This window comes from Pyrenophora tritici-repentis, chromosome 9, assembly GCF_003171515.1.
Source record: "Pyrenophora tritici-repentis strain M4 chromosome 9, whole genome shotgun sequence".
In the NCBI taxonomy this organism is placed as follows: Eukaryota; Fungi; Ascomycota; class Dothideomycetes; order Pleosporales; family Pleosporaceae; genus Pyrenophora; species Pyrenophora tritici-repentis.
Window position 1 is genome coordinate 1 of NC_089398.1, and position 413,061 is coordinate 413,061.

The 413,061-nt window shown below is 49.7% G+C and overlaps 159 protein-coding genes across 159 annotated transcripts; 72 read left to right on the forward strand and 87 right to left on the reverse strand.

Annotated features, from left to right (window-relative positions):
- Window positions 1-6,773: 6,773 nt before the first annotated feature.
- On the forward strand, window positions 6,774-8,070 carry PtrM4_143710 (ComEC, membrane metal-binding protein; the record flags this gene model as incomplete). The annotated part of the gene is made up of 2 exons (XM_066109686.1): window positions 6,774-7,100; window positions 7,210-8,070. 2 exons carry the CDS (start codon window positions 6,774-6,776, stop codon window positions 8,068-8,070), a joined length of 1,188 nt encoding a protein of 395 aa, XP_065959669.1.
- Window positions 8,071-8,664: 594 nt separating this feature from the next.
- On the forward strand, window positions 8,665-13,218 carry PtrM4_143720 (UBN2 multi-domain protein; the record flags this gene model as incomplete). Its single annotated transcript, XM_066109687.1, has 1 exon — window positions 8,665-13,218. One exon carries the CDS (start codon window positions 8,665-8,667, stop codon window positions 13,216-13,218), a length of 4,554 nt encoding a protein of 1,517 aa, XP_065959670.1.
- A 977-nt stretch (window positions 13,219-14,195) lies between these two features.
- On the forward strand, window positions 14,196-14,960 carry PtrM4_143730 (uncharacterized protein; the record flags this gene model as incomplete). Its single annotated transcript, XM_066109688.1, has 1 exon — window positions 14,196-14,960. One exon carries the CDS (start codon window positions 14,196-14,198, stop codon window positions 14,958-14,960), a length of 765 nt encoding a protein of 254 aa, XP_065959671.1.
- Window positions 14,961-15,827: 867 nt separating this feature from the next.
- PtrM4_143740 (uncharacterized protein) lies at window positions 15,828-18,612 on the reverse strand (the record flags this gene model as incomplete). The annotated part of the gene is given in 4 exon segments (XM_066109689.1): window positions 15,828-15,833; window positions 15,853-17,578; window positions 17,751-18,529; window positions 18,604-18,612. 4 exon segments carry the CDS (start codon window positions 18,610-18,612, stop codon window positions 15,828-15,830), a joined length of 2,520 nt encoding a protein of 839 aa, XP_065959672.1.
- A 186-nt stretch (window positions 18,613-18,798) lies between these two features.
- PtrM4_143750 (uncharacterized protein) lies at window positions 18,799-22,997 on the reverse strand (the record flags this gene model as incomplete). Its single annotated transcript, XM_066109690.1, has 3 exons — window positions 18,799-19,697; window positions 19,755-20,223; window positions 20,898-22,997. 3 exons carry the CDS (start codon window positions 22,995-22,997, stop codon window positions 18,799-18,801), a joined length of 3,468 nt encoding a protein of 1,155 aa, XP_065959673.1.
- Window positions 22,998-23,496: 499 nt separating this feature from the next.
- PtrM4_143760 (uncharacterized protein) lies at window positions 23,497-27,386 on the reverse strand (the record flags this gene model as incomplete). Its single annotated transcript, XM_066109691.1, has 2 exons — window positions 23,497-26,120; window positions 26,186-27,386. 2 exons carry the CDS (start codon window positions 27,384-27,386, stop codon window positions 23,497-23,499), a joined length of 3,825 nt encoding a protein of 1,274 aa, XP_065959674.1.
- A 540-nt stretch (window positions 27,387-27,926) lies between these two features.
- PtrM4_143770 (uncharacterized protein) lies at window positions 27,927-32,689 on the reverse strand (the record flags this gene model as incomplete). Its single annotated transcript, XM_066109692.1, has 2 exons — window positions 27,927-29,828; window positions 29,885-32,689. 2 exons carry the CDS (start codon window positions 32,687-32,689, stop codon window positions 27,927-27,929), a joined length of 4,707 nt encoding a protein of 1,568 aa, XP_065959675.1.
- Window positions 32,690-33,015: 326 nt separating this feature from the next.
- PtrM4_143780 (uncharacterized protein) lies at window positions 33,016-34,026 on the reverse strand (the record flags this gene model as incomplete). Its single annotated transcript, XM_066109693.1, has 1 exon — window positions 33,016-34,026. One exon carries the CDS (start codon window positions 34,024-34,026, stop codon window positions 33,016-33,018), a length of 1,011 nt encoding a protein of 336 aa, XP_065959676.1.
- Window positions 34,027-35,145: 1,119 nt separating this feature from the next.
- PtrM4_143790 (ComEC, membrane metal-binding protein) lies at window positions 35,146-36,562 on the forward strand (the record flags this gene model as incomplete). Its single annotated transcript, XM_066109694.1, has 2 exons — window positions 35,146-35,472; window positions 35,582-36,562. The coding sequence occupies 2 exons, from the start codon at window positions 35,146-35,148 to the stop codon at window positions 36,560-36,562; spliced, it is 1,308 nt and encodes a 435-aa protein (XP_065959677.1).
- A 369-nt stretch (window positions 36,563-36,931) lies between these two features.
- On the reverse strand, window positions 36,932-40,012 carry PtrM4_143800 (uncharacterized protein; the record flags this gene model as incomplete). Its single annotated transcript, XM_066109695.1, has 6 exons — window positions 36,932-36,934; window positions 36,990-37,343; window positions 37,402-37,610; window positions 37,702-37,931; window positions 38,907-39,622; window positions 39,722-40,012. 6 exons carry the CDS (start codon window positions 40,010-40,012, stop codon window positions 36,932-36,934), a joined length of 1,803 nt encoding a protein of 600 aa, XP_065959678.1.
- Window positions 40,013-40,457: 445 nt separating this feature from the next.
- PtrM4_143810 (uncharacterized protein) lies at window positions 40,458-41,120 on the forward strand (the record flags this gene model as incomplete). The annotated part of the gene is made up of 2 exons (XM_066109696.1): window positions 40,458-40,769; window positions 40,806-41,120. The coding sequence occupies 2 exons, from the start codon at window positions 40,458-40,460 to the stop codon at window positions 41,118-41,120; spliced, it is 627 nt and encodes a 208-aa protein (XP_065959679.1).
- Window positions 41,121-41,363: 243 nt separating this feature from the next.
- On the forward strand, window positions 41,364-42,532 carry PtrM4_143820 (uncharacterized protein; the record flags this gene model as incomplete). Its single annotated transcript, XM_066109697.1, has 3 exons — window positions 41,364-41,822; window positions 41,853-42,001; window positions 42,232-42,532. The coding sequence occupies 3 exons, from the start codon at window positions 41,364-41,366 to the stop codon at window positions 42,530-42,532; spliced, it is 909 nt and encodes a 302-aa protein (XP_065959680.1).
- A 256-nt stretch (window positions 42,533-42,788) lies between these two features.
- On the forward strand, window positions 42,789-45,086 carry PtrM4_143830 (uncharacterized protein; the record flags this gene model as incomplete). Its single annotated transcript, XM_066109698.1, has 1 exon — window positions 42,789-45,086. One exon carries the CDS (start codon window positions 42,789-42,791, stop codon window positions 45,084-45,086), a length of 2,298 nt encoding a protein of 765 aa, XP_065959681.1.
- A 165-nt stretch (window positions 45,087-45,251) lies between these two features.
- On the reverse strand, window positions 45,252-45,944 carry PtrM4_143840 (uncharacterized protein; the record flags this gene model as incomplete). Its single annotated transcript, XM_066109699.1, has 1 exon — window positions 45,252-45,944. The coding sequence occupies one exon, from the start codon at window positions 45,942-45,944 to the stop codon at window positions 45,252-45,254; it is 693 nt and encodes a 230-aa protein (XP_065959682.1).
- Window positions 45,945-46,348: 404 nt separating this feature from the next.
- On the reverse strand, window positions 46,349-46,963 carry PtrM4_143850 (uncharacterized protein; the record flags this gene model as incomplete). The annotated part of the gene is made up of 1 exon (XM_066109700.1): window positions 46,349-46,963. The coding sequence occupies one exon, from the start codon at window positions 46,961-46,963 to the stop codon at window positions 46,349-46,351; it is 615 nt and encodes a 204-aa protein (XP_065959683.1).
- Window positions 46,964-47,010: 47 nt separating this feature from the next.
- Window positions 47,011-48,660, reverse strand: PtrM4_143860 (uncharacterized protein; the record flags this gene model as incomplete). Its single annotated transcript, XM_066109701.1, has 1 exon — window positions 47,011-48,660. The coding sequence occupies one exon, from the start codon at window positions 48,658-48,660 to the stop codon at window positions 47,011-47,013; it is 1,650 nt and encodes a 549-aa protein (XP_065959684.1).
- Window positions 48,661-49,478: 818 nt separating this feature from the next.
- On the forward strand, window positions 49,479-50,621 carry PtrM4_143870 (uncharacterized protein; the record flags this gene model as incomplete). Its single annotated transcript, XM_066109702.1, has 1 exon — window positions 49,479-50,621. One exon carries the CDS (start codon window positions 49,479-49,481, stop codon window positions 50,619-50,621), a length of 1,143 nt encoding a protein of 380 aa, XP_065959685.1.
- A 665-nt stretch (window positions 50,622-51,286) lies between these two features.
- Window positions 51,287-54,259, forward strand: PtrM4_143880 (uncharacterized protein; the record flags this gene model as incomplete). Its single annotated transcript, XM_066109703.1, has 1 exon — window positions 51,287-54,259. The coding sequence occupies one exon, from the start codon at window positions 51,287-51,289 to the stop codon at window positions 54,257-54,259; it is 2,973 nt and encodes a 990-aa protein (XP_065959686.1).
- A 3,137-nt stretch (window positions 54,260-57,396) lies between these two features.
- On the forward strand, window positions 57,397-60,096 carry PtrM4_143890 (uncharacterized protein; the record flags this gene model as incomplete). The annotated part of the gene is made up of 4 exons (XM_066109704.1): window positions 57,397-57,419; window positions 59,037-59,529; window positions 59,578-59,733; window positions 59,902-60,096. The coding sequence occupies 4 exons, from the start codon at window positions 57,397-57,399 to the stop codon at window positions 60,094-60,096; spliced, it is 867 nt and encodes a 288-aa protein (XP_065959687.1).
- A 58-nt stretch (window positions 60,097-60,154) lies between these two features.
- On the reverse strand, window positions 60,155-60,268 carry PtrM4_143900 (uncharacterized protein; the record flags this gene model as incomplete). Its single annotated transcript, XM_066109705.1, has 1 exon — window positions 60,155-60,268. One exon carries the CDS (start codon window positions 60,266-60,268, stop codon window positions 60,155-60,157), a length of 114 nt encoding a protein of 37 aa, XP_065959688.1.
- Window positions 60,269-61,720: 1,452 nt separating this feature from the next.
- On the reverse strand, window positions 61,721-61,885 carry PtrM4_143910 (uncharacterized protein; the record flags this gene model as incomplete). The annotated part of the gene is made up of 2 exons (XM_066109706.1): window positions 61,721-61,781; window positions 61,833-61,885. 2 exons carry the CDS (start codon window positions 61,883-61,885, stop codon window positions 61,721-61,723), a joined length of 114 nt encoding a protein of 37 aa, XP_065959689.1.
- Window positions 61,886-64,226: 2,341 nt separating this feature from the next.
- On the forward strand, window positions 64,227-64,489 carry PtrM4_143920 (uncharacterized protein; the record flags this gene model as incomplete). Its single annotated transcript, XM_066109707.1, has 2 exons — window positions 64,227-64,421; window positions 64,478-64,489. The coding sequence occupies 2 exons, from the start codon at window positions 64,227-64,229 to the stop codon at window positions 64,487-64,489; spliced, it is 207 nt and encodes a 68-aa protein (XP_065959690.1).
- A 630-nt stretch (window positions 64,490-65,119) lies between these two features.
- PtrM4_143930 (uncharacterized protein) lies at window positions 65,120-66,106 on the reverse strand (the record flags this gene model as incomplete). The annotated part of the gene is made up of 1 exon (XM_001942433.2): window positions 65,120-66,106. One exon carries the CDS (start codon window positions 66,104-66,106, stop codon window positions 65,120-65,122), a length of 987 nt encoding a protein of 328 aa, XP_001942468.2.
- A 221-nt stretch (window positions 66,107-66,327) lies between these two features.
- PtrM4_143940 (uncharacterized protein) lies at window positions 66,328-66,576 on the reverse strand (the record flags this gene model as incomplete). Its single annotated transcript, XM_001942455.2, has 1 exon — window positions 66,328-66,576. The coding sequence occupies one exon, from the start codon at window positions 66,574-66,576 to the stop codon at window positions 66,328-66,330; it is 249 nt and encodes an 82-aa protein (XP_001942490.2).
- A 1,338-nt stretch (window positions 66,577-67,914) lies between these two features.
- On the reverse strand, window positions 67,915-70,682 carry PtrM4_143950 (Dimer-Tnp-hAT domain containing protein; the record flags this gene model as incomplete). The annotated part of the gene is made up of 3 exons (XM_066109708.1): window positions 67,915-67,952; window positions 68,065-69,316; window positions 69,363-70,682. The coding sequence occupies 3 exons, from the start codon at window positions 70,680-70,682 to the stop codon at window positions 67,915-67,917; spliced, it is 2,610 nt and encodes an 869-aa protein (XP_065959691.1).
- Window positions 70,683-71,160: 478 nt separating this feature from the next.
- PtrM4_143960 (uncharacterized protein) lies at window positions 71,161-71,505 on the reverse strand (the record flags this gene model as incomplete). Its single annotated transcript, XM_066109709.1, has 1 exon — window positions 71,161-71,505. One exon carries the CDS (start codon window positions 71,503-71,505, stop codon window positions 71,161-71,163), a length of 345 nt encoding a protein of 114 aa, XP_065959692.1.
- A 61-nt stretch (window positions 71,506-71,566) lies between these two features.
- PtrM4_143970 (uncharacterized protein) lies at window positions 71,567-72,349 on the reverse strand (the record flags this gene model as incomplete). The annotated part of the gene is made up of 1 exon (XM_066109710.1): window positions 71,567-72,349. The coding sequence occupies one exon, from the start codon at window positions 72,347-72,349 to the stop codon at window positions 71,567-71,569; it is 783 nt and encodes a 260-aa protein (XP_065959693.1).
- Window positions 72,350-72,665: 316 nt separating this feature from the next.
- Window positions 72,666-74,532, reverse strand: PtrM4_143980 (Med15 multi-domain protein; the record flags this gene model as incomplete). The annotated part of the gene is made up of 2 exons (XM_066109711.1): window positions 72,666-72,971; window positions 73,036-74,532. The coding sequence occupies 2 exons, from the start codon at window positions 74,530-74,532 to the stop codon at window positions 72,666-72,668; spliced, it is 1,803 nt and encodes a 600-aa protein (XP_065959694.1).
- Window positions 74,533-76,273: 1,741 nt separating this feature from the next.
- PtrM4_143990 (Dimer-Tnp-hAT domain containing protein) lies at window positions 76,274-78,571 on the reverse strand (the record flags this gene model as incomplete). Its single annotated transcript, XM_066109712.1, has 1 exon — window positions 76,274-78,571. The coding sequence occupies one exon, from the start codon at window positions 78,569-78,571 to the stop codon at window positions 76,274-76,276; it is 2,298 nt and encodes a 765-aa protein (XP_065959695.1).
- A 1,904-nt stretch (window positions 78,572-80,475) lies between these two features.
- Window positions 80,476-81,332, forward strand: PtrM4_144000 (uncharacterized protein; the record flags this gene model as incomplete). Its single annotated transcript, XM_001942195.2, has 3 exons — window positions 80,476-80,970; window positions 81,019-81,210; window positions 81,255-81,332. 3 exons carry the CDS (start codon window positions 80,476-80,478, stop codon window positions 81,330-81,332), a joined length of 765 nt encoding a protein of 254 aa, XP_001942230.2.
- Window positions 81,333-83,152: 1,820 nt separating this feature from the next.
- Window positions 83,153-83,587, reverse strand: PtrM4_144010 (uncharacterized protein; the record flags this gene model as incomplete). Its single annotated transcript, XM_066109713.1, has 3 exons — window positions 83,153-83,381; window positions 83,437-83,499; window positions 83,565-83,587. 3 exons carry the CDS (start codon window positions 83,585-83,587, stop codon window positions 83,153-83,155), a joined length of 315 nt encoding a protein of 104 aa, XP_065959696.1.
- Window positions 83,588-87,021: 3,434 nt separating this feature from the next.
- PtrM4_144020 (CDC6, Cdc6-related protein, AAA superfamily ATPase) lies at window positions 87,022-89,610 on the forward strand (the record flags this gene model as incomplete). The annotated part of the gene is made up of 1 exon (XM_066109714.1): window positions 87,022-89,610. One exon carries the CDS (start codon window positions 87,022-87,024, stop codon window positions 89,608-89,610), a length of 2,589 nt encoding a protein of 862 aa, XP_065959697.1.
- A 58-nt stretch (window positions 89,611-89,668) lies between these two features.
- On the reverse strand, window positions 89,669-91,362 carry PtrM4_144030 (uncharacterized protein; the record flags this gene model as incomplete). The annotated part of the gene is made up of 5 exons (XM_066109715.1): window positions 89,669-89,981; window positions 90,143-90,246; window positions 90,294-90,559; window positions 90,782-90,851; window positions 90,934-91,362. The coding sequence occupies 5 exons, from the start codon at window positions 91,360-91,362 to the stop codon at window positions 89,669-89,671; spliced, it is 1,182 nt and encodes a 393-aa protein (XP_065959698.1).
- A 1,549-nt stretch (window positions 91,363-92,911) lies between these two features.
- PtrM4_144040 (uncharacterized protein) lies at window positions 92,912-94,804 on the forward strand (the record flags this gene model as incomplete). The annotated part of the gene is made up of 1 exon (XM_066109716.1): window positions 92,912-94,804. One exon carries the CDS (start codon window positions 92,912-92,914, stop codon window positions 94,802-94,804), a length of 1,893 nt encoding a protein of 630 aa, XP_065959699.1.
- A 1,895-nt stretch (window positions 94,805-96,699) lies between these two features.
- On the reverse strand, window positions 96,700-97,788 carry PtrM4_144050 (uncharacterized protein; the record flags this gene model as incomplete). The annotated part of the gene is made up of 1 exon (XM_066109717.1): window positions 96,700-97,788. The coding sequence occupies one exon, from the start codon at window positions 97,786-97,788 to the stop codon at window positions 96,700-96,702; it is 1,089 nt and encodes a 362-aa protein (XP_065959700.1).
- Window positions 97,789-98,223: 435 nt separating this feature from the next.
- Window positions 98,224-99,245, reverse strand: PtrM4_144060 (uncharacterized protein; the record flags this gene model as incomplete). Its single annotated transcript, XM_001942358.2, has 3 exons — window positions 98,224-98,716; window positions 98,765-98,863; window positions 98,911-99,245. The coding sequence occupies 3 exons, from the start codon at window positions 99,243-99,245 to the stop codon at window positions 98,224-98,226; spliced, it is 927 nt and encodes a 308-aa protein (XP_001942393.2).
- A 2,121-nt stretch (window positions 99,246-101,366) lies between these two features.
- On the reverse strand, window positions 101,367-102,082 carry PtrM4_144070 (uncharacterized protein; the record flags this gene model as incomplete). The annotated part of the gene is made up of 4 exons (XM_066109718.1): window positions 101,367-101,373; window positions 101,489-101,732; window positions 101,787-102,006; window positions 102,053-102,082. The coding sequence occupies 4 exons, from the start codon at window positions 102,080-102,082 to the stop codon at window positions 101,367-101,369; spliced, it is 501 nt and encodes a 166-aa protein (XP_065959701.1).
- Window positions 102,083-103,557: 1,475 nt separating this feature from the next.
- Window positions 103,558-104,538, forward strand: PtrM4_144080 (uncharacterized protein; the record flags this gene model as incomplete). Its single annotated transcript, XM_001942356.2, has 1 exon — window positions 103,558-104,538. One exon carries the CDS (start codon window positions 103,558-103,560, stop codon window positions 104,536-104,538), a length of 981 nt encoding a protein of 326 aa, XP_001942391.2.
- A 492-nt stretch (window positions 104,539-105,030) lies between these two features.
- Window positions 105,031-107,481, reverse strand: PtrM4_144090 (uncharacterized protein; the record flags this gene model as incomplete). Its single annotated transcript, XM_066109719.1, has 3 exons — window positions 105,031-105,033; window positions 105,061-107,318; window positions 107,439-107,481. 3 exons carry the CDS (start codon window positions 107,479-107,481, stop codon window positions 105,031-105,033), a joined length of 2,304 nt encoding a protein of 767 aa, XP_065959702.1.
- Window positions 107,482-108,926: 1,445 nt separating this feature from the next.
- Window positions 108,927-109,433, reverse strand: PtrM4_144100 (uncharacterized protein; the record flags this gene model as incomplete). The annotated part of the gene is made up of 2 exons (XM_066109720.1): window positions 108,927-109,223; window positions 109,269-109,433. 2 exons carry the CDS (start codon window positions 109,431-109,433, stop codon window positions 108,927-108,929), a joined length of 462 nt encoding a protein of 153 aa, XP_065959703.1.
- Window positions 109,434-109,616: 183 nt separating this feature from the next.
- PtrM4_144110 (uncharacterized protein) lies at window positions 109,617-109,871 on the reverse strand (the record flags this gene model as incomplete). The annotated part of the gene is made up of 1 exon (XM_066109721.1): window positions 109,617-109,871. One exon carries the CDS (start codon window positions 109,869-109,871, stop codon window positions 109,617-109,619), a length of 255 nt encoding a protein of 84 aa, XP_065959704.1.
- Window positions 109,872-112,304: 2,433 nt separating this feature from the next.
- On the reverse strand, window positions 112,305-113,390 carry PtrM4_144120 (uncharacterized protein; the record flags this gene model as incomplete). The annotated part of the gene is made up of 2 exons (XM_066109722.1): window positions 112,305-112,891; window positions 112,937-113,390. The coding sequence occupies 2 exons, from the start codon at window positions 113,388-113,390 to the stop codon at window positions 112,305-112,307; spliced, it is 1,041 nt and encodes a 346-aa protein (XP_065959705.1).
- A 1,202-nt stretch (window positions 113,391-114,592) lies between these two features.
- On the forward strand, window positions 114,593-114,844 carry PtrM4_144130 (uncharacterized protein; the record flags this gene model as incomplete). The annotated part of the gene is made up of 1 exon (XM_066109723.1): window positions 114,593-114,844. One exon carries the CDS (start codon window positions 114,593-114,595, stop codon window positions 114,842-114,844), a length of 252 nt encoding a protein of 83 aa, XP_065959706.1.
- A 361-nt stretch (window positions 114,845-115,205) lies between these two features.
- On the reverse strand, window positions 115,206-116,625 carry PtrM4_144140 (uncharacterized protein; the record flags this gene model as incomplete). Its single annotated transcript, XM_066109724.1, has 2 exons — window positions 115,206-115,583; window positions 115,639-116,625. 2 exons carry the CDS (start codon window positions 116,623-116,625, stop codon window positions 115,206-115,208), a joined length of 1,365 nt encoding a protein of 454 aa, XP_065959707.1.
- Window positions 116,626-117,387: 762 nt separating this feature from the next.
- On the forward strand, window positions 117,388-118,112 carry PtrM4_144150 (uncharacterized protein; the record flags this gene model as incomplete). Its single annotated transcript, XM_066109725.1, has 2 exons — window positions 117,388-117,532; window positions 117,580-118,112. The coding sequence occupies 2 exons, from the start codon at window positions 117,388-117,390 to the stop codon at window positions 118,110-118,112; spliced, it is 678 nt and encodes a 225-aa protein (XP_065959708.1).
- A 338-nt stretch (window positions 118,113-118,450) lies between these two features.
- PtrM4_144160 (uncharacterized protein) lies at window positions 118,451-119,788 on the forward strand (the record flags this gene model as incomplete). Its single annotated transcript, XM_001942350.2, has 1 exon — window positions 118,451-119,788. One exon carries the CDS (start codon window positions 118,451-118,453, stop codon window positions 119,786-119,788), a length of 1,338 nt encoding a protein of 445 aa, XP_001942385.2.
- A 460-nt stretch (window positions 119,789-120,248) lies between these two features.
- Window positions 120,249-121,379, reverse strand: PtrM4_144170 (Methyltransf-18 multi-domain protein; the record flags this gene model as incomplete). Its single annotated transcript, XM_001942205.2, has 1 exon — window positions 120,249-121,379. One exon carries the CDS (start codon window positions 121,377-121,379, stop codon window positions 120,249-120,251), a length of 1,131 nt encoding a protein of 376 aa, XP_001942240.2.
- A 1,374-nt stretch (window positions 121,380-122,753) lies between these two features.
- PtrM4_144180 (uncharacterized protein) lies at window positions 122,754-125,318 on the forward strand (the record flags this gene model as incomplete). The annotated part of the gene is made up of 1 exon (XM_066109726.1): window positions 122,754-125,318. One exon carries the CDS (start codon window positions 122,754-122,756, stop codon window positions 125,316-125,318), a length of 2,565 nt encoding a protein of 854 aa, XP_065959709.1.
- A 617-nt stretch (window positions 125,319-125,935) lies between these two features.
- PtrM4_144190 (uncharacterized protein) lies at window positions 125,936-126,175 on the forward strand (the record flags this gene model as incomplete). Its single annotated transcript, XM_066109727.1, has 2 exons — window positions 125,936-126,067; window positions 126,125-126,175. The coding sequence occupies 2 exons, from the start codon at window positions 125,936-125,938 to the stop codon at window positions 126,173-126,175; spliced, it is 183 nt and encodes a 60-aa protein (XP_065959710.1).
- Window positions 126,176-127,210: 1,035 nt separating this feature from the next.
- Window positions 127,211-127,757, reverse strand: PtrM4_144200 (uncharacterized protein; the record flags this gene model as incomplete). Its single annotated transcript, XM_066109728.1, has 2 exons — window positions 127,211-127,215; window positions 127,283-127,757. The coding sequence occupies 2 exons, from the start codon at window positions 127,755-127,757 to the stop codon at window positions 127,211-127,213; spliced, it is 480 nt and encodes a 159-aa protein (XP_065959711.1).
- A 639-nt stretch (window positions 127,758-128,396) lies between these two features.
- Window positions 128,397-131,000, forward strand: PtrM4_144210 (Cwf-Cwc-15 domain containing protein; the record flags this gene model as incomplete). The annotated part of the gene is made up of 1 exon (XM_001942218.2): window positions 128,397-131,000. One exon carries the CDS (start codon window positions 128,397-128,399, stop codon window positions 130,998-131,000), a length of 2,604 nt encoding a protein of 867 aa, XP_001942253.2.
- Window positions 131,001-131,127: 127 nt separating this feature from the next.
- PtrM4_144220 (uncharacterized protein) lies at window positions 131,128-131,483 on the reverse strand (the record flags this gene model as incomplete). Its single annotated transcript, XM_001942346.1, has 2 exons — window positions 131,128-131,184; window positions 131,241-131,483. The coding sequence occupies 2 exons, from the start codon at window positions 131,481-131,483 to the stop codon at window positions 131,128-131,130; spliced, it is 300 nt and encodes a 99-aa protein (XP_001942381.1).
- A 3,222-nt stretch (window positions 131,484-134,705) lies between these two features.
- Window positions 134,706-135,131, reverse strand: PtrM4_144230 (uncharacterized protein; the record flags this gene model as incomplete). Its single annotated transcript, XM_066109729.1, has 2 exons — window positions 134,706-134,917; window positions 135,068-135,131. The coding sequence occupies 2 exons, from the start codon at window positions 135,129-135,131 to the stop codon at window positions 134,706-134,708; spliced, it is 276 nt and encodes a 91-aa protein (XP_065959712.1).
- Window positions 135,132-137,038: 1,907 nt separating this feature from the next.
- PtrM4_144240 (uncharacterized protein) lies at window positions 137,039-137,188 on the reverse strand (the record flags this gene model as incomplete). The annotated part of the gene is made up of 1 exon (XM_066109730.1): window positions 137,039-137,188. The coding sequence occupies one exon, from the start codon at window positions 137,186-137,188 to the stop codon at window positions 137,039-137,041; it is 150 nt and encodes a 49-aa protein (XP_065959713.1).
- Window positions 137,189-137,601: 413 nt separating this feature from the next.
- PtrM4_144250 (uncharacterized protein) lies at window positions 137,602-138,426 on the reverse strand (the record flags this gene model as incomplete). Its single annotated transcript, XM_066109731.1, has 1 exon — window positions 137,602-138,426. One exon carries the CDS (start codon window positions 138,424-138,426, stop codon window positions 137,602-137,604), a length of 825 nt encoding a protein of 274 aa, XP_065959714.1.
- A 2,148-nt stretch (window positions 138,427-140,574) lies between these two features.
- PtrM4_144260 (uncharacterized protein) lies at window positions 140,575-141,159 on the forward strand (the record flags this gene model as incomplete). Its single annotated transcript, XM_066109732.1, has 1 exon — window positions 140,575-141,159. The coding sequence occupies one exon, from the start codon at window positions 140,575-140,577 to the stop codon at window positions 141,157-141,159; it is 585 nt and encodes a 194-aa protein (XP_065959715.1).
- A 96-nt stretch (window positions 141,160-141,255) lies between these two features.
- On the forward strand, window positions 141,256-145,173 carry PtrM4_144270 (uncharacterized protein; the record flags this gene model as incomplete). Its single annotated transcript, XM_066109733.1, has 1 exon — window positions 141,256-145,173. The coding sequence occupies one exon, from the start codon at window positions 141,256-141,258 to the stop codon at window positions 145,171-145,173; it is 3,918 nt and encodes a 1,305-aa protein (XP_065959716.1).
- An 862-nt stretch (window positions 145,174-146,035) lies between these two features.
- Window positions 146,036-149,902, forward strand: PtrM4_144280 (uncharacterized protein; the record flags this gene model as incomplete). The annotated part of the gene is made up of 1 exon (XM_066109734.1): window positions 146,036-149,902. One exon carries the CDS (start codon window positions 146,036-146,038, stop codon window positions 149,900-149,902), a length of 3,867 nt encoding a protein of 1,288 aa, XP_065959717.1.
- Window positions 149,903-150,730: 828 nt separating this feature from the next.
- PtrM4_144290 (uncharacterized protein) lies at window positions 150,731-153,504 on the reverse strand (the record flags this gene model as incomplete). The annotated part of the gene is made up of 3 exons (XM_066109735.1): window positions 150,731-150,733; window positions 151,167-151,627; window positions 151,713-153,504. The coding sequence occupies 3 exons, from the start codon at window positions 153,502-153,504 to the stop codon at window positions 150,731-150,733; spliced, it is 2,256 nt and encodes a 751-aa protein (XP_065959718.1).
- Window positions 153,505-153,903: 399 nt separating this feature from the next.
- On the reverse strand, window positions 153,904-157,617 carry PtrM4_144300 (uncharacterized protein; the record flags this gene model as incomplete). The annotated part of the gene is made up of 3 exons (XM_066109736.1): window positions 153,904-156,241; window positions 156,263-156,296; window positions 156,462-157,617. 3 exons carry the CDS (start codon window positions 157,615-157,617, stop codon window positions 153,904-153,906), a joined length of 3,528 nt encoding a protein of 1,175 aa, XP_065959719.1.
- A 3,131-nt stretch (window positions 157,618-160,748) lies between these two features.
- On the forward strand, window positions 160,749-161,761 carry PtrM4_144310 (uncharacterized protein; the record flags this gene model as incomplete). Its single annotated transcript, XM_066109737.1, has 2 exons — window positions 160,749-160,979; window positions 161,033-161,761. 2 exons carry the CDS (start codon window positions 160,749-160,751, stop codon window positions 161,759-161,761), a joined length of 960 nt encoding a protein of 319 aa, XP_065959720.1.
- Window positions 161,762-162,775: 1,014 nt separating this feature from the next.
- On the forward strand, window positions 162,776-164,530 carry PtrM4_144320 (uncharacterized protein; the record flags this gene model as incomplete). Its single annotated transcript, XM_066109738.1, has 1 exon — window positions 162,776-164,530. One exon carries the CDS (start codon window positions 162,776-162,778, stop codon window positions 164,528-164,530), a length of 1,755 nt encoding a protein of 584 aa, XP_065959721.1.
- Window positions 164,531-164,639: 109 nt separating this feature from the next.
- Window positions 164,640-167,204, reverse strand: PtrM4_144330 (uncharacterized protein; the record flags this gene model as incomplete). Its single annotated transcript, XM_066109739.1, has 2 exons — window positions 164,640-167,041; window positions 167,162-167,204. 2 exons carry the CDS (start codon window positions 167,202-167,204, stop codon window positions 164,640-164,642), a joined length of 2,445 nt encoding a protein of 814 aa, XP_065959722.1.
- Window positions 167,205-167,679: 475 nt separating this feature from the next.
- On the forward strand, window positions 167,680-168,264 carry PtrM4_144340 (uncharacterized protein; the record flags this gene model as incomplete). The annotated part of the gene is made up of 1 exon (XM_066109740.1): window positions 167,680-168,264. The coding sequence occupies one exon, from the start codon at window positions 167,680-167,682 to the stop codon at window positions 168,262-168,264; it is 585 nt and encodes a 194-aa protein (XP_065959723.1).
- Window positions 168,265-168,398: 134 nt separating this feature from the next.
- Window positions 168,399-172,376, forward strand: PtrM4_144350 (uncharacterized protein; the record flags this gene model as incomplete). The annotated part of the gene is made up of 1 exon (XM_066109741.1): window positions 168,399-172,376. The coding sequence occupies one exon, from the start codon at window positions 168,399-168,401 to the stop codon at window positions 172,374-172,376; it is 3,978 nt and encodes a 1,325-aa protein (XP_065959724.1).
- An 866-nt stretch (window positions 172,377-173,242) lies between these two features.
- PtrM4_144360 (uncharacterized protein) lies at window positions 173,243-173,863 on the reverse strand (the record flags this gene model as incomplete). The annotated part of the gene is made up of 1 exon (XM_001942189.1): window positions 173,243-173,863. One exon carries the CDS (start codon window positions 173,861-173,863, stop codon window positions 173,243-173,245), a length of 621 nt encoding a protein of 206 aa, XP_001942224.1.
- Window positions 173,864-174,249: 386 nt separating this feature from the next.
- On the forward strand, window positions 174,250-175,270 carry PtrM4_144370 (Ifi-6-16 multi-domain protein; the record flags this gene model as incomplete). Its single annotated transcript, XM_001942188.1, has 2 exons — window positions 174,250-174,838; window positions 174,891-175,270. 2 exons carry the CDS (start codon window positions 174,250-174,252, stop codon window positions 175,268-175,270), a joined length of 969 nt encoding a protein of 322 aa, XP_001942223.1.
- Window positions 175,271-176,493: 1,223 nt separating this feature from the next.
- Window positions 176,494-177,408, forward strand: PtrM4_144380 (uncharacterized protein; the record flags this gene model as incomplete). Its single annotated transcript, XM_066109742.1, has 1 exon — window positions 176,494-177,408. One exon carries the CDS (start codon window positions 176,494-176,496, stop codon window positions 177,406-177,408), a length of 915 nt encoding a protein of 304 aa, XP_065959725.1.
- Window positions 177,409-177,816: 408 nt separating this feature from the next.
- On the forward strand, window positions 177,817-180,163 carry PtrM4_144390 (Dimer-Tnp-hAT domain containing protein; the record flags this gene model as incomplete). The annotated part of the gene is made up of 3 exons (XM_066109743.1): window positions 177,817-178,640; window positions 179,126-179,508; window positions 179,619-180,163. The coding sequence occupies 3 exons, from the start codon at window positions 177,817-177,819 to the stop codon at window positions 180,161-180,163; spliced, it is 1,752 nt and encodes a 583-aa protein (XP_065959726.1).
- Window positions 180,164-180,288: 125 nt separating this feature from the next.
- Window positions 180,289-181,503, reverse strand: PtrM4_144400 (interferon-induced GTP-binding protein Mx; the record flags this gene model as incomplete). The annotated part of the gene is made up of 1 exon (XM_001942186.2): window positions 180,289-181,503. The coding sequence occupies one exon, from the start codon at window positions 181,501-181,503 to the stop codon at window positions 180,289-180,291; it is 1,215 nt and encodes a 404-aa protein (XP_001942221.2).
- Window positions 181,504-182,529: 1,026 nt separating this feature from the next.
- Window positions 182,530-188,140, reverse strand: PtrM4_144410 (uncharacterized protein; the record flags this gene model as incomplete). Its single annotated transcript, XM_066109744.1, has 3 exons — window positions 182,530-183,870; window positions 185,223-187,368; window positions 187,476-188,140. The coding sequence occupies 3 exons, from the start codon at window positions 188,138-188,140 to the stop codon at window positions 182,530-182,532; spliced, it is 4,152 nt and encodes a 1,383-aa protein (XP_065959727.1).
- A 174-nt stretch (window positions 188,141-188,314) lies between these two features.
- PtrM4_144420 (uncharacterized protein) lies at window positions 188,315-188,986 on the reverse strand (the record flags this gene model as incomplete). The annotated part of the gene is made up of 1 exon (XM_066109745.1): window positions 188,315-188,986. One exon carries the CDS (start codon window positions 188,984-188,986, stop codon window positions 188,315-188,317), a length of 672 nt encoding a protein of 223 aa, XP_065959728.1.
- Window positions 188,987-189,513: 527 nt separating this feature from the next.
- PtrM4_144430 (uncharacterized protein) lies at window positions 189,514-190,601 on the forward strand (the record flags this gene model as incomplete). The annotated part of the gene is made up of 2 exons (XM_066109746.1): window positions 189,514-189,920; window positions 189,968-190,601. The coding sequence occupies 2 exons, from the start codon at window positions 189,514-189,516 to the stop codon at window positions 190,599-190,601; spliced, it is 1,041 nt and encodes a 346-aa protein (XP_065959729.1).
- Window positions 190,602-190,731: 130 nt separating this feature from the next.
- On the forward strand, window positions 190,732-191,976 carry PtrM4_144440 (uncharacterized protein; the record flags this gene model as incomplete). The annotated part of the gene is made up of 1 exon (XM_066109747.1): window positions 190,732-191,976. The coding sequence occupies one exon, from the start codon at window positions 190,732-190,734 to the stop codon at window positions 191,974-191,976; it is 1,245 nt and encodes a 414-aa protein (XP_065959730.1).
- Window positions 191,977-192,375: 399 nt separating this feature from the next.
- Window positions 192,376-194,852, forward strand: PtrM4_144450 (uncharacterized protein; the record flags this gene model as incomplete). Its single annotated transcript, XM_066109748.1, has 3 exons — window positions 192,376-194,167; window positions 194,253-194,713; window positions 194,841-194,852. The coding sequence occupies 3 exons, from the start codon at window positions 192,376-192,378 to the stop codon at window positions 194,850-194,852; spliced, it is 2,265 nt and encodes a 754-aa protein (XP_065959731.1).
- Window positions 194,853-200,706: 5,854 nt separating this feature from the next.
- Window positions 200,707-204,483, reverse strand: PtrM4_144460 (uncharacterized protein; the record flags this gene model as incomplete). Its single annotated transcript, XM_066109749.1, has 1 exon — window positions 200,707-204,483. One exon carries the CDS (start codon window positions 204,481-204,483, stop codon window positions 200,707-200,709), a length of 3,777 nt encoding a protein of 1,258 aa, XP_065959732.1.
- Window positions 204,484-204,992: 509 nt separating this feature from the next.
- On the forward strand, window positions 204,993-206,081 carry PtrM4_144470 (uncharacterized protein; the record flags this gene model as incomplete). Its single annotated transcript, XM_066109750.1, has 1 exon — window positions 204,993-206,081. The coding sequence occupies one exon, from the start codon at window positions 204,993-204,995 to the stop codon at window positions 206,079-206,081; it is 1,089 nt and encodes a 362-aa protein (XP_065959733.1).
- A 130-nt stretch (window positions 206,082-206,211) lies between these two features.
- PtrM4_144480 (uncharacterized protein) lies at window positions 206,212-207,456 on the forward strand (the record flags this gene model as incomplete). The annotated part of the gene is made up of 1 exon (XM_066109751.1): window positions 206,212-207,456. One exon carries the CDS (start codon window positions 206,212-206,214, stop codon window positions 207,454-207,456), a length of 1,245 nt encoding a protein of 414 aa, XP_065959734.1.
- Window positions 207,457-207,592: 136 nt separating this feature from the next.
- On the reverse strand, window positions 207,593-208,666 carry PtrM4_144490 (uncharacterized protein; the record flags this gene model as incomplete). The annotated part of the gene is made up of 1 exon (XM_066109752.1): window positions 207,593-208,666. One exon carries the CDS (start codon window positions 208,664-208,666, stop codon window positions 207,593-207,595), a length of 1,074 nt encoding a protein of 357 aa, XP_065959735.1.
- Window positions 208,667-209,627: 961 nt separating this feature from the next.
- PtrM4_144500 (uncharacterized protein) lies at window positions 209,628-210,126 on the reverse strand (the record flags this gene model as incomplete). Its single annotated transcript, XM_066109753.1, has 2 exons — window positions 209,628-209,937; window positions 209,999-210,126. 2 exons carry the CDS (start codon window positions 210,124-210,126, stop codon window positions 209,628-209,630), a joined length of 438 nt encoding a protein of 145 aa, XP_065959736.1.
- A 1,030-nt stretch (window positions 210,127-211,156) lies between these two features.
- Window positions 211,157-211,509, reverse strand: PtrM4_144510 (uncharacterized protein; the record flags this gene model as incomplete). The annotated part of the gene is made up of 3 exons (XM_001942184.2): window positions 211,157-211,213; window positions 211,263-211,358; window positions 211,405-211,509. 3 exons carry the CDS (start codon window positions 211,507-211,509, stop codon window positions 211,157-211,159), a joined length of 258 nt encoding a protein of 85 aa, XP_001942219.1.
- Window positions 211,510-216,296: 4,787 nt separating this feature from the next.
- Window positions 216,297-217,385, reverse strand: PtrM4_144520 (uncharacterized protein; the record flags this gene model as incomplete). The annotated part of the gene is made up of 1 exon (XM_001942183.2): window positions 216,297-217,385. The coding sequence occupies one exon, from the start codon at window positions 217,383-217,385 to the stop codon at window positions 216,297-216,299; it is 1,089 nt and encodes a 362-aa protein (XP_001942218.1).
- Window positions 217,386-217,525: 140 nt separating this feature from the next.
- Window positions 217,526-218,467, forward strand: PtrM4_144530 (uncharacterized protein; the record flags this gene model as incomplete). Its single annotated transcript, XM_066109754.1, has 2 exons — window positions 217,526-217,626; window positions 217,777-218,467. The coding sequence occupies 2 exons, from the start codon at window positions 217,526-217,528 to the stop codon at window positions 218,465-218,467; spliced, it is 792 nt and encodes a 263-aa protein (XP_065959737.1).
- Window positions 218,468-218,576: 109 nt separating this feature from the next.
- Window positions 218,577-221,141, reverse strand: PtrM4_144540 (uncharacterized protein; the record flags this gene model as incomplete). Its single annotated transcript, XM_066109755.1, has 2 exons — window positions 218,577-220,978; window positions 221,099-221,141. The coding sequence occupies 2 exons, from the start codon at window positions 221,139-221,141 to the stop codon at window positions 218,577-218,579; spliced, it is 2,445 nt and encodes an 814-aa protein (XP_065959738.1).
- A 642-nt stretch (window positions 221,142-221,783) lies between these two features.
- Window positions 221,784-222,810, forward strand: PtrM4_144550 (uncharacterized protein; the record flags this gene model as incomplete). The annotated part of the gene is made up of 2 exons (XM_066109756.1): window positions 221,784-221,805; window positions 221,831-222,810. The coding sequence occupies 2 exons, from the start codon at window positions 221,784-221,786 to the stop codon at window positions 222,808-222,810; spliced, it is 1,002 nt and encodes a 333-aa protein (XP_065959739.1).
- A 742-nt stretch (window positions 222,811-223,552) lies between these two features.
- PtrM4_144560 (Dimer-Tnp-hAT domain containing protein) lies at window positions 223,553-226,089 on the reverse strand (the record flags this gene model as incomplete). Its single annotated transcript, XM_066109757.1, has 6 exons — window positions 223,553-224,065; window positions 224,132-224,216; window positions 224,289-224,541; window positions 224,611-224,713; window positions 224,795-224,970; window positions 226,059-226,089. The coding sequence occupies 6 exons, from the start codon at window positions 226,087-226,089 to the stop codon at window positions 223,553-223,555; spliced, it is 1,161 nt and encodes a 386-aa protein (XP_065959740.1).
- Window positions 226,090-226,593: 504 nt separating this feature from the next.
- Window positions 226,594-228,636, reverse strand: PtrM4_144570 (uncharacterized protein; the record flags this gene model as incomplete). Its single annotated transcript, XM_066109758.1, has 1 exon — window positions 226,594-228,636. The coding sequence occupies one exon, from the start codon at window positions 228,634-228,636 to the stop codon at window positions 226,594-226,596; it is 2,043 nt and encodes a 680-aa protein (XP_065959741.1).
- A 29-nt stretch (window positions 228,637-228,665) lies between these two features.
- Window positions 228,666-231,743, reverse strand: PtrM4_144580 (uncharacterized protein; the record flags this gene model as incomplete). Its single annotated transcript, XM_066109759.1, has 1 exon — window positions 228,666-231,743. The coding sequence occupies one exon, from the start codon at window positions 231,741-231,743 to the stop codon at window positions 228,666-228,668; it is 3,078 nt and encodes a 1,025-aa protein (XP_065959742.1).
- A 2,017-nt stretch (window positions 231,744-233,760) lies between these two features.
- Window positions 233,761-234,168, reverse strand: PtrM4_144590 (uncharacterized protein; the record flags this gene model as incomplete). Its single annotated transcript, XM_001942182.1, has 1 exon — window positions 233,761-234,168. The coding sequence occupies one exon, from the start codon at window positions 234,166-234,168 to the stop codon at window positions 233,761-233,763; it is 408 nt and encodes a 135-aa protein (XP_001942217.1).
- A 1,342-nt stretch (window positions 234,169-235,510) lies between these two features.
- Window positions 235,511-236,053, forward strand: PtrM4_144600 (uncharacterized protein; the record flags this gene model as incomplete). The annotated part of the gene is made up of 2 exons (XM_066109760.1): window positions 235,511-235,534; window positions 235,811-236,053. The coding sequence occupies 2 exons, from the start codon at window positions 235,511-235,513 to the stop codon at window positions 236,051-236,053; spliced, it is 267 nt and encodes an 88-aa protein (XP_065959743.1).
- A 1,199-nt stretch (window positions 236,054-237,252) lies between these two features.
- PtrM4_144610 (uncharacterized protein) lies at window positions 237,253-238,092 on the forward strand (the record flags this gene model as incomplete). The annotated part of the gene is made up of 1 exon (XM_066109761.1): window positions 237,253-238,092. One exon carries the CDS (start codon window positions 237,253-237,255, stop codon window positions 238,090-238,092), a length of 840 nt encoding a protein of 279 aa, XP_065959744.1.
- Window positions 238,093-238,374: 282 nt separating this feature from the next.
- On the forward strand, window positions 238,375-239,292 carry PtrM4_144620 (uncharacterized protein; the record flags this gene model as incomplete). The annotated part of the gene is made up of 1 exon (XM_066109762.1): window positions 238,375-239,292. The coding sequence occupies one exon, from the start codon at window positions 238,375-238,377 to the stop codon at window positions 239,290-239,292; it is 918 nt and encodes a 305-aa protein (XP_065959745.1).
- A 1,152-nt stretch (window positions 239,293-240,444) lies between these two features.
- On the forward strand, window positions 240,445-242,337 carry PtrM4_144630 (uncharacterized protein; the record flags this gene model as incomplete). Its single annotated transcript, XM_066109763.1, has 1 exon — window positions 240,445-242,337. One exon carries the CDS (start codon window positions 240,445-240,447, stop codon window positions 242,335-242,337), a length of 1,893 nt encoding a protein of 630 aa, XP_065959746.1.
- A 509-nt stretch (window positions 242,338-242,846) lies between these two features.
- On the forward strand, window positions 242,847-243,227 carry PtrM4_144640 (uncharacterized protein; the record flags this gene model as incomplete). The annotated part of the gene is made up of 1 exon (XM_066109764.1): window positions 242,847-243,227. The coding sequence occupies one exon, from the start codon at window positions 242,847-242,849 to the stop codon at window positions 243,225-243,227; it is 381 nt and encodes a 126-aa protein (XP_065959747.1).
- A 2,195-nt stretch (window positions 243,228-245,422) lies between these two features.
- Window positions 245,423-246,771, reverse strand: PtrM4_144650 (uncharacterized protein; the record flags this gene model as incomplete). Its single annotated transcript, XM_066109765.1, has 2 exons — window positions 245,423-246,005; window positions 246,077-246,771. 2 exons carry the CDS (start codon window positions 246,769-246,771, stop codon window positions 245,423-245,425), a joined length of 1,278 nt encoding a protein of 425 aa, XP_065959748.1.
- Window positions 246,772-247,488: 717 nt separating this feature from the next.
- On the reverse strand, window positions 247,489-247,749 carry PtrM4_144660 (uncharacterized protein; the record flags this gene model as incomplete). The annotated part of the gene is made up of 1 exon (XM_066109766.1): window positions 247,489-247,749. One exon carries the CDS (start codon window positions 247,747-247,749, stop codon window positions 247,489-247,491), a length of 261 nt encoding a protein of 86 aa, XP_065959749.1.
- Window positions 247,750-247,985: 236 nt separating this feature from the next.
- PtrM4_144670 (Myosin-tail-1 multi-domain protein) lies at window positions 247,986-249,645 on the reverse strand (the record flags this gene model as incomplete). Its single annotated transcript, XM_066109767.1, has 2 exons — window positions 247,986-248,018; window positions 248,080-249,645. The coding sequence occupies 2 exons, from the start codon at window positions 249,643-249,645 to the stop codon at window positions 247,986-247,988; spliced, it is 1,599 nt and encodes a 532-aa protein (XP_065959750.1).
- A 3,475-nt stretch (window positions 249,646-253,120) lies between these two features.
- Window positions 253,121-254,095, forward strand: PtrM4_144680 (DDE-3 multi-domain protein; the record flags this gene model as incomplete). The annotated part of the gene is made up of 1 exon (XM_066109768.1): window positions 253,121-254,095. One exon carries the CDS (start codon window positions 253,121-253,123, stop codon window positions 254,093-254,095), a length of 975 nt encoding a protein of 324 aa, XP_065959751.1.
- A 304-nt stretch (window positions 254,096-254,399) lies between these two features.
- Window positions 254,400-256,094, reverse strand: PtrM4_144690 (uncharacterized protein; the record flags this gene model as incomplete). The annotated part of the gene is made up of 2 exons (XM_066109769.1): window positions 254,400-255,776; window positions 255,855-256,094. The coding sequence occupies 2 exons, from the start codon at window positions 256,092-256,094 to the stop codon at window positions 254,400-254,402; spliced, it is 1,617 nt and encodes a 538-aa protein (XP_065959752.1).
- Window positions 256,095-256,989: 895 nt separating this feature from the next.
- PtrM4_144700 (CypX, Cytochrome P450) lies at window positions 256,990-258,866 on the forward strand (the record flags this gene model as incomplete). Its single annotated transcript, XM_001942178.1, has 6 exons — window positions 256,990-257,265; window positions 257,316-257,352; window positions 257,406-257,497; window positions 257,551-257,635; window positions 257,691-258,362; window positions 258,442-258,866. The coding sequence occupies 6 exons, from the start codon at window positions 256,990-256,992 to the stop codon at window positions 258,864-258,866; spliced, it is 1,587 nt and encodes a 528-aa protein (XP_001942213.1).
- Window positions 258,867-259,768: 902 nt separating this feature from the next.
- On the reverse strand, window positions 259,769-261,661 carry PtrM4_144710 (uncharacterized protein; the record flags this gene model as incomplete). The annotated part of the gene is made up of 1 exon (XM_066109770.1): window positions 259,769-261,661. The coding sequence occupies one exon, from the start codon at window positions 261,659-261,661 to the stop codon at window positions 259,769-259,771; it is 1,893 nt and encodes a 630-aa protein (XP_065959753.1).
- A 1,704-nt stretch (window positions 261,662-263,365) lies between these two features.
- Window positions 263,366-263,704, reverse strand: PtrM4_144720 (uncharacterized protein; the record flags this gene model as incomplete). Its single annotated transcript, XM_066109771.1, has 1 exon — window positions 263,366-263,704. The coding sequence occupies one exon, from the start codon at window positions 263,702-263,704 to the stop codon at window positions 263,366-263,368; it is 339 nt and encodes a 112-aa protein (XP_065959754.1).
- A 448-nt stretch (window positions 263,705-264,152) lies between these two features.
- Window positions 264,153-264,476, forward strand: PtrM4_144730 (uncharacterized protein; the record flags this gene model as incomplete). Its single annotated transcript, XM_066109772.1, has 1 exon — window positions 264,153-264,476. The coding sequence occupies one exon, from the start codon at window positions 264,153-264,155 to the stop codon at window positions 264,474-264,476; it is 324 nt and encodes a 107-aa protein (XP_065959755.1).
- A 956-nt stretch (window positions 264,477-265,432) lies between these two features.
- PtrM4_144740 (Retrotrans-gag domain containing protein) lies at window positions 265,433-266,605 on the forward strand (the record flags this gene model as incomplete). Its single annotated transcript, XM_066109773.1, has 1 exon — window positions 265,433-266,605. The coding sequence occupies one exon, from the start codon at window positions 265,433-265,435 to the stop codon at window positions 266,603-266,605; it is 1,173 nt and encodes a 390-aa protein (XP_065959756.1).
- Window positions 266,606-266,653: 48 nt separating this feature from the next.
- PtrM4_144750 (uncharacterized protein) lies at window positions 266,654-270,289 on the forward strand (the record flags this gene model as incomplete). Its single annotated transcript, XM_066109774.1, has 1 exon — window positions 266,654-270,289. The coding sequence occupies one exon, from the start codon at window positions 266,654-266,656 to the stop codon at window positions 270,287-270,289; it is 3,636 nt and encodes a 1,211-aa protein (XP_065959757.1).
- Window positions 270,290-270,399: 110 nt separating this feature from the next.
- Window positions 270,400-273,768, reverse strand: PtrM4_144760 (uncharacterized protein; the record flags this gene model as incomplete). The annotated part of the gene is made up of 1 exon (XM_066109775.1): window positions 270,400-273,768. The coding sequence occupies one exon, from the start codon at window positions 273,766-273,768 to the stop codon at window positions 270,400-270,402; it is 3,369 nt and encodes a 1,122-aa protein (XP_065959758.1).
- Window positions 273,769-276,979: 3,211 nt separating this feature from the next.
- Window positions 276,980-280,234, forward strand: PtrM4_144770 (RING finger domain containing protein; the record flags this gene model as incomplete). Its single annotated transcript, XM_066109776.1, has 5 exons — window positions 276,980-278,494; window positions 279,112-279,491; window positions 279,544-279,607; window positions 279,806-280,059; window positions 280,117-280,234. 5 exons carry the CDS (start codon window positions 276,980-276,982, stop codon window positions 280,232-280,234), a joined length of 2,331 nt encoding a protein of 776 aa, XP_065959759.1.
- Window positions 280,235-281,137: 903 nt separating this feature from the next.
- PtrM4_144780 (uncharacterized protein) lies at window positions 281,138-282,583 on the reverse strand (the record flags this gene model as incomplete). Its single annotated transcript, XM_066109777.1, has 5 exons — window positions 281,138-281,705; window positions 281,755-281,891; window positions 281,943-282,179; window positions 282,231-282,298; window positions 282,355-282,583. The coding sequence occupies 5 exons, from the start codon at window positions 282,581-282,583 to the stop codon at window positions 281,138-281,140; spliced, it is 1,239 nt and encodes a 412-aa protein (XP_065959760.1).
- An 821-nt stretch (window positions 282,584-283,404) lies between these two features.
- PtrM4_144790 (CN-hydrolase domain containing protein) lies at window positions 283,405-284,522 on the forward strand (the record flags this gene model as incomplete). The annotated part of the gene is made up of 2 exons (XM_001942174.1): window positions 283,405-283,569; window positions 283,641-284,522. 2 exons carry the CDS (start codon window positions 283,405-283,407, stop codon window positions 284,520-284,522), a joined length of 1,047 nt encoding a protein of 348 aa, XP_001942209.1.
- Window positions 284,523-284,742: 220 nt separating this feature from the next.
- On the reverse strand, window positions 284,743-286,395 carry PtrM4_144800 (uncharacterized protein; the record flags this gene model as incomplete). Its single annotated transcript, XM_066109778.1, has 1 exon — window positions 284,743-286,395. One exon carries the CDS (start codon window positions 286,393-286,395, stop codon window positions 284,743-284,745), a length of 1,653 nt encoding a protein of 550 aa, XP_065959761.1.
- A 1,181-nt stretch (window positions 286,396-287,576) lies between these two features.
- Window positions 287,577-288,518, reverse strand: PtrM4_144810 (ARA1, Aldo-keto reductase, related to diketogulonate reductase; the record flags this gene model as incomplete). Its single annotated transcript, XM_066109779.1, has 3 exons — window positions 287,577-287,918; window positions 287,955-288,151; window positions 288,191-288,518. The coding sequence occupies 3 exons, from the start codon at window positions 288,516-288,518 to the stop codon at window positions 287,577-287,579; spliced, it is 867 nt and encodes a 288-aa protein (XP_065959762.1).
- A 5,584-nt stretch (window positions 288,519-294,102) lies between these two features.
- Window positions 294,103-294,408, reverse strand: PtrM4_144820 (SBP domain containing protein; the record flags this gene model as incomplete). The annotated part of the gene is made up of 2 exons (XM_001942172.2): window positions 294,103-294,174; window positions 294,271-294,408. 2 exons carry the CDS (start codon window positions 294,406-294,408, stop codon window positions 294,103-294,105), a joined length of 210 nt encoding a protein of 69 aa, XP_001942207.1.
- Window positions 294,409-296,815: 2,407 nt separating this feature from the next.
- On the reverse strand, window positions 296,816-299,023 carry PtrM4_144830 (Atrophin-1 multi-domain protein; the record flags this gene model as incomplete). Its single annotated transcript, XM_001942171.2, has 1 exon — window positions 296,816-299,023. The coding sequence occupies one exon, from the start codon at window positions 299,021-299,023 to the stop codon at window positions 296,816-296,818; it is 2,208 nt and encodes a 735-aa protein (XP_001942206.2).
- A 1,671-nt stretch (window positions 299,024-300,694) lies between these two features.
- PtrM4_144840 (DUF383 multi-domain protein) lies at window positions 300,695-301,537 on the forward strand (the record flags this gene model as incomplete). Its single annotated transcript, XM_001942170.2, has 1 exon — window positions 300,695-301,537. One exon carries the CDS (start codon window positions 300,695-300,697, stop codon window positions 301,535-301,537), a length of 843 nt encoding a protein of 280 aa, XP_001942205.2.
- A 343-nt stretch (window positions 301,538-301,880) lies between these two features.
- PtrM4_144850 (uncharacterized protein) lies at window positions 301,881-302,569 on the forward strand (the record flags this gene model as incomplete). The annotated part of the gene is made up of 2 exons (XM_066109780.1): window positions 301,881-302,136; window positions 302,271-302,569. The coding sequence occupies 2 exons, from the start codon at window positions 301,881-301,883 to the stop codon at window positions 302,567-302,569; spliced, it is 555 nt and encodes a 184-aa protein (XP_065959763.1).
- A 1,367-nt stretch (window positions 302,570-303,936) lies between these two features.
- On the reverse strand, window positions 303,937-306,042 carry PtrM4_144860 (transcription factor TFIIF complex alpha subunit Tfg1; the record flags this gene model as incomplete). Its single annotated transcript, XM_001942168.1, has 1 exon — window positions 303,937-306,042. One exon carries the CDS (start codon window positions 306,040-306,042, stop codon window positions 303,937-303,939), a length of 2,106 nt encoding a protein of 701 aa, XP_001942203.1.
- Window positions 306,043-306,561: 519 nt separating this feature from the next.
- PtrM4_144870 (TRF4, DNA polymerase sigma) lies at window positions 306,562-308,472 on the forward strand (the record flags this gene model as incomplete). Its single annotated transcript, XM_001942167.1, has 1 exon — window positions 306,562-308,472. The coding sequence occupies one exon, from the start codon at window positions 306,562-306,564 to the stop codon at window positions 308,470-308,472; it is 1,911 nt and encodes a 636-aa protein (XP_001942202.1).
- Window positions 308,473-309,282: 810 nt separating this feature from the next.
- Window positions 309,283-309,722, reverse strand: PtrM4_144880 (uncharacterized protein; the record flags this gene model as incomplete). Its single annotated transcript, XM_001942166.2, has 2 exons — window positions 309,283-309,300; window positions 309,369-309,722. The coding sequence occupies 2 exons, from the start codon at window positions 309,720-309,722 to the stop codon at window positions 309,283-309,285; spliced, it is 372 nt and encodes a 123-aa protein (XP_001942201.2).
- A 705-nt stretch (window positions 309,723-310,427) lies between these two features.
- Window positions 310,428-311,441, forward strand: PtrM4_144890 (NRDE multi-domain protein; the record flags this gene model as incomplete). Its single annotated transcript, XM_001942165.2, has 2 exons — window positions 310,428-310,493; window positions 310,548-311,441. The coding sequence occupies 2 exons, from the start codon at window positions 310,428-310,430 to the stop codon at window positions 311,439-311,441; spliced, it is 960 nt and encodes a 319-aa protein (XP_001942200.1).
- Window positions 311,442-311,975: 534 nt separating this feature from the next.
- On the forward strand, window positions 311,976-313,181 carry PtrM4_144900 (TT-ORF1 domain containing protein; the record flags this gene model as incomplete). The annotated part of the gene is made up of 1 exon (XM_066109781.1): window positions 311,976-313,181. The coding sequence occupies one exon, from the start codon at window positions 311,976-311,978 to the stop codon at window positions 313,179-313,181; it is 1,206 nt and encodes a 401-aa protein (XP_065959764.1).
- Window positions 313,182-313,888: 707 nt separating this feature from the next.
- PtrM4_144910 (uncharacterized protein) lies at window positions 313,889-314,293 on the forward strand (the record flags this gene model as incomplete). Its single annotated transcript, XM_001942164.2, has 2 exons — window positions 313,889-313,972; window positions 314,093-314,293. 2 exons carry the CDS (start codon window positions 313,889-313,891, stop codon window positions 314,291-314,293), a joined length of 285 nt encoding a protein of 94 aa, XP_001942199.2.
- Window positions 314,294-315,328: 1,035 nt separating this feature from the next.
- On the forward strand, window positions 315,329-315,741 carry PtrM4_144920 (uncharacterized protein; the record flags this gene model as incomplete). Its single annotated transcript, XM_066109782.1, has 2 exons — window positions 315,329-315,440; window positions 315,608-315,741. The coding sequence occupies 2 exons, from the start codon at window positions 315,329-315,331 to the stop codon at window positions 315,739-315,741; spliced, it is 246 nt and encodes an 81-aa protein (XP_065959765.1).
- A 1,148-nt stretch (window positions 315,742-316,889) lies between these two features.
- PtrM4_144930 (uncharacterized protein) lies at window positions 316,890-319,176 on the reverse strand (the record flags this gene model as incomplete). The annotated part of the gene is made up of 2 exons (XM_066109783.1): window positions 316,890-316,895; window positions 317,068-319,176. The coding sequence occupies 2 exons, from the start codon at window positions 319,174-319,176 to the stop codon at window positions 316,890-316,892; spliced, it is 2,115 nt and encodes a 704-aa protein (XP_065959766.1).
- Window positions 319,177-319,352: 176 nt separating this feature from the next.
- On the reverse strand, window positions 319,353-319,805 carry PtrM4_144940 (uncharacterized protein; the record flags this gene model as incomplete). Its single annotated transcript, XM_001942162.2, has 1 exon — window positions 319,353-319,805. The coding sequence occupies one exon, from the start codon at window positions 319,803-319,805 to the stop codon at window positions 319,353-319,355; it is 453 nt and encodes a 150-aa protein (XP_001942197.2).
- A 5,510-nt stretch (window positions 319,806-325,315) lies between these two features.
- PtrM4_144950 (uncharacterized protein) lies at window positions 325,316-327,074 on the reverse strand (the record flags this gene model as incomplete). Its single annotated transcript, XM_066109784.1, has 3 exons — window positions 325,316-325,793; window positions 326,193-326,962; window positions 327,012-327,074. 3 exons carry the CDS (start codon window positions 327,072-327,074, stop codon window positions 325,316-325,318), a joined length of 1,311 nt encoding a protein of 436 aa, XP_065959767.1.
- A 428-nt stretch (window positions 327,075-327,502) lies between these two features.
- On the reverse strand, window positions 327,503-328,441 carry PtrM4_144960 (MhpC, hydrolase or acyltransferase (alpha-beta hydrolase superfamily); the record flags this gene model as incomplete). The annotated part of the gene is made up of 1 exon (XM_001942160.1): window positions 327,503-328,441. The coding sequence occupies one exon, from the start codon at window positions 328,439-328,441 to the stop codon at window positions 327,503-327,505; it is 939 nt and encodes a 312-aa protein (XP_001942195.1).
- A 467-nt stretch (window positions 328,442-328,908) lies between these two features.
- PtrM4_144970 (uncharacterized protein) lies at window positions 328,909-329,662 on the reverse strand (the record flags this gene model as incomplete). Its single annotated transcript, XM_001942159.2, has 3 exons — window positions 328,909-329,325; window positions 329,377-329,472; window positions 329,519-329,662. 3 exons carry the CDS (start codon window positions 329,660-329,662, stop codon window positions 328,909-328,911), a joined length of 657 nt encoding a protein of 218 aa, XP_001942194.2.
- A 579-nt stretch (window positions 329,663-330,241) lies between these two features.
- PtrM4_144980 (uncharacterized protein) lies at window positions 330,242-330,650 on the reverse strand (the record flags this gene model as incomplete). Its single annotated transcript, XM_066109785.1, has 3 exons — window positions 330,242-330,247; window positions 330,280-330,548; window positions 330,620-330,650. The coding sequence occupies 3 exons, from the start codon at window positions 330,648-330,650 to the stop codon at window positions 330,242-330,244; spliced, it is 306 nt and encodes a 101-aa protein (XP_065959768.1).
- A 742-nt stretch (window positions 330,651-331,392) lies between these two features.
- On the reverse strand, window positions 331,393-334,449 carry PtrM4_144990 (MIP-T3 multi-domain protein; the record flags this gene model as incomplete). Its single annotated transcript, XM_066109786.1, has 5 exons — window positions 331,393-331,593; window positions 331,643-332,406; window positions 333,200-333,308; window positions 333,413-334,086; window positions 334,263-334,449. 5 exons carry the CDS (start codon window positions 334,447-334,449, stop codon window positions 331,393-331,395), a joined length of 1,935 nt encoding a protein of 644 aa, XP_065959769.1.
- A 744-nt stretch (window positions 334,450-335,193) lies between these two features.
- PtrM4_145000 (uncharacterized protein) lies at window positions 335,194-336,098 on the reverse strand (the record flags this gene model as incomplete). The annotated part of the gene is made up of 3 exons (XM_066109787.1): window positions 335,194-335,220; window positions 335,270-336,011; window positions 336,061-336,098. 3 exons carry the CDS (start codon window positions 336,096-336,098, stop codon window positions 335,194-335,196), a joined length of 807 nt encoding a protein of 268 aa, XP_065959770.1.
- A 435-nt stretch (window positions 336,099-336,533) lies between these two features.
- Window positions 336,534-336,929, reverse strand: PtrM4_145010 (uncharacterized protein; the record flags this gene model as incomplete). The annotated part of the gene is made up of 1 exon (XM_066109788.1): window positions 336,534-336,929. One exon carries the CDS (start codon window positions 336,927-336,929, stop codon window positions 336,534-336,536), a length of 396 nt encoding a protein of 131 aa, XP_065959771.1.
- Window positions 336,930-337,082: 153 nt separating this feature from the next.
- On the reverse strand, window positions 337,083-338,171 carry PtrM4_145020 (uncharacterized protein; the record flags this gene model as incomplete). Its single annotated transcript, XM_066109789.1, has 1 exon — window positions 337,083-338,171. One exon carries the CDS (start codon window positions 338,169-338,171, stop codon window positions 337,083-337,085), a length of 1,089 nt encoding a protein of 362 aa, XP_065959772.1.
- Window positions 338,172-338,450: 279 nt separating this feature from the next.
- Window positions 338,451-342,086, reverse strand: PtrM4_145030 (uncharacterized protein; the record flags this gene model as incomplete). The annotated part of the gene is made up of 3 exons (XM_066109790.1): window positions 338,451-338,918; window positions 340,506-341,323; window positions 341,519-342,086. 3 exons carry the CDS (start codon window positions 342,084-342,086, stop codon window positions 338,451-338,453), a joined length of 1,854 nt encoding a protein of 617 aa, XP_065959773.1.
- Window positions 342,087-343,554: 1,468 nt separating this feature from the next.
- PtrM4_145040 (electron transfer flavoprotein-ubiquinone oxidoreductase) lies at window positions 343,555-345,497 on the forward strand (the record flags this gene model as incomplete). Its single annotated transcript, XM_001942153.2, has 2 exons — window positions 343,555-345,350; window positions 345,398-345,497. The coding sequence occupies 2 exons, from the start codon at window positions 343,555-343,557 to the stop codon at window positions 345,495-345,497; spliced, it is 1,896 nt and encodes a 631-aa protein (XP_001942188.1).
- An 844-nt stretch (window positions 345,498-346,341) lies between these two features.
- On the forward strand, window positions 346,342-347,653 carry PtrM4_145050 (RNA-binding protein (RRM domain); the record flags this gene model as incomplete). Its single annotated transcript, XM_066109791.1, has 5 exons — window positions 346,342-346,522; window positions 346,572-346,577; window positions 346,628-346,788; window positions 346,924-347,000; window positions 347,050-347,653. The coding sequence occupies 5 exons, from the start codon at window positions 346,342-346,344 to the stop codon at window positions 347,651-347,653; spliced, it is 1,029 nt and encodes a 342-aa protein (XP_065959774.1).
- Window positions 347,654-349,343: 1,690 nt separating this feature from the next.
- Window positions 349,344-350,533, reverse strand: PtrM4_145060 (uncharacterized protein; the record flags this gene model as incomplete). The annotated part of the gene is made up of 2 exons (XM_001942151.1): window positions 349,344-349,852; window positions 349,903-350,533. The coding sequence occupies 2 exons, from the start codon at window positions 350,531-350,533 to the stop codon at window positions 349,344-349,346; spliced, it is 1,140 nt and encodes a 379-aa protein (XP_001942186.1).
- Window positions 350,534-352,498: 1,965 nt separating this feature from the next.
- Window positions 352,499-352,905, forward strand: PtrM4_145070 (DUF1014 domain containing protein; the record flags this gene model as incomplete). Its single annotated transcript, XM_001942149.2, has 3 exons — window positions 352,499-352,634; window positions 352,749-352,816; window positions 352,867-352,905. The coding sequence occupies 3 exons, from the start codon at window positions 352,499-352,501 to the stop codon at window positions 352,903-352,905; spliced, it is 243 nt and encodes an 80-aa protein (XP_001942184.1).
- Window positions 352,906-353,890: 985 nt separating this feature from the next.
- On the forward strand, window positions 353,891-355,011 carry PtrM4_145080 (PcaH, Protocatechuate 3,4-dioxygenase beta subunit; the record flags this gene model as incomplete). The annotated part of the gene is made up of 3 exons (XM_001942148.1): window positions 353,891-354,139; window positions 354,199-354,683; window positions 354,738-355,011. 3 exons carry the CDS (start codon window positions 353,891-353,893, stop codon window positions 355,009-355,011), a joined length of 1,008 nt encoding a protein of 335 aa, XP_001942183.1.
- Window positions 355,012-358,442: 3,431 nt separating this feature from the next.
- Window positions 358,443-358,787, reverse strand: PtrM4_145090 (uncharacterized protein; the record flags this gene model as incomplete). The annotated part of the gene is made up of 3 exons (XM_066109792.1): window positions 358,443-358,453; window positions 358,512-358,724; window positions 358,781-358,787. 3 exons carry the CDS (start codon window positions 358,785-358,787, stop codon window positions 358,443-358,445), a joined length of 231 nt encoding a protein of 76 aa, XP_065959775.1.
- Window positions 358,788-362,455: 3,668 nt separating this feature from the next.
- Window positions 362,456-363,670, forward strand: PtrM4_145100 (Secreted and surface protein containing fasciclin repeat; the record flags this gene model as incomplete). The annotated part of the gene is made up of 3 exons (XM_066109793.1): window positions 362,456-362,908; window positions 362,957-363,508; window positions 363,593-363,670. The coding sequence occupies 3 exons, from the start codon at window positions 362,456-362,458 to the stop codon at window positions 363,668-363,670; spliced, it is 1,083 nt and encodes a 360-aa protein (XP_065959776.1).
- Window positions 363,671-364,925: 1,255 nt separating this feature from the next.
- Window positions 364,926-367,223, reverse strand: PtrM4_145110 (uncharacterized protein; the record flags this gene model as incomplete). Its single annotated transcript, XM_066109794.1, has 1 exon — window positions 364,926-367,223. The coding sequence occupies one exon, from the start codon at window positions 367,221-367,223 to the stop codon at window positions 364,926-364,928; it is 2,298 nt and encodes a 765-aa protein (XP_065959777.1).
- Window positions 367,224-367,811: 588 nt separating this feature from the next.
- Window positions 367,812-368,036, forward strand: PtrM4_145120 (uncharacterized protein; the record flags this gene model as incomplete). Its single annotated transcript, XM_001942145.2, has 1 exon — window positions 367,812-368,036. The coding sequence occupies one exon, from the start codon at window positions 367,812-367,814 to the stop codon at window positions 368,034-368,036; it is 225 nt and encodes a 74-aa protein (XP_001942180.2).
- A 3,802-nt stretch (window positions 368,037-371,838) lies between these two features.
- PtrM4_145130 (uncharacterized protein) lies at window positions 371,839-372,851 on the forward strand (the record flags this gene model as incomplete). The annotated part of the gene is made up of 2 exons (XM_066109795.1): window positions 371,839-372,069; window positions 372,123-372,851. 2 exons carry the CDS (start codon window positions 371,839-371,841, stop codon window positions 372,849-372,851), a joined length of 960 nt encoding a protein of 319 aa, XP_065959778.1.
- Window positions 372,852-373,188: 337 nt separating this feature from the next.
- On the reverse strand, window positions 373,189-378,338 carry PtrM4_145140 (uncharacterized protein; the record flags this gene model as incomplete). The annotated part of the gene is made up of 2 exons (XM_066109796.1): window positions 373,189-376,445; window positions 376,511-378,338. The coding sequence occupies 2 exons, from the start codon at window positions 378,336-378,338 to the stop codon at window positions 373,189-373,191; spliced, it is 5,085 nt and encodes a 1,694-aa protein (XP_065959779.1).
- Window positions 378,339-379,959: 1,621 nt separating this feature from the next.
- Window positions 379,960-380,768, forward strand: PtrM4_145150 (uncharacterized protein; the record flags this gene model as incomplete). The annotated part of the gene is made up of 2 exons (XM_066109797.1): window positions 379,960-380,654; window positions 380,711-380,768. The coding sequence occupies 2 exons, from the start codon at window positions 379,960-379,962 to the stop codon at window positions 380,766-380,768; spliced, it is 753 nt and encodes a 250-aa protein (XP_065959780.1).
- A 936-nt stretch (window positions 380,769-381,704) lies between these two features.
- Window positions 381,705-382,019, reverse strand: PtrM4_145160 (TT-ORF1 multi-domain protein; the record flags this gene model as incomplete). The annotated part of the gene is made up of 1 exon (XM_066109798.1): window positions 381,705-382,019. One exon carries the CDS (start codon window positions 382,017-382,019, stop codon window positions 381,705-381,707), a length of 315 nt encoding a protein of 104 aa, XP_065959781.1.
- Window positions 382,020-383,711: 1,692 nt separating this feature from the next.
- PtrM4_145170 (uncharacterized protein) lies at window positions 383,712-384,503 on the reverse strand (the record flags this gene model as incomplete). Its single annotated transcript, XM_066109799.1, has 2 exons — window positions 383,712-383,882; window positions 383,931-384,503. 2 exons carry the CDS (start codon window positions 384,501-384,503, stop codon window positions 383,712-383,714), a joined length of 744 nt encoding a protein of 247 aa, XP_065959782.1.
- A 297-nt stretch (window positions 384,504-384,800) lies between these two features.
- PtrM4_145180 (uncharacterized protein) lies at window positions 384,801-386,600 on the reverse strand (the record flags this gene model as incomplete). Its single annotated transcript, XM_066109800.1, has 2 exons — window positions 384,801-386,444; window positions 386,487-386,600. The coding sequence occupies 2 exons, from the start codon at window positions 386,598-386,600 to the stop codon at window positions 384,801-384,803; spliced, it is 1,758 nt and encodes a 585-aa protein (XP_065959783.1).
- Window positions 386,601-387,196: 596 nt separating this feature from the next.
- On the reverse strand, window positions 387,197-387,544 carry PtrM4_145190 (uncharacterized protein; the record flags this gene model as incomplete). The annotated part of the gene is made up of 1 exon (XM_066109801.1): window positions 387,197-387,544. The coding sequence occupies one exon, from the start codon at window positions 387,542-387,544 to the stop codon at window positions 387,197-387,199; it is 348 nt and encodes a 115-aa protein (XP_065959784.1).
- A 197-nt stretch (window positions 387,545-387,741) lies between these two features.
- Window positions 387,742-387,979, reverse strand: PtrM4_145200 (3-oxoacyl-acyl-carrier-protein; the record flags this gene model as incomplete). The annotated part of the gene is made up of 2 exons (XM_066109802.1): window positions 387,742-387,746; window positions 387,799-387,979. 2 exons carry the CDS (start codon window positions 387,977-387,979, stop codon window positions 387,742-387,744), a joined length of 186 nt encoding a protein of 61 aa, XP_065959785.1.
- A 2,384-nt stretch (window positions 387,980-390,363) lies between these two features.
- Window positions 390,364-391,017, reverse strand: PtrM4_145210 (Fe-S-biosyn domain containing protein; the record flags this gene model as incomplete). Its single annotated transcript, XM_066109803.1, has 1 exon — window positions 390,364-391,017. The coding sequence occupies one exon, from the start codon at window positions 391,015-391,017 to the stop codon at window positions 390,364-390,366; it is 654 nt and encodes a 217-aa protein (XP_065959786.1).
- Window positions 391,018-391,361: 344 nt separating this feature from the next.
- On the forward strand, window positions 391,362-392,968 carry PtrM4_145220 (Kynureninase; the record flags this gene model as incomplete). Its single annotated transcript, XM_001938985.1, has 2 exons — window positions 391,362-391,886; window positions 391,940-392,968. The coding sequence occupies 2 exons, from the start codon at window positions 391,362-391,364 to the stop codon at window positions 392,966-392,968; spliced, it is 1,554 nt and encodes a 517-aa protein (XP_001939020.1).
- A 379-nt stretch (window positions 392,969-393,347) lies between these two features.
- PtrM4_145230 (PolB, DNA polymerase elongation subunit (family B)) lies at window positions 393,348-397,914 on the reverse strand (the record flags this gene model as incomplete). Its single annotated transcript, XM_001938984.1, has 4 exons — window positions 393,348-394,500; window positions 394,548-397,402; window positions 397,452-397,555; window positions 397,608-397,914. 4 exons carry the CDS (start codon window positions 397,912-397,914, stop codon window positions 393,348-393,350), a joined length of 4,419 nt encoding a protein of 1,472 aa, XP_001939019.1.
- Window positions 397,915-398,157: 243 nt separating this feature from the next.
- On the forward strand, window positions 398,158-398,794 carry PtrM4_145240 (Orn, Oligoribonuclease (3'-to-5' exoribonuclease); the record flags this gene model as incomplete). Its single annotated transcript, XM_001938983.2, has 2 exons — window positions 398,158-398,202; window positions 398,249-398,794. The coding sequence occupies 2 exons, from the start codon at window positions 398,158-398,160 to the stop codon at window positions 398,792-398,794; spliced, it is 591 nt and encodes a 196-aa protein (XP_001939018.1).
- A 1,354-nt stretch (window positions 398,795-400,148) lies between these two features.
- Window positions 400,149-401,548, forward strand: PtrM4_145250 (oryzin precursor; the record flags this gene model as incomplete). The annotated part of the gene is made up of 4 exons (XM_001938982.1): window positions 400,149-400,475; window positions 400,537-400,696; window positions 400,756-400,858; window positions 400,912-401,548. The coding sequence occupies 4 exons, from the start codon at window positions 400,149-400,151 to the stop codon at window positions 401,546-401,548; spliced, it is 1,227 nt and encodes a 408-aa protein (XP_001939017.1).
- Window positions 401,549-402,284: 736 nt separating this feature from the next.
- PtrM4_145260 (Dimer-Tnp-hAT domain containing protein) lies at window positions 402,285-404,815 on the forward strand (the record flags this gene model as incomplete). The annotated part of the gene is made up of 2 exons (XM_066109804.1): window positions 402,285-404,350; window positions 404,401-404,815. The coding sequence occupies 2 exons, from the start codon at window positions 402,285-402,287 to the stop codon at window positions 404,813-404,815; spliced, it is 2,481 nt and encodes an 826-aa protein (XP_065959787.1).
- A 1,562-nt stretch (window positions 404,816-406,377) lies between these two features.
- PtrM4_145270 (uncharacterized protein) lies at window positions 406,378-406,999 on the forward strand (the record flags this gene model as incomplete). Its single annotated transcript, XM_001938981.2, has 2 exons — window positions 406,378-406,444; window positions 406,554-406,999. The coding sequence occupies 2 exons, from the start codon at window positions 406,378-406,380 to the stop codon at window positions 406,997-406,999; spliced, it is 513 nt and encodes a 170-aa protein (XP_001939016.1).
- Window positions 407,000-407,323: 324 nt separating this feature from the next.
- On the forward strand, window positions 407,324-407,857 carry PtrM4_145280 (Herpes-BLLF1 multi-domain protein; the record flags this gene model as incomplete). The annotated part of the gene is made up of 1 exon (XM_066109805.1): window positions 407,324-407,857. The coding sequence occupies one exon, from the start codon at window positions 407,324-407,326 to the stop codon at window positions 407,855-407,857; it is 534 nt and encodes a 177-aa protein (XP_065959788.1).
- A 388-nt stretch (window positions 407,858-408,245) lies between these two features.
- PtrM4_145290 (vacuolar protein sorting-associated protein 35) lies at window positions 408,246-411,174 on the forward strand (the record flags this gene model as incomplete). The annotated part of the gene is made up of 7 exons (XM_066109806.1): window positions 408,246-408,379; window positions 408,450-409,084; window positions 409,129-409,648; window positions 409,693-410,167; window positions 410,215-410,760; window positions 410,807-410,953; window positions 411,013-411,174. The coding sequence occupies 7 exons, from the start codon at window positions 408,246-408,248 to the stop codon at window positions 411,172-411,174; spliced, it is 2,619 nt and encodes an 872-aa protein (XP_065959789.1).
- Between the last annotated feature and the right edge of the window lie 1,887 nt (window positions 411,175-413,061).

Consider the following 413,061-nt stretch of genomic DNA (forward strand, 5'->3'; position numbering starts at 1 on the left):
TAACCCTAACCTAACCCTAACCCTAACCCTAACCCTAACCCTAACCCTAACCCTAACCCTAACCCTAACCCTAACCCTAACCCTAACCCTAACCCTCCTCTCTCTTAACTTCTAACTCTCCTCTAACTTCCCTCTTTCTTCTACTCTCCAATTCTACTCTCTATACCTCCTATTCTTATTTTCTTTACTTTCTACTTCTTCTCTCCTACCTTTTCATTTTAATTCCCTACTCTTCTTCTTCTATCCCTTCACTCTTTACTTTCTTTACTTCTTCTCTTTTACTCTATAAACTCTTCTTTTCTACTCTTCTACCCTTTCACTCTCTACTTTCCCTTTATTCTCTTTATTTCTTCTCTTCTCTTTTCTCCCCTCTTCTCTTTCACTTTCTCTCCTCTCTCTTTCACTTATCTTCTTCTCCCTCTCTTACCCCTCTATCTTTTCTTCTCCTAATTTTCTTCTCCTCTTCTCTACTTTATCTCTACTTCATACCATCTTCTTTTATACTCTTCTTATTTCCTCTTCCTTAACTCTGTTCTTTTTTACTCTCCCCTACTCTTATATTTCTTCTCCCTTTTATCTTCTACTTATTAAACTTCTTCTCTCTACTCTTCTACCTATTTCTCTCTTTTCTTTTCTACTATTATCTTCTTTCTACTTTCTACCTATTACCTCTTCCTATTCTTTTCTCTACTGTCCCTTTCTTACTCTTCTTTATCTTCTTTACTCTACTTTCCTCTTTCTACCTTTTTCTCTTTTACCTTTCTTTCCTCTAATCTTTTTCTCTACTATCTTCTCCTTAATTTATTCTTTATACATACTGCACTTCTACTCCTTCTCCTTACTCTCTAATCACTACTTTTCTATTCTTACTTTCTACTTTCTAACTCTCTTTTCTCTTCTTTCTACTTTTTACATTTCTCCCTTTGTCTTTATTTTCTTCTTCTTTTCTTACCGCTTTATAATACTTTTTTTATTTTTCTCTTCTATTTCTCCCTCCTTATCACCGTTACTCTTATTCTTATTATTCCCTTTACTCTTACACTCACTAATACTATTATTACTACCTTTACTCCTACTCGTACTCTTACTCTCTTTCTCTTTCCTCTTACTTTTACGCTTACTTCTACTCTTACCTTCTTCTTTCTCTTTTAATAATCTACTTTTCTTTCCTCTCTTTTCTCTTTATCCTTTCTTCTTCTAATATACCTCTTTCCTTATCTACTTCGTCTTAATTTCTAACTATCTTCTTTTATACTCTTCTTATTTATTTTCTCTTTTCGTTTACCTCCTTCTTTTCTTTCTATCCTCCTATACTTCTTCGATTCTCTTCTTCTTCTTTACTTCTCTCTACTTTTATATTTCTTCTTTCTTTTATCTTATACTTGTTAAACTTCTTCTCTCTACTCTACCCTCTCCTCTACCCTTTTTGTGATACCTTACAGCTTACTCTTACTCTCTCTCTCTTCTTTCTCTACTCTCTACTCTTACAATTTACCCTCTGCGCCCCCTTAATCTATCTTACCTTGATAAAACTCCTCTTCTTACTCTCTTTCTTTGCCTTTACCTCGATCTCTCTTGTATTTTCTTTCTCTACTATTATTTTGCGTCTACAACTCCGCGCCCTCTCTTATCTATCTACCTCTAAAATATAATATTCTCTTATATTCTTTTCTACTACTCTCGCTTTTGTATTATTATTACCGCAACGGCCGGCTTCTTGAAACTTAACCTCTTTTCCTCTGCCCTACCCTCTCCCTTCGCCCTTCCGCCTACTCTCAATCCCCTCTTTCTTGCTTTCTATTAAACTCTCTTGTATTTCCTCCTCCCTAAAATCCCTTACCCTCACTCTCTCCCTTACCCTCAATCTCTCCCTTACCCTCAATCTCTCCTTACCCTCAATCTCTCCCTTACCCTCTCCCTCTACTACTACACCTCCCCTCTTTTCCTCTCTCAACTTCTTTTACTCCTCTAACTTCCCTTTCCTCTCTCTTGATCTACTTTACTTTCCCTATTTCCTCTTCTTTCTACCTCTTTCTCTCCTACTTACCTCACTCCCTACTCCTTCCTTTTTCTCTCCTTCTACTAACCCTTTCGAATTTTTACTTTTAACTCTACTCTCTAACCTTTCTCTTCCTACTCCTTACTCATTACCTCTTCTCACCCTTTTTCTCTTTCTTCTCCGACTTTCTTTACTCACTCTACTTCTCTTTTTCTACTACCTACTACTCCTCTTTACTTCCTTTCTATACTTCTTTCTTCTACTACTACCTACTTTACTCTCTCTTACCGCTTTCACTACTTCTACTTCTACTCTTACCCTTTTCTTTACTCTTGCTCTCTTTCTTGCTCTCTTTCTTCTTCACTTCTACTTCTCATTTTCCTTTTTCTCTCTCTTCCTTTCCTTTACTTCTGCTCTTACTCTTACTCTTTATTACTATTCTATTCTCTTATATCTATTTTCTTACTTTTCTATATTATATTAACTATCATCTCTCTCTTCTTCACTCTTTCTCTCTTCTTATATCTCTTCTCTTTTTTCTCTTTTACTATCTCTTCTATCCTCTTCTATTATCCCTACTCCCTTACCCTTCTTACTCTCCCTAACCCTGTAACCTTTCTTTATTTCTCTACTTCTCTTCTTCTACTACCTACTACTTCTCTTTACTTACCTACTTTCTTTACTTTTCCTTCTGCGTTTTACTCTCTCTTACCGTTTTTATTACCTACTCCCTCTCTTCCTTTACCACTTCTACTCCTTCTTAACTTCCTACACTCTCTACTATCTACTCTTTACTCTACTCTTTACTCTACTCTTTACACGCTACTATCTACCCTTATAACACATACTCCTCTTCTTTATAATACCTTACTTATCTCTTCCTAACACTCCCTTTCTCTTTATATCCTACTTACCTATGAAACCCTCTCTTCGCCCTACCTACTTGTGAAACCTCCTCTTCCCCCTTACTACTTGTTTCGCCTCCTTGTCTGTCCTATCTGCCCCGTCTGACTTGCTGTACTGCGCCCCCGGAACTCACTCCACCGCCTGCGTTCCTATAACCTAATTAATCCTACAATAACTACTCTTACTCCACCCTTTTTGTAACACCTTACGGGTCCACCCACCACCCCCTCTACTCTCTCCTCTACTCTTACTCTACCCTCTTTGTGACACCTTACGGCTTACTCTTACTCTCCCTCTTCTTTTCCTACTTCTCCCTTTCTCCTCCTAAATACTTCTTAACCCTAAAAACGGGGTGTTACTACTTATACGCCCTATCTAACTTCTTTTAACTCCTTACTCTCTACTCTTACACCCTACCCTCTACTTCGCTCTACAACTCTGCGTCCTCTAAACCTACCTTATCTTATAAAAATTCTATTCTAACTCTCTTTCTAACCCTTTACCTCTACCTCTCTTGTATTTTCTTTCTCTACCCTCCTTTTGCGCCCCTAAATCCCCGCCCCCTCTTACCTATTTACCCCTAACATATAATCCTCTCTTATATTCTCTTCTACTACTCTCGCCTTTGCATCTTCCTTACCGCAACCGGCGGCCTTCTTTAAACTCTACCTCTTTTCCTCTTTTCCTCTGCCCTATGCTCTTGCTTTACGCTTCTGCCTACTCTGAAACCCCTCTTTCTTATTTTCTAGTAAACTCTCTTATATTTCCTCCTCTCTAAAACCCCCTATATATTATTTACTATCCACTTTATTATTCTTAACTCTTTTTACTTACTTTCTCTAGTTATCTTCTTATACTATAATACCTAACCCTCTTTACCCTCCCTGATCCTCTCTACCCTCCCTGATCCTCTCTACCCTCCCTGATCCTCTCTACCCTCCCTGATCCTCTCTACCCTCCCTGACCCTTCCTCTCCCTGACCCTTCCTCTCTCTACCCCTAACCCTTTAACCGCGCCCTCCACTACTCTCTTACCTCCCTCTACCCTACCTCTTCCTCTATTAACCCCCCTATTAATACTCTGTTACACTATCAATTTGCGTCTCGTACTATCCAATACTGCCCCGAACAATTCCTCTCCTACCCCTTACATTTCTCCTGCCTAACTCCCTACTAAATACATAACGAATAACCCTTATACAAATCTACTCTAACACAATCTTAACTGCTTCTTTTGTATTTCTCCTCCCCGTCACTAACATCTCCCTATTTTGTCCTCGCTTTGCTTATCACCCGCCCTTCGCATATTCCCTATCTATTCCCCTACTATCCTAATTGCCTGTCTTACTACTCTACCTGCCTAAACTCCTGTTATCACTGCCGTATTAAACTCTACTACCCGCCTTGTCGCTCCTGCTCCTACTGCTCTACCCTCCTCTCTACTATATCTCCTCTTTATTACTGCTCTTTGCTGCTGTCTATCTCCTTGTCCGCTTGTCTACACACTAAAAATCTCTCCTCCTCTTCTTTATATCTCTCTTCGCCTCCTTGCCCCTCCAAATACTTTTCTAATACTCGCCTTCTATATCTTATTACCCACTCTTTCCCCTCTACATACTACCTAACGAATTGCTCTTCTACCTTATTTTGCCTGTAATCTAATCCTCCTTTATCTCCTTATGAATATTTTTATTCTTCTATTCATTTCTTACCTATCCCTCTCTTTATTCTGTAACCCTAACCCTTTCTTCCTTCTATACCCTAACCCTGTCTTATCTACTATAAATCCTCTTCTCCCCTTTAACCCCGCCCCCTAACGCTTTCCTACCTCCCTCTACCTAAACGCTGCCCTAATAAACCCCCCGTGAATACTCCTTTATACTGTTAATTTGCATCTCTTACCTTCTAATACCGCCCCTAACAATTCCTTTCCTACTCTACCTCCCACCAAAAACGCCCCTAATAACCCTTAAACTGAATCGGCTCTAAAACAATCGTAATCGCTTCTTTTACACTTCCCCCCTCCCCTCACCAACATCTCCCTATATTTTCCTCGCTTCGCCCATTATCCGCCCCTTTGCATATTCCCTATCCATTCCCCTACCATCCTAATTCCCTACCTCACTACTCTACCTCCCTAAACTCCTGTTGCCGCTGCTGTATTCACCTCCGCCACCCGCCTTGTCGCTCCTGCTCCTGCTCCTGCTGCTCCAACCCTCCCTGCCCCTCCTCATCTCTCCTCTCCACCACATCCATCCTTCCCCTCTCTCTCTTCTGTTCCTCTCTCTTCTTTCCTTTCCTCTTCATCTATTTCTATCTCTCCTTATTTTTAATCTAATTTACTCGCTTTTATCACTTAATCTATATAACATCTACTAAATACCCTAACTCGGAAACTTTTCCTATTGCCACTATATCTTCTCTCTTCTTCCCTTTACCTCGGCCTATACCCTTCTCTGCAATAACCTCTGTTGTTTATTGTTCTCCTCTATTATAAACGGCTGACTCTAATAAAACTCTCTTATTAACCTATTCGTTTCTGTACACCCTAACCCCTACTTGCTCTAAAACTGTCTTACGAATCCCTCTATTAAATTTACTTTAACTCTCTGTTCTACTAACCTCCTATCTATCCCTATGCTACTCTATTCTTGCTTCCCTATACTAATCCTAACAACCTTGCTATAAATACCCTCGAAACTAACAATCTTTTATATCTGCTGTCTAATCTCCTCCGTATCTATTATCTTCTTATTGCTTGTATACACACGTTATACCATTCGCTATACTAAACACAACCTAAATACTTCTTCAACTATCTCCTTTGCCTACTACCTCTTAGTTCTCTAATACTGTTGTATATTGTGTCGGCTCTGTCCTTCGCCTACCGCCGTCTATATACCGCATCGCATTATCTACTACCCTATATACCTCTATCACTATTCTGCGTCGGTAAACTTAAACTCTACCTACTGTATGCACGTCCAACACGGCCTGCCTCGTCTTACTACTGTTGCTTAAATACCCACTATGCATTATTGTACTGTACCTTAACTCTATCCTTATCCTTATTACTACTGCTGTTCTTGCTACTCTCTCTTTACTTGCTCTATATTTTTCTTTACTTCTCTTTCTATTTTCTTTACTTCTCCTTCTTTCTCTTTATCTTTTGCTTCTCATGTCCTTCTCTATAAACTTCCTTATCTTTCTCTCTCTTTCTTCTTCTACCTATCTTCTATTCCCTTTACTATACTCCTCTTAAATTATATCGGGTTTCTTTTATTCTTCTTTCTTTTCTAACATCTCTTTTTAATATTATTGAAACATAATCTCTTATATCTTTTTTATTTATATCTTCTTCTTATGACTCTACTTTTATATAAACTTAATCTTTTCTTCTATCTTCTTATTAATGTATTCCTAATAACTTGCTCTGTCTTCTACTACAATCCTAATCCTTAAATCCTACTTAATTCTATGCTTGATTTCTTTCTTAAACACTATCTAATATATACTACAAACTATACCTGTTTTACCTACCTCATCTATCGATTATGAATCTCACCAACTTTATACTCTCTCTTTTCGAATCTTTCTTTTCTTTGCTTTATACCTGCATACTTATTTTTAACATAAATAACTCTTCTTTAAACTTTTGCTCTTACTATACCCTTACTGTGCTTATTACTCTTACTACTGTTACTATCTTTGCCTCTATTATAATTACTCTTGCTTCTACCACGGCTACGGCTGCTATTCTTGTAACTTTTCCTTCTATCGCGACTATCACTCTTACTGTCTATTCAATTACGGTTACGGGTTCTACTATTGCAACTCCCGCTGTTCCTGCCGTCCTTGCTGCTTTTAACATGCTCGTTATTACTCCTACGGCTACTACTACACCTGTGTTTACTGCCGCTTCTACAAATATCGCCACTGCGGCCCCTACGCTTCCTATTCTTGCTATCCACTCCGTCCTTGCTGCTCTCGCCATTCCAGCTGCTCCTGCTGTCCTCGCTGCTCCTGCTCTCGCTAATTACGCTCCTACTATTTCCGCCCTTACTGCTCTTACTCCTGCAGCTTTTACTCTTAATGCGCCTACTCCTACGGTTACTGCTCTTATTGCTGCTACTCTTAATGCTCTAGCTCTCACTGCTATTGCTCTCGCTACTCTCGCTATTCTTGCTACTACTACTGTCCCTGCTGTCGCCAACCTCGCTTCTATCGCTATCCTTACTGCGACCACTCTCCCTGCTCCTATTATTTTCGCTGCTTGTAACACCCTCGTTGCTGCCGCCTTTAAAGCTCCTACCCTTGCTACTCCTGCTATTCTTACTGCTCCTGCTCCTACGGCTCTTACTTCTACGTCCTGCTCTTGCTACTCTTACTCCTACCGCTCTTACTCCTCCGCATTCCGCAATCCTCCCTATTACTGCTTCTGCTCTCGCCACTTCCTCTATCTCTACTATCCCCGTCCTTCTTGCTGCTCTCGCTTTCCCCGCTGTTCCCGCTGTCTCTACTGCTCTCTTCTGCCCCTTACCTCCTACGCCTCCTCCACCTGCGGTAACTGCGGTTTCGGCGGCCGCTACCGCTCCTCTTGTCGCTGCTCTTACTACCCTCGCTACTTTCGCTTTCCTTGCTGCTCTTAATATCTTCGCTATCAATCCTACGGCTTCTGTTCTCGCTGCTCCTGATACTCTTACTATCTCTACTGTCCTTACTTTGTCCCTTGTCCTTGTAACTTGCACTGCTCTTAATATTCTTATTACTACTCCTACTACCCCTGCACCTGTTGCCGCTTCTGCCCCTGCTATCCTTGCTGCTTATAATATCCTTACTTCTACCTCTTACCTCTTACAGCTTATATACACCTCCGGCTACTGCTATTGCTACTGCTACTCTCCTACTTTCGCTATCCTCGCTACTCTTACTGTCCTTACTATCCTCGCTGTTCTTACTATCCTCGCTGTCCTCATTATCCTCGCTGCTTCCGCTGTCCTTACAATCCTCGCTGTCCTCGTTGTCCTCGCTGCTTCCGCTGTCCTTACAATCCTCGCTGTCCTCGTTGTCCTCGCTGCTTCCGCTGTCCTTTCTACCCTTACTGCCCTTACTATCCTCGCTGTTCCCGCTGTCCTTGCAATCGCTACAATTAACTTAATATGTTAAGAATATGTTAGGTTCAGTCCAGGTCGGCGAGGTGAGGTTCGTGGAGTAAGCCCGAGCAGAAGGACCGACGCGGAATGATGATCTGTCATGTACGTCCTAAGATCATCATAACAACAAGTAGATAGAACAATAGCTCTTAGTGAAGTTCAATCCAATACAGGGTTACCTTTCGTACCTCTACTCGGTCGCCTATGGTAGTCATACCACCAGAGGAGACCTTGTTCTAACAGGTTATGAGCCCGGTTGCCTAACCCAACGTTATTGTTTTCAAACACCTACCCGAGTCACGAAGGACTCAGATTCAAGAAGGAATCAAAACATCCACCCAAGTCACGAAGGACTTAGATTCAAGAAGGAATCAGAAAAGAAAAGAAAAGAAGTCGTGTACAACGCGGTTAACACGCAATCACACTTAAATACACCGTCTCTACACCCGAGAACCGATAACGACTGCACCGCCCGCAGAATATCACCCGGATCGCCCGCATCGCCCGCATCGCCTGTATCGCCCGCATCGCCCGCATCACCTACACTCTTAGCATCATACCACGTACCTTGCTCGCATAATAGTCTCACCAACTCAAAACACACAAGATGGCTGTAGAGAAGGAAGAATGGAAGATTCCCCAACTTACAGCTGAAAACCACGATACTTGGTTCCGCCGAAACAAGGTCAAGCTTAAGGGGAAGAAAGTCTTCTATGTCTGCGAGAAAAACCTGGTACAGCACTGCCAAATAGCAATAGCCGGTGAACTAACGGAGGCTATGGAAGAGTTGGAAATTGCTGAAGCAGACAAGCATACTAAGATCCGCGTCAACATTGAAAAAAGAGACAAGTACCTAGAAGATGAAGCCACTGCAATCGATCTCTTGTTTCGGTCGCTTACTGAAGATGACCAAGCCCTTATTGACGAATACGACACTGCCTTCCAGTTCTGGGCCTACCTACAAAAGAAGTACACCCAAACTGACGCCACAACCGCCAACATTTACATGACCAGAATTCAAACGTTCACATTCAATCCTGGGAACACAATTGTTGGATCATGGGAAAAGCTAAAGGAATACCGACGCAAACTCGTAGCAGCAGACGCTGACACCAACGGAGCTTACAAGGACTCTGCACTACTACTCGTTCTTATTAGATCACTCCCGAAAGAATTTAAGACTACGATTGACACCTTAAACGCCCAACTTAACCTTACGGTTGAACAGAAACTTAAGTTTCTGGAAGAGAAGGAGGTTCGAGACCAGCAAGACGCCGACGAAAAAGCTCTCCCAGCATTCCGGAAGACGGAGAAGTATGTTCCGCCTTACAAGCGCCGAAATCACAAGAGCTCACCACTATCGTCTGACTCCGAATCTGGTACTAAGTTTATGGTCCAATGCTTCCTTTGTGACGGAGCCCATGGCGTACGAGACTGTCCAAGACGTGAGAGAGCTCGAAAGCTCCTTAAGGAATACGACGCTAAGAAATCATCTAAGCCGCCTATTAAGACACTCAAGCAAAGGAATTCTCACAAAAAGACTGGCAAAGCATATGGAGCCGAAGAAGTCAATTCAGAGTCAGATGAATTATCCGAGACCTCAGACTCTGAACCCGAGGAAATTGAGACATGCCGTCTCTCAAAAGACATTGTCGGTAAGGCCTCTCCATCTACTTGGGCTGCCGACACTGGCGCCTCCTCCCACATGTCTGACCAACCCTCATTGTTTAGACGAATGATCAAGATCAAGCGAAGACTAGTTCGGGTTGGAGGGGGAGAATTATATGCAGACTGGAAAGGAGAAGCTCAAGTGGTGTGTAAAGACGGATCGTCGACATGGTTGTCAGAAGTACTGCTTGTACCTAACCTTGGAGTCAATTTGTTATCAGGGAGAAGAATTTGCGCAGCAGGCCTGAAGGGTCGTTTCAATTCACACGTACTATGCTTCAAACTAGGAAAGGAGATCATTATTAAAGCAACTATGGACGACGGCCTCTACGTAGTGTCACACATTGCCGATGGATACCACGAGACAGCATTCCTAGGCACGGAACCCCATACACCAGTTAAGAGCGAGCTTAAGGTTAATGAAAAGGAGAGATACCTGCTGTATCACAGACGTTTCGCACACCTAGGACCTACAAAGATTGCCAAACTCCACGAAGTTACAACTCTCCAGAAGAAGATTCAAGTTCCAGAGAAGATTGAAATCTGCGAAGTGTGTTCCCTGACAAAGATGAAGAACAGCATCCCTAAGCAGCTAAGAGAGCACAAGGCCACGAAGCTAGCCTTAGTACAGTTTGACATTGCTGGACCCTTTCCAACATCTCTACGAGGAAACAGGTGGTTCCTCCAAATTATTGATAGCTACACGCGGAAAAACTGGGTTATCCCGCTGAAGAAAAAGGGAGACGCACAACGGGAACTCCGAATCTGGAAGACCTTTGTAGAACATCAAACTGGCGAGAAAGTCAAAGCTGCTGGAACCGACAATGCACCAGAACTTCTACAGCAAGCTGAGGAATGGAGAGTTACACAAGGCGTGGAAATTCAGCCTACAACAATTGCTTCCTCACACCAGAATGGACCAGCCGAGCGAAACATCCAAACTGCTGAAGCTGATATGAGAGCAATGTTGAAAGACGCTGGTTTACCAATTGAGTTTTGGGATGAAGCTGTCGAAGCAGACGCATACCTACGCAACCGTACAAACACAGGACCTATGATCAATGGAAAGCAAGTCAGTCCTGAAGAGGCATTCACAGGAACGAAACCATCCATTGACCACATCCGTGTATGGGGGAGCAAATGCTATTCGTACATCAACCCTAAAACGATTCCAGCAGACCAACGACATGACAAGCTCGTGGACCGTGGCAGAATTGGAGTATTTATGGGATATTCTGAGACAACAAATAAGCAGTTCAAGTTCTATTCGCCAGAGCTTGGATACACCTCAAGGACAAGCCGATTGTCAGTGGACGAATACACCCCTGGAGGGAAAGTTGAACTACGACTGCGAAACATACCAGCTGGACCACAAGGAACGCAGAATACGATGCCAGACCGAAAACCAAGAGGAAGACCTAGGAAGGATCTAGAATTATCTCCTGCCGAACGAATGGAACCAACTCCTACCGAACGAATGGAACCATCTCCTGCAGAACCAATGGAACCATCTCCTACCGAACCAATGGAACCATCTCCTGCAGAACCAATAGAACCAGTTTCCGAGAACCTAATGGAACCATCTTCGGCAGAGCTAACTCATGAACCAGTGAAGCGTCACAGAGGAAGACCAAGGAGGCTAACTACTATTCCTCCTACTGCACCATCTGATGAGCGGGTTCCTAATCTTGTGAACGAAGAGGGGCCCGAAGAACCGTGTACCCAGTCTGTACGAGAAAAGGAGATTCCACGATACTTCACTAGACAAGCCAAACGGAAGAGGTCTAACGAAGAGATTGTTGAGGACGAGAGATTTAGCAAGATCGTTAAAGCTATGCTAGCCCAAGTTGGCCTTACAGAAGAGCAAACACGACTATCTGAGAAGGCTTTCGCAGCAACCGAGATCGCAGGAATCCAGATCCCCCAGACACACGAGCAAGCTATCAACGACCCAAAGTATGGAAAGCAATGGAAAGCAGCAATACTTGAAGAGATAATCGCGTTAATAGAGAATCGAACCTGGGAGGAAGTTCCAAAGCCAAAAGACGCGAACATGGTTGATTCAAAGTGGGTTTTTACAGTCAAAACGAATCTCGACGGGACTGTTGAGAGGTTTAAGGCACGCCTTGTGGCAAGAGGTTTTACGCAAGCACACGGAACAGACTACAACGAGACTTTTGCCCCGACAGTCCGCATGGACACCTTACGTCTGTTTATGGCCACTGTCGCAGCGGAAAACCTGGAATGTTTCCACTTTGACATTAAGAATGCATTCACAGAGTCGCACTTGAAGGAAGAGATCTTTCTTAAGCAACCCCAAGGAGTAGAAGTCAAAAAAGGATACGTCCTTAGAGTTCTCCGCAGCTTATACGGACTCAAACAGGCTGCTCGCGACTGGAACTTGTTGATAAAGAAAGAACTTCTGGCATGGGGATTCGTACAAAGCCTCGCAGACCCGTGCATGTTTATCCACAAAGAAAAACAACTCCGTATCCTCGTCTACGTTGATGACATTGCTGCTGCTGCAAAAGATCGAGCTCAAATTGATTGGTTCTACGAGAAGCTTTCTGGAAGATTCAACACCAAGAACCTGGGGGAGATTCATAAGATCCTTGGAGTACGAGTTACGCGAGACAGAAAGCGCCGCACAATCTACCTCGATCAAGAGCAGTACCTACACGCAGTACTTGACAAGTTTGGAATGTCTAGCAAACAACACAGAGACAAGAAGATTCCATCTGCAGATTACACTTCATTTAGGCCAGCCACTGACAACGACACCCGAATCGACATCACTGAATACCAGCAAGTGATAGGGAGCCTTATGTTTGCTATGGTTCTTACACGTCCAGACATTGCATTCACCCTCGGAAAGCTAAGCCAATACATGAGCGATCCAGCAGAACACCATGGCCATGCGTTGAAGAACCTGCTACGATATCTAAGGTCGACAGTGACATTGAAGCTACGCTACGGACCAGGGGGAGTACACTCGCAATTTGTCATCTACTCTGATGCTGACTGGGCAAGCGACATGGTAGACCGAAAGAGCGTTTCAGGGAGCACTGCAATGTTCTACGGAGGTCCAATATCATGGTCTAGCAAGAAGCAACGGTCTGTTGCAACGTCAAGCTGCGAATCTGAATACATCGCACTATCAACATGCTGCAAGCAAGGCCAGTGGATTGCTCAAATGTTTAGAGATCTTGGGTTCCCAAAGTACATTGGAAAAGACACCAACAAGGTCCAGATGCTAGGAGACAACCAGGGTGCCATTGCACTTACAAAGAACCCTCACCTTCACGAAAGATCAAAGCACATCGACGTCTGTTATCATTTTATCCGAGACCTAGCAGAACAAGGCAAACTCGATGTGGCCTACGTTCCAACTGCAGACATGGTGGCTGATGGAATGACAAAGCCATTGCAGCGAGTCGCATTCGAGAGATTCAAGAACCAATTAGGAGTTGTCCTTGGACCGGACCTGCCCTGAGGGGGAGTGTTAAGAATATGTTAGGTTCAGTCCAGGTCGGCGAGGTGAGGTTCGTGGAGTAAGCCCGAGCAGAAGGACCGACGCGGAATGATGATCTGTCATGTACGTCCTAAGATCATCATAACAACAAGTAGATAGAACAATAGCTCTTAGTGAAGTTCAATCCAATACAGGGTTACCTTTCGTACCTCTACTCGGTCGCCTATGGTAGTCATACCACCAGAGGAGACCTTGTTCTAACATAATAGTTAATTCCCTTGCCGTTCGCCCCTTTCTTGCGCTGCCCTTGTTGCTCTTACTGTCCTCGCAATCATCGCAATCACCTTAATTACCTTAATTGCCTCTATCCTCGCGGCTACACATCCTGCTCTTACTGCTCTTGCTACTCTTACTTCTATCGCGCCTGCGGCTCCTGCTTTCCTACTCTCGCTATCCTCGCTTCTCTCACAGCTGATCCCGCTATCCCTACTATCCCCGCCGTCCTCGCTGCTCTCGCTGCTATCGATATCCTCGCTTCTGCTCCTCACTCCCCACCGCTCCTACTACGCCTGCGGCCGCTATAACTACTTCTGCCCCTGCTCTTGCTTTCCCTACTGCTCTCGCTGTCCCTGCTGTCCCCCCACTGCTCGCGCTACTCTCGCTGCTTCTCACTTCCTACCGCTGCTACGGCTTCTACAACTCCTTTCGCCGCTGCGGCTCCTGCTCTCGCTGTCCTTACCGTCGTCGCTGCTCTCGCTACTCGCTCTGTTCTCGTTACTCTCGCTATATGCGCGGCTCTCGATGCTCCACAGTCCGCAACAATCAATTAAGTGGGTCCTAGAAGGTTCAGATTGGATTGATTGATTACCGCTTTAAGCCTAGTAGTTACCTATAGGAGTTTAAGCCCTACCTAGATAGGTAAGTGGGTCTAGGAGAGTGACCGGATTGAATTGATTGTTGCGGAGTCTACGATGCTCTCGCTGCCAACGGTACCTATCATGTCGCTGCTCTTATTTCTCTCGCCTCTCTCGCTCCCTACGCTCTCGCTACTTGCCATCTCGTTGCTCTCGCCTGCCTCGCCTGCCTCGCTCTCGCTACTTGCCATCTCGTTGCTCTCGCCTGCCTCGCCTGCCTCGCTCTCGTTGCTCTTGCCGCTCTTGCTGCTCTCGCTCTTGCTGCTCTCGCTATCGGAGCTACTCTCGCCGTCGTCACGACCCTCGCTTTTCCTCCCTGCTCAAGCTGCTATTACTGCTTTCGCTACCTGCCATCAAGTTGCCCTCGCTGTCCTCGCCATCCTCGCCATCCTCGCCATCCTCGCCGTCGTCGCTGCCCTCGCTATCGCCACTATCGCCACTGTTGCAGCTATTGCTCTCGCTACCAACGCTGCCTGCGCTCTTACTGCTCTCGCCGCTCTCGTTACCTTCTCTGCCCTCGTCTTTGTCGTTGCTCTCATTGCTCTCGCTGTTGCCGCTGCTTTCGCTACCTCTAATATCTTTACTACCCTCGCCTTCGTCACTACTCTCGCTGCTCTCGCCTTGATCACTGCTCTCGCTGCCCTCGCCTTCGTCGCTACTCTTACTGCTGCTACTATCGTCACTGTTGCTGCTATCTCTCTTGCTGCTAACCCTGCCTACGCTCTCGCTGATCTTGCTGCTCTTGCCTTTATCGCTGCTTACACTATCCGACCTACTCGAGCTGTTGGAGCTACCCTCGTCAACGTTACAACTCTCTATATTTCCTCTACTCGCCTATTAATCTTGTAATCCAACAAAACTCTCCTGCTAAGTTATTGCTCTCAACCGTCTCTAACAATCGCTTTTTTCCTAAAAACTCAAACAACGTCGGCCCTGCTCCTGAATTACTAACCCCGAACTCCTCTAACCGCGCCGTCCATCGGTTTCCTACCTCGCTCCGCCCTAATGCTATACTTAATAACCCGCCTATTAATACCCCTCTATACTGGCAATCCCCGTCTTGGACTCTCTGATATCGCCCAAAACTATTCCTTTCCCACCGATTGCATATCTCCTGCGGCACTCCACACCAAAAACAGCCCGAATAACGCTCAAACTTAATTGTCTCTTCCATCCTCTTAATCGACTCCTTGATCCGCTGGCTCTCCTGTCGCCAACATTGCCGTACGTCGTGTGCGCTCGATCCTTGCCCTACCGCCTCGCATAACCCACACCGGTTTATCCATTGCGCCAGCTGCCTACGCAGCCACTCGACGTCGGCGAACTCCTGCTGCCGCTGCTGTATCAATCTCTGTCGCGGGCCGCCTTGCTCTCGTTGCTGCTGATTAAACGCCTGCCGCGCCTCTTCTTGCTCCCTCTCCAATGTCTCCGCCTCTTCTTCGTTGCTGCTGCCGCCCTCGGCCACCTCCACCACCTCCATCTCCTCCACCTCCTCCACCTCCTCCACCTCCTCCATCTCTTCCATCTCCTCCTCCATCTCCTCCTCCATCTCCTCCTCCATCTCCTCCTCCTCCATCTCCTCCTCCTCCATCTCCTCCCCGTCGGCTCTCATGCATACGTCACACCTCTCCTCTCCCTCCTCGCACCGAGCTCGCTCGGCCTCGCGCCTGTCTAAATACCCGTCCAACATTACCCGTCTACATGTCGCCGCCTCGTCTATGCCTTCGACGTATGCTCGCACCAACCGCTGCTCCGCCTCCCCCTGCTTGTCATCCGCCGCTCGCTGCTCGCCGTCCTGCACCATCATGATGGCCTCGCTCCGCTCCCCGTCTCGCCCGGCTCGCCCGCTCTCCTGCGCGTAATCCAACACGCTAAACGGCCAATCCATGTGGACAATGCACCGGATATCGGGCACGTCCACTCCCATGCCCAACGCGCTGGTTGCCACAATCACCCGCTGCTTGCCGCCCATGAACTCCTCCAACATGCTTGCCTTGCCAACCGCGTGGTGATGATACGCATGGCACTTGAGCTTCTCGGCTAACCCCTTGACCTTTGGCACTGAGTTGCCGTACACTACAATCTTGCCGCTCTTATACTTTCGGACCTTCTGCTGTACCATCGCCAACACCGTTGCCTCTACCTCCTGTCTCTTCCTCTCCTTCTCTACCCTTACCACCCGGTACGCTATGTTGCTCCGTGCTGTTGGTGCCCTAAACATTCTTACCTGCCCACGCTCAAAATGCATTCGCCGGAATAACTCGTCCTCCTCGCTGGGTGGCAACGTTGCTGTTAACATGACCATCTGCGTCTCTACAGCCACTAGCTTACCTAGCTGCTGCATCTGCTTGCGGAACGTGTACTGCCGGTTTAACACGATATGGCACTCGTCGATAATAATCCGATCTAGCTGCCGCGTCGCTCGTAGCCGGTTTAAAAACGTTGCAAATTCCTCTCCAACTGCCGACTCGGGCGTCACTAACACCACCGCTGCTGCGTCTGGCGGACGCCGACTCTGCCACTCTACGCACGATATCCCTAGCTTCTTGCACCGCTGTGCCATGTCGCCACGCAACGCGATCAACGGCACTACCACCACCGTCGTGCCGCCCTGCTCTGCCCACGCCGGCAACATGAACAACAAGCTCTTGCCTGCCCCCGTCGGCATCACCGCTACTACGGGACTCTCGCCTGCTGTGATGGCTTTGATCGCTGCCTCCTGCACCCCCCGGAACTTGGCCTCCTCGCCCATCATGCGCTTCAGCTGCGCTCTCGCGTCCATCTTCCTCAGCCGCTGCCACCGATCCACCCTTGCCTCGTCTGCCTCGCTCTCAAACGGCGCTCTCTTCCGCTTGCTGCTTCTTCTCTGGTCGTCCAAGCCTGCCTGGAAGCCCAAAAATCTATGCCAATCCGTGCTCGATGCCCGGAACTGCTGCCGCCTATCCGCCACGGCCCCTGACTGCTCCATGATCCCTCGCGCGTATACCAGTCCCGCCACGTGCGACGTATGGCCCGCCTGCTCGTCGGCAATCGAATCTCCTGCCTGCTCCTCAGCCCACTCCTTATTCTCCTCGCCCTCATCTGCCTGGAACGCTGTCGATCCACGCAAAAACCGCCGGCTGATGCCAATCGCCATCTCCCGGTACCCGGCAAACGTCCACTCCTGGCCCATCGCGATCCGGCTCTCGCGCTTCAACGCCTCCCGCAGCCGATCGGTCGTCCACTTGCGGCCGCTGGGGTCTGCTGGCCACATATGCGACGAAACTGCCTCCTTCTCCCACACCAACGCCTCGAGCCGCTGCTGGAACGGCAACACCAGCCACATATACCACACTACCAGCTCGCCCACCTCGCGCGGCAAATATCGATGGATAATCTTGACGTCGCCGCTGACTTTGTATCCCTTGTGGTACCGTGTCACAAACACCACCATGCCGTCCTCGATGAATATATTGCGATCAGAGTTGCTATCAGTCAGTTCAGTCAGTCCGGAGCTCTCTGGACTGACTGAACTGACGTCCTGAGGTCACTGAACTGGACTGGACTGACTGCCAAGACTTTTCAATTAAACTAAAACTGACTGACTGAACTGACGTCGCCGCGGCCTGCGGACTGACTGGACTGACTGAACTGAGTTACCTGACGTCGAACTGAGATAAATGCTCCTGTACTTTTGAGATTTCTTCCTCTGATAGTGTGCGCGCTAGCCCAGAAGCTGAGGTAGTTGTTGGCTGTATACCAAGCCTCTTCCAGCTCTTCAAGCTCTGCAAAGCTGAAATAAGCTCTGGCTTCATATGGAGTCTCCGGGTGCCTAACATGTCGCCAAGCTCGCTGAAAGTCCGCTCACAGTCTGCCGCTGCTGCTGGTATTGTTAGGACGTCAATAGCGAACTTTGAGAGTATAGGGAACTGCCCAGCAACTGACTCCCAGTATAGAAGCGGATTAAGAGACAGCCAATCCTCCTCAGCTAACGCTGGTTGCCGCTTCCATATCTCATACTCATCCTCAGCAAGGCTTGCCTCTAACTGCCGTGTGCTTTGCTCAATTGACGACTGTAGAAAAGCTGATCGCGACGTTGAAATCCCTAGCCGGGGCTTCTTACGCGGCGGCGTTACAGTGTGAGCTGAAGTGGCTGCAGAGTCCTTCCGCCCCTGCCACATACGCAGGAATGCCCGGTGGTTATTGTCAAGCCAGCCGTCGCGATAGTGGACACCGTCACGGGCAGTGACATGGGTGTCAGGCACCTTCCAGAGCGCTGAGAGGTGGTGTTTGTAGTGCGGGTGTAGTATTGTAGCAGTGTAGTAGACAGGCGCGTTATCGAATTTTGCGTAGTACTTAGCAAGCTTACAATGTGCAAGGTTAACGTTTGTAATAAGATGATCTTCAGGCGCATCTAGATCTTCGTAATATTCACCACACTGCTCTTTAGCACCCGCGCCAATGGAAGACTAGCTCTGAAATTGGAGTACGCAAAACACCACCCAAATTGTACAAGACCCATAGAAACTCCACAACGACCATCATACATAGAACGGCTTAGCCAAAGTCCTACATAGTCACCGACTGATACAGGACTCTAATGGAAATATAATAATAATAATAATAGATCTTCGTAATTTACATCCTTAAGGCGGTCTTTGAGAGCCTTAAGCTGGTTAAGAAGCTACTCAAACGTTACTAGAACTTCCTATATAGCGCCGTGTCGGCCGTGTCGGCCGCGACCTTTAAGTAGCCGTGTAGCTTCGGCAAATGGCTCAAGGAGTCGAATGTATTCTGTTATTGTCGCCCAGTCCTTGCCGCTTAGACCCCCTTCGCGTATATATAACCGTGGCTGGGCAGCAGGGAGCTGCTCACGATTCTTCCGGCGTCGTGAGGTTGCTGTTGCAGCACTATGCTCCTCAAGTTTACACTCAATATAGCCATCGATAGGGCCGTGTAGCTCAGCTGCACGGACAAACGTGTTGAAATAGCTATTCCAGCGTGTCTTAACAGGCTTCACAAGCTGCCGGATGTGGGGTGTAACACCTAGAGACTCTGCCTCCTCGCACTGTAGGCGCTCTAGTAGTTGTCGAGTTTGAGGCGTACAGATAGACGCAATCACGTCAAAGAGGACGCCAACAGGACCGTATTTGCGCCACTCATCCATGTACTTCTCCTCTTCCTCAAGGTGTGCGGCTTCATTCTCGTACGCGCTACGGTCTTTGCCCCAAATTACTAATTGTGCGCTTAGGTTGAGTATATGGCAGCAGCACCGCAGCCGCCGCTCGCTTGCGATAAAGCCAAACTCCTCTGCTAAGGACTCAACTGCAGTATCATTGTTACTTGCGTTGTCAAGCACAAAGTACCCAACCCTCGCGTTGTCAACGCCAAATAGCCGAAGTATTGTTGTTGCTGCAGCGGCAATATTATTGCCAGTGTGCGCCCCGTGTAGCTCAGGCAACCCAAGCAGGTGGTCAACTAGCTTGCCCTCGCTGTTAAGGTAATGTACGCAGAGGCCAGTAAAAGCATACTGCCCACCAGTTGAAGTCCAGTTGTCGAATGACACGTGTATAAGCGACCGGGCTTCGCGAAGGTAGTTGGCAACAGCTAGTATGTATGTATTGTACTCAGTAATAATATGATCGTGGAGCGTTTAGTGGCTACGCCAAAGGAGAGCTTCGGCTAGCGGGCTCACGGCCGCAATCATGGCTCGAAACTGCGGCGTTTCTATTACGCGAAGGCTCTGGTTGTCCGCGACTACCCAGTCCTTCAGCGCGTCCTGAAATCGAGAGGTTGAAAAGCTTGCTGCTATCTCGTTTGCTACCTCTTGCGATACTTCTATCCCTTTAGACCTCATAATATATACTTGGGACTTTGCGAGCGCGCCCATAATATTGCCCTCCCGGCTAGCAATTGGTACAGGTCCGTTAGGTCCGTGTGAGTGTCCAGGCTTGTTGCTTGAGAGGTGTCGGCCGGCGTTTGTAGTGCTGTCAGCCTCGTAGCAAGCCTCCTGCTTCCGTCGTTGATGGCAGTACCGGCAAAGCCAGTAGTTTTTCTTGTACTTGCGGTGCCAGACGGCCCAGCCGTGGCGGTAGATCCAGCTTTTTGGCCCACCGCGACTATTACGCTCAACCTGGCGCCGCTCAAGATACGGCACACGCTTAAAATCAAGCCCGTCGTAATTGTCGTCGTCGTCGTCGTCGTCGCCGTCGTTGGGGAAGTCCGCCTGTACTGCCAAGGGCTCATCAGCCTGGGCCTCGCTCGCAGTATCGCCAACAGTAGGCGCGTTTGATAGCGATGGTAGAGGAGAATTGCGCTTGTCGCATTCTACAAGGCGGCGAAGGCCTGAATTAGAGGGAGTAGACATGAAGTACACCAAGAAGTATTATGGCAACAGTAGTCTAGCGTCGTGTGTATAGCAGACGCGACGCGACGCGACGCGAAAGGCTTACTAGGTGCGCACCGGGTAGCGCATTTCCGCAAACTCTAATTAGCTTAAAGCTAGATGCTTTAACTTATATAGGATTAGTGTCTTTATATCTAGGACTAGCGCGGCTTCGAAGCCGCACTAAATGTGGCTTTCACAACTCTAAAATACTGCTTTAAAAACAGCTAACGTCAGTCTAACGTCAGTCAGTTCAGTCAGTCTGGAGGCTTCTGAACTGACTGGACTGACGTCCAGCTGCCTCAAGAACTGACTGACTGAACTGAGTCTTGGCAGTCAGTTCAGTCAGTTCGAACTGAGTTACCTGACTGATAGCAAGTCTGATTGCGATGCCCCCCTTGCACTGTGTTGCTATGCCGTACGCTCAGTAGCTCTGGCCCTCGCGCTGGCTGCCCACCCGTTATATGCATTAACACCGCCAGCTTCTCGCGAAATTCTACCACCCGGTCCATGTATCGCTCTATTGCCTGTCGGTCTACCCCTGACTGCGTCCCGGGCTTCATGAACCGACTCCGGATGCTGGCGCTCTCGCCTACCCGCTCAAATAACCACCTCTCGCCGTTGACGGGCATGTTTGTGCGATGATCCTTCAAAAAGTTCCATCCTGGCCGCTCGTCGGTTGGGTTGTCACGTATGCTCTCCCATGGCACTGCCGGCACCGGCGCTGCCTTGCTGCTAAACATTAACTCCTCTGTTAATAATCGCCGGCTCTCGCTAGCCAGCCCATGTACCATGCCGCGGAACTGCGCCATGCTAAAATGCAGCTCTTTGTACAGCAGCTCGTCGCCGTTCGTCCACTCTACATGCCCGCGGGTTGTAGTGTTGTAATGGATCTTCAATCCATACGTCCGCAAATCCAACATCCACTGCATGGGGCTATGGCTGCCGCGCACCATGAACCGGTCCATCATCTTCTGCACTAACTGCAAACACCCCTTGGGACGCCGTCGCTGGCTTGGCCCGCTCTCGTACGCGCTGTCATCTAAGTCGTCGTCTGTCTCATCGCCGCTATCCTCCTCGGGCCCTGACATTTCTAGTCCCTTCTGCACGACCATAAACCGAGCGATCTTGATCACCGCCGATAATATCGGCGGGTACTGCTCCGGCCCCTTCCATCCGTCCTCCTTGACGCCCAGCACCGCCAACGCGCACACCAGCGGGCTGTCATACTCTCTACGGGTGATGCGGTGGTTAAGTAATGCAATGCAAAACTCCAAACACGCTTTCTGTATCTTAGACAACTTCTTAGGCTCGGGGCCTTCTCCCTGACCTGGCTCTTCCTCAGCTACCTCTATCGCCTCGTCTATGTCGTCCATCATCTCCTCGTCCAGCTCTTCTCTCTCTTCGTCCATATCCTCGGCTTCATCTTCTTCGTCTCCCTCTATGCTCCGCTTTGCCTGTTCGATTAACACCTCCCATGCCTCTCGCTGCCGGCGCGTAAACCGATACTTGGGGCTCTTCCACCCGTGCTCTTTCTGTGTGCGTGCAAAAAACATTAACATCTGCTGCCACGGTCGTGTGTGCTTGACAATGGCGTTCTTGTCCATATACGGCTGTAACGGCTGGAACCGGGTTTGGTGCATCTCTGTGCGAATTGCCTCCAACCGTATAAACACGCCAATCCGGTCAATAATGGATGCCTGGCTGAACCGCGCCAATCCATCCATGGCTGCCCAAATCGCTGCTTCCACCGGCTCGGCCTGCTGCTCCTGCCTGGCATCTGGCTCTGCCACGGGCTCCTCGATGCACGCTAACAAATCCGGCCTCTCCATGCCCACTAGGTACGGCAACCACTGCGTCCGCTCCAGCCATGGGTTCACCTCGTCGCGCTCGCCCTCCTGGATCGTCGTCTGCGCCCGCTTCTCGATGTCTGCCCACGCCTTGGCCATCTGCTCGCCCACTCGCGCCCATGCTGCTGCCCCGTCTACGGGCACGATTTCGGGGCCTTCTCCATCCTGGCTGGGTGCCTGGACCTCAAAGTACTGCGATCCATGCCGGCTGCTGAATAATCGCTGGCAATGGACCAGCCGGTACCCCTTATCCATATGTGCCTGCACGCTCTTCTGCCTGGTTCGACTTGGCCGCCCTCGCTTCTTCCCTGCTGACCATCCTTGATGGTCCTTACGCCAATGCTTTCGTATAGCCTCCTTACTTCTTGCTACATAATAGCAGCAGCTGGAGTCAAATTGGCATAACATCCCGTCTGTATACACTGGCAATTGCCGCACAGGCTTTGGAGCACCAGTCGGCACCTCGAGCTCACTAGGGTACTGGACTAACCCAGCCCAGCTGCGAACCTGCTGTCCAACTGCCTCAGCCTCCTTGTAACTAACCTTATGCTGCTTCTGTAGATGGCCCTCAATCTGATCTGGCCATACTGCATATCTGCACTCTCTGCATGCCGCTACGCTGTGCTCAGGCACATGCTCGAAATACTGGCACTCGATGCTAGGTTTAGACATGTTGAAATATCGACGCCTACCTGTTCTACTCGGCTTCTTATATACACGCGCTGTTGATCGCTCTCTCGGTGCTTACTCCGGCGGCGCGCGCGCGGCGGGGTGCCGAGCCTCGCGACCTCCTGACCCCCCAGACGCGTAACCCTAACCAAGAACACCAAACCCTAAGCTCCTGAACCACATAGTCTGCTGCGCTGTAAATTCGTCAGATTGTGCGTCTACGTATGCTGAGTTATATGTCTAAATTTTGAGTAATTTCGACTATAGACTAAAAATGGGATGTACTCCTGAAGTTTAATGGGATAAACCCCTGGTTCTAGTATATACCCGCCATACGCGTACTTCTCAGCACTAACAAAAAAATGGTATATTATAACGTACCATTGAGCGCCCTGGGTTAGCTTGTATCTGTTTGTTGCCAGGTGCTAAAGAGCAGTTTGATAAGTAGAAAGAGATGTATCAGCGGGCTCTTGTGGCAAAGGAGAGGGTTGTGGTTTTAGTTTTATACAGTGTCTCTCTGTAGGTCTTCTGGTGGCTGTCCTAGGTACCATTTTCTTGTTCCTATTCTGGTGCTAGTGATAAAAGCTAGGGTTGCTTCTATACCTATACTAGTGTGGAGTAGTAGTGGTAGTGTGACTGGGCGATGTTTGATTGTTTGTAGGAGCGTTTTTCGATGGTCTTTGTATAGATGACAGTACAGTAGTAGGTGTTCTGGCGTTTGGATGTTTTGGCAGGTGCAGCGATTAGAGTCTCGTTTCTTAAATCTCTTTAGGTAGGAGTTGAAGTATCCGTGTCCTAGCTTAAGAGAGTAGAAGGCGCTAGAGGTTACTCTTTTCGTGTTCTGTGGCATTTGGATGGTTTTGCTGATTTTAAGAGGGTATTTGGCTGAGTAGGTAGCTTTGTTTAGAGCGGTTGCTCTTGCTTTGTATTTCTCATACTCTTGGCGTTGTTCCGTTTGTTGTATCCTTTTGATTGTCGTGCCTAGGTAGGCAATGCTCTTTGTTGTTGATCTGGGGTCCTCTTTGGTTGCTTCTTTTGCTAGGTAGTCTGCTCTTTCGTTTCCAACTATATCTGTGTGTCCAGGTGCCCAGAGTAGGTGGATGTTTGCTTGTTTTCGTCGGATCGTATTTGCCGCTTTTAGACATCGGAGTTGCCAATGCTGTCCTGGGTTATCTGATAGGTTTTTAAGCCTGTAGATTGCTGCTTGGTTATCTGCGTAGACCTCAAATTCCTGGTCGGTTGTAGCGTTCTTTGCTGCGTATTCGAATGCTCGTGTGATCCCTTCTAGTTCGCCGTTGTAGACTAGCTGGTATTGTCCGATATTAACTGTTTCTGAGTAGATTTCTTGCTGAGTTGAGTTGTAGACTGCTATCCCAACTCCTATTCCTTTTCCTTCTTGTGTTTGCGAGGCGTCTGAGTATATTGTCGTGTAATTGTCTAGCCTTGTTTTAATGTAGGCTTGGTGCGCATTTGCCTCCTCTTCTTTGGATTTTTGAGAGACTGTTACGGTATAGTTTAGAGTATCCCATGGCCTAAACCGGTATGGGATAGTCTGCTCTGTGTCTCTTTTGTTGTTTTTAGGAATTGCGTTAGTAATAGTTTGTAGCTGTCTGTGCTGGTTTGGTTTCTTTGAGCGTTGGAGATTAGTTGATTGGATCCGAGTTATTGCCTTTGCAATTGGATGGGTGTTGGCTAGCAGGTTTGCTCTGCTTGCGTAGTTCCGGATAGTTGAGTTAAGTCTGATTGCTGGTGGTAGTAGGCTCGCTTCGAGGCTTGTAGGGACTGTTGGTGCTGTTCTAAACACTCCTAGAGTTTTTCGACAAGCCAGGTTGTGTAGTGACTGTAGTTTCTTTGTAGCGTAGGGTTGGTTTTGCCAGTATATTTGTGCTCCGTAGTCTGACACGCTAGTTACACATGCTAAGTATAGTTGTCTAATAGCGTGTGTTGATAGGCCGAGTTCAATGTTCGCTAGTCTTCCTAGCCTGTAGAAAGCTTGTCTGGCTTGGCTTACACGTATAGACACATGTGATTTGAATGATAGTCGGTTGTCTAGATAGATACCTAGCCACTTGACAGTGTCTTTGTGTTCTATCCGGTCGTTGTTTGGGAGTATGAGGGCTCTTTCTATCCTCTCCTTCTTAGCGGTGAAGTGGATTAGCTCTGTTTTGGATGTGTCGAAGATAATGTCTAGCTGCTCTCCCTTGGCAAAGAGTGTAGCTATCTCTTTTTGCAGTGCTCTTATGTTTTTCTTTAGAGAGGTTGATGAGGTAGTAAGAGATAGGTCGTCGATATACGATAGTTGAAAGCTTTGTAAGGCTGGGAATAGGTCTCGGATATAGATAAGAAAGAAGATTGGTGATACTGGGCTGCCCTGTGGAATGCCTGCTCTAATCTTGCTAAATTCTTCAATCTTATTATCGAATGCCAGTCTTAGGGTCCTGTTGGAGAGAAAGGATTTCGCCCAGCAAATTAAGCTAATTGGGAGTCCAAGTTTCTTAAGTCGGTCTAGAAATCGGTTGTGTATGACGTGGTCAAAAGCTCCTTTGACGTCCACGAACACTGTGGAAGTAATTTGGCCTTGCTGTTTTTTGTGTTGAATCTGGTCTACTAGGAGGAGAGCGGCGTCTATTGCAGATTTCTTGTTTCTACCTCCAATTTGTGAGGAGTGTAGGAGGTTTGTGGTTTCTGCTAGACTAGCTAGTCTTTTGGCGATAATTCTCTCTAGTACCTTCCCTAGGCTGTTTAAGAGAGTAATTACTCTATAAGCTTTCGGGAGAGAGTAGTCTAGTTTGGATGGTTTTTTGAGAATTGCTCCTGTAGCTGCTTTCCAGCACCGAGGGTGGTATCCGTAATTAAACAAGATTGAGTAGGCGATGAAGAGGATCTCTGGGTTGAACTTAAATGCAGCGGTTATAATATCTTGAGTAATAGCGTCAGGCCCTGGTGTACTACTTTTAACTTTACTAGAACAGGCTTGTTCTAGTTCAGAAATTGATAGTTGCGGCCAGTCCCAAATGCTCTCTTGATAGTTTAGAAAGCTTGGTAGTTCTGCTGTTGGAGGAGGAGGGAAAAGTGCTTTTCTAAAGGCCTTGCACTTTCCTTTGAATGTTTTCTCTAGTATCTCTCCTTGGATAGGTGGAATCTTTTCGACCTTTTGATCCTTTGTGTATGCCATAGCTTTGTAGATAGACTGTGGGTTTCTTGTTCTAGAAAGCTATTCCAATGTCTCTTCTTGGCATCCTTGATTGCTCTTGCGTAGGTGTTCCGCGCTATTAAGAAGTCTTTCTTGAATAGATATGCCTCTTGGATGGACAACTGTTGCAATTGTTGTGTGTAGACTCTTTGGCAGTGAGTAAGCTCTCTTCTTAGCTTAGTAAGCTCCTGGTTCCACCAGGGTTTTGGTTTAGGACCTAGTTTGACTTTTGGGATTGCTTTGTCAGCTGCTAGTTGGATAACTTGCGTAATTGCTTCCCCTATCTCCTCTAGTTTGCTTTGAAGCTCCTGGTCCTCTTCTAGAATTAGATTCTTGCAATCTTGTTTCCTAGGGTCGTTTATCTCGCTTATGTGCTGTAGCGTGATGTTGTTTTGAATAGCCTCGTTTAGGGTTTTTTGAAAAAGTGGCCAATCCGCCTTTTTTGTGTTAAACTTGCGTTGGTTTATTGGATTGTCTACTTGGTCGGTGTCTGATCGAATTGAGAAGAGTAGGCCGTAGTGGTCAGATCCAGTCTCTGTAGTGACTTGCCAGTCAATAGCTTTGTCAGCTAGGTCTGGGGTAACTAGGGATAGGTCTAAAACTGATTCTCTTGATAGGTGTGGCCTAAAGAAAGTGCCCGTTCCTGGTGTGTTTAGAAGGCTAAGGTTTTGGCTTTCTATCCATTCTACAAATGGGGGTGCTCCTGGGCTCGTCGATGTGCATAGTGGGTCCCACCACGGGTGGTGCTCATTTGCGTCTAGGAGTAGAATAGATGACTCTGGTAGTCTTGTGTTTGTGTTTAGAAGAACTCTTGGGATAGTCTTTATATCTCCTATACCTCTCTCGTTGTATAGGTTGAAGATATTAAACTTATGGTTTCCTTTCTGTACTACTAGTGCTATAGCGTCTGGATCTGACGTAAAACCTTCTAGTAGGTGGGTTTCTGCTAATAGCGTTCTAGAGATATAGAATAGCACTCTAGGGCGGAGTTTTGGTTCGGATTGTGGGAGAATTTGGAGGTATGCTGCGTGGCTAGTGGACCTAGTATCAGCGTAGTCGTTGTTTCTTGTTGGTGTGAGCCAAGGCTCTTGGACTGCAATTATATCAACCCTTAGTTCGACAGCTAGTTGAAGAGTAGACTCTGTAGCCTGGATACTCTTATTCAGATTCGCTTGGAGAATCTTAATGCTGTCTAACATTCTGTTGTATATTGGTTCTCCTTGTTTGTTATAGCTGCGAGGACTTCACAGTCTCTGCTATTAGCAAAGTGAGGTTCTTTGCAGTTTGAGCATTTTGGGAGTGTATGGATACAGGGCTTCCCACTTGTCGTGCAGGTGGAGCATTTATGCTGCGATGTAGGGTGGGTCCCCGCACATAGCTGGCATGCTGTTTGGTTCCGGCATTTAAGCTTTGTATGGCCAAAGCCTTGGCAGTTGTCGCATTGGGTAGTAGCTGGAATACTTCTATACTTTTCAGTACGGAGGCTCTCTCCAAGGATAATGATCCTTGTTGGATCAGAGGAGAGATGAGAGAGAAGGTTGTTCTATTGAGAGAGTTGCAGAGAGCGACTATATACATGAAGTAGAGTATCTGGAGCATTCCAGATCAGCAGTGTGTTACGTAGCTGTGACGATAGTAGAACATTCTAGTTGACACACCCCCTGAGGGCTGACACACCCCCTGAGGTTTCCATATTAGATGGATACCTCAAAAACAAATTGAAAGAGATGCAGACTAAACTATGGATGAGGCACAGGACATGGCACGTCCTTGACGATGAGATGACGGATGTCCTTCATGCCCAGCTGTCTGACAAAGTTCTCGTGTTTCTGACGAGGAAGTAGCTTAGTGAAGCCGTCAGCAGGCATCTCAGCAGTAGGTTTCCACTCAACAGTGATCCTTTCAGCTTCCACCTCTTGGCGGAGCCACATTTGATGAATGTCGACGTGACGAAGCTTGGTTTGAATTCGATCAGAATCGCCTTGTACGAGGCGTACAGTCTGAGCGTTGTCACACCAGAGAGCCTTCTTGGTGTGAAGCGTGAAGCCAATGTTGCGGCAGAAGCGATCCCAGTATTGCGATTCAACGCCAGCAGCAGAGAGAGCGTAGAGCTCTGCTTCAGTAGTAGAGCGGGTTACTGATCGAAGTACGGTAGCCTTCCAGTCAACAGGCATGCCGTACAGCATAAAAACGTATCCAGCAGATGATCGACGAGTCTCTACATCGTCTCCGAATGAGGCATCAGCAGCACCGAAGAACGTAGGCAGTGTTGAGTTGATCTTTGTTGCAAACGTCTGGGTAGGCTCACCCCCTCGAGCACTGATGGCCAGATACCTAGTACCGTACAGGTATTGCCACACGTGCTTGATCTCCGAGAGGTGAACTGGTCCTGGATTGATCAGGAACCGTGAAAGGATTGAGTGAGCGTGAGCGACGTCAGGACGCGTCATGATCTCAATGTACGCTAGGTTGCCAACAAGGCGTTGATAGGTTTTCGTAAGCAAAGGATCAGACACTCCATCGTAGGGTAATAGCCTCGACGTAGAGGAGAGAGGCGTGGAAGGGTATCTTCCATCAGAGCGGATAAGGTCAAACTCAGTGCAGACCTTGTTGATGAACGCATCCTGGACTAGGTAGAGCTGGCGGCTAGCAAGAACTCGCTCAACTCGAATACCGAGGAACCATTTAACGTTGCCCATTTGGCGCAGGCTATATAGCTTAATAAGCTGTCGTTCGAGCTTCTCGAAATCTTCTTGGTAGTCGGGGTGATAGAGGATGATGATATCGTCCACGTAGAAGAACAGGATTATCCGATCGTTCATCCAAAGGCATGGGAACCCTTGAACAGGGTGTAGCCCAAGCTTTCGCAGTGAAGCTTGGAGGTGTATAGCCCACAAGCGTGGAGCTTCCTTCAGGCCATACAGGGCGCGCAGAAGTCGAAGAATCTGGCCGTATCTATCCTGGAATCCATCCGGAGTTCGTACATGTAGAGGACGATTAAGTGTAGCGTTAAGGAACGCGTTTGGCACATCGTATTGCATTGCGTTAAGGTTGAAAGCACATGCAAGAGCCATAAGAGCTCGGAAGAGGCGAGCAGCAAGAGTAGCTGCGTACGTATCGCCGTACTGATCCTGCAGATCTCCTCGGACGACAATTCGAGCCTTGTATTTGAGAAGATATCCATCTTCATCAAATTTGTAGGTGAATACCCACATCAAGGGTACAGCATCTGTTGTGTCTGCTGTGATGTCTGGTTTGGCAAAGGTGCCTTTCTTCCAGCAGCTGTTGAATTCTGCGTAAGCAGCAGCTTCAAATTGCTTTCCATGAGCGTGACGTTTCAGTTCTTTCCAGTGACGTGGTGGAGGCGGAAGATCATCGCGATGAATGCGAGTAGGATCAGATCGCGTTGGTTGTGATGCAGCTGAGATAGCATCATTTGCTTGCGCAATCGTAGCAGAAAAAGCAAAGTACTTAGAAAGGTCAGGGGCTGCCTCGATGTAGTGCGCTTGGCGACGTCGTCTGCCAGTGATGATGTTGTCCTGTGAGAGATTCGGGTCTCGTCGTTGCGGAGCATTGTTCTGATGTCGATCTGGTATGTAGATCTCAGCGTCGTCGTCGTAGTTGTTCCACCCCCAGGTGTCCTGTGTGGAGATGAGTCCATCAAAGCAGAGGACTCCTGCAGTAGTTGTTGTTCAACTGGATCAGGAGAAGGACTTCGATCTTGTCCTTCGAAAGCGGGTGTAGGAGATGGAGAGAGGAGTTGGCGAACAGGCTTCTGATACACTGCAATAGTGTCACTATCATACTCCTTTTCAGATACATGATCTAGTGGTAGGACAGGCGTAGTGATTGCTTCCTGTCGTTGTCGTACAGGCTGCGCCACGACAATGGTATCTCCATCGTATTCCTCCTCAGGAATGTGGACCGTCTCGATAATGCGAGGCTCCACGGGTGTTGTTGATGGCTTCTCCTTGTAAAGCTCATCAATGAAGCGTACATCTCGTACACGGATAACTCGATTCGTGGTAGGTATCCAGACTCGATAGATGTTCGAAGCGTCGTATCCAATAAGGAATCCTTCAAAGGTGCGCTTCTCCAGTTTATCCCCTCTTAGGAGATGCTTGTCAAGTATGAATCCACGGCTTCCAATGATATGGAGTCGTGATAGATCTGGTCGAATGCCAGTGACCATCTCTTGTGGCGTACGCCATTCAAGAGCCTTTGTCGGAGTGACGTTGAGGAGTCTTACCGCAGTACAGACTAGCTCATTAGCTAGTGCCTTAGGTAGACCAGCATGGATACGGATGACTCTGGCGACTGTAACAATCACGGCTCCAGCTCTCTCCGCACCCCCCAGCTGTGCTGGAGTATCAGGTGATCTCATTTCTACCTTAATACCTGCTGATGATAGCTCTTCTTGAGCAGAGGAACCGAGGTGTGCCTCAGCTCTGCCATACCCAACGTCTCCATCCATGAAGACTATAGCTACCTGGTAGCCGTATACTCTTTCAATCTTGTTGATGAGTCGAATAATAGCAGGAACAACAGTAGCTTTGTGTCGACTCCTGAGAGTACAGATCTCATGAAATTTCGTGTACTCACACACTGCATGCAATGCCCATACGTCACCGTTGTAACATACTGCGCCATGTTCCTGAAGTTGGATAATGTCGATTGAAATGCGATAGAAAGGTCGACAGGCTTTATCAGCGCGAGGACGGCGACTGATGTCTTCCTTCATCTTGCCTTGAATACACGATACACAATCGTCTGTCCATGGATCTCCTTTTCCGTTTGTGCCTATCTTGAGGCCAGTAGTTGCATCTTGAAGGTGTTCAAGTGCCTGATAGCTTGGGTGTCCGAGCAGTTGATGCGCTCGCATCGCAGTGACAGTTTGAGGAGCCTTCTCCTGGCTCGATCTTGCAGCCATGCTGAGAAGCTCATGGCGAGGAGGGCGATCAGCCTCCTTCGCATCGAGCAGCCAGTGGCCATGACTGTATTCAAGGTTGGCTACAACATTGGAGATCCTCTCTTTGTAGAGGATGTTGCGCCCTGAATCGAAGTGGATGCCTGAGCGTCGGCAGCGTCCAAGGGCGAAGAGGTTCGTGAGAAAACCTGGTACGTACGCGACATGCGTCAGGAGTATATCCTTCTTCTGATTGCCTCGATTAACATTGATGATCACCTCCCCCCAGGCAGCAACCTGATAGCTAGTTGCGCCTGCGAAGATAACGTCGGTTGATTTGGCATTTGACGTCGTACGCCAGTTGAAATAGGTCGAGTTGCAGATATGGACGTTGGAACCAGGATCAACGATCCATCTGTCGAGCAGAGTATCACCTTTTGGTGTTGTAATCTGAGCCAAGTGAAACGCATTGTTTGCGTAATAGTCTCCGTTCGAGTCATTGTCGTCGATTCGATCAGCGTAAGGTCGTCGGCCTCTGGATGCTGAAGTGGGTCTATCGGTCTTATTCTCGGTCTTATTCTCGGTCTTCTTCTCAGATCGATCGGAGTTTTGTGCTGTATCGAACGTCCATCGGACGTTGTTATCCTTGTAGAGCTTCTTGATCTTCTTCAAGAGCTCGCGATCCTTAAAAGCAGTACGAACTGTGCTGAGTCTTGTTCGATTTGGTCTAAAACCTTCTGGACGGCCTTCTGCCGTTTCGTTTAGAGTGTAGCACTCTAAGATATTGTGATAGAGGCCACAGACGCATTGCGGACGGTTGTTTGGCCTTGTGTCGGTGATAGCTAGAGTAGCCTGGGTGGCCTGGGTGCTGTCCTTGGCTGCAAAGCTGCCAAGAGTCTTCGTGTGGGTACGCTTCGTCGCGATCCATCGTCGGTATCGGTTAATCAAAGCTTCAAGTGTTGGAGGGTCCTTTTTGTCCTCCTCACAGCCAATCATTAGAGTGAAATGCTGGTTAGACCAGTCAGCATCTCCTTGGGCTTCAACAGCCTGTATGAAGGCCCACTGTGGACGTGTCCCTTTCATCTCAGCCATATCTTCTGATTGGCAGAGAGACGCAATTCGAGAATATTCGTTTAGCCACGTATCAACGTTCTGGTTCCTCCGCTTCTGCTGAATAGCAGCATATTGCGAAGAAAGCTCTAGAATTTGCTGTTGATTAGTGATCCGAAAGTGATCCTGAAGTGTTCTAAGACGTAATCGTACGTCCAGATCTAGGTTGGTAATAAGATGCAGCTTTGATCGAGCTACCGTCCGTGTGATTTCAAGGTTAACCTCTCCTATAGCCTTGAGGGTAGCCTTCTGAGCATTCGTCTTGATCTCCCACCTCCTCCACGCACTGTCTGAAGCAGTGTCTGATGGCTCGTCATCGACAGTTGGAGGTAGCTTGTTTGTGGAAGGATCGCAGTATTCCCACACACCTTTGACGGTGGCGAACTCCTTCTTCAAGGAGTACCAGAGCTTCCAATCGCTCTGGTTCTCGAGGATAACTGATGCGCGACTGACAACTTGATCGTCCCGAGCGCTCGAGGATGCCATGATGGCCAAAAGAGCTGCCTTGCTAAGCGGCAGAGAAGCTTCGAGAAGTGATCTCAAAGGACGTGAGAATAGATCTCAAAAAGAGAGCGTGAGACACCTTGTTTCAACGCTACAACAAGACACAAGAACAGCGTATACAACAGCGTGAACTGTGTGAATGGAGTGAACAATCTCGTTTGAATATCGCAGCTTATTGCGGGGATACCGGGCTCATAACTGTTGGATCAGAGGAGAGATGAGAGAGAAGGTTGTTCTATTGAGAGAGTTGCAGAGAGCGACTATATACATGAAGTAGAGTATCTGGAGCATTCCAGATCAGCAGTGTGTTACGTAGCTGTGACGATAGTAGAACATTCTAGTTGACACACCCCCTGAGGGCTGACAATCCTCGCTCCTAGTTTCTTTGCTTCAGCTTCTGTTTTAAAAGCAATAACAATAGAGCTGTTTTGCTTGTTCTTCCAGTCTTTTGTAAGCCAGTAGGAGTTACCAACTATTTGTAGTCCTTTGTTGTATGTAGGGATTTCAGTTTGAAGGATTTCTAGCGTGTCTGCTCCTTCAAAGGTTGTAGGGACGTTGTGGACTATGACTTTTGTCCAAGATTCTAGTGGTTGAGCGTGTTTGATGTTAAAGAGATCCATCCAGATGTTGGATTGCTGGAGAAGGAATTCTCCAGAGTATCCGCTTGTAGTAGTAAGTATGAGATTGTTTCTCTTACTAAGAGCTGCTAGTTGGATAACAGGTCCTGCAATGCCAGCTTTTTGGAATGCCTCGTTGATTTTGTTTCGTGCTTGGAGCGGGTTGATGGTTTGGTTTTCCTCTAGTGTTGCAACTATTTGGTAGTGCGTAATTAGTTTCTTAGGCGTTGGCTTTTTCTTTGGGGCTACAGTCGTCCAAGTGGCGTTCTTTGATGGTTGAGCTGCAATTGTTGCGTATGATTGGGGAGCATTTGTGTTTGTTGTCGTTGTTGCTACTGCTACTGTTTGGTTGTTTTGACCAGCTACTGTGGCTGTTGCCTTCTTTAATGTCTTTGCTGCTTTTTCTGAAGCGTTTGCTAGAGTAGCTGAGTGGAAGGCGAGCTTGGCAGATAGTTTGTCCGAGATCTGGTTTGTAACTCTCCCTTTTTCCGTGTAGTCTCTAAATACGTCTAGTAGTTCGAGTAGCTTGTTTTGCTCTTCATATGAGTTGGTCATAATAGAGGCTTGGAGGATCAGGTTTCTAGCCCATTGGATTGCCTGTTCTGGATCTTTTGCGGTTGGTTTATCAGAGTCATTCTTTTGGAATGGATTTCTTCCAGTTCTGTCGTATACAGGAGAGAAGAGGGCTGGTCGTTTGTTCATGATTGGGACTAGTCGTTCGGGTGGGTTAGGTTGAGTTTGGGTTGGGGTCGCTGGTGTCTGGTCCTCTTCTATACCCATTTGGATATCATTTTCGAGATAGATTGCGGTATTAGTGCTGTTTCCGCTTGCCTCTGGGATCTGCACTATGATATTGTCGCTGTCTGGCGGCATTTTTGTTCTGTTGTTGCTACTTTACACTAGAAGGATACCTAGTTCTTCTAGCCGTACCGGTGTGAAAGTAGTGAAAGCCTTGCTATTTTACTCTTCTTACTCTCTTTTCTCTATCTTACTGATCTATCGAGTAGATCTCTAGGATAGGAATAGATTTGGGAGACTAGAAAACAGCGAAAGAGTCAATTGTTGGTGTTTTTGGTTATCTTATCGATAAGGACTGGTCTGTGCGTTTTTGTTTTGGAAGATTGAACGCGTCTGAAGAATCTCGTTCTACTGGCTCTAGCTTTACAACCAGCTGGCTGCAGAGGCTTAGAGTAGCTGGAATGTTTTTCTTCTGATGGTTTCGACTATATTCCGATGAAAAACGACGCGTTTTGATCAGTTTTTGTCGTGAACTATGTAGACTTCGTTTTGCTTTTTTTATTTATATCTTCTTCTTATGACTCTACTTTTATATAAACTTAATCTTTTCTTCTATCTTCTTATTAATGTATTCCTAATAACTTGCTCTGTCTTCTACTACAATCCTAATCCTTAAATCCTACTTAATTCTATGCTTGATTTCTTTCTTAAACACTATCTAATATATACTACAAACTATACCTGTTTTACCTACCTCATCTATCGATTATGAATCTCACCAACTTTATACTCTCTCTTTTCGAATCTTTCTTTTCTTTGCTTTATACCTGCATACTTATTTTTAACATAAATAACTCTTCTTTAAACTTTTGCTCTTACTATACCCTTACTGTGCTTATTACTCTTACTACTGTTACTATCTTTGCCTCTATTATAATTACTCTTGCTTCTACCACGGCTACGGCTGCTATTCTTGTAACTTTTCCTTCTATCGCGACTATCACTCTTACTGTCTATTCAATTACGGTTACGGGTTCTACTATTGCAACTCCCGCTGTTCCTGCCGTCCTTGCTGCTTTTAACATGCTCGTTATTACTCCTACGGCTACTACTACACCTGTGTTTACTGCCGCTTCTACAAATATCGCCACTGCGGCCCCTACGCTTCCTATTCTTGCTATCCACTCCGTCCTTGCTGCTCTCGCCATTCCAGCTGCTCCTGCTGTCCTCGCTGCTCCTGCTCTCGCTAATTACGCTCCTACTATTTCCGCCCTTACTGCTCTTACTCCTGCAGCTTTTACTCTTAATGCGCCTACTCCTACGGTTACTGCTCTTATTGCTGCTACTCTTAATGCTCTAGCTCTCACTGCTATTGCTCTCGCTACTCTCGCTATTCTTGCTACTACTACTGTCCCTGCTGTCGCCAACCTCGCTTCTATCGCTATCCTTACTGCGACCACTCTCCCTGCTCCTATTATTTTCGCTGCTTGTAACACCCTCGTTGCTGCCGCCTTTAAAGCTCCTACCCTTGCTACTCCTGCTATTCTTACTGCTCCTGCTCCTACGGCTCTTACTTCTACGTCCTGCTCTTGCTACTCTTACTCCTACCGCTCTTACTCCTCCGCATTCCGCAATCCTCCCTATTACTGCTTCTGCTCTCGCCACTTCCTCTATCTCTACTATCCCCGTCCTTCTTGCTGCTCTCGCTTTCCCCGCTGTTCCCGCTGTCTCTACTGCTCTCTTCTGCCCCTTACCTCCTACGCCTCCTCCACCTGCGGTAACTGCGGTTTCGGCGGCCGCTACCGCTCCTCTTGTCGCTGCTCTTACTACCCTCGCTACTTTCGCTTTCCTTGCTGCTCTTAATATCTTCGCTATCAATCCTACGGCTTCTGTTCTCGCTGCTCCTGATACTCTTACTATCTCTACTGTCCTTACTTTGTCCCTTGTCCTTGTAACTTGCACTGCTCTTAATATTCTTATTACTACTCCTACTACCCCTGCACCTGTTGCCGCTTCTGCCCCTGCTATCCTTGCTGCTTATAATATCCTTACTTCTACCTCTTACCTCTTACAGCTTATATACACCTCCGGCTACTGCTATTGCTACTGCTACTCTCCTACTTTCGCTATCCTCGCTACTCTTACTGTCCTTACTATCCTCGCTGTTCTTACTATCCTCGCTGTCCTCATTATCCTCGCTGCTTCCGCTGTCCTTACAATCCTCGCTGTCCTCGTTGTCCTCGCTGCTTCCGCTGTCCTTACAATCCTCGCTGTCCTCGTTGTCCTCGCTGCTTCCGCTGTCCTTACAATCCTCGCTGTCCTCGTTGTCCTCGCTGCTTCCGCTGTCCTTTCTACCCTTACTGCCCTTACTATCCTCGCTGTTCCCGCTGTCCTTGCAATCGCTACAATTAACTTAATAGTTAATTCCCTTGCCGTTCGCCCCTTTCTTGCGCTGCCCTTGTTGCTCTTACTGTCCTCGCAATCATCGCAATCACCTTAATTACCTTAATTGCCTCTATCCTCGCGGCTACACATCCTGCTCTTACTGCTCTTGCTACTCTTACTTCTATCGCGCCTGCGGCTCCTGCTTTCCTACTCTCGCTATCCTCGCTTCTCTCACAGCTGATCCCGCTATCCCTACTATCCCGCCGTCCTCGCTGCTCTCGCTGCTATCGATATCCTCGCTTCTGCTCCTCACTCCCCACCGCTCCTACTACGCCTGCGGCCGCTATAACTACTTCTGCCCCTGCTCTTGCTTTCCCTACTGCTCTCGCTGTCCCTGCTGTCCCCCGCTGCTCGTGCTACTCTCGCTGCTTCTCACTTCCTACCGCTGCTACGGCTTCTACAACTCCTTTCGCCGCTGCGGCTCCTACTCTCGCTGTCCCTACTGCTTGCGCTGCTCTTAATATCCTCCCTATTTCTCCTACCCTCCTATTGCTCCCACGCCTCCTGTTCTTAATATCCTCGCTGTCCTCGCCTTCGTCGCTGTCCTTACCGTCGTCGCTGCTCCCGCTACTCGCTCTGTTCTCGTTACTCTCGCTATATGCGCGGCTCTCGATGCTCTCGCTGCCGACGCTACCTATCATGTCGCTGCTCTTATTTCTCTCGCCTCTCTCGCTCCCTACGCTCTCGCTACTTGCCATCTCGTTGCTCTCGCCTGCCTCGCCTGCCTCGCTCTCCTTGCTCTTGCCGCTCTTGCTGCTCTCGCTCTTGCTGCTCTCGCTCTTGCTGCTCTCGCTCTTGCTGCTCTCGCTCTTGCTGCTCTCGCTATTGGAGCTACTCTCGCCGTCGTCACGACCCTCGCTTTTCCTCCCTGCTCAAGCTGCTATTACTGCTTACGCTGCCTGCCATCAAGTTGCTCTCGCTGTTCTCGCTATCCTCGCTGCCCTCGCTGCCCTCGCTACTCTCGCTACTCTCGCTGTCGCCACTATCGCCACTGTTGCAGCTATTGCTCTCGCTACCAACGCTGCCTGCGCTCTTACTGCTCTCGCCGCTCTCATTACCTTCTCCAGACTCCGCAACAATCAATCGATTGACATGATTGATTCCTATATAGGTTAAAGAATTACTTCATTAGGCAGCCTTTAACCTAGATAGGAATCAATCATGCCGATCCGATTGATTGTTGCGGAGTCTGACCTTCTCTGCCCTCGTCTTTGTCGTTGCTCTCATTGCTCTCGCTGTTGCCGCTGCTTTCGCTACCTCTAATATCTTTACTACCCTCGCCTTCGTCGCTACTCTTACTGCTGCTACTATCGTCACTGTTGCTGCTATCTCTCTTGCTGCTAACCCTGCCTACGCTCTCGCTAATCTTGCTGCTCTTGCCTTTATCGCTGCTTACACTATCCGAGCTACTCGAGCTGTTGGAGCTACCCTCGTCAACGTTACAACTCTCTATATTTCCTCTACTCGCCTATTAATCTTGTAATCCAACAAAACTCTCCTGCTAAGTTATTGCTCTCAACCGTCTCTAACAATCGCTTTTTTCCTAAAAACTCAAACAACGTCGGCCCTGCTCCTGAATTACTAACCCCGAACTCCTCTAACCGCGCCGTCCATCGGTTTCCTACCTCGCTCCGCCCTAATGCTATACTTAATAACCCGCCTATTAATACCCCTCTATACTGGCAATCCCCGTCTTGGACTCTCTGATATCGCCCAAAACTATTCCTTTCCCACCGCTTGCATATCTCCTGCGGCACTCCACACCAAAAACAACCCGAATAACGCTCAAACTTAATTGTCTCTTCCATCCTCTTAATCGACTGCTTGATCTGCTGGCTCTCTTGTCGCCAACATTGCCGTACATCGTGTGTGCTCGATCCTTGGCCTACTGCCTCACATAACCCACACCGGTTTATCCATTGCGCCAGCTGCCTACGCAGCCACTCGACGTCGGCGAACTCCTGCTGCCGCTGCTGTATCAATAGACTCCGCAACAATCAATTCAATCCGGTCACTCTCCTAGACCCACTTACCTATCTAGGTAGGGCTTAAACTCCTATAGGTAACTACTAGGCTTAAAGCGGTAATCAATCAATCCAATCTGAACCTTCTAGGACCCACTTAATTGATTGTTGCGGACTGTGTGTATCAATCTCTGTCGCGGGCCGCCTTGTTCTCGTTGCTGCTGATTAAACGTCTGCCGCGCCTCTTCTTGCTCCCTCTCCAATGTCTCCGCCTCTTCTTCGTTGCTGCTGCCGCCCTCCTCCATATCCTCCTCCATCTCCTCCTCCATCTCCTCCTCCATCTCCTCCACCTCCTTCATCTCTTCCATCTCCTCCTCCATCTCCTCCCCGTCGGCTCTCATGCATACGTCACACCTCTCCTCTCCCTCCTCGCACCGAGCTCGCTCGGCCTCGCGCCTGTCCAAATACCCGTCCAACACTACCCGTCTACATGTCGCCGCCTCGTCTATGCCTTCGACGTATGCTCGCACCAACCGCTGCTCCGCCTCCCCCTGCTTGTCATCCGCCGCTCGCTGCTCGCCGTCCTGCACCATCATGATCGCCTCGCTCCGCTCCCCGTCTCGCCCGGCTCGCCCGCTCTCCTGCGCGTAATCCAACACGCTAAACGGCCAATCCATGTGGACAATGCACCGGATATCGGGCACGTCCACTCCCATGCCCAACGCGCTGGTTGCCACAATCACCCGCTGCTTGCCGCCCATGAACTCCCCCAACATGCTTGCCTTGCCAACCGCGTGGTGATGATACGCATGGCACTTGAGCTTCTCGGCTAACCCCTTGACCTTTGGCACTGAGTTGCCGTACACTACAATCTTGCCGCTCTTATACTTTCGGACCTTCTGCTGTACCATCGCCAACACCGTTGCCTCTACCTCCTGTCTCTTCCTCTCCTTCTCTACCCTTACCACCCGGTACGCTATGTTGCTCCGTGCTGTCGGTGCCCTAAACATTCTTACCTGCCCACGCTCAAAATGCATTCGCCGGAATAACTCGTCCTCCTCGCTGGGTGGCAACGTTGCTGTCAACATGACCATCTGCGTCTCTACAGCCACCAGCTTGCCTAGCTGCTGCATCTGCTTGCGGAACGTGTACTACCGGTTTAACACGATATGGCACTCGTCGATAATAATCCGATCTAGCTGCCGCGTCGCTCGTAGCCGGTTCAAAAACGTTGCAAATTCCTCTCCAACTGCCGACTCGGGCGTCACTAACACCACCGCTGCTGCGTCTGGCGGACGCCGACTCTGCCACTCTACGCACGATATCCCTAGCTTCTTGCACCGCTGTGCCATGTCGCCACGCAACGCGATCAACGGCACTACCACCACCGTCGTGCCGCCCTGCTCTGCCCACGCCGGCAACATGAACAACAAGCTCTTGCCTGCCCCCGTCGGCATCACCGCTACTACGGGACTCTCGCCTGCTGTGATGGCTTTGATCGCTGCCTCCTGAACGCCCCGGAACTCGGCCTTTTCGCCCATCATGCGCTTCAGCTGCCATACTTGTCAACGAGCGAGCCGGCTCGCTCAGCTCGCTCGGCTTGGACGTTTTGACCAAGCCGAATGAGCTGAGCGCGCAGTGCGCGCTTGCAAGCCGAGCGAGCTTAGGGATAGGCGCTCGCTCAGTCAGCTTGCTTAGCTTGGTTGGATGGAGCGGTTGGAAACTTGGGGCTGAAGGACTTGGTGGAGGGGCAATCTCACGATGATTTTTAGGTGTAGTGCGTAAGTTCGAAACCTAGTTATAACCTAAAATACACTCTTTTTTGCTATATTTCTAGCAAATAAGCTACTAAACTTCCGGCTAACGGCCTGGCAACAATATTCTCCTTCTGCGACACTTCACTTACTACTTATCACCCACCACACTCACCTATACTCCACCAACGCGTCTCTATTTGCAGCTATTATCTACCTCGCCGTTGCTATAATGCCAGCAAAAAGAACATGCGTTAATGCTCTAGAAATCGCGACAACTTCGAAGCGCCCTAGAGTCGCAGCGCGTCATCGCGGGACTGCCAGCCAACCTGTGCTAGTCGATACTCAGCCATTCTCACCATCTCCACCTCCTCCACCGCTGTCGCCGCGTCAAGCTCTCGTTGCCGCGCCACAAGCACCAAATTTTGAAGCGACCCTCCGAGAGTCGCGCGCCGAAGAGACGATCATCCCACCACCTAAGGGCAGCGAGCATGCCACTGTTGCAGCTTCAGGAGCAGCTAGCGAGGCTGTCGACAAGGGTTTCGTATAGGTAGAGGACAAATACGACGGCTTTAATTAGAGTCGCTACCCAAAGCACTGCAAGCCGCCCACATCACTTTCGAACCGAGCAAGCTGGGTATACAGCCATGGCTATCGCATCGCCTTGCGCAGCAACGTCGCAAAAGTTACGTGGATCTGCCACTATTGCTATAAGCACAAGTTCACTACTGTTGGCCGTGGCATACATAACGTCTCGCAGTCTCCATCAGCGCCAGCACGTCATCTCGGAGAAGACAAGAAAGTTCATGGCTTGAAGCCTCCAAGTAAGCGCACTACCGTCGCTCCTCGGAAAGAAACTCTCCTCGAACGCGCCCTTCAGAAGGGCTGCTCTTAGGCTGTTGCCAACGAGCTTACCAACTTCAATATACAAGAGTTTAGGCTTGCGGCCGTTACCTAGCTCGTCGAAAACAACCTCCCACTCTCACAATTCGAATCATCGTCTTTTCGCAATATGATATAATTAGCTAGCGTAGAGGCAGAACGAGCCTTGTGGGCATCTTATAACAGCGTCTCACGATACGTTATACGCCTGTACAACTACCTGTTACTAAAGGTTATCGCAAGCCTTTCAGAATCAATGAGCAAAGTCTATGTAAGCTTTGACGGATGGACGACAAAAGGTGGCAAGCGCGGTTACTTAGGTATCGTCGCCCACTACGTTGATAGCTCTGGCGAGCTCAGGGACTTGCCTATTGCGCTCCCACAACTGACAGGTGCCTACACCGGCGAGGCTATGGCTGAGGTCGTGATGGCAATATTCAAGCAGTTCGAAATCACTGTGGGCAAGCTCGGTTACTTCGTCCTCGACAACGCACATAACAACAACACCACGATTAACACTCTCGCCTTGCAGATAGGCTTTAGCGCTACTGAGCGTCGCCTTCGCTGCGGTCCTTATACGCTTAATCTCATTGGCCAGATGCTACTCTGGGGTGAGGAGAAAGAGTCCTACGACAACGAGGAGACTGAGCGCGTGAACGAAGCTGAGAATATGGCTACTTGGCGAGGCGATGGACCATTAGGAGTGCTTGTCGCGGTTATTAACTACATCAAAACACCATAACAGTACGCTCTTTTTGAGAAGTATCAGAAGCTCGCTATTAGGGACCAGCCTGTCAACGCGCCAACAGAACAGCACAAAATCAAGGAGCCCGTTAAGCTAGTTGTTACTCGCTATAACTCTTACGTTTCGTGTTTTAAGCGCGCTGTTGAGTTGTAATTAGCGGTTAATAGGTACGCCAACTACCATATTTAGAAGATTGAAACTGAAGACGAGTACGCCCGAAGCACAGTCCGCAACAATCAATTAAGTGGGTCCTAGAAGGTTCAGATTGGATTGATTGATTACCGCTTTAAGCCTAGTAGTTACCTATAGGAGTTTAAGCCCTACCTAGATAGGTAAGTGGGTCTAGGAGAGTGACCGGATTGAATTGATTGTTGCGGAGTCTAGCCCGAAGTCGTAACAACAAGCTGCCTGCAGCGCCGGATTGGATGAGGTCTGATGGGATCAATGCCCATGACTGGCAGGTGATTGCTGAGTATATTGATGTGCTTAGGCCACTAAAACAAGCTACAAAACGGCTTGAAGGCCGCGGCAAAAGCGGTGCTTTTGGAGCAATCGCTGAGGTTATTCTAGTATTTGAATACTTACTTGGAGTCTATGAGGACCGCTTGCAAAGCTATGAAGACGTCATTTATGATGAGCATACAGAGTCACCCGAAGACCACCTTGCTATCAACCAGTGATCGGAATGGTCTGGTCTGACTTGGTCTTGGTCTGGTCTAGACCGCCAAGACTTGGTCTGGTCTGGCGATTTTTTGAGACCGTGGTCGGACCGGTCTAGATGATCGGACCGGTCCGGCTATAAATAGGTCCACGTGACTAGATCTTAGACTAATCTAGCCAGAAAATTTAGCACAATATGAGTCATTAAGATCAAGGTAAGTCTTCTACTTACATAGAACAATCAAGTCCTTAACAACCTACTTATATACTATTGTTATGGAGCCTTCAACACCAACCTCACCGTCCCCATCGAATATTATAAGACTAGATTTAACGTCTCTTACTCCATCTCCTATCCCCACGTCATCACCCACCCCTATACTATCACCCACTCCTATTCAATATCACGAATCTCCAGATGAGTTCGTGCAGGGCGGTATCACGTACGTGAAACGTGCAATAATTGCAAGGAAGGATTTCCGTCAAGGTACATCACACATCTGGAAGTACGGACTCCAATACATTCGAGATAGCGATAAGAAAGAGGTGTATTACTGCCATGAGTGCAGGGTTGGGAAGAGCAAGCAAGAGTTGTTTGTCATCAATGGCACTTCTAGGATCCGGAATCACCTGGAACAGAAGCACCAGATTGATCCCCAGAGTAGCATCAAGCGAAAGGGTTCTGTACGGAAGTCTATAATCGACCAGCAAAAGGATGGGGCTGCTTCCAGCATCTTTTTCTGGAAGGAGTCAGTAGAGAAGTTTAAAGAGCTTCTAATTCGTTGGATTGTGTACTGCCATATCGCCTTCTTTCAATTAGAGAACCAGTACTTTCGTGAACTACTCCTCTTTTTAAATCCGGCACTACTCAACCACCTCCCGAAGGCTGCGAAGACTATCCGAAGCTGGGTAATGAATGCATTCATATCGAAGAAGCAACAGCTTAGGGAGGACCTACACCATTCACGGAGTAGGATCTCTATCTCCTTTGATCTCTGGACTTCACCAAACCCTTACGCTATCCTAGGCGTCGTCGCTATGTGGATTGATACTACCGGCATGCGACGTGTTACCGCTTTAGGTATGCGACGTATATACGGCGAACATACTGGAGAGAATCTTGGATCGGTGGTCCTTGAATTGCTGGAAGAATACGACATTAGCGGAGATCAGATTGGATACTTTATGCTGGATAATGCCTCGGCAAATGATACCGCTGTTGAGTTTATACTCAAGGATCTCTGCCCATGGATGAAGTCAAAACAACGTCGTCATCGCCGGCTGCGTTGCTTGGGCCATGTCATCAACCTCTGTTGCCAGGCGTTCCTTATGGGGCGAAACTGTGAGAAGTATCTTGCGAAGCTGGAGAAGCATCATCAACGTGGCGACTATACGAAGGTGGAAGAGCTCTGGAAGAAGTTCGGATGTTTGGGTCGTCTTCACAACCTGGTGCGATACATCAGGCTTACTCCACAACGGCGTGAGGAGTTTGCTACAATTATTATCGGCGGAGATCTTTCGCAATTCGACGGGCTTGAGCTTATCCAGAACAACTCGACCCGCTGGAACTCATGGTTTTATTCGATTACACGTGCATTAAATGTTCGAGAACGTTTAGAGCTCTTCTCGGCTCGTCATGTACCTGGAAAGGGCTCCGTAGGGATCGCGAACTTTAAGCTTGATGGACAGCACTGGTTTGAGCTTGAAAAGATTGAACTCGCTCTCAAAGACTTCTATGCTGCAACTTTGCTTTCTGAAGGTAAGAAGACGTCACTTGCGGACTGGTTTTCAACTTTGGACTGCCTTCTCCGGGAGATAAGCGAGACGAAGGATCACTACCACGACATCCACACTGAGGACGATAACAACTTTACATGGAAGTACCTTCAAGGCTGCGCTGATGCTGCTTGGTTAAAGTGCGTTGAGTACTATAACAATCAGCAGCTGAATTGGCAAAATCGATTCCCTGAAGATACTGACCTTCCACCGGCATATTATGCGGCTCAAATCCTTGATCCATATCGCAAGTGGGGATGGTTCAGGCAAGAGTGGGTTTTTCATGGCGACGAAGAGAAGAAGAGGTGGTTTGAAAACGCACAATTAGCGGTGAAGCATCTCTGGGAGACAGAGTATAAGGGAAGGTACCCTGTCGAGATGCTGCCACCACCAGCCAGGAAGGAGAGAGATCCTGACCCAGCATTTGATCGCCAGCGGGAACATAAGCGCATTCGAATAGACGCTCCAGTTTCTACAACTGATTTGTATGAACAATACATCTCTACTGACCGGCTTCATAACGAAGAGGCAGGTTGCAATGAGGCTATTGCGTACTGGCTATCTCGCTACGACTCCCAACGAGATCTCGCTCGCTTCGCTCTAGACATGTTTGCGATCTCGCCTATGTCGGATGAATGCGAACGTCTTTTTAGTAGCGCGAAGCTTACTATCGTCGATCGCCGTGGTAGGCTGAAGGCAGATATTATAGAAGCGTGCGAGTGTCTCCGGGCCTGGTATGGAAAGCCCCAAGCTGAGGGGAACAGCGATATCGAGGATAGTGAGAACGAAGACGACTAGATTGACAGTCAGTAGTAAAACACATTTCCTCGGCTTCCTTCTTTGCTTCAGCCTCATTCTTGGCGGTCTTGTTGGTCGGACCGGTCTGGTCGGACCGGTCCTTATGTAAGCACCTGGTCTGGTCTGGTCTGTACCCTCAGACCAGACCAGACCAGACCATTCCGATCACTGGTACAAGGGATGAAGGACCTTAGGTAATCGCTTGAGGATTTCTTGTCTCGTCATGTGCGGACGTTCCATCTTGTCGCGGAACTTCTCGTAATCCTCTGGGAGCACTTTGGCTCCTGCAGCACGTAGGTGCTGAGTGTCCTCCCATTCCTTGTCGGATAGCTCGGCGATGCGGCCGATTTCATCGTAAGAGGTGATACAAATGTCCTGGTCGTGACAGACGGCTGCCGCGGCTACGCGGCTAGAGATGAAAGCTACATCAATTGGTGGGGGTGCTTTGGGGTGACGAGCAACCTTCCGGCAAGGGTCAGGGACCTGGGGGAGAGGTTGCTTGTGGTGCCGGCTGCTCTGAGTGTGACAGGGTCGGTGGTCGTGGATACAGTTAATTAGACAGTGCTCCGAGTCAAAACTTAGAGACATGTCTTTCCAGTTAACTCGGGGTTCATGGGTTTGGAACCAGGGCGTTCCTAGGATCATTTGGACACCAGAGAGTTTGGTGACATAGGCTAGGACATCTTCGGTGTGGGTGCCAAATGTGACAGTTACCCGGGCCATATGGGTAACGCCTGCCACTAGAGAGCCATCAGCGAGTTCTAGAGTAGCAGGCTGGGAGAGAGAGATAAGGTCGTATTTATGTGCGCGGGCATGAGAAGAATCAATGAAGAGAGAAGCACAACCAGTGTCACCCATGATTTCGACGTGTTGAGGAGAGGAGCGATGAGAAGAAATGATTCCTTTAAAGACTAATTGCTGGCCTACTAGAGGCTGATACTTATCACCGCGTATAGCGGCGGCAGCAATGGCCGAGACGGTGATCCGGGATCCAGTCTGGCTCTGTTGTTTTAGAGCCTTGACACGGTTCGCAATTGCCTGGAGTGTTGGATCCGGGTCGGACTCATCGTCAGAGCTGACTTCTACGGTAGGGGAAAGGGCTAGGGTCAAAGAATCGTCGACAAAGCGGTTAGGATGTAACTCCTCTTCTTCTTCGCTGTCTTCGACAGAAGGGGCAGGGGGAATTAGGGGATGTGCTGGTGGTTGTACTGGGGGTGGCTTCTCATGCCGGGGAGGTCCCTGGGGGCGACTGTCGCCAGGGACTAAGCATTTTCCGAAGGTTGGGGAGAGGTGGAGGTGACGCTAGCTGCGGCGCCCTTGACCTTAGGGCGGGCTGGCTCTCCGACGGGTACGCCATTGTTAGCAATAGCCTTCTCAAGAGCGTCCTGAACTTCGGGGTACGAGTCAAAAGAGGCGACCGGCTCCTTAGAGCAGTAACCTCCTGTAGCCTTAAAGGTGTGATTCTTCTTAAGACAGTTGAAACAACGATTTAAGTGACGGAGGACCTTGACCTGGATGTCAGAGCGGCCACGGGGGCCAGATCCCGAGCTGGATCCACCGTTCCGGGGTCCGTTAGAGGGAGTGGACTTATTGCCGCCTGCTCCGCCGCCCCCGCCACCTTCTAAACTCTGATTTCCTCTACGGTTGCCAGTTGTAGTGGCTCGTTGTGGGTTGGACTGTTCGAGGAGACGAAGGGTTTGACAGAAGTCAAGGTAGGTGAGGCTAGACTCTAAGACTTTCATGGCGGTCATGTCGCGCCACCATACAGGCAGCCGGTTGCGCATGAACTGGATCTTGAGGGTGTCGGGCCAACGAAGGGCCGAGGTGCCGACGTTAAAGCGGGCGATGTACTCACCCATAGACTCTGTGGGCTTCATAGTGGAATTCAAGCTCTCATACCAGGACTGAGCTTCGATGCTAGTGTTCAGCGACTTATAGACAGAGTCAAGGATAGACCAAGCCTCGTTACTGTGCGCGAACTCAGCTCCAGGTTCGAGGTACCCATGCTGGAGGCATCCGAAAGCCTTGTCCTTGGTCTTCTGGCGGATGTAGCTAAGCTTCTTGGTTTCTGAGGCGAACTCGTAGGGATAATCAGCAAACCAATCGGTGACGTCCATCTTCCACTTAAGATAGTCGGCGGAAGTGGTGCCATTACCGGAGAATGCCTCAGGTTCAGGTTTCTTTGGGCGGGGGTGGCGACGGTGATCGTACTCTTCGTCATCGGAGTATCGATTTTTCGTAGACTGAGTGCCGCGCTGACCTTGGCGAGAGAGGGCTGGTAGAGGACTGTTGGCATCGTCGCCTTCAGAGTCCGATGAGTCTGGGGGGAAGGGCCTGTGTGGCCGCGCCTGGCTGACCTAGAAACCTTGGCTGTAGCCTGTTTTAGCTTAGCCTGGAGTTTCTTCATATTCTCTAATGTGGCTCGGTGGGCGTCGTGCTCCTGTCGGTATTTGTCCTTGTAGGCCGATTTGCGGGCGGCGAGGTTCTCTGCCTGGTTCTGGGCCTGCTGGTAGTCTTCGTGAGCGCTTCCGCGCGCGTCGCGGAGCTCCTCGGTTAGGCGTGCAACTGTAGCGACGGAAGACTGAAGTTGGTCCTGGCAGTTCTTAAGGACAGCCTGTGTGTCAGCGACGTCGCCCTTGTAACCCTCAAGGATATCTTGGGTTTCTTGATCCTTGCTGTGGAGGTTTTCGATGACCTTGTCTCTTGCGAGAAGCTGTTCGCCTAACTGATCGCTGTGTTTGCGCTCGTTGCCGAGGTCTCTCCACATATCGCGGATTTGATCATATAGTCTGTTCAACGCCTTAGACTGGTCATTATTCGTATGTCCGATAGGCGTAGTGTGGAGAGAATCTTTGCGTTGGGGGTTGCCTTGCGCATCGTTCTCCCAGAGGTCGAAGGTGGTCACGTTATCCTCGCGAGGAATGACGTAGGACGTAGAGGGCTGTCGCTCGAATTGCGCACGCTCGTAGGCGTGTTCAACTAGGGGTTCTAAGGACGCGGCGGGTCCAGGTGAGAGCCACGCTTCAGAAAAATAATCAGTGTCGACTTCGGCCTGAGACTGGCGCGAGTAGCGGCGTTGCTCGCTCATTAATGGGTAGCGTATGCCCAATGGGCTGCTCAAGTCGGCGCGATGGTCTATGAAGGCCACGCCCTTCTTGCGCGTAGTGATTGTGGTCGGAAGCTCGTCGTCAGAGTCGTCGGAAATGTCCAGTGGCTGCTGTACACTATCGGTGTGGCCGAGGGAGGGGTAGCGTCCTGGAATGCGTACGTCCCTGTCGAAGAGGTTGTTCTTGCCGTGTGCTCGGGGGAGGCCGCTGGCGCGACGCTCTAGGGTTTCTTTGGTCTGGGAGGTGGGCGCCGTCGCACGCGAAGGCTGTTCGGGGGCTGAGTTCTCGTGGCTCTCGTCCATACGGGAGCGGTTCATGGTTGCGGCCGTCTCTCGCATGAAACGAGGGACGCCGAGGGCAGGATTTCGGTGTTCTGTAGTGCTGGGGCGAGTATCGCGCGATGTCTCCTCAGTGAGGAGTTCCACGATCTCGGGGTGAGGGGAGTCACGAGCCCCCAGAGGGTTCATGACTTGTTCGACGGGGCGCTTCTCGTGAGGCGCACCGTTGGGCCAGTGTTCGGTGACTGCAATTACGTGTAAGGGTCTCACATAGGTCAGGTATTTGAAACTGTGTTGAATTACAAAGTAATTGCAGTGCAGAGCTTGTAAGAAGCTCTGCGCGGAATATATCTAAGTGGGGGTGTGCATGGGCCACCAAACAGGTGGCTCGTGCGCGAACATCAAAACAACGCTAAGGCATCTGGCAGGTGGCCTGTGCGGGGCAACGGCCCAAAACCATCACAGTATAGGTCTATTATTGTTAGGTTATAATAGATTCCTGTATACAGACGCCTACACCAAAACGCCCAAAACATCGACTAGGTAATAGCTGTATAGATCTATTCTGTCTTGTAGATCCCTATATACAGACGCCTACACCAAATACCCTCTCTACCGAACGCCCTAAACCGACTCGATATACCGACCCCATATACCGAACCGCTCTAGCACCTGCTTTCACTAGCACACGCACGAGCAAAACATCGACCAGGCAATAGCTGTATAGATCTATTCTCTCTCTTGTAGATCCCTATTGTCAGATAATAGCACTGTTGAAGATGAGAGCGTACAGACGCTGGGTTAGACTAGCGCGACCCGGCATCTGAGAGAGCCAATCGGATCACAGGAAGGCTTGGCACCCCCCAGGTGTGCCCACAACCGTAGACAGAACCAAAAACACAATCAATAATCAATATCATCACGATCATTACCCATTTCATCAGTATTCCAGATAAGAGTGAATATCTGACAATTAAGAGTCTCACTACCTTTACCTACTTACCAAAATGACCACATTTACCACCCGCGACGCGACCGTGACTTTACGCGACCAGTCAGACTACACCGGATGGATGCTGCAACTACAAGCGCGTTGCGTAGCGCACAATATTTGGGATAAGATTAACCCAAAATCTACCACTCAGCCCCTACGGGAGCCAAAAGACATTAGAATCCCAGTATTCGCTAACTACCAAGCAGCTGCTGGCATTGGAGAACCAGAGCGCCTAAGCGAGCTGTCTAGCAGCGGGCAAAAGGCATTCAAAGAAGATCTTGAGTACTATCGTATGTCGATGGAGCAGTACAAGAGCGACCGACACCGGTACGAAAAGGAGCAATCGAGCTTCCAACATATCATGACCTTGATTCAATCAAGCGTGTCACCACACCTACTACGCACATGCTGTCTCCCAGACAAGACATTACGCGAGTGGATTGCCAACCTACAACTGACCGTTGGGGTTGATGACGAGACTGAGAAAGACCGAGCACGCGAGCGCTATCTTGCGGCCCTACGGCCCATGAGAAGCGCGGCGCAATGGGACACGTGGCTGGCTGAGTATGACCAAGCCGCAACCCACGCGGAGACGTACAATGTCCCCGAGCTATCCCAGCTTAGCACAACAACAAAAGACTTCCTGGCAGCCGTCAATAAAACTGCACCCATATGGGCCACCAATTTTCAGGATAATGGTCGTGGGGCAGTAGGCATGAGCCGGAAGGAGATGATGAAACGGTTCCGAGAGCATATGATGATAAACCATCCCCTTAGATCAGGGAAGCACAAAGCAGCTATGGCAGCTTACGATGGACCATATGGATCAACTCTTGCTGGCGGTGAATACGACCAGGAGCTATCAGGGACGCCTCATAGTTCGAAATCCGCGCCATCGACAAAAATGAAACCGGGGCAGACCCCGCTAACAACGTACCGGGGACGTCCTCGTAAACAACGCCGAACTGGGGCAGACCCCAATACCAACGTACAAGCTGGAAGCACAAAGTCCACGCTTAAGAGATCTTCAGAACAAGACTCTTTCACCACTGCTGGAGTACAATGCCAAGCATGTGGACAACATCATAGCATCAGAACATGCTTTTATCTCTACCCAGAGACTGCCCAGAATGGTGGCAACCTAATGAGACAATAAGCGAGCTCATTAAGTTCAGACGCATACATGATTCATCGTTTCAAGGGCTAATCCGCGGACAAAGCAGACCCCGTACTCGCACACCAGTGCTGAAGCAATCACATACACCGACCCCAGATCTCTCTCAGTCACCAATCGAATGACTAGAAGGCCGAAAGATTACGGACGTAGACGCCGCGCTCACTACCATCGCACGGAGTGGGACAGCCGAGCACACGTACCCTCTCGCACGATCATTCATTCTCGATTCAGGAGCGACGTGCCACATCACAAACAATCCAGATCGGATATACAACTACCGCCCGTCATCATTAGGAGACTACATATGGGCTGGTAGTATAAAGATTTGGATACGGGGATACGGGACCACAGACATCACGCTGCAACATCAGCATGGGACAACAAAGCTAGTGCTGCGAGATGTGGCAATCTGCCCAGAGATCGTATGCAATCTAGTGTCCTTCCGACTGCTACGGCAGAGAGGAATCTGGTGGGATACCAAATCAAACCCAACTAACCTACGAGGACCAGACGATCAAGTTATTGGCAACCTCTCAGAAACCTTTGGCCAGTGGGTATTAGAGTACAGTCCTCTACCCCAGGCATTTGTCCATACAAGAGCCATCACAACACGCACGCAGAGAGGACCAAAGAAGGCTTCAGCGATGCTATGGCACAAGAGACTCGGCCACCCAGGACCAGCAGCAATCGAGCATCTCGTGCAGCAGTCTGAGGGGGTGCGAGTTCAAGGGGTGACGACAGTACAATGCGACTCCTGCGGAAGAGCCAAGTCCAAGAGACAGATACGACGCCTACCACGAACAAACGACGAAGGCCCAGGAGAGCGACTTGCTATCGACTTCCATACATACGAAGTCCAGGCGATCACAAAAGAGAAGAGCCAAATGCTCATTACCGATCGTTTCTCAGGCCTCCAATGGGACCTATACTTTACCGACAACCGGACAGCCAAGTCCATTATCCGGCTGCTCACAACTTTCTTCTTATTTATGAAGAACCATTACAACATATCCGTTAAGACCATAGAGTCTGACAACGAGATCACAACTGTTAAGCCAGATGTCGAGCGATGGCTGGCAACACAGGGCATCAGAGTCGAGCCCTCAGCCCCAGACACACAGGCACAAAACGGTGGAGCCGAGCGCTCAGGGGGTGTAAACAAGGAGAAGGCACGCGCAATGCGACTTGACGCCAATCTCTCTTGGGAACTGTGGCCAGAAATCACTCGAGCCGCAGTCTATCTCTACAACAGAACCCCAAACTACAACAATCACTGGAAGACACCATACGAAGTCTTCTTCACACGAGTAGCTTTCAGCAACGGAATAGTCACATCTCTCCGAAAACCAAACCTCACTCACCTTAAGGCATATGGCTGCAAAGCTTTCGCCATGACAGACGACACCCACAGAGGGAAGTCGCGCCTACAACGCCTCGACCCAAAGGCATGGATCGGATACCTAGTCGGATACCGGTCATCAAACATCTACCGAATCTGGATACCGTCACTCGCCAAAGTGATGAGCACTAGAGACGTCGTCTTCGACGAACAGTCAATTTTCGATGGCAAAACCGAAGACCTAATGGACAACCTCATGCACAATACGCTAGAAGAAATCGCGACACACGTGAGGACCATTGAGCTGCCAACACCAGCGCAGCAACCAGAGACGGAGTCCTTCTATGAGGACAGTCCACCGGAGGAGTCACTCGCTCAGGACAGCGAGGGCGACCAGCCAGGATACTATCAAGGGAGAAAAATCCGGGACAGCTACCCGACACCTCCGGCGACACCGCCACCCGCAGCGTTGCTCGCGCGGCTAATGGCAGGAGCATCGCTAGATGAGAAGGATCGACAAGGAACCCCTAAGACTGCCCCATGGGCAGCAGCGTTCATGGCGGGTACCCAGGCCGGAAAGGTTGGAGAATACAGAGGAGTAGCTATGGACAAGGCTGCGATTGTGAGAATGCTCGCCAAAGGCTTGAAGCCCCATCGCAGCCAGCTACCACCTCTGCCAACATGCCGAACTAAGCTTGAGGACCACCCAATGGGAGAACTATTCAAAGAAGCAGAACAGTCCCATCTAGCAAGCCACTATCAAATGAACTCATGGACAGAGTTCCCCATAAAGAAAATCAAGCAAACAGGACAACAAATCCTGGGCTGCATGTGGGTATACACCTACAAACTTGACAAGCATCACCGACTACTCAAGTGCAAGGCACGACTAGTCGTCCGCGGTGATCAGCAGCGAAACATCACATCGCAAGACACCTACGCGGCAACACTCGCAAGCCGGTCGTTCCGAATGCTAACCGCAATTGCGGCAAAGTACGACCTAGAGCTCAAACAGTACGACGTGGCAAACGCCTTCGTGCATGCGACAATAGACCGAGAAGTATTCATGAGAATGCCACGCGGCCATCAGAAGCCAGGCACTATACTTAAGCTCAACAAGGCATTGTATGGACTGCGCATATCCCCGCTCCTCTGGCAGAAAGAGTTCACAGGCACTCTCAAAGAACTCGGGTTCCAGGAAGTACCGCACGAACCCTGCTGTCTCATCAAAGACGGCATCATTATCTTCTTCTACGTGGACGACATCATACTCGCATACCACAAAGACATGGAGCAATCCGCCCAGCAGGCAATTGCCCGCCTCCAGGACAGATACCTCTTTACTGGGGGAAACGACTTACAATGGTTCCTCGGCGTCGAGATTATCCGAGACCGAAAGGCGCGGACGATCCAGCTATCGCAGGCGGCCTACGCAGACAAGATCAGCAGACTGGCCGACCGTACCGACATTAGACACGACACGCCGATGGCGACTGCCGAACTACTACCAAGAGACGGCCTCGCCTCCCCATCAGAGATCAACAAATACCAGCGCAAGATAGGCTCGCTCCTCTTCGCAGCCGTGACCACTAGACCAGACATCGCCTTTGCGACGTCGCGGCTCGCCCGCTTTCTCTCCAACCCAGGACCGGAGCACCATGACGCTGCCGACCGAGTCCTCCAATATCTACTAGCGACAAAGCACCTCGCGCTACAACTCGGAGGAGGCGCTGGACTACAGATAGCCAGCGATGCTTCCTTTGCCGACAATACCCTAGACAGGAAGAGCTCACAGGGCTACGCGATCAAGCTCTTCAATGGACTCATCGCATGGAAAGCTAACAAACAAGACACTGTCACAACATCAACGACAGAAGCCGAGCTCCTCGCTCTATCTCAAGTAGCCAAGGAAGCTCTATTCCTGTCCCGTCTCCTCAAGGAGCTGAATATCCAGCTTGACACCCCTAGTATCACTATTCAATGCGACAACAAACAGACTATTCGCCTAGTCACCGAGGAGGTCTCAAAGCTTCAAACCAAACTCAGACATGTCGACATACACAATCACTGGATCAGACAGGAGGTGTCGACAGGCCGGATCTCCGTAGAGTACATACCTACCGCGGATATGATCGCCGACGGTCTCACCAAATCATTGCCACCAAACAAATGGCCAGAATTCCTAGAACAACTAGGACTAGTCCCGCTAAGGAAATCCTGGCGAGAAACTCGGCACCGCTCGAAGAAATTCAAGAGAAACTTGAAAATCTCGTGGTAAGCCTTGAGTAGGACTAAGTGCCCAGCTTGCAAGCGTGAAGAGCGTCCAAGCTGAAGGGGTGTGTCAGATAATAGCACTGTTGAAGATGAGAGCGTACAGACGCTGGGTTAGACTAGCGCGACCCGGCATCTGAGAGAGCCAATCGGATCACAGGAAGGCTTGGCACCCCCCAGGTGTGCCCACAACCGTAGACAGAACCAAAAACACAATCAATAATCAATATCATCACGATCATTACCCATTTCATCAGTATTCCAGATAAGAGTGAATATCTGACACCTATATACAGACGCCTACACCAAATACCCTCTCCACCGAACGCCCTAAACCGACTCGATATACCGACCCCATATACCGAACCGCTCTAGCACCTGCTGTCACCAGCACACTCACGAGCAAAACATTGACTAGGCAAGATGTATAGATCTATTAGTGGTTGTAATAGATCCCTATATGCAGACGCCTACACTAAACACCAATATTTTCTTTCCAAAAAGAGCTCGCTGTTACATCTCTTTCTATTTTATCACACTGCTCTTTAGCATCCGCGCCAATGGAAGACTAACTCTGAAATTGGACTACGCAACTATCCTCCAAATTGTACAAGACCTATAGAAACTCCATATTGAACAACATACATAGAACGGCTTAGCCAAAGTCCTACATAGTCACCGACTGATACAGGACTCTAATTATTATTATTATTATTGTTGAGAATACAGTCCGTAAGTGACTTGGTGGTATCAAGCGGAGGAGTAGTCACATGATTGGTGACACGTGCAGGTGGGTCCTAGCGGGGAGCTTGGACGCAGCTGCACGCAACACGGATCTACGAACGTGTGAATAGCTCCTTAGTCAATACAATACGAGTCGTACCACCACTACCGTTGTGCCTTAGAGAGCGCTCTATTAGGTAGTCATACTACTACTAATAGTGCCAGCTTCTCAATAATTATTATATTTCCATTAGAGTCCTGTATCAGTCGGTGACTATGTAGGACTTTGGCTAAGCCGTTCTATGTATGTTGTTCAATATGGAGTTTCTATAGGTCTTGTACAATTTGGAGGATAGTTGCGTAGTCCAATTTCAGAGTTAGTCTTCCATTGGCGCGGATGCTAAAGAGCAGTGTGATAAAATAGAAAGAGATGTAACAGCGAGCTCTTTTTGGAAAGAAAATATTGGTGTTTAGTGTAGGCGTCTGCATATAGGGATCTATTACAACCACTAATAGATCTATACATCTTGCCTAGTCAATGTTTTGCTCGTGAGTGTGCTGGTGACAGCAGGTGCTAGAGCGGTTCGGTATATGGGGTCGGTATATCGAGTCGGTTTAGGGCGTTCGGTGGAGAGGGTATTTGGTGTAGGCGTCTGTATATAGGGATCTACAAGAGAGAGAATAGATCTATACAGCTATTGCCTGGTCGATGTTTTGCTCGTGCGTGTGCTAGTGAAAGCAGGTGCTAGAGCGGTTCGGTATATGGGGTCGGTATATCGAGTCGGTTTAGGGCGTTCGGTGGTGTAACAGGCTGAGCCTATTACATGCGCTACGCTGTGTGCGTAGCTGTCGTCATGCGATTCCTTCGAGATACATCTATAGGTTTCTGTCATCATCCATCTAATTCTACTTCGGCCCATCTTCGGTCCGCTCCTGTATTTATGTACAGCTAGCATCCTTTTGTAGCTCTTTGTCAAATCCACTCTGTTACAAGGCATCTCTTGATCAGTCATCTGTGTATCGTCATCGATACAGCCGCTGGGGTCTAGCCCCTTACAGGTGGAGAGGGTATTTGGTGTAGGCGTCTGTATATAGGGATCTACAAGAGAGGTAATAGATCTATACATCTAGTGCCTGGTCGGTGTTTTGCTCGTGAGTGTGCTGGTGAAAGCAGGTGCTAGAGCGGTTCGGTATATGGGGTCGGTATATCGAGTTGGTTTAGGGCGTTCGGGTATAGGTAGCATCTAGATATATAGGCCTATTACTTTGCAGCAATAGAGCTATATACCTAAGGAAGAGCCGTTGCTCTGTCGGTTTCGTAGAGGGTGCCTTCGATCGAACATCTAAAATCAGTTGGCGCACGGGCCACTTGCAGAGATTTCTCTCAACTAAGGCCAGGTAACAACTCTGTCAAAGTTGCAGCGGCCAGCGCGCCCGCCACAACGCCTGCACGCAAGAGCAGACGTTGGAAACTGATTCTAGGAAGGCATTTCAATGGAATTGAGATGAAAAAAGGGTAATCCAGGACCTTTTTGTCATCTCGAAAAGTTGGTGTTCGTTGCGCGCGGGGTTATAGGATCTGTCTCTTCTAACCTAACTGTCTGTGACTGCCATGCAATCACTGATCAGTGTTGGTAGGCCTTGTACGATCGTACGGGTGAATAACAACAACGAGGTTCTTCTGGTGACTGGTATTGGTATTGATCTTCTACGAACATAGCTGCTACGAAGGTACACCTAAGCTCTGCGCAAGGTGGGCCGAAGTCGGGCCGAAGTGTCAAGCAGCCGACGTCTCTACCGATACTCACGATCCGACACAACAAGCATAATAACTTAGCAAATTATCACGAGGCAAGGGCTTAGGCATAGAGTGGTGGCGGTACTAGTTAATTATTTGTTAGATGTAGGAGGACCACGCAGATATAAGGAAGAAAGTTGTTGTATTAAGTGATTTAACAGAGAGCGATTATATACATAAGTAGCGAGCTAAGTAAGCACGCACTAGTGGGTTATGTGAGTACATCATTCATAGTGTACTTAGTGCACAAGGTGCTAGGTCTGACATTATTATGCGGCTAAAGTTGATTCCTTTTGCAAAGGAGTGCATGAAAGAGAGGCCTAGTACTGTGATTCAAGAGGATAAAGCACCTGCTTACAGCTATTACGTTTAAAGCCGGGTGTACAGTTAAGAGCACGTAGCACAGTTGCTTTAGTGCGGTAATTCACCTAACTTGAATGCTATTAAGCCTTGCTAGTTTTAGATGAAGAGATTCACAACAAAGAAAGGAGCTCCTAAGAGTAGAGCTCAAGCTATTCGTGCGTAGGAACAGTGCTGGGATGAGCTGCCTCAAGAGAAGATACAGGCCTAGATTGAGCGTATTCTAATCTATATCAAACAGATTATTGACTTAGAGGGAGGAAATGAGTACAAGGAGGGCAGAAATGTACGTAGGACTGATTGAAATCAATTGTATCGGGCCAAATCACCCCTGTACTTGCTCCGTGCGCTGACTAGGGGGGGTGGGAAAAGACTTTTTAAATGCACCTCCGTACAAGCTATCTCGTGCTGAAGGTTATTCGGAGAGCGCCTCGGAATAACCTTCTGCCTATAGACTGTGCGGATGGTCTAAGCGTCGTTCGGACCGAGATATCATCGAGGATTCACCAACTAGGCTCCAGCCCATTACAGCCCTAGCCCTAACCCGAACCACAGAAACAGCCTAGGGAAGGAACGACGCCCTGAAGTTCAACTGTGTTAGTAGTCGAAGATGCAAGATTATTAGCTAGTAACTTACGGGTTGGCAGTCTCCAGGATGGCAGTTATTGGGCTGTCCCAGACTTGCTATCAGTCAGTCTACTCAGTTCAGACTGACTGAACTGACTGAATCTTGGCAGTCAGTTCAGTTAGTCTTCGTTCCGTCCGGATATCAGTTCAGTCAGTCCAGAGACCTCTGGACTGACTGAACTGACTGAATTAGACTAAATTGGACTGAATCTAGCTCTTTGAAGCCGTGTTTTGCAGTCACGATAGCAACTTCTAGTGTTGCTTAGAACACGACTTGTCGCTGCAACTAAGACAGACGCTAGTCTTGAATAGGAAAACGCTTGTCTCGTTTGGGTTAGAGATAATACCCGAGCCAATTAGACTCTGCTAATTACGCTAGGGCCATATGGCAGCCTTGACGCGTCGCGCCTACTCTAGCAAACTAATGCTACAACACTCTAGCCACAAACAATTTAGTGTACTTTATGTCTACTCCTTCGAGCTTAAGCCTCCGCCGCCTTGTCGAACGCGATAAGTGCAGTTCTCCTCTACCGTCGCTATCGAACGCGCCCACTGTTGGGGATACTGCGAGCGAGGCTTAGCCTAACAAGCCCGTGGCTATACATGCAGACTTACCTAACGACGATAACTATTACGTTGGGTTTGATTTTAAGCGCGTACTGTACCTCGAGCGACGCCAAGCAGAGCGTAGTCGCGGCGCAGTAAGGAGCTAGATCTACCGCCACGGCTAGGGCGTATAGCACCGCAAGCACAAGAAGAATTACTAGCTTTGCTAGATCTGCCACAAGCAACAGCGGTAACAGGAGGCCTACTACGAGGCTGATAGCACTACAAACGCCGGTCGACACCTCTTAAGCAACAGGCCTAGGCACTCACTTGGACCTAACGGACCTATACTAATTGCTAGCCGGGAGGGCAACATTATAGGCGCGCTCGCAAAATCACAAGTCTACATAATAAGGTCTAGAGGTGTAGAGGTCTCCTAGGAGGTTGCTAATGAGATAGCGGCAAGCTTTTTATCCTCTTAGTTTCAAGACGCGCTAAAGGACTAGGTAATTGCTAACAACTAGAGCCTACGCGTAATAGAGACGCCGCAGTTTCGAAATATGATCGCGGCCGCAAGTCCCCTAGCGGAAGCTCTCCTTTAGCGTAGCCACTAGACGCTCCGCGATTATATTATTGCTGAGTACAACGCGTACGTACCAGCCGTTGCCGCCTACCTTCGCGAAGCCTAGTCGCTTATACACGTTTCCTTTAACAACTGGACCTTAACTAGCGGACGGTACGCTTTCACCGGCCTCTGCGTACACTACCTTAACGGCGAGGGCAAGCTAGTTGACCACTTGCTCGGGTTACCTAAGCTCCACGGGGCGCACACTGGCAATAATATTGCCTTAGTAGCGGCGACAATACTACAGCTATTTAGTGTTGACGACATAAGCGTTAGATACTTTGTGCTTAACAACGTAAGCAACAACGATACTGCGGTTAAGTCTTTAGCAGAGGAGTTCAACTTTACTGCAAGCGAGCGGCGGCTGCGCTGCTGCTGCCACATCCTTAACCTAGGCGCGCAGTTAGTAATTTGGGGTAAAGATCGTAGCGCGTACGAGAACGACGCCGCTCACCTTAACGACGAGGAAAAGTACATAGATAAGTGGCGCAAGTACGGCCCTATTAGGGTCCTTTTTGACGTAATCGCGTCTATCTGCACGCCGCAAACTCGACAGCTATTAGAGCGCCTACAGCGTGACGAGGCAGAGGCGATAGGCGTTACAGCTAATATCTAGCAACTTGTTAAGCCTGTTAAGACGCGCTAGAATAGCTATTTCGACACTTTTGTGCGCGCAGCTGAGCTACATAGTCCTATCGACAGCTATATTAAGTTCAAACTCAAGGAGCACAGTGCCGCAACAGCACCATCACGACGCCGGAAGAACCGCGAGCTGCTGCCTGCTGCGCAGCCGCGACTATATGTACGCGAGGGTGGCCTAAGCGGCAAGGACTAGGCGACGATTACGGAGTATATCCAACTCCTCGAGCCATTTGCGGAAGCTACACGGCTGCTTGAAGGCCGCGGCCGACACGGCCGGCACGGCGCTATATAGGAGGTTTTAGTAACGTTTGAATAGCTTCTTAACTAGCTTGAGGCTCTCAAAGACCGCCTTAAGGACATTAATTACGAAGATCCTAACGCGCCCGAAGACCATCTTGTTACGCACGTTAACCTTGCGCATAGTAAGCTTGCCGAGTACTACGAAAAATTCGATAACGCGCCTGTTTACTATGCCGCTACGATCCTCCACCCGCACTACAAAAACCACCTTGCGGCGCTCTAGAAGGTGCCTAACACCTATATCACCGCCCGCGACGGCGTCCACTATCGCGATGGCTGGCTTAATAATAACCATCGGGCGTTCTTGCGAATGTGGCAGGAGCGGAGCAACGCTGCGGTCGACGTAGCCGACGCAGTAACGCCGCCGCAAAAGAAGCCCCGGCTGGGGTTGTCATCGTCGCGATCAGCCTTTCTGCAGTCGTCGATTGAGACCAATCTGCGGCAGGTAGAGGCAGGTCTAAGGGAGGATAAATATAAGATCTAGAGGCGGCAACCGGCGTTAGCTAAAGAGGATCGGCTATCGCTTAACCCGCTGCTCTACTAGGAGTCAGTTACTGGACAATTTCCATTACTCTCTAAGTTTGCTATTAACATACTCACAATACCGGCGGCAGCAGCAGACTGCGAGCGGACATTCAGCGAGCTTGGCGACATGTTAGGCACGCGGAGACTCCATATAAAGCCAAAGCTTGTCGCAGCTTTACAGAGTTTAAAGAGCTAGAAGAGGCTTGGTATACAGCCAGCAACCATGTCTACTTATGGGCCAGCAGGTGTACTATCAGAGGAAGAAATTTCAAAAATACAAGAGCAGCTATCCCAGTTTGATATTAGTTAATTTAGATTAGATCAGTCCAGGTCAGTTTAGATCAGTCCAGGTCAGTTTAGATCAGTCCAGGTCAGTTCAGTCAGTCCACAGCAGCAGCAACGTCAGTTCAGTTCAGTCAGTCCACAGCAGCGGCAACGTCAGTTCAGTCCAGTCCAGTTCAGTGACCTTCAAACATCAGTTCAGTCAGTCCGGAGGTCTCCGGACTGACTGAACTGACTGATAGCAAGTCTGGGCTGTCCAGCCTTGGTTGAGCGTTGGGGATCGCGCGCCATATATTGCGAGGACGGTGCAGCTAACGCCACACTAAATAGCACGAAGGATACGAGTATAAACTTCATCTTGGTTGTTGGTTGCGAGGAAGTCGAAGTAAGGTGTAATTGAGTTTGACACTTATTGTCTCGTGGCATTCATTCCTTATAAACTTCAATGTCACTGCGATGAGTAATCAACAGCTATCTATACTATCCGAAGTAATACCGATGTTAAGTATTTTGAGAATTTTCAGCGGGAAAAGGACCGTCTTCTTGTAGCCCATGATCGCTCTATCTGACTCGTAAAGGCCCGACATAATATATGCGCTATGCCTAGATAGAGATTATGGAAGTTACTGCAGAATGTCTCCGACCTTGTGCTTTCCATGTGAAGGCTAGTTTGTTCATGCTGGCGCTCTTTGCGAGATGTACGCTGCAGCCTGCACGATAGCGAGCGGCATGTACTCAAGCGCCACTGCGAGTTCGGCTACATCACCGCTGTCTCCCTACACTCCTAGCTTCTTCTTGAACAGCGTGAGCGCCTGCGCCTCGTCTATTAGGTCTTGACCCGGTCGGCCATGTCGCGGTAGCTAGAGTCCGCAACAAGCAAGCGATAGGCAGATTGGTTACCAGATTAGGACTGTCACGGACCAGATAGTGATCTTTCAAGGCCTAATCCAGTAATCAATCTGCCTATCGCTTGCTTGTTGCGGACTCTAGCGGTAGTTCTGCTCGAACCGGGCCGCGTTGCTAGCGTGTACCCAGAACACCTACGTCTCCGGCGACTGCTCGCGCGTGCGGTAGGCATGCTCGATGGCAAGCTGCGACTTGCTACTCTGCAGTTAGCGTGTGCTGTCGTCGATAGGGTTGTGAACTACTAACCTGACGCCGCCTAGACCGACAAGCGCGCTACACGCGAGCCTATCGCAGCGCATCTTTGGCGGACCTAGTTAAGTGTCGTCCCCCGCTCGACGAAGTCGGCGTCGCGGGCAAAGGGTATGAGGGTCGATAGCGGTGGTGGAGTCTCGCGTCGCTCTTGAGGCGGGGCTTATTAGCACTTGCTCGGGCCCTACACTTCTAGGGCAGTCCCGCAACTCACCGGGGGGCAGGTAGAACGCAGCGCTCACCGGGCCGTTAATAGTGCCGGCCTAGATACCATCGTTCCTATCGCCGAAGGATACCGTTGATGCCATGATACCGCAGACCACCCCGTCCGCCTAAACCCAATACGTTTGTCACACCGAGACTCATCTACATACACGAGGTAATAGGAATAAAAGGAGGACAGATTGTGCAGGTAGTAGTCGCGGAGGTCTGTGTTGCGTCCGCTAGCCACTCGACAGCAGGCTTTCTTCGACCAGCCAGCAGACTTCAACGTGCGGCTAATAGTAGAAGTTGGCACGAGTGTCCCAAACTCGTCCAATAGAAAGACAGCCATTTCGTCAAGGTATTGATCGGGCTTTTCATAAAGGTGCTCGCGGAGAGCTTCGAGTATCGTCGGAGTTACAGATCAAGGGCATCCACCGCCGTTCCATAGCGCTTCGACGGATCCAAAGGCGCACAGGTTAGAGCGAATGTACGTAACGGCGCGAATACTACAGCCAGCTGCGTCAGCCATCTAAGCAGCCGTAAGCTCGTTACTTAGTATCATGTCACGAATCATCCTGCGCTGTGAAACCGCCATCTTTTCCAAACGATAGTTCTAGAGCAATAGGTGGCGGTAATGTCGGAGTAGCGAGGAAGGTAAGGCGACCGAGAAGCCTGCAAGCCAACGGTGCAAACCAGGCTGAAGCACAGCTAAGCGCCCACAGAAGGCAACAATCAAATAAGTGGGGCTTAGAATTCAATATTCGGTTTGTTTGATTTCCGCTTTAGGTTTAACGGCTTCCTATATAGGCTTAACTCTAACCCTGTTGGGTTAGCGCCTAGATTTGAGCTATTATTTGATTTGATTGTTGCCTTCTGTGATGGCCGGCCTGGTGGAGTGTGTGTACCATGAGCCTCTGGTCTCTGGTCAGGTGCTTTCTGTGCTTTGGGGTACTTGGCTCATCCATATTGCCTGTGAGTAGAGAGAAAAGCCCCAAAAACAGAGTGGTGAGGAGGCAAAAAGTGGCTTGCAGATCACTAAGAAAGAAGAGGCTTGGTATCATCCGAAGTGGCGCCGAACTAGTGCCCCACTGTACAAAACTTATGCCTGATACCACGGTAGTTCCTTCTGGTTCGTGTTAGCATGCACGTCCCTGCATATGGCACGTGAGGTGGGTCAATCCGTCGATCGGAATGATTGTTGCGGAGTCTGCTCAAGCCGAGCTAAGCTCAACCTCGAAAATCAAGCGCTTGGCAAGCTAAGCTTCCTAAAACGTCCTTTCACTATGGGGCGAGCTAAGGTAGAGCAGGCGGCTTGGCTTGGCTTGCTTGTTGACAAGTGTAACTGTGCTTGTCGGCGAGATGATTTGCGACAGCATTCGGAGAATCGCGAAGAGAAAATTTGCAAGAACAGCAGATGATAGCTGGCTCCGGCCAGAGTTGTCAACAATCAAGCCAATCTGCAATCAAGCCAAATGTGGCCCCTGCTCACTAGCCTTGTCGATCAGCCACGGGCCTATAAGAGAGACGTGCCAACCCTCTATTTAGGTATAGCTGTACCTGTATTTTCTAGGCCGCTAGTAAGCAGGGGCCACATTTGGCTTGATTGCAGATTGGCTTGATTGTTGACAACTCTGGCTCCGGCTCGTTCACGAAAAGGCTATGTCTCGTGAGATGTTCTCTAAGACTTTCGGGGCGATAATTCCTGTCAAGCATCGTTCTAAGGACAGTCTTGCAACAACAACAGGGCCACGAAAAGAAAAGCACAAGAGACAAACTGGCACTACAGACTAAACAACACTAATTACTAAATAGGAGCGGTGGGAAGTATGGACATGCAACAATAGGAAGAACGTAGTGGTCTTTGAGGGGTTGTCTCAAGCGGCGATCGCAATTTTCCGAAAGCGTTTAGTTTTGGAATAGGGGGCTGTTCCGTGTCGGCATACCTGAGTAGGCTTTTCGCCTGGGTTGAAGTCCCAGCTGGAGCAGCTTTGGAGCAGCTGGCTCGCCCGGAGTCAGCCCGGAGCCTATGCGGAGCTCGCCTTAGAGCACACACATATAAAAACCTATCTCCGGACGAAGTCAGATCGATAGTCAATTCATCCTGATTATTCACGGCATTAGTCTCTTGATCAGCCCGTTACACTTATACCCTGCACTTTTCCTCTACAAAACCAATCTATTGCCACTATGCGCTTCTTTACTGTCCTCTCTATCCTATCTATTGGCCTTGTGGCCGCGACGCCTCTCGCTGGCCCAGAGGCCGCCGCTATAGCTCAACCCGACAGCGCTGGGCAGTCTTGTGGATCCTGCTGCCTTGGGGGGGAAGCAATTAAGAATTGTTGTACGGGAACGGGATGCAACTACTGTGCAGGTACAGGAGGTGTATGTTATTATATATACTAGTACGCTATGCGGTCAGACTGCTAATTGTTGAATAGGAAATTTGCTAGAGAGCTACACTTATAAACCTTAAAAGGAAACTTGTCGGATTCTCATGCTCTGATCCAGAATATGGACTCGACGAGATCGTGGGTGGTTTTGGTGGTGCCCGAAGGGCCTTCCGGACCCTAAGGCAGAATATAGGGTAGCTAAGCGTACTCTAGGCAGAGTAAATGCAAAATAGGATATATTCACAATAGAGCCGTTGTGCTGTGTACAGAATGGATTGATTGTTATGATTGATGTGCTACGGTGTCAATTTTGAGGTGGGAGGATTGACCCTTGCGCTCCGGGCCGATTCGCCTCTTGGCTTCAAGTTCAAATCAACTCAACCTTATCTCAACCGGATTTATTATTATTATTATTGTTGGAAGGTCTATAGCACTAGTGCTGAAAGGAAATAACGATAACTAGGAATGCATTCTGTTCGGTGATGGTGATTGATTGTCTACGAACATAGCTGCTACGAAGGTATACCTAAGCTCTGCGCAAGGTGGGCCGAAGTCGGGCCGAAGTGTCCAGCAGCCGACGTCTCTACCGATACTCACGATCCGACACTGGAAGTCTTTTCTTTCTGGGTAGCTAGTAACTCTGCTTGTATCGGTAGTGACAGTATGTGTTGATGGTAACTGTGTGTAGCATCAACCATCAAAGCTTGTCGGCCTCTGCACCCATCCCTCTACTCGGACTGTCAGCTTATTGCCGTCAATAAAGCGTTCAAGAGCGCGGTTTGGCGATGCCTTGGTGAAGGCGTCTGCAGGATTGTCTTCACCATTGATCCAGCGGATCTCCGTGATCTCGCGACGCTCATATGATTGGCGCAGCGCCATGATGTCAATCATGAGACGCTTTTCCTTCGTCGTCCCAAGCTTTACTAGGCACTCGTACAAGGAGTACGAGTCTGTACAGATAACCAAGGGAATTGCAGGTAGTCTAAGTCGTTCTGTAACTATCCTCAGCGTGGTTGCAACTGCAATGCCTATGTCAAAGCCGTTGACCATGCCGTAGATCTCTGAGGCCAGTACGCTCCGTGTGATGCGCTTGCATTTTGTAGAGCTGTAGTGGATCACGTTGCCCTGTATTGTGAAGGTGTTGACGTCAATAGACTCGTTGACGAGCATAAGGACAAAGCCTAGCTGTGAGCTGAGGTCCTTGTTGTTGGCAAAGGAGCCATCCACAAAGACCATCAACTTGGCCTCCATAAGATTGACAGTGACGTAGTGCAGGCCACGATCGAGATTCTCCATCTGCCATTTCAGGCGTTTGTTGAGTGCCTTGATGTCCTCGTCTGATGGTTGCTGAGCTTGAGCAGCGACGGACAGGTCAAATGACGCCTCTGGTTGGCATGTTGATGCGATGTACGCTCCGCGGGCGCGCTGCTCGGTGTACTGTTGCGCGCGGTCGGGTGCCCTGATATCCACAAGCCTGATCCTTCCTCCTTGTCCTTTCTGCCTAAGGGTCAAGACTCTGCTGGCGTCCATCGTGAGTGTACATCCATTGAAGTCTAACTGCACTTCTGGTGTCAGCCTTGCTTTTGGCTTTGACCTGAACTCTGCCTTCTGGATCTTCTTCTCTTCACGTGACGAGAACGCTGGTGTCCCGAGCATGAGAGTGTCGTCTGTCTGCATGCCAACGATGCCGAAGATGCCTGCGTCGTCGCTGTTCGTGATCAATAGGCATGGGTCGTACGCACAGTCCGCAACAATCAATTAAGTGGGTCCTAGAAGGTTCAGATTGGATTGATTGATTACCGCTTTAAGCCTAGTAGTTACCTATAGGAGTTTAAGCCCTACCTAGATAGGTAAGTGGGTCTAGGAGAGTGACCGGATTGAATTGATTGTTGCGGAGTCTAGTCGTACGTCGATGTTGCCATGTCCAGTTCCTTGCAATGGTGTCCGTGATACGTTGTCCACCAGTGGACTCCTGCCTCAGCGATTCCATACAGCGGCTTGATCACATGGAGTAGCGTGCCTTCTGGATATCGATGGACTAGCTCAGTAGGAAGATGTGCGAGTATCGTCCTCTTCAGGGTTGTCTGCGCCTGGGGATACGCCTGCGTAATGTCACGGAGCTCGATGTTCATTCCGCGTTGTACCATCTCGGGCGCCAGCGACATAATCAGGCGCTGGCTACATCGCTGTATGGTTGGAGATTGCGTCAGAATAGTCTCCTTGCCGTGGTCCTGGTAGCCTTGGATAACTAGGCGGGATTTCTCATAGGGCTTGGTTGTCTTTCCCTTGACCTCACGTACTAGGCGTGACTTGAAGATCCGGATCTTGCTGTGTAGCCTCTCGTCGTATTGCTCAAATTTAAAGACTCCACGACCTACGAGGTCGCTGATCTCTTGGTCATCAGACGCTTCAAAGGGGGCGCCTGAGGTTGTGATCACTCCATCGTTACGTAGCTTGATAGCTAGCTCAAGATCGTCCTGCTCCTTCTTGGTGATGTACGCGTGCGCCTTCCGCTTGTTCTTTGACCCTGGAGGGCGGCCTCTCCTGCGTGGTTGCACTGCCGGTGGTACTGCTACCGGCTCATGCGGCTCATTCGGCGCGTGTGGCGCATCGGGGTCGCTCCAAAGGTGGTCTGGTCTGTAGTATGTAGACTCCGCAACAATCAATTCAATCCGGTCACTCTCCTAGACCCACTTACCTATCTAGGTAGGGCTTAAACTCCTATAGGTAACTACTAGGCTTAAAGCGGTAATCAATCAATCCAATCTGAACCTTCTAGGACCCACTTAATTGATTGTTGCGGACTGTGGTAGTATGGCTTGACGACAGTGGATCTGAATGTCGTTGGACCATTGACCATGTCAACAGTGACGTTGTGGCCATCACAGTCCGCAACAATCAATTAAGTGGGTCCTAGAAGGCAGAGATGCCAACAATCAAATCAATCAAGCTTCAGGCCCTATACTTGCTTTGATTGACGTTTTCTTGGTGTTGAGCTTGCTTTGATGGGCTTGATAGGTCGATCAGTGAGGCTTGATTGGTGAGCTTGATGGGCTTGATCGCTAGGTAGCCTTAGGAAGCTCCGAAGAGTGAAAAAGGCGGTTTCTGGAGCCAAAAAAAGGCAAAACGAGAAGTTAGTATAGAGTTTCGAACACAAAGCAAAAAAGGCCGCAACTATCTGCTCTAGAGAGAGGTCCTTCTAGGAGCGCGTTTGAGGGAGAATAGCAGTGTTGCGTAGTATATAACCTGAAGTCTTATTGCGCGCGAGTAATCAAGAAAAGATAAGATTGTATCGCTATCGCCGTTGAAACCCAGCTACTCGGGAGTCTCTACGTTGAGCAGAGTGCTCACAAGCTATCCTCATCGTTCACTAGCAGTATATGCCCCCAACAGCAGTATACAGCAGGGACAGTAACCTCTCTAAGGCCTTTGGATAGGATATATCGAAGCTTAAGACTCATTAATCGACGCGGAGGCAGGCGGTATTATTCAGTGGATGGGCGTTGTAAGGTAGGCGAGACGTCTATTTTAAGAAGTAGTCAGCTACGCTCTGCTAGGTATATTGAAGCTGTAAGAAGCAGCTATCCTGATGACCCTAGAGGTCGTAGACGAGGATGGAGATGGGCTGTACTTACCGGAATCGCTAGGTTGCTCCCACGCTGTGAGGTTGTACAACTGCTCAAGGTCGTGATCTGAGAGTTGGCTTGTAGCTGACGTCGGCAGCTTTATGCCAGCGGCATTCCAAGCCCGTACACATTGAAGCGCGGCGAGTAGTTGTGACCCAATCTTGCGCCGTCGCGGAGCAAGTAGATCTCCTAGTTCACTAAACATGCGCTCGCACTCGCAACTGCTCGCTGGAATACTCAACACGTCAATCGCAAAGCGTGAGAGGTCGGGATACTTAGACTGAAGCTGTACCCAGTACTTGATAGGGTTGCCGTCAACGTTAGGGCTGTTGTGCTGCTTACTCGTCCACTTTGGCTCCAATTTGCGCCACCTGTCGTACTCATCTGTGAGCTCATCATCGTCCTCGCTATCGCTTATGATGTACGAGATAGCCTCGTCAATAGCGCCGTTATCACGCTCTTTTGAGGGCTTTGTTGGAGGAGTAGAGGTCGTATACTCTGCCCAAAGAGCACGAAAGTCAGCCATACAGGCGACGAGCCACTCAGGCTTATCACGCCACGCCTTCTCGCAATAGCGTCGATAGTACGGGTGAAGAGCGCAGGCCGCAAAGTACGCGGGTGAGTCGTCGAGTTTACTGTAGTAGTCGTTGAGCTTCTCCCACGCTGCGCGAAAGTTGATAGAGATGTGATCTTCAGGCGCCTCGCGCTGCTCAAAATCAACCCTCTCGTACTGCCGGAGACGCTGCTCAAAGCGCCCCATAAGGAACTCAAACACTGGTATAACCTCGTATATCGCACCGAAACGGCCACATTTGCCTCTGCCTTCAAGGCGCTTTGTAGCATCTTTCAGCGGCTTCAGCACCTCAATATACTCAGTTATAACAGCCCAATCAGCAGCTGTGAGGCCCTTAGATCTCATCCAAGCAGGCGCCTGGGGCTTCTTGTTGTTCTTCGTTCGGGCGTGTGAGTCGGCAACGCGCTGCTGTTCCACGTAGAAACAAACGTAGGAGTTGAACGCGGGTTGTAGTAATACAGCTCTCTCAAACGCTGAACAAAAGGAGTTCCAGCGCGTAACGCAAGGCTTTACAGGCTCGAGTATTTGGAATTTAGCGTCGTCGTCGGCCGGTAAGTCCTGCCTCGCGAGGCGCTGAAAGTTCGCGAACATGTCGTACTGTTGTGGCGTTTTGATGTAGCTAATAACGTCTATAAGCGTGCCTAATGGGCCCTGCTTACGCCACTCGTTGAGGTATTTCTCTTCCTCCTGTACAGCGTTAGAAAGCTTCATTGAAAAGAACAGGTAGACTTACAGCCAAGTTCTCGTCGTTGTTAAAGGCGTCCTTGTTTGAGCCAAATATAATCGACTGGCCAACTAAGTTGATTGTATGAGCGCTACAACGTAGCCGGCGATGCTTAGACTTAAAGCCAAACTTCGCTCCAAGGGTCGCGATAGCAGTGTCGTTATTGAACGCGTTGTCGAGCATAAAGTAGCCAACGTTCTGCGCAGTTATATTAAACTTCTGCAGAGTTTCAGCGACACAATCAGCTATCCTGTCGCCAGTATGGGCACCTGAGAGCTGCGGCAGGTCAATAGCAACGTCCCTAAGGTCGCCCTCAGCCGTGGCAAAGTGAGCGACAATACCGAAGAAGCCACGCTTGCCACCTTTAACGGTCCACCCATCAAAGCTTATATGTATCTTGCTCGCCGCGCAACGCAGCTCATCGACGACCTGAGGCTGCATGAAGTTGTACAGCCTCATCACAAACTGCGCAACGCTTGTGCGACTACTCCAGAGCGCCTGCTCAGCTTCAGGATTCGCGAAATGTATCATCCTGCGGAAAGCTGGATCTTCGAACTGGCAGAGGGCGAGGTTGTTGTCAACAAGCCAGCTAACAGCTGCTATTCGAAAGGACTGTACGTCGAAGTTTCCTATCTCGTTCGCAACCCTTTGGCTAACGCCGAAGCCGCCCTTCAGCATCATTTCTAGCGATTTCTGGCCTCCAAGAAGCTGCTGAGGCGGTTGCTCGCCAGCGTTTGTTATTCCATGATCCCTATTTAGGTGCCTCGCAGCAGTACTAGTTGCCTCCGTCGTCTCCGCAAAGCCAGCAGTCGCTGCTTTACGCTTGTGACAGATGTGGCACAGCCAGAATATCCTGTTGGTATTACTGCGGAGAGTAAGCCGATAACCGTAGTTGTATACCCAGCTTTTCTTCTGCTTCTGTGTCCGAAGAGGCTTCATATACCGTGGCAGGCGACTCCAGTTAATGCCATCAAAGTTATCGGCCATACGCGGGTCGAAGTCAGGCTCTGGCTCGCCTTCATCTACCGCTTCAGACGCCGCTGCAGCTACCTCAGAGGCTTCAACAGGCGCGACAATCGCATCTTCGGGTATAGAGTCGCGCAACTGCATCTCGAAATCAACGCCTTGGCTCGCGGCCAGTATAGCTCGACGCGGCGACGTTGGCGGAGTCTCGCGCTGTGTATCCTCGTCGATAACGAAAGGGTGAGATGGCTGCGAAGCTTCGATAGTTATAGGCTGTGATTTACTGCCTTTCTGGCGTTTTGAGCGACCAGCGGCGGCAACAGGAGCGGCAGCAGGGCGTTTACGAGGATGCCTAGGGTCTGGCATAATAGCAACGGGTAGCACTAGGAATAGAACATGTAGAGAATTGTGTTAATCATTGTGCTACGGGAACTAAGATCTATATCTCCGCCGGCTAACGTTGTGGGCGCTATGCCCTGTACGTACTAGCCTTTAAGTGAGAGAAGATGGGATGGAACCTAGGTTATACCAAAATCTACGACTTCACGTTCTACGATATAGCCAGGATCAAGCCTATCAAGCTCACCAATCAAGCCTGCTTGATGGGCTTGATTTGCTTGTACTTTTGAGCAGTCTGGGCTTGATTTGGCTTGATTGTATTCACTCAATCAAATCAATCAAGCCCATCAAGCAGGCTTGATTGTTGGCATCTCTGCTAGAAGGTTCAGATTGGATTGATTGATTACCGCTTTAAGCCTAGTAGTTACCTATAGGAGTTTAAGCCCTACCTAGATAGGTAAGTGGGTCTAGGAGAGTGACCGGATTGAATTGATTGTTGCGGAGTCTAGTGGCCATCTGTACTGGCGATCTTGTACGGGCCATTCCAGCCATCACTCTCTCTCCATACTAAGACTTCGCTCTGGAGTGGGAGCGCGAGCATGTCTGCAGTGGCTGGTCCATTGCGGGTGTTCAAGGCGTCTGCAACTTGGTGCTCTGCCGTGATCTTGCGTAGGGCTTTCGTCGCCTTTTGAATAGCCTCGCTGCGCTTGACCATTGACGGGGATGGCGGTGACTCTGCAGTCATTCGTGGGTACGCTCCAAAGACCAGTAGCGTCGGGACTAGTCCATCGGGGCCAGCAGTATCGTTGACAGCCTTCACAGCCATCTGGAGAATCGCGTCGTCGGACATAGTGTCAGTGAGTTCTGCATAGAGTATGTCCCATGCGCGGCGTAGAGGTGCATGGTACCTCTCAGTTTTGCCGATAGACCAGTGCGCCTCCGTAGGTACTTGCTTGCATGTGACTCCCATGATCTTTTGCTTCTGCGCGGAACTCTGTGCTTGCAAAGTTAGTGCCTGCGTCATGCGTGATAATGTCTGGTGGTCCTTGATACGTGTCGATCCATAGTATCCGCAGTGCTTGCCATGTTTCTTTAGCTGAGATAGCGCTAAGGAACCTCGCGCCTTGAAACGCTGTTGAGGAATCGACCACATGCAGTACAGGTTTGTTGCTCAGGTACATCACATCCACCAGGATCTCATAGTTGAAGTGGTGATCATCCTTGAGAGTGAATTTGAATCGGCGCGGTGCGGAGCTGTGGAGCTGGCAGTGGTGGCAGAACTTAGTGACTTCTTCTAGGGTTCTTTCTTCGAAGTCGTTATGGCCAGCATCCTTTAAGAGCTTAACAAGTCGCGTGACAGCTGGGTGTCCAAATCGTCGATGGAGCCGTCGCAACTCTGTCTCTGTCAGGAACACAGTTGCTCTCTCTCTTTTGTTCAGATGGAACCAAGGATGTCCCCATTTGCGAATTACAGGGATGTGTACGTCACCCTGGACTAGCTCATCTGTGGTGTTGTTAAAGTAGACCTTTAACCTGTCCATGTCTGCAAGGCACAATAAGAATGGTGTAGGTGCGTCAAGCACCTCAAAGTTGATCGTCCCAATGTCTGTAGAGACCTGTGCAGTGCCAATAGATGATGTAGCCTCGCCCTTGCCGAATTTGATAGATGCCTTTCCTGCTGTAGACGTATCCATCCTAACTGTAGGATCTTCCCTTGTGAGTGCAAGGTACTGCTCCTTGCCAACTGTGGATACGTTGGCAGCGCCTGTATCCGGTAGGATCCCTTGGTACACAGATCTTGTGTAGCGGTCTTCAAGCAGGAACTGTGACGCTGGCGCTGATGGCGCGTCTTGGCGGTATACGTCGTCGCCAGAGATGTGGTGCAAGAACGCCTGATCTGCAAGGCATTGCTCCGTGAAAAACTGCTGTTCAAGGTATGCTTCCGCGACGTCGTCATCGTCGTCATCCTCGCAGTCTTCCTCCTCTCTCCAGCCTCTCTGATTGTACTGGCTAGTGTGCTCGATCCCTTCGTATTCTGCAAGATGTACGGAGAAGTCCTTGGGGGCTGTGTACCTGTAAAGTATAGCGTAGAGAAGAACTGTGTACGGGCAGCCTTGCGCTCTTCGTCTGTGTGGTTGGTAGACCAGCATCCTTCCTTCTGGCAAACAAAGCATTTCTTCCTCCAGCGAGGCTTAAATCCTCGTCCGTTGTCGTCGCGCTGCTCGCCTCCTCGATATGCTCCTCTAGATCCGCCTCTGAATCCTCCTCCACCTCGAGATCCACCTCGGATTCTTCCATTGCCGTTGTATCGGCGATCTAAGTAGTATTGGTCCTCTGTGACCATCTGGGTAGTGTGTTGCCGTGCAAGGTGTGTCTCAACTGCAGAACGTAGGTCTGAGAAGAGTCCTTCACAGATTGTGGCTGGTTTGAACAGTGCCATCTCAAGCTCTGGTACTCCTCGGCAGGCATTGATGACAGTGGTACGTAGGGCATCCTCGCCCTCAAAGTTCTTGCCAAGGGCACGCTGGCATAGCTGCAGCTTGTCAAGCAGGATCTGCAGAACCTCGTGTAGTCCCTTGTCGGGGTTCTCTGTGCGGGTGCGAGCGAAGGTTGTAGTCGTCCAGTCTGTGTAGTAGTGCTGGTGATGGACGTCATGGTCGAAGTGGTTTTTGATTGCCATGTACGCATCAGCAAAGCTGTCATCTCTCTCTACAACCTGTATGTAGAATGTCTCTGCACGTCCGGTAAGGATACGGGGAAACACTGCGTGAAACTGCTCTTCTTGGATATCTACCTGCCAGCAGATGCTGAAGAAGATCTTGATCTTATCGTCTAGGAGATCGTACGCATTCCCTGTATACTTGTTGCTATTGTCCCATAGCTTAGAGAACTGCGTGATCGTATTAGCGTCGAGTCGATCGTTGCGGGACCATCGCGGCGGTAGCGTCTTGTACGGGTCGTATGGTAGTTCGGGTGGTCTGTTAGGGACGCGGTTCGTTGGCTGTTGCGGAAATGGCGTGACTTCGCGATATGCAGTCGCTGGCGGCCGTGTCTGTAGTTGCGCACGCCCTTGTTGCGGCTGCGCGGCCTGCTCCCACAGTTGTCGATGCTGAGGCCCTTCCAGCGTACCGCTCATGTGTAGCGGCTGTTGTGGCTCTATTGTTTGGGAACGGCTCTGGACGCCTTGTCTCACTCTATACTGCTCTTGTTGCTCGCCCTGCGACGGTCGTTGTAATTGCGACGGCTGTGGTACTTGCGGTGGCTGTTGTAATTGCGGCGGTTGTTGTACTTGCGGTGGTTGTTGTACAGCTGGATAGACTGTGTGCTGAGTGTCCTGTTGGCGTTTATTGCTCTGCTGGCGCTGGTACGCTTCGGACTGTTGGTCGAATTTCATGGCTCGAAACTCTGCTGGTTCCCATTCAAGAGTATTCTCTATACCTAGAATGTTGTAGAGAGAGTCCGCCACCCTGGCGTGATTGTTGCCAGTGTATACTCCCCGGTGTCGTAGCACACTCTTAAGAGACCTTAGTGTACCACGCTCAACCTTGCTAAATAGCTCCTTCGTCCATCCTTCAAAGTCCCATTTGTAGTCAATGAAGAGGTCATCGTCCCAGGCCATTGACACATTGTAGTCGTGGATAGCCTTAGCGACCCACGTTGTTGCGTGTGTCTCATTTGCGTCCGCCGGTGCGGGTACACCCCAGAGAGCTGTATTGATGACCTTGAGTGCAACTGTGTATGGACAGTTTTCCATAAGTTGTTCCGCGGTAAATTTGGCCCATGGTGAGTCTGAGAGGTGTTCTGATTGCTCATTCTGTAGTTGATTCTGAGCTTCAGCAGAGTCTGCAGAGCTTATTTCGCTTTGGTTATCCGCCATCTTGCTAGCGGGTGTTGACGCGTTGTCGGTGTTGTTGTCTCGCTGGTTGGTCGTGCCAGCGCTTGTTGTTGTACGTGATCGGATCGTCCGGAGACGCTCGTACGGTTGAGTTGTGTTGCGTTGCTGACGCGCTCTGTGTTCGCGGATTAGGCTAAACCAGCAGCTGTAGAGGGAGGTTAAGAGTGCTTCGTGTTATCTCTGCCTCGCTCTGTTCTTAGCACAGAATCTTCTCCCGGGAGTATAACGTCGTGCGTCAGGGAGTTCGTCGAAGATGCGGTCTGTCTCTTCTACCTTGCTGTCTGTGATCGCCTTAAGCAATCACTGATCAGTGTTGGAAGGTCTATAGCACTAGTGCTGAAAGGAAATAACGATAACTAGGAATGCATTCTGTTCGGTGATGGTGATTGATTGTCTACGAACATAGCTGCTACGAAGGTATACCTAAGCTCTGCGCAAGGTGGGCCGAAGTCGGGCCGAAGTGTCCAGCAGCCGACGTCTCTACCGATACTCACGATCCGACAATTATTGAAACAAGGTCCCTCTAGTAGTATGACTACCATGGATAACCGAGTGGGAGGAGGGACAAGGCGGGGTGGCTGCAACGTATTGTATTGACTATCGTGTTGAGTGTCACAGACTTTTGGCTGTTGTGGTGGGTGCTATTGCCCACCGGGCAGTGCCTGCCACACCAGCATATCATGTGACTCTCAAGCACCTTCTACCCTGGACTGAACCCAGATATTCTCAACAATTATTATATTTCCATTAGAGTCCTGTATCAGTCGGTGACTATGTAGGACTTTGGCTAAGCCGTTCTATATAGGTTGTTCAGTGGGGAGTTTCTTTGGGTCTTGTTGTCAGATTTTATGGATGGGATTAAGTGTGTATTGTCTGTCTCTGTCTACGGCTCTGTCTGTGGGAGGTGGCCTCCCCTCGGGCTTGGCAGTGCTAAGTCCCGGCGCTAGCCCTGGTTTGGGGGTCTCATGTCCTTCCCCAACCACCATCGGCTCGATCATGGAGCAAAACCTTGCCTCAATCTGACACTTGTACAATTTGGGTGACAGTTTGCGTACTCCAATTTCAGAGCTAGTCTTCCTGTCAGATAATAGCACTGTTGAAGATAAGAGCGTACAGACGTTGGGTTAGACTAGCGCGACCCGGCATCTGTGAGCGCCAATCAGATCACAGGAAGGCTTGACACCCCCTAGGTGTGCCCACAACCGTAGACAGAACCACAACACATTCAATCATCAATATTATCACCATCATTACCTATTTTATCAGTATTCCAGATGAGAGTGAATATCTGACATGTCACGGTAATCACCCTGATTCCCTGACACCTGAACGGCCATAGACGCTAGGTGCTCCCGTAAGCACCTGGCATCTGTTGATTAGCTAAGAGCAGCTAAGACCCCGCGCTAAGCGCACAGGCCCCGCTTATATCTGCTCACCGCAACTTGAACCTGTTCTGTTTCCTTACGCAACGTCTTGTATCTACACTAGATAGTATTATTATTATTATTATTATATTTCCATTAGAGTCCTGTATCAGTCGGTGACTATGTAGCAGTGATCGGAATGGTCTGGTCTGGTCTGGTCTGAGGGTACAGACCAGACCAGACCAGGTGCTTACATAAGGACCGGTCCGACCAGACCGGTCCGACCAACAAGACCGCCAAGAATGAGGCTGAAGCAAAGAAGGAAGCCGAGGAAATGTGTTTTACTACTGACTGTCAATCTAGTCGTCTTCGTTCTCACTATCCTCGATATCGCTGTTCCCCTCAGCTTGGGGCTTTCCATACCAGGCCCGGAGACACTCGCACGCTTCTATAATATCTGCCTTCAGCCTACCACGGCGATCGACGATAGTAAGCTTCGCGCTACTAAAAAGACGTTCGCATTCATCCGACATAGGCGAGATCGCAAACATGTCTAGAGCGAAGCGAGCGAGATCTCGTTGGGAGTCGTAGCGAGATAGCCAGTACGCAATAGCCTCATTGCAACCTGCCTCTTCGTTATGAAGCCGGTCAGTAGAGATGTATTGTTCATACAAATCAGTTGTAGAAACTGGAGCGTCTATTCGAATGCGCTTATGTTCCCGCTGGCGATCAAATGCTGGGTCAGGATCTCTCTCCTTCCTGGCTGGTGGTGGCAGCATCTCGACAGGGTACCTTCCCTTATACTCTGTCTCCCAGAGATGCTTCACCGCTAATTGTGCGTTTTCAAACCACCTCTTCTTCTCTTCGTCGCCATGAAGAACCCACTCTTGCCTGAACCATCCACACTTGCGATATGGATCAAGGATTTGAGCCGCATAATATGCCGGTGGAAGGTCAGTATCTTCAGGGAATCGATTTTGCCAATTCAGCTGCTGATTGTTATAGTACTCAACGCACTTTAACCAAGCAGCATCAGCGCAGCCTTGAAGGTACTTCCATGTAAAGTTGTTATCGTCCTCAGTGTGGATGTCGTGGTAGTGATCCTTCGTCTCGCTTATCTCCCGGAGAAGGCAGTCCAAAGTTGAAAACCAGTCCGCAAGTGACGTCTTCTTACCTTCAGAAAGCAAAGTTGCAGCATAGAAGTCTTTGAGAGCGAGTTCAATCTTTCCAAGCTCAAACCAGTGCTGTCCATCAAGCTTAAAGTTCGCGATCCCTACGGAGCCCTTTCCAGGTACATGACGAGCCGAGAAGAGCTCTAAACGTTCTCGAACATTTAATGCACGTGTAATCGAATAAAACCATGAGTTCCAGCGGGTCGAGTTGTTCTGGATAAGCTCAAGCCCGTCGAATTGCGAAAGATCTCCGCCGATAATAATTGTAGCAAACTCCTCACGCCGTTGTGGAGTAAGCCTGATGTATCGCACCAGGTTGTGAAGACGACCCAAACATCCGAACTTCTTCCAGAGCTCTTCCACCTTCGTATAGTCGCCACGTTGATGATGCTTCTCCAGCTTCGCAAGATACTTCTCACAGTTTCGCCCCATAAGGAACGCCTGGCAACAGAGGTTGATGACATGGCCCAAGCAACGCAGCCGGCGATGACGACGTTGTTTTGACTTCATCCATGGGCAGAGATCCTTGAGTATAAACTCAACAGCGGTATCATTTGCCGAGGCATTATCCAGCATAAAGTATCCAATCTGATCTCCGCTAATGTCGTATTCTTCCAGCAATTCAAGGACCACCGATCCAAGATTCTCTCCAGTATGTTCGCCGTATATACGTCGCATACCTAAAGCGGTAACACGTCGCATGCCGGTAGTATCAATCCACATAGCGACGACGCCTAGGATAGCGTAAGGGTTTGGTGAAGTCCAGAGATCAAAGGAGATAGAGATCCTACTCCGTGAATGGTGTAGGTCCTCCCTAAGCTGTTGCTTCTTCGATATGAATGCATTCATTACCCAGCTTCGGATAGTCTTCGCAGCCTTCGGGAGGTGGTTGAGTAGTGCCGGATTTAAAAAGAGGAGTAGTTCACGAAAGTACTGGTTCTCTAATTGAAAGAAGGCGATATGGCAGTACACAATCCAACGAATTAGAAGCTCTTTAAACTTCTCTACTGACTCCTTCCAGAAAAAGATGCTGGAAGCAGCCCCATCCTTTTGCTGGTCGATTATAGACTTCCGTACAGAACCCTTTCGCTTGATGCCACTCTGGGGATCAATCTGGTGCTTCTGTTCCAGGTGATTCCGGATCCTAGAAGTGCCATTGATGACAAACAACTCTTGCTTGCTCTTCCCAACCCTGCACTCATGGCAGTAATACACCTCTTTCTTATCGCTATCTCGAATGTATTGGAGTCCGTACTTCCAGATGTGTGATGTACCTTGACGGAAATCCTTCCTTGCAATTATTGCACGTTTCACGTACGTGATACCGCCCTGCACGAACTCATCTGGAGATTCGTGATATTGAATAGGAGTGGGTGATAGTATAGGGGTGGGTGATGACGTGGGGATAGGAGATGGAGTAAGAGACGTTAAATCTAGTCTTATAATATTCGATGGGGACGGTGAGGTTGGTGTTGAAGGCTCCATAACAATAGTATATAAGTAGGTTGTTAAGGACTTGATTGTTCTATGTAAGTAGAAGACTTACCTTGATCTTAATGACTCATATTGTGCTAAATTTTCTGGCTAGATTAGTCTAAGATCTAGTCACGTGGACCTATTTATAGCCGGACCGGTCCGATCATCTAGACCGGTCCGACCACGGTCTCAAAAAATCGCCAGACCAGACCAAGTCTTGGCGGTCTAGACCAGACCAAGACCAAGTCAGACCAGACCATTCCGATCACTGCTATGTAGGACTTTGGCTAAGCCGTTCTATGTATGTTGTTCAATATGGAGTTTCTATAGGTCTTGTACAATTTGGAGGATAGTTGCGTAGTCCAATTTCCGAGCTAGTCTTCCGTTGGCGCGGGTGCTAAAGAGCAGTGTGGTGAACAGAAAGAGATGTAACAGCGAGCTCTTTGCGAAAAGAAATATTGTTTGTAGTTTTATACAGTGTCTGTCTGTTGTTTTGTGTAGGCGTCTGTATATAGGGATCTACAAGAGAGAGAATAGATCTATACAGCTATTGCCTGGTCGATGTTTTGCTCGTGCGTGTGCTAGTGAAAGCAGGTGCTGGAGCGGTTCGGTATATGGGGTCGGTATATCGAGTCGGTTTAGGGCGTTCGGTAGAGAGGGTATTTGGTGTAGGCGTCTGTATATAGGGATCTACAAGACAGAATAGATCTATACAGCTATTACCTAGTCGATGTTTTGGGCGTTTTGGTGTAGGCGTCTGTATACAGGAATCTATTATAACCTAACAATAATAGACCTATACAGCTATTGCCTAGTCGATGTTTTGCTCGTGCGTGTGCTAGTGAAAGCAGGTGCTAGAGCGGTTCGGTATATGGGGTCGGTATATCGAGTCGGTTTAGGGCGTTCGGTGGAGAGGGTATTTGGTGTAGGCGTCTGTATATAGGGATCTACAAGAGAGAGAATAGATCTATACATCTAGTGCCTGGTCGGTGTTTTGCTCGTGCGTGTGCTAGTGAAAGCAGGTGCTAGAGCGGTTCGGTATATGGGGTCGGTATATCGAGTCGGTTTAGGGCGTTCGGTGGAGAGGGTATTTGGTGTAGGCGTCTGTATATAGGGATCTACAAGAGAGAGAATAGATCTATACATCTAGTGCCTGGTCGGTGTTTTGCTCGTGCGTGTGCTAGTGAAAGCAGGTGCTAGAGCGGTTCGGTATATGGGGTCGGTATATCGAGTCGGTTTAGGTCGTTCGGTGGAGAGGGCTTTTGGTGTAGGCGTCTGTATATAGGGATCTACAAGAGAGATAATAGATCTATACATCTAGTGCCTGGTCGGTGTTTTGCTCGTGAGTGTGCTGGTGACAGCAGGTGCTGGAGCGGTTCGGTATATGGGGTCGGTATATCGAGTTGGTTTAGGGCGTTCGGGTATAGGTAGCATCTAGATATATAGGCCTATTACTTTGCAGCAATAGAGATATATACCTAAGGAAGAGCCGTTGCTCTGTCGGTTTCGTAGAGGGTGCCTTCGATCGAACATCTAAAATCAGTTGGCGCACGGGCCATTTGCAGAGATTTCTCTCAACTAAGGCCAGGTAACAACTCTGTCAAAGTTGCAGCGGCCAGCGCGCCCGCCACAACGCCTGCACGCAAAAGCAGACGTTGGAAACTGATTCTAGGAAGGCATTTCAATGGAATTGAGATGAAAAAAGGGTAATCCAGGACCTTTTTGTCATCTCGAAAAGTTGGTGTTCGATGTGGCGGTACCACTACTTCGGTAGGTATGTATACTGGCAACGGTTTACAGAATACAGGATCGTGCAACACAATCCAGTAGCTGTAGTCAATGCATAAATAGCATCGTATCGCGAACATGAATATCCTAAGTTTGTTAATTAAAAACATCTACACACTCGTAGCATGGGTTCGCCTAAGGAATCCGAGTGGTCTGAGCGTCGCCTCGCCAAGCTTAGGAGGCGCATGAACCGTTCCCCAACACCATTCCCCTTACCCGTGCTATCGCGGTCTCCTTCTCCACTAGCCTTGCCACCTCCGCTTCATACAGAACAACAAGCACAGTCTGACGCCCATCCCGAGCTATTGCATCCGCAACCTCGTCTTAAATACGACCCCTCTAAGTCCCCCCGATTTTCCGACCTAAGCCAGCAACTCCCCGAGCCAGACAAACAAGCCCACCGAGGCTTCCTCGAATCACAACTCCACGATATCCTCGCAGAGCTCGACAAAACTCCGTCTACAACATTGTCTCTTCGCCAACGACTTGAGTCGCAAGCGCACGAAATCCTTAGATTGCTAAACGGTCTTCCGCCTGAACCATGTACTTGTCCACAACACCCAGATACGGCCAAAGACCTAGGCGAGGCTAGAGCGGATAACAGCAAGGACATGCACTTTGTACTAGAACCTTCCTCTAGTTCTTGACAAAGCTGATTTTGTTTACAGATCCCCGCGAAAGTACCCAAAGCATACCTGCCAGCTCCGAATAATCAATGCCGATTCAACACCCTACTCCGCAAAGCAAGTCAACTCTGCCAGAAAGCAGAAGCCGAAGTGTATATGAAGATTCGGATTGATGGTCGATTCTATGTGTACAACTCGGTCGACCCGGCTTCTCGATTAGCATTCGAGCCTAGTGTATGCTTCTAGCACCTCTGCAAGATCATAGCTAACCGGCCTAGGCTCACGAGAAAGTCATAAACGTGGCAATTACCAGCGGCGAGCCGGCATATAATGGTTCAGATGTTTCAGGAAAGTGAAAGAAGGACATGATGTATTGAAGCGAGCATATATGATGGTAGATGGTTTCATTTGTCTTCTACATCGTACATCTCTAGATACCTATATCTATATCTCTGTTAGCCTGTTTTATCCCTTAATATCTACGGGCATTGTACCTCGATAATCCCAAGAATCAGTGCTTGACAGCGTGTTGTATCTTCGCATTGTACTCCTCCGAAAAAGCTTATCGCAAAGCTTCCGTTGAGTCGACGCGGTCACGCGAATGATTCGACGATAGGCTAGTACAATAGTCATGATGGTTTGAATGTAAAATTTTGTAGCAACGTTGGTTTGAGAATGTATCTATATGATTATAGCACGCTGTTGCAAGAAGCTGTATTATAGACGGCTGTTCGGTAACCACATGTTCCTTGTCCTGGCTATGTCCAAAGTGCTATCCAACACTGAGTCTGCCGCTTTTGTCGCCTCTACACGATCCCGTAGTGCCAGAACGAAGGGACTGGCGGACATAATTAGAGCCAACGCGTTCAAAAAAATTCAGCCCACAATTTCCAGATGCGGTAACCTATCACACCAGATTTAAGCGCGCGCAAAACGTCAGGTTTCCGTTTGCGGAGACCTAACACCTGGACTAAGGTTGGGCACTAGCACAGCCCCATCAGTGTGCATACAGATCTCCACAGCACCAACAGGAAACAGTATGCCAGTAATCTGTATCTTGCTAACTAACGTCCATCCCTACGTGCCGGGACGCACGGTATAACGGGACGCATTTTCATCCGGACCTTCGACATCAAGCCAGCGCGACTGCACCAAGTCAAGCTCGACGCACATCGATTCGGCTACTGCAGCTCTCCCGCCACAGTAGCATCGGATCAGGAAGGGCGTAGTGTTGGGCGTGCTGACGGCCAATCGATCACTACCATCAATCAACCTTCTGTAAGTACTCCTATTACGGTATAGAATGCAGTGAAAACAAAGTGCATTGTATTGTCTGTTCTGTTGTGCTGTCGTGGCCACCTTATATATGGCCATAATCAGGGTCTATTTACATGACGTATCTCTGATGCTGGTAATGGGAGAAGGAGCTCATGGAGGTGAGGGAGGGACGCCAGGACAACACACGTGACACGCGCAATGCCCTTACCCCATAAACCGTAACAACTCCCCTGTCCACTCATGACAATAGGTGTTTGTTAAGTATTCGGAGTACTAGAAGGGAAGTGTAGATGTTAAAGATCAGGATCGCTAGTTGTAAAGGTTAGCTTTAGGTGAGGAGCGCGCCTTCCGGCAGTTTCTCCGCGTAGACCGCAAGATCGCCAAAATGCGTCCCTAAGGACGTGCGCTATTAGTGACACTTAGTATGCAGGTAGTCTGTAGTAGCGTGCTAAGATATTGCTGTATGCTATCATAACGAACTCGACGCCTTTCTTATAACAGTTAGCTACTAAGAATAACTATAGCGCATACCCGCAGATGCTTATTATAACGTGGCCTTGGCCGCTATTGCCGTTTATGCTACCTAAAGATGCCGATTCCGTCGCTATAGAAATAACACAGCGGTTGTATCCCCTCATCGGCCCTCCTCCGGCTTATAGTTATTTATAGTTTTCTTTCTAGTGAATGTCGCTCCACCGCCAACGTTTGTCCCTCCGCGACGAATACTAGGTGAGTCAGCATTAAACATAATCACGGTATACCCCGGCGATAGCTCCTTTTCCAAACGAGCTGGGGCGCGCTTACACCAAATTCAATTGTACGCGTAGGTGTGGGGTTGTGTTTTGAGCACAATCATATGTATAGTTTCTGCTATCTACCATCTTTATTTATCTGTATCTTATAGCTGCTTTTTCTTGGTGTTGTAGCGTGAAGAGCTATAATCTGAGCAGTTTTCGCAGACTTTGTCTAAAGACGCCAGATGCACCAGGAGCACCGAGCAGGTCCTTGGCGCTCTTCTTGCAGCCAGCGCCGTGACAGCTACTCTCCTATCAGGTACATTAAGCACAGTAACAATCACAACCGCCGTTAGGGTTTGACCATCCTGACTGAAACGTCTTGCCAGGGCACTTCTCTTATGTTAGTCACCCTTATGGTAAAATTTAGAATAGCTATTTAACTTACATATCCACAAGGGCCGCCGCTTCGACACCAGGCAAGATCTTGTGGATTGCAATTTCCTGGAGTCTGTAGCCTGCGTTAGTATTGTCTATATTAGGTGAGGTTTACGATGCTATAGTAAAAATACATACTCCCCATTTGGGGTCAGCTGCATGACAAATTTGGGTATTTATCCAAGCAGATGCTAAGCCCATGAAAGAAGGTATGAGAAGTACGTTTAAAATGTGCATTGTGTCTATAGAGGAGGTACTGTAGAGAAAACAATAACTAAATGGAAGTAAAGGCAACGTTTTAGAGATATGTATTGGGAGGGGATTCATAGCATCTTATATAGGGAGGCCTTGGGAGGATTATGTAATGGGCTGGGGCCAGAGTTGTCAACAATCAAGCCAATCTGCAATCAAGCCAAATGTGGCCCCTGCTTACTAGCGGCCTAGAATATACAGGTACAGCTATACCGAAATAGAGGGGTGGCACGTCTCTCTTGTAGGCCCGTGGCTGATCGACAAGGCTAGTGAGCAGGGGCCACATTTGGCTTGATTGCAGATTGGCTTGATTGTTGACAAGTCTGCCTCTTAGTAAGATCCTGTTACGACCGCGTACGGAAAAGGTCCGGCGATGGTCGTACGCGCTTTGAAGGATCGCGCAGTGCAGTCATTGCGACGAAGGGACAACGACCACGCCGCAGTCACGTGACTGCTCGTCGACGAGCGGCCACGCCAAGAGCCAATCAGCTCACGCTCGTCCACGAGCGCCGCACAACCAACCACACCTCTACGCACCCCACAAGTAATGTATCGCTCGTCAACGAGTACCCACACGCTCGTCAACGAGCAGGACACTCTTTAGTATATAGTCACAGGCAATGAGCCCCTATGGCTCATTGTGTTCAACTTCGATTAGTATTTCCAATACTAGCTTTGATTCTCAACCACCGTATATTACATCGATCTACCAATCGTGCTATACAACCCCCTGTGTCCATCGCACTCACTCTTCTCTCGAGAACCAACCCTAGATCAGTTAGCCTTCTAAGGAAAGCTTTCAGTTCTTCACAGATCCTCGGTGAGACCTTCGGAGCCTTTACCTAGCCCCCTTGTTCCCCGTCAAGGAGAGAATCCTACTTGCTAACATCCATCCAAGCGTGCCAGGACGCACGGTGTAACGGGTCACCTTCTCTTCTAGACCCTCGGCACCGTACAAGACACACTACGCGCTAACCAGTAGCACAAATCCTAGGTACGTTAGTGCTAACAAAGTCTTTCGGAGACATTATCGGCAACTAAGTCGGATATTACTATATTGCCGGTGAAGCCGAACCCCTGATCCTAGGCGATGGAGTTGCGGGCCATCTAATCACAGTCCGCAACAATCAATTAAGTGGGTCCTAGAAGGTTCAGATTGGATTGATTGATTACCGCTTTAAGCCTAGTAGTTACCTATAGGAGTTTAAGCCCTACCTAGATAGGTAAGTGGGTCTAGGAGAGTGACCGGATTGAATTGATTGTTGCGGAGTCTACATCTAATATTCGTCACGGAAAGTGTAAAGGGGCTACGCTCGAGGAGCTATTGCACAGGTATACAGGTGATTATATTCGATAGAGAGCTAGAATATAGGACCTAGAAGCTATCAAATATACACAACTCGGAATAACTCTCAGCCAAACTTAAGAGGTTTGGTCTGAGCGACGTTCGGGCGCGTATAGTCGCGCACCGTGCGTTTGCGCATGTGACCGAGATATCATCGAGGATTCACCAACTGGGCTCCAGCCCATCACAGAAAGATATAACGTCCATCCTTGCGTAGCGGGACACCCTATGTGCCGGGACCTGCCAATCAACTTGCAGATTTTGGGCAGAAGTTCGTGATTTAAGCGAGCTGATTGGCCGGTTCCGGCACACAGGGTGTCCCGCTACGCGAGGATGGACGTTACGTCAGTACCGGTAGCGGAGCAACACTAACTACGCTCAAGGAGCAATCGCACAGGTATACTGTAGTTGTATTGACAGAGAGCTAAGCTCTAGGCTACGTAGCTATCTATATATATGTCAGATTCGATGAGATATTGCAAAGAATTGATGGTTGTTCATTGTTCATTGTCTTGTGTTTCTTTTCATGGTGCTGTCGCGATGTATGTGTTCTCGTGCACGTAAGGCCGAAATAGGATCGAGGCGGATCAGCGAACATGGCTGCAACCTGGACCCCGATACTAAACTGCCTGCTGGATAGCCTTCTATCCCGCAGTAACACGTGCTATCTGACAATATACCTAAGAGTTTGGGATGGAGAAACAATATTGCGATCGTCTGATCCGCAATCGGGCCGGGAGTGGAGAAACCGAGGTTATCAACGAGGATCAGAGGGGGAAGGGGCTCTAGCCCATCACAATAGTCCGAGGGTCCGGAAGAGAAAGTGTCCCGTTACACCGTGCGTCCCGGCACGTAGGGATAGACGTTAGGTGGACTCATGCGCACGACAACAAAATTTTATTCGCGAACAAGTACCTTGACCCGAAGCGCTTTAATACAAAGGGTAGACCCTTAGTTGTAATCAGACTTTTCTACATAGATATTCCATATCTATATAACACTTATTACTTTAGGCGCTTTATCCAGTGAGGTAGACTACGCATCTTGCTCTAAAGCAAGCCGGGATAGTAAAGATTAAGACTGCAGATTTAAAATGTCGATTCAAAGTAGAGAATGCGCATCCCGGCAGTTTCTCCGCATAAACAGCAGGATGGTCAAATCGTGTCCAGCCGGCTGTGCGTCTTTAGCAGCTCTTAGTACGCGGCAGCTTGTAGTAGCGTGCTAAGATATCTGTGTCCGCCCTACACAACTCTTATTCCCGATTTTGTAGGCATCTGTTGATCCAGACGTGTACGCGTGCGTTTCAGACAGCCGCGCTTCATACTCCTTCCACTAATTTCCTCGCAAAGCAGCTTATTTGTCGTAGAAATTGCTGTTAAAGGGCACTTAGCTTAGGCACGCACTACTTTCGCTATAAAAGAGTAATCGACTTTTCGTCGAACGTCTGCGAAATAGTGCGCAAAGTGATGAACTGTAGTGAGAAAATGGGCGAACTGTGTGATAGATTTCGAGCTACGGAAGGAAGAAGAGGGAGCAGAAATGGCGCTAAGCCTATCTGAGAGGAGCTAAGCCGTACGGGCCTTGGCACCCGCGAACACAAAGTGTGTACAACGAGACAGTATCCCTACGCCTACACAACTTACATCGCTGCGCACCCTTCCTCGATAATATGAGTCTCGCGAGATGCCACGACGGCAGTCTAAGTAGGACTGTTCTATCCGCTGGCACTCTGCCCACGTGCGCAGTAGTCTGACGTGTGTTCACGTAGCGAACACTGTCCAGCGCAAGTTGTGAGGCCAGGCGGCGCAGGATGCTCCATGTGCCCAGCATCCGCTCAGCCTGGTCGCATGTACTGCCTCGACAGGCAGCCTTCACAGTAACCCAGCGTAAGCTTCCTCTGCCTACTTCGCTCTGTCGCTCCCTTGCCTTTCTACTCTCAACACCATTAAAGTCGTTCGCGCCTCGCCTTTCCTAGACTAAGCTAAAACTGCAAATGCCATGCGGCTTCTCCACTATGACGCGCTAGGAAGGCTTGTCTTGACAGATTTCCGCGGCAAAACAACCCCGCGCTACGCCATTCTGTCGCACAGATGGAGCGACTCGGAGGCCCTTATCGAAGACATATCAAGTGGAACTTACAAGGAGAAGGAAGAAGGCTATCGAAAGCTTAGGTTCTGTGCCAATCAAGCCGTGCAGGATGGGCTGCAGTACTTCTGGATCGACACATGCTGTATCGACATGTGGAATAACAACGAGCGCTCCAAGGCGATCAACTCGATGTTCCAGTGGTACAAGAACGCGGCACGGTGCTACGTCTTCTTGTCAGACGTTTCGGTGTCGACTGCTACAGAGCCAGTCCAACCCAGCGACTGGGAGGCGTCGTTCCGTGCAAGTGCATGGTTTACTCGGGGGTGGACGCTCCAAGAGCTGATTGCGCCAGTGTCAGTCGAGTTCTTCTCGCGTGAAAGAAGGCGCATAGGCGACAAAAATTCGCTCGACCAGCTCATACACGACATTACCAACATTCCGCTCGCAGCACTACGCAACCGTCCTTTGCACGAGTTTAATACATCTGAGCGAAGACGATGGGTCGAAAACCGCAGAACAAAAGAAGAAGAAGACATTGTGTACTGCCTACTTGGAATTCTTGGCGTCTCTATGCCCACCGCGTACGGCGAAGGACAGGAAAGTGCACGAAGCAGACTGCAAGCTGAACTAGAGGAAACTAATAACGCACCGTCGATCATCCAGTTCTCACAAAACCCCCGCTTCGTAGGCCGAGAGTCGCAGCTTGCCGAGCTAGAAGCTAAGCTCTTCAGCAACGAGCACACCACTACTACACTAGCCATAGTTGGGCCGGGCGGAACTGGCAAGACGCAGCTCGCGCTCGAGGTTGCACACAGAACAAGGCAGAAGAACAAGAACTGCTCGGTCCTCTGGATGGATGCGAGCGATAAAGTCAGTCTCTACCAGTCGTATGCAAGTGTTGCGCAGAAGCTCAATATTGCAGGCTGGGACGATGATCAGGCCGACATAAAGCAGCTTGTAAAACGCTGTGTAGTAGAGATTGGTGCACGGCACTGCTTACTAATCTTCGACAACACAGAGCACATCACCCTGCGATCTAGCGGCTCGTCCACGACAGAAGCCGCAGACTTAGCCAATTGTCTGCCGCAGTCTAAGCTATGTTCTGTCATTTTCACAACAACCAACACCAACACAGCTCAAGCGCTCGCTCCACAGAACATCATATCGCTGCGAGAGCTGACACTAGATGCGGCGCTGAAGATGCTGCAAGTCCGCTTAGCGAGGTCACTCGCGAACACTGAGCAGCAGGAAGCCGAGCACTTGCTAAGAGCGCTATCGTATCTTCCTCTAGCAGTCATGCAAGCAGCGGCCTGTATAAAGGCTAGCGGTATGACGGTGCAGGAGTATCGATCACGAATGGACGATCATAAAGAACTTGCTATCGAACACAGCGGCGACCTATCTGAGGGTAAGCTACAAGGTGTTGGCGTGAAAGACCCTGTAGCTGCTACGCTGTTTCTCTCTATATATGAGATCAGGCATGATAATGCGCTTGCTGCAGACTATCTGTTTCTTGCTGCATGCGTAGAACGAAAAGATATCTCTCTCGATCTTCTAGAGGCAGCCTCGCCGCAAGCAAGAGAAGACGCTATTAGGGTACTAGACAAGTATGCGCTCGTCACCAGGCGACCTGCTGAGTCTGCACTCGATGTTCATCGACTAGTCCATCGAGCTCTACGCAAGCAGCTGCAAGCGCAGGGACTTAGACAGTGGACCCAGCGCACTATGACACAGCTACTTCGTGTGTTCCCGGACAATAATCATAGTAACAGAAGCAAGTGGAGACGACTCCTCCCACATGCCCAATACGCTCTTTCGCACAGCCAGATGAACGAAGATGATAATGAAAGATTATATCTCGCATCGAAATGTGCTATGACTCTATATAGTGACGGACGGTATAAGGAAGCCGAAGAGTTATTCGTGCAAGTGATGGAGACTCGCAAGACGAAGCTGGGAGCGGACCATCCAGACACGCTGACCAGCATGGCCAACCTAGCGTCGACATACAGGAACCAAGGTCGATGGGACGACGCCGAGGAGCTGGAGGTGCAAGTGATGGAGACGAGCAAGACGAAGCTGGGAGCGGACCATCCCGACACGCTGACCAGCATGGCCAACCTAGCGTCGACATACAGGAACCAAGGCCGATGGGACGACGCCAAGAAGCTGTTTATGCAAGTGATGGAGACGAGTAGGACGAAGCTGGGAGCGGACCATCCGGACACGCTGAACAGCATGGCCAACCTAGCGTCGACATACAGGGACCAAGGTCGATGGGACGACGCCGAGGAGCTGTTTATGCAAGTGATGGAGACGAGTAGGACGAAGCTGGGAGCGGACCATCCGGACACGCTGAACAGCATGGCCAACCTAGCGTCGACATACAGGGACCAAGGTCGATGGGACGACGCCGAGGAGCTGGAGGTTAGACTCCGCAACAATCAATTCAATCCGGTCACTCTCCTAGACCCACTTACCTATCTAGGTAGGGCTTAAACTCCTATAGGTAACTACTAGGCTTAAAGCGGTAATCAATCAATCCAATCTGAACCTTCTAGGACCCACTTAATTGATTGTTGCGGACTGTGGGTAGCGCATCATCGAACTGATCTTGCGGTATCGTTGGTTCGAGATAGTAATTTGGCTGTGGGAGATAGTTTGTAGGGAGGAATAGAGGTTGTTCAGAGAAGATATCCAAGTTGACATCGAAATCATTATGTTCGGTCGTGAGATGAGGTAAGAACGGGCTTGTCGTTGGGTCAAAGTTGAAAATTTCATCCCAAGCCTGATCTTGAGCAATTGGTTCGGAGGATTGTGTGTTTGCCATGATATGATGCGTAATCTGGTGTTGAATTCGATTGAGTTTACTGTGAGCTAGGAACGATATGTGGTGCATGCACTCTTAGATATAGATTTTCACTAGAAGGCGGAGCAAGTATTTAAGCGCTGAAAGAGATTTAATTAGACAAGGGTTAGCGAACTAGTGTTGCATATTTCCGAGCAGACACGAGGAACTGTGCCACCTTACGACTTAACCGCCGCGGCGTGCCAGAGGGCGAAGCACTCAAGCGACACTAACTCTAGAAACGGCAATAGGATGCCATAATTCGGCTCGCTCTCAATGAATCGATGCTATGATCATAAGCATAATAGACAAAGTATCAGAAGCAGATACTTACAGGCTTCTCAAGTTTAGCACTTGCGGGTACATTCGCGTTAAACATATTATCGAGAAAGTCGACAAGCAATTTATAGCCACTCCACTTCCCTCCATTGTCTAGACCAAATGTCTTATTAGATTCTCGCAGACGACGTATCTCTACCAGATCCCGTAGTTCTTTCTTTGGTGTACCGTTCATACATTGGAGCACTACTATCCCTAGACACTCTAGGTCGCGGTTAGGCGTGCTCTCAGTTGTCACCTGTATGCACTCTTCAAAGTTGGCTAATAAAGTCAGATGAGATACTCTTGAGGGCAATAATAATTTAGCTTTCTCACATAGCAGTGGTCTTCCCGTAGAACAAAACCTTATCGTAGCTGTTGAGATAAGATTGTGTATGATTCCGAATTTAGCTATGTGCTTTATGGCAAGAAATACCTATTCAACTTAGCTAAATGTTGCGGAGCACATATATCTAGTCATATTTACCGAGCTTGCGATCATACGAATATGCGGCTCTTCGAGGCGTGTGTGAACGTTGAGAACTTCTTCAAGTGTGTATCGAGAATACTCTAACTGGCAGAGATGTCAACAAGCAAGTCAAGCTGGCTTGATTCTTATCGATTGCAGATCACAGACAATATAGAGGCTCGTGCACAGTGGCACGTCCCAGAGAATGGTCTGTGATCTGCAATCGATAAGAATCAAGCCAGCTTGACTTGCTTGTTGACATCTCTGCTAACTGGAGGAACAACGAGGACTCGGTTTCGAAAGCCTGTCTGATAGTTGAAACATGGGGATGGTCTGACAGTTTCTTCATCTTCTCGAGCTCGTCTCGACCGGCCTGAATGGTCATCTCCTTCACCAGAACCAACTGGCTCTTGTAAACGCAGATAGACCACACGTACTTCCCTTGCACTAAGTTTCCTTGTCGTACTAACGTTTTCCATGGGCTGTCGCGAATTTCTCGGTGAGTTGTAGAGATTGGCTGACTCTTTTCGAGAGCTTTTTGCAGTAGTGCTGCTTTTGTTGGTACTTGGGGCCTTGGGTGCCGTTGAAACGCTTCTTCAATAGCCTTCGTTGCCATGATTGTTGCTTCGTCCTTCAGCATCCATAGGCACTGTTATGCTACGGTGTAGCTCTGCCATACAAGAAAGCAGTTCCCCGTTAAACTGCAATATGTTCCGGAAAACGGGGACTGGGGACGGACTACCGAAAGTGGGTCTCCCGTCGTGGCTGTGTTCCCTAGTAACAGTTTTCGAGCAATACCTGCACTGGATTTTGGTAAAGCCTGCAACAGATGCACATAAAAGCACTTATCTGGCACTATCAATTGTCCATCAAACCCTTCATTCTAACCCCCACTACTACCGGTTCCACCATCCGAGCATACAACATGGACGCGGTAGAAGTTACTTAGCCTACACTACTTGCGGCTCGTCAGCAAAGTGATGCAGTTAATCAGCTTTCCAACAACGTGCACACACCTGCGCCACTTGAAGCCAGACTCCGCAACAATCAATCCAGATTGGTCAGATTGATTGATTTGATTGGTCATTTGGAGTTTTTACCAACTCAATCAACTCAATCTAAGCTTTTCAAAATAGCTAATCAAATCAACTTGCGAAGGTCAGATTGATTGATTTGATTAGTTAGATTGATTTATTATTAACGAGTTGTAAGGCGAGTAGTGTCGTATTAAGAGAAGGTTTTTGGTGTTGAAGATAGTTATCTTGGACCCCTATCTCGCTTAGCTTGTGATCCCTGTCGGCCGGGCAAGCCAGTCTCTATGCATTCACTTCTCACCAGCTAGCTCTCCTCTTATAGGACTAGCTCCTTCTGCTTAGGGGCTAGCCTCTTCTAGGCTTCACCCCGCACCTATATAGCTAGTCCTTCGCTGTTCTTAATACAACAACGATTTCGCTCACTCAGTTCCCTAATAATCCCTTACACACAACACTAGTTGCCTAGCTACCTATACAGACATTTTTCTTTAGTGTTTAGTATCGCCCACGATGGCCAAACGCTCTCGAGTTCCCACCAATACTGCTGCCGCCGCCGCCGCCGCCAAACGGGCGCGCCTATCAAGGCCCTCTGTCCTATCTCAGCGATCGCTGTCGCCTCAGGAAACCCTTGGCGCCGCCGTAAGCCAGGCCACAACGTTTGAGTCGCAATTTTTCGAGTCGCAAACAGAGGAGGAGGGTGCGGCTGAGGGCAGCCAGGCTGGTACAGCAGCAACAACAGAGGCTAGTGTTGATACAGAGCCTGATAATGGCGATAACTTTGACGGCATTAACTGGGATCGCCTCCCTCGGTTCATGAAGCCTCTTACAACTGGGCGGCGCGTCAAGAGTTGGATCTTTCAACATGGATATCGCGTTGTTGAGCTCTACGATCAGAATCGAGTGTGGTTTGTATGCAAATACTGCCACATCCACAAGGTCATTGACACTGGCGGCAGTGGAGTTTTTGACGTATCAAAGGCCACCTCCTCAGCTGCAGCTCATCTTGGCCTTCAGAAACGAGGCCATGGCTTTACAAAAGACGGCCTGAAGCCTCGAAGAACAGGGCAGCAACTCTCTCTACGACAGACGCTGGAGACTGGTGTTGCAGTCTCTCAAGAGGCTGCCAACGCGATGGGCAACTTCAACATCCAGCAGTTTCGTGAAGTTGCAGTGTTCTGCCTTCTTGATAACAACTTGCCAATGGAGCTACTTGCAAGGCCGTCCTTTCGCGAGATGATTAGCCTTGCAAACCCAGAGGCAGAGGCAGCTTTGTGGGTAAGTCCTCGCAGTGTAGCTACCTACGCAATGCGCCTCTTCCAATATATGCAGCCACAGATTGTCTGCGCTCTGTCAGAAGCTGCAAGCAAGATCCACATAAGCTTTGATGGTTGGACGACAAAGGGTGGCAAGCGTGGATTCTTTGGAGTCGTTGCACACTTTGCTAACGCCTCTGGAGTGATACAAGATCTCCCCATCGCCCTCCCACATCTCGCAGGCTCTCATACTGGTGATGCTATCGCTGATACAATTAAAAAGACGCTCCAAGAATACAGTATTGGGAGTGATAAACTCGGCTACTTCGTCCTCGACAATGCTGCAAACAACGATACTGCAGTCTCCTCGCTCGCCCACGCGTACGACTTCAACGCTGCTCACCGACGCCTCCGCTGCGGCCCTCACACGCTTAACCTTATTGGCCAGGCAATTATCTTTGGCAGCAATCAAGAGGCGTACAACAACAACAACGACGAGCAGCTCCAAACAGAGGAGGTGTACATGCAGGAGTGGCGTCAAGAAGGGCCCTTAGGTGTACTTATCGACGTTATCAACCATATAAAAACGCCTCAACAACACGAAATTTTCCGAAGCTTCCAAACCGCCGCCAACGCCGAGTTGCCAGCTAGAGAGCGCCTCCACGTACTTGAGCCTGTGAAGCCTGTTGTTACACGCTGGAACTCTTACTACGCTGCCTTCAAACGCGCAACTCAACTCCAGGCAGCATACAACTCTTACGCTGAGCACTACATTAACGCACTCTCCCTTGAAGATCGCCGCGCTTGTCAACGTGGCAATAAACTCCCTGAAGCACCTAGTTGGATGAGATCAACAGGACTTACAGCTGCTGATTGGGCGGTGATAACAGAGTATCAGGACTGCCTAGAGCCGCTTAAGCTTGCTACGGAGAAGCTTGAGGGTCGCGGAAAGGCAGGCAAATACGGCGCTATATATGAGACTATTCCTGTATTTGAATACGTACTTGGCGCGCTCGAAGCCCGTACGCGCTCGTACGAGCAAGTTGACTTCAACCCACCTGATGCGCCTGAAGATCACCTCTTTGTTAACCTCCGCGCCGCCTGGAGTAAGGCCAACGATTACTACAACAAGCTCGATCGATCGCCAGCATACTACGCTGCTACCTGCCTCCATCCATACTACAAATACTACTGCGAGAACAGCTGGGTGGATAAGCCAGAATGGCTAACATCAGCCAACGCTGGCTTCCTGCAGCTCTGGCAGTCGTATAAGCCTCAACGTACACGTCCTCTATCTCAAACAACTGCAAAACCAAGGCATAGAGGAATAGATGATGTGATTGGCGCCCTCGTACGGCGCAACAAGGCTCAGGTAGAGGCTGCCCACGACGATGAGTACGAGCGCTGGAGAACTCAAGAGCCAGAGTGGACAAGCGAACAGTATCTTAGCGATGGCCACCCAGTCAAGTACTGGATTCAATTACGCTCAAAATACCCGTGTTTGAGCCAGTTTGCGATTGATATACTCACGATACCAGCATCTAGTTGCGACTGCGAGAGGCTCTTTAGCGAGCTTGGCGATTTACTTGAGCCGCGCCGGCGAGCTCTTGGCAGCGAGTTACTTGCTGCCCTTCAGCTTGTACGTTCGTGGAGACGAGCTGGCTTTGACGGCTTGTACAACAACGGTGATGATGAAGATAAGTGGAGTGACGTCAAAGATGAGGAGATTGTACAACAGTACGATATAGAAGGCTGGAGTACAACACCATAACCCCCTGTATACTACTTCTTAGCATCAATCAGCCAATCAACCAATCAATCGCAATCAATCTGCTCAAAAACCCTAACAATCAATCCGCAATCAATCAGCAGCGTCGCCGCAAGCTAATCAAACCAATCGACAACCTTAAGATTGATTGATTTGATTGTTGCGGAGTCTGATGATATCTCTGTTAAGAAGCCGCTACAGCAATGGGCTATTGAATCGGGGTGTTGCGAGAGGGGAGTTCTTATTCAGTACAGAAGGATAGCACAAGTATTAGCAGAACTGCACACAATATGCACGTATGTGGAGATGTTGAGGCAGTCTAAATGCCTGCAGCATTGAACAAACAAGGTATACCTTGACGCGACAAGCGGTAAACAGGGATTTCAAGCCGTCAGGGTCAATAAATTGCTACTGATTACTTGTTCGGCGACTGTAGTACAGGCCACTTGAAGCAGGTCGACGAACTTAGGGTAACCCCCCTGCTCGAAAGTGCTTTGTGCTGACGGCATGCGCGTTGGTCCCACGGGAGAGGCCTGCATACGCGAATTCTTCGGATTTGGACGAAGCCATCGAGCCCGTATGCTGAGCCAGCTTAGAGTCGGATGCTTCAATGCCAAACAATTCTAGACCTCCCATGTTGATTCGCACTGGGGTATCGGCGAGTAGTGTTATAGGATGCCAAGCAGTGATATTCTTTTCCAGTGACTAGCTACTAAGATTCGCATCGAGCTACATGAAACAGGTGCTCTTTGGCGGATTATAGTGTTGTCTCTATCGATGGTTTCTAGCTACCAAACCCCTAGTCTCTTCATTGGAGCCGAACACAACTCACCACTCGAGGAGCATCACATCGCGAGATTATTTCTCTTGTAAGTAATTGCTGACTATATAAGGCAGACTAATATATGCATGATAAATCTGGAGAGCTACGGTTTGAGTGATCATCTCTGGTATTCGACCACTCTAATACTACCCAAAAGCCATTCCCGGATGATGTCCTTCAGCAATCCCTCACCCTAGAGTGGGGAGAGGCTGTGTGGAAATTTACAGGGTAAGTTATGTTGCCTTGGACGGTGCAACTCTTCATAAGAGGCCAAATCGGACGACCGGACAGTAGAGAATACAACGCGATGTCTATACGAGCTCGTTGACCTTTTGCAGTTTCTGAAGCCTTCAGCTCTTGACATACAGCACCATGTTTTGTAGTACCATGTCCTTATCTCAGAGAATTTCTTCTGAATTGTAAGACCGCTGGATTACTGAAACTTGAGATGATTTCTTCAAAGACTACTTACACCAGTCATTATACTAGCTAGTTCCAACAAAGCGACTGAATCTCCTTTTTGCTTAAGCATACCCAATATCTTGAGATCCCGAGTCAAGAGCGGAGACTTTGGCCAAAACCCGGATAACCGATCGATCGTGCGGACGCGAAGTGCATTCAGACTCGTCTCTGTGAGCTCCGTCTGAGCGGATAACAACGGGTAGATCGCAGAGAAATGAACAGCGTGAAGGATAAGCACATTCTCAAATTCTCTGGGCAGAGTTAGTCTAAGAGGCAGCACGTAAGCGGAGGAGTAACTTACGCATGGAGTGTCTTCACAGGATTACTTAACACTATTGGAATTTTGTTGGTGCTTCGATATTCCTCGTACGCACCGTCAGAAACCGCACCTATACGGTCAAAGGCGATGATACTTGAGAGAGCACCATGTATCCAACTCTCGACGTGTTGGAGTGGGTGAACCGTACGCATAGGGAAGAAGTTGAGGATTGACTGAGGTTGTATTGTACAAGCTATGGAAAGTTTATGTAGGTGAGTGACCATAAACAGCGCTAGTCTCAGATAGGCATCATCCCATCACCAAACCGTGACACACCCCCCAGTTGTCACCAAGTCAGTGAGTTGGTGATAACTGACCTGTATCCAGCAGATGAACCACGAATGATGTACCACCACTAGGTGGTTGGCCGTCATCTACCTGAATCTTGTCTCTATACTGTTGACGTGAAGCCCATTCATTTAGGGCGTCCTTTATTTGCTTCGAAATCTTAGGATCCTTTTGAGCTTGTTCAACCTTGCGGACTCCAATAGGTGCTGGTGTCCAGTCTTTTGGTCGACCTGGGTGAAGTGGATTGAGTATCCAGCAGTCGGGTAAAGCGTGTGACAACCCACAAACACAAGGTAGGTTTGCAATCCCAAGCTTAGCAGCTGAGGTAGATAGCACACTTGACTCAGTGGCAGTGGTCTGGGCAGCTCGGCGGATGTACTTCGTCATCTTTTCGACGTAGGCGGGCAAGCTGAGTAGATTTGTACCGTTTATCTCGTGTTCGTATATCTGATCGAGGCAGGTAGTAGCGTAGTTTGGATAGTGAGCTTGGCAGGCAATCAAGAAATCCTCCTGAGGCCTGTAGCTAGTTGTCTCTGGTAGGTTGATCGATTGGCATTGAGAAGTGATGTGTATCCAGTCAGCCATCCATTCATCGAGTTTCTTTAGGTTGCGTGGAGCGGTCTTCAGATTGGTGTATCTTGCTATTAAGTCGCGACTCCGATCGGCTGTAGAAGGACAGAATTGCTTCTTGAGAGCGACAAGTCGATCGTACACAGTAGGGAGATCCTGTATTAGGTAGAGATGACGCGTGGCGATAGACCTAGTGATCTCTGTATTTAGCTGCACCAGAGCTCTCTCTTGTTTCTGCAGCGTGATCTCGTCGAGTCTCCATTGTTCAACCTCCCATCGGTAGGAATCACGATCCTCAGTGGATAGATCAGAGAGCTTAGAAGCTCTAGCCTTATAGTCGGTGAGCTGAGGCTTAGGATTGGCAGCCTCTAGGTCAGGCAGGCTCTCCTTTGGTGTATCTGGATTGACGTATTGCCAGATCTTGTGATCCTTCGCGAAGTCTCTGCAGAGAAAGATCCAGTTGAACCAGTCATCTGGTGTATTAAGGATAACAGTAACTCGAGTTACTGCTGATCCTGTAGCCATTGTGTGCGTAGAACAGACGTAGCAATCGTGCGTTATAGTGGACGCGGGGTAATCGAGCGCTGTGGTGGACGCGGGGTAATCGTGCGGCTATGAGGGGCCTAGTAATCGTGCGCTATGAGGGACGCGGTAATCGTGCGGCTATGAGGGCCTAGTAATCGTGCGCTATGAGGGACGCGGTAATCGTGCGGCTATGAGGGGCCTAGTAATCGTGCGCTATGAGGGACGCGGTAATCGTGCGGCTATGAGGGGCCTAGTAATCGTGCGCTATGAGGGACGCGGTAATCGGGAAATGAGTACAATCAGGATGCAGCCGGGCTCATAACTGTTGGAGTGGGTGAACCGTACGCATAGGGAAGAAGTTGAGGATTGACTGAGGTTGTATTGTACAAGCTATGGAAAGTTTATGTAGGTGAGTGACCATAAACAGCGCTAGTCTCAGATAGGCATCATCCCATCACCAAACCGTGACACGACGACTCCGATAAGCCCTCGCTGACCTGCAGATAGCTTGTTCAATGTCACAGCGAAACGCTCGCACTTTCGTATAATTTCCAGGTACGGCCGCAACAGCTTGGCTATGCCGTCATAAAACTCTGCTTGCAACGAAGCCATGAGAGGGTCGATTGACGGGGGCTTTCTGTCTTCCCAGGCTAAGCTTGAGTGAAGCCCTGATCTCCAGATTTTCAAATATCCAAGTTGACTGTTCGCGACGTTCGTAAGGTACATCAGGTCTTCTTCATCCATTGTCGTATTTTCAGCAAAACCCGTGGGCGTAAGCTTTTGCACCACCTCTAGTAGTGTCTGGAGCAATGCCCTATTTGCGCAAAACATCTCAGGACCTTCTTCCGGGCTCTCTACTGGTAATATATTGCTCCCGGAGATGGGAATAAGGTCTGACGAGACGATGTTGAGAAGAGCGTCGATACCACTACAAAGATTGTCAGATAAACAAACAGGTTTACTTATAGCAACTCACCGTTCCAGCTCTCGACATATCCAGGATCCCCTCTTTGTTTCCTCTGAGATGGGGTTGTTCTGACTTCGAACGGTCGAGACATCGTTAGGAACGCTTCTGCTACGTACGGTTAGCCTAAAATACTACAGAATGATGGATTGTCTTACTAGTAGCCATGCTGCTTGTATAAGCCGTAAGCACAACTAATATGCAACCAACTCTCTTGAAGGTTTCCGATTTGGTTGGTGTATAGTGCAGCCAAAGTCATGGCTTGTGCAAGGGAGGTACTGTATTTCTCACGCTTGTGCGCGAGAATATCTTGGGCACGAAAGTAATATGCCATGCCTGGAATGATGCTAGAAGGCTTTGGACTGTCGCTGAATGATTTGCAACTGCCAAGTGCGAAAAAGAGGAGGACTATGGCATTATGCAGAGAAGGTATAATCGAATCTCTGCGTGCCGTTGCGGTATCGCTGTACTCTTTGATGAATGTTTCGCACATCTCCCGAGGTTTATCGAAGATCGGGTGTAGGACATGCACATTTCCCATGTATGAATCGGATAGCTCGCACAGTTTTTGAGACGAGAAGAATTCTGGACAATTATCTTGGCTGATTGCAAGCGACTTGCAATGCAACGGGCCAGTGGAACGAGGTTCGTTGGGAGGGTTCAGCAGTGCAGTGAGAGCGCGCACTTCTTTAAGAGTGGTTTCTGTGGTCTTGGATATAAGCCTCAAGCTTTCATCATTTCTAAAAGCGTTAATGACAACCCATGAGTTCGCTGATCGCTACGTACGTTTTGGTTTTGATCTTCACATACACGCAGCTTTGGCCAGTCTCCTTACATGCCTGGCATGGATCTAGTCCGTTGCATCTCTGCTTGCGATCCCGACATTGCTTACAAGCCTGCAGAACTCGAGGTGTCCGTGGTTTGTTTGCTTCCTCGTCGGATGGACGTAGGCGGTCAGGTAGCGCGTTGGGATTAAGTGTAGGGTCCATCTGTCGAAGACCAGGTGGTTACGATAGAGTCAAACGATGAAAGCCCTGAAGTATGACCTTATGATGAGCGTCAAATCAAGGTCCAGACAGCGATATGTTCAAGTATGAGCAAAGACATAAGATACCAATAGCGCTATCTTAAGAGCAGGTTGTGGCATAGAGCGGGGCTTCGTCGGGGTGACCAAGATGATTGAAATTCGGGATTAGCGAAGGCAGTATTGATCAAGGCATATGGTTTAGTGGGCACGAAGAGATTACTGCATCACTAGCCAAGCCATTCACTAAAGCCCGCAGTTGGCGTGCAGTTACACAACCAGGGGTAACCCTCCTTATGCAGCAACCTTGTACAACAATCACATAATGATAACCACCTGACAAATGCAATCGCGGCTGAATTTGAGTTTATTACCACTACTAGCAAGGCTGTGTCATTGCTACTAGGTGCTGAGAGCTTATGGTCACGATGCGTTCTTAAAGAAAGAAGCTACTCGGTACATTAGAATTCGAGCCATTAGCTCTGGCATGATCATACACCAGGAGAACTTGTGCTACAGAGGAACATGCGACCATGTCTGTTCATAGGTCGTCACATTTTCATCTCTTTTCCTCAGATGCTGAAATTAGAACCTCTTCATCCCAAAAACTACAAGCCCAGTGGTAAAGAAACAAAGAAAAAGGTACAATAGCCATCTTCCGTCAGGATATGAAAAAAATCCCCAAACCATCAACATTGTACTGATGAACAAAGCAAATCGACAGGTGTTGTTGTTTGGGTTGTGGAAGTAGCAGAAAACCATAGTGCTGAAGTAAAGACTTGATATCGCGGCGATCGAATCATGGTCTATCACAGACGCTTGTCAGAAACATACTTGACATCTCAAGAGAGCTTACCTATCATGGATATCTTCATATCGGTGACTACCGTGAGGTGTATGGTTTAAGCGCAGGTGTGGTTAGAGGTTAAGAGAGAGGAAGGAGTTGGCGGAGACTCAGAAAGTGTCGAAACCTGTGATAGGAGATAGGTGGTGAAGATGGTTTGGCAGACATCAAGACATGCCATTCCTAACAGCGCTTTATAGTCTTGTTCCGCCAATACCTACCTAGGAAGGAGCTGAAGTCCCGTACCCGATCACCCGTACGAAAACCCAACAATGCAGTGATCGGCTACCTAGAATGAGCTCTTTCGAACAATGGACCAGCGTCTAAACAGGGATTGTGCAGAGAGATCAGTTCGTCCCCGAAAGACACCTTGCGGCACGACTACCCGCATTTGTGCGCATTTGAACCTTGCAAAGCTCACGGATTCCTGCATATACATGCATTAATCGCTCTTTATGGAGGGATCGATGGGGGTTGTCGGTGTAAAAGTATGGACAATATCACCGTGCATACAAATAACATGGATATAACGCCTGCGTTAGAGAGCGGCACAATGGTAGAATATTATTAATAGCAATAGAAAAACTGCCGCTTTGTCCCATGCAAAAGAAATATTTCTATCTTGCTCCAGCAATCGCATCATGCGGGAAACATTTAGATTTCGCGGGCAGCAAACGTATCTCCAGGTAGCAGACAGATAAACAACTGTACTAACTTTATTTACAAACACTATGATGAGAACCCGTTTAGAAACTCCTCTAGTGCAACTGAAGCATTGTTTAGTTTGTGAAATTCTGCCAGCCTGTACAATTGCGGCCATTGCTTGGTCATCCCCTGCTCCTCCAATTGGACAAATGCGTCAACATACCCGTCAGCCTTGCAGCTAAGGATGCTGAGCACTCTCAGTTTCTCCGTAACATTTGCATCTGAAGTAGTGGGCGTTGCTGCGTCTTGCTTTGGATTTGCGGGGTTTCTTGATCCCTCATCTTGCCTCGTAGCCGTATAGCCGCATCTTCCTTTGTGGTCTTTCTCGACGTGCCAGTCGATCAGGGCTGGAGCAGTGCGGGCCTCTTTACAGCCTTTATGGTAGCAATAATACGTCGGGCTCGAGCCTATATAATGTCAACTCCTTCATACAAGCACAGCGGACAAGTAAAGCTACGTACAAGATACATCAGATGTGCTGCTGTCGATGACAGATTCTTTTGTACTCCCGACTGTGGACCCAGAGGCGCCACAATATCCAAGGCTGGATTGGTCCGACAGATTAGGTCTGGTCTCAAGTGTATCTTGACTGGATTTCTTCCAACCGATGCATTCCCAAAACCATCCAAAGCAACCGTTCTCGTCTCCTGTTTCTTGTGTCCACGATGCAATACCCTGTGTCTATATTGGTGTTAGATCGATGCGTAACAGAGGTGGCGCCACATACTATCGCCTTGCAGGTGGGAGATAGAGCCATGGTAAGGAACGGGACGTGCAGGAAGGCAACCGGTGAAGGACGCAAGAGCGGTGAGACGATGAATGCAGGACGTCTCAGCCTCGCAGGAAGGATGCATGATATATGAGTATCTTCCAACTGGCGCCAGGTCATCCTGCTAGCAAAGCTTTAGACACAAAGACGCCACTGGTGTCTAGGAGGTGGCTCGAGTCATGCCCTTGGACAAACGATATGCACGCGAACGTAGGCATGAGGCAACCCTCACGGCACGCCTCCGTTATTCCGAATGGGCTTCAAGCGCCATCAGTCTAAGCTAGAGAGATCCTACCCGTGCACAAGTGGATCGCATTATGGGGACACTTTGTTGACAGACCGCGTCCCGAGATTGGCACCGTATACCTAGTGAGAGTGGGCCTGGATTCATTGGACACTACGTCGATCAAATCCACGTTGGGTGGTACCGCAGATCGGGTATGGTGACGGAGCGATCAGCACATGTGGGAAGGTCGCTCAGTCAGGCAGTTGATGCAGCAGAAGGGAGGTTACGCGGCCCGAGCCTCTAGGAACAACGTTGTGAACACTCGTGCGGTGGGTAGAGGAGACTCTGTGCATTTGATAAGGTCGAAGTCAAGTGCAAGTAGCAGCAGTCTATTGAACACTGCATAGACAGGACGCTACGTGAACTTGTCTCATAAAATAGAAGCGACGGCAACAACATGCATTATCTTATGCTCTAATAAGGATATCCAGAAGGATACACTTGTTCCAAACTTCCATTCCAAAACGACAGTGACATAGGGTTAATCCAGTCTTGCCGCACCTCTGGAAACATGCCATTCCCGCACTGCGCATCCGCCGAAGATTCGACCCCCAAGCTGAGATCCATCCATAGATTTGCCATTTGGTTATGTGAGCCATGAGAGCGACGCGAGTGCCCACAACCACATAAAACGATAGGTACCAACAAAAGACCGATGAAAAAGGATAAGTCTCCTATTGGTAAAGACGCCAACGGGGGTTAATGTTAGGGCAGAACTTAGGGAAAACGTGCAGGAAGGCAACTGGTGAGGGGTTGAAACAGCGGTAGGGCAAGAATTAAGGGATGTCACATCTGAGTCTTGTTGAAAGTGCATGATATACCATGGATATCAACTCTGCTAGCTTCAAAAAAGGAAGGTCTCGGTTACGCAAATAATGATATATAGCAATCAATAGCGAGGGCAAACGCGCGGCACCTATCTCCCTTACCGATAGCGACGTTAGAGCCACTGTGATCTGAGGCGCCAGCGGCCCGCATATCTAACGTCCAAGCGTGCTATGTGATATGCCATGACAAGGATCTGTGAGGACTGGGTGGTGGGCGCGCTAACACTAGCGTGTTGGTGGACGGCCAAGACAATTTCGGACATGATGTCCAAAATTTTCTTGGCACTAACAGCGTGTGACAACTATACTACGACAAGTCCAATCCGTCTTCCTTGCTTTGCTGACTCAAAATGAACGTTTCTGGTATACCAGATGTTGCGGAAATCGAGTGTACCGTCAGCGCTGGCCCGGGAATTCAGTGCAGCGCATCTCGAAGTGGTTTCATCACGATACAGACGAAGACCGAATCGATCACCATCTTACTGCAGCAAATCATCAACAAGAAGAGAGTTACGGCCAAGCCTGTTGGCCAACAGCCTGTTCAATCAGTGGCATCTTCTTCTGGAAGCAATACTAGTCAAGTAAAATTTTGGTTTGCAGGAAACAACGGCCCAGAAGATATGCGACACGACGAGGGCAACGACGGATCAGAAGATCTTCTCAGCAGCAATGACAGGAGAGCACCAAGATCGGTAGGGGAAGTTGCCAAAAAATCAAACAATGGCACAGATAATGAATTTAGGGGGAAGAGTCCTGCCTGTCTTGGTGATGATGACAAGGAAGACGATATCGATGCGAGCAACAGCGATGGTTTCAATAGAAACTCCAGGCAAAAGAAGCCAGAACCCCCAATTTCAGACGAAGAATTGACGGCAATTTGTCGGAAACTCGCGTCGAAGACCTTGAAGAAATGGAAGTTAAAGCAACAACAAGAGAAGAAGAGTTTAGAAGCATTTCTTTCCGATTGGCCCAATTTTTTCGGCTACACTAGACATGCATCCCTTGAACAATGGTCGTACCGAGCTCTCGACACTTCAGAAAAATTTGGGGGCCTCCAGCAACCTTTCCACAAAGTGAGCCTTGCTAACTGGTGGAATGGATGCTTAAAACGGAGAACTTCGGAAAACACTACCACCCGTGTTAAGGCACTGATGGTTTCAGCCTTAGAGCCAGGCTTTGAAAAGCTTGAATCCAAGGAGAAGAATTCAAAGCGAAAACAGATCGACAGATATGTACTCCAGGGCGAAGTTATCACCCTAATGCTCACCCGAGCCCCTGGTTTAGTTATCACGGTCTCTGACCTTATTACAACACCCGAGTATGCGCCCTAGTCTTCATTTGTTCTTCAACACTAACGTCATCAGGTACCGTACTTTGTGGAGCAATAGACATCGGTCTCCTGTTTCTGGGCTCAATTGGATAAATGAGAAATTGATCCAAGACTCAGAGCTATACTCGGAGACAGTACAGAGTATCTTCAGTCTCATGCATCAGCATTTTAGTGGGTCAATCCCTGGTCTTGTAATGCTCGGGCCAGACTTTCCAACAAGCAAGTAAAGCAAGTCACCGCTCTAAACTTGACTTGCTTGGTTCAAACATAGGCTTTACTTGACTTGCTTGGGGTGATTTTTTTACTTGCTTGTCTTGCTTGTATTACTTGCAAGTACTTGGATTACTTGACTACTACAAAGAGATTAAGCTACATACAAATTACCAAAACTCAGTGTTCCACTCTAGTATGTTGTAATCTCCTACAAGCTGCTCATCTGAAAGCTTAGCCTCGCTACAGTTGTACGGTTTATAACCAGCTCGCACCCATGACCTTACTAATTGAAGAGCTGCGAGTAGCTCACTGCCCAGAGCACGTCGTTTAGGTTCAAGAAGGTCGCAAGCTCACTGAAGAGGCGCTCACAGTCGCTGCTTGATGCTGGGATAGTCATGATATCGATTGCAAACTGCGCTAAATGCGGGTATTTCGGCAGTAGTTGTATCCAGTATTGGACAGGATTTCCATCTGCGTTGTACTGCTCCTGCGTCCACTGCGGCTCTTGTGTTTTCCAGCGCTCAAACTCGTCAAGTGGAGCCTCTCGGTCATTGTTGCGGCTAAGTATAGCAATAATTGCCTCGTCTATGTTGTTGCTACTCGGCGCAGTTGTATACCGCTGGCGTGCTCGTTGAGGTTTGTATGCCGCCCAAAGCTGTTGGAACGACGCGTTGGCACTAGTAAGCCAATCAGCTTTGTCTGCCCACGCCACATCGCAGTAGTTCTTGTAGTACGGGTGTAGGCAAACAGCGGCGTAGTAAGCGGGCGAGTCGTCGAGCTTGTTGTAGTAGTCGTTGGCTTTGCTCCACGCGGCGCGGAGGTTGACGTTGAGGTGATCCTCTGGAGCCTCGGCATGAGCGTTGAAGTCGACGTGCTCGAACGGGCGCGCCCGGGCCTCAAGCTTGCTGAGTACGTACTCAAAAACGGGTATAACCTCATAGATTGCGCCGTATTTGCCATCCTTAGAGCGTCCCTCGAGGCGTTTTGTGGCGTACTTGAGCGGCTCTAAGCAGTCCTGGTACTCTGCAATCACCGCCCAGTCAGCAGCTCGGAGCCCAGTTGATCTCATCCAGTTTGGGGCGTCGGGCCGCTTATTATTCCGCTGCGCAGCGTGCGCATCTTCAAGGATAACCCTATTGATATGATGCTCAGCGTACAAGTTATACGCGGCTTGAAGCTTGGTAGCGCGCTCAAAAGCAGCATAGTATGAGTTCCAGCGAGTGACGACAGGCTTGACTGGCTCGAGTACTTTGAGACGCCCTTCAGCAGGCAGGTTGTTGTTGGCAAGGCGCTGGTAGCCACGAAAAAGCTCGTACTGTTGCGGCGTTTTGATATAGTTGATGACGTCAACTAGCACTCCAATAGGGCCATCTTTCCGCCACTCTCGCATATACTGCTCCTCGGTATTGTACTGCTCTTGAGTGTTGCCGTAGGCGTCTTTGTTGGTGCCAAATATAATAGCCTGGCCGATGAGGTTAAGCGTGTGACAACTGCAGCGGAGGCGCCGGTGAGCGGACTCAAATTCGTACTCGCGCGCGAGCGCGGCGATCGCAGTGTCGTTGTTGGTAGCGTTGTCGAGTACAAAATAGCCTAATCGGTCGCTTGTTATTCCGTATGCTGAGAGCGTCGTCGAGATAGCTTTGGCAATAGCCTCACCGGTGTGGGCGCCAGCGAGCTCAGGCAGATCGATTGGTAAGTCTCGTATTATTCCAGCTGCGTCGGCAAAGTGAGCGACTACTCCAAAGAAGCCACGTTTACCACCCTTTGTTGTCCAGCCATCAAAGCTTACGTGTATTTTGCTTACTGAGCCTGACAGGGTGTCGATAACTTGCGGTCGTATAGACCGGAACAACCTCATCACAAAGGTAGAAACGCTGGTATTACTTACCCACAACGCTGCCTCTGCCTCTGGGTTGGCAAATCTCATCATCTCTCTAAAATCAGGCGTCGTAAGTTCGCTGAGCGGGTGGTTTCGGTTAACAAGCCACATGACAGTGGCTGTTCGAAAGCCCTCTACGTCGAAGTTTCCAAACGCGTTAGCAGTGTTTTGTTGTACGTCTAAACCAGCGTCAAAAGCTTGCCGCAACGACAGCTGGCCTCGAGCTCTCTGCGCTAACTTTGGGCCATCTTTCGTAAGGTTGTGGCCAGGCTTTGGTTGGCTGAGATGGGTGGCTGCTGAGGTTGTAGCCTGAGTAATGTTAAACAAACCACCACGGCCAGCGTCGATAGTTTTGTGTACATGGCAGTACTTGCACACAAACCAGATTCGAGATGTAGCATGGCGCTCAACAACGCGGTAGCCATACTGAAAGATCCAACTTTTTGGGCGCTTAGAACGCGCCAATGGCTTGATAAAATCAGGTAAACGTGCCCAGTCAATGCCGTCAAAGTTCTCAACTAGTGCGCTGTTTGTCTCATCCTGACCACCCTCTCCAGCCTCAGTTGTAGCCACCGTGCCAGCTCGGCTGCCCTCGGTGGGCGCGACAATCTCAGCCTCCGCCTGCGACTCTAAGAACTGCAACTCGAAGGTAGGTATTGGCGGCGAGGCGTTAGCCTGGCTTGCGGCAGCTAGGGTTTTGCGAGGTGATCGACGCTGAGGTCTAGGCTTAGATGCAGGCTTAGATGCAGGCTCAGGTGAAGCCTCAGGAGTTGAGGCGACGTTGTTGGTGGCAGCGGCTACTTTCGTACGTTTGCTCCGAGCAGAAGTTTGTGGTAGGCGACGTTTGGCCATATTGGGGTATCAGGGCAGTATAAATCACTGGAAAACGCGTTGCTATAGGGGATACTGCATTGCGATAGGCTTCTAGACAGGCGTACGTCGAGATTGGAGCAATGCGCTAGACTAAGGCTAACGTTATTTGATAGCCGCTTAGCCTGTTTGGGACTCAACCGAGGCAACTGCAACACTTCAAAACCATCGCGACATCTACCGTACAGCAGTTTTAGCACCCTCATCACAGTAACGCTAAAACAACCAAGTAAACCAAGTAAGCCAAGCAAGCAAAGTATCTTGACTTGACTTGCTTGCTTAGCTGCCCAGCTCTTACTTGACTTGCTTGCTTGGTTTAAACCAAGCAAGTCAAGCAAGTAATCCAAGTCAACTTGCTTTTTGGAAAGTCTGGCTCGGGCTATCACTCATTTTCGTAGCGTTCATCCAACATCTGATCCCGGACCGAAAAGCTAGTTTTACTCTTTCACGGTCGCCAATAGAACCCGAATCTGGAACGAATGTCGCATCATCCTGCCATCAAGTGACGCCTAGCTCAAAAGAAATCATACCCTCCTACCAAATCTCTCTATGCGATCAACAGTCGTTCGTCAAGTCTATCGGACCAAGTGCAAACGCCACCAAACGAAGGAAGACAAGACATGCCACACCCCAGGCTCAAGCGCAACTATACATGATTCAAAACGATAATCAGGATACCTCTGCACCCAGTTTGGAGGCTTCCCTTATCAATATTCATGGAGAAAACCAAGCCCTCGATGTTACAATTGCCGCAAACGTTCTTCAGTCACTCCAACATGGCAACCAAGGCTATACGGGGGTTGCTGCAGCCGAGTTGCCGCTTGGAGATCAACAGCAACCCTTACCGCCCGCCTCGGGTATCTTAGAGCAATGCAGTGTGACAGAGTATGGTAGTTAGACTCCGCAACAATCAATTCAATCCGGTCACTCTCCTAGACCCACTTACCTATCTAGGTAGGGCTTAAACTCCTATAGGTAACTACTAGGCTTAAAGCGGTAATCAATCAATCCAATCTGAACCTTCTAGGACCCACTTAATTGATTGTTGCGGACTGTGATGGTAGTGCCCTTGAGGAAGCAAGCAATGCGTCAACAGAAGACCGCCAGGTTTCGTGTGATGGCAGCGCAGGATCCGTTATGCAATCATGCCATCTCTCAACGAGTGATCTCGATCGCTCGGAGCCTGACCAACAGTACTTTCCTGGTCATCTAGGTGTTTTTCTAGACGGACAGGCGGACGGCTTTACTTCAGATGGACTAGCTCTGGTCAACCGAATTTCGGGTCTTGATGAGCTCGAATCTCAGCAATTGCCTGTCGCGGATGGATTATTTTTGAGCAACTTCATGCAAGAATATCGAGATATCATGTAATTAAAGACATCGATGATCATCAAATTTATGAGCTATGTACGGCGTGGTTTCTTATGTTAATGCTCATACTTGAATGGCAGCACATAGAAATCAACAAATTCTGACACCGAGAAGGAGACATTCGCAAGCACTAGGTGTATTCCCTTCTCTAGCAGCCCCGCTACCTTTTTCGCCTTGTTCTCCCAAATATAGATGGTGGCCTGCTGGGGGGTCTTGGGATCAGAAATAGCAGGTACAATAGCGAATATCTCGTCCGGTTTGGTGGTGATGCATCCAGATATGTTACGCATGATCTCTGGTTGCCTAGACGGACGGCTAAGTTGCTTTCCTACGGCATTGCTGATGTCTTTCAACTATGTATCATTAGCAATGCCATTGAATTTTCCACTAATGCATACCCTTGACTGGAGAATCTCATTAGTTACAGCTCTATGGGTTTCGTGATATTTGTAACGAAGGACAGCAAAGTTCGCAGTATTGAGCGTTGTGTGGTCCCCAAGAATCACCTCCGCAACCCGTTCGTCGAGTTTTGAGTGGGAAGGCAAGTAAATGTGTGATGACATGATGAGAAACAGGTGGTCTTAGATTTATTAATGCAAAGTTGATGTATTTATATGACACGTTGAAGCCTTGTTAACATTAGGCCGAACACGCTGGCGGACTGGACTTGGTTCACTAGCGTCATGCCACGTGCCGACGCCACCGAATGCCAAGACCCAAGCCGAAAACTCCGTAAGACGCGCCAGCTAAGACTGTCGGCGGCTTCCGCCTGATCCTGAAGTGACACCGTTCGTGCTCCTCTGCTGCTCATCGTCGGTATTAGGTGACATAAAATCGCTCAAGTAAGTTGGGCTGTTTGCAGCACGAGCACCATTGTCCTCGGTACGACCATCGCAGCCATGATTGGGCCCGTTACCAGCCATACCACTTGCGGTCTGTTCGGCGTTGTGATTGGGAGGATTAGAAGCTGAGGACTCCGTGTTGCTGTCAGAGTGAGGCATGGTGATTGAGGTGGTAACTCCTATAACCCAGAAGAAGTTCGTTACGTCAGAATTTTTTTCTCGTGAAAGGCAGAGCTACTTTCATCAGTGGAGAAGGAAATGTGATTGAATCGGCCTACCTTTAGCGATTATGGTTATCCTTGCACACTTGCAGATGACTATACAACGAGCGAGCCGATCTTGGACTGCCAGGCTGGACAGAGGGATGGATGAGGTTCAAAGATCGCTGCACTCGGGTATCTCCCCTTGCTAACGCGGGATATCGGAGACGCCCCTAAGGATGAGAGGCTCGTTAGCATGCACTTCTATTGACCCTTTCGAAATCGAGAATGCATTTGGAGAAGAAGGCTGACCTACAACAAATACCACGAGAACACGAGACACAGGGGGTATCAGCGGACGTTTTAGTGCTACCAAAAGAGACGGCAAAGCAGAGGATGTCGAAGGTATTGAAGGTTATGAAGAAGAAACACGCTGAGCAAACAGAACGTGTTAAACAAGACGAGGGATGATGGCTCTGAGACGTTGAAGAAACAGAGATTTAATGAGGTCCTTTATACTGATACTTACGATCCTACACACGCTTAATTCTCCTTCTATCGCCTACAACCACGCCTCCTTTCCACGTTATTACGAACAGCCATTTACAGAAGCGGCAAGCGAGCGCCATATCCTTGGATCACACCAAGACCCGCGTTCTCTACCATCGCATCTTCAAATCTACATATGCTTGCAAGAAAGAGGGGGCTTGGAGACTGAATCGGGCCTCGGCGTGAACTAAGGCCGCGAACATGCCAGAATACATTGGCTATTAGTGCATTAGTCTACTCCTCAGAATGCACGTTCCTAATCGCTTCTGACGATTGTTGTTAGAGTATGTCTCGGGATGTGTGTACAGCTTAGAGACATAATGAGGCAGGAATGCAAGAGTGAAAGAGACATGTGATATTTTGTTTCTGCATTAGTATATTTCGTTCTCAATGGCATCAACGACACTTACATACTGGGCAGCTCTCATTTCTGAGGGAATGTACTGTTAGTGCTGCTACTGATAGTACACGATGGTGGCAGTATGCAAGTAAGAGCGAAGAGAAGCAGAGCGAAGAGAAGCAGAGCGAAGAGACGCAGAGCAGATTACCGTGCGTGACGGCCCAACAACCCCGACGGCCCAACGACCCACCCACCACAACCAGACCTTAACTTCAACACGCGATAACTCCACCAATATGACTGCTCGTAGGGCTGCACAATAACTTCAACGAGCTCTTAACCACCCCCCAAAAGGGTAAGAAAGGCAGTCTTGAAGCTTATATAAGGCCTACTATAGAAGGATAGAGTTGTGGGTAAATCGTGGTGGCCGTGATCAGTCATCTGATCGCTCAACAGGCCTACCACCTGCGCGATCGCGACGTGGCCGTGATATCAAGCTACCAGCCAAATACAAGTAGATAGATATTATAATACTGCGTCTAGATCACTACTCGTAGAAATCTTAAAAAACTAGCTATTGTGTGTGTCTCTACAGCCTCAATTTTAGTTGCTGTTTTGGTGTTCAGGTGGATCGTTGGGCCGTCGGGGTCGTTGGGCCGTCACACACGGTAAGCGGCTTGGTGCCGAGGGGCAAAATCAAATGACTCGCCCGCTCATTCCCAGGTCATGCATCTAGGTGCTGCACGTGATCTTACGCATTCGGAAGGTGGGGCTGTCATAGCGTAGAGGGGCTGTCGCCGCCTGAGAAACTCTCATATGATCTGTTAGGCACCAACACAAATGCGTATATGCACATATGTTCTCTTACATAGCTGCCCATCAATCTATACAGCTACCCCCAGCGTGGTCTTGTAACCGTTGTATGAGGTAAGTGATCCTGATTGTACTTTAGACTATGCTGACCTCTTATTGCGCATCTCATAGCTATCGTTTCTGACGGATTGGATCCCCACCGCTCGAACCTTCGAAACATCTGCTTCGTTCCTTCTTGTGTCTACCAGAAGACCTACTTTGTCGCGGACTGTACGACGATCATCCTACAATTTAGCCGGTTCTCGCTTTGACACACGCTAGAAACATCCGTCCACTGAAGCATTGGGCGTTGGAAGATCTCAGAATCAAGCAGATTGTGTGATTCGCACCTTTTCGCTAATGCCCGAGGTAGGGTCAACTTCTCAGCGCGCTTCCCAACGTCTACCTAATGGACTTTTCGCTAGAAAGACCAAACCACAAACGGAGATTACGAATATATCCACTATCATACATTCGAAGCAGTCGATCATGACAGATCTATGTCTTGGGAAGCTGGTGATGGCATGGTACATGTTGGTGTGAAGGTCATGAAACCGCAGAAGACCGATATAGATGCACGCGACGTTACTCTTCTTGAAGGGCAAAGTGTGATCGTTTACGAGATGAAGTTCAGATTGGCCAAAAAGGCTGCTACTTAGGAAACGCTCTCGACCATATTTCAGTACCCTTTTCGAAACTGATCAATATTGCCAGTCTGCTATCGTGATCAAGGTCCTTGCCATTAGGAAATGAGATCCTAGCGGCGCTGGTGCGTGATATGCTCTTGTCCTCTTCCGACTTCCTAAATCTGCTTTCTAGCATCGCCCTATACAGGTAGTTCCCTAGTATGATCTTCCAATCTTCGATTGACCTCATGTCTTTTACTTGTTGTGCAATTGATTCCCCGACTGATAAATGAAGCCAGATTTCCAACCCAAAGTCCTCATGTTGTTCTGATGGAGGTAGCAAGCGCACGGTATCAGTGAGCCTTAGACCCTTCTGTTCTTCTGCTTTTCTCATGCAACTTTCTTGTATGCCGTTTGTAAGATAGGCTCCAAGATAACTGCCAAGCTGGATCAGGTCAGACCACTGTACTGTTCTAGTGAAGGCATCCCAAGGGTTAACCTCAGAACGGCTTAACAGCCTCAGCAGACGGGTATGAGCGGCAGCAGAGGTAAGCCAATCTTCTCGATCCTGCGGATTTGGAATGCTCTGGGCCGCAAGCGTGAATGCTTTCTCTACCGAACTTTAGTTTTAGAACAAGACAAGAAAGATAAACGTACCAAGTGCATCTGCCGGGTGTTGTTCGGTAGTAGCCGCTTCGACCGGAAGATTTTGACGAACACTGGTTTCACTCGGAGGATATCCCACAATCAATACACTGGCGGCTTTAGTAAGTGATGAAGGATGCGAGGCCGTAGTCCACCATTCGTTAAGTTTGTGTATGAGGCTGCTTTCTTGACTCAGTGCTGCCATCTTCGCGAGGGACTTTGCTACTAAGACAACTAATAGCAGTACTTCAGGGCCTAGCTCCTTACGAATCTCTATGGCAAGTTTACGCGCACGAGTTCGGATGCTCCGGCTCGCAGAAGACCTGCTGCTCAAGGACGATGCATCTTCCTGTAGAAGGTTGTTGAATCGTTTAATTATATCGGTCGGAGGCTTCCAGTGCGTAAGTCTTTCGAAGGTGAGTCTCGTGTTCTCTACTTCTGTGTATAACCAATCGTTTTCCGACATTCCGAGAGCGTTAAATCATAAATAAAAGCGAAGAGGAGAGCAAAGAGGAGAGCGAAGAGGAGGAGAGCGAAGAGGAGGAGAGCGAAGAGGAGGAGAGCGAAGAGGAGGAGAGCGAAGAGGAGGAGAGCGAAGAGAAAGGAAGAGAAGCGAAACGCACAGAAGGAGCCGATTCGTGGGACCAGTGCTGATAGGCCCTGGTCCTTTGGAGCGATGCGGGGCAAGCCACACCCTCATGTTTTCTTCTTCGCGCGTCGCAATCCTTTCCAGCTCGAGCGGATGGTATCGCGGAACAACACACCGTGCCGAGGCATGATTAACCCGATCCATTCCTAGCCCTTCTCAAGTGCGTAACGCCGCTTTGAAGGAGCGCTCATGCATGCCAACGAAAGACAACCAAGGCATAGGTCGGTCAACCAACCAATATCTACACCCTTGCTCACAAGCAATATATCCGCTGAAAATGATGCTAATCCATGGGCTGGACGAGGATTCGTTACGACCGGATTGAGCACATAGCTTATGCATAATGTAGCTACGAGATCCATTCCGTTCTATTCTATTCCAATACTTACCCTAGGCCGGACGTGCGTATGCTCATATTTACGTTACCTAGCTACGGTTAGTCAGTACAATCCAAGTAAGAAATATATATATGAGAGAATAGTCCCTTGAGCTGAGTATCTTTCTTCCCCAGGTTCCACTCAATACGACTTCACATCGATTTGTTCTACAAGTCCGCTCTGATTCTATCAACAAACTAGCGAGGATGTCAGAGTCGTTAGTAAATCTTACAATGCGTCTAGAAACATTCTAATCATGCATAGGGCCGCCACCTGGAAACATACTCTTACGCAATGGATGCACAGTCCGCAACAATCAATTAAGTGGGTCCTAGAAGGTTCAGATTGGATTGATTGATTACCGCTTTAAGCCTAGTAGTTACCTATAGGAGTTTAAGCCCTACCTAGATAGGTAAGTGGGTCTAGGAGAGTGACCGGATTGAATTGATTGTTGCGGAGTCTAAATGGATGGATGCTCAGAATTCCCAAACTGAGTACTTCTTTGTTACCCACGAGTCAACTGAGGGAAGTGCCAGGTACTGGCTCTTTTATATCGAACGCCAGACCTGGGACAATGATGCACGCGCATGGGGTCCACGTCGAAAATGTTTGGTGGTATCCATCAGACCTCAAGCTTCTACTATGGACTGGCTCGATTTCTCAGAGCGCGCTGCACAAGATGCTTCCAACATCGCTCGCAACACTCCAAACGTATCGTACTTGGTCGGAGATGTAGCCCACTTCCACGGTTATAAAGTGGTTATCGAGCAGCGCCAGCTCGCATTCGAAAAACTCACTGGTTATCAGAACATTCCTTCTGGCGCAAATTTGGGCCAGTACCTGAAGGCTTTGGCACACCACAATGATGAGTACATGAAAACCTGTGGAGACTAAAAATGCGGCTTCTGCGGAGGGCAACTGGACATTCTCACACACCTGTTGCCAGCCCGACTTACTCTACCCTTGTCTACTCCAAGTCACACATGTATATATAGCTCCCCTCCTTTATAGCTATTAAATCAACTCGGCCCTTTATAACCGCCTTCTACTACATGTAACAACAACTCTACACACCAATCATTGCCTGTTCGTATCTCTACTGAACAACACCAATTTGAATACAATCTTGTCCCATGTTTCCCCACCATACTCCTCGAACGCCCTGATAAGTTTCCTCTCTTTTCACCGTGTACTCATTTGGCAGAGCAGGCATGAAACCAAAGCAAGTATAAATCTAGCCTTGTTACTAAAGGTCTTAGAAGCAAAGGTATCTGCTTACCTGCAAAAAGACAATTCCTTGGAAAGGAAGTGCTGTCATTTCAAGGTACATTAACCTTACTGTACGCTCTAAGCTCAGATCGATCTTATAGCACTGCTTCTGTGCCTCAGTGTTAGGCTGTGGCTGGGTGTAGATACCACAAAAGTTTGAGATATAGCGGGCAACAACCACGTATACAGATTGACAAGTGGAGATATCAGTGAACGTAGGTTCAAAGTATCCTTCGAGTTGGAGATAGCGAGTCCTCTCAGATTGCAGAGATTGCGAAGTCCAAAATCCAGTGTTCCACGGTAGCAGCGGACGTGGATGGGGACTATCGTAGTTCAGAACGTCTACCATGCGCCACTTTAGTGGCTAGTAGTAAAGTTAGGTTAAACATCTTAGTATACAAGAGACGGGAGATACTTACATCAGATACAACCATTATAGCTGTGAATGCATCTTTTGATCTGTGTACAAATATCCTCTGTACGTCGCTAGTTTCCCTGATCCATCTTGGTCTCCCGTGTATGTCCGCAGCAAAGGCAATGTTGGTAATCCCCAGATCGTGAACCTGAAGAAAAAGTATTTGTGGAATCGCAATGGTAAAGTTGATTTCTTCTGCACACAGATGCTCAGGGTGAGGTGCCTGCTTGCCACAAATGTCGTATAAGTACTTGACCCCACCACGTTCCACGAAGGTCGCTCTCATCTGAGGTAATAGCTCTACACGCCTTTGGGTAAAGGTCTGCCGAAGTGTCTCTCGAGGAAGAATGTGTAGGGCATGAATTGCTGTGGCGATGCGATGTCTTGGGGCGTCTCCCTTAAGAATTGTTGAAGCCGTGGGCCCAAGGGCATAGTCGCGCTCAAGCGCATCCTCTGAAGCTTTGAAATGAAATATTGCATCGTATTTGAGTGCGAATGGAAGAGCTTTATTGGCCGGGCATAATGATAGGATCATGTCGAAGAGTTCAGCCGGAAGGTCGAAAAGTTTTCCGAAAGTATAGGTCGAAAGTGGACGGCGGTCCTTATGGAACATATTGAGCATAGTAAATTCATCAAGGGAGGAAAGCGTAAGAAGATCGGCATTCTCCTGGGTGGAATTCGGTGTTACAATAGCGATTAGAGCTGGAGATAGAGTCGTTTCTGTAACAAGAGTTTTACAGCAATAGTGGACCAGGTGAACTCTTCTCCGTGTTCCTATGCGGCGAGTTGTTGATACAGTTAACTTTCCAATTTGAATCTTGCGTACGGAACCTCCTTCATAGGTTGGATTGATGCCCTCAATATCCTCGTCTAGTATTGTTGACACAGCGCGGTAAGATGATGGGTCTTCGTAATCCACCTTAGTCCCACAAAGCGCGCATGTAGGCGTGTACCAGTTGCCAACGGGTAGTTCATATAGTTTTTCGGACATTTTGGGGTGAAAGATAACGAAGAATTAGACTACAATAAATAGTTCGGCAGGATCCAAAGACGTTACAATAGCACTTCGGTCACGTGATACACCTTAATCAACCGGCCCAATAGAATTGATGATTAGTGTGGGTCGCTTCGCTCACATGATCAAAAACACATAGGACCTAGGGTAACACGCGGGTGACATAACGCCGACGCTGGAAGAGCTAGTCATGTAGAGTAGCGCAACTTGACGGTAATCTGCTGTGGACACTCAACAATACGTAACGCCTAAAAGGGCAACTGCGGCAGTAAAGGCGCATGAGTAGTTTATGCCATCTACCGGTAGGCGCGCAGCACAGGACATGAGCGAAGCGCAACATCACCTCACGACTAGGTTTCTCATCCAGGATGCCTCTCGTATTGCATCAAGCACCATATAGCATCAAAAAGCAAGCGTTTGACAAACTACTCCTATTGCTTCGCATTGAAGAAGGAATCCAGCTACGGCTGAAACGGCTCGAGGGAGAGACCGGAGATAATTAGTAAGCGTTGCAACCGTGCTATTAACGCACAGACCAACCAGCCTCTTAGGGTGCCGACGTTGCGCCGAGCCAGCCCTTGGCCTCCACATTGTCGCGCGTTCGCTGCGACACCCTTCAACTGCCACTTATTACTTTGCGTGTCTCTTTCGACGGCTCTTCCCATCCTCTTTGAAACACGCAGGTCGCGGCCGACCGCACGCGCAAATTTGCCGCAACTCATTGGCGAATGTCTTAGAATGCCTACACCATCACGATTAGAGATCATCCAGTCTAAACCAATAGCTGGAGGGTTAGATCCCTTTCGCGCCTTTTTCAATTCTACATATGAAGATGTAGACATTCCCGAAACCTCCCAGGTGCTGGGACCGGTAGGAAATGAAGGTATTGTGGACATATCATTTTGAAGCCCTCCTCTAATGTTTACATAGAGACCCAGGATTGTCTAGTCGCCCTCGTATCCGCTCTTCAAACCCTTCCAGCCTCTCGTCACCTGCCCTCGACCCGTGGTGGCAAGAATCTGCTCGAAGATCTGTCAAGGCTTATGACCGCTGTCAATACCGATGAGTTCGATATCGACCGAATACTTCCTCTTTTACAAGCAACCCTTCGCGAAGAATCTGACGACGTAATTTGGAACGCAGTCTACGACGCCGTCACCGAATCGACGCCTCCACCTCGGCTTACCTCGTCCTTCCAACAAACACCCCTGTCCATCAACACAGGCAGCTTCGCGAACTCGACCGAACACCGCAAACACGTAGACGATGTACTAACGGAGGAGTTAGGACATCTATACGTTGGCATACCAGGTTTCTTCGATGCGTTCTTCGGAGATGTACCAGGCCTGAGACCGGCGGCACAGGCTGTGTTCAACAAGTGCAAGGAAGAAGATAGCCCACTCTTCTGGGTAGAGAGCGGCTGGCAGGGCTGGCCTGAAGGGGCAAAGAAAAGGATGTTCTGAGCTGGTTTGCCTCGCTTACAGACCGGCTGTTGGACCTTGCAGAAGGGCATCGGCCGGTGTCTGGAATACGCCGGCGACCACTAGCCCAGCCGCACCAGCCCCTGCTAGGCTCCACTGCTGATCGCAAGCTGGACATTGGCTTTGTGGACGATCCGAACGCCGGCGTGAACTCGAAGTGTCGATGGTCACAGATCCTCATACCCGGAGAGCTTAAGAGCAACCCGTTAGCCGATAAAGCGTCTAAGGCGTGGCTCGACCTTGGCCGATACGCGAGGGAGGTGCTCGCCGCCCAAGACAGCCGCCGCTTTGTTCTTGGCTTTACTCTTTGTGGATCCCTTATGCGGCTATGGATATTCGGTCGACTCGGGGGCATCGCCTCTGAGCAATTTAATATTAATGAGGATGGGCTGCAGTTCGTGTCTGCAGTGCTTGGGTTTCTCTGGATGAACGAGGAACAGCTAGGGTTTGACCCGACGATTATTACAGTTGGAGACAAGCGGTACATTGAGATTAAGCGTGAAAATAGGAAAGAGCGCCTCGTCATTGACAGCTTGATAAAGCGGGTGCCTTGCGTCGCTGGTCGAGCAACAACTTGCTGGAAAGCTTATAAAGAAGAAAATCTCGACACGCCGCTCGTTATTAAGGATTCATGGCAGTATCCGGAGCGCGAAGAGGAGGGCGAGCTGCTGCGCGAGGCGACCGAGAAGCAGGTGAGGAACGTTGCGAGGTACTTCCATCATGAGACGGTCCGCGTAGGCGGTCAAGATGATGACATCCGCTCAAACGTACGGAAAGGCCTGGACATAACGAAGGCAACGAACTATAAGCCAGAGAAGCCGATGTCGCCACCAAGCACGACCGGACGCCGGGCCTCGCGGAGAGACGGAAGCAGTAGCGTCCACGGACAGAAGCGATCATCGAGCTGTACAGGAATACCACTGCCACCTAGCAAGCGCACTTGCTCGAGCTCTCCAATAAAAAGTCCTGTTGCGAATCGGGTACATCGCCGTGTCATCGTCCGGGACTATGGGAAGGCTATCTACAAAGCAAGCTCTCAAACCAGTCTGCTTGCTGCATTGGAACAATGCATCGAAGGGTATGAGTCGTTACATACACAAGCGGGCATGCTTCAACGCGACATATCGCTGAACAATCTCATGGTGAACGAAGATGACAGAAATCCCTCCTGGCGCGCGTTCTTGATCGATCTCGACCTTGCCATCAAAGAACAGCGCGAGAAGTCTTCGGGAGCTCGGGGTAAGACTGGTACCAGAGCATTTATGGCAATTGGAGTGCTTTTAGATGACGAACAACACTCCTACATGCACGATCTCGAATCGTTTTTCTGGGTGTTATTCTGGATATGCATTCATTGCGAGGGTCCGAAGCACGAAAGGGTCGTTCCACGGTTTGATAAATGGAACTACCTCGATACCGAAGAGTTGGTTGGGTCAAAGAAAGGCATCGTGGATGATGAACGCGACTTCCTTAAAACAGCCCAGAGAAACTTTACGCCGTTTTACCAGCCATTGATCCCATACGTTAATAGGCTTCGGAGGATCGTATTCCCCAATGGCGAGAGATGGAGGGTCCCCAATGCTCAGCTGTATCATGATATGAAGCAGATCCTCCAGGTAGCTCAGAATGAGCTGAAGGAAACGAACAGATATGCCTAACGCAAGAAACTAAGCGAAGGCAGGATCACAGGCTTCACAATAGCTACAGGTGGGCTGTCAACGTCAACCTTCGCACGGTTACTCTTAGCTCGTGGTACAATAACCCGTCTTTTGAAAAAGAAACATGTTGTTAGAAAGGTATCTATACCAATCAACGCAGTGGCAAAGAGTGTTCACTTTTTGTCTCAACACATGTAAAGTAATTAACTTATTTTTGTTGTCAGTTATTTCAAACGATTCGTTGTCACTTTTTGATTAGACTAATAACGTAAACCGTGATAAGCATCACTAAGGTTAGGGCAGAAACAGTAAGGTGTACACTCGAGCGGAGCACGCATCAAAGTTCAGAAGACCAGCATTATGTGTACAGCATCTTGAGGTACAGCTACTAGAGCTGCCGAAGTCATAGTATACAAGAACAGCAGAATCAATGCCTAGTCTCACCTGCGGTCATGTGTCGTCAGCCCTTGCGCAGAACCACCATAGTGCCAAGCTGCACATGCTCTGCCAACTCCGCCAGCACGCCGCCTGGCAAATCCCTGTTGCCTTCCACAACCCTCGCTGCAAAGTGAGCAGCTCTCGCCTGCATATTCATCACCATGGCGTAGTCCTGCTGATGCGACGACATGGACGACCAGTTAGGGATGATGCGCCTAAGCGCGGTCTCGTTGGCGCGACCAATGCACGCGTACCCATGCTGCACGGCGTCCTGCAGTTGTGCGTAAATCTCCTCGTTGGACATACGGTTAAGCACAGCCTGGGGAGGCGAGCGGCCAAGAACAGGTAGGCCAAAGCAATCGCCTTTGCCTACAGGGCGGGAAGTGTCGACCAGAAAGCCTGCAGCTATCGCCGCGTCGCGCGCTTGTTGAGCGGCCGTCACCCAGAATCGATCGGGAGCCATCTGTATAGCGAATTGTACCTGCCTGAGCGGAAGAGGAGGACCTTGGGGGACAGGGACGCGAGGCATATCGGTGACCTGTATGAGAAGGATGGAGCCGGGAGCTTCGGTGTGACCGGTGGACCTGAATTGCACAGGAACGGTCGTCTCAGCAGGCGTGGGCGCGATGTCGGTGAAGCGGGCGGACATGGTGATGATAAGGCGTCCAGTAGGCTTGAGCAGTTTGCGTAAGTTGCGAAGCAGTTGAAGACGTTGGTCGGCCGGAATCGTCTTGAGTAGGTGAAGAGCGAAGATACAATCGAAGGTCTCGGGCGCCCCAGGCAGCGCGGCGATACGATTTTTTAGAGCGCCATCGGTGACGTTTGCGCACAGAAGATGGACTTGCTGTTGGGGAGCTCCTTGAGGAGGCACAGTGAGGCCCGCGTGGTTGAGCTGCCAAGGGATATCGATGGTAAGAAAGCCCTGCACAGCATCCACGGCGACGCAGAACCCAGCGCCAACCGCCCGCTTCGCATCGGCGATCAATCGGCCACTACCGGCACCAATTTCGAGGACGCTCTGTCCAGGCTGTAGGGAGGCTAGCTCCAGAGCGCGCTGTCCGTCTGGGCGATGGGAAGGATCCAAGTAGTCGTGAAGGCCAACCATGCGCTGGAAGGCGTTGTCAATCTCGGGAATTGTGCGATAGTACACCATGGCGACGGGGGGAATCGGGCCAAGTGCGGATGGTGAGGTTGAGCTGAGAGAGAATCGGGAGGCTCGAATGTTGCGAGTATAGGAAGTTAGTGTCGCAGAAGTAGAGAGTATATATTTGTGAAACAATGTTAAGGTGGATGGTGAGAGCTGATGTTAAAGGGAGCAGGGACATAGATCCTGTGTTGATATTGAAGAGTGCGGTGACATGTGAGGTGAAAGTTGACTTCACATTGGCTTGTGGTAAATGAAATCGTGTATGAGTGGTAAAGGTAAGATTAACCCTGAAGAACTTCGGCAGCTAATTGAGCTTGAAGGTGAAGTTGGAGTGGCAAAATGCTGAAGTTCAAACCTAACTACAACTGACTAAAGTACAGTACAGTACATTCCTCAGTTGTGCCTGCGCAAAGATTACGCAACCACCAAAGCGCAATTAGAATAGCTAGCAAAACATGTCGCTGTGATTGTGCTCTGCTCAATTCTCTCCACGATCGAAAAAGCTCTAACGTTAGACAAAAATTATAGTTAGATGTGTCACGAAATCCGAGCCTACCCAAGGCGAAGCTGGTATAGACTTACAGCGATTGTTAGAGTGTAGGAAGAAAGTGGAGTGTTATAGATCAAAGTACCCCTCATTGTCTCAACACGGTGGGTGTCCCAGCACTTAAAGACGGACGTTAGTTTTGTCTCACTTATTATTGATATATCTCAACATAATTAGGCTAGAAACAGGAATATATACATTATTACTAATCTATCCATGCAGTATCAAATTCGATAGTACATCGCAAGCAGGATTTGACTAGTCATGAGAAGCTATTCAAATGAATCCTTGTTTCACCCGCATTCGTTTTGAGCTGTACTTATGCTCATAGGGTTCAGAAACGCTTGGACGTTTCAAAGGGATTGCAGGCAGTGGCTTTTCGCACGTCATGTGGTCTATAGTGCCGAAGGGTCGCTCAAGATTCTGATCATTGATTAATTTCCAGACTTTCCAAAAAGCAAGTTGACTTGGATTACTTGCTTGACTTGCTTGGTTTAAACCAAGCAAGCAAGTCAAGTAAGAGCTGGGCAGCTAAGCAAGCAAGTCAAGTCAAGATACTTTGCTTGCTTGGCTTACTTGGTTTACTTGGTTGTTTTAGCGTTACTGTGATGAGGGTGCTAAAACTGCTGTACGGTAGATGTCGCGATGGTTTTGAAGTGTTGCAGTTGCCTCGGTTGAGTCCCAAACAGGCTAAGCGGCTATCAAATAACGTTAGCCTTAGTCTAGCGCATTGCTCCAATCTCGACGTACGCCTGTCTAGAAGCCTATCGCAATGCAGTATCCCCTATAGCAACGCGTTTTCCAGTGATTTATACTGCCCTGATACCCCCAATATGGCCAAACGTCGCCTACCACAAACTTCTGCTCGGAGCAAACGTACGAAAGTAGCCGCTGCCACCAACAACGTCGCCTCAACTCCTGAGGCTTCACCTGAGCCTGCATCTAAGCCTGCATCTAAGCCTAGACCTCAGCGTCGATCACCTCGCAAAACCCTAGCTGCCGCAAGCCAGGCTAACGCCTCGCCGCCAATACCTACCTTCGAGTTGCAGTTCTTAGAGTCGCAGGCGGAGGCTGAGATTGTCGCGCCCACCGAGGGCAGCCGAGCTGGCACGGTGGCTACAACTGAGGCTGGAGAGGGTGGTCAGGATGAGACAAACAGCGCACTAGTTGAGAACTTTGACGGCATTGACTGGGCACGTTTACCTGATTTTATCAAGCCATTGGCGCGTTCTAAGCGCCCAAAAAGTTGGATCTTTCAGTATGGCTACCGCGTTGTTGAGCGCCATGCTACATCTCGAATCTGGTTTGTGTGCAAGTACTGCCATGTACACAAAACTATCGACGCTGGCCGTGGTGGTTTGTTTAACATTACTCAGGCTACAACCTCAGCAGCCACCCATCTCAGCCAACCAAAGCCTGGCCACAACCTTACGAAAGATGGCCCAAAGTTAGCGCAGAGAGCTCGAGGCCAGCTGTCGTTGCGGCAAGCTTTTGACGCTGGTTTAGACGTACAACAAAACACTGCTAACGCGTTTGGAAACTTCGACGTAGAGGGCTTTCGAACAGCCACTGTCATGTGGCTTGTTAACCGAAACCACCCGCTCAGCGAACTTACGACGCCTGATTTTAGAGAGATGATGAGATTTGCCAACCCAGAGGCAGAGGCAGCGTTGTGGGTAAGTAATACCAGCGTTTCTACCTTTGTGATGAGGTTGTTCCGGTCTATACGACCGCAAGTTATCGACACCCTGTCAGGCTCAGTAAGCAAAATACACGTAAGCTTTGATGGCTGGACAACAAAGGGTGGTAAACGTGGCTTCTTTGGAGTAGTCGCTCACTTTGCCGACGCAGCTGGAATAATACGAGACTTACCAATCGATCTGCCTGAGCTCGCTGGCGCCCACACCGGTGAGGCTATTGCCAAAGCTATCTCGACGACGCTCTCAGCATACGGAATAACAAGCGACCGATTAGGCTATTTTGTACTCGACAACGCTACCAACAACGACACTGCGATCGCCGCGCTCGCGCGCGAGTACGAATTTGAGTCCGCTCACCGGCGCCTCCGCTGCAGTTGTCACACGCTTAACCTCATCGGCCAGGCTATTATATTTGGCACCAACAAAGACGCCTACGGCAACACTCAAGAGCAGTACAATACCGAGGAGCAGTATATGCGAGAGTGGCGGAAAGATGGCCCTATTGGAGTGCTAGTTGACGTCATCAACTATATCAAAACGCCGCAACAGTACGAGCTTTTTCGTGGCTACCAGCGCCTTGCCAACAACAACCTGCCTGCTGAAGGGCGTCTCAAAGTACTCGAGCCAGTCAAGCCTGTCGTCACTCGCTGGAACTCATACTATGCTGCTTTTGAGCGCGCTACCAAGCTTCAAGCCGCGTATAACTTGTACGCTGAGCATCATATCAATAGGGTTATCCTTGAAGATGCGCACGCTGCGCAGCGGAATAATAAGCGGCCCGACGCCCCAAACTGGATGAGATCAACTGGGCTCCGAGCTGCTGACTGGGCGGTGATTGCAGAGTACCAGGACTGCTTAGAGCCGCTCAAGTACGCCACAAAACGCCTCGAGGGACGCTCTAAGGATGGCAAATACGGCGCAATCTATGAGGTTATACCCGTTTTTGAGTACGTACTCAGCAAGCTTGAGGCCCGGGCGCGCCCGTTCGAGCACGTCGACTTCAACGCTCATGCCGAGGCTCCAGAGGATCACCTCAACGTCAACCTCCGCGCCGCGTGGAGCAAAGCCAACGACTACTACAACAAGCTCGACGACTCGCCCGCTTACTACGCCGCTGTTTGCCTACACCCGTACTACAAGAACTACTGCGATGTGGCGTGGGCAGACAAAGCTGATTGGCTTACTAGTGCCAACGCGTCGTTCCAACAGCTTTGGGCGGCATACAAACCTCAACGAGCACGCCAGCGGTATACAACTGCGCCGAGTAGCAACAACATAGACGAGGCAATTATTGCTATACTTAGCCGCAACAATGACCGAGAGGCTCCACTTGACGAGTTTGAGCGCTGGAAAACACAAGAGCCGCAGTGGACGCAGGAGCAGTACAACGCAGATGGAAATCCTGTCCAATACTGGATACAACTACTGCCGAAATACCCGCATTTAGCGCAGTTTGCAATCGATATCATGACTATCCCAGCATCAAGCAGCGACTGTGAGCGCCTCTTCAGTGAGCTTGGCGACCTTCTTGAACCTAAACGACGTGCTCTGGGCAGTGAGCTACTCGCAGCTCTTCAATTAGTAAGGTCATGGGTGCGAGCTGGTTATAAACCGTACAACTGTAGCGAGGCTAAGCTTTCAGATGAGCAGCTTGTAGGAGATTACAACATACTAGAGTGGAACACTGAGTTTTGGTAATTTGTATGTAGCTTAATCTCTTTGTAGTAGTCAAGTAATCCAAGTACTTGCAAGTAATACAAGCAAGTCAAGCAAGTAAAAAAATCACCCCAAGCAAGTCAAGTAAAGCCTATGTTTGAACCAAGCAAGTCAAGTTTAGAGCGGTGACTTGCTTTACTTGCTTGTTGGAAAGTCTGTAAGTTCCACATTAATTCCATCATCTAGATAAGTAGGTACATGCGCTCTTCTTGAGATAGTTATTAAATTCAATCCATTATCTTACTCTACGAGAATGAAAACTGAGATTGAGGCTCAAACAGCATCTCGCTATTATGGTTGGCAATGGCAGCCACAGTCCGCAACAATCAATTAAGTGGGTCCTAGAAGGTTCAGATTGGATTGATTGATTACCGCTTTAAGCCTAGTAGTTACCTATAGGAGTTTAAGCCCTACCTAGATAGGTAAGTGGGTCTAGGAGAGTGACCGGATTGAATTGATTGTTGCGGAGTCTAATGGCAGCGATTTCTGGTTCGTAGGTTTCATCGCTCTTAAGGCAGAGACTAACTTAACGATCGAAGCTGTTCACCCGACAACAAACGGTACATGTATCGCAGCAATGGATGCAAGCTCCAGACAATATGCAGAGTGAGATTATTGAACGTGTGAACGCGGCATTGGCGTATGAGAAGATTCCTAAGGTCCCAAACGGGGTCATCCATTGGCGTATGGAGACACTCCTAAACCGCCGTACTCGTACAAGCCATAATGAAGTCAGCTAGATCTCATCCGCATGCACTCTGGGTTGTATCTGCTAACGATGATAATAGAGTGGATACGGTAGAGACCAAGAGGAGGATCAAACCACGGCCAGCAGTTAAGGGTGACAAAGACTTGCTAGGTTCTTTCATGTATTCGCTGCTGCACCTAGCTTGAACTGCCATTGTTGATTTTGATCTCTTTTCCATTTATCTGGATTGCTTGCTGGTCTCCGTGATCTTTAGCTGCCCTCCGTGTATAGATACTAGCAAACGTTCCGAAGTTTGGTGGTTAGGGCAGGGATGGAAATGGAGCACACATACCCCAGATCACCGCGAAAAAAAGTTCCAGCGGGCTTAACCATCTTGCCAAGCCTTCATATAGCCGAACGCCGTAAGGCCTCTACTGTAGCTATGATAATCTTCATGAACACTATCACTATCGTTCGTGACAGAAAGCTGATTTCTACTGGCGAGCACGCACTCGCACTGCTAAATTACTGCGCTTAATTACAGCCTCTGTGCCTCACACGCGCACCCACCCTGGTTGCCACGGCGCCTATCTACCGCAAGTGCGCGAGTGCACTTCTACCCTCTGCTAACTTACCATTCACGACAGTTTACAACGCCGGTCCTCCTCAAGTGCGCGCGCACACATCTGCCCTCTGCTACCGTTTACAGTGCCCGTCTACCGTTTACAGTGCCCGTCTACCGTTTACAGTGCCCGTCTACCGTTTACAGTGCCCGTCTACCGTTTACAGTGCCCGTCTACCGTTTACAGTGCCCGTCTACCGTTTACAGTACCTGTCTACCGTTTACAGTGCCCGTCTACCGCAGATTCGCCCGCTTGTAGCAAGCACACTGACCCTACCTACAACGGTTTACAGCGCCGGTCTTCCGTAAGTGCGCATGTCCTCCTGACTACGCTCGTCCATCGCAAGCACACCTTCCCCAACGACTACGATGTGACGCACCCGTACATTATTAACACGATATTTGTGCACTATGCCCTACTATCCTTGATATTCTCGTTACAAGAGGCTATACAAATGGACACAGTGAAACGTGTTGGCAGGGTATATCATTGGCTATTTGACTACTATATGGCTATCTACAGAAGGGCAAGGGCTATCAAGTATCCTACCTGCCACATTGCCTTTACACTCGCTGAATTGACTATTGGCGGGGAGACTGCTACGGAACTGGTACTGGAATTTGCGGACAACGTACCAGTAGCGACATGTGTAATTGTGTGACTGGGGGTGAGGTCTACACTCGGTAGTTCGCATGCGTTAGATGGCTGGGCTTCAATACCTGCCAAAGCATTGTGAAGAAATTGAGCATGCGATCCATGGGGGTTCAGACTAACGACCATGCCCGCTTGACAATGAGACCGCTTGACCGTCTGAGCGCAGAAGAACCACTTAGGATCTTGATCGACAACCTTGAACTCCACCACAAACTTCCCGCTCGTGTTTTTTGGATTAAACTGGTGAAACCCAGAGTCAAATAATTGGTTACTTCGGCATGGATCCCAGAGTTCACTCTGGGTCAAGGTATGGTTAAGCCCAAGGAAGTTGAAAGCAATGACAGAGCCAATGGTAGCATTCAGGGACGATGGTGAGAAGACAAGCTTTCCTGCTTCGCCAACAGTGACAGTGGTCGTAGGATAGGGCACCGATGCGGTTCCTGTAGGATAAGACATGGCTGTGGTTCCTGTAGGCTCTAAGGTATGTGTGGTATTCCAACCCCATAGTGAGTTTGGATTCCATGGCAGATGTGATGTAGGATTGGCGATCTCGGCAGTTGTATGCGATGTGTGTGTTAACGAAGTGCTGAAGGATGTATGCAAAGATGAACTGTTGCTCCATGCCCGCATGGATATCTTATGGGGTCTTCGGTAAATCTGTGGTCTTTGGTATGCTGGAGTGGAAGCCAGCACAACGGTGCTAACACAGTACCACCAAATGAGTTGAAAGGTAGCCATTGTCTCTACACCCAGCAATCACAGTCTAGGTTTACTGTTAAGTAGTGCATTAGCTATGCAGATGTCGGAATACTGTAGGTCACTTAGCACTTGAACACGATATTCGGTTTCCTGCTCCTGTAATGGCATTGCCAAGGCGCCCAATCCGGGTTCTGGTCTGCCGTATTCCAGAGAACGATAGTTATACCACTGGGTACGGGAGACAGGCTCTGGTAGCGCTCTATAAAGGCATCCACTTGTCAGTCATCTTTTTCGCAGAAGCATCATCCATCCACACAATTAAGCAGGACTTAATATCTTTAACTCAGTACATTACACTCATACAAACTTAGACACCACCATTCTATAACCACCATCATGGCCACCCAAATTGCCCATCCCTCTCTCCCTTTCGACCAAGACGCTGGGTTCCAGAAAAACACTCAGCCAGCTTGGAAAGGAAAAGAAAAGGCTAAGGCTAAACAGCTACATGCAACAGCAGAAGACGATTCCGACGGGCAGAATGGCCCTGGATTGAGCAGCAGTAGCAACAAAAAGGAACTCATCGCCAATGGAGAAGACGGCGGTGGCGAGATTGAGGAAGTGCAGCGCAGTGACGAGGAACTTGATACAGAGACGGAAGAAGAAGATGATGATCCCTTCGCTTCCTCTGGATCTTCTGATTCGGAAGCTCCTCCCGATGAAGATGAAGCAATTGTTGCAGCTCGCAAACAGGCAAAGCGTGATCGGAAGAAGGGTGAGACAGATGAGCAACGAAACGCGCGAAGACAGGCGACCAAGGCACGCCGAGCATTACAGGACGGGCGCCAAGTTGCAGAGACTGCTAACGCAGGAATGGTTGGTTACATGGAAGCACGCAAAGAGAGAAAGCCGCCATCTGAACGTCCACAAAAAGTTGAAAAAATATGGCGCGGCCTATATCCCATGGTGAAGACTTGGTGGAAGGAGGGTGGGAAAGAAATACCTCAGGCGCATATGCGTTCTATCAACGCCGCGCAGTCCAAGATTAGAAAGTACTGCGAAACGCTAATCAATACGCCTGAGCAAGTTGAGGCTACCCACCGTTACCATCGCGAGTGGCCCCTTAAAGCAAAGAAGATTCGATCTACTCATATTGGAGTCTCAGATACGCAGCTGGAGCCTATCTTGACGGAAGCAGAGAGGGATTTTCGGCAAAAAATCGGTATGAAGGATTATAGCAAAGATGGCGAGGAAACTTTAGCCGACCTTCAACATAAATATGGATTTCCATATGAGTTACTTCATGGTCAAATTCATGCTATGGGAAAAGAACTCGAGATTCTCAAAGACCTCCCAAAGGATAACTCCCACAAGACTAGAGTAGAGCGCCTTGAGAAAGATGTACAAAATGAGGCTCCCGGGAAGCAAAAGCAAAGACTTGAGAGGAGACTGGAGAAGGCGAAGGGAGCGAGGGTAGAAAATGACAAAAAGACCACTGCGTTCCTACGCGGGGTATTGTTGTTCATGGAGAGTTTGTCTGATCTTGGTATTGCCCCAGCATCAGTCATATCGGGCACAGCAATGACGGAATTTCACACCTTCCTCAAGTCTTCAGACCAACACCAGGAGCTTTATCAAAAGCTATCTCAAGAACTAGAAAGGCCAACCCTCGAGCAGGTAGAGTCCTGGGAGTTAGTAGCTAACCCAGTATACGAACTTGTAGAAACAATGCGCGATCGAAACGGGATGGTTACAGACAAGCAGATAGAGACTGTGAAGGAGCAAATGGAGGTGGTCACCACGTACAACAAGAAGTTACAGCTTGCGAACAAGGAGAATGGCCTCGAAGCAAATATGAACTCGGTGCCTGTCTCAATACTGACCGAGATGATGAATGAGTGGCAAGCCGGTCACTCAGATATCGTGGATACCAACCTGGAAAGGCTACTGGACCAACTCCGTACTGAAGAGCCTGCTAAGGATGTTTTGAAGTCTTTAGAAACTCGTATCGCTCCTGCCAGTTCTGCGCGTCTCGAAGCTCCCGCCAATCCTAAGCGCTCTGAAGCTATTTTGCACCCTAAAACTCCCATCGCTTCTGGTGTTCCTAAAATACCAGAGATGGCCGGATCGGGTAACTCTACGCGCTCAGTATCAACACCACCTACCCCTAGCAGGAATGTATTGGAGAAAGACCTACTTGATATGGATATCGATTCAATGTCGCTAGATAACGACCGTATTAAATCCTTTACATACGATAATGGAGAGACTGAGTTTGGCACGCTGGTAGCAACTCGCGCTTCTCTATCAGAAAATCCACGCTTCCATCGGTTCATTGTCAACGCTGGCGTAGGAGAAGAGAAATGGGAATTCTTCCAGGTTATTAGGGGAAGCGATTTGGGCCCAGGAGGCGCTGAAAGCATGCCCGAAGACAAAGAGATGAAGTTTGATTTGAGAGACAGGAAGAAAAACCTCAAAGCTCACCCTCTATGTGAGGTCGGCCCTTGTGTAGTTATGTCCCGTGCGGAGGGATATGTCTGCCGTGCTCGTACCAAGCCACATCAACCGGACACATACATCAGAGTGACCTATACGGGGCTTGATACTGCAGATTGGTTGAGCAAGACTGAATTTATCCAGCTTGCTGGGAAAAGATATGCGGAGCGGAAGCTAGCCAGTTTGGTTCCAGCTTACTACCAAAGGGAGAAATACTTTGCAGCCTGCAAAGCTCAGAAGCGGCATCCCAAGACGAAGATGCCTCTGACAGCCGAGGATCTGGAGAATTCTCCATGGCTATTCCCAGAAGAAGACAGACTTTCGTACAGTTACGGGGAAGTCGACGAAGAAGTCGACGAAGAAGAGGAGACAGCAAGCAGCCCTCTCGCTACGAATTTTGGAAATGCTTCAATCTCTGAAGCATTTAGCAAGGCTAGAGAGCCCTTACCCGGTTATAATACACATAAAAATGAGTTGGACAAGGAAACTGATGAAGAGTTGTAGCCATGGGCGGAAAGTATAGGGCCTTAAAGTGACAAGAAGAGTTAGTTATAGGTGACATTGGTAGTATATATTTCGTAGGACAATCAAATATCTAAAGTACTTAGTTAAGGCTAAGCTACCTCTTAACTTAGTTGACTGCGAGGAAGTGACTTTCATTTCTATGTAGAGCCCAGTTGAAATTTAACTAAAATTAAGTAAGATTAGCAAAAGCCGACAGTTTTGTGATATTGTCAAACTTACCGTAAGAGAGAATCGCAACTCAGCATTCCATATGACACCTCGCCTAGCAATTTCCGCCGTAATGGCTTCTCTCCTCGATATCTCTAGCGCATTGTTTTCGAATATGAACTTGACGAGTTCGTTGTCTGTTGTAACAGCTTGCAGTATGCAAAGAGCCTGCCACTCATCGACATTGCGGGAAAAGACCTCAACGAGCTTTTGCATACTAATTGCATCAGGTATGTGATCTTTGTACACAAACATCGTGTACAGTGCTTTGTATCCACTTTCCGTATCGTTTGTTGTCGTCCCACGCTCAATATTTTGGGGCGCCAGATCGATATGAGTTCCAGCATGTAGGCTAGCGCGCGGGCTATTATCCGTCCGAAGCCCTTCCAGGGGCATGGGGCTTTCTGTACCATTTGTTGTCGTCCCATGCTCAATATCTCGGGGCACCGGATCGATATGAGTTCCAGCATGTAGGCTAGCGCGTGGGCTATCATCTGTCCTTCGCGCCCATACATACGCCAGATGAAGCCCTTCTAACGAGATCAGGGATTGTACGATGCATAATACCTTGTAAAAGTTAGCAGTGCTTACATCTATGTAGTCCAGTTATACATACCGCAAGAAGAAGCTGATAAGGGGTTGTCTCTTTCGAGAAGTAAATGCAAATCGCTAACACAGCCAAGAAGTAACCAAAACTTGTAGCCCAATAGCTCCAGATACCACGGACAATGGCGATCCATATATAGACGAGAAAAATAGTAGTTATCGAGACGATCTGAAGGCATCGGGAAAGCAACAAGCTGGATAGCCATCAGTCCTAGGTCCATATAACGGATTGCAGATATATACTTGGTATTCCAGATGGTTACGACCACAAGAAAAACAGTTAGACCACATGTGAGTACATGGAGAATCTTCTGCCACCGGTGGGCTGGCCAGTTAAAGACCCCGATCTGTCTTCATTAACATATGTCATCTGGAATAATCGTGGCCACTTACCCAGTCCATATATGCCAGGAGATATAGTACTAAGAGCAACGTAGCGAGTGTGTAGTTGAGTGTAGCCTGAAGCAAGCATTCGAGTATACCCACTCCACATAGAGCGGACACAACGATTTGCAGAGTCACAACAGCTCGATCTAAAGGCTCGCATAGATCTCTTACTCGGAGATAAAAGTAAATTAGTAGATTGACGAGTCGAAAGAAGAGTACAAGCGAGAGGCCTAGTGTGGAGACAGTATTGGAAACGCTCATCATGATAATGGAGAAGGCTGATAAGTAAAAGTAACTTAGAAGACAGAGGAGAAAAGGGTTCTTAATATATCCTGAGCGCTTCGTAGTGGTCTTGGCTAACATCGCTAACCCCTAGTTAGATCGTGGGCCTCCGTCTAGGTGGCCTCGGTTTTATGCACAGGAAGTATCACGCGTATTAAAACGTTATGTACCTAATTATCGGATCACTTCCTATTTTTCTTGATGATGTCTCTCCTCTACTTCCGCTCTACCGAAAGTACCTACTGACATACTCACCGCAATTAGTAGGACGAGGTGAAGAAAAGCTATTGTAGGATTGCGGAAACCGCCCCCACTTAACGGACCGCAAGAGCCATCGGACGTGCCGGAGAAGGTGCTTGCATGTGGCCACGCCTTATGCGATCCATGTATTAGGATATTCGGAACTGACTCCCGCTCTAAGAGAAATACATACAAGTTCACAGAATGTATGTTGGGTGGAGTTAACTACAAGAGTTCTGTATTTTCTTTTGTACCTCCAACAGCGGGTATACGCATGCTGAGTATTCGACGGGGGTGGCATCAGAGGTGTGATACCTTTAACCTTTCTCCAACAACTTAACCCTGCACTTGCTCCGCTTAACTGTGTGATTAAGGGTCATTTCGATTTCGTATGCGGAATATTAGCTGGTAAGAATCTCAAAGTATTCTAGAGATATAACTAACCATTGCAAGGTATGCTTACGTTACTACAGGACATCGATATGCCGGGACTGCTTGAGGACCTGGTTAGCTACTAAACATGACATGACCATTGCTGAAATGGACAACAACACACTTATGGTCATTTGTTATGTGTGTGAGGCATACAAGAGTCTGGTGATCTACTGACTTTGCCCTCGCTCGAACACAAGCCGAGCAGCAAACGCATGTCGGCTTGGAGCGTCAGTCTGGGGGAAGGGGGAGAGGAGGAGGAGGTGTAGCCAGATAATCCTTGATTCTTTGTCGTGTAGTAATGCACAAGAGAAGACTAAGTACAGTTCCTACGGTGTCGGAGTTAGGTTTGCTACACGATGTCTTGCTTCCGTAGTATGCCAAAATCTCTGTTAAAAGCCTGCATCATCAAGGCTCCAATGACGGCGACTAAACCTGAAAAGGGAAGGGAAGGGAACGTAGATGACGGCAACTGAGGCGGAGGAGCCTCAACAACGTCGCCATGACTAGTATCGATGCGATGCTAAAATTGTATTGACGCGGCGATGGAAATGTATATGGAGGAGAATTGCCAAGTTACATAACATAAACGAAAGGGGCGGTTTTCAAGCGAAGGAAGGGGTTTTGCTTTCTCTTCGCAATGCCTACTACTTACAGCTAGACAACTACCTTGTTACATTACTCTGGAAACCCCTATCACGTCTTTCATACAATCGGAGATCGAATAGGGCCCTTCCACATGCTAGACAGCGACAAGACGGCGAACGGCAATTACATCCTACAGCTTGTGACATCACGGAAACGCCATGAAACGTTGTATTTCGAATAGGCCCTGACGCAGTGTATTCACGAAGATATCCATCAGAAAGTCGATATTAGGAATATGGTTCAGGACAAGAGTGGCTGTGTAAGCTGATTGGTTGGATTCGCAAGAGTTATGGGGCCGTTGCCAATGAAACGACAGCGAGGCGGTGAGGCTGGTGCCACAAGGCTGAAGAACTCTCGCGAGCCGGTTACAGTATGCCAAGTTTTGCGTGGCTCACCTACCGCCCGGATCAACCAGCTGCTCTTGCCACGTCACGCTCAAGAAGTTCCACGGTCGTCGCATCACGTATCGCCGCAACAACGGGAATTCAAATCGCAATGCAATCCCGCAGTAACGCACACGTCTCAAAACTTCAATTGTCGAGCGACCTTGAAAAACTAGTGTCGGTTTTGCGCGATGACACATTACGTACTTACGCGCGTGGGGTTACAATTGCAACATCACAAGCCGCATTCAACATCGATCGGCATACGGGCATTCGAATCCGCATTGAGCAGATGTATACAGTACGTTCACAATAATAGCATGTACACTGTTATACTAACGTCTTAGAACGAAAAGCTGTCTCACTCCTTCGGTGCTGTCCTAGGGACAGGAACAACCGTGTTTTCCGGACCGTATTCCTACGCCATAGTCTTCATAGACCAGCTTGATAAACCCGAATTTCTAGTGAATGGAGAGATTCTAGAAAACAACCAGCTCGTTCACTGCCATGACCCAATTTCCGTCTCGGTCAACTCTGGAAGGTTGGTAGTATTTGCGTTCGCATTCCACAAAGCCTGATCATGATCGAAGGGCTGATCAAAGGACTGATCTAAGGACTGATCGAAGGGCATACTAGAACATCCCCAGGGATCAAACTCGGGGTGTAGGTTCGTTTTGTATATAAAGTAGCTCGTTGTATCATGCGGGTGACCTGAGCAATCATAAGTAGGATATGAGTGATGAGGCAGTGTATGCTCAGATCGGACCCCTGGTAACGAGCTGGTGGTTGTCGCTTCATGTTCAATGCTCGCTTACCGTAGTCAGCATGATATGCAGTTAATGCACGGTACTAGCAACTTACGTGCTGGTGTCGAGAACACTCTTTTCAGGAACTTGTCCTTGGTGAGGTATTCATCTAGAAGCATTCTGGCGTTTGTGCAGCTGCTTATCAACCAGGAAAACCTTCGTTGTAGGAGCCTGAATTTTTCCTGAGGCATCGGCGGTACTTTTGCATATGCTAATAGCAAAAGAAAATCGCGTCCCTGCTGATCCAGATACGCGATGTCAAATGTCGTACTGGCGAGCCTTAGATAGGACCTTTGACGCGCCGACAATTCGCGTTTTTTGTATGACTTAGAATTCCCAGCTATGTCCCAGCTGATTAAAGTCGTTCTAACCTTCTCCCACAAACACCTTACTTGGTTTGCGTCTTCTTTAGCTTTGCAAATGGCATTGACGAACTCATTACCTATCTCCGTTGACAGGGTAGTATTGTGACCGTCAGATACGGGTTTCGGATGAGGCCGGGGCTTGCTGAACTTTTCTTGGAGTTTCGCAAGCGCTCGTGTACTGAATTCGGCGTTTGGTGTGGCTAAGATGATTTTGATCGCCGAAGCCAACTCTTTGCTTGGTCTAGGCATCGCGGAGGCGGTCACTGGGCGATGAAAGCAACGGGCGGGGTTGGGTGAACAGGTGCGTAGATGCGAAGATTGCGTCGTTGCAAGGGTGGACGTGTACTGTAGAAGATGTGCGCCAGGTATGGCGTTGCAAGAACAGTCGCTGTGCTGTAAAAGACGGTCGCCTTGGTGTGACGTTAAGAGTAGGTGCTATGCTTTAAAGAATGGCGGCCACACTGTAAAGGATGGCGGCCACACTGTAAAGGATGGCGGCCACACTGAAAAGGATGGCCGCCACACTGCGAAAGATGGCCGCCATGTAATGAGGGCGGGTGGCCGGCCTTTATACCCCAAAGAAAGCTAACGGGTTGAGCCGAGTCCATTGTCTATTAAGTACTGACCTTCCTCCATAGCAAAGGTAAGGTAACTTTTTCTTGTACTATCCTCTTTAGTCTTTGACAATGGTACCAGACGCTACAAAGCTCTCGGCTGGCCTGCTTTCTGGTTTTGTTCTTATTGTACGAGCTCTGCACGCCGTGGCGGTGATGTTGGCTGTTTGGCGAGTGCTCTCCTATCTTCGGTCATGTGGCATCAATGTCTATGCATGGTCCAATGGCCACCGTCTTCTACTGGTAATTCTCTGCCAAAGCTTGCCGCTACTACCCTGCATCTGCGCTATTACAGTGGCACTTACCGGTCCGCCTTCTCGCGCGCTTCAACTCCATTTGATAACGCTTGGAACTATCGACGTCGCCAATGTGGTGGGTAAACACTATCATTTCAAATGCTATGGCTAACTTGCACAGCTAAACTCACGAAAGTGGCTTCGACCTGAAAACGACGCTTCGCGGCGACGTTGGTCTTTTCGGTCTTTTATGGCGCTCCTCTGGCTTGCCGTTATTGCAGGTGTGATATACATTGACGAGACATTCCCCAATGCCTACGGTAATACTGCTGTTCTAGGCAGCAGTTGCTTGATCTTAGCATACTTGTGGTACCAAGCAAGATCTAAAGTGGCAATGGGCCGGATAGAGACCTGGCGTTACACACTTCGCGAGATGTGGGAGATTCTTATCAGCATCGCGCTGCTTATATTAGCCATTCTGATAACTGTTGTCACTGTCACCAAAACCGAGCGTTATAAAACCGCCTTTCGATATCTACCAGGAGTTAGTATTCACTACTCCTGCCCTATACCACAGATGCTAACAAATAGTTGTCAGATATAATGAGATATTGCACAAAAGTGATGGATGTTGATGATTGTCTGTATTGTGTTCTGTCTATCGTGTGTCCGCGCTTGTGGCCCTCTTGAGGGGCGCACTGACCCTCTCTACGCTGATTGGTTGCTGCCAACGTCGAGTAACCCTGCTATCTGACACACCCCCTCAGCTTGGAAGCCCTGATTGCAAGCTGCATAAACTGGTTAATCGATCCTACATATAGAGGCCTTCCAGATGCTCCTGCAACTTCTCAAGCTCAGCTTCTTTCAACGGGGATTCTTTGCGTTTAACAAGTCCCAACTGATCAAGGAAACTGGCCCATTTATTGGCTGGCAGTGACTTGGTGAATCCGTCTGCGATCATGTTGTCAGACGGAACATATTCTACCTTGATCGTCTTTCGGGTAACTTCTTGTCGTAGCCAATGATTGTGTATGTCAACGTGCCGAAGCTTTGTTTGCAGAGATGTCAACAAGCAAGTCAAGCTGGCTTGATTCTTATCGATTGCAGATCACAGACCATTCTCTGGGACGTGCCACTGTGCACGAGCCTCTATATTGTCTGTGATCTGCAATCGATAAGAATCAAGCCAGCTTGACTTGCTTGTTGACATCTCTGTTTGTTTGCAATTTGGCAACGTCTTCATTTACTAGACGGATTGTCTGGGTATTGTCGCACTTGATTGTGATAATTGGATTGCTTAGGTTTACCTGAAGCTCCTTCAACAACCGCGACGTAAAGATTGCCTCCTTAGCAACAGAGATGTCAACAAGCAAGTCAAGCTGGCTTGATTCTTATCGATTGCAGATCACAGACAATATAGAGGCTCGTGCACAGTGGCACGTCCCAGAGAATGGTCTGTGATCTGCAATCGATAAGAATCAAGCCAGCTTGACTTGCTTGTTGACATCTCTGCTTAGCAACTTGTGATAGGGCAAGCAGCTCTGCTTCTGTTGTTGATGTTGTCACAGTATCTTGCTTACTTGCTCTCCAAGCGATGAGTCCTCCGAACAGCTTAATTGCGTATCCTTGCGAGCTTTTCCTGTCTAGTGTGTTGTCTGCAAATGATGCGTCACTTGCTACCTCAAGGCCATCGCCTCTACCGAGTTCGAGGGCTAGGGATTCTGTTTTCTTGAGGTACAGGAGCACACGGTCTGCAGCGTCCTGGTGTTCTGTACTTGGATTGACTAGGAAGCGAGCAAGTCGTGATGTTGCAAAGGCTATGTCGGGTCTTGTTGTGACTGCAGCGAATAGAAGCGAGCCAATCTTGCGCTGGTAGCGGTTGATCTCGGACGGCTCTGCTAGGTCACTCCTGGGTCTGAGTTCCATGCCTGACATCGGCGTGTCATGTCTGATGTCTTGTCGGCTTGCTAGTTGGCTGATTTTGTCTGCGTATGCGGCTTGAGATAGCTGTATGGTCTTCTGCTTGCGATCACGAATGACCTCTACGCCGAGAAACCACTGTAAGTTGTCTCCTCCCGTACAAGCGTATTTTTCTTGGATCTGGTTGATGGCCTTCATTGCCTCTGATTCTTGCTTTGAATGGTACGCAACGATGATGTCGTCCACATAGAAGAAGATGATAACTCCGTCTTTGATCATGCAGCATGGCTCCTGTGGTATTTGTTGAAACCCTATCGAAGCAAGAGTTGCAGTGAATTCTTTCTGCCACAGTAATGGTGAGATCCGGAGCCCATATAGTGCCTTTTGCACTTTAAGTAGAGTGCCAGGCTCATCCCACACACAACTTCGAGTTTTTTCCGAACACGTGAAACTCCATCAGAAACCAACTATATCCATCGAAAGAAATAGATTCCGACTACTCCCAAGCCGTGCAGCCGCGTGGTTGTGGAGATACAAGGAGTCTAGTACCCCAAACGCGACGCGTCCGAACTTTCAGAAGCAAACGCACAGACCAAGCCAAGAAACAACAACAACAAGACAACAGAGAGGCTAAAATGGCCCCAGATAGCGACACTATCGTAGTCCAGCTACCAGAAGACCTCCGGACCTCAAGCACACTGGACGACGAAATGGAGACCGACGAAAGGCACCAAGACAACCCAACAACACCCATCGAGCAGACCACCCAAGAAACACCAAGGTTAATTATTCAGCCACCACTAAATAAAAGACCAGCGGCATTCTCCCCAGAGATAACTACAAGAGAGAGAAACCCATTCCAGAACAGCCAAGAAAAGAAACCAAGAGCAAAGGACTCAACCCAAGCAATCTTCTGGGCAAGGGACCTAATTCTACAAGCATCTACTATGGCCGAATCCCATCTATCCCAAAACAAACTACTACAACTACTGGACGTCTTTAGAGACTTTACGGAACTAGGCAGGGTTACGCAGCAAATGACTGAGAAGTTTACAGCACAGCTTGCGTACCAGACTGCAACGCTTACAAGCGCCTCCCAACAAGCTACAAAGACACTAAAGAAAGCTGTTAATGCCGCAACTGGACCACAAAACCCAAACAACCAAGAAAAACCAAACAACCAGAACACCCAGAACATCCAAAACACCCAAAACACCCAAAACACCCAACAAAACAAGACATCATACGCTAGCGTAGCCGCCCAGAACAACGGAAACACATGGACTACAGTGTCTACAAAAAAGAAGACAAACAAAAAGCCAGCAAGCTACTACCAAGCAGTCCTTACGCTTACCCAGCCTACGTCTCACACACCACTCCAGATTAGAGACCTAATCAACGAAGAGTTCACAAAGGGCGGCATCAAAGACCCAGTAGTGAAGGAAGTAACAACAAGTAGAAAGAACAATATTATTCTAACAACCTGTCAGATTGAGGCGAGGTTTTGCTCCATGATCGAGCCGATGGTGGTTGGGGAAGGACATGAGACCCCCAAACCAGGGCTAGCGCCGGGACTTAGCACTGCCAAGCCCGAGGCGAGGCCACCTCCCACAGACAGAGCCGTAGACAGACACAGAGAATACACACTTGATCCCATCCATAAAAATCTGACAATTAAGAGTCTCACTGCCTGTACCGAGTACAGAAGAGTCAATCAAAGTTACTTTATACTACAAATACCGTCATTACGACGATCCCCACGCTACAACACGTAAGCGCCGAACCGAAGAGTCATCAAAACTCATCGACAAGATGTCTGTACCATCAAACAGAGATCCAACAGTGATCCTAACGGATTATACCAATTGGGCTAAATAGTACCAACAACTACAAGCGGAATGCGCCGCATACCAAGTGTGGGAAAAGGTAGATCCAAAGCAACGCGGGATCCCTCTAATAGAACCACAACCACCACTAGCTCCACTTATCGGAAGCTATCAGCCATCAACTGCAGCGACGAATCTGCACGTTACCCAATATCGCCAAGCGATCGGCGACGATAGCGCCGAAGCGCCAGCCTACGTACCGGTACGACCCTCGGACCTCGCGACGAACGCGAAGACGTCCTATAAAGAAGATATCGATTATTACCGAATACAACTAGAAGAGTTTAAAATACTTAACCAGAGATATCAACAAGAGCGGACCGGACTCGGAAAGCTCACCGAGCACATAAGGAAGACTGTGTCACAACACCTCTTCTACAACTGCTGCAAGGCAGGTCTTTCCCATCGGCAGTGGATCGAAAACTTAGCCGCAAATGTTGGGATTGACACGAAGGAGGAACTCAAACGTGCGAGAGAACGTTACCTCGCGGCCCAAAAACCGATGAGGTTGTTAGCACAGTGGGAGACCTGGCTAACTGAGATGGACCATGCAATCACGGAAGGCAAGGCCCTTGGCATACCTGAATGCCAAGACGAAGAGTTTATCAAGGAGGACTTTGTCAAAGCAGTTCTCAAACCATCACCAGAATGGACTACCGCGTTCATGGCCGGTGGAAATAAAGACCCACGTGTCACTGTACGGATGATGATTAAACAGTTCCGAGAGTACGCCTCACTGTTGCATCCGATCAAACACAAGGTCCCGAAGGCCGCCTTTGTAGCAAGTAGACCTCAACTGAACGGCGAAGACGCAGATAACGCCGCCGAGAAGGCCCCAGGAAAGCGAGGTCGCGGCAAAAGCCGAAGGACTCCCGGACCGGGCAAGGATAGGAAACAATGCAAGGTATGCGACCAACAGCACGAACTAAAGAATTGTTGGTACGCGTTTCCGCACAACGCACCTGTTTGGTGGAAGCCACGTGAAACACTGAAGACGATGGCTCAGCACCGAATTGATAGCGACACTGATCTCGAACAAGAGATAAGGGGAGCCAAGAGAGCTAAATTAGGGACACCCCAGATTAAGAAGTCACAGAGCACTCCGGTAGAGGATACTGTCGAGTGACCAGAAGGCCGGAACATAGGCCAGATTAACCTTATGATATTTGCCTCATCATTTATGGCAAAGGAATCTAAGTACCCACTTCAACGTTCTTACATAATGGACTCCGGAACCACTATACACGTCGGCAACGACCTCGGACGATTCACGGATATTCGACCGCCTATGACAGGAGACTTCCTCTGGGCAGGCAATACAAGGGTGTGGATTAAGGCATACGGTTCAGTTACTCTGAGAGTGGATAGCGCAGACGGTCACCGTCTCCTCTACCTCGAGAACGTCGCCTACTGCCCTGACCTACACTGCAGTCTTGTCTCCTTCCGGATACTCCGCCGGCAAGGTCTTTGGTGGGACACCAAATCCGACCCAACAATCCTCCGACGGTCCGACGATAGCGAACTGGCAGTACTACACGAGAAGTACGGACAATGGATACTGGAACTCAATGACGCTGAGGCGCGAGCAGCGTTTTCAACGCAGCAGCCAACGCGCAGGACAGCCGTACGAAAACGAGCTGAGGCTATAGTCTGGCACAAGAGACTTGGCCACCCTGGATCCGACGCCCTAGAACACCTAGTGAACCAATCTGAGGGGGTGAAGATCGTCGGGGTCCCCACAGTGAAATGCGATGCCTGTGGGATATCAAAGTCGAAGCGAATGATACGACGGACGCCCCGGACTATTTTGGAAGGTCCGGGAGAGCGAGTTGCGATCGACTTTCACGACTACGAAGCAGAAAGTACGACCAAGGAGAAGAGTCAGATGCTTATTAACTGCCGCGTTACGGGATACATATGGGATTTCTATCTTAGTGACAACCGAACGGCAAGAGTCATCCTTAAAAGCCTTAAGATGTTCGTCACCTTTATGATGAATCAATTTGGTATAACGGTAAAGGTTATTGAGACGGACAACGAGATATTTTCCGTGAAGCCAGAGGTCGCCAGATGGTGCAGAACAAGAGGTATAGTACTCGAGCCTTCCGCCCCCGATACGCAAGCGCAAAACGGAGGAGCCGAACGCTCAGGGGGTGTGGTAAAAGAAAAGGGTCGAGCAATGCGACTCGATGCACATCTGCCGTGGGACCAATGGCCGGAAATCGCCCGGACCGCCGTCTACCTACACAACAGGACGCCGAAATATCAGAACCGCTGGAGATCTCCATACGAGATGTTCTTCACGGCAATCGCTTTCCAGAATGGAGTTGTTACATCACCACGCAAGCCCAACCTGTCGCATTTACGAGCGTACGGCTGTAAGGCATTTGCGATGACGGATGACACGAAGCGAGGAAAAGGACGTCTACAGAGATTTGACCCGAAAGCCTGGATAGGGTACTTAGTTGGTTACCGTTCGACGAACATATTCCGAATTTGGGTACCATCTATAGGCAAGGTCATTAGCACTCGCGACGTTGTATTCGACGAGGAAGTCGTATATAGTGGAGAGCATAAAGAGGTTATGGACAATCTTATGCATAGCACTACAGAGGAGATAGCAGCATGGATTCGAACTATTGAACTGCCCCCTGGACCAAATCCCACACGGGAAGAACTTGGAACTTTCTACGAAGATGAGACCATTGCTAGAGCGCCGGAAAATGGGCGGCTCGAGTATGATGAGGCGGGAAGGAAGGTAGTACCTTATCCGACGCCACCACATACGCCCCCACCGGCAGCACTGCTTGCTCAAATGCTAACTAATGTGGAACACCCCTTCAGGGACGATGATACCGGAGGCTACGGCCTACAATCCGAAGAGACTGCCTACGGGAAACAAGGTCTTGACACTAGCTACGGCGAACATGGTGTACAGACTGGCGCACAGCGCGAACATGGTCTATCCGCAGGCGTTCCACGCGAACAATGCGATGCCGGAGGCTACGGCCTACAATCCGAAGAGACTGCCTACGGGAAACAAGGTCTTGACACTAGCTACGGCGAACATGGTGTACAGACTGGCGCACAGCGCGAACATGGTCTATCCGCAGGCGTTCCACGCGAACAATGCGATGCCGGAGGCTACGGCCTACAATCCGAAGAGACTGCCTACGGGAAACAAGGTCTTGACACTAGCTACGGCGAACATGGTGTACAGACTGGCGCACAGCGCGAACATGGTCTATCCGCAGGCGTTCCACGCGAACAATGCGATGCCGGAGGCTACGGCCTACAATCCGAAGAGACTGCCTACGGGAAACAAGGTCTTGACACTAGCTACGGCAAACAAGGTCTCGCGAGTGGTATCCTCCATCCGGAACACAGGATGTTGAAGGAGCCATGGGCAGCCGCCTTTATGGCAGGCACCAAGGCAGGAAACGTTCAAAACTTGGCAGGAGAGCGACTGGACAAGGCAAAGCTTGAGCGTATGATGCGAAACGGCAAGAAGCCTCATCGCAGCCAGCTGCCACCGCCTCCCCAAGCGAACGGCCTGCGAGAGGATCACGAGTTGTTCTATTTTTTCAAAGAGGCTGAGATTACACATCTCCATAGCCACAAGGAAACCAGATCCTGGTCAGAGGTCCCGGCGAAGACGGCTCGGAAGACCGACCAGCAGGTACTGGACTCAATGTGGGTATACACCTACAAATTTGACAAGCACCATCGATTCCAGAAGTGTAAGGCGCGATTGGTAGTGCGTGGAGACCAGCAACGAAATGTCACCGCACAAGAAACCTACGCTGCTACACTGGCCGGAAGATCGTTTCGGATGCTAGTGTCGATTGCGGCCCGGTTTGACCTAGAGCTGAAGCAATACGACGTATCGAACGCCTTCGTCAACGCAGATATTGATCGAACAGTGTACATGCGGATGCCCCCAGGATACAGGAAGCAGGGAACAATACTGCAACTAAACAAAGCGCTGTACGGCCTACGGATCTCGCCATTGCTCTGGCAAAGACACTTCACTGCCTTCCTTCTAGAAATCGGGTTCTCGCCAGTTCCCCACGAACCTTGCTGCATGATCCGAGACGGAGTGTTCATCTTCTTTTATGTTGATGACATTATCCTTGCCTCTTCGAAACGGCACGCGGAAGTAGCTCGGAAAGTGGAAGAGGAACTGAAACAGCGATACAACCTGACCGGAGGAAAGGATTTGCAGTGGTTTTTAGGAGTAGAAGTTATACGGGACCGAGAGAAGCGAAAGATCTGGCTGTCACAGAAAGCTTATGTTGAGAAGATTGCACGGCTGGCAACGAACAAGGACCAACGACACAACACACCAATGGCTAGAGTCGAACTAGTTGCACGTGAGGGTTTGGCGACTCCTGGAGAGATTAACTTGTATCAACGCAAGATTGGATCGTTACTCTTCGCCGCCGTCAACACCCGACCCGATGTCGCATTCCCAGTATCACGACTCGCCCGGTTCCTCACAAACCCTGGTCCACTACATCAAGAAGCCGCTGACCGAGTGCTGTTGTACCTGGAGTCAACCAAGCTTCTATCCTTATCATTCGGAGGAGACGACCAATTGGTAGTAGCTAGCGATGCATCCTTTGCGGACAACACCGCGGATCGCAAGAGCTCCCAAGGGTACGTTATCAAGCTATTTGGAGGACTGATCGCATGGAGGGCGAACAAACAAGATACCATCACGACATCTACGACCGAAGCAGAACTCCTCGCGCTATCGCAAGTGGCTAAGGAGTCCATGTTTGTGCGGATGCTGCTAGAGGAGCTTCGGGTAGAGTTGACGGAGAAGACAATTACGATACAGTGCGATAATACGCAGACGATCCGGCTGATCAACGAGGAGATCTCTCAGCTGACGACGAAACTCCGTCACGTGGACATCCACAATCACTGGCTGAGGCAAGAGGCAAAGCGAAAGTCTATCAGAGTCGTGTATGTACCGTCTGGCGAAATGCTCGCCGATGGTTTCACGAAGACCCTGCCTGCCAACAACTGGCCCCAGTTCTTGACGCAGGTCGGACTGGTTGAAGTGAAGGAACGAGACGTAGAGGAAGCAGATCCAGAGGAAATTCTAGAGAAGATGGAAAGTCTTGTTATATAGTCCGGTATGAATGTCGCAAAGACCACTCCAGCTCAGGCTGCCGAGGAGCGCCGAGCTGAGGGGGTGTGTCAGATTGAGGCGAGGTTTTGCTCCATGATCGAGCCGATGGTGGTTGGGGAAGGACATGAGACCCCCAAACCAGGGCTAGCGCCGGGACTTAGCACTGCCAAGCCCGAGGCGAGGCCACCTCCCACAGACAGAGCCGTAGACAGACACAGAGAATACACACTTGATCCCATCCATAAAAATCTGACACAACCACTCCAACCTACTCAGGAGAATACCTAGTCCAACACAAGCATATATGGCATCAAAAGTTTGAGCTAAAGAATGTACAACTACTAGAATCATGGACGAAAGTAGTAGTACATAATGTGCCAACAGAATGGGAGGGAGCAGAGACACTAGAGATACTCCACACAGAAATCCCAGCATACAACAACGGACTACAAATTACTGGCAACCCATACTGGATATCAAGAGAATGGCAAAACAAGAAGAACAGCTCTATTGTAATAGCATTCAAAACAGCCGAAGACGCAGCCAGACTTGGTGGTAGAATTACAATCCTTGGACAAACTCTCTTCACCGAAAAGTTTAAGCCTATAGCAGCATCTACCCAATGCCTAAACTGCCAACAATTTGGCCACCCAGCCACTAGATGCCGAAACCAACCAGCATGCAATTTGTGCGGAGAAGAACATGCAACTACAACACACAAATGCTCAGTGTGTAATACAAAAGGAAAACCCTGCAACCATACACTCCCCCACTGTAGTAACTGCAAAGAGCCCCACTTTGCAAACAGCAAAGAGTGCGAACTCTACCAAGCAGTAACAAAGAGCATCCCCGCAGGATTTTAATGTTGAACAACATTAGGATCCTCCAAGTCAATCTCAACAAGAGCATTACAGCGACTGAGTCTACACTGCAACTTGCAGTTGAACTTAAAGCTGATATAATTGCAATTCAAGAGCCATGGCTAACTACCAACGACAACTACGCAACAGCAAGATCCATAAATCACACTGCGTTTATCCAGATCTTACCAGTAACAAACCTACCCGTCCGCCCTAGGGTTCTATTTTATATATCTAGAACACTAGAAGCAGAGACATTCACCCAAAACGACTTCAAAATAGACCCAGACGCAAAGGCTATTACAATAAAAGGTTCTAATTTCCAATTTAACCTATTTAACGTATACAACCAAACAAACGCCGAAGGGGAAAAAACACTGCCCAGAGCTATACTTAACACTAAGCTTCCGCCAAGTTCTATTTTAGTACTAGATAGCAACGAGCACCATCCATTGTGGGACCCGCTATGCCCAACGACGAGCCAAGGAGCACAGCCATTTATTGACTGGATTGAAGAACAAGATCTAGAGCTCCTAAACACACCAGGAGTAGGCACATTCTTCAGACCACACCTATCTAGAGAAACAGTCCTAGACCTCTCACTTGTCACTCCAGACTTGGCTAGCAAAGCTACGGACTGGCAGACTATACCTGAAACTGGATCAGATCACTACGGCCTCCTATTCTCCATCCAAACAAACGCAGACCTTGTAGAAAACCCGACAAACCAACCCAGATTTAATACTGCAAAGGCTAACTGGGACACCTTCAACAAAGAACTAGAAACGGCAATCCAAAACAGTCAAACCTTGCAAGATATGGACCAGATCAGTGATCCAAGAAAGGCAGACTTAATGGACCTCCTCCTCGGCAACAATACAGAGCTAGAGCAACAGCTAGAAGAGATTGGTAAAGCAATAACTCAAGCAATCCAAACTGCAGCAAACAAAGCTATCCCTATCACTAGACTTGGTCCAAAACCAAAAGCTTGGTGGAACAAAGAGCTGACAAAGCTACGACAAGACACTTCCCACTATAGAAGGATTTTTAAAGAAAAGCTCGAAACTACTGCGATACACGACGCCTACCTAGAGAAAAGAGACTTCCTACGTGCACGAAACACCTACAACAAGGCAATCAAAGACGCTAAAAGGAAACACTGGAATGAATTCCTAGAGAAGGAAGACCCGCAGTCAATCTACAAAGCCATGGCATATACAAAGGATAACAAAGTCGAAAGAATTCCACCTATACAAGGAGAAACATCATTCGACAAGAAATGCCAAGCGTTCCGCAACACGCTATTCCCACCACCGCCCATAACCGAAGCGCCCACATTCACCAACTACCAGGAAAAGAGATGGGATTGGCCAGCACTATCCACGACTGAACTAGAACGAGCATGCTCAAGTCAAGTCAAAAGTAGCACCCCAGGACCAGATGCAATAACACAAGACATAATCACAGCCGCGTACAAAGCTCAACCGCAAACAATGTTTAGAGCTTTCTCACTCCTATTCAACTATGGATACCACCCAAAATGCTGGAAACAAGCTACAGGAGCTGTTCTTAAAAAGGCATCAAAACCAGACTATTCAATCCCAAAAGCCTACAGAGTTATCACTCTATTAAGCTGTTTAGGAAAGATTAACGAGAGGATCACCGCAAGTAGGCTGAGCAATCTAGCAGAAATCACAGAGCTACTACACCCAACCCAAATTGGGGGTAGACTCAAGAAATCTGCAATAGATGCAGCTATGCTACTCATCGACCAAATTCAGCACCAGAAACAGAAAGGCCAAATAACATCAACTATCTTCCTAGACGTAAAGGGAGCATTTGACCACGTCTCACACAATCAATTCCTGCGAACGCTTAAGAAGCTAGGCCTTCCAATTAGTCTTATCGCTTGGACAAAATCCTTCTTCTCAAACAGATCGCTAAGACTCTCCTTCGACAATAAGACACAAGAATTCTCCGAGATAATAGCTGGGATACCTCAAGGCAGCCCAGTGTCTCCAATCTTCTTTCTTATCTACACCAGAGACCTCTTCCCAGGACTACAAAGCTTCAACCTATCCTATATTGACGACCTATCTCTATCGACATCCTCAACATCGCTAAAGAAAAATGTCAAAATACTAGAACAGCAAGTCCGCCTACTATCTCACCGAGGGAAAAACTTAGCGATTATGTTCGATATAGCTAAGACAGAGCTCATCCACTTTACCGCCAAGAAAGAGAGAAAAGAGAGAAGCCTACAGCTTCCAGACAACACCATTGTAGAACCGAAAGACACAATCAAATGGCTAGGTATCCACATAGACAATAGACTGTCCTTCAAGGAACATATTGCTACACGCGTAAGCCAAGCAAGGAAAGCATTCTATAGACTAGGGAGACTAGCCAACATCGAAAGAGGACTCTCCCCAAAAGCAGTACGACAACTATACCTAGCATGCGTCACAAGCGTTGCAGACTACGGATCACAAATATACTGGAAGAACCAAAGCTACGCCACTAGCCTCCTACAATCACTGCACAACCTGGCGTGTAGAAAGATAATTGGAGTGTTTAGAACGTCACCATCCCTACCAACAAGCATTGAATCCGGACTTACGTCACCTGCAATTAGACTCAACACCAACAACCGAAAGTATGCGTCTAGAGCACACCAGCTATCCAGCAACCACCCAATCCAGAAAGCAATTACAAGGATCACAAATACAGACAAAGCTAGCTACAAAAAGCCAAACCAGCATAGACAACTATACACTATTGTTAAGTCAATCCCAGAGAGAGACAACAATAGCGTAGAAAAGATAATCCCATATAGGTTCAGACCATGGGAAAGTCTTAACTACAAGGTTACTGTATCAAAAAAGAGCAAAGAGGAAGAGGCAATTGCACACACGGATTATATCCTATCAAGGAGCGGAGATAACTTCACCGCAATCTACTCAGATGCCTCACAACACGACAAGGGAATAGGGATCGGCGTAGGTGTAGTAGCGTACAGCTCCACCCACGAAGAAACCTTTTCTCAAAAGACAAACATTGGATGCTCCCAACTAGTCTACAACGGTGAACTAGAGGGGATAGCACAGGCATTTGAACACGCGGCTACAGTGGCACAAGAAGGCCAAGAGATCTACGTATACGCAGACAACCAAGCAGCAATCCATAGGCTTAACAACCTATCGGACAACCCGGGACAACAGTGGCTACTAAGATGCATCAGAGCTGCAAAGAGAATAACGACAAAGAAAGCATCGATCCACCTGCAGTGGGCCCCAGGACATAACGACGTCAAGGGCAACGAAAAAGCCGACACGCTAGCAAAGGAAGCAGCTAAAGAGAGACCAACAACATCGACCACAGCGAGCCTAGCCTACTTAGGCACAGAAATCAACAAAATACAAAAAACAGAACAACTGATGGAGTACAAGAGGTATACCGACAGGCCCACCAAAAACAGAAGCTCCTACTCAAGGATCTTCAAGCTCAACACACATACAACAATCAAAGTCCCGAAGGGAACACCAAGAGAAATCTCGAGCGCGTTCTACTCACTCAAGCTAGGACATGGATACTTCAACTCCTACCTTAAGAGATTCAACAAGAGAGACTGCAATCTATGTATATGCTACAAACCACAAACACCACAGCATCTACTTCTAGATTGCAAACAGTACAAAACACATCGAAATACACTCAAAGAAGCAATACCACACAGACCCATCACCCTCCCACTCCTCCTCCAAACAAAGACAGGCATCAAAGCTACTCTAGCCTTTATTGCAAGTACTAGGATTGGCACGAGAAAATGGCACCTTGGGCAAACCACCGAACAGACAGACACTGTATAAAACTACAAAAACAATATTTCCTTATCTAAAAGAGCCCGCTGCTACATCTCTTTCTATTCACCACACTGCTCTTTAGCACCCGCGCCAATGGAAGACTAGCTCTGAAATTGGAGTACGCAAAACACCACCCAAATTGTACAAGACCCATAGAAACTCCACAACGACCATCATACATAGAACGGCTTAGCCAAAGTCCTACATAGTCACCGACTGATACAGGACTCTAATGGAAATATAATAATAATAATAATAGAGTGCCAGGCTCATCGAACACCAACTTTTCGAGATGACAAAAAGGTCCTGGATTACCCTTTTTTCATCTCAATTCCATTGAAATGCCTTCCTAGAATCAGTTTCCAACGTCTGCTTTTGCGTGCAGGCGTTGTGGCGGGCGCGCTGGCCGCTGCAACTTTGACAGAGTTGTTACCTGGCCTTAGTTGAGAGAAATCTCTGCAAATGGCCCGTGCGCCAACTGATTTTAGATGTTCGATCGAAGGCACCCTCTACGAAACCGACAGAGCAACGGCTCTTCCTTAGGTATATATCTCTATTGCTGCAAAGTAATAGGCCTATATATCTAGATGCTACCTATACCCGAACGCCCTAAACCAACTCGATATACCGACCCCATATACCGAACCGCTCCAGCACCTGCTGTCACCAGCACACTCACGAGCAAAACACCGACCAGGCACTAGATGTATAGATCTATTATCTCTCTTGTAGATCCCTATATACAGACGCCTACACCAAAAGCCCTCTCCACCGAACGACCTAAACCGACTCGATATACCGACCCCATATACCGAACCGCTCTAGCACCTGCTTTCACTAGCACACGCACGAGCAAAACACCGACCAGGCACTAGATGTATAGATCTACTATCTCTCTTGTAGATCCCTATATACAGACGCCTACACAAAACAACAGACAGACACTGTATAAAACTACAAACAATATTTCTTTTCGCAAAGAGCTCGCTGTTACATCTCTTTCTGTTCACCACACTGCTCTTTAGCACCCGCGCCAATGGAAGACTAGCTCGGAAATTGGACTACGCAACTATCCTCCAAATTGTACAAGACCTATAGAAACTCCATATTGAACAACATACATAGAACGGCTTAGCCAAAGTCCTACATAGTCACCGACTGATACAGGACTCTAATGGAAATATAATAATAATAATAATAATAGAGTGCCAGGCTTCTGATATCCTTTTGGCATCCTCATGTATATTTCTCTGTCGATTGTAGCATGCACAAAAGCATTAGTGACGTCGTATTGCTTTAGCTCAAGATCGTATTTGGCGGCGATTGCCATGAGCATTCTGAATGAGCGTCCTGCCAATGTTGCTGCGTATGTGTCTTGGGAGGTGATGTTGCGTTGTTGGTCTCCCCTTACCACCAATCTTGCCTTGCATTTGATGAGGCGGTGATGCTTGTCGAGTTTGTAGGTGTATACCCACATACAGTCTAGGATCTGGTGCCCTGCTCGTTTGACTGGTGATGCTTGGACCTCAGTCCATGACTTCATTTGTTGGTGACTCCGAAGGTGTGTCTTTTCTGCTTCCTTGAACATGTCGTATAGTGGATGGTCTTCCAGCTTTGAGTATGCTGTTGGGAGTGGCGGTAGCTGGTTACGATAGGGCTTGATTCCCTTAGATAGCAGTCTCTTCACCTGAGCCTTGTCGATTGGCTTTCCTTCGTGTTGACCAATGTGTCCTGATCAGACTCCGCAACAATCAATCGATCGACATGATTGATTCCTATATAGGTTAAAGAGTTACTTTATTAGGCAGCCTTTAACCTAGATAGGAATCAATCATGCCGATCCGATTGATTGTTGCGGAGTCTGGTCCTGATTCGGTGCCGGCCATGAATGCGGCTGCCCATGGACTGGTCATTGATGTTGATTGGTTGGACATGTTCGTCATATCCTCGTTGTTCACCTCTCCTTGAACTAGCAAGGCCACAGGTGGAGGAGTTGGTGGCGGGGTTAGATATGCCTCTACCACCTTCCTTCCTTGGTGGTATCTGGTTTTCTGAGTGCGCGGGCTCTCTTCCTGCGTCGTATCGTCCTCGTAGAACGTCTCGGTTTCTGGTTGTTGGCTCTGAGTACCTGGGAGTTCGACTGTTCTCACCCAAGTTGCGATTTCCTCTAGGGTGTTGTGCATGAGATTGTCCATCAGGTCCTCAGTCTTGCCGTTGAAGATTGTTTCTTCGTTAAACACTACGTCGCGAGTGCTGATTACCTTTGCCATGGATGGGATCCAGATGCGGTAGATGTTTGTTGACTGATATCCCACAAGATACCCAATCCAGGCTTTTGGGTCCAGCCGTTGCAGCCTTGACTTTCCTTGGTGGGTATCGTCTGTCATTGCAAAGGCTTTGCACCCATATGCTCTTAGATGAGCTTGGTTTGGTCTTCGGGGTCCGGTGACTATGCCATTTGTGGCAGCTGCGCGCGTGAAGAATATTTCGTAAGGCGATTTCCACTTGTTTGGATAATTTGGCGTTCGATTGTATAGGTATACCGCCGCTCTGGTTATCTCTGGCCAGAGTTCCCATGGAAGATTCGCATCTAGTCGAATTGCGCGTGCCTTTTCTTTTATCACACCCCCTGAGCGTTCGGCTCCTCCGTTCTGCGCTTGTGTGTCTGGAGCGGAAGGCTCGAGTCTGATTGATAGGGACGTGCACCATTTCTCGACTTCTTGCTTAACTGTGATGATCTCGTTGTCTGTTTCAATGACCTTGACCGTAATGTTGAACTGTTTCTTCATAAATTGGATAAAGAGGGCTAATAGGCGAATAATAGAGCGTGCTGGCCTATTGTCTTTGAAGTAGAAATCCCAAACGTATCGGGAGTTTCGGCAAGTTATTAGCATCTGACTCTTTTCCTTAGTGAAGCTGTCTGCCTCGTACTCATAGAAGTCGATTGCAATTCTTTCTCCAGGACCTTCATCATTTAGTCTTAGCGCCCTTCTTATTTGGCGCTTCGACTTTGATCTGCCGCAAGCGTCACATTGTACTGTGGTGATTCCTTTGATCCTCACCCCCTCAGATTGCTGTATGAGGTGTTCAATAGCGGATGGCCCTGGATGTCCTAGTCGTTTATGCCATAGCATAGCTGTCGCCCTTTGTGGTGATCGCTTGGTTCGATTCATACGCACATGGAAGGCTGAGTCGAATAGAGTGGTGTCTTCGATAATCCATTGCCCATGGCGTTCCGATAGGATAGCAATGATTGTTCCATCCCATCGTCGCAGGCTTGTTGGATCTTCCCGATTGTCCCACCATATTCCTTGTCGTCGGAGTAGCCTGAATGATACTAGGCTGCAGAGGAAGTCTGGACACCACGCAACGTTGACTATGTACAGGGCTTGTTTGTCCTGAGATCCCTCTGTTGTCAATGTGACAGCTCCGTATCCTCGTATCCAGACTTTGGAACTGCCGGCCCAGATGTAGTCCCCTGGCGTCGACGGGCGTACGTCTTCAATTCTTGAGAGGTCGTTGCAGATGTGCGTAGTCGAGCCGGAATCCAGGATGAAGGCATCCTTTAATGGATATCCTTGTTGGCTTGCGCTGAATGCCGCTTTCATCGTGCCCTCATCAATTCTTGAGATTTCGCGTCCATCTAGTCATTCAATGACTGCGTCCGGTGTTTGTGATGTCTTGATATGAGGTGTAATCGATCGTGACGTTGTCGAGAATCGAGGTCGTTTAGTCTCTAGGGACATTTCCTGCATCGTTCTCTGTAAGTTGGTGTCATTTTCAAGTTTGTACTGTACTAATCTTGCGATGCCTCGATTTGGCTTGAACCATTCAGGCAGTGATCGGAATGGTCTGGTCTGGTCTGGTCTGAGGGTACAGACCAGACCAGACCAGGTGCTTACATAAGGACCGGTCCGACCAGACCGGTCCGACCAACAAGACCGCCAAGAATGAGGCTGAAGCAAAGAAGGAAGCCGAGGAAATGTGTTTTACTACTGACTGTCAATCTAGTCGTCTTCGTTCTCACTATCCTCGATATCGCTGTTCCCCTCAGCTTGGGGCTTTCCATACCAGGCCCGGAGACACTCGCACGCTTCTATAATATCTGCCTTCAGCCTACCACGGCGATCGACGATAGTAAGCTTCGCGCTACTAAAAAGACGTTCGCATTCATCCGACATAGGCGAGATCGCAAACATGTCTAGAGCGAAGCGAGCGAGATCTCGTTGGGAGTCGTAGCGAGATAGCCAGTACGCAATAGCCTCATTGCAACCTGCCTCTTCGTTATGAAGCCGGTCAGTAGAGATGTATTGTTCATACAAATCAGTTGTAGAAACTGGAGCGTCTATTCGAATGCGCTTATGTTCCCGCTGGCGATCAAATGCTGGGTCAGGATCTCTCTCCTTCCTGGCTGGTGGTGGCAGCATCTCGACAGGGTACCTTCCCTTATACTCTGTCTCCCAGAGATGCTTCACCGCTAATTGTGCGTTTTCAAACCACCTCTTCTTCTCTTCGTCGCCATGAAGAACCCACTCTTGCCTGAACCATCCCCACTTGCGATATGGATCAAGGATTTGAGCCGCATAATATGCCGGTGGAAGGTCAGTATCTTCAGGGAATCGATTTTGCCAATTCAGCTGCTGATTGTTATAGTACTCAACGCACTTTAACCAAGCAGCATCAGCGCAGCCTTGAAGGTACTTCCATGTAAAGTTGTTATCGTCCTCAGTGTGGATGTCGTGGTAGTGATCCTTCGTCTCGCTTATCTCCCGGAGAAGGCAGTCCAAAGTTGAAAACCAGTCCGCAAGTGACGTCTTCTTACCTTCAGAAAGCAAAGTTGCAGCATAGAAGTCTTTGAGAGCGAGTTCAATCTTTTCAAGCTCAAACCAGTGCTGTCCATCAAGCTTAAAGTTCGCGATCCCTACGGAGCCCTTTCCAGGTACATGACGAGCCGAGAAGAGCTCTAAACGTTCTCGAACATTTAATGCACGTGTAATCGAATAAAACCATGAGTTCCAGCGGGTCGAGTTGTTCTGGATAAGCTCAAGCCCGTCGAATTGCGAAAGATCTCCGCCGATAATAATTGTAGCAAACTCCTCACGCCGTTGTGGAGTAAGCCTGATGTATCGCACCAGGTTGTGAAGACGACCCAAACATCCGAACTTCTTCCAGAGCTCTTCCACCTTCGTATAGTCGCCACGTTGATGATGCTTCTCCAGCTTCGCAAGATACTTCTCACAGTTTCGCCCCATAAGGAACGCCTGGCAACAGAGGTTGATGACATGGCCCAAGCAACGCAGCCGGCGATGACGACGTTGTTTTGACTTCATCCATGGGCAGAGATCCTTGAGTATAAACTCAACAGCGGTATCATTTGCCGAGGCATTATCCAGCATAAAGTATCCAATCTGATCTCCGCTAATGTCGTATTCTTCCAGCAATTCAAGGACCACCGATCCAAGATTCTCTCCAGTATGTTCGCCGTATATACGTCGCATACCTAAAGCGGTAACACGTCGCATGCCGGTAGTATCAATCCACATAGCGACGACGCCTAGGATAGCGTAAGGGTTTGGTGAAGTCCAGAGATCAAAGGAGATAGAGATCCTACTCCGTGAATGGTGTAGGTCCTCCCTAAGCTGTTGCTTCTTCGATATGAATGCATTCATTACCCAGCTTCGGATAGTCTTCGCAGCCTTCGGGAGGTGGTTGAGTAGTGCCGGATTTAAAAAGAGGAGTAGTTCACGAAAGTACTGGTTCTCTAATTGAAAGAAGGCGATATGGCAGTACACAATCCAACGAATTAGAAGCTCTTTAAACTTCTCTACTGACTCCTTCCAGAAAAAGATGCTGGAAGCAGCCCCATCCTTTTGCTGGTCGATTATAGACTTCCGTACAGAACCCTTTCGCTTGATGCCACTCTGGGGATCAATCTGGTGCTTCTGTTCCAGGTGATTCCGGATCCTAGAAGTGCCATTGATGACAAACAACTCTTGCTTGCTCTTCCCAACCCTGCACTCATGGCAGTAATACACCTCTTTCTTATCGCTATCTCGAATGTATTGGAGTCCGTACTTCCAGATGTGTGATGTACCTTGACGGAAATCCTTCCTTGCAATTATTGCACGTTTCACGTACGTGATACCGCCCTGCACGAACTCATCTGGAGATTCGTGATATTGAATAGGAGTGGGTGATAGTATAGGGGTGGGTGATGACGTGGGGATAGGAGATGGAGTAAGAGACGTTAAATCTAGTCTTATAATATTCGATGGGGACGGTGAGGTTGGTGTTGAAGGCTCCATAACAATAGTATATAAGTAGGTTGTTAAGGACTTGATTGTTCTATGTAAGTAGAAGACTTACCTTGATCTTAATGACTCATATTGTGCTAAATTTTCTGGCTAGATTAGTCTAAGATCTAGTCACGTGGACCTATTTATAGCCGGACCGGTCCGATCATCTAGACCGGTCCGACCACGGTCTCAAAAAATCGCCAGACCAGACCAAGTCTTGGCGGTCTAGACCAGACCAAGACCAAGTCAGACCAGACCATTCCGATCACTGCATTCAGGTGCCTTGGCTTTGTTCACATAGTAGCAGTCAGATATCTCATGACGCTGTTCACAGGCAGGACATATGTCTCCAGCTTTCGCTGAATTCCTCTCCGGGATCTGCTTGGTTCTGGTACTTTGACCATCCATCTTGCGTTTGTTTGATTGCCTAGGGTTTCCCCGGCCTTGGTTGGATGGCGCTCTTAATTCCACACTAGAGGCGTCCCTCAGTGTGTCCGAGTCGGGTTCACCGCTCGCCGCGTATAAGTCTCCTACCGCGAAGGCGCTCTTTGGCTTCCCTCTTGATGGATATTGAAGACTCATATATTCACGGAAGAGTTTCATCATCCTTTTCCTATTCATGGCTTTCTTATCGTACCCTGGCCCTTGGAACCCTGCGGTCCAGGTTGATGCCATTTTAGATACGGAGCCTAGGAAGTCGTCTATTACGGCTTGTGTTTGCATAACCTCGGCCACCTCAAGGGTTTCAGCTCGAGTTGCAGCCTGATCGTATTCATTTAGCCACGTCTCCCAGTTTGTGGTTGAACGCATTGGCTTGAGTGCGGCTTGGTATCTCTCTCGTGCTCGCGCTCTCTCCTCGTCTTCATCCACTCCAACTGTGTCTTGGAGGGCGGTTATCCAGTCGCGCGGCGTGCCGTTCTCGGCGCAACAGCTAAGTTGTAAATGGGGTGTTACGGTTGTAAGGATGTGTTCGACCATCTTTGAGATTTTGTTGCTTTCTTCTTGATAGTCCCTCTCCCGTATTTTGTATGACTCAAGGCGCAGCTTGTAGTCGTCGCGATCCTCCTTATACGCTTCTTGTCCTTTCTCTGAGAGTTCTGACACTCGCGTTGGTATAGTGGGGATTCGTGAGGTTGTTGTCGACATTTCTGTAGTGTCTTGTGCTGATCCTCGCGTGTTGCCTCTAGCGTTTCGGGTGGTATGCGATGAGGCAGCTGAGGGGCTACTTGACGGTTCATACTGCGAAATGTCTGGGGGTAGCGGAGCCTCCGGTTGGATGCGCTGGAGTCGCACTCCTTCGGGGTCCAACAGTGGCCAAATGCCTTGCGACTGGCATTTCAGCTTAAGTTGGCGGTACCAAGGGATCCAGTTGCTTGAGTCGGTGAGGATGACCGTCGCGTCCCGTTGGGTCTGGATTGTTGCCATTTTCGTGGTTTTATCGCTCGTTATTGAGGCAGTGAGACTCTTAATTGTCAGATATAATGAGATATTGCACAAAAGTGATGGATGTTGATGATTGTGTGTATTGTGTTCTGTCTATCGTGTGTCCGCGCTTGTGGCCCTCTTGAGGGGCGCACTGACCCTCTCTACGCTGATTGGTTGCTGCCAACGTCGAGTAACCCTGCTATCTGACAACAGAAAAGACCAACATAGGAGAAACCCAGCTAGTCTACAATGGTGAACTAGAAGGCATAGCTAGAGCGTTTGAGTACGCAGCTAGAACAGCAGAAAAAGACCAGAAGATCAACGTATACGCTGATAACCAAGCTGCAATCTACAGGCTTAAAACCCTATCAGATAACCCAGGACAACAATGGCTACTAAGATGCCTCAGAGCGGCAAAAACTATCAAAGCTAAACGAGCCAACATCTACCTCCAATGGGCACCCGGCCATACAGACATAGAAGGAAATGAAAGAGCTGATAGCTTAGCCAAGGAGGCAGCTAAAGAAGACCCAATAACACTCACAATAACAAGCCTCGCCTATCAAAGTACAGAAATCAAAAAAAATCAAAAAATAGAACAACAACAAGAATACTATAAATATACGAAAAACTACAACAAAAATAGACTATCCTACGCTAGGATCTTCCCGCTAGACACAAAAACAACTATCAAAATCCCACATAAAACAAAAAGAGAAATCGCAAGCGCCTTCTACTCCCTTAAGCTAGGACACGGATACTTTAACTCCTACTTAGAAAGATTTAAGAAAAGAGACTCAAATCTCTGTACTAGTGTCAGATAGCAGGGTTACTCGACGTTGGCAGCAACCAATCAGCGTAGAGAGGGTCAGTGCGCCCCTCAAGAGGGCCACAAGCGCGGACACACGATAGACAGAACACAATACACACAATCATCAACATCCATCACTTTTGTGCAATATCTCATTATATCTGACAACTAGTAGCTGCTACAAAATCCAAACTCCAGTACACCTACTACTAGAATGCCAGCACTATAAAACAGAACAAAAAGAACTTAAACAAGCTATTAAACACACCCCAGTAACCCTATCCCTACTATTCCAAACAAGCACTGGCATAGAAGCTACCCTAGCCTTTATTACGAGTACTAGAATTGGAACAAGAAAATGGCACCTAGGGCAACCACTAGAAAGACAGACAGTTACTGTATAACACTATCTTAGAGAGAGCTACTCTATAAAACTAACAAAACCGTTTTCCTACTATAAGAGCCCGCTGCTACATCTCTTTCTATCTATCACACTGCTCTTTAGCACTAGCGCCTACTCTAGAATCACTCTAGAATAGGAGTACGCAAAACATCCTCCAAACTGTACTACCCTAAAGAGACTACCTATAGAAAACCCCTATATAGAACGGCCTAGGCCAAAGTCTTGCATAGTCTCTGACTGAAAAGGACTCTAAATGGAATAATAATAATAATAATAATACATGATCGATTATGCATTACTCTTTCGCCATGAGTTCCGCTTGTGATGGATCATACATGGGCAGCTTAACGCGTTTGCGTAAAACGTTTTAGCTTAAAACGTTTTAAAACGCTTTAACAGCTTAAACTGTTCACGCGTTTAAGAAAATCCTTAAACGCGTGAACGATTTAAAAACGCTATAAGAGGCTTGGCGCCAAGCACCCCACCTTTGCATCTCAAAAACTCTGCAACCACTCCCCACTAACCTGAAATCTCAACAAATCCATTATCTATAGCATCTATTATCGTTATGTCATCGAATACCTTGTCAGCAAGTGCGATATCAACGCCACCGTCGCGAAGACCCGCAACGCCGCCACACTTTGACGCTGTTATACGAACCGAAACTGTCTGTAACACCAGCAATGCAAAGCGCCAGCGTTTGAAAAAGCAGTATGTGTGCAAACGCTGTCGCTCATGGTTTAGCAGTCACCGAGTAAACTCTATCCACCATGTTCTAGCATATCATACAACGTCAGAGTCTTCTCAGCCCTCGCAAACTTCTTCTTCGTCGTCGCAACCAGCTATCACTTCAGTGTTTAGGACTGTCTCTGATCAGACAATTATCCGCAACGCCTTCAATGAACAAGGGTATCGCGATGCGCTTGTCGGTCTTCTGACTCGACGTCGAATAGCCTTTTCATCAATCGAATGGTCTGAAATGAGGGATCTAGCGCTTGCTTGCAATCCATTTATTGAAGACCAGCTTATCACAAGTCGACGTACAGCCGTACGTCTTATCGCCTCGAATTATCAGCTTTATAAAGGCCATGTAATTAAAGGCAGCTTATCGACGGCTGTGAGTCCTATCCACATATCAACAGATCTCTGGACATCACCGTTCCGTTCATCTCTCCTTGCTGTATGCGCACAGTGGGTCGATCACGAATATAAGCTTCAGAAGGCTCTTTTAGGACTGCCAGAATGTCGTTACAGCCACTCTGGAGAACAGCAAGCACACTTACTTCTTCAAACCCTCGAGGAATATGGGATACAGTCTAGAGTTGGCTGGCATACGGGTGATAACGCAACATCTAACGATACCTGTTTGGAGCATCTTGAAACCCTCCTTCGAACTAAGCACAGCGTAAGCATGGCTTTTAATATAAAAATCGGCCTTCGCTGCTTAAGTTACGCGATGGTGCTAATATTAACAAGGTTAAATTTACTGCTAAAGAGCGCCGTATCCGATGTATCGGTCATATTATCAATTTATCCTTGCAGGCATTCCTGCTTGCATCCTCTAAGGAGGCTCTTACCGCTGCTCTCGACGCCGTAACGGATGTTATGGGGGAAGAGCTTCTCGCAGAGTTTTCAAGCGTTCTTACTTCTCGACAGAGAAACCCTAGAGCCCAAGCCCAAGCTGTTCCACAAACCTCACAGAGACAAAGGTTGTCTCGCCGAAGACGCAGCGTTGATAGCCATGGGTCTGTTGATGAGGACTTTTGTGGTATTGAGAACATCTCTACACTACGCAAATTACATCAACTATGTGTCTGGCTGCGCAACTCAAGTATACATGCAGCAGAGTGGGATCGCAAGGTAGGCCTCCGCTTAGGGATTGACAATCAGACTCGGTGGTCTTCATGGTACTCAGTTATGGATCGGGCTATTAAGAAGATGGCTGCAATTAAGGTCTTTATGCACGATAACGAGAAACACCTTAACGAGATCCGTCTTACTTCTGACGACTGGGATATACTACAAAAAGCACATACATTTTTACAACCATTTGCATCAGCAACGCTATACGCGGAGGGAGATAAATCGTCTATCTCTCAATCTCTTTTGATTATGGACTCTCTTTTAGTCCACTATGAGCAGCAAAAGGTAAGCATTAACGTGTTATCCGAACTTTAAGTCTTCGGTTAACAGCTTTATAGATACATTACTCTAAAGATGAAAATGAGGACCTTCGCATGGTTCGATCGATCGAGATGGGCTGGTTCGTACTTGAGAAGTACTACAACATGACTGATCAGGTTCCGGTGTACGCTTCCGCTATTCTTCTAAATCCCGCAAGTAGAGCAGCATATCTCAAGAAGAACTGGCCAGCCGAATGGTACGAACCAGCTATTAACGCTGCTCAAAACTTTTGGGTGAATGAGTTTAAGGACGCTTTGCCTTTAGCTAGCCCTACAGCTTCTCAACAAATGGCTCCTCCTTTAAAGCAACGCGGTGCCGTTCTCGATCAGATTCTACAACAGATGTCAGTTGCGGCGGCAGATCAATCAAACAGCGACGATCTTAAAATTTTCGCAGAAAGTCCAGTAATACAAATCGACTGTAGCCCTCTTGAATGGTGGTGCCGATCGGAGCAACGGCAGCGCTACCCTAGGCTAAGCAACATGGCTATCTCTATTCTTTCTATCGCTGCAGAGTCGTCCGAGCCAGAGAGAACATTCTCAGGTGCAAGAAGAACCTGTTCATGGGATCGGTCGAGGCTCACTTGCGACAACATTGAGAAGATCGAGTGCATTGGCAGTTGGCTTAGGGAAGGCCACATAAAACCGTGTTCTCTCAACGGAATGGGTCTACCAATGGAACCAGAGCAAGATGACGAAGCAGAGATGATAAGGGATGAGGTAGAGGAGATTCTAGAATGGACATAACCCGGTCTTGGCATGATGTATCTTATATCGTTTTTATATCGTTTATATCGTTAAACGCTTTAACGTTATAAGGATTTTTGCTTAAACGCGTTAACGTTTTAAGGTTTGCCAAAACGATTTAAAAACGATTTGCCCATGTATGTGATGGATCAAACCTACGATCCCTCACGCGATCACGTGCCATACAATCACGTGCCACGCTGGCAGTTGGCCCGTGCGAGGAATAATAAAGTTCCCCTCGTACTTGTATATAGATCTGTACACACAATCTCACTTATTAGAGGCATCCTAACTATTGCAGTGTACTAGTGCCTTTACACTATTGTGTGTCAACCCCTACATACCTAGGATACTTCGCATCAGGCTCAGTTATCAGAAACACCGTCCGCGCCGAGCGCCGCCGCCGATTGAGCAACTGCGACTTGCTACATCGGGCAGAATAAGACGTTCTGCGACGGGTTAGGTCTTGACGACGAGGATCGCAAAGTATTGCGCTAGAAGCCCACGGGTGGAGACACCAGGCTCAACAAGCAAGTATTGCTCGTAGACTCCGCAACAATCAATTCAATCCGGTCACTCTCCTAGACCCACTTACCTATCTAGGTAGGGCTTAAACTCCTATAGGTAACTACTAGGCTTAAAGCGGTAATCAATCAATCCAATCTGAACCTTCTAGGACCCACTTAATTGATTGTTGCGGACTGTGATTGCTCGTGAGGGTTGTCACCAACGCTGGTAGAGGACAGGTCCACCTACATCAACGGACAAGTAGGCAGAGGGCAAGGCATCGAGCTTCGAGAAGCGCGACCCTACGGTAAGCCCTGCGCAACACACGAAAAGACCAGAGACACCAGGCTCAACAGGCAAGTATTGCTCGTGGGGGTTGTCACCAACGCTGGTAAAGGACAGGTCCACCTACATCAACGGACAAGTAGGCAGAAGGCAAGGCATCGAGCTTCGAGAAGCGCGACCCTACGGTCAGCCCTGCGCAACACACACGAAAAGATCATCGCGATGGCAAACCCGGCCAATACCCAGAATACCCAAGGTACCTCAGCCACCGGTGCCACCTTCGGGCAAGCTTCCCAGGATCCTACTCAATCACAGATGGGCCCGCCTCTCGTACCAGTACGAGCTTGCCTCTCCAACCGCCGAGAGAGCATGCTTCTGGCAGCCCATCCGTCATCCCAGCCATCAGTATCAGCTAGCGGCGACCTAGAGCCCATGACTGCTACACGCGAGATTGTCGGCATCGAAATCAACGACGTCCTGCTCGAATACCTCAAAGATTCTAACTACGTTTACCTCCGTTATACCGTTGACACCGAGTGGTTCGAATTACAAGAGGATCCCGAACCTGACGAGCACAGCAATGCCTTTTACTCCCTTAGCACAGGCCGAATCCGCACTGATGGCAACATCACCCACAACATCAACGACTTCACTGTCACTAACTCTAGTAACCTCCAGAAGAACGTGAAGGATCGTCCCGACTTCTGGTGGCGATTTATTGTCTCTACGCTAGTCTCCCTACGCAACTGCACTGACGCCATCAATAGGCATCTGCAGACTGTGGACCGCAATGAAGGAGAGACTCAAGCTCTACGAGACCGACTAGCGAATGTTGAAGCAGCCCTTGATGAAACTTCGAACAGTAAACAACTACAAGTTGGCATGGTTAGCAGCAACCTGTACAAGGAGAAGCTGACAGAGATCCGACGCCTCACCTCGGACATCGGAAAGCTCAAAGCTGCGTCAGAACAACTCCCCAACGTTCGCGATGACCCCGCCTTCAAAGCCCTCGCCGCTGAGCGCGACCTTGCCGCCACCGAACGCAATGAACTCAAGCAGAAGGTTGAGGACCTATCCCGCCGAGCCGATGAACCGGAGAGCGGTCCTAACTACGCAGAGTTGGCACAGAAGCTCAAGGAGGAGTCTGACAGCGCCGACTGGTGGGCAGACCAAGCTAAGGCCAACGCTGAGCTCTGCGACAAGTTCAAAGGACAAGCTGATCGCTATTCTATCGAGCTTAACCAGTATGATGTCAAGTACTCTAACATGGAGGCGAACAAGAACGAAGCTCTCGCCCTTAAGGATAAGGCTTACGATGAGCTCAACCTCCAGCTCACCGAGGCTAGACGTGAGACAAAAACGGTCACCGACCGACTGCTGCAACATGAACCCAACTATCAGCCGTACACCCTCTGGCGGCGCGAGCGATCTTACGACCCAGTACGGCCTGTACAATCAAGCGTTTTGCTACAGCGACCTGTAGATGGTACCGCTGACCAACTCTCACAAGATCCTCGCCGAGCTGGGTACACCCCATGGGATAACCGTACTCCCGTGCGCGACGCCTCGCTACCTCCTCCATCATCGAACCCATACGCCCCCGCTCCTACAGTACCGCGACCGCCGCCCGTCGCGCCCTCTACCGCCGGTGGAGGATTCTCTTACAAACTCCCAGAACTTGAGACGTTCAAGGGCAAGGTCGACGACGACTACGAGCGGTGGCGCGAGATGGCAGTGGCCAAGTGTCGCACATACCCAGAGGACTGGCAAGCGGTTGACTACCTCAAGTTCCGCATTCAAGGCGAAGCTTACGAGCACATCCGAGATGTCAAAGCTCGCCATTTCCTAGATTTCCTAGAGACTCTCGACAGCCAGTATCTCACCTATGATCGGGAAGCTGACGCCGAAACCAGACTTTCCAACAAGCAAGTAAAGCAAGTCACCGCTCTAAACTTGACTTGCTTGGTTCAAACATAGGCTTTACTTGACTTGCTTGGGGTGATTTTTTTACTTGCTTGACTTGCTTGTATTACTTGCAAGTACTTGGATTACTTGACTACTACAAAGAGATTAAGCTACATACAAATTACCAAAACTCAGTGTTCCACTCTAGTATGTTGTAATCTCCTACAAGCTGCTCATCTGAAAGCTTAGCCTCGCTACAGTTGTACGGTTTATAACCAGCTCGCACCCATGACCTTACTAATTGAAGAGCTGCGAGTAGCTCACTGCCCAGAGCACGTCGTTTAGGTTCAAGAAGGTCGCCAAGCTCACTGAAGAGGCGCTCACAGTCGCTGCTTGATGCTGGGATAGTCATGATATCGATTGCAAACTGCGCTAAATGCGGGTATTTCGGCAGTAGTTGTATCCAGTATTGGACAGGATTTCCATCTGCGTTGTACTGCTCCTGCGTCCACTGCGGCTCTTGTGTTTTCCAGCGCTCAAACTCGTCAAGTGGAGCCTCTCGGTCATTGTTGCGGCTAAGTATAGCAATAATTGCCTCGTCTATGTTGTTGCTACTCGGCGCAGTTGTATACCGCTGGCGTGCTCGTTGAGGTTTGTATGCCGCCCAAAGCTGTTGGAACGACGCGTTGGCACTAGTAAGCCAATCAGCTTTGTCTGCCCACGCCACATCGCAGTAGTTCTTGTAGTACGGGTGTAGGCAAACAGCGGCGTAGTAAGCGGGCGAGTCGTCGAGCTTGTTGTAGTAGTCGTTGGCTTTGCTCCACGCGGCGCGGAGGTTGACGTTGAGGTGATCCTCTGGAGCCTCGGCATGAGCGTTGAAGTCGACGTGCTCGAACGGGCGCGCCCGGGCCTCAAGCTTGCTGAGTACGTACTCAAAAACGGGTATAACCTCATAGATTGCGCCGTATTTGCCATCCTTAGAGCGTCCCTCGAGGCGTTTTGTGGCGTACTTGAGCGGCTCTAAGCAGTCCTGGTACTCTGCAATCACCGCCCAGTCAGCAGCTCGGAGCCCAGTTGATCTCATCCAGTTTGGGGCGTCGGGCCGCTTATTATTCCGCTGCGCAGCGTGCGCATCTTCAAGGATAACCCTATTGATATGATGCTCAGCGTACAAGTTATACGCGGCTTGAAGCTTGGTAGCGCGCTCAAAAGCAGCATAGTATGAGTTCCAGCGAGTGACGACAGGCTTGACTGGCTCGAGTACTTTGAGACGCCCTTCAGCAGGCAGGTTGTTGTTGGCAAGGCGCTGGTAGCCACGAAAAAGCTCGTACTGTTGCGGCGTTTTGATATAGTTGATGACGTCAACTAGCACTCCAATAGGGCCATCTTTCCGCCACTCTCGCATATACTGCTCCTCGGTATTGTACTGCTCTTGAGTGTTGCCGTAGGCGTCTTTGTTGGTGCCAAATATAATAGCCTGGCCGATGAGGTTAAGCGTGTGACAACTGCAGCGGAGGCGCCGGTGAGCGGACTCAAATTCGTACTCGCGCGCGAGCGCGGCGATCGCAGTGTCGTTGTTGGTAGCGTTGTCGAGTACAAAATAGCCTAATCGGTCGCTTGTTATTCCGTATGCTGAGAGCGTCGTCGAGATAGCTTTGGCAATAGCCTCACCGGTGTGGGCGCCAGCGAGCTCAGGCAGATCGATTGGTAAGTCTCGTATTATTCCAGCTGCGTCGGCAAAGTGAGCGACTACTCCAGAGAAGCCACGTTTACCACCCTTTGTTGTCCAGCCATCAAAGCTTACGTGTATTTTGCTTACTGAGCCTGACAGGGTGTCGATAACTTGCGGTCGTATAGACCGGAACAACCTCATCACAAAGGTAGAAACGCTGGTATTACTTACCCACAACGCTGCCTCTGCCTCTGGGTTGGCAAATCTCATCATCTCTCTAAAATCAGGCGTCGTAAGTTCGCTGAGCGGGTGGTTTCGGTTAACAAGCCACATGACAGTGGCTGTTCGAAAGCCCTCTACGTCGAAGTTTCCAAACGCGTTAGCAGTGTTTTGTTGTACGTCTAAACCAGCGTCAAAAGCTTGCCGCAACGACAGCTGGCCTCGAGCTCTCTGCGCTAACTTTGGGCCATCTTTCGTAAGGTTGTGGCCAGGCTTTGGTTGGCTGAGATGGGTGGCTGCTGAGGTTGTAGCCTGAGTAATGTTAAACAAACCACCACGGCCAGCGTCGATAGTTTTGTGTACATGGCAGTACTTGCACACAAACCAGATTCGAGATGTAGCATGGCGCTCAACAACGCGGTAGCCATACTGAAAGATCCAACTTTTTGGGCGCTTAGAACGCGCCAATGGCTTGATAAAATCAGGTAAACGTGCCCAGTCAATGCCGTCAAAGTTCTCAACTAGTGCGCTGTTTGTCTCATCCTGACCACCCTCTCCAGCCTCAGTTGTAGCCACCGTGCCAGCTCGGCTGCCCTCGGTGGGCGCGACAATCTCAGCCTCCGCCTGCGACTCTAAGAACTGCAACTCGAAGGTAGGTATTGGCGGCGAGGCGTTAGCCTGGCTTGCGGCAGCTAGGGTTTTGCGAGGTGATCGACGCTGAGGTCTAGGCTTAGATGCAGGCTTAGATGCAGGCTCAGGTGAAGCCTCAGGAGTTGAGGCGACGTTGTTGGTGGCAGCGGCTACTTTCGTACGTTTGCTCCGAGCAGAAGTTTGTGGTAGGCGACGTTTGGCCATATTGGGGGTATCAGGGCAGTATAAATCACTGGAAAACGCGTTGCTATAGGGGATACTGCATTGCGATAGGCTTCTAGACAGGCGTACGTCGAGATTGGAGCAATGCGCTAGACTAAGGCTAACGTTATTTGATAGCCGCTTAGCCTGTTTGGGACTCAACCGAGGCAACTGCAACACTTCAAAACCATCGCGACATCTACCGTACAGCAGTTTTAGCACCCTCATCACAGTAACGCTAAAACAACCAAGTAAACCAAGTAAGCCAAGCAAGCAAAGTATCTTGACTTGACTTGCTTGCTTAGCTGCCCAGCTCTTACTTGACTTGCTTGCTTGGTTTAAACCAAGCAAGTCAAGCAAGTAATCCAAGTCAACTTGCTTTTTGGAAAGTCTGGCCGAAACCCTCATCGCCGACGGCTCGCTCCGCTACAAGTCTGGACAGAAGTTCATGGAGTGGAAGTCTAAGTTCACCTCTTGCATGCGAATCCTCAAACACAAGAACGCGACCCAGATCCGATACGCTCGCGAGTTCATGCGACCCGGGTTAGCTATCGCGACCACTGCCGGATCTCACAAGGATGAGACCATCCAGTCCTTCTTGCTGCGAGCGCAACACATCGACCAGGGACATCAACAGATTGACGCTGGCCGAAAATTAACTCCCGTTACGAAGACCGCTGGTGCTAGCCGTACCCAAAAGTTGGTCACCTTCCGGACACCCGACACTCCAGGTCACAACAACGCCGCCAGCACGCATACGTACAAGAAGATGGCCTTCGAGCGGTCAGAGAAAGACAAGAAGCGTCTAGCTGACTTGAAGCTCTGCTTCAAATGTGGCAAGGATGACCATCAGATGAGGCACGAGACTGCCCCCTGCCGCGGCAAGCCCTTCACTCCTTCTCACCAAATCCCCGCACTGGCTTCTTTGTACATCAATGCTCTCGACGCTTCCAACGAAGAGGAGCGAGACGAGGATACTGAGGAGCCGCTGGACGACAACGACTTAGTGGATGACGATGGCTTCTACGTCAACAACGAGGAACTACTTGAGCATTTAAATTAGGGGCTCCCGCGCAGAGCCGCGTGCGGGAGCTCAATTGGCGTAACGCAAAAATACACCAGCGCCGTGTTCGAAACCAGCATCGCCGTTTCGAGATCGCTGCAGCCTTGCTGCTCGCCCCTGACGAAACGCCAACTATGACGGAGGTCCACTTCGTGTCCTCCGCCTCCATCGGAGGCAAGCCTTCTAAAGACTTCAGCCGACAACTCGAGTTTCCCGGCTCCGCTCTCACGCGACCTGATTGTTGGCAACCGATTTCTACCCTTATCGACACGGGAGCCAGCGCATGCTTCGTCAATCAGTCATGGGTTAACCAACACCGCCTAGATACTATGCCTGTGGCCAAACCCATTCGATTGTCACTAGCCAACGGCGGAGAAGTGGACAAGCTTACCCAGGCCGTTGATCTGCCCGTCCGACACGGAAGCCATACGCACAACGTCCTATGCTACGTCACCAATATCGGCAAGTACGACGTTATCCTAGGCATGAATTGGATGGACTATCACCAGCCTGCCCTCCACTTTGGCGACCAGCGATCACTCACCTTCGCTAAGGCAGGGTGCAAACTTAACTGCCTCCACGAAGGACTCCCAGAGACGGTTTACGAAAACGGAGTTTGTCACAGTCACGTACAACTAGTCAAGGGAGACTACCAGACAGGCGACACCACTACTAAGACGAACAAGGATGGTAAGGTGACGACTGAGGAGACTATGGCTGATATCTACCTCATCTCCGCTGCCGCTGCAACCGCACTCGCAGCCAAACATCCTGACCAGGTCATATGGTTGGAACCCCGCCATTGGGCCAAGCTTGCGAAGCCCCCCGATGAAGACCGAGAAGGCATCGGCGTAGCCGCAGTCTCGCAAACTGACTTTGAGAAGTACATGCACAAGATGGAGCAACCTTACATGACTAGAGACCAGATTGGCCAGCTGGTACCTGAGTGGGTGTTGGACGAACTACCTGATCTGTTCAACCCTCATCTGGCTCATCAACTCCCCGAACGAAGACCAGGAGTCGACCACCCCATCGACCTGCTTCCTGACACTACGCCCCCTAAGCCTCATGTCTACGGACTCACTCGTACCGAGACTGAGGCTGTTAAGAAGTATATCGATGACATGCTGCAAAAGGGCTTAATCAAGGCCAGTAACTCCCCGTTTGCGTCACCTGTCTTGATCGTCAAGAAACCTGGAGGAGGTCTCCGCATATGTGTCGACTACCGAGCACTCAACAACGTCACTAAGAAGAATCGAAATGCGCCACCAGCCATCAAAGAAACTCTAGCGCGCATGGCCAAAGTTCAGATTATGTCTCTCGTCGATGTTGTAGCCGCTTTCAACACCGTTCGGATTAAAGAAGGTGACGAAGAGAAAACCGCCTTCCTCACCCGGTACGGACTCTATGAGTATATGGTCATGCCCTTTGGACTGTGCAATGCACCAGGGACGTTCCAAAACTTCATCAACGAAACGCTGCGCGAATACTTGGACGTTATATGTACCGCCTACCTAGACGACATACTTATATATAGCGACAACGAGAAAGACCACCGTTCGCATGTCCTAAAGGTTCTCCGCAAGATTCAAGGCGCAGGACTATCGTTGGATCCCACGAAGTGCAAGTTCGAAACCAAGCGAGTCAAGTACTTAGGCTTGATCCTCACCACCGACGGCATCGAAATGGATCCGGAGAAGGTCTCCACTGTCCTCGATTGGCAACTGCCGAGATCAGTGAAGGACATGCAGTCTTTCCTCGGCTTCTGCAACTTCTATCGCCGGTTTATTAAAGGGTTCTCATATATCGCTAAGCCACTCACGGAACTCACCAAGGAGGGTAGTCAACGACATTTCCCTCTCCAAGCTAATGGACAAGCTGCGAAAGCCTTTGAACAGCTAAAGCTTGCGTTTAAAACAGCGGGCGTACTGTCCCACTTTGACCCAGATTTGGAAACGTGGCTCGAGACTGACGCGTCGGACTTCGTTACCGCAGCTATCCTCTCGCAGATGCACAAAGGTGTTCTACGACCTGTAGCGTTCTTATCACATAAGATGACACCTGCCGAGTGCAACTACGAGATCTATGACAAGGAGCTCCTCGCGATTGTTCGAGCATTCGAGGAGTGGAGGTTTGAACTGTCAGGTACTGATGATCCCATCTTGGTATTGTCAGACCACCAGGCCCTCCAGACGTTCATGACAACCAAACGCCTCAACCGACGGCAAGCTCGATGGGCTGAGTTCCTAGCTGAGTTCAATTTTAGAGTCAAATACCGTCCTGGTAAACAAGGAACTAAGCCCGACGCACTCACTCGCCGACCGGGCGATCTTCCAGCTAACGCCGAGGATGAGCGACGTCAACACCAGGTACAAGTGATCCTCAAGCCTGACCAGGTGGATCCTGAGTGTCGAGTTGCCACCTTTAGCTTCCACTTCGACGGTGGCTCCCGACACGCTGTATATCTGGCCAACGCCCTCGGTGACGAGCTCCGGACGTCCCCAGTCTCCTTGGCCATGATGATGTACCAAGACAGTGAAACGGACGACTTTAGCGACGAATACCTCTTCGCTCTCGGAGACACAGCGGAGGTCGATGACACGTCCGCTGCACCGCTTACGGAGCCGGACACGTCGCTGGACGAAGCCAATATCCTCCAGACCGTTCGACAAGCTTACCCGGATGACGACATCGTTCAAGTTATCCTCAAAGCCAAAGCTGATGGCCAGCGCCGCATCCCGTACCACCTAATTCACGGTCCAAACAGGATACGCTTAGAGCTTGGTGATTGCTCAATACACGACGGAGTCTTCTATGTCAAGAAGAAGGTCTACATCCCCGAATCAGGCACCCTGCGCACCCGGATCATCGAACGCGTACACCGATCCTATTGCGGTGGCCATAGCGGCAAACACGGTAGCTACGACATGTTAAACCGCTGGTACTACTGGCCGAAGATGATAAATGATGTAGCACAGTACGTCAAGAACTGTTTGGCCTGTCGGAGATCGAAATCTTACCGCGATGGGAAACACGGGCTCCTACATCCACTCCCGATACCTGAGCGATATTGGAGTAGCATCAGCATGGACTATATCACGCACCTGCCTCCTTGCACCGATAACGGCCGCACATATACCAACGTCTTAGTGATTGTTGATCGGCTTAGCAAGAAGAAGAAGTTTATACCTGTGGTGGACCTAAAGGTTGATACCCTTGTGAAAGCCTTCGTCGATACTGGGACTACCGCTTTCCGCCTCACTAAGGGCTATGACCCGAAGTCTGGTCTTGAACCACCTAAGGTGAACACTGGTCTCACTGCCCCAGCTCGCAGAGATCAAGACAACGCCAACAAGTTTGCAGAAAAGCTAGACGCGCTACGCAAAGCCCTTCGGCTCGAACTACAATGGTCACAAGCTAAACAGGCGGAATACGCAAACGACGCCCGGCTCCCAGCGCCTGAGTTTAAGGTCGGCGATCAAGTTATGTTGGACGCCCGTAACTTCCGTACTACACGTCCTAGTCTATCACTTGACTTCAAGAACCGCGGTCCCTTCACTGTCACACGCGTCATTGACAATATGGCTTACGAACTACTCCTGCCTCCAGAGATGGGCAAGCTCCACAACGTCTTCCACCCGTGGTTACTACACTTACACGAGGAGGCTCCGCTGCCTGGTCAACTGCGCGATTCCGCACCAGCTGAGTTCGCCGATCCCGACGAGGAAGATGGTACAAGCTATGAAGTGGAAGCCGTCCTAGACTCCCGCGTCAACAAGAGACTTAAAGACCCCTACTCTCGCAGCGGTCTTCTCCAATACTTAGTGCGATGGACCAACTACCCCGCCGGCACCGACAACCCATCTTGGGAACCATACATGAACCTGGTGGACTCCGCAGACATTGTCCAACAGTACCATGAGTCCCGCCCTAAAGCTCCAGGACCACATCGAAAGTTTGCGACGCTCGCAGGCAAACAGGATTTACTTATGATTACAGTGATCGCATCCTCTAACAATCCTAAGCCTCCACCAGGAGCCCCGACGATACAGCAGACGGAGGAGACTATTGGCCCGCGTAGCTTTCGCAATACCGGCAACATTGCTGTTTAGGCTTACAGAAGCTTTTGCAAAGCAAGCTAGACAACTCTTTTTAATTACTTTAAGCGACGGAACCTGCTTTTTTTTGAAGGGGGGGTAGTGTGATGGATCAAACCTACGATCCCTCACGCGATCACGTGCCATACAATCACGTGCCACGCTGGCAGTTGGCCCGTGCGAGGAATAATAAAGTTCCCCTCGTACTTGTATATAGATCTGTACACACAATCTCACTTATTAGAGGCATCCTAACTATTGCAGTGTACTAGTGCCTTTACACGCTTAATTGCGCCATGATCACTCATCGAATGTATTTTCAAGATATGTCTTTATCGCGTCGTACTAGTAGTTATTAATTATGCCATCGTCATTTATGGCTTCGATTAGATCTAAAAGATATTCCTGATAATTCTAAGCCGTACTATTTTCTAGAACTGTACGGGCGCGAGCGTTCGTAATAAACCCGTTGTGATCGTTGATTTGGGTTACTCACCCACTACGAAGAAGCAACATAGACTAACAGGAGTCGCGCAATGCATTGTATCTGTTGGTCGAAAAGTCCAGGTACTATAACCAAAGAAGTAATGGCGCTTAAACGGTTCTTCTGAGAGCTCACACTTGATCTAGATGAGTTATGAACCGTCTGGTGCGACAACCAACAAGCGATCAGACTTGTTATGGGCAAAAATGAGAGGATCGCGACTTGGCTAAGTTAGGCAAATAATCTAAGTACAGGATGAAATTCCCTTTTATCTACTTAGAAGCAAGATATTGAGATCAATGAGCAAGAAGCTCAGTCCTCGAGAAGCCAAGCCCAATTGCAAAAGACAAGGAGATCAAGCAGAACGCAAAAGAAAACACGCAAAAAGACAGGAAGATCATTCCTTTCGCAGAATAACAATAACGCCTACCTGCTCATGCTGAGAAGCCTGACCGATCACGTTGCCGGGCAAGACCGCCTCGTCAACCCTCCTCTTGAACGTGGACGCATGTTCCTGCAACACTTCCACGATAACACAATCCCGCTGAGCTACAGACGTTGATGACCAGTTGAAGACCATGCGCGGAATCCAAATAGCGCTCGTGCGACCTCTGCATGCCCAGCCAGACTGGTTCTGCGGCAGCAGCTGATAGATGATCTGCATGTGGGACATACCCACTAACGTCGATGCAGGGAGAGAGGGATCAAGGACAGGGAGGCCAAAGCAGTCACCTTTGCCCAAATGATGAGCCCTGTCAACCACAAAGCCAGCTGCATTGGCTGCCTCAGAAGCTTGCTGAGCGGCTATCGACCAAAACCTAGTGGGGGACAGTTGCATAGCGAAGAAGACTTCGTTGAGCGGCCGATCAATGCCTCGAGGAACAGGCACGGTTGGCCCGTCCATGTAGCGCATAACGAGCAACGAGCCTGGTGCTTCTGTATAGAGCAAAGTCCCGAATTGCACAGGGACGGCGGACTCAGCGGGCGAAGGCGCGAAGTTGGCGAAGCGGGCGGACATGGACACAATGAGGCAGCAGCAGGGTCTGTTTCCATGACATATCTATGATGCAGCTGATGTAAGAGATGCTGGTTAACGTGACAAAGCAGCACCAGGCCACCGCCACGTGGTACACGTGATCCGCTTCTGTGGGGAAATGGTGTGCAGGAAGAATTGAAGGATTAAACTGAGGTTATGTAGTTGAGTAACAGCAAACAGCGCTAGCCGTAGATAGACATCGCCCCACTATTAAAAGTGGGTTGTTTGCTCCTCAAGTAAACAAAAACCCCACACTGTAGCAAACAGAGGCCCCAAACCATGACAGCTTCTCCTCATAACCGCCACACTATTTGTGAGGAACACTTGACCGCTCGACTAACACAGCACCCGAGACTACCACCTTCAAGATGGGTGCCAAAATGACCAAAGAAGACGGGCTAAGTACTGCATCAATCCAGAGGATGTACGCAGCTCGAGCTATCGCGGCAAAGAGGGCATACGAGCACAAATTCAGAATGCCAAGTCTAAAGAGCGACCACCCTGCACCCCCCCACACAGATGATAAGGACCCAAAGGATAAAGAAGACTCCACTGTCGAAGCAGACGAGAAGGCAACAAGCGATAGCTCTTCCACGTCCCCCAACGCCCCGCCAGAGACCGAACGCCCCACAAGACCCAACACTTCTCTGGCAAGCAGAACCGTTGCAGAGGCCATCCGAAACACCGCAGGTACCCCCATCACTATGAAAGTCGCTCTCGCAAGCTACCACCTCGCAAACGCCATCCGTGCCTTCGGTCGAAAAGCCAGTTGCGCATTCGACAGAGCCATCGAAGCTCTGCGCCAGATCGACATCATCGACGTCGCAAAGGCAGCCACCAAATGGATGAAAGAGCATCCTTGGGAGACGGCCGCGATTCTCGTTCCGCTCATCCTCCTCGCCTGCACTCCGGCATTCCTGAGCATCGCTGGTTTCACGGCTGGCGGTATTGCTGCTGGTATGTAGATATAATCAAAAGATAAGGGCTTTAAGTGCTAATGAGTGAGCAGGAAGCATTGCAGCAGGCGTCCATGCAGGCATCGGAAGTGTTGCAGCCGGTTCGACATTCGCAATCCTCACGAGCGCTGCGATGGGCGGGTATGGTGTGCCGATCGTATTTGGTGGCGTCTGGGCTATAAGCACTGCGGTCATGGGCGGAATCGCGGCTTGGAAGAGATGGCGAGGTGGAGGTAGCGGTGGCGGTAGCGGTGGCAGACTTCTCATCGGGGGACACAACGGCGATGGCGGAGATGGTGGTGGCAGCGATTCTGACGATGACTCGATCCCAGTCAAGAACGGCAACCCGAGTGGAGGTGGTGGTGACTGCGGCGAGACTGCTGCTGTTTACAAGCATGCAGCAGTCAAGAAGGAACTGATCAAACAGGACTGAGGAGGGTTCCATGAGACCAGTATGTAAACGACTTGGGCTACGGAAGAAAAATGTGAGCAAAGCTCGTAAGCGGAACACCCCAACTCGTCACCTCCTCTATGTAGAGAATATGTATCTCTGCAAGCCCTACGAGCGTACATAACTGTAGAGCTTTCTCACTTCCACGGCGGTTCCCCTAAAATGAAACCTTCCTCTATTGTGATATTCAGTCGGATTGCTCCTTCGCTTAGGAGCAGGAACACCGAGACATGATTATCGCTCATCCCATTCAGCTGCCGGCCTAGAGTGTGAATTACCACACGAAGTGTGCGAAACGTGGAGCGAGAATCTCGGAAGTGCGCAATGTATTAAAGTAAATGCAGTGAATTAAAGTGTAACCGCGCGAGGTAGTAATTAGGGTCTAAAGTGTATATTGTATGTTTTTCTCTCTGGCTGTGTTCTGTGTGCTGTCGTGCTCGCCTCTTATATAGTCGCAGGCAGGGACTGTATTCATGACGTATCTAAGGTAAGAGATACTGGTTATCCTAGACTAAGCAGTACCAGATCAACGCCAGATGGCACACGTGGTCCGCTTCTCCTCATAACCGCCACATGATGTGTTTGTCGCCATTTGGAGTAACGGTGTGTTTAATGCCGTAGGGAGGCACCATAATGCGATGGGGGGGGGGGGGGGGGGGGGGGGGAAGAGAGAGGAAAGACTAATTTACAACGCTTCCTACCTTTTTACCTTTGACTTCTCGAGTCGTGCCTGGGAAAACCTCTTGCAGCTGCAGCACTAGCCAATGTGAGTAAGCTGCGCGGCGCAGGTGCGTGCATGTATCTGCATGTTCCGAGTGCGGGCATGTTAGTCGGTAGCGATGGAGCGAGCTCACTTATGCGGCCTATAGCAGGGACAAAAGAAGCCTACAAGCCGGTTATGCATTCAACCAATGGCATTCCCCTGCACAGCACCCACTCGCCAAATGGGCAGCAACAGCGCTTAGGCAATGCCGTGCCAGAGGAGATGTGGGGATACTGGTTGGGGATTGATGTGCTGTAGCAGTGGGATTGTTATGAAGAGATGGGTGGTGAGTCCAGGTGCGGAATACTCATCCACTTACAAGAACGGGCGCATGTTGACGTCGGTGCGTCGCGCTACGGTAACGTGTCCGTGCGCGTGATGCGCGGGGAACACCAAAACACGTCAAACCCCTTCACCTTCAACACACGTTAACTCCACCAATATGGACCCAATTCAAGCTGCGATTGAAGATATTGAAAATCTAGAGCCAGGAGAACAGTTCTCGTATACTAAAATTGCTGCTAAGCATGGTGTTGTGAGATCTACGTTGACCCGAAGGCACCAGGGCCAGACAAGCTCAGAAAGAGACAAGAACTTCAACCAGCAGAAACTCAACCCACAACAAGAGCTAGAGCTTGTGAGATATATCGAAAAGCTCACAAAGCGAGGCATTCCTCCTACACGAGAGATGATCAGGAATTTCTCATCAGAAGTAGCCCATCAGCAGCTCAGCGAGAGCTGGGTTACTCGCTTCATTAACCGACACGAGATCCATCTCATCTCAAAGTGGACCAGCGCCATGGATCGTACGCGCCACCTGGCTGATTCTGAGTCAAAGTATAGACTCTACTTCGAGCTGCTGCATCGAAAGATCACCGAATATCACCTTGAGGCTCGAGATATATACAATATGGATGAGAAGGGCTTCTTAATTGGCTTAATAGGCAGAAGCAAGAGGATATTCAGCAGGCGTCAATGGGAGAAGAAGGAGGTTCGAGCATCTCTCCAGGATGGATCACGCGAGTTTCTGACAGTCCTGGCCTGCTGCTGCGCTGATGGGAGCTCGCTGCCTCCAGCCCTTATCTACGCAGCTAAAAATGGAGCTATACGATCAAGTTGGGTAGAGGATATCAAGGCAGGAGAACATGAGGTCTTTGTCTCATCATCTCCAACAGGCTGGTCAAATAATGACGTAGGCCTAGCTTGGCTGGAGCAGGTGTTTGATCGCTATACAAAGCAGCGATCAGGGAGATGGCGATTACTCATCCTTGATGGCCATGGATCTCATGTCACGATGGAGTTTATCGACTACTGTGATCGCCACAGGATTCTCCTCATGATCCTCCCCCCCCATTAGACTCCGCAACAATCAATTCAATCCGGTCACTCTCCTAGACCCACTTACCTATCTAGGTAGGGCTTAAACTCCTATAGGTAACTACTAGGCTTAAAGCGGTAATCAATCAATCCAATCTGAACCTTCTAGGACCCACTTAATTGATTGTTGCGGACTGTGCCCCCCATTCAACTCACACGCTCCAGCCGCTTGATGTAGTGCTGTTCAAGCCACTCTCTCAAGCCTACTCTAACGAGCTCACTAACCATCTCCATAAGGCTCAAGGCCTTGTTCCAATCAAGAAAGGGGACTTCTTCCCGCTCTTCTGGAGCGCCTGGATATCCTCCTTCACAGAGAGCCTCATATTGAAGGCCTTCGAAGCCACTGGGATCTGGCCGATGGATGCCATTTGCCCCAGAAAAGCAGGAAATGATACACCTAACTAGACAGCGGAGCAGCTATGCACCATCATGTGTTGTAGATGAGCAGCTCACGATCCACCCTATTCTCCCAGGAGGAGAGCACAGCCAGCCAGCTCTGCGTTGGTTAGGAGTGTGGTTTGACCGCAGACTTACCTTTAGACGACACGTAGCCACACGCACTGCAAAAGCTGCTAGGGTAGCCCATCATATTCGCAGCTTGGCCAGAACCACCTATGGGCCACCAGCTAGCTCCCTCCGCAAGGCCACTATCGCCTGTGTATACCCGTCGCTCCTGTATGGGACTGAATGCTGGTACAGAGGCCGCACTAAGCAGCCACATACACTCAAACCTGGAAGGCCACAAGAGGTCAGCGCTTATGTTGGATGGCACGTAGCTGCTATAGACAAGACACTGGCTATAGCAGCAAGGGGCATTCTACCAGCGTGGAAAACAACCCCTACAGCTGTACTCTTCCGAGACGCCGGACTACTATCTGCAGCGGCGGCACTAGAGGAAGCTAAACTTAGATTTGCAACCCACTTGCGCACTATAGATGCAGACCATCCTCTTACTAGGCGCACACTAGTACATACAGTAAACAGGGGCGTAAAAACAGGACAACCACAGCGAGTTAAGACAAAAGTCCAACAGATGGCATCTCTTCTACCAGAGATCCTTAGGACCACACTTACAGCCCCTCACTACTCAACGGGCTGCCGAATTGACCCAACGCTCGGCATAGACAAGAAGGCTGCAGCTAAGGCCTTTAATATATGGTGGGCCCAGCTCCCACCACTAGACGTGACTATCTTCTCAGACGGCTCTGAACAGTATACAAAGGGAGGAGAGAAGCATACTTGTCAACGAGCGAGCCGGCTCGCTCAGCTCGCTCGGCTTGGACGTTTTGACCAAGCCGAATGAGCTGAGCGCGCAATGCGCGCTTGCAAGCCGAGCGAGCTTAGGGATAGGCGCTCGCTCAGTCAGCTTGCTTAGCTTGGTTAGATGGGGCGGTTGGAAACTTGGGGCTGAAGGACTTGGTGGAGGGGCAATCTCACGATGATTTTTAGGTGTAGTGCGTAAGTTCGAAACCTAGTTATAACATAAAATACACTCTTTTTTGCTATATTTCTAGCAAATAAGCTACTAAATTTCCGGCTAACCGCCTGGCAACAATATTCTCCTTTTGCGACACTTCACTTACTACTTATCACCCACCACACTCATCTATACTCCATCAACGCGTCTCTATTTGCAGCTACTATCTACCTCGCCGTTGCTATAATGCCAGCAAAAAGAACACGCGTTAATGCTCCAGAAATCGCGGCAACTTTATCAACAACTTTATTGAGCCTGCAGGGCTTACGGAGAACGAGGAAGATGAATATGAGGCTTGGAAACGCAGCGAACCGATCGCTGGCGAGGGCGTCGACCCTATAAAATACTGGGTAGAACTCCGCGATCGCCACCCTAGCCTTAGCAAATTTGCTATCGACATGCTATCAATCCCAGGCTCAAGCTGTGAGTGTGAGCGCTTATTCAGCGAGCTGGGTGACCTCCTCGAGCCCCGTCGGCGCAGCATTTCTCCGCAACTTCTAGCAGCAATACAGTGCGATCGACGATGGATAAGAGCTGGATTTGGCAGTGGTGAGGTGCCTGTAAAGGGGGTTATCAGCGATGAGGAGATGGACGCGAAATACGGTGTACATAAGTGGGATATTAGCTGAGAAACTCAACACCAAGGTTTCTATATAACTTTCCTAATCGGGACTGAGCCCATCAAGCCGAGCGAGCTGACAGCCCTGTTTCAGCCAATCCGAGCGAGCCGAGCGAGCTGCTGGCCTCCGCTCAATTGGCTGAGCAAGCCAATTGGCTGAGCTCGCTCAGCTTGCTCATTGACATCTGTGGAGAGAAGCGGGTCACCTACGGCTTTGCAGTGTATCAGAACAGAAAGCAACTGCAGACTGGACGCGGGTCACTTAGCTCTACATCGCACGTCTTTGACGCTGAGGCAGTAGGAGCATGGAGAGGCCTCCAGCACACTATAAGACAATCAGAATTTAATACCCGTCGAATATGGCTGTGCATAGACAGCACCTCAGTCATATGGTGCCTAAGGGGCGACGCACCTCCTACGTCTCAATGGGCCTTCCTGGAGTGCCATGGCGCCATGGAGACTCATGACGTCTCTATCAAATGGGCCCCTGGACACCTAGGCATTGAAGGAAACGAGGCAGCAGACAGATTAGCTGACCTTGAAGCCCAACACCCATCACCTCCAACGGGTCAAGCTGCTCTACCTACACTTTCAGGCATCAAGACCACAGTCCGCAACAATCAATTAAGTGGGTCCTAGAAGGTTCAGATTGGATTGATTGATTACCGCTTTAAGCCTAGTAGTTACCTATAGGAGTTTAAGCCCTACCTAGATAGGTAAGTGGGTCTAGGAGAGTGACCGGATTGAATTGATTGTTGCGGAGTCTAGTGTGCTAGAGCTGTGTGCGCCAGAAAGTAAACAGCACGAAGGATAATCTCCAGATATTGATTGACCAGCTTCGCCCACGGTTCACGTTGTTCATGGAAGAGTTGCCCAACGATGAGCGGATCGAACGTTCCTGGCAGCTCCCGGCCTCTGCTACGTTTGAGAAGTCTTGTAACTTTTGCGATGTAGTCTGAACGAGATATGTGAGAAGGTAGCGTGGTAGGATCTCCGTCAGTGATTGTATACGTATGACCCTTCTTGCGCATATCTTCTGCAAAATCTATGAATGTGTTCTGAAGCACAGCTCGCAAACGCTTTTGGTAGCCTTCTAGGGTCGAGGCGTCGCCGAAGAAAGAGTCTGAGTATTGCCCATCGATGGCAGCCCTGACAAGGGTACTGAAGGATTGACTGACTTGTAAGAGATATCGTCGCTGCTCTTGCGCCGTAGCTCGCGATGCGCCGAGTTTTCCCAGTCTCTCTGTACATTCTTGAATTCCGCTTTTGATCTGTGTAAGCACATCAGGCAGCTGCGCCACAATGTGGTCTTTGAGGATCTTGCTAAGCCTGGACTTCAAACTGTGAACTCCAACTTGGTTAGGTGGAAGTGATTTCCAGACCCCCGAAGCAAAAAATTGGGCTTCAATTTTGTTGCGCACCTCTGTAGACGAGTCCCTAGAGGTATAATCCCTGTTACGAAGCACGTGCCAACCCAATCGGAACTGAACGTCCTTGTTTTGTGCCAACTCGACATAGAAACGCTCGCTATCAGAGCCCTCATCCAGCGTGTCCGGCTTCGTAATTAATCCGAGAGTACGCAACCCCTGTGGATCGATCTGGCGTGAGTACTTCGTGATTGATTGGTTGTTGAAGTCATTCTTGGCGGACACAACAGCAAGAATGATGCTTCGTGGACTACGCATGTACGAGAGTACAAGAGACTTGACCGTCTCGCTATCTGCATCTGATTGGGAGCGGTTGCCGGCCTGGAACAAGCCAGGTAGATCAACAAGGGTAAGATGCGGTTGCTCAGGACCTGACAGCTCTAGGCGAAGGATATCCGAGCTGAAGACTCTACTACAATCGTCTATTCCCATCGCATCCTTCGCCGATTCGATAATTTCCTCGAGTTGTAGATCTTCTGCGGAGACTGAGACGTGAAAATTCTGTAACTTCTCCAGATCACTTTCTGAGCGGTTCTCATGAGAGCCCGGCATGATGCGGATTTTGATGGGTGCAACTGGGCCTCGGCGAAGAATCAACTCGGTCGCGAATCTGGTACATAAATTGTCCTTGCTCGGGAACCTCACTCCTGATCACAGTCCGCAACAATCAATTAAGTGGGTCCTAGAAGGTTCAGATTGGATTGATTGATTACCGCTTTAAGCCTAGTAGTTACCTATAGGAGTTTAAGCCCTACCTAGATAGGTAAGTGGGTCTAGGAGAGTGACCGGATTGAATTGATTGTTGCGGAGTCTACTCCTGATACCGCTTCAAGGACTGAGCTTTTGCCAGAAGATTGTTCGCCACATACAATGATCTCTGGCAAGTCAATGTAACGATTGATCCCATGTGATCGAAGGTTGTCGACAACGTCCAAGAGGTCCCGTGTGTCATTAGACTGGAGGGACATGTTTGTGCTGCTGAGAGAACTTCTTTTAGACAGTTTCCTAGAAAGAACAGCGAACTTGATGCTGAATGAGAATTTCAGGGTATGGTGTGCAGGAAGCATTGAAGGATTGAACTGAGGTTCTATTGTGTGAGGTTACGAACAGCATATGTAGGTGAGTTGTTTGCTTAAGAATAAAGAAAGACTACAAACTGTAGCAAACAGAGAGTTAACAAATTGTAGCAAAGAGATAGCAAACAGAGACCACAAACCGTGACAGAAAATCAGAGTGACTGGGAGAGCGAAGGATCTACAATGAAAGTCCGGACGAAGATAGGAATAGTCATTCCCAAAGAGTCACGCCTCTCAAATACCAGTAGAGGAACACTAACACTACCCTCTACTCAAAACACCACAAAAAGCAGGTCAAGCCTTACCAAGCCGGCTTGCTTGTTGCGGACTGTGCCTTAGGCTTAGCCCGTTACATCAACATTCAACACAGTCATGCTAGTACACTTACAGAAATCACATAGGCGAGCAACAGATGTCACAGAACGTACCATATGAAAAGTCAGTCAAATTCCTAGTTCTTTCCCGCGTGGGAAATCCATCAATATCCGGCTGAGCCTCCCGTCTAGTCAAAACCTCCCTCATTGCCAATTGAATAAGCCTTACGCTTCAACTTCAGACCCTCGTACGCTGCGCGATCGGAGTCCAAAGGTACTCCAGTCAATGGCAGGCTCGTAGGATCGGCCAACTCCCACTCGTCCTTGAGCCCATTGCAGAGCACAGCCACGACCAATGCAATCATCTTAGAAGCAAACTCTTTCGTCTTGGGGTGATCAGCGGCACAGTAGTGCGCAAATGGCATATATCCTAATTTTGCCTCTTCATTTTTGAGGGTATCCTTGGCGGTCCGGTAATTCAACCAATCTTTCTGAATAGAAGCGGATAGCGCTGCTTTGTTATAGAAGTCCTGCCGTTGTGCGGTGCAAATGTTCTGCCAGCGCTCCGGGCGGAACGTAAGAGGGTCTTGTCCTCCAAGTATTTCGAACCTGTGGCACTCTTCTATGTTTGCAGCGACCTGCTCGTCATAGTACATTCGATGAACGCGACGAGTGGGAGGGTATAGACGCAACGCTTCTTTGACGATCTCAGCTGGCCGTACACTGCTAGCTGTCGTGGAGCTCTTGTGAAAGGCGTCATTTGGTCTACACGCTAGATCACCAAGATCTTCGAGGTAGCCTCTAAGGATAGCTGTCCAATCCGATCTATTGGGCGCACCGCGGTGCTTGATCTCCAAGAAGCAACGCATGACGACTCGCCACATCGTTTCATATACTGGCAGAAGGAGATTCATCGGGTTCTCCGTGGGCTTAGTCGGATCGAGTGTTGTCGTGTCTCCAGGCTTGTCGTCGGGTACATCTTCAGGGAACATACCTGGCATGTCGAAAGTCTTTTTGCTAACAGTCACTCGGCGTAGTGCGGCATGAAAGTCTTCCTCATCGCTCCATATGGGTGCCTTCGCTCCGTCTAGTTCGGCTTCCGTCATCTTGGACCGGATCCAAAGTTCATTAATGCGACGACAAATAAACTTGACGTCGTCGAACTGCGTTTTGCTTCTTTCTAGGGCTTCTTGAGCGCCCTCAAAGAGGTAGCAGAGGGACTGCTTCAAGACGATAAATTGAGTGAGCTCGGCAAGCTTGATAAGTTCGGTACCAGACTCCTTCATATACTCATCGAAGAAGACGATGGCTTGATTACGCAGGTCGCGCCAGTCTCCATCATCCCTAAAACCGTTCGCTTTCATGGCCTTCCACATCAGTTTCTCCACCTTTTCCACAAAATACTTTTTCTTGTCCGTCTTGTTGGTGAAAATGTTGTCGATACCGAAGACCTCTTTCAGTTTCTGGTTGGGGTCCGCACGCGCTTGTTGGTGATTCGGGTAATTAGAATCATTTCCAGCATGTTTGAACTGGATGATATTGGAGCAGATTTCCGCTTTGAGGCGACTGGCCTCTCACCTTTCGAGCTAGAGGTGATACTCAAACGATTTAATTAGCCAGCTCAATTAGGCTAATCGAGCGATAGCGACTCCTCAGCCTTAAGCGCCTCTGATTAGAGGAAGATTAGGCAGCTAGTCGACTACGCTGTAGCTAATAGAGACTAGAGAAAGATCTTACAGCTTAACTAAACGATCCACCGACTCTCAATCAGATCAGTACTAGCTAAGTATGAGAATGTGAGACTTAAGGAGGCTCTCATCAATGAGAAGAAGCGCAGGAAGCGAGGCAAGGCTCTGCCTCTAGAGTCAGGTGAGGACTATCACGGTGGGGCTGTATTCTGGTCCCCAAGGAAGGTGAAGGAGGCACGTGATCGCCAGCACTAACAAGAGCTCGAGGAGGAGCAACTACAATATCAAAAAGTTGAAGCAGCTCGCCTGCGTGAGGAGAAGAGGCAGGAGAAGCTTAAGGCAGTTGAGGCAAGGCGTACAGCGAGAGCAGCAGCTCGATTGATAAGGCAGGAGGAGAAGTCTCGTGAAGCTGCTGATCGAGCCTCACGATAGGCAGCTCGTAGGACTCAATAACGACTCCAGCAAGCTCAAAAAACTGCCCAAAGAGGCAAGAGGGGGCGCTTCAAGATAGCTACCAAGGCAGGTTCGAAAAAGAGAGTAGCTACGCAGCGTGAGGGTGGTGGTGATGCCCTAGGTGCTGTAACAGGCCCACCACCATCTCAATCACGACACGGCCGAGCAATCAAGCTGCCAGCAAAATATATATAGTGTTGAGAATACAGTCCGTAAGTGACTTGGTGGTATCAAGCGGAGGAGTAGTCACATGATTGGTGACACGTGCAGGTGGGTCCTAGCGGGGAGCTTGGACGCAGCTGCACGCAACACGGATCTACGAACGTGTGAATAGCTCCTTAGTCAATACAATACGAATCTGTACCACCACTACCGTTGTGCCTTAGAGAGCGCTCTATTAGGTAGTCATACTACTACTAATAGTGCCAGCTTCTCAATATATAGCTATATATATTAATTAAAGCCTTTAGAACTTATGTCAGATTTTTATGGATGGGATCAGGTGTGTATTCTCTGTGTCTGTCTACGGCTCTGTCTGTGGGAGGTGGCCTCGCCTCGGGCTTGGCAGTGCTAAGTCCCGGCGCTAGCCCTGGTTTGGGGGTCTCATGTCCTTCCCCAACCACCATCGGCTCGATCATGGAGCAAAACCTCGCCTCAATCTGACACACCCCCTCAGCTCGGCGCTCCTCGGCAGCCTGAGGTGGAGTGGTCTTTGCGACATTCATACCGGACTATATAACAAGACTTTCCATCTTCTCCAGAATTTCCTCTGGATCTGCTTCCTCTACGTCTCGTTCCTTCACTTCAACCAGTCCGACCTGCGTCAAGAACTGGGGCCAGTTGTTGGCAGGCAGGGTCTTCGTGAAACCATCGGCGAGCATTTCGCCAGACGGTACATACACGACTCTGATAGACTTTCGCTTTGCCTCTTGCCTCAGCCAGTGATTGTGGATGTCCACGTGACGGAGTTTCGTCGTCAGCTGAGAGATCTCCTCGTTGATCAGCCGGATCGTCTGCGTATTATCGCACTGTATCGTAATTGTCTTCTCCGTCAACTCTACCCGAAGCTCCTCTAGCAGCATCCGCACAAACATGGACTCCTTAGCCACTTGCGATAGCGCGAGGAGTTCTGCTTCGGTCGTAGATGTCGTGATGGTATCTTGTTTGTTCGCCCTCCATGCGATCAGTCCTCCAAATAGCTTGATAACGTACCCTTGGGAGCTCTTGCGATCCGCGGTGTTGTCCGCAAAGGATGCATCGCTAGCTACTACCAATTGGTCGTCTCCTCCGAATGATAAGGATAGAAGCTTGGTTGACTCCAGGTACAACAGCACTCGGTCAGCGGCTTCTTGATGTAGTGGACCAGGGTTTGTGAGGAACCGGGCGAGTCGTGATACTGGGAATGCGACATCGGGTCGGGTGTTGACGGCGGCGAAGAGTAACGATCCAATCTTGCGTTGATACAAGTTAATCTCTCCAGGAGTCGCCAAACCCTCACGTGCAACTAGTTCGACTCTAGCCATTGGTGTGTTGTGTCGTTGGTCCTTGTTCGTTGCCAGCCGTGCAATCTTCTCAACATAAGCTTTCTGTGACAGCCAGATCTTTCGCTTCTCTCGGTCCCGTATAACTTCTACTCCTAAAAACCACTGCAAATCCTTTCCTCCGGTCAGGTTGTATCGCTGTTTCAGTTCCTCTTCCACTTTCCGAGCTACTTCCGCGTGCCGTTTCGAAGAGGCAAGGATAATGTCATCAACATAAAAGAAGATGAACACTCCGTCTCGGATCATGCAGCAAGGTTCGTGGGGAACTGGCGAGAACCCGATTTCTAGAAGGAAGGCAGTGAAGTGTCTTTGCCAGAGCAATGGCGAGATCCGTAGGCCGTACAGCGCTTTGTTTAGTTGCAGTATTGTTCCCTGCTTCCTGTATCCTGGGGGCATCCGCATGTACACTGTTCGATCAATATCTGCGTTGACGAAGGCGTTCGATACGTCGTATTGCTTCAGCTCTAGGTCAAACCGGGCCGCAATCGACACTAGCATCCGAAACGATCTTCCGGCCAGTGTAGCAGCGTAGGTTTCTTGTGCGGTGACATTTCGTTGCTGGTCTCCACGCACTACCAATCGCGCCTTACACTTCTGGAATCGATGGTGCTTGTCAAATTTGTAGGTGTATACCCACATTGAGTCCAGTACCTGCTGGTCGGTCTTCCGAGCCGTCTTCGCCGGGACCTCTGACCAGGATCTGGTTTCCTTGTGGCTATGGAGATGTGTAATCTCAGCCTCTTTGAAAAAATAGAACAACTCGTGATCCTCTCGCAGGCCGTTCGCTTGGGGAGGCGGTGGCAGCTGGCTGCGATGAGGCTTCTTGCCGTTTCGCATCATACGCTCAAGCTTTGCCTTGTCCAGTCGCTCTCCTGCCAAGTTTTGAACGTTTCCTGCCTTGGTGCCTGCCATAAAGGCGGCTGCCCATGGCTCCTTCAACATCCTGTGTTCCGGATGGAGGATACCACTCGCGAGACCTTGTTTGCCGTAGCTAGTGTCAAGACCTTGTTTCCCGTAGGCAGTCTCTTCGGATTGTAGGCCGTAGCCTCCGGCATCGCATTGTTCGCGTGGAACGCCTGCGGATAGACCATGTTCGCGCTGTGCGCCAGTCTGTACACCATGTTCGCCGTAGCTAGTGTCAAGACCTTGTTTCCCGTAGGCAGTCTCTTCGGATTGTAGGCCGTAGCCTCCGGCATCGCATTGTTCGCGTGGAACGCCTGCGGATAGACCATGTTCGCGCTGTGCGCCAGTCTGTACACCATGTTCGCCGTAGCTAGTGTCAAGACCTTGTTTCCCGTAGGCAGTCTCTTCGGATTGTAGGCCGTAGCCTCCGGTATCATCGTCCCTGAAGGGGTGTTCCACATTAGTTAGCATTTGAGCAAGCAGTGCTGCCGGTGGGGCGTATGTGGTGGCGTCGGATAAGGTACTACCTTCCTTCCCGCCTCATCATACTCGAGCCGCCCATTTTCCGGCGCTCTAGCAATGGTCTCATCTTCGTAGAAAGTTCCAAGTTCTTCCCGTGTGGGATTTGGTCCAGGGGGCAGTTCAATAGTTCGAATCCATGCTGCTATCTCCTCTGTAGTGCTATGCATAAGATTGTCCATAACCTCTTTATGCTCTCCACTATATACGACTTCCTCGTCGAATACAACGTCGCGAGTGCTAATGACCTTGCCTATAGATGGTACCCAAATTCGGAATATGTTCGTCGAACGGTAACCAACTAAGTACCCTATCCAGGCTTTCGGGTCAAATCTCTGTAGACGTCCTTTTCCTCGCTTCGTGTCATCCGTCATCGCAAATGCCTTACAGCCGTACGCTCGTAAATGCGACAGGTTGGGCTTGCGTGGTGATGTAACAACTCCATTCTGGAAAGCGATTGCCGTGAAGAACATCTCGTATGGAGATCTCCAGCGGTTCTGATATTTCGGCGTCCTGTTGTGTAGGTAGACGGCGGTCCGGGCGATTTCCGGCCATTGGTCCCACGGCAGATGTGCATCGAGTCGCATTGCTCGACCCTTTTCTTTTACCACACCCCCTGAGCGTTCGGCTCCTCCGTTTTGCGCTTGCGTATCGGGGCGGAAGGCTCGAGTACTATACCTCTTGTTCTGCACCATCTGGCGACCTCTGGCTTCACGGAAAATATCTCGTTGTCCGTCTCAATAACCTTTACCGTTATACCAAATTGATTCATCATAAAGGTGACGAACATCTTAAGGCTTTTAAGGATGACTCTTGCCGTTCGGTTGTCACTAAGATAGAAATCCCATATGTATCCCGTAACGCGGCAGTTAATAAGCATCTGACTCTTCTCCTTGGTCGTACTTTCTGCTTCGTAGTCGTGAAAGTCGATCGCAACTCGCTCTCCCGGACCTTCTAAAATAGTCCGGGGCGTCCGTCGTATCATTCGCTTCGACTTTGATATCCCACAGGCATCGCATTTCACTGTGGGGACCCCGACGATCTTCACCCCCAGATTGGTTCACTAGGTGTTCTAGGGCGTCGGATCCAGGGTGGCCAAGTCTCTTGTGCCAGACTATAGCCTCAGCTCGTTTTCGTACGGCTGTCCTGCGCGTTGGCTGCTGCGTTGAAAACGCTGCTCGCGCCTCAGCGTCATTGAGTTCCAGTATCCATTGTCCGTACTTCTCGTGTAGTACTGCCAGTTCGCTATCGTCGGACCGTCGGAGGATTGTTGGGTCGGATTTGGTGTCCCACCAAAGACCTTGCCGGCGGAGTATCCGGAAGGAGACAAGACTGCAGTGTAGGTCAGGGCAGTAGGCGACGTTCTCGAGGTAGAGGAGACGGTGACCGTCTGCGCTATCTACTCTCAGAGTAACTGAACCGTATGCCTTAATCCACACCCTTGTATTGCCTGCCCAGAGGAAGTCTCCTGTCATAGGCGGTCGAATATTCGTGAATCGTCCGAGGTCGTTGCCGACGTGTATAGTGGTTCCGGAGTCCATTATGTAAGAGCGTTGAAGTGGGTACTTAGATTCCTTTGCCATAAATGATGAGGCACAGATTATAAGGTTGATCTGGCCTATGTTCCGGCCTTCTGGTCACTCGACAGTATCCTCTACCGGAGTGCTCTGTGACTTCTTAATCTGGGGTGTCCCTAATTTAGCTCTCTTGGCTCCCCTTATCTCTTGTTCGAGATCAGTGTCGCTATCAATTCGGTGCTGAGCCATCGTCTTCAGTGTTTCACGTGGCTTCCACCAAACAGGGGCGCAGTGATCGGAATGGTCTGGTCTGACTTGGTCTTGGTCTGGTCTAGACCGCCAAGACTTGGTCTGGTCTGGCGATTTTTTGAGACCGTGGTCGGACCGGTCTAGATGATCGGACCGGTCCGGCTATAAATAGGTCCACGTGACTAGATCTTAGACTAATCTAGCCAGAAAATTTAGCACAATATGAGTCATTAAGATCAAGGTAAGTCTTCTACTTACATAGAACAATCAAGTCCTTAACAACCTACTTATATACTATTGTTATGGAGCCTTCAACACCAACCTCACCGTCCCCATCGAATATTATAAGACTAGATTTAACGTCTCTTACTCCATCTCCTATCCCCACGTCATCACCCACCCCTATACTATCACCCACTCCTATTCAATATCACGAATCTCCAGATGAGTTCGTGCAGGGCGGTATCACGTACGTGAAACGTGCAATAATTGCAAGGAAGGATTTCCGTCAAGGTACATCACACATCTGGAAGTACGGACTCCAATACATTCGAGATAGCGATAAGAAAGAGGTGTATTACTGCCATGAGTGCAGGGTTGGGAAGAGCAAGCAAGAGTTGTTTGTCATCAATGGCACTTCTAGGATCCGGAATCACCTGGAACAGAAGCACCAGATTGATCCCAGAGTGGCATCAAGCGAAAGGGTTCTGTACGGAAGTCTATAATCGACCAGCAAAAGGATGGGGCTGCTTCCAGCATCTTTTTCTGGAAGGAGTCAGTAGAGAAGTTTAAAGAGCTTCTAATTCGTTGGATTGTGTACTGCCATATCGCCTTCTTTCAATTAGAGAACCAGTACTTTCGTGAACTACTCCTCTTTTTAAATCCGGCACTACTCAACCACCTCCCGAAGGCTGCGAAGACTATCCGAAGCTGGGTAATGAATGCATTCATATCGAAGAAGCAACAGCTTAGGGAGGACCTACACCATTCACGGAGTAGGATCTCTATCTCCTTTGATCTCTGGACTTCACCAAACCCTTACGCTATCCTAGGCGTCGTCGCTATGTGGATTGATACTACCGGCATGCGACGTGTTACCGCTTTAGGTATGCGACGTATATACGGCGAACATACTGGAGAGAATCTTGGATCGGTGGTCCTTGAATTGCTGGAAGAATACGACATTAGCGGAGATCAGATTGGATACTTTATGCTGGATAATGCCTCGGCAAATGATACCGCTGTTGAGTTTATACTCAAGGATCTCTGCCCATGGATGAAGTCAAAACAACGTCGTCATCGCCGGCTGCGTTGCTTGGGCCATGTCATCAACCTCTGTTGCCAGGCGTTCCTTATCAGAGATGTCAACAAGCAAGTCAAGCTGGCTTGATTCTTATCGATTGCAGATCACAGACAATATAGAGGCTCGTGCACAGTGGCACGTCCCAGAGAATGGTCTGTGATCTGCAATCGATAAGAATCAAGCCAGCTTGACTTGCTTGTTGACATCTCTGTTCCTTATGGGGCGAAACTGTGAGAAGTATCTTGCGAAGCTGGAGAAGCATCATCAACGTGGCGACTATACGAAGGTGGAAGAGCTCTGGAAGAAGTTCGGATGTTTGGGTCGTCTTCACAACCTGGTGCGATACATCAGGCTTACTCCACAACGGCGTGAGGAGTTTGCTACAATTATTATCGGCGGAGATCTTTCGCAATTCGACGGGCTTGAGCTTATCCAGAACAACTCGACCCGCTGGAACTCATGGTTTTATTCGATTACACGTGCATTAAATGTTCGAGAACGTTTAGAGCTCTTCTCGGCTCGTCATGTACCTGGAAAGGGCTCCGTAGGGATCGCGAACTTTAAGCTTGATGGACAGCACTGGTTTGAGCTTGAAAAGATTGAACTCGCTCTCAAAGACTTCTATGCTGCAACTTTGCTTTCTGAAGGTAAGAAGACGTCACTTGCGGACTGGTTTTCAACTTTGGACTGCCTTCTCCGGGAGATAAGCGAGACGAAGGATCACTACCACGACATCCACACTGAGGACGATAACAACTTTACATGGAAGTACCTTCAAGGCTGCGCTGATGCTGCTTGGTTAAAGTGCGTTGAGTACTATAACAATCAGCAGCTGAATTGGCAAAATCGATTCCCTGAAGATACTGACCTTCCACCGGCATATTATGCGGCTCAAATCCTTGATCCATATCGCAAGTGGGGATGGTTCAGGCAAGAGTGGGTTCTTCATGGCGACGAAGAGAAGAAGAGGTGGTTTGAAAACGCACAATTAGCGGTGAAGCATCTCTGGGAGACAGAGTATAAGGGAAGGTACCCTGTCGAGATGCTGCCACCACCAGCCAGGAAGGAGAGAGATCCTGACCCAGCATTTGATCGCCAGCGGGAACATAAGCGCATTCGAATAGACGCTCCAGTTTCTACAACTGATTTGTATGAACAATACATCTCTACTGACCGGCTTCATAACGAAGAGGCAGGTTGCAATGAGGCTATTGCGTACTGGCTATCTCGCTACGACTCCCAACGAGATCTCGCTCGCTTCGCTCTAGACATGTTTGCGATCTCGCCTATGTCGGATGAATGCGAACGTCTTTTTAGTAGCGCGAAGCTTACTATCGTCGATCGCCGTGGTAGGCTGAAGGCAGATATTATAGAAGCGTGCGAGTGTCTCCGGGCCTGGTATGGAAAGCCCCAAGCTGAGGGGAACAGCGATATCGAGGATAGTGAGAACGAAGACGACTAGATTGACAGTCAGTAGTAAAACACATTTCCTCGGCTTCCTTCTTTGCTTCAGCCTCATTCTTGGCGGTCTTGTTGGTCGGACCGGTCTGGTCGGACCGGTCCTTATGTAAGCACCTGGTCTGGTCTGGTCTGTACCCTCAGACCAGACCAGACCAGACCATTCCGATCACTGCCTGAATGGTTCAAGCCAAATCGAGGCATCGCAAGATTAGTACAGTACAAACTTGAAAATGACACCAACTTACAGAGAACGATGCAGGAAATGTCCCTAGAGACTAAACGACCTCGATTCTCGACAACGTCACGATCGATTACACCTCATATCAAGACATCACAAACACCGGACGCAGTCATTGAATGACTAGATGGACGCGAAATCTCAAGAATTGATGAGGGCACGATGAAAGCGGCATTCAGCGCAAGCCAACAAGGATATCCATTAAAGGATGCCTTCATCCTGGATTCCGGCTCGACTACGCACATCTGCAACGACCTCTCAAGAATTGAAGACGTACGCCCGTCGACGCCAGGGGACTACATCTGGGCCGGCAGTTCCAAAGTCTGGATACGAGGATACGGAGCTGTCACATTGACAACAGAGGGATCTCAGGACAAACAAGCCCTGTACATAGTCAACGTTGCGTGGTGTCCAGACTTCCTCTGCAGCCTAGTATCATTCAGGCTACTCCGACGACAAGGAATATGGTGGGACAATCGGGAAGATCCAACAAGCCTGCGACGATGGGATGGAACAATCATTGCTATCCTATCGGAACGCCATGGGCAATGGATTATCGAAGACACCACTCTATTCGACTCAGCCTTCCATGTGCGTATGAATCGAACCAAGCGATCACCACAAAGGGCGACAGCTATGCTATGGCATAAACGACTAGGACATCCAGGGCCATCCGCTATTGAACACCTCATACAGCAATCTGAGGGGGTGAGGATCAAAGGAATCACCACAGTACAATGTGACGCTTGCGGCAGATCAAAGTCGAAGCGCCAAATAAGAAGGGCGCTAAGACTAAATGATGAAGGTCCTGGAGAAAGAATTGCAATCGACTTCTATGAGTACGAGGCAGACAGCTTCACTAAGGAAAAGAGTCAGATGCTAATAACTTGCCGAAACTCCCGATACGTTTGGGATTTCTACTTCAAAGACAATAGGCCAGCACGCTCTATTATTCGCCTATTAGCCCTCTTTATCCAATTTATGAAGAAACAGTTCAACATTACGGTCAAGGTCATTGAAACAGACAACGAGATCATCACAGTTAAGCAAGAAGTCGAGAAATGGTGCACGTCCCTATCAATCAGACTCGAGCCTTCCGCTCCAGACACACAAGCGCAGAACGGAGGAGCCGAACGCTCAGGGGGTGTGATAAAAGAAAAGGCACGCGCAATTCGACTAGATGCGAATCTTCCATGGGAACTCTGGCCAGAGATAACCAGAGCGGCGGTATACCTATACAATCGAACGCCAAATTATCCAAACAAGTGGAAATCGCCTTACGAAATATTCTTCACGCGCGCAGCTGCCACAAATGGCATAGTCACCGGACCCCGAAGACCAAACCAAGCTCATCTAAGAGCATATGGGTGCAAAGCCTTTGCAATGACAGACGATACCCACCAAGGAAAGTCAAGGCTGCAACGGCTGGACCCAAAAGCCTGGATTGGGTATCTTGTGGGATATCAGTCAACAAACATCTACCGCATCTGGATCCCATCCATGGCAAAGGTAATCAGCACTCGCGACGTAGTGTTTAACGAAGAAACAATCTTCAACGGCAAGACTGAGGACCTGATGGACAATCTCATGCACAACACCCTAGAGGAAATCGCAACTTGGGTGAGAACAGTCGAACTCCCAGGTACTCAGAGCCAACAACCAGAAACCGAGACGTTCTACGAGGACGATACGACGCAGGAAGAGAGCCCGCGCACTCAGAAAACCAGATACCACCAAGGAAGGAAGGTGGTAGAGGCATATCTAACCCCGCCACCAACTCCTCCACCTGTGGCCTTGCTAGTTCAAGGAGAGGTGAACAACGAGGATATGACGAACATGTCCAACCAATCAACATCAATGACCAGTCCATGGGCAGCCGCATTCATGGCCGGCACCGAATCAGGACCAGACTCCGCAACAATCAATCGGATCGGCATGATTGATTCCTATCTAGGTTAAAGGCTGCCTAATAAAGTAACTCTTTAACCTATATAGGAATCAATCATGTCGATCGATTGATTGTTGCGGAGTCTGATCAGGACACATTGGTCAACACGAAGGAAAGCCAATCGACAAGGCTCAGGTGAAGAGACTGCTATCTAAGGGAATCAAGCCCTATCGTAACCAGCTACCGCCACTCCCAACAGCATACTCAAAGCTGGAAGACCATCCACTATACGACATGTTCAAGGAAGCAGAAAAGACACACCTTCGGAGTCACCAACAAATGAAGTCATGGACTGAGGTCCAAGCATCACCAGTCAAACGAGCAGGGCACCAGATCCTAGACTGTATGTGGGTATACACCTACAAACTCGACAAGCATCACCGCCTCATCAAATGCAAGGCAAGATTGGTGGTAAGGGGAGACCAACAACGCAACATCACCTCCCAAGACACATACGCAGCAACATTGGCAGGACGCTCATTCAGAATGCTCATGGCAATCGCCGCCAAATACGATCTTGAGCTAAAGCAATACGACGTCACTAATGCTTTTGTGCATGCTACAATCGACAGAGAAATATACATGAGGATGCCAAAAGGATATCAGAAGCCTGGCACTCTATTATTATTATTATTATTATATTTCCATTAGAGTCCTGTATCAGTCGGTGACTATGTAGGACTTTGGCTAAGCCGTTCTATGTATGTTGTTCAATATGGAGTTTCTATAGGTCTTGTACAATTTGGAGGATAGTTGCGTAGTCCAATTTCCGAGCTAGTCTTCCATTGGCGCGGGTGCTAAAGAGCAGTGTGGTGAACAGAAAGAGATGTAACAGCGAGCTCTTTGCGAAAAGAAATATTGTTTGTAGTTTTATACAGTGTCTGTCTGTTGTTTTGTGTAGGCGTCTGTATATAGGGATCTACAAGAGAGATAGTAGATCTATACATCTAGTGCCTGGTCGGTGTTTTGCTCGTGCGTGTGCTAGTGAAAGCAGGTGCTAGAGCGGTTCGGTATATGGGGTCGGTATATCGAGTCGGTTTAGGTCGTTCGGTGGAGAGGGCTTTTGGTGTAGGCGTCTGTATATAGGGATCTACAAGAGAGATAATAGATCTATACATCTAGTGCCTGGTCGGTGTTTTGCTCGTGAGTGTGCTGGTGACAGCAGGTGCTGGAGCGGTTCGGTATATGGGGTCGGTATATCGAGTTGGTTTAGGGCGTTCGGGTATAGGTAGCATCTAGATATATAGGCCTATTACTTTGCAGCAATAGAGATATATACCTAAGGAAGAGCCGTTGCTCTGTCGGTTTCGTAGAGGGTGCCTTCGATCGAACATCTAAAATCAGTTGGCGCACGGGCCATTTGCAGAGATTTCTCTCAACTAAGGCCAGGTAACAACTCTGTCAAAGTTGCAGCGGCCAGCGCGCCCGCCACAACGCCTGCACGCAAAAGCAGACGTTGGAAACTGATTCTAGGAAGGCATTTCAATGGAATTGAGATGAAAAAAGGGTAATCCAGGACCTTTTTGTCATCTCGAAAAGTTGGTGTTCGATGAGCCTGGCACTCTATTATTATTATTATTATATTTCCATTAGAGTCCTGTATCAGTCGGTGACTATGTAGGACTTTGGCTAAGCCGTTCTATGTATGATGGTCGTTGTGGAGTTTCTATGGGTCTTGTACAATTTGGGTGGTGTTTTGCGTACTCCAATTTCAGAGCTAGTCTTCCATTGGCGCGGGTGCTAAAGAGCAGTGTGGTGAATAGAAAGAGATGTAGCAGCGGGCTCTTTTAGATAAGGAAATATTGTTTTTGTAGTTTTATACAGTGTCTGTCTGTTCGGTGGTTTGCCCAAGGTGCCATTTTCTCGTGCCAATCCTAGTACTTGCAATAAAGGCTAGAGTAGCTTTGATGCCTGTCTTTGTTTGGAGGAGGAGTGGGAGGGTGATGGGTCTGTGTGGTATTGCTTCTTTGAGTGTATTTCGATGTGTTTTGTACTGTTTGCAATCTAGAAGTAGATGCTGTGGTGTTTGTGGTTTGTAGCATATACATAGATTGCAGTCTCTCTTGTTGAATCTCTTAAGGTAGGAGTTGAAGTATCCATGTCCTAGCTTGAGTGAGTAGAACGCGCTCGAGATTTCTCTTGGTGTTCCCTTCGGGACTTTGATTGTTGTATGTGTGTTGAGCTTGAAGATCCTTGAGTAGGAGCTTCTGTTTTTGGTGGGCCTGTCGGTATACCTCTTGTACTCCATCAGTTGTTCTGTTTTTTGTATTTTGTTGATTTCTGTGCCTAAGTAGGCTAGGCTCGCTGTGGTCGATGTTGTTGGTCTCTCTTTAGCTGCTTCCTTTGCTAGCGTGTCGGCTTTTTCGTTGCCCTTGACGTCGTTATGTCCTGGGGCCCACTGCAGGTGGATCGATGCTTTCTTTGTCGTTATTCTCTTTGCAGCTCTGATGCATCTTAGTAGCCACTGTTGTCCCGGGTTGTCCGATAGGTTGTTAAGCCTATGGATTGCTGCTTGGTTGTCTGCGTATACGTAGATCTCTTGGCCTTCTTGTGCCACTGTAGCCGCGTGTTCAAATGCCTGTGCTATCCCCTCTAGTTCACCGTTGTAGACTAGTTGGGAGCATCCAATGTTTGTCTTTTGAGAAAAGGTTTCTTCGTGGGTGGAGCTGTACGCTACTACACCTACGCCGATCCCTATTCCCTTGTCGTGTTGTGAGGCATCTGAGTAGATTGCGGTGAAGTTATCTCCGCTCCTTGATAGGATATAATCCGTGTGTGCAATTGCCTCTTCCTCTTTGCTCTTTTTTGATACAGTAACCTTGTAGTTAAGACTTTCCCATGGTCTGAACCTATATGGGATTATCTTTTCTACGCTATTGTTGTCTCTCTCTGGGATTGACTTAACAATAGTGTATAGTTGTCTATGCTGGTTTGGCTTTTTGTAGCTAGCTTTGTCTGTATTTGTGATCCTTGTAATTGCTTTCTGGATTGGGTGGTTGCTGGATAGCTGGTGTGCTCTAGACGCATACTTTCGGTTGTTGGTGTTGAGTCTAATTGCAGGTGACGTAAGTCCGGATTCAATGCTTGTTGGTAGGGATGGTGACGTTCTAAACACTCCAATTATCTTTCTACACGCCAGGTTGTGCAGTGATTGTAGGAGGCTAGTGGCGTAGCTTTGGTTCTTCCAGTATATTTGTGATCCGTAGTCTGCAACGCTTGTGACGCATGCTAGGTATAGTTGTCGTACTGCTTTTGGGGAGAGTCCTCTTTCGATGTTGGCTAGTCTCCCTAGTCTATAGAATGCTTTCCTTGCTTGGCTTACGCGTGTAGCAATATGTTCCTTGAAGGACAGTCTATTGTCTATGTGGATACCTAGCCATTTGATTGTGTCTTTCGGTTCTACAATGGTGTTGTCTGGAAGCTGTAGGCTTCTCTCTTTTCTCTCTTTCTTGGCGGTAAAGTGGATGAGCTCTGTCTTAGCTATATCGAACATAATCGCTAAGTTTTTCCCTCGGTGAGATAGTAGGCGGACTTGCTGTTCTAGTATTTTGACATTTTTCTTTAGCGATGTTGAGGATGTCGATAGAGATAGGTCGTCAATATAGGATAGGTTGAAGCTTTGTAGTCCTGGGAAGAGGTCTCTGGTGTAGATAAGAAAGAAGATTGGAGACACTGGGCTGCCTTGAGGTATCCCAGCTATTATCTCGGAGAATTCTTGTGTCTTATTGTCGAAGGAGAGTCTTAGCGATCTGTTTGAGAAGAAGGATTTTGTCCAAGCGATAAGACTAATTGGAAGGCCTAGCTTCTTAAGCGTTCGCAGGAATTGATTGTGTGAGACGTGGTCAAATGCTCCCTTTACGTCTAGGAAGATAGTTGATGTTATTTGGCCTTTCTGTTTCTGGTGCTGAATTTGGTCGATGAGTAGCATAGCTGCATCTATTGCAGATTTCTTGAGTCTACCCCCAATTTGGGTTGGGTGTAGTAGCTCTGTGATTTCTGCTAGATTGCTCAGCCTACTTGCGGTGATCCTCTCGTTAATCTTTCCTAAACAGCTTAATAGAGTGATAACTCTGTAGGCTTTTGGGATTGAATAGTCTGGTTTTGATGCCTTTTTAAGAACAGCTCCTGTAGCTTGTTTCCAGCATTTTGGGTGGTATCCATAGTTGAATAGGAGTGAGAAAGCTCTAAACATTGTTTGCGGTTGAGCTTTGTACGCGGCTGTGATTATGTCTTGTGTTATTGCATCTGGTCCTGGGGTGCTACTTTTGACTTGACTTGAGCATGCTCGTTCTAGTTCAGTCGTGGATAGTGCTGGCCAATCCCATCTCTTTTCCTGGTAGTTGGTGAATGTGGGCGCTTCGGTTATGGGCGGTGGTGGGAATAGCGTGTTGCGGAACGCTTGGCATTTCTTGTCGAATGATGTTTCTCCTTGTATAGGTGGAATTCTTTCGACTTTGTTATCCTTTGTATATGCCATGGCTTTGTAGATTGACTGCGGGTCTTCCTTCTCTAGGAATTCATTCCAGTGTTTCCTTTTAGCGTCTTTGATTGCCTTGTTGTAGGTGTTTCGTGCACGTAGGAAGTCTCTTTTCTCTAGGTAGGCGTCGTGTATCGCAGTAGTTTCGAGCTTTTCTTTAAAAATCCTTCTATAGTGGGAAGTGTCTTGTCGTAGCTTTGTCAGCTCTTTGTTCCACCAAGCTTTTGGTTTTGGACCAAGTCTAGTGATAGGGATAGCTTTGTTTGCTGCAGTTTGGATTGCTTGAGTTATTGCTTTACCAATCTCTTCTAGCTGTTGCTCTAGCTCTGTATTGTTGCCGAGGAGGAGGTCCATTAAGTCTGCCTTTCTTGGATCACTGATCTGGTCCATATCTTGCAAGGTTTGACTGTTTTGGATTGCCGTTTCTAGTTCTTTGTTGAAGGTGTCCCAGTTAGCCTTTGCAGTATTAAATCTGGGTTGGTTTGTCGGGTTTTCTACAAGGTCTGCGTTTGTTTGGATGGAGAATAGGAGGCCGTAGTGATCTGATCCAGTTTCAGGTATAGTCTGCCAGTCCGTAGCTTTGCTAGCCAAGTCTGGAGTGACAAGTGAGAGGTCTAGGACTGTTTCTCTAGATAGGTGTGGTCTGAAGAATGTGCCTACTCCTGGTGTGTTTAGGAGCTCTAGATCTTGTTCTTCAATCCAGTCAATAAATGGCTGTGCTCCTTGGCTCGTCGTTGGGCATAGCGGGTCCCACAATGGATGGTGCTCGTTGCTATCTAGTACTAAAATAGAACTTGGCGGAAGCTTAGTGTTAAGTATAGCTCTGGGCAGTGTTTTTTCCCCTTCGGCGTTTGTTTGGTTGTATACGTTAAATAGGTTAAATTGGAAATTAGAACCTTTTATTGTAATAGCCTTTGCGTCTGGGTCTATTTTGAAGTCGTTTTGGGTGAATGTCTCTGCTTCTAGTGTTCTAGATATATAAAATAGAACCCTAGGGCGGACGGGTAGGTTTGTTACTGGTAAGATCTGGATAAACGCAGTGTGATTTATGGATCTTGCTGTTGCGTAGTTGTCGTTGGTAGTTAGCCATGGCTCTTGAATTGCAATTATATCAGCTTTAAGTTCAACTGCAAGTTGCAGTGTAGACTCAGTCGCTGTAATGCTCTTGTTGAGATTGACTTGGAGGATCCTAATGTTGTTCAACATTAAAATCCTGCGGGGATGCTCTTTGTTACTGCTTGGTAGAGTTCGCACTCTTTGCTGTTTGCAAAGTGGGGCTCTTTGCAGTTACTACAGTGGGGGAGTGTATGGTTGCAGGGTTTTCCTTTTGTATTACACACTGAGCATTTGTGTGTTGTAGTTGCATGTTCTTCTCCGCACAAATTGCATGCTGGTTGGTTTCGGCATCTAGTGGCTGGGTGGCCAAATTGTTGGCAGTTTAGGCATTGGGTAGATGCTGCTATAGGCTTAAACTTTTCGGTGAAGAGAGTTTGTCCAAGGATTGTAATTCTACCACCAAGTCTGGCTGCGTCTTCGGCTGTTTTGAATGCTATTACAATAGAGCTGTTCTTCTTGTTTTGCCATTCTCTTGATATCCAGTATGGGTTGCCAGTAATTTGTAGTCCGTTGTTGTATGCTGGGATTTCTGTGTGGAGTATCTCTAGTGTCTCTGCTCCCTCCCATTCTGTTGGCACATTATGTACTACTACTTTCGTCCATGATTCTAGTAGTTGTACATTCTTTAGCTCAAACTTTTGATGCCATATATGCTTGTGTTGGACTAGGTATTCTCCTGAGTAGGTTGGAGTGGTTGTGTCAGATTTTTATGGATGGGATCAAGTGTGTATTCTCTGTGTCTGTCTACGGCTCTGTCTGTGGGAGGTGGCCTCGCCTCGGGCTTGGCAGTGCTAAGTCCCGGCGCTAGCCCTGGTTTGGGGGTCTCATGTCCTTCCCCAACCACCATCGGCTCGATCATGGAGCAAAACCTCGCCTCAATCTGACACACCCCCTCAGCTCGGCGCTCCTCGGCAGCCTGAGCTGGAGTGGTCTTTGCGACATTCATACCGGACTATATAACAAGACTTTCCATCTTCTCTAGAATTTCCTCTGGATCTGCTTCCTCTACGTCTCGTTCCTTCACTTCAACCAGTCCGACCTGCGTCAAGAACTGGGGCCAGTTGTTGGCAGGCAGGGTCTTCGTGAAACCATCGGCGAGCATTTCGCCAGACGGTACATACACGACTCTGATAGACTTTCGCTTTGCCTCTTGCCTCAGCCAGTGATTGTGGATGTCCACGTGACGGAGTTTCGTCGTCAGCTGAGAGATCTCCTCGTTGATCAGCCGGATCGTCTGCGTATTATCGCACTGTATCGTAATTGTCTTCTCCGTCAACTCTACCCGAAGCTCCTCTAGCAGCATCCGCACAAACATGGACTCCTTAGCCACTTGCGATAGCGCGAGGAGTTCTGCTTCGGTCGTAGATGTCGTGATGGTATCTTGTTTGTTCGCCCTCCATGCGATCAGTCCTCCAAATAGCTTGATAACGTACCCTTGGGAGCTCTTGCGATCCGCGGTGTTGTCCGCAAAGGATGCATCGCTAGCTACTACCAATTGGTCGTCTCCTCCGAATGATAAGGATAGAAGCTTGGTTGACTCCAGGTACAACAGCACTCGGTCAGCGGCTTCTTGATGTAGTGGACCAGGGTTTGTGAGGAACCGGGCGAGTCGTGATACTGGGAATGCGACATCGGGTCGGGTGTTGACGGCGGCGAAGAGTAACGATCCAATCTTGCGTTGATACAAGTTAATCTCTCCAGGAGTCGCCAAACCCTCACGTGCAACTAGTTCGACTCTAGCCATTGGTGTGTTGTGTCGTTGGTCCTTGTTCGTTGCCAGCCGTGCAATCTTCTCAACATAAGCTTTCTGTGACAGCCAGATCTTTCGCTTCTCTCGGTCCCGTATAACTTCTACTCCTAAAAACCACTGCAAATCCTTTCCTCCGGTCAGGTTGTATCGCTGTTTCAGTTCCTCTTCCACTTTCCGAGCTACTTCCGCGTGCCGTTTCGAAGAGGCAAGGATAATGTCATCAACATAAAAGAAGATGAACACTCCGTCTCGGATCATGCAGCAAGGTTCGTGGGGAACTGGCGAGAACCCGATTTCTAGAAGGAAGGCAGTGAAGTGTCTTTGCCAGAGCAATGGCGAGATCCGTAGGCCGTACAGCGCTTTGTTTAGTTGCAGTATTGTTCCCTGCTTCCTGTATCCTGGGGGCATCCGCATGTACACTGTTCGATCAATATCTGCGTTGACGAAGGCGTTCGATACGTCGTATTGCTTCAGCTCTAGGTCAAACCGGGCCGCAATCGACACTAGCATCCGAAACGATCTTCCGGCCAGTGTAGCAGCGTAGGTTTCTTGTGCGGTGACATTTCGTTGCTGGTCTCCACGCACTACCAATCGCGCCTTACACTTCTGGAATCGATGGTGCTTGTCAAATTTGTAGGTGTATACCCACATTGAGTCCAGTACCTGCTGGTCGGTCTTCCGAGCCGTCTTCGCCGGGACCTCTGACCAGGATCTGGTTTCCTTGTGGCTATGGAGATGTGTAATCTCAGCCTCTTTGAAAAAATAGAACAACTCGTGATCCTCTCGCAGGCCGTTCGCTTGGGGAGGCGGTGGCAGCTGGCTGCGATGAGGCTTCTTGCCGTTTCGCATCATACGCTCAAGCTTTGCCTTGTCCAGTCGCTCTCCTGCCAAGTTTTGAACGTTTCCTGCCTTGGTGCCTGCCATAAAGGCGGCTGCCCATGGCTCCTTCAACATCCTGTGTTCCGGATGGAGGATACCACTCGCGAGACCTTGTTTGCCGTAGCTAGTGTCAAGACCTTGTTTCCCGTAGGCAGTCTCTTCGGATTGTAGGCCGTAGCCTCCGGCATCGCATTGTTCGCGTGGAACGCCTGCGGATAGACCATGTTCGCGCTGTGCGCCAGTCTGTACACCATGTTCGCCGTAGCTAGTGTCAAGACCTTGTTTCCCGTAGGCAGTCTCTTCGGATTGTAGGCCGTAGCCTCCGGCATCGCATTGTTCGCGTGGAACGCCTGCGGATAGACCATGTTCGCGCTGTGCGCCAGTCTGTACACCATGTTCGCCGTAGCTAGTGTCAAGACCTTGTTTCCCGTAGGCAGTCTCTTCGGATTGTAGGCCGTAGCCTCCGGTATCATCGTCCCTGAAGGGGTGTTCCACATTAGTTAGCATTTGAGCAAGCAGTGCTGCCGGTGGGGGCGTATGTGGTGGCGTCGGATAAGGTACTACCTTCCTTCCCGCCTCATCATACTCGAGCCGCCCATTTTCCGGCGCTCTAGCAATGGTCTCATCTTCGTAGAAAGTTCCAAGTTCTTCCCGTGTGGGATTTGGTCCAGGGGGCAGTTCAATAGTTCGAATCCATGCTGCTATCTCCTCTGTAGTGCTATGCATAAGATTGTCCATAACCTCTTTATGCTCTCCACTATATACGACTTCCTCGTCGAATACAACGTCGCGAGTGCTAATGACCTTGCCTATAGATGGTACCCAAATTCGGAATATGTTCGTCGAACGGTAACCAACTAAGTACCCTATCCAGGCTTTCGGGTCAAATCTCTGTAGACGTCCTTTTCCTCGCTTCGTGTCATCCGTCATCGCAAATGCCTTACAGCCGTACGCTCGTAAATGCGACAGGTTGGGCTTGCGTGGTGATGTAACAACTCCATTCTGGAAAGCGATTGCCGTGAAGAACATCTCGTATGGAGATCTCCAGCGGTTCTGATATTTCGGCGTCCTGTTGTGTAGGTAGACGGCGGTCCGGGCGATTTCCGGCCATTGGTCCCACGGCAGATGTGCATCGAGTCGCATTGCTCGACCCTTTTCTTTTACCACACCCCCTGAGCGTTCGGCTCCTCCGTTTTGCGCTTGCGTATCGGGGGCGGAAGGCTCGAGTACTATACCTCTTGTTCTGCACCATCTGGCGACCTCTGGCTTCACGGAAAATATCTCGTTGTCCGTCTCAATAACCTTTACCGTTATACCAAATTGATTCATCATAAAGGTGACGAACATCTTAAGGCTTTTAAGGATGACTCTTGCCGTTCGGTTGTCACTAAGATAGAAATCCCATATGTATCCCGTAACGCGGCAGTTAATAAGCATCTGACTCTTCTCCTTGGTCGTACTTTCTGCTTCGTAGTCGTGAAAGTCGATCGCAACTCGCTCTCCCGGACCTTCTAAAATAGTCCGGGGCGTCCGTCGTATCATTCGCTTCGACTTTGATATCCCACAGGCATCGCATTTCACTGTGGGGACCCCGACGATCTTCACCCCCTCAGATTGGTTCACTAGGTGTTCTAGGGCGTCGGATCCAGGGTGGCCAAGTCTCTTGTGCCAGACTATAGCCTCAGCTCGTTTTCGTACGGCTGTCCTGCGCGTTGGCTGCTGCGTTGAAAACGCTGCTCGCGCCTCAGCGTCATTGAGTTCCAGTATCCATTGTCCGTACTTCTCGTGTAGTACTGCCAGTTCGCTATCGTCGGACCGTCGGAGGATTGTTGGGTCGGATTTGGTGTCCCACCAAAGACCTTGCCGGCGGAGTATCCGGAAGGAGACAAGACTGCAGTGTAGGTCAGGGCAGTAGGCGACGTTCTCGAGGTAGAGGAGACGGTGACCGTCTGCGCTATCTACTCTCAGAGTAACTGAACCGTATGCCTTAATCCACACCCTTGTATTGCCTGCCCAGAGGAAGTCTCCTGTCATAGGCGGTCGAATATTCGTGAATCGTCCGAGGTCGTTGCCGACGTGTATAGTGGTTCCGGAGTCCATTATGTAAGAGCGTTGAAGTGGGTACTTAGATTCCTTTGCCATAAATGATGAGGCACAGATTATAAGGTTGATCTGGCCTATGTTCCGGCCTTCTGGTCACTCGACAGTATCCTCTACCGGAGTGCTCTGTGACTTCTTAATCTGGGGTGTCCCTAATTTAGCTCTCTTGGCTCCCCTTATCTCTTGTTCGAGATCAGTGTCGCTATCAATTCGGTGCTGAGCCATCGTCTTCAGTGTTTCACGTGGCTTCCACCAAACAGGGGCGCAGTGATCGGAATGGTCTGGTCTGACTTGGTCTTGGTCTGGTCTAGACCGCCAAGACTTGGTCTGGTCTGGCGATTTTTTGAGACCGTGGTCGGACCGGTCCGGCTATAAATAGGTCCACGTGACTAGATCTTAGACTAATCTAGCCAGAAAATTTAGCACAATATGAGTCATTAAGATCAAGGTAAGTCTTCTACTTACATAGAACAATCAAGTCCTTAACAACCTACTTATATACTATTGTTATGGAGCCTTCAACACCAACCTCACCGTCCCCATCGAATATTATAAGACTAGATTTAACGTCTCTTACTCCATCTCCTATCCCCACGTCATCACCCACCCCTATACTATCACCCACTCCTATTCAATATCACGAATCTCCAGATGAGTTCGTGCAGGGCGGTATCACGTACGTGAAACGTGCAATAATTGCAAGGAAGGATTTCCGTCAAGGTACATCACACATCTGGAAGTACGGACTCCAATACATTCGAGATAGCGATAAGAAAGAGGTGTATTACTGCCATGAGTGCAGGGTTGGGAAGAGCAAGCAAGAGTTGTTTGTCATCAATGGCACTTCTAGGATCCGGAATCACCTGGAACAGAAGCACCAGATTGATCCCCAGAGTGGCATCAAGCGAAAGGGTTCTGTACGGAAGTCTATAATCGACCAGCAAAAGGATGGGGCTGCTTCCAGCATCTTTTTCTGGAAGGAGTCAGTAGAGAAGTTTAAAGAGCTTCTAATTCGTTGGATTGTGTACTGCCATATCGCCTTCTTTCAATTAGAGAACCAGTACTTTCGTGAACTACTCCTCTTTTTAAATCCGGCACTACTCAACCACCTCCCGAAGGCTGCGAAGACTATCCGAAGCTGGGTAATGAATGCATTCATATCGAAGAAGCAACAGCTTAGGGAGGACCTACACCATTCACGGAGTAGGATCTCTATCTCCTTTGATCTCTGGACTTCACCAAACCCTTACGCTATCCTAGGCGTCGTCGCTATGTGGATTGATACTACCGGCATGCGACGTGTTACCGCTTTAGGTATGCGACGTATATACGGCGAACATACTGGAGAGAATCTTGGATCGGTGGTCCTTGAATTGCTGGAAGAATACGACATTAGCGGAGATCAGATTGGATACTTTATGCTGGATAATGCCTCGGCAAATGATACCGCTGTTGAGTTTATACTCAAGGATCTCTGCCCATGGATGAAGTCAAAACAACGTCGTCATCGCCGGCTGCGTTGCTTGGGCCATGTCATCAACCTCTGTTGCCAGGCGTTCCTTATCAGAGATGTCAACAAGCAAGTCAAGCTGGCTTGATTCTTATCGATTGCAGATCACAGACAATATAGAGGCTCGTGCACAGTGGCACGTCCCAGAGAATGGTCTGTGATCTGCAATCGATAAGAATCAAGCCAGCTTGACTTGCTTGTTGACATCTCTGTTCCTTATGGGGCGAAACTGTGAGAAGTATCTTGCGAAGCTGGAGAAGCATCATCAACGTGGCGACTATACGAAGGTGGAAGAGCTCTGGAAGAAGTTCGGATGTTTGGGTCGTCTTCACAACCTGGTGCGATACATCAGGCTTACTCCACAACGGCGTGAGGAGTTTGCTACAATTATTATCGGCGGAGATCTTTCGCAATTCGACGGGCTTGAGCTTATCCAGAACAACTCGACCCGCTGGAACTCATGGTTTTATTCGATTACACGTGCATTAAATGTTCGAGAACGTTTAGAGCTCTTCTCGGCTCGTCATGTACCTGGAAAGGGCTCCGTAGGGATCGCGAACTTTAAGCTTGATGGACAGCACTGGTTTGAGCTTGAAAAGATTGAACTCGCTCTCAAAGACTTCTATGCTGCAACTTTGCTTTCTGAAGGTAAGAAGACGTCACTTGCGGACTGGTTTTCAACTTTGGACTGCCTTCTCCGGGAGATAAGCGAGACGAAGGATCACTACCACGACATCCACACTGAGGACGATAACAACTTTACATGGAAGTACCTTCAAGGCTGCGCTGATGCTGCTTGGTTAAAGTGCGTTGAGTACTATAACAATCAGCAGCTGAATTGGCAAAATCGATTCCCTGAAGATACTGACCTTCCACCGGCATATTATGCGGCTCAAATCCTTGATCCATATCGCAAGTGGGGATGGTTCAGGCAAGAGTGGGTTCTTCATGGCGACGAAGAGAAGAAGAGGTGGTTTGAAAACGCACAATTAGCGGTGAAGCATCTCTGGGAGACAGAGTATAAGGGAAGGTACCCTGTCGAGATGCTGCCACCACCAGCCAGGAAGGAGAGAGATCCTGACCCAGCATTTGATCGCCAGCGGGAACATAAGCGCATTCGAATAGACGCTCCAGTTTCTACAACTGATTTGTATGAACAATACATCTCTACTGACCGGCTTCATAACGAAGAGGCAGGTTGCAATGAGGCTATTGCGTACTGGCTATCTCGCTACGACTCCCAACGAGATCTCGCTCGCTTCGCTCTAGACATGTTTGCGATCTCGCCTATGTCGGATGAATGCGAACGTCTTTTTAGTAGCGCGAAGCTTACTATCGTCGATCGCCGTGGTAGGCTGAAGGCAGATATTATAGAAGCGTGCGAGTGTCTCCGGGCCTGGTATGGAAAGCCCCAAGCTGAGGGGAACAGCGATATCGAGGATAGTGAGAACGAAGACGACTAGATTGACAGTCAGTAGTAAAACACATTTCCTCGGCTTCCTTCTTTGCTTCAGCCTCATTCTTGGCGGTCTTGTTGGTCGGACCGGTCTGGTCGGACCGGTCCTTATGTAAGCACCTGGTCTGGTCTGGTCTGTACCCTCAGACCAGACCAGACCAGACCATTCCGATCACTGCAGGGGCGTTGTGCGGAAACGCGTACCAACAATCCTTTAGTTCGTGCTGTTGGTCGCATACCTTGCATTGTTTCCTATCCTTGCCCGGTCCGGGAGTCTTTCGGCTTTTGCCGCGACCTCGCTTTCCTGGGGCCTTCTCGGCGGCGTCATCTGCGTCTTCGCCGTTCAGTTGAGGTCCACTTGCTACAAAGGCGGCCTTCGGGACCTTGTGTTTGATCGGATGCAACAGTGAGGCGTACTCTCGGAACTGTTTAATCATCATCCGTACAGTGACACGTGGGTCTTTATTTCCACCGGCCATGAACGCGGTAGTCCATTCTGGTGATGGTTTGAGAACTGCTTTGACGAAATCCTCCTTGATAAACTCTTCGTCTTGGCATTCAGGTATGCCAAGGGCCTTGCCTTCCGTGATTGCATGGTCCATCTCAGTTAGCCAGGTCTCCCACTGTGCTAACAACCTCATCGGTTTTTGGGCCGCGAGGTAACGTTCTCTCGCACGTTTGAGTTCCTCCTTCGTGTCAATCCCAACATTTGCGGCTAAGTTTTCAATCCACTGCCGATGGGAAAGACCTGCCTTGCAGCAGTTGTAGAAGAGGTGTTGTGACACAGTCTTCCTTATGTGCTCGGTGAGCTTTCCAAGTCCGGTCCGCTCTTGTTGATATCTCTGGTTAAGTATTTTAAACTCTTCTAGTTGTATTCGGTAATAATCGATATCTTCTTTATAGGACGTCTTCGCGTTCGTCGCGAGGTCCGAGGGTCGTACCGGTACGTAGGCTGGCGCTTCGGCGCTATCGTCGCCGATCGCTTGGCGATATTGGGTAACGTGCAGATTCGTCGCTGCAGTTGATGGCTGATAGCTTCCGATAAGTGGAGCTAGTGGTGGTTGTGGTTCTATTAGAGGGATCCCACGTTGCTTTGGATCTACCTTTTCCCACACTTGGTATGCGGCGCATTCCGCTTGTAGTTGTTGGTACCATTTAGCCCAATTGGTATAATCCGTTAGGATCACTGTTGGATCTCTGTTTGATAGTACAGACATCTTGTCGATGAGTTTTGATGACTCTTCGGTTCGGCGCTTACGTGTTGTAGCGTGGGGATCGTCGTATTGACGGTATTTGTAGTATAAAGTAACTTTGATTGACTCTTCTGTACTCGGTACAGGCAGTGAGACTCTTAATTGTCAGATTTTTATGGATGGGATCAGGTGTGTATTCTCTGTGTCTGTCTACGGCTCTGTCTGTGGGAGGTGGCCTCGCCTCGGGCTTGGCAGTGCTAAGTCCCGGCGCTAGCCCTGGTTTGGGGGTCTCATGTCCTTCCCCAACCACCATCGGCTCGATCATGGAGCAAAACCTCGCCTCAATCTGACAACTTAACACTAAGAAACATTATAATAATAGCTATCGTACGTGGCTTAATAACTTCATGTTGAGGTGTTGATTTTTGTCAAAGGTGGGGAGAAACTTGTAGTATTGGGACTATGGGAGTGAGAGACTATATACGAATGCCAAGGCGCTAGCCGCAGGGACCAGGTAATCACGTGGGTTCACCTCACCACTGACACACCCCCCGCATGAGGCTGAAGTGCTTGGATTCTCAAGGACGTATACTCATGCAATACAAAGTGGTGAAGGAGAAGGCAAAGGAGAAGGTAACCGGTGTCGTAGCCAAGCGGGCACACGTGTGTAGGCGCTATTGTTTCTGGCGGAAATCCTAGGGGAGACGGAAGGCTAGCGCTCTTCAATGCCTCTCTACGAGAAGGCGGCGCAGCGATTGTTTGTCGGGTAGGGGACGTATAAGCTGCTAAGTGCTGAAAGTTGTAGCGGCTTGTAGAGAATAGGCTGAGCCGCAGAGCCAGTGCGACTTGCTTAACCTAGTGTAAGGGCGTGCGAGGCTCTATCGGGATCGCAGCAGAGAGGAGATAAGCAGTGGTCGGGCCTGTCGGTTAACCGGTAGTGTCGCTCGTAGGGAATAGGCTGAGCCGCAAAGCTAGTGCGACTTGCTTAACCTAATTTAAGGCCGCGCGAGGTTCTGTCGGGATCGCAGCGGAGGTAGGAGATGAGCAGTGGAATGTGCCTGACGAGGCGGAGGTGATCGTGAGACAGCTGGGGGCCTCTTCGTATTGGGCCTGCTTGGCTTTTGGTGACTGTGAAGGACGTGCCTAGTAGGGGCTCTGGTTCTAGCTTTGGTTCTGGCTCGGTGGCTCTGGCTCGGTGGCTCTGGCTCGGTGGCTCTGGCTCGGTGGCTCTGGCTCGGTGGCTCTGGCTCGGTGGCTCTGGTTCTTGCTCGGTAGCTCTGGCTTTGGTTCTGTCGCTACAGGGCGCGTGAGTTCGTAATGGGATCACGTCGGTAAGCTGTGTTGACGAAGGTCCACGCGAGGTTCTGTCGGGATCGCAGCGGAGAGTAGTAGGCTGAGCCGCAGAGCCAGTGCGACTTGCTTAACCTAGTGTAAGGGCGGAGGTCGTAAGAGGTCTTTACTTGGTACTTGTGCTCAGAGGACATTCGCTGTGTGAGGTGGTGTCGGGATCACTGCAGTCGATAGAAGGCGAGTCGCGCGTCGTGATTTAATCGGGCGATCTGGCTGACGGAGTAACGTAGGGCCGTGCGCGAGGTGCTGTCGCAGTGGTGACGTGTTAACGATAGGGACTGTCGCGCCCTGTGCGGAAGTTCTCGAAGGTAAGGTTTAAATTTAAGATAGATGAGGAGATTAGCGTGCGCTAGTCGCTGCAATTATCCTCATAACAAGGCTTTAACAACAGCGACTACGGGAGCGGGTGAGGGCTCATAACCTGTCAAAGGTGGGGAGAATCATGTAGTATTGGGACTATGGGAGTAGACTCCGCAACAATCAATTCAATCCGGTCACTCTCCTAGACCCACTTACCTATCTAGGTAGGGCTTAAACTCCTATAGGTAACTACTAGGCTTAAAGCGGTAATCAATCAATCCAATCTGAACCTTCTAGGACCCACTTAATTGATTGTTGCGGACTGTGTATGGGAGTGAGAGACTATATACGAATGCCAAGGCGCTAGCCGCAGGGACCAGGTAATCACGTGGGTTCACCTCACCACTGACAATTTTGGTGTTCGGGTGGCTCGTTGGGCCGTCCGGCTCGTTGGGCCGTCACGCACGGTAGACTTTGCTGGCAGAGACGATCTATTTGTCAGCGAGGACCGCCCTTCGCGATACCCGCAACGCCGCGACTTCACCTCTTTGAGTCCTTGCGCGATCCGATGCTGAAGCCTCAATTGTCCATCGCGGAGCGCAGAGGGCATGGACCTCTATACTATCCACAGCACGTCCTCGATCTCCCACGTCGCTGTGGGAGAAGTGGGCTGATTACAGTAGGGTCTCGGCACGATGGATTCGTTTCTGTAACGGTAGAATCGAGGAAGAGGGGGATTGCATTGTCTGAGTAGCTATGAAGGAGGACAGCTATATATATGAATGTGGGATGAACAAGTGTGGTAGCGAGAGCAGTACCCAACTTGTACCAGAATAAGTCTTGGCAGAGCCCAAGCCGTTGCATCTACGAGTCGCAGCAGCGAAGAAAGCATGTTCCACACTTCCCATCCTTGCAATTATCCTATAAGGTCTTAGTTACTTAAACTGTAATCGATTTGAATTATACTTACGCAAAAGCCGCCTTTACAAAAAAAATTGCTACCATAATGTTTTGGGCAATAATTGCTTGCAAGGGTTGAACATGTGCCTGCGGAAGGATCGCAAGCCTAACTATATTAGTAAATATGCACTATTTATATAAATTATGCTTACTCTTCCGTTTGGAACTACAAATGTAGAGCAAGGCCGAACATAACGATAGCAAAAGGCGAGGGCTTGAGAAGCTAGAATGAATATTGGTAGGATATCGATCCTCATCTTAAGGGCTGCTACACGTATGTATGAACGGAGATGGTCGTACAAATTTTGTGGTATGTAGCACGTAGGAGATGCAAACAATGTTAGCAGGATAGGAGCATACATACTTATTATATACTTGTCGGATCATAAGTGTCGATCGCGGCCACGTCGCCTTACGATACCCAACAGGCCGCCTCGATCCTACTTCGGTCTGACTCGTACCAACCCCGCGTATATCTTCATAGCAGCCTATGTATCAAAAGAATCAATTAACCATCACCGAACAGAATGCATTCCTAGTTACATTATTTCCTTTTCGCACTTAGTGCAGAGCCCTACCAACAATACTTTTACTTTTCGTGCTCCTTGCCCATAGCGCACGGAGCTACACGTAACTCAATCGGACCGTTTAAAGGGGCAAAAAGATGACCTTACGTCCGTTCTTGCACAACGGTCGTACGCAATCATAAGAAGCATTTCATGCGCGCTCCCTGCCCATAGCGCACGGAGCTACACGTAGCTCAATCGGATCGTTTTAAGGGGCAAGAAGATGACCTTACGTCCGTTCTTGCGCAACGGTTGTAAGCAATCATGAGGAGCATTTAATGCGCCGGATGTAGGTCTAACGGATGAGCGTCATAGTGTGAAGATCGTCCGAAGATGATCTGGTGTTGGTTCTCGGGGAATAAGTGATGCGAGGAATACGAGGGGTGTATAGCACGATTGGTAGATCGATGTAATACAGACTCCGCAACAATCAATCGATTGACATGATTGATTCCTATATAGGTTAAAGAATTACTTCATTAGGCAGCCTTTAACCTAGATAGGAATCAATCATGCCGATCCGATTGATTGTTGCGGAGTCTGATGTAATATACGGTGGTTGAGAATCAAAGCTAGTATTGGAAATACTAATCGAAGTTGAACACAATGAGCCATAAGGGCACATTGCGTGTTGCTATATAGTGTGGTGCCCTCCATCGCGGCCTGGCCGTCCATGGAGGCCTCACCCTCCATGGAGGTCGTGCCCTCCATGGCGGGTTTGCCAAGACTGGAGGGCAGGTCACGTGACTGTGTGGCACAAGCCCACTTGCCGTGCCCCGCCTTTCAACGTTGTCCTGCCACTTTGCGATCTCCTTCCTGTGATCGTAACACATAGTCTCTGACTGAAAAAGTACTCTAATGGAATAATAATAATAATAATAATTAGCTGCATTATTGTTTTGGAAAGGGTTCCTAGTTCTGTAGGCTATCTTTGGTGAGAAGTTGGCTTGTCGCTTGTTTAGTTGGATTGGGATCTCGAAGGAGATCGGTTGGGTAGGTTGGTTAGTTGGTGTAGCTAGGGGGCTTTGTTCTCCCTCTAGCTCCATTTCATCAGCTATTTGGTAGTTTAGATCTGGGCTGGAGGCTGGTATATAGACTGCGATAGTGTCGCTGTCTGGCGGCATCTTATTCTTGTTTGTAGCTCTTCTTTTGTAGTTTTCTTATCGATAGGCGGTGGACCGTGCGTTTTGTTTTTCAGGATTCGGACGCGTCGCGTTCAGGATGCTTGACTCCTTGTATCTCCACAACCACGCGGCTGCACGGCTTGGGAGTAGTTGGAATCTGTTTCTTTTGATGGGTTTAGTCGGTTCCTGATGGAGTTTTACGTGTTCTGAAAAACACGAAGTTGGTGTGTGAGCGGTGGGTATAGGTTCCTCTAGATTCTGCAATGCTGTCTGGGTCAACTGTGGGACGGATGGACGAATCGCGGATTTCCAATCAGCACCTAGAAACCCAAGAGGTAGTAGTCTCGTCTTCGTTGCTTCGTTGTGACGGAGCGTTACGGCCACCTGCGTGTTCGTCGTGGGCGCTTAGACAAGTCCTACCTATGGACTCGTCCTCGCAGCTTACATCCCGAGGTCGTCCCGAGGTTGCCGCCAATATATTTAGCGTGCTCAACCTTGTGCTAGGTGAAGTCATTCTGGCTTAGCGCTTACTGCACAGCCTCGCACTAACAGCAACTAATATACCGTATTCAGGACCACTTCATGGACAATTGCACCGCCAAGATTACCGTATACAGGAAATTTAAGGGTTTTTGTGGCAGTCGCGAGGGAGATAACTAGGCTTCCCGTCCGCTCAGCCATATATAAGCAGTGTACCGGCGGATTAGTAGTTAGGTGGGTGACCACTAGCGAATCCCCGCTGTTGTATGTTTTTGCTTTTTTTTGCCAGAAGTCTCAGTATTTCCACCTAGATGGAATATTTTGTCAAATAGAAGGGTGCACAGAAGTCAGAGGCCATAATAAGGGGCAATGGGAACAGCCAATCAGAGCCGAGAGAGCCTTGGCACCCCCTCAAATGAACTGTTATTATTATTATTGAGAAGCTAGCACTATTAGTAGTAGTATAACTACCTAATAGAGTGCTCTTCCAAGGCACAACGGTAGTGGTGGTACGATTCGTATTGTATTGACTAAGGAGCTATCCACAAGTTCGCAGATCCGTGTTGCGTGCAGCTGCGTCCAAGCTCCCGCTAGGATCCACCTGCACGTGTCACCAATTATGTGACTACTCCTCCGCTTGATACCACCAAGTCACTTACGGACTGTATTCTCAACAATTATTATATTTCTATTAGAGTCCTGTATCAGTCGGTGTGTCAGAATATGGGCATATTTTGGGTGGTGGACAAAATCCGGGTGTTCGGAGCTGTGGATTCTGTGGATCAGTTAAATTAGTCAGCGCGCACAATCCACCGCGACCCAACTGATCGAACAGCGTTGGACAACAGAACACACGACATCAGACCAGAACAATACAATCGATCCCAATCATATTATTATACTATTATCCCCGTCTTTGATAACCCATCACAATCTGACACGGTGACTATGTAGGACTTTGGCTAAGCCGTTCTATGTAGGTTAGTTACTGTGGAATTTCTATAGGTCTTGTACAATTTAGAGGATAGTTTACGTAGTCCAATTTCAGAGCTAGTCTTCTGTTGGCGCAGGTGCTAAAGAGCAGTATAGTGAGTAGAAAGAGATGTAGCAGCGGGCTCTTTTGGGTAAGGAAATGTTGTGTTGTAGTTTTATACAGTGTCTATCTGTGCTGTGGTTTGACCTGGCTGCCATTTCCTCGTGCTAATCCTAGTACTTGCAATAAAAGCTATAGTTGTGAACGGTCCGTAGGAACTGTATTCCAGCTACCTAGTCCAGATGCTATTTACAGTCAAGATGAAGAAAGAAGGTAAGACGCAAGCGGCGAGCCTGCTTTGTTTGGGTTGGCGCACGGCCCTCACGTTGCCGGGGAAGCGACTAGGCTAGCAGCCTAGTTATGTGACTCGAGGCTCAGCCCGTTACAATAGTAGCTTCAATGCTAGTCTTTGTTTGGAGGAGAAGTAGTAGCGTAATAGGCCTGTGCTGTATTGCTTCTTTGAGTATATTTCTGTGTGTTTTTTATAGGTTGCATTCTATAAGTAGATGCTGTGGCGTTTGTGGTTTATAGCATATGCATAGGTCGCAGTCTCTCTTGTTGAATCTCTTCAGGTAGGAGTTGAAGTATCCGTGTCCTAGCTTAAGTAAATAGAACGCGCTCGAGATTTCTCTTAGTGTTCCCTTTAGGACTTTAATCGTTGTTTGTGTGTTGAGCTTGTAGATTCTTAAGTAGGAGCTTCTGTTTCTAGTAGGCCCTGTCTATGTATCTCTTGTACTCCGTCATTTGTTCTGTTTTTTGTATTTTCTTGATTTCTGTGCCTAAGTAGGCTAGACTGGCTGCGGTAGGTGTTGTTAGGCTCTCTTTAGCTGCTGCCTTTGCTAGCGTATCAGCTTTTTCGTTGCCGTTGACGTCCCTGTGTCCGGGGGCCTATTGTAGATAGATGGATGCTTTCTTTGTTGTTATTTTCTTTGCTGCTCTGATGCATCTTAGTAGCCACTATTGTCCTGGTTTGTCGGATAGGCTGTTAAGCCTGTGAATTGCTGCTTGGTTGTCTGCGTATACGTGGATCTCTTGGCCTTCTTTTGCAACTGTAGCCGCGTGTTTGAATGCCTGTGCTATCCCTTCTAGTTCACCGTTGTAGACTAATTAGGAGCAGCCAATATTAGTCTTTTTAGAGAAGGTTTCTATGTGGGTAGAGCTGTACGCTACTACGCCGATCCCTATTCCCTCGTTGTGCTGTGAGGCATCTGAGTAGATTGTGTCAGCCTGTCAAATATATATACCTTCAAGCATTCACTGCAAGAAGGTCGGCCTTTTTGTAGTTTGACAGATTGCGGTGAAGTTATCTCCGCTCCTTGATAGGATGTAGTCTGCGTGTGCATTTGCTTCTTCTTCTTTGGTCTTTTTCGATACAGTGACTTTGTAGTTGAGACTCTCCTGTTGGATCCCACAGTCTATCTACAAAGCTATGGCATACACAAAGGATCAAAAGGTCGAAAAGATCCCACCTATCCATGGAGAGATACTAGAGAAAACATTCAAAGGAAAGTGCAAGGCCTTTAGAAAAGCACTTTTCCCTCCTCCTCCAACAGCAGAACTACCAAGCTTTCTAAACTATCAAGAGAGCATTTGGGACTGGCCGCAACTATCAATTTCTGAGCTAGAACAAGCCTGTTCTAGTAAAGTTAAAAGTAGTACACCAGGGCCTGACGTGTTGGAGTGGGTGAACCGTACGCATAGGGAAGAAGTTGAGGATTGACTGAGGTTGTATTGTACAAGCTATGGAAAGTTTATGTAGGTGAGTGACCATAAACAGCGCTAGTCTCAGATAGGCATCGTCCCATCACCAAACCGTGACACACCCCCCAGTTGTCACCAAGTCAGTGAGTTGGTGATAACTGACCTGTATCCAGCAGATGAACCACGAATGATGTACCACCACTAGGTGGTTGGCCGTCATCTACCTGAATCTTGTCTCTATACTGTTGACGTGAAGCCCATTCATTTAGGGCGTCCTTTATTTGCTTCGAAATCTTAGGATCCTTTTGAGCTTGTTCAACCTTGCGGACTCCAATAGGTGCTGGTGTCCAGTCTTTTGGTCGACCTGGGTGAAGTGGATTGAGTATCCAGCAGTCGGGTAAAGCGTGTGACAACCCACAAACACAAGGTAGGTTTGCAATCCCAAGCTTAGCAGCTGAGGTAGATAGCACACTTGACTCAGTGGCAGTGGTCTGGGCAGCTCGGCGGATGTACTTCGTCATCTTTTCGACGTAGGCGGGCAAGCTGAGTAGATTTGTACCGTTTATCTCGTGTTCGTATATCTGATCGAGGCAGGTAGTAGCGTAGTTTGGATAGTGAGCTTGGCAGGCAATCAAGAAATCCTCCTGAGGCCTGTAGCTAGTTGTCTCTGGTAGGTTGATCGATTGGCATTGAGAAGTGATGTGTATCCAGTCAGCCATCCATTCATCGAGTTTCTTTAGGTTGCGTGGAGCGGTCTTCAGATTGGTGTATCTTGCTATTAAGTCGCGACTCCGATCGGCTGTAGAAGGACAGAATTGCTTCTTGAGAGCGACAAGTCGATCGTACACAGTAGGGAGATCCTGTATTAGGTAGAGATGACGCGTGGCGATAGACCTAGTGATCTCTGTATTTAGCTGCACCAGAGCTCTCTCTTGTTTCTGCAGCGTGATCTCGTCGAGTCTCCATTGTTCAACCTCCCATCGGTAGGAATCACGATCCTCAGTGGATAGATCAGAGAGCTTAGAAGCTCTAGCCTTATAGTCGGTGAGCTGAGGCTTAGGATTGGCAGCCTCTAGGTCAGGCAGGCTCTCCTTTGGTGTATCTGGATTGACGTATTGCCAGATCTTGTGATCCTTCGCGAAGTCTCTGCAGAGAAAGATCCAGTTGAACCAGTCATCTGGTGTATTAAGGATAACAGTAACTCGAGTTACTGCTGATCCTGTAGCCATTGTGTGCGTAGAACAGACGTAGCAATCGTGCGTTATAGTGGACGCGGGGTAATCGAGCGCTGTGGTGGACGCGGGGTAATCGTGCGGCTATGAGGGGCCTAGTAATCGTGCGCTATGAGGGACGCGGTAATCGTGCGGCTATGAGGGGCCTAGTAATCGTGCGCTATGAGGGACGCGGTAATCGGGAAAATGAGTACAATCAGGATGCAGCCGGGCTCATAACTGTTGGAGTGGGTGAACCGTACGCATAGGGAAGAAGTTGAGGATTGACTGAGGTTGTATTGTACAAGCTATGGAAAGTTTATGTAGGTGAGTGACCATAAACAGCGCTAGTCTCAGATAGGCATCGTCCCATCACCAAACCGTGACATAATAAGATTGAAGAATTTAGCAAGATTAGAGCAGGCATCCCACAAGGCAGCCCAGTATCACCAATCTTCTTCCTTATCTATATCCGAGACCTATTCCCAGCCTTACAAAGCTTTCAACTATCGTATATCGACGACCTATCTCTTACTACCTCATCAACCTCTCTAAAGAAAAACATAAGAGCACTGCAAAAAGAGATAGCTACACTCTTTGCCAAGGGAGAGCAGCTAGACATTATCTTCGACACATCCAAAACAGAGCTAATCCACTTCACCGCTAAGAAGGAGAGGATAGAAAGAGCCCTCATACTCCCAAACAACGACCGGATAGAACACAAAGACACTGTCAAGTGGCTAGGTATCTATCTAGACAACCGACTATCATTCAAATCACATGTGTCTATACGTGTAAGCCAAGCCAGACAAGCTTTCTACAGGCTAGGAAGACTAGCGAACATTGAACTCGGCCTATCAACACACGCTATTAGACAACTATACTTAGCATGTGTAACCAGCGTGTCAGACTACGGAGCACAAATATACTGGCAAAACCAACCCTACGCTACAAAGAAACTACAGTCACTACACAACCTGGCTTGTCGAAAAACACTAGGAGTGTTTAGAACAGCACCAACAGTCCCTACAAGCAGACTTTCCAACAAGCAAGTAAAGCAAGTCACCGCTCTAAACTTGACTTGCTTGGTTCAAACATAGGCTTTACTTGACTTGCTTGGGGTGATTTTTTTACTTGCTTGACTTGCTTGTATTACTTGCAAGTACTTGGATTACTTGACTACTACAAAGAGATTAAGCTACATACAAATTACCAAAACTCAGTGTTCCACTCTAGTATGTTGTAATCTCCTACAAGCTGCTCATCTGAAAGCTTAGCCTCGCTACAGTTGTACGGTTTATAACCAGCTCGCACCCATGACCTTACTAATTGAAGAGCTGCGAGTAGCTCACTGCCCAGAGCACGTCGTTTAGGTTCAAGAAGGTCGCCAAGCTCACTGAAGAGGCGCTCACAGTCGCTGCTTGATGCTGGGATAGTCATGATATCGATTGCAAACTGCGCTAAATGCGGGTATTTCGGCAGTAGTTGTATCCAGTATTGGACAGGATTTCCATCTGCGTTGTACTGCTCCTGCGTCCACTGCGGCTCTTGTGTTTTCCAGCGCTCAAACTCGTCAAGTGGAGCCTCTCGGTCATTGTTGCGGCTAAGTATAGCAATAATTGCCTCGTCTATGTTGTTGCTACTCGGCGCAGTTGTATACCGCTGGCGTGCTCGTTGAGGTTTGTATGCCGCCCAAAGCTGTTGGAACGACGCGTTGGCACTAGTAAGCCAATCAGCTTTGTCTGCCCACGCCACATCGCAGTAGTTCTTGTAGTACGGGTGTAGGCAAACAGCGGCGTAGTAAGCGGGCGAGTCGTCGAGCTTGTTGTAGTAGTCGTTGGCTTTGCTCCACGCGGCGCGGAGGTTGACGTTGAGGTGATCCTCTGGAGCCTCGGCATGAGCGTTGAAGTCGACGTGCTCGAACGGGCGCGCCCGGGCCTCAAGCTTGCTGAGTACGTACTCAAAAACGGGTATAACCTCATAGATTGCGCCGTATTTGCCATCCTTAGAGCGTCCCTCGAGGCGTTTTGTGGCGTACTTGAGCGGCTCTAAGCAGTCCTGGTACTCTGCAATCACCGCCCAGTCAGCAGCTCGGAGCCCAGTTGATCTCATCCAGTTTGGGGCGTCGGGCCGCTTATTATTCCGCTGCGCAGCGTGCGCATCTTCAAGGATAACCCTATTGATATGATGCTCAGCGTACAAGTTATACGCGGCTTGAAGCTTGGTAGCGCGCTCAAAAGCAGCATAGTATGAGTTCCAGCGAGTGACGACAGGCTTGACTGGCTCGAGTACTTTGAGACGCCCTTCAGCAGGCAGGTTGTTGTTGGCAAGGCGCTGGTAGCCACGAAAAAGCTCGTACTGTTGCGGCGTTTTGATATAGTTGATGACGTCAACTAGCACTCCAATAGGGCCATCTTTCCGCCACTCTCGCATATACTGCTCCTCGGTATTGTACTGCTCTTGAGTGTTGCCGTAGGCGTCTTTGTTGGTGCCAAATATAATAGCCTGGCCGATGAGGTTAAGCGTGTGACAACTGCAGCGGAGGCGCCGGTGAGCGGACTCAAATTCGTACTCGCGCGCGAGCGCGGCGATCGCAGTGTCGTTGTTGGTAGCGTTGTCGAGTACAAAATAGCCTAATCGGTCGCTTGTTATTCCGTATGCTGAGAGCGTCGTCGAGATAGCTTTGGCAATAGCCTCACCGGTGTGGGCGCCAGCGAGCTCAGGCAGATCGATTGGTAAGTCTCGTATTATTCCAGCTGCGTCGGCAAAGTGAGCGACTACTCCAGAGAAGCCACGTTTACCACCCTTTGTTGTCCAGCCATCAAAGCTTACGTGTATTTTGCTTACTGAGCCTGACAGGGTGTCGATAACTTGCGGTCGTATAGACCGGAACAACCTCATCACAAAGGTAGAAACGCTGGTATTACTTACCCACAACGCTGCCTCTGCCTCTGGGTTGGCAAATCTCATCATCTCTCTAAAATCAGGCGTCGTAAGTTCGCTGAGCGGGTGGTTTCGGTTAACAAGCCACATGACAGTGGCTGTTCGAAAGCCCTCTACGTCGAAGTTTCCAAACGCGTTAGCAGTGTTTTGTTGTACGTCTAAACCAGCGTCAAAAGCTTGCCGCAACGACAGCTGGCCTCGAGCTCTCTGCGCTAACTTTGGGCCATCTTTCGTAAGGTTGTGGCCAGGCTTTGGTTGGCTGAGATGGGTGGCTGCTGAGGTTGTAGCCTGAGTAATGTTAAACAAACCACCACGGCCAGCGTCGATAGTTTTGTGTACATGGCAGTACTTGCACACAAACCAGATTCGAGATGTAGCATGGCGCTCAACAACGCGGTAGCCATACTGAAAGATCCAACTTTTTGGGCGCTTAGAACGCGCCAATGGCTTGATAAAATCAGGTAAACGTGCCCAGTCAATGCCGTCAAAGTTCTCAACTAGTGCGCTGTTTGTCTCATCCTGACCACCCTCTCCAGCCTCAGTTGTAGCCACCGTGCCAGCTCGGCTGCCCTCGGTGGGCGCGACAATCTCAGCCTCCGCCTGCGACTCTAAGAACTGCAACTCGAAGGTAGGTATTGGCGGCGAGGCGTTAGCCTGGCTTGCGGCAGCTAGGGTTTTGCGAGGTGATCGACGCTGAGGTCTAGGCTTAGATGCAGGCTTAGATGCAGGCTCAGGTGAAGCCTCAGGAGTTGAGGCGACGTTGTTGGTGGCAGCGGCTACTTTCGTACGTTTGCTCCGAGCAGAAGTTTGTGGTAGGCGACGTTTGGCCATATTGGGGGTATCAGGGCAGTATAAATCACTGGAAAACGCGTTGCTATAGGGGATACTGCATTGCGATAGGCTTCTAGACAGGCGTACGTCGAGATTGGAGCAATGCGCTAGACTAAGGCTAACGTTATTTGATAGCCGCTTAGCCTGTTTGGGACTCAACCGAGGCAACTGCAACACTTCAAAACCATCGCGACATCTACCGTACAGCAGTTTTAGCACCCTCATCACAGTAACGCTAAAACAACCAAGTAAACCAAGTAAGCCAAGCAAGCAAAGTATCTTGACTTGACTTGCTTGCTTAGCTGCCCAGCTCTTACTTGACTTGCTTGCTTGGTTTAAACCAAGCAAGTCAAGCAAGTAATCCAAGTCAACTTGCTTTTTGGAAAGTCTGCCTACAAGCCTCGAAGCGAGCCTACTACCACCAACAATTAGGCTTAACTCAACTATCCGGAACTACGCAAGCAGAGCAAACCTGCTAGCCAACACCCATCCAATTGCAAAGGCAATAACTCGGATCCAATCAACTAATCTCCAACGCTCAAAGAAACCAAACCAGCACAGACAGCTACAAACTATTACTAACGCAATTCCTAAAAACAACAAAAGAGACACAGAGCAGACTATCCCATACCGGTTTAGGCCATGGGATACTCTAAACTATACCGTAACAGTCTCTCAAAAATCCAAAGAAGAGGAGGCAAATGCGCACCAAGCCTACATTAAAACAAGGCTAGACAATTACACGACAATATACTCAGACGCCTCGCAAACACAAGAAGGAAAAGGAATAGGAGTTGGGATAGCAGTCTACAACTCAACTCAGCAAGAAATCTACTCAGAAACAGTTAATATCGGACAATACCAGCTAGTCTACAACGGCGAACTAGAAGGGATCACACGAGCATTCGAATACGCAGCAAAGAACGCTACAACCGACCAGGAATTTGAGGTCTACGCAGATAACCAAGCAGCAATCTACAGGCTTAAAAACCTATCAGATAACCCAGGACAGCATTGGCAACTCCGATGTCTAAAAGCGGCAAATACGATCCGACGAAAACAAGCAAACATCCACCTACTCTGGGCACCTGGACACACAGATATAGTTGGAAACGAAAGAGCAGACTACCTAGCAAAAGAAGCAACCAAAGAGGACCCCAGATCAACAACAAAGAGCATTGCCTACCTAGGCACGACAATCAAAAGGATACAACAAACGGAACAACGCCAAGAGTATGAGAAATACAAAGCAAGAGCAACCGCTCTAAACAAAGCTACCTACTCAGCCAAATACCCTCTTAAAATCAGCAAAACCATCCAAATGCCACAGAACACGAAAAGAGTAACCTCTAGCGCCTTCTACTCTCTTAAGCTAGGACACGGATACTTCAACTCCTACCTAAAGAGATTTAAGAAACGAGACTCTAATCGCTGCACCTGCCAAAACATCCAAACGCCAGAACACCTACTACTGTACTGTCATCTATACAAAGACCATCGAAAAACGCTCCTACAAACAATCAAACATCGCCCAGTCACACTACCACTACTACTCCACACTAGTATAGGTATAGAAGCAACCCTAGCTTTTATCACTAGCACCAGAATAGGAACAAGAAAATGGTACCTAGGACAGCCACCAGAAGACCTACAGAGAGACACTGTATAAAACTAAAACCACAACCCTCTCCTTTGCCACAAGAGCCCGCTGCTACATCTCTTTCTACTTATCAAACTGCTCTTTAGCACCTGGCAACAAACAGATACAAGCTATCTTTTGTAGAAAAGCCAAAAACCATATTAGCGAACCATACCAGAAAACCATGTAAATTAGAAAAACCAAGATAGAACGGCCTTCGGCCAAAGTCCTACATAGTCTCTGACTGAAAAAGGACTCTAATGGAATAATAATAATAATAATAATAATATTTGATTGTTTGGTGAAGGCTTGGCAACCGCGCCGTATTTGATTGTTTAATTAGTGTTTTGAAGCTGTATATTTGATTGATTTGCAAATATTTGGTGTTGTATAAAAGTCTTGGCGGTTGTTTTTAGTGTTGTAGGCGGCTGGTAGACGCCTCATGCGTCGCTCTGATTGTCCTCTACCTAGTTTTGTATACTATATTTGCGGGCGAGCTCGTCGTCGCTGATAGCGCCGTCGCCGCTATTGTCGTCGCCACGCTTGGCGTTGTAGGTGTATCCAGCCCGGGTCCAAGAGCGTATAAGCTGCAAGGCAGCGAGCAGCTCACTTGTAACCACGTGACTAGAGTCACATGACATCCTATTGTAGCAGGCACTGCCCGGTGGGCAAGTGCACTTACCTCTGAGCCGAGAGCTCTTGTACACGAACATCACAACACGACAGCAGATAGCAATGCAATTGTTGATCCACAGCCTCCAACTGACACTGCTCACGCAGTTACATCACTGCTAATAGCGCGACGTTTTGGCTCTAGTAGATCGCCGAGCTCGCTGAATAGTCGCTCACACTCGCAGCTTGATGCTGGGATAGTTAGTATATCAATGGCAAAACGGCTCAATTGGGGGTATTTTGGCGCTATCGTCATCCAATATCGAACTGCGTTGCCATCGTTGTGATACGTTGCAGTACTCCAACTCGGCTCCTCCTCTAGCCAGCGATCGTACTCGTCGCCGCCGTCTCTCCTCGCACAGTTACGACGCGCGGTGAGGGCTTCGATCACGTCGTCGATCGCGCCTGTACGAGCTGGTTGTGGTGGAGGACTCGGCGGTGCCTTCTTATATGACCGCCACAACTCTTGAAATCTAGCGTTTGCAGTACGTAGCCATCTATCTTTATGCTCCCATAAGTTCTCGCAGTAGTATTTGTAGTACGGATAGAGACAAGTAGCGGCGTAATATACTGGTGAGTCGTCAAGCTTACGGTAATACTCCTCAGCCTTTACCTAAGCGTTGCGTAGGTTAATATGAAGGTGATCTTCAGGCGCCTCCTCGTGTGCGTCAAACACTACGTCAGCGTATGGCTCGGCTAGCTTTTCAAGCTGATCGAGTAGATACTCAAACATGGGCAAGACCTCGTGGATAGCTCTAAAGCTACTGCCATAGTGTTTGCCACGGCCCTCTAGCCGTTTTGTAGTGATTTTCAGTAGTTCAAGGCATCGTTAGTACTCAGTAACGACCGCCCAATCTGCTGCCTGGAGCCCGCCCGACCTCATCCACGCCGGAGCGTCGCTCTGGGTGCCACGCCGCTCCTCGTAGGCGACGCGGCTCACGTGTTTCTCAATATAGAGATCGAAGCCGCTCTTAAGATAGGTTGCCCGCTTGAGAGCGCTGTAGTATAAGTTCCAGCGCGTAACAACTAGCTTAATCGGTTGCAGTATCTTAACGCGCGCAGCGGCGGGGAGGTCGTTGTTAGAGGCCTCTAGGCACTTAGTAAATAACGCGTATTACTATGGTGTTTTAATGTATGTGATTATAGAGAGGAGCGTACCGAGAGCGCCATGCTTACGCCACGCTGCTATGAACGCCTCCTCGTCGTCAATATGTTTGGCAGCGTTGTCGTACGCGTCCTTATTGTTGCCAAACAACAGAGCCTACCTAATAAGGTTAATAGTGTAAGGGCCGCAGCGGAGGCGTCGCTGCGTTAGGTTAAAGTCTCCAAACTCGCGCGCTACAGCCGCGATCGTAGTGTCGTTGTTGCTAGCATTATTAAGTACGAAGTAACCTAGCGTATCTAACGTGATCTTATATATCCGTAGTGTTGCAATAACAGCTGTAGCGATCGCCTTACTAGTGTAGGCACCGTTAAGCTGCGGCAGAGCGATAGGCAGGTCGTGGATCTCACCTAACGCTGTGGCAAAGTGAGCAACGATTCTAAAAAAGCCCCGCGCCCCTCCCTTTGTCGTCTAGCCGTTAAAGCTTATATGTATTTTGCTAGCAGCGCTAGACAAGGCGTCAACAATCTGCGGCCGTATAGCGTAGAACAGCCGCATCGCGTAGGTTATAATACTGCGCGAGGATCGCCACAACGCGCCCTCTGCCTTTGTACTTACTTCTCTAAAAAGCTCGCGTGTTAAAGCTCTACTAATAATCTCTATTAGCAAGTTATTGTTAAGGAGCTATAACACTAACGCGTAGCGGAAGCGCTATATATTGAAGTTGCCTATCGCGTTAGCTGTAGATTGTGATATTTCGAAGCCACCGTTAATCGCCTCGCGCAGTGAGAGCTGTCTAATTAGGCGTTTTAGTATAGTAATTAAGCCCGTACGGCAAAGGCTATAGCCCTTAATAGGCTAGGCGAGGTGGGCGGCGGCGGAGGACGTGGCTTTTAAGCAGTCGATGATAACGGATGGTGCCTTGTGTATATGGCAGTATTTACACACCCAAAGCGGGCGTGTAGGCTGATCTATACGCACGACGCGGTATCTGTGTACATATACCTGTCAGATATGAGGTAGATTTTGGGTGGAAGGCAACGGAGTTGGAGATCATCACGTTACGTAGACCCCCTAGTCCCAAGAGGGACTAGGACAGGGCGACCTTCCGTCTCATCCCCCACGAGACTGCACCACACACCACAATAGACACGTTCAACCACAATTATTATGATTCCCATCAGAACCCTGTTATCTGACAATACCTAGCTTTGTGTTCTCCTAGGTTGCTTTAAGGGCTTAATATAGCGACCCCTAAGCCGCTCCTAATTAAGCCTATTAAAGTTATCGCCGCTGTTATTAATATAGCTATCCTTAGCTATCTCTGTTATTGTTGCTACAGAGCCAGTGCCAGCGTAGCTGCCCTGGGTAGGCGTGGACAGTGATTCTTGAGGTTGTGACTCGAGCTGCTGCCTCTCCTAAGCTTGTGAGGGTGTTATAAGTAGTAGCGGGGTTGCTAAAATTCTTAATCGCTTCGTTAAGGTTGTAGGAACGTTTGACGAACGCGCGCGCTTCTTAGAAGCTTTGGGGGGCATAATGGTGGGCGTGGCGATACTTTGATTGTCACGGGATCGCGCGCGTCGGCCGGGCTGAGGTTAATAATGTACGCTAGCGTCGTCAGGGGCGAGTTCAGATAGCTCATTTAGAACACTAAAACACCAAAATCGACGCGCTCACAACCTAACAAACTGCAAAAACTTAGCCTAACAAAACACTAAATACTTGCAAATATTTGCAAATATTACAATTGTTGGAAGGCCTTGTACGATCGTACGGTGAATAACAGTAGCTAAGGTAATCTTGTGTATTGGTATTCTGGTGTATGATGATTCTACGAATGTGGGGGCTACGAAGGTATACATAGCGTTGGGTCCGAGTTGGGCCGAAGTAGGATCGAGGCGGTACATTGGGCCTTATTAGGCGACACACCGTGTGTATGCCGACACTGGCAATCTTTTCTTATTGTAACGACTGATGTAAGGAAAAACGGGTCTTCTAAAAAGGGCACAATGAGAGGGATTCCAAATAGGCATATGTGCCTACTCCGTAGGTCGCTGCACAGATCCCTCTACTCGGATTGACAGCTTGTTGCTTTCGATGAAACGTTCTAACGCGCGATTTGGTGTTGCTTTCGTGAATGCGTCCGCGGGGTTGTCCTCTCCGTTGATCCAGCGGATCTCAGTGATCTCGCGACGCTCGTATGACTGCCGAAGCGCCATGATGTCGATCATCAGTCGCTTCTCAGCAGTTGTTCCGAGTTTGACGAGGCATTCATACAAGGAGTATGAATCCGTACACACAATAAGTGGGATCGGTGGTAGACCTAGGCGTCCTGTAATTATCTTGAGGGTTGTTAGGATAGCGATAGCGATGTCGACACCGCTAACCATGCCGTACGTTTCTGAGGCAAGAACGCTCCGGGTAACGCGTTTGCATTTGGTCGAACTCCAATGGATTACGTTACCACGAATATCAAACGTGCTGTCTTGTCGACTCGACTCATTCGCAAGGATAAGTAGGTACCCTAGCTGTGAGCTAAGGTCTTGGTTGTTCGCGAAGGATCCGTCTGTGAACACTACCAGCTTTGCTGTAGCGAGGTCGAGAGGGACGTATCGCAGGCCTCGTTGTATGCTCTCAGATTGCCACTGCAGCCGGCGGTTAAGCTTCACGTATTCTGTGTCCTTAGGTTGTTGTATTTGCGCAGCCGCGGAAAGATCGAACGATGCTTCAGGTTGGCATATCGACGCAATGTACGCGCCACGCGCGCGCTGCTCCATGTACTTCTGTGCTCGGTTTGCTGCCTTCGGATCAATGATTTCGATCTTGGCACCTTGTCCCTTCTGCGTAAGTAGAATCGTGTCTCCGCGCAACGTTAGAGTACATCCGTTGAACTCGAGTGATACTTCTTTGGACAGTCTCTCCTTGGGCTTAGCTCGAAAATTGGCTTTCTGGAGCGCAGCGTCTTCTGCACCAGAGAATGCAGGCGTCCCAATCGCGAGAGTATCGTCTGTCTGCAGGCCCACTATTCCAAACGCTTCCCGTCTCCCGTTCGTGATCAGGAGGCACGGGTCATACGTTGATGTAGCCATGTCGAGCTCCTTGCAGTGGTGTCCTTGGTACGTAGCAAACCAGTGGACTCCTGCTTCCGCGATTCCATAGAGTGGCTTGATTACGCGAATAATTGTTCCCTTGGGATACTTTGTTATAAGCTCCTTTGGGAGGTGCGCTAAAACCGTGCGGAATAGCTCTGTTTGTGCCTGTGGGTACGCTTGCGTGATATCTCGTAGTTCCACAACCATGCCCTCATCGAGTAATGCAGGCGCTAGGGCTAGAATCAGGCGCTGGCTGGCTCGTTGGATGGTTGGCGACTGCGTCAGGATCTCGTGTTTGCCCTCGTCATTGTAACCTTGAACAACGAGGCGTGATTTCTCGTACGGGACCATGGTCTTGCCTTTGACTTCGCGGACCATGCGCGATTTGAAGATACGATACCCGCCGTGTAGAGTTGGATCAAACAGCTCAAAACTGAATACTCCACGGCCGACGAGGTCGTCGATCTCCTTCTGATCGGATGCTTCGAATGGAGCGCCCGGGACGTTAATCACGCCGTCATTGCGTAGCTTGACGGCCAGGGCGTAATCGTCCTCCTCCTTCTTCGACAGGTACTGCACCTTGGGCTTGTTCTTTGATCCAGGTGGGCGGCCCCGCTTGCGCGGCTGAGCCGCTTGGTTGGCTTCCGCCGGTGGTACCGGTAGTGGCGGTTCATCAGCAATCGCTTCGTCTGTGGTCGGAGATCCACCTGTGCCTTGATCTGCGCCGTCTATCGCTGTAGTCAGATCGCGATAGTACGGTTTTACGACAGTGGATCGGAACGTCGTTGGGCCGTTGATCATGTCTACAGTAACATCGTGGTCCTTCATATCGATGACTCTATACGGCCCTTGCCATCCATTCTTCTCGCGCCATACCATCACCTCACTCTGAAGAGGCAGTGACAGTACCCCGTCTGTAGTAGGCCCATTCCTGGTACCAAGTGCGTTGCTCACCGCATGTTCCGCTGAGGCCTTCCGCAGCGCCCTCATCGCTTTCTGGATTGCCTCCGCGCGATGGGTTATCGAGGGAGATGGTGGTGAATCCATGGATATCCGGGGTATGCACCGAAGACGAGCAGCGTGGGTACGAGCCCGTCTGGGCCTGCGGTGTCGTTGACGGCCTTGACTGCCATCTGCAACACTGCAGCGTCGCTGGTGCCAGTGTCAAGCTCTGTCCTCAGGATCTCGTACGCGCGTCTGAGCGGTGCGTGGTATCTTTCTACCTTGCCGATAGACCAATGGGCCTCGGTTGGCACTTGTTTACATGTGATTCCCATGATCTTCGCCTCTGATCTGAATTCGACTGACGCGAAGTTGGTGCCGGCGTCGTGGGTGACGATATCTGGCGGCCCTTGGTATGTATCAATCCAGAGCAGGCGGAGTGCTTCCCAGGTGTCTTTCGCGCTCATAGACGGTAGAAATCGCGCGCCGTTGAATGTTGTAGCCGAATCGATCACGTGAAGCACTGGTTTCCCACTCAGATACATCACATCTACGAGGATCTCGAAGTTGAATTCCCGATCATCTTTCAGCCTAAACTTGAATCGGCGCGGCGCTGGATCATGCGCTTGGCAGTGATGGCAGAACGTTTGGATCTCTCGGAGCAGCCGTTCATCCACGTCCTCGTGTCCTGCGCGTTTGAGCAATCGTATCAGCCGTTCGACGGCTGGATGCCCGAACCTCCGGTGTAAGCGTCGGAGCTCAGTCTCCGTAAGGAATACGCGCGCGCGCTCTGCCTTGCTTAGGTGGAACCACGGGTGTCCCCATTTGCGAATCACTGGAAAGGTAGCTTTTCCTTGTACCAGCTGGTCCGTAGTATTGTTGAAGTACACGTGGAGCCGGTCCATGTCTTTCAGACAGAGGAGAAACGGGGTGGGTGCGTTCAAGACCTCAAATTTGATCTTTCCAATCTGTGTCGATACATGTGCGGTTCCAATCGAAGTAGTGACGCTTCCTTTGCCAAATTGCACAGATGCGTTTCCAGCAGTAGACGTATCTAGAGTTACGGTGGGGTCCTCAGTTTGGAGCGCCCAGAACTGCTCCTTTCCGGCTGTCGATACATTTGAGGCACCAGTGTCAGGAAGAATGCCTTGGTACGTGATTCGCGAGTATCGATCCTCGATAAGGAACTGCGTTGCGGGCGTAATAGGCTCCTTGCACCTGTAGACGTCTTCTCCAGTCACGTGGTGCAAAAAGGCCTGATCTGTGAGGTACTTAACTGCCAATCTTTGGTCCTCATCATCTTCGTCTTGCTCCTCTAGGAAGAACTGGTCGACTTCTTCCCCCTCGTACGCGACGAGAAATGTGCTAAACTCCATTTGCTCTCCCGTAATCGCGCAGTGTGTGATGTACTGCGCTTTTGAGCGTTTTCTTTCTTCAAGCGTGTGGTTTGTGGACCAACAGCCTGTCTTGCCGCAGACGTAACATTTCTTGTCGATTTGTGTGTTGACTCCAGAGCGGTGCTGAAGCCCACCGCGTCCGCGGGTGAATCCGCTGCGTCCACCGCGAGGGTTGTAATTCCCTCGCAATCTTCCAGAGCTGTTGTTGTTGTACCGACGATCCAAGTAGTACTGGCTATCCGTATCCGCCTCAGTGAAGTTGACGGAGACGGTCATGGCGAGTGAGTTTTCGATTGACGATCGCAGATCTCCAAACAGAACCTCGCATTCTAGAGACGGCTTGTAGAGTGCCATCTCGAGCTCCTTCACGCCTCGGCATGCTGTGATTACAGTCGTTCGGAGCGCGTATTCTCCCATGTACTGCTGTCCAAGTGCTCTTTGACACAATTGGAGCTTGTCCAGCATGATGTCAAGGACCTCGTGGAGGTTCTTTTCGGGGTTCTCCCTGCGGACTTTGACAAACGATGTCGTCGTCCAGTCCGCGTAGTAATGGCCGTGGTTGACGTCTGTGTCGAAGTGGTTCTTGAGCTTTGTGTAGGCAGTCAAGAACGTATCCATCCGCTGATCGACGAAGTGGAGGTAATACTCCTCTGCGCGGCCGTCGAGAATCCGTGGAAAGACTGCATGGAACTGCCCTGGCTCGATGTCTGCGTGATAACAGATGCTGTAGAAGATCTTCAATTTATCGTCTAGGAGGTCGTACGGCTTTCCCGTATACTTTTTGTCTCGGTCCCACATTTTCACGAAGACATTGATCGTCTTAGGATCCAGTTTCTCATTGCCAAACTCGATTGGTGGAACTGCCTTGTACGGGTCTGTTTCACCAGAGGGCACAATTGGGGGAACGCTCAGTCCCTTCGGACGTTGCGGGTATGCTGGTGTATACTCGCGGAATCGGTCGAAGTTGTTGTAGGTGAGGGGAGGTTGCTGACTTTGGACGCGCTGATAGGCTGGCTGCGGTGCAGATTCAGTTGTCTCTACAGGCTGGCTTCGGATTGGTTGGTTTTGGGCTTTCTCAATCGTTTTTGCTAGCTGGTCCTGAATCTGTTGTTCTTCCTCAACGGTCTCCTGTCGTCCTTGCACACGGGCGTGGGTCTGGTCTTGATCGCGGGTTTGCCGACTGTCTACGTCTCGGCCTCTTGTCCTTACAGGCGTTTGGGTTCGGCTCTGGGCCTGGCTTGATAATCTCCTGTCTGTGGACTGTACTGATCCTTCACTGCGTTGTTGCCGTAGTGCCCGCTCTTGCAACATGTGCGCAGCTGATCGTGTGTCAAACACAGCCGACTGGAATACGTCCTGAGGCCATTCTAGGTACTCCTCCATGCGTAATAACCTAGCTAGAGACTCACTAGGTGCCATATTAATACGGCCAGTATACACTCCCTTAAAGCGGAGGATCCGCTTTAGTTCCTTTGTGTATATTGGCTGGGCACGTAGGAACATTGCCTCTGTCCATCCTTCAAAGTCCTGACGGAACTCCCAAAAGAGTTCTTCATCTGCTGTTGGTCGATCTGTATAGTCCGCAATCGCACGCGCAATGTACGTTGTTGCTGTAGTAATCCCTACCTCATCGTCTGGAGCTTCAACGTTGTCCTCCCAAATCTCTGGATCGATGTGATGCCATTCTCTTGGTTTTATGTTTGTGGTCCCTAGTAGCGCCTCTAGTGTGGGTACCACTCTTCTACTACTGCTCGCCATTCCTACTGCCGGTGTCCTGGCTACCGGTGCTCTTTCCGATGATGTTCTCTCTCCTGCTATTGTGTTCTTGTTGACGCTTGTTGCGCTAGCTGCGTTCGCTAGAGATGCGTCGGTGGTCGTGGGTTGTACACGGGTCAAATCTCAACCGGTCGGTTGGCGCGTGTATAGACGGCGTCTTGGAACGCTTCTGATACGGCTGTAACGGTCGGTCGCTAGCCACGAACGACGCCTGATATAGCTAACAGTGAGCTTAGCATAGATAACTCCGCCTTGCTGATATAGGCAATCTAGGGAACGCGCGGGTAAAGAATCTATCTCTTCTTAACCTAACTGTCTGTGACTGCCGTGCAATCACTGATCAGTGTTGGAAGGCCTTGTACGATCGTACGGTGAATAACAGTAGCTAAGGTAATCTTGTGTATTGGTATTCTGGTGTATGATGATTCTACGAATGTGGGGGCTACGAAGGTATACACAGCGTTGGGTCCGAGTTGGGCCGAAGTAGGATCGAGGCGGTACATTGGGCCTTATTAGGCGACACACCGTGTGTATGCCGACAACAATCTTTATGCTTGTTTGTTTAGTAAAAAAAGCTACCTATGTTTGATTTGTTTGTTTGGTAGTTACCAAACAAACAAATCAAATATTTGATTCATGTTTGTTTGTTGCGGAGTCTGGCGATAGTGGCTGACGCTACTGTATTATTATTGCACTAGTTAGCTCTACGTAGTTAGCTACTTATGTCTAAGTCTGTTTCGCCAAGAACAGAAGAGAGGTTCTAAAATTGCTCGTAACTATCCGCTGTAATTGTACTAGAGGAGTCTAGGATAAGCTGAACGGATATCGCATTATTATCTACTAGGAGGGAACTCTGAGGATCCTTTAGAAAGGGTGACTCGTAACTAAGTAGGTCAATGTCCTGTTTGATCTACCTCCGCTTAATCTCCGCCGAAATAGCTTCAGCCTAGCGTCTAGTGCCTAGGTTAGTAATCCTTCCCTAAGGATTACTTAGGGTTCCCTAGTTAAGTTGCGATCTTTTATTAAGATAACACTATCCTTTGTCGACAAACCCTCGGAGAGTCGGACAGTTATTCTTCTAGTGACCTGTCTTATCGCAAACCTAGCATAAGAAACCTGCCCTAGCTACTTAGCTATACTAATTGTTCTGGTTCCCGTAACCTATCTTAGGTTAAAAGGTCTGCGAGTTGTTGCTATAGTTCTAATAGCCTATTAGTCGCTAGTTTAACTGCTAATATCCCTGCTAGCTTTACTGCCCTTGCGTCTGCTGATAGTTCATCGCATTGTTATACCGAGGATTCTGGGCTGGCGGCGCCAGATACGCCTGCGGCATATAACTACGCAGAGCTGTTGCTCGCTCATCGGCCTGCCTATTAACTTCTCCTTAAATAACCTAATTTGCTATTAGCTCCGCTTCTCTAGGCGTCTACTGCAGACTCTAAGGTTCTATCTCTAGATTTGCTTTATTTAGTTTAAGTTAAAGCATCTTGTCTATAAGCCCGTCGACTTTATTCTTAGTTAGCGCAGATCCTGGCGGCAGCTGTTTCTGAGCAGGCTTCGGAGCTGGTTTCTAGTTATATTCTCGCAGAGGGATGTTCAGCGAGGGCGGCTAGAAGATCAGCTTCTAGTTAGGGATTGCTAGTTGCTTTAGCAATTTGGCCTGAGCTTCTTTCGCTGCTGCAATGTTGAACTCCGCTTCTAGTTCAAACTCCTTAATTACTTCCGCGGGATTAAGTATTCGCGTATCCTCTTCTACTTCCATTCTCTTCGAAAGGTAATTAGAGATTTTCTTGTAGTTAAAAGATAGAGGCGAGTTAGTGCGAAGTTAGAACTTCTCTAGGACCCTAGTAGCTTGCTTTAATAGGAGTCCCTTAACTAGGTAAAACCCTCTACGGCCTTTTTTGATTGTGCTAGACTCTATACAGCGCTTGCTACGAATATAGAACTCCTGTAGGTACTCTAGGGTGCTGAGTTCTGTTCGGGCTTGGCATTGGGCAAGCTAGTGCTCGAAGTACTCCGCCCTAACCTCTTGCTGGTACTTGTCATTGGTGCGAAACCTCTTCTTGAGAGCTGCTCGGAGAGTCGACCAGTCCGCTGTTTGTAGAGACTCCTCGTACTCATCAGAAGCTTGGATGATAGCCCTCTGCTTGGCTTTACAATGGGCAGTTAGACGTTCAATCATTATTTTGCTAGTGAACTCGTAGTACTTGGCCATATCTTCAAAACGTTCTAAAAACAAGGTAACATTGTTGCCGTCGAACGTTGGGACACTGTCTGCAGGATACGGAGGCAGCTGGGACGCATAGACTAGAGTAGAGCTCCGGCTTGTCTCATTAAGCTTTGTTAGAGACTGCGCCATCATCTGAAGAACCTTCGTCATGCCATCGTCCTGCGTTGCCTGGGCCATCGCTGGCTGCTGAGGGTCTACAGTGGTATGGATCCGAGGGGAGTTCGCTGATTCCGTTGAGGGGCCCGCAGCAAGGCGGACACTCATCATCTCTACGGAGGTGCCTTTCAAAAGTCCTTGCCCACCTTGGCGAGCAGGGGTATCAGCCACATTCTTAATTCGGACATATCTCCGATAGAGTCTCATTCTCTAAGCCTACGTAGATTCCTGCCTTCCTTATACTTATTACCGCCTTTAAGTCTAATAATCTCCTTTATGTGAACTGGTATACGCTTAATCCACGCTTGGATCTTCTCTTGAGGCAGATCTCTCTAACACTGCTCCTATACACGGATAGCTTCTGCTCTACTCTTTGGCGCGCCTTTCTTTGTAGTAATCCTCTTTATCTACGCCCAGCACGGCTTAATAGCGTTTAGATTAGGCGAGTTGCCACACTAGAGTAGCTTTGCAACGTCGTATAGGTTGTATATATACGCCTGTACGTGGTGATTATGATTAGGTGCCTTATCTTCTTGGACAACTATTCCAGGACGCTCAGCCTTACACTGCCTCGTAAAAGGTATAAGCTTCGGCAGTAGAATAACTGTCTGATATCGATACTAATTAATGCCTGAGCCTCTCCCTCGGCTAAGCTTCCTAGTTTTTGCAGTCCATTTCTACTGAGGCTTCTGTCCAGGCTTGTTACGTAGGTTAAGCCGACGCATACCTACTTTAAGCTCCTATTGAGCTCTCATGATCGGCTTAAGGTCTCGATTAAGATTATTAATCTGTGCAGAAGCAGTCTCCTTCTCTTTTTTTGTCTCTGGCAACTAGTAGTGGCAAGGACCTTTCTGATTGTACGAGAAGCAGCCCCAGAACATGAACTTAGAGTAGCCTTTCTATCTTTTACGAATACAGCTCCGGACAAAGGCCTTATCTGCCTGTCTCTATACTCGATAGCCTCCGCGTCTGTGGTTTAAGACAACAGACGTCTTATTAGACTAGATGTCACGGTTTGGGGTCTCTCCTGCAGTCGCAACTCACATTTGTAATGGAACGATGCCTATTTGGGACTAGCACGGTTGACGTCACCTATCTACATAAACTTTCCATAGCTTGTACAATACAACCTCAGTTCAATCCTTCAATTCTCCGCACATGCGCACTGTTCACTCCACCGCAACAGTTATGAGCCCGGCTGCAACCTAGGATTGTTCTCACCTGCTGCTGCAATCGTCACTCTGCTCGAGTCGCACGTTGCTATACCGCGTTCGCCACAACGCACCTGTTACCGCGTTCACCCACGACGCACATTGCCTGGATCTCTGCCTTGATCCTTACACACACGACTACAGCCTCTGCAATGGCTACTAAGTCAGACCCAGCTGTGACGCGTGTCACTGTCATTCTCAACACACCGGACGACTAGTTTACCTAGTTGTTTATTCGCCGAGACGTTGCTAACCGCCACGGTCTCTGGCAGTACATCAATCCTAACGTAGCTAGGGAGCTTCTCCCTGAGCTAGCGGAGGCTCCTGAGCCTCAACTCATTAACTACTAGGCTGGAGCTACTAGGCTCTCTGACCTAACTGCAGACGACCGAGAGTCCTACCGATGGGAATGCGATCGATGGGAGCGCCGCCGCTCCGAGTACCGCACCTAGAAGAAGGCTCTGGCCGACCTAAACACGGACATCAGCAAGACGATTGCTGTACGCCACATACATCTAATTAAGGATCACGAGACACCCTACGACCGGCTGGTCGCTCTCAAGAAGTTCCTTTGCCCAACCGACGCAACTCGCCGCCGCGAGCTTGCCGACAAATACAACGCTCTCAAGACTGCTCCACGAGCCACGAAGAAGGTCGAGCAATGGCTAGCCAACTGGACATACATTACCGCTTAGGGCAAGACGGTTAGTCTACCAGAGACTAACGGCAACCGACCGCAAGAGGACTTTCTGATCGCTTGCAAGGCACTCGATTAAGAGTACGCCACATCCTGCCTACGCGAGATCTTTAAACATGAAGCACGAGGCACCACTGCAGAGATCTCATCTCTTGAGACGTACGTCGCCGAGATGACCACATACCTACGCCGCACAAAGCCTCACTCTACTAGCCTGGCAGTCTCTGCTGCTAAGCTCGGAATCACGAAGCCGACTGAGACTCCATCAACTAGTCGAGGTTACCGTGATAGCGCTTCACAGTCCGCAACAATCAATTAAGTGGGTCCTAGAAGGTTCAGATTGGATTGATTGATTACCGCTTTAAGCCTAGTAGTTACCTATAGGAGTTTAAGCCCTACCTAGATAGGTAAGTGGGTCTAGGAGAGTGACCGGATTGAATTGATTGTTGCGGAGTCTATAGCGCTTAACGTGACGGCGCACGGCCAACACCTACCTGCGTCTGCGGGAAGAAGCATTAGTACACTAACTGCTTCATACTGAATCTACGCCACCTAGCACGTCTAAAGACCTATCAACCTGCAGCTAAGGCTGTACGCAAGGTTGAGGAAGCGCGGAAGGACTCTAAAATTAATGCGCGCATTAAGGCTGCTCTTGAGAGGTGGTTGACCCGCTAACCTCAGAGCAATGGATCACTGCGAGTCAATAACAGCGAGCCACCTACCAACACAGACACGTTCGTGATATCGACTAGCCCATTTCTCAAGCCTCTTCACGATGGCCACGACAGTCACAGCCGCGTCTGCCACGATAATAAGGTTGTCATTGCAATTGACGCTCGCACTAAGCCTGTAGAAGCCCTCACAATAATAGCTGTCGATAACACTACTTAGACTAAACTACGCAACCGATGGATTGTCGATCCAGGATCTAACACTCACGTCGTCAACACAGAGGCATAGAAGGGCTAGAGGAGGACGAGCGATAATCCAGAACGCCGCTCTGTTAACGCTGGCAATAGCTGTATTCTTATTACAGCTTAGGGCACGATAAAACTCGTCGCTTATACACTAAATAAACAGCTAACGCTAGAGCTGACGCACGTCGCGTACGTCGAAGGTTTCCTAACTAGCGTCTTAGGACTAGCTCGCTGCTAATCAGAGTCAATCTACTTCGACTCTAGCCGCGACGTCCTATACATGCGCCAACCATCGAACGTTATCGCGCAACTCGAATATAATGGAGGACATTGGCTTATTGATGCAGAGCCATCACGCCGACCACCACTGTCGCTTCTCCACTCACCGCTGAGTACGTTTGGGACATCATATCGCCCGTCGTACGCGCCAAAGCCTGCTAACGTCGTTAATCGGCGCGCTGCTTATCAGATTTGGGGCCACCTAGGTCGAAAGGCAGTCGACCAGCTCGAATCGAACGTCACTAGTATCCAATTGACAGGAGACCACATAGACTGTCTCTGCCAGACCTGCACCGAAGCTCGGATGACTCACATCATCTCGAGACGCCTGGCTGAGAGCCGCGCACAACGACCATTCTATCGAATCGCGATAGACTTGATCTACATCATCCCTATAGGAGAGGAGTGTATTGACGGCAGCAAGTACGCCGCACACTCTATAGACGAGTACTCAAAGTGGCATGAGATCGCCACAATCAAGCGAAAGGACAAGCCGACACTTACTCGTTGGTTTATGGCCTTAATCCGCCGAATTCAGCGCGTGTACGACGCGGACGTAGTCGCCATCCAATGCGACAACGAGAAAGGATTTGGCAATGATCTAATCAACACGACAGAAGAGCTTAGAATGCTCTACGAGCCTGCTCCACCTAGTACAAAGGAGCCGAATAGACTCATTAAGCGCGCAGGCGGAGTTCTCACTCAGCGAGCTCGCGCTATGCGCATACATGCTCACCTGCCCAAGAATCTATCACATAAGATGTATCGCACTGCCGCATACATCCTCAACCGCACACCTACCGAAGCACTAGGATGGAAGACACCGTACGAGATCGTATAGGGACGAAAGCCACTCGTCGCTCATATGAGGCCTATCGGCTGTCGCACCTACGTCTACAACCGCGATCTGAGAGCTGCCGACAAGCTTAAATCGCGCACTCTTATCAGCCACCTTGTTGGCTACCAAGGCACCAATATCTTCCGCATATAGCTTCCTACAAAGAATACTGTTATCGTCACACGCGACATCACATTCGAACCCACGCTCTTCTTTGATAGGATAGACGGCTACGCCTCTACGCTAGTAATCGAGGAGGTGATCGAGCTACTTAAGTATCTAGAGATGCCTCAAGACGACGATATCAGCATCGAGGACCTGTTGACCGCTCGTCAGCGTCAGCACAGTCGCCAAACAGCACCTGTGACCTCAGCTCCGACGGCTGGAGGCTCCCAGGTGGGGGGTGAGATGGCTGACGACGCACTCAAATCAAATCAACCTAAGGAGGACACAATACATGTAATTCCTAAGGGCTATCGCCTGCGAGGCGAGAAAGCGCCACAAGACGTTAATCTTAACCTAACCAACACGAACCTTATTGTCTCTAGCAAGCGAAGTCGAAAGCTAAGAGATCTAAATAACTTTGCTGTACAGGTCTACGCTAAGAGGCTAGGACCTGAGCCTCTAGTCGATTACCTGCGAGCTTTCTCAACCGAGATTCTCTGCGACAGGGCCTCCGCAAGCGCAGACAAAGTACCACGGATCCATCAATCACAGCTGCCGCCTCTACCGAAGTCAGAAAACCAGCTTAATACACACATGTTTGGCGATCAATTTCGACACGCTATAGAGATTGAATGGCGAGATCTACGTGCCAAAGGCGTCTTTGGACACACAGAGCAATCAAAGGCCACCGCAGATAGTGAGATCCTGCCGCTGATGTGGGTCTTCTCGTACAAGACGGATGGAGATAGATATCTCTCAAGGTTTAAGGCTCGACTCGTTGTCCGAGGAGACCTCCAAGCTCCGATAGACGATACGTACGCTGCTACACTCGCTATCCGCAACTTTCGCGCTCTTATCGCAATCGCTAATTACTTCGATCTCGAATTGAAGCAGTATGACGTCCCTACTGCCTTCTTAAACGCAAAGACTAACCGCAAGCTATACGCTGAAACACCTAAGGCCTTCCGCCATATTAAAGGCGAGATCATGCTGGTGCTCCGCGCCCTCTACGGCCTGAAGGAGGCACCAATCCTATAGTACAATGAGCTACGTCGACCAGACTCCGCAACAATCAATCCAGATTGGTCAGATTGATTGATTTGATTGGTCATTTGGAGTTTTTACCAACTCAATCAACTCAATCTAAGCTTTTCAAAATAGCTAATCAAATCAACTTGCGAAGGTCAGATTGATTGATTTGATTAGTTAGATTGATTTATTATTAACGAGTTGTAAGGCGAGTAGTGTCGTATTAAGAGAAGGTTTTTGGTGTTGAAGATAGTTATCTTGGACCCCTATCTCGCTTAGCTTGTGATCCCTGTCGGCCGGGCAAGCCAGTCTCTATGCATTCACTTCTCACCAGCTAGCTCTCCTCTTATAGGACTAGCTCCTTCTGCTTAGGGGCTAGCCTCTTCTAGGCTTCACCCCGCACCTATATAGCTAGTCCTTCGCTGTTCTTAATACAACAACGATTTCGCTCACTCAGTTCCCTAATAATCCCTTACACACAACACTAGTTGCCTAGCTACCTATACAGACATTTTTCTTTAGTGTTTAGTATCGCCCACGATGGCCAAACGCTCTCGAGTTCCCACCAATACTGCTGCCGCCGCCGCCGCCGCCAAACGGGCGCGCCTATCAAGGCCCTCTGTCCTATCTCAGCGATCGCTGTCGCCTCAGGAAACCCTTGGCGCCGCCGTAAGCCAGGCCACAACGTTTGAGTCGCAATTTTTCGAGTCGCAAACAGAGGAGGAGGGTGCGGCTGAGGGCAGCCAGGCTGGTACAGCAGCAACAACAGAGGCTAGTGTTGATACAGAGCCTGATAATGGCGATAACTTTGACGGCATTAACTGGGATCGCCTCCCTCGGTTCATGAAGCCTCTTACAACTGGGCGGCGCGTCAAGAGTTGGATCTTTCAACATGGATATCGCGTTGTTGAGCTCTACGATCAGAATCGAGTGTGGTTTGTATGCAAATACTGCCACATCCACAAGGTCATTGACACTGGCGGCAGTGGAGTTTTTGACGTATCAAAGGCCACCTCCTCAGCTGCAGCTCATCTTGGCCTTCAGAAACGAGGCCATGGCTTTACAAAAGACGGCCTGAAGCCTCGAAGAACAGGGCAGCAACTCTCTCTACGACAGACGCTGGAGACTGGTGTTGCAGTCTCTCAAGAGGCTGCCAACGCGATGGGCAACTTCAACATCCAGCAGTTTCGTGAAGTTGCAGTGTTCTGCCTTCTTGATAACAACTTGCCAATGGAGCTACTTGCAAGGCCGTCCTTTCGCGAGATGATTAGCCTTGCAAACCCAGAGGCAGAGGCAGCTTTGTGGGTAAGTCCTCGCAGTGTAGCTACCTACGCAATGCGCCTCTTCCAATATATGCAGCCACAGATTGTCTGCGCTCTGTCAGAAGCTGCAAGCAAGATCCACATAAGCTTTGATGGTTGGACGACAAAGGGTGGCAAGCGTGGATTCTTTGGAGTCGTTGCACACTTTGCTAACGCCTCTGGAGTGATACAAGATCTCCCCATCGCCCTCCCACATCTCGCAGGCTCTCATACTGGTGATGCTATCGCTGATACAATTAAAAAGACGCTCCAAGAATACAGTATTGGGAGTGATAAACTCGGCTACTTCGTCCTCGACAATGCTGCAAACAACGATACTGCAGTCTCCTCGCTCGCCCACGCGTACGACTTCAACGCTGCTCACCGACGCCTCCGCTGCGGCCCTCACACGCTTAACCTTATTGGCCAGGCAATTATCTTTGGCAGCAATCAAGAGGCGTACAACAACAACAACGACGAGCAGCTCCAAACAGAGGAGGTGTACATGCAGGAGTGGCGTCAAGAAGGGCCCTTAGGTGTACTTATCGACGTTATCAACCATATAAAAACGCCTCAACAACACGAAATTTTCCGAAGCTTCCAAACCGCCGCCAACGCCGAGTTGCCAGCTAGAGAGCGCCTCCACGTACTTGAGCCTGTGAAGCCTGTTGTTACACGCTGGAACTCTTACTACGCTGCCTTCAAACGCGCAACTCAACTCCAGGCAGCATACAACTCTTACGCTGAGCACTACATTAACGCACTCTCCCTTGAAGATCGCCGCGCTTGTCAACGTGGCAATAAACTCCCTGAAGCACCTAGTTGGATGAGATCAACAGGACTTACAGCTGCTGATTGGGCGGTGATAACAGAGTATCAGGACTGCCTAGAGCCGCTTAAGCTTGCTACGGAGAAGCTTGAGGGTCGCGGAAAGGCAGGCAAATACGGCGCTATATATGAGACTATTCCTGTATTTGAATACGTACTTGGCGCGCTCGAAGCCCGTACGCGCTCGTACGAGCAAGTTGACTTCAACCCACCTGATGCGCCTGAAGATCACCTCTTTGTTAACCTCCGCGCCGCCTGGAGTAAGGCCAACGATTACTACAACAAGCTCGATCGATCGCCAGCATACTACGCTGCTACCTGCCTCCATCCATACTACAAATACTACTGCGAGAACAGCTGGGTGGATAAGCCAGAATGGCTAACATCAGCCAACGCTGGCTTCCTGCAGCTCTGGCAGTCGTATAAGCCTCAACGTACACGTCCTCTATCTCAAACAACTGCAAAACCAAGGCATAGAGGAATAGATGATGTGATTGGCGCCCTCGTACGGCGCAACAAGGCTCAGGTAGAGGCTGCCCACGACGATGAGTACGAGCGCTGGAGAACTCAAGAGCCAGAGTGGACAAGCGAACAGTATCTTAGCGATGGCCACCCAGTCAAGTACTGGATTCAATTACGCTCAAAATACCCGTGTTTGAGCCAGTTTGCGATTGATATACTCACGATACCAGCATCTAGTTGCGACTGCGAGAGGCTCTTTAGCGAGCTTGGCGATTTACTTGAGCCGCGCCGGCGAGCTCTTGGCAGCGAGTTACTTGCTGCCCTTCAGCTTGTACGTTCGTGGAGACGAGCTGGCTTTGACGGCTTGTACAACAACGGTGATGATGAAGATAAGTGGAGTGACGTCAAAGATGAGGAGATTGTACAACAGTACGATATAGAAGGCTGGAGTACAACACCATAACCCCCTGTATACTACTTCTTAGCATCAATCAGCCAATCAACCAATCAATCGCAATCAATCTGCTCAAAAACCCTAACAATCAATCCGCAATCAATCAGCAGCGTCGCCGCAAGCTAATCAAACCAATCGACAACCTTAAGATTGATTGATTTGATTGTTGCGGAGTCTGACGTCGACAGCTTGTCAAGCTAGGTCTAAAGCTAGTCGAAGGCTTTCCTTGCTTGTACACGAGCCGCTGGCTTATCCTATTCGTCTACGTTGACGACATTGTTATGGCGTTTCATCGATCAAACGCCTATCACCACCGGTCCTTCGAGAAGGATCTAGTAGACCTATACAACATCAAAGCGATGGGGGACCTTACCTAGTTTCTCGGTATTCGCATCGTCCGCGATCGAGCTCTGCACAAAACCTGGCTAGTCCAAGACGCTTTCATCGACAAGGTGTGCGCTCGATTTAGCATCGAGGCTGTGGGCAAGGCTCCAGACGTCCCGCTGACGGAGAACTGGATGCCACAGTCTACTAAGGAGACTGATACTGCTCGTACGAAACTCTACCAGCAGCTTGTTAGTTCCCTTGCATACATTGCTGTCTGGGGTAGACCTGACGTCGCTCGAACGCACGTCGTCTTCGCCTGCCACCTCACCAACCCAGGACAGTCTCACGTCTCGAAGATCCGCCAGACCTGGCGCTACCTGCTTAGCACGAAGGCTCTCGCTCTTGAAGCCTCTGCTAGCGCGCAAGACATAGCTGAGTATCTCTCCGACGATCCGACGTATCGCGATCCTCTCTTCTTTGGATCATCCGACGCCTCGTATGCTGACGAGCCTGAGACGCGCCGCAGCTCTCAGGGGTACGCATTCAAGTTTAGAGGACTTATGATCGACTAGAAATCTACTGTCCAGCGCACAGTCACAAAATCAACCACAGAATCTAAACTGCTCTCACTTTCCCTCGCAGCCTCGCAGATAGAGGAGTGGATGCGCTTCTTCGCTGGTATTGACCTTACGCTCGACTGCACGCCTACCATCTGGTGCGACAACCAGCAGACTGTTAGTATTGTCACGAAGGAGCATAATAAGCTTCATACAAAGATTAAGCACGTCGACATCCACCAGCTCTGGATTCGACAGGAGGTCACCGCCTCACGCATTAACGTCAAATAGGTACCTACTGATCATATGCCTGCTGATGGACTCACGAAGGTACTGCCAAAGCAGAAATTTATGGAGTTTGTCCGCTAACTTGGCCTCGTGGATATCACTGAGCGCCTGAGGGGACTACGTTAAGCTAATGGAGACGACCTCGACGGCATCTATATACACTGATCCTGTTCAGCTGTCGTTGACTCCCTGCCTGCGCGTCTACGCCAGCTGGGGGGTGTGTCACGGTTTGGGGTCTCTCCTGCAGTCGCAACTCACATTTGTAATGGAACGATGCCTATTTGGGACTAGCACGGTTGACGTCACCCATCTACATAAACTTTCCATAGCTTGTACAATACAACCTCAGTTCAATCCTTCAATTCTCCGCACATGCGCACTGTTCACTCCACCGCAACACTAGATAACGTTCTTCTAGTCTTCAATCGTCTAGTCTTTATGCTTAAGACACTACTTAAGCCGAGCTTCCTTTATCTTCTTCGTTAATCTAGGCTTCTTCGTTGGCTTCGTCTTTTTGTAGCCTGCTTTCTTTAAGATTCGCCACACTGTAATATCTGAGATATCGAATCCCTCTTGGCTAAGCGCGCCGGCAATGTTAGCGCAAGACCTCTCTCGTCTATAGTGATTAGTGCGTACGCTATTGACTACCTTCTCTAAGAACTCTCCCTACTTTAATAACCGACCAGAGCGAGAAGCATCTTTAAGATACTTGTCTTGGATCTTAATAGGCCGTTGGCAAGGATCAAAGCTACGCTTAATAGCTTAAGCAAATATATCATTAATTGTCCGCTTTTTAATACTAGCTAAAAAGGTAATCTCCTCGTTCGACTTACCAGTAGCCTTAAGAGAAACAACAAGAGCACGTGTAGAGATATCGTAAGGAGCTATAATTAGGTGTAGAAGACAGCGACGACTGCTGCATGAGGTTGAATGAAAATGCCACGTCAGCTCGGAGATATGTCCGAATTAAGAATGTGGCTGATACCCCTGCTCGCCAAGGTGGGCAAGGACTTTTGAAAGGCACCTCCGTACGTCGTAATCCGGCACGCTTAGGGTAGGACGCTTGCTCTTCTGAGGGGTAGTCGGCGGCGGAATCTCCGGTCTAAACGACAAGAACTCTGACGTGTCTGATCGTTGTTCGGGAAGATCGGTTACAGGCTGTCGCTTGATTTCCCTCTTTGATCCGCTACTACTGCTGGTTTGGCCGCTACTCATACGCGCTAAACCAAGAACTAGTGTTGCATAAAAAACAAGAGTAATAGCCAAAAAGGTTGTGCACAAAGATGTTACCGTTGCTTTGTTGAATACTGTTTAGTGCAGCTCTCTCTTTAGAAGCGCGACTGACAACTCTTTTATCTAGTCGCTCACCGACTTTCCTGTACTTTCTGAGTACCTTTCGAAACTCTCCGCTGGCACTGCCAGCTCATCTTCTTTCTTGAAGTTGCATCTTTGACCGCTTGTTGTGTGTTTCCGATTCGTGTTCGGCCGTGACGCGGCGAATATGTGTTGATTTCTGGCCCTAGCTCCTGTCCGAAAGGCGCTTAGCCGCCTCCTAATTCCTCGCCGCCTCTCGCGCCGAGTTTGGGGGTTTGCCGCTCTCCCTAGGACCGCCCTGTTTTGCGCGTCCATTCTCGCAGTTTGAACACCTCTCAGATGTTACTGTACAGCTTTTCTCTTTCTGCTCTAGAATCTAAATAACTCTCGACTATGCTCTTATACTTTTTTCTTGTTAGGGTCTCACAGGATCAGATATTTAAAACTGTGTTGAATTACAAAGTTTTTGCAGTACCGAGTTTCTAAGAAACTTCGGTAGAATTAAATACATGTGTGGGGCAGCGGGGCCTCGGCACCCGAGGCGCCGGCGTGGTCCGTGCTCAGAACACCAAGGTTCCAAACCATGACACGTCCCCCCTCCAAAATGCTCAAAGTCCCGACTGAGCGTTCAAACTTCCATTGAAAACACAAAGCAGGGCAACGGCAAGCTGCCCGTTGTCGTCATAATCATGAAAGGTGGCGTGAGGCCCAGGGCGCCCAGGGTTGCGGTCGTGAAAGTCCTGGACTGACTCCTTGCTGCCGCGCAGGTTGAAGTAGGGTTGCCAGCCTTCAGACTGGTCGTTGCCGACCCATTCAACTTTGTACTGGAGGCAACCACGGCGGCCAGTATAGGGGTCGTTCATTGTATTTCGTATGCGGGAGTCTAAGACTTGAGCGATAACATACTCTGTGTCGCCCTCATCGTTCAAATGGACTTCGGGGGGAGCGTTGTCGTTAGCTCTGGGCTGTCCAGGTAGAGCGTCATCCTCATATGGTTGGAGCAGCCACGGATGAAAAGCGGGAAAAATGTTCTTAAGGCTATCTGGCAGGTCTAGCTCATAGGCCATGTTGTCAATAACACGGGTAATCTGGTAGGGACCCATATTCTTGTGGTCTAGCGACTTGACTGGCCTTTCGGTCTTAATATGTTTAGCGTTGAGGAGCACCCAGTCGCCAACAGCGAAGCGGGGGCTGGATGGCGGTGGACATCAGCGAAGTCTTTCATGCGTTCCTGGGTCCAGGCGATCTCATCGCGGAGGTACCGACGGGTTGCGTCAATGCGGTTTGTGAGGGAGTCAGCAGCGCGCCGCTGTGCTGCAGCTGGGGTGGCGTTAGTGATGGCGTGGGCTGGTTCTAGGCCGGAGCGAGGTTGGTAGCCCTTTGTTGCTTGAAATGGGGAAACTCCAGTAGCGGAGCTTATAGCGGAGTTGGCTTCGAATTCAGCTAAAGGTAGGAGCTGGGCCCAGTCATCCTGCAGGTAGTTCACGTACGAGCGCAGGTACTGCTTCAAGTCCGCGTTGGCGTTTTCTGTTTGGCCATCTGTCTCAGGATGATAGGCAGTTGAGAGCTTTGGTGCTGTGCCGACGCGGTCGCAAAGGCGGCGCCAAAAGTGGGATGTGAATTGGCGGCCTCGGTCTGAAACTAGGGTCTTTGGGTAGCCCTCTTCTCTCCAGATGTATTCGAGAAACTTGTCGACGATAGTTAGTACCTCCATGTTCTCAATGGCGATAAACTTCTTCTTCTTCGACAGCCTATCCACGACCACCATGATGTGTCGGTATGAGTGGCCGCACCACTTTGAGGGTGGCAGCGGCGTAATGAAATCGATAGAGATGTCCGTCCAGTATTTCTCTGGCACAGGCAATGGGTGCAGGAGGCCATGCTTAGCGTGGCGGTTGACTTTGGAGCGCCGGCAGGTGGTGCAGTTGTTAGTGAACCTTGCGATAGTGTCGGTCATGCCTTGCCAATAGTACCATTGGCTCACCTGCTGGTATGTTGTGGTGTCGGCTACTAGCAGCCATGCATGGCTTGTGGTTTTCTAGGCAGTTGCGAATGCAATGGTCTGAGTTGAATACTATTGACATAGTGTCCCAGTTTACCTGGGGGTTGTGGATTTGAAACCAGGGAGTGCCAAGGATCATTTGCACTCCGCTAACTTTGGTCACATAGGCAAGGACTTGTTCATGGTGGGTGTCGAAAGTTACGTGTACCCGTGTCATATGGGTAACGTTGGCAACTTGGGTGCCGTCTGCGAGCTCCAGGACAGCTGGGTCTTGGAGCGGAATTAATTCGTATTTGTGTGCGCGAGCATGAGATTCATCAATGAAGAGAGAAGCACAACCAGAGTCACCCATGAGTTCTACGTGTGAGGATGGTTGTTGAGAGGGAGATATCATCCCTTTGAATACTAATTGCTGACCTACCATAGGGAGATAAGTATTGCCACGAATAGCGGCGGCTGCGATGGCGGAGACGCGAACCCGTGGGGCAGCAGGGCGTTCCAGGTTCTTGATCCGGTCCAGGATTGCTTGCAGTGTGGGGTCAGGTTCAGTGTCGTTGTCGTCGCAGTCTTCGGCAGTAGGAGAAGGGGGCGTTGTAGGTTCAGGTGTATTCAAGGGTTCTTTATTGAGTTTCTCAGGCTCTTGGGGTCCCTGGGGGCGACTTTCGCCAGGGACTACTCGTTTTCCGAGCGGGCGTCAGAGGCGGCCGCTGGAGGAGTAGGGGCTCGGACGGCGTTAATGCGTACGGCGGCCTTAGGGATAGGGACGCCGGCGGCCTTGCGGGCTTCGTTCAAGGCGGTGAGGACTTCGGGGTAGCGGCCCATTGAAGTGAGCTTGTCCATGTCCTTGCAGGGCGCGTCGTCGGAGTTAGACTTGTGGCCTGCACGGGTGCACTTGAAGCAGCGTTCCAATTCAGCTAGGACCTGGGTCTCCATGACAGTGCGCTCCCTGTAGGGTTTGTTGATAATAAATTGGTTGGCTCCGCTGCCTTTGGGCTGCGCGTTGTCGGCGTTGCGATTGCGGTTGCGGTTATTGCCGCCGCCGCCACGACCGCTACCTCCACTATTACCCTTGCTAGGGTTGTGAGAGGGCTGGAGGGCGGAGTGAAGTTGTTCGAGGTGTCGGAGCTTGTGGCTGAACTTGGCAAAGTCCTTGGTGAAGGTGTCGTCGCTCATGAGGTGCTCCGCTCGGCTGCGCCACTGGTCTGGCAACTTCTTGTAGGCTTGCAGAGTCTTTTCCTCGTCGTCCCATTTCAAGGGAGCGACGCCGGCTTTGAAGCGGGCCAGGTAGGAGGTGATAGTCTCACCAGGCTTCATGAAGCCTTCCTTTTCGTAGAAGTTGTGGGCATCTAGGCGGGTATTCAAACGGCCGTAGCAGGCGTCGAGGATATCCCACGCTTCTTGTGCAGTATGGAACTCGTCTCCTTCGACAAACCATCCGCTCGAGATATTATCCCAGGCTACGCCGGTGGTTTTCATGCGGATGTAGTCTAGTTGCTCCTCCTCGTTGTTGGCGAAAGGGTACGGATGGGCACGGAACCAGCTCTGCATGTCGAGTTTCCATTTCTGGTAGGTAGAGGCCTTTGTGCCTGTAGGGCCCTCAAAGACCGCGGGTTCAGGTTGTTTAGATCGTCGCTGCGTTGTGGCGGGCAGCGGAGCGTCAGGGCTAAGTTTGGTAGCTGAGCGGTGGCGGCGTACGCTAACGGGTCCATCTGATTCGTCAGAGATGGAGTCATGCGGTTTGCCGCGTAGAGATGGGCGCGCGGTGCTAGCATAGGCTTTAAGCTTTTCTTTGGTTTCGCCGTGCGCGGTAGACTCTTGGTTAAGGGCGGTCTTGTACTCCTCCTTGCGCTGGAGGTAGCGTTCGGCTCGTCGCTCAGCGGTGTCGAGTTTCGACTGGAGGTCTTGGTTGGCTACGTGGAGGCTGCCTCTCACCTCTTGAAGCTGGTTTGTAAGGAACTTTACCTGCTTTTCGGAGTTGAGTTTGGCGACGCGCTCGTCGATGAGGTCTTCCTGAGCGTCCGTCAGGCGCTCTTGAAGATTGGCGAGGTCGTTATGTAGGGTGTGGACGGTGTCAAAGCAGAACTGGTAGAGTTTCTCTCCAGCTTCCGTGGTTGAGCCTTTAACAAAAGCTTCGTCAAGTTCTCCTACTAGCCTGGGCTCGCCGTTGGCGTCGTACTCATAGGCGGCTAGAGTTGGCTGACTGCCTTGAGGCAAGTCAGTTTTGGGGATTACGTAGCCAATGACTTTGCGGACGGGCTTTGAGGTAGTCCCCTCTGTGCGTGGCGTAGGCGAGGGTAGCGGGTCCCATGTAGGCGGAGAGAGGGCGTAGCTAGTATGGTTGCCGTCTTCTGTTTGGTACGTAAAGGGGTTATCAGTGCGCTGGGCGTCCGACCGCTGTCGGAGAGCGGGGTACTGAAAGCCTGCGCGGCCGCGGGTTGTAGTGACGTTAGGCGGGGACGGTTGAAAGGAGTCGCTAGAGTCTTGAGCGTCTACGACAGGTGATAACGGGCGCGATGGTACTAGATGGTGGATTTGGGTAATGTCGGCCTCGTCGTTATCTGAGTCGGCGTCATAGCCCTGCTGCTCTAGCTGCTCGTTTCCGAAGGCGCCAGGTACAGCTGGGTTGCTGATTTGGCGTAAGTTGGCGGACCCGGTAGCGCGTGGCAAGGCGCTGCTGCGGGCGGTGGAAGCCACGGTAGGTCTAGCGAAAGACCTCGCGCTCTTACCGGGGCTGATCGTTGCACCGGCGGTAGGGTTGGCGTCGCTGCCCGAGGCGTCTCCCACATGGGGCGCGTCGGCGGCATTGCCGTCTGGGAACTGGGTGGACATGGCGTTGGTCTACCGTGTCGCGGGAACTGTGGGGATCTGCAACTAGCCGCACGCGCTGGGTTGCTATTAGAGCGCTGTTAGAGCGCTGTCAGAGCGCAGTTAAGGCGCTGTCAGGTTAGGAGCAACTGGCCAAGGACGCCAGGTTGCTGTCAGAGGCGTTTAATGGACTGCAAAAACGTGTTAGGGTCTCACAGGATCAGATATTTAAAACTGTGTTGAATTACAAAGTTTTTGCAGTACCGAGTTTCTAAGAAACTTCGGTAGAATTAAATACATGTGTGGGGCAGCGGGGCCTCGGCACCCGAGGCGCCGGCGTGGTCCGTGCTCAGAACACCAAGGTTCCAAACCATGACATTCTTGTCTTTTTCTTATCGATAACTGTCTTTCTGCTGTACTTCTAGTCTTGGCATCCGTGCCGCGAGGCTGTCTCAGCCTTTAGGGTTCTGGTTTTCATGAAAACATGCTAGTTACAAACTTCCTGGATATTGCTATCACGAAAGTCTGTTAGAAGAGTGCGCAAACAGTTTGCGCGCAGCCCTCGTAAGGTTGAGAAGCTGGAGGTTTGAGTTTCAATCGGTCGCTATATGTAGTGGAGGATTTTCCCAGAGGAACGTGTGCTCGATGCAAGTATTAGAGATTAGATTGTTGTGTGTGTGTGTAGGTGTCTGAGTGATGTCCGATGGGATCCTTCGCGATCCCATATGGTTTCCACTGTCCGAGCGCCCTTCGGGTCCGTTCATTCCCACTTGCTCCACCACACTATTAGAGATGATGAGACAAAGACCTTATATTCTCCTGCCTTAATATCCTCTACCTAACTTAATTATATAGCTCTATTTTTAGCTGCGTAGATAAGGGCTAAAGGCAGCGAGCTCCTATTAGCGCAGCAGCAGGCTAGGACTGTCAGAAACTCGCGTGATCTATCCTAGAGAGATGCTCGAACCTCCTTCATCTCCTATTAACGCCTGCTGAATATCCTCTTACTTCTGCCTATTAAGCTAATTAAGAAGCCCTTCTCATCTATATTGTATTGTTACGAACCTAAGGAGAGGACACAGTGCAAGATATGAAGGGCAGAAGGATGGAGACCTTGTCGGAATCCCTTCTCAGACAAAGGCGTACAAAGGTGTACAAGGACCAATGACGTAAGCCTGCCCCGCATCCCACAAAGCTTGGCGGAACGCCACCATGGGACATGTCACGTGTGTCCCAAGGAATCCCACGATGTACCACGATGTCCCACGCATGGGACAGTGTAGGACAACGTAGGACGTATAGGACATAGGACATTCGTTAGTATATAACAATAGGCAATGAGCCCTTACGGTTCATTGTGTTCAACTTCGAAATCTAAGGATTAGTACCTGATTCTCAACTCCCCGTATATTACATCGATCTACCAATCGTGCTATACACCCTCGTGTCCATCGCATCACTCTATCCCCGAGAACCAACCCAAGATCATCTTCGGACGACCTTCACATGTATATATCTCGAGCCTTAAGGTGATATTTAGTAATCTTTTAATGCAGCAGCTCGAAGTAGAGTCTATACTTTAACTTAGAATTAGCTAGGTGGCGCGTACGATCTATGGCGCTAGTCTACTTTAAGATGAGATAGATCTCGTGTCGGTTAATAAAGCGAGTAACCTAGCTCGAGCTGAGCTGCTGATAGGCTACTTCTAATAAGAAATTCCTGATTATCTCTCGTGTAGGAGGAATACCTAGCTTTGTGAGCTTTTCGATATATCTTATAAGCTCTAGCTCTTATTGTGGGTTAAGTTTCTGCTAGTTGAAGTTCTTGTCTCTTTCTAAGCTTGTCTAGCCCTGGTGCCTTCGGGTCAACGTAGATCTCACAACACCATGCTTAGCAGCAATTTTAGTATACGAGAACTGTTCTCCTGGCTCTAGATTTTCAATATCTTCAATCGCAGCTTGAATTGGGTCCATATTGGTGGAGTTAACGTGTGTTGAAGGTGAAGGGGTTTGACGTGTTTTGGTGTTCCCCGCGCATCACGCGAATCCGCGCATCACACGCACGGACACGTTACCGTGCCGGTGCGCGGAACGAGCCAGTTCGTGGGTCGAGCCACCCCACCATGATAGTGATGTAACTGTCCCAACTTCAACGCGCCATAACTCCACCAATATCAATCTGATTCAAGAAGCAATTACAGATATTGAATCGCGTGAAGAAGGCACATTTTTAAGCTATCGCGAAGTTGCTAAAAAGTTTAGGATTAGCTATCGTACGCTCGCTCGAAGGCACCAGGGTTAAACTCAGCCACGCAGCATTGCCCACCTTTCCCTCCACCCACAACATGAGACGGAGCTTATACAGTATATCAAATCGCTTACTGAGAAGCGTATACCACCTACACGTAAGATGATACGCAGCTTTGCGTCATCTCTACTTAGTAGAGAGATTTCAGAAAGCTGGTGCGATTGCAGCTCCGTATCCTCGAGGGCCATGACTGCGGTGCATGATTCAGACGCCGGATTGATAACTCCAAAAAGTCGGGGATATCAGCCCGCATACGAGTACGATGCAGCCTCAACAATGAGGGCGAAAGTCTAGTGACACGTTGTTGTTACAGGGGCTTCTTCGCTCGAATAACCTACTAAATACGCGCAATATGGCAAAGGAAAATTTGTACAGACTAGGATCATTATGTGGTCGTTGAATGGCACAGTGCTGTTATCGTTATGGCAGTGCGCATGTTGTTGAAGTACTACCTAGTGAACATAACTGTGTGCCCGGCTTGAATAGCGCAAAGGTAGAGCAGGCATGGATCTGAGTTATACGCGCGTACTCTTCTTCGTTGCCTGACTTGACGCGTGAAGGGGGCCCTCAAGATGATGATGAGGCTTTCGCATCGAGAACTTGGTACTTCCATGGGTCTTCAACTATCGATAGCGTGCGTCTTGTTTGTTGTCGTCGTCGGAATGTGGTGTAGCAACATATCGATGTAGCTCGATGTTGGGTGGATAAACATGGTGTTTGGTCTGTGGATTCACTGCTGCAAATTGTGACTGTCACAACACCGGGTAGCTGCTCATGCAGCTAGGCCTCGGCTTCTATCGGCTTCAGATATGAGTCACTATGGGTCATATTGATGGAGAACTGCCTGTAAGTTAAACAGAAAACTTTGTCTCGTCTGGAAGTTTTCCCATGCCGGTGCAGCAGGCCCCGCATAGGAATCTCGGTTAGCTGAACGGAAGACGGAAGAGGCTTCAGCCGCTGCCAGGGTCCAGCAGCTCCTTCTGGCTATGGGTGTTTCTCGAAATACCTTGAGCCACCTGGATCTGGTTGGCTTGGTGGCCAAGAACATCAACTCCTATAGTAATTTGTTAGTAAATCGATGCAGCCACGCTTTCTAACACCCACAACGTATTTGAAGTTCATTGTTTGCTGCGATCGCCTCTACTGACTCGCGTTTTTGGTGTTGCAATTTTCTCGAGCCCATCTCATCGCGATGCCAGGCACCGGCCACCGCTTGCAGCCCGCTGTTCTCCAGGCTATCCTCGACCGAATTGCTGCCTGCGAAAGTGATCGAGCCATCTCTAGAGCTACAGGTGCGAGCCGTAACACAGTAGCAAAGCTGAGGTTGAGCTTAGAGTTTTGGGGCGTGCCTTATCCGCCGCGCTGCGTTCGACTTGGGCGGCCATCTATACTCCGGCAAGCTCAGCGCGAAGGCCTTCAGGCATACCTCAATGGCTCACCGGGCGCATACATGGATGAGATGAGGGACTTCTTGTACGACGAGTACGACGTTAGGATAAGCCTTGCGAGCGTTTACCGAGAGCTAAAGAAGATGAGATGGTCTCGCAAGCTTGCAACAAAGCGGGCAAAGGAGCAGAGTGAGCCACTCCGCCGCCTCTATCTTGCCAGGATGGCGCAACACTATAAGGCGGAGCAGATCGTTGCGTTGGACGAGAGCGCCTGCAATGAGCGTACGGGCGACCGCAAGTATGGCTGGTCTCCAATCGGGGAGCCGGTGGAGCTATCACACAGCTTCAGGCGATCAGAACGGTGGTCGCTGCTGCCAGCCATGACGATAGATGGCTACATAAGCTATAAGATCTTTCAAGGCGCGATTACATCTGAGATCCTAGAAGACTTCTTAGAGTTTCAAGTGCTGCCGTTCTGCAATCCTCACCCAGGGCCAGCCTCAGTAATCGTGCTTGATAACGCCTCCATCCATCGATCAGAGCGTGTACGGGTGCTTTGCCAAAGTGCTGGAGTACTCCTTGAGTATCTGCCGCCATACTCACCAGATTTCAACCCCATCGAGAAGAGCTTTAAGCAGCTCAAGGGGTGGATGAAAAGGAATTCAGCGCAAGCGGAGAACTTCATTGACTTTGGGGTCTTTCTTGAGTATGCAGCGCAGCTGGTGTGCTGTAATATTAACTGCAGAAGCTGGTTCCATAGGTGTGGCTATCCCTATTAATTGTGCTTTTAAATGGATGCCACAGTACGTTTCTATAGGTAGATGATACCATACAAATGCGAACGATTACACCTTAATGCGCAACCCACAAAAGCGATTTAATAATTCTAAAAAAATAAGAGCTATTTCTATACATATAGAACTATCTTAGGAAGTTAACCTGTTATAATCGCATAACGTTGTAGTGTTGTACATAGGGCTATCCAAATAGACTATTGTTGCAGCGCATTTGAAACGCCTGAAAAACCTCAACACTATAGCGGGCACGGGCCGCTGTCACCAAAAACGCTCAGGCCACTAAGCTTCAAGCATTCTCGCCATCATCCTCCACAACACTGCTAGACGGTTCAACCACCAATTTCTTGCGCGCAATCTCTTCTCTTTTCTTACAACGTTCGACTCGTCTCCAGTTACGATCTGTGAGACCCTGGTACCCAGCTTGCCATTCTTTTGCAGTGTTTTGTAGCGTGAAAAACCAGCCAGGAGGCTGCTTGAAATGCTGCGTCCACAACTTCAAGATATCACCAGATGGCTGCATCAAGAGGTTGATATCCATAGCTCCGTCAATAACAAGAGTCTTATAAAGCTCGTTAATGTCCTCTCCAACTGTAGGAAATTTTAACTTAAGGTAGTTAAAGAAATTACTAGTATGCTCGTTAATCTCCTGCTCATGATCATATCGGATAGGCGCCCACTGAGATGCACTAGATACCTCAGCTCTTGTTATCGTTGGTGCAGCTGCCTGCAAGTTAGACTCCTGTTGAGGTTGCCTGTTCATCCGCTCAAGCTGTCCAACGATGAGCAGTTTTGTTAAGCTTTTGATATCATCGTCGCCATCTCCAGCCGCCCGCAACTTGCGCGTTTTCTCATGCACCCGCAGGTCCTTTGCTCTCAAAATTGCAAGCCGTACATCATCAGATGGCTCATCGTACGTTGCCCTTCTCGCTGTAATTGCTCTTGCCCACATGGAGATAATGTTGCCGTTGACAAAGAGGTGATCTTCGAAGCGCGCTGGCTGCCTCGCTGTTGGCGCCATCCAGCAGCAATAAGGATAGTTCTCGCAATGGGTATCTGTACAGCGCCATCTATCCCGGATAGCAATAGCATGCCCGCTACCTGCTTGTTCAGCTGCTATTACACCAGCAAGCCCCTCCTCTTGAATCACCGTTGCGGTGCGTCGACGAGGACCGTCGACAACCGTTGGCAACGGCTGCTGCTCCCCTGGAATTTCAGCCAAGATGAGCTCGAAATCGACGTTTACTGGCTCGCTGACATAGTTATCAACCTCTACAACAAGGCGCTGAAAGCTATTCCACGTTGCATCAACACCTCGCCGCAATCGCTTTATCGCGCGCTCGCGTTTGGCCTGCTTAGCTGGGTAAACAACAGTGCAAACAGATGAGATCTTCGCTCTTTTTGGCCGTAATTCTGCAACAACGTCATCTACCCACTGCCATAGGTCGTCGAAATGCAGCGAGTACAGCCGTACGCCGTGCTCGCTATCGGCAGCTTCAGGAATAAAGTGTTTCTCCATATCACCACCAAGGCAAGCCCTCCACCTAACGCGCAGTACAGGATTAACCTCATCCTCTAGCGCTTGCGATGAGCGAGGCAGCCATGGAGTGCCTTCTTGACGTCGGTACGCTGGCTCTCCCTCATCCTCAACACTACCGGCAGCGCCCTTAGCAGCGATCTCATCCTCATCCTCAGGCAGCGGATCGCCATCTCCATCCTCGAAAGTATCCTCATCCTCGCCAACGATATCTTCAGCTTGCGCGGAGGCAGCTGTTTGGGTGGCTTGCAGCTCAGGCTCGGACAACGGGCTTTGACGGCGCGGCGGGGCAGTCGCTGGAGGCGACGGCAGCGCCTCACGGCGGACACGTTTAGGCGTTAAATGGGTAGGATTTTGTCTAGTTGCTGGCGCTCTACGCTTCTGGGAGGACGGGTTAACGCCTTGATCGAATGGCTGCTTCGGCTTACGCTGGCGCTTGGGCGGCATCCCAACAGCAGCTAGATTGAGCTCGCAACAAGCTCCACACAAACAAAACGCTATACACGAACGATTTAGAGTACAGGACTAGCTTCATGGGCTTCTGGAGGTGGGAAACGGCTGCTGCATTAATTTACTAACAAATTACTATGGGAGTTGATGTTCTTGGGCACCAAGCTAACCAGATCCAGGCGGCTCAAGGTATTTCGAAAACCACAATAACGACTTCGTTACACCAACATTTTCTTCGTGCACTGGGCGTACAGATACGACAGATGATTGCACTTATACCGCCGGAACGGACGCGTGTGATCTGCTGCCAGGGCTCCGCCCGTGCTTCTCGCCACGCTCTCGAACAGGGAAAAAACCTTCCAAGGCGTCTACACACGCGTCATGCTAGGATGAGTTGTGAATCGCTTTGGTCAGACTCCGAGTAATGCAAGAACAATAATTGGATAGTCTCACGCCGTCGAAGGGAATAATCGGACATGTGGGTTTTTTCCTTTGACCGGCGGTCTGAGGCCCAAGTTCACTTGGAGAGCGGGCTGAAGCCAAGGTGTCACCCCTGAGATGCAACGGTGAGACTTGGCCTGCTGATCGCCCAGCGCTTTGCCAATCAGACACTAGCGGTCAAATAACGGCTCTTCTGCTAGCAGCGCGGTCGCGGGAATTTCTAAGTATCCTGATTGCCGTATAGCCCGTATCAACCGTATAGGGTGGAGCGCACCAAGGATCCCGGTGTTTGTAGACCGGAGTAAGTATAAGTGATAAAAAAGGACAACCACATAGCGATTTTGTTTGCACCACACATCATCCACCTTTCTAACACCAACACACAGTGTCAGCAGCATCAGTAAGCTTGGCAATACTAAATCTAGTGTCAACACCACCGCTTACCTCGAAGATGGTCGGCAAATTCGAAAACATTAACACCTCCATCAAGTCTACTACACAGGAATCTACGATCATGGATAGCCAAACTATCGCGCAAGTGACGCACACGTTGCAGACTGTGGCTATAGCAACCCTCTTCCTCGCAATATGCGTATATGTTCCCAAGCTCAAGCTCAAGGCCCAGCTGGGAAGTCTGCCGGCCCTCAACAGCGGAGAGAGCGGAGAAAAACACCGAAAGACATACCTCACTTCTGCAAAGAAAATGTATGCAAATGGTTACGCCAAAGTAAGCTACTCATGACTGTATAGAAAGGCTCCTGCTTATAGCGCCGCTAGTTCAAAGACTCCGTTTACAGAATTGCAGGAGAGCAGGGTAAGTTGGCTCGTTCCAAGCATAAGGAACAAGCATCGCTCATACCTCTCTAGGCGAAGACAATATCGTTATACCCCCGAGCCTGCTCCCAGAGTTACGGAAACTCCCTGACGATGTTCTCAGCTTCCCCGTAGCCGTCAAGGATGTAAGCAGACGTTAGCCATTGACGTCAATGACAACAAAACTAATCACTTATAGCTCATGGAAGTCAAATATACCAAACTGCGTGTTGAAGGGGCTACCGGTCTCCATGCAGTCAAGTCTGACCTCACACCAGCACTCCGTAGGTTGGAACGAAGAACGCTGCTTACGAGGTAATGGAGCTGATACAATATTAGCTCGATTGAACCCAGTTATCGCCTCGGAAGTCGACGCCGCACTGCGAGAAGCTATGCCCCCATGCGAAGACTGGACTGAAGTCTCCATTTTCAAAGAACTCGTCGATGTTATTGCAAAAGTCTCCGGTCGCATCTTCGTTGGGCCAGAACTATGTCGCAACCCAGAGTATATCAAGCTTGGGTCCAACTATACAATCGATCTCGTGGGAGCGGTCACAGCTGTCAAGCAGGTCCGTTCATGGCTGAAGCCGTTCTTGTGTCATCGCCTCCCGGAGGTCGTTAAGCTCCGCAAGTGCGAACAACAATTAAAGGAGTTCCTGCGCCCGATCATAGAGGAGAGGATGAATGCCAAGTCGAAAGACCCGAATTGGCAAGAGCCAGACGACATGTTGCAGTGGATGATCACGCGGGGTAGAGGTAAAGATTCAATCAACGACATTACTGCCTTCCAACTAAGCCTCATCTTCGCCGCCATCCATACCACGAGTATGACCGTCACCAGCATCATGCACACGCTCGCCGTCACACCAGAGTACGTTGACCCTCTCCGTGAGGAGATCCGCAATGTCATGGCCAATAATGATGGAATCATCACTTCTCGTGCTCTGCAACAGATGGAGAAGGTTGATAGCTACATGAAGGAAGTATTACGCGTCTACCCAACGGCCATTAGTAAGTTGGATCCCGTCAATTTTGTGTGGTGCATATTACCGTGGAGGAACATGACAACTAACACTCCTTCCCCCTCTAGCGGCCTTCACCCGCCGCGTCCTCAAAGGCATCACCCTCAGCAACGGGCAATACATCCCCCCCGGCGTCACCATCGAGGTCCCCTCCGCAGCCGTTTACCTCGATGAAAAGAATTACCCCTCTGCGGACGAATTCGACGGTTTCCGCGCTTACAAGCTGCGCGCAAGCGGCAAAGCAGCGGATATCGCGCGCAACCAGTTCGTCACTGCCAACGAGACCAACCTCAACTTTGGCTACGGAGCCCATGCTTGCCCTGGCCGTTTCTTCGCTGCCAATGAGATCAAGATGGTCTTGGTGAGGCTGATACTGGAGTATGATGTTAAGATGCCGAATGGCGAAACGGAGCGGTATGCAACGATCGATGTTGGGACGCAGAGTATGCCGGATTCGACGAAGAGTTTGGCGTTCAAGAAGGTGCAGATTTGAGCTTGTGGTGATGATCAGAGTTGTCAACAATCAATCCGGATTGACGGATTGATTGGACTTGATTGAGACTTGGTACTTTAATCAAGTCAATCCGTCCACTAGTAATTTTGGCGTCAATTCAATCCGTAGGGCGAATATTGATTGGGATTGATTGACTTTTGCTGTTGTGGTGGGTGCCATTGCCCACCGGGCAGTGCCTGCCACACCAGCACATCACGTGACTCTCAATCACCTTCTACCCTGGACTGAACCAAGATATTCTCAACAGAGATATAATTATCTATCTAGCTCTGCATGAAGTACGAGTATGTCCTTCAATATGGCACTTCGTGCACGTTGGTGGCGCGCGCCGACGTCGCTCACCAGCCTGGCTCTGGCTAGCCTCCATCACCACTCTCTCTGCCTCTGCAGCTAACTGCTGAGCCTGCTGCACCTGGAGCACTCCACCAGAAGCAATATATTGACGCTGCTGACTCTGCTTTTGTTGTTGACGCTGATTTTCTGCACGTGGCCTCTTATTCTCCTCTGCAAGTATCGTTGCTGATTGCATCGCAAGCTGAGCGCTTTTAGCAAGCTGGCGTATCGCAACGCTTGTTGGGCTCTCTGGCTGCTGACGCAGCCGCTCTTGAAGATAGCGTACCTGCTGCTAAAGCTCTGCTACTGTATGTGGTGTCTCTGTCTGCGCTGCGCCTGCGCTGCTGCGTTATTATCTGTGGTTGTCTGCGGGGGAGACCAGACTCCGCAACAATCAAATCAATCAATCTTAAGGTTGTCGATTGGTTTGATTAGCTTGCGGCGACGCTGCTGATTGATTGCGGATTGATTGTTAGGGTTTTTGAGCAGATTGATTGCGATTGATTGGTTGATTGGCTGATTGATGCTAAGAAGTAGTATACAGGGGGTTATGGTGTTGTACTCCAGCCTTCTATATCGTACTGTTGTACAATCTCCTCATCTTTGACGTCACTCCACTTATCTTCATCATCACCGTTGTTGTACAAGCCGTCAAAGCCAGCTCGTCTCCACGAACGTACAAGCTGAAGGGCAGCAAGTAACTCGCTGCCAAGAGCTCGCCGGCGCGGCTCAAGTAAATCGCCAAGCTCGCTAAAGAGCCTCTCGCAGTCGCAACTAGATGCTGGTATCGTGAGTATATCAATCGCAAACTGGCTCAAACACGGGTATTTTGAGCGTAATTGAATCCAGTACTTGACTGGGTGGCCATCGCTAAGATACTGTTCGCTTGTCCACTCTGGCTCTTGAGTTCTCCAGCGCTCGTACTCATCGTCGTGGGCAGCCTCTACCTGAGCCTTGTTGCGCCGTACGAGGGCGCCAATCACATCATCTATTCCTCTATGCCTTGGTTTTGCAGTTGTTTGAGATAGAGGACGTGTACGTTGAGGCTTATACGACTGCCAGAGCTGCAGGAAGCCAGCGTTGGCTGATGTTAGCCATTCTGGCTTATCCACCCAGCTGTTCTCGCAGTAGTATTTGTAGTATGGATGGAGGCAGGTAGCAGCGTAGTATGCTGGCGATCGATCGAGCTTGTTGTAGTAATCGTTGGCCTTACTCCAGGCGGCGCGGAGGTTAACAAAGAGGTGATCTTCAGGCGCATCAGGTGGGTTGAAGTCAACTTGCTCGTACGAGCGCGTACGGGCTTCGAGCGCGCCAAGTACGTATTCAAATACAGGAATAGTCTCATATATAGCGCCGTATTTGCCTGCCTTTCCGCGACCCTCAAGCTTCTCCGTAGCAAGCTTAAGCGGCTCTAGGCAGTCCTGATACTCTGTTATCACCGCCCAATCAGCAGCTGTAAGTCCTGTTGATCTCATCCAACTAGGTGCTTCAGGGAGTTTATTGCCACGTTGACAAGCGCGGCGATCTTCAAGGGAGAGTGCGTTAATGTAGTGCTCAGCGTAAGAGTTGTATGCTGCCTGGAGTTGAGTTGCGCGTTTGAAGGCAGCGTAGTAAGAGTTCCAGCGTGTAACAACAGGCTTCACAGGCTCAAGTACGTGGAGGCGCTCTCTAGCTGGCAACTCGGCGTTGGCGGCGGTTTGGAAGCTTCGGAAAATTTCGTGTTGTTGAGGCGTTTTTATATGGTTGATAACGTCGATAAGTACACCTAAGGGCCCTTCTTGACGCCACTCCTGCATGTACACCTCCTCTGTTTGGAGCTGCTCGTCGTTGTTGTTGTTGTACGCCTCTTGATTGCTGCCAAAGATAATTGCCTGGCCAATAAGGTTAAGCGTGTGAGGGCCGCAGCGGAGGCGTCGGTGAGCAGCGTTGAAGTCGTACGCGTGGGCGAGCGAGGAGACTGCAGTATCGTTGTTTGCAGCATTGTCGAGGACGAAGTAGCCGAGTTTATCACTCCCAATACTGTATTCTTGGAGCGTCTTTTTAATTGTATCAGCGATAGCATCACCAGTATGAGAGCCTGCGAGATGTGGGAGGGCGATGGGGAGATCTTGTATCACTCCAGAGGCGTTAGCAAAGTGTGCAACGACTCCAAAGAATCCACGCTTGCCACCCTTTGTCGTCCAACCATCAAAGCTTATGTGGATCTTGCTTGCAGCTTCTGACAGAGCGCAGACAATCTGTGGCTGCATATATTGGAAGAGGCGCATTGCGTAGGTAGCTACACTGCGAGGACTTACCCACAAAGCTGCCTCTGCCTCTGGGTTTGCAAGGCTAATCATCTCGCGAAAGGACGGCCTTGCAAGTAGCTCCATTGGCAAGTTGTTATCAAGAAGGCAGAACACTGCAACTTCACGAAACTGCTGGATGTTGAAGTTGCCCATCGCGTTGGCAGCCTCTTGAGAGACTGCAACACCAGTCTCCAGCGTCTGTCGTAGAGAGAGTTGCTGCCCTGTTCTTCGAGGCTTCAGGCCGTCTTTTGTAAAGCCATGGCCTCGTTTCTGAAGGCCAAGATGAGCTGCAGCTGAGGAGGTGGCCTTTGATACGTCAAAAACTCCACTGCCGCCAGTGTCAATGACCTTGTGGATGTGGCAGTATTTGCATACAAACCACACTCGATTCTGATCGTAGAGCTCAACAACGCGATATCCATGTTGAAAGATCCAACTCTTGACGCGCCGCCCAGTTGTAAGAGGCTTCATGAACCGAGGGAGGCGATCCCAGTTAATGCCGTCAAAGTTATCGCCATTATCAGGCTCTGTATCAACACTAGCCTCTGTTGTTGCTGCTGTACCAGCCTGGCTGCCCTCAGCCGCACCCTCCTCCTCTGTTTGCGACTCGAAAAATTGCGACTCAAACGTTGTGGCCTGGCTTACGGCGGCGCCAAGGGTTTCCTGAGGCGACAGCGATCGCTGAGATAGGACAGAGGGCCTTGATAGGCGCGCCCGTTTGGCGGCGGCGGCGGCGGCAGCAGTATTGGTGGGAACTCGAGAGCGTTTGGCCATCGTGGGCGATACTAAACACTAAAGAAAAATGTCTGTATAGGTAGCTAGGCAACTAGTGTTGTGTGTAAGGGATTATTAGGGAACTGAGTGAGCGAAATCGTTGTTGTATTAAGAACAGCGAAGGACTAGCTATATAGGTGCGGGGTGAAGCCTAGAAGAGGCTAGCCCCTAAGCAGAAGGAGCTAGTCCTATAAGAGGAGAGCTAGCTGGTGAGAAGTGAATGCATAGAGACTGGCTTGCCCGGCCGACAGGGATCACAAGCTAAGCGAGATAGGGGTCCAAGATAACTATCTTCAACACCAAAAACCTTCTCTTAATACGACACTACTCGCCTTACAACTCGTTAATAATAAATCAATCTAACTAATCAAATCAATCAATCTGACCTTCGCAAGTTGATTTGATTAGCTATTTTGAAAAGCTTAGATTGAGTTGATTGAGTTGGTAAAAACTCCAAATGACCAATCAAATCAATCAATCTGACCAATCTGGATTGATTGTTGCGGAGTCTGGGGGAGACGGTGTTCTGGCTACTGTGAGCGACGATAGGACGCGATCTGGACGGGGAGGGACAAGGCCTGTGGCCTAGAAGCCTGCCTGGATATTCTGCTGCGTAAAAACTATCGGCCGGATCCGTGTATAGGCTGTGAGGAAGTCTATCTTGTCAATATGGTAGACGCCTTGGCGAGCGAGCTCCTCAACCTCACGTCCGTACGCGCGCTTAAGAGGAGAGTAGCAGCTCACATCTAGAGGCTGGAGGAGATAAGAGGTATAAGGTGGCATGTAGAGGGTAATAATCCTGTTCTCTGCGCAATACTAGTCGAACTCTAGCGTAGCGTGGCTACTATGGCCGTCAAGGATAAGAAGCCGATAGACTCTAGCTGTACGAGACGCTGTATACTAGTTGAAGTGCTTTACCTACTTAAAACTAAGCTCATCTGTCGTCTAGCTATTGTCGGAGACGCCAATAATCTAGTCTAGTGGGAGCCTATTATACCAGCTGGCCTGGTGGACCTTACTAGACAGGATCACGAACGGTGGTAGAGACCAGCCAGACGCATTAATGCACTCTATCGCTGTTACCTACTCGCGATTGCCTAGCTGTACGACAACTGCTCTGCTAACTCTGTTAGAGCTAGTCACAACTTTTGACGTTGCAGCGACGCCCATAGCGAAGCCAGTCTCATCAAAGTTGTAGATGTCCTGGTCTAGCACGCCGTACGTCTGGCGCGTCTCCTCTACTAGCTTAAACCACGCTACAATGGCGATAGGATCCTTAGAGTTAGCGCGCTGGCTATTAAGCCTTTTACTCCACTTTGTCCGAAGCTCTGGCTGGCTCTGGATAAAGCGCGACATCCAGTTCTTGCCAACAGGTTGCGGAGGTGGATCTTGGCCACGCGCAGCGAGTAGAGTGTCTGCCATCCGTCGCACGTCGATAATATGGGGCGGAAATCCTCGTCAATTAAGGTCTAGGATCCACTGCACGAGAGACTGCTCCTCGATAGGTGATAGCTTACGCCTAGTAGATAGAATCTCTGATCGTGGCTGGACACCGTGGAGGCGCGTCTCGAGAGTTGATTTTGGCACGTCATACGCTGCTGCAAGTGCGCGCACTAATTGTTTTGGATTATTACGATAGGAAGCTATAGCAAGACTTAGCCTGCCTTCACGAGAAGTCTGTATAGAGCGTTGTCGTCGCGGCATTGTGGTAGTTGTGCAGAGCGTCGGGTCAAGTTTGGTGGGGCGGCCAGCTTACTGGTGTGGCTAGCTTACTGGTGGAGCACGTTAACGTCAAGGATCAGTAAGTGGGCCGGTTTAGTTAGTGGGCCACCCCACCAAACTTGACCCAACGCTCTACACAACCACTACAATGCCGCGACAACAACGCCCTATACAGACTTCTTGTGAAGGTAGAATTTGTCTTGCTATGGCCTCCTATCGTAATAATCCAAAACAATTAGTGCGCGCACTCGCAGCAGCGTACGACGTGCCAAAGTCAACGCTCCAACGACGTCTTTATGGTACTAAGGCACGATTAGAGATAGTCTCTGTTAACCGCAAGCTATCGCCTATTAAAGAGCAGTCTCTCGTACAGTGGATTCTTGAGCTTGACCGACGTGGATTTCCACCCCATATTATCGACGTACGACGAATGGCCAGACTTGTCAACAAACAAAACAAAACAGGATTTTGAGCCTATCCTGACTTGATTGGAAAATTGGCGATCGCGCGTCCTGTATTGATTGTTTAGTGTTAAATTTTAGGTAACATGGTTGGCAAGCGAGCGCCGCACCCCACCAACTTTCGCACCTCACTGATTTCAACCTACAATGGCTCAACGCAACGCTACTCTATCGTTATCAAATGAAGCAGATATTCAACTTGCTATCTCCTCTATTAACTCTTATTAAGTGTAGAGTAATCGTAGTACTGCTGCTATCTACAACGTATCCGAACGATCAATCCGCCGCCGACGCGCTGGTATACCTGCCCGACGCGATTGCCAGCCTAACTTAAGGAAGCTTACCTAGAGAGAAGAGGAGGTGATTGTCAGCTATATACTTCACCTCGATCAGCGCGGGTTTGCGCCTACCTACGCAGCTGCACGTGATATGGCTGATAAGCTGCTAGCTGCACGCGGCGCTGGCTAGGTTGGGCAGAAGTAGCTAGCTAACTTTGTTAAGCGTACAGACAGTCTTCGGACGTGTTTCAACTGAGCGTACGATAGGCAGAGAGCTCTATGTGAGGATGCGACATTAATAAAGAGGTGGTTTGAGCTTGTAGAGGAGACAAAGGCCAAGTACGGTATCTGTAACGGGCTGAGCCCTAAGTCACATGACTAGGCTGCGAGCCTAGTCGCTTCCCCGGCAACGAGAGGGCCGTGCGCCAACCCAAACAAAGCGGGCTCGCCGCTCGCGTCTTACCTTCTTTCTTCATCTTGACTGTAAATAGCATCTGGACTAGGTAGCTGGAATACAGTTCCTACAGACCGTTCACATACAGTCAAGATCAAGAAGAACACGCAGAACACGCAGAACACGCAGAACACGCAGAACACGCAGAACACGCAGAACACGCAGAACACGCAGAACACGCAGAACACGCAGCAACCAAGGCACCGTTATAATGAGCTCCCCCGGGGATACTAACATGACGACGAACGATTCGAACCAGCTGTTACAGTCGCTACTACAGAGACTTGAAGACATGAGCACTAGGATGGAGAGGCTGGAAGCATCATCGCACGAGCCACCTCAAACGCCTGGTCACAATACAGACGCCACCACTGATCCGACGCCAACCTCCGAGACTTCGAACACATCTGTGCCTATAATCCCAAAGCCGCGGCACAGCTTACCCCACCCGCCTACGTTTGGTGGAAACAAATCACAATGGCGAGGATGGAAGCTAGAGATGGAGGGCAAGATCGAAGAAGACGCGCAAGCTATTGGAAGCCTAAAAGCTCAGCTACGCTACGTCTACATGCGTCTTGATGGGGCAGCGAAAACCAACGTTACAACATACTACGAGATACAAGTTAAAGAAGAATCGCCAAACCCTTTCAAGCTGCTTGACCGCCTTGAACTCCTCTACGGCGAACGAAATCGGAAGGAGAAAGCCATTCAGAACCTCTACTCTATACGCCAGAAGGACGACGAGACGTTTATTTCCTTCTATCCACGGTTTGAGAAAGAGATGGCCAACGCTGACGCAGAAAGCTGGCCTGAGCATACGAAGATATCCTACTTACGAAATGCATTAAGTGGTAGGATAAAGGATAGGCTTGTTGGTACATCAGGGACAGAAACAAGCACATACGCAAGGTTCGCTCAGAAGTGTGTAGATCTTAGCAACGACATGGAGTTGTTCGGCCAATGGACGAAAACAACCCGTCGTTACGGTAGCCGAACTGCTGAAAATGCACCAACCTATGAACCACCAGCAAAATCGAATAATGCCACTCTCACAGCAGCTTCCCCTGAAGACATGATGGAATGGGAACCTACGCAGCCTACAACTACCCAAGTGAACGCTGTCGGCCTCCGCGGCAAGACCAACATGAATGGATATCCATCTAGGCGTCCTGAGGACCGAGAACTTATTGGAAAACGAGCAAAATGGGTCAACCAAGAGGAAATCGATGCTCGACGCCAGGAACGACGCTGTCTTCGATGCGGCCGCAACAATTGCCGAATAGCTACATGCCCGTTGGCAGCCGCTCTACGACCAACTCACGTTAGCGTCAAGACAGCAAAGAGTACTGTGGTCACCAAGGCAGCTGTAGAGGAGGAAGATCCAGAAGACTCCGAAGCAGAGCAATAGGAACACGCGGCAGCTCAGAAAGAATGGAAGGAGACTGGAAAGCAAAAGATGGATAGCGATCCCTTTGTAGTGGACGTTAGACTTAATGGAACTGACTTTGTCACTGGACTTGTTGACTCAGGTTGCCTTTGCTATTCCGCCATCAATGAACAACTCTTTCGATCTCTGAGACTGCCATCAATCAAGATAGCCCCGCGTCAGCTGGAGGAAGCAGCTGGGAAGAACGCAGAACCAAGTACTGTCCTAGATACAGTTACTTACGCCTCGATAGACATAGACGGCCACCAGCAGAAACGCGTCTTCTTCTACGTTGTACCTGGCCTGACTTACGACGTGATTCTGGGAAAGCCCTGGTTAGAGGATGCCGACGTCACAATTTCGGCCAAACAAGGCTGCCTGGATATCGGCGCATCAAACATCCGCGCATGGAACCACAAGAAAGCGTCATACAAGCCACCACCAATGAAGGCTACTCAGGTGATGGCTTCCGCATTCATGGCGGAGGTGAGAAGAAGCCGTAGGAAGAACAAAGGAGACGGTATTGCGCTCGACACTGGACTGTTCGCTGTTTCCATCGCCGACATTGAGAAAGCTTTGAAACCGCGCAAACGATCCGATCCGAAGACGAAGCTCCCACCCCAGTACCACCAATGGCTGAAGGCTTTCGACCATTTCCTAGCTGAGAAACTTCCCCCGCATCGTAAAGGCGTTGATCTCCACATTGAGATTGAAAAGGATCAAGACGGAAACGAGAAGACCATTCCATGGGGTCCGCTCTACGGCATGAGCCGAGAAGAGTTACTAGTGCTTAGGAAAACTCTCACCGAGCTGTTAGACAAGGATTTTATCCGCGCTAGTAACTCTCCCGCAGCCGCACCCGTCCTAATGGTTAAAAAGCCAGGAGGGGGCATCCGATTTTGCGTTGACTACCGAGGCTTGAACAACATCACCAGGAAGGACCGTTACCCTCTGCCTCTATTCACAGAAACACTGAGAAATGTGGCCAAAGCTAAATGGTTCACAAAACTTGACGTTATCGCAGCCTTCCACAAGATCCGTGTGGCCAAAGGAGAGGAATGGAAGACAGCTTTCCGAACAAGATACGGCCTATTCGAATGGCGGGTTGCTCCCTTCGGACTAACAGGAGCACCAGCCGCATTTCAACGCTACGTAAATAGTGTTCTGCAGGATTACCTTGACGACTTTGTTTCAGCCTACGTTGACGACATCTTGATCTACTCGTCAGGATCGCTTCAGGATCACAGAGAGAAGGTTGGAAAGGTTCTTCAACGCCTCATAGACGCTGGACTGCAGATTGATATCGACAAGTGCGAGTTCGAGACTAAACGAGTTAAATACCTCGGGTACATTGTGGAAGCAGAAGTGGGTATTCGAGTTGACCCTGAAAAGATTATCGCAATCCGCGAATGGGCTACACCAACGTCAGTTAAGGCTATCCGAGCATTTATTGGTTTTGCCAACTTCTACCGAGTTTTTATACCGAACTTCTCGGACATTGCTGAACCGCTCATCAACCTAACTAAGAAAGAGATGGTTTTTCATTGGGACGAGGCTTGCAATCAAGCATTTGAAACGATTAAGGAACTTCTCATTACAGCACCAATACTCGGCCATTTTGATCCAGAGAAGGACACCTTAGTAGAAGCCGACTCCTCAGGACATGCAACTGGCGGCCTATTGCTGCAGAAGGACAAGAACAACAACTGGCAACCCGTTGCTTACTACTCAAAGAAGCACTCACCAACAGAGGCCAATTATCCAATTCATGACAAGGAGCTTCTAGCTATTGTTCGTTGCTTAGAAGCATGGGCTCCTGAACTACGTATGGTTAGGAAGTTTACAGTTCTGACGGACCACAAGAACCTCCAATACTTCTACCGCGAACGACAGCTGTCTGAAAGACAAGTACGTTGGTCAGAGTTTCTCTCACGATTCGACTTCTCCCTGGAATGGAAACCTGGAAAGACTATGGGAAAACCCGACGCCCTATCACGACGAGAACAAGACCTACCCGCCAACTATGACGATGAACGAATACGGTCTCGATTTATCCGTCTCTTCCAGAGCAAGCACTTGCGGAGTGTTCAAATCCAGTCTCTATCGTCTGAGGAGATTGACTTCACAAAAGAGATACGCATGTTTGAGGACCAGGAGATGCAGAATCTGTGGCACCGAAGCCGCCAAGAAGATAAGCTTTATCAGGAGCTTACTACACTAGTAGCAAATAAGGAGAGGAACCTCCCTACTAAGCTTCAGAAGGAGAAGTTAGTGAGTATAGCAGAATGCACCCTAGACGAGAGAGGCTTGTTACGATTTCGAGACCGGACATGGATCCCTCACTGCGAACCACTCCGCACGCGAATCATTCAAAATATTCACGACTCGCATATTACTGGCCACCCCGGACGAGATCTTACCTACTCAATCTTATCAAGGCAGTTCTTCTGGTCAGGTGCAGCAAGCGACGTGCGACGCTTTGTCCGTAACTGCGAGATTTGCGGAAGGAATACGATATGGAGAGAAACAAAGAAGGGCCTCCTTAAACCATTACCGATCCCAGAACGTATATGGGGGGAACTTTCAATCGATTTCATTACCGACTTGCCGCCATCTGGACGGGATAACGCAACGAACTGTATGGTGGTCACTGATCGGCTGACAAAGGGAATTGAACTAGAAGGTATGCACGATATCTCGGCACAAGCCGTAGCACAACGACTTTTCGAACGGCATTATCCTATTCACGGTATTCCAACGGCAATTACGAGCGATAGAGGACCACAATTCGTTAGCGATCTTTGGAAGCATTTCTGTAAGCTCCTTAGCGTTGAGCAACGCCTGTCGACTGCCTACCATCCGCAAACCGATGGTGCAACAGAACGAATGAATCAAGAGATTGAAAAGATGATTCGAATCTGGGCCACGTACACGCAAGAAAACTGGCTGGCACTTTTACCTGTCGTTATGGGAGCAATCAACAACCGCGAGGCCTCATCCACTGGCCTAAGCCCCTTCTATTTCATGCACGGATATCACAATGAACCTATTCAGCTAGTAGAGGATCGAACTATTCAGGACCGACCAAAGAAAGATGGCGAAGCACTAGCAGAAGGCTTCCTCAAAAGACTCCAAGATGCAACAGAGTGGGCCCAAGCCGCGATCGCGATGACACAAGAGAAACAGCAGCATCAGGCTAATAAGACAAGAACAGCAGCGCCCCAATACAAGGAGGGAGACTGGGTGTTTCTAAACCTTAGAAACGTGAAGACAACACGACCTTCCAAGAAGCTAGACTGGTTGCATGGAAAGTATAAAGTCTTGAAGCAGGTCAACTCCCACTCTTATAAGCTTGACGTTCCGGGAAAAATCCATCCTGTCTTTCACGTAGACCTGCTTCGCTACGCGCCTGACGACTCTTTCCCATCGCAGAAAGTTGGAGACACTCAGCCAGGGCCTATACTTATAGATGGAGACGAGTTATGGCTGGTTGAGCGTATTCTGGGCGAACGGACAATAGGGCAAGGAGGGAAAGGAATCAAGGAGGCATATGTGAAGTGGGTGGACTATACTGAACCGACATGGGAACCAGTGAGCAACGTACTAAAGACTGACGCTTGGAAGAAATGGAAAAAACTACACGCTAAAGGGAAAGGAGGGGGGTAATGTAACGGGCTGAGCCCTAAGTCACATGACTAGGCTGCGAGCCTAGTCGCTTCCCCGGCAACGAGAGGGCCGTGCGCCAACCCAAACAAAGCGGGCTCGCCGCTCGCGTCTTACCTTCTTTCTTCATCTTGACTGTAAATAGCATCTGGACTAGGTAGCTGGAATACAGTTCCTACAGACCGTTCACATGGGTCGCTTATAGCTTGTTTATAGGTCTGAGGGATTCTAATGCCTTTAACTTCTGTTGCTGCGAAAGCTTTGCCGCTAAGTTCTGCTCGTCCCGTGACATCGAGGTTTCCACTTACAATCACCGTATAGAAGGCTTTAACAATCGTCTCGTGTGCAGACTCTTCATGGTGGTGCGTAGATGTCGGGATTTCAGTTGTGGGGTCTTCGTCAGCTCGGCTCTCTCGTAGGACAGCTAGCATAGCTTTGACAATTTTGGCTTGGCGATGTTCATCCTCCATGTCGTCAAATGTATCTCGCTTTCTCTTTTGGGTCCGAGTCCTGAAGTGATACCTAGCTGATGGTTCGGCTGCTACTGGGTTGGTAACTTCGTCTACCTCCATTTCTTCGCTCTCATCCTCTACTGTTGGCGCGGGTGGAGTGATAGTAGGTGATGGGTGCGCAGGTGCTGGCGTAGGCGGCGATGGTGGCGGCGGTGATGGCGGCGATGGTGGCGGCGATGATGGCGGCGGCAATGGCGGCGATGATGGCGGCAGTTCAATATCAATATCCAGGGCGTCGGGTTTAGTTAGTTGATTTAGGTTCTTCTTTGGTCTTCCTCTGGCTTTCCGTGGGATGAGCTCATTAGATGTGCCCATTGGACCTGATTTGACTCTCAAGTTCAGGTCTATCTTTCCCCCTGGCACCTTCTCATTAGTTTGGATGACGCTAACTCTATGCGTATATCCAAGGTCAGGAGAGTAGACTTTGAACTGCTTGTCTGTAGTTTCAGAATATCCCATAAAGACGCCTGCTCGACCACGGTGCACTAACTTGTCTAATCTCCCTTTCGCTGGCAGCGTCTTTGGATTGAGATAGGTGTAACACTTGCTCCCCCAGACTCGTACGTGGTCTACGCCTGGGCGTTTCCCTGAGAATACCTGCTCTGGAGACGTGGGTTTTCCCTCGACCAGCGGTCCTGTTGGCAGTCTATTGCGGATGTAGGCGTCAGCCTCAGCGGCCTCGTCCCAGAACTCAATAGGAAGTTGTGCATCATCGAGCATTGCCCTCATTGCGTGTTCGGCAGTCTGGATGCTTCGCTCCACTGGTCCATTTTGATTCGAGCTCGCAATTACGGTGTAGTCGGCCTGAACCCCGTCTTCAGTTTCCCACTGGTTTATCACAAGCTTTAGTTCTGGCGCATTGTCTGATCTGCAGGCCTTCACCTTCTTCCCAGTCTGGAGCTCTACCTTTGCCTTCCATCTGCGTAGCTCTAGGATAGCCTGGTCCTTGGTTTTCAGTGGTATCGACCAGTTCTTTCGGGAGTGGTTGCAGATTATTTGCATAAGGTAGTTATTTCCGCGGAGTGATGTAGGGAACGGTCCAGCTAAGTCAAGAGATACTAGTGCTAGTACCTCCTTTTTGTGTTCTGCTAGGATTTTGTTCATCTTATTCCTCATCTTGCCTTTAAGGCATGGGTCACAGAAGCGCCTGTGGGCTGGGGGTACTTTAATCTTTTCAATTGTCGTTACCTTATACAGGTTTCGTAGCATTGCTGGGCCGTAGTGAGCAAACCGTCTGTGCATTAGCCTGTAGTTCCGGCGATCTTTCTTCGTAGACTTGTCTTCTTCGGATTCGTCTGGGTCCTGGTCGGATTGTGTCTCGGGTTGTGTCTCCTGACTTTCCTCCGCAGTGCTTTGATCGTTGCTGTCGGTCCGAGTCTTGCCTGCAATAAACGCCTTTCCTGAGTACTTGCTTGCAATGTGGCTTACGATGTACAGACCGTCCTTCTGTGCTGCTTGTACTGCGATTCTTGATTTGTCCTCAAAATACATGTTCTTGTCATCAAAAGTGCCTTGAAGTCCCTCCCTACACAACCGTCTTGCTGCGATTAGATTCACGCCGAGCTTAGGTACGTAGAGAACCTTTCGGAGTAATCCTGTTGTCCCATCCAGTGCCTTCATCATAACAGTACCACGTTGGGTAGAATGAAGAAATCCTCCCCCAACCTGGATAGTGGTGAGCGGCGTGCGCTTTAGCGGTCCTCTAAACAGGTTTCTCTTGTCAGTCATGTGTGATGAAGCACCAGTATCAGCAATCCAGTTCGCCGGTGTGCTTTTACTAGCTTGTTCCGCAGAGATATGGCAGTGTTGCGTACATTCTGTTTCCACGGATGTAGACTCGTGGCTGGTCTCGCTGTCCGTGCCTGAGGAGCCATTGTCCGTTCCAGAGTCAGAATCCTGATTCTTGGCTGCGTACCCATGCTTGCGCCTCGAGGTTGTCTTGACTGTAGGCTTGACAGGTTTGTCAGATCGCTTCTTGTTCTCATTTCTAGAAGGTCTCTTCGACTTGGCTGCGCGTCTCTCAGCTCTTTCGTCTTTCTCTCGAAGTTTTCTTCCGAATTCCTGAATTTCACCCTTGTATTTGCAGTCTCGGGCCCAGTGTTCTCCCTTACAATGGAGGCATCCTGTGGATGGGCCTAATTCAGGCGATGTAGAACGGGGGCGGTCGCGCATCGAGGAGTCCGAGCTTCTATGGTCATTCGGGTGACGGTACTTCGGGAATGCTACATTTGCATGCTCAGCCGTGTCGTTCAGTCGCAGCTCCTTCGTGCGGAGTGCAGCAATCTTTTCGTCAACCGTGAGAGAGGTCTGGACATCGAGATAGTCGATTACTGATCCGTAGCTTTCTGGAAGAGCGCGTAGCATGATCTGGAGAAGTGCCTCATCATTGTAGAGTCCCTTGGCAGCAGGCTTAGCTGCAATAATCTTGCGGCGGTATTCTTTTAGCTTTGCCCACGTGTAGTCGACATCCTTCTCGTCTTTCCAGGTGAAGTTCTGAAGCTTGGTCATGATGTTGTTGGCTGTCAACTGATCAGTCTTTGAGTACTTGACCTTCAGTGCGGTCCAGAGGGCAGATGCAGTCTCGTACTCGTCTGCGAGAGCGTCGTCATCATCAAGGAGACTGTTTGTGATGTAGAACAGTGCCTTAGCCTCATCCTTGTCGTATTCCTTTGCCTTTTCAGCGTTCCATGTACCTCCCAGTCGTTCGAAGTCGCTTGTCAGGCCTAGGACGCTTGCTTGTTCTGTAGGGTTGACAGTGCCGGCCGGGTCTTGAGAGGTGTTGGCAGTTGATGTGGAGGTGCCAGCTCCATGTCGTGCAATCCAGGCGTACGCGTGCTTCGTGACTTCGATAGTGTAGAAGATTCCCTTTCCCTTCAGCTTCAGTTTGTTATTGCGGAACCATTTCTCGTGATTCTCCTTCGTCAGCTTTGGGATCTTAGGCTCCTTATCGTATCTGTCGTCGCTGCCCATCTTCGCGGTTGTGCTTTTGACTGTCTGTGACGCGTCAAATGCCGTAGTTGTGTGTGGTTTCGAGGTGTAGGGGTGTTTAGTGGGTTTGTAAACGTTTTGGCGTCTGCGCCCTTCAGCTTTCTCTAGCTGGAACCGTATGCTCGTTTTCGGTGTGTGAGAAGCTCGTCTCGTCTTCCGTGTGCGAGAAGCCCGTCTCGTCTTTCGTATGCGAGAAGCTCGTCTCGTCTTCCGTGTGCGAGAAGCTCGTCTCGACTTTCGTGGCTTCAGATCACCTTGATCTGGTGGGTCGCCGAATCGTAGAGCACCGAGCAACCGGGCTCATAACCTATTGAGAAGCTGGCACTATTAGTAGTAGTATGACTACCTAATAGAGCGCTCTCTAAGGCACAACGGTAGTGGTGGTACGACTCGTATTGTATTGACTAAGGAGCTATTCACACGTTCGTAGATCCGTGTTGCGTGCAGCTGCGTCCAAGCTCCCCGCTAGGACCCACCTGCACGTGTCACCAATCATGTGACTACTCCTCCGCTTGATACCACCAAGTCACTTACGGACTGTATTCTCAACAGAATGTCTATTTGTACAGCCTCCCCCCTTTTCGCACTTGAGCGATCCCAAAAAACAACTACTGGGTCTGTTTACAGCCCGAAATGATATCAATGTGAGCATGCAGGCTATCCTTTTCCCTTTGTCACCAGCAAACGTACCTATTACAAGACTACCGATAGCCTCTACGCTCTCGGCGTTACCAATACATACCTTGTGATCTTACCTAAGCCTTCCAACGCTTGTAATCGCATCGAGTAGTGCATGTGTCCGTGTAAGAGCGATGGAGAAGGTCTTGGAGCCTTGATCGGGCTGAGGGATTGATAGCGCACGGTAGTCCGCTTGCAGAAGGAGTCGGTCTTAGCAGTCATGTTGGTTGTGGTTACTGAGTTACTGTGTGCATGGTCAGAGTAAGGCCTCCAAACGCTGCAGCGTACAAGGCTTGGGGTGGGCTGCGGTTTCAACACTCGTAATAAGAGGTTAGGAACTTATGGAACTGCGGGACAGTCATTCTAAGCTTAGTCTGACTGAAGCAACCGGCGATCATCTTGACGTGCTGGTAACATTGGAATGCGTTTTTTTTTTTTGAAATCTTTATCTCTACTGTATCCTTGTCACTTTCGGCGCATGATTCGCGCTGCATCTCGGTCGGATATCAAGGTATGATACTCCTAAAAGATAAGGAAAGGAATGTAAATTGACATACGACCCGTTCGATAGCCATTGCGCGTGCGGTGTTGTGGCGGAGAACAAATCGCCGCCACGTCGCGCCACGACACACAGCCGAGCGGCGATCCGACATGGAGAAAAGCATGCAAAGTCATTCTAAACGCAAGGTCAGACAACATCGCGGCTTTTGTTCGTCCTTTTGGTTGATTCATTGATGTCACTAGTTTCCGAGATCCAATCTTGCTTATATCGACGAAGACGCCTTGAATGAGTGCGCTAATAACACTTGACAACAGCCAGAACAATGCCATGCTCGCCAGTAAAGGTTTTTGTGTAATAAATTCGTCCTTGTTATCAATGCCCCCAAACCGCCGTTGCATGTGAAACCTAGTAAGGGCTACAAGCAACGTGAATGCCATGTTCACGACGAGAGCAGACAACAACACAAGCGCGATAGTTTCGTCTTTACTACACAGATATCGAGGGCACCATGCTATCACTATCCCGTAGACACGAGCGCCGAGCGCATTTCCTCCGCCCCCAATTCATAAACCGCTGCATACGACGTCCAGCGCGGCGATCCCGTACAATATGAAGCTATACAGTAGTGTATACTATACGCAGTTTACGTAGGTTCGCCTCCCGTCTCGGACAGCATTTTTGATGCATCCATTTTCTAAGACTTGGCCTGGTTGACCGCATCGCTAAATCATGTGTTAGAATATAGTTACTAGTTAGGGATGATTGACTTACACCGATACATTCCTGACAATCCTTAGGTATTCCATCTGTCCCGCGTCGCGTACAGCATACCGACCCCCATCCAGGTACGCATACCTACAAATCCATTAGTAATTACTTTGAAATGTTACTTCTATTGGTTGATATGTACATCTCGCGCAAAGACGCAGAGGCTGCAATAAGTTACAAGCTAGAGACTAAGCTTCATAGTTGTGATTGGATAAGAAATAGTCGCACAGTGCGTAAGGATAGTAAACTGGGTAGAAGCAAGGTAAGTAACAACACAGATAGGAGATACGAACAGCTTAAATAACTCGTTGTGTTGCGGGAAATTACCGACACGGGCTTTTAGAAAAGTCACTAAGGCCGAATGCTAACTCTACTTTCTTTTGCCAAGCGTCAGTAGCGGTATCATAAGATTACGATTCGTATTGAATTCAGACCAGAGCAACCGTTCCTACAGGTGTAACTTCTCAAACGATCATGGTTGCTGCGGCTTGATTGGACACTCCAGTGGTATTACTCAAAATTGCAGCAGGACAGGCTGGCGTACTAGAATCTTGTATGATGGAGGCCGAAGCTGAACGCAAACTGATGAAACTACTCGCTGTTGGCGTACTTATACATTACTGTGTCAACTTGCCTTTGTTATGTACAGCTTCATACAGGCATTGTAAGCTGATTGCACGTCTCACACGGTCGATAGCCTGAGGATTCTGATATTTTTGTCTTGCAGACATCAGAAGCTCGCATCACCTTCAACAGACAGCGTTGTCGGCTGTCAAGAATAAGTGGTTTTTAGCTGCCATGAAAAAGTCGACTTTGAGCGCCTCAGGGCTTCCGGTATACGGATGTAGAGAGATGCCGTTATGGGAGGTGGATGTGGGTAGATGTTCATGTTCTCCTGGAGTATTGCAGACAGGTCTATGATGCGGCATTGGGAAGCCTGATATACATTCTTAACTTTGGTATAATCATTTTGATTTTGCACAATCGACATGCGAGCGTGGTGTAAGTAAAAGGCTCGGTCTTGGCAGCGGCAGGGATCGGTGACGTCTTTGCAACCCTGTCGATCTACGACTGCTTTACCTGCCAAACACCGAACCACACTTATCAGGTCAACAGCGTCTGCGCGCGCGACCTGTTATTTCATTTGTTTGCGCTTTTGCACTTGTTTCCAGTCTTCTATCGCTTTCTTCTACGCGTATAGCGATAACGAACAGCATCACGCGTCTCACCTCGGCCAAACACATCATGTCATCTCTCCCGGCTCAGCGCCCCGCGTCGCAACGTAGAGCGTTGCCTCCGTCCGAATCATCCGCGTCGCAGAAGGAAAGAGCCAACAGCTTTTCAGGACAATCGGTAGACTCACAGACGCTTCTTCTTAACTCGCCGCCCTCGCAGTCAGCTACTTCCACATTCCAAGATCAGAAGGAGAGTCCCACACAAACTGCCGCGCCGCAACAACAAGATGACGACGACGACCCACGCAGATGTTGGATCTGCTTCAACGACGAGACGGAAGATGACGAGACAACATCGGAATGGCGGTCACCCTGTGCTTGCTCGTTGGTGGCGCACGAGACGTGTTTGTTGGATTGGATAGCAGACATGGAGGCACCGACTTCAGGGCGACGGGCCGGGACAACTGCAGGCAAGGTTCTATGTCCACAGTGCAAGGGCGAGATTGTGATAAAGCGGCATAAGAGTTATGTTGTGGAAGCAGTGAGGAGCTTGGAGCGTTTGGTCGGCAGTCTTCGTCTTCCGGGCTTTGCACTGGTGACGGGCACGGCATTGTACTCGACTTTGACCCTATCCGGCACCGCGACGATATATCAGATCTTTGGGACGGAAGATGCGCTGCAAATCCTCGGTCCGCTGTACGAGACACCAAATGCAGCCGTCAACTCAGTTGCGGTACAGTGTCTAGACCATCTGAGGCAGCACTGGAGACTCGACCTCGGACTCCCGCTTATACCCGCTGTACTAGTTGCGAGCAGAACGACATTCGCCGACTCATTCTTACCTTTCCTACCGCTCATCTTCTTCGTCAGTTCTGGTCAACCAGGCGATGAGATGCTGCAACTACAATGGCCACCGAGTGCCGCATTCACTTTCGCCACATTGCCATACCTCCGTGGCTTTTATAATGCATACTACGAACGCTTCTGGCTACCACGAGAGCAAAAATGGCTAAGGGAGATTCAGCCCAGGCAAGGCGAAGACGCCAATGTTGAGGGCCAGGTCCAAGACCAGGGCCCCGCCATGCACAATGCACACGACGGCGAGGTCATCCAAGAAGTGGAGATAGAACTCGACTTTGACATCTTCGGCGGCTGGGGCGAGGGAGAGGGCGTAGAGCCGGATAACAATCCTGCTCATCCCATTGAACCACACGCTGCCGGACCCATCGACGCCCCACCACAAGACGATACCGATACCGATACAGATGATGACTTACCCGACCTGGTTCCCGCTGCTCCTCAAGCAAACCCCCTACCTGAACCCGTCGCTGCACCCGCTCCAAACATCCCCATGCAGCCAGCAGCGCCCCGCCCCCGACGCATCCGACACGAACGCGCCGCAACCTTTTCCACCGCCTCCCTCGCCGACACCATCCTCGGTGCCCTTATCTTCCCCACCATAGCCGCAGCCATGGGCGAGATACTCCGCCACACTTTACCCACCGATTGGGTCACGCCTCCGTCGAGTTCACCGGCCGTGTCGTGGCTTGGTGGCTGGATCAAGAATGGTGGCAAGGCTGGGGGTGTGAGTAAGCCGACGGGGTTTTTGCAGACGCGGTGGGGTAGGAGTATTGTTGGGGGGTGTATGTTTGTGGGATTGAAGGATGCAGTTATGTTGTATGTGCGGTGGAAGTCTGCGCAGAATCACCGAAAGAGGGGGATTGTAGATTATGAGAGAAGAAGGGGTAGGGGTGGTGCGGCTGCGTCGTCGTGAGTGGGTTAGGGAGGGAATGGAGGTTTGATGGGCATTATTGCAGCTTATTGGAAGCATAGCTTAAGATTTTCTTCTAGCCGTTTGTATAGTTACACTCAACTTCCGAATAAGCCTAAAAAATAAGGTTAATACAACAGTCAATATCTCCCACTCCAACTCATACGTGCACTAAAGTAGTACCAGTCGACGATGCGTATACGTTGATGCGGCTTATTCGATTTATATGATGGAAATATGAGTCTGATTAGAAGGACGACACCCAAAGGTTGGCTTTTCTTTCTCCTCGATACCCAGGCTACTAATCGATATACTCCTTTAGGTAGCGAAGGCTTGGTCGGTAGTAGTAGAAGTTAGATGACCTATGCCAGTGTTGCGCAGCTCTCATCACGGACCCACTGAAAATGTTCCGGCTTACTCACGTCACCCAGCACCACATCCTCCCTCCACCACCAACAATGCCACGCTACAGCCCAACGCCAGAAGTATCCAAAGCGCAACTCTTACCCACCTGCCACTCGCCATCCCGCGACACACGTAGTCACAAGAAGCACCAAGAATCGCGTCGGCGCTCACGCTCTCCCCACGGCGACCGCGACAATGACAACCACCGCTACAAGCGACGCCGCACTCGTTCACCTGTCGCAAAAACCGTCGCTCTCCCTTACAAGGCAAAACCGCTAACTAAGCGCGACTATGAAGCGTACAAGCCATTATTCCAGTCGTACCTCGATATCCAAAAGCAGATTCAGCTAGACGAGCTAGACGAGCGCGAAGCAAAAGGACGATGGAAGAGCTTTGTCAGCCGATGGTATGTAATCCTGCCAACACATGTGAAAAAAGACTATGTACTAACATACCAGGAATCGAGGCGACCTAGCCCGCAGCTGGTATGATCCCAGCATGCTCAAGACAGCACAGGACACAGTATCTTCGTACCGCACAACCACACGAGCATCACCTGTCTACCTGTCCAAACAAGAAGAGACGACGACCGCCGCCAACGCCAACGCCGACGACAGCGAAGACGACGACTTCGGCCCAGCACCACCTCAACACCTCGCCCACCACTCCGGCCACGGTCCCACAATCCCTAAAATCGACGATCTAACCCACCGCAACGAGCTCATCGCCGACTCGGCCGCAGACGCCCAATCCACCTCGCACAGCGCCCTACAACAAGCCCGCAAACAAGACCGCACGCTCCAAAAGGCGCGCCTAGAAGACCTCGTCCCGCGCGCCGACGCCGGTACCCGCGAACGCCAACTCGAGAAGAAGCGCGAAGTAATCAGCACGCTACAGTCGTTCCGCGACGCCAAAGAAGCCGGGGATGTGGAAGTAGCGGAATCTGATTTGATGGGGGATGACGGCGTGGATTTGTACAAAAAGAAGAAGAAGGAGCAGGAGAGGCAGAAGAATGAGAGGGAGATACGCAGGGAGGAGATTGCGAGGGCAAGAGATGCGGAGAGGGAGGAGAGGTTGGCGGAGAGGAGGGAGAAGGAGGGGAAGACTATGGAGTTTTTGAGACAGATGGCTAGGGAGAGGTTTGGGTAGGGGGGTGGATTGGTCGGGGTGTTTGGGGTCGTCATCACGTGTCGTCTTGCGCCCTCCCTTATCCTCCGCGGACGAAATCAAAAGCATGCATCTTTGCATCCATCTCTTTGATAATTACGGGATGTGCTCTTACGCCCCACCAAGTCAATGGCACACTGTACTGTCGATCAGCGCACTAAGTGCGTAGTGAGCATCGTATCGACTGTGTCTAATAGTGTCTTCACACTGGTTCGGTATACAGCAGCGACCATGAGCACTAGGTGTGTAGTCAGCATCATAGCGACTGTGTGTAGCAGTGTCTTCTTCACACTGGCCCGGCATACAACAGCGACAATGAGCACTAGCCCGCTCGTCCACATTACAGCTGTGTAAGCCATTCCGGTTGTAGGTCCCAAGAAGTAGATCCTGTTTCGCATCAGGACTTCCGCACTAGTCCGACAAGGGTTTTCCCGTCTGCATCAACAACGTCCGGGCCTATTCGGTGCGATCGCATTCGCATTCGGTCTGTGTTTAGAGATATGTCAGCTTTACCAATGTCTGTGTTGGATGTTTTGAAGCGGATATCTTGTAGCAGACGAATAGATGGTGTCCTTCGTTGCGATGCAACGTCTCGAGGCGAAGAAGTTGCGGCATAGAGTCCTCGAGTAAGGTACCTTGGGCAATCTTCGCGATCGAGCGACTGAGTGATCTGGCTCCACGATCTACATAGAACCCTGCAGCACTGCCACCCCCAGCCTTGCAGCGGACCACGCGATCACGGAGCCAAGTTATTAATTTCCGCTTCCACTCCTTGGTTTTCAGACACGTGACGCCTTCGTACTTCATGACTGGTAGTATTCAAAATGTAGTGCTTGAAAACGATGCTAGGTACTATTCCGCGACTTCAACGCGTGATGATGCTCTCTACTTCTTTAGATTTGGCCCCTGTGTCCCCTCATCCCATTCAAACTTCCTCGTCATAGTAATCCCATTCTCCTCTCTATCATGATCCAAGATCTCACTCGTGCCGACCTCGCCTCCCTCTTTGTCATGAACATGCACAGTCGTAGTCGTGAGACACATTTCATCGTCATCAGGCCGATATCTACCCCAATGCTCATTATTATCCGTCCTCGACCGCATCCACGACTTCCGGTCGATCCGACTGTCTTGGCCTGCAACCGTGCTCTCCAACGGATCCTTAACCTTAATCTTGCGCGTGCGCTTCTTGGATATCGTTTCCAGCGGGTCCAGCGAGTGGGCGGGCGATTCAGAGTGCCGCGAGGATTTGATCGAGGATGGCATCCGGCGCGAGATGCTGTTCATGGCTAGTATCATCAGGGGGCGGAGTGTGGGTAAGCAGCCGGAGATGATGCCGACGGAGGGCTCGACGGATGACCAGATGAAGACGTCGCTTTTGGCCCAGCTGATGTCTCGTGTGTTGACGAGGCGGTTGATGGTGATGAGGCGGTAGAGCGAGGCGAAACAGACACTATGTATGTTAATGGATATTCATCTCAAAGGTTGGATGTGAAACATACAAACTGCCCAGTAGGAAGGTAAAATTGACAGCGATTTTCTGCGATCGTCCCATGTTCAACTTGCGCACACTGGCTATGGGTATCGCAAGGATGCAGACATCACCGAAGATGTTGATGATGCTGATACCGAGATAGAACTACAGCCTGGTTAGTTACGGGATTTGTTTCAACTTCAATGCGATTCATACCTTTGCCTCGTTTACCTGTACCACGCCTGTACCCCCGTACCACTGATTCCAGTAGAAGTTCAGTGGTCGCGTGTACAGTGGTACCACGATGTGGTTGGTGATGAGGTAGAGAACAGTGATGACGATGGAAAACCAGCCGAGCCAGTTCAAGCCAAAGATGCGACGGTATAGAGCCAGGATGGAGAATTTGATAATACAGCCGCTCCAAGAGTAGATCAAGACATAGGCGAAGGTGATCTTCGCTGTTCGTTAGCTGCTGTGTTACTTTGGAGGGGGGTGAGGACGTACGATGGTGATCTGCCGCATCTCATAGGGTCCTAAGGACCAGATGTGCTTTCCAAGTCCGAAAAAGCCGCCTAGCCAGAGTGTTTAATGAATATACTAAGCAACCTTGTGTGGTTGATCATCGTACCTGCGATGCAGCATGCTAAGTTGCCAGCATTCAGGGCTAAACCAAGGAACATGAGGTAATCATCCAGGCCCAGTGGCTCACGCTTCACACGTAAGCGAGTGAAGAGGCGCAAGCCAACGAAAACAAATGAGAGGGCAAAAAGCACGATGCCGATGGCATTATTGGTAGCAGTGCGTGATTCGGTCAAGTCCAGTCCGGGCGGCGGGTTGGAAAAGTAGTCGACCGCCATATCAACAGCACGGATGTCAGCGGGATGTAGTGTATGAGATCAAAGATGCTGTAATTGTACAACACAGCTTCGACTATAGACGATATGTATATATCTTCGTTAAGCATACGCAGCACGATATCGGACAAGGCGCCTGGACAGGTCGTCGTCTCAGAACCAGCATCGTCGGAGACTTGCAGCGATCGGAATAACGTCTTAGCCAACCGGAAGAGCTACCCACTACAAGATGCCAGTTCAGGAGACGGGCGCAGTTCGCGTTCACTACCTGGTTATGTGCATGTACATGCTCACATGGAACATGACGGGCAAGGTACCGACCTATCACACCAGACAATCGCGCTGGGCACTTCGTATGGGGATGCAAAAGACTTGTCCGTCGGGCCTAATGCACACGTTGTTGGGCAAGAATAAGAGAGACAGGAGAGATTGATTGTGCTGGGCAATCTTTCGTTTGGGGATGCAAACATCGTAGCCGTCGGGCCTACTAACGACAACGCCATCGGGCCTACTAACGACAACGCCATCGGGCCTACTAACGACAACGCCATCGGGCCTACTAACGACAACGCCATCGGGCCTATACAAGACGTGTGTTTTCGGGCCTACCAAGTTACGACAACGGCGGGAGATAAACGACATGCCGGAGCGTTTGCCGTTTTCGATCACTGGTAGCGGGGTCCACCAACTATGAAACCTGGGGCCGCGACAACTTTCCTGTCCGTCATATTCTCAACAACAGATACAAAGCCTTGCGCTGAAATATACAATTCGCTTAAACTCCATAATATCGACATTTTTTTTAAAAAAAAAACGAGAAAAAGATGGCGCCAAAAGAAACAAAGTTCAAGGTGGCTGCTGCCCATGCTGCACCTATCTTCATGGACAAAGCAGCTACCATCAAGAAGACCGTTCAGCTCATCGAGCAGGCTGCGAAGGAAGATATCAAACTTCTAGTGTTCCCAGAAACGTTCATCCCCGGCTACCCCGTATGTACCCTACATTATCTCGGCTGTCGACATCCTGCACGTTGGAGCACTAGTGCTAACCGTTACCATAGTACTGGACTGAAGCCTACCCACCCCTCAAGCAGGTAGCGGCTATAGCCAAGTACGCAGAGGAGAGCGTAGTAGTGGAGCCCAATGGCGAGGACGTCAGTGCAATCCAAGATGCCTGCCGCCGGACTGGAATAGCGATTAACCTGGGTATCTCGGAGCGTATCGCTAACGGCCATACGCTATTCAACTCGCAAGTCATCATCGATAGCGACGGCACTATCCTCGGGGTTCATCGCAAGCTGCAACCCACGTTTGTCGAGCGCATGGTTTGGGCTCAGGGTAACGGAAGCACATTACGCACCTGGCCCCTCTCGCTTGGTTACAACCTCGGGGGTCTGGCCTGCTGGGAGCATACCATGAACGGTGCGCGCCAGGCTCTCATCACGCAGAACCAACATATTCATGCTGGAGCGTGGCCAGCCTTGTCGACGCTTTCCAGTTTCGAGCCCGTCGCTAACGCGCAGATTGAGGGACTCATGAAAGCTCACGCTTTGACCGCCCAGGTCTTCGTCATCACGGCCTCCGACTATGTCGACCAATTGTGCCTCGACTGGATGGAGAAGAACCTCGGAAAACAAGACCTCATCTCCGCTGGTGGGGGTTGGTCCTCCATTCTCCACCCTTTCTGCTCCTACATCGCCGGTCCGCACACGGGCGGAGAAGAGAAGCTGGTCCAAGGCGAGATTGACCTGGCAGACTTGGGCGCTGTCAAAGTATGGATTGATGCAGCGGGACACTACCAGCGCCCGGAGATTTTGCAGTTCGGCTTTGATCCGCGACCGCACTGGGCGGACGAGAAGACGGACCGCTTCAAGATAGTACGTGCGGATGATAAGAAAGTGGAGACTGAGAATGTTGATCAGTCTCAGAAAGGTACGGTTTGATTTGGTACATACTGTGTGACTAGGAACGGGCCGACTTATATCGCGCGCTGATGCAACCATCGACCAGGTTATCTGAGTATGTAGATAGATAACGTACCTAACGGGCGAGTGGGCCACACGGGCGAGTGGGCCACCTGCGCTAAGACCCCATTAAAACCACGACTGTACACGACTATATAGCACCGTCAAAGATAGTAAATAGAAATCGTAATAGGCTATTCTACTCAGAATCTATCGCTGCTTCTTGCCTACATGTGCGCATATTATGTCCTGCCTCGCCGCAGCGTCCACAGCGTCGTTGGCTAGGCTCGCCTGCCTCAACGCGCACTCTCTTCTTCGCCTTCTTCCTATCACTACATGCCCCAAACTCCTTAAGAGTCGTCAGTCGCACGCCCTCATCAATTGTTAAGGTCCCTTGCTGCTGTAAGCGCTTCCTTTTATATGATCTACGCTTACTTGAGGCCTCGTTGGCGGCTTGGAGCTCAGCGTTGCGCTTGGTCATTAACACCAGAGAATGCGCTATCATCTCTGCACCTTTTGACAGGCTTTTGATCGCCTCAACCATATACGTAGGTGAGCTATCTACATGTCTTCGAATCCTCTCTTGAATCAGCTTTGATTGCGACCCAAGTTCTAGGGTATTGCTTGGAGTTTGCGACTGCCAGGGACCGTCCTCGACGGTAGGTAGCAGTGGAGTGCGCAGCCGCACGTCAAGCGTCGATATCACAGCCTCTGGATTAAATGGGACTAAGCCAGCGCCTCGAAAGCTTCCTTGTATATTGGCCTTTGTAATCGCAGCGTCAAAAGCGCCTTTAAAGCACGGTAGGAACTCTAGTTTAGTGATATGGGTGATCTTGTTGCGCATTAGATCCTCGGCTTGGCGGCCATACGCTGTCTTCAAAGGCGAGAAACACCCCACATCAAGAGGCTGTAGTAGGTGCGACGAGTGAGGAGGCATGCAGAGAGTAATAATGTTGTGATCCTTGCAGTACTGCTGGAAATCGAGCGAGTCGTGGCTCTCGTGGCCGTCGATAATAAGCAGACGATAGTTTCCTACAGTCCTCTTCTTTGTGTGAGCGTCAAAGTGCTTTAACCACTCTAGACCAAGCTTGTTTGTTGTCCAGCCGTTCTCAGAGACTGCAATAACCCAGTCGCGAGGTAGGTTATCTTCCTTGTACCAGGCAGAGAGGTGGTTCTTGCCTTTGAAGATGATAAAAGGTGGGATTGCCCACCCAGTCGCGTTGATACCCTGGATCACTGTAGCCCACTCGCGATTGCCCTGCTGAACGCTCTTTGGTCGTCCTCGACGCTCAGAGCCTGTGACTACTGCTCCAGTTGATATCATGCCCATCATGAAGCCAGACTCGTCAAAGTTGTGGGTGTCCTCATCAAGGATACCGTACTTGGCCTTTGTGTTCTCCACAAGTCGGAACCAGCCTTGTATAACCTCAGGATCCTCACAGAGGGCTCGCTTGTAGTCATACTTGCGATTGAATTTGACCTTAAGCTCAGGGCGACGTTTGACGAAGGTTGCAGCCCAGTTCTGACCAACAGGGTCGCGGTGGCGCTCAGCCAACAAAGAATTAGCCATATCCTGCACAGCAGCAAGTCGGGGCGGAAATCCTCGCGCGTCGAGGTCAAGGATATGCTGGACAATTACATCCTCCTCTGTCTTAAGGAGGTTCATTGAGTTAGGCGTACAATCGCTCCGAAGAGGTATTCCAGCGCGTCGGCGCCCAAGAGTTACTCGAGATACGTTGTAGATAGCTGCAGCGCGTCTCTGCGACAGCGTCGCGTCGCGTTCGATAGCCTTGAGAGCAAGCTGTAATCGAGCCTCTTTTAAAGCTGGTAGATTGTTTTGTTGTTGGCTCATTGTGAAAGTACTGTAGGTAACAGTATGTTTTGGTGGGGTCTTAGCGGAGTGGCCCACTCGCCCGTGTGGCCCACTCGCCCGTGAGGTACGTTAACGCATGAGTTATTAGTTCAATGTTTGTTTTGACCCCCGCTCCGGCATCGCATACCGTCCCGCAAGGTACTCTTGTGCACGTGATTGAGATACTAGAGGGTTCACTGACTAGGCTGGAGCCCGTTGTAACATCATACCATTCACACTTGATACCCAGTTTTTTCTACAAGCGGGCTACCATGTAAGTGAAAGTGCCATTGGATTGTACATTGAAGAGCACACAGTACTCTAATCTACATCAAACACCCTCAATCCCGCTTTCCGGACGAACCAGCGTGACTCGCACGCCAACATACCTACGATTCAGGCCAACGCCCAGTCCCATCCACCAGATCGGACCCACGATCTATGACGCACTTCTGCTATTGCAGGGTATGTAGTATTTAGTCAGGGGTCATCCGTATCCCCAACCCCCGGACCCAAGAACGGGAGGACCGGTAGTTAATCTATTTGCACGCACGGTCCTCCCTCCTTGCTTACTCTCCAAGTGTGTAGTTTCCCACTAAATATTCTCCGAGAAAGCCGTTATGCTAGTTGGCGGACGGAGATATTACGGCCCTTAGCGAAGCAATGCCTGCTCTTATCATGTTATGTTTCATGGATGAGTTGGAGAGGGTATTTCGTTTTTCGTGTTTTGGAGTACGGGGAGAGGGTCTAGGTACTGTATAATTGAACTGAGGGCAGGTTATGCGGATGTGACCGGATCAGTTCTACTTTGACTACTCTAGCCCGAACTCGAACTCACTGACCTCCCGCAGCATTTTGTCGGAGGTACTAGCTTTTCTTGGCTTGAGCGGTGCCGATCTGACGATATAGTTTTCTTGCCCTTGCTTTTTCTCTTTGGTATGATATTACAGGGCATACTGTAGTATAGATTCATGCGTCACTTTGTTGAGGCTGACGAGCATTGTGCCTTCGCATTGCAAACCTTTTATTGTGGGGTAATAGTCGTACCTGGTGAGAAGAGGTACATACCTTGCTAGAGTTAGGCCGCAAGTGGCTAAGCGAATTATTGACCTTGGCACTATCTATACTGCGAGCTTCGTCTTGTTCTTTTCAGCGTAGTAATCCTGCGCGATCTTCTGGGCCTACTCATCACCAAGCTCCTCAAAGATATCATTACCCCATCGCGATTGTACATTGAATCGCTTGTGTCTCTCTAACTTGCCCAATTGATCGAACGCGTCCGGTGGCAGTTCCTTGACTTGCATGTTGCTCTTGATTCGGCTTGAGGTAAAGCTCTTGGGTAGAACCACGGTGCCACGCTGAATACCCCAACTGGCGAGACCTAGACCGCCGTCCAAACCTAATCTGCGACCCAGAACACCCACAAGCTTATCGGCTACAGTACGCGGCTCGTCTGTTGGGTTGTTGCCAAGAGGCGAGTAAGCTTCCCCGACAAGGATCCCTTTACTCTTGAAGAGAGCGGGCTGTTGGAGGTAGGGATGTGTTCAGATTGGGTTCACGGCAGACACCACGTCAGTCTTGGAAAGCAAGTCGTTCAAGTGACTAATCATGAAGTTGGAGACGCCAATGGCGCAGATTTTTCCAGTGGGCAGAAATGTCTTCATGGCCTTGTAGGCGGTGGCAGAGTCAATGTCTACGAGATCGAAGACGCCGCTTTCGCGCAAAGGAGACCATTTACCTGGCTTTCCGTTGAAGGCTCCATTGTATTGTTAGTATGCCATGCGGAACTCTGAACAGACACCTGCCAGTGCATGAAGAATAGATCCGAGATATTCGATGACGTGATCCTGGAGCGACTTGTCTAGTGCACCCTCTACATCACCTTGTGCAGGCTTGATGTTCCATAAACTACTAGTCAGGAAGATGTTAGAATGAGGAACGCCGCTTCTTCTGATGCCGTCGCGCAGTTCGGCTTCAACCCCGTAGATGACGGCGCAGCCGATGTGGCGATAGCTTATCTTGAGGACTATTTCCACCGCACGCTCAACCTCTCCACATTTTGCTTGCCATGTGCCGAAGCCGATAATCTGCGCACCTGTGTTGAGTGTGAAGTATGTAGGCATGGACACATTGGCGGCGAACTTGATGGCGATAAATTGAAGATGGATGGAAGTCAATGCAATGGGATGATGAACTCGATGTCGCGACTGAGCTCAAACATGTAGCCACTTGGGCAAGATATATCACTGATTTCCATTTCCATTTCCATTACTTTGTCCTTGTACGTGAGGACGGAGGAAGATGTCGGAAATAGGTAATTACCGGAGGACGGCTCCACAGGAACCGCAGGCGCAATGGCTACCTAGGTACTAAACGCGTGGTAAGTCGTATGACAGCCCCGGGATACTTCATGAGTCGCACCTTTGCGTGCTTGAGTGCTGACTTGGCCTAGCGCGGCGACCTTCACCCGTGCAAATCAGTAACGCAAAAATTGCGACTCGGAATGACACTTCTCGTGACCTTTCCAAAACATATTTCTTGAAGGACCAGTGTACTCCTCTGCCAGACACTTTAGGTAGTCGATATCCCTATAGCGGGATGTGATAGATAGATCTTAATAAATACCTTAGTGTTTAGACTGTATGGGACAGAGAGCCAGATGGCCTTGGAGTAGATGAGGAGGGCAATCTAGCGATTGCCGACTACAAGCACGTAGCCATACCAAATTTTGTATATTTGCAGCTCATCGTTAAATTTCCTCAAAGACAATTTCCTAGATGCAGACTCGTGTGCAACAGTCTTTAGTGTCATGAGGGACGAGTGTGTCGAAGATCTTGCTGCAGTTTCAATGCCTGTTTACCTTCACCTAGCTAACATCAACAAACAAATAGCAATCATTTAGTACTATAGGGAAGAACGAATGATTCCCATAGTCAGTCGTGACAAGATTTCGAAACGAGTCTAAAAGATTACCTCATGAGCTGAAAGTATAAGCATCAGATTCGTTGTCTAACATGTCGCGGCACCAATATGCGGAGTAGTTACAATGCGATCTGTCTCCCAAAGACCGCCATAGCCCTCTGTAGTCGGCGGTTTCTGCTCACATTAAGTCCCGCAGGCGATTGCTTATTTGTTCGCTAATCGCGAACAGCTAGGAGAAATGCGAGCGCGAGCGCAGCAACGCCTTGCAACTCTTGACCTCCACTGCCAATATTCTAGTCGCCTGTGAGTCAGCTATGTTTTTCGGTATTCGGAATACGCTGGATAAGGACTTGGCTATCTCACGCAGAGTTTCAAAAAACTAGTTCTAGTAGCTAATTCTGCAGCCACTTCGGGACTAAGGTAGCTTTGTTCGCAGGCCTTGTCGATTGTTTTCGTGATAGACGTTCTAGTCGATTGCGAGTAGGAAGTAGAAATTTAGACTTCAAAGGAAATGCCGAAAGGTACATATTTCGACCTAATCCTCCACGAAGTACTAAGGAGCACGTTTGCACACGACGCGCTCATTCTCCAAAAGCATATTAACTATTTAATCGATTCCAGGACTATTATTAAAGAGTCGAATAGATGCGTTGACTTGCTTGACAGTCTTCGGGCACTTGTAGGCGTACAACCTGGCATAACGTTCTTAGTATTCTGCTGATATTCAATGCATTTATCTGCAAACAGTGTTTTATATTTCATTGACGAGCCATGCGGTTTATGCTGCGGCTTCAAAGAGTACTCGCCATTGCTCTACGATACTGCGCGTGTCCTAGCACTTAGAGGGGGACATGATTAAGGAATATTTCTAGACCGCGACTGAACTAGCATTAGACGGTTCATGTCAAAGGTTTAGATGTACGCTCAGCTTTGCGCTTATTGTACGCCACCATCCTAACGCCTTGATTATGAGATGATGTCCTATCGCGGTGCGTGAACAGTTTACACATGTGGAAAATCCAAAGATCAAAAATAGTTTGTATCGCAAGGCGGCAAATAGTGTATGCGAGTTATTTCCCAAGAACAAAAATAGACTGCAAGGTATAGCAACTAGAGATGGTGAACCGTGACAGTGACGCAAATATAGGTGATATGTTAGTAGTAGGATAGATTGATTCTATTATACATTATCGCTACTAACGTTCCTGACAAACATCGCCCGATCCGTTCTTCTTGTCAGTCCACCTAGCTGTATTGGCACGACCCAGGCGCAAACTCTCCACATCTGTATGTATAGGTCACCAACGGTCCACCGGCTCGGTCCGGGTGTGATTCTTCAATGTTGGCTCGAGCTCCTGCATCAAGGTTCCGACAGAGACTGCACACGTTCGGCAGCCGCCCGTTTACTACGCCGGTGTCCGCTGGAGAAATGCGATCACCGCCTTGATTGTAACATATGCTCGCAGCGATCGCGTCGCGGACATGATTGATGGCATTATTGGTAGCAGCATCTTGAGTAAGCTCGTGGTCGTAGTAGATGGCACAGGTGAAATCCTTCGTCCTGGCGGCGACCAGGAGGGGGGCGACGAGAAGAGCGGTGATAGCTGCGAGACGCCTAGATAATAGTTTAGTATAGGTGGTTATAGAAGCTTCTTTAGGGTGGTAGGCTTACATTGTAATAGGTAGGGAGTAGTAGTTTGTAGAAATTCGGCGGGGTGGCGAGACTATAGATGTTCGGTGGGTAGAGGACTAGAGTGGTGACTTTGTTGGGTGAAGATGGAATTCCCTGAAGTTATTAGGAATACTTATATATCACTGTTCTCCCTAATGAAAGGCTTTGCCGAGCCTTTTACGGTCTTACCGCCTATCACCGTCATCGCTTAGGGCCTTTTACGATTATTTCTAGGCAATCTAGTAATAATCAGCGCCAATACTGAAGGTAACTTGCGACTGTAGTAGCAAAGCAGGAGAGACTTTAAACTGTGACATATATCTACAACACAATTGTTAGTTTTCGGCGTGTACACACGCAGGAGAGACCCTAAACTGTGGCATATGCCTAACAGACAATTACCAATATTTTCGATATGTACACATCCTATCTCTCAATGCTACAAAATGCATGCACAGCCTCGATCCTACATAGGAGCTTAGGTACTGTACGTACGTACTACAAATCTCCGACCGAATCATGTATCGTCTTGGGCACGTTCCAATAGGAAAGAGTGCCGATGCATGCTATTATCCCGACGTCAGCCTCTCTGGGCCCTCGTCGATTACATCCCTTAATCCTGCTAAGGGAAGGTAAGTCTAAACTACCTTCTAAAGAGCTGCCCACATAGTTAAATATTAACTGCGCAATCCGCACATTAAACGACTTAACCGTTAATTCCGCTAATATAGCTAGTACTAGAGCGATGTTAGAGAATCGCTAGAGAGGCCAAACACTATAAAGCGAGTTTAGTGAGGCTCAAGTCCAGGATAACGCGCCACCTTCCGAGAACTCGGGAGACGCTCAGGCCCCTGCAACAGTGCTGACGCGATCGGCCTCACATCAGTCCAAGACCTGATCTATCACATGACATCCCACGCAAAGCCCATATGTAGCCTATATTGATTGTACTTGCCAAGCTCTACTTGGCGAAACTTTTCGAATGACACATTACACACATGTCCTTTGCATGATCACGATGCTCGCGAAAGCATACGTACGACGACACTGGCCATCCTCAAATACTGCCCGCAATTTTCTCCGGCCGCTACAGTAGGCGAGGATTCTATAGGACTTTCCGCCTAGCTAAGCGGCACAAAATGCACTGTAAAGATGATGTTTTAGTTAGAGCAGTAGTACATAACGCGACATCGTGAGCGCATTATGCCTCTGAAAATTTGAAAAATTTAATAGATCTAGAATAAGTACATTTAGAGTCTAGATTATTGTTAGGTCACATACGGGAATCCGAAGCGATCATAGTAAGATGATAATGTACTTGCGTCATCGCCACGATCGGAGCTAGCATCGCAGACGCAACCGCGCTTACTTCTGCACAAAATTACCGCCGACTAGGTATCTAGGCATTGTTTAATCGCCTAAAAGGGCCACCGCTTGTTATAAAAGATTCTAGGCATAGACCCTATCTAGCCTGTATAGATTGTACCTGCTAAGTATTTTACTCGGCAGACCTTTTTAAATCCTATGTTGTACCCACACCCTTGCACTGCCACCCTCGTATATGTAGACATTCATGAGGCTACTTTTCTTAATATAGCCAAGCTCTAGAACACGGTCTCTCCGTCGTGCGTCATTTGATGAGTTGGCCACATCCGGTAGCTCCGCCACGTCGTCGTCGTCGGCGTCTACGACAGTCGCGTCCGTCATGACATCTTCTTGGCCCGCAGACACAGTGGAGCTCCTCAACACGTTCTCAGTGAGACCTATAGACTTCCCTTGAAAACGCGAAAAAATCATTGCAGACATTCACGCCTCCGCCCAATCAATGCCTTTCGTAAGCTCGTATTACACTCCAGAATAGGCGAGAGATTATCTTCGTAGATACGCAAAACTGCAGACGTCCAGCCGCCAAGCGGAGTACTTAAATCGATCTATTTCCTCCTAGTCTGCTGGATCCTTCAACATTAGCCCTATTTCACTATAAACAAGCCCTCTCTATTCCAATGTGTCAAGCGTCAAGGTTGGGGAGAATCATGTCGTATTAGAGCTATTGGAAAGAGGTCTATATACGCAGTGGGAAGAGGGAGTGAAGCAGCTAGGGCGTAAAGGTACAAGCGGGTAAATGGGTGGCTGCCTGGTTGCCTAAGGAGGAGCCAAGGGATAAGCCCTATGGCCGACACAATGTTACCTCTAACATTGACACAATGCACTACCAATACTTCTTCTTATCATTTTCTGGACATGTAAGCACACGGTCGAATGCGCAAAAAAATCTATGTAAGGAGGAAATGCCCAGACACCCGAAAATAGTTGGCAAGGATTGGGTGATGGCGTTGACTCTCGATCATTGACCGAATGTGATAACAACGTATGGAGAAAACAGTAGGATCCTCGATATTGAGATTGCTATTCCGTTTAAACGGCCCTTGGACTTCATCTCCTACACTACCGCGCTAGGCTTCTGTTTCACCGCATCGATATCTCCCCCGGATTCGTTCAAAACCACCATTGCAATAGAATCACGTAGCTTGCTAGTCTGGTTTCCCCTCGCCTTCAGATCTGGTGGCATACTCGGAGGTTAGACTTTTGTGGTAACATGCATACTTTTCTGCATGAGGGAAACAATGCTGCTCTTATCATAGCATTGCTCTTGAAGATGTGTAAAGTATATCACACCAGCCAAGCGCAGTAAAATCCAAAGGCGAGCAACTCAACACCATCATTATAAAAGATCATTTTGGGGCGGACAACACGATGAGACAAAGCTTCTCCCACAGGGCTTAGTTCCCCTCCCATAACGCAGGCAAAAGTATACCTCAGCTCCATGATCACTCGAGTGAGACAGTGTCGCAAAATGAGCTTAATACCAAAACAACAGACCATGTTTTATCATGTGAGTACATTCACTAGCAAATCGCACACAATCAACATTGAGGCAACAAGATGTATTGACCTTTCTAATCAAATGGTGTTACAAGAGTTCAATACCAGCTAGACATTTCCTAACCGTCACTGAACCGCGCATGTTGGATGCGATGCGACTTCCAGATTGCCAAACTTGCAAATGTTCATTTATTGACTGCCGCCGCCGCCGCCATCCAGCACTCGGGCGTTTAAGCGCAGGCACCGAACTTGCAGTGTTCACAGTGCTGCTTTCGGGTCCAGACGTTGTTGACGCATTGGATCTATGGGAGTTAGCAAAAACGCTTGGCTAAGTGTGGTATTGCCACATTTGTGTGGGCGACAATGGGGAGATGGGACATAGGCATGGCGAAACTTACGACGTAGTTGTCGTCGCCGCATCGCTGGGCTCCAGCGCATGTCTGATCGCAGCTGGATCCAGTCCTGTATGGGCCGTTGGGGCAAGCCACGGCGGTGGTGGCGAGGAAAAGAGCGGTGATGATGGTGGTGAACTGCATGATTGCTGTAGAAGTTGTGTTTGGAGGATGTTTGGGTGATGGTGTTTGAGTGTGTGTGAGAGTGAGTTGATGATGCTACAAGAGAAGGGCTCGACAACTGGCTTTATACATGGCCAGAGTGATCAGCGCACGTCATGGCAATCGCCGTCGCTGTAGATCGTCTCAAGGCCGCCTGTTGCATGAACCGCGGTGTTGTCCGAGCATTTTTGCCCCCCACTTCTGCGGTGTCTAGTTTTCAGATTCTTGCGCCTCTAGTCGGAGTTGTAGTACGGATACAAGGCGTCCAAGGCCGGCATGAAAGCCGATCCTCATTCGCAGTGACGCTGAACCTCGGCGACGTTTTGATGCGATCTGCAATTTTCCTCCCGTGGGCATCTAAGATTCATTGCCGGGGGGCATGGATTGATGTCACTCCCTTTGATGTTTTGGTGGATGATGCAGTTCTCATCCGACTCTGTAAGGGATAATTTCCTTTACTGGATGACCATCTTCATCCTTGCGGCTAACAGTAATGGAATTTCTGATTTTCATGCTATCGATTTCCTCCGTCACTGGATACGTATATTCTTCGGAGTCCCATCCGATGTCGACGTCAGCCTACCGCTGGGAGAGGCGTCCTTGGCTTCTGGGGAAGCTTTACTTGGCCTGTCCGGCGGGAGGCCTGGCGCGGGAGGCCTAACTTTAAATGCCCTAAGTCAGAGCGAGAAAAAACTTAGATCTAGTTAGGGATCTAACCAACAGCCAGCGAAACTGTTTGACATGCTGGTAACCAGACTCCGCAACAATCAATCGGATCGGCATGATTGATTCCTATCTAGGTTAAAGGCTGCCTAATGAAGTAATTCTTTAACCTATATAGGAATCAATCATGTCAATCGATTGATTGTTGCGGAGTCTGCTGGTAACACATCCCAGTAAAAAGAGAACTATGCCGACAACAGGAATTATCTTATTCCGACTTCGCTAGGCTATCATGCTGTCTCATTCTCCCTTGTTCAAAGCTCAAGCGATCATCATCACGTTTTCAATCACTGGTACCTAATGCACTAACCTACGCCGCGTACAAGGCATCCCACGCTTCCTCGCTAGATCTACCCAAAGCCGTCATTGCTGTACCTGAGCAGCCTCATGCAGTTTAGATCCGACGATCTAGCCCAGCACCGGCACTGAGCATTAGCTTCCACGCCTCCATATTTCTTCTTCCGGTAGCCTTTGCGCTACTTCGTCACTACTTTGACTGGGTCGCATTACGCGTTCACGTTACCACGTAAGCGGGTGGAGCGTCTCTAGTTCGCAGTTCGCGATGAAGACGGTTGTGCAACCGTGGTGAGACTATCACAGTCCGCAACAATCAATTAAGTGGGTCCTAGAAGGTTCAGATTGGATTGATTGATTACCGCTTTAAGCCTAGTAGTTACCTATAGGAGTTTAAGCCCTACCTAGATAGGTAAGTGGGTCTAGGAGAGTGACCGGATTGAATTGATTGTTGCGGAGTCTAGAGACTATTGAGAGTCTAAGACTAGTTCGTGGCATGTTGAGAGAGAAGGAGCGGATGAACATGGGATTCATTAGGCGCCGAAGTAGAAAGCTAATCTTGGTAACTAGCTAGCCGGCTTCTTCCGTCGCAATAATTGCGTAACTAGGTTAAGCGTACCGGCACAGTTAGACATCTGACAGCATCTGTGCTTCAAGGCGGGTGCGTATATGATGCAGCTTCGACTTATTTTCTCCGCGGAATTGCTAGTCATTTTCTTCTACCCTCTTTTTAGGAAACCACAGCGCCCTTGATAGATGCAACGAAGAGGCGGAAAACAATATCCGCAGATGACAAAGTGCCAACTATACCACTTCCACCAGTCAAGCTCGTTCCTTCATACCTTATCCCCCATCCCCCATCCCTCACCTCTGACCTCCTACCTCGCCTCTCCCACCTCACCTCCCACCTCTGGCTTACCCTACCTACCATAACCCTCTATAGCCCTACATTTCTTCCTTGTATCTACGAATATACGTGACGTACACCATGCCTCCATACGACTATAGAAAACAAAACAGAATATCTAAAAGCCTAGCAAGACACGTAGATGTAATTAAATGTCGCGAGAGTGGATAAAAGATGTATCAACATCACAATATACAACACCAACAAGTCCGCTCTATTGATAAAACATGCAAAACATATCAATCCGAAAAGAATATTGGAATTAACCTCAACAACAACAACCTTATTACCACGACACCAACATCACAAACGCCAATATCGCAAAACCAGCCATATCCAGCGAATGTAACCCCATCATTGTGCGTTTAGTTTCGTAAAAGAGTGGTATCATGCAACCCCAACCCCAACCCCCCAAACACGCCCCAAATCTAAGTCAAAAGAAAAACAAGAAATCCACCTCCTCGCCTACAACTTCCCCGCATTCCTACAAACCATAACAACAACGCCCGACACAATCTTAAAAAAGATTCTCACAACCCACACTACCGTCCTAAACGCGAGGCTAATAACCGCAATCAGTGTTCTCGCTACGAACGGTAGCTTCCTCTCCTCCCCATCGCCATCGTCAGCTTTGGTCTTCTTCTTCTCAGACGACGACGACGAATACTTATCCTGACCATACCACTCACCAAGCTCGATATCTTTATCGAAACTGGGTTTGCGACTTGTGGATTCACTGCCCCGCGTTGTTGGCGTTGTGGTCGTGGTCGTCGTACTACGAAAGCTATTCGCGAATTTCCGCAGCCCCTTGCTCGAAAGCGGTGGTCTGACGGGTTTCCCACCACCACCGTGGAAGCCCTCGACGAAGGAATCTTTAAACGCCTTCGCTGTGTCTTCTTTTTGGTGGGTGAGTGTGAAACTAGGCGGTGGCGCTTCAAAAGTCTCCTGGTTGTTGCGGGCCTTACGCCCACGTGTAGCTTCAGCAATAGCGACAGCAAGCAAGGCCGAAGCAACCACGTCGACGAGAAACGGATTGCCGAAACGAGTTAAAGCGCCAAGGTTGAGCGTGAGAGCGTCATTGGTAAAGTCGAGGCGGGCGAGCATCGCGTCGTCGGCGATGGCGTCGGGGTTGGTGGGCAGTTGAGTGACGGACATCTCAGAGGGCGTCATGGACGTGGGACGATTTGTACCATCGAGGCGTGGCGGGGGCGGCAGCGGTGAAAAAGCATTAGTCCTAGGTGTAGTGGGCGAGAGAACATATGGGTTTAGCACCGTGATACACGCAGGTTTGCGACCCGTGGCTTGTGCTGTAAGCGGCATGTTGTGGCCGTAAAACGCCGTCACGGGCCGTGTGGACGGCTGGTTGATGACGGAGCAGTCGCCTTCGAGGGAGATGGGAAAGTTACCGAGAGTGGGGTGGTGTAATTGGTATGACCCCTCCGAAGGCAGGTGCGCCGCCCATGGATTCGCTTGTTGTTGGGGGTTATCCTGAGTCCAGGCCAGAGCACAGCATTCGCGTTGCGCGGTTCCTGCTAGGACATCTTCGGCAAGTCGTTGTGCAGCTGGTGACTGCGCGCCGGGATCCGACAAGGCTAGACGCGAGGCGGCGGGAGAGTTGGCCGCTGCATCAAGTGCCTGAAGCGCGGCAAGCTTTGGGTATATGGTGGTAAGGAGGGTTGTCTCGTTTTGCTGTGCAGGATTAAAGGATCCAGTGTCGAGGGAAGGAGGAGCGATAAGATCCAGCTGAGCGATGGGTAGTACTCGCGGTTGAGTGGGGTGGTGTCGCTGAATAAGAAGCTCATTCATTATGCTAGGAATCTCGTAGTCGCCTGCAAGATTCGACTGTGCCATGGAGTAGAATGGCAGCGAGGGTGTAGTACCAAACGTGATGGTAGGATTGGCTGCTGTTGCGCGATGCATCCTTAACGTGTAGAGCTGCACTTCAGGCTCTTCTTGACCATTTGTAGCTAACCAGAGGTTGTCCAAAAGACTTGATGGCGTAAAGAAGGGTTTCGCTGGTGGAGGAGCGGACGAGGTAGTCAATCGGACGTTGTTGTGTGGCACATATGACTCGGAGTATGGCGAGCGGCTGATTTGTGCCCGCGGTAGCTGAGTTGGTGATGCTTGTGTAGGTTGATATGGCTGGCGCGAAAGAGGGACAGTAGGGTCGTAGATTGGAAACATTGACCGCATTGGTATCTCCTCTACCGGCGAGAAACTGCGTACCCGGGTAGCTGAACTATTCGCCCGTACCAGAGTCTGTGCTTCCGAGAAAGCAGGAGAGACTGCGCGATTTGGATCTGGAGACGTGTGTTGCTTGTCATTATCGCGGTAGAAGCTTTCTTGTCGATCAAGTTGAGGAGAAGGCGCTTGTTGTGGGGGTGGAGAGAAATGAGGTCGACCAGTTGGTGTAGCTGCCCTGGTGGATACATGTGCTCTGGGCGGTGGTGCGATAGCTGGTGGAGGAGCCATTGGATTAGACGGCGATACAGGTACTGAATTGACTTGTATGACGAGTTCGTGAAAGTCAGCTGGCGGTCTTGTGCTAGTCGCACTATCTGTTGCTAGAGGGTCTGGTGTAGCAGTTTTTAGGCGTGGAGATGGTCTCCTGTTAGGGCTTGGTAGTCTTGGAGCCCTTGGTGGGGGAAATAATTGAAGTGCTGGTCCAGCCATGATAATATCCAGTCCCTACTCTTGAAGGTTTGACTAGTTGGGACCAAACGAAACAGATGCCGGCTGTGTAGAAACGAACAAAGACTCTAAACAGTAACACCAGGAGCACGACCAGAGCGCTCGGGTAATGTGGGGATAGAGACTATAAGACGGCATACAAGGTGCGCGAGCCAGAAGGAGAGCCATCGCATACATCAAGGGCAATAGCGGTAGAGGGATTTCTCGTGCAGGAATGTAGGCCCCGCAGCCGGGTGGTGGTCAGATAGAACCAATCAGAAGGGTTTTAGACGTCGGCGGTATCCGTGTGTTGATGAGCGGCGGTTATATTTTAGGTGGTTGGCTGTCTTTTGCTGTAAGCGCCAACGCTGGATACTCGCTTCAATCCTTGCCACGTTAGTATGAGATGAAAGCAGACGTGTACTGGGCTCCGATTCGTCAACAGGGTGTGCGCGCCCTGCGTTCGGGCAGCCGATGCGTGTGACTACGAGCTGGCGGCCCGCTGCAAGTTGACGATCTATTTCGAGCGCGACAACCAACAAAGCTTTTCTTTCCAAATGAGGCGACATGTTCTCTTTGACAGTACCGTATACATGTTGTGAGCAAGGATCCGACAGTTTTTGGAGTACGGGGTTTGGGGTAGGAGAATGTCAATGCGACACCATTCCGCAATATACCGACTGATGGATTCAGCGTTGTTGTGGGTTGGGGCTTAAGCCACCGAGCATCGGCGGTAAGGCGAGCGAGCTGCAGCGTCGTGATAGCCGCCCCTACCATTAGGGCACGTTAAGCCAAGACAAGCCCACGAGCTATCGCAAACCCCGCAGACGGTGAATAGAGTCTTGATGACTGCTTACAAGAGGCTGGAGACGTATCCCGAAGGCCCACCAGTCATCTGCTGGGTCTTCCGAATCACGGCCGCGTCTCGGTCCATCTGCAAGGCATGTGCGAAGTGATGTGCGATAGTGATGATGCGAGGCTTGAAATCAGGCCATGATGATTAAGAATAGAGTTAGCAATATGCAGTAGATGAAGTACGTAATCATGGCTCTCCTTGCTGCAGTGAGCATGTGGCTCGCGACAACTCAGAGCGAGGCTTGAGGTGCAGGGTTTGCGCTAAGCTTATCGATAACCTTAATACAAGCGAAAAAAAGTTGGTACTTCGTCATCGCTCAGAGAAGAAGAACTTAGTCAAAGCCACGATGCCGACCGAATTAGAAGAGGTGAGAATGAAGTAAAAATGACTGGCTAAGTTCAAGACTAAGATCATTTCCCAGCTCGTAGAGTTTTTGCACCATGGCAATACACAGATTAGACAGACGGGTCAGCGCAACCCCTCCACCCCACTTCGCGACGAGGCTCACACTGTGCAGCTGCCGAACATTTGCTCGGATATTCGCAGGCCAACACTGCATTATGGAAGCGCAACCAGCTAGAGCCCATTAGGGATCTTAAACTGCTTGTCAAAGACTATGCACCTATAGCGAAGAATGCCCTGACCATCCTCATCAACGTCTCCGCCGACGGCGAGGTGCAAAAGGCGCTGGCCAAGGATGATGAATTTCTCGAGACGCTACTATCGCGGATAACTGTATGTCAGTTTCCCAAACGTAAGAGAGCGATCCGACCTGACTTGTGTAGAATCCGAAAGAGCAGAATGCGAATGAAATCGCCATGCTCCTCGCCAACATGGCCAAGGACGACTCCTTACAGCGCGTATTGGAGCTGAAGCGGGATGTACCAAAAGAACTATCCAAGTCGACATGGGCCATGGACCAGCTCATGGACTGCTTTGTCAAGGGTGCAGCAGGCGCATACAACAAGCACGCAGACTTTGACTACCTATCCTACTTCTTCGCCGACCTAGCCAAGTTCCCCAAAGCACGCGAATACCTCATAACACCCCAAGAGCACGACGATAACGTCATACCGATCACCAAGATCCAAGTCTTTACAGATCACGCCTCACACATCCGACGCCTCGGTGTAGCCTCGACGATTAAGAACGTTGCTTTCCACGTACCCGCGCACCCAGTACTTCTCTCAAACCTGTCCGAAGACCCGAACCTACCCCCTCCATCGATTGGCGCAAATCTCCTGCCATACATTCTCCTCCCCCTCATGGGGCCGGAAGAGTACGCAGACGACGACACAGAAGGCATGTTGGACGAGCTACAACTACTCGAGCCGGACAAGGCGCGCGAATCCGACGTCGAGATCATGAAGACACATCTAGAGACGCTGCTTCTGTTAAGCACGACAAAGGAAAGCAGAGAGGTGTTGAGGCGGGTAAAGGTTTATCCTATCGTTAGGGAGTGTCACATGCACGTTGATGACGAGGGTGTACAAGAAGCGTGCGATCGTGTGGTACAGATTCTCATGCGAAGAGAAGAGGGCGAGGAGGAGGATATTCCCGACATGGCAAGTGCAGGTGGTAGTGGAAAACTGATGGCCTTGGACAACGGACAGGCGGCGGAAGAAGAAGACGAAGACGAGAAAATCGTCGACATTGTCTAATTACAGAATACACAAATACTCCGACACTGGACAGTTGCTTTTTTACAATCAACCGATGTCTTGTACCCACTTCTCGGGCTAATTGTGTGATTGGGCGGCGATAACGGATATAACAGACTACACCGTTCTCGCCCCCCACCCCGTTTCCGGCTCCTCATTAATGGATACTTGCCGACGTCTAGTCTAAAGCGGAATATATCCCGTCATGGATTTTATGTGAATCGGCTGTCTTCTTCCTTTTACACGTGTATGCATTGTGTTATATGTTAAGTTGCGTCCGCTGGTATATGTTGTGTCTTGTATAGATTAGCAAGAGTAGGATGCGTACGACATTGAACACGCTATGACATCAGTGGAACCGACGGCGAGTGGGGCAGGAGAGACGGCGACGACGTCTACCAACGAGACGGTGTCATCAACGGCCATGGGGATAAAAGGTGTAGAAGACGTAATTAAAGAAGATGGACACGATGCAGGAATCGAACAAGAAGAAGTAGACAAGCAGCCGTCGATACTACAAAGAGCATGGACAATCCTAACATGGACGCCACCAAACTGTCGTTACGATCCCAATAAACCACCCCAGTTTTCCATGAGCTGTAAGTAAAGCCACCCACATCAGACCATTGAGTTGCCATCCTCAATCCAGAAACACCTCGTTACAATTCCACCACACACACACACACAAACCTTTTCACTCCTCCAACACCCCACCGAACTGACAAACTACTAGTAAACATTCTCTTCGCCTTCGCCGGCGGCTTCACAGTAGCAAACCTCTATTACAACCACCCCATCCTCAACCTCCTCGCGCACTCCTTCTCCGTCCCCCCCGACCGCGTATCTCAAATCCCCACCGTCATGCAAGCCGGCTACGCGTTTGGATTAATCTTCCTCTGCCCGTTGGGTGACATCCTCCCGCGTCGGCCTTTTGTCTGCGGATTGGTGTTTTTTACGGCTACGTTGTGGTTCGTCTTCCCCTCCCCATTTAGCTTAGAGATTATGCTAACCAGACGGTGGATTTTAGGTTAGTCCTGTGTATTACGACTGATTTGAATACTTTTACCGCGATTTCTTTCCTCGTGGCTACCACGACAGTAACCCCCCAACTCATGCTCCCCCTCGTCGGCGACCTCGCACCACCGCACCGTCGCGCTTCAGCTCTTAGTATAATCGTCTCAGGCCTCATGCTCGGTGTGCTAATCGCCCGCGTGCTATCCGGTACAATCGCCGCGTACACAACCTGGCGCGCTGTGTACTGGATGTCCCTCGGATTGCAATACGTGATTTTCATCCTGCTATGGTGCTTCATGCCAGACTACCCAAGTACAAACCCCGCCGGCGTACGGTACTGGCGGCTTATCGCTGATTTACCGGGGATGCTGGTGAAATATCCCGTTCTGCTACAAGCCTGTGCAGCGGGCATGTTGACGAGTGCGCCGTTTACGGCGTTTTGGACGACGTTGACGTTTTTACTGTCATCACCCCCTTATAACTATTCTCCCCTGCCGATTGGCTTATTTGGCCTGTTAGGTATATCGGCCATGCTCCTCTCCCCCCTTTACACACACCACGTATCCGACCGCTACACCCTCCCCCCGCACTACACCGCCCTCCTCGGCCTGTCCATCTCCCTCGTCGGCACCACACTCGGCACGGCCCTAGGCCCCATCAGCCTCGCAGGCCCGGTGCTACAAACCCTGCTCATGGACTTTGGGAATCAAACCGCGCAGATTGCGAATCGGACGAGGATTTATGAGGTTGAGCCTAAGAGGCGGAATGGTGTGAATACCGTGTTTATGGTTTGTACGTTTTGTGGGCAGCTGGTGGGGACAGCAGCGGGGAGTAGGGCGTTTGTGGTGGGGGGTGGAGGGCGAGTGGGGGGTTGGGGGTTGCGTGTGTGGGAGGGGCGATTTTGGTTATGGTTGTTAGGGGGCCGTGGGAGAGGGGGTGGGTTGGTTGGGGGGTGGGTGGGGGATGAGGAGGAGGGATGGGGATGTGGATGTGAGGGATGAAGAGATGGGTGGTGCTGGTCATACTGGGGATGAGAAGGGACTGGAGGTAGGGGTGAGACAGAGTCCGGTGGAGAGTGTGAGTGTAAGTCCAAGTGTAAGTGTTGGAGCGAGTGAAAAGGGAGAAGGGGAAGACGAGATTAAAACTGTGCGGTAGAGACAGCACCAAGTAGTATCTACATGTCCAGTCTTTGTATTGATATGATATCCACAGTCTGAAGACTACGACCTTGATGATAGTTCCATCTCATTGCCCTTTCTGAACCCCCCTGAACCCTCAAGATGCCATTCTTAATGCCAATCCCATTCATGCCCATGCCAAACAAACTCCAAAGTGCAACCAACCCATCCCTATCATACAAACCACCCCTCAAAACCAAACCATGCCTACGTAGTCTTGGGCGCACTCCCCCCAGTCATATACGCACTAATATGCTCATCCGACGGCATAGCCGGAAGCGGCGTCAACCAGCTCTTGGCTTTATCAAAGCTCGAAACCGCCTTGACCAACTTGATAAACATTTGCGTATTAGTCTTGTCGACACGGCCCTTGAACTTGGCAATGAGGTTTTGAATATTCATGCCTTGAGGGGGGAGTGAGTCGTAGATTTCTCTGGCCGAGGGGAGGGCTTGTCTGGCGGGTGCGGCAGTGGTCGTGGTGGTGGGACTAGCTGCGCGGCTGCCGTTTCCTGCGGCGGGACTGCCTGCGCGGCTGGCGCCTGGGGTGGCGCTGGGTGTGTTTCCAATCATAATGCGGTTCTTTTCTTTCTTGTCCTTTTTGCGCTTCTTGCCCGCGTCTGTCATTTCGCTGTCGCTGCCGGAGCCGGCGCCCTTAAAGCTGCCGAGGGTTGACTTTCGTGTCCCGTCGGCGAGCTTTTCAGAATGCTTCTTCTTGTGCTTCTTGCGTGATGACTCGTTGCCACTGGCTTCTGAGAGGTTGGGTGAGCCGGGTCGCTTCTTACTCTTCCCGTCGTTCGCCTTGTGGTTCCCTGAGGGGGTGTTGGCCTTTGTCGATGTGCCAGAAGCCATGGCGCCGCCCTCGACAGCCTTGCCATTTTGCTCGGCTGCCTTCTTCTCTGCCTCTTCCTTGGCTTGCTGTCGCTCCGTCTCTGAATCGGTGTCGGATTCGCTTTCGGTAATGTACGGGTTCTCGGGGTCGCTGTCGAGATAATCATACTGCTTCTCACGCTTGGCCAGCTGTTTCCTCGTGCTCTTCTCAGACGCCTTGGTCAACTCTGCCAATCTCCGCTCTTCCTCCTCCTTTCGTGCTAGCAGTTGCTCGTCTGGTCGATCCCACAGTGCGGCTTGCAATTGGTCACGCTTCAGCTTTTCAGCTGCCTCTTTGACGTCTTGTTCTTCACCTTCGAAGAGTCCATTGAGACCCTCTTCGTCATCAGCAAAATCTTCTTCGAGGTTAAAGTCAATGTCGTCGGCATCAGCCTCACGCTTGACGAAGCCGCCCATGTCGTCATCGTTGCGCTCTCGCTTGATCCGACCCTCGTCGTCTGCACCACCACCCACGCGAGTGCGCACTCCACTCCACAACTTTGCCTCATCCTCAGCCTTGACACGCTGGGCCTGGCGCCTCTCCAGTTCGGCGAAGAACCTAGGTCCGCCGCTCTCAAGCTTCGTCACGAGCTTGTCCATATCATCGCTACCAGCCTTGACCTTGTTCTTAACGTTGAATCGGTACCAACGCTCCATGGGCGCCAATTGTATGGCAGTTTGGATATTGCCGGGGTTTGTAGTTGACAGCATGACGTGCGTCTCGGACATTTCAGACTCGTAGGTGCCCACCCACGTCTGTTTGTTCTCATAATCCTCCAAGTGCCACGGCAGCGTCTCTTCGTAACGGAGCAGTTGTCGCTTCTTAGCCTCTGGAGTGTCGTCAGGTCGGTACTTTTGCTCCGTCTTCTTATGAAAGGCAGGAGGCTTCTTGGTGCCAGTAGGTGCAATCTTGGCCTGGTTCTCCTCGCGAACCTTGCGACGCTCCTCCTTTTGGAGTTCAATGCGCTCGCGTTCCTTGGTTTCTTCCATGTCTTCCCTGGTATCCTCTTCCTCGTAGTGCGAACCTACACCGCTTGGAGGCGCGCGGGGATCTCGGCGGTGGAGCTTGATCGGGGGCGCAAACTGCTTCTCATCCTGGATATCGACGTGACTCTTGCTCTGCAGGCGCATCACGTGGTGCCGCAGCTCCTTCAAGTTCTTGCGGCTCACAATAAGCGGGAAGACGTGGGCGCCTTGGTTTATAAACTCCTGTTTGAGCTCCTCCTTGGACCGCGCACCGTTTTCTGCGGTGGGAACCGTCTTCTTGGCCTCGTTCATCTGCGACAATGACACCAAAGGCTTCGTGATGTTTTGGAGCGGCCGGCGGGGTTTGCGCAAGACGTCTGCCTGGGGACGCGGGCGACGGCGACGAACAGGCTGGCCATTGGCGGCGACGGGCGCGGCAGGCGCGACGGACGGCGGGTTACCGTTCATGTTGCCGTTCATATCGGGGATAATTGAAGCGATGATGAGGGCAAGAAATGAAGGTAAAGGTGGTGGGTGGAGGATAAAGAGAGCGACAAGACCAAGTCGCCTGTCTCAACGAAGCCTCCAAAGGCCGCAGCGGTTGGAACGTCACAGCGCTGCGCTAGCACTGTAAACGAGCTAGCGCGCCAAGCCAGACTTTCCCTCTTGTGAATCGCTGACTCGGCAGTCCCATGGAACAGTGACACTACAAGTACCTGCATCGCAAAGCACTGGTCGATTTTCCATGTTACCCCTCTTCGCTTCCTTTTGGGCATTTCCGTAGCTTGAAGTGGTCGCGCGGGGAGCAAGATAGATTAGGCATCAGCCTCACACCTGCAGCTCCTTCAGCTCGAATTCACAAACATCCATCACGTGCGACAAACGACTACTCCAAACGACTACTGCGTGCTTGTCGCCTGATGCTTGCGTAGAAAAGGTTGTGTAGCGGAATCTTGCCGCATCTTCAATTCACATCCCAATTTACACTAAACCGACATCATGGAACAACAAAATGCGCCCCAGTTGAGTGGGCTCGAGGGTCAGTTGCGCAGCATGATTCTCGACAATGTCAACATGGCCGGCCAAGAGAGCCAATCAACACAGAGAGGACGAGGGAGAGGGCGAGGACGGGGCCAAGGGCGGGGACGTGGGCGGGGACGTGGTGGTCATTTCGTCGACGATGCCAACCCTCCCAGTCAAGACCAGTGGCGTCAGAACCCTTCACTCCCAAGCAGAGCAAGAGGAGGCGGTCGAGTCTGGGACATGTCAGCTCCCGCACGCGGTCAACATCCGCCGAGAGTTCTCCAACGCCCGCATTACCCATCGCCAGGTCAAGCCCAAACAGGCCCGACCTTTTCACAACATTCCCAGCCACAAACAACATATGCACCACGAACACCCCAACCGAGAGAGAATCCCTTGGTTCAGATTGAGCATCTAGACCGAATAGCTGCAGAGGAGATTACCAAGGTTGAAATGTCCACGTCTGAAATCGAAGAAAAGGAAGACTTTAGAAAGTATCTAGAGACGATTATGCAACAAGCCTTTGCTAAGTACTACTCTGGAGACATTGAGAACATCTCACTGGTCGGCTTCGGTAGTCTGGCTTCTGGATTTGGCATGCCTGGCTCAGACATGGACCTCGCTGTTGTACCAACATACAGGGATCCAGCCAGAGCCAACGATTTCTCCATTGATCGAGGTATCCCACGTCTACTAGAGCGAGCAGTACTTGATGCCAAGCTGGGCGGTCGCCTACTCACGCGGACACGAGTGCCTATACTGAAGATATGTCAAAGCCCAACAGAGACTCTTTACACGGCCCTCTTTGAAGAACGCCAAAAGTGGGATGAGCTTCCTGATGAGGAAAAGTACCCTTCAGACGCAACACGGTCGTTTGTACAGCCAAAGCCTGCAGCAAATCACCAGGTACCACCTACTCCACAGGTGGATGCTGCTAAGTTTGTGACCAACTTTCCGACACTAGGCACTACAGCACCTACAAAGAACAGTTTGCAGGCCCCAAAGACTGAGGTCAAGTCGCCTACGACAGAGACATCTAGTGTAACCAACGACAAGGCAAAGAAGGACCAAAACCAGCGCTCTGGAAAGCAATGGTCACGTGAAAAAGTAGTCGGGCCTCTCGACTTCCCAAAGACCGGCTGCGGAATCCAATGTGACATCAACTTTGAGAACCCACTTGGAATCCACAACACCCACATGCTCAAATGCTACTCACTGACGGATCCCCGCGTGCGGCCAATGGTCCTCTTCGTAAAGTCATGGGCCAAGCGTCGCAAAGTCAACAGCGCCTATTCCGGGACCCTCTCTTCCTACGGCTGGGTACTCATGGTGCTGCACTACCTCGTCAACATCGCCTATCCACCGGTATGTCCAAACCTACAGCTCATAGCCAAGAAACCAGAACACACAACGACGCGAATCATCTCAGGCTACCAAGTCCGCTTCTGGCGCCACGAGCATGAAATCATCCACAGCGCCCAAACGGGGCAGTTGACAGAAAACAAGGAATCTCTCGGTTCGCTCCTACGAGGGTTTTTCCAATACTACGCTTCGCTCTCTGGATACAATTACCCGCGACCGCCACAGTTCCACTGGACTAATGAGGTCTTGTCGCTGCGCACACCGGGTGGCATCTTGACCAAGCAGGCCAAGGGGTGGGTTAGCGCGACTACAAAGATTACGGCGGAGAAGAAGGTTACGAATCGGTATTTGTTCGCCATTGAGGATCCCTTCGAGGTTGATCACAATGTCGCGAGGACAGTGACGCATCGTGGTATCGTTACGATTCGAGATGAGTTTCGCAGGGCGTGGAGGATTGTTAGGGCTGTGGGGCAGGGGTTTCCGCCTGAAGGTGGTATCTTTGATGAGGTTTTCGAGTATGACTGAGCGGCGCGGCCGGTATAGAAGCTGAAAGAGACTGTAGGATATGTTTTCTAATCTAAGTCTTGGTGGGAGAAGAGCAAGGGTGGGGTTGGACAGGAGATGGGTGGGATTATCGAGTGTAACAATGTCTCGGGTAACAAGGTGGATCTATGGACACCGTGATTGATGACTTGATGAGATATGAAATGCGATGATGAAATATAGAATAAAAGTAGTTTTCCACTCTGCAGACTAGCATAGTCGATGCTGCATATCAAAAGACGTGGCAGTCACCTCATTGTACAGATACAAAGGACAATCTTAGCGACTTGTTACTACATAAAGTCCATGTCATTGGTGTATCTTCCAAACGTTAATATCCCATATCATGCAACAAAAGTCACCCAAATACAATGCAAATATACCAGCTCCCTTTAGAAAACAACGCCACCGCGTCGCGAGGATTATATACCAGAAACCTCCCAATCTCTATCAAAAATAGAGACATGAACCATTGAGCAATTCTAGAGCCGTGAACATGACCATTATCATAACAGCAACGCCATCAAATGCACCCTAAACGCCATGCTTACCACCAAAACCATCCGCTACTCATCATCTAAAATCGAGCTCGCCAACGGTCCAAAAAACGGAACCTCGTATCGATCCAACGTAGCAGCTACAACACACGTCAGCACATCCCATCCCATCTATCCCTCCCGTCTCCCCCCAAAAAAACCCAAACCTAGAAAAGAAATTCCAAACTCACCATCCCACCACGCCCTCCAAGCCAACCACGCCGCCACAAGCACATCCGCCCCCAACAACCCCCAACTAATCCAGCTCGACCAACTAAAAAAAACGTGCACCACAAAAACCACACTAAATAGCAAACTACTCTGCCACGCGTGAAACCGCACGTAATCGCTCTGGTGCTCCAGTATCAAGAGGAGGACGGCGCCAGCGGGGGGCAGGAGCAGGTATGCGGCGCTGGCTTCGTAGTCGAGTGGGATGGAGAGCGAGGTGTTGAACATGGATATGGTGGTGCGGGGGTGGAGGAATGTGGTGCTGGGGAGGGGAGCGCGACGGGGTGTGTGAGGGAGGCGGCGAGGGCTGGAAGTAGTCGTGGTAGGTGGGCGTGCGGGTTGTGTGTGTGGTGCGGTCGAGGGAGGGGCGTGAGCGGTCGGTTGATGGGCGGGGGAGTGGAGGGGTGGGGGGGAGAGGGCGCGCGAGGCTTCGGGGGTATCTTGATAGGGGGAGAAGTTTGCAGCCATTGTGTGCGTGTTGCGTGTGTTTTGGCGTGTGGAGAGACTTTGAAGCTGATTGCTGTTAGAGTGGGTAGAGGTCAAGGTGTTGTGTTTTGGGTGGGCCGGCGTGACGTTTAGCAGGGATCTGAGCTCGAGCAATGGTGATCGGGGTAAGCTGACATGGACAGGGGTTGTCTTCGCTTAACTAACCGCGTGCCGCACGTGCGTGGTTGTCGTTTTCGGCCTTCTCCGCGTTTTGTTACTCCGCGTGGGTGCTGCAGGAACGGGCGCGGGCGCGGGTGTGCCACGTCGTTGTCTGTGAGGGACTTGATTAAACTTCAGGTGTCATGACTAGACGTCGATCGAGAGAAACCACATATGCCATGTAGCATGTTTGAGTAAAAACCCACACTAACAAGGCCCGAAGACCGCCCTTCTTCCGTCACTCCCACATCAGACGGCGTGTTCTGGGCTCAGGTGTTCTAACGTATCTCACCATGTTGTCGTCCCACCTCGCTCGACCGCCCGTGGCACCACCACCGTTGGAACCACGTATATCAACGAGTTTCCCTCGCTGGCAATCATTCTCACCGCTTCTCTCTGCTGCAGCTCGGAAAAGGTTATCTTGTTTGACCTGACCCGACCCTTTCCGATTTTCTGAGCGCCACCACGCAAACATCATCACACCACGTCCATCTCCAAGTCTTCATCGAGAACATCCATTGATTAATCATGTGCATCGCTATTCTTTCCTCCGCGCATCCCGACTATCCGTTCATTCTGCTGAATAACAGAGATGTAGGCGATTTTGTAATTCATCATGTATCGCATCCTGCCGTCTAACAAGTCCAGGAATATCTCCATCGACCAACGGCAGAAGCGATATGGTGGCCCTCACCAGACACCCAAGTCCTAGGCGGCTACGACCTCCACCGACCCGCCCACGGCACCTGGCTCGGCGTAACCCGACAAGGCCGACTAGCGGTCCTAACCAACTACCGCGAAGAAGACGAATCCATCGTAATCGGGGCCCGAAGCCGCGGCCTCATCCCTAACGCATGGTTAAAAAGCCCGCCTGCGAAAAACGAGTCAACCGTCGACTTTGCCAAGCGAATGATTGAAGAAGACGGCGTCCAAGGCGTGGGCGGCTTCTCCCTCTGCTACGGCTTCATGCAAGACGTAGTAAAAGGCCAAAATAACGGCCTCGCCATCGTCAGCAACCGCACGCCCGATACCAAAGACATCACGCACCTGCTCGCCGAACCAAACCAAACCCACGCCCTCAGCAACGCCGCCTACACCGACCGCACCTGGCCCAAAGTCCTCAACGGCGAAGCCTGGACCCGACACGCCATTTCCGAATCCGTGGCCTTGGAAGAGACCCAGGAGCAGCTGATATCCCGCCTCCTCGCTGTCTTGTCAACGGATACCATGCCGCGGCAGAAGGAAAACGAAGAGTGGGATATGTATCTGAATCAGCTGAGGCATAGTATTTTTATTCCTGCGATTGGCAGGGATCATCTGGAGGAGCATAGGATGCCAAAGCATGAGGTGGGCGATGTGGTGAAGAATAAAGCAATGGATGCGACGAGTGGGTGCTATGGCACCCAGAAGAATGTGATTGTAATGTGTGATCGGGAAGGCAAGGTGACGTATTTTGAGAGGACATTGTATGATGGGGATGCTAAGCCGATTGAGCTTGGCAAGGGGGATAGAAAGTTTGAGTATGAGATTGAGGGGTGGTAGGGGAGTAAGAGACTGTCGTGCTGTCATTTTCTGGGTGTTTGGTAATGGATTCACACATTTTCTTCTCAGCGCGTATCTTTTCCTGCATTCACAGCCTCTCTTCTCAGCGCGTCTACTCTCATTTTCCGAAAACGCTTTCACGTCATACTGACCCCCGAACGTTGCGCAAGCGCACAGTCACGTGCTCACGTGTTCACGAACCCGCCGTCACCTGCACCCTTGTTTACCAACAGCACACATGGACCCCGTTTGCTCATACCCTTGACTAAGCGACACACCACGCGCCTCAGTCAAGGTTGCGCACCCCAAACCTATACCTAGCTACTTCTCCCACCACTCTCACTCACTCTCCCACTCCTAGTTTGCAACACCGATCCCCCCCAGCTCACATTTCCCATTGCATCCCCCCATACACACACACACACACTCTCTCTCTCTCTCTCTCTCTCTCTCTTTGCACTGCGAACCCACCGTGCGACCAAGCGGCTCAAACCCCCAATTCTTGCCGCCCATCCCAGCAGCAGCAGCGGAAATATGTGTCTAATCTTTAGCATCACGCACCCCGAGACCGACACCTCGCACTTCCTCGACCCATTTCACTGCTGCGACCTTGTCTCCACAGAGTGCAAAGCTGGGTATCACAAGTTCGACTTGCAGGAACCTTTGAGCGATTGCGGGTCTTGCGCGAAGCTCCATGGGCTGGAGTTGGATCCAGATGTTCGGCCTATGACGTACTATCCGCCAATTGAGGATTTTGATCTTGAGTATGTGGGCGATACGGGGTATCAGATTGTTGGACGCGAGAAGGCCGGTCACGAGAATGGGGAGGAGGATGCGAAATTAGAGGCAGAGGCAGAGATAGAGGCGACGGTGAAACTAGAGCCTATGGTTGAAGATGTGTTCAAGATCGAAGAAGAGAAAGAGGAGGGTGGCGAAGTCGAAAAATCGAGAGAGAAGAACGACACCAAACTCGACGACGACGACGACGAAGAAGAAGAATACAGCGGCAGCTTGCGCAGCTGGGGCAGTCTATCGGACGTCGACAGCATTACATCACACTGGCGTCTCGACAACCACATTTCCACAGCACAAGACTGGTACCACTACTACACACATCAGTACGCCGCATTCTCGGCCCCTCACGACAATCATTACCAAGGTGGATGGTTGGTTCCGATGTACGGCAATCAGGGTGAGGTTTTATATGCGCCGCAGGAGTGTCATTGTTGTGTGCAGGCGCCGTCGCAGCCGATTCATCAGGGTGGGCCAATTTTCCCGATGTATGGTCAGCAGGGTCAGGTTGGGTATACGCCGCAGGAGCGTCACGTGGTCCCGACGCCGACTGTGCATCATGGTGGACCGGTGTTCCCGACGTACGGCTTTCAGGATCAGACTTGGTACCCGCCACAGGAGTATCATCGTTCTCTGCAGGTCCCGACACCACCGATCCATCAGGCGGGGCCAGAATATACAGCCTACAACAACCAGGATGCCGGTTTTCACACCCATCACACTCATCATCACGCCGTTCAGATACCTGCATTCTCGACCCCTCCGCCACAGCAAGCAGGACCAGCGTTCTCAGCATACAGAAAACAGGGTCACTCTGTCTATATACAGCATACACTTCACCATACGCCCCCCCGCACAGCAACACCCTCTTCCCGCACTCCAGGGACCCACACACCCGCCTCCCGCTCCAAACCACCAAACCGGACCGACTTTTCCAGCAACCGGTAACACGGTTCCATCTTCCTACATGCCGCGTACTCCCCACCTATCTCCACCCAAGAAGCACGCCCGCCACCCATCGTCTCCCCGCAAACAGCAACAAAAACCTGCTTTCTCAACCCCCCCAGACGAACCACAAAGGAGTACTGGTAGTAGCACCCTACCATGATACGAACTTGAGGAATCCCGGTTTTTTCGCACCCACACCGCATACACCTCAGCATTCGCCTCCTAAGCACGCATCTCCAAGGAAACATGCATCTACCCCTAAGCCTGCGAGTCCCGTTAAACACGCATCTCCCCAGAAAAATGCGGCTACGACTCAGGACGAATCCCCGAACACGACCCTGCACCGAAATCTCGTCTCTACACAGCTTGCCCAACTCCCGCCCAAACCCTCACCAAACACGAACATCCACCGCACCCTCGTGTCCAATCAACTCGCACAACTGCCGCAGCATATCCGTCAGACCAGCCCAGTGAAGGCTCAGCGTGCTGTGTTTAATACGACGACAACGGGGTTTGCGGATCTTGGATTTCCTGCGGGTCACGGTGGTAGTAGTGCTGGTGGTAGGTTGTTCGCGGGGTTGTACACGCCGCCGCCGCCGCCGCCACCGCAGACCAGCCCGAAACCCCTGGATGCGGGGTTGTATGCGCCGATTGCCTATACATCGCCTGTGAAGGGAAAGGGTGTGGATGTCTTCCAGGAACCGAGTATGCCGGTGAAGACGCAGGGAAAGGCTCAAAAGCAGAAGCAGAGCGGTGTCACGGAGAAAATTCCAATCTTCGACTTTAATACTGTAAGTTTTCCCACTCCTGTTGCCTCTCTTTCCCCATCCTCCATCCTACAAACCCACCCCACTCCACTCCAAACCCACACCACATCCTTCGAAAAACATAAACGCTAACACTACCCACAGTCCTCTACACCCGCAGCGCCAGCCGCTCACCCGCAGCCCAACCCGCAAGACACTACCGACAAAAAGGGAAAAAGACGTCAGCGCGGAAAGAAAAAGGCTCGAGCTGAGCTTCTTGAGAGTAAGGATGACAGCAAGGCCGAGGCCAAGGGGCCGGAGATGTTCGTTTTCGGTGCTGGTGGGGGGGAGTGTACAGCGGGGTGAGGGGTCTAAGGAGGTCTAAGCGGGGGTTGTGGTGACGTTATTCTTGCACATCTTGGTGTATCTTGGTGTTTGGTCGATTGAATTGAGTTTGCGCAAGAATGGTTGGAAAGACGGTGAAATTGGACTGGAATAATTGGGTAAATACATGTAGAATGTCTTGAGATCTCTTAATAGACCTGATTCACACTCGCTTCTAGAACTTCATGTTAGGCTGAGAAGTGAAATGTATGTTCTGGTGGTGTTTGAGTATATACGTTTGCTGACGAGTTTGTGGTAGGGGGTTCGTGATAGTGTATGCTTGAGCGTTGGTCGTGTGTTTGACGATGTTCTTGGACGAAGACTAGGGATCTAGACTTCTCACTGTCATGGAGGAATTAAATTCGAGTAGGTGATTTTTTAGTTTTAGTGGGTTTGCTTGCTTGGATATTGGGTCGTCCATGGTCCACGGCTTGGGTCTTGGTAATGCGGGGAATGTATCTGGGGTTTCCCCTTTATATGCGGGGCCGGCATCTTAGCCCTATCTCAACACCCAGGAACATATTGAAGGTACCGAAACAAGACTCGCCAAGTATTCCTCTGAAAGTTCATGATTGCAGGGTAGCACATACACTCGCACTCACATAATCATCCCCCACACTCCTCCCTTCCCACACCATCGCGCAAAAAGTCCTGAAAAGCCCAGTTACCACCCCATCAGGAACGAGAACACTCCCAAGAAAACCTATCCGACCATTTCCCCCTCTGAAGCCCCTTCCAGCTCCGAACATGGTGGTTCTCGGCATTTCCAGCAACTGCCATCGATCGTACCATGGTTCTACACTGAGACAACCCCACTACCCGAAAAACATATTTGTGTTTGTAATGGATTAGAACATTGGAATATATAAAAGACCCATCGCCTCGTTGCTCGCTGCGTGTTCACGTACCTGTTATATTCGTCAACGCTCGCGAGCTCGGAGTAAATCTAACTGAATCAAATACACTAACTACCTGGGGAACATTTTACGGAATAGACCAAACGCGACAATAACGACTATGCGTCCCACAACTGTACTCCTCGCCGTTATGGCCACCACCGGCCTCGCCGTCCCCGTAATCTATACGAACGCCGCTGACGAGGTTCTCCCGGACAGTGGTTCATTTCTCCGTAAGTATGCACCCTTCCCCTTCCCCCATACACCCACTCTCCCCACTCCCACTCCCTACTTCCCCGCCTCTAACCCCCCAACCTCCAGCTCCAGCCAACCCCCACTTCCCCTACCCCCTATTACCTCCCCAAACACCACACTAACCTCCATCCTCCTCGCCAAACAGTCTCTCGCGACCACACCTGCAAAACCGAGGAAGAAAAGTATAAGCTCAAGGATTGTCTTCATAAGTGCTCGCCGGCTCTTGTCAAACTTTGGGGTTGTACGCTTTTTTGCTCGCATACTTATTGTTTTCAGTGAGTTGTGGGGGTGTGGGGGAAACGGGTGGAGAGGGGGAGATGAGATGGGGGGAGAGAGGATGAAGAGATAAGATTGGGGGAGGGATATGGAGGGGGGATAAGGGGGAAGAGGAATTGCGCAGTGTGCAGTGTGCAAGAGGGGTGTGATGGGTAGCTTGGGCCGGTGGAGTGGGGTAGTTGCTCGTTCGTTGCGGCACAGAAATCTGATAGTGAGCCGAGCTCTTGTTTTGAACAAGTCTTGCAACAGAAGTTGGAGTTTAAACGATGTTTTACTTAGCTAATGCGCTATCAACTACACAAACGTTGTACCTGTCTAGCTATCCAATGCCGAAATGATGTTTTAGGACTCTCCGCGTTGTCTCCCCTCTCACTATCTTTTACCACATTTCCAGTTTCTACATCCATAGGGCGAACATCCACCTCTTTACAACTCTCCTTTCTTTCAACCACCGCCTACATCTCCTCTGCCTCCACTACCTTCACTTTCATCCTCCTCTTCCTTGCTCCCGACCCAAGTTCTGTATATCCCCTCTGATTAGCAACAACAAGCTTCTCCGTCTCGTCATTCCGAAATTCGCAGCTATAATGCATATGACCAAACACCCAGAGCTTAACCACTGGCGCAGTCCAACACCGCTCTCGCGATAAATCCGTAACAAGATTACTCGACATAGCACTCCCCTCATGCCGTGGATCGTTGGCTCTAGAATCAATTGTCGGGCTGTAATGCGTTGCGATGATGACATGACGATGCGGCTCTTCCTTTTCAATTGTCGCGATCTGAGAGCTCAGCCACGCGAGATCTTTGTGGTGCTCTTTTTGATGCCTGTCCAGAGTCCAGTTTCGGATACCCCGTTCGCTGTTTAAATCAGTTGAGCGGACCGCAATTTCAGTAACCTGGTCCTGTTGAATGGCGGACCGTAACGTGCAGCCTAAGATGTAACGGTGTGAGGAGAGGAGGAGGACTGCGTTACATTGTATAGCTATCGAGGAACTGCAGCTATATATACTTGTGTGTGATCAAAAAGTGTGGTAGCGATAACCGTACCCAACTCGCACCTGAGTAGGTCTTGGCAAGGCCCAAACCGTCACACTCCCCCCCAGCTGCCGTGATCAACAAAGCTGACTAGTGCCAGTGCCGTAGCTCTGTTATTTCTGGTGTGTCAACCTGAGTCGTAAGGAGCTGGCGAACATTTCCAAGCCCTAGCTGCCTCACAAACTCAGCGTGTTTCTGTCTCACGAGGGACTTAGTGAGTCCGTCCGCAGGCATCTCTGCTGTAGGGCACCACTCTACACAGAGCCTTCCTTCCTGTACCTCCTGTCTTACCCACATCTGATGGGTGTCTACATGTCTTAGCTTCGTGTGAAGCCGTTCGTCCTCTTTCTTGACGATCCCGACCGTCTGCTCGTTATCGCAGTAGATCGTTGGTTGAACCTCTAGGTCGAACTTAATATGCTGGAAGACCCGGGTCCACCATTCCATTTCTCCTCCGGTTGCTGATAGAGCTATCAGCTCAGCCTCAGTTGTCGACTTCGTAACTGATCTCTGGCTATCAACTACTGTGGCTAACGTTGTTTTAAAGCAGCCCTTCTTTCGACGGCTCTTAAACTCTTCCGCTGCTACTGCTTTGAATTCCTGTCTAAAAGGGTGCTTCTCTAGGTCTTTCCATCTCTTTGGCGGAGGCGGAAGCTCATCCCTGTGTAGCCGTGATTTCTGTAGCTCTGTTTGCTGGAGTGCTTCGGCGAACGCAACAAAGTACGTGCCGAGCGTCTTCCTCTGCCTTTTCCCCGTTAGAACGTTCGACTCACTAACCTGACCGCTAATCTCCTCACGTCTTGGAGCGTTGTTTAATCGTCGATCTGGTGCCTCTGCTTCGGCTGGTATAGGCTCCCAGCCTCGCGGCATCTCGACTATTTCTGACTCGTCTTTCTCGACTGCTTCCGGTTCGGGCTCGGGCTCGGGCTCAGGCCGAGTCGTCGGTCCTAGAGTGCTCTCAGGTGTTGGCAACGCGTGAGACGTATCTTTGGCTTGCTCTGTTCGAGCGGCTTGCTCGGGCCAGCTCAGGCTACTCCAGTCTTCCTGCGCTGACTGCAGGAGCAATTCGATCTCCTGGTCGGTTTCCTCTAGTGGTTCTGGAACGTCCAGTATCGTCACCACCTCTCTCAGAATCTGTCGATCTGGGTAGACAGGCTCAGTCCCATCACTAGACATAAAGGCGACGTCTCTCGTCCTAAGGACTCGTCCTAATGCTGGCATCCATCTCGTGAGCAGCGGTGGAGCTGACAGTCCTGTAGCTGCAGCAGTCTGTAGCACCGCATTAACGTGTGGCCTATCGCGCGCTGGCTGTCCATCGTCCATACTGATCAAGGACGAGCTCTGGTCCTCAGCCTGCGGCTTCATTTTCTTCTTAAGGCCCCGTTCTGTTGCTCTCAGTGCGTTGGCTATAGAATTCGTCGTAGGACTGTCTCTAAGCTCTGTGAACTTATCCTGAATTGCCTTGTCTGGCTTCCAGCCCTTTGTCCGAACTGATTGGTTAACGTACGGGCAGTTATCGAATTTGTGGTTTTCCCCATCAAGACACCTTGGTGTCCATGGTCCTGTGCGTGTACGAGATCCTTGGCTATTGCCACTACTTGCTACCTCGAGCGTAGCAAAGGTTCCAAGTCCTGACGCGATTGGACGTGTACGTCGGTAGTATGATCTGAACTCCGCGATCAAATCCGCGATTAGCGGAAATTCTTCATTCTTCTGTTCCTTCTTAATAAGGTCTTGTAGCTGAGTAGCTGCCCAGCTATCGTCCAGGCCTCTAATCGACAGGATAAACTCTTCCTGCGCCCTGTTGCCAGTCGTCTCTGGCATCTTGGCCTCCGTAAGGAGTCGGGTGATCGTCACCCACTCGTCGAACCATGTATCTAAGTTTGCGGTCTTTGGTCTCGTGCAGACTGCTGTGTACCGAGCTCTAAGTTGGTGGTTCCTCTCTCCAATCGATGGACAGAGGTGCTTCTTTAGCGTTCTCAGCTGGCTATAGGCGTCTGCGCAATCGAGGATTAGGTCTAGGTGTTTGACGTCAATTGTCTGCACGATCTCTAGGCTCAGGTTTCGGAGAGCCTTCTCCTTCGTGAGCCACCTGGCCTCGTCGCGATCGAATCGTCTAGCCCATGAGTTGTACGTAGCGAGCTCTGTCGCTGTCAAGTCTGGGATATCGATCTGCTCGTCTGTAAGAGGATTTCGAAATCTCCTTACTTCGAGCTCTTTAGGTCTCTCGTCTTCTAGCATCTTCAGCCTCTCTGGCGAAAGATCTGGGTTAACGTACTCCCACAGACCATTCCGGTCTGCGGATATCTTCCTCGTGAACAGCCATTTCGACCAATCGTCTGGCTTTCGGAGGGTAACTGACGCTCTCGTCACCTGCATTTCGTGCTCTTGAGTTGCCATAACTACCTAGCTAAATATGCTCCTAGTGTTGAGTGTCGTCGTATCGACAGCTTGTCTGTTAGCTGTATATCGGGTGAACGCAGCGATTTAATTAAAGGCTTCCGGGCTCATAACTGTAACGGTGTGAGGAGAGGAGGAGGACTGCGTTACATTGTATAGCTATCGAGGAACTGCAGCTATATATACTTGTGTGTGATCAAAAAGTGTGGTAGCGATAACCGTACCCAACTCGCACCTGAGTAGGTCTTGGCAAGGCCCAAACCGTCACATAAGATGGTAATATTCTTATCCACGACGTAGCGATCGCGACAGAGAAACTTGAAGCGACCGCCGAAAGCTTCCTTAGCGTCTTGTTCGAAATCGCGCAGTAATCCGTGCGCCTGCTCGTACGTGGTTTGGTAGGGTTCGTGGTTTCCTAGTATGTAGAATACGCGACATCCTCTGTTCTGCTCTAGCGTGCGGCGTAGGAAGTCGAATAATCTGCAGTTCACGACGAGGCCTATGTCGCCGAGGAGGATTAGGTTGTTGGCTTGGAAATTGAGACGGAAGGAGGTGTATTGTGGCGTCGTTAGTGGTGTTTCTAGATGGAGGTCGGAAACGATCTGGAACTGGGGTGTGAAGAGAGGCATGCTGGAGAAAGTCGTACAGGGTGTTTCCGGATGCTGGTAGAGATTTGTGCCAGCAAATTCAGGCAGCTGGTAGTTACAAACTTGGTTTTCTATTTAACATTGTATGGTTGTACCACGAGAAATCGTAGTTATCGGAATCGGGATTGGAATTGGAACCGACGCATTTGTCTAGCCCTCATTTACTTGCTTCTGTTCTTTCCTATACGTCTTCTTTGCGCTTCTCGAAACTGCTGGGCGATCGTTCAGAAGCATGGACAAGTTGTTCAACACGCTGTGGTATACTGTGCGCATAATCGCGTGCCTAACAGGGAATGCTTTGGCAGATGAGATTGTAAGGGAGCTGGAGACGATGGACCCAAGAAGAACCAGTAGATTCTTCTCAATGAGAAGGTGGTTCATTGAGTGGGGCGTACTCTGGAATCGGCGAGGGTCATCATGACGTGTTTCGGGAAACAAACCCCAATCTTCTTCCATTCTCACCCCCAACGGCTGCTTTTACATTCTCTTGTATATAACGTTTGCAGATACCAGTTATTGGTGGATTGATTAATATCCATCAACTTGGCATAGCTTCGAAATCGCTACCTCGGTTCTCCACTCTGGTCTAAGCGTGCCCTGGTACTGACGTGTTCTGCACATGCCGCAATTCGGATACCGTGAGCCAACATGGCAATCTTTTAAATCCAGAATCTAAGCCCTACGAACGATATTGGAAATTTAAAGAGATGATTCAATGGCATTTTCACGGTTCTTGAGGTCATCGCCGAAGCATCAGTCTCACAAACAAATGATGCACACCCCTGACATGACAGTGGTGAGGTAATTAAGCAAACGTCAGCTAATCAGAAGAAGGGGTTTAGATTACAATGTGCTATTCACGAGGCTAAATATCTGAGTTTGAGTGCGATGGTGGAGGATGCCGCTCGGCGGCCATTCTCGACGCAGGGAGTTTAGGTTCTGACATTTCTTTTCGCCACAGATTACGGCTTGGTATGACACGTTGCATATCTTCGGATAAGCATACTTCACATGTGTCGGCTTCTGATTATGAGAGCGAAGTTAAGAGACAAAACAGCCCATAATTCTGGACATTTTACATTCTGGACACCTACCTCACCACGAAGTTATGTCGACCTTTCTGTCTCAACGACAGTAAATTCGCCATTTAACCACCTTCTTCCCCGCGGAATACGATCGTGGATGCCGACAATGCCGCATTGCGGCATCTCATTCTGCACGGGTAGATTCTGCGATTGATGCAGAAACAAAGTAAGGAAAATTTAGTGTGCTATTCTGTGAACCTCTTTCCTCAACAAACAGCAAGCGCCGGATTCTTGAAGAGACACCTCGTGTTCGCAATTGGTGTAATTGTTATGTCGTAGTGTTGCAGTGAGTGCAATAAATTAAAGTGCAACCGCATGAGGCCGTAGTCAGAGTATATCCTGTGTGTTGTCTGTTGTCGTGCTCACGTTTTACGAAGGCAGCAGCAGGGTCTATTTACATGACGTATCACCATCACGTGACACACGTGATCCGCTTCTCCTCATAACCGTCACACGTAGCCCACAAACGAGGAGCGGCAGAAGCGTGCTCCAATGCACGAGCACTCTTACCATGCTATCGGCCTGGTACTCTGCCGTCCCGCATCTCCGCGATAGCCTTACCGCACCCCAGTTTCAGCCCAAGTCTAGTGAATGTATTAAAAATCTGATAGAGGAATACGAACTCGCGGTCTCAAGGTACCTGTAACGGCTCATCTTCGGCGACCTGCAAGTGGGACCGTAAACCTAAACATTCCGACGATATCCGCCACAGCATCATTGATTTCGTTGATACGGGGTACCTAGACAGGCTTGACCGGGACGGGCGGTACGGACGGTATCTCGCACAAAAAGGCCGGGGAAGACGCGGCGAGGAAGTGACAAAGTTCCAGCGAGGCAGGGTCCTCCTTAGTCGCTTTTGTAAATCCTAGTATACATGACATGCAGATCATTGTGTACGGCAGTTCAAATTTCGCCCCGCCTGTTACACTAGGAGGTTTCGGCATACTACATTTCCGTACTACCCAACAGGCAGAGCCCACAAGACACAACCAGAGGCCAGTATACCCCGCAGTCATCTCGACCCCCACCAGACTTGAAGTTTACGCATATGATTATGGCATTCGCTATATATAACTTCGACATCGGATGGAAAAATCAATCAGATGAAGCGGTTAATATTGCCGCTCACGTTCTGTTCAACGAGTCTTCCGTCGTCTTGGATCTGGAAGAACGACCACACCGAGTATTTGTGGCTATCTACCTCTGGTTACTCTGGATATTCGCGTTGCTTGTCTAGACATGCTACCTTTTCTTCCTCGTTTATCTCGTATTGACTACTTGATCAGAGATCTACCAAAGCACTGTTCACATCGCATAACGGCACGCCAGGGGACAAAATTAGACTAAGCGTCATCATGGTCGGCCAAAAAAGTACCGAGGGTATGTTTGGCATACTGGTCTGTTCCATCTCGAACTAATCCTAAATCGTCCTTCCATAGGTAAGAGTGAAAAAGCACGGTAGCCGACAATCCATACACAGCTACCGTTCCTCACCGTGGTTGCAAAGCTTGAAAAGTGACTGCAGGACTGATTGCCCCGGGGTACAAAGTCTTTCCATAAAATCCGGGAGAACGAGGTAGAAAGGCTCTGCAGGGCTTTTGTCAACCCTTGTACATTTGGCCTCAACCAACTTCGCGCGTACTCATGTTGCGACACAGGTTAGTATTGTGCACTACCTAGGTACCGGTAAATGCCGACGCAAAGGATATAAGCCTTGATACAGCGGCGCCGCAATTTTACCCCCTATCACTTAAATGCTGTCAAATACAAGAAAAAAATAGCTACCTCGCGGCTTATGCGTGTGAATACACTAGCGGTGTAAAGAAGAACCAAACCGAACCCCCAAAATTTCTAGGCCTCTTGGCGCCTTACACAAGATATTCCTGACCGGCTCGACGTAAGGCCTCGTCACTGAACAAGGCGATACGATTGCCAAGTCTCGTTACGACGATATGCTTACAGTCACATCCGGGGCACTCCTAGTGCGATCCTAGTATCACGCTACCAGCTGTGGTGTTCGGCAACGGGCCGCTGTCAGGCTAGCGAACGCAAGATGTCGCTGTAAATTGGCAGGATCGAGTTGTGGTCTAAGGATTGCTTTGATCAGTCCAAATGCTAATGCTTAGTTTCGACAGCATGGATCAACTATACTGTGGAGCCATGCTCGCATACGTACTTCTAAGGTCTTTTTTAATTACAACATACCAGCGTCAACTACTGCATTACTAGCATATCCAGGCGGCTTCGTTATTGGGGAAACAACGTACGATACAATATTGGCATAGCATAAAATACGAGTTCGCAAGGTAGAGATAATACGACACAAGATCTAGAGCCATGTGGTGAAAAGACAACACTTCGATTCCATATGCACGAGGATTCAACCGTGTGACGAGGCCACACTTGCGCGTTGTCTCACATGATTGAGGACTGGGATACGAGTCAAAGTACTGATCATTTGTACCACACGATGGCGACGTATTCGATGCAAGAGACTATTATTGCTGCAGTCTTAGAGGCAGCTAGGATTTGTGCCAAGCCACGATTGACTTCATCCGATCGGACTAACTGGCTTCTTCGACCCGAGTGGTTAGTACGGATCACCGAACGCTTCCGAGAGTAGCATCTATCATTTCTCTGCGCCGATCAGTGTCCTGGGCCCCTCTGATATACGTGTCAGTACGGCCGCTTCTATCGTAAGCCGAATTGGGCACGGAAATAAGACGGCTCTGCTCGGTACTTACTCTAACCTGAAACGGTAGTCATGCACAAGTCGGGACTAGCTCTTAAGAACGTCAGAACAGTCAGCGTATATACGGGTAACCTCGAACGCATCCTTCGGACACTATACTACCAGTGCATCTATTCTAACCTAACCTGAACCCCAAGGTATGAACACTCTGTCACCCCAGGAGTTAACAAGGCCTCGAACGCGTTGGCTAGACCCGTCTACCACCTATCAAGCCCAAGAGGCTCTAATCATCTTCAAATTGTCGTTTCTGCTATTCACATACGCCCAGAATAACCTTGCATGCTCCGAGAAAACGCGCGTTCGACTCGAGTAACCCTGGCACCTTTGTATGTTGGATCTCTGCTATCCGTATTGCTGACTCTGTGTACAGATTCATTGGCATCGTGGTGCCAGTAGATCCACAAAAAGATGTCCAAAGATTTTCGCACGAATGGGACAACCGCGGAGCTCAGCTATGGAGCTGTCGCGTGCGTACAGGACCATTTGCACCATAAGAAATGCATATATATATGGCTACATCTCTCTTTATTTTCTAAATCATCAACCACAATCATCACCATCAATATTTACAGCAACATCAACATCAATCTTTTTCCCAACCAACTCACCCATCCACCTCATTCCATCCACCTCAACCATGAGATATTCAACCATCATCGTCATTCTGTCCGCCGGCATCGCTATGGCTAGCCCTACTCTCGGTTTGGAGAAGAAGAGCCCCAAGCGGGAAAAAAATGCAGCAAGACGGCTTATGCCGAATGCTTGATCACCTGCACAGAAAGCAAAGTCGAATGTGATAAGTTATGCTGCAAGATAAGTTACTATAGAACACAGATAATCTAAATTAATGGAAGGTTAATTTCAACTAGGAAGCCGCTTGCTGCTGAGCGGAGATGCCGACGCTGGGGCTGGGAATGTGTCAATCTATGGAAACAACCACGTCTACTCGAACATCACAACAGCGCCATCATATGCTACACACGAGGGAGCGCACTGTTATTTTTTTCGATTCAAAAATTCAGCAGAATGTCTGTTATGGTCGGTTGGATTCAAGGGCTGAGAGTTCTCTGTACATAGTGATAGTTTCAGTTTCAACTACTCCCTGCAGCTTTTACCTCGATTTATGATACTTTGTGTGACTTCACATACTACCCATATCACACATCACATCTTGCATAGTCATAGTCATAATCGCCAAATTTCAAAAGAAGTGTATTGCAGGATCTAAGTAGCAAACCTAGCGTCTTCATGCCTTCCACAACCCTATTCCAGAATCAGAACAAAGAAGCAGCGGCAATCATGAATACCATCTCCCAGAATACGAAAACGCCTTTTATCCCCAGTTTTCAAAATACATAAGAATCTATTGGAACTCTCAACACACTCATGACAATAAGTGCATTATTATTTTTTTTCATTTTTCTAGAAACGCCGCTTCCTTGGCTCCCCAATATCGCGCATCTTGTACTCATATTACGGCAGTCCAGCAATTATCCCTCTTCGATGATGCATCGAATTTTACAACCTTTGCGCGGCCAAAACGTAAAAATCATCTTCCATAAATAATCTCCAGTCTTACACTGCTATTCCAATCAACAATACCGCGTCGTTGTCGTTGTTGTAAAAAGCTGCTGCTTCCAAAACATCGATACCACTCATTGGCCAATCCAAAAATTATTCCAGCGGTGTCCATTTGCAATGCTGAGTTCTGGGTCCTGTGGCATCCCGGGGACCTGCAGGGGCCAGTCGTACGGATTGCCATTATCCCATTCCCGCTCTGGCTGGCCCATGAAACCATCGTCCAAGGTCAACCTGGTGCAATGCTGCCGTAGATAGGCGACGCAATCCACATTTTCTATACAATGGCTGCGCACGCCATTCTCGGCCGTCCAGATGAACTCGTGGGCCCACCTGAGCTGGTCGACCGAGAGAATAGGCCCCTTGTCTTCCGGCATATCGTCTTCGCCAAAGAAGTCTGCGAAAAAGGGATCGGTGGGAACGATCTCGGGGTCTTCTGGCATAATGGGGCTGATCCATTCTTCCGTGGCTTCGATTTGAGCGGCGTGGCCGAGGAGGTTGTGTTGGGAGTCGTAGAGGTCGTTGATGGCGGCTGGGATGCCCAGTCTGTCGAGGCTGGAGAGCGGGGAGAGAATGTTAGGTTTGGGCGGGTCGTGGTTGAGGGGGTTGGCGCCGATGCGGTTGGAGTGCGAGGGCAGGGAGCGTCGGCTAACGGGCAGCGGGCAGGGGGCGCCAAACCATTGGAGACAGGCGGCTTGGTCGAGGCAATCCTTTTGGAACCAGCTACGTGAGTATCTGTCGAACTTGGGTTCGTCTTTGCGGCGTCTGAGGCGGTGGAGGGTGGAGAAGTGCTTGAGGAGTTTGGACCCGGCGGAGGAGGCAGTGTTCGCCGAGGGCGAGGTGGTGGTGGTGGAACTAGAGCTGCTGGTGGTGCTGGTGGTGCTGGTACTGGTGGTGCTCATGCTGGCAGTGTTGGTGCTCATGGTGGTGGTGCTCACGGCGGTGGGTGTCCACTCAACTGGGAGGATGCCAGTGAGGATAAGAGCCAGCGCGGCATCCACGGTATGTGTAGGAGCTGATAGACTAGAAGCGGTAGAGGAGGATAACAGAAAGCTATACTCCGCAGGAAGGACACCAGGGTAGAGCAAGGCGAGTGCTTCATCCAAGGTGCTGGGAGGAGTAACAGACGTGGGTAGGTCACGCTTTTTACCCCATCTGTCCTCGCTGTCGATTGAGTATTCTAGATCAAACAAGTGCGGGTCACTCGGTGGTGTGGGGAAGACGACTGGATTCGGTTTGTCTCCATCAGGCTTCTTCGGGGCCACCTGAGACTCTGGGAATACCCCGTACTCCTTTCTCAAAGTGTCCAGTTCAACGCGCGTATTAATCCAATCCTGTGTGGTTTTAACGAGCAACTCGGTCAGCTTCGCCTTTGCTACTTCGTAGACCCGAACCGTGTCATCAAGTTGAAGTCTGGTCAGTTCCACGAGGTTTTTATCGAGCTTGTGTCTCTCAATACCTTCTTCCAGGATTGGCTTGCATTTTTTGACCTCGAACGTTTCGTCTCCGACGACACGATGGGGATGAATAGAAGGAATATCTCTAGCTCCGAGGGTAGTCGTGCTGGTAACAGTCGTGCTAGTAGTGTGCGTGCCCGTAATGACAGTGAACACGTTCAAAACCTTGTCGGGCAGGCTCATAAGGTCTGTAGGCCACGTCGTAACAGTCGGGGCGAAGCTGGCGAAGTCGGGCATGGTGAGGGGGGGGTCTATAGTTTGTTTAGGCTGAAGAGAATGTTAGTTGAGAGCTTGAATACGGATAGAGGCTATATACCTCAGCGGAGGCGGTAATAGCCTGGAGGATGGCGCCCATGGCGATGAAGACGGAGAAAGACATCTTGTCTTGATTTGTTAGCTAACGAGGGCGTGAGTGGTGTTGAAAGGGGATTTACTGGTATAGATCTATCTTGTGATCTTGGAAGTGGGAGGAGTTGATCGTGGGGGGGGGGGGGGTGCTGCTTTATATACTGCAGGTGGGCATGCTCATTATTATCATCGCCTTTCAGAGAGGTGTCCCCTATCGTCTCCTGGATCCTTTAGGTGTAATATTTTAATTATTATATTTGGGAGAGGTACCCCCTATCGCATCTTGGATCTTTTAGGTGTATTATTGTAATTATTATGTTTGCTTGGTAATGTTTGTGAACCCTGAGCAAAATCATTGAAAAAATCAGTGGTAACTAGCTGAAAGCGAAAAGGGTTCCGTATATGATGCGCCAAATACACCATCCAAAGTTACTAAGCACCCCCGTACGATATAGCCAGCTACAAAATAGCAGGTATAATGTACTCTTCAATTTCTGCTTGACCAAGCAAATCATCCAGAATTTCCTGAGCATCGCGGAAAATGAAGCTTACATGGCCCTCTCCTTCCTTCAAGCGCAGCACACTTCCTGGCATAAAGTCTTTGGCCTGTTGCGCCATGGTCGCCGGACAATTCCTATCATCCAAGCCATGCCACAACGTAAGTGGAACACCCTGATCCCCAACGCTCAACTGCGCAAGACTAAAGCCCCAGTCGCTACCATGCAGTTTGGCCTCCCAGCTCGCGCCTTCGCTGCCCTGTTGGAATGATTCCCTGGTCATGGCTACAAAAGTGGGCCAATTCTGTGGGCCCTTTATAACCTTCTGGTCGCCAGGGTGTCCATCGTCAATTTCCCGCGACATGATTGCTTCGAGAAGTTTGGGGTCGTTATCACGACTTGCTTTGCCCATCATGCTATCTAGTAATGTCGCCGTCAAGCCCGGCGTCCACGGCGCAACCCACAGGATGATGCGCGATGACAACATTGTGCGCGCGCTGCCGAATTCAGCTGGGTACAGTCCGCTGACCACAGTCGCACCCAGAAGACGGTCCTTGGCAATCTTCTTCACGCACGCCAGCACGTAGGGCGCGCCTCCGGATAGGCCGAGGATGTAGAATTGGTGGATTTTGAGATGCTCCGTCAGCGCCAGCACGTCGCTGGGGAAGTCGAGAATGCGGCGCTTGACTTGGAAACCGGAGAGCCCGCTGCCTGGTCGGTCGGGCGCAATGAGGCGGACGTTGCGGGTCGCGCAGCTCGAGTGCCATAGCTTGCCTTCGTACCGTGACGAGGGGAAGCCGTGGAGGTAGACGATTGTCTGCCGCGGCATGGGACTGCCATATATCGCGTATGAAAGAGTACGGCCGTCTTCCAGTTGCATGCTTTCATTTTCTTGATACATTGTCGCAATTGCAGTGGGGCAGTGTACGGAACGGATCGTGGCCTGAAGCTGCAAGCCTTAACTTAGTAGGCCTGGAGGCATAAGGCCACCTTACCCTCCTCGGCAGGCTCGACAGCTGACATGCTGAGGCTGAATGCTCTCAGCGATACACGGGAGATCGTCGATACATGAGTTGCGCAAGGCGGGGAAGCATGCATGTGGTTAGGTTTGTCTGCCAAGTCTAGAGGTGCGCTACGACTGGGACGGGCAAGGCGTCGTCGGCATCTCAACTTCACATGCATCGAAGATGTTGTATTCTGCTTATATTGAGCATTTGTTAATTAGACATGGGCATCATCTCCGGGTTCAGCGGCTCTCTTCCTCCCCTATCATGGCCAAACTATCATCACGACCCTACGATGCCACTATGAGCGATTCGGATTATTGATGTGACATAACGATGCCGCTCACCAATCACTTCCCTCAACTCAAGCGCCATTGCTCTTGGTGTTCTCCTTGGTCAAGATACCAGCCTCAACACACGCCTTGTGATTATCGATCAGCGCACGCTGCGATTTCTCCAACATGCTCCTCAAGCTCTTGATCTTGGGGTCCTGCGCAAAGCCCAAGCCATCCAGAAACTTCAACGTAGCAGATGCAGTAGTCAAGTGAACCTTGGTGCAAAAGTCGAGCATGGACGCCAGTTCATCAGTCGTCTGCTTGTGCTCCGTCGTTTGACGCTCGGCTTCTTGGTCGGCGGCTAGAGTCATGTCGCGGATGACTAGCATGGGGGAGATGCTGGCGAAGTCGCGGTAGCCGGGCAGGTTGTCTTGCATGCGGGCTTCGTAGAGGCGGTCTAGCGCGAGGGACATGTCGTAGTAGCCTTCGAAACGGGGGGTGATCATCTTTTGTACGTTAGTCTTGTCTCTCACGTTCTAGCATGCGTTGCTACTTACCGCAAGCAACTCCTCGCGGGAAGCACGGTTTTCGCCGTTCTTTGCAAGCTTGTCGACATCGCTAGAGATGATGTAGTCGATGTAGTCGCGGTCAATCTAAGATTGGTCAGTCGTGTCGTTCAGAATGCGCGTTGTTACTTACGGCTTTGCGCTCTGCCAGACGCCTCAGCTCCTCGGCTTGTTTCTGATCCTCTGTCTTGTTGTTGCTTTCTGTAACAGACTGCATGAGGTCAGGGAACTGCTTCGCGTACTGCCGCAAAGACCAGGCTCGAGGAGTGTTCAGCATCTTGACGTTGACGGTGTAGTAGGGTGAGCACCAAGATCGAGAGACAAAAATCTCAGGGCGAAGTAAAGTGGTGTCGCGTTGACGATAAAGTTGCGGTGCGCAAAAGATCTCTCCATTGGTAAGCCAACTCCAGGTAACTACGCTAGCGGCCTTCACCACGTCTTTCACTTCTCTCCTCTACTCCACCGACAACCTCCACGCGCACCTCCTCCACTCCCCCATCTACACACCCACATACAACACCTTTCGCAACAACGCCCTAATAAACCCCTCCTCCTTGGCCTTGTTCTTCGGAAAAATATGATTCGGCACCGTAAACGCCCTAAACTGCGCAAAACTCTTAAACCGAATAACCTCGACTCCCAAATTCCGATGATCAATCAAATTCACCAGGTTAACCAGGACTTTCGGACTGCCTAGCACCTACACAGAAACACAATGTCGTTAGCCACCATAAAATCACAACAACAGGGTCGGTAACTGAGTGGTAGAATGCAGGACTGCAGTGGTTATCAGCCACCCCACACCCCCCCCTCTCCCCCATGAAAAAAAAGATTCACACTCACAGTCCTACATCCCCTAATACTCCCCGGCACCTCCTCCTCCACAATACCCACCTCTCGACACAACTCCTGCCAAGCAGCCAACTTATTCGTATCCGTCCCAAACGCATGACCAAACTCTTCTTCTTGGCATTCAGTCCAGCGACGTCGGCGTAGTTTGGGGCCCCAGTTGCGTTGGGCGGCGAGGCGTGTGAAGTTTGAGAGGAGGCCTGCGGTGGGGTCATAGACGAAGGGGTGGAATTGGCGGAACCAGATGCCTGCTTGGGGGTTGTTGCTGTTGTTGGGCTGGGGGTGCGGAGGGGGAAGGGGTGCTGGTGCTGGGTCTGTGGAGGGGGTGTTAGTTTGTGTGTATTTGGGGGTGGAACGGGATGGGGTGGAAGGGGAGGGGACGCACGAGCACGGGTGTTGTTCTTCTTACGAGTCATGTTGTCTTGTCCTGTCTTGTCTTGTCCTGTCTTGTCTTGTCCTGTCTTGTCTTGTCCTGTCTTGTCTTGTCTTGCGTCGTTTGTTCAGCCGATACTACTACAAACTAAACCCGTACCCAACACCCATATATATACCATACAAACAAACCCCCGCACACCCCAGTCATAGCCACAGCCACACAAACTACGACCACGCCGTATCCTTCGCTGCCTAGACGTGGGGGCCCCTTCATGCAATGCAACTACCCGCCGCGCAGTATCCCTCCCGCAGCCACTGAGAGCATGAAATGTGGTTCTGCATTCAACGCCGCAGCGGCAAAGTGCTTGTACTTAGTTTGTTACCCAGGCATCATCAGGCTGAAACGGGGCTGTGGGATGGGGGTATTGTGGAGCGGGTGTGGCTGAGGTGGTGCTGTGCCGCATAGATGCATAGAGGCGTGGGTGTGTCACGAGAAAAAGAATGAGGGGTTTAGCTTTATGATTGGTATTTGCTAGGTAGAAACGCTATCGTTCTGTGACCTAACCAGGCAGCAGTATCTGATTGCGGCGGGAGTGTGGTGGTTGTATCGCGTCGAAAGTCGAGCGCTTAACCAGTGATCCCTCGCTGCACGTGTATCCAGCCTTGTGTTCCCAACACCAATCTAGTATCCTCCAGGAATCCTAAATTTTCTGATGATATGCCAAAATTCAGAGGGATGAGATCTTTCCAAGATCCATCCTACCTGGCTACCGTAGTGTACTCCTACTGAGTAGCATCGCCATTGAGTCTCTTAAGAAAGATCTTCTTCTGCTCGTCTTTCTTCGCCTTTTCAAGCGGGTATCTGTTGCCATTCTCCATGGTGTGGTTGCGAAACTCTTCAAACGTCTCGAATGGAATGTGGGGCTTGCCCGTATCTTTTGCGTTCTCAACCTTGTAAATGTTGACGAGGATGCTGTCCAAGGCCTGTACTCATTAGCTATTTCACTTTTATTGTTTATACAGGTTGACTTACATTCATGCACTTCGGGATGCTGTCAGGTACAGGGTTGATGCTGCAGAGGCGGCATAACAACTGCCAACTCTCGAGGCTGCTCGCGTCGTCGGAGTGCCCATCGAATTCTGGGTCGAACAGCAGGATACGGTATTTCTTGCGATCTTCTTTGTCCCACTTGCAGCGCTGAGCAAGACGACTGAACTCTTCGCTGAAACTTTTATCAGACTCGGGGGTGAAGCCTTTGAAGTGCCGCCAGCGCGCGAGGTTCTTCGGTGAGCGGGACTTCTTGGATGATGTAGATGATGCGTTCTGTGGGTTTGCCTTCTTTTTGTTCGATGCAGGCGGAGTTTTACCCTTCTTGGACGATCCGGAGGATGGGTTCTGAGGGTTTGCCTTTTTGTTTGATCCAGGCGGAGTTGCACCCTTCTTAGACGACTTTGAAGATTCCTTCTGTGGTTCAGCCTTCTTCTTATCTTGTTCCGGTCTATTCTTAGCCTTCCCAGAACCTGATGATGATGCCTTCTGTGGTGTAGCCTTCTTCTTGCTTGACTCCAACTGAGCTTTACCCTTCGCAGAACCCATCGAAGATGCTTTCTCTGCAGGTTTCTGGCTCTTCACATCCGGCGCCGCACCAATGTTCCTGTCAACAACTGTCGAGTACGACTGAAAGCCAACACGTCTGCCATGAGACTCATTGGATGCACCAGCGGAGTTTGTACGAATGAAGCGGTCGATCAAACTATTTCCGCTCCTGGGATAACGAAGAACGAGCGCCAGATGAACTGGATGAGATGCTATCTTGAGTAGCATGTTGCCGTTGCTGTTGTGGGTTTGGTGTTGCAGTTGACAGGGCGCAGCGTGAAGTATTTCCCCGATGGAGATTATGTGCAATCGCTCAACACCAGTTTAATGACCAGCGCGGGGTATCTAATTTGAAAATAGTGGGCCTCCACATAGTTTCCTAAACGGTAGATTGTTGAGTGTGGCGCTTTGTCTTGTACGGGAAGTGTGATATCACTGTTTGCCATCTTGCGCGTGAAGATGCCGTGTATGTGCGGGTGGAGGAAGGTGGGTAGATTAGCTGTGAAGTAAAGTGTTTGGTGTCCTTGAATCTGGGTTGTGCTGGAAATATGTGAGCGGTGAGCGGTGAGTAACAAGACATGCGAAGTAAGAGACGTCAAAACGGGATAGGCGAGTCTGAAATCTCACTCTATGCAAACCTAGACCTAGATCCAGCACTCACACATTATCCAGCCGTTGGAAAAAGAGTAGGATTAAATCTCTAACCTACCGCATTTACCGAAACGCAAAAACCGAAAAAAGGGACGGGGGGAGAAGAATCTCGACGAGCGGTGTAGTAAACGGCATACATGTCCCTACTACAACAAGTGCGAGAGAAGTAGATTAGATCATCCTAAATCAATCATCCCTACAGCTCGATCTCACCCCCCATTCACCCACCCTTACCAAAAACGCCCCAACCCCAAACACCACCACCCTACAACACCGACAACAACGGCGCCATGAACCCGCCCCCAGCTTTAGCGCACTCCCTCGGAAACGTCCCATTCTTACGAACGTAGCTGCGAAGCGCATTGCGCGTCTTATACGTTACGATGGGGTAGATGGGGTTACGCTTGTGATTGACGACGGAGTAGAGGTTGACTTTGAGGGGTTTGAGTGCCTGTTGCATGCGTTATTAGCCAAAAGAACCCACCTTACTTACACTACTCTGCCCCAAAACCTCTTGTAAATAAGAGCCCGGGGGAATTTTCAAAGTTCACTCACATTCTTACACTGCTTAATCGTACGAAAATCCTCTTTAAACCCCATATCCTCGCACAACTGCCTCCACTGCGCAAGCTTATCGCCATTAGCGTTCCACCAAAACGACACTTCAGACGTGAGTAAGCTGCGTAGCTGCGCGTGTCTATCCTTGTTGCTCCACCCTTGTGTGGCGGCGAGGCGTTTGAATTCCGCCTTGAAGGTTGCGCTGGCGTCTGGGGTGAAGTTGGGCCAAGCATTCCAGGCTGGGTTTAGTAGGGAAGGTGAGGCGGCGGATGCCGCAGCGGGAACATCCGAGGTACGACGTGTCCTCTGGCGGATACACAGGTTGAGGGTTTGAGCTACGCCGTCACGGCCGCTATTGTTGCTGTTGTTGTTTTCGGCGGAAAGGGATACGCCTTCGCCGTAGCCGACACCGGTTTCTGCGCCCGAGAACTCTTCTAGGGACTGCACGGTGGCGTTTGAGAGGACTGTGTTGATCGAGACTATGCTGTCGATTGAACTACAGCGAGATCTAGAGTTGATGGCGTTGAGGGATATCCCGGGGATGATTGCGGGTTCTGAGCGTTCGCTGTTTAGCGACCGGACATCCGCCAACGAGTCGTCGGAAGCTGAGATGACCGAGTACGAGGATGCCCGCGACAACGTGAGCGCGCCTAAATCCTCTGCTAGATCGTCTGCATATGAAATAGTAGTAGTAGCCTTAGTCTTAGTAGAAGCCTTTGTCTTTTTTGTTGCTGTTGAACCTATTTCCAATTATTAGCTTCGTTGGTACATGCCACGCATCCCGCATTCCAACGCCGCGCCTCGCAGCAACAACGCAACGCAGCGCAAAATCAACAAGAAAACTCACTGTTTCCATATGGATACACCTCTGAGAAACACATCTTCCAGTGCCGACACCACTCCTCATCACCACCAGCCCACCCCTTCGCCTTTGCCAAGCGCGCGAACTCAGCCTTGGGCGAACCTACCCCAACAACGTGACCAACATCGCTCGCCCAAGCCTGCAGCAGCTGCCTCTGCACATCGTCCGTCATGACTGCTACTGCAAAAGAAGAAGAACAAAAGTCGGTGGGGGGGTTCAGCTTTCCGGTCGACGACGACGTGGCCGTAAGCTGAAGTGGTGATGGTGGTGGTGGCAATCAGCCGTGCAGTCCGGGAAAAGGAAATCCAAAACCTGGAGAAGCCGAACTTCTGTTTTTCTAGCAAGACGTGGGGAGGGAGACGACGTGGGGAAAAAGAATGTTGGCGCCAGGGGGGAGGGAACGCGTAAGGATGTTATAAGATACCGGTGTGCGTGTGTGTGTGTTGTTGGAGCGGTGGAGTGGGAGGGGCTGGCGCGGAACCGTGTTTATGCGCGCTCACACGTGGTTGCGGAACACTCAAGCGGTCCAAAGCGGTTAGCGCGTGAGGCCAAACTATGGTACATATATGTTGGATAATGCGGTTTCCTGGTTGCTACACTGTACTTTGCCATGCAGGGTTCCATTCGCACGCACACAAATCTCACGCCGAGCAAGAAAGACCCCAACTTTGGACAATGAATCCGTACGAGGGTGGATTTCTGAAGTAGAGTCTATTCTCATAAAGCGCTATTTGCTTACTGTTTTACTGCAGTGCCAAGTGTACGACAGGGCAGAAACGCTTTCTGGGATCTACCTGGGTTGTCGCATTGCAAGTTGCAATGAGGCTTGGATTTTTCGCAAATGCATCCTTGCTAGGGAGCTTGGAGCTGACTGTACATCAAGGTTCATACAGAGACATCCACGCGTCTCCCCTTTTCATCGGTCGAGTTCTGTACCTGCAACCTACTATCAGCTAAGGTTCAGACTTTCGATATCGCATGCAGAGCATTACCTCGCGTATTTGCGTCTTCCTGGGCTCTTTGGATGCCTGCGTTACGCCTCGCTTGCGCTTGTTGGTGCCTGCAGCTTTGTCCTCCTCATCACACACGCTTGGAGTGGTTTGTGCGTCAGCGGGCTGTTCGCCTTCAAGTGCGGCTTGGAGTCTTCTAGCAGCCGCACGAGTTCGTCCGAGGCGATCGACGATTGCCAAAGGCTTCCTAGTGACAGGCGCAGAGATGAGCTTTGCGGTGGAAGCTTGATCGTAATAGTCGTTCTTGTCGTTGTGGTCATTCTCGTCTCCATATTCGAATTCGCTGTTGTCTTCGTCTCCAGCATCGTTATCGTCTCCAGCGTCTTTCTCGTCGTCCTCTTCTCCTTCAGCTTCGTGCTCGTCTCCCTCTTCCAATGCGCTCTCTTCCTCACCAGCGTCGTGCTTCTCTTCCTCTCCAGTCTCAACGTCATCTTCTCCACTCGCCCCATCACCCTCTTCTCCATCACTCAAATCATCCTCCAGTTCCGCATCCTCAAACACCTTGAAGAACTCTGGAGTATGAAAAACATTCTCCGTCCCATTCTCGGCCTCCTTACGCGCGCGAGCCAAAGTACTAGGCATGAGGATAATCGGAAAGCCCTTTGGCTGCTTAAGCTTCAGATCATCCTTGCGCAGGCTCCTCTTCGGCGCTGCGCTATTCCCAAGAACCGTAGGCATCTTCGGCGATGCGCCGTCCCCAGAAACCTCAGGCATCTCGACAATCCTTTGTAAAATGTAAGCTTGCGATGCCTGTGTGCCTGTTGCATGCTTACCTGGAACCACCGCTTGGGGCTACGGGGTCAGACGACATTGCAGCACCAGAGTCAATGCGCGTCGCGTCGTCCTTTAATAGGCGTTTTCGAACCATGTTGTCGTTGTAGTAGGGGTTGGGGTTGTGGGGGGCGAACCGAGTTTGCGAGGCAAAGAGTTTTGTTGCTGGTGGTGTGTGGGTGGGTAGAACACTGGTTGGGAGTCAGGGTTATATGACGAATTATTTCAGGCGCGTGTGTATGGGCGTTTTCAGGACGCGTAGCGCGTTGAAATGCGGGGGTGGAGGTTAGAATGGATTTTCGTGGTGAAAGTGAAGGTAGTCTCGGATATGCGGATAACCGCCCGACGTCATATTGTGCACCCGTATCGCATCTCTCAGCTTGTTTTCATCGTGATTAGGGTAGGTAATATAGAATTAAAGATTAGTCTTTCAGTCGTAATAACGCTCCCAATACCTTGCATGGCTCTGTGTGTCCTACTTTGCCACCAGCTTCTCCAAGGCACCCAAGGCAATCCAATTTGCAGGATTCGCACTTTGTCCCGCCGTGTCCGTCATTCTTTTGTGAATGATTGCAAAAACTTCACTCTTTCTCAAATCTGCCTTGCTCCGATTCTTATACAGCTCACCAAAGTGCGCTGGTCCAAGCTTTGCAAAGAACCAACCCACACTGCACGTCTCGACCAACTTATGTATACACACGTCTTCTGCCCAGTAATGCTTCTGTCCGCTCTCGATGGGTTGCAGCATGCTGCGCTGGATGACTCCCGAAGCAATGCGCGTCTGGGGCGCAACGATGGCGTTCGGTATGCGGAAGTCGGAGATTGCTTGCTGAGATTCGACAGAGAGCCCCAGGATGTCAAGTGCAGCCATGGTTGGATTTCTGTCATTCCTTCCCGTTATTTAATCAGTCTTCCTCCATTCGGGATCTCGAGAGAGAGCTTGGAGGATGTCTGTCCATATTTCCGTGCACTGCCGCTTGAACTTCTTCCAGTCAAAGTACAGGTCAACCTGGTCAGCATTAAGCTAATTTATAAGGGCGCTGAGCACTTCCACTGGACGTGGATCATTGGACAAACTTTGCAATTGCTGCAAGTTGGAGAGATTGAAGTTCTTCGGCATGTTCATCTGCCGAATAAATTGCTTCTGATTTCTCTCATTGTTCATACCTTGTATGATAGATCGTACGACGGTATCAGTTGATTCGTTGATATTGCTGTCCCTAGGTAGACCGGTTTGGTTGAGTCGCTGATACAGTGTAGTTATCAAAAAAGAGTTCGGCCTCTCGAAGTTTCGAATGTTGTTGAGATTCGGCTTGTTTCCACGACCATTTCTGGCGCTGTTAACAGCAGAGCTACCCCCCACTAGGAAAAAGGTTTTCTCTATAGTTCCCAAGGTTTCCGGTTTGCCGCAAAATATCCTTTTCGGATCTTGGCGGTAAAGGGCAAATTCCATGTCGAGCCAGGTTGGTGTGGAAGAATCTAGGATCCGAGCGGCTTTATAGATATACGCCAGTGCAAACATGTCCCTCTCTTTGTTTTCTCGATCGATTTGATCCACAGTGACTTCAGCGTAGACTCGATATTTCATTAGTCCACAGATTATAGGCTGACGCTTGTAGAAAAAGAATTCCTCCGTCACCACACGAGCCAAAATCGAGTTTTCCATCACTCTTGGTTCCGAGCTGAGTGTCTTGTACCATGGGTCTCGTTGACAGGCTCGGTAGATGGAATCTCTTAGCATCTCCAACGTCTCCAACATCTCTTCGTTGCCCGCTGTCTCGGAAGCCCCATTTGTGAATGGTCGCTGGAGTGGTTGGTCTCTACTGGTATAGTAAGGTGCACACTCGCATAATTCACTGAAAGGTCTGCTCATGGAATTTCCGAGGAATTTTCCGATATCTAACAGGACCTGGACGCCAAAGGTCACCCAGATAGGTATCGTTTTGCTCCGGATAACATATTCCATACCGCGTGTGACCTCGTCATATGTCCACTGGTCAGAGACGTAAGTCATGAAGCTTAACCGATATGTCAAAGCCAATTCGATAGTTTGGCCTAAACCTTCGAGTAATGGGTCCGTACCGAGTTTCCGTAGCGAAATCTCTGGGTACATTTCGCCTCTTTTGATGTGATAAGGAAAACTCTTAAGGCTCGTAAACACTGGGTAAAAAGTAAAGTCGCACCCTGCCATGCTAAAGCCCAGGGTACTACCTGAGGAGGTGTTTACAAAGTCTTCTATCTCAGACGAGGTGGCTGTGGCGAAAGGTGCGTAGTTTGCGCAGTAACGTAGACTCCGCAACAATCAATTCAATCCGGTCACTCTCCTAGACCCACTTACCTATCTAGGTAGGGCTTAAACTCCTATAGGTAACTACTAGGCTTAAAGCGGTAATCAATCAATCCAATCTGAACCTTCTAGGACCCACTTAATTGATTGTTGCGGACTGTGGTAACGAAGAGCGGGCAGTGTCCAGACTGGAAATAAGTTTGTGGGGAACCGTGCCGGGCGCTGCAATGTAGTTTCGAATGCTTGCTCAACCTGCCTGACAAGGTCGATTGCAGTGTTTGTCATGAGAGACGAGACTATAAGGTCCAGGGTTCCTTTCTTGTAGTCTTCCCATATGTTGTTCAGGAGTCCGCGTATGTCTTGAAGTTCTTTGAGAAGAAGTTCGATGGCGAAGAAGAACTCTTCTTCAATCTCAGCTTGGGATCTCTCAATCACAACCTTGGGTGCGGCTGGCGATTTCTTGCTCGCATTATTAGTGTCATCTGTCTGTGAAGATTCTTCGACAGTGAGATAGGAAAAGCGGTTCGCAAATTGCTTAGCTTCTGATGCGGTTTTTTCCGTCCTAGGTATACCCTAAAGAACCTGTGCGTTCAGGGGTTGAGTGGGGGCAAAAGGCCAGAGAATATCAAAAGCATCCTTAAGGATATTGATAAAGTACTGATGTCTGACGTCACTTGTCCCATCGCCGTTAGCAGTAGTAGCCCCTCCAGATACAGCTTCACGCGCCTCGATAGCGCAGCTGAATCTTTTTTTCAAATGACTTGGTATCTCGAGAGAGGCTCGACTTTTGGTAATGGCTTTTGCCATAGGTATGAAGTCAGATATTTGGACGAGGTAAGATCGTCTCTTGTCTTTTGGTCTCGTCGGGCGCGGCCCTGGGCGAACAGAGAGACCGCATTTTCTTGCGCTATCAGCGAGCCAGGGCTGCTATGTGTTCGGTATCATCTGGTATGTGTCAATTTTATTGTCGCATGGCAGATACCCTAGCATGGCATATCAGAATACAAGAGGAGGATATAGGCACTGAAGCCTACGTATAAGCTACAGGGTCCCTATACTTCTATGAATATCCGGTGTAGTCATCTTGCAGTGCTGTTGGAGGGCCGCCTTTAGGTGAAGTTTGGATCAGCTCACCTTTATGCTGCCGATAAGCAATCTTCACCTCATTAGAGTGTAAATTCGCCATTGCAACGAGGGTATCCGTCCGAACCAAGCTCTTATGAATACAAGGCTTCGAAATGGATGGCGAAGTTTTATGCGGGTGAAGGTGTGTTGAAAGTCGTTGGCGTGAAGACATGATCTAGGAAGAGGTGGGGACGTACAGTAGGGACCCCGTCCGGATCGGGCGAATGCCCCGCAACCGCAACAGCGGTTTAGTCCACCCTTTGGCCCACCAAACTCAACCCGACCCCCATCATCGCGCCCTAAACCCACCAATCTTTCCATGTCCTCAACATCGCAAAACTCATCGTTGCCGTATGGCCTCCCGCCTTCTCTTCCAACCTCTTTCCCCAGCGCAGAGCCTACACCAACTCCGCAACCCGCCCTCTTTGCGGACATCATAACCACCCCTGTAGTTGCCAGGGATGCGCATCCCGTTGCGCAGATGCAGAGAAAACACCTACTGTAGTTGTCACAGGACAGATATATTATATCGCCGCTAAATTATCTACGCGTAACTTTTACTAATTCATGTGATCAGATCAACCACATCAGGGGTAGTAGTAAACCGTGGATATCAATTCCAACATGACACAGACCAACATTGTAAACAAGTCACAGAACCTTCATGCGAAAACTCAAAGAGGGAGATAAGATACGGAGTAATTTTTTTAAATTACACAACACCAGTATGCGGCTGGCTGTCCAGCTATATAAGTACTAACAGTTTTTGTGAGCAATTTTACACTAAACACAAATTCTCTTTTCAGCCCATGCTGCTGGTGCGTGTAATATCATGACAGGTAATCTCTGTCTATTCAATCAAGCTTTGAAAGCAAAAGCGTTTCTCTTAGCAGCAGCGGCGGCAGCAGGTGCAGGGGCGGCGGCGGCGGGTGCAGCAGCCGGAGCGGCAGCCTTGCCCTTGCCCTTGCCCTTGCCCTTTGGAGAGCGGGTCTCGATATCGATAGAGCGTGCAGCTGCAGGGGCAGCGTTTTCAACAGGGGCAGCGGGTGCAGCAGCCGGGGCAGCTGGAGCGGCAGCCTTGCCCTTGCCTTTGCCCTTTGGAGAGCGGGTCTCGATGTCGATAGAGCGTGCAGCTGCAGGGGCAATGTTTTCAATAGGAGCAGCGGGTGCAGCGGGTGCAGCAGGTGCAGTGGCAACCGGGGCAGCTGGAGCGGCAGCCTTGCCCTTACCCTTGCCCTTGGGAGAGCGGGTCTCGATGTCGACAGTCTCTTCATCGTCCTCAATAGACCGTGCAGCATGTGCGGGGGCAGCAGCAGTGGCAGGTTCAGCAGCGGCGGGAGCTTCTTTTGCGTCCTTGCCCTTGCCCATGCCCATGCCGTTGGCAGCAGCAGCATTGTCGGCGTGTCCTGCAGCAGCACCGGCTTCCTTTCCAGCTCCTGCTTCCTTTCCAGCTTCAGCTCCAGCTCCCTCTCCTGCAGCAGCACCGGCTTCTTTTCCAGCTCCTTCAGCAGCTCCTGCTTCCTTTCCGGCTCCAGCTTCCTTTCCAGCTTCAGCTCCAGCTCCCTCTCCGGCTCCTGCAGCAGCACCGGCTTCTTTTCCAGCTCCTTCAGCAGCACCGGCTTCCTTTCCGGCTCCAGCTTCCTTTCCAGCTTCAGCTCCAGCTCCCTCTCCGGCTCCTGCAGCAGCACCGGCTTCTTTTCCAGCTCCTTCAGCAGCACCGGCTTCCTTTCCAGCTCCTGCTTCCTTTCCAGCTTCAGCTCCAGCTCCCTCTCCGGCTCCTGCAGCAGCACCGGCTTCTTTTCCAGCTCCTTCAGCAGCTCCTGCTCCTTCTCCGGCTTCCTTTCCGGCTCCCTCTCCGGCTCCTTCAGCAGCTCCTGCTCCCTCTTCGGCTCCCGCAGCAGGAACAGCTGGTGCAGTACCATTAGCAGCACCTCCAGCAGCAGCGTCGTCCTGCTTGCCCTTGCCCTTGCCATGCTTCTTGCCGTGCTTCTTGCCATGCTTCTTGCCCTTTCCCTTACCGTGCTTCATGCCCTCCTTATTGGCTTTACCCGCGCCGGCACCTGCTTCTGCGGTTTCATTACCCGCGGCAGGGGCAACAACAGCAGGGGGTGTGGCAGCAGGATCCGCAGCAGCAGGAGCCTCCGCAGCAGGTGCCTCCGCAGCAGGTGCCTCCGCAGCAGGTGCCTCCGCAGCAGGTGCCTCCGCAGCAGGTGCCTCCGCAGCAGGTGCCTCCGCAGCAGGTGCTTCGGCAGCAGGAGCGGCGGCAGGGGTCTCAGGAGTGGCAGCAGCGGCATCTTGGACGACAGCGTTCCTATTTTGAATGGAAGAGGAATCATCGAATCTTGGCGGACCAAGTTGCAGGTCAAGAGCGGCTCGTCGGGCGGCGCGTTGGTTGGCGTTCTGGGCGCCTTCTTTGGCACTTTCAAGGGCAGCTTTAACATCGCTGCGTACGGCTAAAAGCGCACCACGCGACTTTAGGGCCTGCTCGCCGAATCGAGGCAGACCGACACTGCTGGCGCGAGGCGTGAGCACTGGTTCGTTGCCTGGGAAAGCTACCGGGGCTGCTCCAACGAAGGAGGCTGAAAGCAGCGTGAGGAAAGAGATGGAGTACTTCATAGTGATCGAGTGGAAACGATGGTTGAAGGAATGAATCGAGGTGTGTCAAACGTGGAATGAGCACAGCTCTGGAAAGTGGAAAGTGGAAAGTGAGTAAACAAATGGGTGCTCTGCACAAGGGATGAATGTGACAGAAATGAAAGCCAAGTGTGCCGTTCTACCAAGGTGACGAGCTCGGTTTATATACAAAGTTTACCTTGTGTCGCTCACCATTGCGCCTGGATGTGACTACCAGAACGCCTGAAAAAGGTTGAGGTAGATTGGTCCAAGCCGCGCTTGCTAATGGACCGTGGTTCGTTGCCGTCAACCTCATACACGCCCTGTTGGAGGATACCTTGATCGGGCCAGGCGTAAAGGGTATAGCATCGATAGCCGACATCTGGATTACCCATGACGAGAAAAAGCTTGTCTTGCTTGACAGCGGTAGATCAGTCTGGGCATTTCTGGGCATGAAATAAGGCATGGGGCTGTGTTCGGATCAAACGCATTGTGTAGTGGATAGAGCTGGCGAGGCCAACGGTGACGCAAGCTTAGTCGTCGTCAGGGCCACCTTGTGGCTGAGATCTAAACAGTAGCTTGTTTGAAAGCTTGTTGCATGAGGGTCCGGGGAGAAAGGCTTCCCTAAACGCATAAGTTTGGTGTAAACCTGAGGTTCGCCAGTATAAGGAGTTGAACCTATACGGGTTTCATGCGGGCCGATATGCCTAGTGGACCTGGGGCTCGACAACTTGGGCATATTCTCCTAGGAGTGAGCGAATACAAACCGTACGTGTAAAGACGCTGGCGAAGGGCCGTATCGCTGCTACTGTACTGCATGCTGGCGTCTAGCTTGGCTGGCTGTGAAGCACCAAGGGGAGATGCGAAACATGACCGAATATCGTTGCATTGCTTTGGACGACCTTCGGACTGGCATAAAAGTTAAAGTCCAGCATCGCACGACATGGCCGCATAGAAGGAAAAGTCCAGAGTTGTGGTGGAAGCCCCGCAGAAGGTCGAAGTGGGCGCCTGCTGAACCCTCCATTCAGGCGCTACACCTTGTAGCGGTTTCGTTTAGAGGCATTTGGTTGTGTATCCTGGATCCAGGTAAAAGCTAGGCATGGTAGCCATCGTTGAGCCACAGCCTCGGGCTGAAGGAAGCCGGCACGTGCCGGGTGCGGGCTTTGACAGATGCGACATGGACGTTGACAGGTGTGAAGGAGTCAAGGCGTCGCTGACCAATGACAGCCGCGGTAATGATGATCCGCTCCTAGCCTCTAGCCTCGGCTGCAACTTTTTGGACTTCGTCATATCGAGCCCTAACCAAGAATGGGGAATAATGAAGCCATCTCTTTGGCATATGAGACACGATTGAGCACTGCTGGAGTCATCGAGCAGTGTGTGGTCTGTCGCACTCATAACTAGACGATCGTCGGGAAAATTGTAGTCTCCCGGCTTTGCATTTCGCACGCTTCTTTGCCTCTCCACAAGCATGGCCTCCAGAACAGTGTCCGCGTCGGTAACACGACGGTTGCTCCCAACGCTACGATCCACCGGCATATCGGCAAGGTCATTTTCATGCGCTGCATTGAGAAGTTCACGATTGTCCGCGCTCGGTCACCCCACAGTCCGAATTGCCGACCAAAGACAAAGACGACCTCTTTCCACCACACCACGCACACGCCTCGCCGCCGTAGACGACACATTCGATCCCAAGTCAATAGAGCGTGAATCTGATGAGGTTGACGTGCTTATTGTGGGTGGAGGTCCAGCCGGTCTCTCTGCCGCCATCAAGCTGAAACAGATTGCGACGGCCGCGGGCAACGAGGACTTTAGGGTATTGGTATTGGAGAAGGCGGGCGAATTGGGCGACCATATCGTGTCGGGAAATGTCATTGAGCCTTCTGCGCTCGATGAGCTGTTGCCCGACTGGAGATCAGAGGACAACCTCAACCGCTTTGCCGATATTACGCCTGCAAAGGAAGACCACATGTTCTTCATGACGAAGAACAAGGCCATTCCTCTGCCCAAGCCGCCCCAGATGAACAACCACGGAAACTACATCATAAGCTTGAACCAAATGGTCAAGTGGCTCGGTGAGCGCGCCGAAGAGGCAGGCGTCGAGGTTTATCCTGGATTTGCTGCGTCGGAGGTCCTATACAACGCGGACGGAGCTGTAAAAGGTGTAGCCACCAATGATCTCGGCATATCACGCGAGGGCAAGGCAAAGGAATCATTCGAGCGAGGCATGGAGTTCTACGCGCGCGTCACATTGCTGGGTGAGGGCTGTCACGGTAGTTTGTCCAAGCAAATCATCAAAAAGTACGACCTGAGGCGGGATAGCCAGCACCAAACATACGGTCTTGGCATCAAGGAAGTCTGGGAGGTGCAGCCGGAGAAGTTCAAGTCTGGACTTGTCGTTCACTCAATGGGATACCCCCTACCCAAGGACACTTATGGCGGCGGTTGGATGTACCACTTTGGCGACAACTTGGTTAGTATTGGTTTAGTAGTAGGGCTCGACTACCCGAACCCGTGGTTAGCACCGTATGGCGAATTCCAGAAGATGAAACACCACCCATACTACAAGGATGTCTTGGAAGGTGGCAAGTGCATCTCGTATGGTGCGAGGACACTGATTGAGGGCGGCTTCCAGTCTATCCCGAAATTAGCCTTCCCTGGCGGCGCTCTACTCGGTGATGCTGCAGGACTACTTAACCTTCCGAAGATCAAGGGCACACACAACGCTATGAGATCCGGCATGTTGGCAGCCGAAGCGACCTGGGATGCCCTACAAGCCAACACCGACGGCGGCGATGTATTCCTGTTTGACTATGAGGACAAGATGCGCAAATCATCCATCTGGTCAGAACTGAAGACTGTGCGAAACATGCGCCCGTCTTTCCACACTCCGCTCGGCATCTACGGAGGCATCATGTACTCTGGGCTGGAAGCGTACGTCCTCCGAGGCAAAGCGCCTTGGACGCTGAAGCATGGCAAACCTGACCATGCAGCGACCAAGACCGCAGACGAATGTCCCAAGATCGAGTACCCCAAGCCGGACGGCAAGATTAGCTTTGACATCCTGACAAGCGTCAGCCGAAGTGGCACCAATCACGAAGAAGATCAACCCTGTCATCTCCAAGTCAAGGACTACGACGCTCATGCCCAGCAAGAGTGGCCCAAGTACAAGGGTGTTGAGAACCGATTCTGTCCTGCAGGCGTGTATGAATATGTCGAGGACGAGAGCAAGGAGTTGGGCGTCCGGTTCCAAATCAACGCTCAGAAGTAAGTCCGGCACATTCCCTTGGTGGATCTGAGCTGACTGTGAATAGCTGTGTTCACTGCAAGACGTGTGATATCAAGGTACCCGATCAGGACATCAACTGGCAGACACCACAGGGTGGCGAGGGACCCAAGTACGTGCTTACGTAAATGTGGATAAGTCACTGTCATTACTTGAATCTGTTCTGGATAGAAAAAAGGCAGTTGGGCACATGTACATTAAAAGGATCCTGAGCAAGTGTATAGTAACGCTAACAAATCGTTGATGCCCAAATGCCTTTACCCGGGTATTGGTAAGACCACGCCTTGGACACAATTGATGGATATGCCGGTTCGCACAGTAATGAAGCTATTGCACATCCAGTCCAGACCACTAGTTCGTCTCCCACCCCTCACTCTCACTGCTACTGTCTCTCACTGGTCGCCTCGTGGGGCAAACAAGTATTACCAGGCACGTGATGTCCGTGCCCAGGGTTTGCCAAGGGATTGAGCTATGAGGCGTTGGGCGAACTTCATCTCCGCCCGTTCGTCACTCTTCGCCCAACAACACCGCCGACACCTATTACATCAATAGTTGCTCGGCCCTCATATCCATTTGCGAAATATTGCGCGACACTGGATCTACTAATTTCCCTCCCCCGGCCCCAAGCGTGCGACCACGACAGTTGCACTTTCCCGGCTCCTTCCAGGTTCTGGAGCTCTCAGGTTCTTCACGGCCACTCTGCTTCCAGCGCCCGACTCCATCTCCAAGGTACGACTAGCCGCCTGTATTGTATTCCCTGGCCACTCCTTGCGCGTTTATCTGGTTCCTGTATTTGCGCATGTCGTTGGACACTGGTTTCCTCGTGTCGCGTCTTAAACGGAGCCTTTCCATTTCTGCCAGGCACTATGCGCACTCCTGCGCTGGCTGGGCGCTCACTCGTGGACATGTGCTCACGATTCTCTCCAGACTAGGCTATCGTTAGGACAAAACTCTACCGTTATAGCCCCCATTATGACCGAGGTATCGTCCACGCGCCTATACCTAGGCAACCTTCCCCGTAATGCCACAAAGGCAGACGTCGAGGGCCACTTCCAGACCCATGGCACTGGTGAGATCACTGAGATCAAGCTCATGAACGGCTTTGGCTTCATCGAGTACAAGGATGCCATGGACGCTCGTGACGTTGTTCCAGGTAAGCGTCATTGAGAGTGTTAGATGAGCGCGCGCTAACTTTGATTCAGCTTTCCGTACGTGAGAACATCTGCATATTGTAGCAACGCCCCTCTAACTTTCGTAGATGGTTCCGACTTCATGGGTGAGCGTCTCATCGTCCAGTTTGCCCGTGGCTCTCGTGCTCGCAACGAGAACTTTACTCCCCACGAGCGCGTCCCCCCGCGTCCTAGGCGGACTCCATACCGGATGAGAATTGCGAATCTTCCGGTGGAGACTAGCTGGCAGGTTAGACACCCCGTACTTTGGATTTCCTCCGTTCCCAACTAGGGCCAGTGTACCGTTCATGGACCAAAATGGCTTTGTTTCCGCGTTCCCGTTGTACACTCTGGATTTGGACCTCGCCTAACTTGGAATGTATAGGACCTAAAAGACTTTGCCCGCCAGTCTGGATTGGACGTTGTCTACTCCGAGGTTGGCCGCGAGCGTGATGGCACTGGGTTAGTGAAGCATGCTGGGACGCACCCGTGCAGTACTAACGTCTGGCAGATTTGTCGAGTACGAAACAGCCGCCGACCTCAAGGCTGCAGTCGAAAAGCTTGACCGCCGTGAGTTCAAGGGCCAGGAGGTCACGTGTGTCCAAGACGTGTCTGATCCTCCCCCACCACCTCCGTTCAAGCCTAGGGCTCCTTATGGAGGCCCTGGTGGACCTGATGACCGCGGCCGAGACAGATACCGATCCCGCTCGCCCATGGGCCGACGTGGAGGTGGTTACCCACCTGCGCCGTACGACGACTACTACGACCGTCGCGGCCCCCCTCGTGGCTACAGCCCTCGCCGTGACGACTACCGCCGACGCACACCTCCTCGCGAGTTCTATGATAGGCGTGATGGAGGATATGGACGCTCGCCTCCTCGTGGTCGCATACCTGATGAGTATGGCCCACCGCGCGCGCGTTACCCTGACGATCCTTATGATACTAGGGCCGGACCTCCACCTCGTCGCTACGATGACCCCTACATGAACGGTCATGGACGCCCATACGATGGAGGACGACCGCCCTCCCCACGTGGTGCTCGTCCTCGTAGTCCAGGAGGCCGTCCTCCTTACGACGCTCCCGCAGCAGACTACCCGCCTCGCGGCCGATACTAGGATTACAGCGAACATGAGTGATGTGGTAGCAGCAGCAGCAGCATCCGTATGTCGAGATACCATTCGGCTTCTTCATTTTGCCTTGTTACTCCGGGATGGATGTGCGCTGACCCCAGTTAGCCAAAAACAAAAAGAAAAATAATGCTCTGAGAAATCATGTTTTTGTTTTGCTTAGAAGCATCATTGCCCTTTTTCGAGGACTTTTATTATCTGCAGGACATGGTTTACGCGAGGAATTTATAACAGCCTGTGGATTGCGGATGTCCGAAGGCCGCAGTATGAAAACTTAAACGAGACTGCTCATGTGTGTTTTTATGTTCCTTACTGTGTTTTATCCCGGGTCTTCCGTATTTGTTCTTGGATGGGCTGGGGTTTCCGTTGCATATGCGATATGCGATCATGTTTGGTCATGAGAGAGGATGGCGTGGGGTCGAAGGACAGCTTTTTCCACCATTAAACCTGTGTGGAAGGGCCTGGATCTTTGTAAACATGAAAAGTCGCTTTTTCTTTGTTTATTCTTTTCCTCTATACGAGTATCTGGATGGAAGTGGGTGTGGATGTGGTTATGGTAATCTAGGCATATGTGAAATCCATGGTATTTACTACGACTATCCTAGACTTTTTTGCTGGCCTAAAACATGTCTGGTCAGTCACTTGTTTGTTTGTGCGTTGAGTGACGTTGTACGTATCTGGACATGGACACACGTACACACACCACAGCACGAAAACCCCCGACACAAAACTCGCTACATCTACATCTACATCTACGCCTAGCTAGCTCCTGCACGGGAGGGACGTACGTGTACGTTTACCCAGAGGTTTAGAAGGAATAATCACCGTGGAATAGAGAGTATTACAGTATTTCTTTCCACACGCGAATGAAACTCGGTTGTTTGCGTGCGTGTGTGGATGTCGTATATGTGTCTGTGTTTGTGTATGTGTATGTGTATGTGTTGGTAGGTAGGTAGATAGGCTTGGTGTGTACTATACAACAAGGCTGGATGGGTGGGTGTGATAAAGGTGGAGGTTGTGGGGTGGGGAATGAAGATGGTGTGGTGGACTAACAAGAAGACTAGGAGTAGACAGAGAGAAAGGTTTTCTGAGTGAGGGTAAGGGTAAGGGTAAGGGTGTGGGTGAGGGGTAAGTAGGAAAGGAACGAATAAGAGTAAAAACTTGAATCGAATTTCACTCAACTTGTTAGTTACACATGTACGTGATGCGTGAAAGAAACATTTTTCACATTAACGCTTTATGCATTGTTTGAGAAAGTCGATTATGGTCTTCTATTGTAAACCACAGATCTGACGTTCAACGCTCGACGTCCATGGGCTTTCCTTGCCTTGCACTAGTCACGTGGCAGAAATGAAAAACATCTTTGTGAATAAACTACCATGTGTGGAAATTCTCAGCGAGCGATATGTATATATGTATTTATGTATGTATGTATGCAGAAAGATTTCATGACATGACGCTAGATACACCGTTCATACCCTATATGCAAGAAAGAAAGAAAGAAAGAAAGGGAAAGGTAACCCGTGGGGAAGATTGTACATATTCGTCTTGTGTAAGCGAGCTTCGTGTAGTGGCTGCTCGCTGCTTTGATCCCCCTTATCCCATCATTGACAAATGAGATGAGATGCTGAGGAAGGCAGCGGTGAAAGAGCTGGGCCTATGGTATGACGAGAGAATCCTACCCCAACATCTCCCATTCGTCGTCGTCGCCGGGGTAAGGAGTACCACTTGCAGCCAGCACATCAAACACAGGAGTAGCGATGATTTCCGGACTGGACATTGGATCTTCTGTAGGATGTGCCATGAAATGTACTTTAGGCCGACATACCAGTGTAAAGCCATGGTCATCATCTTCCGAGGACTCACATTCTGTGTCGAAGATGGTGGGGAGCTGTGTGCTGCGCGCAGGGCGAAGGGGAAGCGAAGATGTGGTGAAGTCGATGACGGAGTCGATCATGTTTTCTTCGACTGGCTGGTCATGTGTGGCGTCGGAGGTACTGAGCGTCAGCAGCTTCTCGGGGCTTTGCATGCTAGACGCTGGAGCACTGTCGTGTGTCTCCATGGGTATATCAGGAATGGAGTCGGACATCATGTCTTGGGGTAGATCTCTGGATGCGAGAACGGTGGGTAGGATGTTGGGGTTAGGTCCTTGCGTAGTATAGCTCAACTGTATGATGTTGGATGCGCCTTGTGAGGTCAGCTTTGGAACTACACAAAACGTGCTGGAATCTACTTACATTCATCTCCGAATCCACGGCGCATGTTTTCCACACACAAGTCTTGTCTGAACTTTGGGAGTTCTTCGAGGAGCATGCGGAACTCTGGGTCGTGCTCAAGATCGTACTGTGCGAAGACGGAGATGCAGTAGTTGAGGAGTGTGCTGAGTAGCCAATGGTCTCTGCCTACGTTTACGCTGGTATAGTGGTGATATACAAAGCGGATGGTGTCGAATAGGTCTTGCGGGGGGACATGTTGATACATGGCCATTTCCAAATTGGAAGAGAGACTGCCTTGGGCCATGCGTCGCAGTTGATCAACATCAAAGTCTTCTGCAATCTTGTACGTCTCCACATCAGGCAGTAACGCTATCGGCTCGAACTCTGGGTCGGGGTGGAAGTAGGTACGGGTATAGCAGTAGCGGAGGAGGGAGATGGCAGCCGTCGTGGATGTGGCCTCGATGCTGGCTTGAAGGCGGCCGTAGGGGCAATCTTCAAAGGCAATGTAGAGCAATGGACACGACTCGACGAACATGAACGTGTTGATGCGATCTGAGATGTGGCAGACTTGGCCGCCAGGGAGTGCTACCTTTAGGGTCGCCTCGACCTGGTATCGCTCGCAGCCTTCGTCGAGGAATGAGAGGTCGTCCATGTTGAATGGTGGTAGAGAAGATGCAGCACGACCAGCTTTTGAAGTAGGCGCCGGGCCGTCTCACGTCTCCAGAAGAAGTGCTGAGACTCCCGGTGAACCGTACCAGCGACACCTTTCGGGAGGAACGGTGAGACACTGCGGTGAAGATGAAAGGGAAGACGTGAATTTGCGGCCGTCAGCTGCGACAAGAGTCTGACAAGGCTGTAGGACTTCACTGAGTTGTCAGGGTGGGATGGACCAGGCAACCGTTTGCACGTGGAGGCCAAGCGCTAGTACCATGGGAGGCCGCCGGTCAAGGGCTGAGGGGTATAACGGATCACGGAGGATTTTCAACGAATTTTCAGGTCATTGGCTTGTTTTTGACGAAAAGAAAAGAGAGTTTGTGCTTGGAGCGTGCCACGACGGAGGGGCTATCAAGCCTTACGCCGTCTCCCTCTCGGGTGTGGAGGTTGTGCAGCATGTCGGACATGTGCCATTGGGTTCGCGTAGAAGATGGCTAATTGACATCCAATCAGACGCTCCAGCACAGTACAGCCTCACATACAAGGCTGAGGCGTAAGCTGCATGTGATGGTTAGTGGTTGGTGTTGAGGGGTGTGTGCATGATGCCCGCGCAATGGTCGCGGTGGTGCTAGGACGAAGCTGGGGAAGCTCCAGCCCACGGCCCACTTGGAGCGTCGCGGCGCTGTGATGACGGTCATTCCGTCCGCTAAACTTCAACATCGCACTTTGGTTCTGAACTAGTATTTGCTGTCAGTCGTTGTTGAAAGGTTAAACATTGTTAACCTGCCAATTGCTTGCTCGTTTCTCGTCTTCCTACCAATCTTGCATACCGTCATCCTTTGTGGCAGTGCGGATTTCGGCATCACACCACCCCGCCATGGGTTTCCTCTCCATCCCATTTCTACCGGAGAGTTTTGCAGTATTCGAAACTTGGATCGCACGCGCATTCGTAAGTTTCATTTCGACTCTGCCATACTGTCCGGCATTCTCATAGTCGTCCAGCTCTTTCTAGGGCTTATATCCATCGGCCCATGGGCAGCGCTGCTTATCTACGACCTCCTCCTCTACGTCTGCCGCGCATGCGCCCACGAAATGCCGATTATAGGCGGAAGAGCCCGCGGAAAAGCAAGACCACGTGCCCCGAGCCTCACGGAGCGACCGAGCGGACGGCGGCGGAACTTTAGTTTTGCCTCGCGCGCCATCGACAGACCGGTGATGAATACAGGAAGTGCGAATGCCGGATCACAGGACGCGCGGTATCGTCAGACGGCCGGAAAAGACTAGGGAATCCTCATAGGGGCTCTGGAAGCTAGACCTAATATACTCTGTTGCCCGCATTGCTATTGTGATGCCTCGGTCAGGAGCGGATCCCAAGTGCTCATATGGAAGTAGCTTGAAGCTCTTTCCAAGACTAGACAAATCCCGTAGTCGCGAGGAAGAGACCAGCGTCGTGGTCTTGATCGCGTTGGGAACTACCAGTCTGATATCGCCTCCGCATGTACATGGATCATCACTGAAAAGGACCGATGTCGGTGGCTTGGTGAATACCAGGTACGAAGTACAGTAAGTCGATGAGGGGTGACATGTCGTCATTCAACTGGAGCATCTTCAGCATGCCTTCTTTCAACTTCAACATGCGCTCGTGGGGATGCAGCCTCGCTTATAGAAGCTATCAGATGCATAGATTGCAACGGGGTCCAGGGACAAAACATGCGCCAATTGCGTGGACCCATAGATAATTGTCGTACAATTACCTGGTCAGGCTACCAGAACTATAAAAAAGGTATATACGAAGCTAAGCATGGCTTAGCGTGCTTCTGGCGCGCTCCTGTCAATAAACCTCCGTTCACTCTCCCCTCACCAACACTACAACAACGTCGTCTCATCGTCAATTCAACTGTCGATAACTCACAAACATTGTCCATCCCCCCAAAAAAACTAATTCGGCATCCCTCCAGACACAATGGCTGCCACAACTACAAAGACCAACACCCCAAAGGCCGCCAACGGCGCTGGTGTCAAGAAGGCGCCTGCGAAGCTCGGCCGCGTCGGCAAGAAGAACAACGCAAAGAATGCCATGATCAGGATGCAAGCATACTGTAAGTCTGCAACGTTTGACGCGTCTTGTCGCGTGATTCGCACGCGTTTGTCGCTTGGGCGCAACACGACTTGTGCGCTATCCGGAAATGAAGGACGCTGACCATCACCACCAGTCAAGGCTCATCGCGACGAGTACAAGGACCTCACCTTTAAGGAGCAACAGCAGGAGCTCGGCAAGAAGGTACGACATATCAGCGCACTTCAATTCGCGCAATGGCTAACCCGATACAGTGGAAGGCATCGCCAGAGAACCCCAAGAACAGCGCTTGATGACCGCAATAGCCAACACACATCTTCACACCCAACCATTGTTCATTGGATGATGAAGAAATATCCGACGGACGGAAACATGCGATATGGCATGAGGAAGCTCCATTTCTTTTCTTGTTCATCACTCACCCTTCTGCCATGTGTTATACGACGGTTCCGGCGTTTGGGCGGCAGTAATCATGGCGCATAGGACTTGTAGTAGTTAGTGATACGATTCTGTTACAATATGGAAGAATTAATTTAAAACGTCAAATCACGACTAGTGCAGGTATTACAGCTGCAGTGCATTACCCGTCATGCCCACGCCGTAGGCTAATTGCAGGTCACACACAAGTCCGGATGAACGCGTTGTGTCACCGACATGTTACCTTATAGGTCTTGACTCGCTTTTGATATGGCGAAAGTATTGCGCAGGTCTCTCATACGTCACGGTCTAACGTCTGTTAGTCCATGGGAACTCCCGAGGTCAAACGCGGTGACACCACTAGGAAATAGTCGCAATCCTAATCTGATCACCAACGAGATGAAGGCACGGCACCAGTGACGATATGACAAGGCAACACAAGATGATGTATTCCATTCTTGAATGCTGTTGTTGTGTCGGCCTTCATCGGCAGCGCCGCTACTTATCAGCTGCGCGTAAGTGTACAGGTAAGCTGTTGGTAAGCCAGTTCGCTGCCCCGCATCCAGTACCGAAGCCCCCCTCCGACATCATCACACTCCACCCTGTGAAGGCTGCCGCTACCACGACTCGACCTATGAGCTTCGCGAAATGGTCAGCGGGGCTCACACGGACTTTTGTGGTGAGTTTGTGGGTAGCAGTGGGATGACGACTTAGCTTGAATGTAGTATACCCTTTTGTTGGTGAGGTTTGTCGTAATCTCCTCTCTTCTTTCAATTCTCTTGTCGCGGTCTCTGTGTGATCTTTCGTGAATTGTATCTCACTTAATACGCACATTTTCTATTCGACTACATCTGCAGCACAATGGCACCCCCCAAGAGCGCAGATGCATCCACGGTGCCCGTACTCAAGGACCTCACCATTGAGAACATTACCGAGAATGTACATCGCATCAACTCGCAATGTGCCGACCCGCGACTGAAATACGTCATGGAGCGTCTGGTGTCGCACCTCCATGACTTTGCCCGCGAGACACGATTGAGTTTTGATGAGTGGATGGCTGGTATACAGTTCCTCACACAAGTAGGGCAGATATGTACGGATGTGCGACAGGTACGTCTTTCTACTAAAGATGAAGAAGAAAGGATAGCCATACTAACAAACTACCCCAGGAATTCATCCTCCTCTCAGACATCGTCGGCCTCTCCCTCCTCGTCGACTCAATCGACCACCCCAAACCCGCCTCCAGCACCGAAGGCACAGTCCTCGGTCCCTTCCACACACACGACGCCCCCTCCTCAGCCCCAGGTGCAAACATATCCGCCGACCCAGACGGCGAGCCCCTCCTCGTTCTCTGCACCGTCAAGACAACATCCGGGCAGCCCGTACCAGGCGTCAAAGTCGATGTCTGGGAAACAGATTCCCACGGCAAATACGACGTGCAGTACGAGACGCGCGGCGACAAAGCAGACGGCAGAGCAGTGATTTCAAGTAATGACGACGGCGTGTTTTGGTTCAAGGGGATTGTTCCCGTGCCGTATCCTATTCCTAATGATGGGCCTGTGGGGAAATTGTTGGAGAGGCTGGGCCGGCATTGTTGGAGACCTAGCCATATGCATTTTATGTTTGAGAAGAGTGGGTTTGATAATTTAGTCACGTATGTTTTCACCTCGTCCCTAACCCGCACCTTACTAACACGCCTGCCTCACAGCGCACTCTACGTCCGTGGCTCCGACTACGAAACCTCGGATGCCGTCTTTGGCGTAAAAGAAAGTCTAATCGTAGCCCTCGAGACTGTGTCGCAAGAACAAGCGAGGAAATACGATGTAGCCGAGGGAACAAAGTTATTGAAATACGACTTTGTGCTTGTGACGGATGAGGAGACGAAGAAGTTGCGCCATGATGAGGCGGTCAAGGCGATGAGATCGTTGGGAAGGGAGGGTATGATTATTGTTAATGGGTTACCGGTTCCGGATGTGGATTAGATTAGATGGGAGAATATGAAGGGGTGATTAGCTTTGTCGTAGTAAGTGTGTAACTATGTAAGTATGGTATACATGACTTTGCGATACGAACGCTTCCTGTTGCGATTGCGTGCCCCGCACCCTACTTACCCCACCGTGGCCAAACCACCTGCAACTACATACATCCCTGACCCCTGACCAAACCTCCCATCAACAACGCAACCCATCACCGGACACCGACACCACTGCACTCATCTACCTATATCCTAAAATAACAATAACTACCCCCCACCTTCCCTATCAGCACAACCCCAGCTCTTCGGCGCTTACGCTTCCGCTTAGTTACCCGCTTACTCCCCTCTTCTTAGCGCAAACATGAAACCGTAATACAAGGGAACCTGGGTTTGAAACAGACGTGTTGGTTTCACATGCTGTGAGCTTCTCGTTACTGAGCGGCTGAACGCGCTGAAGGTGGGGTGTTATGGGGATGGTTTGCGACAGACTGATTATGGTGGGCTGAGTAGGAAGGTAGAGTGTCTCAGTTTACGACCCCAGGCTTCGGGGACAAGCCTCGGGGGCAAGCTTCGAGGCGGAGGCGCGCGGACGACAGAGGGGTATGGGTGATGGGGGGGGGGGGGGGGGGGGCTGAGTTGGGTTTGGTTAAAGATGAGGGGTGTTGCCCAGGATTTTGCAAGGACTGGGTCTTGTTGCCTTTTTGCACTTTTTTGGTTGGTTCGATGAGGGGTATGTATGTATGTATTACATGTGTGTGTAAGACTACGACGGACGCTGTATAACATCATTATCCCTCGTTCTTTTGATTCGATTTGATTTTGAGGCGCCGGTCGCATATTTTTCACTTGACGTTTTCCACGAGGTTTGAGGAACGCGTTTTCTTGGGGGTCTCTGCGAACTGAACACTGGACACTGGACACTAGGCTTTGAGGGGAAAAAAGAGAAGAGGGAAAGTGAAAAGACGGGTTTCTGGCAGGGGGCTGGACCGGATAGGTCACTGGATAGGTCACTGGCTGGGCTGGCTGGATAGGTCACTTATCTCCGCATCCCTCGTATTCGCACCCGCACCCGCACCCGCAACTGCAACTGCAATCATCGTCGCGTAGCGCGTAGCCCTCAACACACATACCCACCCATCCACCCACATACAACCCGAAGTTCCCAAAATCCCCACCGACCTACCCGCCTACCAACCAACCACAATGACACTCCTAACCATCCTAACCCCCCTCCACTTCCTCTCCTTCCTCTTCTCCCCAACCTTCTGGGCAAAAACAGGCTTCTTCATCTCTTACATTGCTACTTTCCTGCTTGTGCTGGAGGTGGTGAGGCTGGCGAGCTCGGATGCGAAGAGGAAGGAGGTGGAGAGGTTGATTGATGTTTATGCTGCTGAGAGAAGTGAGGTGGATGGGCAGAGGATGAGGGAGGGGGGTGTGGGGGTTAAGGGGATGATGGAGGGGCAGAGGAGGGAGGAGGTGGACATGGACATGGACGGGATAGAGGCAGATGAGGATAGGGAGGAAGTGCGAGTATCTATTGAACAACTACAAGAGATGGAAAGAATGAGTGTCGTTACCTCCAGTGCAATGGAGAAAACATCCATCGACACGCTAGAGGAGATGGAGAGGAGGAGTACAGCATCATCTTCCTTCTCCAACCCGCACCTCCCCCAAAACATCACCCACTACTACACAAAATCCATCCCACCACCACCACCACCACCACCAACCCACCCACAAACAACAAGACCACACACCCCCAGCCCACCCACCACACGCCGACGCCGCATAACAACACCACCAACCGACCAAACAGAAGAAAAACGACGCAAACGCACTTCTTCATCACCTAAACCCATCTCCACACGCACATCATCTAATTCTCCCCGCAGACTGAGGAAGAGGAGTGATACGCTGACTTCCTCTTCGTCTATGGGTGTAGAGGGTGCGGTAAGGAGGAAGAGGGTGGGGGAGGAGAAGGTGGAGAAGGTGGAGAGGGGGGGAGATGGGGGGAGGGTGAAGGAGAAGAGGGTATTGAGGGAGAGGAGTAGGAGTAAAGAGGCGAAGGCGAAAGTGGTGGGATCGGGGTTTGGGAGGATGTTTAGGGGGAGGGTTTAGGGTAGGGGTAGAAATGGGATAGGAATAGGAATGCTTTCTGAGATGATATGAAGGAAGTGACAGTTTCTCTAGGCGATTTCTGGTGTCACGCTTCGCAGTTTTCCTATACGATGTGCTTTTGATGTTTTTCTAAGATGGGGTGTACAAACCACAAACACCACAGCATCTACTTCTAGATTGCAAACAGTACAAAACACATCGAAATACACTCAAAGAAGCAATACCACACAGACCCATCACCCTCCCACTCCTCCTCCAAACAAAGACAGGCATCAAAGCTACTCTAGCCTTTATTGCAAGTACTAGGATTGGCACGAGAAAATGGCACCTTGGGCAAACCACCGAACAGACAGACACTGTATAAAACTACAAAAACAATATTTCCTTATCTAAAAGAGCCCGCTGCTACATCTCTTTCTATTCACCACACTGCTCTTTAGCACCCGCGCCAATGGAAGACTAGCTCTGAAATTGGAGTACGCAAAACACCACCCAAATTGTACAAGACCCATAGAAACTCCACAACGACCATCATACATAGAACGGCTTAGCCAAAGTCCTACATAGTCACCGACTGATACAGGACTCTAATGGAAATATAATAATAATAATAAGATGGGGTGTATTCTCAGATCTAATGGTTAGATTTTGATTTTCAAGATACCACGAAGAAGTTTTCTGTACTGCAAAAATATAAAGTCGATAAATTTCGAGTTTCCGCCAGCCGGGTTCTACAATAAACCCGTATTACCATTGATGGACACAGTCAGCTGATCGGCTGGTGGCACGCAGCACGGACCTGGGCTAGTACCATCTATCAACATTGGATCTGGAATGTATGCATGGATGAAGAAGAAGGAAGAGAGTGGGATAGAGGTGATGTTGTAAGCTTGGATCGCAGGGGTAGCCACGAAGACGAAGTATACAGGTTTTCAAAAACTTAGAACACGCTTTCAATTACAGGATTTTAATAGGGCTCTACCGAGTATTTTTACTCCTATCTTTCGGAAGTTCAACGGTATGCTCTTAGACTGCTAAGTAGATATTGTCGGCCTCGGAGTTACTCTTTTTCCATCCACGATCGGTCTATGCATATATATCGTGGATGTTTTGGATTAAGATCGAATTGATCTAATGCTTCATCTACTCCACACATATAGCAACCGGGCACCACGTCTGGTATCCAAACCCATACCAATTATCTCATCGACTCTTGCTTCCATTGGCGTCAAGAGCCCAGAGGCGGGTTATTCTGTCTTACATCGCCAGACCGCTGGAGCGGCGGAGAGGGGCCATCGGCATGAAAACCCGTGTGATCTATTACCCATCGCCTGTTATTACCGTTAGCGAAGCACGTCAACGACTCAACTAAAATAAACTTGTACATACAAGGATAGCAGATGGGACAGTGACAACATTTGTGGTCCCGAGGACAATCGGTAAAGCCGCATCTAGCACAGTTCCAGCGCCTCTTAAGAGAACTCCAATTTGGCGAGGTGGGACTCTTAGCTATCTCTTCGGAACGCTTGACCACCTGGATTTGCTTCGGACTATGGGCGTATACGATGGAGAAAACGCTCAAGGCAAGCGAGAGAGTGAGGACTAGGTGGTTGTTAGTTGACACGTGGACATGTATGCTACGCGAGAGGTGGACATACGCTTCATAGTGATCGATGTAGATGTATGACACTCAATGGAAAGAGAATCGCTGGTATAGGAGAACGGAAGGTTCTGTAGTGCGGGTGATGAATAGGAGGAAGTTGGTTCTTGATGATGCAAAACTTTCGCTGTTCTGGAGCTGGGTTTAAATAATTCGGCGACATGAACAATGTGACGGCCTGGAATGGCAATGGAAAGCTTTATTTTTGTTTGTGTGCGCTGATGTTACACTGCATGCTCGGTGTATCTGTCAGATTCGATGCTTCGTGATCATCACCGAATCTCGTTGATCTTCAATAAGCTGCTATGACCCAACTGATCGTTAGTTAGTTGGCATCTAGGTTACGATGACTTTCGGGGGGTTTCAAGTGACCATTTCTATGTCTCAAGAATTGACTCTGTATTTGGGAAGGCAGCCGCCTACCAATCTGCGCTCAAATGCAATGACAAAGATGTAAAGATCATAAAGGTCAGGCTAACACAGATGTACATATTGAGGTGAGAAGCAAGGATGAGCAGCAATGATGACAAGCAAGGTTAAGAAGCAAGGTCAAAGCAAGTGTACCAAGGCTTCATTCGACACGTGATTCAATGCACAAGTTTTAAGTGTATGAATGTGTGCAGTCGTCTTTGTAAAGTCGTGTGAAGCATCAACACTAGACGTGCGGCATAGCGCTTGCAGAGGTACCAGCTAGTCAGGGAAGAGAGACGTTGACGACCATCCCCATAAGCCCAAGAAATTGACGTAACCGGCAATTATCGTGCCACCGGATTAATATGGGAGATATTCCAAAAACGAGTGTATCGTAAGCCTGACTTGCTAACAAAGTTCCAAAAGATGCCCATCTCCTGCTTCGTTTCGCGGTGTAGATAAGATGTTTGACCTGGAGGATTTCGATGACATCGAATGATACAATCTCCAGCTCCGGGTGTTGTCAAGATCACAGTCCGCAACAATCAATTAAGTGGGTCCTAGAAGGTTCAGATTGGATTGATTGATTACCGCTTTAAGCCTAGTAGTTACCTATAGGAGTTTAAGCCCTACCTAGATAGGTAAGTGGGTCTAGGAGAGTGACCGGATTGAATTGATTGTTGCGGAGTCTAGTCAAGATAGCCCAAAAATAGGCCAAGACCACCCATTTTCCTATTCTCAAGGTCTCAACATGGGCCTCTCTTTTGTTGACTCATTCTGAGTATCTTCCAAAAAATTCAAACTCCCTAGTTTTGCAAGCCTAGGGTCAAAAATCGCCCATTTTTCCATGCCCAAGGTCTCCAAAACAGGCCCAGATAGCCCATTTCGACTGTTCTGTTCTGTCAAAACGTCCCAAGAGTGCCCCTTTGCTTATGCCTAAAATCTGCGCCAAGATAGCTGAAACTCCAAGACTTGTCAGCAACCAAGATTGTCGATACATCCGATTTGGTGTAGCTCCTGCACACTATCATCGGAAAAAAGCGACATCTTTCCAAACGCACAGGTCTAAATCTCTTCCAAGTGTCGCATTTTTCCCGATGAGGACGTGCCTATACTAATACATACGATGTCACACAGATTGTCGGAACTATCCGATTTTGGGCGGCACTATCGACGCTTTAGGCTTACGGGGGTCGTCAGCAACGTGTCAGTAACGTTTCTTGTTAAGGAAGGGGTAATCCTGATCAATGTTGTTCTTAGCGTGCAAGCTATAGATCACGTGTCGACTGAAGCCTTGGCGCAATTCGTTGCATTCAACCTTAATTTACTTATAATCGCGGCATTGAGTTGTACACCAATGGAAAAGAGTGACCCTGAAGGGGGTTTGGTGATGCTGAATTGCTGATGACTTGTGTCTGATCATACGGTTCCGTGAAGGGGTAACTAACGTCTGTCCCTACATGTATGTACGTACCGCAAACATCATCCGAAGTTGAACAGCAACACTTACGTAGTTGAGCTCTAGGTAGTAAATATTGAAGATGTTTTTGTTAAGTTGAGAACAACGGTTGAGTTTCAATTGAGTAAAGGCTTCATTCGACACGTGATTGCTGTCACATGATCATGTGAAGCATATGAGGCACGGACCACCGGAGTACATTGCTACTCCATTCAAGGTTACTAGTTTGGTAGACTTACATAATACATTAACACTTGATCCAAACATGTTGCAGTGGTCTTGGAAATGCCCCGAGAACAAAAGCCGGAATTTATGTCCCTTGGCTGTTGTCGTGTACCTGAGCGGCAGCCGATGGTCAGGGAAAATGAAGCAAGGATGTTGGATTAGCCGAGTACGAGGGGGTGTGTCTCTCTCGCTTGGATGGACGACGGGCTGTTGTCGTTTTTGTTGCGTGGCGCTGTTAGTTCTTCTGGGTACCTACGGGGTAGGCAGGGCGTTTGGCTGTGCTGTTACTGTGCTTGATATGCTGTGTGTTCTGGAGCCGGTGAGAATTCGCCGTTAGGTGGGTCGGGTGGACTTCGGGGGCTTATCTGAGGTGTCGGGGCCTTGGGTTGGAGAGGATGGGACGAGCCTCCGATGAGACGGGAATTTTGAGTTTGGATGAGGTGAGATGACGGCGCTTGTTTGTTTGTGAGATTGATGAGGTGGTGTTTGAGAGAGTTATGCTGGGTATGGCTGTTATCCAAGCGGTCTGCAGAACGTACAACCAAGTTGTAATACTCCGAACAAAGACCCCCCGTCATGATACCTCTAGCTGCGTCGTCATCTGCCGTACAAAACACGCCGAAACACGTGCAAAGTACAACGAGGCTGTGCTGGGCAAACGCAGAGGCCGCGCACCACGACACCCCAGCCGCACTTACCCCAGGCATTCGATCCACTAGAAACTTGCTCGATGCACACGTCGAATGTCTCCAGAAACAGCGTCTTGGGTGTAGGCGCCCAAGATCTTAGACCCCAGACCAGATTAGGTGATGGTGTCGTGGGCCAAGCTAGCTAGCGCCTTCTTCCCCACAACTGCTTTCGGATCAACCGGCGCAGGTCCCTGGATGTATACTAGATCTCACTTTTTTGTCGTCTTTTTTCCCCATCACCGCCCCGGATGTGGTTCAAGACTGAGATGGGGTTGAGGCTTATTTTTTTGCTGCCCTGTGCTTCGGATACACGTCATAGATATGGTTCGAAGTTTGGCCGATGAGTTACGCTGTCCGAGAAATGCGCCCAAAGAGCAAGTGCTGGGAGAACAAAGATGTTCACATTGGCGCCTTGATTGAATTACTCCGCCTGCAGGTAGGACGTATGCGGAGACGCACTAGCTCCATGTCGTACGCCATGATGGACGTGTCTTGGAGCTTCATCTTTGTCATAGCTCCTTGCGTGATCTGCTTGGCAAGCTTCTTCCATGATGCTATTAGGCGATGTTGCGTTGGCGTAAGCTTTGCGCTCTAGAAATTACCATGGCTACATGTGCTTGCATTACTATTGGGCCGGCATGGATCATGGTCAATTCTCGCCGGGTGGCGTAGGTCTTGTCCATTATGGTGCTTGGGTAGCACGGCAAAGCTACAGCTTAGACGATGCGGGTAAGAGTCTTGTTTTGTGGCAGTGTTTTGACTTCGTCTGATGTACTTATTAACCTGTCTCCCTCCCCTTCTTGTTGTCTCTCATCTACAAGACAATCTTTGCTTTGCTTTCACTCCTACAGTTCAATCTCAGTACCATTAATCTGATCGTCAAGCCATAATGGTCAAGCCGCTCTCCGCCCTCGCCCTTGCGGGTCTTGCTGTTGCCCAGAACAACGCCGCTCCTGACCTTGTAACCGCTCTTACTGGTGCTGCCAGCGAGCTCTCCACACTGGCAGGACTCGTCCCAGCGAGTATTCTCACGACGTTGAGCAGCCTCCAGAACATTACTCTTCTTGCTCCCTCCAACGCTGCTTTCGCAAAGGTCAACAATGCTACCCTGGGTGCCCTTACTGCCAACCCAGGCCTTCTCTCTGCTCTTCTGACATACCATGTCTTGAACGGAACATTTGCTTCCACCGCCATCACAGAGGACAGTGTTTTCGTCCCAACTCTATTGACAAATACTTCGTACGCCAATGTCACCGGCGGCCAGCGTGTAGAGGTTGAGGAGGAGGATGACAAAGTTGTCTTCTACAGCGGTCTGGGTATGAACTCAACCGTTACCACAGCTGTAAGCATACCAATTATAACCGACCCTTACCCTTACTAACCCACCCAGGACGTAAGGTTCTCCGGCGGTGTAATCCACATCATCGACACTGTTCTCTCTATCCCACCCGCTGCCAGCGATGCCCTCACCGCCGGAGGTCTAACCTCCCTCCGCGGCGCCCTTGTCCGCGCCAACCTCGTCGACACCGTAAACACCACCCCAGACGTCACCATCTTCGCGCCCAACAACGATGCTTTCAAGAACATTGGCTCTGCCCTTCCTAATCTCACCACCGAGCAACTCACTAGTATCCTAACCTACCACGTCGTCGCCGGCACTGTCGGCTACAGCGCCGGTCTCACAAACGGCACCAAGCTCAAGACCGTCAACGGCGCTGAACTCACCATCACCATTGACGACGACGATGTCTTTGTCAACGATGCTCGCGTTATCATGACCGATGTCCTCATTGGCAACGGTGTCGTGCACGTCATTGACGAGGTGCTCAACCCCAACAACGCTACCATTGCCTCCCCTGATGCCGATGAGGGCGACCCTGCCTTCGAGGGTGCTACTCCCGTCTCCGACGCCCCATTCACCTCTGGCCAACCTACACCCACTGTTGGCTTGGCTCCTGGATCTGGATCTGGTGCTGGTGGTGCTGGTGGTGCTGCCGCCAACCCGACTAGCTCCGGTCCTCCTCAGGCTACCACCAACGCTGCGGTCAAGGGCGCTGTTGGTGTGGGTGCGCTGTTTGGCGCCGCTGCTGTTTACCTTTTGTAAGATGTTGATACCACAAACGGAATGAATGTTCCATGTTTTCATGATGAGATGGGTTGGGGTAATGTAATGTAAATTGCGACGTTTTTGACGAGATTATATGAATTTGTTTTGTTCAGTCGTACGAAATCACGTGTTGAATGAAGTCGTGCTTCAATTATATTGCAACCTTTGTTCCAAGTGGTACAGAATTGCGTGACAAATGAAGTTGTGGAATGTTTCGCAGTATATTCTTCTATGCAAGAAAGCATCTATGCTGATGAACTCAGTTTGCAGGTACATGGTGTTACCCATCGTGCACCCACAACCCTGCAACACATACACACGAGCAGCAATCGCAAATAGTATCTCCAACACAAAGCACACTCTCAGGACCCACACCCTTTCATCCGAAACGCAAGTTGCAGTATCTCCCGTGGTGGAAAGCTGGAACGACCAGGGGCTGCCTAATGTGTATTAGCGCATGTGTGCTTCTAGGTCTACAGTACCGGTACAGGGCTGTCAATTTGGTATTTTTAGGATACTGGGAGCTAGGAGTTAGTACTAGTGTGGTGCAGAACATACAAGGATAGAATAATCGCGCAAAGCAAATGTGAGTTTCTTGGGGTTCATGGAGATCTTGGGAACTTGAGGAATACCTATTAACTATTGCTAGTCTCCTAATCGTATGCACCAAGTAACAGTCTACCTAGCCAAGTCTCGTCTTCCCAACTGTCAACTGTCAAGCCATACAGTCAGCCAGAATTTCCACCGCATGAGTCGATTGAATACAGGCGATAACAAGAAAAACACATAGTACATGGCTAGCCATAGACGGTGATTGAAGGGGAGGTTCGTTAGCTTCCAGTCTCTGAGCTTCGATCCTGCCGCGAGTGATTATCGTACCGAAATCTCGCAGTAGTCAGCTACTGAAACGAATCACCGAACGTAGAAATCCAACAAGCGAAGTCTCAGCCACCACGATTAGCGGAAGTCCTCCTGACGTCACGTAGGGTAGATATTACCCCTCCACCGTGCCGCATTGTAGCATACACACCAACTTCGCTCTTCCAGGCAACAGCAATACACATTTGGGATGGCCTCAACCCAGTGATCGGAATGGTCTGGTCTGGTCTGGTCTGAGGGTACAGACCAGACCAGACCAGGTGCTTACATAAGGACCGGTCCGACCAGACCGGTCCGACCAACAAGACCGCCAAGAATGAGGCTGAAGCAAAGAAGGAAGCCGAGGAAATGTGTTTTACTACTGACTGTCAATCTAGTCGTCTTCGTTCTCACTATCCTCGATATCGCTGTTCCCCTCAGCTTGGGGCTTTCCATACCAGGCCCGGAGACACTCGCACGCTTCTATAATATCTGCCTTCAGCCTACCACGGCGATCGACGATAGTAAGCTTCGCGCTACTAAAAAGACGTTCGCATTCATCCGACATAGGCGAGATCGCAAACATGTCTAGAGCGAAGCGAGCGAGATCTCGTTGGGAGTCGTAGCGAGATAGCCAGTACGCAATAGCCTCATTGCAACCTGCCTCTTCGTTATGAAGCCGGTCAGTAGAGATGTATTGTTCATACAAATCAGTTGTAGAAACTGGAGCGTCTATTCGAATGCGCTTATGTTCCCGCTGGCGATCAAATGCTGGGTCAGGATCTCTCTCCTTCCTGGCTGGTGGTGGCAGCATCTCGACAGGGTACCTTCCCTTATACTCTGTCTCCCAGAGATGCTTCACCGCTAATTGTGCGTTTTCAAACCACCTCTTCTTCTCTTCGTCGCCATGAAGAACCCACTCTTGCCTGAACCATCCCCACTTGCGATATGGATCAAGGATTTGAGCCGCATAATATGCCGGTGGAAGGTCAGTATCTTCAGGGAATCGATTTTGCCAATTCAGCTGCTGATTGTTATAGTACTCAACGCACTTTAACCAAGCAGCATCAGCGCAGCCTTGAAGGTACTTCCATGTAAAGTTGTTATCGTCCTCAGTGTGGATGTCGTGGTAGTGATCCTTCGTCTCGCTTATCTCCCGGAGAAGGCAGTCCAAAGTTGAAAACCAGTCCGCAAGTGACGTCTTCTTACCTTCAGAAAGCAAAGTTGCAGCATAGAAGTCTTTGAGAGCGAGTTCAATCTTTTCAAGCTCAAACCAGTGCTGTCCATCAAGCTTAAAGTTCGCGATCCCTACGGAGCCCTTTCCAGGTACATGACGAGCCGAGAAGAGCTCTAAACGTTCTCGAACATTTAATGCACGTGTAATCGAATAAAACCATGAGTTCCAGCGGGTCGAGTTGTTCTGGATAAGCTCAAGCCCGTCGAATTGCGAAAGATCTCCGCCGATAATAATTGTAGCAAACTCCTCACGCCGTTGTGGAGTAAGCCTGATGTATCGCACCAGGTTGTGAAGACGACCCAAACATCCGAACTTCTTCCAGAGCTCTTCCACCTTCGTATAGTCGCCACGTTGATGATGCTTCTCCAGCTTCGCAAGATACTTCTCACAGTTTCGCCCCATAAGGAACGCCTGGCAACAGAGGTTGATGACATGGCCCAAGCAACGCAGCCGGCGATGACGACGTTGTTTTGACTTCATCCATGGGCAGAGATCCTTGAGTATAAACTCAACAGCGGTATCATTTGCCGAGGCATTATCCAGCATAAAGTATCCAATCTGATCTCCGCTAATGTCGTATTCTTCCAGCAATTCAAGGACCACCGATCCAAGATTCTCTCCAGTATGTTCGCCGTATATACGTCGCATACCTAAAGCGGTAACACGTCGCATGCCGGTAGTATCAATCCACATAGCGACGACGCCTAGGATAGCGTAAGGGTTTGGTGAAGTCCAGAGATCAAAGGAGATAGAGATCCTACTCCGTGAATGGTGTAGGTCCTCCCTAAGCTGTTGCTTCTTCGATATGAATGCATTCATTACCCAGCTTCGGATAGTCTTCGCAGCCTTCGGGAGGTGGTTGAGTAGTGCCGGATTTAAAAAGAGGAGTAGTTCACGAAAGTACTGGTTCTCTAATTGAAAGAAGGCGATATGGCAGTACACAATCCAACGAATTAGAAGCTCTTTAAACTTCTCTACTGACTCCTTCCAGAAAAAGATGCTGGAAGCAGCCCCATCCTTTTGCTGGTCGATTATAGACTTCCGTACAGAACCCTTTCGCTTGATGCTACTCTGGGGATCAATCTGGTGCTTCTGTTCCAGGTGATTCCGGATCCTAGAAGTGCCATTGATGACAAACAACTCTTGCTTGCTCTTCCCAACCCTGCACTCATGGCAGTAATACACCTCTTTCTTATCGCTATCTCGAATGTATTGGAGTCCGTACTTCCAGATGTGTGATGTACCTTGACGGAAATCCTTCCTTGCAATTATTGCACGTTTCACGTACGTGATACCGCCCTGCACGAACTCATCTGGAGATTCGTGATATTGAATAGGAGTGGGTGATAGTATAGGGGTGGGTGATGACGTGGGGATAGGAGATGGAGTAAGAGACGTTAAATCTAGTCTTATAATATTCGATGGGGACGGTGAGGTTGGTGTTGAAGGCTCCATAACAATAGTATATAAGTAGGTTGTTAAGGACTTGATTGTTCTATGTAAGTAGAAGACTTACCTTGATCTTAATGACTCATATTGTGCTAAATTTTCTGGCTAGATTAGTCTAAGATCTAGTCACGTGGACCTATTTATAGCCGGACCGGTCCGATCATCTAGACCGGTCCGACCACGGTCTCAAAAAATCGCCAGACCAGACCAAGTCTTGGCGGTCTAGACCAGACCAAGACCAAGTCAGACCAGACCATTCCGATCACTGCCTCAACCCAACCAAACCACGAAGCGCAAGCTGACCCCCAAGTCTTATCTACACAAAGTCAACAACCCACATCCTCGGGAGAGACCTCAAACCAACCTAATCGCGAAGCGCAAGCAGACGCGCAAACCGTATCCATGCCAGAACAGCAACCCGCATCCTTAGTACAGACCTCATACCAACCTAATCACGAAGAGTAAGCCGGCCCCCAAAATGTGCACACGCTAGAAAACCAACGCGGATCCAGAGAAGAGACCTCAAATACACACCCACAGCCTTCATCTTCAGAACGGCCATCAGAGAAACCCCGTCCCACTTATGTAACACCAATGCTCTGTTTCAGCAGAAGGATCGACGGACGCACATGGTACATGTACCCCAGAGACTCTGATCATGGAAGGAAATATCAAAGCCTTACGACTGAAGAAGATAGAGATGAGTTCATGAAAGCTCATGGCGAGGAGTTCGGGGGCAAGGCTAGGGCTGCAAGGGCTGCACATCTAGCTGCAGAGACCGAGAAGGCGGGAGAAGCGGGAGAGGCGGAAATTACATGAGACATGCATGAACCCAACTCTTTCTTTTCTAATATTTTAGTGTGGGGTGTTATAAGAGAACTCTCGTTTTGGGAGACGTGTATACTTATGCGCGCGCGTAGAGCCGATAAGTCCCACGTCTGCCTGCAGTAAGCAATGTTATGATAGGTTGCGATAAGTGTTACACTCATTTGTTCGGAAAATAAGGCGGACATATGAACAAGATCCGTGTTTTAGATTGTTGAATCTTAAGTTTAGCAATGTGACAATGACTGCAGGAGAGATCTATTGATCTAGTAGACACTATGTATGATACTTAGGAATGATCATGGAGACTTGCGATCATGCTAGATGTTACGATATCTCTGCGTAAATGGATGGGGTTTCGCTCTCGTGGACGCGTTGCAACAGGTTGAAGATGTTGAAAGGGAAGGAATGCGCCGCAGGGCATGGTGTCACCACTTTATCGCCCGCTGCCCACATAATTACAAAACTACGCCTCACACGTACACTCCTCTTATCTTTCCATGTTTTAGCCCCCAACCTCCAACGAAAATTCAGCCGCGTCAGCAGAAGCTTGGCCCGAAATCGAAGATGTATACCTACTTAGGCAGTTGAGTAGCTTGGCACTCGGCGTTTTGAGCATGGCCATGCCTAGTATCGCTTGAGGCTGACGTAGAACGATCGTTGATTTCACAGTCCGCAACAATCAATTAAGTGGGTCCTAGAAGGTTCAGATTGGATTGATTGATTACCGCTTTAAGCCTAGTAGTTACCTATAGGAGTTTAAGCCCTACCTAGATAGGTAAGTGGGTCTAGGAGAGTGACCGGATTGAATTGATTGTTGCGGAGTCTAGTTGATTTAGAACTCCCTTGTAACACTAAACAATGGCAGACTATAGGGTCAGAATACCTCAGCTTTCCTCTTCCCACCAGCGCCTTTCGTGTTATCGTTTTGGTCTGATGCGATGGCTTCGCAAGGCGATGTATCGTATGCTGGCATCTTCAGGCACTCTGACCAGTTCTGGTTCACCGATTTCTCACTCGATGCGCAACCTCCAAATTACACAAGCCATGAAGATCAACACATTTTAGAGAGATCCGGCCACGACTACCGCAAGTCGCTTCCTGGATCGTCAAAATCGTCAACCACAGTGGAAAGTTTACCATTTACTAGCGAACATAAAACCGCGAATGACGAGTGCATCCGAAGAAAGCCTGTAAGATGGAAAATCTCTCTCTATACACCGATCTCGATGATTGGCCTCTTTGTGTTCGGGTTGCTAGTGGCTGTCGGTCATCATCTCTTCTACAAGCGCTTCGACCAAACCCATGTTCGAGGGCTAGGCGGAGACGGAGCCTCAAAATACATCTCCCAGGTGTGGATCATTAGATATGGAACGGCTTTTGCTTTTGTCGCAAAGACCTTACTGGTAGGGTCGATTGTAGTTGCGTATAAGCAACACATGTGGATCAATTTGCGTCACAAATCCCATTCAATTTGTACCATCGATGCCCTCTTCGCAGCTACGCATGACCTTCTTGCGTTTTCAAGTCCTTCACTTTAGACAAAGGCCCCGATTCCGACTCTGATGGCTCTGGTTGCATGGTATAGCATCTCCTGCGTGCATCACAAGAAGATTAGCTAATTTAATTCTATAGGTGCCTCCCCATTGCTGCTCTTATCGTACCCTCTACTCTTACCGTCTGTCAGGCTTCGATTATTAACTACATGTCAGCAGCGGTACCGACTCTCAATCTTAGTAACAGTTCAGCCTACAGTACTATGTTCGGTGATGGCAATTCGCCTTTGCTATGCCGACTGACGTTGGTGACGGCTACGGGAATGCAAATACTACCTATGAGCCGAGTCTACCCACACCACAAGTATCTATCTAGACAACCGACTATCATTCAAATCACATGTGTCTATACGTGTAAGCCAAGCCAGACAAGCTTTCTACAGGCTAGGAAGACTAGCGAACATTGAACTCGGCCTATCAACACACGCTATTAGACAACTATACTTCGCATGTGTAACTAGCGTGTCAGACTACGGAGCACAACATACATGGGCAGCTTAACGCGTTTGCGTAAAACGTTTTAGCTTAAAACGTTTTAAAACGCTTTAACAGCTTAAACTGTTCACGCGTTTAAGAAAATCCTTAAACGCGTGAACGATTTAAAAACGCTATAAGAGGCTTGGCGCCAAGCACCCCACCTTTGCATCTCAAAAACTCTGCAACCACTCCCCACTAACCTGAAATCTCAACAAATCCATTATCTATAGCATCTATTATCGTTATGTCATCGAATACCTTGTCAGCAAGTGCGATATCAACGCCACCGTCGCGAAGACCCGCAACGCCGCCACACTTTGACGCTGTTATACGAACCGAAACTGTCTGTAACACCAGCAATGCAAAGCGCCAGCGTTTGAAAAAGCAGTATGTGTGCAAACGCTGTCGCTCATGGTTTAGCAGTCACCGAGTAAACTCTATCCACCATGTTCTAGCATATCATACAACGTCAGAGTCTTCTCAGCCCTCGCAAACTTCTTCTTCGTCGTCGCAACCAGCTATCACTTCAGTGTTTAGGACTGTCTCTGATCAGACAATTATCCGCAACGCCTTCAATGAACAAGGGTATCGCGATGCGCTTGTCGGTCTTCTGACTCGACGTCGAATAGCCTTTTCATCAATCGAATGGTCTGAAATGAGGGATCTAGCGCTTGCTTGCAATCCATTTATTGAAGACCAGCTTATCACAAGTCGACGTACAGCCGTACGTCTTATCGCCTCGAATTATCAGCTTTATAAAGGCCATGTAATTAAAGGCAGCTTATCGACGGCTGTGAGTCCTATCCACATATCAACAGATCTCTGGACATCACCGTTCCGTTCATCTCTCCTTGCTGTATGCGCACAGTGGGTCGATCACGAATATAAGCTTCAGAAGGCTCTTTTAGGACTGCCAGAATGTCGTTACAGCCACTCTGGAGAACAGCAAGCACACTTACTTCTTCAAACCCTCGAGGAATATGGGATACAGTCTAGAGTTGGCTGGCATACGGGTGATAACGCAACATCTAACGATACCTGTTTGGAGCATCTTGAAACCCTCCTTCGAACTAAGCACAACGTAAGCATGGCTTTTAATATAAAAATCGGCCTTCGCTGCTTAAGTTACGCGATGGTGCTAATATTAACAAGGTTAAATTTACTGCTAAAGAGCGCCGTATCCGATGTATCGGTCATATTATCAATTTATCCTTGCAGGCATTCCTGCTTGCATCCTCTAAGGAGGCTCTTACCGCTGCTCTCGACGCCGTAACGGATGTTATGGGGGAAGAGCTTCTCGCAGAGTTTTCAAGCGTTCTTACTTCTCGACAGAGAAACCCTAGAGCCCAAGCCCTAGACTCCGCAACAATCAATTCAATCCGGTCACTCTCCTAGACCCACTTACCTATCTAGGTAGGGCTTAAACTCCTATAGGTAACTACTAGGCTTAAAGCGGTAATCAATCAATCCAATCTGAACCTTCTAGGACCCACTTAATTGATTGTTGCGGACTGTGCCAAGCCCAAGCTGTTCCACAAACCTCACAGAGACAAAGGTTGTCTCGCCGAAGACGCAGCGTTGATAGCCATGGGTCTGTTGATGAGGACTTTTGTGGTATTGAGAACATCTCTACACTACGCAAATTACATCAACTATGTGTCTGGCTGCGCAACTCAAGTATACATGCAGCAGAGTGGGATCGCAAGGTAGGCCTCCGCTTAGGGATTGACAATCAGACTCGGTGGTCTTCATGGTACTCAGTTATGGATCGGGCTATTAAGAAGATGGCTGCAATTAAGGTCTTTATGCACGATAACGAGAAACACCTTAACGAGATCCGTCTTACTTCTGACGACTGGGATATACTACAAAAAGCACATACATTTTTACAACCATTTGCATCAGCAACGCTATACGCGGAGGGAGATAAATCGTCTATCTCTCAATCTCTTTTGATTATGGACTCTCTTTTAGTCCACTATGAGCAGCAAAAGGTAAGCATTAACGTGTTATCCGAACTTTAAGTCTTCGGTTAACAGCTTTATAGATACATTACTCTAAAGATGAAAATGAGGACCTTCGCATGGTTCGATCGATCGAGATGGGCTGGTTCGTACTTGAGAAGTACTACAACATGACTGATCAGGTTCCGGTGTACGCTTCCGCTATTCTTCTAAATCCCGCAAGTAGAGCAGCATATCTCAAGAAGAACTGGCCAGCCGAATGGTACGAACCAGCTATTAACGCTGCTCAAAACTTTTGGGTGAATGAGTTTAAGGACGCTTTGCCTTTAGCTAGCCCTACAGCTTCTCAACAAATGGCTCCTCCTTTAAAGCAACGCGGTGCCGTTCTCGATCAGATTCTACAACAGATGTCAGTTGCGGCGGCAGATCAATCAAACAGCGACGATCTTAAAATTTTCGCAGAAAGTCCAGTAATACAAATCGACTGTAGCCCTCTTGAATGGTGGTGCCGATCGGAGCAACGGCAGCGCTACCCTAGGCTAAGCAACATGGCTATCTCTATTCTTTCTATCGCTGCAGAGTCGTCCGAGCCAGAGAGAACATTCTCAGGTGCAAGAAGAACCTGTTCATGGGATCGGTCGAGGCTCACTTGCGACAACATTGAGAAGATCGAGTGCATTGGCAGTTGGCTTAGGGAAGGCCACATAAAACCGTGTTCTCTCAACGGAATGGGTCTACCAATGGAACCAGAGCAAGATGACGAAGCAGAGATGATAAGGGATGAGGTAGAGGAGATTCTAGAATGGACATAACCCGGTCTTGGCATGATGTATCTTATATCGTTTTTATATCGTTTATTGTTGGAAGGCCTTGTACGATCGTACGGTGAATAACAGTAGCTAAGGTAATCTTGTGTATTGGTATTCTGGTGTATGATGATTCTACGAATGTGGGGGCTACGAAGGTATACATAGCGTTGGGTCCGAGTTGGGCCGAAGTAGGATCGAGGCGGTACATTGGGCCTTATTAGGCGACACACCGTGTGTATGCCGACACTGGCAATCTTTTCTTATTGTAACGACTGATGTAAGGAAAAACGGGTCTTCTAAAAAGGGCACAATGAGAGGGATTCCAAATAGGCATATGTGCCTACTCCGTAGGTCGCTGCACAGATCCCTCTACTCGGATTGACAGCTTGTTGCTTTCGATGAAACGTTCTAACGCGCGATTTGGTGTTGCTTTCGTGAATGCGTCCGCGGGGTTGTCCTCTCCGTTGATCCAGCGGATCTCAGTGATCTCGCGACGCTCGTATGACTGCCGAAGCGCCATGATGTCGATCATCAGTCGCTTCTCAGCAGTTGTTCCGAGTTTGACGAGGCATTCATACAAGGAGTATGAATCCGTACACACAATAAGTGGGATCGGTGGTAGACCTAGGCGTCCTGTAATTATCTTGAGGGTTGTTAGGATAGCGATAGCGATGTCGACACCGCTAACCATGCCGTACGTTTCTGAGGCAAGAACGCTCCGGGTAACGCGTTTGCATTTGGTCGAACTCCAATGGATTACGTTACCACGAATATCAAACGTGCTGTCTTGTCGACTCGACTCATTCGCAAGGATAAGTAGGTACCCTAGCTGTGAGCTAAGGTCTTGGTTGTTCGCGAAGGATCCGTCTGTGAACACTACCAGCTTTGCTGTAGCGAGGTCGAGAGGGACGTATCGCAGGCCTCGTTGTATGCTCTCAGATTGCCACTGCAGCCGGCGGTTAAGCTTCACGTATTCTGTGTCCTTAGGTTGTTGTATTTGCGCAGCCGCGGAAAGATCGAACGATGCTTCAGGTTGGCATATCGACGCAATGTACGCGCCACGCGCGCGCTGCTCCATGTACTTCTGTGCTCGGTTTGCTGCCTTCGGATCAATGATTTCGATCTTGGCACCTTGTCCCTTCTGCGTAAGTAGAATCGTGTCTCCGCGCAACGTTAGAGTACATCCGTTGAACTCGAGTGATACTTCTTTGGACAGTCTCTCCTTGGGCTTAGCTCGAAAATTGGCTTTCTGGAGCGCAGCGTCTTCTGCACCAGAGAATGCAGGCGTCCCAATCGCGAGAGTATCGTCTGTCTGCAGGCCCACTATTCCAAACGCTTCCCGTCTCCCGTTCGTGATCAGGAGGCACGGGTCATACGTTGATGTAGCCATGTCGAGCTCCTTGCAGCGGTGTCCTTGGTACGTAGCAAACCAGTGGACTCCTGCTTCCGCGATTCCATAGAGTGGCTTGATTACGCGAATAATTGTTCCCTTGGGATACTTTGTTATAAGCTCCTTTGGGAGGTGCGCTAAAACCGTGCGGAATAGCTCTGTTTGTGCCTGTGGGTACGCTTGCGTGATATCTCGTAGTTCCACAACCATGCCCTCATCGAGTAATGCAGGCGCTAGGGCTAGAATCAGGCGCTGGCTGGCTCGTTGGATGGTTGGCGACTGCGTCAGGATCTCGTGTTTGCCCTCGTCATTGTAACCTTGAACAACGAGGCGTGATTTCTCGTACGGGACCATGGTCTTGCCTTTGACTTCGCGGACCATGCGCGATTTGAAGATACGATACCCGCCGTGTAGAGTTGGATCAAACAGCTCAAAACTGAATACTCCACGGCCGACGAGGTCGTCGATCTCCTTCTGATCGGATGCTTCGAATGGAGCGCCCGGGACGTTAATCACGCCGTCATTGCGTAGCTTGACGGCCAGGGCGTAATCGTCCTCCTCCTTCTTCGACAGGTACTGCACCTTGGGCTTGTTCTTTGATCCAGGTGGGCGGCCCCGCTTGCGCGGCTGAGCCGCTTGGTTGGCTTCCGCCGGTGGTACCGGTAGTGGCGGTTCATCAGCAATCGCTTCGTCTGTGGTCGGAGATCCACCTGTGCCTTGATCTGCGCCGTCTATCGCTGTAGTCAGATCGCGATAGTACGGTTTTACGACAGTGGATCGGAACGTCGTTGGGCCGTTGATCATGTCTACAGTAACATCGTGGTCCTTCATATCGATGACTCTATACGGCCCTTGCCATCCATTCTTCTCGCGCCATACCATCACCTCACTCTGAAGAGGCAGTGACAGTACCCCGTCTGTAGTAGGCCCATTCCTGGTACCAAGTGCGTTGCTCACTGCATGTTCCGCTGCAGCCTTCCGCAGCGCCCTCATCGCTTTCTGGATTGCCTCTGCGCGATGGGTTATCGAGGGAGATGGTGGTGAATCCATGGATATCCGGGGGTATGCACCGAAGACGAGCAGCGTGGGTACGAGCCCGTCTGGGCCTGCGGTGTCGTTGACGGCCTTGACTGCCATCTGCAACACTGCGGCGTCGCTGGTGCCAGTGTCAAGCTCTGTCCTCAGGATCTCGTACGCGCGTCTGAGCGGTGCGTGGTATCTTTCTACCTTGCCGATAGACCAATGGGCCTCGGTTGGCACTTGTTTACATGTGATTCCCATGATCTTCGCCTCTGATCTGAATTCGACTGACGCGAAGTTAGTGCCAGCGTCGTGGGTGACGATATCTGGCGGCCCTTGATATGTATCAATCCAGAGCAGGCGGAGTGCTTCCCAGGTGTCTTTCGCGCTCATAGACGGTAGAAATCGCGCGCCGTTGAATGTTGTAGCCGAATCGATCACGTGAAGCACTGGTTTCCCACTCAGATACATCACATCTACGAGGATCTCGAAGTTGAATTCCCGATCATCTTTCAGCCTAAACTTGAATCGGCGCGGCGCTGGATCATGCGCTTGGCAGTGATGGCAGAACGTTTGGATCTCTCGGAGCAGCCGTTCATCCACGTCCTCGTGTCCTGCGCGTTTGAGCAATCGTATCAGCCGTTCGACGGCTGGATGCCCGAACCTCCGGTGTAAGCGTCGGAGCTCAGTCTCCGTAAGGAATACGCGCGCGCGCTCTGCCTTGCTTAGGTGGAACCACGGGTGTCCCCATTTGCGAATCACTGGAAAGGTAGCTTTTCCTTGTACCAGCTGGTCCGTAGTATTGTTGAAGTACACGTGGAGCCGGTCCATGTCTTTCAGACAGAGGAGAAACGGGGTGGGTGCGTTCAAGACCTCAAATTTGATCTTTCCAATCTGTGTCGATACATGTGCGGTTCCAATCGAAGTAGTGACGCTTCCTTTGCCAAATTGCACAGATGCGTTTCCAGCAGTAGACGTATCTAGAGTTACGGTGGGGTCCTCAGTTTGGAGCGCCCAGAACTGCTCCTTTCCGGCTGTCGATACATTTGAGGCACCAGTGTCAGGAAGAATGCCTTGGTACGTGATTCGCGAGTATCGATCCTCGATAAGGAACTGCGTTGCGGGCGTAATAGGCTCCTTGCACCTGTAGACGTCTTCTCCGGTCACGTGGTGCAGAAAGGCCTGATCTGTGAGGTACTTAACTGCCAGTCTTTGGTCTTCATCATCTTCGTCTTGCTCCTCTAGGAAGAACTGGTCGACTTCTTCCCCTCGTACGCGACGAGAAATGTGCTAAACTCCATTTGCTCTCCCGTAATCGCGCAGTGTGTGATGTACTGCGCTTTTGAGCGTTTTCTTTCTTCAAGCGTATGGTTTGTGGACCAACAGCCTGTCTTGCCGCAGACGTAACATTTCTTGTCGATTTGTGTGTTGACTCCAGAGCGGTGCTGAAGCCCACCGCGTCCGCGGGTGAATCCGCTGCGTCCACCGCGAGGGTTGTAATTCCCTCGCAATCTTCCAGAGCTGTTGTTGTTGTACCGACGATCCAAGTAGTACTGGCTATCCGTATCCGCCTCAGTGAAGTTGACGGAGACGGTCATGGCGAGTGAGTTTTCGATTGACGATCGCAGATCTCCAAACAGAACCTCGCATTCTAGAGACGGCTTGTAGAGTGCCATCTCGAGCTCCTTCACGCCTCGGCATGCTGTGATTACAGTCGTTCGGAGCGCGTATTCTCCCATGTACTGCTGTCCAAGTGCTCTTTGACACAATTGGAGCTTGTCCAGCATGATGTCAAGGACCTCGTGGAGGTTCTTTTCGGGGTTCTCCCTGCGGACTTTGACAAACGATGTCGTCGTCCAGTCCGCGTAGTAATGGCCGTGGTTGACGTCTGTGTCGAAGTGGTTCTTGAGCTTTGTGTAGGCAGTCAAGAACGTATCCATCCGCTGATCGACGAAGTGGAGGTAATACTCCTCTGCGCGGCCGTCGAGAATCCGTGGAAAGACTGCATGGAACTGCCCTGGCTCGATGTCTGCGTGATAACAGATGCTGTAGAAGATTTTCAATTTATCGTCTAGGAGGTCGTACGGCTTTCCCGTATACTTTTTGTCTCGGTCCCACATTTTCACGAAGACATTGATCGTCTTAGGATCCAGTTTCTCATTGCCAAACTCGATTGGTGGAACTGCCTTGTACGGGTCTGTTTCACCAGAGGGCACAATTGGGGGAACGCTCAGTCCCTTCGGACGTTGCGGGTATGCTGGTGTATACTCGCGGAATCGGTCGAAGTTGTTGTAGGTGAGGGGAGGTTGCTGACTTTGGACGCGCTGATAGGCTGGCTGCGGTGCGGATTCAGTTGTCTCTACAGGCTGGCTTCGGATTGGTTGGTTTTGGGCTTTCTCAATCGTTTTTGCTAGCTGGTCCTGAATCTGTTGTTCTTCCTCAACGGTCTCCTGTCGTCCTTGCACACGGGCGTGGGTCTGGTCTTGATCGCGGGTTTGCCGACTGTCTACGTCTCGGCCTCTTGTCCTTACAGGCGTTTGGGTTCGGCTCTGGGCCTGGCTTGATAATCTCCTGTCTGTGGACTGTACTGATCCTTCACTGCGTTGTTGCCGTAGTGCCCGCTCTTGCAACATGTGCGCAGCTGATCGTGTGTCAAACACAGCCGACTGGAATACGTCCTGAGGCCATTCTAGGTACTCCTCCATGCGTAATAACCTAGCTAGAGACTCACTAGGTGCCATATTAATACGGCCAGTATACACTCCCTTAAAGCGGAGGATCCGCTTTAGTTCCTTTGTGTATATTGGCTGGGCACGTAGGAACATTGCCTCTGTCCATCCTTCAAAGTCCTGACGGAACTCCCAAAAGAGTTCTTCATCTGCTGTTGGTCGATCTGTATAGTCCGCAATCGCACGCGCAATGTACGTTGTTGCTGTAGTAATCCCTACCTCATCGTCTGGAGCTTCAACGTTGTCCTCCCAAATCTCTGGATCGATGTGATGCCATTCTCTTGGTTTTATGTTTGTGGTCCCTAGTAGCGCCTCTAGTGTGGGTACCACTCTTCTACTACTGCTCGCCATTCCTACTGCCGGTGTCCTGGCTACCGGTGCTCTTTCCGATGATGTTCTCTCTCCTGCTATTGTGTTCTTGTTGACGCTTGTTGCGCTAGCTGCGTTCGCTAGAGATGCGTCGGTGGTCGTGGGTTGTACACGGGTCAAATCTCAACCGGTCGGTTGGCGCGTGTATAGACGGCGTCTTGGAACGCTTCTGATACGGCTGTAACGGTCGGTCGCTAGCCACGAACGACGCCTGATATAGCTAACAGTGAGCTTAGCATAGATAACTCCGCCTTGCTGATATAGGCAATTGTCGGATGTAGGACAGGGCAGAAGAGAGGAAGAAGGTTGTTGTATTGAGAGAGCTACATAGAGCGATTATATACACAACCGAGATGAGTAAGCAGGTGACGAAGAGTCACGTGAGATACAGTTCACAGTGTACCAGGTGAACTGAGGTGCCAGGCTGACAGCAATCTAGGGAACGCGCGGGGTAAAGAATCTATCTCTTCTTAACCTAACTGTCTGTGACTGCCGTGCAATCACTGATCAGTGTTGGAAGGCCTTGTACGATCGTACGGTGAATAACAGTAGCTAAGGTAATCTTGTGTATTGGTATTCTGGTGTATGATGATTCTACGAATGTGGGGGCTACGAAGGTATACATAGCGTTGGGTCCGAGTTGGGCCGAAGTAGGATCGAGGCGGTACATTGGGCCTTATTAGGCGACACACCGTGTGTATGCCGACATTTATATCGTTAAACGCTTTAACGTTATAAGGATTTTTGCTTAAACGCGTTAACGTTTTAAGGTTTGCCAAAACGATTTAAAAACGATTTGCCCATGTATGGCTGCACCTGCCAAAATATCTAAACGCCAGAACACCTACTACTGTACTGTCATCTATACAAAGACTATCAAAAAACGCTCCTACAAACAATTAAACATCGCCCAGTCACACTACCACTACTACTCCACACTAGTATAGGTATAGAAGCAACCCTAGCTTTTATCACTAGCACCAGAATAGGAACAAGAAAATGGTACCTAGGACAGCCACCAGAAGACCTACAGAGAGACACTGTATAAAACTAAAACCACAACCCTCTCCTTTGCCACAAGAGCCCGCTGCTACATCTCTTTCTACTTATCAAACTGCTCTTTAGCACTTGGCAACAAACAGATACAAGCTATCTTTTGTAGAAAAGCCAAAAACTGTTAGAACAAGGTCTCCTCTGGTGGTATGACTACCATAGGCGACCGAGTAGAGGTACGAAAGGTAACCCTGTATTGGATTGAACTTCACTAAGAGCTATTGTTCTATCTACTTGTTGTTATGATGATCTTAGGACGTACATGACAGATCATCATTCCGCGTCGGTCCTTCTGCTCGGGCTTACTCCACGAACCTCACCTCGCCGACCTGGACTGAACCTAACATATTCTTAACAAAAACCATGTAAATTAGAAAAACCAAGATAGAACGGCCTTCGGCCAAAGTCCTACATAGTCTCTGACTGAAAAAGGACTCTAATGGAATAATAATAATAATAATAATACCCACACCACAACGCGAGCTATGAATACGAGTTCGATGGCCCTTCGCTAAAATGCAAGACAGTGACTGGATCACGCCTCCAAAACATGTCAGCGATTGTCAATGAGACTACAAAGCAAACACTGTTTGCCGCCCAGCAATACACAGGGGAAGCAGATCTCCGGTATGTTTCCTTTGCAACAGACGAACAGGAAGTCGACGCTACTGGATACAACAACGTAACCTCTTTTGTTGCAAACTGTATCGTGGGTATCGAAGGCAACACCTTCCCATTCTGTGCAACCATCACAAGCACCCCTATCCTCTGGACAAAAATGGGCAACGAAAGTGTAACCTGCACGACATACAACACGCATTTCAAAGCATTCTTTGGCGCCGAGGGAGCTCAGGGCGAAACATATCCCATTTCGAAAGTCAGTTACAAATGGAAAGAACCCCTAAACACCGATGTTTCACAACGCCTCTTCTCATCCCTCGCCGCGATCCTCAACGGGTACTTCGGCACCTTCACAAGCGGCGGCGCGAGCGGCGGCAGTTTTTCAAGCGACACGATGATCGTCACCACCGCATTGCTAGCACAACTACAAAAAGCATCCGACGACCTCCGATCCACCGTCCCCCAAGAGCCATGGATGGGCAGCCGTGAGAACCAAACTCTCGCCCACGTAATCGAAGAGTTGTCCAGAAACCAAACTTTGAGTCTCTTCAGTAAAGAGGCGCTTTGGCTTCCGCCAGACCAGTTCAACACGACGTTTGTGGGATTTTGGGAACAGCACAGCGAGTACGAGTATCTACCTTGTAATCTATGGCTCGCCTATGGGATTGCTATTGTCTTAGCTTTTTTGTCGGTGCTACTGGGGTTGAGAGTGGTCTGGAAGAATGGCGTGTGTCATGATAACTCGTTTTCGTCTATCATGGCGGCGACAAGGAATGTTTATTTGGATCAACTTACGCTGGGCCATTCGCTGGGTGCCACACCAATGGGTAAGGAGATCCTTGGGACGAGGTTGAGGTTTGGGGTTTTGAGGCATGACGGGGAAGGCGGGGAGAGGGGAGGGTATAGGGCGGGGTTTGGTGTTGGGGAGACGGTTCATATATTGGAGAAGGGGCAGCATGTGTATTGAGATGCGTGGGTGGTTGTTAGTGTGTATGCCACAATGGCGCTGTTATGTCGCCACGGGGCAGGGGAGCGCGCGTCCTCTAGAACCCTCGCGGAGCTAGTTATCGATTCAAAAGAAGGGTCTTTCACAATGTCCCTCGTGCAATGAAGATTATTGTTTATCCCTTTATTTGTATCATTGTAAACGGCCTTTGGAGACGACGCCAGACTAATTAGCACGTTTTGTGCAGATCTACCTGCTTTCTTGAAGTGGTAAGGTTGGCAACATCACACGTGTACGCCCGACTGCGTGCGAGGATCGTCTCGGATAGCGGTGTTGAAGGCGGAAAGGCTGTAATACGGTGGTTCGACGCATGAGTTTTGATGAGTGATGGTCGAGCTGAGGGTTTCAACGCGCTGCTTTAAAAAGCTGGTGGATCATATCCGCTAGTGGGATCAATCGTTACGACTCCGTGCTGCATAATGGCGATGGTTGGATGCTCGGTTTTGTTCCGTGGTGTGGATACCGGTGAAATTAATCTGGAAGTGCTCATGTCGGCGAGAGAGACTTGAGAAGAAGACTGCACTTGGTTCCGCCATGATATCGCCCAGGTGAAAAGCCTAACTGCTTATAACACAATTTGCCGCACACAACGCCAATGTTCATATACGGTCAACACGTCTTAATGCTTTCCTTAAGCCAATATTCCAAAAAAAAAGACCCCCACACCCTCACCCCTTCTTCGGCTGTTTACATTTACACTTCGCCGGCTCCGTCGGCACCCTCATACCCTCCGAACTCGACTTAACCGACGGTAATATCGTCACCGCAACCTCCACGCCCCCCTTCTCCGCACTATCAATTTCCAAGCTCTTCTTCTCCATTTCCTCCACTGATAGAATACCCGTGTTGTTTTTTCTTTGCTTGCGCTTTGGTACGTCGAGGAGGACGGCGGTAAGGACTACGAGGCCGATGAGTGCGGCTACGGCTGCGACGGCGATGAGTGCGACGAGGCCGGCTGAGAGGCTGCCGATTTTTGCTGTCATGTTTTTTGGGGGGGTTGTTGTGGGGTTGGTTTGTGGGGTTGTGGATAGTAGAGGAGTGAGTGATTGGATGGGACGGTGGATGAGGGAGGAGCAAACGTCCAAGGCTAGGTAAAAGGGATGGATGTAGTGAGTCTGTAGAAGATTTCCTCCTTCCTTGACCTTTGGTAGACAAGGGAAAAAAGAAACGGTTGAAACAGAATACTGGTGTTTCGAAAACTGCTTTTACACCGTTACCCTACTCCCTTTATAGCCCCCAAACCAAAATATCAGCGCAACACGCCCCCTGCCCCAGCTAATCTGACTCTAGCACACACAAAAAACACTCTTCCACCGCCCGTTCTAGCCCTACATGTCCAAACTTCCACATCATGCTCATGCTCATCTCAGCTGTTCGCTTACACACAGCTCCCACTCCCAACGCAAGCCATTCAGCCCACCAAAATCTCCCATCTCCCATCTCCACCTCCGCGCCAGCCCAAATCCTCATAAAACAACACCATCTCCCGCCCAAATCAACCCCATGATTATCAGCAAAGCCTCGTCAAAAGGCTAGGGCTGAGCGCTAAACCCCATGTAGGAAAATTGTGGCTTGGTGGCTTGTATCGGAATTCGGGTTAGTGCTTTTTCCAGCTCCAACACTCGCTATTTGTATTTTGCAAGTGTGGAAGGGCTGTGGTTTTGGTAAGGGCGGACTTGCTTGGCGAGATAGGCAGGGCTGAGACAGATGTGGTCTGGGGAAGAGTGCTTTTCTGGGGGAAACTATTCCTGTACGGTTTGTTTGGTGTGAGGGCTGGTGGCTTAAAACACAACTCGGCAATAATTTTGTGATGGGATGGAAGTGGTTTATTGGCGCATTACCACCATCGTGAACATTGGATGATGAGGCTTGTTCGGGGTGCCCGCTGCATGTCGTGAGGGTAATCCAGGAGAGGCTTAGCGTGACAGCCTGGATTTGTAAGGGGCTGCGCAAAGTATGCCGGTGCCTGGTAACAGGATTGTATTCGATGAAGAAGAAAGCTATCTGCAGTGCAACGATATCTATATACGTTTGGCTTGTTGTTCACGTAGCTTCTCGAAGCATCTAAAGTGCCGAGGAAGCTCCGAAGGTTCCACCGAGGATCACCATAGCATCTGGGCTCTAGCCCGTTACATTACCCCCCTCCTCTCTCTCTCTCTAGCGTCTGGATGGATCTCGTTTGAGCCACGACGGAATCCTGCGGGAAGCAGTCTTGTTCTAGGGTCTCGATAAGGTTCCGTGAACTGTTCCCATCGAATCTTCGCTTCAGTGTTCTCCAAATTCTCCTTAGGCTCCATTGTTGGCAGATAGTAACCCTTCCACTTCACTTCGTACCACCATTTCATTCCACGTCCGCGCCGCCGACAGATCTCTGCTAGGATATCTTCAACTTCCCACATGTCTGCACCATCAGTGTCTACCTGGATCGGTAGTGGTTGGTCATCGTCCCTTGACTAGCTCGGTAAGGGGTCTGATAATGCCAGTCTTAACCGGTCAACGTGGAAGACATTGTGAGGTCCTAGAGGTGTATTAAGGCGGACCGTGTGGGTGTCGATTACTTCGATTACCGTGTATTTCGCGCTTCTCCAGTCGAGTTTCTTTGATCTCCGGCCAGTGGCAAACTGTTTTCCTAACTGTAGCCATACTTTGTCGCCAACGCGTAGCTGTGGTGCTTCTCAACGATTTCCGTTTGCCTGTCGTTCTTGTTCTTGCTGTGCCTGTGCTATGGATGCCTGGGCCATCTCTAGGAGTTCGCGTAGTTTGGTAACGATCGATTCAGCCTTCTCTTGGTCAGATTTCTCATGTGCGTTGTATCTCCGTCGATCGGCACCTATAGGGATCTCTAGCTGTAGAGGGTCGATGTTGTAACCATGCTAAAGGAAAAACGGAGATACTTTCGTCGTTGTTGCATCCCTTCCTTTAATCGCGATCTGCGCCAACGGGCACAGAGGTGCCCAATTGTCTTGAGCCCAATTAACGAAGGCCTTCATGTATGTCTCCCAAGTGCTGTTCATCCTTTCCGTGGCTCCGTCGGTTTGAGGGTGAAAAGCTGTAGATATCCGCCGATTAATCCTAAGAATCTCGCAAAGCCTTCGCCAGAATACGCTAACGAACTGAGTGCCCCGATCTGATGTGATCGCATCTGGAATCCAGTGATATGCGACTACATATGTGATGAACGCTTGAACAACTGTTTCGGTCTCAGTGTTAGCTAGCGGTATAAATACTACGTCCTTGCTTAGGCGATCGGTAACAGCCATTAGGCTCTTTTTACTATCGCTTTCTAGTAACCCGTCGATAAAGTCGATTGAAATCTCTTTCCAGATTTGCTCTGGTACTAGCAAAGGTTTCAGTAGGCCTTGTAAGCCATCTCTCCATGGTTTCGTTCGTCCACACGTGTCGCAGTTCCGTATGTATCGTCGGATATCGTTAGACATCCCTGGCCAGAAGAAGTCTCTTGCAACCATCTTGTACGTGATCTCTCTACCAGGATGCCCTGTTGCTACAGAACCATGAATCCGCTCGATAATAGAAGTTCGCAGGGGTTCGTAGTTAGGTACCCATTTCCGGTTTCGGAAATAAAGTATCTGGTCCTTAATTTTGCATTCTGCAATCGAACATTTGATCTAGAGAGCAGCGGGAAATCTCCTTTGTTGGCTCTCTACTGCTTCGCGTGCTTCCTGATATACTGGATCCTTTTCCACTGACTGAATCCAGAGGTTCTCAATGTCGTGTTGGCGCGGTGCATCTTCCTGGTCATTCCCTTAAGTTGCGGCAAGTAGAGCGCGGATTCTCGTGGACATCGCTATAGTGCCTGTCGCTTTGTCCGCTTCCTCGTAATATGACGTGGTGGGCTTCAGGACTTGTATAAGCCTTCCTCGCAATCGGTCGTCGTTGGCGTCTGCAGGCAGGTCCTGCTCTCGTCGGGATAGTGCATCTGCTCGGATATTCTGCTTGCCCGGTCTGTAGAGAATCTCCATGTTGTATCTGCCTAGGATAAGCGACCATCGGACCTGTCTCTCGTTCAACATTCGTGGCTTCATAAAGTACTCTAAGTTCTTGTGATCCGTAACCACCTTGAACTTCTCGACTGACCGAAGTTCAGCGTCCCATTCTTCTAGTCCTCGAATAACTGCAAGTAGCTCTTTATCGTGGATCTCGTAGTTGCATTCGGCAGGCGTGTTCTTTCTTGAGAAGTAAGCGCAGGGGCGCAGTATTCCGTTTTCATCGTATTGAGACAATACTCCGGCGGTGACATAACCAGACGAGTCACACTCCATAACCGTATCACGATCTGCTTGGAACTGAGCTAACACCGGTTCTGAGATAAAGGCTTCCTTTAGCGTATTCAAGGCCTTCTGCTCTTCCGCGGTCCATCTAAAAGTAACATTACCCGTGAGTCTTGTGAGAGGGGCAGCAATCTGGCCGAAGTTTCGGATAAATCGTCTGTAGAAGTTGGCGAATCCAAGGAAACTTCGTACTCCCTTAACGGTTCTTGGTGCTTCCCAGTCCTTAATAGCCTTAACCTTCTCTGGATCCATGCGAATTCCTTTCCCAGCCTCAATAATAAAGCTAAGATACTTAGTAGTCTTAACTTCGAACTCGCACTTCTTGATATCAACGTATAGCCCAGCTTCTTTCAACCGTGTGAGCACCTTATCGACCTGTTCGCGGTGTTGTCGGAGAGAGCCGTTTGTGTAGATGAGGACATCGTCAAGGTACGCTGTACAGAAGTTATCTAGATATTCGCGGAGCGTCCAGTTGATGTACCGTTGAAAGGTGCTAGGAGAGTTAGCCATCCCAAACGAGGTGACTAGCCATTCGAATAGTCCAAAGCGCGTGCGGAAGGCTGTAAGCCATTCGTCTCCCTCTCGAACTCGGATCTTGTGAAAGGCTGCAATAACGTCTAGCTTTGTAAACCACTTAGCCTTCGCCACGTTGTGCAATGTCTCTTGAATGAGCGGTAGGGGATACCGATCTTTCTTCGTAAGGGCGTTCAGTGCCCGGTAATCAACGCAAAGTCGCAAACCTCCTCCTGGCTTCTTCGCAAAAAGAATTAGGGATGCAGCAGGGGAGTTACTTGCTCGTATAAAGCCCTTGTCTAATAAGGATGTGAGCTCCTTCCGTAGCACTAAAAGTTCTCCTTTCGACATGTTGTATAGTGGTCCCCAAGGGGCCTCGGGCTTCTTTCCATCCTTCTCCTCAAGCTCAATCGCATGGTCGATTCCAGGACGATGGGGAGGCAATCTACTCGCTTCTTTTGGGTCGAAAAGGGCTAGGTGTTTCCTCCATTGCTTTGGGACTAACGACTTAATGTCCACCTTTGGCTTAGGGGCTAAAGCCTTGTTAATATCTGCTAATGACGCGGCAAATATCTTTACAGCTTCTCTTTGGTTCGTCCTCTTCTTCTAAGCAATTTTCATCAACCGTTGAAATTCAGTAGCGCCGACTTCTCGGATTTCGAGCGGGTGAGCCTTGCCTTCTTGACTGCGGATTCTAATTCCTAAGGCGTGTAGGTATATCGACTTCTTCGCGGGAGCGATTGTAACCTTGTTCCGATCCATCCATGGGCGTCCCAGGATAATGTCTTCTTCTGCGTCGTTTAGCGTTATGTACGCAAATCCAGTCTCCGTGTAGCCGTTTATATCAAAGTTAAACTTCGCGACTTCGTCTACCTAGCTAACTTGATCGTTTACTCCCACAATAGGCTTGCGTGGAATCGGTATGCGCTCGAGTTTAGCTCGTCTCACAAATGAACGGGTTATTAGGGCGTAGGAGAGGCATCCAGAGTCAATTAACGCGGAGGTATAGTGAGTTTGATTGACTAACACGTGGATCGTGATTGGGGGTGCCAACATATGCTCTTTCTTAAACTTGTTCCATTCTATTCTTGTGTCCTTGCCTACTCGTGGAGGCTCCTAATCGCGACTTTGATCAGGAGCTACTCTTTTTCCGTCTCTTTATCTGGGCTAATAGTGGTCGCATCGTCTTCAACGTCATAAGGTTCTGCAGATGGCTTTGTCTTGCCAATCGCTTTTGTCGCTCGAGCTGGCTGTCGGTTGGGATTGTAAGCAGGCTTCAACTTGCAAGCGCTTATCAGGTGACCTTTCTTTCCACATCGCAGGCATAACCCGTCGTCTCGTCTTCGATCAATTTCTTGCTAAGAGACCCATTTAGCTCGTTGGGCCTGAGATCGGCTCGGTTCCCAGTCCATAGGTTCTAGAGAAGAAGTGAAGCTTGGGGTGGTCGTATGCTGTGGCGCATCCCTCCTCTTGTTGCTTAGCTTAAGACGCCATAAGTTGTCTGAGACGGCAGCGATGTGTGACTGCATCTCCTCAATCGTGGTGCTTTCGGGGAAGATAGTGCCCGCAAGAGCAGTCCGTAGTTCGTGGTTAAGAGCGTTTAGAAACATACTCTTTAGGATCGCGTGGTCAAAGAGACCAGCCGTGAGAGCTTCCTTGTTAAAGTCCTGCATAAAATCGCGCACGTTGTGTGTTTTCTGCCGCATGTTCTAGAGCTTGTTCCTCGCAGTTTCAGCCATATGTGGGTCCTTAAAAGCTTCATCAAGATGTCGGAAAAACTCATCAAGCGTACTCGAGGCGGCATGGATAAAAACCCAAGGGAAAACGCGTGCTCTCGCATCACCAGTAGTGCGACTAAAGGTATAGTCAATCGCAAGCTGGCTCGTGTGGAATCGTCGAGGTTCTAATCTTAGCTTTGCCTTAATCTGGTATTTTCATAGCAAGTATTGACTTCGTGTACCATCAAACGCATCAGGGTCTTTAAGTCCTTTTGGCTCATGCGGTGGTGCAGGCATTGCAGGTGGAGGTGTCGCATCTACGGCAGGAGTAGGTGTGGGTTCAGCTGGTGTAGGAGTACTTGTGGTCTCAATCTTCGCAATCCGTGCTGTGAGCTCGCTTATCTGCTTCATCATCTGTTGCATCATCTATAGTGTTGTTATCTCAATGTTTGCGCCTAGTAGTGTCTAGTTCGCTTGTTGCGATTGTCCTTCGTTGTTTTGTTAAGCGTCTAACGCTTCGTGGTAAGGTTCGTCTAATTCCATTATAGAATTCTGTCTTCGTTGTCGTGGTACGGTTCGTATTTTCGTTCTAATAAGGATGCTCGGGCAGACGTTCAACCATAGAGGTCCCTGCACTGGCGTCGCTGAGTCGTTCGTCGTTCGTCGTGGTGCTCAGGCAGGCGTTCAACCTTCGAGGTCCCTGCACTGGCTTCGCTCAATCGATTCGCTTAGACACTGGGGGACGACCACACCAGCTGCCTGTTATCACTCACTGCTTAGAAGCAGGTCTTGCGATCGTTCTAATGGTATTGCTTTTGCAATCGCTCCGATGTATTGCTCACTGCTTAGAAGCAGGTCTCGCAATCGCTCCGTTGGTAGAGCACTAGGGGACGGCCACACCAGCTGCTCAAGGTAAAGTGATCGAATACAAAATGTAAGGGGCTGCGCAAAGTATGCCGGTGCCTGGTAACAGGATTGTATTCGATGAAGAAGAAAGCTATCTGCAGTGCAACGATATCTATATACGTTTGGCTTGTTGTTCACGTAGCTTCTCGAAGCATCTAAAGTGCCGAGGAAGCTCCGAAGGTTCCACCGAGGATCACCATAGCATCTGGGCTCTAGCCCGTTACAGGATTCCACGTTTATGTGGGCGTTTTCAGGTGGGACAGCGGTAGCTGAGGTTAAAATTATATCGCGAGAGGGACGGGGGATGCGAGAGGTGATGGAGGTTTTTCGAGTCATTGATGTGGCGGCTTGGCGATGGGTCGCGTACACGCAATGTTGGGTATGATTTGCGTACTGATAGGCTTCGGGTTTGTGATTACACGTATTTCCACCATGCATATTTGGCTATAGATATCCAGATGCCAAGTTTCACTCCATGTGAGATGAAGGGGTGGAAGGTTGCCTCTGAGAATGATGACAGCGCCTATCCTTCCATCCCGCATCAGTCGTCTAATATCCTTGATTCACGCCATGGATTTTTAATCAACTGGGGATCATCGTATGGTTCCTTCAGTTGACAAGGCGATGAGGCACCATCTGAATGAACAAGATCACAATCTTCGTGCGTGCTACTATCTTGCTCTCGAATCCGTGAAGAGTCAGGGTCATCTTGCGACGGTTGCGCGATGGAAGTTGGTGTGCAAGACAGAGTCCGATCGACCTCACATATCGTATCATGTGTTTTATCCTCTGTTCTTAAATCCACGGTATGTAGCGGTGATACGATTAGGTCGTGCGTGGGTGTCTCCAACTCGGCCACTGTTTGCTGTACCATTGGCGTACCATTCATCTCGCTCCTGAACACCTCGTTGCCATCTTTCTCCGGATTTCCTCCGTAGACGGGTGTCATGTCACCATCGAATGCAGATTTCCTCCTTCGATGAAGGCGGAGACCAAGGCAGAATGCGGTGAGCCCGATAGCAAAACCTCCTAGGACAGCTCCGACTGCGACGCCTATCTTTGCGCTTGTGCTCAAGCCGATCTGATTTGGCTCGTTGGATGCAATTGATGGTTTTACGACAGAAGTACTGGATAGTGGCGATGTGGTAATTGCGGGCGACGATAGATGCGAGGTCAAGAACGACAAAGCAGTAGTAGGTATGTATGTTGATATACTGCTCGATGCAGAAGCAGAGGAAGATGTACTCGAAACAACAGGAGACACTGGGGTTGGCGAGGAAGGCGCAATGGCAGGTGTCGTTATTGATCCTACATTAGAGGAGATGGTAGTGACGAGTGTTATGGTTTTGATGTTTGGTATATAGATCGTCGCTGCTGCGGATTCTCCACTGGAAGAGTGTGTGAGGGTAACTATGATCAACGAAGTCTCTGTGACAGTTACCGCATCTGTTCCGAAGGTTGATGGGTCCGAAGAGAAAAAGGTGGGGGGGGGGGGGGGGGATGTCGAAAGTCTGCGTAGACGTAATGTCCATGGTGTGTACTGAGCCTTCGGTATCTGTTACATCCATCCGAGCATGATAATTGTAGTGCATTACAGTTTCGCACAAAGCACATACAATGACCGTTGAAGTGTACGATAGATATGCCGACTAAAAATGTAAAGTCATTCTGGTGAAGCAAACAGCAGTGAGCAGGCTGCTACTTTCGATAAGTATTTTGAGTGACAAAAGGACGCAAACAATATTGTACTTGCGCTACAGAGAAATTCGAATGATTGGCTCGGCGAGAAGCATCAATGTCATCACATCGTTCAACGCAACACAACGTCTCCATGTTTGACCTGTATCTGTACAACCATGGCCAGATAAGCATACTGAATTGACGCAGGCCCCTTGTATTGTTCATAGCTTGATATCGAAGCTTGTTCCACATCCACAACTGCTCGTTGCCCCAGGTATGCCCGTAATCTTGAACTGACTGCCTATCAACTCCATGGTATAATCCACCGTGCTTCCTTTCAGAAGCTCCAAACTTGGCTCGTCAATGACGATCTTCTCCCCCTTTTCGCCTTGGAACACGGTATCTTCCTCTGTCGCCGGTTTCTCGGACAGATCGACTAGGTCCATGAGGTATTGGAAGCCATGGCACCCGCCGCTCTCGACGCTCACGCGCAAGGCGAGGTTTGGATTCTTGTCGCCGTTAGAAATCTTTTGTAGGCGATTTGATGCACGAGGTGATATCGATATCAACATCGGTTTGCCGGAGTCATCGGTTCGGGGATTCTGGATTGCTTGGGCGGGTTTTGCGCGCGGGATCTCGGCTGATGTGGCGAGATTTCTTCGGGGTATTCGTTGTGCCGATGAAAATTCACTGATTGAAATAGATATAGGGCTCTGGGTTCTGCGTAGAGTAGATGGGGCGAGGAAGTCGAGATATAGCGATTGCGAGGTGGCGCCCGAGGTTGCTCTGCTGTAGGCTCCCGCGGATGGCGATGCGAGTGTTGTAGGCCTGACTGCTATCGCTCTCCTCGCGATGCGCAAACAAGAAGTACACATTGTAGATGGGGAAGCCATTCCTGTCGTATCGAGATGGTCAGAGGCAAAGGTTGACAGGGTCTGAGGTCATAGCTAAGAATATCACCGCGCCATGTCAGGACCAATCACAGCGTCTGTCAATACGAAGGTCTAGATCGCTTAGTCAGGCACAAAACCCCACCTTGTACCGCCGCCACCATCCTTCACGGAGCAACGGGAATTGTTCCAGCCTTACCCGCCCATGGTATTTACTTATCGTGCCTGACACCCCAATGTATGCCCAAAGGAAAGATTCCCATCCTCTGCAATTGCACACGCGGTCCTCTTGCACCACCAATTCCTCACCTACCCTCGTTTCTACTACTATGCCGAAACACCACAACCCTTATTGGGACGTATCAGAGGCCGAGTTGGGCAGCGAGAGATTTGCAAAGCAAGAGGACGACAAAGATGCCTTAAGTAAGCTGCGACAGGAGTTTGTGATTCCCACAAAGGGCGATCTGCGGAACAACAAATACGGATTCCAGCAGAAGCAAAAAAGCCCCACTTCAAAACACGACGACCATGAGGACTCAATATATTTTTGCGGAAATTCTCTTGGTCTGCAACCACGCAGAACTAAAGAATATGTCAATCGCTACCTGGACACTTGGGCTTCCAAGGGTGTGTTCGGCCATTTTACCGACTATGAGGGAGGTCTGCCGCCATGGTTGAATATTGACGATGCAGTCAAGGAGCAGACGTCGAAGATTGTTGGGGCGCTTCCGTCCGAGGTGGTTATCATGGAGACGTTGACTGCGAACTTACACCTTTTGATGGCGAGCTTCTACCGCCCATCCAAGGACCGGTGGAAGATCATCATCGAGGGCAAAGCCTTTCCCAGCGACCACGTACGTTGGCTTCATTGCTTTTGGTCAAGCTTCAGAGACTGACTACATTGCAGTACGCCGCACTTTCGCAAATCGCACACCACAACCTTGATCCTTCCGCGCTCATCACCATCGACCCACCCTCTGCCTCTGCCCCTTACCTCTCCAACGAACATATCCTCTCCGTGATCTCACACCACGCGCCGTCCACTGCACTCGTCCTACTACCCGGCATTCAGTTCTACTCTGGCCAATTCTTCGACATCGAACTCATAACACGACACTGTCGGTCACTAGGCATAACAGTAGGCTGGGATCTAGCGCACGCAACGGGCAACGTGCCATTGAAGCTGCATGACTGGAACGTCGACTTCGCCGCATGGTGCAACTACAAATACATGAACGGTGGCCCAGGAGCAATCGGTGGCCTCTTCGTGCACGAGAGACACGGGAAGGTAGAGCGAGCATCATCAGCCGCATCATCAACCAAGACCAACGGACCACAAACCACATCGTCAGACAACAACGCACAACTCACCTACCAACCCCGCCTAAGCGGCTGGTGGGGTAGCGACAAAAGCAGTAGATTCCGCATGGACAACGTCTTCGTCCCCATCCCCGGCGCCAGCGGTTTCCAACTCAGCAACCCAAGCGCAATAGACATGACATCAGTAATGGCCAGCCTCGACGTCTTCGCCCTCACAGACATGGATGCCCTCCGCGCCCGCAGCCTAAAACTAACCGCCTACCTCGAAGCCCGCCTCCTCAAATACGACGGCAGCGGCGGTGACCCCCCTTACAAAATTATCACTCCACCGAACCCTGCAGAGCGCGGCGCTCAACTCAGCGTCCTGCTTAACCCGGGTCTCCTCGATCAGGTCCAGCATTACATCGAAGAACGCGGTGTTGTCGTCGACGAGCGCAAACCTGATGTATTAAGAATCGCGCCAGCGCCATTGTATAACTCCTTCCTCGATATCCACCGCTTCATCACTGTTTTTCACGAGGCGTGTCGGAAAGCTGTCGAAGGCACTGCGACGCCCGGGGTGGATAAGAAGGGTCTGCATAATGATGTTGTGCCCAAGGCTATTGCGACTGTGTGATGATGATCTTGCTGTTGTAGGAGGGTGTTGTTTTTTCTTTTCTCGAAATATTAGAAACAATGGGCTGGGTGGGTGGGTGGTTTATCTGATTGTTTTGTCGTTAGGTGGGAAAGTTGGGAAGGAGTGGTAATTTTTAATTGAAAAACGTAAGATGGGTATGGGTGTGGATATCCAGTATATATGGACATGTGGTGGGTGACAAACAAAACGATGGCAAGAATCAACATGCTTAGAAGAAGTAAATACACAACAAGAACAAACATTGACATGAACATAATTTATATGCAAAGAACCGTCGTCGTAGCAGTCGTAGACCACTGCCTACACAACATCATCTATCCAAACCCTCCCAGAAACCCTACACCACGAAATACAACGCTCAAGCCTTGAGCGCAAAAGAAAACAAACTATCCATCTGAACCCACTGCCTTCCATTCCTCTCGAGCCACTTCTCCACTACCCCCTTCAGCGTCCCAAACCTCTCCCTATTAACCTCCGCCAGTACCTTGATCTTCTCCCTCCGCTCCATCTCCTCAGCTTTAACACCAGCACTCCCACCACCAACATCCTTACCCACGCGATCAACATCAAACAACGACGCAAAGTACAACAGCTGATTCCAAACATCACGTTCTTTAACCACATAGCTCATTTTACCGAGGCAGTCGCGCGCCAGACCCTTGGGACCCAGACAGCGGTGGCCGTAGACGGAGATACTGCGGGTGCGGTTTGAGCACTGCGGGTCATCGCAGACGACGTGGCCGGCGTAGTAAGTGGCGAGTATCTGACGGATAGCGGATTCGAGTTGTGCGACGACTGTGATGTTGGGGATGATGGTACCGCAGGTGGGCGCGGGGCATTGGATGCCGTTGTGGGAGATAGTTTGTAGGGAGAGTGTAGTTGGGGAGGTGGAGGCGAGGCCTTGAAAGGGGAAGACTGTTGTGCATGTTCTGCAGCGGAGCCAGAGCGGGGAGCAGGATTGGAAGCGGACGGAATCTGGGATTTGGGATTCTAGAGGGTGGATCTCCGTGTCTTGTTGGGCGCTGCCGGATACCGTGCTGACGCGGTATTTGGAGCTGTCGAGCCCGAGACAGGCGGCGAGGAGCGTGATGTTTGTGCCGCTGATGGGGGCGCAGAGACGCTCGACTGGGGGGAGGATTTGCTTGTGGAGGTAGTAGTCGATGTCGGGCTTTAGTCCGCTGTCGGGCTTGAGCACTTCGTCGACGGGGAACGCGTTCTTCGCTGCGTTTTCTGCGGAGCCGGATGATTCGCCAGTGATGATGAAGCTCATGACATCTTTGGCTTTGACGAGCTTGCCCTTGGACTGAAGGCGCAGAGCCACTTGGACTGCAGGCATAGAACCGCCGTTGGGGTACTCCTTGGGATTCTTTCCCAACTGTGTGTAGATAGTGTACTTGCGAGCAGGAATCGCATATTCGCGCATTTGCTTGCTGAGCTCGCGAAGGTGATTGTGGATCTTCTCAACAACTACTTCTGGATCCTCCCCACTAAGGAGGAAATTGAGCAGTTCTCTATGGCGGTGTTAGCTATGGCAAAGGTCGGGGAGTGGTGAACTTACGTAGACGTTTCCTTTGAAAGGGCACAGTACTCCCTACGCCTCATGTCCAGACCTTTGACTTCAAGCTTCTCGATGTACTTGCCGTCCACGGGCACCATGTTGATCGCGGCATACTTCTTCTTCGCATGCAGCAGGATGCGACGGAAGACATTGTCAATATCAATCTCCAACAACTTATAGCTGTCATTGACCTCCCTCTTGAACTCATTGCCCAGCTTGAGTGCATCCTGAATGTTGTCGACATTGGTGTTGATCATGACGGAATCGGTATCACCGTAAATGACACGAAGCGCCTTCACCTCAGCCATGTCCTTGGTTTTGCGGAGAATCTCTCGACCCTTGTACGTTGTAAGCATAGCCAGAGGCCTAGCGTAGAAACGCGATTTAGTATATCCCAAACATCCGTACATGGAGTTGGCAGTCAGCTTTAAAGCCATCTGCTTAATATCCCAGGTGGCCAGCTGATCCGACGTCGCATCCTTGGCCTTCATCAACTTCTTCACCTCACGACGTCGAGAGACAAGCGTGGCGATAAGGCGCGGTAAGATACCCTGTTGTTGATCTGTAGGTACCTCGGGTACCTTATCATCGTCCTCTGACAGATCAGAGCGCTCGACGGTGGTGAAGCAAATGTTGAACTCCTGGATGATACTGGGATACAGGGAGTTGAAGTCCATGACCAAGATGAACTTGTCGTAGAGTCCCTTTTCAGGCTCAAAGACAAGACCACCCTTGAACTTGTCCTTCTTCTTTGCGTCCGCACCTTCCTCGCCCTCAGCGGCTTCTTCGTCGACCTTGGCTTTGCTCTTACCCCACTGTTTGTCGGGGCAAATGTATTTATTCTTGTGGAACTCGTGGAGCAAAATGTATTCGTTACGCTCGGCACGAGTTCCGCTGAGAGTTCGACCCCAGGAGTTACCAGCCAAGTTCGTGAGGACTTTGGTAAGTGGAAGCATTTGCACCTTGATCGAAATAGCAGCGATGAAGTAAGCGTCGGCTTGGCAGTGCTTGACGTAGTTGAGAAGGCCTTCTTTTGTCGTAGCCCAAGTCTTGAGGGCAGCATCGTTATCGAGCTCTTCACGTCGCTTGTTGAGTACCAGCTGGCACATTTCTTCTAGACTCCACGACTGACACTTGGTCATGAGGGATTTTCCAAGATCGTTGGCCAAGTCGCAGAGCAAACGGCCAGAAGCCAGTTGCTTCTCGGCGAAGAAGCTGCCTCCACCCTTGCCCATGCTCTTGGGCCAATCGCTCCTCTTGAGGCGTCCGATACGATGCCATCCCGGGGTCTTCTTCTCCCGCAGGCGGCTCAACAGAACACTGTAATCTACATCGTCAAGACGATGGCCAATGAGAACATCGGGGTCGTGTCGCTGAAACATGGCCATGAGTAAACTGAGGAGTTCTTGCTCAGTCTTCTTGAGGTACATGTTGCCTTTGATCTTCTCGACTTCCTTTTCAAAGCCAATTGGAAAGGAGCTTCCATTCGGCCGCATGATTGTGAAGCTCTTGCACTGCATTTGGTCCACGGGGGTGGTGTCGGTCAAAGAAAAGTTGTCGTAAATCATAGCGCTGGCCATCAGGATTTCTTGTTTGTTGTCCTTGGCATTAAATGTGGTTCGCAACGAAAGACTCATGAGCGTCATGGGAGGTGCATCCAAATTGTCCGAAGCGCTCATAACTGCGATGTTGTTGGGTTTGCTCACCAGTACTTCGAGCTTGCACCAAGAGGCATTTGAAAGAGACCCAAAGTCAGGGTTATCAATCTTGAGCCAGCAAGGTCCCATTATATTCTTCCAGAGGACAAACTGCTCGAAAAGCGAAGTGTTGGTTCCGAATACGTGTGAAAACGTCTCTCCCTTCAGATCAGAGGACAGCGGCATCTTGTCGTATCCGTACAAAAGTTTGAGATAGTCGGCTTCCTTGGGTATGTCGGGCAATTCAAATGCGTATTTCCTCGTACACGGCTTGATCTTGTGAAGGTTCACTCGGTGTTTGCTCATGATTGAATCGACCTCGTCCGATACGTCGCTTAGCCCAACCTCTTCGTCGGTAGCTACGCCTCTTACGTGACGGTATTCCCGGGGCAAAAAGTAAAGCTTTCGGAGGATGTTGTCGACTTTGACGAAGCAACTGGAATAGTTTCCCGTCTTGTTGTTCTTGACCTTGCCGAACAAACACAAGCTGCCGTTGATTTCAGTGTAGTCAATCCAGAAGAAGCGCAGGCTACCATCTTCTTCCACTGCGTCCTGTGGTTCCATTTTACCTATGCCTGTGTTTTGTGGGGCAGGACTGCTCATGACGTTGAGCTTGCTTGTGACGTCGCTCCAAGAAGAGGCATCGAAAGAGGCTGTTGATGGGCCAACAGGTGACGAGTTGGCGGGTGTAGGGTTTTCCTCCTTGAGTTTTGCTATCGGTCGTCTTCCCGCCATGTTGACACTGGCAACGGGTACTCCGTGATGGGTGGTGGGTTGGGCTATCTCCATCAAATCATCTTCCTCTTCCTCTTGTTTTACCACAGGCTGTGTTCGCCGCTCTACGGCTTTTGTTACGGGTGATGACGGTAGCGGAGGGTCACTCATGGCAATGTCGTCGTCAAATGTAGGAAGACCGTCGTCGTCTGCGTGTGCATTCAGCGCTGGCGGCGTGTCTGGCATGTAAGCGTCCGAGTCATCTGTACGTCTTTTCGTGGCTGCCGGGCGGTTCTCGGATATCGGAGGTGATAGGACTCTTGTTTTCCGTCTCGCTTCAGTCTTGATGGGTCGCATTCGGCTTGAAGAGGAGCGGGCGGGGTTTGTGTCGATTTCCCCTAATAGATCGTTCATGAAGTCTTTGTCGGCCTCTGTAGCGACCGGCTAGGTATGTCAGTATCGACATGCGCAATTGGATCTCCGAAGATTGTACCTTTGCTTTCGGTGCCTTTGCAGCGTTCTTGGCGTTGAAGTACTTGCTGATGCCTTTATCAATCTTTTTCCGCTTCTCTTCGTCCTCTTCGCGTTTCCGTTTGGCTATCGGACGTTAATACCGGGGCAAAGCCGTTGTCTATAGGTCATATCATACCGGCTTTCCCTTTGGCGGGACGCTCCTCTCCTTCGCTGTCTGTCGCAGCATAGTGGTATTTGCCCTGGTCATCATCCCACTCTTCTCTGCCATCATCGACATATCCCTCGCCTTCGTCGCCGACCACAAAGTCATCTTCGTCCAATCGGCCCCTCACAATCTTTTTGTATCCCTCTTCATCGACGGTATCGTACAATTGCTCTTCTTCGGCCACTTCGTATGTGGATAAACGCGTCTTGCCCGCCGCTCGATTGGCTCTCAATTCCGCCAACAGGGCAGCGCCCGTCTTCTTTGCTACACGAGGCATGGCGTATTACAATGTATAAAGTATGCGAGCAAAGAGCGAAGTGAAGGAATTGGTTACGTGCTGCTGTAGTCTGCGTGTTTGGGGGGCTAGTGGGACGACAGATCAAAGTGCAGGCACGAGGGACGCGCTAATACGCACCATGCACGCGACGCGACTGCCATTAATCACGCCAAGCCTGCCCAATTAGTACTCTCTATTACCACCCCACAACCACGTGCTTCAACCTTCACACCACACGTCATCATGGCATCCGTCTCAAAAGCTCCTCTTGTCTGGATAGACTGCGAGGTGCGCGTAGTCAGAGCTCTTCGTTGTATCTCGTTGACCCCGCTAGATGACTGGCCTGAACACCGACATTGACACCATCATGTCTCTCGCCGTCTTCGTCACTGATGCGGACCTCAATTTCCTCGATGAGACAGGTTACGAAGCCATCATCCACCACGACAAGGAACAACTCGACCGCATGGGCGAGTGGTGCACACGCCACCACGGCCAGTCAGGTCTGACCCAAGCCTGCCTCGACTCCACCACCACCGCAGAAGAAGCCGCAGAAGGCCTGCTTTCTTACATCAAAAAGTATGTTCCCGAGCGTCGTATTGGGCTCCTAGCTGGAAACTCGGTCCATGCCGACAAGTCGTTCCTGGTAAAAGAGCCCTACAAGATTGTCGTCGATCACCTCAACTATCGCATCATGGACGTGAGCAGCATCAAGGAAGCTGCGCGTAGGTGGGCACCCAAAGCAACGCTCAACAAGATTCCAAGGAAGCAAATGCTTCATGAAGCGCGCGCTGATATCCTGGAGAGCATTGAGGAAGCGCGGTATTATCGCAAGACCTTTTTCGTGACGCCACCGAGCATTGCGGAGGCGCAGAAATAATAAGTATCGACATCCTGCAGTACCTTGAAATACTCAGGTGAGCGTCTCCATTATCTGTAACCATATTCACGGCGCTCTACAATCTCAGTACAATATTGTGGAAGTTACACCCTTTTCGGGCAGAAATACTCTCCTAGAATAGCAGTGTAGATGTATAAGGATACAAAATGATGATACGACTTACCGCCGTGACAGCAGTCAGACAGAATTTCTATACACATGTCTATTTATGAGTGTGTGTTCTCAATCCCTCCCTGCCCATCTCCAACATCTTCACTCCGCAAACAGCACATTGTTATCTCCGCCCTACCCACCAACTACATACAATACTCATCCAGATCAAACGATACAGACACAAAAACCTCACTATATAACGCTGGTGACTCATTCAGGTATTTCCGTCCAACCGAGTTATCAAATTTGTATTTTTGGCCCTACACGAGGGCGGATATGCATCTGAGTGGATATACATCCGCTTACGGAAGGTGCGAGCATATGCCCATGTCTGTCGCGCTTCATGCTCTGGATTCGCAACGATTCCCAGCCCCATACCACAGTATCGCATTTCCAACGCATGAACAGTTCAGTTGTCGGAATTCGAGGTATTGATGCGCTGGTATCGCAGTAGAGATACGCGAATCTGGAGATTCCTACCTCACACATCCAAGATCAAGGCCCAACTGATCAATTCAACAACTTCTAAACTTACGTAGAGTTCTCGGGAAGGGTTCATAATTCTGGGAGAGCGCATGTGCATGCATCCCATCCCGTCACGTCTATCCAGAAACGAAGGTACCCTATTGCGAACATACTCACATGCCCAGAACCTAGCATTATCGCCTACTCTATTTCCAAACAACGCGGTTCCTTCTAACCTGCCTATTCCAGCTCTAAGCTTCACCCGCACCATTCTCACAAGGCCCGATTCCAGATAAGTTCGCTTCTCTCCACAAACCCACAAACACCCGCTTTCCACGTTTCATCCCCATTTTCGCGCCCGGTACATGCACTCGAATGGGCACTTTGTTCCCCTGAAAAAAAAAGCCAAGCATGGCAAATTAAATCTCCAAATTCGGCCCCTTGTGCTTTTGCTGGGGTTATTTCCAACCCTAGCGAAAAAGTCGCCTGTTCGTAGGAATTGTAGTTATGGGGGTTATGCCTAAAAAGGCAGAAGACAAGAAAAACGTCATGTTGAAGCTTTGCATATACGGTAGTAGTTTGAATTGATAGATTATTAGAGTCTATGCAAAATGGAACTACGGTGCCCCTAAAAAGTTCTTAAAGCGCGTTGTTGTCGTCTAGTTGTGTTGGTTCTTGTTCACACCCACCACACACGTCTTCACTCTCGTTTACAATGCTCTTCTTTACCCGTGTGACGGCGTTCGTAGCGGCCGCGGCGCCCTTTTTCGCCAATGCAGCTCCTGTTGCAGCGGAGCAGAGGACGAATGAAGTTATCCCGGGGAAATACATCGTTCAGCTGAGATCTGACGCTGATGTCGCGGCTGTGGCTGCTCACCACAACAAAGTGCGCGATATATATGCTCGTAACCTAGCGAGGCGGGGGGATGATGGTAGTGCAGGTGGAGCGCCGGTCGAGCGCGAGTATGGGTTTGGCGAGTTCAAGGCGTATGCTGGGTCGTTTGATGAAGCGACGGTTGAGGAACTGAGGGGTTTGCCTGAGGTAAGAATCTAGTTGTGTTGCGTGGTTGGATGAGATTCTCCGATGCTGACAGCTTGGATAGGTAATCAGTGTTGAACAAAATTTCATCATGAGAAGTACGGGTTTTGTAACACAAGCGAGTGTGCCGTGGGGTTTGGGTAGTATATCTTCTCGCACACCGGGATCGACATCTTATGTCTACGACGACAGTGCAGGCAAAGGCACGTTTTCCTATGTAATCGGTAAGTTGAGGGAGACAACCTATGAGAAGTTGACACAGTACTGATACTTCGATATCAAGACACCGGCGTTCGTATCACACACAACGAATTCGAGGGTCGAGCAATCTGGGGCTTCAATGCCGTATCCGGCTCCCCTGATACAGACGACGATGGCCACGGAACGTAAGAAACTCCCCCATCACTCCCCCAATCCTCGTCATCTAACACAACACCAGACACGTAGCCGGCACCCTCGGCGGAAAAACATACGGCGTAGCCAAAAAGACGACAATCATAGCCGTAAAAGCGCTAGCAGGCGACACTGGCAGCGCCTCAGACGTCTTCGCCGCCTTCGACTGGACCGTCAACGACATTGTAGCCAAAAACCGACAAAACACCTCCGTAATCAACATGTCGCTCGGCTCCTCCGCCTCTTCCACCTGGGACGCCGCCATCACCGCCGCGTGGAACAAAGGCGTCCTCGTCGTCACGACAGCAGGAAACGAAAACTCGCTCGCTAGTCAGAGGTCTCCGGCTCGCTCCCCGGAAGTCATCTGCGTGGGCAATGTTCGGATTGATAATCAGAGACTTGGTGGACCCGGGGGGTCGAATTATGGTGATGCTGTTGATATTTTTGCGGCAGGGACGAATGTTCTTTCGGCGGATATGGCGAGTGATTCGGCTACTAGGGTGAGGAATGGGACGTCTATGGCATCGCCGCATGTTGCCGGGTTGGTGTCGTATTTGAGGGGGCTGGAGGGGCCGATGAGTGCGAGGGATGTGAAGGCGAGGGTGTATGCGTTGGCAACGCCGGGTGTTGTAACGGATACTATGGGTTCGGCGAATTTGTTGGCGTATAATGGCAATAAATAGTAGTTTCAGATCACGGGGAGCGAGGGATGGTTCGTAATTGTTATAGAAGTGCAAATAAGAGCCAGAGTTAACTTTTTAGAAAGGGTGTCCTTCGTGTGCTCTAAAGCTTCGTGATTTAGATGTGTCTGAAGAAGGCGTGGAGGTAGTTGGGGTGGTTCGACCTCAAGCGTCCACATCTTTCCATGCGTCAAAGGTTGATATGATGCCCTGAAGTTGTCCGACTTTGCCTCTACACAATTATACTGGCAACCTAACTCAACTTTGCCTTATTTACACTAGTGCCTTCACCGCCTATGTCTCACTCATCCATACTTGTCAACGAGCGAGCCGGCTCGCTCAGCTCGCTCGGCTTGGACGTTTTGACCAAGCCGAATGAGCTGAGCGCGCAGTGCGCGCTTGCAAGCCGAGCGAGCTTAGGGATAGGCGCTCGCTCAGTCAGCTTGCTTAGCTTGGTTGGATGGGGCGGTTGGAAACTTGGGGCTGAAGGACTTGGTGGAGGGGCAATCTCACGATGATTTTTAGGTGTAGTGCGTAAGTTCGAAACCTAGTTATAACCTAAAATACACTCTTTTTTGCTATATTTCTAGCAAATAAGCTACTAAATTTCCGGCTAACGGCCTGGCAACAATATTCTCCTTCTGCGACACTTCACTTACTACTTATCACCCACCACACTCACCTATACTCCATCAACGCGTCTCTATTTGCAGCTATTATCTACCTCGCCGTTGCTATAATGCCAGCAAAAAGAACACGCGTTAATGCTCTAGAAATCGCGACAACTTCGAAGCGCCCTAGAGTCGCAGCGCGTCATCGCGGGACTGCCAGCCAACCTGTGCTAGTCGATACTCGGCCATTCTCACCATCTCCACCTCCTCCACCGCTGTCGCCGCGTCAAGCTCTCGTCGCCGCGCCACAAGCACCAAATTTTGAAGCGACCCTCCGAGAGTCGCGCGCCGAAGAGACAATCATCCCACCACCTGAGGGCAGCGAGCATGCCACTGTTGCAGCTTCAGGAGCAGCTAGCGAGGCTGTCGACGAGGGTTTCGTATGGGTAGAGGACAAATACGACGGCTTTAATTGGAGTCGCTACCCAAAGCACTGCAAGCCGCCCACATCACTTTCGAACCGAGCAAGCTGGGTATACAGCCATGGCTATCGCATCGCCTTGCGCAGCAACGTCGCAAAAGTCACGTGGATCTGCCACTATTGCTATAAGCACAAGTTCACTACTGTTGGCCGTGGCATACATGACGTCTCGCAGTCTCCATCAGCGCCAGCACGTCATCTCGGAGAAGACAAGAAAGGTCATGGCTTGAAGCCTCCAAGTAAGCGCACTACCGTCGCTCCTCGGAAAGAAACTCTCCTCGAACGCGCCCTTCAGAAGGGCTGCTCTCAGGCTGTTGCCAACGAGCTTACCAACTTCAATATACAAGAGTTTAGGCTTGCGGCCGTCACCTGGCTCGTCGAAAACAACCTCCCACTCTCACAATTCGAATCATCGTCTTTTCGCAATATGATACAATTAGCTAGCGTAGAGGCAGAACGAGCCCTGTGGGCATCTCATAACAGCGTCTCACGATACGTTATACGCCTGTACAACTACCTGTTACCAAAGGTTGTCGCAAGCCTTTCAGAATCAATGAGCAAAGTCCATATAAGCTTTGACGGATGGACGACAAAAGGTGGCAAGCGCGGTTACTTAGGTATCGTCGCCCACTACGTTGATAGCTCTGGCGAGCTCAGGGACTTGCCTATTGCGCTCCCACAACTGACAGGTGCCCACACCGGCGAGGCCATGGCTGAGGTCGTGATGGCAATATTCAAGCAGTTCGAAATCACTGTGGGCAAGCTCGGTTACTTCGTCCTCGACAACGCACATAACAACAACACCACGATCAACACTCTCGCCTTGCAGATGGGCTTCAGCGCTACCGAGCGTCGCCTTCGCTGCGGTCCTCATACGCTTAATCTCATTGGCCAGATGCTACTCTGGGGTGAGGAGAAAGAGTCCTACGACAACGAGGAGACTGAGCGCGTGAACGAAGCTGAGAACATGGCTACTTGGCGAGGCGATGGACCATTAGGAGTGCTTCTCGCGGTTATCAACTACATCAAAACACCACAACAGTACGCTCTTTTTGAGAAGTATCAGAAGCTCGCTATTAGGGACCAGCCTGTCAACGCGCCAACAGAACAGCACAAAATCAAGGAGCCCGTCAAGCCAGTTGTTACTCGCTGGAACTCTTACGTTTCGTGTTTTGAGCGCGCTGTTGAGTTGCAATTAGCGGTTAATGGGTACGCCAACTACCATATTCAGAAGATTGAAACTGAAGACGCGTACGCCCGAAGTCGTAACAACAAGCTGCCTGCAGCGCCGGATTGGATGAGGTCTGATGGGATCAATGCCCATGACTGGCAGGTGATTGCTGAGTATATTGATGTGCTCAGGCCACTGAAACAAGCTACAAAACGGCTTGAAGGCCGCGGCAAAAGCGGTGCTTTTGGAGCAATCGCTGAGGTTATTCCAGTATTTGAATACTTACTTGGAGTCTATGAGGACCGCTTGCAAAGCTATGAAGACGTCATTCACGATGAGCATACAGAGTCACCCGAAGACCACCTTGCTATCAACCTCCGCGCTGCCCTAGTTAAAGCCCGCGAGTACTACAACAAGCTCGACCTCTCGCCAGCTTACTATGCTGCTACAATCCTTCATCCTCGCTACAAAAGCTACCTTGACGCAGCGTGGGCGGATAAGCCTGATTGGCTAGAGAGCAGCAACCGCAAGTTTCAACATTTGTGGGCGGAGTACAAAAGCTTACCGAAGCCGCGCTTACGCCCAAAGTCAGGCACAATGATATAGACGACGCTATCAACAGCTTTATTGAGCCTGCAGGGCTTACGGAGAACGAGGAGGATGAATATGAGGCTTGGAAACGCAGCGAACCGATCGCTAGCGAGGGCGTCGACCCTATAAAATACTGGGTAGGACTCCGCGATCGCTACCCCAGCCTTAGCAAATTTGCTATCGACATGCTATCAATCCCAGGCTCAAGCTGTGAGTGTGAGCGCTTATTCAGCGAGCTGGGTGACCTCCTCGAGCCCCGTCGGCGCAGCATTTCTCCGCAACTTCTAGCAGCAATACAGTGCGATCGACGATGGATAAGAGCTGGATTTGGCAGTGGTGAGGTGCCTGTAAAGGAGGCTATCAGCGATGAGGAGATGGACGCGAAATACGGTGTACATAAGTGGGATATTAGCTGAGAAACTCAACACCAAGGTTTCTATATAACTTTCCTAATCGGGACTGAGCCCATCAAGCCGAGCGAGCTGACAGCCCTGTTTCAGCCAATCCGAGCGAGCCGAGCGAGCTGCTGGCCTCCGCTCAATTGGCTGAGCAAGCCAATTGGCTGAGCTCGCTCAGCTTGCTCATTGACATCTGTGCACTCATCTCTCAAGGAGCAGTTCTGCCTACGACTCCAGCCATCCAAACGTTTTGGATGATTGATAGAAAGGTTGTCTTTGTTTAGCTCGATGTCAAGAATGTATCCCGGATTTGCGGGTAGATGGGTGGGTAGTAGGTAGTGAAGAGTTTCCAAGGGAATCCAAGACTGGGGCTGGAAATAGTGGTTGAGAGGGTAGTAGTGTGAGGACGATGGGCGATACCGTGTGAGACCATCGGGTAGATTGTTAGCAAATCGATGGACAGAGCTTATACAAGTATACGATAGGGGTCTTCTATCTGCATCTCCTTAGGTTGAATGCTCTGGGGGGTTTTTTCTAATGAAACCATCGCGAACTCACTATCGACAGGACTCGCTCCACACATCGCTTCGTAGTCAATCCTGCAGCATAGCTAACGCTGATCTATCCGACGCTGGGTCAATTTATCTACAAATGCACCATGAAAATCCTCAGTCTCTTCGTTCCCACTTCCTTCACCTCACTATCTGTCCAAGCCCATAGTCATCAAGTGGTACCATAGCTGAATTAATCACCAGCGCTCTCATAGCATTCCCTAACTTCATACCTAGATATCAACAACACGAGGCGCTTCTTCCCAGCGCTCAGTATCAAACTCGCCGCCGCAGGACTGAGAGATGTGCCAAGTGCATACATGAGAAGTTATCAGGGGGCCACTAACCAGGTACGGTGAGGAGATAAGAGGAAATGATGCTGCTATGGTTCAGACGACGATAGTGATGAAGGACTTGACTAAATTTCGCAGAGCGTAAAAAAGGCACGGTATGTTAGAACTGCCACTCGGCACTCCTCCATCAACCAATCCCACTCAAACTCTATCCTGCGGAACACACCCCGACGCGCCATCCCACCAAATTTAACCCCCCAGTACGATCCTGCATCCCCCTCCTCCCCAAGCCCCCGGAACCCCCTCCGTCATACCCTCCCCAACCATCCTCCCCTGCCATCCAGCGCGCTAAACAACACAGCTTCTCCATCCCGAGCTTACCGTGATGTCGCAAGCCAAGCCAACAACAGATACCCAAACAAGCCATTGATCAACATTATCCCCATTAGGCGCCCCGTTGGAAGCGGCTGTGTGTGCTTGGCATGAAGCGAACTAGCCGTAATTGGTGTTCCTAATGTTCAAGCGCTAGAGCGCATGGGGTTAGATGGGTGGTTACTACGGTAGTGGTGTGGGAAGACACAGCCTGGGTGGTTTGGGATGTGCGAGGTTTGGGGTATAAAGATAGGTCTGTGTTTGGGAGGTCAGTTAGTTACTTGTTGAGGGCAGTTTCTTTTTGGAATTGTTGAGCTGGAAAGTGTGTTGAATTTGAATTTTGAAGTTTTGAATAGACGGTATCATGTCGGAGTCTTTTCAGGAGTCTTCCGGTGGTCGCTCTTCGTTCGATGATGCGGAGCAGACTTTTGGTAAGTCGAGTTTTGCGCAGGTTTGGATGTGGTCTGATGGGGTTGTGGACTGTTTCCTCGTCGATGATTTACTGGCAGCTTGTTTACGGTTCATACTGATTATTCGCAGATAAGATGGTCGGAAAGCAGCAAAAGGCCGTCGGAATGTACGTCGGAATCGGAGTTGGCATCTTTGTTCTTTTTGCTTCGATGGCCATCTTTCTATTCTGGCGACATAGCAGGAAGCGGAAACGAGAGATAAATCAACAGCCGCAGTTCACTTCATACCAACCGATCGGTCAACAGACAACTGCACCTGCACAACAGCAATGGCAAAGGCAGGGAGTGGAAGTTGATGGATTGGCATACAAGACGGAACTCGAGGCCCAACCCAAGCCCCAACAGTACCAAGAAATGAACGCGTATCCGCATACGAATCCGTTCCAAGGTGGCCACATAGTGGAAGCGCAGTCAACACGCGATCCACAGGAAATGCCGCAGACGTTTGGGCAACAGGCTCCGCACGAGATGCCAGGGATACCCGGAGGTGAGACTGTTGGAAGGTGGTTGGCATGACCAATACGAAATCAAGTCTGTTTATCCAAGACGCATCCCACGCCTATAACCAGAATACTATGAAGTGGTTCCAAGGAAATGTTGGAGATGGGATGTTCCAGGCGCGCAGCATCTGCACATGTTGACGCACGGGCCACCCAGCCATCCTCCAACCACCATGATTTCGCAGCGCTCAAGACATTGCGCAACTCCGCGCTACGCATCTCATAAACGGGGACCTACATTGTAGATTCCACACTTGGTCATATTCAGTGTTAATCGTCAGCGTATCCGTGCTCGATTCGCTTCTACGACTATCAACACCAGTGTCATCCACTTTTCGATATGATGCTACTCAACCTTCAAGCACTCACACTGGCTGCCCTCTTCTCGGCTTTGGCGATCGGAAGACCTCTTGACTCGCATGACCTTCTTCCGCGGGATAAGAGCTATGCGGTAGTCAATGTTGGTGGGGACGCCCCGACTCAGGCACCACCAGCAGCTACCTCGACAGTCGCAACAACAAAGACGGTGGAAGTGGTCAGTCCGGAAAAGACAGTCACCCAAGAGACTACCACGACCGTCGTCAAGCCTGAACCGGCACCTGCACCTACCTCGAGTTGCCCCCCGCCTAGTTCAGAAACTCCTGCGTCATCAACTCCAAGCCCGTCAACACCATGGCCAACTTCAACACCCCTCATCTCAAACTCGACGATGACAACGCCAGACTCGACACCCAAACCCATCTTCGTTACTATCACCGTCGCTGAGCCTGCGGAAACACCCGACTACTACGATGACGGAATGTGGCACACGCGTTATGCCATCAAGTCATTTGGGGATGATGCAGCTATCGCAACGGCATTGCCTCAAGTTTGAGTTGGGAGACATGGCATCAAGGATTTCTCTGGTTTGGCGGTAGACTGGCTCGATCGCTTGCTTCTTTCTTCGACTGTATTACGATGGACATGAGTTATGGTCGCATATTAATGGACGCGCTGACGGAGATGCATTGGAAGGCGTTTTGGACATATAGGGTGCTAGACGCGTCGCGGAGAGATATAATGTACAATAGAGTAATGATATACTATAAAGCCTCTGATGTATGTGAAGTGATGAAGTGAGTGAGATGGCTAGTATGACGCAGGTTAGCTACACGGGCTGGATCCCTGCTTGCTTGGCGAACGGTTATGGCACGCCCAAGGCGGCGGTGCGTATCCACGACCAGCTCTCCACAACCCCGGACTATCCGCTCTCTTTGCAAACAATGGCGTCGCCGCCCCCCGTAGAAGACCAGGCTCGGCTGCTCGAAGATGCCCTCGCCGTGGTGCGCCAACAGACGCTGCTTATGCGGCGCTGTCTCGAGACGCCGGGCAAGTTGATGGATGCGCTCAAGTGCAGGTAGGCAGCAGACAAGACGATATGGCGCTTCTAGGAGCGGAATATTGTGCTAACTGCCTCTCCCGTTCAGCTCGACTCTCGTTTCGGAGCTGCGCACTAGCAGCCTAGGTCCCAAGCAGTACTATGAGCTTTACATGGCCGTCTTCGATGCCCTCCGCCACTTGGCCGTATACCTGCGCGAAAACCACCCTGTGAACCACCTCGCCGACCTTTACGAGCTCGTCCAGTATGCTGGAAATATTATTCCCCGTCTGTATCTCATGGTCACTGTGGGTACTGTCTACATGGCAATTGAGGATGCGCCCGTCAAGGAGATTATGAAGGACATGATGGAGATGAGTCGCGGGGTCCAGCACCCCATCCGCGGCCTGTTTCTACGCTACTATCTCGCCGGCCAGGCACGCGACTGCCTTCCGTCGGGCGACAGCGAGGGCCCAGAAGGCAATTTGCAGGATTCGATTAGCTTCATTCTGACCAACTTTGTTGAAATGAATAAGTTGTGGGTGCGGCTGCAACACCAGGGTCACTCGAGAGAGCGCGAGCAGCGGACCAAGGAGCGCCAAGAATTGCAGCTGCTGGTAGGCAGCAATCTGGTCCGTCTGAGCCAGCTGGTGGATTTGGAGAATTATAAGAAGATTCTGAATCCGCTGTTGGAGCAGATTGTACAATGTCGAGATGTTTTGGCGCAGGAGTATCTTTTGGAGGGTATGTATAGACTTGCAATGTGTGAATTTGGCTAACAGCAGCAGTCGTCACTCAGGTTTTCCCCGACGAATTCCACCTACACACTCTCGACCAATTCCTCTCCGCCGTCGCACGCCTAAACCCCCATGTCAACGTCAAGGCCATTGTTGTGGGCCTCATGGACCGACTCTCCTCGTATGCGCAAAGAGAAGCCGAATCCGAAAGCCCGGAGCAGCGCAAGAAGACCGAGGAGGAATCCATAGCACAACTCATGGAGCAGATGCGCATAGCAAAGGAGAACAAGGCGGTAGAACCAGAAGCTGCACCCGCACATGAGAATGGAGACGCTTCAGAAACCTCGGAGACACAGCCCAGCGAAGAAGCCTCTGAAGATTCAGCAGCGCCTCCTTCTGAAGACACGGCACCTACCGAGACGGACGGCGAAATCCAGAAGAAACGCGGCATACCGAACAATGTCAAGCTGTTTGAGATATTTCACGAACAGGTGCAGACACTGGTCAAGATGCAGCGATTGCCAATACAAGACACAGTTGGCCTTTTAGTGTCGCTCGCGAATCTTGCATTGTAAGTTCGAGACTGTGCTTATTAACATGTGCTAATTATCATAGAAATATCTACCCCGAACGACTGGACTACATCGACCAGGTCCTGACATTTGCAAACCAAAAAGTTGCAGAATACCAAAACAGCGCCGACCTCCACTCACAAGCAACGCAAAGCCAAATCCTCAGCCTTCTTCTTTCGCCCATCAAGACGTACATTTCCCTCTTTACTGCGCTAGCGTTACCCAACTTTATCCCTCTTTTACATTCACAGCCATATCCGACTCGGAGAGCGGTAGCAGGCGAGGTCGCGAGAAGTCTGATGCGTAATCAGACAAGTATCGCTTCCGTGGAGAACCTCGAGAGTGTGTTGGAGATCCTCAAGGTGCTCATCAGGGAAGGCATACAACAAGCCCAAGGCTACCCTGGAGGACCGATTCAAAGACGGGCACAAGAGACGGAGGAGACTATAGAAGAGCAAGGTTGGCTCGCGCGGATAGTACATCTCATCCGCGGCGAGGACAATGATACGCAGTTCAAGGTCAGTGGAGTGAGATTGGTGCCTCCGCAGATACTAACGTACTTTAGCTCCTCCAAGCTGCGCGCAAGGCCTTTGCAGACGGCAACGAGCGCGTCAAGTACACCTCTCCCGCCATCATCACAGCATCTCTCAAGCTCGCACGGCAGTATAAGAAGCGCGAACATTTCGAAGACAACTGGCAATCACAATCCTCCGCTCTCTACAAATTCATGCACAGCACCCTATCGACTCTCTACGCCAGAGTCACAGGCTCTGCAGATCTTTCTCTCCGCCTCTTCATTGCCTGCGGTCAGGTCGCCGATCAAAACGGCTTCGAAGAAGTTGCGTACGAATTCTTCGCGCAGGCATTCACGATATACGAAGAAGCGATCAGCGACTCAAGAGCACAGTTCCAGGCCGTGTGCGTTATCGCAAGTGGACTACACACGACGAGGAATTTCGGCAAGGAAAACTACGATACGTTGATTACAAAGTGTGCGCTACATGGAAGTAAGCTGCTCAAGAAGCCAGATCAGTGTCGCGCTGTGTATCTCGCAAGCCATCTATGGTGGGCAACCGAAATCAGAGCGTTGGGAGAGGAGGACCCGAAGAACGTGAGTACCCCAATAACATACATGAAAGCCATACTAACAATCACAGCTCTACCGCGACGGCAAACGCGTGCTCGAGTGCTTACAACGCGCGCTCCGTGTTGCAGACGCATGCATGGACGCCGCAGTTTCTGTCGAACTCTTTGTCGAAATCTTAAACAGATATGTCTACTACTTTGACCAAGAAAACGATGCCGTAAGTCTTTCCGCCCTCCCCTCACATCTCAACCCCTTTTCTAATAAAACACCCTACAGGTCACAACCAAATACCTAAACGGCCTCATCGAGCTCATCCACTCGAACCTGCAATCCAATGAAAACGCGTCGTCGCTGGAGAACCCGAGGAAACATTTTCAACGCACGTTGGATTATATAGCTAGTCGCGAGTATGAAGGTGTGGTCACGGCGGCGAAGTAATCGTGCGTGTGTTTGTGTGCTGGAGTGCTTGTACGCTGATGATAATGTTGACGTTGACGTTGATGATGGGGGGTAGTTTGTGGCTTTGGGAAAATGAGGGTAATGATTATGTTTGTGTCGTTGGGGGTTGGAGGATGCGGATGTGCTGAGCGATGCGGAACGAAGCGATGCGAAGCGGGTATACCATTGTATGTAGTTATATCGATGTGATGATGTGGAGAGTCATGTTTGCAGATGTGTTTGCAGCTGTGTGACGGTGTTTGCATCTTGCGGTTCCCTCACTCACTCACTCACTCACCTCACTCACTCACTCACTTCACTCACTCACTCACTCACTTCACTCACTCACTCACCTCACTCAGACATAAACGTCATAAGGACATACTCACGTACAACCCCACCGCTAAACCCAGTACGGGAGGCTGCCGGTGTATATAAAACCCCTCCTCCCTCTTCTCTCCTTCCTTCTTATCACACAAAAATCGTGGTATTTCCTCTATTTCCAAAACGAAAGTAAGAAATCTGATGAAGTTTCAGTCTTTTCCTGTTTTTCTAAAATCGCCATGCCAAGGTCGATGGCTGCCCTCGGGCTGTGGGCTGGGCTGGGCTGAAAATTACGGGGTACTGCGTCTTCTCTTTCTACTTCTGTTATAGAAAATCGGAGTGGTGTTGGGGTTGTCTAAAAGTTTGAGTCATGGTGATTCATGGAGGTGTGTTAAGATGGGTGGAGGTGAAGCTCATGGGAGTGTTTCTGCGTCTTTCCTCTCTTTTATTCTTCTATCTTTCTGAAAACCTGGGGAGCTGAAAATCCAAAGGAGACAACGTTGTACAAATGACTGGCCGAGTCTGCGTCTGCCTCTTTCCCTCCTCTTCCGAAACTAAAACCATGGAAAATAACAGACATGCCTGGCTGAGTCTGTTCTTTTCTGTGGGAGCGAGGTGGGGTATATCTACCATAAACTATCCAACCAGTACCGATGCCGCAGAAACTCACTATGTTCCTGTTATTTACAAAAAATGAACAGATGACGGTATGTTTGGGGTTTTCTGAAAAGTGGCATAGTATCCGACGATGGAGAGAGGTGGTAGGGGGTTGTGGTTGTAATAAAAACTGCTGAGGAAAAAGCGATGGAGGTGACTGAAATTAGTGAAGCTTCAGAGGATGGAGGGCTGGTGGAGGTGTGCGGTTGGTATAGAAACTGCAGAAACGAACAAGTGATGGGGGGTTCTAAAAATCAGATTGCGCTTGACGCATGGAGGACTGTTGGAGGTGTGTGTGGTTGATTGAAAACGAACAGCAGCTATTCGGATGTAGGTTTCTAAACACCCGCTCATGTTATAAAATCTGGAGAGCTGGGAATTTGAAAATCGTGATGGCGTGGCGACATGGCGTTGTGCGTCTGCGGTCTGCGGTCTGCTGTTAAAGATGCAGAGGCAGCACACACATGCCTTCTTTCCTTCCTCCTTCTTTCTTCCTTTACTATAAAGCTTTCTTCTATTTCCTAAAACTACGTCTACCAGACAATGTGGGGTTTTCTAAAAATGACATGTCATCATCCGCGATGGAGGTGTTCCTGTCTCTGTCCCTTTCTACTCTTTCACAAAACTAAAAACTTGGAAAACTAAAAGTCTGAAAACTTTGAAACCTGAAAATCGTAATAGATTTCGAGTATGGCGTTTTGCATCTGCGGGCTTGGCTATATCTACTTGTCTCCTCCTTTTTTCTTTCTTCTTTCTTTCTTATTACTCCTTTTACTACAGAAATCTTACTGTATTTACTAAAATTACAACGCCTGCTGTTGGGAATCGAACCTGCGGTAGATAAGGCAGCTGGTTGCTGCATGCACGAGCTTGGATTACACGGCTGACTAAGCCGTGTGGTCCGAG